The sequence below is a fragment of the Equus caballus genome, chromosome 3 (assembly GCF_041296265.1).
Source record: "Equus caballus isolate H_3958 breed thoroughbred chromosome 3, TB-T2T, whole genome shotgun sequence".
Classification (NCBI taxonomy): Eukaryota; Metazoa; Chordata; class Mammalia; order Perissodactyla; family Equidae; genus Equus; species Equus caballus.
The window spans coordinates 18,873,417-19,303,622 of record NC_091686.1 but is presented as its reverse complement, the minus strand read 5'-3'; the positions used below and the strand labels follow the sequence as shown (position 1 = coordinate 19,303,622).

Below are 430,206 nucleotides of genomic sequence, written 5' to 3'. Positions count from 1 at the left end.
AATTTCATAAGGAAGGAGGGCCCCAGGCAAAATTGCAGCCCTTAGCAAGCCTGAAGGTCACTACCACGAAGGACGCCTGATGCCAGAGGAACAAAAGCAAGAACTGCTAGATTGCTACTAAAGAAGAGGACAAAGGGAGAAAGAAGCTAGTAAGATAACCTATCCAACACCCAACTTTGAAAAATTATCCAGGCATAACTCTTCTCCAGTTAGAAGACAGTGAGATCAATTGTCCCTTTCAACAGACAGTCCTCTGCCTTCCGGGAGAAACATCCTAAAATGTATTTTTCTCTCCAGCACAAACATGAACTGAAAGAGAGAAAGGTGCATATATCCTTTAGCTGATGTAAGCACATTTAAAAATTTATCCTGCCAAGATAAATCACTATCCATCTGAAAACCACAAAAATGGATTAACTATCTCATGCGTTATGACTATGAAAACCCACATCTGCTAACCACATTCCTAATGAGAAGCAGCTGGTGACAGTTTTGTAGTTCTGTGACTTCTTTTTAGGAAAATATTAGCAAGGACATAACAAACAGAAGGTTAGTTTCATTGAATCCACTTAGTTATGGAAAATCACCAGTGTTTTTTATTGACAATCATAGAAATTACATAATCTTCCATGAAATCCAAATAAGGCCCAAAAATAAAAATCCCCTTTTCTCCCAATACCAGTTCTAACAGAATTTCCAGTGCCTCACACTACGACTTGCAGTCCTGTACTCAGCTTCAACTGTCATTTTTCATGTACCATTGAACACCAAATCATGTTTATCGATGCGTATGGTATTTCTAGGCATTTTTGTCCCACAGCTTTAACTGCCTCCTGAGTCAGTTAATGCAATAGCCAGTTAGGGGGGTGGGGATCATGAACCCCTTTAGGAATCAGATGCATTCTGTGGACATGCCTCAGACAAATGCACACTTGTGCAAAATTCAGCATTCACACTCGGGGGCTCACAAAGCCCCTGAAGCTCTTCCATGGACTCTGTTATGGGCTGAATTGTGTCCCCTCAAAATTTACAGGTTGAGGTCCTAACCCCCAGTACCTCAGAATGTGATTGTATTTGGAGATAGGGTCTTTAAAGAGGTAATTAAGTTTAAATGAGGGCATTAGGGTGGGCTCTAATCCAATATGACTGTTGTCGTTCTAAGAAAAGGAGACTCAGACACATGTGAAGACACCAGAAGATGGCCATCTACAAACCATGGAGACAGACCTTGGAAGAAACCAATGCTACTAATACCTTGATCTCAGACTTCTAGCCTCCACAATTGGAGAAAGTAAATTTCTGTTAAGCCACCCAGTCTGATAGTTAGGGCAGCCCTAGCAAACTAATACATACAGACCCCAAGTCAAGAACCTACACAACAGTCTGTTTTTCTACCTACCTCCCAGTCTCTTCTGCCCCTTACTTACACAAATGGGCATTTTTACTGTGCCATTCCTTTGAAGCTGAATGGTTCACAACTGTTTTGCACTGAATGAAAATTCTTAACCATAGACTTTAAGGCCCACTCCAAAGTGGTCTCATTTCTCGCTACATGTTGGCTTAAGGGCTCTGTATCCAAATCTGCTTATCTTTTCCACACTCTTTTCTAAACTGCTTAGCTTTCCCCTATGGAAAACTCTCTCACCTTTTTCATGAACCTCACTTGGTTCTTAGTTACTACCAAGTTGTCACCCTCCAGGGGCGAGCTTTCCTGAAGGAGACATGGATGCTCTCAGCACTATGGCAGGCCCTGCCTGCCCGTCCAGCCCCATTTCCCCTATTTCCAGTACATGCTGTATTTCAACCACATGGAACCACTGGCAGTCCCTTGGACAGGCTATGCTGTCTCTTGCTTCAGGCCTTTGCACTGAGAATGCTCCAGGAATGCCTCTTTTCTTCTCCCTCCCACTTTGCTAATTACTACTCAATTCCAAGAGTTATTAGCTCGAGGACCATCTCCTACGTTTAACCTTACTTCCTAACCCTTCTGGTTAGGTGCCCCTTCTCTGTGCTCATCTCTAATGTTGATCTACTTGTTTCTCTCCCTAACTAGGCTGTGGAGTTCTTGAGGTCTGAGATCATCTTTCATCTGTTGTTGGTGCACAGCATATAGTACGCACTCAATAAATGGATATTAAGTTCTGTAACTTCCTAAAGACAAAGGACTGACACAACGCTAAGCCTTAATGTCTAGATCTGTGCTGTCCAATAAGAAAGCCACTAGCCACATGTGGCTATTTAAATTAAAATTAAATATTCAGTCCCCTTGTCACACTAGCCATATTTCAACTGCTCAATAGCCATTATGTGGCTAGTAACTATCTTATGTACAGCACAGATACAGAACATTTCCATCACCACAGATAGTTATCGTATTAGTTTATTTATGTAGTGTTGATCTACATCATAAAATACTTCAAAATATGAAAGGAAAAGACATTAGGAAAAAAAAGAGAAGAGGTTATGAATATGCAATTTTCACAATTAGCCAAACAACCAAAACACATGAAAAAGTGAGCAATCTCATTAGTAAATAGGGAAATGTAAAATAAAATGGGATCCTATTTTTCACCCATTAGATGGGCTAAAGCTAAAGTCTATCACTACATTGGCAAGGTGTAAGGACATGAGCCCTTTCAAACACTGCTGATGGAAATACAGCCACTCCAAAGGGAAACTAAAAGTGAAAGAAAATGGCACACTATGAGCTAGCAATCCCACCCCCAGGAATTACTGGCCCAAAGAAACCCCCCTACATGAGCACTAGCAGAAAATGTATTAGGTTATTACAATACTCTATATGATTCACACATGACTGCCCACAGAACTCAATACTCTAGCTAAATCAAGTGCTCATCCAGAGCAAGAAATGCTTAAACACCCTCCCTGCAGCCTGTGAAATAGAAAATCCCTTTGTATACCATGCCTGCTAATTGTCATTTTTATGACTGTGTCCTTACAACCGAAACAGTGGGGGAACAGCTGTAAGAATGCCACCTTGGCTTCTAATGAACCATTGTGTGCTTGGCCTCCATTTCCACGAGTATAAAAATGAGGCCAAGAGGCACACAGGTTTCTTTCAGAAACCCCTGCTTCCTTCCCACGTCCCCAACAACCAGAACAGCTCCCCTTTTACCTGTATCATTTATTGCAGTTCAGAATAAAGTTCCATTTGAAAAAACTTTTGATGCTTAAAAAAAGCAGCTTTAAAAATCCTCAAACTAGAGGATCTCTTTCTTCCAATATTCCAAGATTTTAGTTTTTCTCAGTCTAATTTGCTGTAATCTCCATGGTAAGGGGTATATTATCCATTCAGAGATCAGATTACTAGCTACTATATGAGAAAAGTGAATTTTTAAAGCATTTGAGAGAGGTCAGCAAAAAAGACCTTTCCTAGGTTGGTCTCAGATCTAAATTTTTCCATAGAACCCAAGTATGAGCAGCAGTCTGCAATGTGCCCGAAACAGAAACATGATGCATCTAGGTTACACAAATCCCCAAAGTAAGAGCACTGTGACCGCATGCACTGAAGTGTCCTCTTATTTAATGCTGCTTTGCAGTCCTTCCCCCGATTTCTCTGACTTGTCCCAATCAGTTTCTGCTTGATTTGTATTCAAAGTTCTCTACTTAGGAAGGATGTCAAGGCCCAAAGCTCTTACTTCCCATACCATTTATGGAAGTCCAAATCACTGGCTGGAAATGTTGCAAAGGAATGCTTTCCACTTTCAGAAGTTTTACTTCTTCACTCAGATGATCTGTGAGCCCTCTCTGTCAGAATTACACCCTCCACAAGCCACAGGGTTTCAGAAATATGTTTAAGGTTAAGTAAATCAAGTCAAACTAGACTCCAGTTAATAAAGATTCTCTGAATTTATAGCTCTACAGTCAGTGAAAGCAAGTGAGTTAATATTTAAGGCATCCTGGCCTTCTTCTGGTGATACTCAACGTAGACTAGTGACTGGAACTTTGGTTTCAACCACACAAAAGAGGACCTAAAGCCATTTCTTAGGAAGGGCAGGATCTTCCAGTCTACTGAAAGGTTCTAACAGTCCAGACTAAAGCAGACTAGAATAAGCCTCGCTAAGGAAATTTATCCAAGTAAGAGGAAAGGAAAGTTACTTTACACAGAGGGCCTAAAAAGCTGCAGGTATTTGTTTAAATTACTCCTATCACTGTAAAATCCTAAGCAGGAAGGGCAGAGAAGTGTTGTCCACTATAAACTTTGTTTCTGTTCCCTCTTAGCAAACCTGAAAGAGGCTGTCTGTTATGTTATAAAGTATTGGGCTCTGTTTCTCTCTCTGATTACCTCTGCTAATTTTCTTCTCATACATATACCTTAAATTCTCTCATTTATCTTCCCTTTCCAGACTGGGAGGTCGGGTTCATCTTAGCAAAAATGTTTTTCACCAGCACTTTAGTCATGACATCATCAGAACCCACGTACTTCTCTGCCTATATCACAGCCCTCCATCCCCTAAACCAACCAACCAACCGACCAAACCACACATACTGGGTTTCCACAGGCATGCAACAGAATACATCTAGTGAGATGGGAAAGAAATCTATCTGCTCAGTTCAGGTTAACCATAGTTCTTCACTTTCTAATTTAAAAGATCACATTAAAACTAGTCAGCAGATAAGACCCATGGGAATAACAACGCCAAAGCAAGTATAAGCGGACAGAAAAGGTGAAATATACAGCAGGCCTCTGATTCCCCCCCACACTCCTCTTCCTTAACAAAATCTCTGCCCAGTGTTTCCTTAACCCTTGAAACTGGCATATATAACAGGTGAAATGATGGTTAATGGGACTGATAGTCCAAAGCCTATGTTTTTCCCTTCAAATAAAATTAATAGCTGACTATTAAAGGCCAAAGGCTTCTATTTTTCAGATGGAGCACTGCAGTTAAAACCCTTCCTTGAAACATAAGGCTGATTATCGCTATTGGTACTTAGGCTATCTTGAGTAAGCAAGCAGACTTCCTCTGCCCTCTAGGGCAATGTTGAGCAGGTCTCCACGACTTTGCACAGGCTGCAGGCTGGAGGGTGGCAGACAGTGAAGGTCATCAGCCTTCTGAAGCCTCAGGCATGTGTTAGAGAATAGAGGGTAACTATCACCTTTTTTTTTTTTCTCTGAGATCATGGTCTAAAGAACTGTGGTCTGAAAAAGTTGGATGAATTTGTAGCTACTTGGAACATTATCCCGACAAATACCTTGGAGTTTCTGTTCACTTTCAGTCAATGAAGGGAAACTACTGTCCATTATTTTGGAAGATAACATTCATAATGACTAGTCCTAAAGAATAAGTTTATTATCATGATTTGTGAAAACAAACAGGGTAGACAGTTCAAGGAAGGACACAGACAGTGCCCTGTTTTAGGTCCCAAATTTCTTCTTTTTGATGGGTGGTGGGAGCTGAGCAATGATGTCATCCAGGGGTCGTTCTACTGCCACCAGTGTTCTTTCATCCAAAAGATCCATGAAGAGTAGAGGCTGCAGAAAGATGACAATGATTCTACAAGGAGTCCGGCTCAGGGCAAGTCCTGAATAGACTGCCTGGAGCGTAAAGGTTAGCCTAGTTCAAGGCTGGAGGGTTCTAACTCTGACAATCTTTCCCGCCCTGGGACTCAAAATGCTTGGAAAGTTTGGGAACTTTTAACTGAGTTCACTCATAAAAGATTTCAACAAGATTTTTCATGTTTCTCTGTACAGAAAATATGATTCTTTAATTTTTTAAGGAATCAATGTTAACTGATGACTTCGGAGCCTGAATTCTTGACAAATGGCAAGTTAAAATGCATCAAAAAGCTAATCCTGCTTGAATAATTTACAGAGCCCCTCTTAAAAAAAAACATTCTTGCAGACCCCTGAGAAAATGTTCCAGGATGCCCAAGAACTCCAATCTGAGAAACACGAATATGGAATTTCTGAGCTGGCACAAAGAGCTGTAGTATCGTAAGCTCAATGGATATTTGCTTTATACATACAGTGAAAAGCCTAGCCCAGAAAGGAAAGTCATAATAAATTCAACGACTTCCATTTGCTTGAAATTTATCTTGCAGAACATTCTCCAACTAGAAGTCAAATTTGAAAGCCAGGTTTACCACAAAAAAAGACCCCACCCAACTCCAATGTCATTTCTCACTACCTATGTATTTCATTTTGGTAAAGTATGGTGTGCCTGCCTCTAATACACTGAGGCAAGAACAATGAAATACAGACATAAGGGATAGACATCCTCAGAAACGTCACTTGTCTCCCAAAACCATGTTCTCTGCATGTAAAATGAAGGCACTCTGCCTTCCTATTGTGGAGTTTATAAACTACATTTTGATAATATCACAAGGAACCAACTATTCAGAATATAATGCAAGATGTTTTACCTTATATATTTTAGAAATTTTAAAGGCATGGGCTGTGCGTCTTCTGATGACATCTGATTCATTCTTGGGAGGAAGTGGATTGTAGAGTAAGGTTTTGTCATTTGGAAGAGGCTAAAAGACAAAGATATACTGTTTAAATCGTTATTTTTATTGGGCTTTGACAGGACAAAGGACTCTGATGATTTTTCAGGCAAACACCATCTTCCAACCATCATATTATACATTTACTACCTCCCTGACGCTCCTTACTTCAGGAAGAGAGCTGTAGACACTCTTCCAGCTATACTGCAGAGGGTGGGAGTATGAGGCAAAGAGAGCTTGGAGCGCTAAGCCAACAAGATCAAAGGGCCCAGCTAGGGCTCCTGGCCAGTCTTGTCAGTAACACTTTGTGAGACAGGAACAAACTGGCATGTGCAGGAGCTCAGCCCAGGCAGGCTTTGCTTTCTAGACTCTCCCTCGGTCAGATCACGGACTGGCCCAGTGACTGAAGTTCCCCGCAGGCAAAATCGCAACACAAACCACCCCCACTGATGTCACTGACACCTCGAGAGATGGCCTCTGGCCAAGCAAGTGATATTTCATCTCTGACTTCCTTGGGAAATAGCTCTGCCCAGCTTGAGGAAGTGATGGACTTATCACCAACGCTTGGGAAAAAATATGGGCTGATCTGGGCTGAGTTACAAAGAGGTAAGCGAGTGGGAGGGGCCCTTCCTGTATCACTCATCCTGCAGAAGGCACTTGTCAGCCAGCTCTGCTTCCCACGCCCTGAGGACGCAGGGCCTATGAGATGAGTTCCGGCACCCTATCACCATGCACACCTCCTTTAGAGCCATCTGCTGCTTTCCCCACATTCCTTCCACGGCCCCCCCACCGCCCCATGTTCACAGACAGACCAAAACACTGTGTGGGTTGTAACCCAAGCCCAAAGTGCATTACAGGCACAGCCACAGTTCATAGTGCTCCTAGGAAAGAAAGTGGCTACCCAGAAAAGACTTGTAAATTTGGGGTGAATCAAAACAGCAGCTGGTAGAGGTTGGAATTTCAACAGAAAAAAATGCTCACATCCTGCCTAAATCAAAGCCATGAAGAATGGAATTTTCCTAGCTGGCCCTTTTTCATGACATTAAGACCAACTCCTCAAGCCTGCAGATAGTGTTTTAGTATATTCAGTGTCAAGGGGAACAAGTGGTCAAAAACCTAAGTTGTACTTTGATGAAACCACATTATTCAGTCACCCCAGAGTGCAAAGGTGGAAGTTATTCAGCCAAATCAATGGTATTCCTGATGATGGTCACCTTCTGGATACTGACCTAATCACTTTGCTACCTAAGTTTATGTGTTCACAGGCAAAGCATAGAAATGGTCAAATCAGCAAAAACCAGGCTGGGAGCCTCAAGAGCATGGGAATGAAAATGAGGAAAGTTGCAAAACAAAGCACCTCTCCTCCAAAGAATATACCAGGAAACTTTATTCTGATTCTCCTTCCTCTAACTTTTTGTACTTTAGAACTTGAAGATTCTAAGTAAGGAAGAATCAGTGAGAGCACAGGTGGTAGTAGTGAAGAACTCACCAACGACTTGTCAATGATGCAGAACATGTAGGCATCATGAAGAAGGATGTGCATTGGTCTCTTGAGATGAAAACTGATGTGTGTGATGGGAGTATCCCTTTGGAGCCAAAGGTGATGAAACCCCTGCTTCTGGATGGTCCGGCTCCACTCGGTATACTGTTTGTCTGGGATGCTGTACTCAAAGACCTGAGGACGGATTTGATACAAGGGAAATGCAGGCTGGTACTCAGAAAGACCAGAAGGGTAACCATCATTCCTAACCACATCCATACAGAAAACATTTATACAAACCTTGACTGTATCATATTCAGCCTCATGCATTCTCACTACTTTTTTTAAATAAAAAATCTTTAAGGTAAATTACATAACAATAAGCAATTCAAACAGCACAGAAAGCTTTACAGTGCAAAGCCCCCTGGAACCTTGACATCTCTTCCCCAAGACAAGAGCAGCGTATTTCTTGTTTATATCTTTTCAGAGATATTTTACACATATAATCCACACTGTTCTGTATGTTGCTTTTTTCATTTATCATTATATAATTGCGACTAACCCATAGCAACATATGCATCCAGGCAGAGAGAGCTCACTCGTGACCCCTCTGCAGAACATATAATAATCCACTCACTTTTTGGATGTATCATAACTTACTCCTCTAGTCTGGCTAATGGACATTAAAGGTTATCTCCAATCTTTGGCTACTACAAACAAGGCTGCAAAGATTATCTCTGCATCAGTGTCTTTTTGCACAACTGCAAAGCATGTATTTGTAGGAAGAACTTTTAGAATCGGAACTTCTGGGGCCGGCCCGGTGGTGCAGCTGTTAAGTTCACACGTTCCACTTCGGTGGCCTGGGGTTTGCAGGTTTGGATTCTGGGTGCAGACATGGCACCGCTTGGTAAGCCATGCTGTGGCAGGCGTCCCACATACAAAGTGGAGGAAGATGGGCACGGATGTTAGCTCAGGGCCAGTCTTCCTCAGCAGGAAGAGGAGGATTGGCAGCAGATACTAGCTCAGGGCTAATCACCCTCAAAAAAAAAAACAAGGAATTTCTCAATCAAAGATTATGTGGACTTAAAATTTTTTTAGATACCACCAAAAGGTTCTCTAAAGGGGTGACACAAATTTACCCAACTTATGAAGTGCTCTTTCCCTATAGCCTCATGGCACTGAGCATTATCTATTCATCTTTGCTAATCTAATAGGTACAAAAAATTTGCCCACCAGTTTTCAAGTACTTAAAAGTACTTAAGGGACCAACTGCCAGTGAAAGGTATCAGGTGGACATCATCATCATATATGACAAAGATAAGAATGAGGCTTCACTAATTTGAATTTCAGCCTTTGGTCAAGGACACAAATCCATGAAACTGAAATGAGAAATTTCATTTTTTGGATAGAACACGTATGTGTGTGCATGTGTAAGTGTAAAAACTGCTAATCAAAGTAGCAACTATCATTTGCCTAGCAGTCTACTTAAATGTGCATGGAAAAAAACAGTAAACACTAATTTTGGCTGATATTCGGTACTGATTTCACTATGACCTGATTTCCTTATCTGCAAAAGAGAAGACGAAATATATGATGTTTTAGTCACTTTCAACTCTCAAAATCTTATTCCATCCCATATCCAGTCTAACACCCGAGTCCATGTCATCTTTAGTCTAAACACAATCAGTAAAACACGTTCTTCAAAATTCCTCCTCCTTCTTGTACCTCTTTACTGTAGAATCTCAGTGCTTCACCAATCCATTGTGCCCCATAAAGCCAATGGGTACTACCGGCTGATGATGTGCCCAGGCGATACACTGATGTTTTACTTCACAAAGGAGGAAACTACCTTTATATTGTCCAGTACTTTCACAAAACTCCTCCAGAATTGTCATTATCTCAGCTTCTAAGTTACTATCCAGCAGAAAGGAACTAGAAAGCACTGGAATCTCTTACCTGTTGGTCAGAATGAGCAATGACAAGGTTGTTGGTACTGGGGGCGATGGCCAGAGCAGTCACAGGGAAATTGTAAGCAGGCACTGTGCAGTGAAGCTGGGAACAAACAACAGACACAAAAAACAACTCTATATGATACTTTCCCTCAGGAAAGAGTAGATGGTCAAGGTTAGTGGTTTTAAAATAGTGTTCCTTGGAACTCAAAGGGTTCTATGGAAGTTCCTATAAACATCAGGCATTTCCCCAAACAATACACTTTAATTTCATTTTAAAAATATGCATGTTTAACTGCTTACAAAACTGAGAGCATTGACAGAGAACTTCAGAGTCAAGCCTTCCCTGCTATCTCTACGTCTGTATGAATTACTCATAAACATGTCATTAAACAGGGAATCCACAGCTCCACACTGGATTTCTTTTAAAGAAATTAATGCCCAGTCATGGACATTACTGTACAATTGCAAGGCATGTGCACCACTACACAGGAACACTCCTTTAAATGCCAGGCCAGGCTCAAAGAGCAGTAGATGCTCTTGGCACAGTAAAATAAAGACTGAATTACGCAATTAACAGCCAAACACATTAAATGTTGCAATTTGCTGTTGTTCTATAAACTCATGCCTGTTGCAAGTTTTGGGCAGTTCCTGCCTGACTTTTATGATGAAGATGATGACTTGTAAAGGATCGTGAGTGATCCAACGTGTGAATGGCAACATCATTACTGATTAGTGAAAAATGTTTTCCTGCTATTCCTTTGTCAAATTTCTGTTTAATTTAAAAATTCCTTCAGATTACAAGGCGAACTATTAAAGGAAATTGTTACTATCTGCAACTATTCATCTGGGTAAATCGGAATTTTCCGCCCCAAAATACAGAAATAACCTGAATGTGGATTCATCACCCATAAATCCTTAATTTCAAATTTCCTTGCAGGAGTGGTTTCACTGTTGCCATTGACTGATTTTACAAATTATAGCTTTCAGATTCCCAACAAGTAAAACAGGAAAAATTCTTGGTTAAAAAAAAAAAAAGTCCAGTAATTTTCCGAGTAATACCAATCCGCCCTGAGTCTTATCGGCTAACTTCCTCCTGTTGGCTGCTACTAAACCCCATGCTCACCTTTAGATTTTTCACGTTGTACACGTGGACTCCAGCACTGGTGCCTGATGCAGCCAGCCAATTCCCGTCTGGACTGACTGCCAAAAGACACATGGACTCCACTGTCCCTGTGAGGACAGAACAACTGTTAAGTCTCTGAATTCAGTGTCCACAGTCAACCTCGCCGTGAAGATGATGGCAAAAGCCAAGAAGACCCTCAGTTTTAAATTACTTACAGGATAATTTCTTGACAGTTTTGGGAATAAGTTCTGGATGTTAATCTGTCTACTATTTTCATTTATTAGCCATCCTTTAGGTAAAGAGGAGTCAGAGAGATAAGCCTGAAGGCATCACTCACTCAGGCCTGAGTGAGATACTGCCTACTACCGGAATGAAGAATCAGGGTAGCAGCTACCACTAAAATCTATACTTTGTTTCAAACTCCTTTTCTACCAAATGGCTTTTAATCAGTTATGGACAAAGAGCAAATTCAACACGCTTAGAGCTTATCTTTAATTTACTGGGTGCCTGGTATATATTTAGTACTAAGGGAGCAGGGGCACATATGAACCATCTTTGTCATCAAGAGATTTTTAAACCAGTCTGGCAACATGAAGACTCATGTGGGATAAAAATCAGACAGTGATGCTATATGCCAAAATATGTGCTGCATATAACACCCCCAAATGATGAAAAAGCTTTATAACAAGACACAAACCAGATGCTAAAGGATGGGTGAGGTGGGCAGAAAAGGATGGAGAACAGCATGAGCTAAGTGACAAGGACTGGAATACACAGGTTTAAGGGCAGTGAAGAAGCCAGCTTGACTATAAGAGAAGTGAAATGAGAGACGAGGAAGAAATAGTTATATACATAATGCAGATACTAATTTTAAGGGGTGTTAAATGCAAAAGTATAGAGTCTAAGCTTTAAAATATAAACATATACAAGTACTCAATAAATACTGTCAGTTTATTTGACTCCTAATTTGCGGGTTTCTTTTCCTGTATGCTTCTGGAGTAGCTTATGAACAGTGAGAGTTTAAGTTAAGAGAGTTGATTTTCCAGGCTGAGGGAGTCTAAATGACAGTGAAGCCACTAGAAGCCAGGGCAAGGGAGAAAGGAAAAGGCCCGTGGGAAGTCCTGGGTACTGAGTCCTCAATAATTAACTCAGGAACAGCTGGCTACTCACAGTCACTCCTTCATGCATATAAATGTTCTCAAACATGGAAAAATGGTCCTGAACATTATATGACAGATAATGAAACTGTATGTATACGTTTACCTTTATAAAAACAACCAACCAAAAAAATTAACATGTCCACAAAATACCTACATACGAACACATATTGTGAATACAGAAAAACATTAATGGTGGTTATTTCTGGGTGCCAGGATTACAGACAATTTTAATTTTCTTCTTGCTCTGCTAACAAAACTCTAAGAAGGATGACGAAATTTCTCTGGCCCCAAATAAGGAATCAAAAACCCAGTGAGAAAAGAGTAGGTGTGAGGAACATTTCAGATCTCATCAAGCGTTTTCATTTGCCAGATATCTCCTCCTACTTTAAATTGCAAACATGTGAGTGTATTAGCAGACTGGAGAAGAACATTAGTGAACCCCTGACAACGAATGAGGTTTAAAATGGAAAAGAAAGAAAGATACACCAGAGACTGACAACTTTCCCAGGTGGCCAGTTACCAAATTCCCACCTGACTGAGGCTGGAAAGTATGCAGATGCTTGAAGCTTCCTTCCAACAGCCGAATGATATGTAGAGAGCCTTGATTGGATGCCACAAAGAGCTTTGCTGAATCTTCAGAAAACAAAATCTGAAGGGCAGAGCGAAGGAATGCTGGCATTTTGGAAACCTTGGAGTGAAACAGTAGTAAAAACCAGTAAGAGAGAGGAGACCTAGAGCCCATCAAAAAAAACCACAGCCAGGCTTAAATTACAGGAATGCTTCCTGTTTCTAAGGAAGCCAACTGACCAAGGGCCTACTGTAACCTACACATCCCCCTTTCCATCTCTTCAAAAGCCTAAACTTGGGGCCGGCCCTGTGGTCAAGTGGTTAAGTTCACGTGCTCAGCTTCGGTGGCCCAGGGTTTCACCAGTTCGGATCCTGGATGGGGACATGGCACTGCTCATCAGGCCACGCTGAGGCAGCCTCCCACATAGCACAACCAGAAAGACCTACAACTACAATATCCAACTATGTACTGGGGGGGGCTTTGGGGAGAAAAAGAAGAAAAAACCAAAAGATTGGCAACAGTTGTTAGCTCAGGTTCCAATCTTTAAAAATAAAAAAAAAGAAAGCCTAAACTCTACTGCTACTTCCTGGCATTTCCCTACTTCTCCAAAAACATAATCAATACAAAATGGAAATAAACGACCATTTTTAACAGCTGTCTCCAAATAGCTTTTCGCTGAGCAAGCATTACATCTAGTGCATTTCCACTTCACACAAAAATCACATACTTACAAAGTCTCTTCTTGTCTGACTAGACCTTGGGTTATCACTTACCCTTTGGAGGCTTATGTTGTCACGTTCATAACTCAACCGATAGAGGAAAAAACGAGAAGCTGTAGAATAGGCTATCCAACTTCCACATGGGGAAATACAGCTGCAAATAATGTTCTCAGGACCCTGGCAATATTAGGAATCACGATGAATGTTCAAGTAAAACTTCATACGACAAGGTTCACTGTGACATGAATCCTCAAGCTATTACCACTCGAGACATATCCACAAATACCTACACATAATCCTGACACACATATGCTGTGTGTCACTATGATTATTTCAGAGGTGGAGCACCTAAATGGCATGGCTTTCATTTCCAAAACCAAGAACTGAGGTCTATGAACACCGTGAACTTCTCTCAGCCCTCTGCATATTTCATAGATAACTTCATACTAACCCCTAACTGTAGCAACCTGAGTAGAGAGGAATTTAATGCAGGAAAGCTTTGGAGGCCAGGTGACTTGGAGAACCGATTTTCTGTTTTGTTTATGACAAGCTGCTTTAAAGACCTCTAAGAAATACTAAGAAATAATTTGCATGACAAAGGAAGAGTTTAAGATAACATTTACTTAACTTAAAAAACACAAAATATCTAAATATATGTATGTATACACATACAAAGAAAAAGATCTGGAAGAATATACAGCTAGTTAATTAACAATAAATATTTCAGTAGAGGAAACTATAATTAAAGAGGTGGACAAGGATATAAATGATGAATACCATTTGAATTCTTTACATTAGTATGAGTGTATTCACAAATATTTGTGTAATTAAAGATTTTTAAAAAGGAAAATAGCAGCTTGCATAGTATATTCCCATTAGTGTAGAAAGAAAAGATATATACACAAATAGGTGTAAATTTTTTCTGGAAGGATATGCAGAAAACTTTTGGCAGTGATTTTCTCTGCAGAGTGGGACCAGAAATTTGGGGTAAGGAAGAGGCTCGTTTTTCATTGTATACTCTTTTGTACCATTTTAATTTTTTAAAAAAATGCGTGTTATTTTCATAATGCCAAAGAAGAAAAACTAATTTCTTGTTTCATTCATCCAATAAATTCTGAATGCCCAATTTATAATCACAGGAAACCCAGTTCTGTTGACATAGACTTCATTCAAATAATTTTAGATTTTACACAGTTTATGATGTCAACTAGGTAACCCTCAAAATTGAGAACGAGAAAAACGTTCTGGATTTCAGAGTGTGAACACACAGTTCAACTTCCTTACCTTTGTCTTGAGGTGCAGTAAATGATCTGCATCTTTAGAGAGTGGAAGGGTATCCCCATTCTTTCCTGGAACAAGAAATTTCCCTGAGGTTTTTCTTCTCAAAGAAAGGTTATTTGCACTTTTTTTTTTTTCCCTAAAAAGTCATTCCTGGGTAGAAGGGAATCATTACCAGTAGGAAATCAGAAAAATACCTGACTTAGCAAGCCTACAATTTTTCCGGAGGTATATGAAGAGGAAAGCAGTGAGCACTTTCTTAGCTTCTACTTGGGTGCCCTAGAAATGGCCCATGGCACGTCACTAATTCTCTGAAGCTGTACCCCACAGCCAGGCATGCAAGTGGGGGGATGTGGAGTTTGTGTGGCCTTGACTTCAACTTCCTTTGTTCAACTTGGAACCGAAAGCAAAAACATCTAATCTACTATAAAATAACACGACTCAAACATTTCTTTAACAGGTCATACCAAAGGCCACGAGGCTGTCAGCCCAGTAAGTTCCACGTGACCTTCTTTTTTGTGCAGAGCCATCACTGCCCACCATTAAATCTTGTCATTTTTCAACAGCCTATTTTGATCCCAATCAAGCCAGGGCAAACTACAATTCCACAACCCTCACCTCTACTACACTCTGCAGTGTACTGTACAGAATCACGAACCTTTAACAGATGATCCAGTATCCTGCTAATGATTCTAACATTCTGAAGAACTCCTTTGGTCTATCTGGTGGGTGGGAAAACCATAAGTTCCAATGGACACAGAAAAATCTACTTCCATTTTTCTATAAATAGAATTTCAACTGCAATTCTAACTTCCACCTTCTCTCTCCTATTTTCTTATTGGAAAAAACTTTCTCCCATCTCACCTGTTGCAACTGTAGAGCCCAGCTGCCAAAGTTCCAAGTGATGAGCAAACTGGAAGAGGAGAAGCTGCTTCTTTTTTGAACAGGAAATAAGACGTCGCTGTATCCAAGAATTGAAAAGTGATAAATAAGCCAGGGTCATCTATTGCCTCAGTACTAGATACAGCAGCAACATCTTAGCACAGTTTTTACTGTTGAAATCCATTTACTTGCTAAATATTTCCTAAGTCCTACCAAACGCCAGGCGCTGCACTAGGATCTAAGAACACAGTGGTAAATAAAAACACAGGAACTGCTCTCAAGCTTATAGTCTAAAGGGTTGAGATAGAATTAAACAGGCAATTACACTAAGTGTGCTAAGAATTTTAACATGGCTAAGCCCAGTATGTAACAAAAAAAAAAGTGTTAAGCATATCTAATCTAGCCTCATGGGGGTAAAGACATGAGCCCAGAGGAAGTTCACTGGTAAAGACTAGTCAGGCAAAGAGGGTAGGGCAGGATGTTCCAAACAGAGTGATGGCACGTGAAATAGCTCAAAGGTAAAAGAGCATTAGAGGGAATAAAAAGTCTTTCAGAATGGCTAGACTGCGTGGGGTACTGCATGTGTGTGAGAGGACGTGAGAGAAGAAGCTGAAGGACCAGGGCCAGATCAAGACAGGTTTCATAAGCCATGCTAAGGAATCAGCTCTTTATGCTGAAGGCAAGAGACACCAATCAAAGGCTTCAAAGCATAGAGTGATGAACAAAGGTGCTTTCTGAACAGATCAATGGAGAACAGGCTGGAACGACACAAATGTAAATAAAAAAGGAGGAATCCAGATGAGAAAAGACATTGATCCAAACTAGGATAATGCCAGTGAAGACAAAGAGAAATGACTAGATTCAAGAGATAAGGAGGAGGTAGACTCAGTAAGGTTTACTGGCCGAACGGAATGTAGAACCAGGTAGTAGAGAGAAGGGTTTCCAGCTTAGGAAGATGTCCATTTACCTAGAGAGGAACACTGAAAGCCTGGATTTTTCTGCTCCCACTCAGAATAATAAAGAGCCCAGCCTTAAAAACAAACAAACAAAATCCCCATAAACCACAACTATCTGGAACAGGGAATGATTTCCCTAGAAACTAAACTAGGAGCGCTGCCGTAAATCTCTCAGTCCCTGCAACTGTCTGCAAAAGGCTTGCCTCAGAAACACAAGGAAGCAGGAAGAAGGTAGGTAACTACAGAAGTCCTACAGATTTGCCCAGGAAGTGTGACCTGCGCTCAGTCTTGTGGGACAGGGGGATGGTGGGGGTAAGGAGGTGATACTTACATGGGGAAAAGTGATTTTTCGGAGAGCAGCATCATAATTCTTTACCTCCACTTTCTCCATGAGAGGACGAATAACTAAGTGGGTATCAGTGCCTGGGGTGCGAAGGGGAGGGGAGAAGGCATCAGAATTAGAAATAGTCCTGCCTGAAAATAACCAGAGCTGAGTAAAGAAGCAACTGGCTGAGAGTGGAACCCACCTCCGGATATCAATGCTGTTGGGCTGTGGGCCACGGCTCGCACGTCGTGAGTGTGATGCTGGAATGGCTTTGTCCGCACCCACTGCTTCTCACTGCTGTTGGAAGTCACAGAGACCAGCTGAAAATGGAATACTGTCCCCTCGGCTGTGCCCACCACGAAACTGTCTTCTTGCTGAGAAATTAAATCATTAGGGAGGTACAATTGAGCAAAACAGGGCCCAGTGTGAAAAATATTCCCTGAGGTTTTCTGTCTGGGCAGCTTAAGGTAAAACTGCCCAGATTACAGGGGTCTTCTTCCTCCAGAAGCTAACAATTCCATCAGAGGAGCAAGCTCACACATAAGTAACAATGCGCCCCCTACTGAGAAAATTAATATGTACCTCAAACTGTTACAGTGCTTTCATAAATACAAACTAGGCCTCATTAGAATAGCAACAAAAGAGATAAAACATATAGCAATAAATTTAACAAAAAAAAGTGCCAGACCTACGTAAGAAAAAAATTTAGGTCCTTCTAAAGGACATAAAAGATGACCTCAACAAAGAAATCCATACCGCATTCTTATACAGGAGTATTTAACATAATATTAATGATCACTAAGGAAATGTATAAGTTTTACATAACCCAATAAAAATACTGATAGTCTTATACTTGGAACTAGAAGAGGCACTTCTTAAATTCATATAGAAAAATAAGCACGCACACACACACACACACACACACACACACACCTCCAAGCAAGAATAGTAATGAATAAACAATACTCAAAAGATTTGGAAGCAGAGACTCAAACAGATACGTGTACACCAATGTTCACAGCAGCATTATTCCACAAGCACCAAAAGATGGAAACAACCCAAATGTCCATCAACAGATGAATATATAAACACAATGTGGTATATACATACAACGGCATATTATTCAGCCTTAAAAAGGAATGAAGTTCTGATAATGCTATAACATGGATGAACTTTGAAAACATTATGCTAAGTAAAATAACCCAGACACAAAAGGACAAATATTATATGATTCCACTTATATGAGATACTTCTCACAGGCAATTCATAGGGTCAGAAAGAAGAATGGAAGTTACCAAGGGCTGGGAGAAGGGAGGAGCAGAGAGTTATTATTTAATAAGTACAGAGTTTCTGCTTGGGGTGATGAAACAGTTCGGAAAATGGATAGAGGTGACAGTTACACAACACGGTCAATGTACTTAACGACACTGAATTGTACACTTAAAAATGGTTAAATTGGAAAATTCTCTTATGTATATTTTACCACAATAAAAAATTTGAAAAAAGAAAAGTAAATAAAGTATTGGGAATGTAAGAGGAACAGGGTGGGGGTGGGGGTTGAAATGGTAGTTGAAAGATTGAAGTTTGGAAAACCCTGAAACTCACTGTCTTCTTTTTAGAGATGAAGGGAGGGCAGGCAGAGGTGGGGAGGGGGCCTGATCAATATCACACAAAGACCCAGGTTACTTGGTCCCTGGTTTAAGGCTCTCTCTTGCTAGTATGTCGAGCACCACGATTTCTGTTAGTTTTAAAAGGTCTTAGTGTGTCTACAATTACTTTTTTTAATTTCTCTATATTCTCAAAACCGTTTTCATTTTAACTCCAGTTTTTAAAAATACACAAAACTTTAAGCAAGGAAAAAAAGGGATGTTTGATAGGGTAGTGAGAAGAATCAGGAACCTGGATCTGCAGTTAACCAATCAAATAGTGTAGAGACTAGGTCAGCTAGCCAAGAGAAGGGAGATGTCTGAACATGTCTGAGCAGGCAGCTGCCATCAACTGCACACTTACTGTGCTAGGAACTTTACATATGTCATATCATCTCTAATTCTTCAGTAACTTGCAAAGTTATGTATTACTTGCCCTATCAGGAAATACTGTGAAAGACTTTGAAAGAGCCTAAAAAGCACTGGTGTTCTTGTCTAGTGAGCTCTTCGATTGTCCTGGAGCTATTTTACAACTCTGTAAATTAAAGAAAACTGAGTGTGAGGCAAAAGATTCTATTGCATAGAAATGCAAAAGAATTATGCCTACTGGAATGCAACTGATTATTGCCCTGTGGATCCTGGGTCTTGCAACAATTTGTAAATTCATTTCAGTATTCCTGAGAGCCTTATATAACTGCGTTCTTTGAATTCTCCTTTGAACTGCTTATGACATCTTACCGGTTCTCTCATTAGTTAACGAGTTACAGAAAATCTCTGACATATTTCTATTTCATATTTGTACGAGTCATGATTTTACCTTTTTTTCCCTAATCATCATTTAATAGCCCTTTACACAGATAAGGAACCTGGAGCTTCTAGAGGTTTAGGGAGGGGCCAGCCCAGTGGTGCAGCGGTTAAGTGCACATGTTTTGCTTCTCGGTGAACCGGTTGGGATACTGGGTGTGGACACGGCACAGCTTGGGAAAAGCCATGCTGTGGCAGGTGTCCCATGTATAAAGCAGAGGAAGATGGTCATGGATGTTAGCTCAGGGCCAGTCTTCCTCAGCAAAAAGAGGAGGATTGGCAGTAGTTAGCTCAGGTCTAATCTTCCTCAAAAAAAAAAAAAAAAAAAAAATTTTTTTTAAATAAATAAATAAATAAAAAGAGGTTTAGGGACGTGACAAAGACTCATGGCCATCTGCCTCCAAAGCCTTTGCCCTGGGCAGAGCACACTGCCTCAACCTTGTGCCAGCTCTCTCTGAGGTCACCTGCAGGCACATGATGGAGGAGAAGGAAGGAAAGCATATCTGAAGCACATCAGGGGGCCCAGACCAGCCTCTCCCTTGCCCCCCCTAAGGATACTATTTGAAAATCATTAGCCCAAGGCAAAGTGGAGATACTGAGCAGCTCAGAAACTCATACTCTCCTCACTACCTCCAACGAAACAGTTTCTGTAGTTTACAAAAAAAAAAGAAAAAAAGGCAGCAGTTTGCTCAAAGTCCCACCAATAGAGAGGGATTGGAAAGGCGAGTCTCCCTCACTCCACATCCTCTTTCCCGGAGGTGGAATCATAAGAGAACTGAAAAAGACACAAAAGGAAAAGGTTCTCTTGTGCAGCAGGAACGAAGCAAGGGAAAAGCGGACGTGGAAGGGGGGCTGTCTTAATTTAATCAAAGAGTGACTGCTCTACACAGGAAAAAAAAAACCTGTCAGGACTGACCTCTAAACGAAAGCAAGTGTTCCCTCCAACTCCCCGCAGGAATCAGCACAGTCCTTGCCTACCTGATGCTGGTGGAAGACATCTAAGAAGATCAAAGGACTGGGTGTTTGCCGTGATTCACTCTTAAGTCAATGAAAATCCATTAAAAAGAATCTAAAAATAATCAGCTGTTTTGGCAAGACAGTGTAGTAGAGAAAAGCCTTGAAATGAGGAGCAGTTTCAAGAGATGTGAAAATGATAATGCCAATACCACACTCACTCTGTGCCAGACACTGTACTTAGCACTTTCTAAGCACTACCCATATGATCTTTTCCCAAACTCCATGAGGTGTGTATTACTATCACCCTTGTTTTAAGAGGAAGAAAGCGAGGCTCAGAAATAAGTAACTTGCCCAAGGAAGATATGCAGCTGTTAAGTGGTACGGCTGGGATTCAAACCAGAGTCTGCCCAACTCCAGAATCCGCGATGAGCATTTTTGAGAGCTGGATTTTGTACAATTGCATTTTTCAGTTTCTTAACAATAAGTACTACAATTCATTGATTCTCAGGTACACATTTTTCCACATTTTAATACCTCTGAAATTAGGTTCTCTTATATCTGCCAACTTGTAACATCTTCAGATAAGGAGCGAACATCAAAACTTGTAGAATCATTCTCAAAGCCTAAAAGAAAATCTTGGGACTATTCATGGAGTATCATCTACCAACACCCTGAATGGCTGGGAGGCATGTGTGGAAAACATGGACCCTAATGACTGAGTCAAAAAATGATTCAGAGTCTGACTCTGAATGTGAAGAAGCTTTAGGAATACCCTGACCACTTTATTTCACTTATACTTTCCTTTTTATACACACACAACAGTGATATGACAAAAATTTATGTTTAAGTCTCAAGGGGCTCTTCAATAAGAAAAATATAAATTCTATGTTTAAAAAAGCATTGTGTCACTTTTACATTATAGTACCTTATATTGTAGGCTTATAAAATATAAATTTTACATTTAAAAAGAAGCATGGTGTCACAGTTTAACTGGCAGTGTTTCTTCTTTCCCACTATAACAAAATTATGGCATGTCTTACAATCATTTGTATCTAAGATTCAACGCAATACAGTCTAATATAGGCACATGGGTGAAGAAAGAGCAAACAATATAAAAAGCTATACAGTACAAATTAAGCCTGTCTCCCCTGCGCCCCACAACTTCCCTCTCCAGAAACGATCACCGCTAGCATTTTCTACTTTTTTCAGACATAGTCTATATATATACTAGCAAAATGTATATACATAGAATATCTAATATATGATACATAAATCCTCCTTTTCTTAATACACTATTATGTACTATATTATACACTGTATACTGTTCTGCTCTTTCTCTTTAACCACATACCCTGGAAATTGTTCCACAGCAGTAAATATACATCTTCCTTGGTCTCTGAAACGAGTGCATGTAATATTTGAGGAATTACACTTTTTCTTCTTCTTCTCCTCAAAGCCCCCAGTATATAGTAGTATCTTCTAGCTGTGAGTGTCTCTGGTTGTACTATGTGGGACACCGCCCCAGCATGGCCCGATGAGTGGTGTCATGGCCACACCCAGCATCCAAACCAGACAAACCCTGGGCCGCCAAAGCAGAGCGCACAAACCCAACCATGGGGCCGGCCCAAGAGGAATTACACTTTAAACAGTACTAAATTTAATAATTAAGTCTTAAGTCTAATCACAACCATTTTGGATTAAAACTCTATTTTAAAAGGAGAATTTCTCCCACTCATTTCAGTGTCTACTTGTATTATAGTTCATATGTGACATTTAAATGTCTTACGGGACTTTAACATATCAAATTATTCTCATGAAAAACCTGTGAAATGGGATAGGAATGTTTTACAGGCAAGAAAAGCAAGGATGAGCGATACCTTCACTAGAAACTGGATGTCCACACTTAAGAGAACAAATAATTCTCAAACCAAGAACATAAAGAATAAAGGATCTTGGGGCTGGCCCCGTGGCCGAGTGGTTGAGTTCGTGCACTCTGCTGCAGGCGGCCCAGTGTTTCGTCAGTTCGAATCCTGGGCGCGGACATGGCACTGCTCATCAAACCACGCTGAGGCAGCGTCCCACATGCCACAACTAGAAGGACCCACAACAAAGAATATGCAACTATGTACCTGGGGGCTTTGGGGAGAAAAAGGAAAAAAATAAAATCTTAAAAAAAAAAAAAAAAAGATGTACCTTTAAGAATAAAGGATCTAGTCAATAAACCTCAAAGTCACTTTCCATGCCTCAGTGCTAAAATACCCAAAGGTTTCTGATTAAGAATTCATGTTACGATGGGGCTGGCCCCAAGGCCGAGTGGTTAAGTTCACGCGCTCCACTGCAGGCCGCCCAGTGTTTCGTTGGTTCGAATCCTGGGCGCGGACATGGCACTGCTCATCGAACCATGCTGAGGCAGTGTCCCACATACCACAACTAGAAGGACCCACAACGAAGAATATACAACTATGTACCGGGGGGCTTTGGGGAGAAAAAGGAAAAAAATAAAATCTCTTAAAAAAAAAAAAAAGTCATGTTACCAAAAGGGAGGAGGCACACTTGTTCAATACAAATCTGCTTAAGTCTTATTCAAATAGAAGAAAATTAACGTTTTCAAAATAACTATAAAATTACCTTCTAATTTCCCAAAATGGGAAGCAGGAGAACAGTTGTGCAGAAAGACGAAACAGGGCTTCTCAAGATTCTTCTATGGTACTCGTGCCCTATCTACAACCAGACTGGGTTACCAGGGGGTGGGGAAAACCTCTCTGCTAACTAACCTTTTAGAGAATACTCTCTAACTGTTAGAGAATGAGAGTTCAGGGAAATTACGTGGGCTTTCAGATACATTTTCCTAAACACATCTTCCTCTAGTACAACATTCAGGATCAGGGAACAGGTTTGTGGGGCACCACTGACACGGCCTTCTCTACTCATCCCCCAGGTTGTACAGGAACTGCTGAAAGCAGGGACTATACTCACATCAGATACGGCAATGGACTGCACGTCAGCATTTGCAATGAGATGGTTCTTCACCAGAGTCCCGGTAGCTGAGTCCCAGAACTGCACCTTCCCAGCAGAGTCTACACTTATGACAGTGCCATCAGACAAGAAGGCCACGCCCCATATGATACACTTCCGCTTGGACACACCCATATACTGCCGATCCACAAGCATCTTATGAATAGCGCTCCCTGAAAAGTGAGAAAAGCCCACATTTGAATGGTGCTTATTTTTCCTTTAGTCTTCAAAAATCACCTGTGGTAGGCATCTAAGTTAGCTGCCTGAGCACAGACCACAGACAGCCAGTAAATAGTAGCTATGGTGAACTCAGCCTTGGAATGACAAAATGGTTACCGAAAGAGGGAGAGAGGGGGCAAGGGGCAACAGAAATTTTGCGGGGGACACGAAATGGAAAAGAAACATTTGAGACTTCACTTAAAACTGGCCAATTGCACATATACGTTACACACTGTTCTTTCTAAAACCCCATGGGAAAGGGAGAGACGACAATAGAGACAAAATTTGAAGAACTGGAAATCAGACATGGAGCGGGAGCTGACTTCGCAGAGTCCTGAAACTAAGTCCCAAGTCAGCAGTGGGGAAAGCCAAGAAGCCACTTGATTTATACCACGGGATCCTCAGAAGACTTAGGAACTGGTGACGCCATACTCTGGAAAACAGAGGTCAAAGTGGGATAAAAGGAGGGACTGGTTCAAAGGAAGTTTAAGAAACTTTTAGATCCCTCAGATACCCACCCCTAAGAGGCCAGGCAACTCGCAAAACTGGAGATTTACTTTCTGAAGAGGGTTGTCAGGCACAAGTGAGGGGGCAAGCACGCCATGGAAGACAGACCGACAATTTACTAACTCAATGTTGGGAGACCGGTTTTCTCCTCCTTAGAATGCTGATGGCCAGGCTTATTATCACCAGGCAGCACACTATAAAACATCTCTGGGAAATATGACCAGCACAAGAGAAAGATCTAAAGAGCCTGTCTTCAGAGGTTCCTCAAGCAAACGGTCTAGCCAGACCATTCTTCAGTGAAGTCCACGTGCAATAAGCTCCACTCACGTGGTGATGAGAGCAATCACCAGACGCGTGAGGAAGGCCTTCGTATGAAAGGCAGAGGACAAAGAGACTACCAGAAAAAAATAAACAACAAGGAGGAAACACCAAGGGTGAAGAATATTATCATGAATGATAATGACAAATATTATCATAAACAGCCTTAGAAAGAGAAAAAGAGTCACTATATGAGGAAACAAAAAGAGAATGCGATAAAAATAAAACATTCAGGAAACAAAAAAGAACTTTGGAAGTGGCAGAAATGAAAAACTCAGTAAAAGAATTGAAAGATAAAGATGACAAACTCTCCCAGGAAGAAGAGTAAAAAGTCAAAGAGATAAAAAATAAGAGGGAAAAAAAAGATTAAAAAATTAGAACAGCCAGCATCCAAATAACAGAATTCTAGAAAGAAAATGGAAACTTACTTATAAAACAATTACAAGAATTTTCCCCGAAACTGGAAAACATCAGTTTTTGAATTAAAAGAATCTACCAAGTGTCCAATAAAATTGATGCTGAAGATCCACACACCAAGAAACATAATTACTAAATATCAGAACAGTAAAGATAAAGGAAAGATCCTAAAAGCTCCCAGGAAAAACAAACAAAAAAACCTATACAAAGGATCTACTCTCAGAAAGGCATCAGGATTCATAATATTTGTAGAAGCTGGAAGACAGTGGAGTCATGGCTTCAAAATTCTAAGGGAAAATAATTTCCAACCTAGAATTCTTTCTCATAAACCCCTTCTCGGGATCCACCAAACAAAGGAATAAACCAGGAAAGTGAATGACACGGAAATAGGGGATTCCACCTGAGAGAGAAGCACAGGGAATCTCTGGAAGGACTGAAAAATCAGAGTTCAAGATCTCATAGTTGGGGCTGGCCCCGTAGCCAAGTGGTTAAGTTCGCCCGCTCCACTGCAGGAGGCCCACTGTTTCGTTGGTTTGGATCCTGGGCACGGACATGGCACTGCTCATCAAACCATGCTGGGGCAGGGTCGCACATGCCACAACTAGAAGGACCCACAACGAAGAATATACAACTATGTACTGGGGGGCTTTGGGGAGAAAAAGGAAAAAAAAAAAAATCTCATAGTTGTGCAGCAAGCCCAGAAACTGGCTACACTCGACTGGAGCAGGTCAGAAGGCTCTGGGAGGGAATCATTCAAGGTAAAAGTGGTAGAAAGAAAACCAGATTTATTCAAACCCAATTTATACAACTAGAAGAATTTGGGGATGAATTAGTGAGACAGATTTGTATGTGTGTATATATATAGAAACAGTATATAGCGGGTATCTATATATACAGATATATACATATACAGACAGAGAGACAGAAATTATTAACAAAAAGCAAGAGGGAAAGGGTGGAGAGGGGAGAGAATTTACTATGTGAGTAATATTTATATAGTTGTAATAACAAAAACACTGACTACTAATCTGAGTAAAGTTAGAACTTAACCACACGGGGAGGGTCAGGAGAAAGTGTGGATGCATGTGGCAGAGGGCAGAGAAAGAGGGTTAAATAGTAGAAGTCAATAAATAATGGTCTAAAACTGAAAAGCCAAAATGCAGCATGATAAGCATGCTGTATTAGAGCACAGATATAAATACCAAGGCTGCCTTTGAGGAGTGGGAGAAGGCTTTTTCGTAACAAGCCTTAAGGCATTCTTTGACTACATGCATGTATAACTGATGATAAAAAACCAGCATAAACACTGAGGAAAAAGAAAAAGGAGACATGCCTGACCTGTTTTACCTCTCGCCCTAGATGGGAGTACAGACACGCCCACCTAACAAGTTAAAATCAAGCTCATCACTGAAGGATTCCATTAACCAATTCTCTAGGCCAAGAACAGAAAAAGAATGTGGTTCTCTACCTTTCTGATCTCATGTCTCACCACTTATGTTACCAAGATCTTATGCTCCTCAAAGACAAACACTCACTTTTACGAAGAACTGTATATATAAAAAGGTATTCTACTGATCATTCACAGTAAATGTCTTACTGTTTGACGGCAAATCTACTGTGAATTCTTATGATGAAAAGTATAGCATTCCATCGAAGAACCAAGATTCCTCTAAAAGCAGCAACAGTAATCCAAGAAAGGAGTGAAATTCATGGTGGATATCTTAGAAGGCTAATGAGAGGTTAAGCTCTAAAGGTCACTGAAAACTTGACAAGGTCTCAAGCTTTTGGAAACCCAGAAATGTGAATCTGACAAACAGGACCCACACCCCAAATGAACTGAGCAAAAGAGTCACCTGATTTGACATCAAACACACTAATGTAGTCTATGGAGCCAGCTGCAATGTGGGTACCAGAAGGACGCCAGCTGAGACTCAGGATGCGACCTTGGGAGTTGTGCAACAAAAAAGAAAGTGACATTCACATAAATATACAGCAAACGCTAACTGAGTTCTCCTTCTACAATTATCTACAGGGCTAGTGTTCTACAGTCTTAGCTCTCATCTACGGTACTCTTGTGAAGAATTGTTTTATAACAGATGAGGAACAACTGTGCCCTGGGATCCACAATAAAGTATTTGAGACTTAAAGACTCTAACAACGTATAAATGGTTGATAGTATAAATAAGCGCAAACTTTTTTTTTTTTTTAGGAAGATTAGCCCTTAGCTAACATCTGCTGCCAATCCTCCTCTTTTTGCCGAGGAAGACTGGCCCTGAGCTAACATCTGTGCCCATCTTCCTCTGCGCAACCTTTTTAGGTTGATCTGGTAGTAACTTAACAAAATTTAAATGTGTATTTTTGATCCAGTAATTGCACTGGGAATTAACCAAAGAGACATACTTGTGTGAGTGCCCCAAAATGTGTATGGAAAATGTTCACTGCAGCACTGGTTGCAGTAGTAAAAAACATTAATATCCATCAATAGGAATTTGGTTAAATCAATTATGGGACATCATAAAATGCAATACCATGCACACTGGCCTGATTGACATGGAAAGACATCTGTGATATATCAAGTGAAAAAACAAGCTGAAGAATAAGTGCAAGGACTCCTCTGTGGGTATTTGTTCATATGAATATATGAAAAAGTCTAGAAGATTAGCTCCAAACTTTTACCTACAGAGTGCAGTGAGGTATTTAGTTTCTCTTTCACATTTGGCTAAACCTATGAAATTTTTAACAAGCACTGTATCACCTTTGTAATTAAAAAAAGAACACCCCAAAGATACTAAAAACAAACAAAATAGGAATCTGATTAGCAGAGGATAAATATTACTAATGGACAAAGAGAACACACAGGAGGACACTTACTATCCTCTAGAAGAGGGGTCAGCAAACTACGGCTCAAAGGCCAAATCAGGCCCACCAGCTGTTTTCGTAAATAAAGTTTCACCAGAGCACAGACATGCCTATTTGTTTCAGTATTATCTAAGGCTACTTTTGTGCTGCAATGACTGAGTTGGCAGTGACTGTACAGCCTGCAAAATCTACACGATCTACCACCTGATGTCTTTACAGAAACAGTTTGCCACTCCCCGCTCTAAAGGTGAGTGTCACTCGGTCCTGGCAGAACACTGGCAATGGGTCATAAAATCCCCCCACTCAATTTGAATACACTAGCAGGATGAAGAACCACAGCTCCTGAAGAACGTGTTAAAACTTCACAAAAATAAGTGAGAACAAATGGACTCAGACAGAAACATTAGCTTCCCTGTTTTGGATTGCTGGTTTTCTATATTATTACTTAACCATGCAATCACAGCTATGCTACACAATGGAGAAAGTCTGAGCTAGTGACAGCTTCTAGCACATATTCTGTACTCACAGAAAGTTAGCATGCAGACAAAATATTACCTGGACCCCTGGGAAAGTATTCCACCCCCAGTGACACAGAAACATAACTTCAAGTTAAGTCTACGCACTGCCCCACCAAAAACAACCCTTACTTTTCTGCCGATCAAAATTTCTTTCAAACTGGATTTTGTCGGGGGTGATCTGAAATAGTTTCACAGATCCATCTTCACAGCCAACCTATTAGGGAAAAAGGGGTAGAAAATAAAGAAGATAAGCATTTTATAGCACTAAACATATACATTCCCCCCCCCCCCCAAAGCTATCACTTGCTCTGAAAGAGAAAAATAGTTTGTGAGAGAAAAAAAGTACTGGTACCAGGAAACTGATAGTGTATGCTTGGCAGGCTTCATGTCCTAGCCAGAAAGCAGGTTAATCAGTGGCCCAATTCCTGCATAGGGCATGGAAGAGAAGTAGGATTTCACAGCACAATTCTGCTAGAGACCCATGGCCTAAATAAAAGACCCATTAACCATATAACCTAGATGGAGACATGTCAAGATATTGCCAAATTAGTACAAGTCAAAAAAGAATCACAGACTCATCACAGAAAATTAAATCTCTAAAAGCACCCATTCTAACAGTAAGGGAGAAAAGACGTCTTCTCACTCTCTGCTCAAAAATTTTTGAGAAACACTAGGGTGAAACATAGTTGCACCAGTTAACCTAAGGAAGGACCTCTCAGAACTTTCAATATACTAACGTGCATTGTGAATCTACAGAAGGATTTATTTTTTCATTTTTTTCCTTTTTTCCTCCCCAAAGTCCCCTGGTACATAGTTGTATATTTTTAGTTGTGGGTCCTTCTAGTTGTGGCATATTGGACGCCACCTCAGCATGGCTTGATGAGCAATGCCATGTCTGCACCCAGGATCTGAACCAGCGAAACCCTGGGCCACCCTGAGCTGCCGAAGCAGAACCCACAAACTTAACCACTTGGCCACAGGGCCGGCCCCTACAGAAGGATTTAATATGCCATATTTCTGAAATGAAATTTATCATAAAACACAAAGCACAACAAAACAAAAAAAGGTCTCTACGTCTCCCAATCCCAAAGGACAGAGTTTGGGAAATGCTGAACCGAACTAACTCTCTTGTTTCAAAAATGAATAAACAAGGTCCAAAGTAGCCGTAGAAAGGGTGCAAAAGGACAAGGAGTTGTTTTTTTTTTTTTAAAGATTTTATTCTTTCCCTTTTTTCCCCAAAGCCCCCCAGTACATAGTTGCATATTCTTCGCTGTGGGCCCTTCTAGTTGTGGCATGCGGGACGCTGCCTCAACGTGGTCTGATGAGCAGTGCCATGTCCGCGCCCAGGATTCGAACCAACGAAACTCTGGGCCGCCTGCAGCGGAGCGCGCGAATCCAACCACTCGGCCACGGGGCCAGCCCCAGGACAAGGAGTTTTTTAATCCCCAATATCAACTCCAATCTTGTATTAGGGTTGCTGGAATTCAGCTCAGACTGGAGGTGCTACATGCCTAATATAACTTCATCTTCCTGTGCACACAGGAACAAAAGTTTAAGCGGGCACAAGAGAAATCTTGGTTTGAATTACCAATAGTTGCTTACTGACCAAAAGTTGAGAGCCACTCGGGCTGGCAGCCATGCTCCAGATGGGTCCTCCAAAGGCATCCATAGCATATTTGATGTTTAATGCTTGCAAATCATACTCGATGATCTCTCCATTGAGTCCAGCACTAAAGAGTCGCTGTCCTTTTGCCCAACACAGAGCTTCTGTAGCCCGAGACTCATGACCTGGGAAAAACTTCAGAAACATCATAACTTTTCACCCTACAGTGAACTCATCAGCTACCAGCACTGGGTGGTCACAGACAACACAGGGAAGATTAAAACATTTCCCTAGAAATAACTAGTGGGTTTTGCGCTATCAGAAGATCATGTCTACTGATATTTGCATTTTTTTTCAGGTTCACATTTTATTTATTTATATAGTTGGTTTTGTTTCTTTTACTAGCACTTGTTCTGCAGTATCTTTTCAGTAGAATCAAGTTTGTCTCCAATTCTATCTGAGGTACCCAACTTTTAAAAAAATCAATGCAACGATCTTGATCAGGTGATGGTTTCAAAGGCATATACATACATCAAAAGTTATTAATGTGTATATTTCAAATACATGCTGCTTACCGTGTGTCAATTTTACCTATATAAAGCTGTTTAAAAAATAAAAATAAGATAAACAAACGTAGCACTCTAGCTTCTTCAAGTCTCAGATTTCTAAGTGCTTTCTTAGCACTCAAAAAGTTTTCATACCTATGAAGGCATTTTATTCTTATAACTGCTTGACACAAAAGGGACTGAGTAGATATAATTTCTCCTATTTGAACTTGAAAAGACCAAAGTACTTGTGGGTTAAGTGGCTTGCCCAAAGTGCCAAAGTCAATGATAGGAAGAGAATGTAGGTCTCGTTACTCCTAGTCCCTACTCTTTTCACACTAACAATTTTGTCTTGTTCTGAGAGTGATTAATAGACCTAAGCAACTTTATATAGTAGAGAAGGGAATATGGAGAAAGCAAAAGACTAGACTGAATTAATTAACTGTTGAAGAAAAAAGAAAACAGATGAGAGAAGAAAATAAGAGACACTAGGTAAGGAATGGTTGAATTATTCATTCAACAAATATTAACTCAGCAGGGTCTTTGTAGTAGGCACTTGCTAAAAGCTGGGATTACAGTCATGAATATGACTGATATGGTCCCTGTTTTCATAAAATTTGAAGTTCAGTGGGAATGAAAGACATTAAACTAATACACAAACCACTACATAATTACAATTGTCATAAGTGACAAGAAAAATAACAGAATGCAACAAGTATGTACCACAGCATGTTTTTCATACTACAGAATGTGACCAATTTGTGGCGACCAGCAATTTTTTAACACCTATTAGTTCTTTAGGGGTCAGCTCAGTAAGTCATCCTCTTCCAGGATTCTTAAACCTACCTCATCAGAGTCAGAATGTAACCTCTCAGTGTAACCTCTCCACTAAGATTCGATGCCTGTGCTTAGCTTTATTATACAACTTACCACACTTTTGAGAAACTGTATATTCATCTTTCCCCCACTAGACTTGAGTTCCTTAAAGGCAGGGCCTCTGACACTCGTCTTAATGCCTAATACCTGCCACTCATTCATTGAGAAACATTTAGAGTGCCGAAACTCCAAGTACTAGGCTGCTGGGCACTGAATTCGTTCATTTATCCCCCCATCCATCTGTAACACAGTGCCTAGGGCACAGAAGGCACTAAATAAATGTGAATTATTTTACTTTATTTTTTTTGAGGAAGATTAGCCCTGAGCTAACTACTGCCAATCCTCCCCTTTTTGCAGAGAAAGACTGGCCCTGAGCTAACATCTATGCCCATCTTCCTCTACTTTATACATGGGATGCCTACCACAGCATGGTTTTTGCCAAGCAGTGCCATGTCTGCACCCGGGATCCGAATCGGCAAACCCTGGGCCACCAAGAAGCAGAACATGCGAACTTAAGCACTGCGCCACCGGGCCAGGCCCGTGAATTATTTTGCTGTACATAAATCAATAATCAGTGCTTTTGAAAAATATGCTGCTACAAGAGCCCTCTGAAGACATCTAAATGGTATTTACCTAATTTAAAATCTCCCAAATACAGGGAGGAATTTTTTAAGTCTACGTTCTCTTACACAGATGAACTTAGGAATCCATCTTCCTGCTTATCATATCACCAAAAACTTTGATATTAAAACGTTTCATCACTTTTCTCTAAATTGACAATGAAATGAGTACTGACTCAGCCAGCAGGAAATGCCCTTACCAAAGTTGCAATGGTGCAGAGACATATAAACAAATGGTCTTGAGAATTTCCCTTGTTGTTGTGACCAAAAGATCCAGCAAACCTCAGTTTCCAAATGACAATGAGCTGCCACAAATCCTCAGTAGGATCTTTCTAACCAACACTCCACAGATCAAAACTCTTGAGCTCATCAGTCAGACAAGAGATTGCATGTTTGCTACAGAAGTTATGTAGTTCTAAACAACCCCAAGGAGAGTCCCTTTCTTTAGATATCATGAGTATCAAAGACATACAAGATTTAGTAGAATTGAACTTAAGAAGAAATTTAACATTGGAAACACCAAATCAGGCTCCCAAATGACTTACTTTTTCCTGAAAGTAGTTTGCTGACAAGTTATAAATTTCCACAGTGCCATCTGTTCGTGAAACAGCCAATCTGTTTGACTGGTTATTGTAAGCCACACAGCGGATCCCTGATGGAACATAATTAAAGAAACGTACTCGATGGACCTTAAATTCACCCATTCCTGGGGAGGAAAAAAAAGTCATTATTGTTAAACATTAGCTGCAGTATGTCATATGTATTGTTTATCATCACTGTTCTGGATAGAAGACTCCAACTATATCTCACTGAGATTCATTTCTCAATACCTATCTAACTAATGATGCTTTCATTCTCAATACATATCTAAGTAATGATGCTTTCATGGGGCATGAAATCACAACTATCTATCAACACACAGAGCACCACCCAGACTCCTAACAATCCTGACAACTGTCTGAAAGAGGGCTGAGAATCTAAAACTTGATCTCAGAGCAAAAGACAGCACATAATCTCATTCTAACTGGGAGTGTGCACCTAAAGAAAGGGAGACACACAGCGCTGACCAATTGTATTAGACGCAAAAACTAAAGTCCTCCTTTCTATCTTGTGCGAGGTTTTCTGGGGGGGGACGTGAAGAGGAGGGTAAACAGCATGACCACTCTCAAGAAGCAAGAAACACTGCCAACCTAAATCAGGCTCTCAAAGTCAGGTCCGCAGAACTCCTGTATCAAAATCACCTGGGAAACTGGTTTTAAAAAATGCAGGATTCCGGGTCCTACTCCATAGCTCCAGAATTCCAATCTCTTGCGGGGGGGCGGGATAGGAATCTGTATTTTAGCAAACACCTCTCCCTAACTCTATTGCACGCTAAATTTGCAAATCACAGACTCAAACTACGGCAGCGACGGTGGGGCTGATGGCGCCGGCAGAACCAAAGGCTCTTCAACTGGGAAGCGACAGGACTCGGTCTGGCGTCTGTCAACCATCCCCACCCCACCGCCAACATACACACTCGGCAAAGGCAGAGGCCCGGTCTGGGTTGCCCCTCACTCGTCTCCCTTCAAGATTAGGTGCCCACGGGCAGAGCAGGCGTGTTCGGCCCGGCCCATCTAAGAGCGCGTCTGATGCGCGCGCAAGGGTTCGGCCGCCCCTTCCCTCTCCGGGGATCTGCGGAGTAGTCCCCACCGGCCTCGGAACAAGGGAATCGGCGAGCTCCGTGGGGCGCCCAACTAGAGCAGGCCGCACTCCCTCGAGCTCCCCTCGGTCACAGCCGCTTCCCACACCCCTTCCCCAACTCACCGGCAGACGGGCGCTCGCCTCTCTCCGCCCAGACCCCACGTGCGCGCGCGCTGGCGTGCTCTGCCCCGGAAGTGCTCGCGGCGCAAGGCCGGAAGTGCGCAGGCAGTGCTCGCGGCGGCGGCGACGGCGGCGGGAGGTTCGGTTGTCGCCCGTTGGCCGCGCGGCGCCGCGCTCGGCGGCCGCCATTGCAGGTCAGGCCGCGGGCGGGGGGCGCGGGAGGCCGCGGGGAGCGAGGGCCGAGCCGGGGATGCGGGCGAAGATGCGAGGGAGCGGGAAGCTAGGGAGCTGGGGCCGGGTGGGGCGCGCGGCTCGGGGAGAAGAATGGCGAGCCGAGGGGCGGGGAGCGGCGGGCGGGGGAGGGGCGGCCGGGAAGGGGGAGGGGAGGGAAGGGGGAGGGCCGCGCAGAGGTGGAGGCGAACCAGAGAGCCCCCCGGGGTAGGAGGGCCTAAGGGAGCGGTGTGGAGACTGAAGGCGGAGGGAAGGAAGGGAGCGAGCGGGGCGGAGCGGGAGAAGGGCGGAAAGGGTGGCCAAGCGCGGGCGGAGGACGGAGAAGGGGGCGGCGCGGGCCGGAACCTCGAGGTATGTGCGGGAAGGGCCTCTTCCCGGGGTGGGGAGGGAACCCAGCACGCGAGGCTTGCGGGAGCAGGGTAGAACTGGAACCCAGGAAGTAGCGGGAATATCAGGAAGGGGATTTCGTGGGGGTGGGGGGGGTGGGACTGTGAGGTTTGTTCAAGGGGACATTTTAAATCGTGGTGGGGAGGCTGCTGGGAGAGGTAATTTGGAGGGTGGTTGGAAGGAAGAGACAGTCTGGAGAGTGATCCCAGTTCTTTTGTGGGCGGAGTGAGAGATGAGAGAAGAGTGGAGCGCGGTTCTGGAGGAGCGAAGTACTTGAGAATTGAGGGGGGAACAAGGAACAATTTGGAGAATGAGGGTGATAGAGAATGTTTAAAGAGTGATCTTTGGGAGGAGGGTTAACGGTTTGGAAGATCACTCCAGTGGGGGTTGTGGAGGAAGGCAGTTGAAAGAATAATTTCCTTGGGAGATAAGAGAAGGAGTTAAACAGCTTGGTAAGAGGTCCCAGTGAAAGTCGGGGTAATTTGGAGGGGGTTGGGGAAGAGAGGGGAAGCGGACTGAGAAGTCCCAGAAAGTGGGCCGGACTAGAAATAGGAAGTGCTTGTAGATCAAACTGGAGGAATGGGAGGGGGCCAGGGGAGAGGGTGGAGAAGATGGGGGCCAGTGGGAGGAGAATCCAGGAGTGAGAGAGACCTCAAGCAGGGCTAGAAAGGAAGGGGCTTTGGGGGGGATAGGGTGCCACCGCAGTAAGAGGAGGAAGGGTTGAGGAGGGTTGCAGAGTAGCAGAAGATGGAGAAAACTGGAGTAACTCAGATCGACTGAAGCCATCTTTTCCTCTCATTGTCAACAAATACCAGTAATTGATTCCCTCCATCATGGGAATCCTAAAATGTGACGGGAAAGTACCACGTGTATGCATAGTATCCACACACGTTTTTGAACATCCTCTTCACTAATGAAAAGTTTGGAAGCATTCAGTTCCACCTACTCTCCATAGCCCCATTTTGGGGAGCAAGCTTCTCATTTAGAATTTTAGCACTTAGTGACATAAGCCTGTCGAGACAAGATCCCCTTTGAAACTTAGACTATCCCCCCTCAGTCACAAAACCACAATAACACTGCTAATAAAAATAATTTGTATTCAGTTGTATATAAAACTTCCGGAGTTGTTCATTTGGTGGAAAGGCACACAGAAATAGTCATGTTTAAAGAAAAAACCTTGATCCCTGAAGCAGTTTGGTGAACCCTGACTGCTGTGTTTGAATTGTTCTCCCATTATGTAAACATAATTTTATTCTGATGATCTGCTTTTATAGGATGTTTCAGTCCACTACAAACATTAAAATAATAGTTACACAGTGTAGTATTAAGACATTTCGTTGGATGTATAAAGAAAATGCCATATTCCTCCAGGTAATCAATAGCTTGACCCTAAAGGCGTACCATGTGTTAGGCACTGTGCTGAGAACCTTACATTCCTAACCTCATTTAATTCTCACAGCATCCCTTTGAGAGAGATTTTTTTTTTATGCCTGGCTTATTGATGGGCAAACTGAGACTTGAGGTTAAATTACCCCCGTCACACGTGGGATAAGTGGCAGAAACACAGAATCCAGATCTGACAACTTGAGTTCTTACTGTATCCCTAAAGACAAAGAATAGCCCCTGGGACCAGATAAGAACTCAGTAAATGCTGACTGTTGGCCTAGCAATTTGTAAACTTTTTGTCATGTATTTAATTTTTAAAAATAAAAAATTTTTTAAATTAAGAATTTTAAAGTTAAAGCTCTTATTCCTTTTCTTAGCTTAAAATACAAGTTGAAAGGTTCTATTGAAAATAATTTGTAAAACATTGTTTAGCTCTAGTAAAGTGTAATTATTTATAGTTAGGTTAAGCCATTGAGTCAAAGCCCCTTGTTTCAGTAAAAGCTGTATGTTCTTTTTAATTGGATACGTACCACACTTTGTTCTGCCTCATTTTATTTTGGGGGCAGTTACTGTTAGGAGGATCATTGCTTATACTGTTCTCTATAAGACATTAGTAATCTTTTAACAATTTAACATATAGCAATTCAAAAACCAAAAGATAAGAGAATTAAATTTTGTCAGAGATCAAAATGAATCAGTGACAAAGAATGTTCTCTATTCTCTTGGCTTGTTTTGCCTTAGCTGAGGAACAGAAGTTTAGGGTAAAGTTTTGAATCCTGGAGGTAACACTGAGTAGATTTCTAGAGATTTCAGAAACCTAAATCTCATCAGTTGGATGTGACAACAAGCAGGCTTATTGTTTAACTGCCTACCTCACAGATAGATTAGCTACTTTGATGGCAGGTTATAAGATCTTCCCCCATAGGTTACTTATTTACCATTTTGTAAGAGATGCTGTGAGAAAGGCTAATATTTGTAAAGCAATCAGAAGTTTCCTCCTGAAGTACTGCATGAGAGGGGGCTGTGAGGACTGCAGGAGAGGCCATGTTGTAGAGGAGTTAGGGTTCACATCCCAGCTCTACCACTTACTAGCTGTGTGACCAGTTACTTAACCTTTAGCTTTTCTAAGCTTGTTTTCTCATCTGTAAAATGGGAGTAATAAGACAGTGCCTACATCATAGGATTGTTTTTAGGGTGAAATGAGAGAGTCCAGATAAGTCTTCAAAAAAGTTTAGTTATGTGAGAAATGAAGCTTTTTGTATTATAAAAATAACACTCTGGCTAGACTTTTCTTCCTTCTTAAGAAACTGTAGTGGCACTTTGATTTTTCAAGTTTTTAATAATTTAATAGTAGCTAACTTCAAAATAGAGATAGAAGCCAAATGGCAGTAAAATAAGGTGTATCCTAGATTGTTCTGATTCCAGTCAAACCTTTGGGGTTTTGATCAGGGTTCCCCTTGTGGGTCTGGATTGGTTCTGAGAATGCTGGTTCCTTTGCTGCTCTGTGGTTTGTTCAGGGGTCCTGAAGACGTCTGGAACACTGGCCTGAGAAGCAACAGTGTCTTGACTTTACCCAGGACCTCCAAACTAACACCAGGTCTTAAGACTGGGGATGATCTGGGGCAACCCTAGATAAGTATCATTTTTGGAAATTTTGAGGGCCTTTTTTTTTTTTAAGAGCAAAAATTAGGAGTTAAAATGTGCAAATTTAAATTTTAAAAAAAGTTTCCTGTACAGAGCTAAAGTCACTTGACTAAGTTAGGAATATAAAACTTATGTATCATTTGTTTAGCTTTGTGAAGTCCCAGAAAAACTGAGTAGAAAATATTCCCCCTTTTTATGAGATGAGGAGGGTAGTCAGAATAATTCATTGCAGAGAAAGAGGTTTGGTTTTTTCCACACCTTCCCATCTCTCCAAGTCCACGCTCTAGTTGTGTCCTCTGAGATTCCACTCTGAAATAGAATGAATTGAAACATCTTTTTGAAAATTCACAGAAATTTCTTCCTGGCTCTCCAGTTACATTGTTAACTTGGAATTATTCCTGTCCAAAGACAAATTAGCTGGTCCTGGTCAAATCTAGGATTAATCTCAAGGTTCTTGAGAGAGAGAGGTCTGGGTGAGCTCTTGCATTGACTCCTTTTGGTTTCATGATTTGTTATAATGTATTCATCATACTGTGCCTTCAGATGTTGCTCTTGATAAAGCTGCAGTTTCTACAAAAGCGTTATCTTAGAACAAACATGTAGAAATTGTTCTAGTTGTCTTTAAGTAGTGTTGGAGTGAGTTGAGATTGAAGACTTAGAAATCTTTTTGTTATACAGAAATTTTTCATTGTGGTGATATATTTGTTATTACTAATAGGATTTGATTTGTATTCTGCTTCTTCACCTCTTCTACTTTTTCTGCCTACTCTCAAGGGGATGGGGACAGATAGGGCTGCATGTTCTCATATCCTTTTTGGTCAGCTCCACACTAAGTAAAAAGAAGTCTTCCCTGTCACATGTATCAGGTGTGTCCTTAGTGAAGTACCCAGGTATACCTACGTACTCTGATGCTGGAACAGTTCCCTAGAATAGTAATCTGAAAGAGCAAGAAAAGGAATAATAGGATTCAGGTGATAGGATATTTTAAGGCACTAAAGTAGAATTTCTTTTTTTTTTTTAAAGATTTTATTTTTTTCCTTTTTCTCCCCAAAGCCCCCCAGTACATAGTTGTATATTCTTGGTTGTGGGTCCATCTAGTTATGGTATGTGCGACGCTGCCTCAGCGTGGTTTGATGAGCAGTGCCATGTCCTCGCCCAGGATTCGAACCAACGAAACACTGGGCCGGTTGCAGTGGAGCGCACGAACTTTACCACTCGGCCACGGGGCCAGCCCCTAAAGTAGAATTTCTAAATTCAATAAAGGGATGCCTTTCCCTCTGTTTCTTACTAACTTGGTGAATATACCTTCATGTGCATAAATGTGGCCAGGTCAGTCATTTATATTCACATCTGCAGCATCTCAGTAGGTCTAGCACAACTTTTTACCAGCCTGACTGGGTATAGCAGCAGAATGGTGAGGTTGTGGGCCACAGAATACTTATTTTCAGGAGTATTTCTAGATGTCTGCCAGTATCAATAGCTGTGCTCAGGCAGGGCCTCCTACATAAGTGGGTAAAGCTATTTGTGCTCATTGAAGTACCAGAAATTAGTATGCAAGTACAGCCACTCTGATCCATCTACCAAGCATTTGTTTTCCTTTGCCCCCTTAGACCACTGTTCTCAATTCCTCTTCTAACAGGAAACTGTCCAGGAAATGGGGAATGTACTGAAAATATTTCTGCATCCCTTTTTCCTAAACAATCCACACATGCCCATTCTGAAACATGTGGTCAGAAGCCTTAAAGATTGATCTTCCTTGCTGTAATCTTTCTAGAACATGGGTATCTGTGTGAACACTTTCTTGCTTCTCTGAAACCACCTGTATTTTACTATAACTTACACCCATCAAGGAAAATATGCTGCCTCATCAGTCATCAAAAGCTTATTTACAAGAATCCCTTCTCAATCTATGCATTGATTAACCTTTAGAAACAAGTTAAAGATCTTTAAAGCATTTTTTGCGTATTTTATATTTAATCTTTGTAATAGTTTAATGAGTCAGATAATCTAGGTGTTGGCCCCACAGTCATTAAGTGGCTTGTATATGATGACACAGTAAAGAGTTCCACACTTACAGGCTGGAACCTGAATTTAGGCCTTCTGATTTTAAATTATCATTTCTTCTTGAAGAAACCCAGAAGAGAAGAATTGTGAAAGTGCCTTTGGCGGTTCTCTTGATAGTGGTGGTGGGGCCTCTTCATCTGTTAGAACACCTTGGCCCTCCTGAGCTAGTTTATTACCTGTTCTCAGGTGGTGCCATAACCGGTGCTGCTGCAGAAGCAGCAGCGTATTCTAGGATGCCTTCTTCATTCCCCTTTGCCTTTTGGACCAGTTCTTGCATGTACACAGTGCCTCCCTGATGCCTTGTTGCCTTTTCATTCTCTGGCACTTGGATTTCTCCTCTGGGAGGGCAGAACTGGATAGTCATTATCAATGTAGATAAAGTCAGATGGCCTAGGTTCTTATGCTGGCTCTACCACATGCCAACTGTGTCTATCACATACAAGCAAGTGTATCCCTGTGTAGCCTTACCTGCAAAATAGGGATAAGTACCTATCTCATAGAGTTCTCACAGTGACTGAATAAGACAGTAGCCATGTATGTGCACAGCGTCTGATTCATAGTAAAAAGTCAAAAAATATTAGCTGCTCTTTATATTTGAATTTGAAGTCCAGTGAATTGACCAACCTCATGTTCCCAAAGTATGTTTGGTACTCAAAAGTAGAGGTTCTGCCTTTCTCTAAAGCTGCTGGCACTATCCTTTCCCTGGAGATCCAAAATGAAGATTAACATATCAGTAAAGAAACCTATTTAACTTTTTAATCAGGTGCTTGCTAAGCTTGAGCACAATTAGAATACCTATTAGCTTGCTATACTACGGTTAATAAACACTGGACTAATAACCTTCCACTAAGCTCCATCTGTTCATTGGAGAGACTTATACAGAAGCTGTAGTTTAGATTCCCCCATCCCCTCAGTTCCCCGTGAATCTGTCCTTCACAGAAAGACAAGTACGAGGGACGCCAGTTGTTTCAGGCAAAAATGTCCCCTTTTAACTCATTCTTGTAGAGTACTACAAATTTGCCACTAGGTGGTGCTCTTGTATAAAATGAAAGTTGATTAGCGTCACGGTATTTTAGTACCTAAGTGAAAGATGGTCGAAGTGTTGTGAGTCACGTAGAAATCAGCTTACCATTCACTAAAGTCGTCGTTTGAAGGGCTTTCTCAGTTCTCTTGGCTTTTAGTTAAAGGAGGTCCTCTGAACTTTGAAATACAAGATAAACTAAGTGGTAGTTGTGAAGTTTATATCATCATCAAAGAGAAAAGTAATATCTAAAAGAATAGTAATTTAGAAATATGCCAAATGGAAAATAGAATATTCTTGAGAAAGGCGAGTTAGCATAGTGCTCAAGAGTGTGGGCTCTGTAGTGTATGTCTTTGGTTCACATCCTGGCTCTTTGACTAGTAGCTGTGTGACCTTAAACACAATCGTGATACCTGTTAACTTTCCACACTGTAGTTGACCTTTGGTGATCTTAAGCAATCTTATATGTATGGTATCAATTAAAAAAATGTACACCTTAAGAATTGTTAGGGGAATAAAATGTATCTAAAGCACTTAGAAAAGTATCTAGCACACAGTCAGTGATAAATATTAGTTATCATTATTATTGTCCTAAATCTCTTTTTTTTCCTCTACAGCTTATTTTCAGTTGCTTTTTAAAGACGGAAAGCTCATGGTACAAATTGTTATTTCCAGGTGAGTACATTTTGAGACTCTCTTATTTAGCTTGAACGGTTAGGGCTATATAAGTTTGACGTTTTCCTTGAAGAAATGGGGTCCTCAGGTGCATCTTGCACAAATCCTCGCATTTCAATTCTAGTTCAGTGCCTAGCACTGCCCAGCTTCCCAAGAACTTGTGCTCAACAAAGAGTTCCTTTGGGCCTTCAATGGTGGTGTAGGACACTATTCATCCTTCACCCCTCAAAAATATTGTAACCGCCAGCCCTTTGCTTGCAGTGCTGGGGCTGGAGGCCTGGCAGAATGGGTGCTGATGGAGCTACAGGGGGAGATCGAGGCTCGCTACAGCACTGGATTAGCTGGAAACCTCCTGGGAGACCTACATTACACCACTGAGGTGAGGGGGCTTTTCTTTCCCTGCCTAATGCCTCAGGAAAGCAAGCTACACCAAGGTGGTGCTCCCAGGACCCAGAGTGAGGACTGCCCTCAGGTTTGTTATTCAAGGTCTAGCTAATCTGCTAAGCTATCTGCTTGTTCTCCCCCTCCCTCTGTAGTAGCAGGGAAATTTAGCTCTGGGGAATCTGGAAAGGTCATAGTTCTAAAATTGGAAATTCTTTTACCTGGGGCTAGAAAGAGTAAAAAGGGCATGAGGGTGGGTTGTTCATTGTGGTTGCTCAACAATGGTAGAGCCAGACCAGGGAGTGGAGGTGCCAGCATTGTCTGCCAAGAGCATCTCTAGAAGGCACTTGAGTGTTAAGACCTTGCCCTGAACCTTAGGCATCTCATTCTTGTTCTGCCAAAGGGAATCCCTGTGCTGATCGTGGGGCATCATATCCTGTATGGGAAGATCATCCACCTGGAGAAACCTTTTGCTGTCCTTGTCAAACACACTCCTGGGGAGCAGGACTGTGATGAGCTTGGCTGTGAGACTGGCACCCGGTACCTGGTGACAGCACTCATCAAAAACAAGATCCTTTTCAAAACTCGCCCCAAGCCCATTATCACCAACGTCCCCAAGAAAGTATGAAAGAACCCCGGATTTTCCCTAGAGAGCGGCCAACTCCTTGGACTCGTGCTCCGCTGCCACCTCGAGGACGGCTTGACAGTTCCCTGGGACCACAGGGGGGTCCTGTTCTAAACACAGGCCACCCACTGGGCATGAACTCGGATCCTTTCCTTATGGCAACCGGTTCTCTTGGAGGAAATCTGGCCCCATTTCCAAGGAACCCATCTCCTTTTCCAACTTCATCAGGCTCACTGGCTTCAAATCCAGCACCTTTCCCTGCTGGTGCTCGAGACCCAAGCATGGCAACTTTTCCAAGAGGGATGAATCCCACTGGCACAGGTGCAGTTTCTTTCCCAAGGCCAGGTGGCCTCTTAGGCCCAGGCCCAGGGCCAGCTCTAAACCCTAGAGCAGGAGCTCTTCCAGGCCCAGGGCCTCTCTCTAACCCGAGGTTAGGGGGTCTCCCAGGACCAGGTCCTATGTCCAACCCAAGGGCAGGTGGTCTCCTGGGAACAGGTCCTGACCCCAGAAGTGGTGGCCCCATGGGTCCTGGATCTGGACCTAACCTGAGAGCAGGTGTCCTGTTGACTTCTGGGAATGGTCCTCCCAATCCTAGGCCCGTTGGCCTGGGCCCTGGACCAAGTCCCAATCTAAGATCAGGCTTTGTAGGTACAAATCCTGGCCCAAGGTCAGGTATGTTTCCAGGCCCAGGCCTTGGGCCCAACCCAAGAGCAAGTGGCCTGGGCCCAGGCCTTGGGCCAAACCCAAGGGGAGGTGGCCTTGGCCCAGGGTCTAATGTGGACACCAGAGCGAGTGGCCTCTTAGGCACAGGATCTGGTCTTAACTTAAGAATGGCTGGACCTCAAGGCCTAGATCTTGCTCCCATTCTAAGAGCAGCAGGTCTTCTAGGAGCAAATTCAGCTTCTTTTTCACAGGCTTCTGGAAACATGGGCACAAGCCCATCCTCCATGGCAAGAATACCTGGCCCCATAGGCCCAAACTCTGGTCCTGGCTCTCGGGGAATTGGCCTTCCAGCGCCAAATCCATCTCCCATGTCAAGGGCTCCTGGCCCCATAGGGCCTAATTCAGCTCATTTTTCAAGGCCAGCTGGCCCCATGGGGGTAAATGCTAATCCCTTCCCAAGGGGGACAGGTTCAGGGGGACTGAACCCAGCTGCTTTCTCTCAGTCTTCTGGCACATTGGCTTCAAACCCAACTACCTTCCAGAGGTCTGCCAGCCTCCAGGGCTCAAGTCCAGCAATTTTCCCAAGAGCCTCTGGGCCACTAGGCCCCAACCCAGCTAACTTCCCAAGGGCCACTGGCTTACAGGGTCCAAGTCCAGCTACCTTCCCAAGGTCTACTGGTCCATTAGGCCCTGGTCAGGTTACCTTCCCCAGGTCAGCTCCTGGGCCCCTGGGCTCTTCTCCAGCAGGCCCTGTGGGTATCAACCCAGCACCTTTTGCAAGGCCAACTGGGACTCTGGGTCTAAACCCAGCTTCTTTTCCAAGGATGAATGGCCCTGTAGGCAAGACTTTAGTCCCATTTCCTAGAGTGGGGAGCCTCCCTGGCACAAACCCAGCTGCTTTCCCGAGACCAGGGGGTCCAATGGCTGCAATGTACCCAAATGGAATGTTACCCCCTTAAATAAACACCGTTTTCTCTCCAGGACCACCTTGGTTTCCAGTAACCGTGGTTCTGGGCAGGGTAAGAGGGTAGACATGGAGCTACCGTCTGAAGTACATAGCTGGGGCTCAAGTTCAAATGAGCCAACTTTCTCTGCTTCTTTCTTGACTGAAGGTGAAATGTTATTGTGGGACATGGACTATGGCAGGTGGGAATGATCCTGGCCTTGACAGAAAGGATCTCCAGCCTTCCAGAAGCCTGCAGTGTTTTTGTCCCACAGCTTTCTGCCCCTTGTTTCTCACTAGTTTCTTGACTTGTTCTTGTGGACTTTTCCTCAGGGATACATTGGCCTGCAGGTCCCAATTCATATGTAGTCCCCTGCTCAGCACTGGAGAATCAGCTCACTGCTCTCTAGAAATGTTGCGTTGGTGAACGGACCATGCTTCAGCAGCTCTGACCTGGGCACCTTGGACCTGGGCATCCTCTACTGCCATACCTTTCCCTGGGGGCTTGAACACAGAACAGGGAGGTGGGCAACCACTTCAAAGACCCACCAAATACAATTTCAGCTTGACTGATTGGGCCTGCAGCTGCCTTCTCCTGGGACTTAGAGGAGGCCAGAGTCAAGGCTCTACTCATCCAGCTCCCTCTCCACTGGTACTCCCAATCAAAGAACCTCAAAATTTAAACTGATGTGGATGGGAATACGGGAATTGGGGTGGGGTGGGGTGGGGGGATGAAGGGGAGAAATCACTGTGCTTCGTTCAGCCTGACGTGAAAGGATGGTTGGTGTTTTTCCTGCATTGTATCTTTTCTTACTGTTTAATAAATGGGATGAGAGGGCCACTGATGTCACTCCGTTTTGTTACCTGTTCCACAGGGAAGGAAGTTTACCCACTGCTTTTCATTGTTTTAGCTTGGCCACAATCCTACATTATCTGCCAGATGAAATGTTTTCACTCAAAGAGGAAGCACGCTTTGGTTTTTAGCCTTAGCTAGGGCTCACTCATCTGCCAGTAATTTCACCAAAGACCCTGCCCGCCCTCTACAGTGAAAGTTAAGCCACCATAGGTGTGCAGTCATCAAGGTGGGCTACTGTGTTCCCCAGGTCCGGAAGCAGCTGTGATAACTTACCCTGCTTCTGAGTTCCACGGGAATTACCTTGCAAACCTATATTTCTATCTCAAGTGCCTCTTTTGAAACTGGACTAAAGAGCTAGCTTTCATTAAGTACAAAGAGGGAGGAAGTAGCTCAGATACCAGCATTATGTGTGAATCTTTATTTTGACAAATAAGTGCAGTATAAAAAATTTGACCTGAAAAGTAAAAAAAAACAGGTAAAAATAAATATGTTTACAAATTATTGTAGAAATAATACAAAAGAGGGTTAAAATTCTCAGTGAGGAAAAACCAAAATATGTCCAATTGTATAAAGGCTCTTCCCTTGCAAGAAACGGGGATAAAGCGGAAGACCCAGTTTGGTTTCGCTGCTGAAAAACGTATAAAATAACTTAGAAAAACCTGTCGAGGTCAAATGTTGTGAGCCCACTACTTACACCTGCCTATTCTTGATCTGAGGAAAATTGATGACCACAGTGCAAGGCAGAGCTGATGGGAGGACAGCCAGGAGTTCTCCATCTGGGAGTCCATCCTACATTAGCCTTCAAGTAAAAGCTGAAGAAAAACAAGCCCTTAGTCAAGTCTGAGCTCTGCCGTTGGCCGACCGGATTTCCTCCATTGTAGTGCTCAAAATAGTTTATTTCTTGGCCAGCAAAAACACGGAAGAGCCTGGAACAACTGCCTTCAGCAAATGCCTGCTGCCTCTTCCCAGCTTCGTGGATTGGGCCCAACATCAACCAGCAGTCTTATCAGAAACTCAAGGTCTGTGTGAGGCAGCAATGTTGGCTGCACCTGGAAAACCTTTGTATTCATGGGAGATGAAGGAAAGCACCAGGGTTTGCCAATCAGTGGCTCAGAGCACACTTTGTTCCTTGGTAGGAAGCACCTGGGCACACCAGAGGCTTGCCCCGCAGCTACTCTCTACCGTAGTACTGGTTCTGAGGGGTTAGCCAGCCCCTCTGAGAATGGATGTTGGGAGGCAGAGAGGGGAAGAGAGAGAGTAGGAGCAAGCAACCTCAAGTCAAAGGCTGTCAAGATCCCAGGTTTCAAACCCAAGAGCCGAGAACAGGCTGTGGATTGCAGATCTCTAGAAGATAGCCTTCCCTCACCCCCCAAAAAAGCAGAGGGGAATCAACAGCCTCAAGAGGCATTTGAACCATATGATTTAGGAACCAATTGTATCTCCGAGTTTGGTTTCTGGAAAGAAGCAAGCAGATGCAGTAGTGACTTTCCACAACTTGGCTGTAAAAATTCTCTGGAGAAGCCACTGAGGAGAGTGGACAGTTGCACAGCTGGCCAGCTTGGATTTGAGGCTTCACTTAGGGAACACTGAAGAGCTTTCCATTAGAGATGATTGTCAAGAACTGTAGCCTGAAAGTCACGCATACTACCCAACTGCCAAGGAATCTGTCCAAGCAGTTCCAAGATTGTAGCCAATTTGGTCAGAGGCTCCCAGTAGTTTTTCCCCCATGTGCTGAGGGTAGGCTTGCCTCTTGCAGAGGGGTCTCTGAAAGTCCAGGCTCTGCCTCACTTGCCACCTTGAAAAACTTACCCGATGAGGAGAAGGAGAATGGGAGAAGTGATGGCATCACCTTCAAGAAAGCCAAGTGAGGAGGCTTAGACTTAGAGTTGAATTTGAGAGGAATTCAGGAGCGTACAGGTTGAGATTCCTTTCTGAGCATGCTGGGGTCTAATATTCCTGGTGGATGACCAAAACATCTTATCTCCCCAGCAGAGATCACAGAAAAGCTAATGTAGACATCTGGGCAATTTCCAGGTGCAACGCACTCAGCCCAAGGCCTCCATACAGCCCATAGCCTTTAGCACCACCACCAATCTTTGTCCTCCTGGCAAACAGTCCTCTTCAAGATACATATATACACACTTAAAAACAATTCAGTGCTAACTCCCTGCTAGTTTGGCTCATCCTTGAGATGCTGAGATGTGGAATGGGGTACAACACATAATAAAGCACCATTCCTGGACCCTGTTTTCTGTTACCCAAAGATGAGGTTTCTGGGCCTTGTATGTCAGGCACAGTCTTATTGCATTGATAACTAGATTGAGGAAGGACACATTACTAGCTGGCCCAGATCTCAGAAATTCTCCCACCACCTCTGGTTGTGCTCAGATAGACTAAGAGAACTCCTTCCTGCAGGCTGTCATTGCTGGCTTATCTATCAGAAGTTGCCACTGAATGGAACTTACTGTTTGGTTTAGCACACTTCTGAGTTCCCTCTGGATCCCTGGGGGGCAGGTGGACTCTTTCCCAGAGACCACTATGCATGCAGAGGCAAGCTGACAGGCAGCTTGAAAACATAAGTCTCTTGAGCCCCCCTGAGCTGGAATCGGTGTTGCCTCGTCTAAGCAGAACTGCCCCAGGCCATACTACAGTCACCATTCTTTGCACTTCAGATTTGTCCTTTGGACCGTTAAGAAACTAAAACAGCACTCCCTCCTCCCTCCCACCATGTCTTTTCTCTTCCATTCCCCTTCCCTCCCTTACCCATTGCACTTTACCCGCTTTGCTTGGGGCTACGTCACACCTCAGCAAAAGCTAAGCTATACTGCTCTGGCTTCTTCCCACATCTCCGGGCAATGATGGCCAGATACAACATGAGGAGGGCCACCCAGTAGCAGCCATACAGGATGGCCCCAGAGACAAGGAAAGCTAGCTCTGTCTCACTGAACAGATCCTGGCAATAAGCTGTATAGGCCAGCCCTCCCAGAAGGACTGCCACCCAGATGGACACAGGGATGAGGCCAATGAAGTTCACCACAATGGTTTTTCGGCCAGAGGTGCCCCAGCCAGACTTGTTGATGGTAGCAATGGCAAAGATCTTGGCTGGCAAGAGGCTGGACATATAGAGAAGGGAGTAGAGGGACATGAAGATCATCTCTGCATTGCCCCGAAGGAAGCAGGCATAGGTAGCCTTGATAATGCCCACCAGCTGCACCGTCAGCAAGAAGAGGAGAATGTTCCAGATGCGCCCACGGTAGAACAGCTGTATGACCGTGGCAATGAGGAAGAAGGGGAAGAAACCTGTGACCACTGATTCGTAGGTCATCCAGAGGTGGTGCTTATGGAACCACAGAGAGTTGTAGAGCCACTCTCGGAAGTAAGACTTGCTCCAGCGGGTCTGCTGGTTGAGCCACCGCAGGTATTTGGTGGGGGTCTCTGTGAGGCACTTGGAGCGGGCTGTATACTTAGTCCTATAGCCGAGGCTGAGGACTCGGTTGGTGAGGTGCCGGTCATCCCCAAAGCTGCACTTGCTGCCTAGGAACTTCTGGTGGTACCAGTCCTCCAGGAATTGCTGGAGGAGGCTGTTGCGGTACATGCCCAAGGGCCCGCTGATACACTGCACACAGCCAAAGTAGGACTGGCAGGCCCGCTCCACGTTGAAAGCCATCCAATACCGCACGCTGCTCAGGAAAGAGATCCACGAATCGTACTTGTTGAGGATCTGCAAGGGAATCAGAGATGCTAGGTCCCCTCACCTGAGGACGTGAGCCCCAGGACACACCAGACACGATGAGGCCTCCTTTCCCTGAGTTCTGGAGCCCATTGCTTAAATCCCTGGCCACCAGTCCTAGCCCAGCCAGAGCTGGGAAGCCTGAGGCATAGAGGAGCCAGCTACACCTGGTTACTCTCCCCAGCACCAGCCCCACCTCCACCGTGTCATCTGTACTGATTGTTCCAGTGAAGTTGCTCACAGTCAAAACCACCTTCCATTTCAGGAGGCAGCCTATGACGGTGACAGAGAGAAGGGCTTGAGAAAGATGCAAAGCAACACCCCAGCCACCTGTCCTGACCGTTCTGCAGTTGGAAAGCTTGGGAAGAGATGGTCTGCTGCCGGCAGTACCTGCAAGATCTGGCCCATCATTCTTACCATACTGCCCAGAGCTCTTCAGCACAACTTCCTAAGGGCAAGGGTATCTCAAGGGTCTAACTTTGGAGGTGCTTGCACCACCGTGGGTCAAAAAGAAGGTATGCTCCAGGATCGATGGCCTCTGAATACTGTGCCCCTCCCAGCAACACAGGCTCTCTACGTATCTGTTAAGTGATTTTTCCCCCTCGGGTTGAAAAAGAGCAGGAAAAGGGTTGGATGACAAGTGAGCCCTTTGCTACCAATGACAGCTGTCAAAGAGGAACACCTAGCCCCCACCCTGGCCCAAAATACTAGGAAGTCAAGATGCCCATTTCCCAGCATATCCAGTGGATTAAGAAGCAGAAAGAGTCCAGACCCCCACCCCTAGGAATCCTTGGTTACTTCTTACTTGGACATCTCCCCCGACTCCCCCTACTTGAGGATCCTCCTCCAGGACTCGAAGCATCTCAATGGTGCAGGCTGGATCCAGCACAGTGTCAGAGTCGCAGACCTGCGGAGGGAGTGCACTGTCAGCCCATTTTGACCTCAGGTCTGGGCACACACACACAGCACCCCAGGCTCACTGCCTGAGGGACATAACCCCCTTTCACATTCCAGCCAGTAGCAAAGAGATCTATGCCAAATAGAAGGGGTGTGATGAATAACAAAGGAAAGTAAGGGAAAGGAGAGTCCAGATAGCAGGCTTGACAGCCACTAGGCTGAGAGAGAAAGCCAGGAGACAGCCAGTCCTGGGCCTGGAGAAATGCTTAGCACTGGACAAGTTTTTAGCCCCTGTGGAGCCAGGCTCCTCACAGATGGTCTCAAAATATTTCTCTGGGGATCCTTGGGAAGAAAGGAGGAACAAGGCATTGAAATCAGATGACAGGCACAGTGGCTAGACAAGGCCAGCAGACACTCAGAGGGCCAAGAAATGGCTCTTGCCAGACACTACCACCCAAAGCTCTCCCATAAGATTATTAACAACATGGTCTTCCCCGTTTGAGCCTCTGGCATCTTGGACAACTCACAGCCTAAATGGAGGACATATCTACCCAGTTACAGGCCCCCCACTAACATGGCTGCCAGGCCAAGTCTGTAAGATCAGGGCACAGTATGGCCAAGGGCTGCTCTCACCTGGATTCTACTGTGGATGGGCATGGAAACTGGCAAAAGTGCCTCCAATCAGACCCTGGATCATTTCCCACCTGCCCTTCTTTCCTAGGGAGGCTCATGGTCTGATTCTAACAGGTGGCCCCATTATTACTTAGACCTGGGCTATGAACACTTACCCTGGTGGCTGACCCTTGTCTGTTTTCTAGAAAATTACTGAGATGGTACAAAGAGCCCAGTTAACCATTGGGCAGGGGGATTGGTTTCCTGACCCCTGATAGAGCAAAGAACAGTATCCACAGATGAGCCCAAACCCTGTTCTGCAAAAGCTTAAAATCCTTTTAGTAAAGTTGCTAATTGAGAGTCCATTAGCCTGCAAGAAAGGGGGCTGCCTGCCATACCCCAGCCCTACACCCAGCTTTCCGCATGTTGGAAGACACGGTGGCCACAGACAAGCAGCAGTAGAAGGCCAAGGGGGAGCCAGGCAGAGCCATCACACCTGCTCCCTCCTACCTCCCCACTGACACATCCTTACATCCTCACCCAGGCTGGGAAGGTCCCAGGGAGCCTCAGGCCATACTCCCAGAGCCTCCTCAGCTCACAGGCCGAGCTTCTCAGTGCTGCTGGTCTCACCTGCTTCCTGCCCTGACCCTAACCCATTCTTCATGCTGCTTGCCTTCCTTCACTCCAGGGAGGCCTTTCTAGCTGAGCAGGGTTAGGGAAGTTAGAGCTCCTGGCTGCTTGGGTTTCCCCCACTGGCTGGGGCAGGGTTATCTCCCACAGAGGGAAAGGCACGCTCTCAACAGGGCTGTTGGAAGATAGGCCAAAATGCACTGACAGATCATTGACTCTAACTCAGGGCTACCCCAGGCAGTGAGCCCAGAGCCGTAAAGAGAAAGGCTGGCTCAGGTGTGTGAGCCTATTTGCTGATCCACCAGAACGCACAGGAAATGGTCAGGACAGGAGGATGCGGTAGAGCAGCTTTGGGGGCATCCCCTGCTTCTAGGGAGCAGAAGACAGTCACTGTGGCTTGAGCGTGTTCCAGGGCTCAGAGCTTTTTCTAAGCCTGAGTCCCCAGGAAAGTTTCAAATGCCCCTCAACCCTAGGTGAACTGCAGAATCAAGAACTGCCTCACATCCCTCCCTTCAAGGCTGAGGAGGTCCTTGGGCCTAGGAAGACAGGAAAAAACAACTCTCATGTGAGAATGCAACTTCGAAAAAAGCCAAAAACATCTGTAGCAAGCTAATTTTAGGTGAGTACGGTACATAAAATTTAAACATTGGAGTACTCAACATGCGGTCAGCAAGACTAAGCTGGCACACAGGCAGGCTGCTACCACAGCCCTGCTCACTCAGATGATGGGCAGAACGCTGTGGGATGTGCAAAGAAGGGGAGACACGGGAGTGGGCCAGAAATCTGGGGGCCTGGGCGTCCATTTCTACTTGGTCCTGAACTGTGTGAGCTTTAATCACTCCTCTCTAGGTTTTGTTATTTGAAAATTGGCGCTGTGTTAACCTTATCAACCTAATACAATTTCCAGGCTGGTGTTGATGACTCCTTTGACTGGCAGCTGGGCAGGGTCTGTTCAGGGGCTGCAGACTCCTGCTGGGGGATGATTCGCACCTGCGTCCCTCCACCTCACAGACATGAAATTGACACCGGGAAGAGGAGGACTTTTTGGCCCATAACTAAAACAATATTTGAGTGCTTTGGAGCATGACTTCTTGTGCTCTTCACACTTCTTTATGAAGAGGCTCATCTTCTGTTGCCAATGGCCAGGCAGTTCTGCAGGATGGCTAAGGGCAGACTTGAAACAGACTGCCTGGGCTCAAATCCTGGCTCTGCACCTTACAGCTGTGTCACATTAGGCAAGTTACTTAGCCTCTCTGTGCTTCAGGCTCACCTTCCACGAGTGGAAATAACAGTATTTATCCCCTAGGAGTACTGAAGATTAAAAGAATATGTACGAAGTGCCTACAACAGTGTCTGGTATGAAGTAAATGCTATACACCTGTTTGCCATTATTATTATTATTGGGATACCAGTCCAGAGACCTACCCAAAGTCACAGCCAAGTAATAGCAGAACCAGGAACAGCAGTACCAGTCCATCCATCTTTTCTGAGCTTGGGACTGCTGTTCAGAACCATTATGCCTTGTTGCCTTCTAATCTAGACTGGACCTAAAATTCCTGGAGGAGTATGCCTGGCTGCCTGGACACATCCACATGTCCACACACTCCTAGGGAGGCACCCTTACCTGGATGTAATCCACCGAATTGCCAAGGGCCTTGAAGGCTGTGTACATGACCTCTCGCTTGCCTCCCCACTTCTGCATGATGCACGAGAAGGTGCTGGCCCGCACCACATCCCGCACACGGTCCATGCCCGCCTGCAGGCTGGCTTCTGTCTCCCCCTCACCCGCCTCATGGAAGTTGCTGCGCCACACAAAGAAGCCGGCTTGCTCGGTGCCACCTAGCACCTCATGGAAGATGTCTAGCATGTAAGCGTCCTCCTGGCGATTGCCATCTACCACCATGACCACCTTGAGGTCGGGGAAGGCAATCCGCTGGGCCGAGCGCAGGCACTTGCGCAAGTAGTCGGGGTCCTCTTGGTATGCGGCGATGCAGAGTGCCACTGAGCGCTGCAGTGAGGAGGGTGGCTTCAGTGGCCGGCCGGCCCGCCGCATGCGCCGGTGCTCCAGGAAGGCAAACAGGCTCTGGATGAGCAGGTGCAGGCCCAGGATGGCACCGTACAGGCCGAAGGACAAGTAGTGCTTTTCTGTGTGGATGAACTGGTAGCCTGTCACGTAAGCTGCCAGGATGCCACCCAGCACTGCCAGGGCAAACAGGCTGGTGCCCACCACACGCAGGGCTGTCGTCAGCTGCACCGGCATCTGGAGGGAGAAGGCAGATGTGGGGTCAGGCAGGAGGCAGCATCTCCAGTCAATGGGAGTGAGGGCATTTTCTCTGGGCTGGGCCCAGAATAGGGGAAACGACCCACTGATAAAAACCATTACCATTTATTGAGCTTGACTAAAACTGTTTATAGACTCAGAATCCAGACTTCTGGGTTCAAATCTCAGTTCTGCCACGTTGTGTGTGACTGTGTTCTGCCCCTTAGTTAATATCTGTAAAATGTGGATTGTAGCACTAACGTCGTAGCATCTCTGAGGGTTAAACGGGTTACCTATGTAAAGCACTTAAGTAGCATTTATTATTGTCAGACAAACCAAAGCCAGAGAGAGCATGTGATACCCAGGTGGTGGATGGCAGAAGTGGGATCTGCCTGACCCGAAGCTCTGCGAGGCGAGCTTCACAGAGGCGAGCCTGAGACAGCTCTGAGCGGCTGAGGGGCCAGGGGCAGGTAGGCGGCCTCTACCTGTACCCACTGGCGACTTGTGCTATGGGAGGAGAATACACACCAGTAAAACAAGCCACCAATGTGGCCCCTGAAAGTGGGAGAGGAAAAGACAAGAAACAGCAGGAAACAAAGAGCTGCCAGGGGAAAAAAGAAGGAAACAGCTTCCCTTTCTCGAAACAGCAAAATTAGTGAGAGAAAGTTGTTCTGTGTTCTCTGCTTTCTTACCTTTTTCTCACTTACTTAAGAGTCAGGAAAGAAAGGGAAAGTGACCAGGAAAAGCAGACAAGGGAAAGAGGAGGAAATGAGCACTGGGGTGTGGACAGCCCTCCTGGAAGCCCAGCACTTGGGCGCCAGAGGGAACTGCAGCCAGTGCTGCAGCAGCCTGGAAGGGGGGGCTGCCCGGGAAGCCCCATCCACTTGGTCCTAGTGCCCGCATGGAATCTCTGTGCTCATCCCCCTGCCCCGCCACTCCTGGAAATGCTGCCAGGTTTCATTTGCAACTAAGTCAGGGCTCCTAGCATCTGCCCAGTTGGAAACACTGTTTTAATGAAAACAGCCTAGCACTCGGCACCAGAAGACTTGTGCTTGAGACACAGCTCCGGACTTCCTGGCTGCCTGACCTTGCCCAAGTTCTCGGAGACTTAGTATCTCCCTAAGGAGGGGTTCCAGTGGATTCTTGCCCCACAGGTCTCAGGTAAATAATTTCACTGAAAATGGAAGCACTTTCAGCCCTGAAGGACAACCCAAGTGGGAAGGCTGATGGGGGAGGGAGGCAGGGCTGATGAGGACAGCTCCCCACCCTCCATTCTGAGGCCTTCTCCCCATCTCCGCTCCTTGCCACTGCCTGACCTGGAGAATCCTGTTCCCACCACCACCCACGTTCTACAGACAATGAGGTCTCACTTCCAAGCTTGCTTCAACTCTAGGTCTCACTGAAGCCAACTCCCGAGCCCGACCCCAACACAAACACACCTTGTCAGGGGGAACTGTTCCCCTCCCACCTAGGAGGGGTGAGGGACACGCAGTCACTGCCTAGATCAGCCCGAGACTCAGGCACCAGCAGCATTCCAACAGCTTCGTCCGGAAAGTGCTTTTGGCAGCCTCACCTCTCGGGGAAGCTCGGCCTCCGGGCGCTCTGCCCCACCATCCCGGGGAGCTTGCCGGTGCTTCCTCAGCAGGACTCCCAGCCCTCCCTGGTTCCCCCCCACCCTGGCACGCACCTGCGGCACAGGGGCCCCCAGGCCCTGCATCCACCGCCCAGGAGCAACCCCCGCCCCCTTCTAGAGCTTACATGCTGAAGGGGCGCTGCGGGCAACGCTGGCCGCCTGCACTCTGGGAAAGAGCAGGGGGCGCCAGGCCAGCCCAGCAACCTGCCGGCCCTGGCGCCCCGCCTCGGTGCAGTCCCAGAGGCGGTGCCCACCAGGTTAATGCAGCCGGGAAGGCACTGGCCACGCTTCTCACCCCCGGCCGAGCCTCACCTTCTGGCAAAGGCGGCGTCAGCCACACCCACGTGCCGGTTTCCCACGACCCAGCCGGGAAGGAACGGAAAACCCAAGGAATCAGTCGGACTAGGCCCGGCTCATCCCCTCGGGGCCCCAGCTACCTTGGCAAAGTATGCCTGCAGACAAAGGCGGTATCCTCCGTGTCGCTAGCCCCCTCCTTTCCCTGGTGGGACCCTCCTTCCCCCGCTCAGGAATTGGAGGCATTGCCCCAGCACCCCTACCCCACAGAGGACCCAAGAAGGCCCCGCAGCTGGATACCCTGCGTGCAATGAGGCGGTGGGGCCGGCTCTGGCTGAGGCAACCCTGCCCAGACAGGGGGCTGTGTCACCCCAAGCCGAAGGAGAAGAGCCTCGGCCACCTCTTGCAGCCCCCTCACCGCCCTCTTCGATCAGAAGGGATGCACGAGAGCTCGGCCCTTGTAGGCTAACGCGCATCCGGCTTCAAGGACACCAGGTTGGGGGCGCTCCCTAAGACGGTCTTCACCCCCTTCCGCAGACGACGGAAGGAGAAAATCCCCAGCCAAGGACGCACGCCGCCAATCTACCCCCGAAACTTTGTGGGGCTGCCCAGTCTGCCGCCTCTCCAGCTGACAGGTGTGCCCTGCTGCGTAGCCCACACGCGGCGGGATGGAAACTTGCGCCCGGCTGCCCTCCTGGCCCCTCCGAGCCAGCAAGGGAAGGGGAGCCCAGGCCCGCGGATACGTGCGGCTGTGGCCCGGCTGACCCGCAGAACCGGGGCGCCGAGCATCTTGGTGCCTGGACAGATGCGAGCCCCCGGGCGGGCGTGGGGGAGGGAGAGACTCCAACCGGCCTCGTGCCCCCACCGTCGTCCGCCTCCTAATCCATTCACAAAACCGGAGCCGCAAGGGAGGAAGGGAGGAGAGGCTGGAGGAGCAGAGGATGGAGGAAGAAAGAGAGGAGGGGTCAGTGGGGAAGGGGCTGCAGGAACCGCCGCCGGGAAGCCTGGAGATGCCACAGCCCTCAGCCTGCCTCCCGGCGCTGGACGCGGCGCCCGCACTGCCGGGGGAGGGGTGGGGGTCCGCGGGGCTCGCCAAGAGGCACCCCGGAGCCCTGCGCGCCCGGGTCCTCCGCGCAGTCCCCGCGTGGCCCGCCCCTCCGAGGCGGCCGGCCGGCCGAGCCCGCGCTCACCGTGCCGCTGCTGCCCGCGCTCCGGTGCTCAGCAGGCCCGCGGCGGCTCCATGCCCCTCCTCCCGCGCCTGGCCTCCGCCGCGCCTCGCTCCACCGTGCGCCGCCGCCGCGCGCTCTGACTGACGAGCGCCGGCCCCGCCGAGCCGCCTTTAAGTACCGAGCGCGTGTCCGCCGGGAGAGGCGCCCTCCTCCAGCCCTGGGGCCGAGAAAGTTGGGAAGAGTGGGAGGGCTCCCCCGAGGGAGCACCCCCTTCCCGGCTCGGCCGGAGGAAGCTCCACGCGGCCGGCGCTCGGCGGGACGCCGGGTCGCGCGTGGACGCGGCTCCTCCTGGTCGCAGAGACTCGCGGGCTCTGCGCCCTCGGAAACCGGGTTTCTCCAACGAGGCGAAGGGCCGAGCTCCTCCGCGCTCGCCCCGGGGCCAGCTGCCCAGGGGGAGGCGGTCATTGTGCTCAACCCAGAACCTGGAGGGTTGTTAACTTTCAATATAACCCGTAGGGACTCCCAAAATTGTTAGTCTCCGTTCCTCTCTCCCCGCGCCCCGCTCTCTAAGCCTCGAAACCTACTCACCCTGCAAAGCGGGCGAGCGGATAGAAATCGTTCCCCGGTGCTGCACGCGGAGGGGCTGTTCGCTGTATGGAGCAACTCCCGAAACGCAAGACAGCAGAGCCTTCCAGCAAAAAGCGCAGAAGAGAATAATTGTCAAATAGAAAAGGACCGGTCAAAGAAGGTGTTAACAATTGTGACAAGCTTAGCTTTGAATTCCGCAGTGGGGCGCTGATGACTTTAAGGCTGTTTGAAAAAGCTGCAAATGGTTTTGCAGGAACCTTGGAAGTTCCGGTGTCTCAAAGCCAAAACCAATTCCCCCTCCTCCTTTTTACACCTTTCTTTCGGGCATCCATGATCTCCTACATTCCCAACTGACCTTATCGCCGGTGGTTTCCAGGTCCCTAGAAGGTGGTGCTAGACTTGGATGAGGTGGGGTGGGGTCGGGGAGAGTTGGGTGGGATGGGGAGAGGCGGGGTGGGGTCGGGGAGAGTAGGGTGGGGTGGGGAGAGGTGGGGTGGGGTCGGGGAGAGTAGGGTGGGGTGGGGAGATGTGGGGAGTTAGCGGAGGAAGCGAGTTTAGAATCAGCTGAACACACTGAGTATCTAAATCTCAGAAAAACTTGAAGAGAGTTGATAAAGACTAGTGAAAAATGAATTTACATGTTCTCCAAACACACGGGATAATTTCCATCACCTCTTCCCAAGCTGCAACAAATTGAGAGGAACCTGAGTCACAGTCTCCAACCTGCTCCTGTCCGAAGTCTTAGGGGCTCAAGGACTCGCCTGCCCACCCTCCCTCGCTCTGGGCCATGGCACTCACTCCTCGCTCCCCCAGGCAAGCAGAGACTCCTGGCACACCTACTCCACCCATGCCTATCTTGCCAGGCAGAAATCACATCATTTCACACTTTTGCTTGAGAAAATCATCACTAATACGCTACACGGTTTAAACATTTTTTTGTGTGTGCTTTTAAAAACACACAAAAGGGGGCCTTCTGGGTGGCTGAGTGGTTAAGTTTTCGCACTCTGCTTTGGTGGCCCAGGGTTCATGGGTTCAGATCCTGGGCGTGGACCTAGCACTGCTCATCAAGCCATGCTGTGGCAGTGTCCCACATAGAAGAACTAGAATGATTTGCAACTAGGATACACAACTATATACTGGGGCTTTGGGAAGGCGGGGGGGGGGGGAAAGAGGAAGATTGGCAACAGATGTTAGCTTGGGGCCGGTCTTCCTCACAAAACACACACATACACAGACACAAGTAGTGGACCCACAATGGGCATGTGTTCTGAACAACTTCAGAGTGGCTCTGAGAAGAGCTGATAGCGCACAGGTTGAGAGAGAAGCCCTTGCCTAAGAGGATGGCTCTGGAGTTGGTTCTGCCACTAGCTGTGTGACACGAACCTCAGTGCCTTCACCCCAGAAATGGCACTATTTACTTTACAGGGTTGTTAGAAGGACTGAAGAGCTAAGTGCTCAGTAAAGGTTAGCCCCAGTTAATTTCAACCAGAGAACGGCATCCGTTTACCGATGCTATGGATTCTACATGCCCATCCCTCCAGGATGTGACACTTGGTGACAGGAAGTTCAGAGATGAGTGTTAATGAAAAATGCCTTCTCTTGATTGCATTATGGGTTCCCAGAGCCTTGGGCCACCACCTCCACATCCGGGGTCATCACAGAGCCAAGAGTTGCCACAGGAGTGACTGGAGGAGCTATCTGGTCCTGCCTCCCACCCTCATCTGCAGTCTGCTACGTTTTGGGTCAGGGAAACAAGCAGGGGCTATGCAGGAACAAAAATGAGCACATCAGCCTGGTGGGGAGCCAATGCCCCAATTTAAAGAAGATGTCCTTGTCAGATGGAGGGCTCAGCATGGTCAGGGGCTCTGTTGTCAAGAAATGCAGATTTTTACGTGAAATCTCTTAATGTTTTAGTGTTGGCAACTATTTCAAATGTAGGGGGAGAATAACACTCCACAGGCCAGGCAAAATGTGTCTGTGAGTCATATCCAGCCACAGGCTGCTTGAAAGTGACCTGTTTAGAAGCTTAACGAATAGAGCAGCCAGTTTGGAAAGATCCCGTCTGCCCTCAGCAGACGGCAACATGACTTCTCTGGGTGCAAGTTTCCTGGGGCTGCTCCAGGATCATCTCATGCCCAGTTAATTCCTAAGGCTCCAAATTTGTCCTGCAGGCTTATTGCTTGCCTCACTCAGCTGGCTCTAGGGAGTTTTATAGTGGTGGGCTGGTGCAGCACCACCTCACTAGCCAATTAAAACCTCTTAAGTGAACAGCAGGTCCAGATGCAACATCATGAGAACGATCAACGCTCTGCCCATACCAATTGGCTTCGCCCCCTAAATGGCTTCCTCTTGGGGAGCAAATTCTCCTTTTCTGATCTGCTGGGCCAGCGACCTGGTGTTATCGGGCAGCTGGGAGAGTCTTTACCTTTGCGGCCAGTCTATGCCAAGGAGGATGGCTGTAATTAGCATCAACTTTTCGGCGGGTGCCCTTTTTGTATTCATCTTTTCAGGGGGAGATGGGTAGGTGAATCTTTAAGGGCCTGATAGAATAAAGCTCAGGTTTATCTCTGCTTACCACTGGGGATTTAGATATAGGACTAATTCCGTATTCAATCACTTAAAAATGTGAATTCAGATGGTGCTGAATTGGCTTTTACACAGGTTCCAGAGGATAAGCCTCCCTGTTTGGTTCGGCAGTAGAAGATTTGTGCGGCATTTCACAAACACTGAAGACCTGCTCTGAGCGGAGAACCAGGCTTTGGTCCCAGGAAGTCTCAGGCTGGTCCCTGTTATGTAGATGGTTATCTGCTTTGAAGACAAATACGCTTGAAAAATTATGTGACCGTACAAGGCAGTTTACAATTGATTGTGGATGACAGATCCAACTAGAAGAGTCTGAGGATTTCAGGAAAGAGATCTCTGAGCGGAATAGGCTGGGCAGAGTTCCATGGAGAACTTCAGCTGACTGTGTAGAGAGATAAGAGCATTCTAGATGGGAGAAATAGCTTAAGGACAAGAGCAGGTAGAGGAATGGGGGAGGTATTTTTGAAGGATAGCAAAGAGAGGCCTGGATGGAACGAGAAATTTACACAAAAGAACTTGCAACCCTGCCTGCTGTATAGCAAGTGCCGGATAAGTCCCAGCTGCTGAGAAGGATGCGAGGGGGACGCTGGAAGGCCTTGAGTAACCAAGTAAGGAGTCTGGCTCTTACCCTGCAGCTGATGGAGAATTATTGAAGATGTCTGAGCTAGGTACTAAGAGGCGACAAGTATTGTTTGAGGGCAGCTGAGGCGGTGGTATTTTGGTGTAAGGACTAGGAATGGGTGTAGGAGACCTCTTAGAAGGCAGATAAACCACAACAAAGAGCCTAGAAGGGGAAGCGATGAGAATTGTTGGCGCTGCCTCCAGGAAGTGGAGGTGAGGGCAGGCAGTGCCAATTACCTTGGGCACAAGTAAGGGTAGAGGTGAAGACATAACCCAGAGAAAGAGACTTCTACAGTTTGGAAGGTTGAAAGGGCCAAAGGCTTGGAAGGTTGAGGTAAGTGAAGCTGACAGTTCCACCTTTCCATCCAAAGATTTCACCTTTCCATTAATTTTCGAATCCAAACTCAGGAAATGCTCAAACACCTGCACCAACAGGAGTCTGCCATTCAGTCTCTCTTGTCATCACTTGATGGCACTTGGTGCTTGAAGCCGTGGGACAACCTGCCAGTAACCAGGTGCTGCTCTGCTCTGCTCCGCTGGTCTCCTAGAGAGCGACTGGGTGGAGGAGGGGAGAAGGACTATTCTCGCTCCACAGGCCGCCTCCTCACCCTCTGACCTCACGCTTCAGTGCTCTTCAGTGGCATCCAGCCCACAGCTTCCAGCGAAGCAAAGCGGAATAGGGGATGGCAGCCAAGCTACCAAGTCTCCCCCAGTCCCTCCAGGCTTCCTCCCGTCGGCCTCCCCTGGGCTGACCACAGTCCAAACCTCTTACAGCTAATGAAAGTGAATGTAAACTGCCTCCGAAGGGCAGCAGCCTGTGTCCCCCGCCGACTAAACAGGGCTTTCTCCTCAAGGCGGCCTAGTCTGCAATAGCAGTTAATACATAATGCAAAGTGGAAAGTGTGTGCCTTCACTACAGCAAGGCAGCTACTACCAGACAAAGTTATCCTTTCATACCTCTCCCTCTTACTGACAAGTACTCTGTAATCAGCAGCATTTCTAGGTGCCATGTTTGAAGAAGCAGGTGTGAGGACTTTTCTGTGCTGTAGTTACAATGGGGAGATTTTAATTCCAGTCTCTCTCTCTCTCTTTGGATGGAAGAGTCGTTTTCATTTCAAATTAAGGGGCTCTGCTCTGCTGGCAGCAAGCAGTCAGCCCCTGTGCAGGGCCAGGTTCTTTTATGCTGGCTTGAAGGTCAGGATTAGGAGGGCACACCAGAACGATACCGAAAATCAAACCAGACCTGCAGATGCTTTTCTCGGAATCCTGAAAGGGAAAACCTCTTCCCGGCCATCTTTCCTTTCTCTCCCTTCCCTAGGTGAATGCAGAAAAAAATCCAGAAGGTGATTTTCAAACATTATCTACCTTCTTGGTGAAATATTGTGCAGCTACTAAAAATTACGTTCATGAAGAGAATGTAGGAATATGCAAAAATGCTTATAATGCAATGCTAAGTAAAAAAGGTAGGATACAAAATTGTCACATATGAATGACTACATTTATGTTGTTGTTTTCTGTTAAATCCTATGAATTAAAAGGCAGGAGAGAAGTTCACCCAGATATTAAGATCAGGTTTGTTTGGGTGGTAGAACAATGGATTTTTTTTCTCTTTGCCTTTTTCTCTATAGCCTCCAAATTTTCTATTAATAGGTATAATAATTTTGTTATAAAAAGGTATTTTGAAATGATATGAATTGTGAGTTCACATAATTTCCTTCTAAGCTGGGGCTGCGTGGGGCACAGCCTTGATCGCATCTGCGTTCATGTGAGAAAGGTTTGGCCACCTCAACCCACAGAGAAAGCGGGGAAGTTGGGAGGGCCAGGATACAGGAGGAGTGATTTGCTTTATTTAAGTCCCTCCCACTGTTCCTTTGAGAGAATTTAGCAGGGAAGGGGGGCTATGTAGAGCTGGGCTGCTCATCCAGCACCTTCCAGTGAATCATAAAAAGACTCCTTCCTCCTGGCAACACAGCCCCAAGCAGGGCGCATGCTTTGCCTGGCACACCCCAGCTGGCGTCAGCCCCCACTCACCCCCTCATTCACACTCACAGTGATCCTGGGTAAGGGAGGGAGGCACCTGGAAATATGGGCTCTAGGAGTAACCTGAAAGGATGCTTTTCTTGAACAAAGTATTTCCAAGAATGATGATGTCAACAGCATTGCACTACTGCCTGAGGAGCCCCAGGGAGAGGTTCTCTCCTCTGCACAGAGGTCCTCCCTGCGCAGGTCCATGCCCACACGTGCTCATAACTCACTGCACACAAAATGGACACAAACTTGCTCCTTACGCAAGTGCACGCACACTTTCCCAGCCCTTAGCGGAACACAATCCCAGTCCACAGTCCCAGTCACCAGATCAGCAGGAGGGGAACAAATCGCTTAAGGTAAACTTGTTCCAAGTTCATTTGGCTGTTGTTATAATAGCATCAACCACAGTTCTTAAGTGTGCTGGCACTTTTGCCTTATGTCCTCTTTCTTGATTAAAGACATCATTAGTCACTGTCACAGAGGAGGTCCAAAGCTGGATCCCTCATAAAAGCAATTAGAGGAGAGCTGAGGGTAGGAGCAGTTCCCATCAGCTCCTTCGTGGGGAGGGATCCCCCCCAAAGTATGTCCTACTATTTTATTGGTTAGGACACCCCCGTAACACACACACACACACACACACACACATCGACACAATCTTCTTTTCTCACCAGATAAGCTAATGCAGTGGTTCTCACGTCTGGCTGCTGCACATTAGACTTTGAAAACCTGGGGAGCTTTTTAAAGAACACTAATGCCTGGACCCTATCCCAGATCAATTTAGTCAGAATCACTGCAGGGGAGCCCCAGGCCTGAATTTTTTTTTAATTCCCTAGATGATTCCATTATGCATTCAGGGTCGAGGACACATCCTGAAGATTCTCCTCAGCTGAGATTCGCAAGTGCATTTCTGGCACTGGGAGGACGGCAGAGAGCCAGCCAACGCCGGAGTATGCTCCAGAGCTCCGAGCGTCTATCCATCGTCCTCTAGCACCTCGTCTGCCACACCTTAGAAACTTAACGATGAACCAAAGAGCTATCAAACTGGAAGGAAAAAGGAAAAGGAGAATGGATGCTGATTTGAACTGGACCACAGGAGGGAGAGCCAGGGAGAAACACAGAGGAGGACGGGACCAGATGGGCAGGTTGGTCCCCACATCTCTGCAACGTACCTGGAATTGGATGGGTAGAATCTTTTCATTGGCAAAGGTGCTGTCTGCTTTTTCCAGGAGAAATGGGGGAAACCAGCCAGCCCTTGTCAGTGAGAGGACAGAGCTGCCAAAACCCACTAGGATTAGCTATCATTTTCTAAACGACAGAACCTCTGCACTTGGGGGGCCTTTCCCACCCAAAGGATGGGTTAGGGTGGTGAGTCTAACTGTTCTCTTTGGAGGCATGGAGACCCCATGACTATGTCTCTCACGTGGTCATGGCCTTGGCCACGGAGCAATACCCACAAGGCTGATGCTGGAGGTTTGCAGTCTCTGAACAACACCGACACTCAGTGTCTCTGGGAGCAGGGGACTCAGCCCACGCCCAGCTCTTTGAAGCATCGGCACTACCATCTTTTAGTAAAGACAGCCCAACTTTAGGATGGCCCTTCCCTCGGGTTAATACGGTCACCATAGGTTTTGAAGTTTCCAAAGTGGTGTGTGGACTAATAGAGGGGTGTGTATGTGGGGGGCTTGTTCAAGTTCTGGAGACCCTGGAAGTGCAGAGCAGGCGGCTTTGTTCTCCGCTGCGCCAGGCTGCCTGTGCATGTGACAACTAGGGCTGCATGTCAGAAAAGCCCCACCCAGGCACTGTTCTGAGCTCTTAAGGCAGTGGAGATTAAATCTTACATCATTTAATAAGCCACTTAAAGGCCCAGCAGCTTCTCCTAGTTCCCCAGCAGAGAGGGTGACTGCCCTCCCCTGCCATCAGCAGCCCTCACCCTCAGCCGCGCTGCATCTCTGTGAAGGAGTTGGGTGCTGGCTGACGGGTTCATACTAGGAACTACCAGTGAATAAAGGAAGATGTTCCTCTGCTCGAGTGCACTCACGTCTCCCCCCTTTTCTCTTTCTCTTCTCATTTGCGAGAATTTACCTCTCTGGACCTTATTTTTCCGTTCTGCAAAAGATGGCCATTAATTCCAGTCTCATTTTTTCCTCTCAAGGAATGGCATGGAATAGAGCTATGAACGTATATATGTAAGATCAGTTTAAAGTGATCCATTGTTATCATTCTGCAAATGAAATCTGAGAACTAAAACCCTGCTTCCAGGAGATAAAAGGGTAAAACAAACCAAAAACAACAAGCCTTCAAAGGGGCATTTCTGGGCTCTGATTGGAGCTCATGGGAAGACTTGTTAGTTTCTGCGTTGTACAAACACACACACACACACACACACACACACACACACAAGCTGGCTCTCTGCCTCCTCTGCTCCCAGGGAGGCAGTCTTAGGTGTCTGCTACTGTAGCCACTGCCAGAAAGAAGAACGGCCTTTCCATAAGCCATTTACGAAAGCAGTCCAAATACGGGAGCCAGTGGGCTGGGGAGCTTCAGCGAATCTCGTCTTCAGCTGCTGTGTGAACTACAAGGTCAAACACAAGCCATATAACAAGCTGTGGTGGTTGAGATTGGGTTTTGACATACAAGGACACTATTTAAATGGAATCAGGGCTGAAGTTTAACTTGATGTAGGTGGTCCATTTAAGCAAGAAGGGAACCACTTTCTTTCATTCTTGTTTTTGCTGAGGAAGATTTGCCCTGAACTAACAACCATTGCCAATCTTTTTTGTGTGTGTGAGCCGCCACCACAGTGTGGCCACTGACAGACGCATGGTGTAGGTCCACACCCAGGAACCAAACCCAGGCTGCCAAAGCAGAGCATGCCGAACTTAACCACTAGGCCACTGGGGCTGGTCTGGGAACCACTTTCTTGTCCTCACTTACATTAAGAACAGTTGTTTACCATTTGGAAATATAGCATCTATTGCATAGCAGCAAAGCATAGTGGTTAAAAGCCCAGCCTTGGGAGCCAGGCTGCCTGGGTCCAAATACTGGTTTGGCTACTTCTCACTAGCTATGGAATCTGGGGCAAGTAATTAGCCTCTTGTGTGCCTCAGTTTTCCCATCTGTAAAACAGGGGTACCTACCTCACAGGCCCAGTGCGAAGACTTGGTGGACTAGTGTAAGTCCAGTGCACAGAAAATAATAAACTCTTTATAGTGTTAACTGATCGTTGCGTCCAGCGATTTAGAGCTACAGAGATCATGCATCCCAGGTTTTACAGGATGAACCTGATACTCTGAGGGCCATCAGCCCCTATGTCTTGAGTCTGGTTTGGAAACTGTCGTCACTATCCTGGGGACATTCCACACCCAGACAAAAGCTCCTTAAGGCTCAAGACAGAGTCTCAGAGTCAGAGCTGAGTCTGGTAAAGCTCAGGACTTCTCTCCAGGATGAGTACTTGTAAGCCACTAACTTGTACTTGTAGCTGGGCTACGGCTGCTGGCGAGTGTCCTTGCAAAGTGTGTTCTTGTGCCCCTATTGGTGGTTTTGGTTCACAGAAAACTCCAGTCTCTGAAGCTGTCCTAGTCCTTAATTACTCAGAAGGAGTGTCAACACTTTGCTGTGTAGACTGAACCTGTATTTCACGGGGATTAAAGCAACGTCAGCTGAGGATGGGGAATTGCGGATGAGCACAAACTTTCTGGTGGACATTTTGGTACTAACATCTAAAATGTTCATACCTTTCTGATCCAGTGTTCTAACCTCTTAGGACTTATCCTATAAAACCCTTCAGTATGCAAGGAGTTATGCTGAGATTTGCTGAAGAGTCGTTGGAAAGTAGAAACAATTCAGCTGACTCTCGAGACCAATGCTTAAACCAGCTGTAGCTCATCTCCACAGTGGAAGACGTGCCGCCGTCGCAAAGGAGGGGATCTGGACGCACTGACAGGAGAGTGTCTCCAAGGTATAGGACGAGGAAAAAATACATGGGACACTATTTATGATAATAATTCTATTTTTGTTTCTGAAAGCAGTAATGTATGTTAGTGTTCACTTGGGAAGAGGGTGAAAGGACAAGAAAGATCTGGAGGGATCTACAGTTTGTCAGTGGTAAAGTTGGGGTAGGAGTGGAGGTGTGATCGTGGAAATTTGTCTTTCTCTGTTACACCATATACAATAAATTTGTTATAATTCATATAACATGTAATCATAAAGCACACACACACGCACACACCCCCCGAAGCAGCCAGGGCATCTGCGCTGAGGGCTCTCACTCTTAGCGAGGGCAGAGGGCCGGCACAGGGTTGTCGGTAGGCAGCCCTCAGCACGTGTCAGTGGAGATCAAACCACATCTTCATGGGACGCACATGCTGCGGCTCATGTGTATACATGAGCTCCTGACTTTGCTTTCCAAACTGTGCTCTAGTTGAAAGGTTTCTGCTTCTGTACTCCCTTTGCAGGGGAAAGGCTCCATAGTATGCAACAAATGTTCAGAATAGTCTGGCTGGGACCCAGGAGACTTGGGGCCAAATCCCACCCAAGAGGGATAACAATAGCTTGCCTCCTTGTTCCATGACATTGTTGTGAGAATCAGACAAGTTTATGGATGAAAAACGACTTTCCAAACTAAAGGAACAGAGCACTGGGTCTTGCTATTCCATGCCCCAAAGGGACATCAGAGGGTCCTCTGGGGGAGGGGGCAATGCCCGAGCCCTCCTGGTAGCATGGACCTACTGAGTCAGCATGAAGAACTGTGGGGAGGGACAATGGGATGACTTGCCAGATGATAGTGGCGCAGCCCCTTCCAGGGCTGAGGGGGAGGGTCTGCCTTCCCTCTTCACTTGCCAGCCTGCGAGGGGTGTGCTGAGCAGAGCCCTGAGCCCACCAGCAGGGGAGACGCAGCAGCCAGGATTCTCAGACAAATTCCCAGCCCTCAGGCAGCAGCGACTCCGTTCCAAGCAGAGCGGTGCATGGCAGAGGAGCCGGCTCTGCAGTGAGGCTGCTACATGTGACTGCAGAGTGTCTGTAGATGCAGAACTTGCCGGAGGACACAGCCAGGCCCTCAGAGGTCATGCCTGCAGCCGTCCAGGGGGAAGGGGAAGACCCTCCAAGGTCAGGGAATAGCGGCTACCTCTCACAGCCCACCCTGGGACTCAGACCCCGTTTTTGACTCTCTCTCTTGCCATTGAAATTCCAGCTGAGATTTTGGAATTCCATGCAGAAGGACTGCAGAAACCAGTCTGGTTTTGTACAGGTCAGATGAATCATCCTCTAACTGATTCCTACCAATTGATCAACTTTCAGATGTCCTAGCCATCCCTCCACCGCAGCAAACGGCTGGCAGAGTCACAGGCAGGTGGCAGGCGACGCTCCATTCACTCCCCCTCTCACAGACAAAGGGATGGAGCTGCGGGGTGGACTGAGGGCAGAGCAACACATTTGCCTTCCTGTTTCTTCTCGGGCCAATGAGGAGAAACCGCTGCTGCCAGAGAAGGGGGAGGGTGGTGAAAAGAGATGACATTCACCGCTTCATTTCGATTGAGAAAAAAACAAAGTGGCTGGGATTGCACTCCTTTTGGTTGTATGTATTTCCCATTTTACAGCATTTATCATCTTGGCCTCAAAGCACTTCTCAAAAACAAGCTGCAGGGCTTCAGGTAGAAATAGGTCTGTGGCTGCGCTCCTTGCTCAGAGTGGTCCACAAGGCTCGATGTGATCCAGAGCATCACCTCCCTCCCATAAGCCCCTCCACTTCCCTCTTGCTCACCCTGCTCCAGACACTCTGGCCTTCCAGCTCTTCCTCAAACCTGCCAGACACACTCTCACCTCTGGGCCTTTGCACCTGCCATTCTCTCTGCCTGGAATGTTCTTCCCCTGAGTATCTTCATGGTCGCTCCTTCACCTTTTTCTGATCTTTACTCAAATATCAACTTCTTACTGAGGCCTTCCCTGACAACCTATCTAAATCTACAGCTCCCACCCATATGCTCCTCATCCCCCTTCCTTTTCCTTTTTTTTGAGGAAGATTAGCCCTGAGCTAACATCTGCTGCCAATCCTCCTCTTTTTGCTGAGGAAGACTGGCCCTGAGCTAACATCTGTGCCCATTTTCCTCTCCTTTATACATGGGATGCCTACCACAGCGTGGCATGCCAAGCGGTGCCATGTCTGCACCCAGGATGCAAACTGGGGAACCCCAGGCCACCAAGGCGGAATGTGCGCACTTAACTGCTGGGCCACGGGGCTGGCCCCTTTATTTTTCTTGATAGTATTTATCACCATTTGACATTCTATTTTCTAATTTATCTTACTTATTGTCTGTCTCCTTCCCCTAGAACATAACCCTCCCCCGAGGGTAAGGGCTTTGTCTGTTTGGTTCACTGCTGTGTTCTCAGAGCCTGGGGCAGCATCGAGCACACAGTCGGTGCTCAATAAATTGCTGTCTGTGATTTGCTTGCCTACTTTCCAGTCCCTGGTCCCTTGGCCGTTATACATGGATGGGTGGGCAGAGCCACAGGAAAGCAGAGAAATGGAAAAGAGAGGTGAAGAAAGGAGAAGAATATTAGGAAATACGGAAAAGTATGTGTGTGGAGAGATGATAAGGAGCAAAGTGAAAGTTAAGAGATTGCTGACTAAATAACAGAGGACTTGTAGAGGGACAAGTCTGTGCCAAGGAGGAAGAACAACACAGCCGAGAGGGAAACTCTCCAGAACGTCCAGGAAACCTAACCTGAAGCAGCGGTCGAGGCTTGGGCAGCAGGCCTGGGGTTTGGCTGCAGCCACAGCTCTGGGGCCCCTGCAAGTCTCTTGCTGCAGTGCCATCCTCTGTGGGCCAGGGAGCTGTGGACAGTGGGCCTGGAAAGGGGAGGAAGAAACCAGGAAGGGAAAGAAAGGAGAGATGGAGGGACGGGGTCAAGAAAAAGACCACGTGAGCGATCCAGGGAGTCTGGGTGACAGCCTGCTAGACAATGGAGGGGACTGAGGGTGAGAGGCCAGGAGCACTTTGACGGGAGAGGTGGAGGGAGGGGAGCGAAGGGGCAGCAGGGAGAAGGTGGCCTGGGAGGGAAGAGCTGGGCAGAGGTGGGAGGCAGGCGTCAGTGTGTTGCTATTACATGGATCCAGACACGCCCCACAGGCCCAGTGCAGGAAAGTGTCACTATTGCTCCTGCCATCTGCCCCTGGAGTTCTGTGCCTTTTTTCTTTTTTAGTTTTGTGGGGGGTTTTTTGAGGGGGGAGATTGTTCCTGAGCTAACATCTGTGCCAATCTTCCTCTATTTTGTATGTGAGATGCCACCACAGCATGGCTTGATGAGCAGGTGTGTAGGTCCATGCCCGGGATCTGAACCCTTGAATCCTGGGCTGCTGAAGTGGAGAACGTGAACTTAACCACTATGCCACCGGGCCAGCCCCTAGTTTTGTGTTTTTATTATCCTAAAGTTCTCAGTTCTCATGCTTTCCCAAGGATGGAGATATATATGAAGATAGTGTATATATATGATATACATATATACATAAACATTTGGGAGAATTATTTAATAACTTGGAAATGTTTTGGTCATGTATAGGAGGGTTACATTACAGTATCTTCCCCTTGAATTTGGTACCAAGGTCAGAAAAAGTCACTCTTTGAAATTGAATCCATCAAAATCAATAAAGAACAGATGCTTTCAGCTACTTGTCAAGTACAGTCAGCCCTCCACATCCAAGGGTTCTGATATGGAGGGCTGACTCTTTTGGTATCCCCGGGGGTCCTGGAACAAATCCCCCGTGGACAGCGAGGCATGACTGTAATTCAAATTAAGTAGGCAGTTTATAAACGGAGACACAGGGACTAGGATGCTGCATAAGGCACTCCCCAGGAGACCAGGTTTTCAGATTAGAGAGTTTCTCAGTCTAATCAAGGTGATCAATTAGGATATGTCCTCAGAATGGGAATGCATTAAATGCAAAGTGGGTTGTAAGTTAAATCATCTAACATATTCAATCTGATTATGTGAGGAGGGTTGTACGGCGTCTAGTTAAAAGAAGACCAACAAACAAGAATTTCTGTATATCCAGGTGGTCCCAAGGAGGGTCTTCTCTGATTTGAAAGCCCTAATCTTGATTTTCTAAACAGCCTTGATTTGGAGAATGGAAATTAATCCAGCCGCCCTAGCTGAATGGAAATATTCCTTAAAAACATCTGCCTGCCTTTGTTCTAATTCTTTGCTAAGCCAACTTGTGATCCACACTGTCTGTAAGCTGGCCTCTTTAGAGGCGTGCCCACCACAAAGGTTCTAAGCTAAGAACTGGGTCTGTGATCTGGCCAGAGGGAAGCAGCCTGCTGTTAACTGGCAAACGGGCATGCTCAGATACAGATCCTCAGTCAGCTGAGTTTTTGGAAATTGTGTTTTGGTTCCCCTGGGCCTGGTCACCCCAGAGAATGGGGATAAAATCTTGTAAGAAATTCTACACGCAGCCCTGCAAAGCTGAGGACTTGACCAAGGAGCTCTGGGTTAGCCTCGTCAAGGTGCTGACAACAGGGAGGGCTTGTCTGAAGCAGCCAGCCAGTTTCTCCTTTTTGTCTTCTCTTTTAGCTGCAATCAAAATGCAGTGGCCAAAACATACAAATAAATAAAGAGGAGTCCACAGTGCCACATCTGAAATGATTTCAATAAACCTGGTATCAGGTCACCAATACACAACGCGCTGTGCAGCACGCATTTACATGGCACTAATCCATGGTCTAAGCGTTCATCTTTCCAAAGGCGCAGAGGACTGGACGCAGGACATAAACTCTCTCACCCGAGATGTGTGTGGCTCTCTTCTCCTATAATCAGGGGACCTCTATGCAAACAGCGGCAGGGGGAGCGAAGGAAAATGGCCCGAGAGGACAAACACAGAGCTTACCCTTCTCTGGAAGATTCAACCAGCTTGATTCTCTTTCTAGAGATCAAGTTCTCCTCAAACCATAGCTTTCCATCTCAATAGGAGAGGACCAGATTCAGACCTGTGATTCTTTCCAGCCAAGATCATTTTATTCAATTTTGCATGTTTTGATAACGGTTTCCTTCCCCTCCCTACCTCCAACTGCATCTCCATACTCCAAAATGCCTCTTGAGCAGCCTGGGATGACTAGCTCCGGCAGCTCTCATTATCACAAGGACGACAATCTCACCAGGAAAGAATATCAACATATGCAACATATGGGTGGCCAACCTCTTTTACTCAAGTCGCGAGAAGAGAGTGGTCAAATAATCAAAGTCTGTGAGCTGTGTTAAAAATATATTTCCATCAGGTAGACATCCTTTTCTAAATGCTACAGGACAGTGAAAAATGTGCAGATTAATGAGATTTGTAGTCTTTTTTAACGTCACACACTTTGAGCTGGATGCAGGATGGCTAAACAGATGCTTTAGGAAGGTCAGCCTGAAGACATAAATGACCAGAGACATACAGCCACCTCCAGGGTCAGCCATACTGCCAGCACCAAAGAGGCAGTGGGGCCATCTGCTGGAAGCCTTGGGCACTGCTCTGGCTGCTTGGTCCCTCTCTGCCTCCTTGATGTCCTTTGAGCCAGGTCTATGGCAGGACCACGATCTTTTTCTCCAGCTTCTGTGGTGGGAACAGGAAGTTTCTCATTATCTCATCCAGCTCTTCCAGGGCCAGTTGGGCATGGAGTTTGGCCACGTCATCGGGCTCCAAATGTACTACATGTTTCAGCAGGTGGTAGAGATCCTTGAGGACGTCCCTCAGAACCTGCACAAGAGAGAAAGAGTCAGGACCAGCTGCCTGCTGTGCCAACATTTCTCAGAGCGACCTAAGTGCCTTCTCCTGTCTGAGGAGTCCTGTGAGAGGACCCACAGGCTCCCTTAAGAAGATAACACATGGCCCTCTCAGGCTGGACATGGAGGGAGGGGAAGCTGTAATGACATAGATTTCCCTTTGGGTTTCTCACACCCTTGACCCCTCACTTCACTGGCCTTTGGGGCTGCTCCTCCCCTTTAGCCCCAGGCCCGAGTATAGATCTCAGACCTCCTTCTGCAGTCCCAAAGCATGGCACAGACCTCGGAACCACAGACAGGCAACACTGCCCAGATACGGTTGTTTCTAGAGCACGATTACCAGCATTTTCCCCTCTAGCTCCCACAGAGCCTTCTGCTGACACTCACAGAGCAGGCATCTACCGTATGAAATCCAGCAGAATATTTCTTCAGCAATCATGCCTTTCCTTGCTACTGCTTTAAAATTTTTCCACCACAGTTCCATTTCCAGGCCCTTCCCCAAGTCACTATAACTTTTTTTTTCCAAGTGCAGCACTGCATTGGGAAAAAAGAAAGCCTCCACAGCCACAGCCACACTCGTTTGTTATGTCCAGTGCTCTGATCTTCGCGTCTGATATGGAAGGGGGCACTGCCAAAGCACCTACTCCTGGGAGCTCCTAATTTCCTCCCAAATCCTCCTAGCTTGGGAGCTAGAACTTCTAGCAAGAAAAAGATTTCAAAAGAACAGGGAAACTCAACGTAAGGGGCCTCAGGGGTCATCTAGTCAAAGCAGGGACTGAAGACACTAGGGCACGGGGGGTTACATGACTTGTCTCTGGCTGCTCGTGAAGTAACTTCTAATCCAGGGCTCTTTGTCTCAAAAGCGACTATTTTTTGGATCAGGTACTGTACTAGGTATATCCCGTATACTATCTAATCTTTATGCCACTTATAGAAAGGAAGGTTAGTAGCCCCATTTTACAGATGAGGAAACAGAGGATTAGAGGGTTAAGTAACCTTCCAAAGTTACTCAGTTAAAAAAAATGATGGCACCAGATTTTAAACATCCACAGCCTGTGTTCTTATTTATTTTTATTGAAAAGGTAATACAGTACCAAAAAGTACATATTAAAAAATAAATCTCTCTTCTACTCCAGACTCCTAGTTTCCCTTTTCAGAGGATATCATTCTTAATTGTGAGAAATATTCCAGGTGTTTACAAGCATATATATGTACAGTCATGTGTTGCATAATGTTTCAATCAACAATGGACCGTATATATGACAGTGGTCCCAGAGATGAGTACCACGTAGCCTAAGTGTGTAGTGGGCTGTCCCATCTAGGTTTGTGTAAGTTCACTCCATCATGTTCACACAATGACGAAATCTCCCATCGTTAAGTGATGCATGACTGTACATGCCTTTTTCCCTCTCTTTTTTAAAGCACAGAATTATATCTTACACTCTTATGTACCATGATTTTTCCCCCCACTTAACATATTTTGAAGACCTTTTGTATAATTGGCACATACAGAAATAACTTTTTTTTTTTAATACCTGCATAGGATGAATGTCACACAATTTATTTACTCACTCTCCCAGTGAAAGCCATTTAAGTTGGTTCTTTTTGGTTTTTAAAGATTTTATTTTTCCTTTTTCTCCCCAAAGCCCCCCAGCACACAGTTGTATATTTTTAGATGTGGGTCCTTCTAGTTGTGGCATGTGGGATGCCACCTCAACATGGCTCGATGAGTGGTGCCATGTCCACGCCCAGGATCCAAACTGGCGAAACCCTGGGCCACCGAAGTGGAGTGTGCGAACTTAACCATTCGGCCAGGGGGCCGGCCCCTAAGTTGTTTTTTTTAATCTTTTGCTATTGCAAATATTGCTGCAATAAACATTCTGATACCTAAGTCTTTGCGACATACAAGTGTATCTGTAGGACAAATATCTAGAAAATGAATTTCTAGGCCAAAGAGTAATAATGCACACTTAAAATTTTTTTTTTTTTGTGGAAGATTAGTCCTGAGCTAACTACTGCCAATCCTCCTCTTTTTGCTGAGGAAGACTGGCCCTGAGCTAACATCCATGACCATCTTCCTCTACTTTATATGTGGGACGCCTGCCACAGCATGGCTTTGCCAAGCGGTGCCATGTCCACACCCGGGATCCGAACCGGCGAACCCTGGGCTGCCGAGAAGCAGAACATGCACACTTAACAGCTGCGCCACTGGGCCGGCCCCACACTTAAAATTTTGATAGGTAAGGCCAGAGAGGTTGCAATCATTTACATTTTTATCTACCACTATGAAAATTCTGATCTCTCCATATTCTCATCAGTGCTATATATTGGAAACCCTTTATCTTTGCTAATTCAGTAAGTAAAAAATAGTATCTTGCTGTTTTAAATTTGCATCTTTCTAATAAATATATAAATTATTTGTATTTTTTTTCTGGTACATGTAATTGAACTTTTCCTTATTGATTTGTAAGAACTCTTTGTATATGAAAAAAAAAGAGGTCCATTATCTATCATATGAGTTGTAAATATTTTTCCTTCCAGTGAAGAAATTTACATTTTTGATGAAGTTAAATTTATCAATTTTTTCCTTTATGGTTTCTGGGTTCTGTATTTTAAAAAAATAAGCCTTAGAAGAAATAGGGCCTACAATCTTAGCTACTATGTTACGCTGTGGTCTTTCTATTTATCAATTATGCTACCCACATGCTATCAAGTTGGGTTTATTTCACTATATGCAAACATCTCTGGCAATAACTGGTTCAAATAGGCTCCAAAAATTTATGTCACTACTTTGAACTTTAAGAGCTGGCTGTATATTGAAGGCTGTGCCAATGTATAATTTCAAAAAGGGAGAAAAATCAGAAAACAAGAAATAGGAGAATGTAGACAGTCATCCATTCTTTAATTTTTATGGCTTTTTATAAAAATCATATAATAAATATATATATAATAGCCTAAATACTATAAACATGGACTATCTCTGCAAAAATACATTAAAAAACTGATTGCCTCCAGAGAGGGAAACTGGGGAAGAATGGGGGAAATTATATACTCTTTTGTACCTTTTAAATATTGCATTATGAATATATCACCTATTAAAATATAAATAAGCTTTTCATTTAACTGAATTAACTACTAGACAAAGATTTTCCGAAGGCCACGTAGCAGGTACAACAGAAGTAGAACCTGCCCTTAAAAGGCTTCCAGATATGACATGTGCACACAGACAACACAGAACAGAGCACGGTAAGTGTCCTCAAGAGCACAGAGAGTGAGGAGAGTCAGAGGAAGGAGAGGTCACGTTTTAGGAACAGGAAGTGAACTGGAAATGGTGAACAGAAATGATGGGAAATGGTAACTCAGCAGGTAAGTACATGGTCTGCGCCCAAGGTCCCCTGAGCATTCTGCACAAGTACACTATGTAGCACCACACATCTTGGACTTGCTAAAGAATAAAGAGCCCTTTTGATATTCTTGATCATCTTTTGATATTCTTGATCAGCCCAGGTACTGGGGAGTGGAAGGAGGAAGGGAGGGGAAAAGGAGTACACCAAGCAAGCTCCCCAGGCCACCTGCTGGTCTCCCTCTGGCCCCTGTTCTCCAGCTGTGTGGGCCTTCTTTCTTTCCTTATCTGAGCAAAGCTCCTTCCCAGTCAAGGCCTTCGCATCTGCTGCTCCCTCAGCCTGGAGGACTATTTCATTTCCTCTTCACCTACAGCTTCTCCTCAACCTCAGCCTAAAACGCCACTTCCTCAGGAATGCCATCCCTAACCCCCCCTCGGCAAGCCTTCCTACCCTGCTTGTAGTTCTGTTTGTAGCCCCATCACAATGATAATTTAAATATTTATTGTATAATTAGAAAAATGTTTTCCTCACTAGATCACATGTACAATTGACACTGAGGCCATGTCTTGCCTTGTTCACACTGATGTAATCCCAATGCCTCATACAGTGGCTGGCACATGGCAGACACCTAAAAAGTATTTATGAATCAAAGAAGGCATGCACGCATGCTACTCTTAGCCAGTCTCTCACTTGGTAAAAACAAAAAATTCTAAGGACATCTATTGAAACAAGGCCAGACAACCAGGGCTGGCTTGATGAATGTGTGACCTGTGCAGTCATACAGGGTCCCATGATCAAGAGCGCCCCAGGCCTGGGTTTAATGATCTGCTGTTGCCGTCTTAAAATTCTTAATAATTTTATCTTTGAACTTGTGTTTTGTAAGTGAAGTCTAAGAGCATGAGTGTGAGCAGGGGACATACGCCCAGTATGCGTGTCCGCCATTCTTTGCCAGTGCATTCGTATACAGCGTTCGCCATGCCCCAGGAGCACAGAATTCTGATGGACCCACAATGTGTGGGAGTTCAGCAAGACTCAAAGCCAGCAGAAGGGGAGCATGTGTGTTATGTTTACGACTGAGCAAACAGAGGCACTGAGGGCCCAGCGACACCACAGATTCCATTCAACCCAGAACTTGCTTCAACCCAGGAAGAAGGCAATGGCTTTCTCAGGAACATGGACAAGTAAGGAACCCTATCGTATCTTTCATACGCTTCCCTGCTTCAGCCAACCATTTACACTGACATGATGACACAGAACAACCCATCGTTCTTGTTCCTTTCAGTCCTCCTGATTCATCAGTAAACTGAAGGTAAAGAGTTGGAAGAATGTGCATGTATCAAGAAGTGAAACGGGCTGGCCCCGTGGCCGAGTGGTGAAGCTCGCGCGCTCTGCCTCGGCAGCCCAGGGTTTTGCAGGTTCGGATCCTGGGTGCGGACATGGCACCGCTCATCAAGCCACGCTGAGGCAGCGTCCCACATGCCACAACTAGAAGGACCCACAACTAAAATATACAACTACGTACTGAGGGGGTTGGGGGAGAAAAAGCAGCAAAAAAAAAAAAAAAGAAGATTGGCAACAGTTGTTAGCTCAGGTGCCAATCTTTAAAAAAAAAAAAAAGAAGTGAAATAAATACAGTTGAGTTAGTTTTGTGCAGAGTTTCCACTGGCCAGCTAAGAAGGAAATACATACGCTTGTACAAGCTACAGAAGACAAACTGTGTAATTTCGGTGATCCCACAGATGAGTTCAATGCTCTTATATTTGCATTTAAAATCGGCATTGCACAATACAAAGATGAACAGTAAAATTCATGCTCATAATTTAACATTTAAAATTTTCTCTACTTAGAACAACATTAACAGCAAATAATAAATGCCATGACTAGCTGAGGCAGAGAGACTATGGAAGAAAGGAAAACACTTTATACTTTAAAGTGTTTTAAAGTAACACTTTCTTCTCATGTTTTGAACAAGGGATCCACCTTTTCATTTTGCAGTGGGCCCCACATATTATGCACCTGGCCCTGCAGACAACTCTCCGTGCTCCTTGCCCAACGTCACCACATTAAATGCCCGAATCCTCTGAGCAAACCTCATAAAGATGCTGCCCCATCTCCACTATGCAGTTGTCTCCTGGGTTTTCTGAGAGCTGCTGAGACACAACAGGAGTCAGGTCTCCTAGCCCAGGTACCTGACTCTAACTGCGGCACTAGCCCCACTGCCCTTTCGTAACCTCTCTCTCTTTCCTGGAGGCTGACAGTGTGAAAAGCAGAGATGCTTCCGGACAGAGGATGATTCCCCGTAGCTCTGCCTCATGATTACTCATTCAATAATCATTATGAAGAGCCTACTTCGTGCCCAGGCAGTGTGCTGGTGATGAAAAGATGAATAATGCAGGAACCCTGCCCGCTGGCAGCTACAGCCTAGTGGGAAGGCAGACATACACGCCAGACAGTGTGATCTCCACTCTAAGAGATAAGCGTGGGTGCTTCTGTGGAAGCAAAGGAAGCGATTTCTGCCTGTGGAGGGGGGTGAAGGGGCCTTCACTCTGACTTTATCTGTAGCCAATGGGTGGCACCAAGGAGTGCTTTAAGGAAGCTTTCGCGAGTCCCCTCACCCTCAAACCACCTCAAATAAATGCAGATTCTAAGCAAACCCGGCATGGTTGTTATGTGAATACAGCTTAAAGACAAGTCTCCTAACACTCTACCCTACGGATTATAGGCCAAAATGTCTCTTATATAGAAATTCTACAGTTCCCACTGTTTATTACAAGGTCATCTTTTTTTCTTCTTCTAGAATCATCTTTCACCTAGGCAGAAATATATTAGAGATTTTTTGCCAGGCCTCCTAACATTCAAAGTAAGGTTAGCTTTTAGTTGTTAAAAAGGCACTCTGTTCTGCTGAGGCTCTCTCTCCTTTCCTGGTGTGGGTAGGAATTTCCCCTTAGCACTGCTGTAGCCTTACAGTAACAACAGTGCTTGTGCAAACACCACTTCATACCTGAGGGTGCTGAGCTCCTTGTTATCAGTTCCCGGATCTCCTTTTTTAGGTAACTGAGTGTTAGGCAAAGGCTCCTTCTTAATTAATGGGTTTATCTTAGCAACCCACCCCCATACGGCTTCTCCCCAATCCCTCGAACGCTGGGGATCCCACACATCACAGGACTTCCTCTGGACTCCCCAAGGATCAAAGCTTCCCGCCAGCCAGGGATTGTCACCAAATCCCATGGATCAGGGGCTGAATACAAGGAGAGTTCAAAGGTAAAGTTAGTCACAGGAGCCTCTGTGGTGGGCAGGATATAGGCAATCCCACGGAGCAAACCTCTCATTAAGAGTTCAACACACCTGCTCTTCATCCCCCCACGCATCAAGGCCCAAGGACTCCAGGGAAAGGTGGAGGGGGCACAGGTGTGAGTCGGGGTGGGCCAGGGGTATCTTAAAGAAGTACCCAGATGCCTAGTCTGAAAACTCTTTGGAAAAGGGTGGGGTTCAGATGCTTTCTTAAAAGAATTCAGAGTGTGAGTGCAACACACACACACACACACACACTCTCTCTCTCTCTCTCTCCTCCCCTCCCCCTCCCTCTCCAGACCCCAGTTCCCTGGAGCACACAAAGCTGATGCTTCAGGGACAAGGGCAGTCTTTACGGTTAGATTTGGCTTAGAAAAGACCGGATGAGGCACAGCACACTGAAAAGGGAAGGTGTGAGCAAAAGGCTGCCCTGGGCACACAGGTGCACTTTCAATGGAAAAGCAGGAAAAGAGTGTGTGACTCTTTCAATGAGCTTGACTGGAACATCCCCAAAGTGACTGTTGTATCTTTGAGTTAAGATCAAAAGAGGAAATAAATGACAAACATCTTTCTTCTTTTTAATTCCTAAATTTATTTATTTATTTGATTGTAAAAGCAATATAACCACAACCCAGAATATCTGGGAAATAGATGAAGGAAAAAAAGTCTCTAGTCAAACCACCTCTCTAACACAAGCTCCATTAGTAAAGACATTTAGTAATTAGTAGATTCATTTACATTTTTAAAAAATTATTTTAATATTTTAAAAGTCATTTTCACTTCAAGGTGATTTTACAAATGGAACTCAGGTGTATGAAATTGCTATTCTTCTGTTATTATTATGTGGGATCAAGACACAATATAAAGGGTCACAAACAAGACATTTACAGAAATAAGAACTCTGGAAAGATGTGATCCAGCAGAGGATTTTCCATCTATACTTCCGTAATATTTAAGGGGAAAATGGTTTGCTAAATATAAAAGGATAAAGTTAAATGCTAGCATACATGAATTGTATTTAGAAATTCAATCTTCTACAGAGCCAATAGATGAGGCAAAAAGATCAGAAAGAAAGACAACTAAATTTCATACACTCCTATTAACCACCAATTGTGGCTCCTTTTGTGGCTAAGAAATAAACACGCATTGGGCACAAAGACAGAAACAGAAGAATAACAAGGAAGTTAGACATTGAAATAAAAGACAGGGGCAGACAGGAGAAAGTAGGTGAACTGGAGTTAGTGCTGGAGACTGGCCTGGCAGACAAGAAGATTCTCTAGATTGGGGCGCAGAGGAGGAGGTGACCCCAGAGTCCAACCAGTTTTGTTTAAAAACATGCTGGTATAAGCATTAGGTGTAGTATGAACCTGTCAGGAAGCTATAGGCCAGTTTCTAAGAACTCTCATTTGGACCGCTGTGCCTCCATGTTGAAACCAATGTATGATCTGGGGTCTGAGGGAATTGAGAGTGAACAGACGAGAGTGGTTATGGGGCAGAGTCAAGGATCATCAATAGAGCACGACCCACCAAACGCTTCCCAAACTGTGTGCAGGAGAGTATGCTAAGCATTCTGAGTGGTGAGGGCCAGGGCCTACCCTTCAGGAGCTCACCACCATGTGGGAGAGACACACACACACACAGAGTTGACCCTGACGGTGTGAAGGCCGGGGACTCAGGTGAAGTGAATCCTGGCACTCCCAATTATGAACTAGGGAATCAGGAGCAAACTACTTCAGCTTTCAGATCCCCGGTAATCTCATCTGTAAAATGGGGATAAAATGCCTTCTTTTAAGGTTGTTGTAAGAATTAATATCTATAAAGATCCAAGCGCAAGGATTTGCATATGGTGGGTGCTAGACAAGTGGTGGTTTGTCAGTCTCCCTGACTAACACTGTGATCTCTCCGAGGGTCAGGACTGTGTCCATCTCGTTACTCTTCTCTCACTGAGGCCTAGAACAGAGCCTGGCATGCAGCAGCTCTGGTATGCAGTAAATCTTTGACAAATGAATGAATGAATGATAACAACAGCTAATCTTTACAAAGTACCTGTTACGTGGCAGGTATGGTTCTAGGCATTTTATCTATAGTAACTTACTTAATCTTCACAACAACACAATGAGAGAGGGTATTATTATCTATTATCTATACTATCAAATTGGTTGTTATTTTCACTTCTACAAAGTGGGGAACATAAAGTACATATATTGCCTAGCTTACAAATTTGTTGTGGGATCATAAGAAATAATGCACGTGAGAGTACTTTGCTATGGTGAGCAAAGTGATATATTTCAAAGTATCATTGCTATTATTATCCAGACATTGAGATAATTGGGTTTCCCATCAAGGGGCTAAGAAAATGAGGGGAAAGGCACAACTCTGAAAATGAAAAATAGAGAGCAGAGGCCAAAAAAAGGATGGGCAGGAAGATGAATAAATGGAGGGGCGTTAGAAGAAAAGGAAAAGGTGTAGCAGAGGGGAAATAGATTTAATGTAGTCTGAGTGCAGCATCAGGGCCAGGTACCGATCTTCGGGAACTCGGACCGTGCGACTTCACAGGGCAGACAGCACCTGGAAGGATTCTGCTGGGCAAGCAGAGAGGAGCTGGGCTCTGAGGTCTTGGAGGCGAGCAGCCTCTCTAGGATAGTGGGCAGGAAACAAATAAACTGGGGAAGCAGAATGGAGGTAGATATTCTGGACCTCATTCAGGGAGCTCTGGCCTGAAGAAGAACAAATGCTTAACTGATGAAACCCAAACCTTCACTTCGACGGGTCTATAAAAAAGAAATTAGGGCCGATTCAAACAGAAAGATGGGGCTTTTGAGACACTTCAGTGAAAGCGTTCGGAGGGTCAGCAAAGACAGGATTACTAATGTCTGAGAGATTTCCATCCACGCCTGACAGACAGAGAATCTCAGACACGCCGAAGTTCAGGGTAGCATTATTATTAACCGGAGGTTACTGGGCTTTTCAAAACCCTTTTATTTCCAAAGTATTTTTCTCTGCTAGACCTAGAGATAAATGGCATTTTTGACCCTTTCTGGATTGTGTCTGGCTGTTAAATGGGGAGAGTATCTCAAGTGCAAATTGGAGATGGGTGGGGGGAGGGAGGGGGGTACCATGTGTGATTTTCACTGAAGAATAAAGGGGAAAAATTAACTGATCAAGTGCCAAAAATGCTATAGGGATGAGGACACGTTGGGCAATTTGGGAACAAAGACCAAGATGGCTGCTGCTGTTAACCGCTGGTAGGGGTGACAGCTCAGGAGTCCTAAACTAAAAGTAGGTGATTGGATTTACCGAGAATTAACTGCGTGCACTCCTAGGCTAGCTTGTGCTGAGGCATGTACCTCAGGCTTCCGGGGGCCGGGGAACAGCGCCAATAAAGCTGCATCCAGCTCGCCCAGGCAGGGACAGGAGCAGCAGCTGCCGTGGCGCCAGGAGCAGCGGTGGCAGCATCCTTCACAATGTCTTTAAATAGCAACCTGAGGAAGGCAGCAGCTTTCCTACACCCCCACAGCCACGGAAATAGAACAAAGAAGGCAGGAAAAATGGCCAGAGAGTGTGCAGAGGCAGCACACTGCAGCCTGTGGGAGAAGAGATCGGGAGCTTTGTCCTTAGAAGGTGATTACAATCCCAGCTTTCAAACGGTACTCAGTTACCACATCTGGGGGCAAGGGTTCCATCTTCCCTGGCCCTTGAAGCCCTCCACACAGACATCCTGCTGAGGTAGCACAGTCCTGCTCTCTTTCTGCACCGAATGCCCCCCACTGGGATGAGACAGCTCCTGCAAAGCTCACTCCTACCATTTATTGAGTGTTTACTACGTTTCTGTCATGTGCTAATCCTTCACACATTATCTCATTTAATCCTACAAGGGGATTTAGAGAGGTTTAGTGATTTGCTCAAGGACACAGCTAGAATTCAAACCTACATCTGTCAGGTCTAACTCTGCAAAACTTGCTTTTAAACCCCTGCAGCTATTAGGAAATCCAATATGCAGGAGGAAGCCCTGGAGAGAATTTGACCTTTCTCTGTACCATCAAAGCTGTTATTTGGATGGGGCCTGGTTAGGGAGGAGGGGGAGCAGCAACCGGGCTACTGGCTGACTGCAAGGTTTGAGTTTCTTTTGGGGCACCGGTTTGCTTGGGGCATCCTGCATCACCCCAGGCATACTCAGGTCACCCAGCCACAGGTCCACTGAGTCAGCCATAGGAGAAGTACAGGCCATTCTCCTTAGGGCACCTGCTCAGTGGAATTCAATGTTCTGTGCAAGATGCTTCAGGAACAACAGGTTATAAAATTAGACCAAAGACCAGAGAAAACTAGAGTCACTGACACATCAGACGCCCTGGTGGGTTTGTATTATGCGCTAATATATAGATGGTGTGGATGAGATGTGAACTAGACTGGAAAAAGCAGCTGCCCTCCCATAACTAAGTATGGCTCCCCAGACCAGACTCTGCCTCTGAGGAACGCCGCCATTCTAGGGTAGTCATTCTCCACCCTTGCGGCACAGTACAAGCCCCTGGAGAACTTTTAATATGCCTGGGCCCCACCTCACACCTAAGAATTAGAAGCTTACGGGTTGGGGCTCAGGGCTTAAAAACATTAAAAAAAAATTTTTGTTTTATGCTCTCCAAGTAACTCTAATAAGCAGCCAGGATGCAGTAGTGTAGGATGTTAGGAAAAAACACTGGCTAGGAGACTTAGTAAGAGATCTGCCATGGTTTCAAAAGTAGAGATTACTGGATTACTGTTACGACTTTGCCTGTGAAAAATCTAAGTGCCAATAACAAGGGTGATGTGATTTGGACATAACCTATTTCGCTTCTTGGAATTTTCTTAACTCCCAACAAGCAGGTTTTTATTTTCCAAAAAGGGGATGGGGTCAAAATCATTTTTGACGCAAAATTAAGATTGCATCTTTTTTCCAAAATATTTTAAAAGTTTATTCTTTTTTTTTAAAAGATTTTATTTTTCCTTTTTCTCCCAAAGCCCCCCGAGTACATAGTTATGTATTTTTAGTTGTGGGTCCTTCTAGTTGTGGCATGTGGGATGCCACTCCAGCATGGCTTGATGAGCAGTGCCATGTCTGCGCCAGGATCCGAACTGGCGAAATCCTGGGCCGCCGAAGTAGAGTGCACGAACTTAACCTCTCGGCCACGGGGCCAGCCCCTAAAAGTTTATTCTTAGACACGTGTATGTGAGGTGCAGTTTTGAAGACAGACAAAGTTACAGGCCATCAACATGTGTTCTGTAAGAAAATGAAAAGATAAATGCAGCTGCCTTCCTTGCTAGGTTAGCAGTAATTATGGCAGAAACCTCTGTCTAGATGGAAGGAGTAAAGGGGAATACATGTGCTAAAATTTTGACAGCAATATATACATACACACACACGTATATATAACTGTGTGTGTACGTGCGTAAAGAAGCCAAGTTTTGAAACGCAGCCGTTTCTGGCTCTTCATCAATATTCATTCCGTCACTCTGCTTCACAGGACTCCTCCCAGCTCATCTGGGGACAGCATGTCTACAAGCCAACTCCAATGAAAACTTTAGGTGCCTCCAAGTAACAGAGGTAAAATTCCCTCCTAACGAGAACTTGTTTGGATAACTTCTGTTCTTAGGGAACCTGAATACTGGAAGAGTTTGGAAGTCCCAGAATTTCCAGTTTAAGATCTAAGAAGGCGATTTATTACAAAGGCAGGTACGAAAAAATTTAAGAGAAGTATTCATGCACTCTCTCAACAAACATTTATTAAGCACTTATTTTGTGCAAGGCAATGTGCTAGATTTGAGGAATATAAAAGTGAACGGAATGAGCAATGAAATTCACAGAGACAGAACGGTGAATGCTACGGGCAGAGGGAGGTGGGAATGGAGAGTTAGTTTAATGGGTCTGGAGCATCAGTTCTGCAAGATGGAAAAATTTCTGTGGAGGGATGGTGGTGATGGTAGCACAGCATTGTGAATGTACTTAATGCTACTGAACTGGACCCTTAAAAATAGTTAAGAGGGGAAATTTTACGTCATGTATATTTTACCAGAATTTTTTTTCAAAGTGACTGTTGTGTTGAGGGGCTCCCAGTCCCCTGTTGACACCAGACATGAACAAATCATTACAATATCTACTCTCATCCTGAGCCGATATGTAAAGCACTGTAGAGCCTGGAGAAGTGAGGACTAATTTTACCTGAGAAATCAGGAAAGGCCTTTCACAAAGAGTATGACATTTAAGTAGAGTCCTAAAGGATGAATAAAAGCTCATCAGATGGACAGGTGGAGGGAAAAGAGGACATTTGAGGCATAAGAATAGTATGGACCAAGATATGGAGGCAAGAAATAGTATTCAGATTGGCATAAGGTTCTCAGGGCACAGGAGGGCAAGTATGGGAGAGACTGTTACAGAAGTAGAGCAGTCCAGATTACAAAGGGCCCTGTGCGTCATGCTAAGGAGCCTGGTCTTTATCATATGGACCAGGGTAAAAATGTTAGCTGGGGAGTGGACTCCAGCAGGTGTGCATTTCAGGAAGATTTCTCTGGCTGCAGTTCCCTTACCATGCAGAGTACCCGAATACCTGTCAACCCCACAGAATTAAAGAATAGAAGAAAGTCCAGTGGTGAAGGACGCAGAAGTTCTAGGAACCCGTTTGTTCCAGTAGACCTGTAACAGTTCACCACCTCCTCAAGCAGAATCTCAGGCTGGTTCTAATCAGTTCCTTCAGCACAGCCACGCTGGCAATAAGGTAGCCTGGGTTTGCCCCCAGTTCTACCTCTTACTGGCTGTTTGACTTGGGCATCTAAATGTAAACTTCCTGGACCTCAATTTTCTTATCTGTAAAGAAAGTTAATAAGCATATTGGTCTCACAGGGTTGTTAGGAGGATTTAATGAGATTATGAATGTGAAGAACTTAGCGCTTTGCCTGGCATACAGTAGGCCCTTAATAAATGTTAGTTATATTATTATTAAATACTAAACCTCAGAGAACATGGAATTTATTTGGAGCAAACTTACCAAGAGCAAACAAACCATGGGGTGATGAGCAATGAGCTGGAATAGACATCAATCTGTCATTTCAAGTCACCCCAAGGAGGATACATTAGTCAGAACTCTTCCCTTTCAGAGGATGAAGCAAGGATACGTGGGTTTTGCAACCCAGAGGCTGGTCTGATTATCAGGACAATCATTCTCAGGAAGGAAGAAGCGCTTCCCAATCAGGCTGCAGGGTAGGAGGAAAGTCCCAAGACTCTCACTCCCCAGGCTGGCAGCCTGAAGGTGTCTAGTCTCCAGTTTTTCTCTGCTCCCGGCTTTTTCCAGTTCTGGGTACATTATGGGAAGTTGCTGGATGGCGTAGTCCATGGTTGGCCTGTGTTTTTGGCAAGCGATAGTGGAATATGAGGTAGAGTAAAAAGGGAGCGAGCGTTGTTTCCTGTCTGCTCTCTGAAGAGTTCACAGTGGCAGGTCCTGGGAGGTCAGGACACCTAGGTCCCAGGCTAGTCCTAAACCAGCTCCCCTCACTATATGGTCATTCCCAGGGTAGACAGTAAATAAGCTGTAACGAGGTAGTCTGGCCTGTTTTCCTTTTGAATATGAGGTTTCCAGGATCTGAAGCAACCTTCTGTTAGCCACGATCTGTGGCAGAAAATGCCCAAATGACTCAGTTTCTGAGTCGTTCAGAGGACAGTCACAGCACATGCGACTGCGAGTCTGGAGCCGCGCTGCCTGGGCTCACCTACTGCTCTGCCACTTACTAGTTGTTGGACAAGTTACTTATCTTCTCTGTCTGAGTCTCCTCATGTATAAATAGGGATTCTAATCATACCTAAATGAGATGATTATAAAGATTAAATTAATTAATTAATGTAAACCACTTAGATAATAAGTGCTATCATATATAGTAAATGCTCAATAAAAGTATTTGTGCAGGGTTTTATTATACACTGAAATTTTCCAGAAACTCAACTACCATATAAATTGAGACAAGATAATATTTTGACTTGTTTGGAATTTCACAGAGAGTAGCTTACCATTTGGAAAATCAGGCTACTCAATGCACTTCTGAGTTGCCAGTACAAGATAATCTGTATTAATTTGTATTTGTAGCTGTTCCATTCATGATGATTCTGCATATAAGAGCAAGTGAATAGTTCATTACATCTTAGAGTGGGCTGAGATATTTAGATATTAAAATACATGTTATTTTATTATAAGCTACTATCCTTTTATTCCTTCTTTATATTATAGTTGGGACATTATACTGATTTTTAAAATATACATGTAGGTTAAGAAGCTATAAATTTCATTTCAAGAGACTAAAGGGGAAACTCCAAAATATTTGGTACAATAATTTGTTATTAATAAAAGCAGGCTGGGTCTGATCTAGAGAAAGGAGCTGACAAGAGACATTCCCAAACCCAGTGCTTAACTCGTGCTCCCAGTCACCCTTACGACATTCCCTAAGATACACTGGATAATAAGACAAACCTTGTTCCAGGTGAATGACTGGACTGAGGAAGAGGAAGAGGGGCAAGCTACTATCCTTTCATCAGCACTGGGCCAATGAAAGCTACCAGAGATGACTGAGAATGAGTGCTAAGTCTTCCTGGCACTAGCTTTGGAAAATTATAAGCACAGTCTCTTCATGAACTTTATTTCTTCATTCATAAAATAAGGCGGTTGGATTATTTCCCAAAGTATGTTCTAAGGAACATTATTACTGGGCATGCTTATAATGGAAAAAGGGTTCCTTCGTGAGTGAGTTGAGGAGATTGTTAGTTTTCTTTGCTGCAGGAATTCTCGGACTCCTTAATAGGCTGACACGTACCGCATCTCCAAGGGGGGAATATATGGTGTATGCAGCATTTTCCACACTTAATTGACCATGGAGACCTTATGCAAAAGGAGTAACTCATGAGGTTAATAAGCCAAGGGAAATTTTTGTGAAATATCAATTAAATAGTCTCTAAGGCCTCTCCCACCTCTAACATTCTAAAATTCTGTGTTTAAATGGCAGTACCTTCTTCTTGGCTATTTTAGATCAGAATAAGAAGGGTAAGGAAAATAAAATAGCATAAATCTGATGCAGAAGAGGAAGACACAACAAACTGTAACATATGTAGATCTATGTAAATGATTATGCAGAAGAGGCAGAAAGGGAGCAGTTTTAAATGTTAGGGCTTCCAAACTGTCACTTATGTTATCACTAGAAAAGGTTGGACGTTTATAATTTAGCTGTTACAGTAAGGTACTCAGTCCTAATCTATTCAGCTTTACTTCTCAGATCCATCACTAATGTCATATGGATTTGGCCAAGTTACTGTTGAGGAAATCTACAGGACTATCCCCTACTCCTAGGCACTGACCCCAGCCTCTCCTCTCACAAATGGCTATGGGGGAGGCTGAAGATAGTTTTACACAAACCAGCAACCCCACATACCCCACCTGGCCCAGCCAAGTCGGTTGATCTGGGGATGGGCATCTAATCTTAGCTGGAATGTTAAGTTTCTTCCCTGGCATTTCTGCATTTGGGGCCAGAGGGAATCTCTGAGTGTTGGATGTAAGATACAACAGCTGGGCCACCATCAGTGGCCATGTTGCTGCCACAAGGAAGAAAGCTGGACTCCATTGCAAGAGAATGAAAGCGAAATGCAGAAGCAGCAGAGACAAGAGATGGAGCATTTCAGTTCTTGATTCTAAGAGTCACTGACAAACAGCTCCATCCCGCATTTCCCACAACAACATGGTTGTTCAACCCTTCTCTGGATTAGGTAGGCTAAAAAGTTCTCTTTGCTTAAGCTAGTTCAGACTAGGTTTCTGTTGCTTAAAATCAAAAGAGCTCTGACTATAGTCACGTGTCCTCCATACTTACTTTCTCCATCGATAAAGAGGGAAGAATGGAGGCCACCTCCTGAAAGCTAGTGGATTGAATACATGCACACTCACTGCTCTCTCCTGAAACCCCGCTTAAACGACAGTAAAGGGATAAAAAATGACATTAGGTCAGTAGAACGAAAAGAACTAACAAGGCAATGGCAACAAAAGTTTAGATGCTAGAAAGCAGCTGGATGGTTTGCCCAGGTTAGTATGTTTTACATCTGCTGAGCTGGTATGATTATTCATAGTGTCCTCTTTCACTCTCAAAAGTGTCCTGGTTTGGATAATAAATTGATTCATTAAACCTAAGAAGCCCAGAAGCAAGCGTAATGCACCAGAGAAACTCAAAAAAGTTCAGGAGTTGATGGGCCATACTTCTTAAAATGGAGGTGAACAGAAGCCCTGGTTAGAAGTATGTTTGAGTAGTAATTAGGTCTCCTGATGCCTCCCACTCTGTGCATCCAGGTGACTGCCCCTCTCCAACCACTAGAAGCCTAGAGTTTTACCCTCTGGAGGATCCAACCAGAGAGACTCTGGATAGGTGCACATCAGGTACAGATAAGGACAAGGCTGCCATGATGAAAATAGAAGGATTAAATGAAAGTCTACATACTAAAGGGTGAGACTGCCATCTTCCTCCTTCCACTCATCTTCTAGAACCCTGGCAGCCAGGCTTATATTCTCTAGGTAGGAGACTAAATGATTCTTCTCTGACCAGCTCCAAAGAAAAGACTTCAAAATAAGTCTTGGAGTCTCCAATAAAATGGAGTCTCCCAGTGAAATGATCTGGAGAGATCACCCTCCTGTAAAGTGCACCAGTCTGTAAGTGTTGCCCATGCACACAGAGCATCATCAGCTTTTAAGTGCTCTGTTCTTAAATCTTGCAATACGCTTAGAAAGTAACCAGCCAACGTGAGAGTAAGTGGATGAAAGGTTGTAGGAGACATTCTCTCAGAAGACGAAGCTGTTAGAGTACTTGATGTGTCTGAACCTTTTAAGAGATTTATAAACTTTTGGCAAAGATTGGGGATGAATTGGTAATAGGTTCATAGAAAAGTAACACATATAAACGTGAGACATTTATTAAGTTCAGAGAAAGCCAAAATTCATACAAGAAAGAAAATGTAATCGTAGTATATTACATGGCTCGGCTGTGGATAATAGTTACAGTCCTGATAATATAAATACTAAATGCTGATATAGCAAAAACTATAATGTAACTATATAGGGAGAATGGGGAAGGGAAATGCACATATTTGTGGGGGACATCTCAATAATAATAATAATAACCAATACATGTTGAGCTTTTAGAACCTATACATTCTAAATGCTTTACATAAATAAGCTCATTTAATTCTTACAACCACCCTATAAAGCGGTACTATTATTATCCACATTTTACAGATGAGGAAACTGAGGCACAGGGAGGTCAACTAACTTGTGTGGGGTTTTACTGCCAGTAAGTAAGTTGCAAGGCAGGTGTTCAATCCTAGTCATTCTAGCTCTCGAGTCCACGCTCTCAGTCTAAGCCACTATACTCTGCTGCTTCACTTCTCACTGAGGTCAGTTTTCTCCACCTGAGGAACATAATCACTGAGTAAGTCCCACTTTTACATATTAGATCTAGTAAGAAGTCAGTAAGTGAATTGAAAAATCAAGAAAGAGCAGTATAGGCATGCTATTTAGAAATATGGAAGTAAGCATTTAAAGAAACAGCTGATCAAGTTGAAAATAGTTGCTGATGGGGAGTGGGAATGCAGGGTAAGAAGGGGGGATGGGGCTACGGATATTTAAATTAAGCTTTGTAAAACCATTTTTTTAAAAATGAGGGTGATTTTATTGTATTTTGTTTGTTTATTTATTTTTTTGAGGAAGATTAGCCCTGAGCTAACATCTGCTGCCAATCCTCCTCTTTTTTGCTGAGGAAGACTGGCCCTGAGCTACCATCTGTGCCTATGTTCCTCCACTTTATATGTGGGATGCCTACAATAGCATGGCTTGACAAGCAGTGTGTAGGTCCACACCCGGGATGCGAACTGGTGAAACCCGGGCCGCTGAAGCAGAACGTGCAAACCTAATTGCTGTGCCACTGGGCCAGCCCCAAAACCATTGTTTTTAAACTATGCGTATGAATAACGTTTTTGGAAATAAAAATTAAATTATAAAACAAATACATTAACAATAAAAAGGCAAATAGCCCAATTAAAAAATAGATAAAGATTCTGAACAGACATTTCTCCAAAGAAGATATACAAATGGCCAATAAGCTCATGAAAAGATGCTCAACATCTTTATCCATCAGGGAAATGCAAATCTAAACTACACCACTTCACACCCATTGGATGGCCATAATCCTAGTAAATGATAGACAATAACAAGTGTTAATGAGCAGTGGAGCATTTGGAACCCTAGCACATTGCTGGTGAGGATGAAAAATGCAGCTGGAAAACAGTCTGGAGTTCCTCAAAAAGTTAAACATAGAGTTACCATATGGCCCAGCAATTTCACTTCTAGTTAAATACCCAAGAGAACTGAAAACATATGTTTGCACAAAAACTTGTATACAAGTCCTCATAGCAACATTATTTAAAATAGCTGAAAAGTGGAAACAACTCAAATGTCCATCAACTGACAAATGGATAAATAAATGTGGTATATCCATAATATGGAATATTATTCAGCCATAAAAAGTAATAAAACCCTGATGTATGCTACAATATGGACCAACCTTGACCACATTACGCTAAATGAAAGGAGCCAGACACACAAGGCCACAAATTATATGATTCCTTTTATATGAAATGTCTAGAAAAGGCAAATTCATAGACAGAAAGTAGATTAGTGGTTGCCAGGGGTTGGGGGGAGGGGAAATGGGGCAGCGACTGCTAATGGGCACGGGGCTTCTTTTTTGGGGTAATGTAAATGCTCTGGAATTAGACGGTGGTGATATTTGCACAACTTTATGAATAAACTAAAAACCCTGAACTGTACACTTTAAAAGGGTGAATTTTATGGATATGAGTTATAGCTCAGTTTAAGAAATTATGTGAGGAAAAAAATAAAAGATGAGGGGGAGTGGGGACTATTGTGCTATTGATGAACAGAGCACACTCATTTGATGTCCCTTTGGGTCAGTAGCAGTGGCCTTGCAGAAGTGTCTTCATCTTCCTGGACCTGGCCTGGCCTTTCTCTTGTTCACCAACTTTCCTCAGGTTGAGTCTGTCTCCAGCCTGGTACCACTCCTCTCCTGATACCCTTCCACCTGGCTCTCTCAGACCCTGGCTCAGATCCTGGGACAAATATGCCCCTGATGATCTCTAGGGTTATCTAGCTGTAAATCTTCTTTAAGACAGGGGTTTAAGCGCATGACTTCTGAGTTGCTATCCCACATACAAATGTTGTATTTGACAGATGGTAGAGATCCTCGGAAAAAAGGTATTCATTAATGACTAAATATTTGGTTTTCAATGTGTGGGAATGAACATTTGGAAAGTTGTGCTTCGGGTCTGACTGGGTCTTAGGAAGTAAAAGATAGCAAATTATGTTGGGCATGAGACAAAACAGAATAAGACATGCTTCTAAATATATACAACAGGTGTAAAAAGTCATCACAATTTTTTTGGCAACACTTTGCTACAAAGAAGCGATGAGAACTTTGCTATTTACGGAAAAAGTATATGGCTAAACAGAAACTAGAACTTGATACAAGTCCCTACTCAATTAAATAGAATATCATTTGAAATATTCTCAGCCTGGGAAATTAAACTAGTGACTGATTATTGTATATTTTCACCCATTCCTGGTACAATTCTTTGCCTTAAAGATAATCTTGGGGCCGGCCCCGTGGTGCAGCAGTTAAGTTCGCACGTTCCGCTTCGGCGGCCCGGGGTTCGCCAGTTCGGATCCCGGGTGCAGACATGGCACTGCTTGGCAAGCCATGCTGTGGTAGGCGTCCTACATATAAAGTAGAGGAAGATGGCACGGATGTTAGATCAGGGCCAGGCTTCCTCAGCGAAAAAGAGGAGGACTGGCAGTAGTTAGCTCAGGGCTAATCTTCCTCAAAAAAAAAAAAAAGATAATCTTTATTTGATCTTTGTTTAAAAAAAAAGCAGTCTAATAAAGTTAGGGAAGCCAGGTAGAGCACAGGCTGTAGAGACACACAGCCTGGATTTAAACCAGCCCTGCCCTTACCAGCACGGTGATCCTGACCTCTGAGGAGCTTCCTTTAGTCATCTGTGAAACTAACAGGGATTAACAACACCTACCCCTCAGAGTTCCTGAGAGAATCTGTAGTAATGCACCCAGCTCAGTGGCATTTACTAAAGCAGACAGCATTATTATTATTATTATTATGTTGTGGTACTACGTCCACTGCTTCTCAACGTTCGGGAAGAAAGGGAGAAAACAATAGCGTTGGAGGTCAAATTAAGTCCAAACATGTTAAGCCCTTTTGGTTCAACGACTACAAAGCATCTAGGTTCTTACACATTTTCCCAGTTGAGTTGTATCTCTCATGAGGAAGAACAAGGTGGCACACGCAATCATGAGGTCCTTCTACAGAGTTGGAAGGCTGGATTTCATGTCGTAAATAAATAAAGTCTGTTTTCCAAAATCTGAGATGTTGATGGTGAAAGCCTGGCATGAGAAAGTGTAAGGTTCTAAAAGTCCCAGCCATGGGACTTTTGAAACATGAAACAAACTGCCTATTCTTTTAGATTGAATATTAAATTACCTTTGGTGGGTTTAAAAAAATCTTTGAAAAACAACAGCAAATCTATGAATCAGATAGTAGGAGGAGTGGCGGCGGCAGTAGTAATAACAACAACAACAGTAACGATCAGCAGTAATCACCATCATTGCTGTCTTTTATATTTACAACCCTTTACAGTTTGCAGAGTTTTACATACGATCCCATCTAATTCTTGCCACATTTCTGTCAGGTAGGTAGGACCGCTGTGAAGAAGGTTCAGAGAGGTTAAGAGATTTGCACCAAGACCAGAACTTGCAGTCCAACAGTCCAAAAATTATTCTATGCTCCCTCATTATTTTCTCTATTCAAGTGTCAAAATCAATTTCTTTTAAGGTGAGCATGTCAGAAATACTGCTCCTCTCGTCTTCCTGAGGCTATAGGATGCGGTACAGACACTAAAAGGAAAAAAACAAGGAAGAGAGAGTGACAGAGACAGAGACACCCCACACAGAACAGGCTCTTCTCAACAGGCAGCAGTAATGAACAGAGGGAGAAGCATAAGCACAAAAGAGAAAGGACTATGGAATCTCAGGGGCCTGTTATGGGTTGAATTGTGTCCCATTCCCAAAAAAGATATGTTGAGGTCCTAACTCCCAGTACCTCAGAACGTGACCTTATTTGAAAACAAGGTTGTTGTGATGTAACTAGTTAAGGTAAGGTCACACTGCAGTAGGGTGGGCCCCTAATCCAACATGACTGGTGTCCTTATAAGAAAGCCACGTAAAGACAGAGACACCCGGGAGATCGCATGTGACGACAAAGGCAGAGGTTGGAGTTACGCAGCTACAAAGACAATAAATGCCAAAGATTGCCACTGAGCCACCGGAAGCCAGCGAGAGGCAAATAGGAATTCCCTACAGGTTTCGGAGGGAGCATGGACCTGTTGAACACCTTGATTTCGGACTTCTAGCCTCCAGAATTATAAGACAGTAAATTTTGTTGTTTTAAGTCACCTAATTTGTGGTACTTTGTTAAGGGAGCCCTAGGAATATAGGGCCTATGAGGATTTTTCCTTCTTGGACTCAAATGGAGCAACAGCAACTAGGATGTCTAAGAGTGAGAAAGAGGGAAGTTCATTTGTAATAACATGGATGGACCTTGAGGGAATTATGTTAAGTGAAATAAGCCAGCTAGAGAAGGATAATCTGTGTATGACTCCACTCCTATGAGGAATTTAAAATTATGGACTAAGAACAGTTTAGTGGATACCAGGGGAAAGGTGGGATGGGGGGTGGGCACAAAGGGTGAAGTGGTGTACCTACAACACGAATGACAAACATTAATGTACAACTGAAATTTCACAAGATTGTAACCTATCATTAACTCAATAAAAAAAAAAAGAGGGAAGCGTTCGAGGGGAAGAAGACAATTTATAAATTTACTGTACATATATATATATATATATATATATATTTTAAGCCGTTTTTTCCCCCTGCTTTTTCTCCCCCAATCCCCCCAGTACATAGTTGTATATTTTTAGTTGTGGGTCCTTCTAGTGTGGCATGTGGGATGCCACCTTAGCGTGGCCTGATGAGCAGTGCCATGTCCACGCCCAGGATCTGAACCAGCGAAACCCTGGGCCGCTGCAGTGGATCATGCAAACTTAACCACTTGGCCACGGGGCCGGCCCCTATATTTTTTAAGCCTTGATAAACCATTTATTTCCAGAACCACATCCACGTATATAATCACATTTCATTGCCAAACTCCCTCCAGGTATGTACACGTTCATATAGATATAATGTGTCCAAAATAAGGTGAATGAGTCTAATACACGTGTACACATATTTTCATTCACTTATTCAAGACACATTTTGTAATTCTTGGAATTGACTTTAGAGCCTGCCACATCCTCTTGCATATCTTCAATTGTGGAAAATTTTCATCCTCTGAGGTTGGCTTTTAATTTTGAAAATAGCCAAATGTCTTTGGGATCCAAGTCTTATGGATAAATGGCAGTTCCATGTTGGGACTGTTCCATGTTGTATTACCCATGTTGGGTAATACAGAAACAAAATTTAGCTTACAATATATTTTTAAATCCCTCTATGCCTCTGTCTCTCTTGACACTGTAAACAATGGCCAACAAATGCTGGATTCTTATTAAATGCCTTTTATTAATAATATCAATACTGTAAACACTCAAGCCTGGGCCAGTAGCAGATGATCAACAGAACTGCTGCCTTGGTCAACTGGCCATAGCGTTATGCTCCCAGGAAGGGAAGTTGCTCTTTAATTTCAGTCCTGGAAGGGCTCTCCCAAGCACTTTTTCAAAGTTTGCAGAGGAGTGTAATTATTACCTAGATCCCAGTCATTTTTATATAAACGTTCTTTTCATTTGCTCTTCACATGGAGCCTTCCATCTGTTAAAAGGAGCAGTGTCTGTGAAACAAGTTCTGGGAAGGAAACTAGGCCTGTTTACAACACCCATAGAGCAAAAGACACACCAAGTGCTGTCAAAATAACTTTCAGGATAAGACAAAACCAATGAAAGGAAGGAAAGTTTCTATTCAGTCTGTCCATTTACGTATAACTTGCCGTTTGTGCTGTGTCAGAGATTAAGTGTCATATCCTCCTCAAGTCCTGGTTCCCGGTTTACAGACAGGCACAAGGTGAACCTAGGACACACGCACTAAATCGTTTGGATGGACCACACATACCTGCTGTAATTAAAAAAGACTGACATCGTATGTAAACCATTTCCGTTTTTTTTTAGCCAGTGTTTACTTTCTCTCTCACCAAGAAGTAGGAGGGTAACCTCCAACTGCACAAAAGTTAGTGAAACCACTATTCGTAATGTTATTATGAAGAGGCTTCTGTCATCAGAGTCTAACACTGGACTCAAAGGGAGGAATTAAAAATCATTCCTGGGTGGAGGCCTGGGTTTGGCTCAACCTGACTCAGCCATCAATTAATAACTAATCCCAAAGTCTTTCCCCTAAAGATGCTTCCAGGTTTTGCTTATTTTTGAAGAAACGACCTGGTGTTAATTCTTCCTTACCATTTTGAATAAATAAATTCTAAAGCCTACTACTTATTTCCCACTAGACAGAGTCAAAAATAGATTATTCTTTTATCATCTAAAATTAGGGATTAGAAGGAAGAAAATCTATGCTCTGGCAATTATATTTTTACTAGTAAAAAGCAAAGAGAAAGTTTCAATACAAAATGCCGCCATACTTGTTCACTACAAACCCATGTGCAAAGTTTTCAAGTACTTCGCAGTTCTTCTAAGAAGTCACCTTTCTGTAAACTATGTAGAGGACTGCAATAGTAGTTATCTTGATAAATCTGGAACTATAGTTGACCCCAAATGACTCATTCTTTTTTTAAGATCATCAACTTTTGTTTTCTATTGTGTATACAGTTGATTCTTGTAATTCGTGGTAAAGTTGCCATGAACACTGAATTAGTGGATACTGAACTCTTGCTCCTAGGGGAAATACAAGTTTAGGTTTCTGACAGCCTCTGAGCACACTAAATCACTCATTTTTTCAATCTTTTATTTTCCTCTCTGTTCTTCACATTAGATAATCTCTATTGCTCTATCTTCAAATTCACTTATCCTTTCTTTCCTTGTCATCTCCATTTTCCATTTAATTCCATTCAGTGATTAAAAAAGAACCTTAGATATTGTAGTTTTTAATTCTAGAATTTCCATTTGGCTAGATTTTTTTGTTTCTACTTCTTTGTCGAAATTTCCTATTTTTTTTTTAATTAATTGCAGGCACGTTTTTCTTTTACTTCACTGAGGATAATTATACTAGCTGCTTTAAAATCCCTGCCTGATAATTCCAACATCAAGATTATCTTGGGGTTGGTCTCAGTTGTTTTTCTTTTCCATTTTCCTGGTTTTTCACATATCGAGTAATTTTGGATTGTATCCTGGGCATTATGAATGTTAAATTATGGAGACTCTGGATTCTGTTCTTCTCCAATGAGTGCTTTCTTTTTTCTTTTTCTTTTTTTAAAGCAGCCAATTAAATTATCTTGCTTGGTTCAGGGGTCAGCCAGAGATGTAGGTGGACAGAATTTGGGAATCCTCTCTGGTTCTTTCCTTTCCAGGATTCCTCCTCTCTCTCCTGCAGCTGTGATTTCCCCAGATTCAATCTTCTGGTTCCCCAGGCCAGAAAGACTGTGATTTCTCCACCAGAGCCCCTCATGCATTGCATGCCTCACCAAATAGACTTGTCTTTAGGCTAAGAGCCAAGAACACGGGAACTCGCTCTATACAGCACCTCTCCTCTAAGCATGGATTCCCCATGAGAATCTGCTGCTCCTGACCACTCTCTAGTGTCTTCAGGTAGCTGTTTACTATATTATGTTCAGTGTTTATAGTTGTTAGCTGAAGGAGGGCCAGTCTGGCGGGCTATTGCTCAGCCATTACTGCCTCAATTATTCTTTACCATCTCTGGAATGAATTTACGAATATGGACGTTCTAAACACTTACAATAGAATAAACAAATCACCTTGCAAAGACCTAACTTGGGAAGAGTGGGATAATTGGAACAATTTTCTCATTCTGCTGCTTAGCTCATCTTGTCTATGAGGAGGGCTATTCTTAACTCTGAGGCCAACAGAAAGTACAGGTAAACATACAACCTCTCCTGGATAGTCTTAGTAAATTTAATTTTCAGCAAGGGTAAGATAGAATGGGCTGAAAGGGGGTTCCTTCTGGCTTCTCCTATGCTTTAGGCTATACTTGGGAATGAGTTAACAAACAGATATGGTCATAAGGCCAAAACAAGGTTAAGCAGAGAAAACAAGTTCTTCTATAAGAAAGTACATGCAGTATTTACCTCCACTGGGGATATTGTGTTGAGTGCACAAAATTCTGGCTACTTGTGAATGGGAAAGAGGTAACAGTTACCTCGTTGAGTTGGGGATGGTGATGTCTTCCCTCTCTGATCCCAATCTTTCTCCTGATCTTCTAAACCTCTACCTTTTACTGGACTCTCTGTCTCCTTTTCAAGCTGGCAGAACCACAGGGGTCCCTGGCCGGCACATCTACAAGCAACAGAGAATTCACTGAAACCTAGGATTATCCTTTGGCGCTCTATAGCTTGAGAGATAGTGATTAGAAGGCGAAAAAGCCCCACAAAACTTCATCAACAAAGTGGCATTTTCATTTCAGCTGTTCCTGGGGGCAAAACAGAGTAGTGAAGAGAAATCCTAGATTGAAAGCTTTGTGCTTATCTCCGCTTCTCATTAAAATGCCCCTGATTATAATCACACCTACCATTACAAGATTTAACACACCTGGTCTCAAGGATGTACTAAGAAGAGGAATCATACATTCATATCATCCTAGTTCCTTTTCTTTATTCACTGAGTAAGCACAGTTTATAAATTTCAGTGAACGCAGACTAGAGATGGTTTTGAGAACAGGAGAGAGGTTTTTCATTCACATGGCTTTTTGGAAAGTGACAAGAATCTTCCATGGACACAAATTATTTTAGTACTGGTGAGACAAGCAGTCTTGCTTTCATTGGCTACACACAGATGTGAGAAATCTGGATAGACTGTCTTTCTATTTCTTCTCTCATTTTTACTAACCAGACATTTTGCTCTGCTTCACACACACACATACTCTCTCTCTGTCTCTCAGTAAGGGTATGTGCACCTACAGAGCTTGGTAGATTTATTTTAATAGTGTTATAACTCATATTTTTAAATACATTTTTATTTTGAAATAATTTTAGATTTACAGAAAAGTTACAAAGACAGTACAGAAAATTCCTGTTTATCCCTCACCCAGTTCCCTCTATTGTTAACAACCTACGTAATAATGATATATTTGTCAAGAGTTTTGTAGATCTTGACAATGGGTGAAAAACACTGACTCTTTCTTAGCTCCATTTTGTACAGCAGATTCTCAAAAGAGCAGTGTGTACCCTATAGCAATTTATTTAATTATCTGAATTATCAAGTTATGATCTGTATGTCCCCCACTCCCATCAAGGTCTTAGATAATAACTAGGGGATAACTAATGAGTCCATGCTTGTATAAAAATGGTGTCAGGAACTTGATACGGAAAAGTTCTAGCATGAACAATGCTCAGTGTCTGACAAAACAGTAACTCTTCTAATGGCTTCACTGACAGTTAAATACTGATGTGCCAGCTGCAGACGAGCATTGTGGATACCAGGAAGTGAATTATTAATGTAAACTCTCTCTATAAAGTCAACTGGGAATGAGTTTCCATTAAAATCAAGAAGAAAATTAATTTAGAGGTCACTCATCTTAGCACACAAGTGGATATACACTCTATTACTGTATTGGCCATACACTGGGGAGAAATCCAGCCAAACCCACTTGGAGAAGGAAGAAAGTTTAACTTATGCAAGAACTAAAATCTCATGGATTGAACTTCTAGCTAGAAAGGAAACATTTTACATGAAGCCCTTTAGTAATTCGATATGAAGAATTAAATAGTCATGAAGACAAGTCACTAAAGTTCAGGTGATAGAGGCAGGCTTCGTGTGTCCCAGCTTGCTCACCTTGGACCTCTCCCTCTGTGGAGAACTCCAGGACTCGGAGTCTCAATCTATGAACTTGTGCTCTTGTTTGTCTGCAGCAGTTAGTGTGTAGTTTCCCTAATATGTTACAGAGGAAATAGAGACTCTGACTGAAGATGCAAACAATACAATTTTCCTGTTACAAGATCCCTGCTTATCAATTCATCTGCATGAGTTCATCCAGGGAACAAGTTTGAGGTCTGCCTTGGTGAAAGGAAGACTGATCAACAGACAAAAAACAAAGAGGCAGGGAAGTTGCAAGTGGTTAGAGACTGACTTACTTCAGTAGCTTTCTGACTGAGTCCCCGAAGCAGCAGCACAATCACATGGACGGCAGCTCTGCGCACTTGAACTTCAGGGTCAGTTTTAGCCAGGGCAATCAGGCAAGCTGTCACCTAGGAGGGTGAGGGAAGAAGAAGTCAATAAAAATCAGGATTGCACAATTACCTAAAGCCTTTCAACTGTGTTCCACTTTCAGGAACGTTTATCAGGAACAATCTGGCTTTGAGAGGGGTGGACAGTTTCCTCATTCTCAACAAAGAGGGAGAGATCTAGTGGTAGAGATCTTGACTCAGTCTGGCTTTTCTGGAAGAGGAATTCTGGAAATCTGGTTTGGAATTCAGGAGGGAGTTTAGGGTGTGGGAAAGAATACGTATGTATAATAAAGGTAGGGTCAAATGCGAGTATTTCCTCAAAAGTGGGAAGAATTGTTACTTGCCCCACTTTGGGGACATTAAATCAAAAGAAGAAAAGATAGTTCAAAACACAGCATCTTCTAGGGACTGAGGACGATGGAGATTTAGTGAAGCAGGCTTCAGAGTTCAAGGCCCAGCATGAATACAAATATGCCATCGATGAAAGTTTCAGCCCAGGGATAGAGAAATACGTAAATATCCTAACTGATCTTCTTCAGCATGTCCAGATGTCCCAGTCCTACAGATCCAGTGTACACCTCATGTGAGTCACCAGGGGCCAATTTCAGAGACTCTCTGCCTAGGCCTCTTCATTTATGGAATAGGTCTTTCAGTGCTCATTTACTTTAAAAGACAGCTCTATAACAGACAAGACTAGAAATTACTTGCAAGATGTGGTGCTAGATATACACCTAATAATTATATGTTATAAAATAAGACAGTTTTCATACTCTGACCAGTCACCCTGGCCTCACCCTACTCCTAGTAGGCACAAAAATACTCTAAAATCTCAATAAAGAGATACTGCTAAAAATAACAACATCAACAAACCTTTCTGAAGCATTCAGGCAAGATTTAAAAAGAAAAAACAAAAATTTTGAAAGTGTGACCAATGGCGGCAACAATCTGAAGGTAAGAATTAATTATTCAATTGGTCTGTCACATACTTTGCTATTTGATTTACTGGGTGAGTGTATTTCTTGGCCAACCAGGGAGGGATTTCTAACCATGATAAGAAAATAGCCAGACTGTGTGTTTGGAAACATGTACAAATACGTACTATGTTTAAAGAATGGTTTAAAAAAAAAGAATACAGGCACAAATGAGGAAATAGACTTGTGCAGAAATTTTAACTACGCAGGTTGTATTTTTCACAGTTTTCAAACAGTTGGGCATAGTTCAAAGTGTCTAATTAATCAGTGACGGCAGAGAGACTTTTTCTTAAATCTAATTGCATCTGTGATGCACTGGCATTTACTCAAGTTGTACATCTATTAGACAAACTTGCAGCTTGAAAGTGAAGGGAAATCCCAGAAAAGCTCAACTCGTTGGGGGCTGTTTTTCAATAAGACCCAGCAAGCTGCATCTGCTTTTGACCTGGGACAACTTGTCCCAAGACCATCAGTGGCTTCCATGCCTCTGGCATTAATGATAGAAGCCATTCAGTCCTAGGAGGAATTCCTTGGGCGACCTCCAAACGGGCAACAATATAATAGCTACCTCCACTTGCAGGCTAAGTATTTACAAGGTAAGAGCTGAAATCAGAGAAACAAGTTAGAGCTAGGTCTGAGTCCTTCTTGACACATGAAAGTTTAGCTTATTGAGTCTGATAACTAAAGTATGAAAGCCAGTCCAGGGCCATGTAATGTGCAGACGCTCCCAAGCCTTTTGCCTGCTTCCCTCTAGGTTCAGTATGAGGCCCACATTTCCACATTCGGCTGACCAAGGCTTCCTGGCCTAGAACCCTGCTAGCGTCCAGCTTTGCCACCTCTGTTCTGCCTCACTGTGCTGAGCGGGCCGTGCTTCTGTGTCAGCTCTCAGTGTAAGGCCAATTCTGACTGTTGGGCATTTATTCCACAATTGGGATAGGCAGATGCATCCTGGCTGGAAAAGGGCTTCTCCTGCAAGGCCAGTTCTTGAATCCCTGTGCCACCCTGAAGGTATGACTGAGAGAGAAGCTGGTTATCACAAGCCTTGCTGAGATCAGCTAGAATGGCCTCCTGCTTGCTACAGGCTGTTAGTGACTTAGGCACCAGACTGTACCAAGCCCATGTGCAATCAGCCATCGAGGCAAGCAAGAAGAGGCCATTGAACAGTGTTCAGGAACCTTCCTCAACACCTCGTCACAGGACCAAATCCTATGAGATGTATAATGGTTGGTTATACAAAATGTTTTTAAAGCATCAGAATTTTAATATGGTCCTTGCAAATATCATTACAGATAAGAACAGCCTTCTTCTGTCCAGGTCAAGCTCCCATAACCAACTTGGAATGTTGCCCTTCTGCAGGCCAGTGGAACAGACCCTGTGTCAAACACTAGAAGTAGGAGGATGCATGGCCACCCTCTTCTATCTGTCCAGTCTGAACAACTCCCTCCCATGACTGGTCTCTCTCACCTCTAACCCCAAGGACATACTGGACACATTGCCGTCCAGCCCTAAAAGACTTGGTGAAAAGACAGATAGATGATGTAAGGTCTTTACTAATTTATGAATTGGTGTAATATTTCTATTCTGTTTCTAAATCCTCCCAGAGGACAGAAACCTATTCTATGTGAGCTTCATATTGCCTGCCCTAGAGGTGAATGTTCCTAGTCTAATAAATCATACTATGGAAGACTTTTTCTTCATTGGCTGAATTATGTAAATCCTATCTACTTCTGAAAGCCATATGGAGAAAAAGACAATGATTGCTTTGGAAACACGAAAGGGCAGTTTAAGCAATTTAACACTTGATAGGAGCCAACAGAAATAAGGAAAAACATCACTCCCCAAACAGCTGGCACACACCAAGCATAATCAGAACTATAAAAATAAAGATAACACAAACGGCAAGATTACCAAAAGCCAACTTTGGAAAATTCCAGAAGAGAGGTACTAGAGTTGAGGTATGTATAAAGAAAGCATGACTTCCACTTTCCAACTGCATCGCCATCCCTTTTCCTAAAGCTTCCTTTGTTAAAATTCAGTCAGTCTCCTAACTTGCCTGAAACTAGACCATCTGTCCTTGCATTTTGTAAACTAAGAAACCTTAACAGCAGAGACAGTGTGGCCTCTAATTCACACGTGCTCAGTTTGCTCCCTTAACCTGCCATGAAAGAGAACCATGGCAGCTACTTTAGCTTCCTTGAGGTTTCCCAGGACATCCACCCAAATCCTCCTCACAGGTGTCCATGTACCCTCCAACTGAATGAACACTGTCACTTAGGAAACTGCACTGATTGTGGCAAAAGTAGTCATCAATTCAGATCATTCAATGGGATCGGAAGTGACAGCTTTGCATCAGACCTAAAAGCCCAGGTTCCTGGAATTCTGTGCTCCCCATTCAAAGTGGGTTGCTCCTGTACATGTCACCTGGGGCATATCTTATTTGCTTACTGAGGAGGGCCTTTCACTGTGGTTCACTTAAATCATATTTACTTCTCATAGAGAGCGATAAAGATGAAAGAGCCTATTAAGATTTGGTTTCAAGCAACTTAGCTCTTGATAAGAACAGGAGAAACTGGGAAAAACAATAATGCTCTCCAAATAGGTTAAATCTTGACATGAACAGAGAGGAGAAACCTGAATTCCCAGTACAGAGACTGTGGAAGGGTCGGTCCTATTCTTCATATTCCTTCTCTACCAGCAAGCACTGTCACAGCACAGTGCCCATACCTGGACCACTCAGACAGTGAGACAGCTTTCTTCAGATGTCCAAGAGCTACAGCTCTGACTCCCAGATAAGATCACGTTAGAAGAGCCTGTGGTGGCTAGTTTGTTCAATTCTATATCAAAACAGATTATGCGTCTCTTCTTGGTTCCTTCTTCCTCAGAATACATGGGGGCTAAATATTTTTGAGACTACAAAAGCTTCTATGGGACACTGAAAGAACTATCACAAAAGAAGACACAATAATCTTTTAAAATAAGTTAGATCATTTCACTCCTCTGCTTTGTCTTACAAGGCCCCACTTGGACTGCCACCACCTCTCTGACGCCAACTCCTATGAGTCCTTCCCTTACTCTCTTCACTCAAGCCACACTGGCCTTGCTGTTGGCATGTCAAGCATGCACCTGCCTCAGGGCCTCTGTACGTGTTGCTCCCTCTCCCTAGAATGCTCTCCCCAGGTATCTGCCTGGATCAACTCTTTTTTCCTTCAGATCTTTGCTCAAATGTCACTCATCAGTGAAGCTTTTCTTGTTCATCCAAGTTCACATACAATAACAAGCTCCCTCTGTGCCCCTTATCTTACTAGACTTATCTCTTAGCACTTACTCCATCAAACACATATATGTTTACTTGGTTGCTTGTTTGTTACCTGACTCTCCTCTCTAGAATGTCAGCTCCATGAGGGCTGGCACTTTGTTGTGTTCAGAGCTGGATCCCCACCACCTAGTACATGGCTTGGTTGCAGTCCCATAACTGGCACAGAGTAAGTGCTCAATAAATATTTTTCAAATGAATGAACAAATGAGTGAAGAACTATGTAAGAGCCATACCAAATATCCCACTTTTCCCATGCAAATGGACAAGAGCAGTCTGACCCTGGGAGGACTCAGTGGCTGAAATACTAAGACTGTCAGGTGTCCAGTCATGTTCAAACCTGTAGTCCACTCAAGGCAGCTGACTTGGCACTAATGACACAGCAAGCATGGGATGCTACTACATAAGAAGGAACATCTGAAAAGAAGAGACAAATTATGTGGGGTGGAAACACCTGGCTTTTCAAACCAGAGGCAATATACTGCCTTCTGAAGTTTCATTGCCAAAAGCAAGTGTTATTAAGATGGAGCTACATGACCCTTCCTGTCCATAGCTTTTCTCATATGGCAATCCTCTTCCTTTTCAAGGGCACAAAAGCAATCTTATAAATGAACTGAAAACATTTATTGAGAGACAATATAGAGGAGTGGTTAAGAGCATGGATTCAGGAACCTACTGCCCGCATTCAAATCCTAGTCTTGCCACTTCCCATCTGTATGACCTTGGCAACTTATTTAATTTCTCTGTGCCTCAGTTTCCTCTGTGGGAACTGGATCAGTTAACACATGTAAGGTACTCAGGAGAGTATTAAGTGCTTGCTATTCTTACTATCTTTAAAACATGTAGGAACTAGTCTTTCCAAATAAGCCTTACCTTCCTCTTCCTTTAATATTAGTCAATAGACACTCACTAAGTCTCCACTGTATGCCAAGCACTGCTATAGGTGCTAGGGGTGTGTAAAAGTGAAAAAAGACTGGTTCTGCTCTTTCTGGGCTCACAATTTATTAACGTTGATAAACACTCCTGGGATTGATGTTACAGAGTGTCCAGGACCCTAGAAGTGGGGCAGGGTCACTGGACTAGGCATTTTCCAGACAGGTGTCCCCACAACAGCAGCTCCTCACATCAATTTTTAAGGCTGAAACAAAAGGAAGGGCTCTATGTCTGTGTTAGCACCCACAGTAAGCAGACAGCCTATCACCTATTCATACTTCATTTCTGAAGGCTTAATAAGCAATGCTCAATTCTTGCTGTGAGCCAGGAAGTCGTAAAGCTAACGAGGCCCTTCGTGATGCGGCCCCTGCCTGCCTCTCTTGCCTCAGCTCTGCTTCCCACTAACCTCTTACCCCCACCCCTTTACTCTAGCCTTTTGGATTTTCCTATAGTTCTTAAAACATCTCAGGCTGTCGCACACCACAGTGCCTTTGCACAAGGTGCTCCCTCTACTTAAATGCTCACCTGTGCTTTCTTGGGCTACCTAACTTTACGCTGCCAGATTCAGCAACAAGGATCTCTTCCTCCAGCACATCTTTGTCAACACCCAAACCTGATTGGGGTAACCCTAAAATGTGCACCCACAGCACCTATCACAATGGACTGTAACTCTAAGCACTGACGTCTGTGTCTTCCACAGGTTACCCATGCCCAGAAGGCAAGGTGGTATCTTATAGGGTTTTGTATTCCTGGCCTCTAACCAAGGGGCCTGGCACATTGCAGATGTCTGATAAATGGACGACTTGGGACATTTGAAGGACGTTGGTTACCCCTGTTCTTCCTATTTCCTTGCTTCTCATCCTCATCACTGTCATCATCAGCCCCCTTCAAATGACCAAAATGCTCCTTAAAGAAAAATCTTAATATAGAAAACTAAAATTTCCTTACTCAAATGTTACCTTCTCAGCGAGGCTCACCTTGAATACCCTATTCAGACTGCAACCTCCCCTCCACCTAACATCACAATCCTCATCACCCTTATCCTCCTCTAATTTTTCTTATTTTCCACAGCACCCATCACTGTCTAACGTACTATATAATTTAATATGTATATCAGTTATTGTCTGATAACTACCTCTCACTAGAATATAAGTTCCATGATGATGGGAATCATTATCTGTTTGGGAGAGTGTTATGTTTTAGGTGTCCGGAATGCTGCTTGGCATATAGCGGGCTCTCAATAACAACTGTTGAATAAATCATTATGTTACACATATATATCATTGCTAGATCCTTGTAACAATCCTGCATTTCAGGCATTTTAATTCCATTTTCTAGGTCAGGAAACTGAGCTCAGAGTCTAAGTCATCTGCTCAAGTGAACACAGGTAAGCAGGTGGTGTAGCTGGCCCTCATTTATTCCCATCCCCATGTGTGCTTGGAAATTTGGTTCCCTTTCAATAGGTCAGGTGGGTCTCTGTAAAGATGACACTTCTCGAATGTTACAAAACCTACTTTAGCTCAGTCTTTCTAATTAACCAAACTAAGAAATTTCTGCAATACTTTCACAAGAAAATTATAAGCCACCAGCATGCTACAGAAAAGAAGAACCTAGGAACTCAAAAAGAAATATGGTGTCCGTTTCTGAGTTCAGAGAAGATCATGATGTTCAGGCATAGTTTGGTTTCATTGGTTTTGGAAAATGTAAGAGATCCTGTCAAATCTGAGCTGATCCACTTGGAGATCTGCGGGAAAATTTTTATTCGGTTCATGGCTATGTTTAAAAAAAACTTATGATGCTTACACAACTCTGTGAATATGCTAAAAACCATTGAATTGTACCCTTTAAATGGGTGAATTGTATGGTATATGAATTCTATCTCAATAAAGCTGTTATCAAAAATAATATTTCAGTTGGTTCAGATCATGGTCCAAGAATTCGTTTCAGTTCATGGCTTATGGTTCAGTTTGGGTTAAGTCACATGGAGACCAAGTAAGCAGAGAAAAAAATGTGGGAACAATTTCCATATTTGACCCAGAGAAGTTGTAACAGGCTGGAATCTCAAGACAACATAACCAAATAGACCTGCCAAGGCCCTCCCTTAAGTATTATAAGTTAATATTACTAAAGAATGAGATTTGCTAAGTGTCATCCCAAACAACCCCAAATCAGGTGCCTAATGATTCATGTATATTAGAGCACTTAAAGGTTTTAAGTCAGTGCTAATCACTGTTTCCAAGTTACTAAAAACAGACAGAAAAAGCTGGGGATAGGGGTGTGCCTAGTGACTCCCCAAGGAAGAGTTAAAGGGGGGGAATCGACTGATGTATAACTTTCCTAAAAATCCTAAGTCGGAATTTAATGACACGAGTAGTCTTTATAATCATGAAAACAAAGCATATAAAGCTCAAGAATGAGGAAATACCATAAATTCAAGTGTATGTATACATCCGTGAGTGCTTATTCATATTGATAAGACACAACACCAGAGACTGAAGGAAATTCCTCCTTGGTAGGTACTTCTTAGATCTAACGTTCAACATGGTCAGCCCTAGGACACGGAGTACTGTAAAAGAAGCCGGTATTACAGTTTTCTAAGTTTTTGTTCTTATGAAGTTATGTGCTCTCTATGAGAAATCTGGCCGCTTATAAATAAAAAGGTAATATAAACTGTACTTTATTTATTTACATAGTTGTAATTTAAAAGCCATCTTCTTCCAAAAAGGATTAAAGATAGTCAAGTACATTGGAAGCAAAAAGACTTCTGGCCACGTATTAACTAGTCTTTTTCTGCCCATCATCATCTTTCAATAGCAGAGGGCCTAGCACATAGTAGGTGCTCAAGATATACATTAATATATTGATGACTAAATAAACACAAGAGCAAAGATAAAATTTAAGAGGCTAGAGGAAGATATTCATAGAGCACAAGAGCAAGATGTACCTTTCTCTAAATCTTAACCTCTAGCACCAGGAGGAGCGTCCAGTGTCAACAACTTATACGGCTATTACTTTGGCTGCTCATTCATCCTTTACCTATTATGTACCAGGAATTGGGTATAAAGTGGTGAACAAAACATGGAACTTAATCAGTCTTTTCTGGTAAACGACCCTGTCCCCCTGAACACAGGGCACCTCTGACCAAAGAATGCCAATTAGAGTACTTGCCTGAGATTTTTCTGTGAACAGAGATGAGACTCACAGATGGCCCAGAGACCCAGGATAAAGTTCCATCTGCCCTTCCTCAAGGTTTCCTCAATTCTGTTAGCTACCTCGGAATCTTTATAATAAATCCTCTTTGATTGCCTATGGTAGGTTAAGATGACTTCCTGTCACTTGCAATTAAAAAATTCTTACTAATGTAACTTTCAATATACATATGAGACTAATGAGGGTGAGGGAGGTTAAATGACTTACCTGATCTAGAAAAAGAACACAGGTCTCCTGACTCCCAACTAGGAGCTATATCATAGGGCCAGGTAAAAACAAGCTTTAGAGAAAGGAATCAACATGTGGTACCTCATGAACCACGGAGCCCAGCAGAAAGTCCAGCCTCTGGCACAGTTCTCCAAGGTTAGATAAGCTGCTGGCCCTGTGAGCACTATCTGGATCTCTCACTCCTCTCAGGAAGGTGTGGATCAAAGGTTCTCGGTACTTTGAGACCATGTCCCCTATAGAGAAAGGGAAGAGATCAAAATCTTTTAAAACAAATCTTCAAGTTCTTAAAGAGGGAATAATGATATTATCGTCGTAGATTGTATGGTGTTTTATATTTTTCAAAGTACTTGCATAACTGTTAAAAATCATGCTCTGGAAGAATATTTAATGTCAGGCAGGAAGAAGACTAATAATTGACCATTAGACTGCATGACAATGAGGTCATTGTTGACCTTGACAAGAATAGTTTCGATGGACTGGTAGGCATGAGAGCATGACAGAAGTGGGTTTAAGAGAGAATGGGAGAACAATTGGAGACAGAAAGATCACTTAAGGAGATTTTCTGCAAAGCAGATCAAAGAAATGGGGTGGTAGCTGGTCAAGGAAGTGGAGTCAAGAGAAGCTTCTGTTTCATTTAAAGAGAGGAGAAATAGCAAGCAAAGACATTCAGAATTGATATTTTATATATGGAAACTTCTTCCTTCACAGGTCTATCAAGAACTAAAGCTGTTTGTGCTTGATCTTGGTTCTGAGGCCCTAGTTCCAGAACTCAAGTATAACACTCCACCCTAAGGCTACAGGATATCTATATGGAGACAAAATGTTTCTGAAGCATCTGTTTAAAGTACAAAATGACAACCTACATAGAAAAATCACCAACCTGTCCTATCAGGCCCAGCTCAAACGCCACCGCCTTTGTGAAACCTTCCTCAGTATCCACAGTCAGCCTTAATTAGCCCTCCTTGGATGTCTTACAGTACTTTGTATTGAAGTCACTTTGGCTTAAATCACATTGGTCACTAATGCCTTGATTCCTACATGTTTTCAGCCTATATCTATTTCTCCCATTAGACTATAAATTTCTTGAGGGTAGAATTTTGACTGCTTCATCACTGTTCCCATCAGTTCTTAGTAATCTTTGTACATACTAGGTACTCAACAAATGCTAATCTTGAGTTGAATTCATGAGTTTACTCAACAAAAAAAAACTATATGCTAGTTATCATGCTAATATTCTAGGGATACAAAAATTGATAAAACATAATCTCTACACTCAAGTCAAAGTTTAAGGGGTGGGTATAAACAGATAAATACCAACAATTACAGTACTGTGTGGTTAATGCCGTCATAGTGTCAAGCAGAGGTTGCTTAGAGCATAGTTTCACTAATCTCAGTCACTCGGAAGGGAGAGGAGGAAGTTTTTTTGTTTTTCTTTTTGTTTTCCCTCAAGGCCGGGAACACAATGTACTTTCCATACAATGTAAGAAAAAGATGGAGTAATTTCTCTAAAATGCTCCCAGTTCCTAATACCCTCACGCAGTCATGAGACTCATCTCCTGCCCATTTAACAACAACATACATTGCAGAGATTGAATCAATCACTTAGCCATAGCCCGTTTTCAGAATCGAGAAGAAGAGGCTTTGTACCTATTTTTAGACCTAGTATTTGCATTTGTGAATATCAATTCTAGAGAGGCTGTCAGATATATGACAAGGATATCTGCATAAAGATTTTACTGCAGAATTGTAATAGTGAAAAATGAGAAGAAATAAATTAAATATTCATTAATACGGAAATGGTTAAATAACCATACATACTATGGAATACTACTATGTTAAAAGAAACATGACAGAATTATGTGCACCAATATGGAAAGGTCACCTTAAGATACCATTCAGTGAAAGGAACTAACAGAACCAGTATCTTTCCATTTACGTATATAAAGATGCACATACAACTTCTCTCACTATTAACATACCAAACTTACAGACTTAAATATGTATATTAAATATACAAATGCATAGAAAAAAAGAAAGGATATACTAAAATAGAGGGCTTAAATAGCTTGTCCAAAGAGTAAATACAACCATGATCAAACTTAAGTAGCCTGATACTTAACTCCTATGACATATTGCATTTAAGATATTTCCAACTAAGAGGAAAACATACTTTTCTGCTTGCGTTATAGTACTTTCCCTTTCTGGAGTTAGGAAGGAGCTCGCTCATTCTGCAGTGTGAGATGTGGATCCAGAGTTAAGAGATATGTGTTCTAGTTTTGGTCCTGCTGCCAACTAGCAGTGTGACTTTGGGCAACTAGCTTCACCTCTTTGGACCAAGTGAATATGAGCCAATTAGAGAGATGATCTCTCTGGCCTCTTCCAGTTGTAAGAGTCTGAGTTGATGAGTCACCTTTAGTTTAGTCATTGGGGGAAGGAGATTCAGGAGGGTGGGAAAGGAAGAAAAGGCACACATTCATGAACCCTGGAGTGGGAGGCTGTCGTGGTTAAAGGAATGAAGATCCCTTGTGGGGAAGGAAGTAACAAAGAAATGAAAAGATTGGAAATCCATAAGGAAGGGGAATTGCAGCTTGAAAAGGTAAGAGCAGATGACAAAAAGTTAATGTTTACTAACGTAGGGACTTAAAGTTAAAAATAAATAGTAAAGGAAAGGTACTATGTGCGAGGTACTATGGATCATAAATAAGACATAGTCCCTTCCTTCATGGCATTCAAAGCCTAATGGAGAAGAGGAAAAAAACTGACCAAGCAACAACAATGGAGTGAGATGTGGCCAAAATAAGAAAGAGACTTTTATGAGTAATGTTTTGATTTGGATCCTATTTCTATTAACAACAGCTCCAGAATTCTTAGTCATCCAGACTAAAAAGTCTGGCATTCTTTTTTGATTTCTCCTTGTTACCCTTCAATCAGTCAGTTCATTTATTGTTATTCAGTCCTCATTTACTTCCCTATAGGATTTGAGGCAACTGACAATAAATAATATTGAAATTGAAATAACTATTTTTTAAAAGCTCTATAGTAAGTGAGGGAGTATAGACATCATACGCTAAAGGGGGTTAGTACAAATGAACCCAAAATTTAACTTAGCAATTCCTGGTAGCTAAGGCAAAAAAGGAAACAGAAAACATAGTTCTCATCATCCAATGAAAGAAGGAATATCAATCCATTGGGAGAGAAAAACTTTAGGAAGAACACCAAGAGGTCTCTTATTCATTCATCCAGCAAATCCTTATTGAGTGCCTATCATATTCCAACTGTGTTCTCAGTACTGGAGATAATATAGCACGAACAAGAAAGCAAAGTTCCCATCTTCATGAAGCCTACTTCCAGGGGGAGAGAAAGACAACAAACAGTAAATAAATCTTCCAGCAGCAATAAGGGCTTTTAAGAAAAATAAGGAAGGTGGGGTATTGTGTGTGGGGGGGTGTTTCAGAGCCAGGGGTGAGGGCTCAGGGAAAAGCTCTCAGAGGAGAAGACCTGAAGGAACAAGTCATGTGAAGACCTGGGGGAAAAGTGAAGAGCAGAATGGTCAAAAGAAATTTTATATTCAATGTAGAAATCATATGGCTGTTTCTTATACTGACCCACCATAAAAGTCAAGGGCGTACCATTACATTAACAAAACCACAATTTAATATTCCATTTGCATACATTCCTGCCCTGCCTGAGCTTCATGACTACCTTCAAAATGAGTGTCCATTTAACTACATGCTCCACCAACCCCATCCTCAACTGCAACAAAGAACCAAGCGGAGCCAGTGGAAGCATGCATCTCAAGAACCCTGCACTGTACCCAGTCAGCTAGCCCTGGGTCCACTTGCTACCTTGTTTTCCAGGTTATTGGACTGGAAGAGCTGGAACACTCACTGCATCCACTCTGTATTTCTCAAAGTGCCCTGCCATCATGTTCTCCGAAACCTAATCTCCCTTAGACCTCATGTACACAGTCTATACTTGTCACACTCTTGCTCAAACTTGGTTTTCTTGAGGGATTTACAGCCCTGCCCACATTTCCTGGGGACTCTGCTGGCCTCTAACTAATCCTCCCTTCTCCTAGCTCCTACTATGCCATGTGGCTGGTTTCTCGAGACTGTACTGGATCCTAGTCTCCAGGCTGCAGGTCAGCCCTGACCAGGTTTCTATGTAGAACAAAACGAATGCATGTAGTCAGAGAATATAGATTCCAGGGCTGCAATCTGATACAGGTATAGAACTTAAATATCTTACATAAAGGGTTCTTAATTTGAGCTTTAGGGATCCCAATAAGTCAAATTTTGTTCTATACATTTCATTGGCATTCTCCCATTCTTCCTTGCAAATAGCACTCTAATTTTTTTTCAAATATCCACCTTAACCCCAGTACCAACCATCACCCATGTGATTCAGGCTAAGGTCTTCATTGGTCTAAGCGAATTGTGGTGGATATATCTCTTTGCCTTAATTGGTTTAGGCATGGGCATGTGATAGAATTCTGGACAATGAGGTGTGAAAGAAAATCTGCTAGAAGACTCTAAGAAGACTTTTTGCCTCTGGCTACGACAGGGAAATGACACCTTAGAGTTGACGCAGCCAACTTGCAACCATGAGGGACCAGAGGATGAGGCCAATAAACTGTGGTTGGCAAAGATGAAAAGAATTTGGGTCTCAAATGATGCCATGAAGCTAAAGAATTAACCAGTCTTGGACTTTTTATTATGTGCAGTGACTCATTCCTTATTGTTTAAGGCAGTTAAGTTGGGAATTTCTGCTATCTGCAGCCAAAAGCATTCTGACATAATACGAAAACCGGAACACTCTTTAAAATTGTACAGCACTTCTATGTCAGTTTTATGTCTATAAGTACAAAGTCAGAAAAGTTATATTCATCAAAACAAAGGAATTTAAGACAGTGTATGTTTTTAAAAGGATTCAAAAGTCAACCTTATAACTAAAATATACCAAAAGAAAAAAGTAAACCCAATAATTTTCTTTCTTCTAATTACAATTTTAATTGGGACAATAGCCTGGTATACAGTATGACTCTTATAATATCAGCATATATATATAACTTTCCCAAAGAGCTAAGTCATCTTTATACATCCGCCAACGTATTAAAAAAAAAAACGGTGAGTAACTATTTACAGTAATAGCTCATGTGAAGCGGTTATATGCTGAGTATATTTCACAACTATTGACTAACCCACTTCATTATGAACTAAAACCTCGGGCTCTGAGACACCCACTACTATTTCTTAGTTTCTAATTAAGCAACAAAACCTCAATTATCCCATCCATGAGGGGTTTTGTTTTTTTGGTGTTTTGTGTGTGTGTGTATTTTTCTTTATCCAAATGAGATGCTGTTATTGCTTCAGTTGAAACTTCTTTGAGCCACAAGATTCCAAGATCCTAATTCACCTTTTGTCTGAAAGATAGCGCATACTTACCACCTGACAAAGGCAAAAGTTCATAACCATCCTGTTAACTTGTCCTCTTAAAAATCTGCATATTATATGGCTTTTACAAAAAGATGATATTGATTTCTGAATTCCCTCATCCCCATTTTCAGAAAGTACTCACCACAGACTGAAATATTTAGACTAATATTCGTGGAACTGAAGTCAGAGAGACCACCGTCTTTTCCTCAGGCATTTCTAAACAGCTTCAGGGAAATGAACACAATAAATCCAAGCCCATTTTCAGAAACTTACTCAAGTGGATTCTAGTCAATGGGGTTTATCTTAGTTCCGCTCTAACGTCTTTTACTTTGTGCAATGATAATGACAACACCTGGCTATTTGCATCTCCATATTCTTCTCAGGAAGTCAGCAATAACCAACCTTATTGAGAAGCAAACAGCTGTGTGTTCAAGGAAACAAGGGAAGGATCTAGATTTGTTTGAACAAACTGGATAAAAACGAGTTGCTTTTAGAAGGTGAAAAATCAAGTGCAGAGTGAAAAGAGAGAGCTGAAAAATTTTTAACCCGCCTATGACTTGCTTGTATCAATTATCACATATGTGAAAAGATTCTTTTAACAAATTAGGATTTAGAGGATTTTTATTAACCTTTCCAATGGTACTTTGACATCTACATTGATAGATTCATTTATGCATATCAGAGCCCATGTTTTTCCATCAAGGGTATGAGATGACTTGCAACAAGAGACACGTATGTAGTGGAAGGGTGCTGAATTAACACAATAAACTTTGGAGTCAGGGGACCTGCTGATTTCAAGGGTTCAACCATTCCCCTAGTTCTCACTAGAAACAGCTTATAAAAGTGAAATCAAGAAAAAGGAAGTGAGAAAGAAAATTCTACCCTTGGCCAAATCCTTATACCATCCTTTCAAAGCTCCATTATTAATGTCTGGAGGGCTCTCTATTCCTTCTTTCCTCCCACCCTTCCCTTTTTTTTTCGGAGACGCAGAACTGAACACAGATAAAACTATTCCTGACTACCCTCTTCTACCTACTAACAGGAAGTAACTAAGAAATATCCTATCCTACTGGTTAAGGTGCTCCTGGGTAAAACCAATTATATTTTCCACAGATTGAATGATCACTTACAGCCAGCACTCCTCTGTAATCAGAAATTTACATACATTCTAAGTAATGTTTTAGTCCAATGTTTCTCAAACACAAACATAGGCACTGAAATTGTGCAGTGCAACTTGATTATAATGTGGATCCAGGTGATTAAGAATTATCATTGAAATGAAAACACATTTAAAAAATTCTTTTAGAGAATTCACAGACCCTTGAAATATATCAGAATTTAATCTCCAGATTCCAGTTTGAGAAATGCCCTTCTACCTAGCCAATTCAATGAAAATATTTAATGTGTACCACTATGCGCAAGGGACTCCGTGAGGCACTAGAGGTTCAGAGATGAAGGAATTTTTTTTTTTATTGAGTTAATGATAGGTTACAATCTTGTGAAATTTCAGTTGTACATTAATGTTTGTCATTCGTGTTGTAGGTGCACCACTTCACCCTTTGTGCCCACCCCCCAACCCACCTTTCCCCTGGTATCCACTAAACTGTTCTCTTAGTCCACATTTTTAAATTCCTCATAGGAGTGGAGTCATACACAGATTATCCTTCTCTAGCTGGCTTATTTCACTTAACATAATTCCCTCAAGGTCCATCCATGTTATTGCAAATGGAATGATTTTGTTCTGTTTTGCAGCTGAGTCGTATTCCATTGTATATATGTACCACATCTTCTTTATCCATTCATCAGTTGATGGGCACTTAGGTTGCTTCCATGTCTTGGCTATTGTAAATAATGCTGCAATGAACATTGGGGTACATAGGACTTTTGGAATTGCTGACTTCAAGCTCTTTGGACAGATACCCAGTAGTGGGATGGCTGGATCGTATGGTAGTTCTATTTTTAATTTTTTGAGGAATCTCCATACTGTTTTCCATAGTGGCTGAACCAGTTTGCATTCCCACCAGCAGTGTATGAGGGTTCCTTTGTCTCCACAACCTCTCCAACATTTGTTACTATTAGTTTTAGATATTTTTGTCATTCTAATGGGTGTAAGGTGATATCTTAGTGTAGTTTTGATTTGCATTTCCCTGATTATCAGCGATGATGAGCATCTTTTCATGTGCCTATTGGCCATCAGTATATCTTCTTTGGAGAAAAGTCTGTTCATGTCTCCAGGCCATTTTTTGATTGGGTTGTTTGATTTTTTGTTGTTGAGTTGTGAGAGTTCTTTATATATTATGGAGTTTAAGCCTTTGTCAGATATATGACTTGCAAATATTTTTTCCCAGTTAGTGGGTTGTTTTTTTGTTTCAATCCTGTTTTCATTTGCCTTGAAGAAGCTCTTTAGTCTGATGAAGTCCCATTTGTTTATTCTTTCTATTGCTTCCCTTCTCTGAGAAAACATGGTGTCCGAAAAGATCCTTTTAATACTGATGTCAAAGAGTGTACTGCCTACGTTTTCTTCTAGAAGCCTTATGGTTTCAGGTCTCACCTTTAGGTCTTTGATCCATTTTGAGTTTATTTTGGTGAACGGTGAAAAAGAATGGTCAATTTTCATTCTTTTACATGTGGCTTTCCAGTTTTCCCAGCACCATTTGTTGAAAAGACTTTCTTTTCTCCTTTGTATGCCCTCAGCTCCTTTGTCAAAGATAAGCTGTCCATAGATGTGTGGTTTTATTTCTGGGCTTTCAATTCTGTTCCATTGATCTGTGCACCTGTTTTTGTACCAGTACCATGCTGTTTTGATTACTGTAGCTTTGTAGTATGTTTTGAAGTCAGGGATTGCGATGCCTCCCGTTTTGTTCTTTTTTCTCAGGACTGCTTTAGAAATTCGGGGTCTTTTGTTGCCCCATATGAATTTTAGGATTCTTTGTTCTAATTCTGTAAAGAATGTCATTGGGATTCTGATTGGGATGGCGTTGAATCTGTAGATTGCTTTAGGTAGAACGGACATTTTAACTATGTTTATTCTTCCAATCCATGTACATGGAATGTCTTTCCATCTCCTTATGTCGTCATCCAGTTCTCTCAGAAAGGCCTTGTAATTTTCATTACGTAGGTCCTTCACTTCCTTAGTTAAATTTACCTCGAGGTATTTTACTCTTTTTGTTGCAATTGTGAATGGTATTGTGTTCTTGAGTTCTCTTTCTGTTAGTTCGTTATTAGAATATAGAAATGCTACTGATTTATGCAAATTGATTTTGCATCCTGCAACTTTGCTGCAGTTGTTGATTACTTCTAAGAGTTTTCCAATGGATTCTTTGGGGTTTTCTATATATAAGATCATGTCGTCTGCAAACAGCAAGAGTTTCACTTCTTCCCTCCCTATTTGGATTCCTTTTATTCCTTTTTCTTGCCTGATTGCTCTGGCCAGGACCTCCAGTACTATGTTAAATAAGAGTGGTGACAGAGGGCATCCTTGTCTCGTTCCTGTTTTCAGGGGGATGGCGTTCAGTTTTTGCCCACTGAGTATGATGTTGGCTATGGGTTTGTCATATACGGCCTTTATTATGTTGAGGTAGTTTCCTTCTATGCCCATTTTGTTCAGAGTTTTTATCATAAATGGCTGTTGGATCTTGTCAAATGCCTTCTCTGCATCTATTGAGATGATCATGTGGTTTTTATTCCTCAGTTTGTTGATGTGGTGTATCACGTTGATTGATTTGTGGATGTTGAACCATCCCTGTGTCCCTGTTATGAATCCCACCTGAGAGATAAAGGAAATTTTGTCCTTACTTCCAGGAAGCTAGAGGTACCAAGTGTCATGTGAGCAACAGGGCAGGTGATATTTATTCTTTTGGGGAAAGACTTCAATGGAGGAAGTGGCTTCTAAACCAAATCTTGAAGGATGGTGAGGATTTTCATAGATACAAGAGGAAGGGTGCTCCAGGTAGATGGAACTGTGTCAGCAGAGGCATGGGGGCAAGGTAGTGGTGGGGTAGAGAGACAATATAATAGATGGCATATTCAGAAAACAGAGGCTATGCCAGGTGACTGTAACAAAATAGTGCAACTTAAGATGAATATGATCAGAAATAGGCAGGGTCAAATCACAGAGGGCATGAAGTTAAGGATTTGAACAGTGGGAAACTGATAATGCTTTTTTTTTTTAAATAGACTTTATGTTTAAGAGCAGTTTTAGGTTCACAACAAATTGTGCAGAAAGTACAAGGAGTTCTCACATACCTCCTGCTCCTCTTCCATCTCCCTCTCGCCCCCCAGACTCCTTCATTAGCAACATCCTACATCAGAGTCATACATTTGTTTCAACTGATGAACCTACATTGACACATCATTATCACCCAAAGTCCATAGTTTACTTTAAGGTTCACTCCAGTGTTGTACATTCTATGGGTTGACAAATGTATAATGACATGTGTCCACCTATAGTATCATACAGAGTAGTTTCACTGGCCTAAAAATCTTCCGTGCTCTGCCTATGATCTTTCTGTTTCTATAGTTTGGCCTTTTCCAGAATGTCGTATTGTTGGAATCACACAGTATGTAGCCTTTTCACATTAGCTTCTTTTACTTAAACATGCGTTTAAGGTTTCTCCATGTTTTCTTACGGCTTGATAGCTCATTTCTTTCATGTGTTGAAAAATATTCCATTGTCTGGATCTAACCACAATCTATTTATCCATTCTCTTACTCAAGGACATCTTGGTTGCTTCCAAGTTTTGGCAATTATGAATAAAGCTGCTATAGACATTTATGTGCAGGTTTTTGTGTGCATATAAGTTTTCAACTCATTTGGGTAAATACCAAGAAGCGTGATTGCCAGATCATATGGTAAGAGAATATATTTAGTTTTGTATGAAACTGCCAAACTGGCTTCCAAAGTAGCGGTACCATTTTGCAATATCAGTTCCCCATCGTTCAAATCCTTAACTTCATGCCCTCTGTGATTTGACCCTGCCTACTTCTGATCATATTCATCTTAAGTTGCACTCTTTGTTACAGTCACCTGGCATATCTGCTGTTTTATGAATATGCCATCTATTTTATTGTCTCTCTCCCCCACCACTACCTTGCCCCCATGCCTCTGCTGACACAGTTCTGTCTACCTGGAGCACTTTTCCTCTTGTATCTATGAAAATCCTCACTATCCTTCAAGATTTCGGTTTAGATGCCACCTCCTTTTCCAAACTGGGTATACCATTTTGAATTTCTACCAGCAATGAATGAGGGTTCCTATTGCTCCACTTCCTTGCCAGCAATTGGTGTTGTCAGTATTTTGGATTTTGACCATTCTAATAGGTGTGTAGTGGTATCTCATTGTCATTTAATTTGCATTTCCCTGAGACATATGATGTGGAGCAACTTTTCATATGCTTATTTGCCATCTGTACATCTTCTTTGGTGAGACGTTAGGTTTTTTGCTCATTTTTTAATCAGGTTGCTTGTTTTCTTATTGTTGAATCTGAAGGGTTCCTTGTATATTTTGGATAACAGTCCTTTATTAGCTATGTCTTTTGCAAATATTTTTTCCCCGTCTGTGGCTTGTCTTCTCATTCTCTTGAGAATGTCTCTTGTAGAGCAGAAGCTTTTGATTTTAATGAAGTTCAGTTTATTATTTCTTTCATAAATTGTGTCTTTGATATTGTATCATCACTATATCCAAGGTCATCTAGATTTTCTCCTATGTTATCTTCTAGGAGTTTTATATTTTTGTGTTTCACATTTAGGTCTATGATCCATTTTAAGTTAATTTTTGTGAAAGGTATAAGGTCTTTGTCTAGATTCATTTTTGCATGTACATGTCCAGCTGTTCCAGTACCATTTACTGAAAACAGTGATAATCCTTTTTTGAGCAAGAGAGTGGCTTAACTAGAGACATATTCTTGAGTTTGGTGAATCTGAGTTTATATGTGTGTTCAGAGAGGCCAGAAGTCTTATTCTATGATGTAGAATGAGGCTTGCATTGCAATGATTAATCTCTAGCTGGATAATTTCTACTGCAATGCCTTCAGCACACTCTTACTCTGTTAACTGGTTGCAAAGTCACGTTGAGCCAAAGAGTATGATAATCTTTTAGAGATCAATTTTTTTTCCAAATGAATGATGACTCAGATAGTACCAGGACGTCTCTATGTAATAAGGGTAGTAAACAGAATGATAAGACACATGCAATGATTGAAAACTTCCTGCATTCTTTGCCAAGAGAAAGTCTTTTCCTAAGATAGTCACAGAGAAATCAGGTCATTGATAGCACAGTCACTGTAAGGTGTGGCTTCACCAGCTCAGAAGTGCTGATGACATTCTTATTACATGCATGTAAGTACTTTACTCCACTTCAAGCAATCGATGTCTCCTAACTTGCCTTTCAGTTCTTGCTAGCAGTGTCAAAAGTAAGTACTGAGACTATATATTAATATTCTGAAAATTAAATTAAGAAAACAAGTCAATTTATGAATGCATCAAAGAGAATAAAATGCTTAGGAATAAATTTAACAAAAGTAGAACACTTGTACTCTGAAAACTACAAAACACTGTTGAAAGAAATTAAAGAAGATCCAAATAAATGGAAAGACATCCCACGTTCATGGATTGGAAGATGTAATATTGTATGATGGCAATGCTGCCAAAATTGATCTACAGATTCAATGTAATTCTTATTAAAACCCCAGCTGCCCTTTTTGTTTGTCTGTTTTGGCAGAAATTGGCAAGCTGGTCCTAAAATTCACATGGAAATGTAAGGGATACAGAATAGCCAAATGATCTTGAAAAAAAAGAACAAAGTTGGAGGGCTCACATTTTCCAATTAAAAAACTTACTACAAAGCTACCATAATCAAGACAGTGTGGTACTAGCCTAAGGATAGACCTATAGATCAATGGAGTAGAACTGAAGAGTCCAGAAATACACTCTCATATTTATGGTCAATTGATTTTCAGTAAGAATGCCAAGACAATTCAATGGCGGAAAGAATAGTTTTTCGACAAATAGTTGATATCCACATGCAAAATAATGAATTTGAACCCCCTCCTTACACCAAATGCAAAAGTAACTTCAAATGGTCATAGATCTAGGGGCCAGCTCGGTGGCACAATGGTTAAGTTTGCACATTCTGCTTCAGCGGCCTGGGGTTTGCCAGTTCAGATCGCAGGTGCAGACCTACACCCCACTTATCAAGCCATGCTGTAGCAGGCATCTCACATATAAAGTAGAGGAAGATGGCATGGATGTTAGCTCAGGGCCAGTCTTCCTCAGCAAAAAGAGGAGGATTGGTGGCAGATATTAGCTCAGGGCTAATCTTCCTCAAAAAAAAAAAAAAAAGATCATAGATCTAAATTTAAGAGCTAAAATTATAAAACTCTTAGAAGAAAACATAGCAGTAAATCTTTGTGACCTTAGGTTAGGCAAAGCCTTCTTAGATATAACACTAAAATCACAAGAGATAAAAGAAAAAATAGGTATGTTGGACCTTCACCAATATTAAAAACTTTTGTACTTCAAATGTCACCATCAAGAAAGTGAAAAGACAACCAACAGAACAGGAGAAAATATTTGCAAATCATGTATTTGATAAGGGACTTGTCTCCTGAATCTATAAAGAACTCTTACAATACAATAAAAAAAAGACAAATAAGCTGATTTAAAAATGGGCAAAGTGTCTGAATAGACATTTCTCCAAAGAAGATATACAAATGGCCAATAAGCACATAAAAAGATGCTCAACATCATTAATCATTAGGGAACTGCAAACCAAAACCACAATGAGATACCACTTCATACCCACTAAGACGGCTATAATCAAAAAGACAGACACTAACAAGTGCTGGTGAGAAGAAATTAGAACTCTTCTACAATGCTAGTCAAAATGTAAAATGGTCCAGCCACTTTGAAAAGCAGTTTGGCAATTCCTTAAAAAGTTAGAAATAAAGTTATCATATGATCCAACAATTCCACTCCTTGGTATATACCCAAGAGAATTTAAAACACATTTCCACATAAAAACATGAACACAAATGTTCATAGCAGCATTATTCATTATAGCCAAAAAGTAGAAAGAACTCAAAAGTCCATCAACTGATGAATGGATTAAAAAATGCAATGTATCCACATAAGGGAATATTATTTGGCAGTAAAAAAGGAATGAAGTACAGATACATGCTGCAACATAGATAAACTTTGAAGACATTATGTTACGTTAAAGAAGCCAGTCACAAAAACACACATGTCATATGACTTCATTTATAGGATATGTCCACAATAAGAAAACCCTTAGAGACAGAAAGTAGATTAGTGATTGACTGACTGGTAATAGGTAGAGGGTTTCTTCTGGGATGATGAAAATGTCCTAAAATTGATTGTAGTGATAGCTGCACAACCTTGAGAACATACAAAAAAATATGAACTGCACACTGTAAATGGTGAATTGTATGGTATATGAATTATATTCCAATAAAGCTGTTTTTTTTTAAAGGATTGGCACCTGGGCTAACAACTGTTGCCAATCTTTTTTTTTTTCCTGCTTTATCTCCTCAACACCCCCGTACACAGTTGTATATCTTAGTTGCATGTCCTTCTAGTTGTGGGATGTGGGATGTCGCCTCAACGTGGCCTGACGAGCGGTGCCATGTCCGCACCCAGGATCCAAACCCTGGGCCGCCACAGCGGAGTGTGCAAACTTAACCACTCGGCCACAGAGCCGGCCCCTAAAGCTGTTTTTTAAAAAGCAAGTTTTGAGAGTGGGAGAGGTAGCAGGACAACTGCAGAATCTATTTACAATGAAGTTGGAAAAAAAATTAATAGCATAAAAATCTTCACATCCTAGAAGAGAAGGTATATGTGTATAAACAGAATCTGATATGAAACACACCTCTGCCTTCCAAAGCTTAGAGACCAAAGCTTGGGGCGAATCTCACAGACAATTCACAATGGCTGCTCCCCTCAAAAACGAGGCAGGAGCTCCAGATTCTTTGGTGATATGCCCACTACAGAAACTGGGTCCTGCTCTTGCCCACCAGTCAAGCAGAACCCAGAGCTTTCCCATGCTTTGAGAATAGCTTTGCTTCTGCCAACTCTCTGCTTCCTTACTTGTCAGTAAAAGATGGTGCCAATATAATTTCAGTCTTTACTACTTCAGAGCTGGCAATTCAATGGGTAACATTTTTAAGAACCTTCTAAATTAACTTTCATTGCTTCAAATTTTTTTTTAATATTAGTATAATTTAAAAGGCTATTAAAAGAGGCAAGAAAAATACTGAAGATTTAGACTCAGAGATCCTTACCTATAGGTAAAGCCATTTGGTCCAATATCTCATCTCTAGGTATGGCTGAGCCAAACCACATCTGACAAACTTTAACCCAGGGATTGTAAAGACTTCCTGCCAATATTTAAAAACCTTTGTGCTCCAGCCTTTTTATTATGTCCAATCCAAATCTCTTCTGCTCTTTACTTCATTTCCTCTTATGCACCAGACCCAAGTGGAGATGAAGAACTGGAGTCTTGCTCTGCTTATCTTTGAATCTTAGTTGTATCTTTCCAGGCTCCCAGATCTCAATCACAGTGTTTAAATCTCCTCTGTAATCTAAACAGTTCAAGTATGCTCTTCCTTTCTCCAAGATGGTTTTTGTACTTTCAGTTTTGATATTAGATATTTTGGGGAGAAAAAAGAGTAAAGGTGTAAAATGGTCAAATGTTACCATACACATTTGACTTCACTAAATCGGTTACTGAAGAAAGGGATCCAGGGGAAGTACCCTTCCTCCCATATTGAATTCCCATTTATTTGGGAACTAAAGTGAATAGACCACTAGGGGTAGCATCATGGAGAGCCACGTGCCCTCACAGATAATAGTCCTGCTGATCCAGTCAATGAGGAAATAGGAGACAAAATATAAATCTGACTCTGCTCATGTACTATTTTACGTTCTCACTAACAGCTACTCATTTTTCTTGCATTTCAGGGCCTGGAACTCTACTTCACTCCCGAAAGAAATACAGTGAAAGAATTACTGGCTTCTTGTTACATTTCATGAATACAACTTACTGCCACATGTGGACCAGACTCAACAGAGATTATAGTTTCTGTCAAGGTCAGAAGGAAATTAGATTGACATGGCAGATCCTGACAGGCAGGATTTCTTCTCCAAAAGCCATTTAGAGAATTAAATAATTTAAATGCAATTAATTTTTAATGAAATTCATCATTAAAAAAATTCATAGGTAAATTTTGATCTATTAACAACAATTACTTTTCAGTCTGGAATTTCCCCTGCAGCTCTGGAGAAATCATCTCTTTTGTGATTTCAGTTTCCCTTCTCCACATAGCCCTTTATGAACAGGAGAGAGATTTTAGTTAAGATAAAATTCGCAGCTACAGTACACAGAAACAGTATAGTACTATTTCCCCAGACATAAAATGCTGTGGAATAAAACAATGTTGTGTGCATCTGTAAGCCTCTTTATCTGCAAAGTACTGTGTGCCCACTACCTCGTTTGAGCCTCACGAGAATTTGAAGTAGGTAGAAAAAATATTATTAACTTTGTATTACAAACAAAGAAGGAAGAATTTAAAAGAGGCTGATCCCAGGTTACATAGCTACTGAGAGACAGACAGGCTCTTGTCTCCCAGGCAGAGGGCTGTTTCTACTACCATTAGGACATTTACTTGGCTCTCTGTTAAGACAAGCAGGAACTTCTGTTCTAAAACAAAGGACATAAATGTGGCCAACTGATTCCCCCACATCTCTGACATTTCAGATACCTTGTAATTTTTATCTTTCTCTGTTTAGCCTTATAAGACATGGTTTAAGCATGGGAAGAGAATCCAGGAATTTATGTGTTCAAACAGTACATAAGCAACAGGGCATAAAGGGAATAAGTTTTCCGGTCCATGGGCAAACACCAGAATGGTCACTTAATCATCTTGTTTAAGGGCTAGAATCCTATTAATTCCAGCCTAAAGAAGAGAACAAAATAATTCCCCTCTTCTTTACCATTTTAAAAGCGGAAAGAACTGAACACTTCTGATTTCCTAACAGTAGGAGATGACTGATAAATGGCCTTGTGAAAGCTGCTAAACCCCTATACTTGATGCACATATTAGGGCATTGCAGAGTGCTGGAGCCAAAGCCATCTTCTGGTCTTGATGGGGCTTGCCAGGGAGGTAGGTTGTAGTACTCACTGGGCAAGAATGCTGGGTAGTCCCTGGAGAGATTTCCCCCTACTGGTATCTGCTTGTCAGGACTCACTTTTCTCCCTAAGGCTAATTGTTGATCTGCTGCTTTTGGTTTTTCATTTATACTGTCATCCTTTTTAAGGTAATATAACCAAGAGGTGACCCTGAGTTATGAGCAGGTTGGCAAAGATTTCAGGGGTTCTTAGCCCTCCCTTTCCTGGTTCTAGTTTCATTGTACCTCATCACATAGACCACATAAGCAGGGATGATCTAGATGCAAATTGTGTGTAGATAGATTTCAACAGGCTTAGATGTAACCACGAGAAGATCCCTATGGGACAAGTTATTAAACAAAACCAAACTTGTTAGTGGGACTATTGTTGGTGCAAGTGACCTACTAGGTATGTTTTAAAGAGACGGAGAGACCTTCTTGCCTCCAAATATTTCTTCTATTAGTAAATTGTATTGCCTCAGAGTCTATTTAATCATTAGAACTTCATTTCTCTGGATTAAACAGCCTCCTTATTAAAAATGTAAAATCATTCCAAGAACGGCAGCACACCAGGAGGCTGTCATCCACCCCTTGGTAAATGTTAATATACTTGCTACTACCTTTTCACAAGCTGGAAAGGAACAAGAGAGAGCTGAAGGTAAGAGAATTTCTGAAATTTGATTATTTTCCAGTGACGGTCAAGCCTGGCTAAGCACTGGTAGAAGGAAGTTTTAAATGGGAGTGGAGAAGGAAAAAAGCAGTAAGTGAGGGGCACTGAAAGGAGAGGTCTCTACTTCACGCTTAGACTTGCAAAAGGATGTTTTCTTTCCATGGCTTCAACTAACAGAGTGATGTGCAAATAAGAAGCATAGATAAATATCAATTGGACAAAGGAAAACAATACCCAGGAAATGCTTTGTACCAGTGGATTTTTGGCAACTCAATGAACTAAAGTAACACAGAAACAAAGACAGTTTGAAACGAGATGCCAAGACTTTCTTAGTTATGTATTAACTAGGTTACTCATTCCATCTCAACAGCTCACTGAACTCCAAGATTGGTTTAACTGGTGCACAAACTTTCAGTTTATACAAAGCCACCCTACAAGGAAATTCTGCAATAGCTGACTCTACTGCAGTGTGTTACTGACAAGACAAATAGATTAGTTCTCCTGAAAGGTGTGCTTGAGATGGTGACAGACTTCAGAAACATGGTGGAACTTTCTTGAAGGGCAGAATTAACAAAGTAAAGCCCAGAAATATGACCACGAGGAAGGAAAAGTTCCAGGTTTATGGCAAGTTATTCTAAAAGATGAAAGAAGAAAAAAACCCAGATATTCTAAATGAAGGAGGCTCTCCTTACTATTTTGTAATGATGAAAGTATTAAGACCATTCCAGTGACTTAATTAATTTAATTTGCTACATAAATGTTCAAACTCGTTAAAGCATGCCCAAGAGTCAGTTAGCCTTATAGTATTGACAAACACAAATTAGGAAGCCTGTGGTCTGAGAATATAACTTCCTGTTTAAATTATTAACAGAACATCCCTCAGGTGCTACGAAATCAACCTCTACTATTGGTCAGGTCCAGCAAAAGGAAAATTAAGTTACAATTTCTTTCTAAAGGGAATATTACATTTCAATTAAATTGCTGGTTTACTCTCTTGCGAGTCCGTAAGTCAAAAAGAATGCAAGAATCTATTTCAAAACTTGCAAAGAAAAGAGAACATCAGGTACTTCTCTGTCCTGTGTCCTTTCACATATATAATGAAGAATCCAAATTAATGCTTTAATTTACTCTAATTGGAACAAGGGAGTGAGATGAGAAGATGAAAATATGAAGACGTTGAAAATAAAAATAACATCAGAATAAAACACTGAAACATTCAAGTATAATTATGTTGTTATCTTTAAAGAAAGGATCCTTTGCCAATGGCATCTTGTACCTCCTGAGCTAATGACTCTTGCAGCTGGTGATTTTCAGAAAGGAAATGCAATATCTACTCAAATCTATTTAAAGAGATTTAATTATAAAAAGTAAAGTTTCTGCTGTTTAAAGCAGGATACAAAGCTTGATTTGGGGGGAAAAGGATGATTACTTAAGAATGATTTGAAAGACAAGTTACTTCCAAAGAAACTCTGCTGAAAAGCAAGCAATGAAAGGCTGTCAAAGAAACATATATATGTACTTGGATAATGGTTACCGTAGAATAGGGGTCAGCAGACTTTCTGTAAAGAGCCAAATAGTAAACATTTCTGGCTTTGAGGGCCATACCATTTCTGTCATAACTACTCAACTTTCCCACTGTAACGCAAAAGCAGCCATAGAAAATATGTAAACAAATAAGCGTGACTGTTTCAGTAAAACTTTAATCACGCACACTTAAATTGCATTCCATATAATTTTCACATGCCACAAAAGATTATTCTTCTTTTGTTTTTTCCCCCTCACCATTTAAAAATGTGAAAACCATTCATAGCTCACAGGCTGTACAAAAACAGGGGGCAGGTCAGATTTGGCCCAAGGGCCGTAGTTTGTCGATCATGCAATTTCCCAACACGAAAGCCCCATGATTTTTTAATTACAGGAATGAATTCTTTATTGCTACTGCAGTCACCAAAGTACATTCTGCCTCTAAGAGTTCATGCCAATATCAAGCAGCAGATTTTCTAATTTCACAGTATAATGTGGCTTTTATAGTCTCCATTCCAATTACAAAGAAAATTTTGATTAAACCAAACAACCATTTATTTATTACAGTTGTGACTAAGGGTATGATCTTTGCAATCAGAAAGATCTGGCTCTGAGTCTCTGATCCAGCACCAACTAGCAGTGTCACTCTGGGGAAGTCATTAACTTCTCTGGACCTGTTACTTTTTCTATAAAATGGATAATAATAATAAGAATCACTTTTCAGGGCCATTTCAAGGATTATGTGAGAACATGCATATAAATGGATTAACAGAGAGCCTGGTATGTAAGAAGACGAGCTATGTAAAAAGGCTCAACTATGATTTGTATCCTGGACTAGGACAGGATGATCATCCCTATTTTACTCGTCTGAAGGGCTACTTACTTAGGGTTGGCTTTTACCTTGGAAGAATGAAGGATATGATGTACTCACTTAAAAATAATAGCAAGAAAATAATAGCAACCAATAGTTATTCACCCCTTACCATGAAGGACACTGGTTCTGAACACTTAACATATATTATCTTTTTAAATTTCATTACCACCCTATCAGGTAGTCACTATAAAATTATCCCCATTTTATAGATAAGGAACAGAGAGGTCATGTAACTTGTCCACAGCCATTAAATGTTAGAATCAAGATAAAAACTTAGCAAGTTATGACTCCAGGGTCACAGTGTGTACCTCTGATAGAGAAAGGTAATATGTATTCCAAGGTTAGGTCTATACATCAAATTCTCATTTATCTGCCCAATGGCTGCCACTGTAGATGATCTCACCTCTTTACTTTGGTATCTGGCAACCCCACGACAGGAATTATTATAGTGGTAAGTATGTCTCTATAAGAACACTCAAATATTTGTAAGTGATTCATATATATTATTTCAACTGAGCCTCTCAACAATTCTATGAGAATAAGAGTTGCTAGGTGAATTATAACTACCTCTATTAATGTTTAAAAAAAAAAAAGACAGTCTCTCATTTCTTCCTCTGAACTGCTTATAACATCTATTCTTCCTCACCATTCTCACAGACATCCCTCTAATCAAAGTCCTCATCTCTTTGTGTCAAGGAATACCACAACAGGCTCCTAGTTATCTCTCTGGCTCCAGGTTCTCCTTTCTTCATCCATCTTTCATGCCCCCTGCTAACCACCCCTACACATCTCATCATGTTGCTTCCTTTCTTAAGAATCTATAGTGATACCCAAATGCCCATCACATCAAGTCCAAACTCCTCTGCCCAGTCTTCAAGGCTCTCTGTGGTCTGCCCCACCCTCTCTATCTAGCCTTACTGCCTCCAAGCCACCCAACATAACTTGGTACAGCAGACAGGTCAAGTCTCAATTCTCCATTCACACCACATGCATCCCACTTTTGTTCTGTTCTCAGGCTTTCTTTCCTACCTGAGGATATCTTTTTTCCTTTTTTTCTCACATGTAAACCCTCACTTGATACCCACCATCATCTCTTACCCAGATTGCCCCAACAACATCCTAACAGGTCTCCCTGCTTCTTGTCTTGTCCACTCTCATCCTTCATAGAAGCGCCAAAGTGATTTTCCTCAAATGTAATTATGGTTAATTCTTCCCTCCTTAAAATCTTTCAATGGCTTCCTGTTAAAGTCAACATAAAATCCCAATTCTTTAATACGGTACATGTGGCTCTTTATGATCTTGGCTTCTTGAGCTCAGCCAGGTCATGAAACCTGTTCTGAGTCTGAAGACAGATACGAATGATTTCTTCTCTCTTAATTTTGTTTACTCCCAAAGCAGCAAAGAAGCAGGACAAAGATTATCAATAAGATAAGGATTTAGGTGAGTGAATATAGTCACCTACTGCCTCTCTCGGATCTCAGGGAAATGTGCTGAAATTCAGCAGGTATAGACCAGACTTAAAGCAGCTTACAGCCAAGGCTAAAAGAACTGAATTGAGATTTGAATTCCTGCCCACCACAGGCAAGACAAATTTTGCAATTTGTGTCTAAATTAAATGCCTACTAAAACAAAAATTTAACAGTGTTTAGAGGACTATAATAGAACACAGTCTCACCAAGTAATACTCACAATGTCCTGGAGATAACCTCAAATTACTTGTTATACAAAAGTATGACCCATTCTCAAGAAGAAAGATAATCAACAGAGGCCAAGACTAAAATGACACAGACACTTTGATTATCTGACATGGATTTTAAAGCAGCTACTATAACTATGCTCACTAAAGTAAAAGAAAATATGCTTGGGGGCCAGCCCTGGGGCTGAGTGGTTAAAGTTCCATGCATTCTGCTTTGGTGGCCCAGGTTCACAGGTTCAGAACCCAGGTGCAGACCTACTCCACTCATCAGCCATGCTGTGGAGGCATCCCACATACAAAGTAGAGGAAGACTGGCACAGATGTTAGCTCAGGGCTAACTTTCCTCAAGCAAAAAGAAAGAGGAGGATTGGCAGCGGATGTCAGCTCAGGGTGAATCTTGCTCACACACGCACACACAAAATATACTTGTAATGAATGAAAAGATAAGAAATCTCAACAGAGAAAGAGAAAATATAAAAAGAGCCAAATGGGGAAAAAAGAACCAAATTTTAAATTCTAGAGAAAAATACAATATCTAAAATAATAAATGCACTGGATGGGCTAAATAGCAGAATGAGGATGCCAGAGACCTGAAGATTGATCAATTGAAATTGTCCAATCTGAAGAAGAGAGAAAAAAGATTGAAAAAAGAAGAAGAAAAAGAACAGAGCCTGAGGACAATAACAAAAAATTCAAACATACAGGTAACTGGAGTCCTAGAATGAGGACTGGAAAATTAAACAAAGAAGTAGAGCTAATAAGCCAAGAGTGGAGATTAAGAATCACAAAATATACTTGATCAACCCAAAGGAAAGAGGAAAAGAGGGAAAAGGGAACAAATAACAGATGACACAAATAGCAAGATAGTGTATTTTTTCTTGTTATTTAATTTATTCAACTATTTATAAAGTTTATAAATATTTATATACATGTTATTACAGTTCAACCATGAATTTCTCAGACGAGAAATTGAGCTTTGAATAATTGGCTTCACTATTTAATGAAAAATTAAGGAAAAAACTTAGGCCATTTTATCCTACATCTAGTTCCCTTCCTATGTATACATATGACCATCAAATGTCTTTCATGGTCATACCAACCACATTGTACCCCTTATTATTTGAAAAAAATACCTTGTACTTTCTGCCTCCAGGGTTAACTTATGTTTTTCCCTCATTAATTCATCCCACATATATTTATCAAGTGCCTACAATGAGCCAGGAAATTTAAGGCACCAAAGTACATCAGTGAACAAAACAAAGATCCCTGTCTAAATGTACATTCTAGTGGAGGTAAATAAACAATAAATATAATAAATAGATTATAGAAGATGAGTACTATGAAAAAAAGAAAAAGTAGAACAGGTAAAAGGGGGGTGAGCTGGGAGGTATGGGGCAGATTAAGTCACTCTTACAGGATCCATCATCACCATCTGTTGAAATCTCAGCTTTTCTCCAATATCCCTCTCAAATGCCACCTTCTCTATGAAACCCTCCTCAATACCTTAGTTAAAATTTATCTTTCCCAATATGCTCCTTTAGCACATCCTATGTCTATTACAACACTTAGCATTCTGCCTTGTGTTAGATATGAATGCATCTGCCTCTTCATTAGACTGTGATTCCTTAATGAAGAGAATGTGTCTTATTAATCATTTTATCTCTTTCAGAGTCCCACATAGTGGTTGGCCAAGATGGTAAATTTAAACTCAATCATATAAAAATTACATTAAATATAAACAATCTAAACTATTTAAAAGCTAAGATTAAAAGACAGAGAATGTCAGACTGGATTTAAAAAAGCAAGACTCAACAATATGGTGTCTACAAAAACCCACTTCAAACATAAAGCCATAGACAGATTAAGAGATAAAGGATAGAAAAAAATATACCATGCAAACACTAATTTTAAAAAGCTGGAATGGCTATATTAACATCCCCAAAAGTAGACTTTGAAATAAGGAATAAAAAACAAGGACAGAGTGGTCAATTCATCAAGCAGACATAACAATTACCATGTATGCACACAGTAACAGAGGTTCAAAATACATGAAGCAAAACCCGACAGAATTGAGGAGAAATAAGACATATTTACAATTATAGTTGGAGATTTCAACCCTCCTCTTCCAGTAACTGAAAGGACAAGTACATAGGAAATCAGTAAAGATACTAAAGATTTTAATAAAATATCAGCCAACTTTATCTAATTGATATTTATAGAACACACCTCCAGGTGCAGAAAGAACATTCACCCAGAGAGACCATATCTGGGGCCATAAAACAAGTCTCAATGCATTTAAATTAAAATTAAAAGTCTCAATATAGTATGTTCTTTGACCACAAAGAAATTAGAAAGCAATAATGGAAAGTTGCCTCGAAAATCCACAAATATTTGAAGTTTATATATATAAGATAAAATTTGCCATTTTAACCATTTTTAAAAGTACAATCCAGTGGCATTAAATATTCACAATGCTGTGTCACTGCTATCTATTCCCCAAACTTTTTCCTCACCCTAAACAGAAACTCAATAACCATTAAGCAATAACTCTCCATCCCCTTCCATAATAATTATTTAATTAATAATTATTGTATGTTTAATTATGTACAACTAGTACATGGTCACAAAATAATCAAGCATGAGGAAACAAAGTCCCAGAAGACTTTTTAAAAAACATTATTTATTTATTTATATATTTTTTGAGGAAGATTATCCCTGAGCTAACATCCGCTGCTAATCCTCCTCTTTTTGCTGAGGAAGATTGGCCCTGAGCTAACATCTGTGCCCATCTTCCTCTATTTTAGATGTGGGATGCCTGCCACAGCATAGCTTGATTAGCAGTGCACAGGTCCGTGCCCAGGATACGAAGTGGCAAACCTTGGGCTGCCAAAGCAGAGCATGTGAACTTAACTGTTGTGCCATTGGGCTGGCCCCCCAGAAGACTCTGGATGTTGGAATTGTCAAACACAAATTAAGAAGTAGCTAGGCTTACTATATTCAAAGAAATATAAGACAAGCTTGAAAATATCTTCAGGGATAGGAAACAGCCAAAACTAATCTAGCAGATTTGGGGGAAAAAACAGAATGTCTAAAAATAAAAAGTATAATAACTAAAATTAAAAACTCATGGATAGGTTTTGCATCAGACACAGCTGATGAGAAAATTAGTGAACTGGTAAGTAGAAAGGAAGAAATTATGCAGAATGCAGTACAGAGAGATAATATTTAGTCTCTGGTTGGAGAAGTCAAAAAGGAAAGATGAACAGATTTGATGTCTTAAAAGTGTAAAACTAATTTTTGTCAAAAAGACCCTAATTAAAATGCAAAGTATAATTAAAGAGAAAAGATTTGCAACTAAAAGGACAAGCATAAATCTACAGACAGAAAGCAGATGTTTGGTTGCCTAGAGCTGGGGAGTCGGGGCAAAAAAAGAAAGTGACTGCTAATGAGTAGGAGGCTTCTTTTTGAAGTGATGAAAATGTTCTGGAATGGGATAGTGATGTTGGTTGCACAACTACATGAAAATACTAAAAACTAGTGTGTATAACACATCAAAAAGGTGAATTTGGGGTATGTGAATTATACCTCAGTAAACTCGTTTTTTAAAAAAAGGACAAGCAGTTAATGCCTTTACTACATAAAGAGCTCATAGAGATTAATAAGAAAAATACCCAGTAGGTAAATGGATAAAAAACATAAATAGGCAATTCATGGTAGAGGGATACAAGTAGTAAAATTTTGAGAAAAATATTTGACTTTTCTAATAAGCAAAGAAATGTAGATTAAAAGAATAATGAAATGCATTTTTTTGTGCCATTTCAAAAAGCACAGATTTTTTTTTTTTTTTTTTAAGATTTTATTTTTCCTTTTTCTCCCAAAGCCCCCTGGTACATAGTTGTGTATTTTTTAGTTGTGGGTCCTTCTAGTTGTGGCATGTGGGATGCTGCCTCAGAATGGCTTGCACGGTACCATGTCCATGCCCAGGATTCGAACCAGTGAAACCCTGGGCCACTGAAGCAGAGTGTGCGAACTTAACCACTTGGCCATGGGGCCGGCCCCTAAAAAGCACAGATTTTTTTTATTGAGGTCATAATAGTTTATAACACTGTGATATGGCAGCTATATGTTATTTATTTGTCAGTCACCATACAAATGTGCCCTTCACCCCTTGTCCCCATCCCTCTTCCCCCTGGCAACCACTAAACTGTTCTCTTTGTCCATGTGTTAGTTTATCTTCCACATGAGTGAAATCATACGGTGTTTGTCTTTCTCTGTCTGGCTTATTTCACTTAACCTAACACCCTCAAGGTCCATCCATGTTGTTGTGAACGGGACGATTTTCTCTTTTTTTATGCCTGAGTAGTATTCCATGGTATATATACCACATAATCTTTATCCAATCATCAGTCAATGGGCACTTGGGCTGCTTCCATGTCTCAGCTATTGTGAATAATGCTGTAATGAACATAGGGGTGCATAAATCTCTTTGTATTGTTGATTTCAATTTCTTTGGATAAATACCCAGTAGTGGGATAGCAGGGCTGTATAGTATTTCTATTTTTATTTTTATTTATTTTTATTTTTGTTTTTATAGCAGTAACATTGGATTATAACATTATATAACTTGCAGATGTATATCATAATATATTTCGAATTCTGTGTAGATTACATCACATTCACTAACCAAAGAGTGATTATAATCCATCACCACACACATGTCCCTAACTACCCCTTTCCCCCTCCTCCCTCCCTCTTTCCCCTCGGGTAACCATCAATCCAATCTCTGTTGCTATGTGTTTGTCATTGTTTTTATCTTCTACTTATGAGTGCGATCATATGGCATTTGACTTTCTCCCTCTGACTTATTTCACTTAGCATAATTCCCTCAAGGTCTATCCATGTTGTCACAATGGCTGGATTCTATCCTTTCTTATGGCTGACTGAGTAGTATTCCATTGTGTATATATACCACATCTTTATCTATTCGTCCCTTGATGGGCACCTAGGTTGCTTCCAAGTCTTGGCTATTGTGAATAATGCTGCGATGAACATAGGGGTATATGTATCTTTATGTATTTGTGTTTTCAAGTTCTTTGGATAAATACTCAGCAGTGGAGTGGCTGGGTCATATGGTAGATCTATTCTTAATTTTCTGAGGAAACTCCATGCTGTTTTCCATAGTGGCTGCACTAGTTTACACTCCCACCAGCAGTGAACTAGGGTTCCCTTCTCCCCACATCCTCTCCAACACCTGTTGTTTCCTATCTTGTTAATTATAGCCATTCTGACTGGAGTGAGGTGATATCTCATAGTTTTGATTTGCATTTCCCTGATAGTTAATGATGTTGAACGTGTTTTCATGTACCTGTTGGCCATCCGTATATCTTCTTTGGAGAAATCTCTGTCCAGATCTTTTGCCCAATTTTTAATTGGGTTGTTGAGACATATGAGTTCTTTGTATATTTTGGATATTAACCCCTTACCCGATATATGGTTTGCAAGTATCTTCTCCCAATTGCTAGGTTGTCTTTTTGTCTTGTTGATGGTTTCCTTTACTGTGCAGAAGCTTTTTAGTTTGATGTAGTCCCATTTGTTTATTTTTTCTTTTGTTTCCCTTGCCCGGTCAGACATGGTACTTGAAAATATGCTGCTAAGACTGATGTCAAAGAGTGTGCTGCCTATGTTTCCTTCTAGAAGTTTCATGGTTTCAGGTCTACATTCAAGTCTTTAATCCATTTTGAGTTGATTTTTGTGCACAGTATAAGATGATGGTCTACATTCATTCTTTTGCATGTGGCTGTCCAGTTTTCCCAACACCATTTATTTAAGAGACTCTCCTTTCTCCATTGTATGCTCTTGACTCCCTTGTCGAAAATTAGCTGTCCATAGATGTGTGGGTTTATTTCTGGGCTCTCGATTCTGTTCCATTGATCTATGTGTCTATTTTTGTGCCAGTACCATGCTGTTTTGGTTACTATAGCTTTGTAGTATATTTTGAAATCAGGGAGTGTGATACCTCCAGCTTTGTTCTTTTTCCTCAGGATTCCTTTGGCTATTTGGGATCTTTTGTTGTTCCATATAAATTTTAGGATTCTTTGTTCTATTTCTCTGAAAAACGTTGTTGGAACTTTGATAGGGATTGCATTGAATCTATAGATTGCTTTAGGAAGTGTGGACATTTTAACTATGTTAATTTTTCCAATCCAAGAGCATGGAATATCTTTCCATTTCTTTGTGTCTTCTTTAGTTTCTTCCAACAATGTTTCATAGTTTTCGGTGTACAGATCTTTCACCTCTCTCGTTAAGTTTATCCTAGTATTTCATTCTTGTTGCAATTGTAAATGGGATTACATTCTTAATTTCTCTTTCTGCAACTTTGTTGTTAGTGTATAGATGGCAACTGAATTTTGTACGTTGATTTTTTATCCTGCAACTTGACTGTATTCATTTATTATTTCTAAAAGCTTTTTAGTGGATTCTTTAGGGTTTTCTGTATATAATATCATGTCATCCGCAAATGTGACAGTTTCACTTCTTCTTTTTCCAATTTGGATCTCTTTTATTTCTTTTTCTTGCCTGACTGCTCTGGCTAGGACTTCCAATGCTATGTTAAATAAGAGGGGTGAAAGTGGGCATCCTTGTCTGATTCCTCATCTTAGAGGGATAGCTTTCAGTTTTTCTCCATTAAGAATGATATTAGCTCTGGGTTTGTCATATATGGCCTTTATTATGTTGACCTATTTTCCTTCTATACCCACTTTATTTAGAGTTTTTATCATAAATGGATGCTGTCTCTTGTAGAAGGAATTTCTGCCTCTTCCGCCTAAGTCAGGACTGTCCGTTGTTGTGGGGGTTCTTTTTATCGAGTTTTCAGTTTTCTCTCCAGGGTAATTTTTCCAAGAATAGTTGTAACCTGGTTGTGTTTGTGGGAAGAGGTGAGTTCAGAGTCTGCCTAAGCTGCCATCTTGACGAGATTCCCTCTATTTTTAATTTTTAAAGAAATCTCCATACTGTTTTCTGTAATGGCTGTACCAGTTTGCATTCCCACCAGCAGTGTATGAGGGTTTCCTTTTCTCCACAACCTATCCAACATTTGCTATTTTTTGTCTTGGTGATTATAGCCATTCTAACAGGGCATAAATAATATGGCTTAAGTGATAAGACATATCACTTAGGAGTGATACCTAAGTGTAGTTTTGATTTGCATTTCCCTAATGATTAGTGACAGTGAACATCTTTTCATGTGCCTATTGGCCATCTGTATATCTTCTTTGGAAAAATGTTCATATCCTCTGCTCACTTTTTGGTCAGGTTGTTTGTTTTTTTGTACTTCATTTGTGTGAATTCTTTATATATTATGGAGATTAACTCATTGTTGGATATATAATTTGCAAATATTTTCTCCCAATGGGTGGGTTGTTTTTTCGTTTTGATCCTGGTTTCCTTTGCCTTGCAGAAGCTCTTTAGTCTGATGAAGTCCCACTGTTTATTTTTTCTTTTGTTTCCCTTGTCTGAGTAGACATGGTATTTGAAAAGATCCTTTTAAGACCAATGTCAAAGAGTGTACTGTGTATATTTTCTTCTAGGAGTTTTATGGTTTCAGGTCTTACATTCAAGTCTTTAATCCATTTTGAATTAATTTTTGTGTATGGTGTGAGATAATGGTCTACTTTCATTGTTTTGCATGTGACTGTCCAGTTTTCCCAAACCATTTATTACAGAGACTTTCCTTTCTACATTGTATATTCTTAGCTCCACTGTTGAAGATTAGTGGTCTGTAGATGTGTAGTTTTATTTCTGATCTTTCAGTTCTGTTCCATTCATTTGTCTGTCTGTTTTTGTACCAGAACCATGCTATTTTGACTACTATAGCTTTGTAGTATATTTTGAAGTCAGGGATTGTGATGCCTCCAGCTTTGTTCTTTTTTCTCAGGATTGCTTTAGCTATTCAGGCTCTTTTGTTGTTCCATGTGCGATGTAGATTCTTTGTTCTATTTCCGTGAAGAATGTCATTGGGATTCTGATTGTGATTGCATTGAATCTGTAGATTGCTTTGGGTAACTTGGACATTTTAACTACATTTATTCTTCCCATCCATGAGTCATCTTCCATTTCTTTCAATAATGTCTTACAGTTTTCAGTCATAGTCTTTCACTATACTTTCAATTATAGGTCTTTTGTCTCCTTGGTTAAATTTATTCCTAGATATTTAATTCTTTTTTGTAGTGATTGTAAATGGGATTATATTCTTTTTTTTTTTTTTATCCCAAAGCCCCTGGTATATAGTTGTGTATTTTCAGTTGTGGGTCCTTCCAGTTGTGGCACGTGGGATGCCACCTGATCATGGCTTGATGGGTGGTGCCATGTCCGTGCCCAGGAACTGAACTGGCAAAACCCTGGGTCACCGAAGCAGAGCGTACGAACTTAACCACTCGGCCACAGGGCCAGCTGCTGGGATTGTATTCTTGAGTTCTCCTTCTGCTAGCTCGTTGTTAGTGTATAGAAATGCAACTGATTGGCTTCACTGCTCTAGTCTGCAGTCCCACGAGCTGCACGTGCTACAGGGGGCTGCTCCAGAAGTCGGTCGGCCTACAGCCGTGTAGTCGAGCACCATCCCCTCAATACATCATGGTCACCACATCCTTTGCGCTGCAGACTGGCAGGGGTGAGACCCTCAGCTACTACTTCTGCTTCAACTGCTCTTGGGTCAGCCACACCTGGCCTCCCAGCGTATCCCTGCTCCTTGATGCCTGGTCCTTGTGCCTTTGCAAGAATTAGCCAAACAGGTCCGGGTCGTGGCCCAGCCCTTGGGCAGCTCCCTGGGCCTCCAGGTGTGGGAGCTAGGGAGAGGCCATGGCAGGAGTAGGATCAAGCTGCCACTGTCCAAACAACCTCCAGCAGATGTACTAGTGGTCACTCCGGGAGCTCTGTGGAAGGCCCTGAAAAGACAACTGATCAGCCTGGAGCAGCTCTCCCTCTTAGTGTTGAATGAGGCAGACACACTGCTGGATGAAAGCTTCCTGGAACTAGTGGACTACATCTTGGAGAAGAGCCATATAGCAGAAGGCCCAGCTGACTTAAAAGACCCCTTCAATCCCAAAGCTCAGTTAGTGCTGGTGGGGGCCACATTTCCCGAAGGTGTAAGCCAGCTGCTGAGTCAAGTTGCCAGCCCAGACTCTCTAACCACTATCACCAGCTCCAAGCTCCACTGTGTCACATCCCATGTCAGACAGACATTTATGAGGCTGAAGGGAGCAGAGAAGGTGACTGAGTTGGTACAGATCCTCAAGCAGCATGACAGAGCATATAGGACGGGCCCCTCAGGAAGCGTTCTGGTGTTCTGTAATAGCTCCAGCACTGTGAACTGGCTAGGCTATATTCTAGATGACCACAAAATCCAACACCTCAGGCTGCAGGGACAAATGCCAGCCTCACTGAGGGCAGGTATCTTCCAGCACTTCCAAAAGGGCTCCCGAGACATACTTCTCTGCACAGACATAGCTTCTCGGGGCTTGGACAGCACCCATGTGGAGCTGGGTACCAATTACGATTTCCCTCTCACCCTGCAAGACTGTAACCACAGAGCGGGGAGGGTGGGCCGAGTGGGAAGCGACGTGCCAGGAACAGTCATTAGCTTTGTGACCCATCCCTGGGATGTGAGCCTGGTTCAGAAGATTGAGCTGGCAGCTCGCCGGAGGAGAAGCCTTCCAGGACTAGGGTCCTCGGTGAGAGAGCCTTTGCCCCAGCAAACCTGATTGCAGCTGGCTTAAATATGATGCCATAACAGAGATCTTTCCCTGTGCCCTGGGTGGGTGAGCACACTTGTCATTAGGATGTGCTAGGCTGCCCAGTCACCTCCCCGAAGGCCTGGTAAGCTGCTGGCCAGCACGGGAGGGTGAACTTCTGAGCATGGCTCTCTGTAGTCTTTCACATGACTCATGAAAAATAAAGTAGATTTTGGCTTTGCCTTATATCATGATTTCTAACAATAAATGATGTTTTTATGGATCTCCCCTAATGATAGTTACCATTGGAGCAGAATTCATTGGATTCTGAGAAGATTCACACTCCAAACTATCACACCTAGGACAAAGGGTCTTTCAACTGATGGTTTAGTTTGTAAACATTTAGGTTTTATTTCCTGCCTCTAAAACACCCATTAAGTTCCCAGGAAAAGGGAAAGGTGAAGTAACTAGCAGTAGGGAGAAATTTTCTTCACCAGCAGTGCCCATGGCAGGTTTGGGCACTCTTGGTGAAATCTCTGAGAAGTACTGGCAGAAGAATACAAGGCAGACTGACGCAGAAGTGTGGCTGGCTGTGCATTTCCAGGCTCTGCCTTCTCTTCTGTCCCTTGGTGGCAGAGGAAGAGGAGAGAGGATTAAACTGTTTTACAAAACTGGCAAAATAAGCATATAGCATCCTCTGACTTATAGGTTCCAGTCTCTGCTGCATGATATAAGTTTTGCCTAAAGTAATGAACAAGCCAGAGTCAAAATATGATACTCCACAAAACAACTTAAAAATACTTACACACAGAAAATGATAAGGTTTCAGAGAAATGAACTGGGCCCAGGGCAGCCTTTGCCAAAAGAGAATATTGTACTAAATGTACAATCATAGCTCTCTTTTCCATATGAAGAAACTGAAGCTCAGAGGGATAAAAGAACTTGCTCATAATCACACAAGTATGTTGGACAGAATCTGGTCTTGTTTGCACCAAAGTTTGTATTCTTAACCACCATGCTAGCTTTTTTCAAATGTGATACATGCACAGAACTACTTTACATTTCTGTTTTCCTTGAATATTCCTTGTTTACATCTATGCCTGGCTCAGTTTTTAATACTCCCCACTTTGACTCTCAAAAGTGACCCAGTTTAGGCAATAATTTGGTCACTCTATCCCTGGACCACTCTTTGTGGAACTGCCCAGGAAGCTTGTTAAAAGTGCAGGTCTTTTTTTTTTTTTAAGAGGAAGATGGTCGCTGAGCTAATATCTGTGCTAATCTTCCTCTATTTTGTATATGGGATGCTGCCACAGCACGGCTTGATGAGTGGTATGGAGGTGCATGCCTGGGATCCAAACCTGTGAACCTTGGGCCACCAAAGCAGAACATGCGAGCTTAACCACTATGCCACGGGGCTGGCACCAGCAGATGTCTAAGCCCCACTCCAGATCTGGACAAGTTTTCTGAGGGTTGGCCCAAGCATCCATGTACAAGTAATTTTAAGTTGTTTTGTGTACTCCTCAGGTGAATATCAAACCCTGTTAAGTTGAGAAACCTTTTGTGTATGCTGTTCCACCTTCCCCAGAGACCCAGCCAGGTGCGGATAAGGTTTCAGTACCCCAACCAGAGCAAAGGGGTGCTCCTGGACAAGTAATCTCTCTGGAGCCTTGGAGAATCTGAGGGGTCTCATGCTGGCCCACCTGCCAGGATGAACCTCCTCCAGAGCCCTCCTCAAAAGCAGTCTGCTCTAATCAGGCCTGACTTTATCTGTCCTATCCTGTACCACACTGATCAGGCAACTTAGAAGTAGAGAGAAGCTGCTTCTCAACTGGGGTTGGCCAACCTCTGAAATAGTAGCCCGGGCAGTCTCTACCTTCTGGGCACATCTCCTCTGCAACAGCCCCAGTCAACAAATGTCCCATCTTTGCTTATTCAAGGTCAGCCATAGGGAGCCCCCTCCTAAGGAAGGTTCTCTCTCATTACTAGGAAGTTCTTGGCCACACTGTATCAAAGGCTGCCTGAAATATAGTTCCTTCCCATGGGCCTGATCAGGCTAAGAGCAGAGTTGTCTCTCCTCCTCCGAGTAGGACCAATTTATCTCTTAGTAACACCTTTTGACGGCGTTGACCAGGTTTTTCACCTAGGCTGCTGCTGAGCCCACACCTCTTTCTTGCATGGTGATGGGATTATCGTTGTTTGCCCTTTTGGGGGAGAGAGGAGTGTAATAATTAGGTTGTCATTCTGTATGATGTCATTTTGTCATGAATTTGTTTTGAATTTCATATTTAAATGGGCCCATCCTTCCCACTTTGCGGTGTCATTCAGGACCCTCATTTTGCCTTGGAGCACCTTTAACATCTCTCCTAGTGTCCCTGGAATGTGATGAGCTTGCCCTCATGTTCCTATTAGCTACAAATCCAGAGTCCCAACATGGAGCCCTATCATTGAGCAGAACACCTCTCCACTACCTGTGTAGCCTTGGGTAGACCCCTTAGCCTCTCGGATTTTGGAGTCCTCAGTTGTGAAAATGTGAGGGCTCTATGAATTTACATTTGAGGCAGGACAAGGTCATGAGTGGGGAGGGCCAGGTGTGAGGGTCCAGGCAGGATGCCTCTCTGCCTCCACCTCACTCTCCTCCACAAAACCCCAGGAACCTGAAGCCTGCCCCTCAAGTCACAGATTCCTTATGTGACCTCACTGGGTAGTGATGACCTCACAAACCTCACAGTTTCCATGGCAGGATAACCACGCAAACGTGGTGCTCTTGGGGAAACTTCTCGACTAGTTCTCTACCAGATACCGATCTGTTAGGTTGCCTGAGAGAGAATGTCTGACCGGATCTTCTATATTAACTCGAACTTGTCTTCTGTCCCCTGGGAGGGCAACGGAGCAGGTAGGCCTAGTGCGGGCATCTGTGTAAGAGGCATTGGTATACACACAACCTCACCTGGCTGCCACATGTTCCTTTTGGGCTTGCCCACCACACCTTAGAACATCCCCAGCTGTAAGTAGTACAGTGGCCCAGGGCCCCCTCAGGGACCCACAGTGTTCCTGCTCACTGCTGAGGACCAGTGAAACGTCACCCTTGGGCAAGTGTTCAGAAAGGTTTACAAAGGTAGCCTTTCCCTTTGGGCTATAAGATGCTTCCATTCAGACCCTTTCCTGATTGGCCTCTTGGCAAAAGTGCATTTTTGTTAGAAAGTGATAAATGGAGCAGTTTGAAGAAGAGCTGTGGAAGGCCACTCTTGACTTTCACCCTGAACCTCCCTTCCAGCCCAAGAACCTTCACTGTGCTGTGATGTAGACATCCACGTTAGTCCCCTCAGATACATCCCAGACCGAGCTGCTGAGTACTGGGGGAAACAGTGGTGTCATTTCAATGGGAAGAACAGAAGAGGCAAGGGGAGTGATGAAGTGATTCTGAGCCTGGAGGGCTGAGGAAATGGTGTCCCAAGAGGTTAGGTTGATATCAGCTTAGACTTGGTTCCCAGATTCTGGTTTTGATCCTCCTGGTCACTCTTGTCTCAGTAGTTGGCCCTTTTCTAACCTAGATAAAAGTATCAGAGGGCTAGAGTTTTGTGGTTGAAACAGGTGGAATGAACGAGGCCGAAGAGGAGTTGCCAAGGTGAAAGGGGTTCTTAACCAATTTAGATTAGATTATTTTCTCCAAAACTTGAAAGGCAATTCCATTAAAGCCTCAGAAGTGACAGAGCTTAAGAAATGTTTTCTATCTTGTGGAAGGGAGAGATGGAGGGGATCCTGATTGCAATTATTTTCGGGTTCTAAGTTTTCTCTGGGAATGGGGAAGAGATTTCCTGGTCTCCTGCTGCTGCCATAGGCTCCAGGGAATTGCTTTTGCCGCCAACGTCCCTTCTCTAGGGGACTCAGAGGTGATGGGCCAAGGCTGAGTTTTGGATGCCAAGCACTTGAAAGGGCTTCAACCAGAAGCTGAGAGAGACGTGAGAGAGGGGAGGTCCTGGCAGGACACTGTGTCCAGAAGTGACTGATCAGTTGTGATTTTCTGTCCAACAGCAGTGGCTCCCACTACTCCTCCTACACCTTGTCTATACCATGTCCTCTACCGAGGGTGTGCAGAAACCCAGATGGGCTGGCATGGAGAGACATATTGCCTGGTTGGTGGCTGCCGGGCCTATGGGGATGCTCCTGTGGCCACCCCAGCAAAGGTGGAAGCAGAGAAGCCAGTTCCCAGGCGGGGGCTCAAGAGACCTCGAGCTGTGGCAGAGCCAGACGAAGACCTAGGCTGCCCCAAAACCAAAATTCGGCGATTGCAGCACGGTGGCAGGAGGCAGACCCTGTGGAAGCTCGCTGGCTGAGCCATTCTGTAGAGAGGGCAAACATTTAACTTCCAGAGAGATCTAATGCTTCTTCCTGCAGTGAACCCCACCACCCACCATCGGAGGTTAGAACCTGAGCCATTCTGTCTGAGCCTTTCTCCGCCAGGAGCCTCCTTCCATACTAACTGGCCATAGGCAAGGAGCCTCAGCAACTGAGGTTTGAAATGAGAGGCTGCTCTGAGCATCCCAGGACCGAAGCTGGCCTGGAAGAAAACCTGCTGTTTCTCTGCTCAATCCTCTAGAGTCCCTTCTTGGGCAAAAGAAAGAAAAGTCTGCACTCTGCCAGCTGAGGAGGATGCAGGAGCAGAGAGATGGTGTAGGGCGGCTTTATCAGGGGCCCCGTCTACCAGATGGGCTCCTGCTTGAGTCGTTGCCAGCAGCTACCAGCACAAACCAGAAGGAGCTGGGCTTTTTGAATCTGAAAGAAGCAATCTGTGGCTACCCAGGGAGCCTCCTGCCTGGGGTCTCAGGAGGCAGAATAAAGAGACCCAGGAAGACCCGCTCCCTGGAGCAGGAACAGGATGAAGAGGCAAGCAGCATCCCCCCTGAGGCTCACATGCTCCTTTATTCCCAGCCCTTTCTGTTCAATAAAATGATTTTCTGTAACAGTGTCTGACTTGAAATCCAACTTGTCCAAGGCCAGGCCCCAAACCTCCTGTTCCCTTCAAGTACATTCCCACATGTGGTACCTGGTCTTCTAAGACCTTCTGCCTCCAAAAAGGGCCCTTGGGTGTGGCTGCTCACTATGTGGCTATGTAAATTGGAGCAGGGCTCAGGAAGGTTCTTTAAGAAATGCAGATGAGTACTTCCTGATGAGTACTTCCCTCTGTATGTGCAAGTGTGTGTGTGTGTGTGTGTGTGTTTGAAAGGAGAAGAGAGGCAGGACTGAGAAGATGCTGTTACATCTACCAATCCACCCATCCATCCATCCATTTATTTGACAAATATTTATTGAGCAGCTGTTACCTAACAGCCACTGTGCTGGTGTCTTGGGATATTTCAGTGAATGAGATGATCAAAGCCCTTCTCCTCAAGGCACCCACAAACTAAAGGAAGAAACAAGTGAACAATATAATTTCAAGTAATTATAATTGCTAGAAAGAAAAGTAAAATAGGTTAAGAGGATAGAGTGAGGAAGGAGTGCTGTAGTACATAAGGTAGTCAGGAAAGGCTTCTCTGAGGAGGTGACATTTCAGTGGAGATGTGAGTGAGGGAGTCATGTGAGGAGCTGGAGGAAGAGTATTCCTGGAGGAGGAAATGGCAAGTGCAAAGACACTGAGGTAGGAATGAGGCTGGCCTGTTCTAGGACCAGCAGTGGAGCTGGCGAGGAAAGATAGAGAAGGATGAAAGATGTGGTTGGAGAAGTAGGCGTGGGCTGGACCATAGCAGGCCTTGTCGGCTATGGTGAGGAGAGCATCCTGTCTTAAAAGTGACGGGAAGTCATGGGAGGGATTTGAACAGGGTAGTGAAGTGATCTGATGTAGATGCTAAACAGCTCACTGAGTGCTGTGTGCCACGGGAATAAGCTGCTGGCTGTTCCCAGTGGAATGCCTCTCTCAGCAGGTAAGGGGACAGTTGTTCCTGGGGAGTCGGGGTGGGAGAAAATCAGCAGAGAGGAAAGAGCACAGTGTTTGGGCCTGTATCCCAAGCTCATCTGCCTCATCAGCCCAGAACAGAAGGGGGCACTGTCAGCAGCTGGTAGCCCTCAGGCCCAGGTGAAGTCACCCACCCTGTGGACAGCACGCTTGTTCCCAGGGCCACAGCAGCAAGACCGTGGCTCCTTCCCCCGACACACACCCTCAAGGCCAGAGAAAGTGCTGGTAAGTTAAGAAGTTTCCCTAACCTGGGTTAGAGGAGGGACACAGGCCCTGGGGTTTCCAGAAAGTTCCCTCTGTGAGTCTCAGTTAACCCAGAAAAGTCCGCTAATGCCTCTTTGCAGTGACCCCCACTGCCCACTGGAAGTTAGAACCTCAGAATCTCTCTCTGAGACTTGGTGTGACTGAGGCAGACTTGTGGTTACTGGGGGAGTCAGATAGGTTGGCAAATCCCAAACATGACGCAAACAGACTCACCTGGGCTCTTAGGACACCTAGAGATCCCCAGCACCCACAGAATATGTTTTTAGGGTGGGGTCTGGAAATCTGCAGGGTTTCTTTTCTTATTCAAAAAGTTTATTTACCCATATATTATGTGATCTTTCAATCAGCACTTTATAGAACAACGCTGCTTTTCTCTCAGAATCTGATATTCCACGTTCTTCTTCATTTTTTCTTTGAATTTATTTTATTTTTTTTTAATTTTTGAAAATTATATTATTGAGGTCATAATGGTTTATAACATTGTGTAATTTCAGGTGTACATTATTATTTATCAGTTTCTGTATAGACTGCATCATGCTCACACCAATAGTCTAATTTTTATCCATCACTGTATATATGTGCCCCTTTACTCCTTAAACCCACCTCCCAACCTTTCCCTCTTGTAACCACTAATCTCTTCTCTTTATCCAGGTGTTTGTTTATCTTCCACATATGAGTGAAATCATGCAGTGTTTGTCTTTCTGGCTTATTTTGCTCAACATAACACCCTCAAGGTCCATCATGTTGTTGCAAATGGGATGATTTTGTCTTTTTTTTATGGCTGAGTAGTATTTCATTGTATATATATATATATATACACATCACATCTTCTTTTATCTATTTATCAGTTGATAAGCACTTAGGTTGCTCCCACTATTTGAATAATGCTGCAGTGAACATATGGGTACATAAATCTCTTTGAATTGTTGATTTCAAGTTCTTTGGATAAATACCCAGTAGTGGGATAGCTGGATTGTATGGTATTTCTATTTTTAATTTTTTGAGAAATCTCCATACTGTTTTCCATAATAGCTGCACCAGTTTGCATTCCCACTAGCAGTGTGTGAGGGTGCCCTTTTCTCTACATCCTCTCCAACATAAAATTTTAAACGTGTTTGTTTTTCAAGCTGTAAATGAATTAAAATACATAACCTAATTTTATGTTTTTGTATATTTACTTAATATTATAATAAATATTATTTTAACCAAATATATTAATATCTGCTCTTCAAAATACCAGAGAAGACTGAGGGGAAATGTTTGCAATACACATATCTGACAAAAAACTTATATCCACTACATACAAGAACTCTTACAACTCAATAAAAATAAGAGAAATATGGCTGGCCCGGTGGCTCAGCGGTTAAGTGTGCACGTTCCACTTCGGCAGCCTGGGGTTCACCGGTTTGGATCCCGGGTATGGACATGGCACTGCTTGGCAGGCCATGCTGTGGTAGGCGTCCCACATATAAAGTAGAGGAAGATGGGCATGGATGTTAGCTCAGGGCCAGTCTTCCTCAGAAAAAAGAGGAGGATTGCCAGCAGTTAGCTCAGGGCTAATCTTCCTCAAAAAGAAAATAAATAAATAAGAGAAATAATCCAATTAAAAAATGGAAAAAGATATGAACAGTTACTTCACAAAAGAGATACATAAATAGAAAACAAGCATATGAAAATACATGCTCAACATCAGTAGTCACCAGAAAAATACAAATTAAAACCACAATGAGGGGGTCGGCCCGGTGGCCTAGTGGTTAAGTTCGCATGCTCAGCTTCAGTGCCTTGGCGTTTGCAGGCTTGGATCCTGGCCTTGGACCTAGCACCACTGGTCGAGCCTTGCTGTGGTGGCATCCCACATAGAAGAACTGGAAGGACTTACAACTAGGATACACAACTGATAAGGATCAAGGCTGCCCCAGGGAGAAAAGCCCAAGGCGTCCTGGCCTACATACTGATCTATATCATCCTCAGGGAAGCATAGGACAACCTGACCTGATCAACTTGATTCATATACAAAGTCATAGGACCATATGATAACCAGACCTCACCTGCACTGACATCATTTTAATGACTTTTTTACATGATCTTTCCTTTGTCTTGTAAAGAAATAACTCACATACCTATGCCTTATAAATTTAGCCCTACCATCAACTCATTGCAGCTCTTCACTGCCCATGGGTCCTGTCCTCACGCTGCAGCCCTTTACTGCCCATGGGTCCTGTCCCCATGTTACTCCATGCTATTCGCTGAATAAAGGAGCACTACCACCAGACCTTGAGAGTCCAAGAGATCTTTCTTTTGGCTCCTCGGCTCCCTGACCCTGCATCATTTCTTTTGGTGGCCCATACGGGGATCCTGCTTAACCAGCTTGTGAGCTGAAGTTCTGGTAAGTGCGCTTTCCTTCCTTGTGCCTTTCTGTTTTTCAAGGATGGATCTAAATTTACTTCTCTATTGGGAACTTTCTCAAACAGCAGTATGAATCCAGGTTTGCTGCCCATGGCTACTCTGTGGGGTAAACCATGGCATTCAGCCTGAAGAGAATCAGTACCTTAAGCCTAAGGGTGATGAAGAATGAATTAATCCATTCCTTCCTAATCCTCTCTCAAATATATAAATTTCACATGGGCACGGGTCAACCACTTAAGTCATTAGGATGGTTGCCAATCTCCAAGATTCCTGTGGCAAGTTTCTTTTCCTAAGGCTGGATTGGGATCCCTCCCTATGGCTCCTGACCACACTCTGAACTGCGGGAAAGTCTCAATCAGGACTCTGGTTCAAGGAAAGTACCAAACTCTAACCTTTGGTTTAGTATGGGAACCCCTTCTTGGAAGAACAGCTCCCAGATGCAATTGGGTAGAATGTCCCCCAGACCGGTGGAAAATTCTTCACTGTTTTTCTCTATTCATCTATCTCTGGGACCATTCACCAGGCACCTATTACTGCCAGGCATAATAGGGAAGATATACAAGGGATGCAATGCAGGGGGATGCCCCCATCACCCCTTGCTATAGGAACCCCACAGGAGGAACAACAGGTAGAACGCTGCCCTAGGTTCAGGGGGGATTTTCAAGGTAATGGACCCTTTTCTTTTGTCTCTCTTAGAGTTTCAGTGGCCATTTTGGTCTCCTTTTGAGTTTTGTAACTGAGAAACAAAGAAATTTTTAAAGAGTCAAAGGCTCCACTCCTGGGAGCCTCCACTCTGGTTTCTGGGCCTGATCACCCTGGTGACCCCCAGTGGGGTGCCCTCTCTTGGCGGTTGACTTGTTGAGTATTTTACACACCTACCAAGTCGGTTATGAGGATAGGAGAGCTGTGATTTATTCTGTGAACTGTCCTGCTAGTGTTGTGTGCCCCAGCACAGGAACTGCTGTGTGCCTCTTATCTTGATAACCCTCGGGGACAGGCCATGTGGGCAAGGCCTGATCTCTTCTTTTCCTTTCTTTGTCTCTTTCGTTCATCTCCTCCTCTGTTGTCACCATGTCAAGGTTAAGTTCAGGCTGGACCTGAGCAGAACCTGGACCTTCTGTAAGATCGAAAACTTGAAAATCTTTTGCTAGGGACTTAACTCTCAACCCCGGCATTGGGAGCCCCAGCCACCAGCCAGCTCCAGGCCTTTGCCTCCTGCTTCCCTGACTTGCCTTGTGCTGGCTCAGGGACTAAGTGCCCTGGCTGAGTGGAACTTGACTAAATCTCATAACTATATTGATGCCCACAGTTGGGCTCTGCACCCTTTCTCCAGATGCTGTCAGTTGGACACCGGCTTCACCGCCATACTGAATGGCACTGGATGTCTTGACAGCAGTACAGGGGGGTACTTGTGCCATTATAAAAACCAAATGTTGTGTCTATATTCCTGACTACCATCTAAATATCTCTGGCTTTCTATCTGATATGAGCCACCAAATTAAATCCACGTCTGACCCTACCTTATCCCTAAATGATTGGTTGGACTCCTGGTCAGGTCCAGGTCTCCTGACTACTATCAAAGCCTTATTCATTGGGTTAATCATATTGCTTGCATTTCTTATTATAATTTGTTGTCTGTTTTGTTGTTTGTCTTCCACATGTCAACAAAGTTTTGCCTCCTGAACCACTTCTTGTCAAATGATTCTCTCGTCTCCAAAGGATCTGTATACCTTGTCAGCTTTGGACTCTGCGGGAGCAACCTTCCGGTCCACCGAACTTCCTGCCTGTACCCCTATGGCCCCATTTAGGGACAGCCCTATGACCTTGTACAGCTAGAAGTAGTTACAGAAGATTGACCATCGTCCATATCCCCAAAAGATTTCAGGGCCAAATGGGTTCAGCGGGGATTTTATGATGAGGATCAAGGCTGCCCCAGGGGGAGAAGCCCAAGGTGTCGTGGCCTACATACTGATCTATATCATCCTCTGGGAAGCATAGGATGTCCTGACCTGATCCAATCTGATTCATATCCAAAGTCATAGGACCACCCAATAACCAGACCCCACCTGCACTGATACCATTTTAACAACTTTTTTACATGATCTTTCCTTTGTCTTGTAAAGAAATAACTCACACACCTATGCCTTATAAATTTAGCCCTACCATCAACTCATTGCAGCTCTTCACTGCCCACGGGTCCTGTCCCCATGCTATTCCATGCTATTATCTGAATAAAGGAGCACTACCGCCAGACCTTGAGAGTCCAAGAAATCTTTCTTTCGACTCCTCAGCTCGCCGAGCCCGCATCACAGCTATGTACTGGGACTTTGAGGAGAAGAAGGAAAAAAAGAAAAAAAAAAGAAAAGAAAAACAAACCCACAATGAGATACTATTATTGACTCATTAAAATGGCTAAAAACTAAAAAAACTATTGATACCAAGTCTTGGTGACGATATGGAGCAACTGGAACTCTAACATAGTGCTTGTCATAATGTAAAATCGTACAACTACTTTGGAAAACAGTTTGGCAATTTCTGATACACTTAAGGTATGACCCAGCAATTCCATTCCTATCACCCAAGAAAAAAAATATATACACAGTCACACAAAGACTTGTACCAGAATGTTCATAGCAGCTACATCATAATACTACAGAACTGGAAACAACCTGAATGTCCATCAACAGGTAAATGTATGAACAAATTGTGGTATATTCATATAAAGTAACGCTACTTAGCAATGAAAAGTAGTGAACTACTGATAGACACAACAACATGGATGAATCTCAAAAACATGATTCTGAGCAAAAGAAGTCAGACATAAGAGGGTATACATTGTAGGATTCCATTTACATGAAACTCTAGAAAAAAATCCGTATTACAGAATTCTGAATAAATAAATGGTTGTGGTTTTAAGCCATTAAGTTTTGGACTTGTTTATTATACAGAAGAGAACCAAAACGTATATTCTGAAAATAAAAGCCCATTAAGTAAAAACTTTAAGCTAGTACAAGTTAAATATTTCTGGAAACTACCTAATTAGAATGCCCTTGAGCTACCATTATAATGCTGCAACTTTAAACAAATTTTGTTGAGTAAGATACTTCTAAAGGCAACCTAGTTTGTCATTCTTTGACTAATCTTGTATGCAACTTATTAGCAAAATGTATTAATATCGTATTTCTTAAAACAAGATTTTTTCTCATTACAATCAAGAAAAACAAAAAAATAATATAAAAAGAGAGTTTTCTTAGTTCATTCACTTTGGAAGAGACACTTTTCAAAAGATATTTTTCTCTATTTGACAATAGACACAACAGGGGTTCAGAAAGCCCTCTCACCCACAATTTTAGGAAGTAATTTGTCAGTACCATTACATGAATAATTTACACTATAAACAGACTTTGACCCAGTAACTCCACTTTGGCAAATATCAATCCTACAGAAATAAAGGTTCCAGGATGTTAGTGTGTACCTATATATGAAATGTGTATATATAATATATATATTTCTATTATCACATATATATGAGAATTTATATTGCAGTACTGCATGTCACATAAAAAAAGAGAAAAAAGTGGATATTTATTTACAGAGAGATGGTTGAATAAATGGTACAAATTGTGGTACATCCATACTTTAAAATACATGCAGCTGTTTAAAAGCTTCTCCCCTCATCTTAATTCCCTGGCCAAGCCAATAGGAACTCACAGTAGCCTGCTAGACAAATCCAATTATTCAATTTTCCTTTGTTTTCTATAACTGGCAGAAGAAAGTGGTTGTGAGAGCAGAATTTGGGGCTGAATTTCCTCCTCTCTGGGCAGATGATAGCTTTTCTAAAATCAGATTATGGGCTTCATCCTGGAGCTGGATAGGATCATGGGTTGCTTATCACTTGGATGAACTCTGAGGGGCTAAACTAAAACATAAAAATTAAGCAGGTGACATGGAAAAGAGTTGACAAAGCACATTAAATAAGGGCATTTTGCAGGTTTTAAGAGAAATACACCCTAAAGCCCAAGACCTACCCTTTTCCTGAATATAGAATAATTTGAGAAAAGGTATCTCCTAACTTAGAAGAATACACTGCTTTGCCTCAACAATCCCGGTGTCATTCTACTTGCCACACACTCTCCAATCAAGACCTGAGATTTAGTTCTCTCCCCTCATTCTTCATTCCAAAAATTAATTCCTGATCTTTCCTACAGAGTTCACTGAAGGTAAACTCTTCAGATGGAGCAACATGAATATGGCTTTCTAGTTCTGCTCTCATTTTTAGAAGTTTCTGACCTAGAGTAAACTGGAACTTGTCTGAGCTTGCTGATTAGAAGACTACGTTCTGCCTCTAAAGATAAGTAAGTGCTGTTCTTTGTATATTATGATGACACTACCAGATCTGAGTTGCTCTTCTAGAGCAGCGATGGGTTCACACTGAGTCATGCACCCACCCTTTCATCCATCAGCCCCACCCTCCCCTCCCTGCTTTCTGCCTCCCTTCATCCACCCACCCACCAACTTCTCTGACAGGCTCCTCCATTCATTCTAGGAGCAAAGGTACACATTTTGGAGATGGCTGGTCAGGGTTAGAAGTTTGGTCTGAAGGCATGGAATAATGTTTCTCTATGAGATATTAGCAGTCTCATTCACTGCTGACAAGAGCGCACATTTCTGGAAGGCAACTTAGCACTAAATAGCAAGAGCCTTAAAAGCATGCACAGACTTTGACCTAGTAATTTCCCTGTAGGAACCAATCCTACGGAAAGAATTAAAGATTCACCAAAAGGATTTATGTATAAGAATACTCAATAGCACACTTCTCATAATCCTCATAAAGTAAGGAACTTGAAACAACCTAATCAACAATAATATTTCAAAGATAATTAAATAAAATTATGATAAATTTAGATTATTGCTTATACGCAACCAATAAATCTTATATTTTCAAGAAATATTTAATGACATGGAAAAGTGGTTATAAATAATGTTAAATGGAAAAAAAAGCAGTATACATACAGTGTAATCACAATTCTGAGAAAGAAAAAGAAACTAGAGGAAACAATCAAAATGTAAACAAAGAGTGTTTACTTCCAAATGGTGAGACTATCTTTTTTTAGATGAGTGATTACTTTCTTTTTTTATACTTTTTAATATTTTCTAAATTGTCCAAAATTACCATGTATTACTGATACAATTAGGAGGGGAAAGGTCTATAAATAGATTTTAAAGTTATACCTCAAAAAAATTGACAGGAGAAAGAAAAAGAGAAAGGAGGAAGAGAAAAAAATAGTTACTTGGTCTGGGCTTCAACCTTCAATTCTGGCCAGATCAATATTTCCAACTTCTGTTGATATAAATACTTGCTGAATTGAACTATACAGATATTAAGCTGGGCAGCTTGGCAAGAAGCATTTCATCTGATCCTCTGAATTTTGCTGAAAATTTCTCCTTTAGGATATGTAAACTCTAATCCTGAATGCTGTCTATTGTGCTGAAATCGATGAAAGCTAAACTCCCAGACTGGCAGCCAATTATTCACACATCCAGTAGACCTTTTTACCTTAATTCAGGCCTATGCTGTGAGCTGAAAATCTTTCAAAACTATCATACAGAAACTGTTTTTCAAAAACTGGCCCGCTCCGCTATGTTAATGATGAACTGATGTAGCCCTGTGTCCACGGCCACCTTCCAACACAGGGTCTCAAGAAGAAAAAAGACAGACAAGGCCATTTCCTCTGTGCTCCCACAATATCCAACATAGGCTCTCCCTCCGAGAGCAGGTCACTCAGAGAGATGATATCTGTCTGAGTCAACTTCTCCCACTAAACTATAAACTCCTCGCAGGAAGAGACTGTGGCTTTTTCACGCTCCTATTTTCAGCTCCAAGCACAGAACCTGCCGTTCAGAAGCTACTCAACAAATGTTTCTGAACCGAACTACATTGATTTCCCCACCCCCAATATTAAGAAAAATAACTATATTCAAGATAAAGAACTTTGAGCATTAGGAAGAGCTACCAAATAATCCAAGAATTTATATGATTTAGAACTTGACACAAGCAGGAAACTAAATTAGAATTCAGAGAGTGTTTGGGTGTTGCCATGGGGCAGAGGTGGAAACTGTTTTTCCATCAGCCCAAGCTTGGGATTCAAATGAGAGCCACATACAAACAAAAAGCAACTTCACTGATTTTTCTCTTTTTCCTTAGAATGAGAAATAAATGTTAGCAAAGGACATAAAACATTCCCTCAATACAAGGGATGATTTTAAAATATATGTTAGTTCATATTTTGGTCCATTAAAGGTAAAGGAAAGGCAAAAGAAGATAGGAAGCATATAATCATTTCAAAGATGGACATGTGCTCAATAGGACATATCCCCATATCCAGCAGATAACAGGAAAGGCTACCCACCAAAAATTATGCTCATAAGATTGGTATAAAATAGAAAGATTAGCCATGTGCAGACGCTCCCACATCCAAAAGGATATGTAAATGTATAGAGAAAGAAAAGAGTAACTTTTTCAAACTCTCTCCAGTGAAATGCCAATCTAAAATGTAAGTGATGGGAGATAGACTAGAATTTAGTCAAGGCCACCAGGATGACTGCACAAGTTGAGTACTGTACTTCAGGGCACACCATTCATACAATGATGCCCCTTGGAGTTTATATAGCTGTGAACAACCTGCATAACTGTATGTGGCAGTCCTGGATTTAACTAACACATCTGAGTGATGTTATAAAGCAGAAATGGAATGGCCCCCATGAGCTCTAGAAAGAATGTATCAACAGACGCCCTATTGACATTCTGAGCCAGACGATTCTTTGTTGTAGGGGGGCTGCCTTGTGTACCATATGTTTAACATTCTCCCCAGCTGTGATAAGCAAAAATGTCTCTAGACATTGCCAACATCTCCTGGGAGGCAAAATTCCTCCCTGCACCTCCTATTTGAGAATCACTGGTCTAGAGGAACAAAGAACTGGGTAGTGTTTGTCCAGCTCTGCTGAAGAGAAAGAATATATTGCATCTGGCATGTGTGAGAAAGGAGTGTAGTCTACACCAGCTCAGGAATAATGCTCTAGGCAATCTCAAAAGGAAATACCCCCACAGATTTAATCCCCTTTGCTTTAATTCCACTTGTTAAGTAGTGTCCTAATTACCAATTCAAAATCTTGGGCACAGTAATTTAATGTTACATCTTTAAAAGACGTTTCAAAAAATGCAATGACATATAACAGTCCACAGGTTATTGTCAACATCGACACTGGGCCATGTAAGAGGAAACAGATGGAGAAACATTTGGAGTGATTGGTAATTTAGCAATGTGTTAAGACTAAATTTCTAAAAGTACATTAAAAAACTAAATAGTTCCTTAAATAAAAGAAACTAAACCAAAATCTTTCCACAATATTTTCTACATTGAAGAGTAGAGATTAAAATATATAGATTCATACCAATACAAGGTTGGTTTGAGAAAGCCTTTCTATGTAAGAAAGAAACCATAAAGAAAAAGATAGATTTGCCTACATCAAAATTAAAAATTCAGTGTTTTCATTTGAAAAATCAAAATTAAACAGAGAAAATGAACAAAATTAAAATGCAAATAACCCGAAGAAAATATTTACAAAATAAATGTCAGTGGTTCAAAATCTTTAAATATATAAAGCCTGTATAAATCAAACAACAAAATCAATGCCCCAACGGAAAAATGGGAAAGAATATGCAATTCACACACACACATACACACACACATACACACACACACACACACACACACACAAATTTAGCCAACAAATATATGAAAAATATTTAACTTATGAATTGAATAATAGAAATAAAAACAAGAATTTCTTTACATATCTCCTTGATAAAAATGATAATACACAGCCTATATAGAGCTGATGAAAGTACAGAAAAATAGTCTCAAGTATTGAGATATAAACTGGCACAATCTCTCTGGAAGACAAGTTTGCAATAAACATCTTTAAAAATATGCACATGCTTTTTAACAAATTCTACTTTTGTAAATTTTTTCTAGGAAATTATCATGGATCTGCACAAAGATTTAGCTATAAGAATACTCATCTCAATGTAATTCATAACAGCAAGAAAGTGGAACAACCTATGAGTCGGTGAGTTGAAAAAAATTATGGTACATTCAAATGATATATTATCATACAATCATTAAAAATTATAGAGGATGTGGAAAATGTCCACGTTAATGACAGGAAAAAGATGCTTAACAACATGGGAAAATGTTCAGGATGCAATAGTGTATTGGGTAAGAGACTGGGTCTGGAGTCAGACTGTCTGGGTTCAAATTCTGGGTCCACCATTAATTAGCTGTGTGATATTAGGCAAGTTAGTAACCCTCTCTATATCTGCTTCCTAATGTGTAAAAAATGTAACCCCTATGAAATAATGGACCTACACAATACCACCAATGGTTACTTAAAAAATCACCAATGGTTACTTGAAACCACTAAGAGGAAGGTTGATGGAGAAGTTTATAATGGATGTATCCTACTGGAAACACCACTGATCAAACTCAACATCACTAAAATGAGATAACTAGATATCACGTGCCTTCTAATGTGAGACAACAGGAAATACAATACACAGCATAGTCTATGAAATATTCTTGTCCCCCCAAAATTTGAGCTGAATTTACCCAAGTGTCTAGATCCATCAGCTTACTGGAAGCAGGGGGTTTAATTACATTAAAATGAGGTTGAAGAACAATCAAAATAAATTGATGGTGATAAAAAGTCAGAATAGTACTTACCTCTAGGGGCAAGTATAGACTAGGAAGGGACAAAAGGAAACTTTATGAGTTACTAGAAGTTTGTATATATTGATCTGGGTGGTGGTAAATATGTAAAGAACCATAAAACTATACAGTCATGATGTTTTGGTCAACGACAGACTGCATACACAACGGTGGTCCCATAAGATAAGTACCACATAGCCTAGGTGTGTAGTAGGCTCTACCACCTAGGTTTGTATAAGTACACCCTATGATGTTTGCACAACGATGAAATCGCCTGACAATACATTTCTCAGAATGTATCCCTGTCATTAAGTGATGCATGACCATACTATTAAAATGAGTGTACTTTATATACTTTACTGTATGTATGTGATACCTCAGTTTTTAAAAGTAGAAAGAAAAGAAGCTCTCGCTGATTTTTCACCATTGTCTAGTGACAGAAAGAAACGTAGGTATGGTTAGGGAACTAGAAGTGATGCCAAGAGGAAGTAGTAGTGTACTGAACCTGGCTCCCACCCGTGGGCTCTGTTCTCCCACAGAACTCCCTCTGCTGAAGAGTTGGGGGTGGGGAGAGAGCAACGCCTGGGCCAATGAAACTAGGGTACTTATTAAAGAAGCTTTACAAAGTGGCTATTCACAAGGATTTCCACACCACTAGTAAACTAAGAATACTGGCTATGTCACAAAAATGGGCTTTAATTTCACTTAAAGGATTTCAGTAAGCCACCTCATCTATGCACCTGGACAAGTTGGTAATGTGAATTAGAAAGTACCAGTTAAAGCTAGGGCAATGTTTACGGCTGGATGCTCGGAAGAGTAGGCTACAGAAAGATTACAACTTTGAGAATTGATGGAATTTGCTTTGAAATGCCAGAAGACTGTTTTGGAAATTGGGCTAATTATAGGAATATGTAAGGAGGAGTAAAGTCTCTCACCCACTCAACCTAGTCATTCATCCCTACCTTTACTCTCACCACAGGAAACGATTTGGACTGGGCAGTGGGGACTGAGGAATGTGCATTTTCAGCATTCGTCATCCCCATGGTGGGGGTCTACCAGAAGTTACAGAGAAAATACACATTACATTGATGTCGTCTATGTATGGTGTACATTCCTTCTCAGCTCTGACAAGCTCGATGACACACACAGAAGTCAGAGGCTGCACTCGAACCTGTGATACTTGAAGCTTAACGTTCACATCTATTGTGAGAGAAGGATTTCTTATAATGGTGCACTTGTCTGGTATGTTTCAGACCGATAGTTAAGACTAAGGCAAATATAGAAAGTTGGTCTTTCTTCAAAGGGTAGAAAAAAATATTTTCACTGATGAAAGGATTTAGGAGGTTGGAGATCTAGGTTCTATCTTCTTTAGCCAGAAGGGTCTCCCAGAAATTAGGAAAATTAAGGGCTGTGTCTGTAGAAATGATGCATGGCCATGTGGAATCTTTGTAAATTCCTTGAAATGCTGGTGAAGGAAGAATTCAGTGTGATTTCTTGATGCAACTGTCAAAAAGCTAGTTCACTGGGGCCAGCCCCACGGCTGAGTGGTTAGGTTCGCGTGCTCCGCTTTGGCAGCCCAGGGTTTTGCCGGTTTGGATCCTGGGTGCGGACACGGCAACACTCATCAAGCCATGCTGAGACAGCGTCCCACACAGCACAACCAGAGGCACTCACAACTAGAATATACAACTATGTACTGGAGGCCTTTGAAGAGAAGAGGAAGAAAAAAAAGAAAAGAAGATTGGCAATAGTTGTTAGCTCAGGTGTCAATATTTAAAGAAAAAAAAAAAGGTAGTTTGTTTTCCAAAACCTTCCCCCAGTGGGTAAAGAGCAGAATTTATACGTTTTGCTATAACTCACAGACAAATTAGCCAAACTGAAGTTGAGATCACTTCCCTTTCTGCTTTAGATAACATGCTAGTGGATACATGATGGAATTACTAAAAAGCCAGGGACAAATATATCAGCACCTGAGAAGAGAGCTGATTTAGCATAAAGAAGCAAAGAAGTCCAGTTTAGTGTGGTATTGTTTTTAAGCCAAACTATTAACAACTGACAGTGTATCTCATAACACCCTCTGATACAGGAAATACATGGTAAGAAAACAGCCCCAAAACACAATCCTCAAAATTCAACATGGCAGCTGGCTGGTTCAATGGATACTGTACACCACTGGCCCACACCTGAATGACTGGCTTGCCTAATTTTAAGGCTTCAAGATATCTATATTCAGTGTGGCAGTCAATGGTTAAGTTTATGGACTGCAGGTTAAAGAAACTCCTCTCAATTCTATGTTACACAGCCCAATATAAAAATATCAAAAGTGTGCTTACTGACTTACAGAGAAATTCATTAGTTCATCTTAATTTAACTCCTGTTTTTAGAGTGAATAACTGTTTTCTTTGTCCTTGCTCCCCAGTGTTCCACCTTCTAGCCCCATATGGGCACTCAGTAAATAGTAAATAATAAAGCATTTCTTTCCTTTAAAAAAGCAATCTTTTGGGGCCGGCCCTGTGGCCGAATGGTTAAGTTCATGCACTCCACTTCGGTGGTCCAGGGTTTCACTGGTTTTGATGCTGGGCGTGGACATAGCACCACACATCAGGCCATGTTGAGGCGGCGTTCCACATAGCACAACCAGAGGCACTCATAACTAGAATATACAACTATGTACTAGGGGGTTTTGGGGAGAAAAAGAAAAAAAAAGCAATCTTTCTTCTTTATTTAGCAAAAATAAAAATTTGTTGAGCCCATACTCTGTGCAAATACTATTCTAAGTATTACCTTACTTAATCCTTACAACAGCTCTATGAGGTAAGTGCTATTAATATCCTCGTTTTGTATATGAGGACACTGAGGCACCAAGAGGTTAAGAAACACTCTCATGATCACATAATCAGTAAGCAGAAGTTTGAGATTTGAACCCAAGCAGTGTGACTCCAGAGGCCATACTACTCTCAGCTTGTGTAGTTTTGGGCAACTTCCTTCGAGTTGGTGGGTGTGATTCTTAGCACTTCTATTTATCAGCTGAATGAATCTTGGATAAATTGCTGAAGATCTCTGCACCACAGCTTCCATCTATAAAATGGGTCTAACACCAGCCTCTTTCCAGGATTTGTTGGGGAAATTAGATGAGATTATATACTGGCTCACAGTAGCCATTCAACAAGAGTTAGTGCCCTCCCTTCCTTGTCTGACATTCCTCTTCTTTTTATGCTTGCCGCTGCTCAGCAAGTGTGAAACTTCTCATTCCAACTCCAATGAAAATCAGGGCCCCAACATGGCTCAGAGGAGAAGACTAAGCAGTTGTGGGAAAATGGGCACTATTGCTGCCTACCTCTTAGTGGGCATCCGGATATTTGCTAAATTCTTGAACAGGAAGTAGTTCATCTCAGCCCTGAAACCGTCCCCACCTCGCCAGCATAACGAACCTCCAGGCACACAGACTTTGGGTCCAAAGCCATACTGCTCCCCAACCCTGTTCCAGACGACGGAACAAGAAAACTCACCTAATGCTCTGACAATTCGCATCAGGACTTCCCCGACTTTCATTCTGGTCTCCGGCGTGTGCTTGTCTTTACCACTGTCATACTGAGTCAACAGGCCAAGCAAGATTTTCTCAGGGTATGCATCCGAAAGCAGGGCAACCCCTGGGGTTGAAAACAAAAAGAAAAGATTCATTACTGTTTTTTCAGTCGAAAGGCAAACAAATCCAGACAGCCTGTGAGGGGTCGAACACAGAGACATTTAAAGCCACCTCTGTAATTCCACCAGCAAAGGCTGTCCTTTATTTGGAATGACAACACAGTGAGTGGAAAGAACATGGGTCTGGAAGTTCAGACCCCTGGATGCTTCTAGTCTCAGCCCTGTAGGATCTTTAAGATCACTTCCAGCACTGACAGTCTATGATCTATGGACTCTAGACTCTTGAAGCAGAGGCTAGATGACTAAATATCATGGCAGGGATTCACACAGCAGCAGCAGAAGACTGGATTAACTGTCCTCCAGGGAGCCTGCCAACTCTGAGACTCTAAGGCTCTAGGACTAGTATTTGTCCCTCCAACATCAGCCTGAAGCATAGCAGAGCTTCCCGTCTTTGCTGCAGTTCTCCATTCTGGTATGAGTTCTCTCTGTACAACTGCCACTGATGAGAGCCACTTTCACAAGGAAACATCTTCAGAGCATTCTGGGCATGATCAGCAGTAGACCTATGCTTAGGCTGAGTACCTCCTAGATGTATAATCTGCAACAGTGTTACCATCATCTGAACTCAGCCGCATATGGAGCAAACTCTACAGGGGTGGAGAGAGGAGGCAGATATGACCTAAAACAGGACCAGAAATAAAGCCCCTGGTCTAAAAACTATATAAATACAAATTCCATTATTTGGGAGGAGAAAGGTTACATATTTCTAAAGAATAGCGAGGAAAAAGAAACAAAAAGACAAACGAAGGAAGGAAATGCAGATTTCAGAATACATCTGGGATGAGAATGCTTCTCAGCACCTCTACCTCAACCACTCTGGTCCATCATTTCTGGCCTGATTTTTTTCAATAATCTCCTAATTGGTCTCCCTGTTTCTACTCTATTCTCTCATTGCAGCTGGAATTATCTGGTTAAAACACGTCAGGCCCCACCATGCTGCTGCCCAAACCCCTCAATCATTTCCCTTCTCCCCTGAATATGAGCAGCCCCCACACCCCCACCTGCCTTTGCTCTCTCTCTGACCTCATCATTTACCACACTCTCCCTTGCTTACTCTCCTCCAGCAACTCTGGTCACCTTGTTCTTAGAGTAGACCAAGCTGCTTCGGGCCCAGGGTCTTCACCTTAGTTCCCCCTCTGCATAGGCTGCTCCTCCTCCAGGCAGCCTCTTGCTTGTTCCCAAAACCCCATCATGTCTGTGTTCAGATATCACACGTATCATATATGAAATGGCAGCCTCCTTCCCCTACCACTCTTTATCCCTCTCACCCTGCTTCATTTTTCTTCTTAGCACTTAATATTATCTATGTTATATATTTACTTATTTATTGTTTGCTCTACTCCTTAGAATGTGAACTTTATGAAGTTAAGGACTTTGTTTTGTCCCCTGCTGTAGCCTCAATGCCTAGAAGAGTGCCAGCACATAGCAGGTCCTCAATAGCTACTGGTTGAATGAATGAATGAATAAAATAATTCAAAGATACAGTCTTGATATAAATTTCAGGAATTAAGAAAGAAGATGGGAAGGAGTAATATAAATGCTTGAGAAATCTATAATTATTTTTCATCTGAGTTTACCATTCTCCCGTTTAAACTTGACAATCGTGCAGGCAAAGTCTACATACCACTTTCTGTGTTACAGGTTGTGATTCCATTCTCTTATAAATCAGACAGACACAAAGGTGGTACACCTGCTGTGGGCTGCACCTGTCTGCCCATCCTCTTTCTGCCCTCTCCACCCCTACCTTTTCACTGCTTCCAAAAAGCCTGGGAAGTCTCTGCATGTGGTCCTAAACCACATCTTCCTTTATGTGGCCTCCAATTTTATACAAGCAGAAGCTCTGCTCTTATGGGAGTTTCAGGCTGTGGCAGAACATGAATTAGGCAGCTTCCCTGTTGGCAAAATGTGACACTGCATTTGTAGTTAGCTCTAATATGCAAAATGATGGGGAAGTTCTTGGAGGTCCATGGTGGAATTAGAGACATCCTAGCATAGGAAAAGTGTCTGTGGCTAAGAAAGGATAAACGAATTGTTTACCAAGAGAGAGAAAGAAAACAGCTTCTAAATTCTGAAAGAGCCCTAAGGAAAAGCGAATGGATAGTGGTAACTGCAGGGACCGGCCTGCTGACATAGTGGTTAAGTTCGTACACTCCACTTTGGCGGCCCGGGGTTCGCTGGTTTGGATCCCGGGCGTGGACCTATGCACCACTTATCAAGCCATGTTGTGGGAGGCATCCCATATATAAAAAGTAGAGGAAGATGGGCATGAGTGTTAAGCTCAGGGCCAATCTTCCTCTGCAAAAAAGAGGAAGACTGGCGGCAGATGTTAGCTCAGACCTAATCTTCCTCAAAATAAAAAAACCTAAAAAGATAGTTGGCAACTGCAATTCTGGCAGATGTTGTATCACTGATATATTACAATATATTATACATTGTATATCTGTATACAATATATTATAGATCTGTAGTAATCATAACTACTTTTTCATCAGAAGTTCCCAACTCAGAAATCTGGAGGATTTGTTTCCTTTTAGGAATATAGTTATGACTTTATAATGGAAATCAGTAGGAAAATAGGATTTGCTTTACAAAACTTTGATCTGTATCTAGCTTTTCTGAAAAATACCTATTACTAAAGTTCTTCTTACTGTCATTTAAGCCTATTTTCTCTCATTGATCTTTAGCAGAGAATAGTTCTATCAGCTTACTTCTATCAAAATATCCTGCTTTGTACTTCAAAACCAAATGAGCTCTTGATTTCCTCTCTGTAGTACACAGACATTCTGGGTGCACACACAATCTACTCTCTCTTCTGGTAACATCACCTGGTGTTCCTTTGGGAAATATCCCTTCTCTATTCTCAGTCTATGTAGTTTGAGTGGGGCTAATTACCCACTTTCTCTCTCCCTTCATGTGTGAACTCATCTCCCAGGCTGGCCATCTGGGATATTCCATCCCATCCTTACCACAATGATTGGTTCAGGAACAGGTAATGAGGCTCAATCCTGGGGCCCACATTGGAACTACTGGGAAAGATAAGCTCTTTTTTTTTTCCTGCTGAAGTTATTAATCTGGAGCTACCAGTGGCCACCATGTGGAAAAATCCCACCCCAAAATGGTGCCAACACAGAAGAGGGTCCAGCCAAGAGAGGTAAGCAGAAAAAGGAAGAGAACTGATGTCATGCTTTGAGCCTCTGGATCCAACCGTACTTCTACACACTGGAATCTTTAGACATATAAGCCAATAAATATCCTTTTATGCTTATGCCAGTTTGGAATCCTGACATATCCTTTTTAGATAAGAAAAAAATTCAGACTTTTTTTTTACTTTTCTTGTAATGCCAAATTTTTAATTCCACCAGGGAGCTTTAAATTCTCCCAATCTTGCATTAAAAGGTTGCCAAAAGCAAAGTACAGTTTCCTTGCTTCCCACAGTCTAATGTTAGCAATTGTTTATCTTCCTGCTGGCCTGCTCTGCCGACTCCTGCCAAATGGCCCTGACTGTTGTTGAGTTTTACCTTCTAGGATACAGTTGCCACCTATGAGTTTATAAATCCCTAAAGGACAAGGGCACTTCCCTCCTTACTCTTACACCAAGCAGTGAAGAGAATCATTTATGATTAAGACTGTATAACAATTAAAGGGGTGTGGCTGTTTCTCTTTCTTACTTGAAAAGTTTTCTGAATTTTGACAACTGAGGAAGCATGGCCATAACCTTCACATGACCCTTGGCCCCTCACACTTGATAGTTCCTTTGTAATTTGAAAATGGGGTAATTTCTGGGTCAGCACAGGCCTCAAGGAAACATGACACATCAATCCCTTTGGCAATAAGAATTGAATGACTGCGTAAGAGATACCTGCTCCTGCTCTGATCGCAGGAAAATGACTATGCATTTCAAGTTGTGGTATAACAGATAAGATACATAGACGGTAAAGATGAAGCCAAACTGGCAAGAGTTCATGGAAGCATTTTGATCTGTGTTTGGGGGGATAGCATAGGATAACAGACAAATTAACCAACTGAAAAAATATTATTAGAAGTACTTTATGTAACAAAAAAAGAGACAGTCAACTTTGTAAAATAACTGTTTCTTTTTCCCCCCAAAGACTTTCATTACAAAGCCAGAAAAGTATTCTGATCCAGTGTTGACTTCAAGATGATCCCTCAGCAGGCTGCTCGGTGATTCTGCAGACCTGCAGCAGAAAAAATTGTTTAGGTGTAGTGTCACTTTACACAGTGCCCTTGCATTGTAGGAAAGACGGTCTAAGTCCAAATGTCTTTGCTGACTGGCTCTATCCCACAGACCGGCTAAGCCACGCCCACTTTAAAACTGACCAGTCTCATTCCCCTGGGCAGATAACAACACACCTCCCCAAATATCCACATCAACCCGGAAAACCACCTACCCACTTGAACCTCTTGGGTATTTCTGCTAAAAAATTATTAAAAACAAAACCCTCACATGTATGACTCCATTTACAGGAAACATCCAGAGTAGGTTAATCTATAGACAGAAAGTAGATTTAGTGGTTCCGAGGGCTGTGGGATTTGGGGGGAAATAGGGGTGACTGCTAATGGATATGGAGTTTCTTTCTGGAGCAATAAAAACATTCTAAAATTGATTGTGATGATGCTTACACACTCTGTGAACATACTAAAAACCAATGAATTGTATACTTTAAATGGGTTAATTGTACGGTATGTGAATTGTATCTCAAAAAGTTGTTATAAAAAAACTATATAGGGGCTGGCCTGGTGTTATAATGGTTAAGTTTGTGCCTCTACTTTGGCAGCCCCAGATTCGCCGGTTCGGATCCCAGGCGCAGACCTATGCACCGCTTATCGAGCCATGCTGTGGCAGGTGTCCCACGTATAAAATAGAGGAAGATGGCCACAGACGTTAGCTCAGGGCCATTCTTCCTCAGCAAAAAGAAGAGGATTGGTGGTGGACGTTAGCTCTGGGCTAATCTTCCTCAAAAAAAAATTTATAAGAAAATATTTCATATCTGCCCTTTTAGGTTTTTAGAATAGAAGAAAAGGGGAGAAAATAATATAGCATATCACAAATGTAAAGAGAAATCTACTGCCAAGAGCAAAGTATCAGCTTCTTTTTGTATCCAAATCTGCTTTGGTTGCCACCGCAGGGGGAGAGTGGAAAGAGGGAAAACAAATCAAGCATTTCACATTTCATAGACTCTGTCTTGCACCTGTAAGAAAATGTATTCCATTTAAAAATCTAAATTCTGTGGTAAGCTAGAAATTCTACTCTAGGAACCACAAGCGCAAAATTACTTATGTACAAAATCATTCCTGTAGCACTATTTGTAATAGGAAAGACTGGAAACAAATTAAATGTTCACTAACAGAGGATTGGTTAAGTTGTGGTCATTCATACAATGCATCCATAAAAAAGTAAAGAAGCTTTTTAAGAACTGTTATAGAATAAATTCTAGGATCTACTGTTAAGTGAAAAGCAAGGTATAAAACAATGGGCATAGAATGTGCCCATTTGTGTACAAAGGGGAAAAACACTCATAAAATAGTTCTGGAAGGATACACAAGAAACTAATGATATTGGTTGTTTCTGGGAAGGGGAAATGGGGTGACGAGGGGACAGACGTGAAAGAAGAGACTTTTTATTCTGTATCTTTTTGTACCTTTTGAATTTTGAACCATGTATTACCAATCAAATATAAATAAGTAAAATATAAGTTAAAAATATATGATAAGGGGCATGGTCTTTTAAAACACAACAGCCTCCTTAGAAGTGAAAATACAAAAAGGAATTTGCAATCAAACGTGGCAGAATGACCACAAACATTTTTATTCTCTTCCTCCTGAAATCCCACTAAAGTGACAATTAAGGAGTAAAAAAAGGTATAAACTCACAAATAAGGATAAAGAGAATGGGGTAGGTGTCAAAGGCTGAAGTCTGGGTAAAGAGAACAAAGGTGGAATAAAATAGTCATATATATTTGATAGAGCATTTGGACCACTTGGAAAAAATTAGCAATTACAAAGAAAACTAAGCAAATGTATATGAAAGGAAGACTGAAGTAGGCTCAGCAGCAAATAATATCCACATCTGTAGTCAGCAGCAAACACTCCCCAACGATGTAGTGAAAAACTGTGATGGGGAAATGGCAGGAGAAGGGGCATAGGTGTGCAGGTGTAGGCATGCGTGTGTCTGTGTGTGTGCCCGTGCTAAATCCTCATTCAACATATAGAAAAGGAGTAGATAATGTCCAAAATTTTTTAATCAAGAGAGATCTGTATAAGCATTTTATTTATAAATGGGGAGGTAATTACTAGAAGAAACTACTTAAAAAGGGGCAGAAGGGGAAGGAATGGTTATCTCTGGGGATTGGAACTGTGGAGGGTAAGAAGCAGGACAGGGGACAAGCTTTTTGACTCTTTACAAACTACGTTCAGAGCAATTAATAAAAATAAGTTCATTTTAAAAATTAGAAACAGGAGAATAAAATGCATATTAATCTGTGGAAGAAGATTTAGTTTGAAAGAACAATGATGGCTAAGAGGAGAGGTCAGGCACGACAAAAATTTTCCTTCTGATTACAACAAGATAATCCCCAATCTGTGGCTGTCCTCTCTTGCAGCTCTGCGACATGACGGTGAGACAGGCAGCAGCTAGAGAGAAGGAAAACACTACCCTGCAGCCCGGTGCTTCAGCTGCTACACTTGAGAACACTCATTATGATGGAAACTAACAATAATTTCAGCTCCAAGAATCCAGGAAGTTGCACAAACCAGGGAAGTTGGTTATTAAATCAAGGAAGTTTGGGAAACTCAACTGAATAGCTGGGCTGTCTTTGTAATTAGAGTAAATGATAACGTCTAGCATGCCAATTTGATGTTAAGTTTCTCTAAAGCTCCAAAATCGTGTTAAGTGTGGACAAGCCCAGACAAATTTATAAAGATTCAAGATGAATGAGTGTTACTCAGGCCTGAGGAAAAAACAGGGTTAGACTAACAAGCTGGGACGGCTAATAGCTAAAGATTTATAAGAACCATGCCCAGTGTCTGCGTCTTTAAACCAGGACCTAAATAATATATTTGAACACTAAAATAACGCCAACATATTGACTTATTTTCTAATTCCCATTTTGGAGGGGAAAAAGTAGAAACAAGTGAATAATCTATATTTACTGACAGTAAACTATACTTGCTGGAAGCCATTTGGATCACAAATTATTATTATAATAAATAAAAACCTAACAGCAAAGACAGTAAAAATTCCTAACACTTACTGAGTGTTTTTAATATGCCAACCTGGGCCTAAGCACTTTACCTGCATTCATCTAGGTAATGCTCCCAACAATCCTTTGATTTAGGTACTATTCTTATTCCTAATTTTACTGAGGGAGAAGTTGAGGAACAGAGGGGTGAAAAATATGCCCCAAGATCAGAGTGGTCTGGCCACGTGGCAGAGCAGAATTGCAAACCTGCACTCTGCTCAACCATGGCCCAGCTGGCAGCAGTGCCTAGGAGAACATAACTGCCAAAATGGTACTAGCTTTGCAAATCTTAACCCCAAAGATCGCAAACCTTACATTTTCAAGTATATGCTATCAGCCTCACTCCATAAAATTTACTTTCTGTTGGACAACAAGGTCAGAGGAAGGAGAGGCACTCTGCACACTGCATCCCTTAAGAAACAGGCAGAATCCTCTACTGGGTCTAGCTGGGCTTCATAGGGACTGCTTTGTGCCCAGTTGGCATCTTTAGTACTAAGAATGTGTAAAAAGGAGGTAGTCATGTTAATGAAATTCACAAATTGAGACGCTGCTGACATTAGTGATGACAGAGAAGGGAATATACAAAGGGGAATTGCAAACTTGGATTTCAATGAGTTCCAGTTTTTAACGAGTTATTCTCGAACACCTCCATTCCACTTGCTACTGTAAGGCCCCTAAATCTCTTATTCTACTACCCTCCCCAAATAAGTGAAATAAAACCCAGAAGAGCACCAAAAAGCGTAGAGTCCACCTTGTTAGGGCTGCCTCTCAAAAATACCTCTGGGTGATAGAGATGAAGGACTAAGAGAACAGAGCTGAGAAAAACCGAGCCTCGAGAACGCCACGATGAGCAAGGATCCTGTTGTACATACAGAAACACGAACAGAACTGCCCTAATACTGACCGAAGGCATAAGTGAGGAAGGAATGAAAAGAAAACAGCAATTACTGCTGCTCTGAGAGTAATCATTGCCCTACGCATTCAGAGAAACTTCGATTTCAGCTGATCATGGGTGAGAAATAAAGAGGCAGGATGTCATTCATTTAGTTCTCTTTACGTAGCTTTCAAAGAGTGAAAAAGCTTGTTACCCTTCTCTTTATGCTATCAAAAGAAACGTTTACTGGTAAAAAGTAAAGGGGGGCTTCTGATTTCCCAAAAAACAGTAAGTGATCCTCTTTTAGCCAAATCTAGGTAAGAAAATAAAACCCTTACATCTCCTAAAGACCCTAAGATGGGTGATCCCAGTAGGAGTACCACCTGAACTTTGGATTCATCTTTTTCTAAGTTTTCTAACTGGCATTTCACCTCAAGCCCATGCAAAGAGAAACTGCAGAATCAGCAAAGCTGACTGATGTGTCAAGTTCTCACTAATTTTGAGAGAGCCAAACCCTCCCAGGGGAGTTGTCACCTGGCCTGGAACTCTAACAAGACAGGGCCGATCTTTCACATTCTCCAGTGTCCTAGGGCCAGGAGACTTGCTCTGTGTTTTGGGCACCAAACAGCAATACAGGCAAGATATAAACTCTTCCGAAATTCTCCTCTTCTCCCTTATAAGCTTAGCAGGTGTCCTAATGAGATGATTAGGCAAGTCTTTGTGATAGGCACTCCAAGTTAAGACAGGCTTAGAAAAAGTGATTGATGTGAAATCAGTAACCACGAAGTGTATGACTCAAACCGTAGTTTCATATGGAAGGCAGGAAGAGCTACTATAAATTTCCCCCAAAGAAGCCCTTCTCCCCTGATAAACGCTTATACACACAAAAAGACTCTGTGTACAGTTTCAGGGAGTGACTAAACCTAGTCATGGACCCTCAAGGGGTCCTCACAGGCCTCTGGTTGAAATCCCTGTGCTAAGCAGGGCATCTATAAATGGGAGCAGAGAAGCCTTTAAAAAATTTGCTTGCACAATCAAAAGAACTTGACTGGTTTTTTTTTCCTGATGATAAAATAATATACGGTCAGTGTAAAAGATTCAAATACTAGAGAAAAGCATAAAGAAGAAAGTAAAATAAAAATTACCTGTGGAGGTATGGGAAGATTAAGGAGTGAAGGCCAAGGGGAGCTGGTTTCTCTTTAAGGTAACGAAAATGTTCTAAAATTGTGGTGACAGATGCACAACACTCTGAATATACTAAAAGCTAATGTATCACACAGTTAAAAGGGCGAATGGTGTGGTATGTGAATTAAACCTCAATACAGCTGTTTTTAAAAAATCACCTGGACTCTGAAATCAATACAAACATTTCAGTGCCCTCTCATTCACACACTATTCTTTGAATAATACAGACACACACACATTGTTTTTATTATGGACAACTCTGTTTATTTTAACAGTCTTATTTTTATGGTAGGATGAACAGAGCTTATTCCCCCAGATGGCTTGGCTTTCATGCTAGATAATTTGGGGTGGTCCAATAATAACACTGAAAACTTTAACAGTAATATTATTATTTAAGATAGTAGAAATATAAAAGATTTCTTTTAAATTTTGCTACAGTTAAAAAGAGGGGAAAAGGAGGCAATTAAAAAAACCAAATCAGTTATACGAGTATATAGAAGTAATCTGCAGCTATGGCATAAATCATAAAGTTTGAGAAACAGCTTTAGAATAAAGGCAATGCAAAGAATTCTTTCTTGCATTCACATATTAATAGGGTGCTTACAATGTGCCAGGTACTGTTACTAAGTGATACAAATGTAATAGGGCAGCGCCTGTCTAGACAAAGGGACAAATTAGACAATGATTACAAGACAGTGTAGTCAGTACCGCATGTTTGGGTGTAATGAGAGCACAGGGAGAGAGAAGTAAAAGAAGGGTATGGGGTGGTGGTGGGGCTTCCTGGAGAAGGAGAGAGGTGAGCTACACTGCAGAAAGCACTAGGTTCTTCAGCTGAGAGCTGCCCCTGGGACCGTGAGCTATCTGCACAATTACGCAGTGTAGGAAAAATTTCATAGACTTTTTTAATGGAAGAACTATAGGCATCCACCTCCCATTTATACTCTTATGATAGATTCTCCAAAGAGAAATAACTGGCTCCAAGGGTATAAACATTTTCAAACCCATGTTCTAAAAATGTTCCAAATAATTTTCTTACCAAGAGTGGTCAAGTGTGCCTGTTTCACTACACTTGACCAGCACTGGATATTCCCATTAAAAAAAAATCTGTGATGGAGAAATAAAAACTTTCCCAGATAACAAAAGCTAAGAGAATTCATTGCCAGAAGACCCCCCACCCCTGACAAGAAATCCTTAAGAAGGCCCTCATACCTGAAACAAAAAATAGGAAAGGGGCTACAAAGCCCTGAGCAAGGAGACAAATAGGTAGGCAAAAATCAGAAAATTGCAGCTCTCTATCAGAACAGATTAGTAAACACTTAATTATAACATTAAACATAAAGGGAAGGAAAACACCAAAATAAATATAATCTCATCATTTTAACCACAAACTCACAACACAAGATAGAATAAGATATGACAATAATAACTTAGAAGAGGAAGAAGAAAGGGATGGAATCAGCTTAGCCTAAGGAAATAAGAGGCTATCAGAAAATGGACTATCTCATTTATGAGATTTTTTAATACGAACGTAATGGTAATCACCAAACAAATAATTAGAACAGAGATACAGGGGCCGGCCCTGTGGCCCAGTGGTTAAGTTCACACACTTCACTTCAGCGGCCCAGGGTTTCGCTGGTTCGGATCCTGGGCGCGGACATGGCACCGCTCATCAGGCCATGCTGAGGTGGCATCCCACATGCCACAACTAGAAGGACGCACAACTAAAATATATACAATTATGTACTGGGGGGCTTTGGAGGAAAAAAACGGAAAAATTAAAAAAATTTAAAAAAATAAAAGAAGAAAGATACAAATGATAAATAAGGAGAAAACTAAGAAAACCATCATAGAAAACTACCTAACCAAATTGGTAGTCCAAAATACATGGGACAAGAAACAAAGGAAATGCAGAAGAACGGGAAAACGAATGATAAGATGGCAGCATTAAGCCCTCATGTATCAATAATCACTCTAAATGTAAATAGATTGAATTCTCCAATCAAAAGACACAGAGTTGCGGGATGGATTAAAAAACAAGACTCCACAACATGCTGCCTCCAGGAAACACATCTCAGCTCCAAAGACAAACAGGCTCAGGGTGAAGGCATGGAAGATGATACTCCAAGCTAATGGCAAAAGAAAGCAGGTGTTGCCACACTTAATATCAGACAAAGGAGACCTCAAGATAAAACAGGTAAAGAGAGACAAAGAGGGGAGTATATAACGTTAAGAGGGACACTCCACCAAGAAGACATAACATATATAAATAGTTACGCACCCAACGCAGGAGCACCAAAGTACATAAAGCAACTATTAACAAATCTAAAAGGAGATATTAACAACACCACAACAATAGTAGGGGACCTCAACACCCCACTTACAACACTGGATAGACCATCTAGACAAAAAGTCAACAAGGAAATAGTGGAATTAAATGAAAAACTAGACCAGATGGACTTTGTAGATATATACAGCACACTCCATCCAAAAACAGCAGAATACACGTTCTTCTCAAGTGCACATTGAACATCCTCAAAGATAGAACATACTTTGGGAAATAAGGCAAGCCTCAATAAATTTAAGAAGATTGAAATCATATCTAGCATCTTTTCTGAGCATAATGCTATGAAACTAGATATCAACTACAAGAAAAATGCTGAGCAAGGGACAAAGATGCAGAGACTAAACAACACACTACTTCATATGCTTGAATGTATCACTGAAGAAATCAAAGGAAAAATAAAAAAATATCGGGAGAGAAAGGAAAATGAAAACACACCATACCAACCCATATGGGATGCAAGAAAAGCAGTCCTAAGAGGGAAATTTATAGCAATAGAGGCCCACGTTAACAAACAAGAAAAATCTCAAATAAGCAATCTTAAACCACGCCTAACAGAATAGGAAAAGAATAAACAAAGCCCAAACTCAGCAGAAAGAGGGAATAAATGAAATGGAAACAAAAAAGACAGTAGGAAGGATCAATGAAATAAAGAGCAGGTTCTTTGAGAAGATAAATAAAATTGACAAACCCTTGGCCAGGCTCGCTAAGAAAAAAAAGAAAGAAGGCTCAATAAATAAAATTAGAAGTGAACGAGGAGAAATTACAATGGATACCACAGAAATACAAAAGATTACAAGAGAATACTATGAAAAGCTACATGCCAACAAATTGGACAATCTAGAAGAAATGGATAGGGGTTGGCCCTGTGGCTGAGTGGTTAAGTTCGCGTGCTCCGCTTTGGCGGCCCAGGGTTTCGCCAGTTCGGATCCTGGGCACAGACACGGCACTGCTCACTAGGCCACGTTGAGGTGGCATCCCACATGCCACAACTAGAAGGACCTACAACTCCGTACTTGGGGGATTTGGGGAGAAAAAAAAAAAGCAAAATAGTAGATGAAATGGATAAATTCTTAGACTCTTACAAGCTCCCAAAACTTAATCAAGAAGAAATAGAGGAGCTGGCCTAGTGGTGCAGCATTTAAGTTCGCATGTTCCGCTTCGGCGGCCCGGGGTTCACTGGTTTGGATCCCGGGTGCAGACATGGCACCACTTGGCAAGCCATGCTGTGGCAGGCATCCCACATATAAAGTAGAGGAAGATGGGCCCGGATGTTAGCTCTGGGCCAGTCTTCCTCAGCAAAAAGAGGAGGATTGGCAGCAGATGTTAGCTCAGGGCTAATCTTCCTCAAAAAGAAAAGAAGAAATAGAGAATCTGAATAGACCAATCACAAGTAAAGAGATTGAAACAGTAATCAAAAACCTCCCAAAAAATAAAAGTCCAGGACCAGACAGCTTCTCTGGAGAATTCCACCAAACATTCAAAGAAGATTTACTACCTATCCTTCTCAAACTATTCCAAAAAATTGAGGAAGACAGAATACTTCCTAACACATTCTACAAGGCCAACATCACCCGATACCAAAGCCAGACAAGAACAACACAAAGAAGAAAAATTACAGGCCAATATCGCTGATGAACATAGATGCAAAAATCCTCAACAAAATATTGGCTAACTGAACACAGCAATACCTTAAAAAGATCATCTACATGATCAAGTGAGATTTATACCAGGGACACAGGGATGGTTCAACATTTGCAAATCAATCAATGTGATACACACATTAATGAATTGAGGAATAAAAACCACATGATCATCTCAATAGACACAGAGAGAGCATTTGATAAGATCCAACATCCATTTATGATAAAAACTCTCAATAAAATGGGTATAGAAGGAAAGTGCCTCAACATTAATAAAGGCCATATACGTCAAACCCACATCCAACATCATACTCAATGGGGAAAAACTAAAAGCCACACCTCTGAGAAGACGAACAAGACAAGGATGCCCACTCCCACCACTCTTATTCAACACAGTACTGGAGGTTTTGGCCAGAGCAGTTAGGCAAGAAAAAGAAATAGTAGGAATCCAAATAGGCAATGAAGACGTGAAACTCTTGCTGTTTGCAGACAAATGATTTTATATATAAAAAACCCTAAAGAAGCCATTGGAAAACTATCAGAAATTATCAACAACTACAGCAAAGTTGCAGGGTATAAAATTAACGTGCAAAACTCAGCTGTATTTCTACTCTCCAATAATGAATGAACAAAAAGAGAACTCAAGAATACAATCCCATTTACAATCACAACAAAAAGAATAAAATATCTAGGAATAAATTTAACCAACGAGGCGAAAGACCTATACAGTGAAAACTATAAGACATTACTGAAAGAAATCGATAATGACATAAAGAAATGGAAAGATATTCCATGCACATGATTTGGAAGAATCAACATAGTTAAAATGTCCATACAACCTAAAGCAATCTACATATTCAATGCAATCGCAATCAGAATCCCAATGACATTCTTCACGGAAATAGAACAAAGAATCCTATATCTCACATGGAACAACAAAAGAGCCCGAATAGCTAAAGCAATCCTGAGAAAAAAGAACAAAGCTGGAGGCATCACAATCCCTGACTTCAAAATATACTACAAAGCTATAGTAGTCAAAACAGTGTGGTACTGGCACAAAGAGAGACAGACAGATGAACGGAACAGAATTGAAAGCCCAGAAATAAAACCAGACATCTACGGACAGCTAATCTTCAAGAAAGGAGTTAAAAATATACAAAGAGGAAGGAAGGTCTCTTCAATAAACAGTTTGGGAAAACTGGACAGCCACATGCAAAAGAACAAAAGTAGACCATTATCTCACACCATACATACACAAAAATTAACTCAAAATGGATTAAAGATTTGAATGTAAGACCTGAAACCATAAAACTCCTAGAAGAAGATATAGGCAGTACACTCTTTGACATGAGTCTTAGCAGCATCATTTCGAATACCATGTCTACTTAGGCAAGGAAAACAAAAGAAAAAATAAACAAATGGGACTACATCAGACTAAGGAGCTTCTGCAAGGAAAAGGAAACCACAAATAAAACGAAAAGACATTCCATCAACTGAGAGAAAATATTTGCAAATCATATATCCAACAAGGAGTTAATCTTCAAAATACATAAAGAACTCATACAAATCAACAACAAAAAAACAAACAACTCCATCAAAAAATGGGCAGAGGATATAAACAGACATTTTTCCAAAGAGGGTATAGAGATGGCCAAGAGGCACATGAAAAGATGTTCAACATCACTAATTATTAGGGAAATGTAAGTCAAGACTACAATGAGAATGGCTATAATTACCAACACAAAAAATAGCAAATGCTGGAGAGGATGTGGAGAAAAGGGAACCCTCACACACTGCTGCTGAGAATGCAAACTGGTGCAGCCATTATGGAAAACAGTATGGAGATTTCTCAAAAAAATTAAAAATAGAAATACCATAAAATCAAGCTATCCCACTACTGGGTATTTATCCAAAGAACTTGACATCAACAATTCAAAGAGATTTATGAAGCCCTATGTTCACTACAGCATTATTCAAATAGCTGAGATGTGGAAGCAACCCCAGCGCCCCTTAAATGATAAATAAAGAAGATGTGGTACATATATACAAAGGAATACTACTGAGCCATAAAAAAGACAAAATCATCCCATTTGTAAGAACATGATGGACCTTGAGCCTATTATGTTGAGCAAAATAAGCCAGATGGAGAAAGACAAACACTGCATGATTTCCCTCATGTGTGGAAGATAAACAAAACAAGGATAAAGAGAAAAGATTAGTGGTTACCAGAGGGAAAGGGGTTTAGGAGGTGGGTTTAAGGAGTAAAGGGGCACATATGATATGGTGATGGATAAAAATTAGACTGTTGGTGGTGAGCATGATGCAGTCTATACAAAAACTGATAAACAATAATGTACATCTGAAATTACAAAATGTTATAAACCATTATGACTTCAATAATATAATTTTCAAAAATAAAAAAATAAAAGAGTTAAACAAACAAAAAAAAGAACGTGGAATACCAGATTCTGAGAGAGAGGAAAAGTTGTTCTCTAGAGAGCTGATTGAAGGATCATGAAATACGTGGGTAAATAAACTTTTCAAATAAGAAGAAACCTGCAGATTTCCAGACTCCACCCTAAAAATGTATTCAGCAGGACTGGTGTGGGTGCTGGGGATCTCTATGTGTCCTAAGAGCCCAGGTGAGTCTGTTTGCGTCATGTTTGGGATTTGCCAACCTATCTGACTCCCCCAGTAACCCCAATTCTGCCTCAGTCACACCAAGTCTCAGAGAGAGATTCTGAGGTTCTAATTTCCAGTGGGCAGTGGGGGTCACTACAAAGAGGCATTAGCGGACTTTTCTGGGTTAACTGAGACTCACAGAGGGAACTTTCTGGAAACCCCAGGGCCTGTGTGTCCCTCCTCTAACCCAGGTTAGGGAAACTTCTTAACTTACCAGCACTTTCTCTGGCCTTGAGGGTGTGTGTCGGGGGAAGGAGCCACGGTCTTGCTGCTGTGGCCCTGAGAAAAAGGGTGCTGTCCACAGGGTGGGTGACTTCACCTGGGCCTGAGGGCTACCAGCTGCTGACAGTGCCCCCTTCTGTTCTGGGCTGATGAGGCAGATGAGCCTGGGATACAGGCCCAAACACTGTGCTCTTTCCTCTCTGCTGATTTTCTCCCACCCCGACTCCCCAGGAACAACTGTCCCCTTACCTGCTGAGAGAGGCATTCCACTGGGAACAGCCAGCAGCTTATTCCCGTGGCACACAGCACTCAGTGAGCTATTTAGCATCTACATCAGATCGCTTCACTACCCTGTTCAAATCCCTCCCATGACTTCCCGTCACTTTTAAGACAGGATGCTCTCCTCACCATAGCCGACAAGGCCTGCTATGGTCCAGCCCACGCCTACTTCTCCAACCACATCTTTCATCCTTCTCTATCTTTCCTCGCCAGCTCCACTGCTGGTCCTAGAACAGGCCAGCCTCATTCCTACCTCAGTGTCTTTGCACTTGCCGTTTCCTCCTCCAGGAATACTCTTCCTCCAGCTCCTCACATGACTCCCTCACTCACATCTCCACTGAAATGTCACCTCCTCAGAGAAGCCTTTCCTGACTACCTTGTGTACTACAGCACCCCTTCCTCACTCTATCCTCTTATCCTATTTTACTTTTCTTTCTAGCAATTATAATTACTTGAAATTATATTGTTCACTTGTTTCTTCCTTTAGTTTGTGGGTGCCTTGAGGAGAAGGGCTTTGATCGTCTCATTCACTGAAATATCCCAAGACACCAGCACAGTGGCTGTTAGGTAACAGCTGCTCAATAAATATTTGTCAAATAAATGGATGGATGGATGGGTGGATTGGTAGATGTAACAGAATCTTCTCAGTCCTGCCTCTCCTCTCCTTTCACACACACACTTGCACATCCAGAGGGAAGTACTCATCAGGAAGTACTCATCTGCATTTCTTAAAGAACCTGCCTGAGCCCTGCCCCAATTTACATAGCCACATAGTGAGCAGCCATACCCAAGGGCCCTTTTTGGAGGCAGAAGGTCTTAGAGGACCAGGTACCACATGTGGGAATGCACTTGAAGGGAACAGGAGGTTTGGGGCCTGGCCTTGGACAAGCTGGATTTCAAGTCACACACTGTTACAGAAAATCATTTTATTGAACACTGGGGCCAGAAAGGGCTGGGAATAAAGGAGCATGTGAGCCTCAGGGGGGATGCTGCTTGCCTCTTCATCCTGTTCCTGCTCCAGGGAGCGGGTTTTCCTGGGTCTCTTTATTCTGCCTCCTGAGACCCCAGGTCGGAGGCTCCCTGGGTAGCCACAGATTGCTTCTTGCAGATTCAAAAAGCCCAGCTCCTTCTGGTTTGTGCTGGTAGCTGCTGGCAACGACTCAAGCAGGAGTCCATCTGGTAGACTGGGCCCCTGATAAAGCTGCCCTGCACAGTCTCTCTGCTGCTGCATCCTCCTCAACTCAGAGTGCACACTTTTCTTTCTTCTGCCCAAGAAGGGACTCTAGAGGATGGAGCAGAGGAACAGCAGGTTTTCTTCCAGGCCAGCTTCTGTCCTGGGATGCTCAGAGCAGCCTCTCATTTCAAACCTCAGTTGCTGAGGCTCCTTGCCCAGGGCCAGTTAGTATGGAAGGAGGCTCCTGGAGGAGAAAGGCTCAGACAGAATGGCTCAGCTTCTAACCTCCAATGGTGGGTGGTGGGGTTCACTGCAGGAAGAAGCATTAGATGTCTCAGGCTGTTAAATGTTTGCCCTCTCTACAGAATGGCTCAGCCAGCAAGCTTCCACAGGGTCTGCCTCCTGCCACCGTGCTGCAATCGCCGAATTTTGGTTTTGGGGCAGCCTAGGTCTTCGTCTGGCTCTGCCACAGCTCGAGGTCTCTTGAGCCCCCGCCTGGGAACTGGCTTCTCTGCTTCCACCTTTGCTGGGGTGGCCACAGGAGCATCCCCACAGGCCCGGCAGCCACCAACCAGGCAGTATGTCTCTCCATGCCAGCCCATCTGGGTTTCTCCACACCCTCGGTAGAGGACATGGTATAGACAAGGTGTAGGAGGAGTAGTGGGAGCCACTGCTGCTGGACAGAAAATCACAACTGTTCAGTCACTTCTGCTGGACACAGTGTCCTGCCAGGACCTCCCCTCTCTCACGTCTCTCTCAGCTTCTGGTTGAAAGCCCTTTCATCTGCTTGGCATCCACATCACAGCCTTGACCCATCACCTCTGAGTCCCCTAGAGAAGGGATGTTGGCGGCAAAAGCAATTCCCTGGAGCCTACGGCAGCAGCAGACCAGGAAATCTCTTCCCCATTTCCAGAGAAAACTGTAGAACCCGAAATAATTGCAATCAGGATCCCCTCCATCTCTCCTTTCACAATAGAGAAAACATTTCTTAAGCTCTGTCACTTCTGAGGCGTTAATGGAATTGCCTTTCAAGTTTTGGAGAAAATAATCTAATCTAAATTGGTTAAGAACCCCTTTCACCTTGGCAACTCCTCTTGGGCCTCGTTCATTCCACCTGTTTCAACCACAATGAACTCTAGCCCTCTGATACTTTTATCTATGTTAGAAGAAAGGCCAGCTACTGAGACAAGAGTGACCAGGAGGATGAAAGCCAGAATCTGGGAACCAAGTCTAGGCTCACATCAGCCCAACCTCCTGGGGCACCATTTCCTCAGCCCTCCAGGCTCAGAATCACTTCATCCCTCCCCTTGCCTCCTCTGTTCTTCCCATCAATATGACATCACTCTTTCCCCCACTACTCAGCAGCTCAGTCTGGGATGTATCTGAGGGGACTCACGTGGATGTCTACATCACAGCACAGTGAAGGTGCCTGGGCTGGAAGGTGAGGGTCAGGGTCAGGGTCAAGAGTGGCCTTCTACAGCTCTTCCTCAAACCGCTTCATTTATCACTTTCTAACAAAAATGCACTTTTGCCAAGAGGCCAATCAGGAAAGGGTCTGAATGGAAGCATCTTGTAGCCCAAAGGGGAAGGCTACCTTTGTAAACCTTTCTGAACACTTGCCCAAGGGTGATGTTTCACTGGTTCTCAGCAGTGAGCAGGAACACTGTGGGCCCCTGAGGGGGCCCTGGGCCACTGGCATTACTTACAGCTGGGGATGTTCTGAGATGTGGTGGGCAAGCCCAAAAGGAACATGTGGCAGCCAGGTGAGGTTGTGTGTATACCAATGCCTCTTACACAGATGCCCGCACTAGGCTTACCTGCTCCGTTGCCCTCCCAGGGGACAGAAGACAAGTTCGAGTTAATATAGAAGATCCAGTCAGACATTCTCTCTCAGGCAACCTAACAGATCAGTATCTGGTAGAGAACTAGTCGAGAAGTTTCCCTAAGAGCACCACGTTTGCGTGGTTATCCTGCCATGGAAACTGTGAGGTTTGTGAGGTCATCACTACCCAGTGAGGTCACATAAGGAATCTGTGACTTGAGGGGCAGGCTTCAGGTTCCTGAGGTTTTGTAGAGGAGAGTAAGGTTGAGGCAGAGAGGCATCCTGCCCGGGCCCTCACACCTGGCCCTCCCCACTCATGCCCTAGTCAAGTAGCCACTCCCTGTGGAGGATACTTGTGGGCTGGCACAGCCTCAGGGACCACAGGAGGGCAAAAGAAACCCATATTCTGAGACTGGATGGAGAGGCAAGATTAGCTTAAGAGACAGCCAGGTTGTATGTCACTGACCCTAAGTATTCAACAGCTGGAGAGGCAGAGATTTGTGTGGATTGGAAATGAGAGAAGGCACCTGGATGGTGGGCCTGAAAGACAAGTGAGATTTGGACCCATGGAGAGGAGGGAAGATATTCCAGGTGGGAAGAATAAAAGCAAAGACGAGCTCTTCCTGATCTTGTCCTGCTTCAAGTGTAAATTCATAGAACCTTCACATTTTCACAACTGAGGACTCCAAAACCCGAGAAGTTAAGGGGTCTACCCAAGGCTACCCAGGTAGTGGAGAGGTGTTCTGCTCCATGACAGGGCTCCATGTTGGGACTCCGGATTTGCGGCTGACAGAAACATGAGGACAAGCTCATCACATTCCAGGGACACTGGGAGAGATGTTAAAGGTGCCCAAGGCAAAATGACGGTCCTGAATGACATCGCAAAGTGGGAAAGATGGGCCCTTTTAAACATGAAATTCAAAACAAATTCATGACAAAATGACATCATACAGAATGACAACACATGGGCCGGCCTGGTGGTGCAGCTGTTAAGTTCGCACATTCCGCTTCTCAGCAGGCTGGGGTTCGCTGGTTCGAATCCTGGGTGCGGACATGGCACCGCTTGACAAAAACCATGCTGTGGTAGGCGTCCCACGTATAAGAGGAAGATGGGCATGGATGTTAGCTCAGGGCCAGTCTTCCTCAGCAAAAAGAGGAAGATTGGCAGTAGTTAGCTCAGGGCTAATCTTCCTCAAAAAAAAAAAAAACCAGAGTGACAACCTAATCATTACACTCCTCTCTCCTCCAACAGGGCAAACAATGATAATCCCATCAGCATGAAAGGAAGAGATGTGGGCTCAGCAGCAGCCCAGCTGAAAAACCTGATCAACGCTGTCAAAAGGTGTTACTACAAGCCGATCTGGTCCTACTCGGAGGAGGAAGAAAGAAACAACTCTGCTCTTAGCCTGATCAGGCCCATGGGAAGGAACTATATTTCAGGCAGCCTTTGATACAATGTCACCAAGAACTTCCCAGCAATAAGAACCTTCCTTAGGAAGGGGCCCCTGTGGCTGACCTTGAATAAGCAAAGATGGGACATTTGTTGACTGGGGCTGTTGCAGAGGGGATGTGCCCAGGAGGTAGAGACTGCCCGGGCTACTATTTCAGAGGTTGGCCAACCCCAGTTGAGAAGCAACTTCTCTCTACTCCTAAGTTGCCTGATCAGTGTGGTACACGATAGGACAGATGAAGTCAGGCCTAATTAGAGCAGACTGCTTTTGGGGAGGGCTCTGGAGGAGGTTCATCCCGGCAGGTGGGCCAGCATGAGACCCCTCAGATTCTCTAAGGCTCCAGAGAGATTACTTGTCCAGGAGCACCCCTCTGCTCTGGTGGGGGTACTGAAACTTTATCCGCACCTGGCTGGGTCTCTGGGGAAGGTGGAACAGCATTCACAAAAGGTTTCTCAACTTAAGAGGGTTTGAGACTCACCTGGGGAGTACACAAAACAACTTAGAAATACTCATACATGGATTCTTGGGCCAACCCTCAGAAAACTTATCCAGATCGGGATGGGGGCTAGGAAATCTGCCAGGGCCGCGGATGTACACAGTGCTCATCAAACCATGCTGTGGCGGCATTCCACATACAAAATAGAGGAAGACTGGCAGAGATGCTAGCTCAGGAACAATCTTTCTCAAGCAAAAGGAGGAAGATTGGCAACAGATGTTAGCTAAGGGCCAATCTCCCTCACCAAAAACATCTGCACTTTTAACATGCTCCTGGGCAATTCCACCATAGTGGTCCAAATAGGGTGACCAAATTATTGTCTAAACTGGGTCACTTTTGAGAGTCAAAGTGGGCAGTATTAAAAACCGCCCCAGGCATAGATGTAAAGAAGGAATATTCAAGGAAAATACAGATGTAGAATAATTCTGTGCATGTATCATATTTGAAAAAAGCTAGCATGGTGGTTAAGAATACAAACCTTGGTGCAGACAAGACTAGATTCTGTCCAACCTACTTGTCTGATTTTGAGTAAGTTCTTTGTCCCCCTGAGCTTCAGTTTCTTCATATGGAAAAGAGAGCTATGATTGCACATTTAGTACAATATTCTCTTTTGGCAAAGGCTGCCCTGGGCCCATTTCTGCTGTCTGAAACTTTATCATTTTCTGTGTGCAAGTATTTTTAAGTTGTTTTGTGGAGTATTATATTTCGACTCTCAACTGTTTATTACTTTAGGCAAAACTTATATCATGCAGCAGAGACTGGAACCTATAAGTCACAGGATGCTATACACTTATTTTGCCAGTTCTGTAAAACAGTTTAATCCCCTCTCCTCTTCCTCTGCCACCAAGAGACAGAAAAGAAGGCAGAGCCTGGAAATGCACAGCCAGCCACACTTCTGCGTCAGTCTGCCTTGTATTCTTCTGCCAGTACTTCTCAGAGATTTCACCAAGAGTGCCCAAACCTGCCATGGGCACTGCTGGTGAAGATTTCTCCCTACTGCTAGTTACTTCACCTTTCCCTTTTCCTGGGAACTTAATGGGTGTTTTAGGGGCAGGAAATAAAACCTAAATGTTTACAAATAAAACCATCAGTTGAAAGACCCTTTGTCCTAGGTGTGATAGTTTGGAGTGTGAATCTTCTCAGAATCCAATGAATTCTGCTCCAATGGTAACTATCATTAGGGGAGATCCATAAAAACATCATTTATTGTTAGAAATCATGATATAAGGCAAAGCCAAAATCTACTTTATTTTTCATGAGTCATGTGAAAGACTACAGAGAGCCATGCTCAGAAGTTCACCCTCCCGTGCTGGCCAGCAGCTTACCAGGCCTTCGGGGAGGTGACTGGGCAGCCTAGCACATCCTAATGACAAGTGTGCTCACCCACCCAGGGCACAGGGAAAGATCTCTGTTATGGCATCATATTTAAGCCAGCTGCAATCAGGTTTGCTGGGGCAAAGGCTCTCTCACCGAGGACCCTAGTCCTGGAAGGCTTCTCCTCCGGCGAGCTGCCAGCTCAATCTTCTGAACCAGGCTCACATCCCAGGGATGGGTCACAAAGCTAATGACTGTTCCTGGCACGTCGCTTCCCACACGGCCCACCCTCCCCGCTCTGTGGTTACAGTCTTGCAGGGTGAGAGGGAAATCGTAATTGGTACCCAGCTCCGCGTGGGTGCTGTCCAAGCCCCGAGAAGCTATGTCTGTGCAGAGAAGTGTGTCTCGGGAGCCCTTTTGGAAGTGCTGGAAGATACCTGCCCTCAGTGAGGCTGGCATTTGTCCCTGCAGCCTGAGGTGTTGGATTTTGTGGTCATCTAGAATATAGCCTAGCCAGTTCACAGTGCTGGAGCTATTACAGAACACCAGAACGCTTCCTGAGGGGCCCGTCCTATATGCTCTGTCATGCTGCTTGAGGATCTGTACCAACTCAGTCACCTTCTCTGCTCCCTTCAGCCTCATAAATGTCTGTCTGACATGAGGCATGACACAGTGGAGCTTGGAGCTGGTGATAGTGGTTAGAGAGTCTGGGCTGGCAACTTTACTCAGCAGCTGGCTTACACCTTCGGGAAATGTGGCCCCCACCAGCACTAACTGAGCTTTGGGATTGAAGGGGTCTTTTAAGTCAGCTGGGCCTTCCGCTATATGGCTCTTCTCCAAGATGTAGTCCACTAGTTCCAGGAAGCTTTCATCCAGCAGTGTGTCTGCCTCATCCAACACCAAGAGGGAGAGCTGCTCCAGGCTGATCAGTTGTCTTTTCAGGGCCTTCCACAGAGCTCCCGGAGTGACCACTAGTACATCTGCTGGAGGTTGTTTGGACAGTGGCAGCTTGATCCTACTCCTGCCATGGCCTCTCCCTAGCTCCCACACCTGGAGGCCCAGGGAGCTGCCCAAGGGCTGGGCCACGGCACGGAACTGTTCGGCTAACTGTCTCGAAGGCACAAGGACCAGGCATTGAGGAGCAGGGATACACTGGGAGTCCAGGTGTGGCCGGCCCAAGAGCAGTTGAAGCAGAGGTAATAGGTAGCTGAGAGTCTTGCTACTGCCGGGGTCTGCAGCGCAAAGGATGTGGCGGCCGCGAAGTAGTGAGGGGATGGTGCTCGACTGCACAGTTGTAGGCCAAACGACTTCGGGAGCAGCCTCCTGTAGCATGAGCCGCACGCGAGGCTCCAGACCCAGACAAGTGAAGCCCATCAGTTGCATTTCTGTACACTAACAAGCACTAACTAGCAGGAAGAGAACTCAAGAATACCATCCCATTTACAATCACAAGAAAAAGAATAAAATACCTAGGTATAAACTTAACCAAGGAGGTGAAAGACCTATAATTGAAACTATACTGAAAGACTATGACTGAAAACTATAAGACATTATTGAAAGAAATGGAAGAAGATGTAAAGAAATGGAGGGCTGGCCCAGTGGCCAAGTGGTTAAGTTCACACTCTGCTTCGGCAACCCAAGGTTTCACCCATTCTGATCCTGGGCACGGACATGGCACCACTCATCAAGCCATGCTGAGGCGGCATCCCACATGCCACAACTAGAAGGACCCACAACTAAAAATATAAAACTGTATACCAGGGGGCTTTGGGGAGAAAAAAGGAAAAAATAAAATCTTTAAAAAAAAAAGAAATGGAAAGATTCCATGCTCATGGATTGGAAGAATAAATATAGTTAAAATGTCCATACTACCTAAAGCAATCTACATATTCAATGCAACCCCAATGAGGTTCTTCACAGAAATAGAATAAAGAATCCTAAATCTCATACGGAACAACAAAAGACCCCAAATAGCTAAACCAATCCTGAGAAAAAAGAACAAAGCTGGAGGCATCACAATCCCTGACTTCAAAATATCCTGCAAAGCTGTAGTAGTCAAAACAGCATGGTACTGGCACAAAAACATATACACAGATCAATGGAACAGAATCAAAAGCTCAGAAATAAAAGCACACATCTACAGACAGCTAATCTTCGACAAAGGAGCTAAGAACATACAATGGAGATAGGAAAGTCTCTTCAATAAACAGTTTGGGAAAACTGGACAGCCACATGTAAAAGAACAAAAGTAGACCATTCTCTTACACCATTCACAAAAATAAATTCAAAATAGATGAAAGACTTGAAGGTAAGACCTGAAACCATAAAACTTCTAGAAGAAAATATAAGCAGTACACTCTTTTTTTTTTTTTTAAGATTGGCACCTGAGCTAACATCTGTTGCCAATCTTCTTTTTCTTTTTCTTCTTCTTCTTCTTCCCAAAGCCTCCCAATATATAGTTGTATATTCTAGTTGTAAGTCGTTCTGGTTGTGCTATGCGGGATGCCGCCACAGCACGGCTTGATGAGTGGTGCCATGTGTGTGCCCAGGATCCGACCCAGCAAAAACCCAGGCCACAGAAACAGAGCATACAACTTAACCACTCAGCCACGGGGCCGGCCCTGGCAGTACAGTCTTTGACATCAGTCTTAAAAGGATCTTTTCAAATACCATGTCTACTCAGAAGAGGGAAACAAAAGAAAAAATAAACAAATGGGACTTCATCAGACTAAAGAGCTTCTGCCAGGCAAAGGAAATCAGGACCAAAATGAAAAGACAACCCACCAACAGGGAGAAAATATTTGCAAATTATATATCAGACAAGGGGTTAATCTCCATAACATATAAAGAACTCACATAATTGAATTACAAAAAGAAAAGCAACCCGATCAAAAGTGGGCAGAGGATATGAACAGACATTTTTCCAAAGACAATATACAGATGGCGAACAGGCACCTAAAAAGATGTTCAACATCACTAGTCACCCGAGAAATACAAATCAGAACCACACTTAGATATCACTCCTCAGTGATATGGCTTATCACTTATGGCCATAGCACTTATGGCCTGTTAGAATGGCTATAATCACTGAGATAAAAAATAACAAATGTTGGAGGGGGGCGGCCCAGTGGCACCGCAGTTAAGTGCGTACATTCCGCTTCGGCACCCCAGGGTTCGCTGGTTTGGATCCCGGGTGTGAACATGGCACCACTTGGCAAGCCATGCTGTGGTGGGCGTCCCACATATAAAGTAGAGGAAGATGGGCACAGATGTTAGCTCAGGGCCAGTCTTCCTCAGCAAAAAGGGGAGGATTGGCAGCAGATGTTAGCTCAGGGCTAATCTTCCTCAAAAAATAAATAAATAAATAAAAATTTTAAAAAATAACAAATGTCGTGGAGATGTCATGGAGAAAAGGGAACCTTCATACACTGATGGCTGGAATGTAAACTGGTGCAGCCACTATGGAAAATAGTACAGAGATTTCTCAAAAAATTAAAAATAGAAACACCATATGACCCAGCTATTGGGTATTTATCCAAAGAACTTGAAATCAATAATAAAAACAGACTTATGCACTCCTATGTTCATTGCAGCATTATTCACAATAACCAAGATTTGGATGCAACCCAAGTGCCCATTGACTGATGATTAGATAAAGAATATGTGGGGGGGCCAGCCCCGTGGACGAGTGGTTAAGTTCAAGTGCTCTGTTTCAGTGGCCCAGGGTTTCACTGGTTCGAATCCTGGGCATGGACCTAGCACTGCTCATCAAGCCACGCTGAGGTGGCACCCCACGTACCACAACTAGAAGGACCCACAACTAAAAATATACAACTATGTGCTGAGGGGCTTTGGGGAGAAGATGGAAAAATAAATAAAATCTTTAAAAAGGAATACGTAGCTCAGGGCCAATCTTCCTCAGCAAAAAGAGGATTAGGGCTAATCTTCCTCAAAAATATGAATAAATAAACAATTTTTCAAGAAAGTCTTCTGGGACTTTGTTTCCACGTCTTTGGTTATTTGTGACCATGTACTAGTTGTACATAAATGTACAATACTTATTAATTAAATAATTATTATGGAGGAGAGATGGAGAGTTATTGCTTAATGGTTACTGAGTTTCTGTTTGGGGTGATGAAAAAGTTTCAGGAATAGACAGAGTGACACGACATTGTGAATATTTACTGCCACTGAATTGTACTTTTAAAAATTGTTATGGGCTGGCCCAGCGGGGCAGTGGTTAAGTTCACATGTTCCACTTCGGTGGCCCGGAGTTCGCCGGTTCAGATGCTGGGTGCGGGCTTACGAATTGCTTGGCAAGCCATTCTGTGGCAGGTGTCCCACATACAAAGTAGAGGAAGATGGGCACGGATGTTAGCTTAGGGCCAGTCTTCCTCAACCAAAAAAAGAAGAGGATTGGCGGTAGATGTTAGCTAAAAGCTAATCTTCCTCAAAAAGTAAAAAAAATAAAATTAAAAAAAATTGTTAAAATGGCAAATTTTATGTTATATATATAACCATAATAAAATTTAATTATTAAAATATTTAAAATAGAAATGAAAACTTAAAAATTGTTGTGGAGGTTCTTTGGGGGTCTAGGGTGAAGGTGCCTTCTTCCATAGGAGATATGCTTTGATTTCTGCAAGACACCCATAGATGCCACCAGTATAGAAACAATTCAAACTCTAATTCCCTGCTTGACACGTCCTGAATCCTGAGAATGTGAATCTGCAGGAGAGGTGGTCCATTCAGTGATTACAATCTCCCAGGGAGAGGGTTTCCTTCCTTCTTCCCTCCTGCTCTACTTCAGGCCCAGACAATGCTCCTCCCAGTCCCTGGGGCTGAGGTGGAGGGGAGCCTTTTTGCTTGTGATTCGCCTGAAGGTACACTCCCTTGAGGTCTAAGCTGAACGCTGGAGGTCTTCCATTAGACTCCTTGCTCCAAGTTGGGTCTGGGCTTTCATTTCTGCAGCTTGCCCTTCAAGGCCTTGATACTCACAGCTTAATTTCAGCAGATGCCCTCAAGGGCAAATGCAGGCTCTTAAACTCAGTTTATCTTCCAGGGTTCTGGCTGTCTCTTCAGATGTTGGCTTGGTAATTCTCTGCTTTCTTGTTAGTTCTTTAATGCTTTTAAAATGTTTTAAATATGTTACCCTGTGTAATAGTTGTTTTCAGCTGAGCTATTTCACCATTACTGGAAATGGAAAACAGAAATGTATTTTCTTCTAGATTTTGTCTAGTTTGAATGTAAGATTCAAGGTTTTAATTCACCTGACAAACACGGAGCATGTTAAGGTTTCTTTGTTGTTAGTAATAGTTAGCATGTCAGATTTTCCATTTATCACTTGTCATCCTAAACAAGTATCTTCACTACTCAGCCCTTCCTTTACACTGCTGTCTCACTGAGCTTAACTTGAAGTTACTTTCACATTTTCACATGTAATTTTTGACCCGCTCACCTAAGTGATCCTCTCAGCAACCTAATAAGTGTTACATGTTTCAGCTTCTAATATATACTGATGAAAGATCAAATACACTGTGCCACTAGCGAAACAGTGTAGAGCAGAGCAGGGCAGCTCTAGGACCTTCGTTCTCCTTGTATGTCCTTGTTATGCATAACATCTGGATAGACACATCTGGATGAAATTTAGCTACTAATTTAACCATTTGGTTGCTGAATTCCAAGACAAGAAATAATGGATATGTTCAGTTTTATCTAATTAGTATTCTCTGACTTAATAATTTTGCAAACTGAATCACTTTACAAACTAAATATAGAAAAGTTATTATTATGGTCTGGTTTCTAAGCAACCATTTCATTAAGAAAAGGACCACTTGGGAAAAACATCTGTTTGTCAGTAAGGTTCTGCTGTCATCATATAATTTTATGGTGAAAAAGTCATGGTCACCCTGTGCCTTAGTAATCCCTAGTTGTGAAAAGGTCAACAGGGGTACTACAACAGAGGGAGCCCACAGTTTCAATCTGTGCTAGTCCCTGAAACTTGTTATCATGAAACAATTCAGTTTTCCCAAACAGCCAAGTAATTTAAAAAACATTATCTTCTGATCTTAAAATCAATAAATGTTCATACTAGGAAATGTGAAAAATATAAGGAAAAAGGTACGAAGAAGAAAATAAAGACCACTTTAATTTTTGACACCTTCATGTCAGATCTCATTTGAAAAACGAATTCCACTGCTAAAAACTAATTATTTGAAGATCACTGGACTAAATAACTCCATATGGTTTTACCTTTTTCATCTGCAATTAGAATGCTTTTCATCATGGTTAAGGGCTATGTGTTGGAAACTGAGTCCAGAGATTTGTAGAGATAGCCAAACATATTCACCGCATTTCATGAAAACAGGCTTAAAGAGAGACTGCATTATCTGGCAGTGGTGAGAAGGTGACAACAGATGTGTGTGGCATGACACATCACATATAACATGTTATAAAACTTCCTTGCTAGGTCAGGTAGATGGTCTAACACAGTGATTTTTCAAATCCTTTTGTTGTTGTTTTAAAAGCAGCAGAACCTTATTTTCACATGAAATCTTTAGGGAAGGCTCAATGAAAGAGAGAAAAGCAGAGCGCCTGGTTTGAGTGGGGTTGCCTGGAGCCCACCCAGCCCACCCCCTTCTTCACTGATCTTACGGGCCCCATAGAACACAGGCATTCATGCAGTCCTTCCTGTCTGCAGGCTCCTCTCTGTCACAGTACTGCGCTTTGCTGCTCCTTCACTCTGGAATACTCTTCCCTCCCTTCTTTACCAGGTTAACTCACAATCTAATCACCCACCAGATCTCAGCTTATGGGTCGCTTCCTCCTTCCCTTCTCTGTCAGGTAAAATGCCCCTAACACAGGCTCTCAGGTCACTGTGTATCTTTCCTTCACAGCACCTGTCAAAGTCACATTTCACATTTGTTTGTGTGATTACGTGAATTTGCTCTGCTCCATCTCTCACCCACTTCTGACTGTAAATTCCAGGAAGACAGGGCATGACTGTTTTTCTTAGCAATGTACCAAGCATGGCGACCTTGCACATAGTATGCTCAATAAATATTTGTTGAATGAATGAACATTTTAAATCACTAAGAAAAAAAGTCAATGGCCAAAGATGTTTTACAATTCTTTCTGCCTCTATGTAAAGTCAGGTTACCAATAATGGAAATCAAAGTTGGACATAAAGTGCAAAAGCGCTTCTAAAACAGCCTTCTCCTAAGAAAGAAAACTTCAGCAATCATGCCCTGGCAGGTGGACGGGAGAGATGACCTAATTAGGTCTTTGGTAGCTCAACGTCTTTGATCCATTCCCTGGAGGCGCAATTCCTTCCCAACCTTCCAGCCTCTTCAGGGACAGCAGAGATACCACAAGGTCAGGAAACAAAACCAAGTATCAAAGTCTAATGTAAGAATCGAAAAATGAGTTGCCAAAACTGTACAGACACCATTTAAGGGCACTTTTTGACCAGTGCCCAAGAGCTCGATGTGATCAAAGAGGCGGAAACTGATGCTTTAATCAGTTAAAAATGTTAAACTTACGATTCAGCAACAAAAGGAACTATGTCAGGGTTAATAAAAAATATAATTGGGTTCATTAAGTGTGTGGACAGCTTCAAGGATCATCTTAATCACATCTGGTGGGATTAGGAATTTTAATTTGTATTTGAAATGAAGGGTAATGTAGGCTGCTTGCTTTTTAGTTTGGGAGGGAAAAGTGAGAGCAGGGTGCCCCTCCAGCTGTTACCTCAAAGTAGTTCCAACAAAAGGGATTGATTCCTTAGAGAGTAAACTACTATTGTACTTAAAGATAAGTCTAAAGAGGAACTTGCTGTTTTACTTGTGAGCTAGCTCTCTATTTTATCCTCCTTTACTTGCCTTCAAATTCCAACTTTACTAAGGAAAGAGTGGCTCCAGGGCAAAATTTAAATAGCTGTTCTGCAGGGAAGGTACTTATACCTTCTTAATAGCTTATAAAGTAGACATTTAAGCAACTGACTCTATCCCAAGGCATCTCACAGTCGCATCCTTGGTAGTGAATCCTGCCTTTGTGACAGCTAGCTTACATGAACAGGAGGTAAAGGATTTGAAATGAGCCCTGGAAACCAAGAAACTCAGAAGTATTTAATTGCTTAATATTACTGTCTGCAAGAGCAGAGGCCATGAGGATTTCAGTTAAGGTGGGAAAATAGAATGGGGAGAGGAGGGAAGTAGAGACAGGTATAAGAGCCTTGGCTCGAGTTGATTCCAGACTCCATCACCCACTGAAATGGGGAGCTAAATATATTAACTCTTACAGGGTTGTGGGGAGAAGTAAATGAAAAAATGTAAGTTACATCTGATATCTGGTTGGTGCTCAATAAATCACGAGTGAAGATACGAACAAAAGAAACATAAGAAATAACCATCAATACACAGGATACTTTCAAATCCAGGAAGCCATCACCAAGACATTACTGGTGGGCTGGCAACAAGACTTTAAAGGCTCCCTAGAGACACAAAGAAAAGCTGAGATGCCTTGTCTTGGCATTCCAGCAGCCGGGCATTGCAGCCCGGTCCCACTCCTCCCTTCACGCCCACTTTGCTCCACTAACAATTTGAACTGCCGACCATCCCTTAGACTTGCCCTGCTCTTGAACATCTTCCTACTTTTGCTTTTCTTTCAGCATTAATCCCCTCACTCCATCTGCACATGTCTAAATCCTGCCCACCCCCTCGTCACAGTCGTAAGCTCCAAGAAAAATCACTGTTCTGAATTTTTAAAGTTTCTTTTTTATTTTTAAAAGTGCATAACTCAGTGACTTTTAGTATATTCATAAGGTCGGGCAATGATTACCATCTAATTCCAAAACATTTTCAACACTCCCCAAAAGAAACCTCATATCCATTATCAGTCACTCCCCATCTTCCCATCTCCTCCCATTCTCTGGCAACCACTAATCTACTTTCTATCTCCATGGACTTGCCTATCTTGGAGATCTCATATAAATGGAATCACATGATATGTGGTCTTTGGTGTCTGGCTTCTTTCACTCACCATGTTTTCAAGTCTCATCCATCTTGTAGCATGAATCAGTGCTTCATTCCGTTTTATTGCCAAATAATATTCCATTGTATAGATATACTACATTTTATTTATCCATTCATCAGGTGGTAAATATTTAGGTTGCTTCTACTTTTTGACTATTATGAATAATGCTGCTATGAGCATGCATATATAAGACTTTATGTGGACATACGTTTTCCTTTCTCTAGGAGTGGGATTGGTGGGTCATATGGTAACTATGTTTAACCTTTTGAGGAACTGCCAGACTGTTTTCCAGAGCAGCTACACCATTTTACATTTCTATCAGGAGTGTATGAAGTTTCTGTTTTCTCCACAGCCTCATAATTTGTATTGTTTTAAAGTAAGTTATTTCTCAATGTCATTTATTGGCATCAGAAATGCAACAAAAATCAAAAGTTCTGTGCAGAAAGCTACATGCTTACCTAACCCACAATCTCAGTAAACTACATAAATCCCAGGACGGATTTCTGAAGCTTCTTTCCTGATGCTCCTAAAATGATGCTGATACCCTCAGTGCTGAAACAATAATGACCATCAGCAGGAAGAAGGACAGGCAGTGTGAGGTAACACACACTCCCATTCCACTAATGGAAGATGAGTTTCAAAGATGTGTATACACAAAGATTGCTTAAAAATAATGCTGTAGACATTGCCAAATGACCAAAACCACACACACATAAATCAGGCAAAAATGAGACCAGCATATTATTAAGTTATAGAAAGGGTTGATTTTAGAGAGATCATTTCCTATAGGTGGACCTGGCTCTCAGCCCTTGCATCTTGGGAACAGGAACAATGTAGGCACTAGGATTAATTATTTTTCCCTGTGGCAAGAGCACAGTCTTCAGAGCCAGAGAGATTTAAGACTCAAATCCTGACGCTGACACTTAATATTTGTGTCACTTTGGGCCAGTTTCTTAACCTCTTTGAACCTCAGTTCCCTCATCGGCAAAACAGGGAGAATAATTCCTAACTTGCAGGATTGCTGTAACTGGCACATAACAGGCACTCAGTAAACGGTAATTTCTATAATACTTATTGCCATTTCTCTTAAGTGGCAATTACCAGGGCAATCTTGCAAAGAGAAAATAACTAACCATGAAGTAACCAGTTCATCTTTTACTTATAGATAAAAGTACCAAACTGCTAAATATTCTGATGCAAATGTGAATATATCAATCTTCAATTGATAGAGGGAACCACTAGATAGATATTCCAAAAACGAAGCTGATATAAAACTCAAGTGTTGTGGGCTTTTGTATTTCAAAAGAGAGTTTGGGAGAGGGGAGAAATGGGTCTGGTCCCAATTCCACCACTCCCCCAAATTTTGTGACTGTAGGCAAGTCAATTCTTCATTCATAGAAGGATTATAATATCTACTTTTATTATATTTCAAGATTGTTGACAGAATCAAAGATTTTTAGATGATTAAACATTATTCAATTTTAATAAATATTATTGATAATCATAGTATCTGTTTTCTATTTTAAAAAGCACAACAATAGGGCCAATTTCTACCATCATTTGAAAAGTTCTAAAGAAATAATCTAGTGTATTTGGAGGGAAAAAACAAGATTTGGAGGCCAAGAACAAGGTTCAAATTATTTGCTATATAATCTTAGAAAAGGGATTTAACTTAACAAAATCTTTAGCTATAAAATGGGTATACTTGGGGCTGGCCCCGTGGCTGAGTGGTTAAGTTCACGTGCTCTGCTGCAGGTAGCCCAGTGTTTTGTTGGTTCGAATCCTGGGCATGGACATGGGACTGCTCATCAAACCACGTTGAGGCAGCATCCCACATGCCACAACTAGAAGGACCCACAACGAAGAATATACAACTATGTACCGGGGGGCTTTGGGGAGAAAAAGGAAAAAAAGAAAATCTTTAAAAAAAATGGGTATATTCATATCATACCCCAAAATTAACTCAAAATGGATCATAGACCTAAATGTAAGAGCTAAAACTATAAAACTCTTGAAAGAAAACACTTGGAAGAAGTAAATCTTCATTATCTTGGGTTAGGCAATGACTTCTTAGAAATGACACCAAAAATGCAAGCAATAAAAGAGAAATTTGATAAGTTGGACTTCATCAAAAGTAAAAAGTTTTATGCTTTAAATGACACCATCAGTAAGAGAACAGACAAACCACAGAATGGCAAAAAATATTTGCAACTCATATACTTGGTAAAGAACCTATGTCTAGACTATGTAAAGAACACTTACAATTCAATAATAAAAAGACAAATAACCCAACTTAAAAATGGGCAAAGAATCTAAAAAGACATTTCTCCAAAGAAGATATACAAATGCACAATAAGTTCATGAAAAGATGTTCAACATCATCAGTCATTAGAGAAATGCAAATCAAAACCACAATGAGATACCATTTCACACCCACTAAGATGGGTATAATTAAAAACAGACAATAACAAGTATTGGCGAGGACGTAGAGAAATTGGAACCCTCATACATTGCTGGTGGGAAAGTAAAATGGTACAGCCACTTTGGAAAAGTTTGGCAGTTCCTCAAAAGGTTAAATATAGAGTTACTATGTGACTCAGCAATTCCACTCATACATGTATACCCAGGAGAAATGAAAACACATGCCCACACAAAAACTTGCACAGAACATTCATAACAGCATTATTCATAATCGCCAAAAGCAAAAACAATTCAAATGTCAACTGATGACTGGATAAACAAAATGTGGTTAATCCATACAATGAAATAGGGGCCGGCCCCGTGCCCGAGTAGTTAAGTTCACGTGCTATGCTTCGGTGGCCCAGGGCTCACTGGTTCGGATCCTGGGCATGGACCTACACACCACTCATCAGGCCATGCTGTGGTGGCATCCCACACAGAAGAACCAGAATGACCTAGAACTAGGATATCCAACCACGTGCTTGGGCTTTGGGGAGAAAAAAAAAGCAGAAGATTCGCAACAGATGTTAGCTCAGGGCCAATCTTCCTAAAAAAAATGAAAATGTTTTAAAACAATACAATGAAATATTATTCAGCCTTAAAAAGGAATGAAGTACTAGTTCACACTACAACGTGGATGAACCTCAAAAACATTAAGTGAAAGGAGCCAGACACAAAAGACTACACATGTTATGATTCTATTTATATGAAATGTCCAGAATAGGCAAATTCATAGGACAAAAAGTAGATTAGTGGTTGCCAGGGGCTGGGGGTAGTGGGGAATGGAAAGTGACTGATAATGCTTATGGGGTTTCTTCTTGAGACAATGAAAAAGTTTGAAAATTAGATAGTGGTGATGGTTACACAACTCTCTAAATATACTAAAACCTATTGAATTGCACATTTTAAATGGGTGAATTTTAGGTATGTAAATAAAAAGTTTTAAAAAATAGGGGTAGGGGCCAGCACCATGGCCGAGTGGTTAAGTTTGCGTGCTCCATTGCCGTGGCCCAGGGTTTCACCGGTTTGAATCCTGGGTGCGGACATGGCACCACTCATCAAGCCATGCTGGGCGGCATCCCACATGCCACATCTAGAAGGACTCACAACTAAAAATACACAACTATGTACCGGGGGCTTTGAGGAGAAAAAGGAAAACTAAAATCTTTAAAAAATAAAAAATGGGGATAATGTCTACTTCCCAGAACTACTTGAAGAATTTACTGAGATAGCACATATGAGAGACACTTGCTAAATGCTCACTTGTTAATTAGGTGGTACAGAAACCAGGTTAGGACATAAAAGAAATCTCCCCATTTCAAGGACATAAATGGAGATGATAAACTTCACAGGCCTGCATTCCAAATTTCAATGCCAGATCCAATTAGACGGTCCTTCAAGGGATAGAATTATTTTCAGTTAATGGTTTCCCAACTTACTTTATTTGAGGTAGGAATCTGAGAATGAGATAGGGAATTCAGTCTCTGACAAGTTAAGACTCGAAATCCCGCTCAGTTTGAAACTCTATAAAAACAGTTCCACCTTGTATCTACCTTCCCCCCTTCTGGGCCTTTTGCCTTCCCTCCCCTTGCTCTTTGGCCAGAAATAAAAACTCTTCTCTGAAAGGAAGGGTGGGAGAGTTAGCACGATTTGTCTGGGCATGTTAAGATGTCTAGATTCTCTTCACTACACACACTGACATACTTTCGCTTCCCATGCTTGGCTCAGAGCCTAGGAGTTTTTTTCTTTTTCAATGAGTCTGGTAGTTTTATCCAAAGATCCTTTTGATACTGATGGGGATCACTGGGATCCCTGAAATGTATCTGTCTCTGGTGTTGCTTTCAAAATGTCCTTTAAATAATGGAAAGTGACTGAGAGGACAAACGAGCAGATCCTCGGTAAGATAAATAACCCGGCTATATCTTATCTGAAAACATCACTTATTTATTTATCACATTCATTATTGCACATCGATTTCAAAAGCAAAATGTGAAAAATATCCCAAAACATCTAATATATCTTATAGGACTCTCAAGGACATATTTTAACTCCTATTTTGGAAAAGGGCTTCCACTCTTTACCTTATATACTTCCTTGTTATTTGAATTTTTTTTAAAACAATGAGAATACTTAATTTGGGTAATAATAGTGATGATAAAACAAACAATGAAAAAGAGAATAAACAAGGAGTCTAAAATGGCCATAGTCTAAGATTAAGTCTTCTATTTATAAACTCTGGATTGTAACTGGAACTCAGAAACTTCATATACAATTCTCTGTACGAAGAAGCTACTACTGAGGACCTGGGAGCAACTGCTAGAACTAAACCAACCATCACTTTCTCAGTAGGGCTAAAAGGAGATGCAGACAAAATTAAAATTTAACTCAAGGGGAATTTAGTTCTCAGACTGTTGTGATGGACGGATAATACATTCATCAGAAATTCCTCCATCAGGCATCAATAAGCATCTGTTGAATAAATGAGCTTATTTAATTCCCCTCTGCTCTGTGCCTAGACTGTATGACAGAGTTGGTGAGAAATTACAAAAGAAATCCAAAATACCAATAAATTAAGCAAAAAGTAAATTGTAACTTTCACATGGAGCCATTCAGGCAGCCTCGAAAAGGAACACTTTAAACACACACACACAGACACACAAACACACACACTCCCCACAATTAAATGGTACTCAAACCACAGCTAAGCACCCCTTGTACTGCAGGACATTTACAAGTGGGCTGGTCGTGTCTGACTGGGAGTCCAGAATGGCTTGGCTCCTGGAGTACTTTAGGCCTGGGCAAATGACATTGGCAACACAGGTGGGAAAATTCAGCTCTTTCCTTTCCTAATGGGAAATTCACCTAAGGCCTTGGCCTTTAAGTGCATGTTACAAACACCAAAAACATCAATTAATTCAAACTTGTTCATCATGGGGAGCTGAGAACAGAAATTACACCTCAACCTCCCATGTTCTTCATCACCAAATTAGCTACTAACTGATTAGCACACCAATTAAAATTACTAAAAACAAACACAAAACCAACAGTTGAGATTTTTATAGCAGACCCTAGAGGCTAATGAGCTCAATGTGTTAATCAGATAAGATGCTTATTCCAAACAGCAACGTTGCCATATTAGAATGACACACACTGCTTCCCGATAACCCCGTCATAAAAAATAAATCAATGAGAAACATCTCCTTGACAGTATTATAGTTTCTAAAGAAAAGTACAGGGTGACTTGTTTTCTGAGACTTATGAATTATCAGCATTTTAGGTTCTTGCTTCATTGATTTTATTTCCGTAAGTACCATTCGTTGTTTCGAGGCTTCCTGAACCCTATCGAGTCCCCACGTCTGCTTCTCACCCTTTTGGGAAGGGTGCCTAATTCTCTATACTCCTTTTCATGAGGCCTCTCGCTAGATTTGGAATCCACAAATTAATGGAGATGGGAAGAACAACAAAGAATGACAAAAGAGAAATAAAATTATTGCAAAAAATGTTTTGATGAAGAAATATTATATATTCTGAGACTCTTTTACTTAAAAGAGAGAGCAAAAGTGCATACTGACAGTAGTCAAGCACATAAGAGGCCAATGTAATGAGAGCTCATGAGCCAGCCATTCTTTGCCTCCTTGAATTAGAGGAAATGGGATTTAATCTACAGAAGGATAAGTAGTCATGTGTCGCTTAACACTGGGGACATGTTCTGAGAAATGTGTTGTTAGGTGATTTCATCATTGTGCGAACATCATAGAGTGTACTTACACAAACCTAGATGGTATAGCGTACTACACACCCAGACTATATGGTACTAATCTTATGGGACCACTGTCATATACGTGGTCCATTGTTAACTAAAATGTCATTATGCAGTGCATGACTTTAAACATAAATAAAGACTTCCTCACCATTATGAGACATTGAAACTCTATAGGGACCCTTTGGGAACCCTCCAGGAATATTATCAGTGTGACTTAAATTGAGTCTTAGCTAGGAGGCAGGAAGATGGACAAAATGACCAGCAGTCCTGTGCCTCTCTGACTTTAGAGACCTTGTGAAAATCTTTGATCCACAGACTCGAAGTCCTTTAACCAGTACCAACTTACCCTGAATAGCAGACAGATATACAAAGGTGTCTTCATGCTCCAAGTTCTCCAAGAATATCTGGAACCACAAAACACAGCAATGATATGATGCACAAAGAACAAGCAAGATTTAAGAGACCCTTATAGCAGCCTCAAAAGAATAAATGCTTTTCTTCTTGTTTATTTTAGCTAGACATTGGTCTGACTTTAGAATCTTGTGGGGAAAACAGTATTTATGTTTTAAGTCTCATTTTTATAATAGTTTTAAAAAAGGGTAGTGATTAGGAGGAGATACTTCTTAAAGTAGTCAAGTATACGCCAGAAGTAAGCATGAAAACCAAAATCTGGAAGAACAATCCTCAATAGTTTTTCTACTACAGCCATGGTGGACAACATTCTCACATATGACATGACAGACTATAGGCCATGACACACAAGAGGGCAGGTTTGGGGTTATTATGGCACATTTGCTATAATTTGATCCTTTTCTCTTGCACTCAGAAATCATGTAGAAATGCAAGCGAGAGACAGAGATGTTATTATTGGGATAACCTTGAATCTGTTCTAACTTATGTTTAAAAATCTTTCGCAAATTTTAGCACTTCAATTGACATTAATAACAGATTACTCTCAACATATCTCACAATTTAGGAAGTCACCAGTGCGTGTCAACTGCAGGGGGTACAGCTAATCTAGAAAATATGACAGTAACATGTTAGGTTTAGGCCCTAGCATGAGGGCCAGAGAAAGATAGTGGCCACGTGCCCATGTTCCTCCTGCTTGGTGTCTAGGGGAAGTCTGGGGTGCTGTTCAGTATGAAAAGGTGTGTCCTTTGCCGGCACAGTGATTCTTGATATCAACTTGATGCTGATGGTCTCCACATCTGCAGTATGTTAGGGAGAGTCTAACATTAGTTCAATTGGGCCAGGTTGAAAGGGGTGGGGATCATGTACGGAATAAAGGAAGTTTAATCCAGGGTAGTGGCCATGGGAATAAAGAGGAAGAGAGAGATCGAAAGACTTCCTTGGAAGAACTGACAGGACTTGACGACCAATTATGTACAGCAGATGAAAGCTTAAGTTAAATTAAGGACAATTCCAAAGATGTTCACAGCATTCACCATCCAAATAGATTTATGAAGGGAAATTTTTAATGATTCCTCAGAGGAGATGCATAATTTGAGGTTTTCAGAACATTTCAAAGACAGTAAATTCTTGGCACATTTCTGTGCCTTTGTTTTCTCATCTACAAAATGGGGATAATATGAACATTGCAGTTATTGTGAGGATTAGAGACAATGTCTGAAAGGTATAGGGTTTGGCTCAATATATAGCAGTTATTATCACTATACTATTGGTTCTTAATAATTCAGTGACTAAAAATAAATGTTTTCAATCTGAATTACAACTTTTAGTCCAACGGCTAAAGTATATGGAAGAGATAATAACAATAACAACAACAACCGACCTTTACTGGGTGCTCATTATGTGTCTATCACTATAATTAGTGCTTTACAAGGATTATTTTATTTTAAACCTTTCAATATAAAGTAGGTCCTATTATTATTAGCCTCACTTTACACATGTAAAAATCGAGGCTCAGAAAGTTTAAGTGACTTGTCCAGGAAACTGATCGGGATTTGATCAGGAGTCTCTAGACCCTTTGCTTTTAATCTCTAATCCATACTGCCCTCAGGACAACTTCCACAAAAGGGAAGAGATCCCCAACTAAGTATACATATTCTCCTACATAAATCTACGATGTAAAGAACAGTTTTTTCACTGTGATGGAGGGAGGAGAGGGGAGGAGACCCAGTTCTGCCCAATGTCCCTCTAAAGGGGACGGAGAGAAAACAGATGGCTTAACTGGGCTGGGTCACAGTGCTGAAAGTGGCCCTATTCACCAGAAAGGGACTTTGCCATCTGGGAATTTGCTCATGCTGTTCCATCCCCTTTTCTTTCACCTGTTCAAACTTTACTGGTTTGTTAAGGCCATGTCAAGATCTACTTCCTCCAGATTTCAACTCTGTCCTTTTCCTGACTGTCCACAGCCTTTGTTGCCTGTCAAAATTCTGGCACTCCGTTCATGTTCAGTTGAGTCTCATGTGGTTCTCTAAGTCTTTCCTGTGTCTAAGTCTTGCCTCCTCAGAACAATTACAGTTTCCCTGAGGGGAGTCCAGGACAGTGCCTGACACACAGTCAAGTCTCTGGAGAGCTGCCCCACCCTGCGTGCGTGTCTTTTGCAGGGTGTTCTACTCACCTTGAGAAGCTTCTCTTGCATCTCAAGGGCTTCTGCTTCTCTCTGCTCTATCCAGCGGGAAAGAGTTCGCAGGGCAGCAGCCCGTGTTGGAATTTGAGGATCATAAGCTGACAGAAGAACTTCCTGGAGCTGCTCTGTGGTTATGTTTCTGGATTTCTGGTTTGTAGTGGCGTTGGGCTCACTGACCTCCTGAGGAATGAGTGGAGTATTAGATTTCAGGCCTGTCTGGTTGGATTTCTCATGGCTTTGCTGTTGTTCGAGGTGGCTACGAGAAACACCAGTGGATCTTTCATGACTGGTTTGTCGCTGCCCTTCTGTTTTCCCTTCTGGATCATTTTTGTTCAGGGTACTCTGAGCAGCCACACTGACAGCCTCAGTGGAAAAGGCTCCATGGGTAGAGATGGTGATGCGGAGATCGACAGCAAGTTCTTGGATGACAGGGTCAGGGTATGTGTTGGATACCTTCTCCAACAGAGGCAGCAACTGCTTCAGGACAGCAAAATCAGTTGACTTCAACTACAAAATGAAACAAAAAATGCCAAACCCAAATTAACATAGCAGATGTTAATATGACCTGAGCACAAGGCAACATATCCTGAGCAAAAGCAGCAGGGAGCGAATCTTGTTCCTGGTGTAATCAGCATATAGCTGAGTCCAGCACTCAATAACTACTGTTGAATAATTACAGCTAACATTTATTGAATACTTACCATATACAGGTACTTTTCTAAGTTAAAAAAAATCCCTCAGTAAAGCACATTGTTACTCCTAATTTTTACAGTCTAATGGGCAAAACACATTATCTTACGGTTTTAATTTGCATTACCCAGACTAACAGTGCTATTAAGCATCCTTCCACATTTATTGGCTGTCTGTATTTCTTTTTCTGTGAACAGCCTGTTTATACCCTTTGTACCCACTTAGCTATTAGAGTGTTTGTCTCTACAGCTATTCTTACCATGTAGATTTTAATAGTCATATGGTGAAATTCTTTTCCAGATTATTTTATCTTGACTTTCATTGTATCTTTTTGATGGTATTATTGTATTTTTGACTTTTATGTACCTTTTGCCATAAAACGATAAGTTTATATTAGCAAAGTACTTAGTGCCTGACACATCGTAAGTGCTATGTAAATGTTTTAAAAATAAACACAATAAACAAAAGAATCCACACACATATTTATATCCCTATGATACAATTCAAATATTTTCACATGTCTGCATTTTAAACAGGGGGAAACTGAGGCAGAGAACAGATAAGTAACATATCCAAGGTCACACAACTAAAAGACAGTAAGATGTGAACTCAACAAGTCTGGCTCCAGAGTTCAGTCTTACCCAATACCCTAAATGGTCTCACTTGCACAAATAAAGCTTTTCTTAAGCACATGATCTAAAGTAGCTGGTCAGCATACAAGGGCACCAGAGGTCTGGAAGGGATCGGGACAAAAGTGGCAAAAGAGAATTTCTCCTAGAAAGCGGGAGTGAAAATTACATAAGATTTTATTCTCTCCAGAAGCTTTGTTCCAATAATGCCATATGTCTCACTAGGAAAGACACATGTGTAGTCAGTAGAGAAACAAGAATCAGTGGTAATCCTTTTCTGTTTGGAAATACTTGAAAAATTATCATATGAGGCTTCACGAGGGCCTGACAACTTGAAAACCTTGTGGGTCTTAAATCCTTTTTAGAACAAGAAAGGGTATTTATTACTTACTCATTCACTCACTTCACTATCCAACCAACCAACCAATTAACCAACTGTTTTTGTAGGACCTAGATAATGTTCTCGTTTTACACTATCAGTCCACAGAATTGTTATTATTCAGTTTTCCCACCACTTTCCTCTCAAGTAAATGAAAACTTGAGATATATGTCAGGTTTGTACCTGTAGAATTTCACCATACACTCCCCTCAGATTTCTTTGTTTAAACAATTAGAAACTAATGCAAAATTGACATAAGGTACAATTTCTAGCTCCATAACATATGTCAGCTTATCTTCATGTATAAAACAACTGACCACTCTGATGTTACTATATCTTAAAGGGAAAAAAGAATATGTATGCCTAGAGTGAAGGTATATGTTATCTAAGAAAAGAGTCAATTTTATCGGGAATCTACACAGAACTGGAAAAGACATTTTAGAATAATCTTGCTAGTGTTATCATTATGTTAGACCTCATTCAGTGCCTCTGTAGTATTATGGACCTTTGTTTTTTCTTTAAGCATCTTAAATGGGAATATCTAATTAAATCTACAGTATATGGCTTCTTTTTTATTTCTATTATATACAACAATCTCTTCTCAAAAAACAAACAAAACAAACACAAACAGACCAATGAAAGAGAGAGATCAGAAATAGACTCACATAAATATAGTCAACTGTTCTCTGACAAAGGAGCAAAGGCAATACAACGGAGAAAAGACAGACTTTTCAACAAATGGTGCTGGAAATGGATATTCACATGCAAAAAAATGAATCTAGACATAGACCTTAAACCATCAAAAAAATAACTCAAAATGGATCATCGACCTAAATGTAAAATTCAAAACTAAAAATTCCTACAAGATAACATAGGAGAAAATCTAGATGACCTTGGGTATGCTGATGACTTTTTAAGAGAAAATACCAAAGAAAAGAAATCCATGAAAGAAATGATAAGCTGGACTGCATTAAACTCAAAACTTTCTGCTCTGCAAAAGACAATGTCAAGAGAAAAAGAAGACAAGTCACAGACTGGGAGAAAATATTTGCAAAAGACATATCTGATAAAGGACAATTATCCAAAATATACAAAGAACTCTCAAAACTCAACAATAAGAAAAATAATCCGATTAAAAAATGGGCAAAAGACCTAAACAGACAACTCACTGAAGAAGATATACAGATATACAGCATATGAAGAGATGCTCAACATCAAATGTCATTGGGGAATTGCAAATTGAAACAACAATGAGATACAATTACACACCTATTAGAATGACTAAAATCCAAAACACTGACAACACCAAATGCTGGTGAGGATGTGGAGGAACAGGAACTCTCATTCATCGCTATTGGGAATGCAAAATGGTACAGACACTTTTGCAAGACAGTTTGGCAGTTTCTTATAAAACTAAACATACTCTCTTTCCATACCCTCCAGCAACTGAGTTCCTTGGTATTTACCCAAATGAGTTAAAAACTTATGTTCACACAAAAACCTGCACACGGATGTTTATAGCAGCTTTATTCATAATTGCAAAACTTGGAAGCATCCAAGATATCCTCTAGTAGGTGAATGGATAAATAAACTGTGGGACATCCAGACAACACTATTATTCAGCACTAAAAAGAAATGAGCTATCAAACCACAAAAGACATGGAGGAAACTTAAATGCATATTACTAAGTGAAAGAAGCAAGTCAGGAAAGACTACATAGTATATGTAGTCTTATATAGTATAGTCCAACTATATAACATTCTGGAAAAGGCAAAACTATGGAGACAGTAAAAAGATCAGTGGTTACCAGAGGTTGGGGTAGGGAGGGATGAATAGGCAGAGCACAGAGGATTTTTGAAGCAGTGAAACTATCATGTATGATACTATAATGGTGGATACCCTTATACATTTGTCAAAACCCACAGAGTGTACAACACCAAGAGTGAAGCGTAAACTACAGACTTTGGGTGATAATGATGGGTAATGTAGGTTCATTGATTGCAACAAGTGTACCACTCTGGTGGGGGATGTTGATAGTGGGGGAGACTGTGCATATGTGGGGGTAGAGGGTATAGGGGAAATCTCATTACCTCCTGTTCAATTTAGCTGTGTAACTAACACCACTCTAAAAAATAATATCTATTTAAGAAAAAAGAATACTCGACTATCTTTTTGCTCTGTTTTCAAACTTAGTTGTCACTGTGGGATTCATCTTATTCAACTGGGTAACTTCTCTAATCACCGTGGGCAGGTAGGTGGATTCTGAATCAAATAGTTTATAAGGCAATTACAGTTATGCACATTTTCAGCTTCATAAGCCTACAGATTTCCCACTATGAGAATAACCAGGGAAATCTAAGATTACAGGTGCCAACTATTGTTCATAAATATTCAAAAGTCTTTGAGGTATAAAGTAATATTCACCTAACTGGCAGATGAGAAAAGTGAAGTACTAAGTAGTTAATTATTTTTCAAAGGGTCACTGAGGGCCACTATCAAAATTGAGAACTGACAACAAAGCCCTCATTTCTACTCCTGTCTTGCTTCTCAGCACACCTCTCATATCCAGATCTCAGAATTCTGTGTAAAAACCTCCAGGCCTGAATGAGAAGCCCACAAGTGAGTGACAGATTCCTTTATGTGGCTGCCTCCTTCCTGAGTTTTTGGAATGCTTCAGGAACGGAATGAGCAGAGCTATGTCAGCCCATATCTACGATTTCTTTCAGGGTGTCAGGAGTGATCCAGTTAGATGGTGGGTTATTCTAAATTTCTGCAAGTTTTTGAATTTAAGAACTGGGGTTGGACGGGTAGGAGTGGGATTGAGGGTGGTGGGTGGTAGCAGAGAGCATGCCTTCTAAGGGAAGCACATCAGAACCTGGGTGACAGCCAGGGAAGGGCATGTGCACACTGAAAGAGCCCATACGAGACTTCAGGAAGCTCCCCTGTGGGGCATACATACCCTCATCCTGTCTTACTCTTCCTGTTCCAGTGGGAATTGCTATTTTAGAAGAATCCAAGGATCTCTTCTAGCAATAAAATGCTGACCTTAATATTACTAATTCTGAAAATATTTACATTTATTCCTTGTGTTCTCATTTCTGTATATCACCTGTTTCTTCAGATATTTAGGTGACCAGTTTATATGTCAGAGTACTTATTTACATAATGTCATTGAAGTTATTTTCCAGTGGTACTTTTACTTTTTCTCTAAGTCAGCATGCAGTAGGCCCCGTTTTATGGTAAGCTATACATAAAGATACACATAAGATACAAAAATATGAATCTTTTAAAAAAGTAGTTAAGAATTCATCAGATTAATCACAGCCTCCTAAAAAGGTAAGCTCCAGAAAGGCAGAGAGGCACTTGATAAATATTTCTTGAATGAGTTCATTCAAAGATACTCTCAGAAAATATGGTACAAGAGCTCTAGATTTGGGTTCAGGTCCAAGCCCCACCACCTGTGCCTCAAAGTTCAGGTCACCTTGGTGCAGCAACGCTTTAGAGGACCTCACAGGCCCTGGAACATCAAGCAGAAACTGGTTCCTGAGGGAACAGGGAAGTTACCAACATCATACTTTTACTGATGACCAAGCCTGAAATTTAGAAAATGAGTTTGGAATTACAGTTGTCTTGTTAGCAGTCTTAAGCCTACACTTTCTCCAAATTAACTCCTCTTCCCACACACTATGTTCTAATAATCACCTTAATTACACAAATTAGAAATGAAAGAAAGAATGGTTCAAATGCTTTTAGATTCTGTTTCATTAGCCAAAACAATGAATCCTGATCAGGGATAAGTACAGTGTATTCTTCTAGACTCTGAAGCCAAAACCCTAGCCTGACAATGACCATCTGAAAACATAATTCAGAATAATTATTTTTTTTCTAATAACAAAGACAGAAAGCTCGGCATTACTATAGAAGTCACTTATAAATCCATGAAACAAACAGAAAAAAATTAATGGATCTAGGGCAAAGGTATAGGGGTGACATGCATATGTTCACTTAACTAAGTGCAGAGTCAGAGGAATCCAGGATGTAATCAGTGAGTCAGGATGGCTCATGGAAGGGTTGGGACAGGTAAGGGATGTACATTTGCATCAGTCCACACAGTTTCTGTGTTCTATTTTCCATTTGGGATGTGATTTGAAATTATAAGAAAAGCAAAAAACACGCTCAACTTATGGAAACAAAGACATTCAAATTAATAGTCAACTAGAAAAACAAAAATCAATCAGGCCAACTAAATTCAACAATAATACAATTTAAGAAAAACTATTCTATCAGTGAACCCCTCCTTGACAGTTCTCTTAGGACTGTCTGTTAGAACAGCAGGGATGTAACATGTCTCTAGAAACTGAACCAAAAATGCTTTTTCAAACTATACGGGAAAAATAAAAGTAGGAAGGCTAAGTAAATCTACCAAGAAACAGGCTTCACATTAACAACAGGCCCAAATAAAATTCCTTTTCTCCTTAAAGACAGGCTAAAGAGAGGCAAATTCTAACATATCAAGAATTAGGATCAGATTTGAATCCTCAAACTCAAAAATCCATTCCCAGAGGGTTCTCGACTCATTGCTAAGAGTTCTACCAGTCTGATTTCAGGTTGGATTTCATAATACTTGCTCGAAGCCTATGCTGCCTTCCTGAAGCCTCCTAACCTAATGTGGTTTGTACTTAACCAGACAGGTACACGTGCCTACCTTTCCACCTTGTCCGGCTCTACTCTGACCCTTGGTCTCTACAGTTCAGCTATACTGGCCTTCTATCAGTGTTTCAAGTATACCAAGCTCCTTCCTGCTTCCCAGCCTTTGTACATGATGTTTTCTTTAATTGGAAGAGCTTCCTCCATCTGTACCACACACACTCCCACACTCCTATTCATCATTCAAGTCTTAGCTTAAACTTACACTTCCTCATAAAAATCGTCCCAGCCTAGGCTGGATGTTACGTTCTCTTGGTACCCTCCACTTCTCTTCTGAGGCACTTCATTCAATTCCAAGTATATTTTTTGAATAGTTATTTGGTGCCTCACTCTCTCATTGGCTATAAACTTCACGAGGGTAGGCACCAAGTCTACTTTGTCCACTCCTGTATACCCAGCACCTTGCTTAGTATCTGGCACATAGCAAGTATGCAATGATTTTTGAGTGAATAAATTAAAAAATCGTAACTTAAGCATATAAGATACATGCACTGGAAACAAAGTTTTAACATGCTACATGAGATGAGTTGCAAGATGGATCCTGTGCTAAAAAGGAACTATACAAAACAGATGGAATCATAGAATCCTAAGAAACCAGCAGGTTACAAATGATTTCCACTGACTACCACAGCAGGGACAAGGGCTGAGCTTTGGAGAACCATTACAGTGAGGGTCAGAGAATCTAGCATTTCCCACAATGCAAACCACTGTGTTAGGTGTTTCCAAATCAAGTTTTTGCCAGGTCAGAAAGGGCCCTGTCCTTCGGATGGTAAACTCTACACAGGTGACAAGATAGAAATGGTACCATTTTCTTGTCCTTTACTTTGGAGAAAATTCTCAATAACAACCTAACTTGTTTATCCTGGTTCTCTTATGTGCAATATTCATTCTTATTTCTCACAAGGGTATGGAAGGGAAGCAACAGGTTTTCTCTTTTCTTTTCCCTCCATTCAAGTTTAGCTCACGTCTGCAACTCACCTGAACAGCTCCTCCCAGCATGACAGCCACCAGCCCCATGGACATGCTCAGTGTCTGCGATTCCACGGTGCTCTCTGCCTGGTGGGCCAAGCTTGCACATGCTCGCTGCAGTGTTGCTGCTACAAAGTCCACCACCTACCTCAGAAATGGAATTTAGAATCAGTGAGGAGTAAGAAAAAAAGTCTCAAAGTTCTCCTTACATCTTATGTCTATATCTTTATCTTTTTCCACATCAACATCATGATAGCAAGAACCTTCAAGAACAACTGCTACTGTGCAGCAGGCATGGTGCTCAGTGTCTTACGTGCACAATCTCACTTAGGTCTCATATGAACTCTAGGAGGTTGGGAATCTTACCCTTATTTTGAGATGAAGAATCTGAGACTTAAAGAGGTTATCGGCTCAAGGCTATGCAGTCAATAAACGAGAAAGCCCGTTTATACTTTCCCAAATGCTTTAATATACTAACCCAACTTCCTTCACTTTTCATGAGTTTTGCCAGGAAATTAAAGTGAAAAATGATTTGTTACTTTCAACCATCTTAGAGGGTCCTAGATTGGCTTCTCATAATGAGATTTCCTCCTCAAGGATTCCTCCCCCACTATCCTCATTTTGACAGTCTAATTCTAGTAAGCAAAGAACGGGGGAAGAGGCGTTCAATTTTATTTAGAAGCCAGTGTCCTCAAACAATCTGTACAAATGATTTTTTTGTCATTTTTCTAAGTATCAGATATTTTTAAAGGATTAAGATTAACCATATATAAGATTTTACACAGTATTTGGCTAACCACTAAGCCTTAAATGGAATCAATTTGGTCAGCATCATTTTAACTGCGCATGGATTAATCACCTTAAGTAGAAACACTTTTCAATAAAAGACAGCGTATACATACACAAGTGCTACACAGACACACACATACGTGCATATTTAGGATTAATGGTTCAAAAGGGAAAAATCATTTTGAAGAAGAGATGGCTGAGAGAGGTCATGATGAGCCTCTAAACACTATGCCAGCTTGCCTGTTTAACTCTCTGGGCAAATCACACGCTATGCTAGAATCTTTAGAATCTGGAAGCTTTAAGTCAGGAGAATGGTATGTTAATTGCCTTTGGAGTAAGGCAGAAAACTAGAAAGGTTATTAAAAGTTCCACTTACTGAAGGAACAGTGCTGGTTATGGCAATTTTCAACACCCTCTCTAGCCTAAGACTTTATTGATACTAGAAGTTAAGGACACTGGCCCTTTCTAGAGAAACTGCTGCACCTACCATCTTGGGCCACCTACTTGGTCTCCAAAGAGTTTTCTAAAGCACTCCTTGTTTATAGGAAGCTTCTATTTCAGCACAAGTATTGTTAAATTACTGGAATAGAACTACCTAGCCTTCTGACTTTTTCTAAGTTCCTCTCCACAACATATACATATATTTTAAATGTTGCAAAACAAGCAGTATGATCCTATTTTTGTTAAGAAAGAAACTTTCCACGTTCCTATATATTTTTAAAAAACCCTGGGAGCTGTTATCTGTGGTGTGGTAGCCAGCTGTTACTGTCATCTAGGAAGCACCCTTTCCCCCAAACTTTCTTCTTGTAACAACAAAGACACCATACCCTTTTGGACAAAAGCTCCCCTCCCCCTACTATTCATTTCCTGTGATTCTCACGGGGCTGCCAGCCACAAGGATAGGTATGTGACTGTTGCCTGTTCTAGAATTTATGTATGTTACAGAGAGGGAGTAGCGATGTTTACTTTTTACTTAAAAATTTTTGTAAAGATACATAATTCTAAAAGTGAAATATTCTTGCAAGTTTATAATGAAAACTACAGTGCCCTACCCCATTTCTCCCCATCTGATTCTGGCTCTACAGAGGCAACCACTTTTAATTATTTAGCTGATTAATTTGATAACAACATTATGCATTTACTATTTACCAGGTACTGTTCTGAACACATTGCAGGTATTTTTTTAAATTTATTTATTTATTTATTTTTTTGAGGAAGATTAGCCCTGAGCTAACTGCTGCCAATCCTCCTCTTTTTGCTGAGGAAGACTGGCCCTGAGCTAACATCCTCTACTTTATATGTGGGACGCGTACCACAGCATGGTGTGCCAAGTGGTGCCATGTCCACACCTGGATCCAAACCGGCAAACCCTGGGCCGCCAAAGTGGAATGTGAGCACTTAACTGCCGTGCCACCGGGCTGGCCCCACATTACAGGTATTAATTCACTTAATCTTCACAATAATCCTATGGGGATGTATAAACCTGCTGCCAACATTCTGGCAACTGAGTGGATGGGGGTGGAGGCCTCACTGTTGAATATGCAGGCACCAACTTAAGTCTACAGCATTTCAGTTTGCTACTACCACCCAAGTTCAGAGGCTCTTGGGTTCACCCTCTCTCAAGGATAAACCTCTAGTGTTTTCTGGGAAGGGGAGGTGGCTGTACAAAGTTGAAGAGGGAATCAAAGGGTCCACTGGATCTCGCAGAGCCTTTCAACCTGCGTTAAGCTCTAAATTCAGCTCCATCTTTAGGGCTTATCTAGTGCCTCCAGGTCCTTCCACGGTTCTGCAGTGAGAAGCAACTTGCTTCTTTTTTTCTTTTCAAAAAAATTTTTAACAGCTTTATTGAGGTATAGTGCTTTGCTTCCTGACTTCTCCCATGTAGGCACTTAGCATTTCCGTTTTCTGAAGTTGCTAAATCAGCTATTACTATCCAGTTTCTAAATGTTGTTATTCTCTTTTATCTACTATTTTCTCTTGCTCTGTTGGTCCCTATGGTTTCTGGAAGGAACAGATAAACACACGTGTCCGATATACCATCTTTAATCAGAAGTCTCTACTTTTTAAATTTTGAACTTCTATGTTGTTTAAACGTTTTTACAATGGGCATGTGTTACTTACATTAAAAAAAATTTTAGTGTAGGAAAAAACACCCCACCATTATAGAACCACTTCTACTCTGCCAATGATAGTCGTCCCTCGGTATGAGAGGGTAAGAGATTGCTTCCAGGACCCCCCCGCGGATACCAAAATCCAAGGATCCTCAAATCCCTTATATAAAATGGCACAGTATTTGCATATAACTTACACATATCTTCCCATATACTTTAAATCATCTCTAGATTACTTGTAACACCTAATACAATGTAAATGCTATGTAAATACTACTGATATGCCATCTGCCAACATACTTTATTGAATTTTTAATCTTTCATCCATAAATACTTCAATATGCATTTCTAACAAATAAGGAGATTTGTTTTTACATAACTACCATACTAGGATCACACTCAATAAAGATTCCCTATATCTTCTAATACCTGGTTGCAAAAATGTCTTCATACAATTGGTTTGTTTGAATCAGGATCCACACATTGCATTTGGTTGATGTCTCTGAAGTTCCTTTTAAGCTACAACAGCCCTGCCACTTTTCTATGCCACTCATTTAATGAAGAAACTAGATCATTTGTACAATGGAATTTCCCACATTTTGGATTTGGCCAATGGCTTCCTCATGGCATTAACTTGCTCCTCTAATCCTGAGTTTCCTTGATTAGATTCAGGTTCACGTTTTGGGTTTGTTTTTGTGTTTCAATCCATTGCAGGTATTATCCTTTTTAATGCTCAAACTGTCCTATCTATGGCCAGCCAATAGGAGACCCTTCAAATTGCCTCCTGAGTGGTACTGACACGACCCAATTAATCTCACATAACTTCCTTGCATTCAGGCACAACAAGATGCCCTGAGGCTTATAGTGTATAATTCCTGCCCCAGACCTGAACTACCCTTTAATCCAATGAGCTTTGTGTTCTTTTAGTAGGAAGTGGAATTTAGAAACTATAATCTGGCACTAAGGATGCCTATTGCTACTAGGTTGTCATTGCTTCTTGGCATTGACAGTGGACCGAGCTAGGAAACACCTATTTTTTAAAAAGAGAAAAATACATCATTAGTTCACACTAACACTCCCCATTGAAATTCAATATTATAGAGTTTTTACTCAAGTTCTTTGATTTTATATTTCTAACTCTTTTTCTTATGCTGAAAATCTTGATTCCTAATGATATTAACAAAATTACTTATAATTTATCCTCATGTGTGTATGTTTCAAAAAACATATTAAAATTATCACTAGCACTAAGACTACTAAATGCAATTTAATATTTCTTTGTGGTTTCTTTTGTCCTGATAAATTTTAACCTTAGCTGAAGGATAATTTAATGGGACAAATCACTTTTGCATCAGCCTAACACCATTGTTCCTTAATTAGGAGTAAAGGGAGATAAGTGCAAAAGCTTAAGTCATATCAGCTTTTAGACCAGTTCCCCTTTTAACCAGCATCCTGAGACAAAAACACAAGGTCTGGGTGAAAAAGTCTTTAGGGAATGATATAAACACAGGAGAAACAAATCACCCTACTGAGTAACACAGGGTCAGTGAACTGAAGGAATAAGAGCCCAGGAAAGAAATCATGAACATAATTCTCATTAAACAGGCACGATAAGTCAGAGCCGACAGGCAGCTGCAAATTTTCGCAGCAGGAGCTACAGTGAAATGCTGCTTAGCAACACCCGAAGGCAGATGACAATGGGGATGATACAAAGAGCTAGAGAATCAGATTTAAGCGTGACAATCATACCATCTTACAACTGACTATTCACCAACCAAGCAACAACTAATTTTGGTAAAGTGGTAAAATATGGCGACTTCATTGCCTATGCTTTATTACATTTATTTCCTATTAAAGAAAAAGCTGATAAAAATAATGTCTGAACCAACAAAATTCAGGCACTGATTCACATAGTTACTCTATTCTGAAAGCATTTTAAAAAACATTTTAAAACTTCACAGCCTGTTGTGGAGACAAGCTGTGAATCAGAGGACCTATAAAATTCAAGGTGATCTTATTATCATTAGTGATTTTTTTCAAATTTGAATTTCTAACCATTCTCAACTTTTGACGCACATTAGAATCATCCATAAAGCTCCAGAAAATGCAAATGCCCAGGCTCTAATGCAGACATGCTGAATCAGAAACTCTAAAAGTGGACCGGGCATCACTATTTTGAAAAAGACCCCAGATGGTTTTATTTGCACCAAAAGTTTAAAATCATTGTGATATAACATAAAATATTTAAAATAGTTCTCAAAGTTTGACGTGCATGAGAATCACCTCAGGAGCTTATTGCACATGCGGATCCCCAGGACCTATGAAGAAAGTGTTGATTCTCTTGGTCTGGTGTGGGCTCAGTAATGTGCATGTTTAACCACCATTTCAGGTAACACTGATGCAGGTGTCATCAAAGCACACTCTGAGTAACACTTCTTGAACGTTTTTTAAAAATAATGTAAAGAAACCAAAAGAGACAAATACCCCGAGGCTGGGATCTGGAACGTGGCAGCCACTGACCTGAGCGATGTTCGTGAATATCTGCTCAGACATTCTCTCACACAGGACAGCCACCAGCTGGAGGACCAGCAGCTTCTGCTCCTGGCCTTCCACAAGAAGAGTGTGGTGCTGCGCTAGTTCCAAGAGGCTTTTGCTGGAGAAAGGCTTCATTTTAAACTCTGCTTCATTTTCCTCAGCCACATGTGTCAATTCCTATCAGCATGGGAGAAAAGAAATAGTGAAGAAAAAGCCTGTAGAACTAAGGCTTCAAAACCAGCTAGAAAACTATTTGAAAATTTAAAACTTCATAATAAAAAAATACACACACACATAGAACTAGTTTGACAGACAACTTACTTTATCAGTGCTTTTACGATCTCTGCCACAAGCCTTCCTTGAACTGAGGCCATATAACATTTCCAAAGCCTTTTAAGAGACTTAGATGCTTTAAGTACCACAGCCCTCCTTCCCTAAGATATTTAGAACTAAACTTCTACTAATAAGTAATTTATTACTGTGGGTTTTGTAGGCTTTCTCCCTACCCTTCACATTGTCAATTTCCTTGGGAAGGGAAAATGTTAAGTTACTTAACAATTAATGTGTTACCAAAGTAACTGATAGTTTAGAGCAGTGGTTCCCAAATGTGCCTGGGCAATTTTGCTTCCCAGGGGGCATTTAGCAGCGTCTGGGGACATTTTAGCTTATCATAATTGGGGGCTGATACAGGCCTCTAGTGGTTAGAGGTCAGGGATGCTGCTAAACATCCTGTAACGCGTAGGAAGCTCCCCCACTGCCCAACGAAAAATTACCCAGCTCAAAATGTCAAAGTGCCAAGGTGGAGAGATCTTGGTTTAAAGCAAAGCCCTTTGATCTTTTGTTTTTTAAACAAACTTTTAAAAAATTATCCGATTAAGAGCATATCTTCTTGGAATGTTATTTACAATGAATGGCTGGGCAGGGTGATGGAGGTGGGAGGTGAGAAAGCATCAAAAAGTACTCCCTACTTCAAATTCTAGAAGTGCTAGCTCTGATACCCTCCTTGCATTCTCCCTCACCCACACCAACCTTAAACTCCACAGACATTCTCTTACATACTTTATTTAGAGAAAATAATGGGGAAGGCAGAGCTGGAGGACAGGGAATCAGAGATCATCTGGTTTACGGTCTCAAACAGTGCAAATAAAGAGTAACAGTACGGGGTACAATTTACTGTCAAGATTAGGGCAAAAGGAAGCACAACCACCAGCAGTATGAAACAAACCCGGAAAAGGTTTCAAGTGGCTACAAGATGAAGTGAGAGAGGCAGGACTGGCTAAATCTCCTTTCCAAATACCTGACAAAACAACAGTCAGAAAGGATAAGGGATTACTCCATAGCTGTAAAACCTGCTATTAACTTCAAAAGAGTTCTTACTGTCAACACAGAGCAAAGATTAACCCTTTCATAGATCACTCCTTCTGCTTTGGTCATCTTTAAAATTTCAGTGGAGATTATGTTGGAAAGTAGTTTGACCATATGTGTATTGCTGAAGGTAAGTTTCTTTTTACCAAAACAAATGCTACTAAAAAGTAAATTACTCTTATGTCCTCTGATTACGTCTCCTAAATTAGCACCTAATTTTAGGACCTAAAATTATGACTGCCTTGAAAATTCAAAGGGGCTCCTGGTACTACCCCAGAATAAAGCTGACCCTGAACTACATGTAGTTCTTACCTTCAAGCAGAAGATGAAGAAGTCGCCCGCCAAACCACATTCCTGGCAGAGGGACAGCAAGTCCCCGAGATGCTCTACCTGCCACTGCTCTGAAGACACCTTTTGATACAGGGCTTCATCTTCATCTTCATCACTGCAATGCAGGGTAACATTTATCTTGGTAAGTTTTATCACCCAGAAACATTATTTTTCTGAAATCCCACTAATAATCTTCTAAAGTAATATGTTATTTCCACACAGCAAATCATTAGAAAGATCTCGAAATTTTGTTTAAATTATCTTCCTTCTCTCTACATTGAAAAAGTATTTATTCTCAGAAGCTAGGCTATCATGTCCTGCATAGTCATTTGCTCAGATGGGGAAAAACCTTCACGAAGAAAGAGGCTTTTAAGATGGATGTTTAGGAATTACTATTATTTCAGTAAGTTGTAAAAACAAGAAGGAATCAAAGCATACATTGTATGCAGATGTTTGGGTTCCTGAAGAAGAACAGAGAAAGAGAAGGCTGCAAAGCAAGGCCAGATTACAGAGGGCCATGGATGCCATGGGAAGGAATTTGGACTTTTTTTCAACGAGCCACTGAAGGGTTATGGACAGCGGAAAAAGACATGATATTTGTAGGAGGAGATTCAGTCAATCTCAACTAATAAGAACCAATTAGTTGAGTTACAAAAATGCTTACAGCTTCAGAAAACTGAATAACCCAATTTCCAAGTAATAAAATGTGGCTAAATTATTGAAAACAGTGCTATGATTTCTGCAAAAAGTTTCAAGAAACTTCTCATAAGGTACTAAGACTTTTAGCTATAATTCCAAGATACAATATTATTATACTATATCATGTAAACAAATACAAAGATACAGGTGATGTACTAGAAAACAAAACATTAAAATAATGTAAACAGTGATCAAGATAGTGGTTGATTTTCGTTTTCTTCCTTATTTTTTTTGTATTATACAAAGAACGTGTATTACTTTTTGATCAAGGAAAGAATAAAATTTTTTTCAGACTAAATTGAGAAAAAAATGAAAGATCTTGCTTCATCTTATTGAAAAGTACAATTATTAAAGTTAATTTGACAGACTATCTCATTGGGCAGAATGTCCCAATTTGCCAGTTCACTAACAACATAGCCTTTATACTCCTCTAGTAGAATAAATAACCTATTAAACTAAGCTTAGGAGTACTTCCTATATTATCCCAGAATCGTCCAGAGTCCTTCAGATAAGTCATGTTATCTCCATCATATTTTATGTTAGAAGAAAAGCTGAAATGGATAAACGTCACTTCTAGCTTCTGCGAACCATCCTGACTGTCAAAACGAAGTACTGTATTAAAATACTCTTTAAAAAAAGACATGACAACAATTACTTAAGATACAATATTTTATTCATTCTTAAAATTTCAATGATAAAGAGTCAACTGCAAATAGGTATATTTAGTTCTGGAAAAGTAAAAATTCTAGATCCAAAGATCGTGAAATCTGAGAGGCTCTTTTAGAGTTTCTCTAAATGAGCCTTTTATTGATAACCAGTGCTGCTGGTCAGAATGGTAGAGTGAAGGCAAGTGGTGATACAGACCAAGCGGCAATACTGACCCTGCCACTGGGGGACTAGCACCATGAGCAGGATCTTTAGAACAAATCATAAATCACACACACACACACACACACACACACATTTCTTTGGTATAGTAAGTGTCAACTTTTTGGAAACATGGAGTGTTTTAAGTATCTAGTGAGTCACAGATCCAATTTTTAGAAAAAAATCCATGTTTGCATATAGAAAAACTTCTCAGGTATAATTTCAAGGGGATTATACACCCCTAGATGTCCATGTAGAGACCTCAGGTTAAGGAGCCATTGCTTCCTGGAGTGAATGGAGATGCATTCAGTCACTGCTTATTCACTTTTTCCTACCATGAAGAGAAATTATAGTTTCAATAAGAAGTGTTGATTTCGACATACATGTGCTAAAAAGTGCACGAAAGCCTTGTTAAGCTAGCAGTAAGTTTTAACTCCTGGTAAGTTAAATACTGTAAAATTCTCTATATAGTCACTAAAACGGTCCCAGGTTAAACTGTTCCAAAGCGTTTTTGAAATAAACATGCCCCCCAATTTTAAGCTTTTTCAGCTCAGGGGCATAGTTATAACCAGAAAACCTACTAATGCTCAAGAACACGCAGTAAATTAGTAGCTTGAGTTTGTGCTGATAATTCTGTTTGTAACCAATGTGTTTTTTCTATTTTCCTCAAGTCCATCACATTGAAAGAGTATTTTAAAACTTTAACAAGTTAACCATGAATTAAAAAATTAAATTTAAATACTTTAACAAACAGCAGTGCTTTGAATGTGATGTGAAATCTAAGTAGAGCAGCTGCCACCAGTTAAATACTACGGACTCTGATCAACAAGAACTTCATTCTTGTAAGAGGTAATAACATCTACACATATCACCCAGAAAGTGGAAATAATTTAAAATACACTTGTGAGAAGTTGGAGAAATAAATTATCCATTCCACTCTCATTTATTAAGCACCTTCTAATCAATCCTTAGGAGAAACAAACCGTCATCATAAAATTGCCATAAAAAAATAGCTATCAGACAATTTCCCTTAGGAATACATCTGACTCTGAACACACATATGTCATTTTGAGAGTCAGAAAGAGAACTGGATTGTTATGGTGTTATGGTGAACATGCGTCTGCCCATTACTCTGATTCACTGGCAAAGACTTTGTGAACTAGGTGGGCTTGTTGTGATGCAGAGCTGTGAGGCTCCAGTAAACTGTACCTACTATTAACTAGCATCTAGGAAAAACCTGGAGAATTAAGGCTCACATTTCACTCAGAGATTATAAATAGCAGCCCCTCAGCCACTTGAGTTTCTGGTTTCCTTTCTATCAGCGCCCCTTAGTGGACAGACACAGAATGGCCTTTGGGGCACAATTAAATCTGAAGAGAGGCAGTAAAGGATGGGTGGACTCACCAAATGGGCTCTTTGATGGTAACCATAACGCCACCTTGAGTGGCAGCTCTAAAGTGACACAGAGAATGGAGAGAGGGCATAGACTTGTCCAACCCTGCAAATCCTTTCAGGCTAGCAATCGCCTTCTTCCTCTCCAGCTTCCCCAGAATCCACAATAAGATCTCTTCGCAAAGTGACCTGGCAGAAAAAGCAGTTATAAATGAGCTTGCCATCTTAGTCATCTAACCAGCTCACATTAAAAAAAGAAAGAAAGAAAGGCTATCAGGTTCCACTACATTCTAAATGCTGGCACAACCACCTAGCACTACTGAAATTCAGGAGTGGAAAGTATGCTTTTTGTGAATTTTAGAATGTAAACGTCCTGATATTCAAAGAGTGACTGACTAATCTTTGGCTCTAGAAGCAACCCTGATATGACACATGAGCCCCACATGATTTTCTTTCTTTTTTTTGGAATTCCAAGCGTACCCACTGCCTTTGGATCAGGCACTGTGAAAGAAAGTTTACACTGATAAACCCATATACTATCAATGGGACCAACAGCTGGTGACCAAGAATCAGCATGAGGATGCTAATTCCTCATCCCCTTTTATCTGTGCCAATCAACTAGGAGAGGAATGAAATAAAAGTTTGCTTCTTCCTTCTCAGTCTCTGATGAGGTCATGATAATGTATGAGGTCTTGGGTTTCAAAACTAAAACAGGAGTTATTATATGGTCAGTCCTTTGAAGCCAAATTCACACATTTATAGTCTCCATCTTCCACTGCCTTTTCTCTTGTCACTTTCGTTATGGCTGTGGTCTACAACGATGTGCTGACCAAAAGTTAGAGAGTTGAAGGCAGTATGTAAGCTTTGAATAACATGCAAGACTGAGCACTTTTCTTTACCACTCATGATAATGATAATGATAATGATGATAGCTACCCTTTACTGAGCTTCCTATTTGCCAGGGACAGTGCTAAACACTTCAATGCACAGTTAGTCTTCATAATAACCCTACGAGGAAGGTGCTATTATTGTATATCAGATTACACGTAGGAGACTTCCAAACACCAAATGTCAGAATTCTGCAGGACTTTAGAAATGATATAAACTCTTATAAGGAGGAAGAAACAACATAAATAGCTGTGAAAATAGAGCTGATACAAAATGAGTCCTACTTAAATTCCAACACAAAAGATTATTTTCTGGATGACTAAGAAATCCCTTTATTTTAAACAACACTGTGTAGCACCTACACCAAGTCCAAGTCTAAATTACAGAGTGCTACATTCAGATCCAGATTTCCTGAACTTGATTTCTAACTCCCCGCAAGGTAGTTATGATCCAGCCTCTATTTCCTCCTTCCTAGACCTGTAATTCCAGTATTTCTCACTGATCAAACAGTGGCATGTTTACACATGTAAACAGAAATTTTGTCTCTGATGTCTAGGACAGAGTTTGAGGAAAGTCATTCTAAAAACTACATCCAATCCCCTGCAATTTGCAAAACTCTCTTTGTTTTCTAGATGAGCAGAGTAAGAGGATTCTCAAGTGTTTTCCTGCCTTTGAAAGAAAAAAACAATTACAAAGTGGCATAAGTCATATTCAAAATAAGCACAAGAACAACATGCAAAAAAGACTTCCCTGTTCATAAATAAATAGGGTTCTCTGTATGGTTTACCTTATGTGAGACACACTCTGCCTGGTAAAACAGTAGAGAGAAAAGAGGACTCCTAGGACTGGAAGCAGGGAATCCACCAAAACTGCTGAAGGTTCATTCCCGACCACATACACCTGGGGTAAAGGAAATGGTGAGAGGGACTATGACCACAAGGCCAGAGGACTGGGAATCAGACACCGTACTTAGTAGCAGGGCTTAGAGTCTTATCTTAAGCAACATTTGCCTTATCTAAGGCAAACAATTTCAGCTCTAAGGCCAATGAAACCATTTGAGATTGGCAGACAAGTTGAAACACAGGCAGACTGAACTGGAGCAGTGCCTTTCGTGTGGGCAGCCTGAAGAACTGCCAGGTGAAATCCGTAAATGAATCCATTTTCTGACCCCTTCCTTTCCTACTTTTGACTACCTCTGAGTCTCCTAATCTGTCTATTATTCATCTGTACAATAACTATCTTACTGCTGAAGGCTCTGCTATTAGGAACTAATAAGCAATTACCACCAAATAGAAAAGCTTAAAACTGTATTTGGAGAAAAAAACAAAAACAAACAACCCAAAACATAGCTTGCTCTAGATTTGTCACTCTTAAGATGTAACTGCCACATGGGCATGTCCTATTTTCTCCAGCTCAATAAATGTTCAAAGAAATTACACTGTGCACCTAGATCTGCACTGGTTTCACAGTGTTAAGCGAGTGAGGATGATGATTTTTATTAACAATAATTATTTTATATATTTTTAGTTGTATCTTTCAAAAAGGATTCAATAAACTTGTTTGAATACCAACTGGGATCAAATACTGCCCTAGGCACTGTAGTGAATATAAAGGTGAATAAGAATTGTTATCTCTCAGGTTGCTTCTGACCTAACAGGAAGAATAAAACAAGTAAACCAATTATAATAATAATAATTCAAGGTGGATAACTTAAAGTATGCTAAGAAGTGCAAAATACTATTCAAAACTCCAATCAAACACAAAAGGAGGGGCCGGCCGGTGGCGCAGCGGTTAAGTTCACACGTTCCGCTTCAGCAGCCTGGGGTTTGCTGGTTTGGATCCTGGGTGTGGACCTACGTGCACTGCTTGTCAAGCCATGCTGTGGCAGGCGTCCCAAATACAAAATAGAGGAAGATGGGCACGGATGTCAGCTCAGGGCTAGTCTTCCTCAGCAAAAAGAGCAGATATTGGCAGCAGATGTTAGTACAAAATAGAGGAAGATGGGCACGGATGTCAGCTCAGGGCTAGTCTTCCTCAGCAAAAAGAGCAGATATTGGCAGCAGATGTTAGCTCAGGGCTAATCTTTCTCAAAAACAAAACAAAACAAAACAAAAAACACAAAAGGATTTCAAAATGTAATTCTGTTATAATAAATTAAAGCCTGATAGTGTGGACAGCGATAATGATGGTAAAGGGAGAAGAAAGAGGAACTGACAAGGATTACACTCTCAGTATATGCCCCAGGAGCATGCTAGGATTTTTACCTTCCAAGTACCATGTTAGATTCTTTAAAGAGTTAGGTCATTAAAATTATTATAATCTCACCAAGTAGGTATTTGCAGCCCTATTTTAAAGGATGAGGAAAGGGAAGCTTAATGCAGCCCGTATTTACAGAGAGAATATTGAGGTAAGAGTCAGTGCTGTTTATGGGAAACTAAAGGTCATAGAGGCACAAGCTGGAAAAATCTCTGTGCTTTTCCTGAGAATCCTGTCCCTTTAAATCAACCCTAATTTTTCACAACTCCTTAAGCCTCCCGACTCCTCTGTGGAGCCTGATAACCAAGGAGCCAGCTTCCTGTGCATGATCTAATCTCCATAAACCCAGCTAAATGAAGTGCATTGTATGGCAGTATTCAGAAATAATATGCAGGCCTAATTATGATATCACCAATTACAGGAGGTAAGAAAAAGATTCCCCCAGATAACGTGCGGGCCTATTGTTTCAGGCTCTGGATTCTGTGTTCCCAGAGGTAATCCCTATGGAGCCATCCTTCCTTACCAGCATCTTTTGTACAACAGAAACAAAAAAACCCGATAACAAACAGATGGAGTTAAATCTCCATTATTTACTGGCTTGATTGGGCCAAAGCACTTCAAAATTTAACATGAACTCAATCAAGCACATTTCTTAGGGGTATATTTGTTGTTGATAAATTTCTCCAATTTTTAAATTCTCTTCTTACACTATTCTGTATTTTCTTACAAGGAAGAAGTACTGTTATATCTAGAAAAACGACAGTACAGCTATTTATATAGATATGTTATTTATTTTTATATAAAGGTTCACCATATGTTTATCAAATGCCAATTGTGTGCTAGGCATACAGTGGTGAACAAATTATTTGCTTCCAAGAAGCTTACCTTCTAGTGAGGGGACAGAAAATAAGCAATAAATATACAATATCAGATAGTGACAAATGCGATGAAGAAAAACAAAACAAATTAAAGGGATAGGGAGTGATGAAGGGAAGAGTATGTGGAAAGAGAGAGAAATTAAGAATAATTCCTATCAATCCATCAACTATTAATCCATTTAGTTCACAGATAGGAATAGAGAAATGGGATTTTTTTTTTTTCAAAGTGGAAAGATTTGGAGATAAGGTGTCCTTTGGCTTAAGCTAATCAATGAGTCTTCTCTATGATATCTCAAAGAACTTGACTGGCCTCTATTTGACACATACAGGATTGTCACCTCCTTTCCAACATTAATAGTAAATTCCTCCTTGTACTGAGCCCAAATCTGTCTCCCTTAGAGTTCCTTGATGGAAGTACATCTATTTCCCAAAAGTTTTGGACTGACCATCTAAAAACAATCATCAAAATCCAGTTTCTTTTTACGCACCTTACGGGTTGCTGTGCATCCTAATGACCAGATTGTGTTTTGCAGATAAAAAGCAGGTGGTACTTATTAAATTGATCCAGATCAAGTTCTACCTCTTCCACAGGCCTGCTACATATTTGACTGTTCGACGGTTCATTCATTCATTCATTCACCAATTCAAATATTCATTAAGCATCTAGCCACCATTAATGACTTTTCTCCTCTAAACTCCAATAGGATTTTACAGCTTGTAACATATAATCCATCTTTGAATATACAGTTATCTCTCGTCTCTTCAACTAGCCTGGAAGGCAAAAGTCAAATTCCCTACTTCAGGACCCATCAGAGGAGATGATTAAATTGTGTTGCCTCGATTTGTGGTGAATAAGCAGGTTAAATACAGTAGTATACAATTTAAAGGCATCCCACTATTATTGCTTTTATGAAGCAAACAATAACTATCATTTATTGCATGTCTACTCAAGAATAAACCAGGTTATTCAGCGAAACATTTAACATACAAGCAATCCTCACAAGAGTCCTGCAGGTTAAGCATTTCAATTCACATTCTAAAACTGTGGAAACTGAGGCTCAGAGGGCAAAGTTAGTTGAGCAAAGGAACGCTGTTAGTAAATGGCAAGGTCAGGATGAACCCAGATCTGTCTGACATAAAATCCATGCACAATCCATAGAGAGAGGAAGCAGATTAGTGGTTGCCAGGGGTTGGGGGAGGGAGGAATGGGGACTGATTGCTTAGGGTACAGGGTTTCCATTTGGGGTGATGAAAGAGTTCTGGAACTAGACAATGGTGATGGTTGTGCAACACTGTGAACGGACTTAATGCCACTGAATTAAAATGGTTAAAATGGTAAATTTTATGTTATGTATATTTTACCACAATTTTAGAAAGAACAAAGCATGTACTCCATGGCCTCCCAATACTCACCTTCCCTTGTGCATGATGACATTTTCATTGTTTCAATCCCTAACCTATTAGACCAACTTTATCCCAGCTGTCCCCTCTCAGAATCAGTAGATCCCAGTTTGTCAGGTTGTTAGTAACTCCATTCCTGCAACTTATGCAAAGTAGGGCCGGAGTTCCTGGGTGGCACCATGGACAGCAGCTTCTGTACCACTTCCTCTTCCTCCTACTGGGAGTCTTATATAGCTGGTAGATCTCCAGGGCCATACCACAACCAGCCCTTTCCAATGACAGCTCCCTCCTTCCAATCTCTTGCTTTGCACTGAACTTAATGCAGGTTAACAGTTTGGTCTGCACCTGACATCCAACATTACCTTCTACTTACACTCCCAAAGTGGAATCTGGTCACTTCCCCTTACTGCGGACTCCTCAGATCATTGACTTGTATCTGCAATCTCGTGACCCATTTTTAGTGACCCAAAGGAATACAGGAGGCTAGACTGATTCAGCCAATGCTGAACTGTGATCTCTTGGTGCCAGCACTGATGATCAAATGCTCTAGAAAAAACAGTCCTTCCAATGAAGTCATACTACAAATGGAGGAAACTGTTGGGGCCAGTTCCAGTCTCCACACCAGGCTGGTGACTGAGAAAGCATTGAAGGCACGATAGGTAATATGTTTCCCACGCCACTGAGGGGAGGGCCCTACTGCCCCATCTCTGTGCCCTAACATTCAAGTGTTGTGGAATTTCCTCAACGATGCTTACATGTAGTCTCTTTCTAGTTGAGGTCTTCTCTGTTCATCTGGAGGCAAGAAGGGATGGGAATTCAAGTTCTGAAATACAATCTAACACTTCATATATTATTTCTACCTTTGGTAAAAATGTTCCATATCATTTGGAAGTTTCCTTTTTTCAGCAGTATAACCATTGGGTTTGTTTCACATACGGTTGTTTGTAAATACTTCCACTGACCAGCTGTGAGACTTAATACAAATCAATTGACTTCTCTGAGTCTCAGTTTCCTTATTTGGAAAATAAAGAGGTTGTATTACTCAAGCTTTAAGATCTCTTTTGTGTCTCATCTATCATTCCCTGACTTGATTGCACCTTTGCTCATTTTCTGCTATACCTTTCTGGTACCTCAGCCACTAAGAGGTAGGACTAGTTTAAAAAAATGAACCATTCCTCCCTACCTCAAAAATTTTGAAACACTGAATCTTCAACTTGACCAAGATGTAACAAATTTCTAACCCTTCCCCACATGCTTTCTGTTCTTCCACCAGCTCTGAAGTTAGTACTTTAAAGATGAAATCCTGTTTAACTGAAAGATTTTCTGGTCACTTCAGGTATCTGTACAACTAGGGATCACCACACAAAATACCAAGAGATGGGAAAGCTGAAGCAGGCAAGGCAGAGACAGACTCAGGGTATCTTTTCAATTCTTTGATGTGAAAAAGCCTCTCTGAGAGTAAGTAAAGTGGTGCTTTGAAGAAAAGTTGAACCTCCCTATTTACCCCTGGCTTTTCCAGTATAAATGTGTAGGACAGGGCTGAGCGGCAAAATAAGAGGTGAGTATGGATCTATAAAAAACATAACAGGGGCCGGCCCGGTGGCATAGTGGTTAAGTCCGCACACTCCACTGCGGTGGCCTGGGTTTTGCAGGTTTGGATCCCAGGCATGGACCTAGCACCACTCATCAAGCCACAATGAGGTGGCATCCCACATAAAACAGAGGAAGATTGGCACAGGTGTTAGCTCAGGGACAATCTTCCTCAAAAAAACCCCATAACATCTCAGAACAGATAAAACAAGGAAACAGACTGGTACCAATGACCCAGTGGCAGCCTCGGGATTTCCTCCTTCCTTTCTGGGGATTTCCACATTCCTTTCTGAATGCATCTTGGCCTTTTATCACAGATCCAGCCACGAAAAGAGGAGTCTGCAGTTAAGCCTTACAACCCTTCATCTAAGCTTACAGGATGTCTCTAACAAATAATAGAGGCATATTTCTGGATACTCTTAACTATAGATCACAGACTACTGTAACTCTTTGCTTGACTGGGAGCTCCATGAAGGCAGCAGCTAGCCCTTAATAATTTCTGTATTTACAAACCTAGCAAAGTATCTGGCATTCCATAGACATTTGGTAAATTTTTTTGTGACTGATTAACTGGATCAAAGAATGAATGAACAAAGTAGGTTGCTGTTTATTTTCTCAAAAGCTCTATTTTTGCGGGGAGGTTACAATGCCCCCTGTATTTTCATTTTTTAAAAAAGCTATAGCTAGAAGCTATTCAATCAGTGCTAATTAACTGAACAGAATTGTAGAACTTCAGCCATAGAAGGGAGAGCACACTGAACAAAAGAAGGCTTGATTTTATTATAGTGGCTTGTTCAGTATCTACCTTCAATGTCTGGAGGACTGAATTTCTCTGGAAAGATTGACTAGGAATTTAAAATAAAAAGTAAAGGAAAAACTCAGAGGACTCAAAATGGTCAAAAGTATTAAGAATAAACATGTGTGTCTGTTGCAAAGCAAACCAAAACAGAAGTAGTCCTCATGTACTCCATTTCTCATTTCACAGACTTCATTACACTGTAAAGCTCACCCCATAGAGACTGCTGTAGACTAGCTGAAAGAGCACCGGGAAGTCAGGAATCAGGAAACATGGGTGTGAATTTTGCTTCTGCCATTTATGTGACTGCACCAAACCACATATTAAGCGAGTGAACATGGTTAAGACGTTTAAATCTCCCTAGGTCTCAGGTTCCTTGTTCATAATGTAGGCATCGAGCTTTTGGCATAAGGACCAGTTAACATAATTCATGTTAAAATATTCTAAATTAAAATATACAGCCATGTGCAAATGTTAAATTTATTCTTAAATATTTTATTCTTGTTGACGTTACTGTAAATGGAACAGTTTTCTTAATTTATGGCCTTATCTTTTAAGGGATGTACATGTGTAGAAAGACAAGCATGATGAGCCTACTCAGAATCAAGCTGACTGAATCCTAACACTGAAATTCAGTACAAGCTGAAACTTGATTTTACCCCTGTTAAACATTCAACTAGTCAAATGCTGCCTTCTAAAATATCACAGTGATCCTTTTGATAGTAGTGTTCCAGAACTTCTAATGCACTTACTGAGCTTAATTAAGACTCGTGAGAAGCAAAAGAACAAGGCAAGTTACCTAATATAGTATTTTGCACTGTGCATGCTCTCAGAGCATATTGTATAAATAGTCTTCTTTTTAAAAAGAGTTTCCCTGAACCAAAAGGGAATTGACAGCTTTTTGAGTACCCATTACGTGCTAAAGAATGCTACCTTATTCATCCCCACAACTCAAGTGTCAAATAAGTTACCTAAAAATCACACAGAGAGGGGGCCAGCCCCGTGGCCGAGTGGTTAAGTTTGTGTGCTCCGCTTTGGTGGCCCAGGGTTTTGCCAGTTCAGATCCTGGGTGCGCACCTAGCACCGCTTATCAGGCCATGCTGAGGCGGCATCCCACATGCCACAACTGGAAGGACCCACAACTAAAATATACAACTATGTACTGGGGGGCTTTGGGGAGAAGAAAAAAAAACAAAGAAGATTGGCAACAGATGTTAGCTCAGGTGCCAATCTTAAAAAAAAAAAAGAGAGGTTAGACTAAATTATTTTAAAGTTCCTTCCAGCTCTAAGGTTCTATTATTCTAATTTACTTTACAAAAATAATTAAAAATTCAGAAAGAGGAGTCAACTGGCCAATCTGACAGAAACTTTAATTAGAAATTCATTAAGATTAGATGAGGAAAAAAAGACTTGGATAATTAAAGTCAAGTCTCCCTGAATCTGGAAACAGAGAGATAAAATGGAAATGAGAATGTAGGAAATAAACTAATTAGGCACCTTCTAGCCTTTCTTACCCTAAAATTTCTTCTGCCTTTAGGGAGTCTCAGCAAGTATTGTGAGGAATACTAAAAGTAAACATCCCCCCATCCAGTATCAGATTCTGGCCAGTTCTCTTAAGAGGAAGAAAATGTCCAAATCAGAAAGAATTGGAATTCTCCTGTCCTGCTCTACCCAGAACTGATTTCTAGGCAATTTAGGCCTCTCTTCACCTCTCTAGGCAAAGAAAAACCATTAATCCCTCTGATACCAGGGAGGACAAAAGAATTTAAGCATTCTAGGGATTGGGCTCCAGTCAGTCAGAGTCAGAAGGAGACGGAATAGGAAACCACTGGAGTGAAAGTTATATGAACTGCATATCCCCTTTTTGGCTTAGACAATTTTACCAGGTGTAAGGTACACACATAGAAATAACAAGAATTATTTATGCAGATGAAGCACAAGCGGCCATGCCAAGTTTTCAATTCAATTCAATTAGCATCTATATATACACCTGTATTCCACGTGGCCTACCAGAGCCACACTGCTCCACTTGCTGCTGTACATGAAGGATGCAAGTGTAAAAAGGCCTTACCTTGTCATTGTTCCTGCCATAAATTTTTCATTCGGATAACTGAGAGTTTGTTCCTTTAAATGTTAAAATATATTTATATTTTAATGTTTTCAGAAGGAAATATTACTAAAATGGATTATAGGCTTTCTTAAATAAACTATACTGAACATACCAGCCCCTACATATTTTGCTTTTCAAATTATGCCCTTTTTGGGTATTTTTTCTGTCTCCTTTCTTGCTCTTTTCTGCTGGCATTCTCTTGTCAGTATGCCTTAATCAGTCTAACTAACTTCTTCTTTTTTTAAAAAAAGATTTTATTTTTCCTTTTTCTCACCAAAGGCCTCTGGTACATAGCTGTGTATTTTTAGTTGTGGGTCCTTTTAGTTGTGGCATGTGGGACGCTGTCTCAGCATGGCTTGACGAGCAGTGCCATGTCTGCACCCAGAATCCAAACCGGTGAAACCCTGGGCCGCCGAAGCGGAGCGCATGAACTTAACCACTCAGCCACGGGGCCGGCCCCAACTAACTTCTAATTTGTTACTTCTAATTCTGCTATGGTCTTAAAAATCAGATAACCAATCTGATCAGTGTTATGTATAAAGACGAAACTGGCTCTCTATAGTTAGATGTTGAGATGGCAGCCACATGGGTGGCTGTCATAATGCAGGTGACACAGGACATTGAATTGAAAATGTCAAGTGAGGCACTGAGACAAAACAGACTTAAAACACTAAAGTAAGACAGCACACTGAGATGAGAACACAGGAGGATCAAGAGGAGAGGAGACTGATGAGGAGGATTTTTGGACAGAGCTGTTGGTAAGGGTGAGTCGCATCCTTCAACCTACCAATGACAGAAAGACAACCCAATTTAAAAATGGGCAAAAAATCTTAATAGAAATTTCTCCAAGGAAGACATGCAAATGGCCAATAAGCACATGACGGGCTGCTCAACATCATAAGCAATTAAGGAAATGTAAATCAAAACTACAATGAGACACTACTTTACTCCCACTAGGATGGCTATGAAAAAAAAAAAGTAATAAAAACTGCTGGCCAGAATGTGGACAAACTGCAATTCTCATAGATTGCTGGTAGGAATGTAGAATGGTGCAGCCACTTTGGAAAACAGTCCAGCAGTACCTCAAAAGGTTAAACTGAGAGTTATCATATAATCCAGCAATTCCACTCCTAGGTATACATACACCCAAGAGAAGTTAAAACACACATATACAGAAAAACTTTTATGTGAGTGTCCATAGCAGAACTGTACATAATAGGCAAAATATGTAAACAACACAAATTTCCCTCAACTGATAATAGGTAAACAAGATATGGTACATATATCCATATAATGGAATATTACTTGGCATGAAAAAGAACGAAACATGGTGGCCCCCCTCATGCACAGTTCCAATTTCCTTGGTTTTAGTTACCTGCAGTCAACTGTGGTCTGAAAATATTAAATGGAAAATTTCAGAAAGAAACAATTCAAAAGTTTTAAATTGCAAGAGGTTCTGAGTAGCATGATGAAATCTTGTGCTGTCCTGCTCCATCTCGCCCAGGACATGAATCATCCCTTTGTCCAGTGTATCCATGTTTTATATGCTAACTGCCCCGTTAGTCACTTAGTAGGCCTCTTGGTTATCAGATTGAGTATTGCAGTATCACAGTACTAATAGTCAAGAAACTCCTATTTCACTTAATAATGGCCCCAAGGTGCAAGAGTGGTGATGCTGGCAATTCAGATAAGCCAAAAAGAAGCCGTAAAGTGCTTCCTTTAAGTGAAAAGAACATAGTATATATAGGGTTTGATACTATCCACGGTTTCAGGCACCCACAGCGGGTCTTGGTTCGTATCCTCCATGGATAAGGGGAAACTACTCTACTACTTCATGCTACAGTATAGATGAATCTTAAAAACATCATGCTAAGTGAAAAGCCAACTACAAAAGACCACATATTATAAGATTCCATTTATATGAAATGTCTAAAACAGGCAAATCTATAGAGACAGAAAGTAGATTAGTTGTTGCCTAGGGCTGGGGGCAAAGTGGAGAATGGGGAGTGACAGCTAATGGGTATGGGACCCTTTTAGGGGGACAAAAACATTCTAATATTAGATTGTGGTAATGGTTGCACAACAACACCCTGTGAATATACTAAAAACATTGAATTGAATGCTTTAAATGTGTGAATTGTGTGGTATGTGAATAATATCTCAATAAATCTGTTAAAAAGAAAAGAAGACAGAGTAAACCAGAACAGGAAATGCTCCCAAATGCCTCTCTAAAATTAAACACCCTCTTGTTACCCAGTGAGTTGCTGGATCAACTCAACCATCCCAGATGTTTTCTTTATTTCCTGCCTTTGAGCTGTTCTCTATAATTTAGTATTAGCAGAAAGTTAATAAAGACAACACATCCTTTGTTGCTAAATTTTACACAGTGTTTACCATTCTCCTCCAACATACACATTTCCTCTGTTTTCCCACTGCAGCTGAGCTGCCAAAACCTTGCAGAGAGAATAATTACCCTTCTGCAGCCCTTCCTGCCTTCACGACAGTCCCAATACTTGTGCATAATCCAGTGTCTACAGCAAACTAATGTTTTGCTTGCCTCTCCAGGAGGTTTTAAATTCACCAAACTGTTCACTGAACTATGAGGGGTGTTTCTTCCCCCTATTTGGGTGGCAAGAATAGGAGAAATGGCAAGATTTACCACTTCTGTATCTCTCTGTTTTTTAGAGACAAATTCATTTCCAGAGATTGTTTTGCTTTCTTTTTCCTCTAAAAGCAATTTATTAACTTCCAAGGACTACTATGAGGGGTTTGTACCAAAGTTTAGTCATAATTAGTCCTACCTGTACCAGCACTTTCAAGTCTTTCTGACATTCCACATCCAACCATTTAAGAGTTTTTCATCATGGTATTTATTAGATGGGACATGACTGAAGATGATCTTTCTAAAAGTTAGTTGGGCCTTATTCTCTAATTCAGAACATTTGCTTTCTAGACTGTTCTATATAATTTCTTGTCTTCCTATAATCTGAAAAGTCCTTGCCTACCAATATGTAAAACATATTTCTTTTCATAAGGTTCTAAATGAGGCATTTAAAAAAACCCAGGACTATAGGTACTAAGTCACCATGTCATGTTTTGTTGATGAGCAATTTAATTCTATATTTGTGCGCCAGGTCAACCCTGTAAAGGGTATACTCTGTTTTTTTAACAGCAAAATTAAACGAAAAATCGCTTTTCAGTATATTCACAGATTTGCACAGCCATCATCACAATTAATTAATTTTAGGACATTTTATTGCTCCAAAAGAAACTCCACATCATTTTAGTAAAAAGTGAGTGTTATGGACAATGAATTTTGAATTTTTAGGCATGCATCTTATATCTATGAATTTACTAGTATCATACATAAAGCTTAAAACAAAACAAAAGCATCTGCTTTCTTATCTGAAAGAACATGATTTAAGATTTAGTCTACACCCTCATACACTGCTAGTGGGAATGTAAAATGATACAGACACTCTGGTAAACAAAACAGCAAAACCTTAAATGCTTAATCATAGAGTTACCATAAGATCCAGCAATTCCACTCCTAGTTACATACCCAAGAGAAATGAAAACATATGTACACATAATAACTTGTACACAAATATCCATAGCAGCATTATTCATAACAGCCAAAATGTAGAAACTACCCAAATATCCATCTAATGATAAATGGATAAACAAAATATGGTATATACCTACAATAGAGTACTTTGCTGTTTGTACTGTCGAATCCACACCAACTCCTAGTGGCCCTGTGTACAGCACAGCAGAACTCTGCCTAGCCTTTTCTGTGCCATCCTCTCATCTGCTCCAATGCTATTCATAGGGTTTTCATGGCCAATTTTTTTTGGAAGTGGGAGACGAGGTCCTTCTTCCTGGTCTGTCTAGTCTGGAAGCTCTGCTGAAACCTGTCCACTTTGGATGACCCTGCTGTTATCTGAAATTCCAGTGGCATAGCTTTCAGCATCACAGCAACATGAAGCCGCCACAGTATGATGACTGACAGACAGGTGGTGTGGTTCCCTGAATGGGAAACTAACCCAGGCAACAGCGGTGAGAGTACCAAATCTTAACCAGTAGACCCCCATGGCTAGCTAACAGAACACTATTCAGCAATAAAAAGGAATGAAATATGGCTTCATGCTACAATATAGATGAACCTTAAAAGTATCATGCTAAATGAAAGAAGCCAATCACAAAAGACCAAATATTGTATGATTCCATTTATATGCAATATCCAGAATAGGCAAATCTACAGAGACAGCAAGTAGACTAGTGGCTGCCTAGGGCTAGGTGTTGCAGGGAGAGGGGAATGGTGGTGGATGGATTTGGGAGTGAGGTGGGGTTTCTTTTGGAGCAATAAAATGTCCTAAAATTAATTATGATGATGGCTGTACAAATCTGTGAATATACTAAAAAACCATTGATTTGCACATTTTAAATGCGTGAATGTATAGTATGTGAATTACATCTCATAAGCTGTTTAAAAAAATTTACTGTACATCCAAATGCCCATCAACTGATGACAAATTTAAAAAATGTGGTATATTCATACAATGGAACATTACTTAGCAATGAAAAGGGACAAAATGTTGACATGCAACAACCTGGATGAACCTCAGAAACATGATGCTAAGAGAGAGAAGCCAGCCACAAAAGAACACATATTGCATGATTCCCTCAGGTGAAATATCCACAAAAGGCAAATCCATAGAGAGAGCAGATTAGGGGTTGCCTGGGGGTGGGAACTGGGAGTGACTGTAGACAGGCACAAGGGATGTTTTTGGGGTGATGGAAATGTTCTAAAGCTGTATTATGGTGATGGCTTCACAACTGTGTAAATTAACTAAAAAATCATTGACTCATACCATTAAAACATTATTTTATGATCTGTAAAGTACACCTCAACAAAGCTGTTTTATAAAAAAAGATTTACTCTATGGGCCGGCCCGGTGCTGCAGTGGTTAAGTTTGCACGTTCTACTTCTTGGCAGCCCAGGGTTTGCTGGTTCAGATCCTGAGTGTGGACATGGCAGCACTTGGCATGCCATGCTGTGGCAGGCGTCCCACATATAAAGTAGAGGAAAATGGGCATGGATGTTAGCTCAGGGTCAGTCTTCCGCAGCAAAAAGAGGAGGACTGGCAGTAGTTAGCTCAGGGCTAGTCTTCCTCAAAAAAAAAAAAAAAGATTTACTCTAAAAAATTTTAAAGCAGCAAATAACCTAATTTTTTAAATGGGCAAAACATACGAATAGGCAATTTACAGAAGAGAAAATATGAATGAACCAAAACCACAAAACAACGCTCAACCTCACTAATAATAAAAGAACTAACTGCTAATTAAAACCATAATGCACCTAACAGATTGGCAAAAACTCCCTGGAAACAACTCAAATGTCCATCAATAGAAGAATAAATAAATGATGGTAAAGTCATATAATAGAATAACATCTAGCAGTGAAAATGAATGAGTTAAAGTTACATGTATTAAGTGCCATTAAAATAAAATTAAAAATCACACACAACAATGCTACAAGTAGTTTAAGGAATAATAAACACAAGTTCAAGATAGTGTTTCCCTTTGGATAGGAGCAAGGGAAATGTGATCGAGGGATGGGTAGATGGAGGATTTTAACTGAATTGATAATGTTTATTTATTTATTTATTTATTTATCTATCTATTTTTGGTGAGAAAGATCGGCTCTGAGCTAACATCTGTTGTCAGTCTTCCTCTTTTTGTTGAGGAAGACTGGCCCTGAGCTAACATTTGTACCCATCTTCCTCTATTTTGTATGGGACATTGCCACAGTGTGGCTTGGTGAGTGGTAGGTCTGCACCCAGGATTCGAACCTGTCCACCCCGGGCTGCTGAAATGGAGCATGGGAACTTAACCACTACGCCACCGGGCTGGCCCCGATAATGTTTAATTTTTTAAGCTGAGTGATGAGTACATGAGTGTTTTACTCTTCATATTTTTTTTTGTATGTTTGAACTATTTCATAATAAACTAAAATTCACTCTAAAAGGTTTAATTTACTGCCATAGAAAAGAAATGAGAAATGTGGAATATAAAATTTTAATTATTGAGATATAATTCACATGCCATAAAACTCATTCTCTTAAAATGTACAATTCAGTGTTTTTTAGTATACTCATGAGGTTGTATAACCATCACAGCAATCTAATTCCAGATATTTTCCTTACCTCAGCAAGAAACCCCATATCATTAGCAGCTAATCCCAATTCCCCAGCCCCAGCCCTAGCAACCACTAACCTACTTTCTGTCTCTAGGAATTTGCCTATTCTGAACATTTCATATAAATGAAATCATACAATGAGTGGTCTTTTGTTTCTGGCTTTTTAAAATTAAAAAACTATCATTTTTAAGTGTTTATCCATGTTGTGGCATGTAGCCACCATTCTTCATTCCTTTTATGGCTGAAAAGTGTTCCATTATATGGATATATCACATTTGTTAATCCATTCATTGGCTGATAGACATTGGGTTGTTTTCACATTTTGGTTATTATGAATAATGCTGCTATGAACATTCGTGTATATGTTTTTGTGTGAACATGTTTTCATTTCTCTTGGATATATACTTAAGAATGGAATTGCTGGGTCAGATAATAACTCCGTGTTTAACTTTTTGAGGAACTGCCAAACTATTTTTCAAAATGGCTGCACCTTTTCACATGGAATATAATTTTGAAAGTTGTTTCTTAGTGTAAATTTTTTTAATATTTTATTTATTTCCTTTTTCTCCCCAAAGCACTTCAGTACATAGTTATATATTCTTAGCTGTGGGTCCTTCTAGTTGTGGCATGTGGGACGCCGCCTCAGCATGGCTTGATGAGCAGTGCCATGTCTGCGCCCAGGATCCAAACCAGAGAAACCCTGGGAGGCTGCAACAAAGTGCGCGAACTTAACCACTCGGCCACGGGGCCGGCCCCATTAGTGTAAACATTTTTAATAGCAAAATATTATTATAAATTTATTGAAGTAAACTGTTGTGTGTGTGTTTGAGGAAGATAGGCCCTGAGCTAACATCCGTTGCCAATCTTACCCTTTTTGCTTGAGGAAGATTGTTGCTGAGCTAACATCTGTGCCAATCTTCCTCTATTTTATGTGGGACGCCACCACAGAGTGGCTTGACAAGCAGTGCTAGGTCCACTCCTGTGATCCGAACCGGTGCACCCAGGGCTGCCAGAGGGGAGCACATGAACTTAGCCACTATGCCACAGGGCTGGCCCCTGAAATAAACTTTAAAGAAGAATATTTAACCCAACTCCATCTGGCCCTAACAGAGTGGACTTCATTTTTGTCTAAAAATTTATAGTTCATATATATTTATAAGATTGTAATCATAGAGAACATATAATTTACATTCTTTTTTTTCATTTTCAGTATATATTTAGGTAGTCATTTGCAGGATTCATTTATTCAGACTTACTTCTCTGTGACAGTGATTACTATCAAAGGGTATAAAGCAGATTCAGTATTATCATACACTTTTAGGAAGGGTACAGTATTGCAAATCTCTCTGTCAATTTCTTCAAAAGACATGCTTTCACCAGTGGCACATGCCAATCAGAGAATATAAACTGTTTAACATTGAGTGAATGAGGAAACTGACACTTTAAAAATTTATCAGTTTTTTCACTAACAGCTTATAGTTTCCAATTTTCAAAATGAAAAGATTTTGGTGGTTTGAAATTTAAGATTAGTATTCCAATTCTTGAAATTCCAATTAAAAAGGCAAAATTATTTTAAAAGACTAAGTGCAAATATTAGCTAAAAACATTAGTGACTCAAATTACCAACCTTAAATACATCCTCAATACATCTACTAAGTTCTTCTTCTGTCACCAAAATGGTCCCAGGCACCATGTCACTCTCTGGAATCTCTAGAGAACAAAACACAGAATTACCCACACTCAGTGTCTCATTGAAAAAGAAATGGTTACCATCGCACAATACAGCATCGTTCAAATACAGTATTTCATGGAATCTACAACGGCATTGATTATAAACATGCATTGTTATTTTATGTATCACTAACAAAGAAAAAAATCACTGCCAAATAACCTATGCAACATTATTACTTAGAATTTTAATTGTAAATTTATTGAATGAAAAACTGGGGATGAGATTAAATGAAAATGGCAGAGTCAATAGTTGTGTCTAGGTGATTGGTACATAGGAGTTCATTATACTATTCTCTGTAAATGTGTTTGAAAATTTCCCTTTAAACAGCTTTAAAATAGTTTTTTTAAAAAAAGGGTTAAAAGAGCTCTCTTAGATTTATTTAGACATACAATTTTATAATGTATCATTCTTTATATAAGCTAAACAATTGGGATAAACGGGATAAGAAATTCTTAAAACTTCACATTAAGTGTCCAACACTTGAAACATTTCAATAGCATTACTGATACCCACTTTTGCCGTAATATATTGTCCTCTGTGCCACGAAGACCACCGGTAATGTGACATTTCTTAACAGTCCTCCATTCTACTATTGTCTTCACGATTTCTTTTAAGTCACTGACATCCATTCTACAAGTTTTAATGTTCATTTGTAGGCACAGACAACACCATGATTGCTACCTGGCCAACAATGATTGTGAGATGCATCTTGATATCTGAGTTGTTAAAATGTGAAAAAGATTTACAAAATAAGAGTTTTTTAACGTGAAAAGAATGTGCATCTTGGAATTGATAAAATACGGTAATTCATCACAATCGCCACAGTCCTAAAAATGTGATACAATATGAAAAACAAAATAAGAAAGCTTATACTTTAGATTGTTTTTCCAGTGTCAATGACAGCGCTATGCAAGACCAGTCATATTCCTATCTAGTCTTTTTTGTTATTAGTAGATTCTATATGCAAGATATGTAGCTGGTGCTACAAATGTAACCTAACACGTGAAGAATGTCTGGCAAATAGATGTCCAATAAATATTCCTTGAATGAAAGAACAAGGCCCAGGACAAAAATAATTGACCCACAATTGGACTGAATCTAGGCCTTCCAAGAACAGTACTCTAGATCAGTGCTCAAACTTGAACACACAACTGAATTACCCAAAGGACCTGTTAAAACACAGATTGTTGGGACCCACATCAGAATTTCTGATTCAGTAGGTCTGGAGTGGAGCCCAAACAGTTGTATTTCTTTTTGTTTTTTTTAAGTTGTGTAATTTTTTTTTTTTTTTTTTTTTTGAGGAAGATTAGCCCTGAGCTAACCTCTGCTGCCAATCCTCCTCTTTTTCTGCTGAGGAAGCCTGGCCCTGAGCTAACATCCATGCCCATCTTCCTCTACTTTATATGTGGGACGCCCACCACAGCATGGCTTGCCAAGCGGTGCCATGTTCGCACCCAGGATCCGAACCGGCGAACCCCGGGCCACCGAAGCAGAACGTGCGAACTTAACTGCTGAACCATCGGGCCGGCCCCAAACAGTTGTATTTCTAATAAATTCCCAGGTGATGCTGATGCTACTGGTCCTGGGACCACATTCTAAGAACCAGTGCTCCAGATTAGAGGAAATAACCATCAGTGATAGATAAGAAAATAAATAGAGTAGTAATGAGGTATAGTCTTAATACATGAAATCAGATATATAAGAATTGCTAGACCCTAATGCTGAAGGTCAACAGAAATAATACTTCAATTTTTGGGCCATTTTTTAAAGAATATACTGATCCTAGACTAGATTTCTATTAAATGTATAAAGAAATTTTAATTATTTACTCAAATGTCATGTTTATCATTACTGAATAATCACAAATTTTACTTCACCAAGGCCCAATCTGATGAAGTTTTACTATGCACAAGAATTAAACTTCTTCCATCCCCACCCACCTCACCCCCACACACACACCCAGAAAAATTTATACTACAAATGATATACAAAGTCTACAAAGAACTAAATTTGGTTTACCCATAACATCAAACTTTTTCTTCATTTTAAATTTAGGAACTACTATCTAAAAAGTAATGCTGAAATGATACTCTGTATCCCAGCATTAAACTCGATAAATGAAAACATACTAAGCGAAGTGGTGAAAATGTCAACATTTTAAAACATTAAAACAGAACTAAAACACACTGGCCAAATCTGGGAAATTCTGAGCACCAAAATGAATGACAGGAATGTTTGGTAACCCATTGATGGAGACTATGAATTATATTGATACTTAATTGTTTTTTAAAAAGGGATGAGGCAGGGAGAAAGAAAAGCTCTTCTTTACAGAAGAATACCAACTAACAAATTAAAAATAACAAAAGAAATAGAAAGTCACCATTTTACTGGCAAGAATCATCAATGGATACTAAACTACAGTATGAAAGACTATTGGGAAAAAGGGTATTCACATAGTCTCAGACTATCATCCCACAGATTACTTATTAATTACAAAGGGAGGAAGGTGTTTTTACAATGGAGAAATCTGGTTGCTACCAGCTTAATCAAATGATCGAATTTAACATTGTTAATAATGGGATAAACTGATAACACGTGCCCCCTGATCTGATGGAAACTGAGAAAAAAATCAACATCCTACGCAGTATTCCTGCCAAAATGTTTAAACCTGGATCTAATTATGAGAAAACAATTAGACAAACAGAAATTGAGGAATATTTTATAAACTGGGCTTTTAAAAAACGTCACAGTGAAAGACTAGGGAACTATTCTACAACGAAGGAAACTGAAAAGACATAACACATAAATGGAATGCATGATTCTTGACTGAATTATAGATTTTTTTAAAAAATAGTTATAAAAGTAGTTCTTGGGACAATTAGAGAAATTTGAATAAAGTCTGTATATTAGATGATGCCTGCAACTAACTCTCAAATGCCTCAGAAAAAAATGTATGTGTGGAAAGAGAGAAAGACAAAGCAAGCATGGCCCAGATGTTAACAGCTGGTCACTCCAGGTGAAGTGTATAGGGGTGGTTCAATGTACGCTTCTTGGAACGTTTGTGAAGTGGATTTTTCAGAATAAACAGTTGGGGGAAGAAGAGTAAAACTAAAGAAACTGAAATACCACACAGTTGAGTCATTTCCATCTGAAACACTGAGGAAGGTTCTTTAGAGGGACACCCAACCACAAGTCTTCTCCTTTACCTGCTGTATTTAAACATCGATGAAGAGGAGCTAACATTGGCTGAAGCAAATACTTTGCTGCCAACTGTGGGCGTTCTCTTGACATAGTTATAAAGGTAGTGGTAGCAACTCTCTGAAATTGTCGCGCTGTCAATTTATCCTGAAAGTGAAATAAATCCAGAATCTAAAAGAAAAAATACAAGAAGTAAAACACCAGGCTCTTTGCAAGGAGCATTATGTTAGCAAAGAGAAAGAACTAATCTCTTTAAGCCAAAAAATACACTCACTGCAATAACACTGATTCAACAGAATTTTATTTATCTATTTTTTGGTGAGGAAGATTGGCCCAGAGCTAACACCTGTGCCAGTCTTCCTCTACTCTGTATGTGGGATACTGCCACAGCATGGCTTGACGAGTGGTGTATAGGTCTGTGCCCAGGATCTGAACCAGTAAAGCCTGGGCCAGCAAAGTGGAGCATGCAATGCCTCCAGGCTAGCCCCATGAATTTTTTTTTTTTTTTTAATCTAAGAATCCAGTATCAAAGGGTGTGAGAACTGAAGATTCAGGCTATGTTTTTACTAAATAATTTTATCAAACTTATAAAAGACATGCTCATTTTAGAAAATGTGGAAAATAAAGATTTAAGAAGAAAATTAAATCTTTCCATGGGCCAGCCCCGTGGCTGAGTGGTTAAGTTTGCATGCTCCGCTGCAGCAGCCCAGGGTTTCGCTGGTTCGGACCCTGGGTGAGGACATGGCACCGCTTGTCAGTCGACGTTGAGGCAGCATCCCACATGTCACAACTAGAAGGACCTGCAACTAAGATATACAACTATGTGCCAGGGGGGATTTGGGGAGATAAAGCAGAAAAAATAAATAAATAAATCTTCCCAAATCACTGTGAACATTTTTGGTGTATTTTTTCCAATTTGTTTCCATATAATTCTTTTTTCTTTTTATTTGAGACCACATTTAATATTCAGCTTTGTGTATCGCTAAAATCTTCTCATATTGTTATAAATGCCTCAAAAACATTATATTTGGGGCCTGCCCCATGGCTAGGTAGTTGAATTCGCTCGCTTTGCTTTGGCGGCCCAGGGTTTCACCGATTCTGATCCTAGGCACGGACATGGCACCACTCATCAAGCCATGCTGAGGCAGCGTCCCACACGCCACAACTAGAAGGACCCACAACTGAAAATACACAACTATGTACGAAGGGACTTTGGGGAGAAAAAGGAAAAATAAAATCTTTAAATATATATATATATATAATATTATATTCAAGCTATATGTAAGAATTTATTAAATTATTCCCTAATATCCAGACATTCAGTTTTATTCCCAAAATTTTGCTATTACAAATAGCACCACCAAATGAAATTGGTGGGTCAAGGTATATAAATATATTTAGGGTCTGAAGAGCCTGTTGTGTCTGAAATATCCCAGACAGGAGTCTATTTTATTCTCAAAGATAAACATAGCTCTGCAGTGCCTATGAGTGGGTTTATCCTAGCATAAGCAACTGACAGAAAAGTGCATTTCTGTTCCTGACTTAAAAGTGACTCTCTCACTTTTTGCAGACAGGAGAATCTTCTGTCCAAAAACTGCATGTGACCTCTAACACCACCAGAGAGAGACTGGGCAGACCTGAAAGCTATGACTTGATTTTATTGTTTTGTTAAGTATCAAAACTATAGCTACTAGTTTCAGAAAATACTTATTCATCATTGCAAATGCAGACCTTGTCCTGTAAGATGACTTATATTTAGTATTTTTCAACATAAGATCTTTGCATTGCGATATTTTGTTCTCATGCATGCCTACCCATGAGAACTCTGAAGATCAGCATGACAACTGAATGACCTTCTTTGGACTGTACTCCAAAAGGCACGTCCTACATCTAAAAGCATGGGGAGTTCTGATTAAGAAAACTCCTTCCACATTTTTCACCCATCAGATTAGCAAAGATAGAAATGTTTTGTAATACACTGCATAGGCAAATGTGGTAAAACAAATATATAAACAATATCAATCCAAAACTTAAATGCACATACCCTTTGAACCAGTAATTTCAATTCTAGGAATTTTTTCTATGGTAATATTTGCACGTGTGCAAGATTTATGGATATTAACTATAGCATGGTTTGCAACAGCAAAAGAATGAAAACAACTCAAATGTCCATTAATAGAAGGCTGGTTAAATAAATTATGCTACATTAATATGATGAAATACTATGTATCCATGAAAAAGAATGATGCAGCACATAATGAAATAATCTCCCAGGTACACTGTCAAGTTAAAAAAGCCAAATGAAAACCAGTGTGTGTAGCATGTTATCACTTTTATAAAAATTAGACACACATACATACACATATAAATTATATACAGAAGACACAGAATATCTCTGGAAAATAAACAAGAAGTTGGTAACAGTGACTACTTCTGAGGAACTAGGGAACTGAGAGGGAGATTTACTTTTCTGTTTAGTCTTTTTTGCTTTTAAATCGAGTACTATGTGAATTTATCTTGTTTATTTAATGCCTATTTTAAAAAAACTAATTAAAAACACACAGAAAAGATAAGGAACAAGATTAAACTTTAGTTTTATATTCCAGCTCTGAGAGCAAGCTAGGCTAGTCATTCTTAACAGAGAGGTGTTCTTAAACCTAGCAATCAGATCGGTGTCTTCCACAGGTTTTTATTCACTTATTAAGAAGGCTGCTTGGGGCTGGCCTGGCGGCATAGTGGTTAATTTCACATGCTCCGCTTTGGCGGCCCAGGGTTTGCAGGTTTGGATCCTGGGCACGAACCTACACCCCACTTGTACCACTCATCAAGCCACGCTGTGGCAGCATCCCACATACAAAATAGAGGAAGATGGGCACAGATGTTAGCTCAGGGCCAATCTTCCTCAGCAAAAGGAGGAAGAGAAGGCCCCTCACTAAACAATACATTTAAGTATTATATTGTGCTTTTACCTTAGTATTAGAGGAACATTAAAGTCCTCTTTCTATAAATAAGCAGATAATCTTCAAACAGTCAAAAGAAACAGAATTATTTACCTGGGGGCAGATATCCCTATAGTAATCCTCTGGTGAAAGAGATTGCTGGGGACAAGAGGCCAAAATCTTTGCAATCAAGTCACACTTCTTCCAGTCAGCAGCTGTTGCCTCAGCATCATGTCCACCAGCCGCCCCAGCTGTCAGCAATGGAAAAAGATGACAAAGATAGTAAAAAACTCAACTAGTTCCTCACATAAGGTCCTTAAAATTTAGAGTAAAAAGTGTTTTTTCTCTACTAAAAATTGTTTATTTCTTCTCTGTAAGATAATCCACCCCTCTGCACTTTCCTTTCAAAGGTTGGTTTCTGGGAAGTTCAGAGAAAAAAGTAGCGCTTAATCATTGTAACGGAATTATTCATATGACTTGAATACCATTTAAATTACCTTAAACCAAAGCTATAGAGTAATAGGGACTAGATTTTCTTTCCACCGTAAATGATAAGAAAACCGGACAAAATATATTCACAATGGCTTCCAGACACTGGACAACAGGCAGCCCAGGATACTGATCCCTGAGAGAAGGGAAGCAAACAAGGCAAGCCCCATGAATAGCCTAGCCTATTACCTAGAGAAAAACCTGAGGCCACAGCACAGCAAAGGGGAGCCCAAACGAAGCCTGGCATCTTGTTGAGCTAAAGGAACATATTCCAGAGTTCAGGGAGGCCAAGGCAGCTAGAATTTTCAGGACAAAATACCAGAGAGGAGGAAGCTACACAAAGAGAGAGCTCCAGAGATCTGGAGTCCTCCCTCAAATCTTTGGTGGAGTAAGATCTGTGTATGTCTGTGAGAAAAAACCCAAGGCTGGAGCAAGAATCACCAGAAAGGAGGAGGGGGTACAATCCCCAGAGTTTATACAGGGCTGGGAATAGTTTGTGTTCCCACTAGAGAGCATGGTAAGGCCTTCTAATAGACAGGGTATCAAGTAGAACCTCAGAAGGCTATTGCCCTAGTAGTGGGGTCAAATTACTTTAGATTAAAGGCTGCTCTAGACTCACAGTAACAAAGCTTAAAAGCCAGGATCAAAGGGATCAAACTGATTCCAAGGAAATTAACTGCATCCCAGAACAAAGCCTAACAAATGAATACAACAGAATCTAGCACTCAACAATGCAAAGTAAAAATGTCCAGTATCTGGGGCCGGTTCAGTGGTGCAGCAGTTAAGTGCACACATTCCACTTCGGCAGCCCGGGGTTCGCCAGTTCAGAGCCCGGGTGCAGACATGGCACCGCTTGGCAAGCCATACTGTGGTAGGCGTCCCACATATAAAGTAGAGGAAGATGAGCAGGGATGTTGTTAGCTCAGGGCCAGTCTTCCTCAGCAAAAAGAGGAGGATTGGCAGCAGATGTTAGCTTAGGGCTAATTTTCCTCAAAAAAAAAAAATGTCCAGTATCCATTCAAAAATTACCAGGCATACGCATATAATGTAATATTATTCAGTCATAAAAAGGAATAAGGACTGATTCATGCCACAACATGGATAAACCTAAAAAACATGCTAAGTGAAAGAAGCTAAACACTAAAGACCACATATCGTATGACTCCATTTGGATGAAATATCCAGAATAGGCAAATCCATTGACACAGAAAGTAGATGAGTACTTACAAGGGGTTGGAGGAGGGGAGAAGGGGGAGTCATTGCTAATGGGTATGAGGTTTTTTGGGAGGAGATGATGAAAATGTTTTGGAATTAGATACTGGTGAGGGTTGCACAACTTTGTGAATATACTAAAAACCACTAAATGGTACTCTTTAAAAGAATGAATTTTATGGTATGTAAATAACATCTCAATAAAAAGAATTACCAGGCAAGCAAAGAAGCAAGAAAATACGACCCATAATCAGGAGGAAAAATCAACAGAAACAGACTCATAAAAACAGAGATGACAGACTTAGGAGACAAGGACATTAAAACCGCTATTATTGGGGCCGGCCTGGTGGCGCAGTGGTTAAGTGCACACATTCTCCTTCGGCGGTCCGGCGTTCGCCGGTTCGGATCCTTGGTATGGACGTGGCACCGCTTGGCAAGCCATGCTGTGGAAGGCGTCCCACATATAAAGTAGCAGAAGATGGGCATGGATGTTAGATCAGGGCCAGTCTTCCTCAGCATAATAAAACAGGAGGATTGGTGGCAGATGTTAGCTCAGGGCCAATCTTCCTCAAAAAAAAATTTAAAAAAAATAGGGTTCTAAGTTTCTTACAGCAGCTCTCTAATTTGCATGCCCTTGGGTGAAGTCTAACTCTTCTTTGGAAAAAGAAGATGCAACGACTTATTTGTATGTGACAACGTCTCATAAGTAACTGATAATTTTTCATTTCATTGGCCCTAAAAGCCACTGCAGGCACAACTGGGGAGGCAATATTACAGCGACTTTAGACCATATTTATCAATGTCTGCGAGCCACATTGACCTCACCTTCATCTGACAGGGCCAATGTACATTTACCACACCAGAAATGGAAAGTCAAGATTGATTCTTCTCTCTCTCTCCTCTCTCTTCACATGTCCAGCCCTTCATTAAGTTCTGGCAACTCCATCCCTTAAATACCTCTCACATTCGTTCATTTCTATTTCCACTGCCACAGCATTGATCCAAGCCACCGTGGCCTCTCAGTTGACTGCCCATTCTTCACAATACATCCAGACAGATATTTCCAAAATGTAGATTTGATCATGCCTCTCTCCTTAAAACCTTCCAATGGTTTCTCATTGCCCTCAGAATAAAGTTCAAAATCCTGAACTAGGCCTCCAGGCCTCCGTGACGTGGCCTCTCCCGACCCTGCCACCCTCATTTCACACCACTCTCTGCCCTCACGGCTCTACCGTACCAAAATTTCCTCAAAAACACTATGCTCTTTTCTACGCCAGTTCCATCATACGTGCTATTCTCTTTGCCTACAATAGTCTTCTCTCATTCTTCAACTAGTAAATTCCTACCCAGCCTTCAGGGCTCAGTTTAAATGTCAACTTCATCAAAAAGCCACTAAGTTTGTGGTAATTTGTTACAGCAGCAATAGGAAACTAATGTTCATGCGATACAGGAAATAAGGGACTGAACACAAAAGAGAGGCAGAGCACTCATGGGATAAAGGGGAAGGGAGAGCCTGGATGAGAGCCCTGTGGGAGGTAACTAGTCCAGCTTAGAGAAGACTCAGAGACGGGTGTCTCCAAGAAGACAAAACGGATAGATTGTCTGGTGTATCTTAATGTATTAAAAGCAGACTTAAACAACTGGGGGAGAATTTGAGAATAGATTAGTGATAAGGACATAAAAACTAAGCAGACAAATAAAAAAGATAGCTATTAACTCCAAGAAGTACAAAAGTTATAAAAGTAGTCATAGTATACTACACAGCTCAACTGTAAATAATAATTACAGAATTAGAAGAACATAAACACTGAACATGGAGCTAACCAAAATTAAGCTATGACTATTAAGGAGATGGGAAGTATACGTGGGGGAGTGACGCCAGGGTTTTGAAAGAGAGCAACATCCTCTTCCACACGTGCTGAGCAGTTAGTAGACGACTCTCAAACTGAAAAATTAAGAAGGTGCTGTATGTGCCTTGTGGTAGAAATACAGAGGTAAATACTAGAAGAAACCCACTAACAAGTTCCAAATGGTTGCTTCTAGAGATGGGAAATGGAGTGGAATGGTGAAAGGACTGCTGGTTTTCTCTACGAGTCTTATAGACCTATTTGACTCTTTAAACTACGTGCATGTATAATTTTGTTTTAAAAATCAAAAAATATAAATTAAAAACTACTACTACACTTAGCATGATAATTAACTTTTTTCTATTAATGAGGACTTAGAGAAAGTAATTGGGGGACTGAATCTAAAACTTCACTGCAAAGTCTGCATCTCTAAGGTATCTGCAGCGTCAAAGGAACTATCTTGTATTTTAAGTCCTGAGGTGAAGTACTCTTAACACCCTGGTACAAAGCTCTTTTCCACACACAATTTCACATTTTCTTTAGGATTTTACCTAAACTTTCTGTGCAACGTTTTCCTATGATATTATAAATTATCTGAAATAGCTGACAATATTATTCAACAACGTCAGTGGTGTATCACAATTGTTTTAGAAAAATGGTAAGAAAATGAGTTTCTCTGGAAAAGACTCTCAGCAAGGTTTAACCTCGCAGTCTAGCCTCCTCAGTCTCCACAAAGGCACACTTTAGTCTCAGGTTTTAAAGGCAAATGCTAAAGATCAACAATTCACTCTGACTCGAAGGGAAATGGACACCAAAGTAACAGAAACAGTTTCTTACCACCTGCTCCTTCCAAAATGCCCCGGACTACTGCCTGAACACCACTGGGTCTCATCAACCTTTCGGAGAGCAGCTGCCCACACAGACGCCGAAGCCAAGCTGGGGCCCGAGACCTAACTTGTGTCTTCACATCTGTGCAGGCCTAAAAAATAAAGGGAAAGGTCTGAATTGAATGGCAGTGAAATAGATAGGATATGTAGAAATTATTAAAAAATATATATATATACAGTGAGTCATATTAACAACTAACAGTATGCTACACAGACTTTAGAAGAACATTTTTTCAAAAAAAAAAAAAAGACCCTCTCCTTTACAAAACCTTCTTCAACATCACTTATAAGAGAAAATAGTGGGGCCGGCCCAGTGGCGCAGCGGCTTGGTGTGCACATTCTGCTCCGGCAGCCCGGGGTTCACCGGTTTGGATCCCAGGTGTGGACATGGCACCGCTTGGCAGGCCATGTTGTTGTAGGCGTCCCACATGTAAGGTAGAGTAAGATGGGCATGGATGTTAGCTCAGGGCCCACCTTCCTCAGCAAGAAGAGGAGGATTGGCAGCAGATGTTAGCTGAGGGTTAATCTTCCTCAAAAAAAATAAAGAAAAAGAAAATAGAAATACAGTAAAACTTCAAGTGAAATTTCAAACTCAGAAATAGACCAACACTTCAGTGAACAAGATATAGATTAGGAGAACACAAAGTTAATAAAACCGATCTCTGAATGCAGTCCTTCCAATCAAATCTCGCTTCTAAAGAAGAATCTATGAACATTACTCACCTCTAGGAGGACAGCTCACAACAGTGAGGGGGCACTCCAGCCCTGCCTCCAAGGTCTTAGCTACTCTCATTCTTTGGGACACGGCAGTTTCAAGAAGGGTTGGGTTCCTAAAGGGCTCCTTTTTGAGAGCTCTGTGGAGCCATCATTAACAACACAGACTTGGTGTCCCTTATTTTGGGCCTAGAATGTGAACTATGTTGCTGTCAATCATTGTATTTAAATATGTGAGCATAAAAATTAGTGACAGAAACGTTTTATCCTAACTGGCCCATCCTCTCTCTTTTATTTAAGGAGGATTAATAATTACCATTTATTGAGGGGGTTATGGTGTGCCAAGCACTGTGCTACGTACCTCCCACATAACCTCAAAAGGGAATTACAAGGAAGACACTGTTACTATTCCTATTTTATGGGTAAGGAAACTGAGGATGGAAAGGTTTACTAATTCATACAACTGCACGCGGGGGTTAAATGCCAGTACGCCTAATGCCAGAGCCTCTGCTTTTTACCACGTTCTCATGATTATAATGCATTTGGTTTAATCTGGCAAACTGTGGACTCATTAGAGAAGTGGAGTGTGACGCCAGAGGGGCCCAATGGGAACTACAGTAATATTCTGAGCATGAGATGAACATGACTTCAACGAGGAGGTATCTTTGTAGCCAGCTTCAGCTGGTCCTTGTTCCTGACCTACAGCCAATTCCTTTGACCCCTCGCACTTTACTCACCTGGATTCCTAACTAAAATTTAGGTACTAAAAACAAATAGATAATTCCATCTACAGCATCAAATCATTTCAGATAAGATAATTATTTTTAAGGAAAAAAAGAAACTATCTTATGCCTACTAGAATATATACTATCATGTTTTTCAAACAAAGCAGATAAGAATAGTCTCAATAATAGTTCTAATCTTAATTTCTTGACTTCAGATACTCCATTCAAAGAAAAAGATGTCCAAATATTTTTGACAAAAGAATGTATTGTCAAACAGCCAAATTTTAGTTAAAGAAAAAAAAAGATCCAGTTTCAGAATAAATAAAATATATTTTAAATAAAACTGCCATATCCTTGGGAAAAGTGTCCACCATTCCATTAAAAGAAAAATCTTTTTTTTGTGAGGAAGATTGGCCCTGAGCTAACATCTGTTGCTAATCTTCCTCTTTTTGCTTGAGGAAGACTGTCGCTGAGCTAGCATCTGTGCCAATCTTCCTCTATTTTATGTGGGATGCTGCCACAGCATGGCTTGACGAGTGGTGCTAGGTCCATGCCCAGGATCCAAACCTGCAAAGCCCTGACCACGGAAGCAGAGCGCACAAACTGAACCACTATACCACCAGGCTGGTCCACCAAAGAAAAATCTTTTAAAATCATCCTGAGCCAGCCCTGATGGCCTAGTGATTAAAGTTTGGTGCTCACCACTTTGACAGCCCAGGTTCACTTGCCAGTCTCGGAACCACACTACGCATCTGTCATTTGCCATGCTGTAGTAGCAGCTCACATAGAAGAACTAGAACCACTCACAACCAGGATATACAACCATATACTGGGGCTTTGGGGAGGGGAAAAAAGAGATTGGCAACAGATGTTAGCTCAGGGCAAATCCTTCCCTGCAAAAAAAGAAAAAAAAAAGGAGGTAGAATTAAAAAAAAAATTATCCTAAGGGTCAGAGTAACTTGGTTACTCTGCTAGCTTTAAAAATACTATTTAATGATCTAAACGATGAAATAAGATTCAACTAGATTATCAAATTTCCCAGGAGAAGACAGCACACCACACGTCATCATTAATGATTCACCCACAAGAGTCCCCAGGCCTGGAATACCTGAGGTGGTCCTCCCTGGAGGGTAAGTAATTCTCGGACTGCTAACGGTTGATATATTTGATTCAAGATGTCTCTCAAGGCCTCCCTGGACAGGGCTCTTTCCTCTTCGGTTAACACCTAAAAGAAACATGTACCTGGCTTTAGCAGAACATAAACCAGGCAGGCAATAGATGGTAATGTTTCACAATACTGTACAAAGACACTTGTAGGGGGAGAGGAAGGAAGGCTTCTTTTCCCTCTTGATTCCCTTCCACATGGAGGAAGCTATAATACTGAAACACTCCTGGTCCTCTTTCCATCCCCTCACTCACTTCTAGGCAGATCATCTTATTGACTCATCTCACTGCTGCGTTTGGAATAGACTTACTTATTGGCGAATTTTGGCAGGCACAGCTCAGCTCGTTCCTCTTCTATGTCTTGGGAGCAAGTGCACATTTGTTTCTGCTCTTCCTTGCTGTAGATTTTACAGAGGTATATCCCCTGCCATGGGGCAGAAGCCACTGTAGTTTTCCAGCACTACTTAAAACTGGGTGAGTAGTAAGTATGTCTAATTCTAGAATATACTTTTAGGAAGCCCATTCATCTCCATCTTTAAGCTATATCCTCCAACTTTGCATTTATGAGCAACAGAAATGATATTTTGACTTTTCATCTCTCTTACTCTGTTCACTGTCTTTTAATTCATTCAGAACTCGGGGAGCAAAGAGGGGTGCTATTTACTGGGCACTCTTAAGCCTCAAAGTACTGTCCCCCTGTGGTAACTCAGTAGAGCAGTCAAGATCCTGTCCATTACCGCTTAGCAAACTGAGGTACAAGTGCTGTCTAGAGCAGCAGCTATTGCTGGAAACTGTCCAGCTTCAAAATGTACACTCTTTGTGTTTCCCCTTCTGTCAACTTCTTCACCTGCCTTCCCACCTCGTCCTTTCTGTGTGTTTCCCTTTTCTTTTCTCTCTCCTACCTGAGACCCCTGGGGAACTGCTTAAACCCAGTAATAGTAATAAGACCTGTCAATTCAGACCCCCAACCCCCCATCTCAGGAAGTGCAGGCAGCAGATACTGACAGAACTGTCAAGATTCACACTCTGTCATACAGAGCACAGTGCTCTGCTCCACATGACACAAATGCACCAGGGGAGCTCATAATTTCGTGTCACTGCTCAGATAGTGTCTTTTAAGCAAATGTTTGTGAACACAGGTAAGAGAGAGATTAGAAAAGACGAACCAACAGAAAAGGAACAAGTTGGAAGGTGACACAGCAGGTGACAGAGAAATGAGGCAGGTGGGCATTATGAAGTCTGGCTGCAATGGCTAAGGAATTACCCTGCATATGAGCTGCACGGACCCTTGATATGTTTATATCTTAACAGCTTCCTGTGGTGAGGCTCCTATGCTGATGCTGGTGGTCCTCTTGTGGGGGAGTAGTGGTCCCTGCTATGTCATACTTGTGAATCTTGTCTCCCAATTAATGTGTGAGCTGTTTGAGAAAAGGACTATGCCTTATGCTTCTGTAACCTCCACGGCACCTTTATAGTCCAGGTACTCAAATCCTTACTGCTTGAGCGTCAGCAAAACTCAGGCACATACCCCTAACCTACTAATAACAACGAACAGTGACTGAATCACGCCCTGCACCAGGTGCCTTACTGACTTATCTCATTTAATCCTCCCAAGAACTTAATGAAGGAGGGATGACTACTTCAATACTAACATTAGTAGTAATTACTTTTGGATGAGCACTACTGGGGATTGAGATAGGCACTTTAATACATTATCCCTTATCCTCACAACCACCTTCCAAGGCAGGTATTATTATACAAATTTTAAAAAAGAGGAAACAGAGGCTCAAAGAAATAGCCTGCAATAGCTGTTTCACAAAATGACAAGAAGGGACAGGTGAAATGGACTTTCCAGGTGTGCAAAGGACTAGCATCTAATAAATGAAAGCTCCAACCCCCTAAAAAGATTCATTTATCCACTGGATATGCTTTGGTATTCAATAGGAATTCTAGATCTTTCCATCAGCCCTTTTCCAAAGAACTCAGAGTTAGTTGTCTTTTACAACAACCACACACAAATATATACAAATATATTCTCTCTCTCCCTCAGTGTATGTTTACCTCTTCCTCAGGTTTTAGTGGTTTTCTCTTGGTCGGGCAGAATCCCAGTTGGCACAAGCCTGCCGCAATATCCCCAAAATGGCGGCAGAAAATCAAGCTTCCCAGAGATGCGTGCTGAGCAACATTTAGGAGGACCCTGCAGCTGGTGTACAGTCTCCGGGTTGCATCCGGGGCAGCATCAAGACACACCACGTCTTGAACAACGGCCCCAAATTCAGTCCTATATCTCAAAGGGACTCCAACACCAGGCATGAGATAAGGGCAGACACCCAAGGTGACTACAAACTGCAAGACTGACTGCACAGTCTTCTGCTGTGAGATACTAAGTGTATCCGGACTCAGTGCAGGAGCAGCTTCTGGAGTCCTAGGGTTGGATTTGCCCGGATTGAAATCAGCCGCAAGGTGGATCATGGTTTCCTTCAAGCACAACAGCCACAGCAAGATTTGAGAGGTAAAACTCCAGGTGACATCCACAGAGTTTTGTGGCCATTCTGCCTTATTAGCAATTTCATCCCTCAGGAGTTTCAATGTCTTCCAGTGAGGATCCTTCAGCAATTTGTCCTCCACAGCAGACAGGTTAGATTTTAAAGTAGCCAACAAGACGTCATGTTTTGTGATCTGCAGTGAACTTGAGCCTGATCCTTTGGAAGGAAATAGAGATTATATACATGGAAATCAAATCATACTTCCCTCTGTGTGGAATGCCTTGCCCACTCCAGTTCATCCCCTGAGGCCTGGCTCAGATGTCCTTGCCTCTGGAAATCCTCCCCAATTATGCCACCCCAGCCTAGGCAGAATTCAAGACCACACTTCCTGCCTTCCCACAGCACTTTGGATATAGTTAGAATAGTGTACCTAACACGTTATACTTCATCTAATTTGTTCTATTCCCCTTATGTTCTGAGGGCAGAGGCCATGTCTTAGTCATCTTACTGGGCTTAAACTGTAGCCAGAACAGAAATTTTAAAAGTTGAACATTTACCACAGAAGATTCTTTCAGTCAAACTGTTCTAGGTGCCAGGGATAAAGCACTGAACAAAACAAAGTAACCAAGTCCTTCCCTCGTGGGATTTACATTCTAGTGAGGCAAATCACAAAATATAGCTATAGGGTTCAAAGGGATTAATTTAATCACATCCCTCCAAAATATCTATTCTCAATTTTTCCCCAAATTTTCCTAAAATGGTCTTTACTGCCCTCTACTGGTGAAGGAGCTCTTTTTTTTTTTTTGAGGAAGATTAGACCTGAGCTAACATCTGATGCCAATCCTCCTCTTTTTGCTGAGGAAGACTGGCCCCGAGCTAACATCCATGCCCATCTTCCTCCACTTTATATGTAGGACGCCTGCCACAGCATGGCTTGCCAAGTGGTGCCATGTCTGCACCCGGGATCTGAACCGGCGAACCCCAGGCGGCCAAAGCGGAATGTGCGAAATTAACTGCTGCGCCACCGGGCTGGCCCCATGAAGGAGCTCTTATACACTCTCAGCAGTTGACATCAATGAGGACTCCTTCCTTGAAACACTCTCCTCTCTTGGCTTCTGGGACACCACTCTTTCCTGGTCTTCCTCCTACCTCAAAGGCCATCTCTTCAAGGTCTCCTCTGCTGGCTCCTTTTCCTCTACCAGATATCGAAACGCTCTAGGGCTTGTCCTGAACTCTGCATTCTCTTCCTTGATAATCTTATCCTAGCCCAGGTCTTTAAAAACCACCTAGAAGCTAACAACTCCCAAATTTATATCTCCAGCCCATGTCTACCCTCTAAGTTTCAGAGACACACTTCCAACTGCTACATGAAATCTCCACTTGGATGCTTCTGAGGCATCTCAAATTCAACATATTCATAATGGAATTCTTGATTCTCACCAATACCTCCTGCCCCCTGCTGCAATCCAACCTGGTCACTAACTGGTAACTAATTCTTTTCCTTATCTCCCTATCTAATCCATCACCAAGCCTTGTCTGTGCTGCTTACAAAATGGTTCTCAAATTCATCCATTTTTCGCCATCTACCCACTGCAATCTTTGTCCAAGTCATGATCATCTTTAAACTGAACTATGACAACAGCCTCTTAACTGTTTTCCCTGGTTACACTCCTCCTCTCCCAAAAATCTACATTACGCACACCAGAAAAGGAGACCCTCTCAAGTCTTCAAATAGATTTCTTTTGGTGAAAGTGTGCACACACATTCCTGATATATACATGGCTAAGAGTGGAAATGCTGAGTCATAAGTGCCTCGAAGTCTCAATTTATGTATTATCTGCTCAGAGTGGCCCTTCTTGACAAATCTAAAAGCCATCCCCCACACTAGTAACTCTGTGATAGCATCTAGTATCTCTTCTTCATAATACTTAGCACAATCAATAATTATTTTATTTGTGTTTATTTTCTTTCTTCTCCCCTAGAGTTTAAACTTAATGAAGATTGGCACCATGTCTCTCTTGTAATGCTTTGCAAAGTATACAAAGTAAACACCAAATGAGTTTTTGTTAGTTGATTGTGTAAAAGAATGAATTAATAAAGATCTCCTTAAAACTCCTAGAAGAGGGGCCAGCCCTGTGGCGCAGCAGTTAAGTGCACACGTTCCGCTTTGGCGGCCCAGGGTTCACCAGTTCAGATCCTGGGTGCAGACCTACGCAACACTTGGCAGACCATGCTGTGGCAGGCATCCTACATATAAAGTAGAGGAAGATGGGCATGGATGTTAGCTCAGGGCCAGTCTTCCTCAGCAAAAAGAGGAGGATTGGCAGCAGTTAGCTCAGGGCTAATCTTCCTCAAAAAAAAAAACAACAAGAAACAACTCCTATAAGAAAAACCTTCCCACAGATAAAAACTATCAACTCTGGACAAAATGTAAAAAGCAACTACCTGAAGACATCTGAAGGTGATAAAAGTGAGCAAAAACTGGGAAATGACTGGCATTCGTCAACAGCTAAACACCAGAGATAAAGGGAAAATCTTGAAAGCAGCCAGAAAAATATGACAGTTTACATACAGGGGACCGATGCTATGAATGACTGCGAACTTATCATCACAAATAATGAATCCCAAAAGACAGTAGAAAAACTTCTTTAAAGTGGTAACCAGAAAAAAACATCAAAAAACTGCCACCTCAGAATTCTATATCCAGTAAAAATAATCTTCAAAAATGAAAGTAAAATGAAGACATTTTCAGATCGATGAAAACTAAAACAATTGACTGCCAGCAGATCTGCACTACTAAGAAATGCTAAAGGAAGTTCTTCAAGCTGAAGGAAAATAATACCAGATGGAAACTTGGATCTTCAGGAATGAAGAGCACTGGAAATGGTAAAATACATGGGTAAATATAAAAGACTAATTTTTTCCTCTTAATTTCCTTAAATACATATAAGTGGCTAAAGCGAAATTTATAAAATTGTATTATGAGATTTATAACTTTTATAGATAAAGTAAATATGAAAACTACAGCATAAGGTCTAAGCGGGGGGGGGGGGGGGGGGGGGGGGGGGGCTGTAAAAGGACCCTTACAGTTGCAAAGTTCTTCCACGTTATGTGAGGTAGTACAATATTCATCCTAAAGATCGTGAAAAATTAAGGATGCATATTGTAATTCCAGGATGACTACTAAAAATATAATGCAAAAAGAAAGGTTATGGTTATAAAACCATAATAAAATGTTGAAAATATAAATGAATACAAGCAGCAACAGACTTCAAAACTAAAGTTAATACATTTTCTAAGAAACAAATTAGAAAGGATCAAAATATAATTGATGATAACTTAAAGGATATTCAACAGTGCATTATTTATAATAGTGTAAATTTAAAACTCCATGTCCAATAACAGGGGATTGGTTGAGTAAATTATGGTCTACCTGTATCTAACATACTATATGTATGTATAATATTTATTTTGTTTATTATTTATTGTCTCTCCACCAACTAGACCAAAAGCTCCAGGCCAGCCCAATGGCGGAGGGGTTAAGTCTGCATGTTCCACCTTGGCGGCCCAGGGTTCACAGGTTCGGATCCCGGGTGCAGACCTACCCACCGCTTGTCAAGCCATGCTGTGGCAGGTGTCCCACATATAAAGTAGAGGAAGATGGGCACGGATGTTAGCTCAGGGCCAGTTTTCCTCAGCAAAAAGAAGAGGATTGGCGACAGATGTTAGCTCAGGGCTAACCTTCCTCAAAAAAAAAAAACCATAAACTAAAACCTCCTTGAGGACAAAGATGTTGCTCTGTTTTGTTCACTACTGTATATTCCCTTTGCCTGGAACAAGACCTGTCTGACATGTAATAGCTGTTCAAAATAAGTAGTTGTTGAATGAATGAATAATGGAATACTTGCAGCCATTAAATTATGTTGAATATTATTTAATTACATATTCATTAAATATATTCTACAGTGAACAAAGAGTATGAAACACTATATGAGCAAAGACATGAACAGTGTACAGAAAAAGAAATGTAAATGATGTTTAAACCTAAAAATATGATCAACCCTTCTCATAAGATAAAAGTAAATTAAACTATACTGAAATAGCACTTCCCATCTATCAACTGGGTAAAACCCCAAAGTTTTATAACACATTATATGGCAAGGTTTTGGGGAAACACACACTCTCATACATTGCTGGTAAGAACTAAAATGATAGTTCCCTAAGGAGAGAAATTTGGGAATATCTAGCAAAATTACATAGGCATTTAACCTTTGCCCCAGAAATCTTTTAGGGATCTATCCTATAGATAGATACACAGGCAAAAAAGCAAAGCGCCATACACATAAGACTATTCACTGTGGTGCTTCTTATATTAACGAAGGACTTGAAATAACCCAAATTCCATTTATAAGAGAACTGATTGAATAAACAATGGTATACCCATATAATGAAATACTTGTAAAAGGGAAAGAGGAAGATTTCTATGTACCACTAAGTAGTGATCTCTAAGACATATTAAATTTAAAAAGGTGTAGGGTCTGGCCCCGTGGTTGAGTGGTTAAGTTCGTGCACTCTGCTGCAGGTGGCCCAGTGTTTCGTTGGTTCGAATCCTGGGCACGGACATGGCACTGCTCATCAAACCACGCTGAGGCAGCGTCCCACATGCCACAACTAGAAGGACCCACAATGAAGAATATACAACTATGTACTGGGGGGCTTTGGGGAGAAAAAGGAAAAAATAAAATCTTTAAAAAAAAAAAAGAAAAGTCAAAATAATTCCTAAAAATCAAAAACAAACAAATGAACCTAATAATTCTATACTCTGTGTCCAAGGTGGCAAAACTAAATTCTGCAGGTCAAATCTGGCCCACTGCTTATTTCCATAAATAAAGTTTCATTGGAACACAGTCATGTCTACTTATCTCCATATTATCTATGGCTGCTTTCCAGCTACAATGGCAGATGCCAGTAGTTGCGACAGAGACTGTGGGTCACAGACCCCAAAATATTTACCATCAGCCCTTTCACAGAAAAAGCTTGCAGTCTCCTGCTCTATATAAAGTTAGCAGCATAACCACACAGATAATTATTTCAAGTGACTTGAAATATAGAACTTCGACTGCACGTCCTGAGGACAAAAAAAACAAACAAAAATCCCTTAAACAGTAGGTTTGTTGATGGTGGTGACGTAGGATTTGTTATTTAAAAATATTATATTCATGTATGAGTATGTATGAATGTGTATTTATATATTTATATGTATGCGTGTATGTGTATATATATGAAATAAGTACATAATTACATTAGGAACCAAGATTTTCAGATAAAAGAAATACAAAGTTAGTATAGAAGAACTGCCAGGTGGACAAATATGTGATAAAGAATCTAGGTCATGGTATATTGGTTTTCACCGTAAAACTCCTTCAACTTTTCCATAAGCTTGAAAATTTTCATAATAAAATGTTAGGAAAAATTTGAACTCCATAATATTTCATGTTAACTGGGAACATCAGTAAGAACTCTGGATTCACTCTTTGTTTTTTGAAAATCCACAAATGTCCTAGCTCTAATCATTGAAAGTGTGGAAGCAATAACACCTCAGCAGCAATTAATATCCTCAGTGTCCATATTGTGGCCTCTAAATACCACTTTTCCTCAAAGAGAGTTGTTTTCAACAACGTGGCAAGAAATGTGTAGGAGGAGCCTGAGACATCATGTCGTGCCTGAAAGCAAGGAAGTTATCAAAGACTATTAGTGTCACATCAAAGGGTCCAAGAGCCAGCATGAAGTGGCTCCCAAGGCCACAAATGGGACAACTTGAGTATCAAGAATAATGAATACAGGGGCTGGCCCTGTGGCCGAGTGGTTAAGTTCACACGCTCCGCTTTGGCGGCCCAGGGTTTCACCGGTTCGGATCCTGGGTGCAGACATGGCACCACTCATCAGGCCATGCTGAGGCAGCATCCCACATGCCACAACTAGAAGGACCCACAACTAAAATATACAACTACGTACCAGGGGCTTTGGGGAGAAAATGGAAAAATTAAATCTCAAAAAAAAAAAAAAAAAAAGAATAATGAGTACAGGGGGCCGGCCCTGTGGCCGAGTGGTTGAGTTCTCATACTCTGCTTTGGCAGTCCAGGGTTTCACTGGTTCAGATCCTAGGCGCAGACATGGCACCGCTCATCAACTCATGCTGAGGCGGCGTCCCACATGCCACAACTAGAAGGATCTATAACTAAAAATATACAACTATGTACCAGGTGGCTCTGGGGAGAAAAAGGAAAAATAAAATCTTAAAAAGAAAGGAATGAGTACAATAATTGAAATCTGTCACATATACAAAAAAAAAATCTTAGTTCATAATAAAACAAAAAGAAATCACTAAATTGGCTACCTTTGGAAATTGCTAAAACACCAAGTTATTATTCTGAAAATCTGTCAATAAAGGAACAATATGAACCCAACTGTATTAAAATATATGCATGTATATGTGTATATACACACACACACACAGAAAAGGGTCTGAAAGTGACACTTCAAAGTATTAACAGTGACAGTCTCCGGGTGGTGGGGTTTTGAGTGATTTTTCTTTTTTGCTTAACTATATTTAAATTTTTTTCCTACAGTGAATATGTATTGTTTCTGTACTAAAAATGTTATTTTAAGGTTATAAAACAGTAGGTAGTATATGAGACCATTTTTGTCAAGAAGAAAAATAATATTTCCCAAAATGTAATCTCTGGATAGTGAGATTAAGATTATTTTAGTTTTCTTCTTTTAGTTTCTCCATATTTTTTAAAGCTTTACTATAAGGAACATTACTTCTAGTAAAATAAAAAGGAATAATAATATTGTTCTGTAAAAATAATGAGAATCAGAAGAGTAAGAATTTTCCAGTACTTCTCTAGGACTGTCCAGGGCAAGTGTTCTGACCCACTGGCATGAATATCTGGTTCCTTTGGCTACTATATACCTAAAAAGGGAATGAGTGCTCTTATAGCCTGTTGCCACTAACCACTGAGATCCCTAAACAACCTCTTAAGTGACTTTCTGTGACTTCCTAAGATCTTTGAAACCAAACATGGGACACAAAGAATGAGATTTAAAACAAAAACTATTAGCTAAATTTTTCAAGAGCCCCTTAATAAAGCAGACTTCTCTGCCCTCTACTGGTGATAAAAATAAAATCTACTTGAAAATAAATAAAGGTGTTTCCTTAAAGCAGTTCTCAAGGTGTGATACAGGGACTCAGGTTTCAAGGATTTTCCCAAGATTCTCTCAGGGAATCTGCAAGGTCAAAGCTACGTTCACATTAATACTAACACATTATTTGCCTTTTACACTCTCTTTCTCTTATGAGTGTACCAAGTATGAAAGTTCATTGAGTTCAACTAACCTTTAAGAAATTACCTCTTGTTGAGTTTTAGTCCAGAATAAAAGAATATAGACAATTATCTCAAAGCGATTGAATTCTCCTCCCTTTTTCAACTACATATCTACTTGAGTCTAGATTTTCTTCATCTATTTCAATCTAAACAACCTGTCATGACAGATTGAATGGAGACACAAATATGAAAATTCAGTGGTCTTCTTATAAGCCAGAATTAAATAAATTTGCAAAAATGTGAAACAATGCCGCTCTTCCCACTGTTCCTTTATTTTGCAAAATAAATTTTTCATTAAGAATGTCACTATGTTAAGACGTAATGGATTTACTATTGTTATTTTTAAATAAATTCAAAAGGTTTCTCTTAAGGACTTAATTTCTAATATAGTAAATATTGATATACATAACCCACATAAAAGCTCTTTTAAGTCTGCAAACATTTTTAAGAGTGTAAAAGTGCTGAAACCAAATAGTTTGAGATCTGCTGCCTTAAAACAGTGTTTTCCGGGGGCTGGCCTGGTGGCTCAGCGGCTAAGTTCGCACATTCCGCTTCTCGGCGGCCCGGGGTTCACTGGTTCGGAATCCCGGGTGTGGACATGGCACCACTTGGCAAGCCATGCTGTGGTAGATGTCCCATGTATATAGTAGAGGAAGATGGGCATGGATGTTAGCTCAGGGCCAGTCTTCCTCAGCACAAAGAGGAGGATTGGCAGTAATTAGCTCAGGGCTACTCTTCCTCAAAAAAAACAAAACAAAACAATATTTTCCAAATTTCAATCAAATAGTGCTTCCACAATTTTTGCCATTTACCTGAGTACCAGCTGTGTTATTTGTTTTATTCATTTAATTATTTCTTCAAATTAAACCATTTTTTAAAACTTAAATTAGTAATAGCTAATACATTGTTCTAAGTGCTTTACGTCTTTAACTCAATCCTCACGACAACTCTGTGAGATAGGGATTATTACACTATTATTCTTATTTCCAGATGAGGAGACTAAGGTTCAGCTATTTGCCCCAGGGCAATATTCATCTCAGGCAGTCTGGCTCCAGAGCCCACTCTCTCGTCACTACACTACACTATTCAGCCTCAAATGTTTACACACCACCTACAGCCGTCCCTATCACACTTGGGGAAATGCTGCCCTCACGAACAGCATTGTCTGTTCTTCGCATTCACCAATTTCAGTGCCTATGCTTTGTGACATTTAAAAGCAGATGTCACAATCTGAGTGGTACTTTTTATTAAGTTCAAAGTGCAAAGCAATATGGCACGCGAGAATAAGTGTGACACAGGCGCATTACTTGCAAACGATCAGAATTTGCAGCCCCTTCTCCCCGATGTAATTCAAATTTAATGACAGAGTTCAGTGAATCTATATTTAGTATGGAAAGTTACTTTTTAGGAAAGCTATTGCTGAGATGGCCTCCATTTTTCACAAACAAAAGTTACCTAAAATTGACAAACCCCTTTCAAATTCTTCTTCCATGATTCCTAACAAGGGAGGTGGAGATATCATTATTTGCCCTGTGACTGAGAACAGAAATGGAAGACAGGAGAAGAGAAAATGCTTAATGCAGCACAACTGTCGATGGCTCCAAAGTGAAAGATTGTTGGTATCTTCCTTCCCTTCTATTTAATTTCCACCTAGACTCAATTCCTCTTCCTCCTGCGGCCTTCCACAGCCCCACCCCTGGATAACTCCTTCTCTATCCAGTTGATATCTGTACCATCCATTCATCGCGAGTGTTATCCTGCCATGCTGAATATCTTTTGGTCTAAATGTATGGTACCATCTCCCCAAACGAACAAGACGCTTCAGAGCACCAGTGGTTATATATTTTTGTATCTCCCATAGCACTGAGGATAAAATACTATACACAGTCGACTCTCAGTAAGGGGAGCCAATCTAAAGACAGATCAAAAAAAGTTTAAGCTGGAGGTAATTTTAACCAATACTTTCATCCTGTCTCCTCAATAGCCTCTGTCCATCAGGGACATCTGAAGATTCATTATGCATGGGTACTTTTTAATCTCCTCAGCAGCTATGATAAAACAGCAGGCAGATTCACACAATATAGAATAGACTACGTGTGCAAAATATGATCATTTTACCACATTACTTACTCTTTTTAAATTCGTATGCTTGTTAAATGACTACATTTATGTAACTCCACGACATAACTCTTCAAGATTTAGAGAGGGTCTTCTATAAATGAGGTATATGTGCTTTGTGATAGAGGATTACTTCCAGACTTTTTGCTTATTTAGCATTGTTCTCAGTCACGTTCTAGACAGCTGCAGTTGCCAGACAAGCGACCTCTCAATTAGCAAGTTAGAACTGTATTTTGCAGTTTAATTCTTCACTGGGAACATACAGTATCGTTACCAAACTATAGGGAAAGGCACCTGAGCTCAAATTCTGGCTCTGCCACTTATTAGATTGACATGGGGCATTTTCCACTGTACTTGGTTCCAATGCCTTGGTTCCTTCATCCGTAAAATGGAATACAAGTAATATCTATCTCGTGGGATTGTCGGGAGAATGAAACGATATATACGTAAACAGCATACTATAGGGACCGATACTTCGTAGGCACTCGATTACTGTTGTTAATAACTTCTTTCACTTCCCCCGGTACGGTACAATAGTCGCAGGAGTTTTTGCAGTTTAGGGGTTATCTCAAAATTTGAGACTTGGAACATCACCTCACGGCCCTTCACGTACCTTACTTCGCTCACGCTACAAACCCCGTTCTCCACAACACACACTCTCATTATAAGCGTAGCCCTATTTCTTGCGTCCGTTCTCAAAGCTCCAGATAACAGCAGAGGCTCCATACTGAATAATCTGCCTTGGTCTGAGAAGGGGGTTCTGCAGACCTCGGTTCTAGGTCCGTGTTCCGCCCCTAATCTGACCACACGATCTTGGGCACGTGACTATTCCCTTCAGTGAGCCTTGGGTGTCCTCGGCTGTTCAAGGAGAGGGCCAGGCTAACCCACTCCCAAGGTCCCTTCAGACTCTAAATTGGGAAGCTCTCGTCCTCACTACAAAAGATTAAAAGTGATTGTAAATCCCTAAACACGCTCCCTAAACCCAGCTTAAACGTCACTGCTTCCTTTTTCTGGACTCCTTGGCATTTTGTACCAACCTCCAGGGTCCCCTTTGGCCCCCGCGCCTTCAAGAGGCTGGCCCTCACTTTCCACGTCAGGAGCGCCCGGCTCTCGGAAGCTGTTTCCGCATCCCCGCCTCCGAGGGCTGCAGTGAGGACTGGGGGAAACCAGGTCCCCAGGCGCTTAACACGGCGCCCGGCACAAGGTAAGCGCTCAAGACACGTCGGTTAGGATCAGTATTCAACGCATCCCATCCCTCCTTGAGCCTCGGTTTCCTCAAGGGACTGACAATGCCCAAAGCCCCCAGAGCCGGGGCGGGGCGGCCTGAGGGCGGGGGTCCCGGGAGGGCCTGAGGGGCGCACGCTGTGGGCGGCAGGGCGGCCCAGCAAGACTGGCGGCCCTGAGAATCCCGGGAGCGGCCCGGCGCCCATATCCGTCCTCTCACCTCCCGGGCTCAGCAGCAGCTTCAGCGCTTCCAAAATCCGCTCCAGACAGCATGTTTCCAGAGCCCCGCTGCCGGTGGCCTGTCGGGGGTCCGCCATGACGGGAGTGGAACGCGCCACTTGCGACCTGCTCAGGCGCCTGAGCGGACCGGCACCGCCGCCATGTTGAGGGTGGCAGGAGGTGCTGTGGGCGGGGCCTGAGGCGGGGGCGGGGCCAACTCGGTCGGGAACGCCCCCTGTACAAATAAGTTCTCAGGCCTGCTTCACTCTTCTGGAAAGAAGCAACATGCTAACAGAACCTGCGTACACGCACAATTTCGGGAACTCAGTATGATCAACTGATATATAAAGGAGGAGGTGGGGCCAGCCGGGGCGAGTGGTTAAGTTCGTGCCCTCTGCTTCAGCAGCCGAGGGTTTCGCGGGTTGGAATCCTGGGTGCGGACATGGCACCACTCGCGGTGCCATGCTGAGGCGGCGTCCCACATGCCACAACTGGAAGGACCCACGACTAAAAATATACAACTATGTACCAGAGGCCTTTGGGGAGAAAATGGAAAATTTTGAAAATCTAAAAAAAAAGGAGGAAGAGAGAAGTAGTTTATCATGAAATAAAAGTATTTCAGTATGAAAATATTAGGGTACGGAAACGCTAAAAGACAGTGAAGTAAACAGATGCTGCATCTGCTTATAGTAAAGTTTAGATATGTAAAACTAAATATGCAACTGAATATTGTTGAATTTCTTTATTAGTGATATTTAAAAGTAAGTACGAAACACACACATCCATTGTGAATACAACTACTACAAATGTTGATATTGGTGATATAATTTTTGAAATGGACTTAGTGAACTTCCCAGTAAAAATTCTATCTTTGCTCTATTTACATGCATTCCTGGAAAATTAAGTGTATATTAAAATCATGCCCGCACCCCTACCCCTCAAATTGTGTTAATATGTAAAACACAGTGGGTTTGAGATTCAGATCATCACAGCAGGTTTTCACCTGCCTGAATCCTGGTGAGACATTTTAAAAGTCATGTTGTCTGAAAGTCATGCTGCAAACCTAGAACAATGCTTCTGAGGGCAAGACCTTTCACATGCCTGCCTCTCACATCATTGTCACAACCACCCCCACCACCCACTTTGCCAAAGTGCTCCCTAAGAGGCTGTCCTGCTTCTCCCCAAGACCCCCCAGCTAGCCTGAGTTCATGACTGATGACTGCCCTTCAGCATTTAGCTGCTGGAAGTCTTGGGGAGCAGGATTTGCTCCAAGCCCATGCCACCGGGGAAAGAAGCTATTCATTTAACTCTTTCTCAGTCAGTCAGGCCCTCTCCTGACCACTCCCAGGTCTCTGGGCTCCAGCCCAAATCCATCAACCATTTCCTGCTCTCTAAACTAAGAATTTAACAGAACCATTTTTCAGAAGCCTATCTTGAGGAGTTTAAGTGATACTGCTCTCAAGTATTTAGCAACATCTGCCACAGAAGGAATGCTTAATAAATTGTTCCTGTATCTTTCTCTCCATCTCTTCCTCAAATAAAATCCTGCCAAAACGTCTTTAAATTGGAGAAACATTTTTGGAGGGGCAATAAATGACCTACAAAATTACCATAACACTCTTCTCATTGTGCATATCCCATTCCAGGCTTTGCCAGTAGACAGTTTTTCTTCAGTTATGTGTGTGGACCAAAGTCCATTTGGGGGAAAAAAAATTTTAAGGTCATTTCGAGATCTCAAACATTTAGTGAAATGGGTATAAAGCTTTGTGTGGGAAAGCCCCATCCCTAAAATTTGTGGGGATTGGGACAAAAATACAAGTGGAGGCTCTCAGACCATATGTTTAAATATTTTAAAGTATAAATCAAACTAATAGACTGTTAAATATTTTTTTCTTTTTTCTTTTTTTCCTTTTTCTCCCTAAAGCCCCCTGATACATAGTTGTATATTTTTAGTTGTGGGTCCTTCTAGTTGTGGCATGTGGGATGCCACCTCAGCATGGCTTGATGAGCGGAACGTGCAAACTTAACTGCTGCGCCACGGGGCCGGCCCCATCATTTATTTTAAATGAAAGTTTTTCTCTTTGTTTTACCACTTCCCTTAGCATCAATCAGATCCTTCTCAGAGAGGAAAAATTTTCCCTCCACCCTCTTGTATTCTGAATTGGAGGCATGTGAATTAAACTGACAAAAGACAGATTAGCAAGAGAAAAGACAGATTTTTATTTGCTCCAAGAGAATTCCCAGAAGAATGTGTCTCAAAGAGGTGACTTGAATTTGGGGTTTATATGCCATCTTAATAGGATCAGGGGAGAGGGAGAAAGGGCACTTACAGGAAAATAAGTGATTCAGGAAAGATTAATGAACCTTTGGGAGAATAGATGGGAGAGATGATAGTATTGTGACAATATCCATTTAGATGATTTTTTTTTCAATTTTACTTATTTTCCCTCCCCCAAACCCCAGTATATAGTTGTATATTCTAGTTGTAGGTCCTTCTGGTTCTTCTATATGAGCCATGGCCACAGCATGGCTACTGAGGGATGAGTGATGTGGTTCTGTGCCTGGGAACTAGGACTGGGCCGCTGAAGTGGAGCGTGCTGAACTCTAACCACTAGGCCATCAGAGTTGGCTGAGTTTAGGTGATTTCTTATCTCAGTGGTGCCAACTTCTAGTCTCAGCTGATAGGAGTCAATCCTCCCTGGTTTAAAACTCTTGAGGAAGGGGTTTATGACTTGAATGCTTTTGGGAGGCTCTGCCTCTAGGCAGATGAGGGAAGTCCAGAAAAAGAACCTCTTCACGGTGGTATATTCTGGATCCTTTCATCCTGATTTATTTCAACTCCCAGGGGCTCTCACTATCCATGGTCCCCTCCCCAGACTTGTTCATCATCCTGGCAAACAGATACACCTTCACAGAACACCACTTGGGATCACATTCTGCTCAAAACACTTCAGTAGTTCTATCTGACCCACTAAATCCAGTCCAAAATGGAATGCTTGGCCTTTTCTCTCCTAAAAACCTGCTTTTGCTTAAATGATTCTCTCCACCCAAAACTCCCTTGCTGTGCCCCTTACTCAATAACGAAAGTAAAGGCTAACATTTAACAGAGCACTATCATGAGCTGGGCATTCTTCCAAATGCTTTATCCATGTCAACTCAGCTAGTGCTCACAACCCTATGAAGTGGGTACAGTTGTCCTCCTTTTGGAGGTAAAGAAGCTGAAGTAGAGATAGCTTAAGTAACTTGTCTAAGCTCACAGCTGGAAAGGACAGAGCCAGGATTTGAACTCAGGCAGTGCGGCTTCAACATCTTGGGGTCTTACCTACATGCTGCCTCGTCAGTACCTACAGAACCAGCGAGAAAGAGGCACTGTTCTCCAGGCCTCCCATCAGCCAGGATCCTGGCTGGCTGCAGCCACCTTCTCTGTAGCCCTTTTCAGAAGTCACATTTCCCTGCTGGCACAGCCTTCTGCACATGGTAGGTACTCTATAAACAGTTTCATTTCATTCTTTATAGAACAATTTTGTCTTCATTATATTTTTTCCTTTTTCTATTGTGGTAAAATACGTCTAACATAAAATTTACCATTTTTAAGTGTATAATTCAGTGGCATTAAGTATAATTCAGTGGCATTAAGAACCATTACCAGTTCTTTTTCACCGCCTCAAACTGAAACTCTGTACCCATTAAACAATAACTCCTCATTCCTCTCTCCTCAGCTCCTGGCAATCTCTTTCTGTCTCTATGAATTTGACTATTCTAGGTATCACATTTAAACAGAATCATATTTGTTATTTTGTGTTTGGCTTAGTTGACTTAACATCATATTTTCAAGGTTTACCCATGTTGTAGCAGGTGTTACAACTTCTCTCATTTTTCAAGGCTGAATGATATTCCGTGGCATGTATCAACCACATTTTATTTATCTACTCATTCATTGATGGACATTGGGTTGTTTCCATCTCTTGGCTACTATGAATAATGCTGCAATGAACACGGGTGTACTGATATCTGAGTCCTACTTTCAATTCTTTTGTGTTTATACCCAGAAGTGGAATTGATGGGTCATATGGTAATTCTATGTTCAGCTCATTTAAGAACTCAGTTTTCTACAGAGGTTGCACCATTTTATATTCCCACCAGCAATACACAAGGGTTCCAACTTCTTCACATCCTTGCCAACATGTTTTTTTTTCTAATAGCCATCCTACATGTGAAGTGGTATCTCATTGTGGTTTTGATTTGCATTTCCCTAGTGATGTTGAAGTCTTTTATAGTGCTTATTAGCCATTTGTATATCTTCTTTGAAGAAACATCTATTCAAATCCTTTGCCAATTTTTGAACTGAATTGTTTTTTTGCTAAGTTTTTAAAATATATTCTGGATAGTAGTACCTTATTAGATATGATTTGCAAATATTTTCTTCCATTCTGTGGGTAACCTTTTTACTCTGTTGATGGTGTCCTGTGATGCACAAAAGTTTTTAATTTTAATGAAGTCCAATTTATGTTTTTTGTTACCTGTGCTTTTGGTCATATCAAGAAATCATTGCCAAATCCAATGTCATGAAGCTTTCCCCTTGTTTTCTTCTGAGAGTTTTACAGTTTTAACCCTTACATTTAAGTCTTTGATCCATTTTGAGTTAACTTTTGTAGGTGGTGTTAGGTAAGGATCCAAATTCATTCTTTTGCATGTGGACACCCAAAATTTTCCCAGCACCATATGTTGAAAACACTGTCCATTCCCCATAGAATGGTCTCAGCAGCCTGTAGAATATCATTTGACCATATATGTGAGGGTTCATTTTTGGCTTATTTCTACTCAGCTTTTTATTTTGAAATATTTTAAACCTAAAGAAAAAATGAAAGAGCAGCACATGAACACTTATATACAAGATTCAATCATTGTGAACATTTTCCACATTTGCTTTTGTGCTACCTCTCGATACATGCTTTTTTGTTAATTTCCAGACATCATAACACTTTATCCCTAAATTCTTCATTATTTATCTCCTAGAAGTAAGGGTTTTCCTAGTAAACCATGTCACCAATATTATACCCAAGACAATTAATATTCATTCGGGATATCTACCATTAGATCCATATTAAACTCTCCCAAGAACGTACTTTATAGTTTTTTTCATTTTCACTCCAGGATCCAATCAAAGTTCATACATTGGCAGTTTCTCAAAAAGCTAAACATCGATTTAACCATATGACCCGGCAATTCCACTCCTAGGTATGTTAGTGCCTACAAACAGATTCCTTAGCCTCCACATAAGAGGGGCCAAATAAGAACTGGAACACCAGGCTTTCGGCAAGGAAAGGGTTTTTATTTCAGATGACATCAGCTAGGAAGGAGATGAGAGTGAGCCCTCAAATTTGTCTCATTTCATCTCGTCTCCCAGAAAGAGGGGAGACAAGGGGTTTTAAAGGTTTGTGAGGAATGTGGCTGCTTGTAGATGCGGGGGGAGTCAGTGGCCTTGCTGGTCGGAACTTTCCCACCAGCCTGCATTCAGCCTTGGGAGGCTGTTTGCAGGAAGGAAGAGATAATAAGGAATCCAGGTGGCTGTCCTTGGCCATTTGTCTCCATGATGGATAGTGGATTCTGAAGTCAGGGAGCCAGAGTAAGCAGGGAGAGTGCTTTGGTTTTTACCCCATATATACTGGGTTTAATGTAGGGGAGCTGACATCAGGGCCGGCATCAGGTATAAAACCAGAAATGAAAACAGGGACTCCAAGTAGCACCTCCCCAGTCATGACAATCAAAAGTATCTCCAGAAATTGCCAAATGCCCCCCTGGGGGAGGGGGCCGCAGTCCTCCCTGGTGGAGAACCACTGGTCTATACTAACTTTGCTGACTGACTAAGTCTTGTTTGAAGCTCTGCTTCTGTCCCTCAGCTCAGCCCACAGCAGTCTCCCATTGACGAGGGAATTTTTTTCACCACATGCCATATGCTTTGTGAATGAAATTTCCCCTCATTCTGCCCCAACAGAATGACACAAAGTTCTAGAGAAGTCATTTTAATATGAAGCTTCCTTCTCCATGTTTCAGCTGAGATCATCTACCATTTGTCTTGCCTGAAATTGTGGTGTCATCAAATAAAACAAGTTTGACAATGATTTAACAAAATTCTTTAATAAAATTTATAAAAATGAATATTTAAGAATAATTTTCTCAGCTCATTTTCCTTTTCCACCCCCAAAGAAAATACAAAATTATCACCACCCACACACATATACACTCAAAACTACATTTAGTAGTGACATTTAGTAGTGACATTTACTACACAGAACTACATTAGATAGAGTTTAAATTGCTGAAAAAGCAAGACAATTCCAAGAAGTGATTGTAGGGATGATTTTTTTTCTTCTAAAAACAGCTGACAGACAGTAAAGCAATTTAAATAAAATTCTTTTCTGTGGTTGTCAAGTTTCTTGAAGGTCGCATTTCAACCTAAAGAAGATCCAAATCAAGGTTCCCCCTACCTCCATACCTCCCCTTGCTAACACCCTTCAAAACAGTGTTTTCTTCCTGCTCCTAAGAAATTTGGGGCAAATGTGTCCAGATCAGCCAGCATTTTCTGTAGATGTCAACAAAGGCAGGCACTTGGAGATTCTGGGCTTCAGACACAAACCACAGTATAAGGCTCTTGGTAGGAAAGACATGTTGAGATTCCTCCATTCTTCCAGAATTTTCAGGGCTGGAGGTAATGCCACTTTAAGCATCTTCACTCTCAGTTTGGTAAATTGTCAGGCTCAATGACAATCTCTCCCACCATCTCCAAGCCCCGTTTCCATGTTTCCCCTCTGCTGTGACAAGCTGCCTTCTGTCTTTGGGTGCAGTGCTTTAGGCACTATCCTGAGTCTCGGAATGTATCACTCTTGTTTTATGATGAATGAACATTAACAGTTAAGTGGCACCTGAAAACTCATCACATTTTCCGGTCAAGTTCCCTGTTTAGAACCAAAGTACCCATAATAACATTCACATAACAAACATTCTTACTATGAATGGATGCCCATTTCAAGTTACCTACTCAGGAGATGAAAAAGGAAAACCGTTAAAGGGCTTAAGATATGGCCAGACTAAGACACAAGGCTATTGCCCTACAAGGACCCAATGATTTCTGCATCAGAGAGCTCCTGTCAGGAACGATGTCAATTCAGAAGGAGTAGAACAGGATATCAGAACATGGGACATCAGTGCAGTGATAGGAGAAAAAAAAAACAACACATGAATTAAAAATAACTTTTTGTATATATGAAACAATAGGGCAGTTGACCCCTCCGCTTCCTTTTAAAAATGAGACAAAGCCCTTAAGGAAATCCACCAGTTGCTAGCAGAACCTTCTAAGGTTGAAGCTATTCTTTTGAAATATTGACATTTGGGGGTCTTTTGGACATCATCACCATGTACGGAATGATGAAAGAACAAAAAGATTCAAGGAATAAGTCAAAATCTTTCTAAGACACAGATTAGATCTATAAAGTGGAAATCCTAACTATCCTAACTACCTCACTGATCAGTCTCTCTTCCCCAGAAGCTCATCTCAAGTGAAGGGAACTGAAAAACCAGAAACATTATTCCTGCATTTGCCATCCCATGAGTATAGGGACCCATCTCTTTCCCTATCTGTCTCGAGTCCCCTAGTCGTCCTCGCCACCTCCGTACATGTCCGCCAGCTTCTTGAAGCGATTGCCCCATTCGTTCAGGTAGTCGTAGTCCTGGTCTTGGTCCGACTCCGAGGAGTTCAGGGAGCTCAGAGTAGCAGCTTCAGAACCGCTTCCTTCATAGTCAAACACGAGCAGAGAGTCGTAAGGGGGGGCAGTGGGGTCACTATCGGCTGCCTTCAGGTTCTAAAGAAGAAGGAAGACAGTAGGCTCTTTCAATGAAAGGAATTGGACAACCGTCATCGTAGGCAAGATGCCTTCTTGTGGTGTCAAGCAACATTTAACGCACAACAATGCAACCATCCTGTAGAAACCAGGAGCAATTAACAGCAATAAGGTAAATTAATACAAACTGGCATGGAAGACGGACATGATATATTATTGATGAGAAGAGAAAGTTATGGGAAAATATGCAGAATGTAGTGGTAATTATATGTAGTCAGGGAATATAGAAGCACGAACCAATCAGGATGAACAGAGGCTGAAAACAATGAAGACAGTCAAACGTCTATACAGCATTTCCTCCTGGAAAGGTCTGGAAAGATGAATGCCAGCTGTTAACAGTTAACTCTGATATGAGTATGGTTGGGGGAACTAAGGAAGGATTTGTATTTTTTCCCTTTACATACATTTTCATAGTTTATATTTTTAATATAGCAAGCATATTATTTTTGTAGTTAAAAAAAGAGCTACAATCAGATATGATGACACACAAGGGAATGAGAGTGGGAGAGAGGACCTCAAGTCAGATGTATCTAAAAGAGTTGACTTAAACTGGCCTTTCCTCTTCCCAATTTGCTGTAAGACCATGAGATTTTCTCTGAGTCACTGATGGTCTAGTGGCTAGAATAGATGCGGCTTTGTCACTTCCAACACTGCTGTGCTTTGTGGAGTTCTTGGTGACAACGACTCCCATGGGAAGCTAAAGCAAAACCAGCCCCCACCATGAAGACTCGCCGAGGGCCACTGGACCATCAGACAAGCCCTGAAAATCATTCTAATAACTGAGCAAGTGATTAGGTAACACAGTTTAAGGAAACAGATCCCGTTGGACTATTATCTTACTTGGTTCTTTGCTCATTCCCAAAACCAATTCTTCCTCATCTTACCCTAAGCTATTTAATTTAATGTCTTATTTCTCATCCTCCCTTACAAATAGGGACAATCTTGTGGTAGTTCTGGCAAACAACATGTAGGATGAACTCCTTTCTTACATAACAGTTTACTAGAATAAAGATTTTTACCCTCTACTCTTTACTGTAATTCAGACATAAGGCCTGGAAGTGTGGCAACCATCTTGTGATCATGAGGCAACAAGCATGAGAAGAAGGACCTACATGCTTGGATCATGTAGCAGAAAGGTAGAAAAGGCTGATGCATCAGCCTAGACTGCTTACCCCAGCCTTCTATTTGCACGAGGTAAATCTATCCCTATCTAAGCCTCTGGTATTTATAGTCGAATACATTTCTGACATAGACAATATGAATGCTATTTTTCTAGCCCTCAGGTAGACTTGTGATACACATTTAACATTACATCCCAACCAGCAGTGGGATGCAGGGGAAAAGAGACCCATTAGTGAAACTAAATTGGACCTGCTTTGAATCTCTTTATGGTTTCATTTCTAGTTCTACTAAATCCTTCCAAGCAACTCTTGATTTTGCCATATGGGCTTTGCAAAATCACTAAGAAAATTCGAAGAGCCATGAGTTCTGAAATTCAGATGAGACACAAAAAAATAGGGCTCAGGGATCAGGCAAGGTGAAAACACGGTAAAGGAAAGAATCCAAAGACTTTTCCTCACTTTTGACACAACTGCTCCTCTCTAAGTTTAGAGATGAGCTGCACGTTGGCTTTTGACTTTGCTTACTTACCTCATCAATGAAGTTTCCAATTTCATCAGGATTGGCTGGGCGGGGCCGATATTGAGGTACACTCAAGAGGGTTGGCGCCACATCATTGCGAATCACTTCGGGCCGAGCATCCAGGCCCCTGTGTAACTGGCTCAAGTCAAAGTCCTTTGGAGAAACAGGTAAAAGTACAGCAAAGAGTAAAAAAGGAAACAGTCAGAAACACAGGGCTGTATTTGGTTTATAGATTATGGTATTGGATAATGCCTTAACTATCCACTGTATATTTACAAGTATGGGACATTGTAATCTGAAATGACAGCTTTCAACCTAACAGTCTCCAAAATAGCACTGGAAGAAAATACAGCTTAAAAGGATTGTGAGGAGCACTTGTGGGTATGGATGTAGACCTTGTACCTTATTAACTTTTCATAGGGTATAATTATTAGATTATTATTCAGCAAATAGTCACTCCCTTCCCTCCCTATCCTGTGAGAAGAACTGAAGGGGGCCGGCCCCGTGGCCAAGTGGTTAAGTTCACGAACTTTGCTTCTGTGGCCCAGGGTTTTGCCAGTTCAGATCCCGGGCATGGACACGGCACCGCTTATCAAGCCATGCGGAAGCAGCATCCCACATGCCACAACTAGAAGGACCCACAACTGAAAATACACAACTATGTACCAGGGGGCCTTTGGGGAGAAAAAGGAAAAATAAAATATTTAAAAAAATAAAATTAAAAAAAAAGAAAGAAGAAGAACTGAAATCCATTGATGTTGGTCTTTGTCATATGACTTGCTTTGGCCAATGGGACATTAACACATGTGACACAGGCAAAGGCTCTACATGCACTTTGGACTAGCCTGCTGATACAAAGATGAGGAGAATTGCACAGGGCAGTCCTGGACACGATTTGCAATACAGAGCCATTCAGCCAAACCCAGCCTAGATCAGCTGAGCCCCAGCCAACCTGCAGATTCTTGTGAGCCTAGCTGCCATCGACAGAATGTGTGTGTCCCCTCAAATTTCACCTGGTGAAACCTAATCCCCAGCGTGGTCGTATTTGAAGCTGGGGCCTTTGGGAGGTGATTAGGTCACGAGGGTGGATGGAGCCCTTGGGAAAAGGATTAGTGTCCTTCTTTATAAAAGACACCTGAGAGCTCCCTCACCCGCTTCCACCATGTGAGGACACGGAGAATATGGCTGTCTGTGAACCAAGAAGCAGGCCCTTCCTAGTCACCAAACCTGCCAGCCTTGATCCTGAATTTCCCAGGCTCCAGAACTGTGAGAACTGAATTTCTCTTGTTGATAAGCACCCTGTCTGTGGTATTTTGTTCCAACAGCCTGAAGAGACTAAGATGCTATCTGAGATCAGCAGCTCTCCCGACTAACCCACAAAGGCATAAGAAAGACATGCTGATTATTGTGCACCATTGTCATTCTGGGGTTGATGGTTACACAGCATTACTGTGGGAATGGCTCACTGATACAGTATATCTGGTACTGCCCCGACCAGACTTAGAAGCACCTTGAAATCTGGAACCATGTCTTATCTTTCCCTACACCCCCTCTAGGTTGTAGAAAGCAAGCCTTGAAATTCTGATCAATGGCCATTCTTCCAGACCACAGAGCTCAGCAAATGTGCCGCACTGCGTGGCCTGAGTCAAACGCAAGACACTGTGATGGGTCCCATGGTTTCCTTTCTAAACAGAGGAAACTTCCAAAAATTCCCCAGAAAACTCTAAGGGAATGCAAGTTAAGACCATCTCCCAAATCAGGGAAAATAAGGAAGGCCTAAAGATTTAACATCTACAAAAAACAGTTTGGCATAGCCAAAAACTCAAGGGAAACAAAATATTAAAACAGATCAGTTGCTTTCTGTCAAAGATAATGTGAAGTTCATGTCCTGAGAATAGTGGTGAGGAAAGTAGACTCTGGAGTCAGACCACCTGGTTCTACTTCTCCCTAGCTGTGTGATGCTGGGCAAGTTACTTAACCGCTCTGTGCCTCTGTTCATTCAACTGGATGCAGAACAGTAAGCAATCAGTAAATGTTAGCAATGTTATATTAATCATGAGAGCCAATGACAATGTCTATTTTCTTAGGTAAGGCCTTAAAAATATATATATGTACAAAGTGACACAGAGCTATTTCAAATGTCTGCCCTCTCCTGATCATGGCTTCTTCCAAATAAAGAGAATGAAGCTTTTTATCACAGTTTTAAAAACCTACCTGGTCTTCTTCTCCACCTCCTTCTTCATCATAGTAATAAACATTGTCCCGGGTGTCATCTTCTGGGGGCAGTAAGGGCTCTTTGACCACCCCTCTTCTCCGAAGAAATAGCAGAAGTAGCAGAATCAGGACTGCAGAGGGGAAGAGACAATGATGAGAGCCACAGGTCAAAAGGCCATAAGAAGCAGCATCACAGAGCACCACTGCCTTGTAGACCAAACAGATGGCTGTTAGACAACCCACATGGTGACACTCATATTCCTGAAGTTAATATATGCAGTATAACATAGTGGGAAATTATATGTGAATTCAAGTGTGCTCTTTAACTGGATCTTACACCAATTAGTCATATCCCCAAATCTGGGAGAAAGTGTTCCAGGCAGAGGAAACGGTAGGGGCAAAGGCCCTGAGGCAGGAGCATGCTTGATGTGATTAAGGAAAGGCGAGGTCAGCATGGCTATAGCAGAATAAGCGAGGGCAAAAGAGGTGGAGAGGAGCTCAGTGGGGCAACAGAAACATGGGGACCACCAGAAAGACTTTGGCTTCGATTCTGAGTGAGTTAGAGCCACTGAAGAGCTGTGAGCAGGGCTAGGTCTGCCTAAATATGACTGATACATGCTTACTATTGTTAATCAGTTACGGGGCGGGGGGGGGGGGGGGGGGGGGGGTGGGGTGGACAAAGATTATTAAAAATCACCTGGCCTATTCCTTATCTTCTCTTAAGATAAAATCATGTAAGCAAGCTTTAAAATCTGTTTAATTTCCAAGCTTTTCATCTGATCTTGGGATATTTCTAGGAGATATATGATTAACATTTTTTAAAAATATTAAATTATTTATTGTGAATGAAAAAAATATATGATTCAATGTTTTCTTTCTAGATGTTTCAGCCCAAGGACCTACACATGACACCCTAGTGAAGCGTTTTTACGTTGAAATATGTCCTTGCATGAACTTGGGAAAAAGATTCCTTACAAGTACTCAACCTACCTATTGTTTCTGTAATCAGAAAGATTGCAAGACCTTATCGAGATAAGCAACATTAACCAGAATACTGAGCACTTGCTAGGTGGGCCAAGGCCTCTCTCAGCACTGAGGATACAGCACTGAAGACAACGCAAGATGCAAACAGTCCCCAGCCACGCAGAGCTTAGAGCAAGCAAGAGTCAGACACAGGTTATTGTTTCAGAAGGACGCTTATCAAACATTACTTAAATGTTACTTAAAGTAGCCAAAATATAGCATATTCTTATCACTTCAGAAAGCACCACCCCACCCCAGCTGTGCCGAACCCCAGTATCCCCAGAGTCTGACACAAAGCCTGGTGCAAAATAAGCAATCGAATATTGATGGACTAAATGAAAACTTTCATAGCCTGGTGTCTCTCTAGAACATTCTTTAGAAGTGTAAGTTGTGTGTTTGCCCATAAAGAACAAGAAGTTGGAAATCTGAATCCTGGCATAGCTTCTGCTTTAAATGTTGTTCCACATTTGAACATTGGGAAATGTTCTGGGCCCCCGTGTCTAATGAAATATACCTGTATCAAATTTAAGTAATGCTATTATTAAAAAGTCAGTATTTTAAGTCTAACTATGATCTTTAATATTTTCCTCAGAATGACAGTACTAGTCAGTAACCACTGCCCCCAAAGCAGACTGGCCCATTCAAATATAATTCGGGGGAGAAGTCAGCGGGCAGGCAGGGCTTGTGTTACGGCAGAGGAAGGTAGCTTAACCTAATCCCACGGGGGCAGTAGAGCCATGTGAATCCTGAAGGAACAAAAGTCCAGAAGGCTCACTGAATTCTCACCAACATTCTCCTTCCTTCTCCATTTTGAGAGGATACAGGCAGCAGAGGGGAGGAGCAAACGGGATACAGCACCACCATTTCCTGAAGGCCAAAAGTTAACCCCTTCTCAAGGCTGCTGAAGCAGCGAGCAGCAGGATCAACCGGCCCATGCCGAATCTAAATGGGAAGCCCCAGAGATGGTCCCACTGCTCCCTCTAAGAGCTTTCTTCTTCTCCAGCCAGGCTGGCCTCCTCTCCGCCCTACACAGTCCAGTTAAGCCTTCAGCCTTCCCCTCTCTGTGCCTTCACTATGTATGGGAACCTTCACGAATGCCCCTCTGCCTATCTGGATTTCACCAGCCCCTCTGGCCAATCGTCCTATGTCTTCCACCAAACCTTCCTTGAGACTCAATTAGCAGCCCCCTCTTCTGACTGCAAAGGCATTCATGACCTGGAGCACCATTTTCAGCCCCTAATTTTACATTATCTTTGAAAGTTTTCTAATCGACTTGACACTGCTAGCTTTTCAAAACCACAACAGCGTCTGTGTCAGCCCAGGGGCTCAGTCTACAGGTGGGCTCAGGTGATAGCAGTTTGAAGGATTATAAGAGAAATGGCCAAACTTTCCCCAGTACGCTTTTGCTCTCTCATCCTTCACCCCACATTCCACCCCACCCCCACCCCCTGCTAAGGTTTAAGTGGGCAGATGGTTACCCAGTTAAGAGTGGGAGCTTCCAGGCTCCCTTGCAACTAGGTGTTGCTGTGTTTGGGCCAATGGGACGTGAGTGGAGGTGAAACGTGCAATTCCCAGATAAGCGCCTCCACTCCCTGTCATCCGTCCTCCAGGACAGAATGTGGAGGTGGTGGTGGTGAGCCAGCTAGCTGTGACCATGCTGACGAGGGCAGCACCCTGAGGCCTTGCTGCTCCAACTGCGGTCCAAGGACCTGGAACATCAGCAGCATCTGGGAGCTGGCCGGAAATCCAGAATCTGAGGCCTCACCCCAGACCTACTGGATCAGAATTCTCATGTTACAAAGAGAACAGGTGACTTGTTTGCACTCGGGCTTGAAAGCACTGCCCTTAGGGATGAAAGAACAACAAAACAGAAGGACAGTGTCCTCTGTTGACTTAATGGAACACGGCTGCCTTCCACCCTTCCACCACTTACTCTGAAATATTTAGTAAGAGGTAAACCTCTGACATTTTCGAAGTCAGAGGCTGAAACACTTGCCAGCTGTACTTACGTAGCAAAGCAAGGATGCCTCCAAGAATCCCCAGAATGGCAGAAACCTGCAATCCTGCTTCAGCAACCTGCCTGTTCCTCCCACAGTTGGTGACGGCCCCTTCACAGTCACACACAGCCACATCTAAGGTGGTCACTTGGTCTTTGTTCTGGTTATCCATGAGCTTGAGATTTATTTTGTAGTCACCCAACTCTAGGATTTTCTTTGGCTTCAAAACAAGAGATTCGTGGGCTGAAGGAAGCAACAAAAATAAATTATGAGATCAGGGGAGGAAAAAAAGTTCATTCTAGAATAAAATTCTTAGGGAACTGAAGACATTCCAAAGCTGAGTAAAGAAAACAGAGCTGTGTGGGTTATAGATTACTGGGAGGTACGTCACCGAGGTAGGTACCAGGAGAGGAAAGGGACCTTTGCTGGAACACCTCAAATGTAGAAGGGACGAGGAAACAAGCAACAAACAAAAGGGGTGTCATCTAGAAGAAGAGAAGAGACACTCAGGAGGAGGGTTGGGAGCAGGGAAGCACGAGGGGCAGAGCAAAGTTTCCAAAAATGCGACTCAAGTTCCCACCTGGGTCATTGTACTCGATGGTCCAGTTGACACTTGCCCCATGTGTTAGTTCTGCTGTGAAGGGGGATGTGTTGGGGGGAAGATCTGGGTCAATGATGTTGATGATATGAGGCTGCGGATCCTTCTGGCAGAAGTCCATATTTCGAGGTTCTGGTATAGGGCCATTGTCATTCACATCGGAGAGGATCAGAAGAAGGGTTCCCGTTCCAGTAGCAAGTGGAGAACCTAAAAAGAAAATACATAGGAAATCTCACAGCTCAGGAACGTTGACGAATCCCTCCTGCCTCCCAGCAGACTGAATCCAAATCTCATCCTAGCTCTTCAGGGTCCATCGCCAGGCCCCAGCCTGCCCACGGAGTCTCCGGCCGGCCAGTCCCAGGGCATCTTCAGTCCTGGTTGGGCAGGTCTCTGACCTGCTTATTCCCTGCCTTGATAAGGATCATTGAAGTTATTCCTCACACCAAGGACACCCTCCTTCCTCTTCTTCATATGACTCTATCCATCCATTAAATTTTAACCACCCCTAGAAATCCTCATTGCCACCAGTTCTCCCTTTTCTGAAATTGTATGGCTTTAAGGTCATTATCAAAGGGCTGAGCCTTTTTAAATTGCAGCAAGTTGCTTTTCAAAATAATTTGGAAGTTCATACACACTTCTGTTTGCGTTTCTTTTACATCCTGAAACAGCGCCTAGCATATGATAGTACATAAAGCAGATACTCAAGGAATCATCATCAATATTAGTAGATAATAGAAGAAAAAAAAAATCCAGAGGAATATGCCTCAAACCTATAAATAGGTATACCTGGGTGCCAAGACTGTAGATTATTTTTTTCCTTTTAATCTTTAAAAAAAAAAATTGTGGTAAAAAAAAAAAAAAACCCACACAGAGCATAGAACTTACCATCCTAACCATTTTTAAGTGTATAGTTCAATAGTGTTAGTACGTTCACATTGTTGTGAAATAGATCTTCAGAACTTTTCCATCTTGCAAAACTGAAACTCTGTACCATTAAACATCTCCCCATCTCCGTTCCCCCTCCGCCCCAGTCTCTGGTAACCACCATTCTACTTTCTGTTTCTATTAATTTCACTACTTTAATACCTCCTGTGAGTGGAATCATATAGTATTTCTTTTTGCGATTGGTTGATTTCACTTAGCACACTGTCCTCAAGGTTCGCCCATGTTGTAACATGTGACAGGATTTCCTTCCTTGTTAAGGCTGAATAATATTCCGTTGTATGTATACAACATACTTTGCTTATCTATTCATCCATGGATGGATCTTTTTACCTTATCACATGAAATTTTTTTTAAACAATGAGCAGGTGTCATTTAAATTTTTTTCTAATTAAAAAATAAATAAACAAAAAAATTTAAACGAGCAGATCGATTTTTCTGATAGAAAATATGACAGATTTTCATTCTCCTCTTAGACCTTACAGTAAAAAGCGTTGATTCATGCACAAAGTAACACTTGAAGGAATCATTCAGAACTGCCACACCTTAGCCTTTATTATTAGGTCAGGGGTCAGCACACTAAGGCCTTCTGGCCTAATTCGGAACACAGCTATGCTCACTCCTTTACAGATTTCTATGGCTGCTTCTAGGCTACAACATCAACAGAGACTGCACAGCCTGCAGAGGCTAAAATATTTACGCCTTGACTCTTTATAGAAAATTTGCCAACCCTAGTTATATTGCCATTTCCTCAACTTACCTCCTGGACAGGCTAGGGAATTCCCGTGCAGCCATAGCTGGCAGTGTAACACTGCAGCTGAAGCAATGGGCCAGCTCTCCCCTTATGCAAAAGCATTCTACGGATGAAGCCCCATCATGCCCTGACTTGCCCTCCCTTCTGCTTTCCAGATTGTCAAACCTGGAGTTACTACCTTGGGATGCTGGGGGGTGAGAGAAGGGAAGAAAATTAATCATGGGAAGCTAGCGGGTCTCTTTAACAGTAATTCTGCTTCTGAATATCTTTCCAAGGGAAATGCTTGCACATAGAGACATGTACAAGGCTGTTTACTCATCACTCATGGAGATAATGAACAACTGGAAACAAGCCCAGTGTCCCTTAAGGTGTGAGGATTAAATGATGCTATGTCCACATAAGGTCGCGTTATTAAAGAGGTACATCAATAACGTGCCAAGGTGGATCTCTGTGTCTAAAGGCATATTGTCAATTAAAAAAAATTTTTTTTTAAATTTAAAACATGACTAAGACAATGATTTTTATAATAAAAACAACAAAAGGCCATAAATTAGGTAGTGGTTTTATAATAAACTATATTTCTAAATGTATTCAAATATATGGAAACAGTGTGAAAGGAGCTATACCTCACTAATGATGATGATGGTGATGTTGACGATAAAAATGACAGCCCTTACAAAGCATGGACTATGTAGCAGGCACTCTTCTGGCACTTTTACATAAATTAACTCATTTAATCCAGATGAGGTATTATCATTTTGTCAGATAAAGGAATTGAGGGACATAAAGATTAGGTAATAGGTCCAAGTTCACACAGGTATTAAGCTTGGTCCTAGGATCTAAACCCAGGCAGTCTGGCTCCCATGGGGACGGATGGGCTGAAGTATAGAGAAGGAGTGGTGAAAAGAACTTCTGCTTCCCCTAAATTATTTGCATCTTTGACAATGAGAATGCTTTTGTTTAAGAATAAAGGAAAAAGAATGAACTCATACTTCTAAAAGAAGGATGGGGGCAAGGAAGCAAACGCCAAATGCTAAGGGCACCCTTACCGTTGTCCGTGGCTATAATGAGGGCCGTGTACGTGCTGTTCTTCACGTGCTCCAAGTTCTCTCTGTCCAACTCAGCCTGAGTGGAAATGGCACCAGTGTCAGGATTAATCTTCAGCCAGTTGGCAGCATCCCTCCAAATCCGATACCTGGAAAGGGACAAGCTCTGGCTTAGTATGGGAACAGCAAGCAGCATGTAGTTGATGAAGGCTCAAGTTCCTCTTCTTTGATATATTTACTTCCAACTTTCTTATTTAAAAAAGTAATAAACCTACAGAAGTTGTCAGAAAAGTATGATAACCATCCATGTATTCTTCACCTAGAGTCACCCATTGTTAATATTGTGCCATATATGTATGTTCACATATATACGTAATTTCTTGTTTTGCAGGACCATTTGAGAATAAGTTGCAGACGTCATGTTCCTTAACTCAAAAATACTTCAATGTGTCATCTCTTAAGAATGGAGGCATTCTCTTATATAACCACAATTTGATTTTCAACTTCAGGAAATATAACTTTGATATATAATACCACTACTTAATACACGGCACATATTCAAATAGTCAGTTTGCCCAAAACTGTCCTTCATCGCATTCCTGCCCAGATTCCGGATCCAATCCAGGAGCATGTGCAGCATTTAGCTGTTATGTTTCTTTAGTTTCCACTCATTTGGAACCATTCCTTAGCCTTTCTTTTCTTTCTTGACACTGACATTTTTGAAACATGCAGGCCAGTTGTTTCGTAGTAAATTCTTCAATCTGGGTTTGTCTGATTATTCCCTCATAATTAGATTCAGTTATGCATTTGGAGGGGAGGAACAAACACCACGTAGGGGACGCTGTCTCTTTCTTGGTGCATCGCATTAGGAGGCACATGGCGTCTATTCTTTCATTGGCGATGTTAACTGTGGTCCCTTGGATAAGGGAGAGCCCATCTGATTTCTTCACAGGAAAGGTACCTTTTTCCCCTTTGCAACTAATCTATAATCTGAGGGGAGATAACCTGAGAATATCCTGTTCACCAACTAACTTTCATCCAATAGATTTTGCATCTATGGATAATTCTTGCCTGAAGCAATGACTACTATGATCCTCATGTATTTGAAAAAGCAGGCTCTTTCAGACCAGCTCCCCAAAGGGTACAGTGTTCCCAAGGGGTGGCGCCCCACAACAGCCCGCCATGAGGATTTGGAGATTCAGGTTAGCACAGTGACATGGGGGCGGGCTGTACTCTTGCATTTAATAGTAGGTGCCAGAGAGCCTAAAGCTCCTTCTGGTCTTACACAGCAAAAAAATGTTTTATTCAAAATGCCAAGAGAATCCTGTTAAGCAATACCTTAGTAGGAAAACCAAAAACAGTCAATCAGAGGAAACAAAGGCACGGAAAAACAGAGATATACTGCCCAGTTATCTATCGGAGTCATGGAAAGGCTCAGTAAGGGAGGCAAAGAAACCTAAGGAGGAAAGGGCCCTGGAGCCCTGTGAGCTTATCCTCACTTCTTTCAACTGCAAAGCAATGAACTATATAGGGTGGTCTTCATTCCAGGGGTAAGGGCGTCTACAAGCAATATTAAGATTCGGTCCCTGAACTTGCCCAAAGAGAGGCCTTAACGTACCTATTTCACTCCTGCAAGCTAGCCTGGAAACCATACAATCGAAGGCTTTACCCTTGAACAAAAACCCCATAATATTGTCTTTAGTTTTTCACTATTCTTTTAAACTTTGATTAAAACACATCTTACCAGCCTTTATATTTTGGACCACCTAGAAGTATCCTTGGATTATGAGTACATTGACTACATGTATAAAGTAAATCTGAGATATCGGAAGGTTTCTCCTATAAATACGTCAGTACATATCTCTACTAGACAAGGTCTTTAACAAAACTTAATCACAATGCCACTAACATGAACAAAACTATAATACTGACAACGTCACTAACGCCGCGTCTGTTCAAATTTCCCCAATTGCCTCCAGCGTGTCTTCCTCAGTTGGATTGTCTGAATCCATATTCAAGCATAGTCCACATGTCACAATTGTTGATTTGTCTCTTAACACCCTTTTATTCTATAGGAGTCACCCCGATTCTTTTGCCATTTGTCATATGGTTCCCACATTCTGTATTTGGCTGTTTCCTCACAGCGTTTAACTTGTTTCTTCATCCTCTGCATTTCTTCAAAATCAGATCCTAAGGCTTGATTAGATTCTGTTTCAACTTTTGTTTTCTCCAAAACACATTTCTTAAGAGATGCTGTGTATGTCTATGGAATCACGTCAAGCAGCACATAATGTCACGTTGCCCCTGCTTCTTTAGTAAATGTTAAAATCAATCAGAAGGTTTGGGTGCTATCAGCCTGGTTCCTCTGTTTTAAAATTCCCCATCATCCTTGACCTAATGATTCTAGCAGTCATTAAGATCACTCCCTGGACCTTTTATACGGTTCACCCCATACACTGCACATGCACAGTTTATTTACGAGCCCTTTCACTCAGGGTAGAATTAGCACCTCCCAGACGATCATCGGAAGCTGAAGTCACACTTAAACCCTTTGTTTAGTTTACATTTAATAAATCACAGGCACTGATGCCGAAACATAAACACCCCCCAAAACAAGAACACACTCAATTATCAAGCATGACTCTACTCTGGATTTGCCTAACATTTTTTCTAAAGAGAGTAGATATTAACGGGTAGGAATCTCTCTCTCTGCGAAGAGAAAGCAGGGACACTGACCGAGGGCTCGGTTATCCCTGGAAATCATACTATTAGTAACAAGATGCACGTGTCATGTTTGGATTTGTGCTCTAACGGTCTCTCCTTTGAGTTACACTGTCGTCACACTGGAGCACCATGTATGCAGTCAATCAGATCAAGCTCTCAAAAGATTAAGAATATTCTTTATCATACTTGATCACAGGCGTGTTGTTGGTTGGTTTGTAAATGTGTTTGCAGCATCTGTAGCTGTGATTTACATTATAGAGGTGCCTTCAGGTTTAAAAAGAGAAAAAACAGTAAGCCACTTCTAACACAATACAATATATGTAAACTAAAACCAAATTCCTTGGGGCTGCCCCGGTGGTGCAGCGGTTAAGTTCGCACGCTCCGCTTCGGCGGGCCGGGGTTTGCTGGTTCGGATCCCGGGTGTGGACATGGCACCGCTTGGCAAGCCATGCTGTGGCAGGCATCCCACATATAAAGTAGAGGAAGATGGGCACGGATGTTAGCTCAGGGCCAGTCTTCCTCAGCACAAAGAGGAGGATTGGCGGCAGATGCTAGCTCAGGGCTAATCTTCCCAAGAAAACACCCTAAAAACAAAAACACCCCCACATTCCTACTATGCTATATGAACTCAAAGGGAGGAAGCACCGAAAACCTAGAATGGCCAACTATGGAGGGAAAAGTGTGGGGAATGAGGATAAAAAGGAGTTAAAAAAAAAAAAAAAAGCCAAACGAGAAGGGTCTTGCAGGGACCAACGATGATAAAGGCTATGAACGAAATATATTATACACATACACCCAGTTGCTGCAAGCCAGATGAAAACTCCTCACACTTACGTTATCTTCTGTTCCATAAACTTGTCGGGATCCTGGGCAGTGTAGGATGTGATTTCCAGGCCCACGCCGAAGTCTTCAGGCACTTCCACTCTCTTTTGGGGAGGCACAAAGATGGGGGCTTCGTTCACATCCATCACGTCCACGGTGACAGTGGCTGTGGAGGTGGAGAGAGTGACCTCAAAGGGGGCCACATTCTTCACGGTCACAAACAGATTATACTGCTGCTTGGCCTCAAAATCTAAGCCCTGAAGAGCAGAAAAAATTGAGTTAAAAAATTTTTATGTGAAAAAAAAACAAAAAAAAAATTAAATCCTTTCCTATTGCTTTTGGTTAGCAACACACCAGTGGTTCCCAAATCTGGCTGCATTCAGAAGAACTAAGTGGAGAACTTTCACAGAATATGGATGCCCGGGCTCTAACCCCTAACCCAGGAAATAACGATCTCTGAGAGGGGGGCCTGGACAGAGATATTTTTAAAAAGCTCCTGATGACTACCATGCAGCCATATCAGAGTTGAGAACCCCAGGAGAAAAATAAAGACAATATGAAATCTCAAATGGCAAACCTCAGCTAACAAACACCAGCACATTGAGTCATTTATCTACCCAACACCAGGAAGAATGTTCACATCCTATGTGACATGATGTCCATGTGACAGCACATGGACAGAAGACCCTGCTTGTCCATCTCACTACCCCAGTAAGGTTAGTGGCAAGAACATGGGATTCAGAAGTAGTCAGCAACAAGGTCACATCCCAGCTGGGCCATCTCCTAGCTGTGTGATTTGGGCTATGTAACTTCTGGGCCTGTTTCCACACCTAAATAAACAAGGAGGAAAAGGAACTACCTCATAGAGGTGCTGTAAGGAAGAAAATGGAACGTTTTAGGTAGGAACTTGTGTATGGTAGAAATTCAAATTATTAGCTTCTTTCTTTTGTTGACAGAATAATAACAGAAAATGTTGACATCAAATGTTAAGTGGGAGACAAGATTGCATACTAAGTAATTCAGAAATGAAGGGTCTGCTCATTTGCTCAAGAGGAAGTTGGAGCTTTGGGGCTAATCTAGGGATCTATTAACTCTCTGACTAACTTCAACAAGGAAATCACTCAACATCTTAGTATTCGAGTTTCCAAGCAGTCATATTTGCCCCACTTCTAAAATAATCCAGCAAAATAGCAGAGACCAGGGAAACTGTTTTTCCTCTCATTTGCAAAAGGGCTACGGGGGTAGGCAAATGTTTCAGGGAAGAGCCCATTAAAGTAGATGGAACTTCCTCTTAAATCTTTTTTTTTTTTTTTTTTTTAGGAAGATTAGCCCTGAGTTAACATCTGCTGCCAATCCTCCTCCCCCCTGCCTCCACCCCCGCCGAGGAAGACTGACCCTGAGCCAACATCGACACCCAACTTCCTCTACTTTATATATGGCATGCCTGCCACAGCATGGCTTGCCAAGCACAGCCATGTCTGCACCCAGGATCCGAACCGGCAAACCCCGGGCCGGGCCCTCTTCCTCTTCAATCTTAGGGAGCTGTGCAAGAGCTTCTTGACTTCTCACATGAGCCTGAAGAGTCACTGCACCTCACATGGTCCACCAGAATCTGGGAAAGCCGCCCGCCCCACCCCGCCAATGCCACACTAATCAACTTCTGAGAAGACAAGGGAACGAAGGAGTGGGTAGCTAGCTGGGCTGTCTGTTTCTGTATCCTGCCAGGCACCATACAAACCTTAGCTGTTTTCAAAATGCCTTCATTGGTTACTGGGTCTGTGGTGACAACAAATTGCTGCTCATTATCATTTAATATGGTGTACACGGCCTCCCATGCCGGGGTGTTGGGGACGTCGGCATCCGTCACTTTGAGTCTGGTGATTAGGACATCAGCCTGGTTCTCAGGCACCTGCCCCTCGTACTGCAGAGCAAAGCACAAGATGGGTCATTTACAACATACTGAGACCTGATGGCGGAGTCAGGGCTTAGGGGACTAAGGGATTCCTTTCTGAGCTCAAGCTTTGAGAAGAATCTCAGAGCTAGCACCCACTCTACCAGCAGGGCCCTTGTCTCCTGTCCGTTGCTAGAGCAGCAAGCACTCAGGAGCATGGTCCTCCCTGACTCCCTGAAGTAGGTTTCCGAGGCCTTGGCCCTCGGAGCCCCTTGGCACACTCTGGCCCAGTTGCTGACTGTGATCTTAGTCAAGTGCAACACATTGTGATTTATCCGCCACTCCCTCCTCCCCCATCATTCTCAGCAGTACCACCAAGTTTCATAAAACGAAAATCTGGTCATTACAGTTCTCTGCTTAAAACTCTCTGATGACATCCCCTTGCACTCAGGATAAATTTTAAAATTCTTACCTCAGTTTACAAGGTCCTTCAGGACCCGACCTCATTTGGCTCACTGTACTGACTGTTTTTCAGTTCTTGCTATGTATCAAGCTTCCTCTCGATTCAGGGCATTTTGCACATGCTGATCCCTCTACCTAGAACACTCTTCCATCCTCCCCTGTCCCACGTTTACCAACCTCCTTTCAAGTCTTACTATAAATGTTACTCACTGTCTTTGTGAATCCCTCTTGGACTCACAATGCCAGGCTAGAGTGGCAGACACTGCTAATCACCTACTGAATATCCATTCTCCCCTTCTTCACTGACTACATTGTTGGTGGCAGCAATGTACCCAGATAAAACTTTATTTCCAGTCTTCCTTGCCCACAGCAGTTGCTGAGATGTAAACAAAACTTGTGGGATGGGTCTTCACAGAAATAAGAGGACTTGACTTAGCAGCAGCAATGCCTTTTGTACCCTTTGCCCTTGCCTCCTTCCTGACCCAACAGGAAGCTCAGATATTGCTGGAGCCCCAGCAGCCATCTTGGGCCACAAAGTGACATTAAGGATGGAAGCCATGCACCAAGGATGGTGGGACAGCAAGACAAAAGAGGCTTGGTCTCTATTGAGAGAGGGGACTATCTACCTCTGGGCTTTTTGTGACACAAGAGAAGAAAATCAACCCTATTTGACCACAAGAGTCAAGTCTCTGTTACTAACCACTGAGATGATTTCTAACTAATACAATAAGGTTTAAGGTTCTTTCATACAGCTGTTGGTACCCTCTCCTTGACTACGTTTAAGGTAATTTCACACAACAATTTGTAGAAGTTGTCTGACATCTCTATAGCTAGACTATAAACTTCATGAGAATAGAATCTTTGTCTGCCTTATTTGTGATAATATCCCCAGTGTCTAACACAGTGCCTGGCATAAACTCAGAAAATATTTGTTCAGTGAATAAATAAAACTTGGTAAGATTTATTTTTAAGATGCACATTATGAGGACATGAATTCAGTAGGTGTTTTTTGCAGCTTCACAAACCTCTGCCACTAGGCCCCAGGCTGAGGATGACAGAGACAGCCGCCAGCCCAATCTGCTTGCTTCTTAAAGTTCACTAGTCTGGGGAAAGTTTTCAAAGGGTTCCATATGAGCAGCTGTGAGACGACAAAGGACATTTCTTTGAAAACAGTCCAAGGAGTTGGGGAATTACCAAGGTGGGGTTGAAGACGGGAGGGTTGTCATTGGCGTCAGTGACTGTGATCACGGCTGTGGCAGTTGTACTTAAGCCCTCACCTTGAAGGTCAGCAGCCTGGACCACTAGGGTATATGTGGGAAAACTCTGCAGAGAGATCAAACACACCCGAATCAGAACCACAGAGCAGCCATATCAGGCCCAGCCCAGCCCATCACACAGAAACAGAATATTTTATCATCTGTTTAAATGCCAGCCTGCCCTCCTGGCACAAAACCTCTGGACGGATGTTTAGATGCTAAGTTCAGACCATGACCATATGAAGTGGTAACCGGCCTCAGCCAAGTTTTGCATTTTCCATGGAATTTGCCCTCAACACCCTCTGGGTGCTCTTGACCCCTCACCTCCCGGTCCAGCCCGGTGGTGAGCACACTGATGACTCCCGTGTCCCTGTTGATGGTGAACATTTGCTTGTGAGGCAGCATAGGCTCTTGGCTGAGGATGGAGTACACAATGGCAGCATTGTAGGTATTCACGTCATCGTCTGCATCTGTGGCCGTGACCTGCATCACAGAGGTTCCTGGAAGCATCAAAGGAGAGGAAGATGCAGTGAAGCTGCACTTGGGGGCCTGGTCAATACCGTTCAGCTCAGTTCTGTCCAGAATGTTGAAGGAGAGGCCCTGGGGATGCTACCAGATTATGGCTCCTCCATTCTCAAATTTCCAAATTTCTTACCTAAGTCCTAGGAGAGGAAACAAGCATTCCACCAAACGTGTGGTGTTCCAAGAACTCAATTTTCCCAACACATATTTCGGGTGGGGAGTGGAGGTGGGAAGGAGTATGGAGAATAAATAACCCTAAACTAGCAATTGTGCCATGTCTTTCATCCTGAGTGAATGGCATGTAAGATAGGAAAAAATCCCAGAAATTTCCACAATTGCCTCCTCAGCCACAGCTTCACCAGACAGAACGGTCATTTGAGATCATTGCCTTTAAAGTGGAAGAAAACATTTTTAGCACATGTGACTGACAAAGGACTAGTTCCCAGAACATCTAATTAACTCTTTAAGAATCAACAGGAAAAAGATAAACGGCCCAGAGGAAAAAAAAGGACAAAAGACTTGAAGAGACAAGTCATAAAGAAGAAACCCAAATTGCCAGGAAACATACGATAAGCTGCTTCACTCATGAATAATCAGAGAAATGCAATTTAAAATTGCATTGAGATACAATTATACACTCAACAGATTGGCCAAAGCTAAAAGTCTAACAATTGCAGGATATATATTGCTGGTAGGAATGTAAATTGGTTCAATCACTTGGGAAAACAGTTTATCACCATGTAATAAAGTTGAACATGCACATATCCCACAAATGAGCAATCCACTATTATGGATATATCCCTAGAGAAATCCTTGCATATCTGCACCAGGAGACATATTCAAGAATGTTCTGAGAGCACTGTTTATAATGGCAAGAAACTCAAACAACCCCATTTTTTAATCAACAGTGGAATAGATAAGCTATTTTATATAAATATAAAAATATCCAGGCAAGGGAATACTACACAGCAATGAAAATGAATAGCTATGGGCAACAACATGGAAGAACCATTATTATGTACGTAAGGTTGAATGAAAGGAGTACATCATGGAAATACATGTATAGTATAGTATGATTCCATGTATATAAAGTTTGAAAATGGGCAAAACTAACAAGATATTATCTAGAGGTAAATAAAACACACATGGCGAAAGATAAACCAGAGATTAGTTACCACAAAAGTCAGGGCAATGGTTACCTTTATGGAAGAGATATAAGAATGTGATCAGGAATGGCCTAAGACTGGCAAGGATTATTTCTTAATCAGGAAAGGTTGTTCTTAAACTGCTCTGCCAAAGAAGTTCTGTCCATATACAGGGCCTGACCCCAAACGTCAGCCCCAACACTTTGAGGTCCAAAGAATCAAGTCTTTCCAGGTGGTCAGCTCCTCATTATTGGACATACCTGGAAGAGCACCTTCCATGACAGACCCTTCAAAGACCAGCTGGGTGAACTCGGGCTTGTTGTCATTCTGATCTGTCACCGTGATCACAATCTCCATCGGGTCCTCGATTGCATTCCCATTCGAAGACACAGCATGAGAGAAGAGCTGCAAGAGCCAAGTGAGGGTTACTTGGGCCCCAACAAGAGTGGGAGAACAAGTGGAGAGGAGGTCTGCCCAGAGCAGAGGGGACTCTACTTGGCTTCCACTCCCTCCCACTCTCCAAGACCCAAGGATGGACACACCCAGCAGAGAACTTTTCTCACACCTGGGCTGCTGCTTTAATCACATCATGACACTAGTTGAGACCATGACACGATGTGAAGACCCATGAGCTGGAAAACACAGCCACCAGGTCAGAGGTTCCACTTCCCACCCAAGGGCTGGGGGACCAGGCCTAGGAGATACAGGTGGAAGGCTCAAACACCCTGACTTATTCCAAGCAGGGTAAATAGTGTTTCCCCCAGATTTTTCTGCATTTGGCATCAATGATTTACCTCCCAGCTTCCCTAAGCCCATATTGCTACCAAGGCCCAGAAATGGTTTTCACTCCCAAGATCATCACTGGCCTCTTCCTTTGGGTCAGGGACTTTTAGCCCCAAGAAAAAGTTGGCATCTTGGGTCTAACTCACGCATGATGCATAAGGACTCTCCCCTCCTTATTCCTAACAAGGAAAAAAATCAACAACCCCCAATTTTTCCAGGTTCTCCTGTTATTTCTCCTTATTAACAAGTCTAGAGATGTCAAAATAAGCTCCTCTCATGTCCAGGGCATGTGATCTAGGGGTGCAACATGGGTTGACCAAAAAATTTTAGAAGGATGTGACCCCACCATTAATAACCTTCTAAGAGATACTCACAATGTACTTGGAAATTTCTTCTCTATCCAGAGGCTCTGTCACCTTTAACCATCCTGTTTCTCTTTCAATAATAAACACACCAACAGGGGGTGTGTCGGCTCCTTGGCCAGTGATGCTATAGAAAACCTTGGTTTCTTTGTCCCTGTTAGATTTTATCTAAAGACAAAACAGAAAGAAACAGAATTAGCAAGGAAGGATCCTGACATTGGGTCTTTTCCCTTTCTCTCTTTGGTCCTTCTCAGCCAAATTCCTCCCAGAGATATAGAGAACTTCTTTCTCTACCTGAACCAGATTCTTAGGAAATGGGCCTTTCTCATTTTCTGGGCAGCTGATAGGAGGGATAACCCAGTCTCTCTTCTGTCTTCTAAGACCATGGTGGGAGCTGGGAAATGTGAGCACTTCTGTATGGGTTCCAGAGACAGCCTCCTAAAAGGAAAGATGGAGAATAAAATGAGATAACACAGGAGAAATATGACCGCCTGAACAATCCAACCTACCCAGTCAGCATTTCCAGCCTTTGGAGGGAAGTGTATGGTTTTAACTTAATAACAAAATGAGCAACCAAAACAAAACCCAATGAACCCTTTCGCCGTATCATAAAGATGATGTTCTCTTTTGATCCTTCTTAGTGTTGGGAGTTCAAATAATCATTATGCATACGTGATTACAGCTTCAAGGGCCTGATATTACTTTACAACTTATTTCCAGCCTACATATCACACCTGTTGTTTTTAATAGATTATACTCTGATGATTCAATATCAGAGCTTATTCAACAACTGTATACTTAAGTGTTTTAATTTTCTTTTATTTTATGTTTTTCCTAGGGATATAGGTCCCCAAAGTGGAGTTATCATCCAAATAAGTAAGTTTTGGGAATTGGTACTAAGAACGACTTTGTGATCAATACAAATTCCTTATTCTTGTTGTGTCATTCTATCTATATGGTTTCCATTTGTTCTAACAGAGGCTGTTGGGTGGAAACCAAAAACACCCTTTGAGATTTGCATTGAACAGCTTCCATGTGCGATAAAGATAACTTTATGCACACGCCGGGAAATAAGATAGTTGAAGATGGAAGGAAAACATCCTCCAAATTGTTTAAGTGCTTTAAAGTGATTACTGGTAACACAGTAAAGGGTCCAGAGGACAATCCATCTCCCACCCTCCACACAGCCACGGACCACTCTTTGCCAAGTGTGAGTCAAGCTCTAGTTCCTGACTTTTGAAATTTGATTCAAAATGCACAAGATAGATATGAGATACGACCAGATAGCATCACAAAATCCTTCCCAATCCTGCATTCCTGATACTGGTCACTCACACACCCCTTAGCGCATGCACACGCGCACACATACCTCCCCCCCCCCCCCCCCCCACCCCTCGCATCCTTGCTTTAATCTCCTAGAGGAGTAGTCCTGCCTGGGCCAAGGGCATGCTCTGAATCCTCACTGTGGCACTTCCTCCTCTTAGGCAGATTATTTAATGTCCCACGGTTTCTGAATGTCTAAAATGGGAATAATATTAGTATCTCCCTCACAGGTTCTTGAAAGGATTAAATGAGATACTAGTAATGCAGATCAGGCACTGAACACCTGAAACATGCTAAGTGCTCAATAAATGATAGTGATGAAGATGACGGCTGGATTGGTTAGAAAAGACCAAGTTATGGTTTTAATGAAGTCGAGTTTGAGATTTGCTTTCAGCACAGGAACCAAGTATTAAACCGACGACCACACTGTATCCTGAGCCTAAAAATGCCCATCTTACACAGCCATGGGGGGAGAACAGGCACTGATGAGTGAAGACAGATTCATCACAGAGAGGTAAGATCACCATCCTTTCTCCTAATGCAGGACCACCTGGCCTCACAAGGGCCTCTTGAACTAGAGACAAACCAAAGTGGACCTCAAACTAGCTGTGGCAGAGTTGGTACCTACTACTCAATATCCCTTCTCCTTTTCTTATCTAAAAACAAAAAAACAAAAAAAAAATCTGTTTCTCTCCATATATGTATCTCAATTTTATATCCAGCAATTTGCCAAGTAAACTACATTTTCTATACTATACTTGCAGCTAGGTGTGGCCATGAGGCCAAGTTCCAGCCAATGAGATGTAAACATTATTTGCTTGAGAATTCCAGAGGCCTCTTAAAAAGGCAGACAGACAAGAAAGTGATACCTTTTCTTCCTCCCTTCCTCCTTATCACCTAGAATAAAGATGTGTGACTGGAGCTCCAGGAGGTGTCTTGGATCATGAGGTATCCTTGAGGATGGAAGCCATGTGGCGAGGATGACAGAACAGAAAGGAGGAACCTGGGCCCCTGATAACTGTGGAGTCCCCATACTGGCCACAACTTACCCTTGGATTTCCTTAACTTGAAAGAGAAATACTCTATTTTGCAGAAACCACAGTAATTTGTGGGTTTTTTAATAATACGTATTTGAACCTAATCATGATACAGCAGTCATGGAGGCAGAGGCCAAGTTGGCAGAGGTGGGGAGGAAAAGTTGAAAAACCAAGCTCAAAATTGTCTTTTGGACAGAAGAGACTTCCACGCACAGTTGCGAGCATGAACTCGCCATTCTGAACTTAACACTTGAACGCTTGAGTCAGGGAGCTGTGCTAACATAGTTCTACTAAGTTCCGCATTTTTCTGGTCTGTCCAATCACACCAGGGAGAAAAATTAGATCTGTCAGGACTATTAAGTTCCTAGAATCTCAAGTCTTCGGGGAGAAAAACAGGAGCCAGCCTGAAAGGCTCTGGCATTTACAACATGCTCCACACGTCCCAGGCAGCCGGAGGATGGAAGTAGAATGGCCTCCAGAGACGCATATTGTAGGAAGCACCAAGGGAGCAGTTTAGAAACCGGCAGAGCCATTTGGCTTTGGGTAACAACACCCAAAAACATTCCTGCCAAGAACCTGGACAGATACGTATCTGACCATTCATGGCCAATCCATCCATCTTTTCCATTCAATATTTCCCGAGCTCCTGGTAAGTGCCAGACCGAGGGCCAGGCACTACAATTACAAAGGGGAAGGATCCTGTGGAAATGACAGTCCAATGGGGCAAAAGCTTCCCACTGATTCTTCCTTTTCTGTGCCAAGAACCTCCCCATTAAAAACACAAAGAGCAAAACAATCAGAGAATTGCCCTCTAGTTCATTGTTCTGTATGTTCATTGTAACAATTACTGAGTACTTACTAAATGCCTAGCATAGTTCTAGCACTTTACACGTATTCACTCATGCTGTCATTGTTATGTCCATTGTGCAGAGAAGGAAATTCAAGCATAGACAGGTTGAGAGATTCTCTCAAGGTTATTCAAGTAGTAAATGGCAGGGCTGGGATTCAATCCCAGACAGTATCTGTGCTCTGACCCACGGAAACAAAGGTAATGACATCTTGCCATCATTCTACCTGATCCCTCTCCACTCAGCAACAAAAAATCCCCTAAAAGAATTAGTTCAGTTAGACCAACGGTTCTCAACTGGGGCGATCTTTCCCCCTAGGGGCATTGGCAATGTCTGGAGACAGTTTTGATTGTCACAACTAGAGGAGTGTTCCTGGCATCTATGTAGTGGGTTAAGGCCAGGGATGCCGCTAAACATCACATAGTATACACAGGACAGACTACAACAAAAATTATCCAGCCCCAAATGTGAATCGTGCCAAGGCAGAGAAACCTGGATTAGGCAGCAGACTAAAACAATGAGAACTTCCAAGGAACACCCCAACGTACATGGTGGTGGTGGTGGCGGTGGTGCTCGTGCGTGGCTGCCTTCACGGTAACCTTGGTAGAGAGCTTCCTGCGGCTGGAGTCCCAGGCATGGACAAGAAAACTCATCTCCGGATTATGAAGCTGTAGAGGCCGCTTGACCATAACCACACCATCTGTGCCCACTCTGAATCGGGTGTCATCAGAAGCATAGACTGTCCTCGGCTGACCAGTGCATCCTTCAAAACTCACTGTAGGGCAGAAATCACAGTGATTAGGAAATCGGGCAGGTTAAAGACAAGAGCATTCCTGCTCTAAAAATCGAACTTGAGTCACCCACCAAAAGCCTGACACACAAAACAAGCACAACAAACCACACTCTGGTGACAGAACAGCGATGATACCAAAGTAGTCGATATCACACTATGCCCTTCACAATCACAGGGCGACTGTTAATTGTGATCTGATTTTCTTCTCATCTACTTGTAAAGTGCAAACAGTCACCTGTCTAGAAAGTAACATCTCCTTTTCAACAGCAATAAAAAACGGGGCCTCTCCTTCAGATGGCTCTATGACAATACGAAACCAGACCACTAAAATAACTGAGACCAAATACCTCTAAGAGTCCATGAGTTAGGGACCAGGGTACAGTGAGGGGCTGTGGAGAGTCTACACTTAAATTAGCAGTTTACATTTCCATAAACGGTGGCCGATGATAAGAGAGATTATAAGATAATAAGAGGGAGGCGGCATGGCATAATGGTTAAGAGCATGGGCTCTGGAACAGACTACCTGGGTTCAATTCCCAGCTCTGTGACCTTGGGCGAATTATTTAATCTCTGTGTCTCCGTCTACCCATCTGTAGAATGAAGGCGACAGTAACGACTAGGGTTGTTTTAAGATACATAAAACAGTACCTGACACATAATAAACACTATATTAAAGTTTGTTATATAAGCATTTAAAAAGCAAATGTAGCTTTGGTTAATCATTTATTCAGCCCCCACAAGTATTCCACAAAAGACACAGATAACTGTCAATATTTATTGAGTGCTGATTCTATGCTTGCAGTATGAGGCGCAGAGGAGAAACGGATCACTGTCAGTTGGGGGAGACAAGGATGGTTGCACAGGAAAGTCTTCAACCCGGTCATACAGGGCAGCAAGACAAACCCACAGACAGAAAAGGATGACCTGGGTGGGGGAACGTTATGACTAATGACTCAGAGAAAAAGCTACAGTCATGCGTCACTTATCGATGGGGATACGATCTGAGAAATGCATTGTTAGGTGATTTCATCACTGTGTGAACATCACAGAGTGCACTTACACAAACCTAGATGGTACAGCCTACTACACATCTAGGCTATATGACACTAATCTTCTGGGACCACCATCGTATATGTGGTCCATTTTTGGCCAAAACGTTACGTAGCACATGACTGTACTTAAAGCTTTATAGATATTAAAGTATTAAAACTTAAAAAGTATTAATACCCAAAGCTGGAGAAGCTGTACTGAAAAAATGTCTACACTAAACATCAGTGTCGCAAAGGATTCATTCAACAGATATCCCCCAAGCCATATGCCAGAAACTGGGCTGGCCTCTAAGGACAGACTATAAACAAGAGAGACCAGGCACCTGCTCCCCGTGGGCATACGCTACTGTGGAAGAGGCGGGCGAATACAGAAACCAATAATTTCAGTTAGTGACAAGTGCTAGACATAAAGGAATTAAAGAGGGTGACAAGAGTGACGGGGAGAGGGGAATTGGGGAAGGTGTAACTTACATTGGATGGTGAGGGCAAGCCTCTCTAAGGTGGAGGCATCTAAGCTGAGACCTGAAGGAGCCAGTCTTGCAGAAACCTGACTCAAGAGCCTTCTAGGCAGAAGGAACAGTCGACAAGACAGTTCATTCTGGGAAACTCTCAAGTTGGCCTGTTTTCCTCCCCTTCAAATGATTGCTCCTCATCCCTCCAATGGAATTTCTATTTTGTCCAAGCGATCTTTTATAAAAATTCCTGCTCCTCTGCCCATTTTACAAGGCTAGACACCTCTACATTCATGAGGATTAGGTCTCTGTCAGAAAGCCCTAAAGCCATCCAGGATGTCTGGGCTGCAGTTTTCATCTCTTCCACCAGGGGCCACCCTTGCAAAGATTTCTGAAGCCAAGAGCCCCACCCTTACCAAAGAAAATAAGACCATGTTTGGGTGTGAGACCGTAAGCACCATGATTATCCTCATTTTGAAGATGAAAAGACTGAGGCTCAGAGAGGTTAAGAAATTTGCCCGACGTCCTATAACTAGTAAATAGCAGAACTGGGAGTGGCTCTTAACACAAGTTACGCGAGTCTCGTGGTTGGCTCTCTCTTACCCTGGAGAGACCCTATTACGGCCTTGGATATTTTTAAAAGAAGTTTTTGCCTCCAAGCTAGGACCCAAAGATGGTAGACATCTGAGGCTACTTCATGCAGTAGCTGGGAGTCTGCTACCTGGCAAATAAATTGAGCAGCCAAATCAAGAAGAGTTAGTTCAGAGGAGGGAGCTGGGTCCTTCGAACAATCACTCACCCAAGCCCTGCCTCCTAGTTTGTAAAAAAAATCAAAACCATGTGCCCACCTCTACTCTCACCCTTCAGGCTGTTTCTCCAACTCATTCCCCAGATTTGAGGGGGTGCGGGTGAAGTGTTCAGGGGAAGGCTATCATAAACGACAGGAAGAGGGTTACGACAGGAAGAACCCCAACAAAGGGCTGGTCTCAGTCTGTGACTGCATTATAAACTCAGATCCCATCAGGTTCTTGCTGGGTGGCCTTAAGCAGAATGCTTAACCTCTCTGGGTCTCAGTTTTCTCTACTGGAACATAAAGGATACCGCTGGTCAAGCCTATCTCTTCAGGGTTTAGTGAAGATTAACCCAGAGGGTAAATGTGATCACAGTTTGAAAGCTAAACAGCAATGCAAGTAGAAGGAGATGATTATTATTTCTGTGCATTTGGGTAGATAAGCTAGAAGACAAGAATTTGCTAAATGAATAGATGAACCATAAAATGACAACAGAAGCCAAGAAGAAATGCAAAGTCGAAAGATAGGCAGATATTGCCCTTTAAGACTAACACAGGAATTTCTTTTCCAACTAGCAGAACAAGATGCTTTTCAAATAACCCTCCCCCAATGTCATCCCCCACAGAAGTAATGGGGTGACGATCGGAATGTGTTGGGGGCTTGTCATATAGGCAGGGAACAAGATCTGCCCTCATTTATCACACTGAATTCCTTTCCCCAGCTGGCCCAGATCTGGGCAGTGAAAGCTGGGACAAGCATGACTGAACTTGCACAGGGTGGCAGCCTGAAAATATGAAAATGGCTTTCCAAATAATTTGATGCAAAGTGCTTAACTGGCGTTGGGGCGTCTAGTCTTAATGGTGGCTAAGCACCATGCTTTGAGAAGTGACAGAAGTGTGCACGACAGACAGGCAAGCCCCAACCTGAATTTCTGGGTGCTCATTAAGACACATTATCTTTCTGTGCAATCTGATTTTCTGGGCTGATAAACTGGAAATTATAAGAACGACTGAGGGGATCGCCTGCTCCGGGAAGGCTCTGGGAAGGCTGCCTCGACCCTGGCAAGGGCTGGACAGTGTCTCTGAGCCACACTGAAGGCTAACGCCAGCACGTGGGAGGAAATAAGAATGGCAAACTGTTGAAACCAGAGGATTGGTACATGGGGATTCGGTGTACCCAAACATTTCCACCAAAAAAAGTTAAAAATAAAGCCAGCAAGGGACTAAGTACTCTGTAAGCCAGCAGGTCTTTTCCTACACCTGTCATTTGGTCACTTGGTCTAGAAAACAAATCCCAGTGACAAGAGCCAAGAACACATTGGCCATCTCTAAATAGGAAAATCTTTTCGCCACAGTAATATCATCACCGCCATCAAAAACTACAGCTTTAACTACCTTTTGATAACTATTTTATGAACATTTTAAACACATGTAGCACATTATGTGTCAGGCTCCATTCTAAGCACTTTACAAATTATTAATTCATTTATAATCCCAGAACTCTATGATGTTGCTATTATCAGTGTCCCCTTTTTACAGATGGGGAAATTGAGGCAGCTAGTTAGGGCAGAGCTGGGACTGGAACCCAGGAAGTCTGAGTTCATGCTCCTAACTGTTCTGCCTCGTTCCTCTCTCTAAAAGCCAGATCCTTACACTGTGCTCTTTCTGTCCAATTTTCTGATCTAACCCCCACCCCCAGCCAACCTCCAGCCACCCTTTGGGGTTGGCACCACCATCCCCATTTTCTTTGCCCTAAATTATATGCTGGTGAGGGCAGGAAACGTGCTGTCCGAGTAAGCTCTCTTCACCCACTGTCCCCATACACAAAGTGGGGACATGCTTTCCAGAAAGAATAAAAAGGACTACTCATTAAGAAAGAAAGAAAAAAAACCCCAAAACATGAAGACGACATTCTAGAACAGTAAGGAATCTACACACCAGGAGGTTAACGTAATTTGATTGGGGGGGGGAGGGGGAGATTGAAACAAGTGTGGTTGGAATAGGGGTAGGAGGCAGGTTGGGGTTTTTTTTTTTAACATATTTTCCTTATACATCTTTATATTCTATTGTGTTTTACAATTGCAGCGAATTACTTTTTAAAATGACAAAAACAAGAATGACTTTTTTTTTTCCCATCTTCTCCCCAAAGCGCCCCAGTACATAGTTGTATATTCTAGTTGTAGGTCTTCTGGCTCTGCTATGTGGCACGCCACCTCAGCGTGGCTTGACGAGCAGCGCCATCTCCGCATCCAGGATCTGAACCAACGAAACCCTGGGCCACCAAAGCAGAGCGTGCAAACTTCACACCCAGCCACAGGGCCGGTCCCAAGAATGACTTTTTAAAAGTATCTTTAACACACTGTGATTCTTGCATGTAGGTATTCATCCTACAAGCACCCCATTTTCTAGTTTATTTGGCAGAAGTAGTAGCTTTAATCAGAGGACCCTGGAAGAGATGACTGAGTTCAAATTAAAATTAAACCCAAGTTCAAGAAAAGCTTCTGGTCCTGGGGCTGGCTTTGAGTGCTCAGCAACATTCTTTGCTTGGAATTGCCGTCTGCCACAGACCAGTCCTGCGTGAAGGATCCCATTTCTTCTCCCACCCCCGCCCAGCCCCGTAACTGGAATGTGAGTGGGTAGGAATAAGACAGTCTCAAAAGCCTCTATGTAGTTCTGGGAGATGTTGAGATTTAAGGACAGGGCCCTGCTACCAAAGCAAGCTAACCATACTTAGTCGGTTAACTAGTAGGATAACCTAGTGTCTTAGAAGAGACTACTTGAAAGCAGTGTTTTCCCCCCACCACACACAAAGGCCCGCATTATGGATTGTTTCAGAAGGCATTTCTCACAGTTAACACCAAAGAACGCTGCCTTTAGCTTTATTTCAAGGACCATTTAAACTTGAGCGCTCAGCCTCTGGAAGAGAAAGTCATGCACACAAGCTCAAGGGCAAGATCAGAGACCCTTCTGTGGCTCCTAGGGGTCGTGCTGTCATTGCATACCCCCAGACCAAGGGCTTCAGTTTCTAACTTAAATACTGAAGATAAAAGACAAGAAGTTTAACTTGATGGGCGAATGGAATCCTGGGGAGACAGACATATATACATATATCATTGAGCCGTGCAGAAGTTTCTTTTTGGCGGTTAGGAGCGGTGTTTCTAACCCCAACCACAAAGCTGTAATTCTCCACAGATACCACTGCCTATTAAACTTATTTCTAGGTTGACCATCTTAGATGACACTGGGTGATTCTGGAATGTCTTCCTTTGATGGGTGTCCATGAAATCACCAAACATTATGGGTTTATTGAGCACACACACTCAGCAAAACGCATAATTTTTTGTTTAAAAAAGGAAAAGGATGCGGAGGGCTCCAGCTGGTCCACACTCGGGGGATGTTGAGGAGATTCAAGTCACACTAGGAAGACTGACTGTCTTTTTAGCCCCGATGAGTCTCTGATTCTATGTGTCCACTTGCTACTGAGAACTATGGACAACACAACCTAATAGCCTTACTGGATACAGCAGCCCTAGCTTATAAAATGAGGAAACTGAGGCTCAGAGAAGTCTTAGTGAAAAGGCTTGGCCAAGCCACACAGCCATGAAGTACAAGAGCCTGTGGTCTGAAGCCACTGTCAGGACTTCCCCACCAGGCAGCCTGCCACTTAGTACTGATCTGATAAACCATTTGCGAGGCTAGGCTAGTTGAATAGCTACCAGGAAGTCAGTTCACATAAATGAATGGGACAGTCGAGGAGTAACTTCTGGAATGAGATTAATAGCAAAACTTCCCCTCTCTCCGTCTTACCCTTACACACGCTCACTCCCCCTCTTGAATGAACACTGCACGTTGGAAATCTAATTCCTTGGAAATTCAGTTCCAGGCCTCAGAAAAACAAGGGCAGTCAGACAGCCAAGTGAAGGAGGAAGTTTTAAACTTCACATTCAATAATGTTCCGCTTTAGGTGACCACTGTTACACAAGCTAAGTCAGAGTTCCTCTAATCAGTCAGTTTAAACCCCAAACATTTTTCTGGGGAAGATAAGCAGCCTGGAATATCATGCTGTACAAGCACAGCTGGCAGCGTGTGTCCACAAAGTTTGTGTGTTGTGCTCCAGGGGCGTCATCGGCCGGGCGCTTGTACCCCCTCAAATCTCCCTTGTTGACAGGTGGCTCCCAGGGGATCCCAGGCATGGGAAGTTTACTCCTTATTGAGTGCTTTCTCCCAGCCTCCCAAAAAATCCTCATCCAGAACAAATTATAAAAGGTATCTTCATTTAACTTACACTCTAAAAACAGATGCCAACGTGTCAACAGTGAATGCTGCCTGGGAGTCTCCTTCGCTTCTGTTTCCATCAAAACAAACTAGTGTGGAGACCAGGGAGTCAGCACAGAGAAAACAACGAGGTTATAGATGAAGGAAAAATTAGCTCAGGCCCCTGGGAAGGAGAGCCGGCAAGGATAAAGGGGTGGTCCATCACCCTCCACCTTTCCCTCTTCACTGTAAGGTGACTCATGCCGTCTGCATCACTCCAGCGGTGTATTTTTGCGTCCTGATCACGTTTCCGCTTGGGTTAATGTTGTTTTAGTTCTCGGACAGCAGACACCATGGATGTTGCTCAGAATCAGCTCAGTGAAAAATGTCATAAATGGCACTTCTGGAGCTCGTTAAAAGCAGTGCAAATACTTTTATAGTGTTACGTTTTTGTAAATGGAGTCAAACCGAGTTAGGTTCAAATTCCAGCTTTGCCTCTTAGGTGCTACAGTAGACAAGTTATTCTGACCTCCTTTGGGCATCAGTCTCCCCATTCTGCAAATGGGGACATCCTCATTTCCTTCAAGGGATTGCTTCAAAGATTCTTTCTTCAACGATATTTACCAAGCCCTTGCTCTTTGCTCAGGCATCATTTTACGGCCTGGGAAATCTGCTCACCCATTGCATGCTGGGCCCTGTTCTAGCACTGAACACCCAGCCATGAATACAACAGGTGAGGATGCTTGCCCTCCTGCGGCTGACATTCTAGCGAAATGAAGTAACGTTATGTGCGGGTCCCACACACACAGGCCTACGAGCTGCATTGGCTCCTGCTCCTCAGTCTACAAGGGCCAGAGGACACGCCCCTTGCCCCTCTTGAGAACAAGGCCAGAAAAGAAAAGAACTCAAGTTTTAAATCATTTTCCTTTCCTGGACAGTTCAGAAGTGGCCAGCACCCAAGGATATAACTTCCCCCAGTTCAATCTCAATATCCCTTCCTGGACGGGGCTGGAGAGGTGGGGGCTGCTTCTCTGCTCAAGTCTGAGATGGAGGGCTTGACTTCCGTTCTCCAGGGTGGACGCTAACTGGCAAGGAATCTCGGTCAATTTATTTAAAAAAGGCAAGAGAGGGAGCAACTGTCTAATAAGGAGCTGGCAGCTGGCCCGCTGCAGAGGTGGAGGGGCCTCTTCCCTGTCACAGGGAGGGAAACTTGCTTGGTTTCATCAAAAAGAACAAGAATGGGAGGCCGTCCGGCTTCCACACTGGATTGGAGAGGTTTCCCGTCCCAGCTTCTGGCTGGCTGTTAAAGACACAAACACCCAACCGGCCTGGCCTGAATAAAGGCTGCAAACCCAGGAAACATTCCTGCGGCCAGGTTGGGCAACTCCAGAAACTATTTGCTCATTGATTAGAAAGAAAAGGCTCTTCTCCCCCTCCGGTATCTGCCCTCTTTTCCTTTCTGTTGGTTCCCCGAGGACAGGGAGGTCCCCATGTTGGGGATTCCAAAGCAGTTGGATCCTCCTCCCTCCAGCTCATGCTGACCCCTCACAGGAAGGGGGCGCTGACAGGTCTGGGGTGGGAGACGGGGTCCTAGGCCATAATGCAACGGGAAGGGCTCTCTAGGTCATGGTTGCTCGCTTGCAAAATCAAGTACCTTGACCAAAATACTTCTAACACCATCTCCATCCAGGGTCTAATGTGCCCTGTACATGGACTCTCCTGGGACGCTTTTTAAAAATCCGCAGGCCTGGGCCCTGCCAGGGCTGACTGAATCTGATCTCCAGGGCTGATAGAGCCCAGCATGGGTGTATTTTAAACCATCCCCAGGTGTTTGGAGCACTCAGTAGGAGATGGAGAAGGCTCCACAAAGCCTTCCCTTAGGAAAGGCAAGAGGCATAATAAGTACTTTACATTATCACAACCACCAGTGAGGGAAGTATCACTCTCTCAGTTTATCAGTAAAGGCTCAGAGATGTTAAGTGACTCTCCCAAGGTCACACAGTGAGTGACAGAGCTGAAATTCAAACCAAGGTTTGGCTGACCCCAAGACCCATAGTCTTAACTTAACCCCTGCATAGTCCTGCTTCTCCACAGCCTGATCTTCTGAGTTTCAGGGCCTCCTCCTTTCCCCACCTCTGTCTCTCATGGTGGACCCGAGCATACCCAGTGACTTCCCTTCCATTTACTCTGGGCTGTTGGAGGCTAACACGATGGGAAAAAATACACACACCTCACTTTCCTCAGTCACTTTTTATCCAGGTGCTTTGTTTCTCATGTCTATTTTTTCCCCAAATCTTAGTTTTGTTTTTAATTTCAAAAGCAGTACCTTGTGTATGTTAGAGAAAAAAAGGGACCAAAACAGATGACATAGCAGCATTATTCATAACAGCCAAAAAGTGGAAACAACCCATATGTCCACAAACTGTTGAATGAATGTGGTGTGTTCATGCAATAGAATGTTATCCAGCAATAAAAAGAAATGAATTACGGACACATGCTACACCATGGATGAACCTTGAAAACACTACGCTAAGAGAAAGAAGCCAGTCACAAAAGACCATGTATTGGGGGTTGGCCCCGGGGCCGAGTGGTTAAGTTCGTGCACTCCGCTGCAGGCGGCCCAGTGTTTCGTTGGTTCGAATCCTGGGCGCGGACATGGTACTGCTTATCAAACCACGCTGAGGCAGCGTCCCACATGCCACAACTAGAAGGACCCACCCGAAAAATATACAACTATGTACCGGGGGGCTTTGGGGAGAAAAAGGAAAAAAATAAAATCTTTAAAAAAAAGAAAAAAAAAAGACCATGTATTGTATGGTTCAATTTACATGAAATGTCCAGAACAGGCAAATCTGTGGACCAAAAGCAGATTAGTGGTTTCCTAGGGCTGGGGGGACGGGGTGGGAGGAGCCTAGGGGTGGCAACTAAGGGGTGAGAGATTTCTTTTTGGGATGATGAAAACGTTCTAAAATTCTTTGTGGTTGCCCAACTCTGTGAATATGTTGAAAAGCCATTGAATCTTACACTATATATGGGTGTAATGTATATGTGAATTATATCTCAATAAATCTACTATCAAAAAAAAGAAGGGAGGGGGCCGGTCCCGAGGCTGAGTGGTTAAGTTCGTGCACTCGCTTCGGGGGCCTAGGGTTTGGCCAGTTTGAATCCTGGGCACGGACATGGCACCGCTCATCAAGCCATGCTGGGGCAGCATCCCACATGCCACAACTGGAAGGACCCACAACTAAACATACACAACTATGTCCCGGGGGGCTTTGGAGAGAAAAAGGAAAAATAAAGTCTTTAAAAATAAAAATAAAATAAAATAAAGAGAAGGGAAGAAAAACTCCATCCAAAAGCACAAAGCACTCATACTCCCATCCATGCAGAAAAGCTACATTCCATGCTTGTTTTCTGTCCTTCAGATCTTCATCTACATCCGCTTCCTAATTCACTTCCTTCCCCTGTCCTGCATCCCTTGAAATCCTCTGATTTTCTAAAATTATGGTATGGAGGGGCCGGCCCAGTGGTGCAGCGCTTAAGTTCACACGCTCTGCTTCCACACCCTGGGGTTCGCTGGTTTGGATCCCAGGCACGGACCTGCTCACCACTCAATCAAGCCATGCTGTAGCAGGTGTCCCACGTGTAAAAAATAGAGGAAGATGGGCACGGATGTTAGCTCAGGGACAATATTCCTCAGCAAAAAGAGGAGGATTGGCAGCAGATGTTAGCTCAGGGCTGATCTTCCTCAGTAAATTAATTAATTAATTAAATTAGGGTTTGGACATTATTATATTTTTAATGATCTTCTTCCCCAACTTTCTTCTTTCTCCCCATTTGTCCATTAAAAAAAATTAACCAATATACTTATTAGGGTGGATAAAATGTGGTATAGCCACTCAGCAATAAAAAGAAACAAATGCCAATAAATGCAATAGCACAGATGAACCTTAAAAACATTATGCTAAGTGAAAGACTACAAAAGACGAACAGCCCTAGAGGAGGGAGTTGGTGAGTCTGGGGCAGGGCTCAGGACTGGGTATTTTTTAAAAGCATACCAAAGACTACACATTCCATTTATCTGAAAATTCTAGAAAACCAGAGATACAAAGCAGATCAGTGGTTGCCTGGGGATGGGCTGGGGGTGGAGCTTGACTGCCAATAGGCGCGAGGGAACCTGTGGGTTGACAAAAGTATTCTAAAACTGGATTGTGGTGACGGCCACATGGCTCGGTACATTTATAGAAATTATCTCACTGTACACTTACAGCGGGCAAATTGTATGATATGTAAATTACACATCAATAAAACTGTAACAAAAATAATTACCAGAGTCTCCTTTGAGGAGGACCCCACAAGTCAAAAGTCCCATGGTTCAAAAAAAGCATGCACCCAATAATACCAAGTCAGAGTTATGAAAAAGTGGGGAGGAAAAAGAGAAGCCATAAATAAGTCTTAATTAACAATAATTAGAAGAATAAATATTCAACGTAATGATAGTCATTACGCGCAGGCGTTGTGCTGAGCTCTTCACAAACACTGGCTCTGAAGCTGCTGTGAAGCTGGGGGGTGGGGGGGTAGTGAGGGGTTCTTTAATCCCCTTGATGCCGATGAGCCGCTGAGGCCTGAGGGACGAAGTCATTTGCTCAAGGTCACAGAGCCAGTCAGTCTCGCAGCAGGATTCTCACCCAGAACCAGCCAACGCTGGTTTAGCCACTAAGCTAAAGCCGCTCTGCCATGAGGAGGAAGAGAAGCTGCATGGGTAGTTAAGAGCAACAGGAGATGGATGAAAATCCACACTGGGCACAAAGGTAGATTGCTGAAACCACAGATTGAATTCTCTATGAAGAATACAACCCACATAAAAATATGGGCCGATCCGGGGGCAGCATTTCCCAAGTACCGGCTGATCCAGAAATGTGCCGACACTGGCCGTGGAAACACAAAAAGCTGTCGAGGAGTTCCGAATTCTGAATCATTCAGCAGCTCGGGAACGAGGTCTGGAGACCGCATCCGCAACACAAAGAACGAATGCGAAGCTTGCACCATATCCAAATGTGGGTTGTGCTGGAAAAGCTTGGGCCCTCTGCCTCTGACATTTGGAACAAAACTCCTAAAACTCCAAAAGAACAGCTGGAAGCCAAAGCTGCAGAAGTTAGGCCTTTCCCACAGTCTCTAGGTCACATGCATTTGCAGATGACTCCAAAACAAGTGCTCACTTGTCCCATGGCACTTACAAGAGGAGGCTTTCTCTTTTTTAACGGATGCTAGCATCCTTTTTCATTACCAAGACAAATAAGCATTGATGTGAAAAGCAGCTGTTTTCAAGAGTGTTTGCCAATAAACCTAAAGGTAAGCACTCAGCCCCCACCAGTGCCTTTGCGCAGGCTCTTGAAAAACAAACCCCACAATCAATCCCATTTTCCTACAGGTACGAGGAAAAGGCAGGAAAATCTCAGACTGGAGTTCTGACTCCAAACATTCCAAGTAGGCAAAAAAAAAAAGAAAAATGAAAATAAGGAATCACACAAAGCCGACCAAGCCACGGTTCCAACAGACTTTGGCACATGCTGGGGCACAGCCACGGGCCACACGGCTAACTCTTAAAAGATGCTGAGGTAGGACTGCTGCCACAAGCACCGGTGGCACCTGTCCCAGCAGGGGTTCTCAAACTTTTTATTTTCCTGGTGGCAGCTCTTGCAAGACTCCACGGTCCTTTTACCTGGTCTCTTCCCATTTTCCGACATGATCAAAAATCGGAAACTTGCGCACATGCAGAATGACGTACATACGAGGTTACCCACTAAGGCATTGTTCATAGCAGCAAAAATGGGAGACAACGCAATTATCTATCAGTAGAGGGTTAGTTAAACCAACCATGGAATTTCCTTACAATGAAATACTATGTGACCGTAAACAAATGAGAAAGCTCTAGGCACCACTGCGGAATGTGTAAGACATACTGTTAGGTGATAAAAGCAAAGTGCGAAGAAGTGCAGAGGGATTAGAATTTATTTTCATATTTGCACACAGAAATTTTGGAAGAAACCAGTAAGTGAGATTACAGGTATGCGGAAGGGCTGTTATTGGACCAAAAGAAGACAGGGTGGGAGTGGAACTTCTCACTGGATATTTTCTATATTGGTTGATTTTTCAATCACGTGAACATATTATCTATTCATAAAGTTGAAAAAAAGTCATGGGGCAGGCCTGGTGGTGTAACAGTTGGGTTCACACGTTCCACTTTGGTGGCCCACGGTTCACGAGTTCGGATCCTGGGTGCGGACCTACACACCACTTATCAAGCCATGCTATGGCAGGCATCCCACATAGCACAACCAGAAGGACCTATAACTAGAATATACAACTATGTACTGGGGGGCTTTGGGGAGAAGAAGGTAAAAAATAAATAAAAATACAAATAAATTCATAGAGGAACATATGTAAATTGCTTACTATTTACTCTGTAGGAAAAGAATTTATATTTTTGCAAATGCTCAGAGGACCTGTCCCCAAGGGACCACAACCCCTCTGAGAATCTGAGCAAACAGGATGCAGGAGACCATAGGGAGGGCTCCACATGGGTGATGGGAAAGCAGGGGGATGACCCACACATGACCGAGAAGGAAGAGGTGCTGTGGGGGGCTCTGGTCAGCTGCTCTAAGAAGAACGCTAGACGCTGAGTCAGGTGACCAGAGTCTCTCTGGGATGTGTCAGGAAGAGTGCTCAGCTAAGTCCCTTTCTTTCATTCTGAGTTAGCTTCTCATCCACAACATGCAGAGGCTGAACTGTGTCAGCAAATACACGGGGCTCAAAGGCCTTCTTGGACACCGCGGCAAGCAGAGCCAGCACGACTGTTTTTTGGAGGGCGTCCTGAGCATGTCCATAGATTTTCCATGCTTACATCCTCTCATCCAGTAAAGCCCAGGTCTAGGGCCTCATCCCACAGACGGATTCACACACGTGCAAGACAGACATGAGGAGAGTCACTGCAGGCTTGTTTAAAGTGGCAACAGACAGAAACAGCATTGAGAAAGAGGTGGTTAAATAACAGTGGGCATCCACCCAATAGAAAACAGGGAAGAAATGAAAAAGAATGAGGTAGCCATTGAAAAGAATCAAGTAAATTTACATGTAATACTGAGGGAGGAACTTGTCTTCAAAAAAGAACCAAAATGGGATAGAATATGCTTAGAAGATCTTCAGAAGGATACAAGAAACTGGTAACACAGGTGGTCTCAGGAGAGAAACCGCTGACGGCGGGAGTAAAAGACAGAAGGGAGACTTGCTGTTAAATTCTTTTGTACCATTTGAATTGGCTCATGTTTGTTTTCCATCTCCACATACACAGCTCTTGGGTTGAACTGAAGGAGGGTTGATGTTTAGTTGACTAACTTCAACGGGCAAGCCCTGCATTTGGGCTTCCAAAAGCCCCAATGCAGACTTCAGTTGCATTATCAGAAATAAGACACTCAGGATGTGGGAGGCTATGTGGCCCTTTTCTGTCTGATTCTATTTGTGGTCTGATAAGTACATTCTCAGGGCTGCAATCTAATAATCTAAATGATGAATGCCATTTTTCTTTCCCAGAGTCATGCTTTAAGAGGGACATTGACCCATGGAACTGGTCCAGAGGCAAAGGGGCAAGGATGGTAAGTTGCACTCTGTGGAGGGAAGGACAGACTGGGAGAGGAGAAAGACCAGTCCACACGATGTACAGGGCTGACTCCTTCTAGAAAGGTCGGTGACAATGGCACTACAGGGCAAGATAAGGGCCAGCGGAGAAAGGGCAAGTAACCCCAGGAGAGAAGGAAATGTCTTATGCTAAGAGCTGACCCCAAACAGAAGAGGGCTGCCAGCCTCCTGAATGCCCTCGCTCAAGCACAAATGGCTTCTGTGTAAGCTTGGAGTCCAGATGGATCCAGATTTTAATCTCAACTGTGCCTCTAACTGCGTGAATTCAGGAAAATTAACCCTTGAGTCTCAGTTTCCTCTTTCTAAAATAGAGAGAATGTTCCGTTGGGAAGATAAGAGAGTTCTTATCAGGTGCTCAGCCAGAGCCTCCTATGTGGTTAACCCTCTAAGCTTTGCTGGTGTTACTGTCATATTACAGACTTATGGAACTGGAAGCTTCTGTGGCTGCCCCTGAGGCCACCTTGCAGGAGAGGCAAGACCCCCAAGGTGGCTCAGGCTCTGGGGAAGGGCAGCACCCTCGCCTGTCTGTAAACTAGGATCCTATCAAGGCCCTCCCTCTAGCCTCATCCACACCCCTCAGGATCTGGCACTCCTGCTTCTGGGTGTGCTGCCCCTTACCTGGGGCAAGCCCTTAACTTGGGGAAGTCAATCCTCTCCTACCACTCTGATCAAAGTTTTGGTACCACAGGGAGAAATGTCTATCCCTTCTCAGGACACCTGGAAACATCTCTGTGGCCGTGAAAGGACGTTTCCCACGTTACTGTTCTGTTTTGCCTGACCCCCTCCCTGAGGACTTAGCAGGGAACACCTGACCTGAACCAAGGTGCTGGGTCTGTGAGTGGGCGTCAGGGAAGGTGTGAGCCCCTGGAATTACAGGTACGGAGGTGGACACCTGTGCAGGCCTCCATGGCCCCTGATAGTTTCTCAAAGGGGCCTGAGATCCCGAAAGAGGAGCCTGGACTAGAGACACACTTAGGGCTTAAACTGACGTGGGTGTTAGGAGGGAGGATGAGAGAGTGAAGAGGCTCAGCTGAGGCCACAAGGGCTGGTTGTTTCCAATGCATTCCCAACCCCAACCCTCCAGAGTACCAGCAGAGAAATAACTCCAAACCTCCTGCCAGCAAGCTTTGAATCTGTGAATAAGGAAAACAACGCACAGGTGAGGGCAGGGGCAGGGGGGTCAAAGTAGGGGGTGAGAGAGGAACACAGAGAAGCCAAGCACTCGACCTTTTTTTCCCCATAGACCCAATGCATCTCTGGATGCCTGGACTGTTGCAGTAGACTCCTAACAGTCTTCCCAATTCTGGCCCAGGTCCCCATAGTCTTTTCTCTATAAGGTACCCCAGTGAGCCTGTTACAAAAGCAGTCAGATCATGACGTGCCTCTGCTCTACTCTCAGCCCTCCAGAGATCCCCATTTCTCTAAGAAAAGCCCAACCCCCATGGTCAAGCTACAGCTTCTTCTTAGACTTCCCAGACTTCTCACCAGCTACCCTTACCTCATTCACTCTACTCCAGCAAACATGCTGGATATGCTCCTGCCCAAGTCTTCTGTATTTTTGTTGTTCCCTCTGCCCAGAGGATCCTGCTCTTCCCCAGATGACCCCTCCCTCCTTCCCTTCAAAGGTCACCTTCCACAAAGGCTTAGAACATTGTATTTAAAATGGCACCCCACTGCCTCTAGCACTCCCTCCTGATCCTTCTTCCCTGCTTTATTTTTTCTCTACAGTACTTACCAGTTACATATTTACTACACCTATTTACATATTTATTACCTAGTATCCTCCCAATAAAGTTCCACGAGGGCAGGGGTTTTACCTAAATGTTGTGTTCATTACTGTGTCTACAGCACCTATGCCACTGCCAAGCATTTAGTAGGTCCTTAACAAGTATTTCGTGAATGAATATACGATGCCTTTGTCCCCCCAAACATCAGATCCCAAGGAGGCCCCAGACAGCCCCAAAGCCAATCCGAGAGCTGGCCCTTCCTGTGAGCCCGGCAGAGGAGGGCCAGCAGAGGTGAGCACACTTTCCAGAGGCCACAGTGGGGCCTGAGAATAGCTGAGAACTGAGGGCTTTGGAATCCCCAATTTAGATCCTCCAAGGATGCTCATGAGCCAGGAACGCCCACTATAACTTCATGAATCTGCAAGCCGACCTAATGACTTCATGCCCACGGTTGCCAGTGACTGATCAGGTATTAACCCTATGAGAAGGGCCATGCAGAATCTCAGCTGATCCTCACACAGCAACCCTGGGAGGCAGGCACTGCAGCCCCGGGTGAATAAAACAAGACTCACAGAGCAGTGACTTGCCCAAAGCCACACAGCTGGCAAACAGGCAGAGCTGGGAACGGAACTCGGGCCAGCCTGACCCCAAAGCGTGTCACCTTAACCCTCACCTTGCCCTGCTCCTCTGATCTGCTCTGTCAGCATGTCTCCTCCCTGCTTCAGCCTTTTCACTCCCTGCACAAAGTCACCAAATGGGAGTGTCGAGTTCCAGCTGGGAGCGGTTTGTTCCCAAGAGGAGCCACTGGGGCATCTCATTAAACCCGGCACTGCAGGTGGAAGGCTAAGTGCTGATGGGGCAGCAGAGAGTTGACATGTGACATGGCCCACTTAGATGATGTCTTTAGGGAATTTCGACAGCACAGGAACTGGCTCTAAGAGCTGGAAATAAAGTTGGCTCAACACCTTGGCTGGTAGTGGGGCTCACTGGCCCTGGCAAAACCTGGCCATCCCCAAAGGCCTTAATTTGCTTAAACAAGAGCATAACCTTTGGGTGTTAATTCCCAGAGAACATCCTACCTTCTAACATAAAGGGGGCACACCAGGGGAACCAGGAAGAAGGGGAAAAACCTCCACACCTCGATTCCATGGGAGAACTGCGTATTAACTAAACCCTGTGGGACAGGGCAAACGCATGCCATTGATGCCAGCTTAAATACTTTCCCTTCTCATTCTTAATGCGCCCTTTCCGCTGACTGGGCAGCAGTTCAGACCAGACTACAGCTTTCTCTTTTAAACACCCTTTTAAGCCATTAGCTTAGGCTCATCTGGAAAGCCTGCTGGCTTTTTGATTACACAATACATCAGAATTATCTCGGGGGTCCATGTTCTTCGGCAGGTAGGTGGCTGTGGTTTCCCAGAATCCCTTCTGTTTATGGGAAAGCTGCAAACCAAGATTCTTCAGAGGGTGGGACCATGTGGAATCACCCAGCAATTTGAGGTTCTTTACTCAAGGCTCAGACCAGGAGCTCTCCTACTGTTTCATTAACGATCTTAATTTTTTCCCCTTGGAATTTTTTCAAATTGAGGTATAATTCACATAAAATAAAATTCACCAGTCCAAAGGGAACAACTTCAGTGGTTTTTAGTTATTCCCTCTGTTGTGCAACCATCAGCACTTTCTAACTCCAAAACATTTTCGTCATCCCAAAAAGAAACCAGGGCCCGTTAGCAGTCAGTCCCAATTCTTCTCCTCTTCCCTCAGCCCCTGGCAACCACTGATCTATTTTATCTTTGGATTTGTCTATTCTGCATTCTACATTTCATACAAATGGAATCATACAATACAGCCTTTTGTGTCTGGCTTCTTACATTTGGCACGATGTTTTCAAGTTCACCCCTGTTGTAGCACGTATCTGTATTTCATTCCTTTTTATGGCTGAATAATATTCCACTGCACGGATAGACCACATTTTGCTTATCCATTTATCAGTTGGTGAACATTTGAATTGTTTCCACTTTTTGGCAACTATGAATAATGCCATATAAACATTCGCAAACAAGTTCCTATGTGAACACGTGTTATCGATTCTCACGGGTACATACGGCGGAGTGGAATCACTGGGTCGTGTGGTAACCACGGTTCAACTTTTCAAGGAACTTTCAGACTGTCTTCCACAGCAGCTGCACAATTTTACGTTCCCATCGACAGCAATGAGGGTCCAATGCCTCCACATCCTTGTCAACAATTGTCATTTTTCTGTTTGTTTTTAATTATAGCCATCCTACTGAATGTGAAGTGTTATGGGCTTATGGTTTTGCTAATGATCTTTTAAGAAAACATGTCACCGCCCCTAGAATGTCACCATCTCACGAACACTGCTTTGAAGGCAACCCTGGCTAAAGCCTTCGGTGGTGGTAGTAATAACAACTCCTCCTCCTACTACTACTGACATTTTCTCTAGCATATACTATGTGCCAGACTGACTATCTTAGATATTTAATCTTCACTATTACTGTATGAAGTAAGTGCTATTATTATCTCCACTTGACAGGTGGGAAAATTGAGGCACAGAGAGGTTGAGTAACTTGCCCAAGGTCACATAGCTTATAAGTTACAGGTATGCAACTGGAATTCGAACACAGGCAGTCAGGCCCCAGAACTCTTGACCACTATGCTTTCATGGGCGGTTTTCTGGCACATGAAGTTTGCTGAGAAAGCCTGGAGGTAGCACAGGAAGCACAACACACCTGAGCACCGCCCTAAATGAACCCAGGGTAATTCTGAGTTTCCCTAAACCAGCTCAAGATGTAAGGCTTCTATCCATCAACACCACCTTTGGGGCAGGGCTATGATCATAGGAGGGGGGACCATGCGGTGGTAACAGGTGGCAGCTCTTCAGTCAGACACTCCTGGATCGAGGTTTCAGCTCCACAGCTCAGACTGCCAGTTGAAGTTGAGTCCTTTACCCTCCCCAGGCCTTAGTTTCCTCGTCTCCAAGATGGGTCTAATGGTAGAGGACTGTCGTGAGGGTTAAAGGAGAAAACGCATGACAGGAAGAGATCAGCACACTAGCTGACGTACAAGCCTGTCGGACTTGGATTTTATGCAGAGTTTGGCTAAAAACTGTGTACAACTCGAAATATGCTAAGCGGTCCCTTAAAAGCAGCTGGTGAAGGATTCCCATTCTTTAAAAGTTGCATGTAAAATGAGACTTTACTATGTAAAACATTACAGTGCAGTTTCAAGTTTGAATGATTCCAATTCCCACCGTGTGAGCTCACGTCCCACGGCCGGCTAACACTGAACTCAGCATCAGGCACCACGCTGAGCGCTTCATCTATTGCTCCTGGTCAGGAATTGCTGAGAGTAATTACTCCAAAGAGCAAAAGCATATAAACTGTGCCTGTCAGCTGCTACTACTTTAAAAGAAATCTAAAATAGCTGTGTTTGAGGATTTCTTAGACATTCCCTGCTAAATTCGCCCCCCTCCTTTTCTAAGGGTCTGTGGAAGATCGAAAAGTGGAGAGAGGGATGTTTGGCTACAGGTAAACACCAAACACACCTGCGCTGATTCCATCTTGACCTGGAGGTCTAATTTCAGGGTCTATTAAATCATAACTTTTTGTTCCTTTTGAAAGCAACATGCTGACACCGTCAGCTCTGCTTACCTTGGAAGCTTCAGATCTAGAAAAGCCTGCTATGCTTTATTACAGGGGAGGGAAATATAATAAGCCTTTTTAAATTACAAACTTGAATTCAGTGTGTGGCTGGTGTGTACATGGATATAGCTTACATGAAACTCATGGGCTTACAAACACAAAAACAGAAATTTCCAAACCCTCCCAGCATCCAACAGATGCTGCAAGTTCTTTCCCAAGCGGAAGAACAAAAGGCGCCCAGTAGGCTCCAACTGGAAGGCAAGAATGTCACCTTTTCTTCCCACATTCCCCACTGTGTACACAACAGGAGCGGCTGTGATCAGAGGAGCCAACATTTTAAACGGGTTGCATGTAAGATTCTATAATAAATAAAAGACATTCTTGGCATAGTTGGGGGTATCTGAATAAGGAGTGGATGCTAGATAGTGTAAATTTTCTTAGTTGTGATAATGGTATTGCGGTTTCAAAGGAGAATGTCCTCACTCTTAGGAGATGCGTGCTAAAGTACTTAGTGGTAAAACATCTGCAACATACTTTTGAATGGCTCATAAAGCACACACACACACACACACACACACACACACACACGCACACAGAGAAGGGAGATACGACAGTGCGGTAAAGTCAGAGTACTCAGGTGTTCACTGTACTACTTCTCAACTTTTACAGATTTTTTAAGTTTTTCATAAATAAAGTTTTGGGAGTAGGGGGATATTCTATAATAAGAACTAACCGAACTAACCAACCTAACCAACCACGTATTTATTGAGGATGTAATCAGGACTGATACTCAGCTAGTATGCCATGACACAACTGCATCAACGGTCAAAATACTAAAAAAGTCCCTTGTCAGCTGGTGAGTAGTCTGTGCCCCTAGCTTTCTGGGGGCTTCCCCCACGCCCACCCTCCAGCTGCTCAGGACCCCAAGACCTGTTTGAGCGCTAAACGCCAGGCATCCACTTTGACTGCAAAGGGTCCATGCCATACTGGTCATGATTAAATGCTTTAAAACATCACTCCTGAATATTCTTAAGTACTGGTCACTCACCATGGAACATTCTTTCTCCTTAGTAAGGTTCCAGAATCTCTCTTCTTGGCCAACTCTGTCACTATAACTTGCTTCCCCTGAAGGAAAATGGGAAGAGCTGTGTGGCACAGAGGTTAAGCACTCAAGCTGACCTGAATTTAAATCCCGGCTACACCACCTCCTAGCTGCATAACCCTGGGCCAGTCACTTTACCTCTCTGAGACTCAGTTTACACCGCAAAATAGAAAACACAGGGGCTGGCCCCGTGTCCGAGTGGTTAAGTTCACACGCTCCGCTTCAGTGGCCGAGGGTTTCCCCAGTTTGGATCCTGGGCGCGGACATGGTACCGCTCATCAGGCCACGCTGAGGCAGTATCCCACATGCCACAACGAGAAAGACCCACAACTAGAATACACAACTATGTACGGGGGGGCTTTGGGAAGAAGAAGAACAAAAAGCAAGACTAGCAACAGATGTTAGCTCAGGTGCCAATCTTTAAAAAAAAAAAAGAAACAGTTCTAGAATGTTTACTTCAAAAATGCAAATTTGTTCCAACACGAACAATTTATTAGGGAACAATCTGTGCATAACTCAAATTTCAGGTTTGCTCATGTGTGTGATTCTGTCTGCAGGAAACACTAGGCGAACGCAGAAAAGTATACTCAGCGGAAGCAAAGGAATGCACAAAACACACGCATCTTCCAGCTACCCGGTTCACAATGCGTTACGCGCCACACCCATTCCATCTGGTATTACAACTTTCCATCTGACTCCAAATTATCCTCCTTCCACAATAACTCACAAGATGTAACCTACCGAGACCTACTTCCACAAGCAAACTTCTTTTTTTTTTAAGGTATCACAATGAAGTTTTTGCGTGCTGTGCCCGGAACCATTTCCCCATAAGCCCTGTGGTTTTCATTGGGTGGTTTTGCATAGCGTGGTGATTTTTAGGAAGGCTTATGTCCTGTTACAGCTGAATGACTGTAGTTCCTACCTCCAGAGCATGGTGAGGAATAAACAAGCTGTATGCAGGGGGAGGTTGTCTAGAGCTGGGTACATTGTAAGTACGCAATAAATGATGGCTATCACAGGTCTCTCACTCTGAATGCAGATAGAACCAGGTGCATAAAAGATGCCCAGTGAGCAATTACTAACTTTCCTTAAAAGATCTATGGCTTATTAATCTTAGCGGGCTAATTAAAGAGACTTATCCTTCTCTCCCAAGAGGTTGGGAGGGGCACAATTATCAAAACTGTAAATGAGAGATGAGGCTGGAAAGGGCTAATGGAGCCCTGCCCTTCGATGCCTGGCACAAGGAAGATAGAGTCATGAAAGACAGTGACTGCCGGCAAGGAGTCAAGGACATAAACTATTGGTCATCATGGGAAAATAGGGAGTCAGTTTTGAGACAAGTAGGCTAGACTCCGAGTCCTACTATAATTCAGGACCACAGGATAGTGTCAAGTAGTTAACAGTCCAGGTGAGAGGTTGGATGATTGGAGTTCAAATCCCAGCTCCACCACTTACCAACCACGCCACCCCAGCACATAACCACCCTCTCCTGCCTTGCTTTCCTCACCCATAAAACAGAGATCGTGATGGTGCCTATTGCGTAAGAGGGCGGGATGACTCAACAAGTCAATCCATGTAAAGCCCTTAGCACAGTGTCAGACACGGAAGAAAAGTTGGAGGGATGTTAACTAATTTTCAAAGCTAGAAAAAATCAGATGCCTCCAGAAAGACGACTGGAGCAGGACCTGTATGAATGGACAGCAGCAAAAAGAGGTCTGATTTAGCTGGAATGGAAAGACAGGATACTGTGAGAACTAATTTCCATCAGCCATCCACCCCAAAACCTTTCTGACACATAGCTCACACTTAGCTAGCCATGGTCACTGAAGAAATGTGATTTAATGTTTAGTCTCCCGTACATCAATTCCAAAAGAGGCCAAAGGCGCCCTGATTAACCAGAAGGATGAATCAGCTGAATGGACTGGTTCGCATCACTTCGTCTGGGTGGAAGCTGATGAGAGACTGGCCAAAGGAGAGACAAGATCTGGTCTCTCTCTGCCTACCCCTCCAACATCACCTTGCATCTGTTACCCCACTGTGCCCACCAGGCCTTTGCCACATCGGCGTCTTGCTCCTCTAGGACACTGCTCTCTCTCCTGTCTCAGGCTCTTGGTCTTTCCTATTTCCTCTGCTTGGGATTCTCTTCCTACAGTTCTTTTCATGGCATCCTCCTTCCCACCACTAAACACAGCACATACTTCCCGGAGACAACTTGCCTGCTTCACTCAGAGTGGGCCCCCTTGCTGCCCCAGTCACTCCCTCCCCCATTTCTCCACTTTATTTCCTTCCTGGAATGTAGGACTCCTGAAATCCTATTTATTTACGTGTTAATGTCTACTTAGACACCAGAACTGAAGTTCCCTGAAGGCGCAGGCCTGGTGTGTCGGCCTCTCTGTGGTAACCCCAGGGCCTGGACCATCGCCGGACATACAGCAGGCTCTGAATAACACCCACACGGAGGAGGATGTGGAGGTATCCATCCATCAGTAAACAGTCCTCGAGTGCCTCCGAAGCGCGAGCACTGTGCCTGGGGCCGGGGTGCCGACTGGGATAGAAAAGAGACCCAAGGCCAGACCTCTGAGGTCATTCTCATCCCAGGGGAGGATGGAGTCAGGGGGGTTTAGCCAGGAGTGGTGTCCATGGGAAGCAGGCCCAAGTAGGGAAGGTGACATTTTTAGGATGGGAGGAAGAGCTCCCCGGAGCACACACTTGGTGGCGGCAGCAAGGCTCTCAGGCTGGCAGGTAGGAAGCTTGACCCTCTAGGCCAGAGAAAGGGCTGGACCACATGAACCCCAAGAGCCCTTCCAACTCTGAAACTGATTCTCAGGCAAAAGTGAAGAAAACATAATAGTGACCAAGACAGGACATGGAACTGACTGAGTGGGTGGAAAGGTCTCCGACATGGACCACTACCTGAAAAACATCAGGTGCACAACAGCCCTCCTCACAGGAGTCAGCAAGCAGCAAGGGATGTCAAGCAGATGCAGCACGGCAAGATGATGGTTTGAACTACACACCCGCACGTCTCTATCTACAAACATCTACACAGGCTCTTAGTTGTAGTTATTGCTATAGATCATATCTGTAATAAATACAGAAATGAGTGATAGCTGTATGTAATGCATTTGAAGACCTACTATGTACAGGGTAGCATTTTGAGCCCTGGAGGTACAGCAATGGATACAACAGACCAGTCCCACCCTCGAGGGGCTCACATTCCGAGAGAGGAAGCAAGTAAATAATGTACAATGTTAAGTTGAATGGTAACAAAGACTACGAAAAGAAATCCCACAGGGTACAGGTGTGACACAATTATACAAGACGGATGTGATGAGGGTGAAACTGGGGCAGTGACCTAAATGACATAAAGGAAGAGAGCCATGAGGATACCTGGGGGAAGAGTGTTCCAGGTTCAGGAACAGCAGGCACGATGGCCCTGAGGCAGTGGAGTGCTGGGGAATAACATGCATTAGTAAAATCTCCACCATTACATATTATCGCTATAATGTGCATTTATATTACATTACAACCTACAAGGTATATAGTTATAGAGACCTTACTTCTAGGAGGATATACACCAGAATGTCTCCTGTAGTGATGTCTAGGTAGTGACATTATGCACAATTAATATCTTTTTTTCCCTCCTTAGGTATCTACATTTTCTAATGTTTTCCCCACAACATACGTTAATGGTATAGTAAAGACAAGTACCAATACCAACGGGAAAACCGAGGTATGAGGTGTTGCCAGAATTGCAGGAAGGTGAGAGCTCTCTGGAGCAGCTCGGTTCCCCACTAAGCTACTGATTTATGCTTAACACACAGAAACCCAATCATGCAACTGATCTTATTTCCCTCTTTGTTTGACTGGTAGGAAGCTCAGGGTCAAATCTGTGGTCTGCTTTTAGCAGGGATCCAGGCTTTATGGTAAGATCTTGGCTACTCAACCCTCCTCCTGTCCTCATCTTTCATACTTATTTTCCCTTTGCCCACTTCCCTATCTGAGATGCAGATATTATGGATCTAGGGACCCCATGCCCTCAAATTCTTCATTGCAATGAGGCAAGAATGAACAAAGTGAAGAACGAGACCAAAAGAGACAAGAGGTTCTTCATGAAGTCTTGGAAAAGGAACGTTTGGGGAAGTTTTGGCACCATGGGAGAGAGAAGCCCCTTCTCTGGTGGGTCCCAATTTCCCATTACTGGGTCATCGCTTAAAGGGGAGTAAGGATGATCCAGTTCATCAGGCTCTAGCATGAAGAGGATAAAATGGCCCGAAAACCGTCTAAGCAGCGGTCCCCACATCATGGTGGACCCCTGGCTAAGTGAATCTCCCTGGGCCTCATTTCCCCAACCAGAAACAGAGTCTAGAACCTACTGCTCCCACTGAATGACTGGGAGGATATGTTACTACGCAAAGGCTTAGGGCAATGCCAGCATACAGCAAGGGCTATAACTGTGTTAATAATAACAGCTATTATACTTTGCAATTATCAGTAATAGTAAAAACTGCTGCTATTTCTGAGTGCCCAGTGTATGCCTGACACTCTGCATTGTTCGTCTTGTTTAATCTCCCCCAATAACCTGATGAAGGAGATAGCACTAATCCCGTTTTGCAGAGGAAGTTGACAGGAAGATAGGATGCCCTCGAAAGAAATCCTACTACAACAGTCCCGGTGCTGACCCCAAGTGCTTGGCCTGCCTGAGTCAGTTATCTCAAAGAAGATCTGTGTTCCAGCAGTCAGGTGCACACTGTGAATCCTCGAGCTCCAGTAAACAGCCAAGGAACCCACCCTGCACCTCAGTCACCTCGTCCACAAAATGGGAATAATTGTAACAGGGTTGGTGTGAAAACTAAATGAACTCATATGTGTCAAATGAAGTGCATACTGTAACAGAAGGGTTCTTGATAGCGGCCTTGAATTATTTGACACTTATATTGAGGAAGATTAGCTGAGAACAGGCACAAGATATAAGGGGAAACCAGATCCAATGGCAACAGGGAACTTCCCCATGAGAGAAAAATAAATCTTTAATCAGTTTTAAATATCTGAAAGTCATGACATGTCCAGAAATATTTTTTTTCTTAATTTTTAATTTTTTTTGGTGGGGAAGGTTGTCCCTGAGCTAACTGTGCTAATCTTCCTGTTTTTATATGTGGGACGCCATCACAGCATGGCTTGATGAGTGGCGCATAGGTCTGCACTGGGGATCCGAACCTGTGAACCCCAGGCTACCAAAGCAGAGTGCACAAACTTAACCACTACACCACCGGGCTGGGCCCTAGAAATACTTTTTTTAGAAAAAGGAGATAAATCACCTGTCTTGAGGCAAACCTGTTTAATAACAAGTGAAGACAACCCAAGGAATCCTCAGGTTCGTGATTAATTGCCCTCTCTAAAGTTTCGGGAGTGCGTTTAGTATCAAATTTCTGAAATGCCTTACAACACAGTCTCTGGATCAGTTATCAGACTCCACATGGATTAATCATAAACCAAACCCCACCCCAACCCACCCAAAAATGGAAAAGCAACTTCACTCCCGGTCCACAGCAGGGAAAGTTCCTAAAATTCTTGCTTGGCCCAACCTAAAACTGAAACCACAGCTGCCATATCTCCATGCTGGATCTGTCTTCTGCCCAGCTTGAGTTTCATGCAGGCTTCTCCAGGACAGCAGCAGGGCTTGACAACATATTTTCATATTGGGCTGGGCAACTCGTAAATTAGGGAATTGTATTTGTAGACCCATAAATGACACCTCAGTCCAAAACCAAGTAAGTTAACTCATCAAAAATCTTCCACTCGGGGGCCGGCCCTGTGGCCGAGTGGTTAAGTTCACGCGCTCCGCTGTAGGCGGCCCAGTGTTTCGTCGGTTCGAGTCCTGGGCGCGGGAATGGCACTGCTCGTCAAGCCATGCTGAGGTGGCGTCCCACATACCACAACTAGAAGGACCCACAACTAAGAATATACAACTATGTACCGGGGGGCTTTGGGGAGAAAAAGGGAAAAAATAAAATCTTTAAAAAAAAAATCTTCCACTCGTCTGAATTCTGCAGGCTGCACTCCGCTGCTCCGCCAGCCTGGATCACTGAGAGTCTTGGATACAGCAGGTGCCCAATGACTATCTGAACGGAAGAATGAATGATGGGTGGAGGGCAGGATGGACGGATGGATGAATAGAGGGAAGGAAGGAAGGAAACGCAGACAGACAGAAGAACGAGCCCCTTGGCCATCCTCACTCTCCTCTCCACACACACTCGAATTCTTCCTCACCAGTTTTGACTGTTCATCACACGTCTTGCACATTTTGCTCATATTTGCTTCTCCAAGATCACAGGGGGAGTTTGCAGCCCTCAATTTAATTTCCTTTCATTTCTGCCTTGATGAACCTTGGGGTTGGTTCCCACTTCAGGCTGGTTCTTCTGCACAGAGCCCAAGTTTTGAAGGCCTTTTTTGGGAGGAACTTAAATGCCTCAGAGTCTGACAAAATTTGTGGATGCTCTGAAACAAAAAACGCACTCTCTCGCTCTCGCGCACGTGTGCCGTCTCTCTCACACGTACACACACTCATCTTGCCTACATCTTTAGGTTAATTCATAGATTCTCTAGGGAGTGTATTCAAAAAAAAAAAAATCCCCCAGGTGCCCTCAGACCTCCTGACTGGGGATCCCTAGAGGGGAGGCCCTCAAAGTCTGTATTTTAAGCTTTCCCAGGGAGAGGGACGGCAGCCCAGGTTTGCGGCGAACCCATGCTGTGGTCCAGCTTTTCTTTGAAGCGCAATCCTGGGACCTCCTGTTCAAGCACAAAGTGGACTGATTTAAAAATGTAGGTTCCCGGACTCCACCCAGATTTAGAAATCTGGATCTCTGAGGAGGTGGGGCCCAGCAGTCCGCATTTTTAGTTAGCTACTCAGCGGTTTTGAAGCATATTAAAGACTGGGAAGTGTTTCCCAGAGTTACAGGGTTAAAATGTTAGACGGGCCAAAAGCTTATAAACAATTGCTAATTAACTAATCAGCATCCCAAATGGCAGAGCGTTCAAGGGGTCCACATTCCAAGGAGTGGGGAGGGGAGCATGTGACGACCGGCCCCCCAGTGAAATTTACTTTCCTCCTCCACTTCCAGGTCCTACAACCCTCATCCAGTTCCCTCTCTGGTCCACTGTCTTCCTCACCCTCCCAGCCACTTCTTCAGCTGCCTAGACACCCTCTGTAATGCCAGCTGTTCCCCTCTCTAAACCTCAATCTCTCATCTGTACGATGGGAACGCACGTAGGAGACAAAAGATTGTAGCAAATAAGGGGATTGCCCCCACCCCGAGACCCCTATCCCACACACTCTGCTTTACTCCGTGTACCAACCACCTTCAAACATTCTCCTTATTCTGTTTGTTGTCCCTCCCATTCTAGAATGGAAATTCTGCTCTGGGGGTGGTAGTTTTCACATGTGGCCTTCACTTCCTGAGGTCCCCTGAAGGCCTGGCCCTGGGCAGGCTCAGTAGGCTCAAGAGTGAGTTGAAGTTTGGGACTCAGCGCCTGGCTGACGCTAAGCACTCCAAAAAGTAGTAGCTGTCACCATAATTTCCCTTCAACATAAAAAGCAGAGGAATTGAACGCTTTACATTAAGCTTGCTTTTTACAACTGATTTATCTTCAGGAAGCAAACAGCCCTAGACAGGGGAGGGGGATAAAACTTTTCAAAGCTTCCATTATTGTTTAAGAGGATGGCCAGAGCGATCCAAAATAAGCTCAGCCAAAAGTGGTTTGTTTTGTTTTGTTTCCCTCCAGCAGGAGGAAGAGCAAAATCTGATTGAAAAAAATAAGAGACCTAGGAAGGGCTTCCTCTTCTACATTATAACGTACCGCCCTCAAAGTCCCCAAAAGATGGTGGTAAGTCACCCCCATCCCCGGGGACCCTGCAGCCTAATTCTGCTCAGCGAAGAACCTCTCATCAAACAGCCACTTATTGAGTGCCAACTATATTCTAGGTGCCATGTTGGGGACACTTCACAGGGCACCCAGCCTAGTGGGGAGAGTGAATTTGATACCAAATCTCTTTTGCCACCAGTTCAAATAAATCTTTCTCCATCTCCAAGCACCGATGTCTCAGTGTTTGGCTTGCTGTGCATGGGGCACACAAATTTGGGATTCAGAGGTTTGGTATCAAACTCAGGGGTTCCCAACCTGAGAGGAGTCAGGGGAGGGCGGAGGTCCTGACCCAGGCCTGGGGGCAGAAGATCAGGGAAGGCTTCTGGGAGGAAGCATCAACTGAGCTGGCCCTGAGAGATGAGTTAGCCAGGTAAGGAGCACAAGAAAGTGTGCTAGGAGAGGCGACAGAGTTCAAGCTATTAACTACTCGCCTAATCCTCCCCAAGAAGAGCCCCTCGTCCAAGAGCATGCTACTGCCTGGAATGGAGAGGGGAGGAGGTGTGGCAAGGAGAGACAGTACGGGCAGGAGGCAGTGGGTGGATCTGGACTGAAGGGGAGAGGAGCCAGGAGTTAAAGACAAAGTCCTTACAAACCCCTCGGCGCTGGGCCGTCGCCCCTGCCCTTCTCCTATCGCCCCCTGAATCCCTGCACGCAGGCCTTCTAGCTCTTCCGCTCCACCCCAGGGCCTCTGCCCTGCTGTGCCCTGGGCCTAGAGCACCCTTCCGCGAGGGCCCCGCTTCAGCGACGCCTCTCAGAGCGCGCAAGGCTTCCTAGCAAGTCTTCACTCAGATTCATTTTCCCTAAACATTTGTTGCCACCCGATGCCTCCATGTTCTACATATTTATTATGTTTCTTGCCTGTTCCCACCAACACAAACCCCACACGGGAGGAGGTTGGTATATAGGGGTCTCTTTCTCTGCTGTAGCTCTGGTCCTAGAACAGTGCTTGGCACATAATAGCTCTCAATCATTATTTATTGAATGAATGAATGAATAAATGAATGAATGATGGACAAATGGACGGATAGAATAGGTGATGCCATTTGCTGAGATGGACACCTGGAAGCAAGATTGGGGATGGGAGTGTCAACAACTAATTGCCCCAGAAACTCAAGGGGGGGTTTGGAAGCATTTAACTGTTGTTCCAAATTGGGGTTTTTTTTTTCCTTTTGTTATGTTAAGGAGATGCAATTGTCAACCACCCTGAGCCAGACCAAGCCACACCACACAGCTCCGCCCACGACCTTTGCCTTATTTTTAATGCTAAGATCTCTCCAGGAGGAGCCCACGCCTTATTAGGTAACCTGCAGTGTATGTGGAAGCATGTTTTCCAACTGAGTCTGCGCAAGTGGATGCCCACCTCTCCCTTTTGAATATTCATCCCCCATCCGAAATAAAAGGTCCCTGCTTCCCTTTGTCCGGGGAGGCCATGACTCTGGAAATGATTCCACAGGGTCTCCTCTTTGCTGCAAACATACTTCACTTTGTGAGACGACTACTTCTGGTGGAGAGTCTGGTTTCACTCACCAGGAGGGAACCCACTTTGGTTTCGGTAACAGGGGGAGTGGATTTCGGATAAGCATCTGGGGGGCTGTGAGACAGCCAGGTGGGGTGGTCCAGGGTGAGATGCACCAGGCCAGAGCACACTGGCCTCTCTGAGGGTCGTGTGGATGGTGTGGCTCGTTTCTCCTTCTCTGTGCCGCACTCCAGATTGCCCCAGGAGAGCCTGGGCCTGACTTGGTCCGCCGGCCCCGGGGCAGAGAGAGGGAGAAGAACCTGCCGCTCCTGTTCTCCAGGTTCTCCCAGCTTGCCTGGGCCTCTACCACCAGGGCCCCGCCCACCCAGCAAGTGGCAGCCACCTTACTGTCCTTCTATGGCCTCAGAGGCCAGGCCAGAAGAGCCAAGGGGGTTTCCACACAGCCCCCCATGATCCTGGTATCACTCCAGAGCCGGAAGCTCCCTGAGTCACATCCAAACATCCCCTTTGTCATATTCCTGGCCCCCAGAGTCAGCTTGGCTTAGGGCATCCCCCTCTCAGCCAACAACAGAGGCCGCCTCCTCCTCCCCTTCCTGCTCACATGCCTCCCAACACCCCAGGCCCAGATCCCCCACCCCCTCCACAGAAGCTTCGCCAGATGCTCCAGCCCACACAGGTCTTACCCCACCTGGATTCTGAATGCGCCCATTGTCTGATAACTTGGCATCTCCATGTTTTCTGATGCTCCTAGACCAATCTCCAAACCCCTCGGAACAGGAGAAACCTCTCATCTGACACAGAGCACACAGTAGGCACTTAAACACTGTACTGAGGGGAATTTGGTCAGCTTCTGTGATGCCCAAAACACCTTCCTCGGTTTAAAGAGAATGAAATGAGGGGGGAAAAGTTCCGTGGACTGACGTGCAAAAATTTCCAGAGTGCAGTATGAAGGAGGGGCAAGAGATGGTTACATTTTACAAAACAATTCGCATTTCCACTTACGATTTAAAAAACCCACAAAAATGGGCACATGTGTTCTGTAAATAATTAGAAAAATGTCTGGGAGGATACATACCAAAGGGTTAATATTGGCTACTTGAGAATGGAAGGGTGTTTGAATTTTCTATGACAGATCATTATTCGGGTGTTCCTTGTAGAACACATTTAAGCTTTATAATGGAGAATTTCAAACATATCCAAAAGTAGAGAAAACAGTATAATGAGCCCCACACACCCAGCACGTGGCACCAAGGTCACTCAGCTCCTAAAGATCTTCTTTCACCCATACCCGATCTCCTTACCCATCCCAGATGCCCATGTTTCCACCTGTAAATATGTCAGTGTGAATCTCTAATGGATCAAGATGCCATCCCCCCCAATATTTTTTTTAAAGATTTTTAATTTTTTTCCTTTTTCTCCCCAAAGCCCCCAGGTACATAGTTGTATATTCTTAGTTGTGGGTCCTTCTAGTTGTGGCATGTGGGATGCTGCCTCAGCCATGGCTTGATGAGCAGTGCCATGTCCATGCCCAGGATTCGAACCAGCGAAACTCTGGGCCGCCGCAGAGCGCGTGAACTTAACCACTCGGCCACGGGGCTGGCTCCTCCAATTTTTTTTTTAATATAACCCCAATCCGTTACTACTATTATGAAATTTTTTGAAAAACAAAATACTTTCCCTCACATCCAGCTTGGTAGGGAGGTCAAGCAACCTGTGGCATCGTACAGTTAACTGGTTTACCCCAAGTGATTAGGAAGAATCTTTAAGTAGCAGTTTAGAAAAGAAACAAATGATAATAATTAAAAAGAGCTTAGGAAGCCTGAAATGTCTGCTAGCAAACTTTAGCTTCTTGACACCACTCATCATTCAGATTTAAAATGGAGCCCAAGCCGGCCGGTAAATCCCCTTTTATTCTGGGTTTTCAAAGGAGTAGGCAGGGTCTTGAAGCTTCATTTACGCAAAGAGCTAAAACCGGTAAGGACTTGGGGGCTGCAGAGTAGACCTTCAGGCTCCCTCCTAGGCCAAAGGGAAGAATCTAGAATGCAGATATTCTCAGAAACGGAGCTGCTGAGCACAGGCAGGGGGAGCAGCAGTCCAGGCTGGAAGACACACCTTTCCAGCCTACTGTCACCAGTTATGTGACCCTGGGTTGGTCAATAACCTCCAGTACCTTCCGATTTATTATCTGAAGATGGCACTGTCATTGTACCTACCTCAAAGGTTGGTGCAGGGATTAAAAAATGAGATCCAACATGAACAGTTGAACACTCAATCAATAAACAGTGCAACGAACATTATGGTTCTTCTGTAACAACGATATTCATATTATTATTCTAATTCTGACACCTACCAGCTGTGTGACTCCGGCCCAGTTACCTAACCTCACTGAACCGGTCAATTCACGTGTACACCAAGAAACTAGATGACCCTTAAGCCTCCTTCTAATTCTGCTCCCAAGAAATGGATTTTTAAAAACACACTCTTTCTTTATGAGTTTAATGCTGAATCATGCTGAATCTTCCTCTAGAAGGTTTATGAGGGTTACAGAAGCCCTGGAATTCACTGTCTGGGACAGGGCTGCAGCAGCAAGGGACTGAGGTGACCCTAGTGTGACCACAGGTGTTTCACGTGGCAAGACTGGAAAAGGGGCAGTTAGGATCAGAACTCGTATTTCCAGTGCTTTGAACCAATCTCGGAAGTCTTACCCTAGTCTCTCCTGTGGCAATTTCTGCCCCATTTCGTTTTATTTCACTCTGCATGGGGCCACAAGGAGTACACTCTCGCCAAGTATTTAAAAGCAGAAATTAATTGGTTCTCAGCTTTCTCAAAAGGGCAGCAGCAAAAAGGGAGGTAGTCAGTCATCCATAAAACTCCCCACCCAGGCGTGCTTCAGGATCCTGGGGCATGGGGAAAGACCAGTATTACTCAACTACTGATGGGCACAGTAGGAGGCTGGGCAGGGACCCCCCCCCCCCCCCCAAGAACAGACACAACAGTTTTGGTGAGAGAAGCTACCCACAGCTCCAGCCGATGTTGATCCTATTTCATGCATCATCAGAAAACTCTGAAAACCCAATACCTCTCCAACGCCCAGGACCGCTGCAGGAGGGATCTGTCCGCTGCCATCGGTAACCATCCCAGAGACCACAGAGACCGCCACATCTGCAGCCCCTCCTGCTCACAGCATCTAAGATGCTCCTAATTTGTTTGTAACAGTGAAAGACCAGAAAACAGCCAGTATCCACCAATAGGTAACTGATTATACAATAGAATACTACATAACAGTTAATAATAATGATGCCATTCTCCAAGACATATCAAGTAAAGAAAACAACGGGGGCCGGCCCGGGGGCGCAGCGGTTAAGTGCGCACGTTCTGCTTTGGTGGCCCGGGGGTCGCCAGGTCGGATCCCAGATGCGGACATGGCACTGCTTGGCACACCATGCTGTGGTAGGCGTCTCACACATAAAGTAGAGGAAGATGGGCACGGAGGTTAGCTCAGGGCCAGCCTTCCTCAGCGAAAAGAGGAGGATTGGCAGCAGTTAGCTCAGGGCTAATCTTCCTCAAAAAAAAAAAAAAAAACCACACAAAGAAAACAACGCACAGAACACTGAGTATAATATGCTACCTTTTGTGTTAGAAGTGGGGAGGGGCAAGAAACACTGGAAAAATGTATAAAGCAATAGCAATGGTCATGAGAGGGATCTGAGCAGCCGGAGTTCACAGGAAAGGATGAGCCAGGTACAGGTAGACAGGTGGTGGCATAAGCTTTGGGGTTAGTAGACAGTTCAAATCCCTGCCTGCCATTTCCTAGCTTTGTGGCCTTGGGCAAGTCACTAGCTCTCTGAGCTTCAGTTTCCTCTTCTGTGAAATGGAGATAATACTAGAATCAAGTTCATAGGATGGCTGAACCAAACCGGTGTGACTGTCCATTAGCATAGAGTAGTTGCACGATGCTGTACCTGGTGGGGAGTGCTTGAAATGTGGACAGTTTGCGCTTGAACGCGTGTTGAGTAAGGAGTATCTTAGATTCGGGGAGGTCAAGGAGCAAAGAGGCAAGAAGACGGAGCCCTTCCTCATCCTTAACTCTTCTCTCTGGTTCCTTCAGCATTTATCCATTTTTTTTTACCCCCTTGACAAGTCTACAGCAAAAACGTCTAGTAATAAAACCCTGCTACTTAAGAGTGTCTGGGGCCGGCCCGGTGGCGCAGCAGTTAAGTGCACACATTCTGCTTCGGCAGCCCAGGGTTCGCCGGTTCGGATCCCGGGTGGAGACACGGCGCATCACTTGGCACGCCATGCTGTGGTAGGCGTCCCACGTATGAAGTAGAGGAAGATGGGCACAGATGTTAGCTCAGGGCCAGTCTTCCTCAGCAAAAAGAGGAGGATTGGCAGCAGATGTTAGCTCAGGGATAATCTTCCTCAAAAAAAAAAAAAAAAAAGAGTGTCTGCTATGTGCCAGGCACTGAAAACACTTATGTGAGTTATATGCCAACTCACTGAATCCTCATCGCAACCCTATAAGGGAGGAACTATAATTTTATCCCCTTTTTATAGGTGAGGGGACTGCAGCACAGAAAGGTTAAGGAACTTGCATAAGGTCACACAGCAAGTAGGAGGTGAGTCAGGACTAGGACCCATGCAATCCTGCTTCCCACACTGCCCTCCCTAATTCACCTTCACTCTCGCAGGGAGGTTCATTCCTTCATTTCACATGTTAAAAGAGAAATAAATGCTGAAGATTAAAGCCACAACCTTGAGGGGCTGGCCCCGTGGCCGAGTGGTTAAGTTCGCGCGCTCCGCTGCAGGCGGCCCAGTGTTTCATCGGTTCGAATCCTGGGCGCGGACGTGGCACTGCTCGTCAGATCACGCTGAGGCGGCGTCCCGCATGCCACAACTAGAGGAACCCACAACAAAGAATACACAACTACGTACCGGGGGGCTTTGGGGAGAAAAAGGAAAAAAATAAAATCTTTAAAAAAAAAATAAAAATAAAAATAAAAATAAAAAAAAAAGCCACAACCTTGACATCAAATCTCTGTTGAAACCAGGAGTAAAACCTCACACGCAGTAAGTGGTACGCAGTTTCTCAGACGGAACGGCCTCCCAGGTATTCAGTTCCCAAAGTCATGTAAGTATTCCCACGTGCAGGTGAGAGGATTAGCAGAAAGGAGGAGCAAAATAACAAAACCAGAGTGAAACCCAACTAAATTCCAAAGTCCAAAAAAAATCAGCACAAGTGACATGGAAGTTTCAAAATAGAACACTCTAATGACAAACTCTGAAACACACATCTGCAAAGCAGAGAGGAGCATTTCCTTATAAACGCGGACTGGAGAAGGCAAAGGTACAGGAAGTACACCCACCAATTCTAATTTCTCCAGAAAGTCTAGTCATGATTTCAGGCCCAGGAGAGCTGGGTTGGTGATGAAATCGATCACGTCAATTTCACCAAACACCTATTGAACTCAGTCATTTCTGTAAAACTCTGGGCTTCTTGCTAAGAGCGAAGGGATCTACAGCCAGTATCTCCTGGGATGTATGAGTAAGAACAGGCTCCTAAAGTACCTGCCGTCACAAAGCTGATTCAACCTGATACCCATCGCCTCACCAGGAGAGGCCTCTCAACGGCGGTGACTCAGGGCTCCACCCCACCTGTCAATAAATGCCCAGATTATTGTCCCACAGCTGACTCAAGGGGTGACGTTTTCTATAGGAAAGCCACAACTTTTCCCACAAACAATTTGATCATCTTGTTCCCTTTTCAAACACTCCCACACAGCTGTGATGAAGAATTTGTGGGGGAGGAAGTCTGCCGTCTTTGAAAGTCTTCACACTGCATCCAGGCTTCATTCTAACTAGCCGGTCCCGGCACACGGATGTACACGTACCTGCCTCCACCAAAAAAAAAAATCTGCCCAAGAAGTCACAATGCCTATTTAGGACAATCTCATCTCTCTGCCATGAGGAGGTTAAGAAAACTAGACGCAGAGCCATATTCCTCTTGGGCAACTTGCCAAGGGGTGGGGTGGCTGGAAAAGAGCATTAGATTCTGGTTTGAATTCGATACCCTTTCAAGGAGATGTGGTGACAATTAGCCCTCAGGATTATTCCTCTAGAAAAACGTCTGCCCAGAGAATAGTCTTTAAATGGCACCAGTGTGGACTTAAAGAATGTGGAAGTCCAGCTCCCTCAAGACACAGTCCAATTCTAACAGGTATTGAGCACCTCACTTCCTCAGGTCTTTACATAAATGTCATTCTTAGTGATGACTTCTCCCAAACCCCTCCACCAACACCTATGGTTCTTATCACCCTTCCTGCTGTATTTTTTTTCCTTCCATAGATCACGACCTATCTGCCTTCTCCTGTCTCCTGCAATTAGAAGGGAAGTCCTCGAGGGCAGGAGTCTTTGTCTTTTTGCCCCCTGCTATATCTCAATGCCTAGCACAGCGTAGCACTGGCAGACGCTCCCCATAAATTTGTTCAGGGAATGGACAAATGAGTGCCTCTGTCATCCAGAGGGACTGTTCTCCCTCTGAGGCCCTCAGAGCAGGCACCACCCATCCCCTTCGCCTGGCTGCTCGCAGACCATCTGGTTGGTTGACTTCTCCTGCTGTAAAGAGCGCAGGCTTTGGAGTCCAGCAGCCAGTGAACACACCGCGGCCAGGCTCTCCCACTTCCTGTCTGCGAGCCCTGCGCTCTCACTCGGCCTCTCAGCGTCTCCAACAGTCAATTCACACACACAGTGAATCTAGTCAATACCATGGTGCTCACGATAAGAACAGAGGATGAAACAACAAATCATTTTTTTTAGTAAGTATGTCTCAAATATGGCATGGAACAGACTGATACTAAAATTAGTCATTGTTTACCTGAAATTCAAACATAACTGGGCATTCTGTATTTTTATTTGCTAAATCTGGCAACTCTGCCCATTAAGCATTACCTTCCTGAAGGCAGGGTGATGTATGTTACATAAAGATTTATAAGATATCGCCCTGGCATACTCTCTCAATGAATACTTATTGATCAAATGGACTTCAGAGCTGTGAGATTTTTATCTTGGCCATAAGCTGATTCAGTTAGCCTTAAATTATTGTCTTTGAGTTTTTTGCATCTCTTAACAAGCTCCTCCCAGACTCCTTCTAAGAACTGGAAGAAGGGACACCAGGTCTTGATCAATTAATGGGCCTGAAGGATGCTGCAGATACCCAGGAGGAAGGTGTTGGGTGTATCTGGGAGCCATGCTCAAGGAAAGTGTTACCCAGACAATAGGAAACCAAACAGATGGCCCTGGCCGGCTCAGATCTCTGTTCAGATTTTGATCTGGTGCTTCCTTACACCAAGAAGTGTGGGGCAGAAATGGCTCATCTGACCTTTAGATTCTAGACTGCAAGCTGTTTCGTGACAAGACAATTAGGTAAGGTTACACCAGGGGTGTGCAGGGCTCAGAGAAACTGGGGCGTGCCAAGCCAACACACAGGCCCTGAGAACATCCCCTCCTCATGTCCTTTCTGTGGCTCATACTGAGAAAATTCTCTCTTTCCTTTAAAATGAAAAAAAGTACAATTACACCTGAAACTAATATAATGTTATATGTCAATTTTATCTCCATTAAAAAAAAGCACAGTGGAATAGCTTCTAAAAAGCAAAAGATATGTATAGACCTACATATACATTCTGAAACCTCATTCATTCAACAAATATTTATCAAGTACCTATTATGTGCCAGGCACTGTTCTAGATGCAATACAGCCTGTGAACTAAAAAGACAAAATCCCTGGCCTCCTGGAGCTTATGTTCTAGTGGGAGGAGACAGACAATAGGCAGTAGAAATAAGTGAAATACATAATATGTTAGATGGTGAAATGTGCTACAGAGGAAAATAAAGCAAAGACAGGGGATGGAGGGTGCTGGGGGACGGGGTTACTATCACAAATAGGGGGTTGAAGAAAGGCCTCACTGAGAGGGTGACATTTGAGCAAAGACTTGAGGACATAAAGGAGTGAGCCGTGCAGATATCGGGGGAAAAGTATTATAGATGGCAGTAACAGCCAGTGCAAAGGCCCTGAGGTAGAAGTGTGCCTGATGTGTGCCGGGTACAGTCAGGAAGCAATGAGAGCAAAGGGTAAGCGGGGATTGTTGGAGGGCAGATCATGGAAGGCTTCTAAGTCATAGAAAGGACTTCAGCTTTTATTCTCTGGGAAATGGGGAATCCGTGGCTGATTTTGAGTAGGAGTGATGTTTTCTGAGTTAAATGCAAAAAAACATCACTCTTGACTGCTGAATGGAGAAAAGACTGTGTTGGGGGAGGGGCAGAGGAGATCAGAAAGGAGACTGTTGAAACAATCTAGGTGAAGACACCCAACTGCTTTTGGGAAACTCCTCTGGGAACAGAGGTGGTGTACCAGCGCGTGTGAATGCCAAACCACAGAAACAGGTGTTTCTCTCAGCCTTGCCCAGATACCATAAATCTGAAAGGCTTTCAGCTTGTTACAAGCTCTCCTAATTACAAAGCCCACTAATTATTATCTAGGCCTTGGCCAATTATCCCACGGGGTCCTATGCTGGCCACCGGTTATGATTTTGCTCATGGGGAACGGATTCAACCCTTCCCAGCAGGCCCCATTAGGTCCTCACAGTGAGGTCTGAGTTCACAGGGGTTGGAGATCAGGGATCCAGATCCACACACAGATCTCTGTTGGGCTCCCGCACCTTCAGTAAGTCCCAGCTGGAACATATGTTTGTTTAGGGCAGTTTCCCTCCCAACCCCCAATCTTGAATTACAATTTAATTGCATTTTCAGGGACCCAGAAAGTTGAACAGACAGATGGAAAGGAAAAGAAAATAAGTGTCATTCTTCTAGCATTATTTGGAAGCAAAGGTCAAAAGGGAAAGAGGCTGAAAATCGCCTGGTAGGCGAAAGACAAAGAGGTCCTTCAAAGGCAAAAGAGGCTGAATTCCAGCATCACAATTAAGATTAGTGAGATGCAAAATTCACCGTAGAAAGGTGAATTAGGTTTCACTGGAGATGCAGTTTGGCAACTAGGCAGTGGAGGGGCATGCATAAAAGCACAGGTTCCTGAAGATAAAAGTCCAGGACTGTGGCCCCAGCTCTGCCACCCCCTGGCTGGGTGACCCCAGGCAAGTTGTCCAACCTCTCTGAGCCAGGTTCCTCTTCTAGAGGGACAAGGACAGTTGCTGCCTTGGGCCACTGTGAGGCTTAACTAACCTGTCAAGTCTCTGAGGCCCTTTGCAGGACCCACTCCTAACACTGGGTAGAAACAAATATTTGTATTTTTATTTGTTGGCCGCCTCCAAATAAATACTCTCAGCACAGCCCTTCTATCAATTTATCCTTCAGTTCGTGGGGTCCTTGAAAAATCGCTGCATCTATTGACACAAGATTAAGGAAAAAAGACCACTGTCCTATACAATTCATATTTAAACTGGTGCCTATTGTTCTTGCAAGCTCCAGACCTGAAATTCCCAAATACCCCTTTGATAATGCCACCTCTGGGTCCTTCAGACACTCAAACTCAGTATTTTCCTGACCAAGAACTCATTTTCCTTCCCCAACTTGCTCCTCTCTCTCGTCTATTCCCAGCAAAGGACACCCTCTCCATTCACCAAGGCCAAGCAAGTAAAACTGACCGCTCCTCAAATCCTCTGAATGTTTTCCCTCCCTGGAGACATTCTCAGGGTGTACTGGAATCACTGACTCGGGGGGGTCTCAGAGATTTTCTGGAATCTCCCTGAGGGCCCCTGTGCACTGAGTTAAGTCAGTACCCCCAGCACCGGGTGCGTGGCAGGGAGAGGTCTGTGCGCTGCTACTGCTCCGGGTCCCCCATGCCCACCCCATCTGCTCCACTTTGCACCCACAGAGCCCTCCTTCAGTGACATGGCAGAAGGACCAGCCTTATCCCTCCCTGATCAAGGGGACCCTAGGATCCCTGGCCTTAGGCTGGAGAACAGATGCCCACACCCTGGCTGGCACCAGATCTTTACTCATCAAACATCTGTGACCTAGCTGCTGGAGCAATGATTAGGGCCGCAGCAGACACCTGGGGAGCTTTTAAAAATGCCCTGTCCAGAGCCCCACCCTCAGAGAGGGCAGCTCAGTGAACCTGCAGGAGGGCGAATCTGCCGTTTTTGAAGCACCCAGGTGACTGGATGCTTAGCCAAGTGGGTGAACCCAGGCCTCAGGGGCTGGGGCAGAGCATTTTTGGCAGTGGGAAGACAGACAGGTATCCTCAAGCGTGTGTATTATGAACTACTTTAGCAGAAGCTGACAAGTTCAAGGTCATCCTGATTTCCCCGTCAAGGAGCCCCACTCCTCCCACACCAATTCTAAACAGTATGCACGAGCAGGTCCCCTGGCAAACCCACTCCAGCCCAACCCAAGCCGACCGCACAGTGGCAAGCAAGAAAACGCCACAGAACTTCCTTTCCTAGCAAAGGGCACTTTGGGCTAGTCACTGTTTGCAGAGCGGTGTTTGCTTTATTTAACACAGAAGCAGGGAGAGCGAGGAAACTGGTTTGGCTGGTTTGCTGGGTGGGAGGGAGCCCAGGGAAATGTCTGAACCAAAGGGAAAATCCAGGCGAGTCTCAAACAGAAGGCAACGCATACTCCAGGCACTTTAATATTCCATATCCACTGAGCACTTGACATACCCCACGACTTGGGTGCTATTATGCCCATTTTACAGAAGGGGAAACTAAGGTTTAGAAAGTCCTTGGTTAATGTCCCTTGGCTGTCCCTCACCTGGTTCAGTCTGACTCAAGAACCTTCTAAAGCCTGGGAAGATGCCACCAGGGCCTTGGGGGGAAGTGGAGGATTGGAGGTAGCTAAGAGAAAGGAAAAGGAAGAGGGGAAGAGCAGAAAGAGGGGAGGCCCAAAGCCCTCCCAACAGCAGCAAGCACAAGCTGAGGGATATAAAAGGGCAACTAAATTAGTGAGGGAGAGAGAGAGGCCACCACAAATTTCTTTTTAATTGACCAAACTTGAACACCACTTACAAATGACCAGCTGCCCTTCCATTTCCCGATTCAAGTCTGAGGTCTCCTTCTCTGACCTCCGGAGCTTTGAGAGGGGAGCACTTAGTACGCTGTAGCCCCCAACACACTCAGCCCGGCTTCAAGAGCCACGGACTGGGCACGCAGCCCTCACCAGCATCTTAGGAAGTTCTAACAGACCCAACTCTTCCCTGCCGGCTTACAATCAACATCAGGGGCTGAGTTGAGGCCACAGAGTGAGAGGAAAAAAATGAGCCAAGGTATGAGTGGTAGCAAATATTCACTCATTCATTCACTCACTCACTGGTTCAAAACGGTATCTGAGTACCTCCTCTGACCCTAAGAAATATAAGCCACCATTTAATGACTCCCCTGTTTCTTTCCATTCTTCTGTCTCACTTGCTTTACGTTCAGCCCATGTCTGCTTTATTCATTACTGTGACCCCAGGGTCCCGCCCAGGGCTGGTGCTCCTATTTGTTGACTAAACAAATAAACGAATATGCACACTTAGTTCTCACAACAAACCTCTAAGTATTGTCCCCCCTTTTACACATGGGGAAACTGAGGCTCATAGAAGTAAAGTGATTTACCCAAGGGCACGTAGCTAGTAGCTGAAATTCAAACCTGGATCTCTCATGTATTTACTCACGGACCTACCCCGACCAGCTCTATACTGAGTTCATTCCCATTCTAGAAAGCCGAAAGCCCTGAAAGGACGTGGGGGTTGAGGCAGAATGGAAACCCAGAAAGCCTGGGTGATGACAGCTGCCTCTTGGGGATTTTAGGGTTTTGGCAGCTTCTGGGAGATGTGAGAGCTGATTGCTTCAGCGTCTGGCTTATCTGGGGCTATGCTTGGAAGGGAATGTGTAACAGACACCTAGGTGAGCATTTCAGAAGAAAAGGCTCACCCAATGAAAAGGCTGGGAGAGCAAACCGGGACTTCCATAACCACCTGGCAGAGGCAGGCCCAGCGGGCCCCACGGGCAAGGAGCCACAGCCAACCTTCCTTAATTGGCCTTGCAGGGCTCAGGAGGTTTCCCCCTCTGCTCCTCCTGAGACACAAAGGCAAGGGCAGGAGGATGACCTGTTAGTGTCCTTCCCCAGTGAGCCCTGCTTAAACCCTTGTCACAGCCATGAGTAATGGAGAAGTGACGTTTAGGAGTTTGAGGGGTGGGGGAGTGGGGCTCAGATCGTGTAAGGTGATCCCAAAGCAGGCTTCCGTATTTGTTTGTCTAAAGCCCAGTTTATTAGGAGGCCTGCATACTGTTTCCACGTTTCAGCAGGTCTTTTAGAAAGAGGAGGAAATGGTGATTTAACCCATACAGGCGAGTAACTGTGAGCCTGGTCGATCCATCAGACAGCCAGAGCTCAGACCTAAGGTACAAGCCTTGTTTGCTCAAGGCCAGGTGTTGGAGGAAGCAAAGCCTGGAAGCCATCTGTTTAAAAGCCTGCCCACTTTATTTTCCCACTCCCCAGTCAACTTAAAACTGAGTGTACTGAGCTAACACTACAGAACCCCAAACTGCCTAATAGCCCGGGTTTCTCAAACCAGTTTGTGTTAAGAAAGAGGAAAATAATTAGAAACTCTAAAAAACCAGTTTACAGGTTGTTTTGTTTTGTTTTGTTTGAGGAAGATTAGCCCTGCTAACATCTGCTGCCAATCCTCCTCTTTTTGCTGAGGAAGACTGGCCCTGAGCTAACATCCGTGCCCATCTTCCTCTACTTTATATGTGGGACGCCCACCACAGCACGGCTTGCCAAGTGGTGCTAGGTCTGCACCTGGGATCTGAATCGGTGAACCCCGGGCGGCCAAAGCAGAACGTGCGCACTGAACTGCTGCGCTACTGGGCCCGGCCCCAGCTTACAGGTTTTTTTAAAAAAAATTCTTCATTCTAGAATCTGGAGAGAAACCAATGGAATAAATACAAGGCTGAGATTGTGGGGTCAGCCATCTCTCGGGGCACAGGAACAGCCCAGCCCCTCCAAACCACCTCAAGGTCCCCTGAGTTCAGTCAACCCCTATTTGTGACATTCTACAGCCACCGGTGACAAAAAGTGACAGGTTCCTTGTTTTCAAACTCCCATGCAGCCAATTCTCCATGGGGCCAACGTTTAAACCTGGTGCTAACGTGGCATCCCTCCGTTCTCCTGGACCGTCCAAACAGAGTGAGGCCACCTCCCTAAATCCTGGCTGCCTTCTTAATCACAAAGCCAGTTCCCTAAGGTTACACGTGTGATCTTCCCAGAAGAGCACTTCCATCCTGGGGCGATGCCACATGTCAGGAAAGAATGGGGACGGGTCTGCGGACCTAAAGGGAGCTGGAGCCAGCTACACAAACAGCCTTGAGGAGGCCACCTCTCCCACCAAGACCACCAGCCGCAGGCCTTCCCCCACGCTCCGCCTCCCACCTGGTCTAACCCGTCTCCATCACCACCACCTCCTCTCCCCATCTACACATCTCCTCTCCCAGGCATGCAGGGAGGACAAGGTCTACTTCACGATGGACACGAATCCCCCAAACATCCTCTTTCTTTTCTTGAGATTGATTATTGAGAAGCGGAGAGAGCAGGAGAAAGACCAGCTGTGGATCCCTGGGTAGATTACTAACCTGCTTTATGCTTCAGTTCCCTCACCCGCAAAACAGAAACAGCAATGGTGCCCCCTTTTATAAGGTCCTTGGGAAGATGAAAAGAGGTAAAATACGTGAAACACTTGCCCTAGAGTCTAGTTCAAAAGCAAATAATAGGTACTGCTGTTAATGATAATATTTCTATTATTATTAATATGTAAAATAATATTATTATTGGTCAGACACAAGAGCTTGAGGAAAGGAAGAAAAACCAGACTAACCCTTCCCTTGGTACCACCAAATGTCTTGGTGCAAGAAAACAAAATGACCAGAACTTGCATGGGACACCTCATCCACACACGCGCACACACACTCCCGCTTCTAACCCTCACCTGCTTTTCAAGGCTGGGTCCACTTTGCCTCCTCCCAGAAGCCAGTCCCTACCACCCACTGATATCCATCAAACCATCCCAGGCAACCCACACTCTTGGCATCTAAATGCCCATGCCCCACAGTGCCCTCTAAGTGGGTTCTGGGACATTCCCAGCAACCTACTGGAACAGGAAACACCAAGGCCAGGGCTGGAGTGTCCCTTATCTCCCCAGTCCACTCCCGGGTGCCCAGCACAGGGCCGGGCAGAATATCAAGCAGAGAACTGGTCGAATAATGGCAGACCCATTGCACAACCGGGCAGACAGCATGTCCTTTCTGACCCAATCGAAAGTTCCACACGACACAGACCGGCCTCAGAAAAGCAAATATGTTTAATCAATCAAGCTGCAGTTTCTGTTTAAAAAAAAAAAAAATGCCGCCCACTGTTGGAACAACTTCCAAAGTTCAAAAAAAAATTTCAGACAACAGCGTGATTGCTGCTGATTTCTCACGTGGCCCAAGACTGGAAGAATCTACTCAGTGAGTGCCCTCAGAGGAACTGTGGGTGATTTCTCGTTTTAAAAAGTGTTTCTTTTATTGCTATGATACTCTCCCAACCAACTAAAATCAAGAGGGAGGAGAAAGTCAGTTGGTAGGAAATAGGCACCTGGGAATCAGTGAAGCCAAAAGAGAAAGCAACCAGCCTTACTTTGCTCTCACTCCTGGGCCACCGAGAAGCGAAACCAAGAATCCTGAACCCAGAATCCTGATTATCGCCGTGATAAGGCCCACAAGTACCTTGTGTGCGTTTTCATTACGTGAGTCAGAGCTACCAGGCTTTTTTTTAAAAACCATCATTCCCTGGGGGAATAGGACCTGTATCAAACGTTTTCATTTCTGTGAGCAATAGCCACAGCCTGGTAACCAAGAGAGGGCTCCCCAGATGCTGCAGAACCGGGCCTGGCTGTTAGGTCCTCGTTCAAACTCCTGCTCTGCTGACCCTGAGCAAGGGGACTCCACCCTCTGAGCCTCCTTTTGCTCATCCTTGAAACAGGAATAACCGCCCCCCACCCCTTTCCCATACATCAGATTTTTGCAGTCGGAAATGACAGACTGTCTCTAAAGTGGTCAGGACAGTATGAGACACACTGAAGGCCTGTAATAAGTGCTCCCTCCTTATAACATAACCATACAAGGACAGCCCCCACCCACAGCGCTCAGTCCTGGTCAAAGCGTCGATCTTTACACCTGTGAAAATTCCGGCGGGGTGTCATTTGAACTCAGAGAAGGAGGGCTTGCCCAGTTCAGCCCAGGGGCGGGGGAGCGCAATTTCTCAGACACTTCCGACTCCCGCCGCACCCGGCTCAGCACACGGCCGGCGCGCTCTCACCTCTGCCCAGGACTCGGCCCCTCTCCAAGTGCCGCCGGGGCACCGTGAACGTGTAGCTCTGGGCACCAAAGCCGGGACGGCAGGGCTCCGGCTCCTGGCAGAGCCGCGAAGAGACCTGGGGGAGGGGAAAGGTAGGGAATAGGGGTGAGCTGGGGGGGCGGGTTCCCCTCCTGCCCACACCGAAACCAACAGCGCCGCCACTCCCTCGCTCCCGGCGTCGGGATGGTGGGAAGGACCCACCCCACCCCCGGGGCAGGCAGCAACGCCAAACTCTTCTGTCCTGAAACCTGCGGCCGCCAGGCCCCCGGGAACTCCCCTAGGAGAGGGGGCTGCTGGTCACCCCTCCTGACCTAGCACTTCTCCTTCCTGTCTGCTTTATACTTTCGTGGAGGCATCTTTCCTCTTCTCAACTCCAATTTCCTTACGCCGGGAACGCTCCCACTCCTAAGTCTAGTTCCTCATACTCAGGGATGCTCCAACCCCTTTTGACCCCACTTTCTTACCCCAGGGGCGCCCCCATACCTGTTTACTACCCTCTCTTTACATGGCAGCTGCCTTTATTTCTATTGGTTCCCCTTTCCTGACCTCAAGGATCGACCCCAGTACCCCTAGATCCCCCTTGACTTGCACTGGGGCTCCCCGTTTCCCTATCCCGACCCCCACCCTGCTCCACGCTCCCGACCGTCCGCCCCCAGCCCACACCCCGGCCAACCGGAGTGCCAGCGCCTGCAGCGAGGCGCGCGCCCCCTCGGGCGTCTGCGGGGCGGGGGGGGGGGGAAGTGGGCAGAGTGGCGCTCGCCCTTCACGCGCCCCCACCCCAACTCCGCGGAGCCCAGAGCGCGGCGCTGCTTCCGCCGTTCAGGCTCTTTGGACCCAAACTTTCTTGGTGGAAGAGGGGACGGCAGGAGACAGGAAGGGACGACGAGAGAGGAAGGCACGCGGGGCCGGGGCGCGGTTGGTGGAGCTGAAGGACAGGGGACCCGACATACCTGCAGCAGCAGCAGGAGCGCGGAGAGGCTGCGGCACGGAGGGCCCATGGCGGGCCGCGCGGGGGTCGGGTCGGGTTCGGCCGGGCTGGGCCCGGCTGGAATCTAGCAGGACTTCCGCGAACTCACAGGTGCTCGGCGGCTCCGGACGCCACTGAGCTGGGCAGCGCCGCGGGGCCAGGTGAGCCTCAAAGGCCCCGCCCCGGCTCCGCTGATTGGCCGAGGATGCACCTGCCGGCCGCAGCCAATGAGCGGCGCGGCCTCCGCTCCCTCGACGGGCGGGGTCGGACCGCCCTCCCATGATCCCGCCCCCTGCCTCCCGCCGGCCCAGTGACCCGCTGGCCGGAGGTTGGTAGTCAGGTTAAGGTGTAGGGGCGCCACGATTACTATTACCAACAGGGTCGAATCCGAGCCTCGCAGTGGTTCACTAACACCTGGAGGCACAAAGAACTTTTCCGGGGCCAGGCCGGTGGCGTTCGGCTGCTCTGCTTTGGTGGCCTGGGGTTCGCAGGTTCACCCCATCTCGGACATACACACCTCTCATCAAGCCATGCTGTGATAACGTCCCACATGCAAAATAGAGGAAGACTGGCACAGATGTTAGCTCAGGACCAATCTTCTTCAAGCAAAAAAATAAAGACTGGCAACAGATGTTAGCTCCGGGCCAACCTTCCTCACCAAGGGGAGGGGCGGGGAGAACATTCCCCTTTATCTAGTTCTGCCTTTTTAACTGCAGGTCTCCATCAGTTAGTGAGTTTGCAGATCTGATCACTGGGTAGGACCCACCTTTTGAAGCCTTGGTTTCTCCACCTTCCAAATGAGAAGAATAATCACAAACGCCTCCTGATGGTGTTGTGAGGTTGCCATACAATAAGACCAATGTTTCCTGCCATATAAAAAGCTCTGTACAGATGTGAGGGATAAAAACAGTAACAATGGGTGCTGGGCATTGAAAGTTATAGTGCCATCCTCTGTGCTAAGTATTTGACATTGACCATCTCATTCAAAGTCACCTCCAGGGGTCGGCTCTGTGGCCAAGTGGTTAAGTTTGCGCTCTGCTTTGCAGGCCCGGGGTTTCCGCTGGTTCGGATCCTGGCGCGGACAAGGCGCCGCTCATCAAGCCATGCTGAGGCGGAGTCCCACATGCCACAACTAGAAGGATCTGCAACTAAGAATACACGACTATGTGCCAGGGGGCTTTGGGAGAAAAATGAAAAATAAAATCTTTAAAAAAAAAAGAATTTGAGGCCAGTAGAGGGGGTGGAGGACTGGAACCCACCTCCTTCTGATTCGGAGTCCCTTTGTTCTGTTAGCTTCACCTCATGGGGCCGCAGACAGTCCCCCAGCTGGAGCTGCAGTTTTCAGTCTGTTTTGTAATGATAATCTGGAAGAGACCCTTTAGAGATCGCTCAGACGTGTTCTTTGCAAATAACTCTTTCAATGTCACATAGAAGTCAACATCAAAGCTAAGACTAGAACCCGAGGTCTCCCGATCCCCAGACTGGGGCTCTTAACAGCACACCACAGCCACCACCACCTTCTCTAGAGAATTCTGTCCCCAGCAAAGTAATTTTAGGATCAAAAAAAGAATAGACATGCAAATATTAGGTCAGACAGCTTCCCTGTCTGGTTGCCAGGGGCCAGCCACTTCTGCATGGTTTGGCTACAAAACAGCGTGTGGAGTCAGCTGCTTACTCGCTGTGTGAGCTTGGGCAAGTCAGTGTTCTCATCTGAATAAATGGGTTGATAGGAGCTAATGCAAGAAAATCACTAAGCACAGTACTTGATGTCTACTAGCAACTGCTCAGTAAACGGGGTGGATGTTGTTCTTGGAAAGGACCACACCCATTCCTCCTTCCTCATGGGGAAGCCCACGTTTAGAATATTTCACCCAGAGCTGGAGGTGAACCTGAGCCCCGTTGAGGCTACTTTCTCAACACCAGAGGAGGGGCGTTGTCTCAAACCAAGACACGGTTTCAGGTCAGTCCTCCCCCACCCCCCCGAACCTGTCCCCTCAGCTTTAATGGGTTTCTGAGTCCATGCCCAGGCCATTTGACTTCTGCGTCTTGGCTCTCTCTGTCTCTTAACCCACCAGGAGGCAGGGAGGGAAGAGGATCCAGTATTCCCTTTCCATTGAGGCTCCTGCTGGACTGCGCATTAAACAAGATAATGGAAATACAGAAAGAGGCGTCTCCCCCATGGGGCCACCTTGTCCGTTTATTTTTTTCTCCCAGTTATGTAAAAATACATATTTTATACCTTCGCTCAGCCCAGGGAGCCTTTAGGGCTTTGCTTTCCTTCACCAGCAAGCCCTGGCCTTGCAGCTCTGCCACGACTCTCATCGACTCTTCCATTCCACTCTGATAACTCAATAGAAAGGATCTTAGAAAACAATTAGGGGCAGTGAGGACAGGTCGGGCGCGATGCTTTCTTCAGACTTCTCGGCAAGTCCTTCTCCGGGCTGCAGGGAGCGGGTCGTGAAGGGCTGCCCGCTCTCCGTTGTCCAGGGTGAGGAGGGGACACACAGGGGTACCCCGGGGAGGCAGGGCATTGTGTGAGTGCAGCCCTCAGTGAACTGCCTCAGTTTCCTGTTAAATCAAAAAAGGATACCTTGTCGTGAGGCGATGGAGAGCCTATGCTGCTGATGGAGTCTGATCTCAGGTTGATGGAGGGTCCAAACTCCAGCTCTGCCACTAGTGGGGTAGCCCGTCACTTGATCTCTTCCAGTCTCAGTTTCCTTATCCGTAGAATGGGGATGTTGATAGCATTTAATTCACAGGGTTCTTGTAAGTGCTCTATAAAGGCAGCTATTAGCATTCTTGGCTCAATACAATCCCTTCCCAGTTTCTAGGCCACACTGTGAGCCCCCATGGAGCCTCCCCACCCTGCAGGCTCTCCTTTCCTCACCCTGCCATTAAAGTCTCTTAGCAAAAAACTCTTTCATGCTGGCTGGTTTGTCATTTTGACCCTCCCAGGGTCATTTGCCTTTTAAAGAGGGCTCCAGGGTGTGCTTGTTTGAAGGGAACAAAAACTTTGGAGCCAGTAAACTCCGCCCAGGGTTCTCAACCTGGTGTCTGGGGACGGGCTTCTGAGGGGGTCCGTGCACTCCCTGAGATTGGACATAACCCTGTCAGTGCAGGTGGTAAGGGCCATTGCTTTCATTAGCTTCTCAACCTGGGGGAAGGAAAATCAAAATCTTGAACTTGAGATTTCTGAGGGCCTGTCCAATGTTAATGGTAGGGTTTCAGGCATCAACGGGGAAAAGAAATGTTGACCGTAGGCCTCCTTGAGACCACTCCAGGTGGATAACAGACCCTCCCGCTGGTGCTACCCGGGCATCCCTCACGGGGTGACAAACTCCCTGTTTCCTTATTGCAGAGTGCGTCTCTCATGGGCTTTCATTTCCTGGGTGTCTTGGTGACTGGTTGGCTAGAGGCTAATGATTAATCTCCCAGGCGGTCAGTCCCTTTAATCTCCTGACAAAGGGGCACTAATAATGGTACTCAGACTGAGAGGGACACCCCTCCCCCAGGCTGTGCAGAGCGCCAGCTGGGGAGGAATCCCAGGGAAATTGGAATTGCTGGGGACTACAGCCAGATCAGGCTCCCCACGGTGTGGGGAGAGGAGGCTCCATACTAGCCTCTCCTGGGGGCTCCTGACCCCTCTGCTGGGCTGGGCTGCCTGCCAGCACACCAGGGAGGGAACAGGAGATCTGGCTTCAGCCTCCTGTTAAAATGGTGGTAACTGATAGGGGTACCGCCCTTTGCAGCTCAGGCACTCATGTCTGCAAAAAACATTTCAAACACAAAGTAAAGAAAATAGTGTAATGCATACCATGAATAGAATAATGAAACACCGTGTATCTATCACCCAGCTCCAACACCTGTTTTTTGCAATTTTTACAATTTTGTAATTTATAAACTTTGTAACGGTACCAAATCTTGTTTCATCTTTTCATCCCTGCGTTTTTAAAAATTAAGAGTATTTTTTTAGAGCAGTTTTAGGTTCACAGCAAATTTGAGGGGAAGGTACAGAGACTTCCCAAATACCCCCTGTCCTCACACATTCATAGCCTCTCCCATTATCAACATCACTCACCAGAGTGGTACATTTGTTACCATTGATGAACCGACTTTGGCGCATCATAATCATCCAAAGTCCACAGTTTACGTTACGGTTCACTCTTGGTATTGTATGTTCTGTGGGTTTGGACGAATGTGCAATGAAATGTATCCACCCTTATAGTATCATACAGAGATATTCCACTGCCCAGAAGTCCTCTGTGCTCCACCTCCTATTTGTCTCTCCCTCTCCACTAACTTCTGGCAACCGCTGATCTTTTCACTGTCTCCATAGTTTTGCCTTTTCCGGAATGTCATACAGTTGGAGTCACAAGATAAGTAGCCTCGTCAGATCGGCTTCTCAGTAATATGCATTTAAGGTGCCTCCATGTCTTCTCGTGGATTGATACTCATTTCTTTTCAGTGCTGAATAATATTCTATTATCTGGATGTACCACAGTTTATTTATCCATTCACTTATTGAAGGACCTCTTAGTTGCTTCCAAGTTTTGGCAATTATAAATAAAGCTGCTATGAACATCTATGTGCAGGTTTTTGTGTAGATGTAGGTTTCCAGCTTCTTTAGGTAAATACCAAGGAGCACAGTTTCTGGATTGTATGATAAGAGTATGTTTAGTTTTGTAAGAAATTGCCAAACTGGCTGTACCATTTTGCATCCCCACCAGCAACAAAGGAGAGTTCCTGTTGCTCCACATCCTCGCCAGCATTTGGTGTTGTCAGTGTTTTGGACATTTTGGCCATCCTAGTAGTACATACTCCTGCATTTTTATTTTTATTTTGGCAGAATATTTTAGAGCAAATCCCAGATAACATGTCATTTCCCCTGTAGATATTTCAGTCTGCATCTCTAACTGAGAAAGACATTTTTAAAACATGACCATCATCCCATTAAATAATAATTCACCATTTCTCTATATCATCTAATGGCTAGGTTGTACTTGAAAAGTATCTTTTTTACAATTAGTTTGTTTGAATGAGGATCCAAGCAAGAGCCACATTATACATTGACCTGTTATGTCGTTAAGTCTCTATACATCTGTAACAGTCTCCCCATCCCTTTATGTCCAGCTTTTTTGAGGTATAATTGACTGCACATATTTAAAGTACACAATTAGATGAGTTTTGGCTTATGCATATATTGTGAAACCAGCAGCAAGATGGTGAATGGATCCTTTTTTTGTTTGTTTCTATTTTGACATAATTCCAGATTTATGGAGTTATTTTTTTTTAAGCAGCATTTCTTTTTTTTTAAGACACCAGGTGATTTGTCCTGTTGGATGTCTGGCGTTTGGTATTTGGTCGAATGCATCCTCACAGTGTCATTTACCTTGTCCCTCTATCCTGTATGTCATGTAAACTGGCACTCGGATCTAGAGGTTTGATTTGATTCAGATTCAATGTTTTAGGCAAAAATATTTCATAAGTGGTACTTCCCATAGCATCATATCAGGAAGCAAGAAACTGTCTGGCTGACTCACTTTTAGGAGACTAAGATTCAGTTGGTGTCAGCTGATCCTGCCATTATCAAGTTCTCCAACAGCCTTTCACCATGTGGTTTTCACACCATGGATGATGGCTGTCCAGATCCATTAGCTCATTAGGGCAGACAGCAAACATTTACTAAGCACCTCCATGTGCCAGGCACTCTGCTCAACACTGGGGACACAGAAATAAACAAAATATGGTCTCTTCTCTTAAGAAGCTCATAAGGTAGTAAAGCATGCAGACAGGTAAACATTCATCCATTTAGGGGCCGGCTCCATGGCTGAGTGGTTAAGTTCTGGTGCTCCGCTGCGGTGGCCCAGGGTTTGGATCCTGGGCGTGGACATGGCACAGCTCGTCAGGCCACATTGAGGCGGCGTCCCACATCCCACAACTAGAAGGACCTGCAACTAAGACATACAACTATGTACGGGGGGTTTGGGAAGATAAAGCAGGAAAAAAAAAAAACATTCATCCATTTATTTATTAAATATTTATTGAATGCCAACTATGTACCAGGCATTGTGCTAAATGCCAGTAACTGCAATATAGTGTGTGATAAAAGTGACAGCTACCATTTGCTGGAGCTCACCATAGTCCATATGCATTCTCTCACCAGTCCTCATACAACTCTTTGGGTGCTGTCACTACATCCATTTTACAGATTTGGAAGCAGAGGCTCAGAGAGATAAAGAGATTTGCCCAAGGTTACACAGTAAAAGTGACAGAGCTGAAATTTGATGGAGTCAAAGCTTCTTAACCTCCATGCCATACTGCTAAGGTCAGGGCGGGCTTTTATTTCCAGCTGCCATTTGAATTGAGAGGCAAACTATGCTTAATCTGGCAAGAAATGGTCTGTTGAGTTGACCTGAAAGTCCGGACCCCAGGGTAGCCAAGAGAAGGTGGCAAGAGCAAAGCCTGAGCTGCAGGTCATTCAGCTCAGCTGGAGCTTCCAGTATGGGGATGGCTGGGTGGGGGGTAGTGATGAGAGCTGGAACCAGAGGGGCAGGCCCTGGGTCGGGCCATTCAGTCCTCCGACCTGCCTACAGAGCAGAAGGTATTCTCCCATCTTCCAGAGGAGGCGGCTGAGTCCTGAGATGAACAGCCAGGTCATGGCGGAGGCAGATTTGAGGCTGGTGCTCTGGCTCCAAGACCAGTCTGGCAAAATGGTTCCCGGCGTGGACGTTCATGCCTCGCTCCTGGGTCTGAATCCTCGTCTTCCACCTGCTAATTAGAAGCCTTTGAATGAGTCACTGAAACCCTCTTTGGACCTTAATTTCCTCATCTGTACAAATGGGGATAATGGTACCTACCTTGTTGGGTGGTTGTGGGAATTAGGTGAGAGAACCTAAGTAAACATGGCAGGTGGGAAGTGCTCAATAAACATTAACTATTACTATTTCCACATTCCACAGGCTGAGGGGTTGGGTTTTTCCCTGAGCAGAGTCCATGAGTAGCAGGATCCTTCCAGCCTAACTCTCACCCTCTCCTAAGCCCGCTGAAAGAGGGGAGCCTGCTACCATGGCCTTCCACCGCTGGCTGGGTGCCCTCTCTTGGCACAGACATCTTTGTACTCAGTGTCACAAGAACAACAGATAAGGTGCTGCAGAAGAGCTATCCAGGCCCCACAGACCTGTGCTTCCTGTCTCCCACCTTCCAGCAGAAGAGGCCCCACCCCTCCTCTCTGAGCCAAGGATCCTGTCCATGTGGGATGGAGAGAGAAAGCCCTTCCTAATCTTACCCCCAGGTTTGACAAGACCAATCCTCCAGGCTCAGCAGCCAGTGAGCTCCCACGCTGCCAAATTCAGCCTGCCCCCAGTCAACGATGCTTGGAGACAAAGGGCTTTTACTTTTTGGGAATTAAAATATTACTTTATTTTCTTAGTTTATGCTCTCGAATCCTTAATGTGAAGGCCTCATAGTCTAATTTCCCTTACAAAAGGAACTTTGTGGCTAACACAGTTTATTTGTTTATTCATTCAGCAAATTCCAGGAGGTGGCCAGAACACAGCGTTGGGAATAATTGACCTTTGTGACTGGAAGCAGAATCACTTTCCTTCCCTAAGTCTGCTTCCTGGCTGTAAAATGACTCAGTTGGACTGGAAAGATCTTTCGTCTTCTTCTGCCTCTAAAAACTATGACTTTGAGCCTCTTGAGATTGAGAATTGTGTCTCTGGCCAGGTTCACATTTCCTTCTCTTGGTGGCCAGGAGTTCTCAGGTGAGTAATACTTACAGAATCATGATGCTGTTTATTGCTTTTCCATTTTTAGAGTCAACCTCCAGCACAAAAGACTTAATTATAGTCACATAACAAAATTTAAATGTTTTGAATAATACATAATTATTAAATATTGGGAATTGTTTGAGAGGGAAGCTGGGAAGCTTGATAAGGACCCTAAATCCTCATCTTCCAACAGAAATTTCTCTGGAGAGGGAAATTTGCTGTGAGTGGTGAATTCACAATTATTCACTATATTGTTATGCTTTGTAACATATATGTGATACACTCTCTTTTTATTTCAAATATTATCTCTTGACTAGATAAAGAAAAAAGCAATAAGGTCAAAAGAAAATTTAAGACAATGAATAAGACAAAAGAAATAGATATAGCAAAAATAAAAAATTACATGATCTCCTCCTCTACAAGTACAAGCTTGTTCTGACTCTGGTGAGCATTTCAGCCTTTCTGGATATATCTAAAATTGTTTGGGGGAGAGACCAGGCTGGTGGCACAGTGGTTAAGTTCACGCACTCCGCTTCAGTGCCTGGGGTTCGCCAGTTTGGATCCCGGTCACGGACCTAACACTGTTTATCAAGCCATGCTGAGGAAGTAGTCCCATATATAAAATAGATGAGGATGGGCACAGATGTTAGCTCAGGGCCAATCTTCCTCAGCAAAAAGAGGAGGATTGGCAGCGAATGCTGCTCAGGGCTAATCTTCCTCAAAATAAATAAATAAATAAATAAAATAAAGTGGTTTGAGGGGTAGGCAGTGAGCAATGAAAAGGAAGGAAGTTCTGACACATGCTACAACATGGACAAACCTTGAAAACATTATGTGAAAGAAGCCAGCACAAAAACTCACATATTACATGATTTGATTTTAATGAAATTTCCAGAATAGGCAAACCTACAGAGACAAAAAATAGATCAGTGGTTGCCTAGGGCGAGGCAGGATTGGGGGTAGGAGGGAAATTGGGAGTAACTGCTCCTGGGCGTGGGCCTTCTTTTACATGAGGATGAACATGTTCTCAACTTAGATTGTGGTGATGATGCCACAAACTTGTGAATAGACTTAAAAACATTTTTTTTTTTTTTAAAGATTTTATTTTTTCCTTTTTCTCCCCAAAGCCCCCCAGTACATAGTTGTGTATTCTTCGTTGTGGGTCCTTCTAGTTGTGGTATGTGGGACGCTGCCTCAGCGTGGTCTGATGAGCAGTGCCATGTCCGCGCCCAGGATTCGAACCAACGAAACACTGGGCCACCTGCAGCGGAGCGCGAGAACTTAACCACTCGGCCACGGGGCCAGCCCCCTAAAAAACATTTTTTAAAAAAGATTGGCACCTGAGCTAACAACTGTTGCCATTTTTCTTTTTTTTTTTTTTTTTGCTTTTTCTCCCCAAATCCCCCTGTACATAGTTGTATATTTTAGTTGTGGGTCCTTCTAGTTGTGGCATGTGCGACGCCGCCTCAACGTAGCCTGATGAGCAGTGCCGTGTCCATACCCAGGATCCGAACCGGCGAAACCCTGGGCCACAGCAGCGCAGCGCGCGAACTTAACCACTCACCCACGGGCCGGCCCCTAAAAGACGCTTAATTGAATGTTTTAAATAGGTGAATTAGTGTGGTTTGTGAATTTTTTTTTTTTTTTGAGGAAGATTAGCCCTGAGCTAACTGCTGCCAATCCTCCTCTTTTTGCTGAGGAAGACTGGCCCTGAGCTAACATCTGTGCCCATCTTCCTGTACTTTATATGTGGGACGCCTACCACAGCATGGCGTGCCAAGCAGTGCCATGTCCTCACCTGGATCCCAAGCGGCGAACCCCAGGCCGCTGAAGTGGAACATGTGAACTTAACCACCGCACCACTGGGCTGGCCCCTGGTTTGTGAATTTTATCAGAATAAAACTGTTTTCTTTTTTAAGTTGGCGGGGGGGCGGGGGGGTGGTCTTGCTAAGAGCAGGCTTAGTAGACTCTTGTGGCCCTATACCTCCTACTGTTCTTGTTTGATTCACACACGGAAAAATCTAGAAACCTTCCTTCCATGCACATATATAACAACAACAACAACAATAATGTCTCTCATTTATACAACACTCACCATGTTCCAGGTGCTAGTTGCAGGCACCTTTCCTTTCATTAACTCACGCACCTCTATGAGGAAGATACTGTCTGGTGCCCTCTTGAGCAAACCGAGAGGTGAAGGGATTTTCCACGGCCAGCAAACCCACCACGTGCAGGCCCTGTGCTCAGCACCCGCGACAGAGAAATCGTCCTGAAGGCCACCACAGCTTCCACTGTCCGTGAAGAAAGACCCAACCAACCCAGTGCTAGGGTGACCAACTGTCCCGTCTGCCTAGGACAGGGGTCCCTGGAGTGTAGGACTTTAGTGCTAAACCTGGAAAGTTCTGGGTGAACCGGGACTGGTTAGTCACCATACCACAGTCAGTGAGCACTGATTGATGGTCCACTCCTGTGTGTGCGTGCGTGCGTGTGTACATGTGTGTGCTCGCCTACTCGTAGGTTCGTGAAAGGAGTGCATCTTGGTCTTCCAGGCTCAGCTGTTCTGGAGTTGTGTAGGAGGGGAAGGCGAGGCTGGCTAGGCTGGAGCCAGACTGTGGCAGGTGGAGGGAACTTCCGCAGGCAGGGGCGGAGAGCCGCAGAGCAATAAAACCTGGGCAAAGGGCAAGGTTGCCATCGCAGGCCTAGAAGAAAACTCCCGAGTCCAGACTGAAGATGGGGGACCCATCATTCTCCAGAGTGACTCTCCAGCTTTTTGGGCCCCACTCATTCCTCCACTCACTCATCCATCCATTCATTCATTCGGTAAATACTCATTGCACCTAGCACGTGCCAAGTGCTCTGCTGGTGAGGGAGCTGTCTGTCTTCCCTCAAGGATCTTTCAGTCTGGTGAATAAGCAGACAAGGGAACCAGGTATTTACGATCCAGGGCAATAAACGAGGAGGATATTAATATTTAACAACTGGTAGAGCCTGGACACCAGGCCAATCAGAATGAACACCAGCCATGAACTAGAGCAGGGGCCCCAGGCCCCCTGCTGTGCCAGGCTTTACCCTTTTGGTTGCTGGGTGGTGGGGAGATGGGGGGGTGCGTGGGAGGGGCTGCAGGTGTGAGCAGCTCTCAAGGAGACTCAGGAAAATAGCTGACGACCAACTGATATGGGAAAATTCCAACATGGTATTTTAGCAACTCGAATAGCCTTATCGGTGACCCTGGTTGGAGACCAGCCCCGGTGATAATGATTCAGGACTAACAAGGCGAGTGATGCGGAGGCTCAGAGAAAGAGGAAGTGACCTCTAAGTTGAGTTAGCCAGAGTGTTCCTGGCAGAGGTCACCACCTGGGGAAAAGCCTGGAGAGAAGGAGGGCTCAGCACTTTCAGGTAGTTCAATCGAGCTGCAGGAGGAGGGAGAGGCAGGTTAGATCCAACAGGTAAGGAGAGTGCTGGGGGCAGGGGGCGCTGTGTTAATCATGGTGACCAGCTTGGATTGTGCTCTTAGAGCAGTGGGGAGCCCTTGCAGGATTTTAATTAAGATCAGGAGAATCTCCTGATCCAGTTCACAAATCCCCAGGAGAAACAGGAATCCATTTTTCCAAAGACAAGAACCAAGGGTTCAGGGAGGTTAACACATCTGGCAGACGTCACGCAGCAGGTTGGCCACGGCACAGATGGAACTACTCACTTCTAGATCAGCTTCTCAACTGAATATCATGTGCAACAGAGGTTGCCCATGTGTGTATGGGGCTTTAGTGTTTGCAAAGCACTTTACAGATTACAAAGCACTTTCCCATCCATGTTCATCTGATTTCCCACTAAAATGTTTTACAGGCAGTGATGCCATTTCTATTTCTCAGTTGAAGGGACTGAAATACAGGGAGATTTCAAAATCTAATAAAGAGTGAAACCTTAATTCAAATCCAAGCCTTAAGACTCCTCGTCCAGGGGGCCGGCCCTGTGGCATAGTGGTTAAATTTGGCACACTCTGTTTTAGTGGCCCAGGTTTGTAGGTTTGGATCCTGGGTGCAGACCTACATCACTGGTCAGCCATGCTGTGGTGGCAACCCACATACAAAATAGAGGAAGATTGGCACAGATGTTAGCTCAGGGCTGATCTTCCTCAGCAAAAGAAAAAAAAAAAGACTCCTTGTCCAGTGCTCTTTGCCCTCTAACATGCTGTGTCTTGGCATTTATATTGGTCACTTTGGGTTTTAAATGCCTGAAACACAAGTGCTTAAGCAGAAAAAGGGCATTTGGGGGCTCATGTACTAAAAAGTTCATGATAGATGGACTTCAGGCATGGATTGCTCCAACTGGTCAAATATGTCATCAGGGATCTGTCTTGCTCTGTCTTTACTTTCTTCTATGTTGACTTTCTTCTTAGATTCTCCTATCAAGGCAGAGACAGTCTCCCAACCTACCAGTTTAACACTGCCAGTCACAAAGAACTATACTTTCCCAGTGGGAACAGCAAAAGTCTCAGGTTTCACTTTTTTTGCCCTGACTTGGCTCAGTGCGTACCCACCTCTGAACAAATCCTGTGGCCGGAGAGCTAGCTGGGTGGTTCTGATTGGCTAAGACTGGGTCATGTGTCCAGCCCCAGAGTGAGGTAAGAGGAATGAGCCTCCCAGGACCACACGGACTAAGAGTGGGAGAGGTGTGGTCCCCTAAAGAAAAATGATGGTGCTGTCACCTAGTGAATAGACACTGGGCACATGGAAAGTAACATTCAAGCTACAGCATGATCCCCCAGCTCCCGGAGGAGGTTACTCACCTGGGGTGGGAGGTCCTCTCCGACCAAGGAGCTCAAAAGGTGGTAGGCAAGGTCTGCCTGGCGCCTGCCTCTCTGCAGGGCCCCACCTTTCCAGAGCCAGCCAGCCAGCCAGCTCCAGTCCAGCTTGGAGTCCCCGAAGCCACTTCCCTTCTTCTGTATGCCAATTTTAGAGCCTGGGTTCCCTCCAGACGTTCCTCTGAGGAGACGGAACTTAGTCACGGTGTGACCTAAGTATCTTAAAAACTATAAAAGTAAAATTTAAAAGCCAAGAGCCCAAAATAGCCTGACCGTGGATAGATGCTAGGGCTAAGTTTGCAATAAATTCTCCCCACTTGTGAGCCTCTCTTTCCCCCATCCCATCCCCTTGAGACCTGTTGCTGGGCTGTGGCTTCTACTGCAGAACAACCCAAAAGGCAGAATTGGGTCGTGCTTAAGAATGCAGGCTCTGGAGCCGGCCCCATGGCTGCGTGGTTAAATTCGTGTGCTCCACTTAAGTTCGTGTGCTCCACTTCAGCGGCCGGGGGTTTGCCGGTTTGGATCCTGGGCACTGAGCTGCATACTGCTCATCAAGCCATGCTGTGGTGGCATCCCACGTGGAAGGACTAGAATGACCTACAACTAGGATATACAACTATGTACTGGGGCTTTGGGGAGAAAAAAATAAATAAAAATAAAAACGGTTCTTTAAAAAAAAAAAAAAAAAGAATGCAGGCTCTGGAGGCAGGCTCCCAGGGCTCAGATCCTAGCTCTGCCACTTACTAGCTATGTGCAGGTTACTGCCTCTGTGCCTCAATTTCTCCATCTATTATATGGGCTCGATGATGTTAATAGGACCTCCCATTTAGGGTTGTCTAGGAATCAAGTAAGCTAGTACATGTTCAGACCAGTGGCTGGCACAGAACAAGCCATATGTATAAAGAGTGGCTATTATGTGCCATATCAGCTGCTTCTCATCCCTTTCAGGGGACTGAGGTCCCTGGAGGACAGGACCAGGTTTGTCTTGTTTGTCATTATATTCCTGGTGCCCAGCATGGGGCCTGGACCAGAGCAGGCCGAGGTAAGTATCTGTTGAATGAATGAATGATTGAATGGTTATTGCCATGGGAGCCAGGACTACCTGACTCTAGGCTGGCTGTGTGCCCTTGGGCAGGTGGCTTCCTCTCTCTGAGACTCAGTCTCAGACACTTTAAAATAGATCAGACCAGTGTGCAAACTTTCCTGATCAGGACCCCCAGAAAGCAATACATTTTACACTGTGCTGGGACACATACACTGAAATGGAATTTTTACACTACAACACTTACTTTCCTATGCACGATATACTCTGATATTTTCTATTTTCTTCTGTTCTACTCTATTTTATTCTTTTTCATTTTTAAAAGAAGCAATCCTGACCCAGTGAATAGATTTGAAGCCTCATTAACCGCTGGAGACCTGCAGTTAAAAAACTTAACTAGGGGCTGGCCCAGTAGCACAGCAGTTAAGTGCACACATTCTGCTTTGACGGCCCAGGGTTCGCCGGTTCGGATCCTGGGTGTAGACATGGCACCGCTTGGCAAACCATGCTGTGGTAGGCATCCCACATATAAAGTAGGGGAAGATGGGCATGGATGTTAGCTCAGGGCCAGTCTTCCCCAGCAAAAAGAGGAGGATTGGCAGCAGATGTTAGCTCAGGGCCAATCTTCCTCAAAAAACAACAACAACAACAAAACAAAACTGAACTAGATAAAAGGCAAGGTCCTTTCTGACCCAGACTCTGTGAGGCTGTTACAGAGCTCACCTAAGGCACATCATTGACCCAGCGTGATGGGGAAGAGCTTGGGCCCTGGAGGGAGAGGGCTGGGTTCAAGTCCTGGGGATACTGGGCTGTGTTGATCTTGGCAAGTTATGTAACCACCTGGTGCCTAGGTTTCCTCCTTAGTAAAAAGGAGGGAACAGGGGTTCCCACCTCTTAGGAGTGGTGTGAGGATTAAATCAACTAATATCTGCAAAAGCACTAAGTACATATAAATGCTCAATAAAGAACTTTTTAAAAACATTCTCCTCCTCCTTGTTATTATTCCTGCTATATGAAAGAACGTATGTAATGCTTCGTGGGTAGCCTGGCAGAGCGTCAGTGCTTGCTAGACATTTGTTTGTGCACTTTTTGAGATTATCAGAGCATTCTCCTTCCTCTCTGGGGGAAGGAACTGAGTTTTCCGGGAGCGAGAGCTACTTGCCCAAGGTCACCAGCAATTCTGAGACGGAGCTCTCAGCTTGAGCCAGACAGGCGTCAGATTTTAAGAAGGTTCTACAAAGAGCTGAGTCAGGGTACACACGGGAAACCCCCTTTTCCTCAGTGCCCAGAACTTCAGAGATCTCAAGTCCTCTCTGTTTTAACCTTTTTTCCGCATTTTTAAAAATTAAACTATGCTTCACATATAGTAAAATTCACCCTTTTTGGTGTACGGATCTGTGCTTTTGACAGACACCCACATATCTACCACTCTATGGAAGATGTAGGACAGTCCCATCAGGCCAGAAGATTCCCTGTGCCCTTGGTAGACAACTTCTCTGTGCCCCCCTAGCCATAGACAACCACTGAGCTCTTTTCTCTCCCTGTAGTTTGCCTTTTCCAGAATGGCATAGAAATGGAATCATACACTATGAGGTCCATTGTATCTAGTTTCCTTCTCTTAGCGAAATGCTTTTGAGATTCACTCACGTTGTTCCATATATTCATAAGTCATTCTTTTTCTTTTCTTTTCTTTTTGCTGAGGAAGAGTCACTCTGAGCTAACATCTGTGCCAATCTTCCTCTTTTTGCTTAAGGAAGATTGTCACTGAGCTAACATCAGTACCAATCTTCCTCTATTTTGTATGTGGGATGCCGCCACACCATGGCTTGATGAACAGTGTGTATGTCTGTGCCCAGATCCAAACCTGTGAAGCCCAGGCCACTGAAGTAGAGCACATGAACTTAACCACTACACCACCAGACTGGCCCAACAGCGCCCCTTTGATGTGCTGGTGGGAGTGTAAATTGGTACAATTCTAGTCAACCTGAACATTCACAAACCCTACACCTTGGAGAGTCCATCCCTCAGCATTTAACCAGAGAAAACACCAGAAACATGTGCTGGAGGAGACCGTACAAGAATATTCCTAGATGCATTATTCATAATAGCAAAAATCTGGAAAAACCCAGATGTCCATTGACGGGATAATGGGTTATAAAAATGCAATATATTCATACAATGGAAAAACAAAGCAATAAAACAATGAATGGACTGCAGCTACACACCACAGCATGAATGAATCTTAATAATATGACTTTGAATGGAAAAACTAGTTCCAAAAGATTCTGGACCATATGATACTCTTTTTATAAAAGTTAGAAATAATTAAAAGTAAACAGTATAGGGGCCGGCGCCATGGCCGAGTGGTTAAGTGGTTCGGATCCTGGGCGCGGACATGGCACCGCTCGTCAGGCCACGTTGAGGTGGCGTCCCACATCCCACAACTAGAAGGACCTGCAACTAAGATATACAACTGTGTACGGGGGGTGGTTGGGAAATAAAGCACACACACAAAAAAAAGATTGGCAACAGTTGTTAGCCCAGGTGCCAATCTTTACAAAAAAAAAAACAAAACAGTATATTTAGGCCTTATGCATATATGTGATTAACTACACAAAAGAAGCAAGGGAAGGAAAAACACAACATCAGAAGACTGGTTGTCTCTTGGGGATGTGGTGGGGTGGGACAGAGAAGGGTCCCACAGGTAGATATAGGTTGTTGTTATGTTCTAGTCCTTGGGTTGGGTGGAGAGTTAAAAATAAGTGAATAAATGAATCAAATTGAAAACTAGACATGCGCACACCAATGATACAAAGTGTATCATGAATCGGAGATTATGAGTACTCTAATTCTGTCACGTGAAATGCATTAAAAATTAAAAAGTAAGTCTTCCTTGGGGCCGGCCCGGTGGTGCAGGGGTTAAGTTCGCACGTTCCGCCTCTCGGTGACCCAGGGTTCGCTGGTTCAGATCCCAGGTGTGGACATGGCACCGCTTGGCAAAAGCCATGCTGTGGTAGGCATCCCACATATAAAGTGGAGGAAGATGGGCATGGATGTTAGCTCAGGGCCAGTCTTCCTCAGCAAAAGGAGGAGGATTGGCAGTAGTTAGCCCAGGGCTAATCTTCCTCAATAAATAAATAAATAAATAAATAAAGACTCTACAAAAAAGCTTGGGAAAAAAAAAAGTAAGTCTTCCTCTCAGGTCCCTCAGCGGCTTTGTTCCCCTCCCCAAAGGAACTACTGTTACCACTTTCTGTGTCTCCTTCAGGAATAAACCGCCTTTCTCTACCTAGTCTATAAAGTACTGTGTTTTCACTCAACAGCAGTTCACAGACAGCCTGCCACAGCCATAAATATGGATTCCCAATAGTATCTTAATGGCTATAATGATGTAATTTCCCACTGTTTAAATGCCTATAATTTATTAAACTAATTCCCTTTTTTATGGACCTGGGTTTTTTCCAGTGAATATTCTTATAAACAATGTTACGAGGATCTCTAATTGTCTGGCTAGGTCTTCAGGATAAATTTCTCCAAGCAGAGTTACTGGGTCAAAGATGATGTGCATATTTCAGGTTTCTGAGCCATCTTTGGTGCCCACCAGCAGGCAGAGAGGTGACAGTCTGAGAGATCTGGCAGTGGGCCTGGTGCTGCGATGTCTTTTGTTCCGAAAGCTACTCCAGAGGTTATTCATCAGCAAAGCAACGTTACCCGTTCCCAGGACCTCCTTATGGGGCAGCAGGAAATGGGGTGGCTGCTGAGGGCAGAGGAGAACAACAAGTCTTTATTAAAACCCTCTTCACCAAGAACGCTTCATTAGTACGGATCTTGGCCCTGCATTTGGGCAACTCCCTGCAGACTGGCGTGGGACTATGTCTCCTGGGGGAAGACAAGCGGGAGTCCAGGGTGTGCCCGGGCTGCTTGGGCATTGACCCCACCTCTCCACTTCCGTTCACTCAGTTATGCAATTACTGTCGTGCAGCGGGTAAGAGCTGACTCTGGAGCCAGGTGGCCTGGATTAAAACCCTTGTTCCTCCACTTCCTAGCTGTGTGACTTTGGGGAAGTTTAGAGCCTCTCTAGCTTCAGTTTGCCCGCTGTGTGATGGGGCTAACACCACCCACCTCATTGGCTTGTTCTGACCCGTAAATGAATTAGTACACATTAAGTGCTCAAAACACATTTGATGCGCTGAAAGCACTCTACAGTTGTTCACCCGGTACCTGCCCTGGGCTAGCCCCACAGCCCCAGCCCTCAAGGTGTCCTCCTGCTGGTGGGGGAGATGGACAGGTAAGGAGGCATTTACACTTCAGGGTGATGAGCGCATTAATGCAGGTCTAAGGAGACTCTTTTAGAAAGGATGTCAAACCTGGACAGCTTCCTGGAAGAAGTTACATCACAGCAGGAACCAAATCTCTTGTAGGCTAAAGGAGAGGCAAAGCAGCTTTGAGAGATGAGAGACCAGCCATTAACTCCCTTTACTGGAAATGTGAAGATGGGATTCAGAGGTTTTTTTGGTCTCAGATTTCAGTTCAGCAATTTCTCAGCACTTGCCTGGGTCCCAGGAACTGTGCTTGGTGCCAGGGCTGAGAGTGCCAGCTGGAGATCATCAGGCAGAGGCCCTCAGTGAGCTTAAGATCTAACTGGGGAGATAGACACGAAACACCTAAGGGCCAGCCTCTGATGAGATCTACTGGACGAAAGAACAAAACATCAAGGGAGCAGCTAATTCGGACACTCCCAGGATTGTGGAAGGCTTTGCAGAGGAAATGCTTGTAGGACTTTATCAGATCTGGGGAGGGCTGGGGTGAGAAGGAAAGGCAGCCCAGGTAGGGGAAGAACACAAGCAAAGGTGAGGCAAGAGGAAAGTCTCCATTCCAGGAAGGGTGAACTGTCCAGCATGGTTCGTGGGGGCTGTACCTGGGGTGAGGTAATGGGAGGGCAGAAGTTAAGGCTGTAAGACCAACTGAGGCCAGGGTCTGGAGGGTTCACATGACAGGCCACTTGGACTTCATCTAGTAGGTCATGGGAACGGAACAGAAGTGTTTAAGTGGAGAAATGACACATGATGAGATCTGTGTTCTGGAAAGTTCACTCTGGCACAGATGGGGGAGGAGTCCTGGGGCGGCAGCACAGCTCAAAGACCCCTGTAATTGTCCACGGAAGAAATCTGGTGGGCACAGAGAGGACGAGTGGAGCATTTGTAAGCAGCCCTCTGAAACACTTGAAATCAGAACCCTGAAGTATTCCCTGGTGGCCCATGAGCCGAGAGGTCTGATATCCCTGGAAAAATAAACCCGCTCCTGACCCCAGCCAGCAGGAGCAAGAGCAACACGATATACTTGTTGGTTAGGATTAGGGAAACTGCTCCCCTTTACTGAGGGTCAACTGAATTATTACAGGAAATAAGAGAGTGATGTATAAAAGTGAAATGACTTGTTTTTATTGTTTTTTCCTTAATGGAAACAATACATGAGATCAACGTTTAAAGTATTTCTCAAGGATCATAAAGTGTAGTCCACCAAAAACAATCTCGACTTCATTTCCATAGAGACATGGAGAGGGAGGGAAGGTGGGGGGATCTCAGGAGGAGGAGGAGGGAAAATTGGCCAAGGGGGAGTGGCAAGAGGTATGGGAGGGAGGAGGATGCCCCGGGCCTAGAAGTGGACTGAGTAAGACCCTTGGAACTGGGAGGTCTCGAGTTCAAATCTAAGCCAAATTTCCCCAATTTCCTTACCTGTCAAATGGGGATCATCATGTCCTTGTCACAGGGCACAATGAATATTATTGGCTCTGCATCTGAGAAAGAGTAGACTTCTCTGGTCACCTGATTGGAGTGAGATAAAAGAAAGTGCTCTGCACATCAGCTAGCTTTTATTTATTTATTTTTCCAATTTATTTTTTTAATTTAATTTAATTTAATTTTGTTTTTGAGGAAGATTAGCCCTGAGCTACCATCCTCTGCCAATCCTCCTCTTTTTGCTGAGGAAGATTGGCCCTGAGTGAACATCTGTGCCCATCTTTCTCTACTTTATACGTGGCACGCCTGCCACAGCATGGCTTGACAAGCGGTGCCATGTCTGCGCCTGGAATCCAAACGGGCAAACCCCAAGGCAGCCAAAGTGGAACGTGCGAACTTAACTGTTGCACCACCGGGCTGGCCCCCTACCTGGCTTTTAGAAAGCTCTTAAGACAAAGGGACCATTATTATTATCATTATTATTATCATTATTATTATTGTTATCATCATTATTACTATTACTATTACAGCTTTATTTATTATTATTTCCTTTTGAAGTTCTGATTGGCCACTTGTATTCACAGCTCTTCAGCTGCTCTTATTGAAACCTTTCTAGACTCATTGATTCAAGGAGTCACCCGGGATTGAGGGTGCTGTCTTAGATCTTCAGTCCTGGGGTTGGCTCAGTGGCTTCCTGCTTCCTCTGTCCCCAAGCTTTCTGACTGCTGGGCCTGCCAGGAAGCCTCAGGGATAGCCGGGGTGGTTTGTTCCTCCTGCTCCTTCCCCTCAGCTGCCTGGTGGCTCCTGATCACACAGGCAGCGTCCCTGAAGCTCTCTCCTTCATATCCTGCACTCAGGCCTCGCCCCTCAGCTTTGACTTCTTGTCCAGGGGAACCACCCCAGGGAGGAGAGAAACATGAAATAAAAGATGTGAGTTCCGTTCGTGGTGTGGGACCCACCACTTTTCCTTCACCCTTTCTGTTCCTTCCTCTCCAGCTGGTGGCAACTTCCCTCTCCCATCTCTAGTGGGAAGCATGACGGAGGCTGTGGGAAGCTGGCACTAATGCCCCTCCCTTCCAGGGTCCCGTGGCCTGCGTGCGGTCCAGATCCCTCTCTAGAACCCCACGCCTGTATAACCTCACTGCATCTGAACATCTCCGTTTACACGTCCTGTAGGCACCTCAAAATGTTCAAACCCAAGGCATGCTCAGAACCAAACTCATCATTGCCAACTTGCTCTTCTGTCTTCATTTCAGAAAATGGCACCATTATCAACCCTGTTGCCCAGGCTAGAAACCTGAACATCTTGCCCTTAACTCCTTCCTCTCACTCACTGCCCACATCTGATCAGCCACAGAATCCTCCCAAATATCCCCCAATCCACTCACTTCTGTCCATCACTCACCACCACCTTTATCCCAGCCACCATCACCCCTACTTGGATGACGGCAACGTCTTCCGTGCTGGTTTATTCCCCTTTGCCCACCAGATCCATTCTCTTCCCGTCTCTCTTGAGCTCTGTGTCCTAGGAGGCCGACCTGTATGGACCACACCACCCCCAGCTCCCCTGTATTCTGCTTTTGGCTGGTTAAATTGAGGGGAGGAACCTGAAAGAAAACGGGCTGGGAGGAGAGCGAGTTCAACTTTACCACCTCGTCCCTGCCAGGCTGAGGTCTGGCAGCGGCTGTGTTCTGCAATCTACAGCCACAGCTCCTGTCAGGGGACCCTCTTTCATGGCTCCAGCTCTCACTGGGATCTGAAATGCCATTTCCTCCCCTTGCTCCACGAGGCCTAAGGGTGGAAATGGCTTCCCATGTGCTAGCCCCAGGATGCCTGTCTACTTCACAGTGGCTGGTTATGTAGCCCAGTGATTCTCAACCAGGGATGATCTTACCCCTCTGGGGACATTTGGCAATATCTAGAGAAATTTCTGGTTGTCACAAGTGGGGAGAGGTGCTACTGCCATCTAGTAGGTAGAGGTCAGGGATGCTGTTAAACATCCCACAAGCACAGGACGGCCCCCACAACAATTATCCCTCCCAGATATCAGTAGTGCTTAGATTACGAAACCCTGCGACCACGCCCACTGCTGTCAGTAGCACCTCCACTAACTCTCCTCAGTCAGTCTTTCGAGTTTGTCTCTTTCTTGCCAGCAGCCCGGCTGAACACTGGTCTCCCTTTCCAATCCATTCTCCACACTGCAGCCGAGGGCTCCACCACCTTCCCTCTCCTGCTCCCCCCAATCACTCATTCCTTCCATCCTTTCTTTTTTCAAATCTAACTTTTGGGCCAGGTAAAGCATTCACATAGTTCAAAAATAACAAAACACAAAAAAGGTATAAAGTTCAAGTACCTCCCCTCCTGTCAATCATCCACCTCATTAATTCCCAGCCCTCTCCCTACAGTGAGCTACGGCTACGAGTTTCTTCTGTATTCTTCCAGAACCTTGCTGTCCAAGGTTACTTGCCGCATGTGGCTGTTTAGCTTTAAATTTGATAATAAAGTAAATTAAATGAAGTAAAAAAATCAGGGGCCGGCCCCGTGGCTGAGTGGTTAGGTTCACGCGCTGCGCTTCGGCGGCCCAGGGTTTCGCTGGTTTGGATCCTGGGCACGGACATGGCACTGCTCATCAAGCCATGCTGAGGCGGCGTCCCACATGCCACAACTAGAAGGACCTACAACTAAAATATACAACTATGTACTGGGGGGCTTTGGGGAGAAAGAGGAAAAATTTAAAAAAAAAATTAAAAACAAAAAGAAATCAGTTCCTCAGTCACGCGAGCCACATTTCAAGTGCCACTTGTGACTAGTGGCTACAGTATTGGTCAGCACAAATATAGAATATTTCCATCACCACAGAAAATTCTACTGGATGGCGCCGTTGTAGAGTTTCTCTCTGCATATTTAAGTAAAAAATTCTTATATTCTCATTTTCCTCCTCTGTTTTTACACAAAAGTTAGCACACTTTACACATGGCCCTCCAGCTTGCTTTTTCCCTTGACAAGATACCTTGGAGAACTTTCCACATCGGTACATAAAGAGCTTCCCCATTCTTTATTCTCGGTTGCAGAATATTCCACGCTGTGAATACGGCAGAGTTTATTTAAGCAGCCCCGCACTGATGGACTAAGGGTTGTTGCCAGTCTTTTGCTGTTACAGACAGTGCAACAATGGTGAATGGCCTTGTCCATCTGGAATTTTGCATGGATGCAAGTGTTTAGGACACACACCAGAGAGATCATTCTAGAGCACCAATTTGGTCATACCCCTCCCCCCGCTGAGCCTACACGGTTCCTCCTAATCTCCTTCCCCAGACCATGGTAAACTCTCTCACAGCCCTCAGGTCTCAGCTTGGGTGTCACCTCTTTGGGGAAACCCTCCCTGACTCCACACCAGGTCAGGGTGGCATCGCCTGCACTGTAATCACCTGGATGCTCCCTGTCTCCTCCCCTAGGCTAGAGCTTCGTGAAGGAGGCGTGGGCAGGGTGCAGGGCTGTCCGGATCTTTGATGTTTCCCAGGGCCTGGCCCAGGGCCTGGCGCTCAGCAGGGGCTCAGCAAACATCTGCTGAGTGCTGAGGCAGCCACCAAGTTCTAGCAGCTGTTCTTTTCAGGGCTCTGTGGGCTTCCGCCCATCATGGAGCGCGAAAGGAGAACCCTTAGAGAGCAGCTGATTCGGATGGGGAAACTGAGGCACAGAGGTGGCAGCCTTTTGATCAGCCTCCTTCACTCCAATCTCCCCTTTTTTCCCAGCCCACCCTGCGGTTAACGAAACAATAAAAAGTATAAGGATTAACATTTACTGAGTACTTGCTGTGTGCTCAGCGTTGCTCTAAGTGTGTTATGTGCACTAACTTCTTTGATTGCTCAGCAACTCCGTGAGGCAGGAACTCTCGTCATCCCCATCTTATGGGTGGAGAAACTCGCGCTCCAGAGAGATCGTAACCTGGCACAAATGGCAGAGGACGACGTGAACCCAGGCACTGGGGCTTCAGAGCCCACACTCTCACACTCTGCTGAGCTGTCTGCTGTTCTTGGGGCTTCTCCCATTTTCCAAAGTTCACCGTGGCTCCTTACTGTCTCAAGCCCAAAGCCTCTTCCCTTATCATCCGTCCTCACTCTGCCACCCTGGTCCTTGTCATCTCTGCTCACCCTGCCACCCCGGTCCCACCCCTTCAAGCTTGGCTTGGTTTATTTCCTACTTCATCGGGTTCCTCCTGGAACAAGATCCTAAGACCCGAACCAGACTGGGCTCTCCTACCCTTGCTGCACCCACCCCTGGGCCTCAGTTTTCTCATCTGTACAACAGGTTGACGGCAAGGGAAAGCATGGGACTCTTCAAGTCCCTTCCTTTTTCATTCTAAAATTCTAATAAACTATTCTTTTCCTGCTTCTCTCCTCCTTTCTTACAGCCCCTTATCCAACTCCCAACATCCTTCAAGACCAACTCAAAGGGCTTCCTCCTCCAGGAAGCCTGACTAGCTTCTTCCAGCCCCTAAATTTCCCTCTCACTCTTCCCTGAACTGTAGTTTAATACTCAGATTAGCACTTAATTCTTCTTTTACTTTCTGGATGTAAATTAGCCCTCCACAAAGAAAGTGAATACTCTTTGAAAGAACCTTTCAGATAAAATGCAGAGGATGGATTTAAATTTTCCAGCTTCATTCTTTGAAGTACCACCTTCACCGTTTATGGCATCCCTGAGTTCTACCTTCACTAATCTTTACTTAATATTGTTTCTTTAAATGGACTGTGTAAAACTTAAATTTATTTTAAATGAAAAATATTGACAATATGGTAAATGGAAAGCTAGCATCATTTGCCATACTAGAAAGTAAATATAAAAAGAGTGACAACGGGGGCTGGCCCCATGGCCGAGTGGTTAAGTTCTTGCGCTCCACTGCAGTGGCCCAGTGTTTCGTCGGTTCAAATCCTGGGCGTGGACATGGCACCGCTCATCAAGCCACGCTGAGGCGGTGTCCCACATGCCACAACTAGAAGGACCCACAAGTAAGAATATACAACTATGTACCGGGGGGCTTTGGGGAGAAAAAGGAAAAAATAAAATAAAATCTTAAAAAAATAAAATAAAATGGTGTTTAAAAAAACCCCAAAAACATGACAACAGAACAATGCTGTTAAATTCTAGGCCTTCTCTCCTTGGTTAAGGGAGGAAACTGTGAGTGTTAAAAGTCCTTAAAGACTTGCTAAGCACAAAAACAGGCAAATCTCTCCTTGACACAAGCAGAAGGAGTGAAAGAAAACTGAAAATGGAATAACTTTCTCTCTGGAGATTCAGGGTCATTTCATACCTTAATATCTTGCTCATGTATCACCTAAGATCATCTTGTCACCCAAGGAAGTCACTAAAACATTTTCCACGTCTAATGCTTGTTTTTTTTTTTTTTTTTTGAGGAAGATTAGCCCTGAGCTAACATCCGTGCCCATCTTCCTCTACTTTATATGTGGGACCCCTACCACAGCATGGCTTGTTAAGCAGTGCCATGTCTGCACCTGGGATCTGAACTGGTGAACCCCAGGCCACTGCAGCAGAATGTGTGAACTTAACCGTGGTGCCACCAGGCCAGCCCCTCTAATGCTTGTTTTTAAGTTGTACTTGCTTATAGGAAGCAAGACAGAACAATGCCAGGTGGCCAAATGGCAGAACCAGTCCAAACCAGAAAGGTCCAAGATGGCGATGGGGTACCATGTTCAAAAGGAAACGTGTTCAAAAGGAAATGTGTGCAAAAGGTGCTGTGTGCAAGAAAGGAAGCTCTGTACATGTTCCAAATGCCCCGCCCCAAGTGATGACTGAAGACCTTTCCCCTGTCATATCCCATAAGAACCCTGCTCACCTTCCCTTTGGGAGAAGTTGTTTTAGAGCACGAGCCCTGTCTCCTCCATTCATTGATTAATGAACAATGTTTCTGCTTTGCTATGCCCAACCTGGGTCCGTTCTATTGGTGTGAGCGGCTCCAGGCGAAAGGACCCACTTGCAGGGCCCCGGTCCCTTAGGGCTCAGTAACAATCTCACATCCCACCACAGGCACACAGCCCGCATTCTAGGGAACAACGGCTTGTTCAGAACAGGCACAGCCAGCTTCATGGCCCACCTCTGCCCTTCTCCAGCCTCAGTGTGCTCCTCTGTAAAACGAGATGACCACAGCCACTCCTGGGACTGCTGTCAGGACTAGACGCGATGTCCCACATGGTGGCCCTGGGTCCTCTCGGCTCTGCGGCTTAGCACCTGGGCATAACCATGGGTGACTTACCCTGTCTCCCTGGGCCTTAGTTTCCTCATTTCCCAGAAGGAATTGACAAAACCTGCTTTGGAGGGTTCTAAAGCCCTTTTATTCAACAAATATTTCTTGAGTACCTACTACGTGCCAGGCAGTATTCTGTAGGTTGGGGATGTGGCAGAGAAGGAGAGACGCAAAAATCCCTTTGGGGGCCGGCCCCGTGGCCGAGTGGTTAAGTTCGTGCTCTGCTTCGGCGTCCCAGGGTTTCGCCGGTTCGAATCCTGGGCGCGGACATGGCACCACTCATCAGGCCATGTTGAGGTGGTGTCCCACATGCCACAACTAGCAGGACCCACAACTAAAATATACAACTATGTACCAGGGGTTTTGGGGAGAAAAAGGAAAAAAAAAATCTTAAAAAAAAAATCCCTGTCCACATGAAGCTTATCCTCAAAGGGGAGGAAGGGGAGGGAGGAGAAAGACGCTAAACAGGACCAATAGATAAAATAGATCCTACCGTCTGGCGAGAAGTAATAGATGCTCTGGAAAAACAGGCACGGTGTGTGGGGGTGGGGTTGCAATTCTAAAGAGGGTAATTCAAGGGTAGAATCTGACAGCTGACATTTGGGTGATGCCTGAGGGAGGTGAGGGAGCCATGAGATATCTGGGGGAACAGCACGCCAGGCAGAGGGCACAGCAAATGCAAAAGCCTGAGGTGGAGCCAGTCTGCACTGTTCCGAGAAGAGCAGGAGGCTGACGTTGCCAGAACAACGGTGTGAGTGAGGAGAGAGCAGGAGGCGAGGGCCCAGAGCAACGGGGTGCGATCACGTAGAGCCTCACAGGACATTTTAAACTTCGGTTGGAATCGGAGTGAAGCTTCAGCCGGCTGCCTGGCACACCGTAAGTGCATAACTCACAGAAGCCCTAATGATGATGATCACTGTAATTACTTCCTCGTCTCCCCAGAAGGCCTCAGTTGTCAGGTTCCAAGGTGACACACAGAGGCCTGCCCTGCCCTCCCAGCCTGCCCTGGCTTACGGGAAGGCAGCGGGGACGGGAGAGATGGAACCCGGCCCGAGCATTCCTGACCCACCCATCCCCTCTCAGATTCCTCCCAGGCCCCCCACAGCCCTGCAGCTTGCTGGGCAGCGGGCACGGCAATGCTGAGGCAGCTGAGGGGACGGGCGGCTCCGGTCCACCCCTAACTTGGAGACGGCCTAATCAGAAGCCGCGAGAACAATAATAGCGGTTACCACTTACTGACCCCTCACAGCACATCAGGCTCCGCTCTGCGTGCTTTGCAAACATCCTCTCACAGCGGCCTCCTCTCAGCCCTTTGAGAGAAGGGCTGTCTTGAGGAAACTGAGGCTGAGAGGTCTGGCTGGTAAGTCACACCCACATCTGCGGCCTGTAGTGGCTGCACTCCTCACCAGGGCTTGGCCCCACCCGATCTGAGGCTCCTTTCTGACAGGCTCCCACTGCGGGGGTGGGGGGTGGGGGTTGGGGGGGGGGGAACTGGCCTGAGAGAGAAGAATCTTGTAGCTCCTGCCTGCCAGCTCTGCAGCTGCCCGCAGGCCCAGACAGGTCCCGGCTGAGGATGGAGCTGAGGAGGAATCAGGTTTCGCCAGCTCCAGGATGGAGCTGAGCTTGCTGAGTCAGCCCTTTTCCCAGGGCTTGTGGGACCAGGCCCTGCCCTGACCCCAGCCTCCTGCCTGGGTGTGGAGGAGGTGGCCCAGGACTGGGCACCTGGGCCCCACACCTTACCTGTTTGACCTCATCTCCCACTGCAGCCTTGCTTGCTCTTTCTCTCTGCTCCAGCTACACTGGCCTCCCTGCTGAACCCCTCCAAGTACACTCCTGCCTCAGGGCCTTTGCATTTGTTCCTTTTACCTAGGCATACCTGCACACTTGCTCTCCAGTATTCTGCAGTCTTTGCTCAAATGCCACCTTCTCAGCAAGGCCTCCTCTGACTGCTAAAACTGAGCCCCCACCCCGGCCCCTTACTTCCTATGCCGTTTCAGCCTATCCTCCTCTATAGCCTCACCTTTCACTGTACCAGATGTTTGACTGATTTGTCTTGTTTATGGTCTGTCTCTCATTGAATGGCAGCAGGATGGCCCGTAGACCTCGGCCCTGCTCAGGCCCTCCTGCCTCTCCCACGGAGCTAAGGAGTCATCACTGCTAGAACCCCTGCCCCACTCCCTGCCCTCTAGACCATTCCCCGCCCAAATGGTCCCAGGCCCTCCCAGGTCTGTCCTGATGGCGGCCAGCATGGCCCAGGTATGTACTTCTAGGCCCCAAGGGTGGTCAACGGAAGGCTGTTTGTGAAGACTGGGGATGGAGCTTGGACTCGCGGGCTGGGGTGTCCACACATAGACACACACCTACACAGGGACCCTCATGGTGTAGGATGGAGCCTGGGTGGGTAGAGTAGTGGACTGACCTCTGTTCCTGGCTGGGGACTAACTCTGTCTGTACAGCCACATTCGGGCCCAGTACTCTAGGTGTCCCAGAATCCAGATTAAAACCTGGCCTTCCTGATCACCGTGAAGACAGGATTGTTCAGGTAGCAAGACAGAGTCTCGTTTATTTAACCGTTTACTTGACTCTTACGGTACTTGGGTCCTAAACGCATTTTTGCCCGGAGCCCTGATACATTAGGGCTGGATTTTTGACCAGTTTTCTGCATCCTTAGCACCTAAAACTGTACCCGGTACAGAACACATGCTCAGCAAATTGTTAAATAAATGAATTAAAAAAACCCTGGGGCGATGCCCCATATGCTCAACGGGCCCCCAGAAGTGGTTGGAAACGTGTGGCTCTCCTGTGTCAGGGCCTCAGAGTCTCAGCGTTGGGTGGGGCCCAACTCTGCCGTGGGAGGGGTGGGGGGACTGAAGACCCTCTTCCACCACCTGCCTGCCTGCCCCCCCTCCCCCTTCATAAGTGGAGTTTTTCATTCTTGACAGCAGAAAGAGCCCATATTTGGGAATCAAGGAGACCGGGACCCCAAAACTGTCAATTCCTGGCTATGTGTGGTCATTAATCTCTCTGACCCTCAATTTCCTTTAAAAAAGAGAACCATAAAACCTCCCTCCCCATGGTTGTAGGTGGGAGAATTCGTGTAACTGACTCCATGCATGTGAAGCGCATGGCCAGTCATTGCCCAGTAAGTATTGACCACTGCTGCCACCACTGCCACTCTCACCATCACTGTCATCGCCAAAGTGCCTGAGGCAGTTCCTGGCCCACAGCAGACTCCCAGACAAGGTACAAGGTATGTGGCAGCCAGTGTGACTGTTCCGCCCTCGGGTTCCCTCCCTTCCTGCAGACTTCGTGGGGCGGGCCATGCCGTGGTTCAGGTGAATGGTGCCCTCTGCCGGGTGCGAGGGGAAGGGCCATCAGGGAAACCACAGCCGCTCGGGCCACCGCAGTGGCTTTCTGCAGCCTAGGAATGTCTGGCTTAGGTGGGAAGGGCAGTTTCCACCCATGTTGTGAGTGTGGAGATAAAGGGGCAGTAACTGGCCCTGTCAGTCCCTCAACAACCACAGGAGTAGTGACAACAACACTTACGCAGCACTCGTATGCCAGGAAGCCTTCTAAGCACTTGACAGATACTAACTCATTTACTCCTCCATTTTCCAGATGAGAAAGTTGAGGCACAGAAAGGTCAAGTGATTTGTCTAAGGCGTCACGCCTGGAAGTGCTGGGATTTGAACCTGTGCCCTGGAACCATGCCTCCTCGGTGGATTTTAGTGGGAGGCAGGCTCTGCCTTTAGTCAAAAGGCAGCTGGCCCCATGGAGTTCCCCAGTGAGTCTGGAACTGGACATCTGGGGTGTGGGCTGCTGAAGGGGCTTCCCAGGGTGACCACCCCCACCTTTTCAATGGCAGGCCTATCGCATGGTTGACCTCAGGGCTCCCTGCCTGACTGGCCATCCCTCAGTGTTTCCCTGCCTGGGTCTTCTTGCTGTGTCCCCGTGTGACCCGTGGTTAAGGAAGGTCCAGCCTAACACAGGGAGCCAGGAATTTGAGGCCTCAGCTCCTTGCCCACCTTGCGGGGATGAGAGCCATCTCCCTCAGGCCCCTCGAGGGCCTGGGCAAAGCCCACCTGAAGAGACAGGTTCTATTTGCAGCCTCTTTAGGAGGGAAAAAAGATTGTCAGACCAGCCACAAGGGAAAAGGCCTGGTGTGAAGCGAGGCCTGGGCTCTGCCCGTCTCTGCCCCGCTGCAGAGATCTCGGCCGGTGCCTGCTTCCAGAATCTCCTTCCACCTGAAAAATGACAGAGGTGGACAGGGGGCAACTTTCAAAATGCTCTGCATTTAGGGGTTCTTAAGGAGAAACATTGGGAAGGGGAGGCCAAGAGGGGTCTCTGAGCACCCCAACCCCTCCTTCCAACAAAGTCTCACTTTTTATTTATTTATTTTTTGGAAGATTAGCACTGAGCTAACATCTGCCGCCAATCCCCCTCTTTTTGCTGAGGAAGACTGACCCTGAGCTAACATCCGTGCCCATCTTCCTCTATTTTATATGTGTGACACCTGCCACAGCATGGCTTGCCAAGCAGTGCCATGTCCCCGCCCGGGATCTGAACCAGCGAATCCCAGGCCGTCAAAGCAGAACGTGCGCCCTTAACCGATGTGCCACCGGGCCAGCCCCCAAAGTCTCACTTTGATTACCTTTTTTGTTGGATTTGGGTTCTGGGGCTTCAGCTTTTAAAAGTCTGGGGAAAAAAAATCATTTAATAGAATAAGCCCAAGGTCCTTTCAGCACCAACCTGTCATCCGAGACAGAACCTTCCACTCAGACTCAGGCAGCCTTGATCCCAACCAGGACCACAGGCCCCGCGCCCTCCCCAGTTGTTGGAGGACCGGCTTTCAAGCACCTGCAGAGATGGATGCTCCAGGGAGTTTAACGTTGTTGAGGGCAAAAAACTACAATCACTAATGTCCACGGATGGCGGTAAGATTAAATAAATGCTAACATCAAAACTGGATGTGTTAGAGACAATAAGGCAACCTCCTTGTATGTCCTGTTATGAAAAGATATAATGCAACATGTGTATGTACTGCATGGGGGAAAACAAAGATCAGAAGGAAATAATCCAACCCCTGAATCACAAAATGTGAAGGATTAACATTCAGGGTACTCGAAGTCAAACATTCAGGTGGTCCCTGTTGGTATGACTAGACGAACTGGTTATTTACAGTTAGCACCCACTCTGAGTGGTTAGCACTGGTGACTATTTACCAGCTGCAAATATTGTGACTTCGTGTTATAGGCCCTAAAGACCAGATCCTGGGGCCGGCCCGTTGGTGCAGTGGTTAAGTTTGCATGTTCCGCTTCAGCGGCCCGGGGTTTGCCAGTTCGGATCCCAGGTGCAGACATGGCACTGCTTGGCACACCATGCTGTGGTAGGCATCCCACATGTAAAGTAGAGGAGAATGGGCACGGATGTTAGCTCAGGGCCAGTCTTCCTTAGCAAAAAAGAGGAGGATTGGTGGCAGATGTTAGTTCAGGGCTAATCTTCCTCAAAAATAAGTAAATAAGAAGTTGAAAAAAAAAACAAAAGACCACATCCTAAGATTTATAGTTCAGGTGAGAAGCAGGCCCTGAGTGAGAGACGTGATATCCTTCCGCCTCACAGAGCCCAGGCTCCTTCTTCCAAATCACTCAGAGGCCGGTGACTGGTGCCATTGCCAAGGGAATCTAGATCCATCCACAGACCAGGCTTGGCTAGGAAAGGCTCCTTTTCCTCCTCAACTCCCTCGAAAAATCTCAGGGGAGGAAGGCCAGCCTGCACAGTAGCTGTTTGGTTTTATTATTAGCCTCGGCCGAAGATAGGGTTGCAGGCTCCTCAGAGAGGAGTTTAAGATAAGGGGCAGCAGGTGTTGGCTGGTTGAGACACCTAATCCTCCCGCACAACCTTATCAGCAAGAGCAGCAGGGCCCTGGTAGCGGGAGACATGAGGCCGCAGGAGCCGGGGGAGCAGCTCTAGGAAGAGGCGGGAGGTGGCTTTGACTGTGGGCTAAGACGCTGCGGACCAAGGACAGGTGAGGAGATTTCTTACCCGACTTAGTTACCGTCTGACTTCCCCATCCAGGGTCTGAGGCTTCCAGATGCCCTCCGCTTCATCCTTCAGAGCCTCAAACCTGCATGTGCATCAGCATCACCTGGAAGCTTGTTAAAACAGACTGCAGGGCCCTGCCTGCAGGGTCTGATCCGGCAGGTGATGCTGATGCTGATGCTGCCGGTCCAGGGACTGGACTCTGAGTACCAGCTGTAAAGGACGACTCACTCTCGCAGGATGGAAACACTGAGTTCAACGTCAGCAATCCTTTCAGCTTCGCGTTAGATTCTTCACGTCTATTGCGAAGAAAAATTTTAAACTTCGCTTTAACAAAGGCACACATGGAATTGCCCTATGCTTGCTGCCTCTTCATCCTTCTTCCTGCATCTGTGCCCTGGTATTGTGAGGAATGTTCCAATTTCAGTGACATCCTGGGTGAGTTCTCTAATTTTCTGTCTGGCTTGATTTTGATGATGATCAGGTGTCATTTAAAAAAAAATACACTGAGGCCATTCTTTAAAGGAGGAAAAGCCCCTCAGAGGGTGATCGTGAGGATTTGTTTAAAGGAAATCATTGAAGTTAAGAGCTGTCCGGGCCTAGAAAGTACTGCATAAATGGTAGCTGTCACCAATGAACACAAATAGCACCTACTGTGTGCCGGATATTAATTCACTTTATCTCCATAAAAACTCCCCATGTTACACATGAAAAATCCGAGGCAGGTAGAGGGTAAGAGACTTGCTAGGAAGTAGATGAGTCGGATCCTCCCCAAGCATCGAGCCCACAGCACAGAAGAGAAATCTTCACGTTCTGCCCCACGTGAGAGCACAGAAAAGACGTCGCCGCAGCTCTGGTGGGGCTCAGCCCGGCGGTGGGGAGGTGAATGGTTCCCTCACACAGACCAGCAACTCTGAATACGGCGGGAGGAGGGCAGGTGTGCCCCACTTGCGCACGTCAACCATCCCATCAGGAGGAAGCTGGGGGGAAGCCGGCAGGGTTAAAAGCACGCGCTCACTCACTCCCCTAGAACAGCACTGAAAATTCTAAAAACTATTGAATTGTACACTTGAAATGGGTGAATGGTATGGTGTGTGAATTACATGTCGATAAAGATGCTATAAAAAAAAAAGAGTTCACTCCCCTGGCACCTCTGGGAAAAGTTCCTTTAATAAAAAAGTTCTAGTACATTTACACGATTGTCATCACCCTTCATCTACAGCACTCGATAGGGAAAATAAAAAATAAAGGACAACCTAGACGCGCTCAGTATAAAAACGCAGTGATCCACTCAAACAGGAGGCCTCGGGGCCCGGAGATCAGAGAGAAATGCAGCGAGCCAAGCAGCTCTGTCCTGGGCTTCTGGAGGACTCCAGGGGATGGCTGAGGACCCGCCTCTAACTTTTTGAAAATAGCATTAAAAAAAAAAAATCCAGGTTGCAATGAGAGGCCTCTTTCTAAGGAGAAGGGTCCATTCCAGAAAGAAGGTCATCACGGGGGCATCAGAGGCAGTCCAGGCCCAGGACACAGGGCTGAGCATTTTACGGCAGGGGAGAGGCTCCCGGAAATTCGCCTCCGAGGCCACCCCGGCCTAGGCCGAGAGGTGGTCAGTGCTGAGGGCAAACTGCCCGTGTGCCTCCATTCTCAAAGGCTTAGAAACCAACCCCCATACTAATGTCAGCCTCGAGGCCTCTTCCCTCCAAGTCGCTAAGGCCACTTCTCAACACGTTCCAGAGTCCTTGGCCGCGGTGGGGACTGAGACCCCTGGAGATGCAGCTGCGGCCTGACGTTTAGTCCCTGGCCTGCTGGCAGGGAGGCCTAGTCGTCCTGGCCACCACCGTACATGTCCGCCAGCTTCTTGAAGCGGCTGCCCCACTCGTTCAGATAGTCATAGTCTTGGTCCTGGTCCGAGGCCGAGGAGGTGAGGGAGCTCAGGGAGGCGGCGTCAGAGCCACTGCCCTCGTAGTCGAACACCAACAGAGAGTCGTAGGGCGGGGCCGTGGGGTCCGTGTTAGCCGCCTTCAGGTTCTGTGGCGACAGAGAGCAGGGGGTGAGGAGCAGCGGGATCAGACCCCTGGCAGCTGCGAGAGCTCAGCCAACCGACTTAGTTCACCTTGCTGAGCCTGCATCTCCTCCTCAAAGCTTTGACGGTTGAGATGAAATCATGCCTATAAATACTCAGGGCCCAGCATACAGCAAGTGCTCAGGGCAGAAGACCTGCGGTTAAGGGCAGGGACTCTGAAATCAGATGACTTGAGTCAGAGCTCAGACTTCACACACTAGTACGTGACCTCGGGCAAGTCCCTTAACCTCTCTGTGCTGTTTTTGCCTTGTCTCTAAAATGGAGAACAAGGGGTCGGCCAATTCTGATCCTGGGCATGGACCCACACACTGCTCATCAAGCCATGCTGTGGCAGCGTCCCACATAGCAGAGCTAGAATGACCTACAACTAGGATATACAACTATGTACTGGGGCTTTGGGGAGAAAAAACAAAAACCCTTAAAAATAGGGGGCCTTTATATAGTTTTAGCAGAATAAAGGAATATATGCAAAGCACTTATCAGAGTAGTACCTGGCATAGAGTGAAATACTATTTCCTCATTTGTAAAATAAGGATAACAATAGGATTCCCACCCTGCAGAGCTGACGTGGGATTAAATGCGACAGTATTTGCAAACTATCTGACACACGTTCTGGAAACTGCCTTCATTTAACGGGAGGGAAAAGCTCCAGGTATTTGGCTGCAATCCCGGCTTCTCAAACCAGCTACCCTGAGCAACGTTCCCCAGGTGCTTTTGATTTTCCACAGCACTCTCAAACACGCTCAGGCTAGAAAAGAGTCTCACCATCAGGCCATTTCTAGAAGGCAAGAAGGGTAAACTATTTAGTTTCCCTTTTTGCAAAAGAGAAGACTGAGGCAGAAGGGTTCGAGCCAAGGTGAGGTTGCCTGGCTGCCCATTGAGCCCTCTGCCCACTGCTGCTTCCTTGCACTCCCCCATCCCCCATCCCCCATCTATCCATCCTTCCTTCCTCCCTTCTTACTAAAAGGCTCATTTACTGATTGCTAACAAGGTTTCAGCTGTGCTAGGCTCATATCCTGTATCTCCTACGCACCCAGTCCAGGGGTTCTCACAACCCTGGCTGTATATCTGATTTCCACACAGAGCTAAAAAAAAGATTAGAGCCTAAAAAAACAGATGCCTGGATTCCAGGCACTGATATTTTTCAGAATTCCTCAGATAAATCAAATGTGTGACCAGAGTTAAGAACACTGGAGAGGAGGCCGGCCCTGTGGCTAGGTTCATGCACTCTGCTTCGGCAGCCCAGGGTTTCACCGATTTGGATCCTGGGTGTGGACATGGCACTGCTTGTCAAGCCATGCTGAGGAGGCATCCCACATGCCACAACTAAAAATACACAACTATGTATGGGGGGGCTTTGGGAGAAAAAGGAAAAATAAAATCTTTAAAAAATAAAAAAGAACACTGGAGACACTCAGCTATTAGCAACAATAGCTGTCATTACCTAATAAATGCTGGGTGCCAGGCAAATGGTTCCCAAACTTAAATTACCTGGAAATCTTTAAAGAAATTCCAAAGCCCAGGCCACATCCAGATTAATTACATCATAATCTTAGGGGGTGACTCAGAGGCACCAGCAGTTTTTGAAGTTCTCCAGGAGACTCCAATGTGCAGGCACGTTGGGAACCACTGTGCTAGTGCTGTTGCTGGTGCTTATTCATCCAGCCCTTAAAGCAGCCTGCAACAGAGGGGCCCAAACTTGGCTCCACTGGAATCACCTTGGATCTTTAAAAATTCAAACCCAGGGGCTGGCCCGGTGGCACAGTGGTTAAGTGTGCATGTTCCGCTTCTCGGCGGCCCAGGGTTCATCGGTTTGGATCCCAGGTGCAGACATGGCACCACTTGGCAAGCCATGCTGTGGTGGGCGTCTCACATATAAAGCAGAGGAAGATGGGCATGGATGTTAGCTCAGGGCCAGTATTCCTTGGCAAAAAGAAGAGGATTGGCAGTAGTTAGCTCAGGGCTAATCTTCCTCAAAAAAAAAAAAAAAAAAAAAATCAAACCCAGGTTGTCTAGCTCTGGCTCTAGAGTTTTTTCCTAATAACCCCTATATTTGTTGAATAAATAAATTATTCCTAATCTATTCTTTACCCTCTGCAAGTTAGGGTTTTATGGAAGAGGAAACAGAAGCCCAGAAGTTACTCAAATGTGCCAGAGGTCACACAGCTGATTGGCGGTGGAGTCAGGATTTGAACACAGAGCCAAGACTCCAAGCCCACGCTCTTTCTCCTGTGCTGCTGGTGCTTGGACAAAGGGCTGCCCTAGGCTGGCCCCTCATGCCTCACCTCGATGATGAAGTTGCCGATTTCATCAGGGTTGGCTGGACGTGGACGGTACATGGGTGTGGGGATGAAGGTAGGTGCCACATCGTTGCGGAGAATCACCTCAGGCCGGGCCTCCAGACCCCGGTGGAGTTGGGTGATGTCGTAGTCCTTCATGAGAGTGAAGGAGAACATGGGTTTCAGAGGACCTCCCACTCCCCTACATTTACATTCTCACCCCCCTAGCCTACCATTTGGATGTTCTGGTTCGTGGGTAATGTCAGAGATGTCTGAAAGCCCTAGTTTCCACATCCCCTCCTCCCAATAAGGCACAGGCTCAAGGTCACCTTGGCTGCGGCCAAAGAGCCTACGGTAACGGACCAGACAGCCTCTCAGAAGAGGAGAGCTGGTGGTCGCTTCTATATGAAGAATGATGCTTCAGGCCAGGGTCTGGTCAATGGAGCTAACACGGTTAGTTGGTTGACCCAACCACCCCTGCCAGTGGCCCTGGGGGCACCCATCTCCCATCCCCCAGACCTCCCAAAGCCACACCTGGTCCTCCTCGCCACCTCCCTCTTCACCATAGTAGAAGACGTTGTCACGGGTGTCATCTTCTGGAAGCAGAAGGGGCTCCTTGATCTTCCGCTTTTTTCTCACCAACAAGAGGAGCACCAGCAGGAGGACTGGAAGAGTTGGGGAGTGTGAATACTCACCCCACAACCACATGGCTGGCCAGGACCCTCAAACCCACAGAGCCCCATCTAATTCTAGACCCCACCACTCAGTAGCCAGAGCTTACCACACTTCCGTGGCTCCCTTGCATCTAGGAAAACCCCCAACTCCTTCTCGAGGCACACGGGATGTGGCTCTGCCAGGCGCCATGCCCAGGTCTAGTCACACTGGCCTCCTCGGAGTTCCTCAAATATACCTAGCAGTTTCCCACTTCAGAACCTTCATCTGGATTCTTTCCTCACCTGAAATGCTCTCCATGTACACGCATGGCTCTCACCCTTCAGGTTAGCATCACCACCTCCTACCAGCGTTCTGATTTCATTCCCCGACCCATAATTCTCTATCACTTATCATCTGTCTTCCCATATTGGTGGTACTAGTCCTTAAAGAAATCTTCCTTTGTGGGCATGGGAATCTCCCAGCAGATGTTACTTTTCAACAAGACTCTTTTCCAGTCCCCAGGGGTCCCCTAAATGAGCCACAGACTTTTAAGTTAAAAGCGAGACAGTGCAACTTTGCTACGGTGCAGTGATTTGAACTTAGGTCCAAATGCTGTTTGGGAATTTTAACAGAAGTACTGGCTTTTAGTGATATGGTCTGAAAGCTGGCAGCCTATTTGGACATGGGGGGACTGGCCAACTAATGCCTGGCTGCTCTCCTTACCTGCCATGACTACCCCCACTTAATCCCATAGGAAGAGGGTACCCCTGGCCGTCTCTGTGGCTGTCTAGTCTAAGAGGATACAGCCAACTATTGAGCTTATCACGTTTTTGGCCTGCTGATGGAGGCACTGTCTCTCTCTAGCCTTCTTTGGGAATCCATGGGTTCTTAGGATGCACACACTATGTGGGCTAGATGTGATCTCTCCCTCCCCTTCCCCTCACCCCACACTGGGTCTGGGGAAAGATAAGAGGTGAACTGGACTTCTCACCTGTATCCAAAGCTTAAATGCCTAACCGCCTACTGATATCTCCATTTGGACTGCCAGGCCAATCTCTTCCCATGGTCTTTCCCAAACTGGTTAACGGAAATGCTATATTTCTAGTTGTTCACGCCTTAGAATCATCAATGGCTTTTTTCCTCATACCACATATGAATCTGAATTGATTCTATCTTGAAATATGACCACCTTAGCACCTCAGCTATCCTGGTCTGAGCCACCAACCACCTCACCCCTAGATTATGGCAATCGCTCCTAATGGTCTTCCTGTCTCCACCCTTGTCCCTCGACAGTCTGGTCAGTAGCAATCTTTTAAAATTCAAGTCAAATCACATCACTCCTCTGCTCCAAACCTTCTGATGACTTCTCTTTTCACCCAGAGTCCTTACAATAGCCTACAAGGCCCAACATGATGCTATGCCACACCATCCTCTCTCTGACCTCATCTCCTACTCTTTTCCCACTCCAGCCATTGCTGTTTCCACACACCAAGCACAGTGCTGCCTCAGGGCCTTTGCACTTGCTGTCCTCAAGACAACTATATGACTTGCCTGCTCTCCTCTTTCAGGTCTTTACTGCAATATCCCCTTCTTGGCAAGACCTTTGTTGCCCATCCTACTTGAAATAGCAGACCTCCTCCTTTTTCTCCATAGCAACACCTATTTCTGTGCCAGATTATTTGTTGTCTGCTCTCTGCACTGGAAAGTAAGCACCATGAGGGCAGGGATTGGTCTGTTAAGTGCTGTACCCCCACTGCCTAAAACAGTGCTCAGTGCACAGTACATTGCTCTTGTATTCATATCTGATTGAATGAGTGTTTTGTGTGTAAGGACCAATTCAGAGAGTGGAAAAGGCAAATGTGATAGCTTCTACCATTAGAGCTTTTAAGAAATTAGCTTTTAAGAAATTAGCTTTTAACTAAACACTTCTGCCCACTAGACCAGTGGCTCTCAAACTCTAGCTTGTATCAGAACCTCCTGGAGGGCTCGTTAAAAACACAGATTACTGAGTCTTACCCCTAAGTTTCTGAATCAGCTCAGGAGTGGGCCTGAGAATTGGCCTTTCTAACAAATTCCTGGTAATGCTAATGGTGTCGGTTTGGAGACCACAGTTCTGACCCACTGTTCTAGCCTCTAGATGGCATGGTGGCAGGCCCAAGTCTGTCTGCTCACCACTCATCCCCCAAGCCTGGCACATTCCAGAAGCTCCAAAAACATCTATTGATTGAATGACACTCCCAGAATTGAGAGTATAAGGAACAGATGGACAATATTGGTGGCCCCTTAGTCCCAGAAGTTCATGGTAGATTCAGATCTTCTGACCACCCTAAGCAGAGGGGAAGGGTGCTGGTACTCACGCAGCAGAGCCAAGACAGCCCCCAGGATGGGGAGGAGGAAACCCCCCTTCCAGGGTTCGGGGCATTTCTCCACGTGGCCATGGCAGTCACACACGGTGGCCCTGATCACTGTCAGCTGCTCCTTGTTGCCATGGTCGGACAGAGAAAGGTGCACATCATATGTGTCTTGCTTCAGAAACTTCTTCAGGGACAAGGCCACTGTGTCTCCTGGAATGGGCAGATAATTTATTCACCTTGGGAGACCGCAAACGGTGGGAACCAGCTATGCCGTGACCGAGGTTTGAGGAGACAGCCTCTGCATCCAGGCAACGGGGAAACGTCCAACGGCACACTTACACCAAGCGTAAAAGCGGATTTTAGCCAAAGCCAAACTCACCATCATGGAAAGGATTATTGTGATAGAAGAATAAATTCATCATTTTATTTTTTAAAAAAAATCAATAAATCACAGTATTCTTAAAATATGGGGTTTTAAAAAAAGTCATGTCATGGGGGGCCAATAATTTCTCAGTACCATTAGCTGCTAGACTGTGCTTTGCCTCAAAAAGAATACACTGTTCATTCTAAGAGATAGCTAGCCCAATCTTTTAATAGTCACATTAACTGGCCACCTGTTTTCCTATTTGAAAGTTCACTACCACTTATTATTGTAGCATTTTGCTCTTGCAATAGTAAATATAATGTTTATACCTCAACCGTATGACAGAATTTCAATATCTGAAACACTAATATTTCTGAGTGAGCATTAATTACTAATAAATCCAAATGCGCATGACTTGGTGATATAACTGATGTCGTTAAGTGGATCAGAGAGGATGCCAACTGGTGTTATTACAGCCTTAGTGACCGCACACAAGTTCAGGGATGCTGGAAATGAGGCTGCAATGGGCACGGTGCTAACTGACCTTTCAAAGACCTAGGGTGGGTGGCAGGCTAACCACAGAGCAGAAGCCAAGCCTCAGGGGGGCCTGCCCAATGGACAGCACTCTGGGGAGACTGTGTGGCAATCCTGGGGCAGCGGGGAGGGCTATGCTGGTTGGTGAGGAATACAGGGTCGGGGGCCCCTGAAAAAAGGCCTTCAGTTTAGACCCAAGTTTCTCAAGGAGGGAGCTCTTCACTTGGGTGGAACTATTTTTCATCATGCAGGACCTTCCCAAGCATTACAGATCTCACCACTAAATGTCAGTAGCGTCCCCCAATCACTGGGACAATAAAAACCACCCTACGTTTCTAGCCCACCCACTCCCAGGCCTGTCGGCCTATTTCAGCACTGATCTCAAGCCATTTTCAGTTCGAAGGTTCTGCACACTCACTGGGCCCCTCTCAGTAAAAAGGCCAGAAGGGAGATTTCACGCTGTCGCATTCAGCAACGGCAGGCAGAGACACTTCTGCAGGCCGAATATTTGGTCTACCATGTGGAGAGGCCAACACGGTGCATTTCACCAGAACGTCCATACCACCTCCTGTTGTCATGCTAGGGACTGATTTCTCAGCTGAGGATGATGATGGTGGTGCCGGGCGCAGCGGTGACTACACTGATACTTACTATGGACCAAGCCCTCCTCTGACCTTCACCACAACCTGAAGAGGCAGGTCCTGTTATCCCCATTTTACAAATGCAGCACTGAGACTTAGGGAGGTCAAGTAACAGCCTGAGGGCATAGAGGGGAGAGTTTGGACCAATTCCCCTGACAACAGGACATGGTCAGATAGAAAAACTAAATTAAAACCCAGAACCAGGTATCAATACTACTATCATGTGTCAGTACCATTGGGCTTTGGCTATAACGCTTACACTTGACGGAGCCAGCTCCGGGACTGTGGCTGGGGGACAGCGGAGGTGAAGATGGCTACTCGCATCTACCGAGCACGGGTATCCCACACAAGATACCTAGCATGTACTCAGTCTTCACGGTAGCTGTATGGAAGTGGGTGCAATTATTGGCACCATTCTACAGACAGGGAAACTGAGGAACAGTGAGGTTCAGTAACTTGCCCACAATCACAAAGCTAGTAAATGGAGAAGCTGGGTCTTGAACCAAGACATTCCGGCTCCAGAGTCCATGCTCTGTAAATGATGTGGGCAGGCAGGAAAAAAATGGCTTCCAGGCCACAAGGGGGTGACAGGAGACCAACTTGGGCTCCCCAAAGGAAAGGTGCTGGGTCAGCCCAGTAGCACAGTGGTTAAGTTTGTGCACTCTGATTCGGCAGCCCAGGGCTAGCTGGTTTGGATCCCAGATGTGGAACTACGCACTGCTTGGCAAGCCATGCTGTGGCAGGTGTCCCACATATAAAGTAGAGGAAGGTGGGCACAGATATTAGCTCAGGGTCAATCTTCCTCAGCAAAAAGAGGAGTATTGGCAGATGTTAGCTCAGGGCTAAACTTCCTTAAAAAAAAAAAAAAGGAAAGGTGCTAAATATATACACCCAAATCACAGGACTCAAATAAATGAGACAACATGGCTGTCTGAAGCAGGGCTCCTGAGTCCTTTCTGGGTTGGGCTCGGCAGCAGTAATAGACCCTGGGCATTTGATTTCTTTGGGGCAGAAACTATATGCACTGTTTCCCCATTTCCCTCCTGAGGGACCCTAGCCCCAAGGGGAAGGCGGAGCATTTTATTTTATTTATTTATTTATTTATTTATCTATTTATTTATTTATGAATGAAGATTAGCCCTGAGCTGAGCTATTTATTTATTTATTTATTTATGAATGAAGATTAGCCCTGAGCTAACATCTGCTGTCAATCCTCCTCTTTTTGCTGAGGAAGACTGGCCCTGGGCTAACATCTGTGCCCATCTTCCTCTACTTTATATGTGGGATGCCTGCCACAGCACGGCTTGCCAAGCAGTGCCATGTCCGCACCCGGGATCCGAACCCGGGAACCCCAGGCTGCCGAAGTAGAACGTGTGCAATTAACCACTGTACCACTGTGCCGGCCCCGGGGCCGGGGGGGGGAGCATTTTAAATCAGAGTGAGCAGTGTTTCTCCAGGGGCCTTATTGGCACTTGGGGCTGGATCTGTCCTTCTCATGCACTGTGGGTTCTCACCCACTTGATGCCAGTAACACTCCTCGTGAGTGCTGTGACAACTAAAAATCCAGTGGAGGCTGAGAAGCTGCAGGGGATGGGAAAGGACAAGGACAAGGACAGGGAGGTGGATGGGAGCAGGGGTGAGGAGGACAGGAACTCTGGCTTCAACTTCTGTACCACTGCTTACCCACTCTGTGCCCTTGTGCATGTTACTTAACCTCTCTGAGTCTCACTCTCATCTGTAAATAGGAATAAAAATACTGACCATAGAGGGTGGTAGAAATATTAAATAAGGAAAAGAAAAAGCATCTTGCCTATTCAAACTGCCTGGATTCAAATCCTAGTGCCATCGTCTTGCAGTCGTAATGCCTCTGGCAAGATATTTACGTTTCTGCAAGCCTTGGTTTCCTCATCTGTCAAATGGGCGCGTGAGCGCATGTGAGAGATAGTAGTATCTTCTTCACAGTGTTGTTGTGAGGATTGAGCAACCTAATCTATGTAAAGCATCTGAAGTGGTGTCTGGCACATAGTAAGTAAGCTCAGTGCAGGTTAGCTACCATCACTGCGCTGGACTCCTGACTCTCTCATTATGTGATATTGAGAAGGTCACACCCTCTCTCTCTGGGTCTGTTTTTCCATCTGTACAGGAAGGTGGTTGGGTTAGAATGGTCTCTAAGGACTCCCGTGGAATTCCAAATGCTTACATTAAGCTAATAAGTAGCATCTAATTGACATTCTTGAGGAAACTGTTAACTTGGACCCACAAAATGCTGGGGCAGGAATGGTTCTGGTATGGGGCAGACACCCACCTGCCACCGCACTCAGTTACCTTTCTCATTGACCTCTGCCGTCCAGTAGATGTCCGAGTCATGTGTGAGCTGGGCCCGGAAAGGGGAGGTGTGGGGGGACAGGTCCTTGTCTGTGATGTTCAGTACTTGGGGCACAGGGCTTTGGTTGCAGATGGTGATCTGTCGGGGCTCGGGGACCGGGCCATGGTCGTTGACATCCAGAAGTGTTAGCAGGAGGGTCCCCGTGCCAGTGGTGGGAGGGCTCCCTGTTCATAATCACACATATAATCCCTTTTCAGCATCTGCCTTTGGTCAGGTTGATGAATCAATGTTAAGCTCCCCTGTGACCTACCCAATCAGCCTCTGGGAGGGTCCTGTTTACTCCCCAGCTGTAACCTTTCAAGACCCTCCATGCCTTCGCTTCATAATAGAGCAAACCAGTGATGGTAAATACATGGCAACTACGCCATCATTCTCATTTTGTGTCCATAGCAGACATTACTAATTGATCCTAGCTAATTCGTAGTCACTTCATCCAGACAGCCACTACCAATCTATCATAAATTGAAACCTATTTGCCACCTCAGGGCTGATGCAGTGTTTGCTGATCAGCTTCAGGGAAGCTCCCCTTCACAGCCCTGTGGTAACCTCTCACCTGCCTCCAGGCCTTGGTTCACTATGTGTGAAGCAGAGATGGCAATCACATCATAACCTCCAACCCTGTCATGGTGTGACATCACTAATCAATCATGGCACTTTCCAGGCAGTCCCTTTCAATCAGTCACAAGGGGAAACTAACAGGCCAGTTCAGGCCTCAGTGAACCATAAACTTAGGCTGAAAGGAATCTTCAGGATATCTCCTAACTTTTGGGTCTTAGGGAAATTGGAATCACGGCCAGCCAACCCTTGGACCAGTCTTTAAAAGACTCCTCTGAAACACCTCTTTGACCCTCCAAATTAGTTCACTGACATCCCTTACCCACACCATACTCTGCCTGGGGAGAGGATGTGCCATGTCATGGGCTCCAAAGGTGCCCACATGGAGGGGCTGGAAGAAGCTCTCACCATCATCCGTGGCCAAGACCATGACTTCGTAGATGTTGTTCTTCACAAACCACTCATTCTCGCGGTCCAAGACCCCTGCAGCAGTGACCTGCCCACTGTCTGGGTCCATTGCTAGCCACCCTGCTGGGTCTCTCAGAATGTGGTAGCTGGAGTGGAAAATTTGGGAGGAGTCACACCCAGAATACTTAGAATTCTGATATTGTCATTCAAAGCCTCCTCTGAGCCAGCCCTGATGGCCTAGTGGTTAAAGTTCAAAGCGCTCTGCTTCGGCAGCCCAGGTTTGGAACCACACAACTCATCTGTCAGTAGCCATGCTGTGGTGGTGGCTCACACAGAAGAACTAGAAGCACTTACAACTAGAATATACAACTATGTACTAGGGCTTTGGGGAGGCAGGGAAAAAAGCCTCCTCAGGCCAATGGGCAGATGATGCCATGGGACCCAGGGTTCCTAAGCAGGATCACATGGAAAATGCATCTCACCCCTAAATGGAAGCCTGAGCAGCAGGTCGGGGGCCCAGCAGGGACACATGAGAGGGAATGGGAATACCTGCTCCCTAGACCTTTGGTCAGAGTTTTCAGCCTTGAGGAAGACAGGAAGGGAAGCCCCTATGCAGGGCTGACGTTCAAAATACTTATGGTAATTAGAACAAATGCTGGCCATAATAAACAACCCATCCAACAGTACCAGTGCATTTGGCTGAATGTGAGCCCAGCTCCTGCATACCTGATCTTCTGACTCCCCTTGTCAGGGTCCTGTGCAGTGTAGGTACAGACAGACTCCCCGATGGAGATGTCCTCCTGGACCTCGATGACTTTGGAGGGTGGGACGAACACAGGGGCCTCATTCACATCCTCCACGTGGATCACTATGGTGGCCGTGGAGGTTGGGAGTTTCACCACAAAGGGAGTCTCGTTGGTCACTTCGACATACAAGGTGTGCTGGTTTTTGGCCTCAAAATCCAAGCTCTGAGAGAGAAGAGGAAGAGGACCTGAGCTGCCATTTTGTGAGGAGGCCTCATGCAGTGCTATGATGTCAGAAGGAAAGGGCCCAGAGCAAGGGGCTCGAGGCTCCCACCAGCAACAATGCTGCCCGTTCCCTGTCCCACAAAGCCTCCAGCATTTCCTGAGTGGACATCCACTGGGCCTCTCAGACCACCCCAGAGGCATCTAGACTAGTGAGCCCTGGAACTGTTCTCAGCGGGGTGGTGACGCCCCACTCGGGGATGTCGTAGAAACTTGTGGAATCAATTCTAGTTGTCATGATTGGGGATGCCACTGGCATCTATAGGCTCGGGAAGGGACACAAAGAACTGTCCCACAGTCCACGTGATTTCCCAATATCCCCTTGGACATTCATGTATTCATGGGTATGAAAAATCTGTTTATAATTACAGCCTAGAACGTGTTTTACATATAAACCAAGTTTTTGATGTGGTTTTAATACACACTAAATTTTCTAGGAATGCAACTTCTAAGGGGATCTCATAATTTGATTTGTTCAGGCCTTTCTCAAGAGTCATTTATTTGCTGTTCTGGAAAGACATCAGTACCCCTTGTGGTATAAGCTGCCAGAGCAACATCCAGCATCCACCACATCTGGATGATTCTACAAAGAGATGTAAGCAACTGACCACATCATTATGTTTTCTAGTATAATTGTGCCCAAAAGTTTACATATAGAAATATTTTATTAAAAAAAAAGAAATATTTTATTATCGGTAACTTTTCCTATAAAATTCTCCCTTATTTTACAGTTAGGGCATTCTATTTTTCTAGAAATTATATGTTAGATAAGTTACATTATAAGTGAAATTCATTTCAAATGTAAAACGGGCTTTATAAAGTTTTTGCCACAAGAAGAGATAGTCTTTAAAGTATTATATAAAACTCTGCTTCTCAAACTGGGCCATTCTTCATAATAAACCAGGAGGTAAAAGAAATCACAGATGGGGCTGGCCCCGTGGCCCAGTGGTTAAGATCGTGTGCTCTGCTTCGGAGGCCCAGTGTTTCACCAGTTTGAATTCTGGGTGCGGACATGGCACCACTCATCAGGCCATGCTGAGGCGGCGACCCACATGCCACAACTAGAAGGACCCACAACCAAAAATACACAACTACGTACGGGAGCACTTTGGAAGAAAAAGGAAAAATCAAAAAATCAAAAAAAAAAAAAAAGGGGCCGGCCCCGTGGCCGAGTGGTTAAGTTCGCATGCTACGCTGCAGGCGGCCCAGTGTTTTGTTGGTTCGAATCCTGGGTGCAGACATGGCACTGCTCATCAAGCCACGCTGAGGTGGCATCTCACATGCCACAACTAGAAGGACCCACAATGAAGAATATACAACTATGTACTGGGGGGCTTTGGGGAGAAAAAGGAAAAAAATAAAATCTTTAAAAAAAAAAAAGGAAATCACAGAAAGATTAGGCCCATCTTCTTGAAGCATCGATTTTACTCAAAGATTTTTTTTGAGAGGCAAAGGTATGCCCAACTACTAAGTAATTTAAAACATTCTACTATCCAAACACCTAGGTATGTATTATGGATTAAATGCAAAATTAGCAAGAACTCCAATAAAATAGAGTCCCTCTGTGTGAGAGGACTGATTGACTGGGCCAGCCAGTGGACCTGGGATCTGAGAGGAGAGGCTCCAGATTCACTTCAATTAGACCAGCAACTCTTACCCGTTTTATGAATTGGGCCCCCGGGTAAGATTTCGTTTGAACAAAGAATTCCCCAACACAAGAAGGATGGGAAAGTGTTGGACGCCATTGTCCTGGTGCATTCCCTAAGGCATGTGTCCCATGGCAGGTGGTACCTTCTTGTCCTGGAAGCTGCAGACCTGATGGCCCCAGGAAGGGTCCCTGTCTAAAGCCCAAACTGACTCACCTTCCTGGTTGTCAGGATACCCTGGTTGCTCTCGGGGTGGGTGGTGATGATAAAATGGTCCCCATCGTCACCTTCCAAGATGCGGTAGACGGCGCGCCATGCTGGTGAGTTGGGGGCATCCAGATCGGTCACCGTCAGCCTCTGCACCTCGTGGCCCACTGCGTTCTCAGGTACATGGGCCTCGTACTGTCAGTGTGGGAAACAAAGCACAGTCAGAGCAGAGGGACTGACCACCCTAAGAGACCATTCCACTCTTTGCCAGCTGTGAATCGTCCATTCAACAGAAGGGGAGGCCCATGACGCTTCTCCTTTCCGGGTCCACCCAACACACTTCTCAGGGTTTCACGGCACACACAGATGCAGAATGTCCTGAGCGTCAGCCTCACAGCTGCTGGGACAGACTACAGCAATCTTGGGCCTGTTTTCCCTACACCAAGGGACCTAATGCTCCAGGAATCTCACTGGTCTGAGTGCCCAGAGCCCCGTCCTGTGTAGCCACCTATTTAGCTGAGAACAGAAAGGTACAAAGAAGGTGGCAGGAAGAGCTAGGTGCCTGATTGCTCTGGAGCACTGACCAGGAACTTTTTTTGGAAGTTCTGGAACAGGCAGCAAAGACTGAGAAATCAGCTGCTCAGAAAAAGAAACAAAACAGGAAGATCGGCAACAGATGTTAGCTCAGGGTGAATCCTTTCCAGAAAAAAAAAAAAACCCACAATAAAACCACTGTTAATATTAAAAAAAAATAAATCAGCTGCTCAGAACAAATTTTTAATCAAGTTTAAATAATGTTCAGTAGCCAGAGTTATCTACAGATGGAAGATGAGTGGGTGTCCTCTTGATTGGCACTGAGTCCTCTGTCATTGGAGGTATACAAGCATTCATTGGGGGAAGGTGAGCAGGTAGAGGTGCGAGGCAAATTAGAAATTTTCAAGTCAACAAAGATTCTCCTATCCAGCACCTCTTCTGTCTGAGGGATTAAGTTAAGAACTATACATAGATTATTACATCTAAAACTTAGAACAATGCAGCAAGTGTCATCATTATCTCCATTTCAGATTAGGAAATGGGGCACAGAGAGGTTAGGCAGTTTGCCTAAGGTCACACAGCTAGTAAGTGGTGGGACTGGGACTTGAAGCAATGCAGGCTGGTTCCAGAGCTTCAGTAGAAAGGAAAACCTTAGTCCTTCATCATCTGATGAGGGCAGACGAAAGGAAGGGGCATTACCTTCTGGGGATGAAACACTGGAGCGTTGTCATTGGCATCGAGGATCTCCACTACGGCCACCGCTGTGGTGGTGGAACCGTCCCCGTCCATGTCTGTCGCCTGGATGGTCAGGGTGTACTCAGGGACTCTCTAGGGAGACAAGGAGGGTGGAAGGACTGTGAGCTCAGTCTGAGGGTCCCTCGGCCTAGGCTCCCTGAGGCACAGCCCTAGGTGCACATGGAGGGAAGGCGCAGGTTTCCCCTTCTCACGTTTTCTTGACCCACCATTCATCACCACCAGGAAGAACAGAAGCAAAGGGTGGAGGGAGAGGGGAAGTACAGATCCAAACCATTCCCCTGGGCCTGTCGGGGGTGAAGACCCGACCCTGGGCTGATGCAGAAAGGGAGCTTTGAGCCAGGATTTGGGCAAAGGTATTAATTAGGGAACAGGAGGCAACTCCACTATCCACGTAGCTAATTCTACTTTGTAGCACACAAGGGACAAATCTGGGCAATGTGCATGCTAAGTGAGCCATTCTGAGAGGAAATGAGAAAACCTACAGAAAATATCATACGTCTGCATTTCACAGCTGCCTCCTCAGCCTTAACAAGATCGTTTGGCAGTGTGCCATTGGCTCAGCGGAGCTGTGGGACATCCACATGGGAACACAACAGCAGCCATTCCCAGCTGCCTTGGTCCTCACTGCTTGCCTTGGGCTTTAGGGGTAGGGATGGGGGCTTCTGCTCTGAATGTCAGGTCCCAGCCTGAGCAAGCCTGGGTAGGCGGCACTTCACTAAGGGCCACTCACCTCCCGGTCGAGGCCACTGGAGATGACACTGATGGTGCCCGTGCTCCGGTGGACGGTGAACATGAGGTCGTGTGGGTCCTTTGGTTCTTGGCTATGGATGGAGTAAGCAACCACCCCATTGTAGGTGTTGATGGCATCGTCCTCATCTGTGGCTGTCACCTGCATCACAGAAGTACCTGCAGGGGAGAAGGGATGAGTGAGCACCCTTCCCTCCCAGCTCCCATTCCATCCTTACCCACTTTTGGAACTCTGAGAGGCTCTACACTGAACATCGGCTTGGACCCATCTTCCACTTTGTGGCAGAGATTGCCAGCTGGGGCCCATTTTCCATTCTCCTCTTCTTTCTTAGAAACATCATCCTCGCAATCATTCTAGGCTGGGCACAGGCTCACGTGGACAGGAAAGACTATTTCCCATCCCATCTTGCAGCTAGCTGTGTCAGACTAAATTCTGACAAATGGGATACACAGTTTTGGAGGAAGTGTTTTTCCAAGTATGGGGCTTATTCTTCCCACCCTTTCTCTCCTTCCAGATGTAACGGCTGGAGCTCCAACAGCAATCATGAGCTAAGCTTGGGAACGAGGCCAAAACAGCAGAGCAACGAGATAGAAAGAGCCTAGGTCTCCAACACTTTAAAGTACTCTCCCAGCCCGGACTGACCACCTCTAGGTTTCCTAATATAAGGAAAAAAAAGGTTCTATCTTGTTTAAGGCACTATTTTTCTTTTGGAAATTTCTGTTATTGTCAGAAGCCAATTCACACTTCTCAGTTTTCTAATTCTCTACAACTCAGAGAGAAAGGACCCATCTCCACCTTTGAGGTCATTAAAATGTACCTATTTCCCTGGTCTCCTGCCAGCCCCCTCCCACTCTCTTCTCCAGCCCTAGCAATTTATTTTCCGCTTGCGATAAACCATATTCTAACACCTCCCAGCCTTTGCTGCTTTCCTTGTAGCTGCCACTCGCCAAAGAACCTTGTGCAGGTGCTTCATATTACAAGCAGCATGCATGTTTTTCTAATCTTTACAGTCTTTAAGGTTGATATTATTCCCATTTTCAGATGTGAAGATTGAGGCTCAGAGGTGAAGAATGTACCCAGGGTCACAGAAGGTAAAGAGGCAAAATCAAGATTCAAATCTAGGTCTCCGCAGTTCCAAAGCTAGTGGTCCCCAAACCCAGCTGATCATCTAAAGCTTCTAGGAAATTTTCAAATTTCAGATTCCAGAGCTCTACTCCAGGATCATTATTATTCAGGGATTTTGGATGGAGTGAGGGAATCTAGATTTTTAAGAAAATCCCAGATGATCTGATGCACAGCCAAGGAATCAGGTGTGGAGAGTTCTTTGATCCTTTAAGGGTCTGGGCTGACCTCCTGATTGTTCCAGAAGTTGACCCAAGGCCAGGTCTGGGCCCAGCAGACCCACAGCTATCCCCTCCCTAGTCTTCTTACCAGGTAGTACCCCCTCCAAGACGCTCCCTCTGAAGACATCCTGGGTAAACTTGGGCTTGTGGTCATTCTGGTCTGTCACGATGATGGAGATGTTCATGGGCTCTTCCACTGAGGCACCGTTCTCTGACACAGCGTGGCCAAAGAGCTGTGAGTACACAGGTCTGGGGTCAGCCTGGTGCCACCCTCCCCCCTGGGGCCCTGATTCTCGTTGGATGCTAAGGGTTACTTGCCTCATACTTGGCAATCTTCTCCCGGTCCAGTGGCTTATTCAACAACAACCAGCCTGTCTCCTTCTCTATGGAGAAGACACCCTCAGGGGGGCTGTCTGCCCCAGGCCCCGTGATGCTGTAGAAAATCTTAGTGCCTCTGTCCTTATTAGATTTGAGCTGGAAGCAAAAGAAAATGGCAGCTGACAAAGTGACAAACATCTCATGATTGCAGAAAAGGACCCTCCGTGGGAAGGGGTGGAGAGGCACTGCCTTATCAGAATCTGCTCCCACGAGAGAGGCTTTCCTCTGCAGGCCCGAGTGCTCAGTAGCAAGGAACCTCATATTCAGGCCTGTGGATGAGGGTCCCACGGCCAGCAGTGACTCCCATGGAGAAGGCATAGTCATATACCTGATTCAGCTTCTGGGGGAAGGGACCCTTGCCATTCTCAGGAACAGATATTGGCGGGACCACCCATTCTCTCTTGTGTCTTCGTAAGATACGTTTGGATGGGGAGAGCTTCAATGTCTTCCTTTCCTGCAAGAAGACGACCCCTTAACACAGATGTGCAAAGAGCTGGAACACATCCTCTCACCTACAGGAATTAAGGATGAGGAGACCGACCTGGATGGGTCTATTGGAATAATCTGTGTTCACTTATAGAGAAGGACCAATTAAATACACTATAGTATATCCACCTAGTGGAATATTATGCAGTTCTAAAAATGAGGAGTGAGGAAGGCCTCTGTGCTGACATGAAAAGATCTTTGATATATACTGTTAAATGGAAAGAACAAGATACAGAACAGCTTAATATAGTTTAGTATTTTATTTAACAAACACTTAAATAGTATTTAATATGTGCCAGGCACTGTTCTATCTTTTGTATAAAAGGGTAGGAAAATAAGGATATATATATATTCGTATTTGCTTATACATAGCCAAAGCCTGGGGGCATACAGAAGAAACTAATAACAGTGGTTATCTGTGGGAAGGGGCTGGCATTGCACTGATATATTGTCAAGTGCGAAAAGAAGGTGCAGACATGTGAATAGTATGTTAGCTTTCGTATAAAAGAGTCTATTTTTATATCTGTATATAACTATAATAAATATGTAAAATATAACATATATAAGTAAATATATAACATATATAAACAAACCCTGGAAGGAAAGAAACTGGTAACAGTTCTCTGTGTCTTCTCTTGGAGGGGTGGAGAGGGCAGTAGGCAGATGGAGACAAACAAAGGGAGATTATTCATTGTATAATCTTTTAGTATTTTTAATTTTTGAACCATGTGGATGTATTAGCTATTCAAAAAATTAAAAGAAACAAAGATGTGTGGCCAAATGCCTCAGGTCCATCTTCTCAGAGGCCCATAGGATTGGCAGTCCTGGAACTGGTTTCACTTGAGGTTTACCTGGATGATTTGGGGAAGAAAGAAAGGGAAGTGGGACAGGGAATCAAGAGAGGAAGCCCTGGCCAGTTACTCATGAGGCAGCTCTCTGCCTCTCTGGCCTGACTCTCTGGTGCCCCTAGTGGGCAGCTGCCAGTATTATCTTGCTTAGATCAGTACCTACACCCACAGCTGTGAGCACTGCCTCCCCTGAAGGGGTAACGTGGCTCACAACGGCCACAGCAACCTCGGACTCAGGGCAGCAGCAAGCCGGGCATGCATGGAGAACATCCTTCTCTGTCCTGCAGGTGGACATGGCATTTTACCTGAACTGCTCCGTGGTTCGGCACAGTGAAGTCATCCTCAGAGCTAAGCAGGGCCGAGTCTTGCCCAGGGCAGCCCATGAAAACTACTGTGGGGAAGGGAGAGAGACAGTATTAGGAAGGAGGGGGCTTCTGGAAGCTCCCCCAGGGGAAACAAGACCTGACAATAGCCCCTTGAGTAGACGAAGGACTGTTCCAAGCCACTGCAGAAGGAGACTTGGCTTACTTCCTCTAACCCACAGTGTGACCAAATATGAGTTCCAGATGGGGCTTCCAAGTTTGGTCTCAAGAGGGAGGAACACTTCATCGTCAGTTTGTGGGCCAAACCCCTTTCTTTGCTCCTGAGGCCAAAGAACCGAGATCATGGATGTTCAGCAACATTAACCCCAGGTGGCCTCACAAGACATAGGGCTGACACAAGGTCACAGCTGGAGGTGGAAGATTTTCAGTTATTTCTGAAGGCCACGAGTCTACCTACACGGAATATGCATTCTGCTCTGCCATCGCCCACACGGATCACTCTGGACCACCTCCAGTTTTCAGTTTGTTATGTACCTTCTGAATCCCCCCTGCTTGACCCTTTAAACAAGCACTCTGAGTTAATAATTACCATTCACCAAGCCAGACACCGGGCTCATTTCATCCTTACAACTACCCTACCAAGGCAGGTATTAGCTGCTTTTCAAAGATGAGAAACTAAGTTCAGAAGCCAGGTTGGCCTGACTCCACGGCATACGGTAGAAAGGACTCACAAGCAACGTTCTTACCCGCCCTTCCTTGTGGCCAAAGCATGAAATCAGGAACCTGCCAGGGGTCACACCTGGGCCCATCAGCAGCACGCTCTGGCCCTGTGGTTCCCTTCATGCTGGCCCAGACACCAGAGCTCAGTGGACCACACAACAAGGACCACAGGGACAGTGCTGTGCCGTGTAAATATCAGGATGAGGTCTCCCCACTGTCCTTTTGTCTCAGATTGTCCTCTAAAATTGTCTTTTAGTCTCAGATTATTACTGTCATTGTTCAGAAATAATCCTTCCTTAAAATAAGAATAACAGATGAGTTTTTTAACCACAAGTGACATAAACATGATAAAGTATTCAAATAGTATATAACAATATAATATAAAAAGAAGAATTCCAAAGGAACAATATCCAGAATATATAAAGAACCCCTAAAACTCAACAATAAAAAACAACCAGCCCAATTAAAACAAAAACAGGCAAATGACTTGAAAAGACATTTCTCCAAAGAAGATATACAAAATGGCCAGTAAGCATATGAAAAGATGCTCAATATCATTAGTCATTAGGGAAAATCAAAATCATGAGATACCACTTCACAGGCACTAGGACGGCTATTAAAAAAAAAAAAAGAAGGGGGGCCGGCCCCATGGCCGAGTGGTGAAGTTCACGCGCTCCCCTTCAGCAGCCCAGGGTTTTGCCGGTTTGGATCCTGCGTGCGGACATGGCACCGCTCATCAAGCCTTGCTGAGGCGGCATCCCACATGTCACAACTAGAAGGACCCACAACTAAAAATATACAACTATGTACCAAGGGGCTTTGGGGAGAAAAAGAAAAAATAAATTTTTTTTTTTTTTTTAAAAAGGAAAATAGCAAGTGTTGACAAGGATGTGAAGACACTGAAACTCTCCTGCATCGAGAATGTGAAATGGTGCAGCCACTGCGAAAAACAGTTTGGTGGTTCCTCAAGGTAAACACAGAATTACCATATGATCCAGCAATTCCACTTCTAGGTGTGTACCCAAAAGAATTGAAAGCAGGAACTCAGATACCTGTACACAAATTTTCATAGCATCATTATTCAGAACAGCCAAAAGATGGAAACAACCCAAGTGTCCATCAAGAGACGAAGAGATAAACAAAATGTGGTATATACACACAACGGAATATTAGTCAGCCTTTAAAAGGAATGAAGTTCTGACACATGCTACAATATGGATGAACCTTGAAAACATTATGCTAATTAAAATAAGCCAGTCACAAAAGGACAAATACTGTATGATTCTGCTTTATGAGGTATCAAGAATAGTCAAATCTCTGGAGATAGAAAGTAGAATAGAGGTTATCGGAGGCTGGAGAGAGGGGGAAATGGGGAGTTATTGTTAACAGACACAGAGTTTCTGTTTGGGATGCTGAAAAAGTTCTGGAGAAGGATATTGGTGGTGGTTGTACAACATTGTGAATGGACTTACCACTACTCAATTGTTTCCTTTAAAATGGTTAAAATGGTAAATTTTATATTATACATATTTTATCTCAATAAGTGTGAGGTGTTAGTGTACAATGAGACAGTCACTTTGGAAAACTGGCAGTATTTACTGAAACTAAATATACAAATTACCCAAGACCCAGCAATTCCATTTTGAGGTATAGACCCAACAAAAATACATTCACCAAAAGACATGTATTATAATGTTTACAGCAGCACTATTTGTAATAGCTAAAAACTGGAAACAGCCCAAATGTCCATCAAGGTAGAATGGATAGAAACATGGTGGTATATTCACACAACGCAATGAGTCAACTACAAGGACATGTAACGACATGGATGGATTTTACAAACATGAGGTTGCATAATAGAAGCCAGATATAAGAGAGGCAAAAACTAAGCTAGGTGAAAGAAGTGAAGACATTGGCCATTTTTTAGGGAGAGCGGTTAGTGAATGGAAGTGGGCAGAGGGGATTTAAAAGCATACAGAGCTGCCTTCAGCTCCCCAGAGCCTAAGAGCTCACACGTAGAGGCAGGATTCTTTGTGGGAAGGCTGGAATGCACCTGTTAGAAAGAGAAGATTGCTTAGAAACCAGCCCTGCTTCCTTGACGACATGTCCACTGAGGAGTTGTGGGCTGTGACATGCTCAGCCGGTGGGAGGGGAAAGAGGGATCCAGGCCTGATTCAGCTCCAGGGGGTCCCAGGGGCAACGAGATCCCCAGGGTGACCTTGCCCTTTACCTCTGGCACACAGCTTTATAGTCTCATCTTCTGAGGAACCTTGCTTCGCCTCAGGGCTAAAAAGACCAGGAATGATAACTGGCAAAAGCTAAATCATCTTAACATAGGGCCAAAGTTAAGTAATCTATGGGGTAGTACTGACTCCATAGATTATATATCCAGCTATGCAAAATGATATTTATAGCAGTTTTAAATTATCTAGAGAAGTTATGCTATGAAGTAAAACCGAGTAAGCAGAAGGTAGAACTGCATATATAATATATGGAACTATACACAGGAAAAAAAAGACTGGAAGGAAATGAAACTTCCCAATGATTGGGGTTATCAGCAATCTATTTTCCATTATTTTTCTGTAGGTCCAAGTTTTCTCTTAATATGAATTTTGTACCCCTCAAATTCATATGTTGAGGTCCTAACCCCTAGTACCTAAGAATGTGACTGTATTTGGAGATAGAGAGGTGACTAAGTTAAAATGAGGTCATTAGAATGGGCCCTAAGCCGATATGACCAGTGTCCTTATAAGAGGAGGAAACGTGGACACAGACAGTTACAGAGGGAAGACTGTGAAGACACAGGGAGAAGGCAGCCCTCTACAGGCTAAGGAGAGAGACCTGAGGGAGACCAACCCTGCTGACACCTTGATGTTGGACTTCTGGTGAGAAAATAAATTTTTGTTGTTTAAGCCCCTCAGTCCACGTAACTTTGTTATGGCAGTCCTGGCAAACTAATACAACCGGCCTCAATCTCAGGGGGCAGGAATCCCTCTCCTCACGAATTACTACGAACAGCTAACTTCATGTACTTTGTCGTTTAATCTTCTCCAAGCGCTCTATCAAGTAGACTTTAATGCCCACTTTCTAGATGGGGAAACTGAGAGGTTAAACAAATTCATTCAAGGTCCACAGCTAGGAAATGGAAGAGCTAGCAGTACCCAGACCTGTCCACAGCCTGAGTCATTTTCTCAGCCACCAGGGTTATAGTGTCTTTCTGACAGACCCGAGAGTTTGTTTTCTTATCTCCTCCCCACCTCCCATGACCTGTTCTCCTTCTCCACCTACTGAAGAGAAGAGATTGATTTTCAAATGCTCATGAGGCAGTGTGATATTTAGAGAAAAGCACTCCAAATTTATATAATTTGGGGTTAATAATAGTCCCTCCCTTATAGTGTTGCTGTGAGGATTCAATGAGAATAAACGTAAAGGACTGACAAACAGGACGCATCATGGCAGGGTCTGCTGTTAATACTCTTAATGGAGACAGAGATCACATTCTTATGCAGGCGCTGACATGAGCTTGCTGGGTGATCCTGGGTAAGTCATTTGAATTCTCTGGGCCCCAGAATCAATCGTTTGCTGAAGCTTTGAGCCTGAGGCCTGCCTTCCCTTGGTTTGAATGGAGAGAAGCATGTTATTAAAGAGGTCTTCAAGAGTAGAAGCCCAAATACACTTTCTCCTCAGTGTAAGAAGAATACGAAAAGCTTAGAAAGAATGTCTAAAGGCACCAGGTGATTCAGCGCTGCTTAAAGCTATGTTAAAGACACATGCAAAGGTCCCTCAGCGCTCCATTAGTTGGAAACATCAATATGCTGATACGGAACTTGAATTAACTTGTTAGGAATTTAGGTTTTCTCATTTGGAAGATGGAAACTAGACTTCACAGAGCCATCTTGAATATCAAATAAGATGAAACCCCCAAATCACAAATTTGTAAACCCCAGAAGTTCACACAGACTCTTATACCACAGGAGGAAACTGGAGTGCAGAGGTGAGAGGACTTGCTCAAGGGCACACAGCTGGTGAGTGGAATTAGAATGAGAACCCAGGGGGGTCAGATTCTAAAGCCAGGTTCTTGAACACAGCTTTCATTCAAGAACTAGTTGAGTGTTTCCTATGTGCCCAACATTCTTCTAGACACGCAGGATGCATCAGGGAGTGAAAGTGTCTATCCCCAAGTACCTTTAAATTCTTAGAGGATACTGCCTTCTGTCCAAAATAACCTCTCCTCAGCTACCTACCAAACTAATCAACAATGCACTGATTGTAACAGCAAAAGTCCAGACAACCCAAATGTCCATCATTAAGAGATTCTTTGGGGGCTACCCCTGGTGGCCTAATGGTTAAGTTCAGCCGCTCCACTTCAGTGGCCAGGGTTTGGTTCCCAGCCACAGACCTACACAGCGCTGTTAGCAGCCCACATACTAAAAAATAGAGGAAGACTTGCACAGATGTTAGCTCAGGACAAATCTTCCTCAGCAAAAAAAAGAGCGAGAGAGAGACTGTTTTACGATACCATCTATATAAGAGAACACTATGCAGCCATAGAAAAGATGAGGAAGTCTGTATGTATTGATATGGAAAGATCTCTAAGATATAATGCTAATTAACACAAAAGATATAGAGCAATGTAGTCCATGCTAATATGCTAACATTTGTATTTGTTTTTTATTGAAGTATGACTGACATACAATATCCTGTTAGTGTCGGGGGTACAGCTTAGTGATTCGATATTTATTTACATTACGAAATGTCACCACAATAAGTCTAGTTACCATCCGTCACCATACAAAGTTATTACAGTGTTATTGACCATATTCCCTATGCTGTACATTACACCCCCATGGCTTATTTATTTTCTAACTGGAGGTTTGTAGCTCTTAAACCCCTTCACCTGTTTCACCTGCCCAACAAGAGTATTTTTTTTCTTTTTCTTCTTCTCCGCAAAGCCCCCTGGTACATAGTTGTATACTCTAGTTGTGAGTGCCTCTGGTTGTGCTCTGTGGGACACCGCCTCAGCATGGCTTGATGAGTGGTGCCATGTCCACGCCCAGGATCCAAACCAGCAAAACGCTGGGCTTCCAAAGTGGAGTGTGTGAACTTAACCACTCGGCCACGGGGCCAGGCCTGACACAATTGGATTTTTAATTGTACTTGAAAAATACCTTTGGAATGTATTATGTGTGGAGAAACTGGGCTTATGTGTGGAGAAACCAGCAGCTAGGGAACGAGGATACGACTTTTTACAATATGCCCTTCTGAATTCTGACCCACATGAACATATTAGCTATTCAAACACTGATAAAAAATGAACAGTCACTTTTCCCAATCTTAAAACAGCCCTCTTCCTAAGGGAAGGTCTCCAGCTGGCAGACAGCGGGCCAGGTAAGTCTGTCAGCTATTTCCCTTAATGAGAGCCTCGCAATGAGCTCTCCAATCCCCTCCTACCAGGTTACCCAGTGGGAGGCTAATGGACTGACTCCGCTATTACTCAGACGCCTTAATCCTCCCAACTCTAAAAGCTGCCAGGAGCCCAGAACCCCTCTTCCTGCTCTCTGCAAAATCTGCCCCCCAGGAACACACGACACACTTTACTACCCTGTTTGCCGGCACATTTCCATTATTATACGGTTCCAAACATTTGCAGCACAGTATCAGGGCTGTCCATCTATTCTCAGAGGGGTCAGTGCCAGCAATCAAGGAGAAGTCAATAGTCGTGTACTCCAAGTGTACGTGCCTCCACTCAGGCTGCATATTCCAGTTGCACCAGAAGGCCTGGCCCCATCAGTTCCAACTCGCATTCAGCTGGATGCAGAACACACCAAGGGGCATGACTCAGGCAGGCAGAAATAAGCTTCAAAGACCCACTCTGCCCGAGACACTCAGCTAAGTGCTTTCCTATCCAAATCCTTGAAAAATAACCTGCAAGGTGGATATTATAGCCCCTAGTCTGACAACTCGAGAAACAAGAGGCAGCCTGGGGTTGAAGTGCCTCCGTAAGCAGCTTCAGAGAGAGGGAAGTGAAGCATACGGGGCCCACAGCTAGGAAGCAGCGGGACTAGATGTCAAGTCCTAAAGCAGAAGGGTGATGAAGAACACGGGATCAGGAGTCCGAAAGACTTGGGTTCAAATCCATATGGCAGCTACTTCCTTGTCTGGAAAATGGGACTAAGACTTACCTCATAAGGTTATTGGAGGAATGAAATGGGATAACGTTCCCACAGCACTAAGCACTGTGTCGGGCCCACAGTAAGACCTCATTAAAAGGTAACTTTAGCCTACTCACAATTAACCTAGGTTTCTGCTCCAGGTCTGGGCCTCTCTCTACATCACAGAGAAACAATCTCTCAAAGCGGGTAAGCGGTTAGCTACAAATGCGTTACCTGAGGGATGAAGGACCAAAGGGAGAAGGAAATTATAGGACCAAAGAGCATACTAGGGAGCTGGCTTAGCCTGCACTTGGAGAAAACTGTTTTGTAGGGGTGCTCCGTGGTTACTGTGGGGGCAGAGGATGGAGATCTCACAGACAAGCTGACCTGCCCACAGAAACTTGCCGAGGCACCTGTAGGAACATGAGTAGTTTTCCCTGCGAGCCATGAGTCATGGAAAGGCTGGTAAACGGTAAGCCCTGGGGCAGATCATTACAACTTCCTCCCAGATGGTTCCTGGCACTACTGGCTTGTATTACTGGTTTCAAAATGAAATTGATCTGAAACCAGGTCTCATCACCACTCATCCCTCTTCTACCCCGCCTTCTAACAGCTAGTGAAGTAAGCTGATTCCCATTCCTGACTGCAGCCTAGCTCTACAAGGCCACAGATCCCGGCCAAGTCATGGGGGCATGAATGGGCTTGTGTCAAACCCTTTCTGGGGCAAGTTGGTGAGCACCGGTGAGCACGTGGGGCAACAGTTCAGATCTTAAGCCTGGAAAACAGAGACCTAAACAGAGCTCTTACTTCCACATCCACCTGGGACCCTAAACAAAGTCATTCATCTGCTTTAGACTCAGTTTCTCCCACAGAGATTCTGCATCACAAAGTCAATGAATGTGATGAAGAGGTAGGTAAGTGCCAGACCAATATAAACGGATAGCTTTCATCACTGAGCCTAAACACACGATTCCCAGAGTATTGTCGAAGGGCGTTAGTAACCTGAGACTGCTTCTAGAGAAATTAATTAAAAAATCAGAACTCTGTGTATCTGCACTAGACAGAAAGACGTCCAATGGAACCAGAAGTCCCTGGCCTGGGCTCAAAGCGCCTCTCTAAGACCACCCCGCCACGCCTGGCTTCAGATCCTAAACTGGCGCCACTATAATACTCGGGCAAGAAGAGTTTAGTCCCTGGGGTACTAGAGCTGTTGAAAAAAGAAAGCTTTTAAAATAAACTTAGAAGAACTGATGGATACTGGGCTGAGAACTCATTCCAGACCTGCTTTTAAGTTAAAATTGCCTCCGAACTCCCAAGGGAATACCTTTGAAGGTCAAAAGCTTGTCTTCTCCGCCGTGACATGGAGGTACTCTGTAGGCCCAATGTCCAACCTTACTGGATGTTCTTGTAAAATGAAACCACCCATCTCTCTGGGGACAAAATGTCCTTCAAATGATCAACCTTGGCCAGTTTCCCTTCTGATCTTTGGGCATTTTGACCAGAAGGGAAAAGTAATATCAGTTTCAAAGTGTTGTGGCCAAAAGGCAGCTTGTGGGAGATGGGAGAGAAACTGTCCAAGTCTCCGTTCTAGCTTAGTTTAGGGACATATCTAACTAAGAAAGCAAACAAATTTGTCCTTACAGCTGTTACTACCTTCTGTTAAGGGACTGGGATAAGAAGGTGTGGGAGAAAGTATGTGGAATTGCCTTGAAAGAAGATTCTGAGATTCTCCTGAGTAAAACCACATATAGAAAACAAGTTCACTTACTAACAAATACAAATTAAAAAACAAGTGTTGGAATACTTGGGAAATGGATGCTGCTATATATTGTTAGGGGGTGAGGGAATGGAAACTGGCACATTCTTTCTGGCAATTAAGAAGACTTTTAAAAAGCCTTGTGACCCCAGGAATCGTGCCAGGAAATCATCCCAGATGGGACAAAACCATATCTGCAAGGATGTTCACTAATATTGCTTAAACGTAAAAAATAAAGTCTCAATAACAACTTTCAATAGAATAATTATGTGTGCTACAGTTGCTCAAATGTCTAATCTATAGGCTTAAATGTCGTAAAAGAAAACCTATCAAGGAAAAACAGTGCTCTGCTGAGGGGGGGAAGGTAACAACCATTTGTAGTTTATAGCCTGATAATTATAACATAAAATATTAATATTTTATATTTCTTAAAAAATAACAAGAGAGAGAGATGGAGCTGAGCCTCGGCCCCTGCAAGGCAGACTAGCTTTCCTAGAACCAACGATCTTCCAGGTTCAAAAAGCCCAAGACAGAGTCAGGCAAGGGACATGATCCAGGCCGGTGGGGCGAGGCAGGCAGGAGGGGGGCAGGATCGGGAGCCCGCGAGGCATGCGGGGACACCAAGGGGACTCAAGGACACGTGATTGACCAGGGAGCCGCCCACGGCATGCTGGGAAATGAAGCACCCACCGCGCTCCACACGCCCTGCCCCGCCGTAGCCTGGCCCTGCCGCATCTTCAAAGTAGCCGGACTCTTCCTTCCCAAAAGCTGAGAGCAGAGCAAGCAGACCTGCCGCCATGGAGGTGTTTGTGATGATTTGCCACCACAAGATCACCATCTCTGGGGACACAAAGGAGTCGAGCCCAATGCCGGAGCTGAAGCGCTTGGTGGAAGGCATCCTGGAGTGGCCGCCAGCGCAGCAGCGGCTTTACGAAAACGACCAGCTCCCGGACGACAGCATGACCCTGGCAGAGTGGGTTACACCTGGCAGACGGCCCACAGTTTATGCACTGTTCACCCCGCACCTGGATCTTCCTGCCGATGGGGTCGATGAGGCATGAGGCCTTCAGCACGGAGCCCTTCTGCAGCCCCACTAAGTAAAAGAGGAGGCTGGACTGTTAGGGAAGCCAGGCTGGCTGGAGGGCGAGCTGTGGAGCAGTTAAACAAGGGACTCGGGCCCTCTCCCTCAGATCAGACAGCTCTCACAAAGACTCCATTAGGGAAATGGACCTGGAAGATCTAATGAAAATGTTCATTTGAAATGACAAAGGCCCTTAATGGGGGGTGGACCTCCATTTTGCTTATCTTCCAATTTTTCCATAGTAAACATGCATTTGATTTGCAATCAGAATGAGTTGTGATTTTTTTCCCCTCTGACTGGAAAAGTTATATGCAACCCCATGTTGTTGAGGAGAAAACAATTGTTTCTACAGGAGTTGGTCTTGCCTCTCTGCAGAAAGCTCTCTGGAAAGAGCTACATGACTCAGGTTCCTCCTTACCCTTGGGAGCTGGGTCTTCCCTTATAAACCCCAGAGAGAAACCCAAGCTGGGCTATAGTTTACAGCACTCCAGAAGCGTGGAACATGGCTGACTCAGAGCTCAGCGTGAGGTGTGCTGGTTGGCTCTCTGATTCCCATCCCCAAAGACCAGACCAGAACAGAGATCCTAGTGATCAACCTGGAACATCTGGGATAGCAATTAAGGGTCTGGTGGCTAGAAGGGCTGCACCTGGGGCCGGCCCGGTGGCGCAGCAGTTAAGTGCACACATTCTGGTTCGGCGGCCCGGGGTTAGCTGGTTCGGATCCTGGGTGTGGACGTGGAATCGCTTGGCAAGTCCTGCTGTGGCAGGCGTCCCACATATAAAGTGGAGGAAGATGGGCACGGATGTTAGCTCAGGGCCAGTCTTCCTCAGCAAAAAGAGGAGGATTGGCGGCAGATGTTAGCTCAAAGCTAATCTTCCTCAAAAAAAAAAAAAAGAGATACATTAAACTCTTCACAGTGGTCTTCATGCTATCACAGAGTAATGGTTCCCAAACACAGCTGATAGAATCACCTGGAGAACTTTTAAAAAATCGAGATTCCTTGACTCCAGACCACTCATCATTTCTACTGAATCAGTTTTTGGAGGTGGATCTGGAGAAGGTGGTTTGTTGTTTTTTTAAAGTTGCTGATTCTCTCATTTATTTCTCGTAAGTAGGTGAATTGATGTGGCTTTTGGAGGGTATTTTAGAAGATGTATCAAAATTTCAAACGTCCAGATCCTTCCTCTGAAAAACACATGCATCTGTCTATTCAATACCTCCCCCTGGATGTTTTAAAGATATCTTGAAATCGATATGTCCTAAAGCAAATTCATGATTTTCTTTACTCTGAGCCTAAATATGGAACTTTCTCACTCTCTCCCAGGGAACAACATATCATACACTCAGCCACTCAACTCAAAACCTGGGTCTCAGAAGCAGCACAGAGTCTGGGTCCACAGTACCTGGGCTCAAATTTCAGTTCCACCACTCACTTTGGGCAAGTCTGTTTCCTCACCTATAAAACGGGAACGATGCTAATAACAGCCACCTCGGTTAAATGAGTTAATACTTAGCACAGTGTCTGGGATACGGTTAGCTAGCATCATCATCTTCCTTGACCATTTCTCCCTCAGACTCCCCTTTCCAGTCGATCACCAAGGCTCTTCCTCTCCATCACTACCACCACACTCTTTAGTACATACTACATCATCTTTGGCAAAAGGAATGCAAAAATCTCCATTTAAAATGAAGGATCTTTTTTTTTTTTTAAGAAGGATCTTTTAAAAATGCAACAGATGATAGATTAGAGAAAATGAAATAAGATTACTTCTTTGTTTGAAACTCATCAATGATGTGCCATTGTTCTTGGGATAAATAACAAAATCTTTAATGTGCCCAATCCCTAGCTCCACTGTCCAGCTACATTAGTTCCTCTTCTTAAATGCATCATAACCTCCTTACCACAGGGCCTTTGCATATGCTGCTCCCTCTGTCTAGAACAGTCTCTGCCTACATTCCCACTCCAATTTTACCCAATTAACTCCTAACATGTTTCAGATCCCAATTCAAACGTTACTTTCTCAAGGAAAGCTTCCCTTAACTCTCCCAAAGTAGATCAGTTTCCCCTGTTAAAAACTCTCCTAGGGGCTGGCCCCGTGGCCAAGTGGTTAAGTTTGCACGCTCCGCTGCAGGCGGCCCAGTGTTTCGTTGGTTTGAGTCCTGGGCGCGGACATGGCACTGCTCATCAAACCACGCTGAGGCGGCCTCCCACATGCCACAACTAGAAGGACCCACAACGAAGAATATACAACTATGTACCGGGGGGCTTTGGGGAGAAAAAGGAAAAACTAAAATCTTTAAAGGAAAAAAAACAACAACAAAAAAACTCTCCTAGCTCCACGTAACTTTCTTCCATAGAATTTATTACAACTTGTAATTATGTTTACTTATTATCTAATTGCCTATCTTCCTTACTAGTCTCTATAATTTGCTTATCACTGTATCCCAACACTTAGCCCAATGCCTGGTACAAAGCATGTGTTTAATAATTGTTGAATGAACTATGAAGGTCCTTTGACCCAGCAATTTTGCTTCCAGGAATGCATTCTAAAGAAATATGTATACAAACTATAACAATACTGCTATTTTTACCACCACTAACACCTAACATTTACTTACTGCATGCTTTTTCACAGGCTAACTCATTTAATCTTCACTACAGACTTATGAGATCCTCACTATTATCCCTATTTTGCAGATGAGCAAACTGGGGCATAGAGGCTAAGTAACTTACGCAAGTTTCCACAGCTAGTAAGTGGACAAAGAGATTTGACCTGGGCCCAGGAGCTCTGGAACTCCAGCTCAGGCACTCTCTACATTACAGTTTGTTGTTGCTGGTGCCGTGGAGTCGATCCCGACTCGTAGTGACCCTGTGTACAGCAGAACGGAACGCTGCCCAGTGTTTCTGTGCCATCCTCTCACCTTCCGGTGCTATATCTAACAATACTCCACTGCGATGCACAGGGTTTCACAGCCAATTTTTCCTGAAGAGGGTGGCAAGTTCTTTCTTCCTAGTCTGTCTTAGTTTGGAAGTTCCACTGAAACCTGTCCACCATGGGTGACCCTGCTGGTGTTTGAAATACTGGTGGCATAGCTTTCAGCATCCCAGCAACAGCAGCCACCATAGTATGACAAGGGACAGATGGGTGGTGTGACTCCTTGACTGGGAAACGAAGCTGGGCTGCAGCAGGGAGAGCACCAAATATTAACCATTAGACTACCCGGGCTGGCATACATTATAATACAGTTACATGTCACGCAAGCCTCAGGTGCAGAAATTTGAAATAGTAAATATTAAATATTTAATATAATATTTAATAAATATTTAATAAATATTAGTCTCACTTCGTATGCTAAGTCTGAAGAAATGCAAATCCCCCAAATTAAGAAAAAGTGTAAAAAGTCACATGATTCCAAAGCTGGAGAGACTAGCGAGTTGTAAGCATCCCCCTAGCTTCCCCACCCATCCACGCACACACATTTCACATATGTTCATATGAGACATAAGTCTTGAATCCTGGGAGTCATAATTTATTTGAGGTTTTCAAGAAGGTATTCTTGGGGCCGGCCCCGTGGCCGAGTGGTTAAGCTCGCACACTCCACTTCGGCAGCCCAGGGTTTCACCAGTTCGAATCCTGGGTGCGGACATGGCACCACTCATCAAGTCATGCTGAGGCAGCATCCCACATGCCACAATCAGAAGGACCCACAACTAAAAATACATAAGTATGTACCGGCGGGCTTTGGGGAGAAAAAGGAAAAATAAAACTTTAAAAAAAAAAAAAAAAGAATGCATTCTTTACATCACTGCAACTGCCCTGTATAAGACTGTTTATTGCAGCGATATTTGGGTTTAAGAAAAAACCCATAAGGCCCTGCTGGGGGAAAATAAGATCAGAAATGAGTATCCTCTTTAAGAATGGAAATCAACTTCTATTCAGCAAAATGCTTGCGAACTAGATTTTGAAATCTAAAGAAGAAGTTGAGAAAAAAAATTTTTTGTGTGAGGAAGATTAGCCCTGAGCTAACTGCTGCCAATCCTCCTCTTTTTGCTGAGGAAGACTAGCCCTGAGCTAACATCCGTGCCCATCTTCCTCTACTTTACTTGTGGGATGCCTGCCACAGCATGGCTTGCCAAGTGGTGCATAGCTCCGCACCCGGGATCTGAACTGACGAACCCCAGGGCCACTGAAGCACAACGTGCAAACTTAACCACTGCACCACCAGGCCAGCCCACTAATGCTTTTTAAATGGTCTAGTAACCTTATTAAGCTTACTGCAAAGCTTGTTCTTAAAGGTATTGATTGAAACATAAATGCTTAATTTATCTGGATAGGATTAAGATAAACGATTCATTCAATCATCTTTCTACAGCAGTCTTTCCTAAAATAAAGCAATTCTTGATAGTTAGATTTCTTTTTTTTTTTTTTTTTGAGGAAGATTAGCCCTATGCTAACATCTGCCACCAATCCTCCACTTTTTGCTGAGGAAGACTGGCCCATGACCATCTTCCTCTGCTTTATATGTGGGACGCCTGTCACAGCATGGCTTGACAAAGCGGTGCGTAGGTCCGCACGCAGGATCTGAACTGGCGAACCCCAGGTCGTGGAAGCAGAACATGCGAACTTAACCACTGCACCACCAGGCTGGCCCCTAGATTTCTAAAACTCCAAACACTTCCCAATTTTTATGTTAACTCCTCCCCACGTCCACATTTGTAAAAGATAAAAATAGGGGATTAACTAAATAAATCATGGTATATCCACCATGTAGAACACTATGGAGAAATTAAACAAGAGAAATATTTATTTAACGGTCTGGAAATACCTGTGATGCCCATGATTCAGTAAGTTAAAAAAGCAAGTTGCAGAATAACGTTTGTATGCATGATATAGTCCAATTCTTGTTTTAAAAATTCCTGTATGCATACAGAACATTTTTTGTACAGAAAAACGTCTACAAGGATTCACATTAAATCATTAACTGTGCTTATCGTTAGGGAGCAAAACTGAGGACGAGAAGAACTTTCGTGTGTTTATTTCTGATTTACTTCTCTTGGGAAGCAGTGGAGTTCAGCAGTTAAAGCTCAGGCTGCTTAGATTTGAATCCAAGCTCTACAATTTATTAGCTGTGTGATCTTGGGCAAGTTACTTAATCTCTCTGGCGTCAGGTTCCTCATTTGTAAAATGGGGATAGTAATAGTACTACCTACCTTAAGGGATGTTATGGCGATTAAATGAGCTAATACATGTAAAATGCTAAGAACTTAAGAGCTGAACCTATCACATAGTAAGTGCTACAAATTTTATCAAAAAACATTGTCTTTACAGTGAACATATATTCACGTATCAATGTAAAATCCCAACCAACCAGCCCAATCCTACAATAAATAATATGAAAACAGTACATATGGAGGGGGTATGATAAAAATAAAAAGCTCCCTAGGCAATTCTGATAATCAGCCAAGCTTGCAAACTACTGACTCAGGGGCCAAAAGCAGGAGTAAACCAGTTGAAGTATGGTTGAGTCTCAGCTGGGGAATGCAGGAGAATTCTGGAAGCAGAAAGAGACCACAAGAGACAAGAAAATAGCAGGTCGTGAAGCCCTGGTGAGAAGTCCCTGCTGAATCGGACTCCACAAGGAGAGGGCAGGGTGTGGGCCTGGCATCTTGTTCTGGCTTGTGTGTGAGAGCCCATAAGTAGCTGTCTTTTCTCCCTGCCTGAAGCTACAAGATGGGGCTCGTTGGGAGAAGCAACTTTAAGCAAGACACTCAGGCTGGTAACCGAGCCCTCCACCCCTGCCCTCGGACCAACCAACCAACCGTCCACCTCCTCTTAGCTCCAGGACCTCGGGAGGCACCTCCCACACACAGGAGAGTTAGAACCGCAAGGCAAAGGAGCTGGGACCAGAGCAACTGCCCCGGGTCACCCAGTTTGGGATGAGAAACCAGGCCTAGAACCTCATCTTCCCTCGCCTGTGCCCAGATGCACACCATCAAACCCATCCCCACCGCTGGATTTGACAAGAATGTGAAGAGCTTTCGACAGGGGGGCGAGGGAGAGTGGGGAGTATGCTCTGGTTCCCAAATTTTGGAGGGGAATCTTCTCAGACAAATACACGCGCACTCTTGCACACAATTAATTCCTGGGGAGCAAAGACCTCCTACAGCTAATGTGCGCCCCTGAGTTCGGAATCCCTGGGCAAGATCAACCTACTTCTGGTCTCCAACACAAGTTTAAAGTTTCTCGGTAATAGAGATGTAATTCTGAACTAATCTTACGTGCTCTTAAATAAACAAAAGTGGGATTACTGAGATTGGCGCGGGGAGAGGAAAGCCTGGGATGGTGCCTCCTCAGCCCCATCTCTCCACCTCCCCCTAGAGATGGTGCGGAATCCTGGGGGAAGACAGATCTTTTCCTCCCCAGGGTTCTGTGGAACCTTGAGAGACTCTCACAAGGAGGAAGCAGCCACCAGAACTGCTGCCTCTTGGCTCTGAGTGGTCTCCTCAGATTTCAGACAGGAACGGAGCCGGAGCTGTGAGTTCAAAGATGGGCTAGAAGGGAAAAGGATGGTGTCCATCTGACTTTCTTTCCCAGGATAAGGCATCTTGGTTCACTGGGCAAGTGGCAGGACCCCAACACCCTGAAGTTCAGTGGGACCAAAGCCGCTGCAGCCTGGCGGGGATTCTGTCAGCTTGAGGAATTAGCAGACCACTGACGCTCTAGGTAACCCGGAACCACAAGGGTGCCCAGATTTGGCTGGGGGAGGGGGCTCAGAGCATGCCAAGCTCCTCCACTCAGGGCAAGGTGGGGGAAGGTCTGTGATGCTGGCAGAAGGTGGGGGTGGGGTGAGGAGAGGCAGAAGATGAACAGCCAGAAGCAGATTCTCTGGGAGCTGTCAGTGAGAATGCTATCAGGCCTGGTATCTGAACCCTCCCTACTCCCCCCATCCTAAAAGGGAGGCCAGGGGTCCTGGATAGAAGTGCCCCCTCCCCCCGCTCCAGCGTCTGGTGATTAACAGAGGCCTGTGGAGGGAACAGGAATTTGAAGCTCTTGGGTCAGAAGTTTAACTATTTCCAAGCTTCTTCCAGCTTGGTTGGGGCCAGAAGACTCACAACCTCTTCCTCTCTCCCCCTAACCCCTAAATGGTTAGTGCCTCACACTTAGGAGTCCAACTGGGGTTCAAATCCTAACTCCACAATTTACTAGCTGGGTGACCTTGGACAGGTTACAAAGTTACAAGCCTAGGTTTCCTATCCAGTTAAATGGGGCCAACTCCACCGCCTCATGGGGCTTTTAGGAGGATTAAAGGGGCTTATTACATAAAGTACATAGTGTAGTTTCTGGAACTCAGTAAGCTCTCAGTAAATGGTATTTAGGTTGCTTTTTTTTTTTTGTGCTTTGCTTTGTTAGAAAACTCTTCCTCACGAGCCCTGCTGCCAGTTGGCAATGCCGGGAAACTAAATGAAACGAAGGGGAAAATTCAGCTGAGGCTGAACACGTCCTGGGGGTCTGGGAAAAGTCTGGAAGGAGAGTTGAGAAGGGATGCTGGGGGGCAGGGGGCAGTATCCTTATTCTAGAAGAGACCTCAAAGATGCTGGCTTCCAGGGGGGCACAACCGGGACTTCAGCCGCTTCTCCTGCCTTTCACAAACATCTCGCTGCCCGTTATGGGATGAGACAAATTCCAAGTGGGAGTGGACCCTGTCTACTTCTCCTTTTGCCTCCTCCCACCTTACACTCCATGGTCCAGCCAGACTAAATGTATTGAAATTCCTGGACCCCATATGCTGTTCCCTTGCCAGGAACACTCCCTACTACCTCTCATGCCCCAACCCCCTTGCCTACTCTTCCCCAGCCTCTGGCTTGGACATCACTTCCTCCAGGTCCACGCCCTCCTCAGTAACATGTCAGCAGCCCTTCTATGTGACTCTATATTCCCACCCCCCCAACTCCCACTTGATCATATATATAATATACATATGTCATGTATATATATTATACGTAATATGTGTGTGTATGTATATAACTTATTTTGTCTGTCTCCCTCCACTAGCAGGCAAATGGTCAATGAAGCCGCAGTTTTGTGCCTATTTTGCTCACTAATGTATTCCCAGCACCCAGAATAGTACCTGGCACTTAGTAGGTGCTCAATAAATATTTGCTGAATGAAATATTTTACTATTAAAACTGTCTGGTGACTGATCTGCTTCGTCTTCTAATCAGGGAGCTCACTGAGGTTAAGGAGCTGTGGGCCTTGCTCACCTCTGAGCATCCAGCACCCAGTACGTACTCAGACATTTGTTGGCCGAATGACCACTCAGCTTGGCCTTGGGCCTCAGACACTTCACCGTCTCTATCATGAGGGAGGAGCTGGACACCACCACCCTGGCCATATGAGGAGGCTGCTGCCCACCCACACACTGATTGGGATAAAACTCTCCAGCCAGGAAGAATCCCTCATCTAAGAAATTCAGGGCCCTTTCCAGATTTCTACTTTGGGGGAAAGCAACAAGTAGTAGCTCAAGGACAAATGGAACGATTTCTCCCCCAAGACGAAGGATATGACCAAATACATAATAAAGACTTGCAGTCTCTCAGCACAGGGCCAGGAGAGAATCAAGAATCCAGAAAGAAGCGGTCTGGTAAGGAGGCTGTTGGCGGGGTGGGGGGATGGTAGAGCCAGAAAAAGCTGACTTTTCAGTACCCAGCCACAGTACTGAGATTCTCAGGTAATTCTTAGTTAACTCAGCAGTTATGCTCCCAGGTGTGTACCTAACGGATTGTACGTGAAGTTTCACCAAAAGTCTGGAACACTAATGTTCGCAGCAGCACTAATTGTAATAGCCAAAGAATGGAAACTTCTAATACCTACCTAGAACTGTAGATAGTCACAAAATGGAACCAATCGCACAAGGACAATCGACTACAACCATCTCCTGAACTAAAGAATCTCATGATGTGCAGTGAAAGCAGCCAGATCCAAGGGGATATTCTGTATGATTCTTTTACATAAAATTCAAATACAGGCAAATTAATCTATAGTATTAGAAGTCAGGATAGTGGTTTTTCTGGTGGGCGAGGGTGGAGACGGGGAAGGAAGGGGAATCTGAGGCACGGTGATGCTGTTTCTTGACCTGTGTGCTGGGAACATGGGGGTTTTAAATTTGTGATGTTCATCTAGCTGTGCATTTATCAGCCCGAAGCACTTTCCTCCACATACATTATTCTTCAATAACAATGGTTCTCTGAACAGAGAGACTTCAGCCTCAGAATCAAAGCCTCAGCTGATGTGGGCAGGGGAGGCCCTTCTCTCCCTCCTTCTCCTCCATCATCCTCCAAATGCTTTGCAGAGCTGTAGTTTCGAGACCTAGAAACTCATGGCTCATCGTAAGCAATGCCTCCCTCACACAGCTGAGAGGTGAGCACACCCTGCACTGGGTAACCTAGGAACGGAGTGCTGTGCGAGGAGGTGGGGATGAAGACTAGAGATTTGAGACCTGCTCCCCAGGCACAAGCTAACGGTGATGTACGACAGGCTTCAGCAACCAACCTTCCTCCGCTGCTAAGCCAGCAAGGCAGCCTGCCAAGCTGGAAGCCCCAGTTCCCAGATATTCATTCCTCAGAAGCAGATTGATTGGGCACTGTGGAATCCCCCTGGGTTAAATCCTGGCCTTACTGCTGACTGCCCCAGTGACCTCATGCAAAGTTTCTTACCCCCATTTTACCGTTAAGGGAAAGTTACCAGCACCTGCTTTGCAAGGCAGTCATAAGCATAAAAAATAATATTAGACTGTAAGCTCCCCGAGGGCAAGGACTTAGTTTTGTTCATTGCCTTAGCTGCAGTTCTAGAAAAGTGCCTGATGCATGCAGATGCTAAATGTGTTTACCGAAAGAATAAAATGTAAATGGAGGGCACAGCCCAGAATGGGGGAATCCAAAACAAAAGGCAATTTTTACACAAGTTGAAATAAGCAAAACCATCTTGAAACGAACTCATGCTCAGTCAGATTCATTACTGAACTTTGAAGTTTCCTACCAAAGCTAATGAGAGTAAGCTTTAATCCCACCCAAATGCTGACTAAGGGTGAGTTGAACCTGCTGAGGGACCATAATGAAGTACTGGATTTCTTTACTGTAATTAAACTGCCTCTCTCAACTGTTCACCATCCAGGATGTACAGGCCACTTTAGGTCACTCACTTTTAACCACGGCACTAATACCATGCAAGGTCCTTCCTCCCACCTCTCCTCTGTATTTGTTTCCAGACCACACTCGAAGGAAGACAGACCCCAGGCTGTGGGTTTGGGGTGGGGGAACATTCCTGCTCTACCTTCCTCCAGACTAACCTCTCACTCTTGGTCTAGGCAAGCCCAGCTTCACCTGACCCAAGCCCCCATCACTAGGACGCTTAGAGACTGTAGCCAGGCCGGTTTCCTCTACAGGAATGGTTCCTGAAAACCCTGTCACAAAAAGGAATAAATGACTAAGCGCTTTCGGGGTACAGGGCTGTTATTGGTGTCTGCAGGATCTGGCGCTCCAGCATTCCACTCCATTTCATCTACCTCCCACTTACTGGTAATAAAAAATGCTGTGGAAGTTAGGAGTCAGAAACTTCCATTCAAGTCCCAGCTGGTCACTGCAGTGATGACTTTGGTGAAGCCACAACCACTCAGGTTTCATCTGTAAAATTGTCAAGATTGGTGTAAAGACCGACTGAGTATTCTATTAACTACCAGGTTCCGGGCATAAACCTAAAGGTGAAAGTCACGTCTGTGACCCTCAAAGGAAGCTCTTGAGCTGTTTAGCCTAGTGAATTGAATCCATTAGAAATGGTTCCTCCGTTTCTCCATCTTTAAAACTTTCAGCAGGGCTGGGCTATAAGGTTTCTGAAGTCCCAACTCTGAGATTAAGAGCTCAAGTTGCTTAATATTTACCTTACCAGCTTCCAGAGAATGTCAGGAGAATAAAGCAAGCTCAGAGTTGTGAAAGTGCTTTGAAGAGGAAAATGCACATACAAACAAGGTATTAATTATATCGGATAATTTCTTTGATCCCAACTTCATAGACACCTGTGATATTCATAACCCAGGGGCGAACAACAGGGGCAATTGTTCCTTAGCAATATGGAAACTATTGTCTGCTTGGCTGAACTTGAGAGTTTGTATGTACCCCGAGGATAACCCTTTCAATGTGGCTGGATCCAGGCTGGGGCTCCTGTGTACTGAGGATGGCAAGCTAGCGTTGAGTTCAGGAGGTAGAAAGACACCAGCAGTTGAAGAGTAGGGGAGAAATACCAATATTTTTTGTCAGGGAATCCCAATTTATTGAGACCAATTGGGCCCAGAAACTTACTTTTTCTTACAAAAGAAGGCAACAGCCTAAGTCACGGGAAGACCACTCTACGAACCCGTCACGTTGCAGGGAGGCAGAAGTTTAGCCCAAGCACGTTAACCCACGCTTTGTTTTATAACCCAGGTGTGCTCCTGGCATGAACCCACCATTTTCACAACCATACACCAGACATCTGGGAAAGCGGAATTTTCTCAAAAGGTTTAGAATGCCTGACATCACCAAGAAACACTTGCCAACCGGACCATGAAATCGAAAACCTGATCACCGCTTCCCTTCAACAACTTCAAGCTTAGTGAAGTGACAGTTAATCTGATATTTCTTGCTTCAATAAGAAAGATAAAGCACAGACAACACTCAAAGCTGTAGCCTGCTCTCCGAGACTGTAGTCAGAGAACTTGACAATGACGGGGAGGGGGTGCAGATTTGGCAGAGGTCTGGTTGGCAATAAAGCTTCCTCAGGGAGCCGGAATTGGATTTGGGGCCCTGCCCAAGTTAACATTTTTACAGGTTGGCTGAGTTTCAGTTCGTTAGCCAGTCCGTAATAAACCCATGCGCAAGAATTTAAAGTTTATGAGGCATGGCCTCTTAATGCCTCTCCTTGGCTCCTACAGCCAAGTTCTAAGGAGCCTGGCCTAGCCTGGGTGTTAATTGTTTTGTCAATCTGCAGTTATTTGGGAAAAGAAAAAAAGACTTCCACAACTCAAGGCCTCCAATCCTCTTTAGGAGAAACAAAGGAGAGCCATTCTGTCCCCTAGGCATCACACCCTCACATTCAAGCTGTGGGAATTTGTACCTGGGGGGAGGGGTATGTTGATGGGGGCACTAGAAAAATGCTAGGTGGCAACGTTAATTGTTTTGAAAGCCAGGTAAATTGCAGATCCCTTCCCCAGAAAAATGCATACACAAGTTCTTAGATAATTTCACAGGTTAAGGATCCTCTGGAATCCCACCCAAGCATCCTGGGTTGCACCTCTGTTTAAGAACTTGGTTTTGATCCAGTGGAGGAACCCCCAATGTCCTGGAGGAAGGGAAAGAGGCCCTCATAAGTGGCAGCTGCCTGGGTCTCATAACACACTGGTTCTTCACACCAAAGTGACCCCCCTACTCTCAAATTCTTGAACTTGGAGTGAGGGAGAATAAGTAATTGAGAGATCAAAAATGTGCTTTGATCTCTCATCCACCGCCCCCGCAGCTCGAAGATCTTCGGGCTTGAGACTCCCTACTCCCTCAAGCGCCCTAACATTCCAGTCCCAAGACTGGGGGGGGGGGGGCAGGTGTCCCCAGTGCGAGATGGCCCCAGTGCAGGTGTGGCAGGCCGTTTCCAGGCAGGCTGCAGTGGCGCAGGCCCTCCGGGAAGGGCAGGGTTAAGAGTGCATTCCAGCTGCCGGGGAAGAAGGGGGGCGGGGGAGGGGAGCGAAGAAGAGAAACAGACCCGGTCTGTCTGTCGGAGACACAAAGCACGGTACACAAAGGGGGCCCGAGAGGGGCGAAGGGGGCTGCCCGGGGCACGGCTCATCCCCACACCTGCGCGGGGGTTGAGGGAGGAATGTGGACGGCGCATTCCTCCGCTGGGGCCAGCGGGGGAGAGCTTCCCACGTCCCGGCTGCGCAAGGAGTTCAGCCGTCCCGCACCCCGAAGGAGGCGGTCAAGCTAAGCCACCGCAGCGGGGCAAGAAGGGCTAGACGTCAGAGGGCGCTATGCTCTCCGTCCTTCTCTGTCAGCCGCCCAACCCCATGCTAGCCCTCGAGATGCTTTCTGCGTCTCCCCCATACCTGAGGCAGGTCCCGAAGGCGCCCGCCCCAGCCTGGACACCCCTCGCGCGGGCCATACGGGAGTGGCCCACGTGGGGTCCCCGCCCTGCAATTCCACCCGGCGGGCTCCTGGAGGGTCTTACCTTTCCCAGGCTCCTGGCCTGGTTCCAGCTCCACGCCTCGCGCCTCCACGGTCACTTCAGCCTCCTCGAAGCCCGCCCCGCACGGCTCGGAGGCCACGCACGGCAACCAGCAAACCTGCGCCTGAGAGAAGAGAGGGAAAAAAGGGAGGCTGGGTCACAGGCGTGCCCGGCCCTGCACACCCATCCCGGGATTCCTTACGGGGCTCCCTGGACTCCTTACGGGGCTCCCTGGACTACCTTGGCGCCAAGGAACCGAGCCCCGCGCTCTCCCGACGCCACCGCCGTGTGCGGACCCCGCCCGCCCTCCAGGGAGCGTCCCGGCCGGGGCAAGAGCAAGCCAGTGGAGTACCTGGAGTAGGAGGAAGAGGAGGGACGAGGGAGGCCCACTAGGGAGCCTCATGGCTGGAGAGAGAAGGGTGAAGAAGGTGCCGCGACGGCGGGCCGGTGCTCCACTAAGCTCTCCGCGCCCCTTTGAGTGCCGTGGTCCGCGGGAGCCTGCGGGAGGAGGCCAGGTGAGCGCAGGTAGGTGCTGATTGGTCCAGCGCCGAAAGGTCCCGCCCCCTCGCAGGTGGGGCCGCGGCTGGCGTGGTCCAGGCCTCTGCGAAGCCCCTCCTGTCCTCCCTGTTGCCCTCCTGCGTTCTCTCGGCTTTTTTGGAGCTGCTCCCGGCAGGGAACCAGGACCTGTCTCGCAGGTTCTGGGTTCGAGGAAAAAACAACACCCCACCCGCCTCCTCAGCCTCTTCAGCACGCGGAGAAAAGTGTTTCTGTGCCTTGAGGCTACAGTGGAAAAAGAATGGAGACGCATCTGAACCCGACTGGAAACAGAGGCGCCCCATTCATGCTCCCCTGAGGCGCTGTGTTATCCAAAGCTTTGATGGAGGCCGGGTGTGTCCGCTCCACACCCGGCTGCGGCGGGGGCTGCCCCCTGCCTCTTTCTCCGCCTCCCACGCCAGCCCGCTCCGAGGACTCCGAGGGTTTAAAACTGGCAGTGAGGTCCCGAGGGACTGCGTTACAGAATCTGCTACAACTTGCGGAAGACTCATTACTTCCCTTGCAAAGCTGAACAAATGGAGGGTAGGAGAGAAGGTCCCAGATTTCGGAAGCCGTGGTGGCGCCAAAGGATGCGAGGCAGAGGGGTGGTTATTAGCCCCATCATCTCCAGCAACACCCCCTCCCCCCCATAAAATAGAAATAACACTTTCTCAACTTTATGTAAAATGTAAATAACGGCATTTTTTTAAGGCGACTTTTTATTGGTTTAAAATACTGAATATAATCTAAGTAAAAACTGTGCTTGGCGCGCAAAGCAGCCTTCCAGTGAGCCTCCCTTCGAAACAGGTCTCCTACATCCTTCCTGGGAGACACGTGGCGGAGCTGGGATTCCTTCCTCTACTTCAGAGCCGAAGTGCTTTTCTCTGGGCGGCACACAAGTGGGCCCCGGGCACAGAAACGCAATCTCTCCACCCTGCACGCCCTCTCCCCACCGAGCTGAGCTTTCCTACCCTCTGGTTCCCAGGTGTCCCCCCTTCCCTAGCTGCCTTGAGAACCCCAGGCTGACGCCTCCTCGTCCTCTTCTCCCTCCGCAGCTCTGATTTAGGGGTTTGAGGAGGAGACTGGAGTCTCTAATTATAGATTCTTTGGCCCTCAAGGGCTAACGCGATGGCCTGCCTGTCCTTCCCACCACCAGGCCTGGTGGCTAAGAGGAAGACGGCTTGTTTTGCGTCGGTAGGAGTCCTCTCTCTAGCTTCTGGGGCCGCACTGCCTGCGTTCAAACCCAGGTTCCACAACTTATTAGCGCTGTGGCCTCAGGCAGATGAAATAACCCCTCTCACACTCAGTTCTGCATGCGTCAAATGGGGCTATTATGACATCTGCCCTCCGAAGTACTAGGATTAAAGGAATTAATACATATAGGCGAGGATAAAGTTAATTAACACGTTTAAAAAGCTAAACTCAGTACCTGGCACAGACCAAGTGCCCAAATGTTGCCTGTATCATTGCTTTAGGATCCGGCTCATTTGCCCTCCTCCACCGCCTCGCGAGCGGTTTCTCTCCTCTGTAGCATCCTCATGTTCCCCAAACTAACAGTAAGGAGAAATGCTGTAATCCTTCAATTTCACGGCTGAGCGTAAAGCGAGCAATTGGCATCTGGTTTCACGGGAGCGCTCGGATACCCGGCCTGTGGTCCCTGCAACTGTGGGTTTGGAGCGGACAACGCGCAGGAAGAGCCCGAGGCAGTTCGCTGAGCTCCGCGCCTCCCTCGCCTCGCTCTCCCGCAGGGGGCGCTTCCCTTGCCCGAAGGGAGATTAGATACCCGCATCCTGGCGGCGCGGGCCCCAGACTGGACGCTGTGGCCCCGCCTATCCTAGCCTCGCAGGTTCCTCAGCGCCTGCCCGGAGCCAGATGAAACCATTAGGCGGACAGTTAAACACAAACGAGCCTCGGGATACAGGCCCTAATTAAGTAAACACTCGGCAGGAGGGCTGTTGAGCGCGCTCATTTCCGCCTCCTTCCAGGGCACTCAGCATTCCAGGCGGGGGCGAGGAGAGGAGAGAAGAGGAGAAATTGAGAGTCAGCTCTTCTGCTTGCAGCTTGGACCACGCTGCTCCCTTTTCCTAGCTCCCCTTGTCGGTCGTTCATTCATTCATTTATCCATTCAACAAACATTTACTCATAGCCTGCTGTGCGCCAAGCAGTGGAGATACAAAGTGAACAAAACAGAGAAACATCCTTGCGCTCTTGGACCTTCCATCCCAGAGTGTGGGGGGTGGAGGAAAATAAACAAGTAAATATATAGTGTTAGATAATATGTGCTGTGTAGAAGAACAAGGACAGAATGGGAAGTGGCAATTCACAGAACAGAAGGTAGGGTTGGAAATTGTAAATAAACTGATCCAGAAGGTGTTTCGGTCCAGGTCTAGCAGGAGGCAGAATCCAGCTTAGATAGATCAAGTCTTAGAGAAGGGTCTAGACGAATGGACAAAGTTCAGGAACCCAACAGGGCTTTTGAGGCACCACAGACAGCAGAAGGGGTTACAACTTTGAGACTGAAGGGCAAAGGGAGGAAATGGTATCATTGGAAGTCGGGGGTTTGGGGGGGAGCTGGGGAGTGGAGGACCACCCCTCCCAATTGCAGCTGTGGTCCAGGAGGGACTGGGCCAACTGTCCAGAGCAGAGCAGGGGCGACACAGGGAAAAAATACCGCAACATCTCTCTCCTTCTGCCCTTCATCTCCTGGCAGTGCCTCCCGTGGACCAAACCCGCCCAGAAGCCTGAGGGCAAGAAAACGTAGGCGGTGGGGTCCGTAGTGGTCACTCTCCCCAGGCACAGGGCAGGGCGGAGAAAGGCAGAAAATGGAGGAGGGGCAGATGTTCAATTGGGAAAGACCAGAGCCCTCAGTGAGAAATGGACATTTGAACAAAATCTGAAGGAAGTGAAGGAGCAAGTTACACTAAGATATCTGAAGAAAGAGTATTCTAAGCAGAGAAAATAGGGCAAAGGTCTTGGGGCAGTAGATTAGTCGAGACAACAAAAAATCAAACTGTGTGTCTGCAGTAGAGTGAACAAGTAGGAAATGAGTCCGAGTTGGGAGGGTGGGAGTAAATCTTGAAGAGCATCATAGGCCATTGTAAGAACTCTGGCTTTTACTCTGAGAGGGAGGGCAGGAAGGCACTGGAGGTTGTGAGCAGAGGTGTGATGCTGACAAGACCACAGGGGATGAGGGCAGAAGCAGGGAGGTCAGCTGGGATTCTGTTGCAATCATCCAGGCAAAAACTGAAATGGCTTGATTCAGGGTGGTCATTGTGGAAGCAGTAAGAAATGATCAGATTGAAAAAAAACCCCAGAAAATAACAAGTCTTGTTGAGGATGTGAGAGAAATTGAAATGCTTATTTACTGTTGGTGGGAATGGAAAATGGTGCAGCCACTATGGAAAACGGCATGGCCGTTACTAAAAAAAATTAAAAATAGAATTGCCACATGATCCAGCAATTCCAGTTCTGGGCATATACCCAAAAGAATTGAGTACAGGAACTCAAACATCCGGGTATCCATCTCATGGATATTTGTACATCCATTTTCAAAGCAGCATTATTTGCAATAGTCAAGAGGCGGAAGCAACCCAAGTGCGCATTGACAGATGAATGGATAAACAAAATATTTAACAGGTCCAGAGTTCCAGTTTTGCAAGGTGCAAAGAGTTCTGTGGTTGGATAGTGGTAATGCTTGTACAACACTGTGAATGTACTGAATGCCACTGAACTGTACATTATGTGTATTTTACCACAATTTAAAAGAGTTACTAATGGGGGCCAGTCTGGTGGTGCAGCAGTTAAGTTCTCAAGCCTTGCTTCGGCGGCCAGGGTTCACCAGTTTGGATCCTGGGTGCGGACCTGTGCACTGCTTGGCAAGCCATGCTGTGGCAGGCACCCTACATATAATGTAGAGGAAGATGGGCACAGATGTTAGCCCAGGGCCAGTCCTCCTCAGCAAAAAGAGGAGGATTGGCAGCAGATGTTAGCTCAGGGCTAATCTTCCTCAAAAAAAAAAGTTACTAAAAAAAGTGATCAGACTCTGGGTATATTCTGAAGTTATTGCGGATGAAATTGGCTAAAGGGTTGGATATGGGGTGTCAGAGACAGAGTGGCTCAAGGATGACTCCAGGGTTTGGGGCCTGAGCAATCAGCAGGATGGCAATGCCATTTCCTGAGATGGGGAAGTGTAGTGGACACTGTCAGGGTGCCATTCAGATCCCCTGGGGTCCCTTTGATGGTTTCTGAGCTCCCATCCCTTAGCTTCTGTGTGCTGACGCTCCTAACAGCCTGCACTTGTGACTCTTTAGACGCCTGCCCTCCTGCTATTGGGGTCCCCTTGCCCTTGCAAGGAAGTGCCCAAGAGTTCACTTCCCCAGCCCTTAGCCAGTGACCAACTAGCTCAGGAGTATGGAAGCCCAGCTCCCTTCCCGAGTCAGACAAACTCCCAGAGATAATTACATTGTCATTCCACTGTGGGATGAGGCTGAAGCTCCCCTCGGGGCACTTGGTCTGAAATCACACCCTTGCTCAGCTTCTCGCCCTCTTCAGCCTGCTTCTCTCACTCCTTTATCAGTTCCTCCTCAGGGCCCTTCCCTAATAAGTCATTCAGGCACGTGAATCCCTGTCTCAGGGTCAGCTTCTTGGAATCCCATTGCAGGTAGAGCAAACTTGGGATCAGGGGAAGATGAGGACTTCAAATTGGGGCCTGTTTAGAGATGCCCGGGAGTGGCATGTTGAGGAGGCTGTGGTTGGAGACACCAGTTCAGGGTAGATGTCTGGCCTGCGGATATACATTTGTCACAATGGGAAAGCATCAATGCTGGGGGCAATCTGTGGAGAAAGACTTGCCGGCCTAGAACCCTGAGCCTCTGGGGCCTTCCTGTCTCCGACAAAGTGTGGCCTTCTTCAGCAGTCAGAACGTTCATACTGTCCCTGACACCTTCCATCCAAACAGGGCTGGGACTCTTTCCCTCTTTTTGCTCTTTCAAAAAGAACTGCATCTTCTCTGTGCTTCTTGTCTGCAGTTCACATTTAAACACATGCTACTTACTGCCGAGTGGAATCTCTGGCCTTCTTACTTTCCTCTGAGTGTCCTTCTGTCTCACTCTCCACTACCTCTTTCCTCCCTCCTCGAAAGCTCCTTGGGGTCAGGGATTAGGACTACCAGAATATAACATCTCTAGATTCCCCCAGCACCCAACCAGGAAAAGGCCCATGGCATTGAAGTCAGGGTCGGCACACCTGAGTCTGAATCTTGTGTCTGAAAGTGACTACCTGGGTGACCTGGAGTGAGTTATTAGTCCCCTAGAGCCCTCTGGAACTAGTCATTCCTATTTAATGAGTGATGGTGTGGACTATCCCAAACTGAACTCCTGACCTTCTCCCACAAACCTGTTCCTCCCAGTCTTTCTATCTCATCGAAAGGCAACTCCATCCTTCCAGTGGCTCAGCCTGACCCGTCTTTCACTCTGACTCATCTTCTACCACTTACTCGCTCTGCTTTCCAACACTGGCCTCCCTTGGCTCTCCAAACACACCAGGCGTGGGCCTGCCTTTGTTCTTGCACTTCCTTCTCCCTGATCACCCTTCCCCCGGGTGTCCGCCTGCCTCTCTCCCTCACTCCTTCAGGTCTCTCTCAGGCCTTCCTTGACCTCCCTACATAGATGGCACTCTCCCATCACCCTCTCTCTCCCTCTCCCCTACTTTATTCTTTTCACAGCACTTATCACATCCTGATTTATTAATACAAATATATATATATTTTGAGAGGCAACATACAGTAAAGATTAAGAGCAAGGACTCTGGAGTCACACTGTCTGACTTTGAATCCTGAATCCAGCTCTTCTGAGCTGTGAGACCTTGGGGAAGTGACTTCCAACCCGCTGTGCCTCAGTGTCCTCATCTGTAAAATGGGATAAGCATAATAATCCTTCCTCAGGGCTGGCCCAGTGGCGCAGCGATTAAGTTCACACGTTCCACTTCATCGGCCCGGGGTTTGCCGGTTCAGATCCTGGGTGCGGACGTGGCATGCTTGGCACACCATGCTGTGGCAGGTGTCCCACATAGAAAGTAGAGGAAGATGAGCACAGATGTTAGCTCAGGGCCAGTCTTTCTCAGCAAAAAGAGGGAGATTGGTAGCAGTTAGCTCAGGGCTAACCTTCCTCAAAAAAATAAAATAATCCTTCCTCACAGCTTATGAATTAACATTTGTAAAGCACTTTACATGTGTTCATTAAATTGTTTTTACTGTCTCTCTCCCCTCATTGAATATATCCTCCGTGAGAGGCAGAGATTTTTGTCTGCTGCACCCCCAGTGCGTACAACAGCCCGGCATGAAATAGATACTCAAATATTCACTGAATGAGTGAAATCAATAAATAATAATGCTTAAGCATTTGACAGGGTGCTAGATGCACAGGAGAAGCAAAATCAATGTGGTTCCCGGACCCACCTCACAGAGCGGACGTGAGATCCAATGAGCTAATATAGGGAAAGTGTTTTACGAAGTGTCTCACAAATGATACAAGTAAAAGTAAATGGAAATTCTACTACTGTTTTCTGAGCATGTACTGGATTCAGCCTCTGTGCTGAGTACTTTCACGCATGATTCCATTCTAATCCTCACCAACTCTACATGGTAGTTCATATTATCCCCTTTTCACAGACAAGGACACTGAGCCTGCGTCCCTTGCCCAAGGCCACACAGCTAGGCAGAAGCAAAGCCACAGTGTAACCCAGTTCTGTCTCACTCCAAACCTCATTGTCTGAATCAGTTGCCAACCTGCTATCTATCAATATTTGCTGCAAGAAGGAATTCGGGGAGCAGGTCTTTGGTATATTAGGAAGAATTCCACAATATCTGATCCTTTCTCTTAAGAACCTCTTAAAATAAACATATTTGCCTCTGGTCCAAGGTTAAATTCTGGGTCCTCCAAGAAATATTTAGAATGAGCTTTTCTGCCCATTTTTGGTAGCAACATTCCCAGAGCTCCACTCCCACACAGCACACTTATGGGGTTGTGTCCCAGAGACAAGCGGGAGTTTTCCAGTCTCCTAGGAAGTAGCCTTAAAACTAGGGGAGGCCTTATTTCCTGCCCTCCCCTCCCCTGCCCAGTGCTGTGCAAACATGATTCCATAGTCTTAAGTCTTTATGTCTGTTCCTGAGCTTTCTGGGGCCCTCCTTTTTATCCGGTGATGTCACTGGCCAGCTCTTCCCATCCATTACTTCTGAATCCTTAAAGGTGCTGAGGCAGCTGATCCCCAGTGAGAAACCTGATCCACATACCTTCCCTTTCCCTGAATCTCGGGTGGGGCTCTGCTGCGTTGAGCCCTGGTGAATTTTTGCCAAGGCCTGAGCTGTCAGTTTCCAGAGATCAGAGGCCAAGCATTTATGTATGTGTGTACATTGAGGGCATGGAATCGATTAATCAATAAGCACTCACAAAGCCCTGAGTCCCCGTGGTTGGCTAAGGTCTAGAAACTTTGAGAACTGTAGAACCAAAAAGGCCCTTCAAGAAAATAATAATACTAACAAAATAATACCCCTGAAAGGCAGGGCTGACCTCTGCAGATTAGGTTTCCCAGGCTCACTTGAGAGATGACTTCCTGCCGGGTTCAGCCAGTGGGAGGCTCTAGTGGGAGACTGGAGGGTGGGACAAAGGGGAAAGCCAGGGTATTTCTCCTCCTTCAGCAGTGTCTTGGCAAAGACTGTGTCTTGTCTACAGCTGCAGCTCCTGCTGTGGGTCCAGCTTCTGCCGGACTCTGGGCTCCAGGAACACTACGTTTTCCCTCTCTTCCTCCTGCTAAGGGGCAGATGACCTCTTGCTGCGTAATCTCTAGGTTGCATCACTGTCCCTTGTTTGGCTTCTCAGCCTTTCCATTACCCCTGCATTAAATTCCCTCTGCTTTAAGTCCTCACAATGGTTTTTGTCTTCCTGATTGGACCCTGACTGACAGAATTGTTAAAACTTACACAGTACTCACTGGGGGCCAGACACTGTTCTAGTGCATTATGCAAATTAAGTTATTTAATTCTACCAGCTGAGGAATGATGACATTCTACAGATGAGAAAACTGAGGCACAGGGAGTTTGATCTACCCTAGTGAGATCCCAAATTTGGATGCATATCAAAAATTGCCCAGGAAGCTAAATAAAAATAGAGGAGGTGATAGAGGCCATCCTAACCCTACTGAATCAGACTTGCCAGTCCGTGGCCCAGGAATCTGGAGATTAATAAGTTCCGCAGGTGATTCTCATGCAGCTAACCCAGCTAACCCAGCCCCCCTCCTGAACTGGTATTCGGGAAACCCTGACCTGGTTTTGGTGATGATGACGCCAAGATCCAGACCAGGAATGTGACCTGCCCACGGCCACACAGCAAGCTGCGTGGCAGACAAAAACACCACCAAGGACAGCGCTTGCTGCTGCCTCCACTGCCTTCTCCTTCAAGGTCATGTGGCTCGTTCCGATATTTAGACTTGCTCTCGCTAGGAGCCATCTGAAGCCACTTCTTATTAGAAATGTTTTGGAAAACTCAGGGTATAAACAGACGTGTAGGCAGGATTGCTGAGTGGTTGATCAGTGTTTGGGGAAAGGAAAAGGGAGGCAGTTTCGTCCACTTAATCTCTTATTTTCAGTCCTTTCTGAATAACCTCAGGGAGTTAGTTAACCCTTCCCCTGTTCTACCTTACCCATTCTGACCAAGACTGGGGTCAGGCCAGGAATCTCTATTTTTTAACAGGGTCCCAAGGTGATCTGACAATTTGGAAAATATAATCAAAATCCAAAAAGCCCAGAAGCTGAATGGATTTCCATAATAAAAACAACCCCATAAGGGTTGGATTTGTGTCTCCCCCCCCACCCCAATTGCTGTATTCCCAGTACCAACAATGGTGCCTGGCACACCGTAGGTGCTTAATAAATATTTATTGAATGAGATAATAATAATGCTTTTTCTTGCATTTTAAAAATATTTTCTGTATAGTTATTCACTGATTCTCACAACAGACAGAATAGATATCAGACTCCTAATTTTACAGAAGATGAAACTGAATTCAGAGAGGTTGGGTGACTTACCAGGTCAGACAGCTAATGAGAAGGGCCAAACTCTCTCCATGAAATTCTTCCCTCCCAGCTGATGGTGATGACAAGGAATACAGGTAGAAGAATGCAAATATGAATGCAAAATAAACTACCAGAACACAGGTCAAATAATTTGATAAGAATAAGAAATTCTAGCATTTATCACTGGAGGGGGAGATCGGAGGCCTAAAGATTCCAGGGGACACACAAATCCTCTGTCTCTGGACTCTATACTTAGTCCTTAATTCGAGCAGTCCTTGTTTGCCTGCTCTGTTAGTAACAGTAACTCACCTTATTCCATATCATTACGTGCTAAGTGCTTTGCACATTTTACTCCATTTAATTCTATCATCTCTCTCCTGGACTACTGCAATAGCCTTCCTCAGTCCCCCTCTAATCTGTTTTCCCCTCTACGGTCAGACTGATCTTTTAAAACTGCTAAGTCTGATCACTTCACCTCTCTGATTAAGATCCCCAAATGCCTCCCCACTGTGCACTATCAAAGTCCTGCCTGGTTTAGTCCCCTCCTACCTCTCCATTCATTACATTCAAGAAATATTTACTGAGGGCCTCCTATGTGTCAGACACTACTTTGGGCACTGGAGATGCAATGGTGAATCAAATAGACAAGGTCCTTCCTTTCAGGGAGTTTACAATAAAAAAGTAGAGAAGTAAACAAGTGAGGTAATTACAGACTATTGAAAGTGCTAAGAAGGATATAAAGTAATAAGATAGTCCCTGGGGAAGCCCATTTTTGATAGAATGGTGAGGGCAGATGCTCTGAGGAGGCGACATCAAAGCTAAGATCTGAAGGTTGAGAAGGAGACAGTCATGGAAAAGCTGGGAGAAAGTATTCCAGGCAGAGGGAACAGCATGTGTAAAGGTCCTGAGGTAGGCAACTTCTAGAAACCAGACACAGAGGAGAAGTCAGTGTGGTTGAAGCAGAGTGATTCAGACAGAGAGAGAGAGATACGGTGAGATTAGAGAAACAGATGAGAGCCAGATCATATAAGGTTCTGTATCTACAGAAAGTGGTCTGACTCTCATTCCAGAATAAAAGGAAGCTACTGAAAGAATTTTAAGCAGAGGACAAATATGGCCTGATGGATATTATATAACAATTCTTCAGGTTCTGTGTGAAAATGAATGGGGGATGGGAAGAATGGAAGTAAGGGACAAGAGAGGAGACTGGTGCTTGTCTGGATAAGTGACGATGGACTTGACTAGGCCTATAGTGGTGGCAGAGGAGATGGAGAAAAGTGGTCAGAGTCTCAATAGATCTTTGGGGTAAAATAACAAGACTTGCTGATAGATTGATTTTGAGGATAAAGGAGGTTGGAATCAAGGCCTTCTCTTAGGTTTGGGGCTTGGATAGATGGTGCTGCCATTTATGGAGATAGAATCAGGTACGGAGGAATCAAGCGCTCCTTCTGGGCTGTGAAGTTGGAGGTGCTGTGAGCTGGCCAGGTGCAGATGTTGATTTGGGCTATCTGGGTCTGGTGCTAAGTGGTTAGGTAGATTGGAGATACAAACAAGTGTGTCTCCAAACAGATGATATTTAAAGCCACTGGATTGGCCCTGAGGCACTCCGACATTTGAAGGCTGGGTGGAGGAGGAAGGACTGGATAGGTCAAAGGAAAACCAGAAGATCAAAGTCAACGGAAGAAAGCGTTTCAGAAAAGAAGTGGTCAACCAGGTCAGATCCTGCAGGGAGGCCATGAAAGATGTGGTCAGCGATATGTCCATTTAATTTGGCTGCTTGGGGTCACTGGGAGAACAGTTTCACTGGAGAATCAACCCAGAAACCAGACGGGATTAGACAGAAGAGTGGACTGGAGGTGAGGAAGCATGTCTAGACAATTCTTTTCAAGTTTTTCTTCAACGGGAGTAAGGAAATGGGGTGTAGCTGCAGGTGTGTGTGGTGTCAGGTGAGGGTTGGTTTTTTTAAATGGAATTTACTGGAACCATGTTTTCCAAACTTCAGTCACTGAAGAATCATCTTTGTTTTTGCCCCGTCCTTACACCATGGATGCTCTATACTTAAAATTTTTCTCTCTTTTAATGTAAACAAATTACTTTAAACATTTACTTAGAAAAGCGATATTACTCCATCAAATGGGAAACTAATATCACTTGTCACAAACAGAAGGTCCCTAATTAAAAAATCAGTACAATGAAAATAAAACAATGTCATTAAATTCTAGCTAGATATTGTCCCCCGCTGGGAGCTGAGCCTGGGACCAGCTCTGTTTTTTTTGTTTTTGTTAAGATTTTATTTTTCCTTTTTCTCCCCAAAGCCCACCGGTACATAGTTGTGTATTTTTAGTTGTGGGTCCTTCTAGTTGTGGCATGTGGGATGCCGCCTCAGCATGGCCTGACGAGCGGTGCCATGTCCGCGCCCAGGATTCGAATTGGCGAAACCCTGGGCCGACAAAGCAGAGCACGTGAACTTAACCACTCGGCCACAGGGCCAGCCCCCCAGCTCTGTTTTAAAAAGGGAATCATTAAGTGTTAGATGTTAAAGACATATTGACATCAAAGTGAGACTTTCTCCTTGAAGGACTGAAAGAGAATTGAAGAGAATAATTTTTTCTCTATGTGATTTAAACTGCCTAATACCAGGCTTATACTCTGAGAAACATTTCTTAGAATGTTTCTTTTCTTTTTTTATTGAGATATAGAATTTCCCAGCAAGGAGGCCAATGCCAGGCAAAGGCTGTGTCCTCATGGAACTTACAGTCTGCCCCTCACGATACCCCTAGTGCCTAGCATAGTGCTAGTATGTAGTAGGTATTCTCTCTCTTTGTTTTTTGGCTTATCTATATATTTTTTTCTATTAGTTTTCTACAAAGAACATGTGTTATTTGTGAGTTAAAAACCAGTCTTATTTGAACTCTCATTTTCCAGTGTGTCTAATTCAGAACCTGTCGACTGAAGCCAAAAAGAATAACGTCAGGATCTCCCTTTGGATGTAAAACCCTGGACTGGGAAGAGAAAAGTGTCCAAACAGAAGAATCCAGCAACAATTCTGTTTGAGATGCAAACAATTCTCCTGATTCCCACTCCCCCCCCCCCCCCCCCCGCCATAACCTGTATTTTGTGGGTCCTTACAGCAGCCTTTGCTTTCACATCCTCACACACAATAGTTAAGGACACCAAAGCCGATTCGTCTGCCCTCCTCAATAAAATAGTGACAGCAAGACAAAACATCACCAACAAGTCTTTAAAAATTTAAAGAGCCTGATAAACACCTCCGTTTGGCATCTGCCATGGAAGGAAATCACCTCTGGCGTGGGCCTCTCCTGTGCTCCCCCTTTCCCAGACACCTTCTGTACCAACTCCCCACCCCACGATTTACCCTCAGCTGCTTGCAGGAGAATGTCAAGGCCCCTTGCTGGAGGAGGTGGAGGATGGGGAACCCCCGTATACTCACAAGAGTGAAGCTAATATTAGAGTTGATGTTCTTCAAGCACGTTGAGGATCAAAGCCTGAGATCTGAAGCTTTGGCAAGAAGGCAGCCCCGCCTGCGAGCATGGGTGGGCCCCTAGCCTGGAGGCCCTGGATCACAGCACCAGGTGCTATGAACACCAGGCTGAGCCTGCCTGTGACAAGACGTGTGTCAGGGCCAGCCCAATGAAGGCCGGGTCCCCAGGCTGCTGCTGCAGAAAAGGAAGGATTCCAACCATTGTAATTAAATTAATGCAGGAATTTGAGAGGCGGGAGTGCGAAAGTAAAGAACAAAAAAGAAGAAAACAACAATCATATCCTCACCAAACCAAACTAACTAATGATAGATTTTAGCTTTTTGCGCCAGTCTTTTTCCTATACAGAACTTTAAAAAATGGTGTAACTGGTGTCCTCTTTGTATAATAAGAAAAAAAGAACATTGCGATGAAAGCAAAAATCCTTCTTGATTTCTATTTAGACATCCATTCCCATCTTTGCTTTCAAAGAGACAAATACTCTGAGGTGGTTTATGCCCTCCTCTTTTAAAATACTTGTATGTAAATTTTCTAGTCCTATAACTTGCTTTTTTCACGCAAACATATTTT

At 43.7% G+C, this 430,206-nt stretch overlaps 8 protein-coding genes, 4 long non-coding RNA genes and 1 pseudogene across 28 annotated transcripts; 5 read left to right on the top strand and 8 right to left on the bottom strand.

The window, feature by feature from the left end:
• Positions 1-5,291: 5,291 nt before the first annotated feature.
• Positions 5,292-34,088, bottom strand: UTP4 (UTP4 small subunit processome component). 7 transcript variants are annotated; one of them, XM_023637198.2, is made up of 17 exons: positions 33,616-34,088; positions 32,358-32,518; positions 29,775-29,966; positions 28,298-28,382; positions 26,645-26,734; positions 23,292-23,503; positions 17,111-17,282; positions 16,915-17,006; positions 15,610-15,706; positions 14,752-14,816; positions 13,522-13,644; positions 12,712-12,868; positions 11,021-11,127; positions 9,902-9,997; positions 7,955-8,140; positions 6,385-6,495; positions 5,292-5,494 (listed from the first exon to the last, which is right to left on the bottom strand). In XM_023637198.2, the coding sequence occupies exons 2-17, from the start codon at positions 32,514-32,516 to the stop codon at positions 5,378-5,380; spliced, it is 2,061 nt and encodes a 686-aa protein (XP_023492966.2). In that variant the 5' UTR covers positions 32,517-32,518; positions 33,616-34,088; the 3' UTR covers positions 5,292-5,377. The 7 variants fall into 7 exon arrangements, with proteins under 7 accessions (XP_023492966.2, XP_070118074.1, XP_023492963.2 ...); XM_070261973.1 differs by having other exon boundaries at positions 32,358-32,464; positions 33,616-34,082; XM_023637195.2 differs by having other exon boundaries at positions 33,003-33,619.
• Positions 33,702-44,471, top strand: CHTF8 (chromosome transmission fidelity factor 8). The gene is given in 4 exon segments (NM_001378394.1): positions 33,702-33,806; positions 40,963-41,020; positions 41,282-41,399; positions 41,805-44,471. Coding segments are annotated over 3 exon segments (366 nt in total). The 5' UTR covers positions 33,702-33,806; positions 40,963-40,997; the 3' UTR covers positions 42,030-44,471.
• DERPC (DERPC proline and glycine rich nuclear protein) lies at positions 33,702-44,471 on the top strand. Its single transcript, NM_001378395.1, is given in 4 exon segments — positions 33,702-33,806; positions 40,963-41,020; positions 41,282-41,399; positions 41,805-44,471. A coding segment is annotated over 1 exon segment (1,623 nt). The 5' UTR covers positions 33,702-33,806; positions 40,963-41,020; positions 41,282-41,399; positions 41,805-42,025; the 3' UTR covers positions 43,649-44,471.
• A 420-nt stretch (positions 44,472-44,891) lies between these two features.
• On the bottom strand, positions 44,892-56,519 carry HAS3 (hyaluronan synthase 3). Of its 3 annotated transcripts, none has more exons than XM_023637194.2 (4): positions 56,302-56,519; positions 51,982-52,617; positions 49,024-49,125; positions 44,892-48,209 (listed from the first exon to the last, which is right to left on the bottom strand). In XM_023637194.2, the coding sequence occupies exons 2-4, from the start codon at positions 52,615-52,617 to the stop codon at positions 47,286-47,288; spliced, it is 1,662 nt and encodes a 553-aa protein (XP_023492962.1). In that variant the 5' UTR covers positions 56,302-56,519; the 3' UTR covers positions 44,892-47,285. The 3 variants fall into 3 exon arrangements, with proteins under 3 accessions (XP_023492962.1, XP_023492961.1, XP_070118073.1); XM_023637193.2 differs by lacking the exon at positions 56,302-56,519 and adding an exon at positions 55,735-56,095; XM_070261972.1 differs by lacking the exon at positions 56,302-56,519 and having other exon boundaries at positions 51,982-55,232.
• A 14,001-nt stretch (positions 56,520-70,520) lies between these two features.
• TANGO6 (transport and golgi organization 6 homolog) lies at positions 70,521-263,006 on the bottom strand. 5 transcript variants are annotated; one of them, XM_001497049.7, is made up of 18 exons: positions 262,811-263,006; positions 251,436-252,076; positions 249,319-249,435; positions 246,722-246,863; positions 242,451-242,587; positions 239,406-239,568; positions 236,095-236,177; positions 220,022-220,134; positions 218,359-218,535; positions 215,371-215,503; positions 213,679-213,870; positions 208,268-208,402; positions 200,876-201,391; positions 198,638-198,695; positions 160,101-160,241; positions 108,180-108,331; positions 99,351-99,464; positions 70,521-71,263 (listed from the first exon to the last, which is right to left on the bottom strand). In XM_001497049.7, the coding sequence occupies exons 1-18, from the start codon at positions 262,905-262,907 to the stop codon at positions 71,087-71,089; spliced, it is 3,288 nt and encodes a 1,095-aa protein (XP_001497099.3). In that variant the 5' UTR covers positions 262,908-263,006; the 3' UTR covers positions 70,521-71,086. The 5 variants fall into 5 exon arrangements, 4 of the variants coding, with proteins under 4 accessions (XP_001497099.3, XP_023492957.2, XP_005608422.2 ...); XR_011437367.1 differs by lacking the exon at positions 108,180-108,331; XM_023637189.2 differs by lacking the exons at positions 70,521-71,263; positions 99,351-99,464; positions 108,180-108,331 and adding an exon at positions 148,854-150,148.
• On the top strand, positions 128,160-139,449 carry LOC102147424 (probable ATP-dependent RNA helicase DDX28; annotated as a pseudogene).
• On the bottom strand, positions 182,902-185,651 carry DDX28 (DEAD-box helicase 28). Its single transcript, XM_014738340.3, has one exon. The coding sequence runs from the start codon at positions 184,419-184,421 to the stop codon at positions 183,165-183,167; it is 1,257 nt and encodes a 418-aa protein (XP_014593826.2). The 5' UTR covers positions 184,422-185,651; the 3' UTR covers positions 182,902-183,164.
• LOC111772779 (uncharacterized) lies at positions 262,190-276,152 on the top strand. The gene is made up of 2 exons (XR_002806810.2): positions 262,190-262,570; positions 275,444-276,152. It is a non-coding gene; the product is annotated as an uncharacterized lncRNA (long non-coding RNA).
• Positions 268,932-341,575, bottom strand: CDH1 (cadherin 1). The gene is made up of 16 exons (XM_023637192.2): positions 341,362-341,575; positions 340,373-340,487; positions 294,646-294,872; positions 291,184-291,327; positions 290,902-291,057; positions 290,005-290,149; positions 288,402-288,577; positions 288,016-288,144; positions 286,207-286,389; positions 284,481-284,725; positions 280,926-281,071; positions 278,163-278,387; positions 277,595-277,825; positions 274,563-274,693; positions 272,358-272,501; positions 268,932-270,668 (listed from the first exon to the last, which is right to left on the bottom strand). Exons 1-16 carry the CDS (start codon positions 341,407-341,409, stop codon positions 270,459-270,461), a joined length of 2,655 nt encoding a protein of 884 aa, XP_023492960.2. The 5' UTR covers positions 341,410-341,575; the 3' UTR covers positions 268,932-270,458.
• Positions 341,576-347,400: 5,825 nt separating this feature from the next.
• Positions 347,401-354,129, bottom strand: LOC138923580 (uncharacterized). Of its 2 annotated transcripts, none has more exons than XR_011437366.1 (2): positions 353,934-354,129; positions 347,401-348,149 (listed from the first exon to the last, which is right to left on the bottom strand). It is a non-coding gene; the product is annotated as an uncharacterized lncRNA (long non-coding RNA). The 2 variants fall into 2 exon arrangements; XR_011437365.1 differs by having other exon boundaries at positions 347,401-348,146.
• A 2,922-nt stretch (positions 354,130-357,051) lies between these two features.
• Positions 357,052-368,565, bottom strand: LOC111772777 (uncharacterized). Its single transcript, XR_011437364.1, has 3 exons — positions 368,231-368,565; positions 360,726-360,815; positions 357,052-358,747 (listed from the first exon to the last, which is right to left on the bottom strand). It is a non-coding gene; the product is annotated as an uncharacterized lncRNA (long non-coding RNA).
• Positions 367,988-377,467, top strand: LOC111772776 (uncharacterized). The gene is made up of 5 exons (XR_002806801.2): positions 367,988-368,350; positions 370,074-370,240; positions 370,609-370,774; positions 373,066-373,467; positions 377,218-377,467. It is a non-coding gene; the product is annotated as an uncharacterized lncRNA (long non-coding RNA).
• CDH3 (cadherin 3) lies at positions 374,182-418,332 on the bottom strand. 4 transcript variants are annotated; one of them, XM_070263059.1, is made up of 17 exons: positions 416,888-417,408; positions 416,539-416,659; positions 393,564-393,646; positions 393,004-393,261; positions 392,253-392,378; positions 391,865-392,020; positions 391,635-391,779; positions 390,186-390,361; positions 389,399-389,527; positions 388,175-388,360; positions 386,014-386,255; positions 385,288-385,433; positions 384,264-384,488; positions 380,403-380,609; positions 377,926-378,056; positions 377,398-377,544; positions 374,182-375,057 (listed from the first exon to the last, which is right to left on the bottom strand). In XM_070263059.1, the coding sequence occupies exons 4-17, from the start codon at positions 393,136-393,138 to the stop codon at positions 374,848-374,850; spliced, it is 2,361 nt and encodes a 786-aa protein (XP_070119160.1). In that variant the 5' UTR covers positions 393,139-393,261; positions 393,564-393,646; positions 416,539-416,659; positions 416,888-417,408; the 3' UTR covers positions 374,182-374,847. The 4 variants fall into 4 exon arrangements, with proteins under 4 accessions (XP_070119160.1, XP_070119161.1, XP_005608421.1 ...); XM_070263060.1 differs by having other exon boundaries at positions 393,564-393,649; positions 416,888-417,037; XM_005608364.4 differs by lacking the exon at positions 393,004-393,261 and having other exon boundaries at positions 416,888-418,332.
• Positions 418,333-430,206: the final 11,874 nt, after the last annotated feature.

Coding starts and splice junctions, on each gene's coding strand:
- UTP4 (XM_023637198.2), bottom strand. CDS start 32,516: ATGGGTGAATTTAAGGTCCATCGAGTACGTTTCTTTAATTATGTTCCA. Junction 23,504..26,644: donor TGTGTTTGATGTCAAATCAG/GTGACTCTTTTG, acceptor CTCACTTTTCAG/GGAGCGCTATTCATAAGATG. Junction 12,869..13,521: donor ACAACATAAGCCTCCAAAGG/GTAAGTGATAAC, acceptor TTTCACTCCAAG/GTTTCCAAAATGCCAGCATT.
- HAS3 (XM_070261972.1), bottom strand. CDS start 52,743: ATGGTAATGGTTTTTATCAGTGGGTCGTTTCCCCTATTCTGGGCCCAG. Junction 49,126..51,981: donor ATTCGGTGGATTACATCCAG/GTAAGGGTGCCT, acceptor CTCCCTCCGCAG/GTCTGCGACTCTGACACTGT. Junction 48,210..49,023: donor GAGTCGGGGGAGATGTCCAA/GTAAGAAGTAAC, acceptor ATTCCCTTGCAG/ATCCTCAACAAGTACGATTC.
- DDX28 (XM_014738340.3), bottom strand. CDS start 184,421: ATGCAACTGATGGGCTTCACTTGTCTGGGTCTGGAGCCTCGCGTGCGG.
- TANGO6 (XM_001497049.7), bottom strand. CDS start 262,907: ATGGCGGACCCCCGACAGGCCACCGGCAGCGGGGCTCTGGAAACATGC. Junction 201,392..208,267: donor TGCTGGGAGGAGCTGTTCAG/GTGAGTTGCAGA, acceptor TTCATTTTGTAG/TTGAAGTCAACTGATTTTGC. Junction 108,332..160,100: donor GCGAATTGTCAGAGCATTAG/GTGAGTTTTCTT, acceptor CTTTCTCTATAG/GGGACATGGTCTCAAAGTAC.
- CDH1 (XM_023637192.2), bottom strand. CDS start 341,409: ATGGGCCCTCCGTGCCGCAGCCTCTCCGCGCTCCTGCTGCTGCTGCAG. Junction 281,072..284,480: donor TTTATGGAACAGAAGATAAC/GTAAGTGTGAGG, acceptor GTCCCTTTCCAG/GTATCGGATTTGGAGGGATG. Junction 277,826..278,162: donor CATCGAGTACAATGACCCAG/GTGGGAACTTGA, acceptor TGCTTCCTTCAG/CCCACGAATCTCTTGTTTTG.
- CDH3 (XM_005608363.4), bottom strand. CDS start 417,343: ATGCGTCTCCATTCTTTTTCCACTGTAGCCTCAAGGCACAGAAACACT. Junction 392,379..393,563: donor CGAACCACGGAGCAGTTCAG/GTAAAATGCCAT, acceptor GTCTTCTTGCAG/GAAAGGAAGACATTGAAGCT. Junction 385,434..386,013: donor AAGGGGAGTCAGAAGATCAG/GTATGCAGGAGC, acceptor TTTCCACTCCAG/CTACCACATTCTGAGAGACC.